Here is a 576,716-nt window from a genome sequence, read left to right as displayed (position 1 = left end):
CAGAATATGGTGTTTCCACTGTCAGAAGTCTGGACACCACACCCAGGACTCTAGTTGTCCTAAAAACAAGGGGGCATATCAACAAGGGCTTTATCTCTGCTTTTTTGGCTTTAAAAGCCAAAAAAGCAGAGATAAAACTAACGCCCTATCAACAACAGGGTGCTAACATACAAATTTGCATGTTAGCACCCTTTTACTCTACGCTTCCACTTGCATCTCTAATGAGATGCAAAGGGGGCGTTCCAGAGTAAAATAATAGGAGAAATTTCGCTAAGCGACATTTCTCCTATTATCAAGAATGTCGCTAACCCTGTTAGAGACAAAAAAAGCAGCGCTAACCGCGGTTAACGCTGCTTTTTTACGTCTGCTATTTTTCTGACTTAGCCATGATATCCTATGGAAGGAGGATATCATGGCTAAGTTTGCCTGTCCCTATCAACAAGGTAACGTGAGATTATCGCTGGGTTTCCAGCGATAATCTCACGTTAGCCTGTTAGCGTGTAGATTTTTATCGCTATTGAGATAAGTGTTGCTAATAGCACGCTATCTCAGCGATAAAAATTCATGCTAGCCGGCGATAATTATCCTAGCGCTAAGAGCGCTGAGCGATAATTATCGCCGGTTGTTGTTGATATGCCCCAAGATCCCTAGTACAGCTCCAGGGGTGACTAGTGTAGCCCCAGGGGTTGCCAGTGTAGCTTGGGAGGGAGGGTCCTCAGATGAGGAAGTCCTTCTAGATTTCAACTGGGGAATGGGCTCAAGAAGCAAGCTGGAGATCCCAGAGGGGAGTAGACACTTCCACCACCTACTGGTGAATGGAATCCCAGCCACTGCCCTGAGAGATACCTGTGCCAGTCACACTGTGGTACATGACAGGTTGGTATTCCCACACCAGTATATCCCAGGGGAAACCAGAAGGGTAAGGACTGTCCCAGGGGGAGTCACTGTTAGGCCTGTGGCTATAGTGCCCCTAGCCACAGCTGGGTCACTTAGATGGAAAAAAGTGATAGTCAGTAAAAACCTCCCCCTAGATTGTCTCTTGGGAAATGACCACTTAGATGTGGAACTGAGCCAAAGAGAGGTCCTGGCCCAATGCCAGGCCTCGCCCAAAGAACATGTGGGGGCTCAACCTGCAGTCAGTGCAGCTGAGTCCCAAAATAGTGAGAAGAAACAGGGTAGGAAAGGTGGGCAACTGTGAGCCACAGTTCCAGAGAGCCAGGGAGATTCTGACCCAGTGAGGGAAGACTCAAACAATGGCACTGGTACAGCCCCCCCTAACCAACAACAAGACCTGACTAGTCAGGCAACTGTCCAGTCTGAGTTAGTGGCTCCTCAGATGGCAGAACAAAGGGTGGAGAAAGGGTGCTCCCTACAAAGAGTAGTGACCCCCCACCCTCAAATAGACCAACAGCCAGGACCCAAAGAGACCTATAAGATAGCCCCCTCACTTGCCAGTCAGGAGCTAAAGGTGTGGTTCTGGGCACTGACAGCTGTCAGCAGCCTCTGCTGGGTGCTAGCCTTCATGGCAGCCCTATCCTTGGCATGGTGGCCTAACCCCCTGCCAAATAGCAAGTCAGGCCCCCTGACCTTATTGGTCATGGTGGGGTTGCTCAAGTTGTGGGTAACCTCTGTGGGTAAGCTGGGCCTAGCCCTGGCTAAATTAGAATTTGCAGAGGTATGCACCTCAAAACCCAAAATAGAAAGATGGGACAAGGACACTAAAAGACAAGGAGAGGAGCCTTGGGAGTTAGGTCCTGAAACTAATAAGACAGGTGAGGTATTCAAGATATTACGATATGATTAGCGCAGTATATCTAATGATAGTTTACCTCGTTATGGTGTATTAAACGGCTCGAGATCCCCGATTATGTTTAGTACGACAAAAAGGGCCGAGAAACCGAACCGCCTCCATCTTGGATTGCGGCTCTCTCTCTCACTTGGGAGTCACGTGGGCTTTTCCGCACACCCTCTGCTTTCCCCTTTCCTTGCATTTAATTAGGAGACAGGCTGAGTTGCTGAGAAGCAAGGTCACATCTGCTAAAAGGGAGTATCAGGCAAATTCCTCTAGGCCTGGGATGAGAAGGGAGTTACCCTTTCGACCTTCTCTGTAAAGATAGTAACCCTTTGTATGTATAACCGAAACTAGAAATAGGCATGAGCTCATTAGGGGCGCCAGGACTAACTGGTACTTTTCCACATATATGGTTTTGTATGCTGTACTGATAATGTATAAAAGTGTGTTACTGTCAAGGAGCCAGCAGTCTTCCTCGGCACACCTGATGGGTGAGGATCGACGAGGCTCCTCTATATAGAGTTCTGTGGTGGCTAATAAACGTTTGAACCTTCCACGTTGCCAACTGCTCCTTCTTACCTAATATTGCGGGCCAATGGTAAGTGTGGCCCTTGGAATAATTATTTTGGACACAACAGTTGGCGACCACGAAGGGACCCCGTGAAAGGGTCTCCCCCCCCCGTATTCGGGTGGTGGGGTTGGGGGCGTCCTGACCGGTTGGCGGGAGAGGAGCCTGAGGATTTCTCCCACCCTGCACGACTTTTCGGTACGTCCCCTGCTGCTAGTTACCCTTCACCGGGGTCCTACGGGCTTAACCCAGAAACTGGATCGATTTGGTCGGGAGGAGTTGGCAGCGGAGAACGAACATTCGTATCTGGGTGCACCCGGTGAGTATTGATTTGATTTTGACGCACGCGTTGTACACGGTGCATTATTGGTTTAGGCACGCGTCGAAGACGGTGTGCTATTTGATTGATTTGAGAGCATTCGTTGGGAACGATGCGTTTTTTGATTTTGAACACGGATTGCATTTGTTTGAAGCTCGCGCTGGACAGCGGTGCATTGATTTGAAGACACGCACCGGAGGGTGGTGTCTTGCTTGATCGAGGTTAGCATTACCGTGGTTTGACTCGAAGTACGTACAGGTTGTATTTGATTTGAGTAAAAACGGCGCGCCGAAGGATTATAAAACAGATTGTGCGTGGAAGGACCCGCGACCTAGACTGGGTAGCCACAGGGCATACTCCTGACGGGGCGAGTCCTCGTTTGGGGCTGGCCTTAGTGGTGAGCCAGGAGGGTGGCCGGAATCCCGCGTACAGTCTGGTGTTTGGACTGTGAACCAGAGTCGACGGGCTTGGTTCTCTGATACTGATTGTATGTTGTGTATGATTCATGTTGACTGTTGTTTATGTATACATGTCTGAAAACTAACCATAAAAAATGTCTTGTTTTAGTAAATTGAATTGTTTTGGCTGCTGTTGTTGAACAAGTGACTCCAGACTAGCTGAGAGCCAACCTGCCCCGCCGGAGGGCAGTCCTAGCCATTTTATGTATGTCAAACATGGGATCTCTCAGTTGTTGTTTTGCACTCTGTGGCATAAGTATACCAAGGGCAATGAGGAGTTACGCTGGCCCAAAACGGGCTCATTTGATGAAAAGAAAATTGCGTTCCTACAGGAACAGCTGTTTTCTAGGCGAAGTAGGCAGGCCATGTTTGACGCCCTCATTGCATGGCAGAAGGAGGCCAAACAACGGCGAATAAGGGAAGAGAAAGTAGCCAGAGCCAAGGCAGGACAGAATGTTACTCAGAAAGCTATGGCCTATGACCGAGACAGAGTAGAAAGGGGATTGGATTGCATGAATCGTGAATTTCGACTAAAGGTGGATAAGAGCTATGTGACCCGCCCGAATGCAGAAGATGAGATAGAGGATTAAACTGGACACCAGACCACCACCCCCTTATGTGCCACAGAGGATATATCCGGAGGTATCAGGGGCCTCGGCCCCGGCTCCAAATATGTCCCTGGGGGCCTCGTCTTCGGCTCCCCCGGCCACCACTACCCCTCCCTCCCTGCCGAACCTCTCCCGGTTACCGACATCTGTGTCTGAAGTTATGGCCATACTGCCTAATTTATTGACGACAGCTGCAGCCGGGACCCCTCAGCTGTCGCTGGGGTCAATGCCTTCCCCTTCTGTTCTACCCTCCTCCTCCGCCAGTACCACGCCGGTAACAGCTGCAACTACTCCGCTACGTCCGGCCAGTCTAACTGAGGGTAGGAAGTTGTTCACTCGTTCGGCCTTGGGAACGGAAGAAAGGGAAACTATTGCTACACAAGCATCCCAGTGGATGCGACATCCCATTTATACGCTGGCCGATATTTGGAGTACTATGAGAGACTATGAACCGGTGATGCAACAGCATGCTCTGGAGCATATGGCCAACCGTCTTATTTCTGTGTGGGAACAGGTACATCAGGAAGGGAAGGCTCCAGCTATACTATATGATATTCTTGATCAGGTCCATAAATCTCAGTTGACACCGGAGGAGGTGTATGGGAAGGTACAGACTTTGGTCTCTTATAGAGCTCGTTTGCAGTCTACCACTCCCGCCGGATTCTCCCAGTTCCCTATGCGGGAAGTGCACCCTATCTTCCAACCAGAAGTTGCCGCAGTAGTAGATGCCCACGGCGTCGTTACCCATCCCGGGGTAGACGCCCGGTTCCAGGAACAATGGGTCTATACCCCCTGGAAGCGGAGTGAGGTACTATCCCTAAAAAGCCAGTTGCCAGATCCTAGAAAGAACCCCACCGCATATTACAAGGAACTGACCGAGGCCGCCTCGTCAGCGGTAATGACGTTGGCAGATATTGAATTATTCTTTGCCTTATTAGTACCGGTGGCCATTTGACGCCAGGTACATGACCAGGACCATGTTACGGAATTTGGTGGGACATGGGGTCAACTGAGAAACTGGGATAGAGATCGTAAACCAGGGAACAAGCCCCGACCTGAGATACTGGCCTTGCCTGAGAGAATAATAACTTATATGCATTCACTGATCCCACCCAGGAAAGTAGATTGGGACAAGCTGACGGCCTGTAAGCAAAAGAAGGACGAGAGTGTCTCTGATTTTTTCACGAGGTTTGAGGGAGTGTTCATTGACTTCAGCGGACAGGACTTGGCAATGGAAGGGGGTGTACGTTTATTTGTCAATAGATTCGTAACCAATTTGCTACCTGAGGTATCGGCTCGGTTACAGGCAGCTGAGAGTACCTGGACGACCACCACGCCCTCCACGATACTGAGCATGGCTCAGTATTATGAGCATCGGGAGAATGAGAGCAAGGATAAGACGGAAAGAAAGTCAAAAGAGTTGAAAACACGAGTGTTACTACAGCAAGTGGAGAGGGGTAGAGGAAGAGGACGAGGGTTGCAGAATTTCGCTTCAAGAGGGGCGGGACCGACGCAAACAGCTGGGCGAACAGATTTGGGCATAAATCAATGTGCTTTCTGTAAAGAGGAGGGGCATTGGAGAGCGCAGTGTCCGTTACTATATGAACAGAATACGGCTTCAAGGGGTCGCGGACGGGGAAGGATGAGTGGGCATCGTGGTGGACACATGAGACAAGAACAGGCAGCCCGAGGTGAGAACAGTCAGAATTATTTCGACCAAAACCAGGGTAAACAGTACTACAATGATGGACGTGTAACGGACGAAGACGCCGGGTATACTCAAGCATAGGACAGCCAAGGGCAGAGTAAGGGGCATGTGTCAATCCCGATAGATCAAGCTGGACCTTATGTCCATGCACGATTGTTGGATGCATCAGGTAAGTTTTTGGTTGACACAGGGGCTATGAACAGTTCTGTTTCACGTGCCCTGGTCCCGGGGGCCGCTCTGTCTGGCCAGACTAATGTGTCCGTGGGGTTCTCTGGAACTCCGGTGGTGAGCCCCATTTCTAAGCCACTTTCCCTTACTCTGGGACCGGTTACGATAGAATCGCCTTTCCTCCTCACCTCCCAGTGTGGGGAAAATCTCCTGGGTATGGATATATTGAAAAGATTGCATGCCCGCATCTATTGCTCCCCTGATGGAGTTTATCTGACCATCCGGAATACCTCTATCCCCTCCGTTCAATGTTTTTCGAAAACGGACTCACTACCTCCTGAGCTTGCACAACTCCCAAAGGATCTTTGGGCCCTGCGGGACACTGACGTAGGATTCCTACAAATTCCCCCGGTGTCCATCACCCTGAAACAGAATGCCAAATTACCGAAGATCCCACAGTATAAAATAGCCCCCGCAGGGGAGCGCGCTTTACTGGCCATTATTTCTGACTTGATTAGAACAGGGGTGGTGGAGGAAACGGCTTCTAATGTCTGTAACAGTCCCATTCTTCCGATTCTTAAACGAGCCCCCGTACCCCAATCCCCTGATTATGCTGATACCTACCGATTTGTGATTGATTTGCGAGAGATTAACAGGATTGTGGTACCCCAATATCCGGTGGTACCAGACATTAATTCCATTTTGACCATGATTCCTCCCACTGCAACATTTTTCTCGGTGATTGATTTGAAGAATGCCTTCTTTAGTATTCCCATACATCCAGATAGCAGACATTTGTTCGGTTTCTCATTGGGGGGCCGCAGCTTTAGATTCTGCCGCGCCCCCCAGGGGTATACCGAAAGCCCTAGTATCTACAGCCAAGCCCTAAAAAGAGTATTGGATTCTTTACAATTGCCGCCAGGTAATGTCCTATTGCAGTATGTTGACGACCTCCTTGTGGCCTCTGATACAGAACAGGGTTGCCGCGATGCTACGGTTACCCTGCTACGGCATTTGGCCACTCATGGTAACAAGGTGTCGCTCTCTAAATTTCAATATTGTCGACCGGAGGTGACCTATCTCGGTCATCTCCTGTCGAAGGAGGGAAGACGGTTGACTCCTGAGCGCATCGCAACCATAACTAACATGCCTGTTCCTCGCACGCAACGTGATGTCCGCGCTTTGCTTGGTATAACCTCCTACTGTCGCCAATGGATTGCTAACTATTCTCTCTTGACTAAACCTTTCTTGTATCTAACTACGAAGGATGTGCATGAACCTTTACCTTGGACTGATGAATGCCAGACTGCCTTTTCTGCTCTGAAAACTGCTCTTTGCTCTGCTCCTGTGCTTGGCACCCCTGACTACCGGAAACCTTTTGTGCTCTATGTGCATGAGGTGGACGGTTGTTCTCTTTCAGTGTTGACACAGGACTTTGGTGGTAAGCAAAGGCCTTGTGCATATTTCTCGGCGGTTTTGGATAATGTCGCCAGAGCACTTCCCAGTTGTCTGAGGGCTGCAGCGGCAGTGGCTGTAGCGATCAGACAATCGGAAGGGCTAGTCCTGAATACGGATCTGACAGTGATGGTGCCTCATGCTTTGGACGTATTATTGAACAGGACACAGACGCAGCACTTAACTAGTGCGCGTCTTACAGGGTACGAATTGAACCTGTTTGCACCTCATATAACGATCAAACGATGTGTTAACTTGAACCCTGCCACGCTGTTGCCCCTCCCTTCAGGGGATGGTGGACAAGACATACATGATTGTATTTTTAGAACTGAAGAAGAAACCAAGGGCCGGATAGATCTAACTGACACCCCACTATCTGATGCCCAAGGAGAATTGTATGTTGATGGGTCCTGTTTTAGATTACCGGATGGTACGACAGCTGCGGCTTATGCGATCACTACCCTGCAAACGGTAGTCGAGGCAGCCAAGATACCATACCGGTCGGCCCAGGCGGACGAATTGGTTGCATTATTCAGGGCCTGCGAGTTGGGGAAAGGCTTGAAGCTAAATGTCTACACCGATAGCCAATATGCGTTCGGTGTAGCACATAGCTTCGGGAGGTTATGGGCGGAAAGAGGATTCTTGACATCTCATGGCGAAAAGATAAAGAATGGGCCATTAGTTGACCGATTGCTGGCTGCATTAACGTTGCCTAAAACCCTGGCCATAGTGAAATGTAGTGCACACAAGGTTGTAGTGGATGATGTGGGGAGGGGAAATTCCTTTGCAGATAGGATCGCCAAGGAAACAGCCCAGTTTGACACCATTTCCATGCTTGTAGTGACAAAAATGATAGAGGCAGGGGTTTTTAACAACACCATAGACAGTGTGAAAGAGCTACAAAAGGAGGTGACCCCGGAAGAACTGGCATACTGGCAAGAACAGGTGGGGAGGCTTGATGAGAATGGATGTTGGACTGACTTGTCAGAGAGGTGTAGATGGTTACTACCAAACGCATTCGTAAATGCAGTAGTAACTATGGCGCACGGACCTTCACATGTAGGGGTTCAGGGCATCTGTGCCACATTGGATCCTGTCTGGTATAATGTTAATATCCATAAGACAGCTAGGAACCTGGTTCAGCATTGCATGATTTGTCTCCAGCATAATCCTGGGGTTAGCATTCCCGTCTTGGCGGGTAGTTTTGCGCCGCCCACCCTGCCTTTTGAAGTACTTCAATTGGATTACATACAGCTAGAACGAGTTAACAATCAGAAATACGTGCTGGTGGTGATCTGTACTTTTAGTAAATGGGTGGAGGCGTATCCCACAAAGGAAAATACTGCCCTGGCAACCGCGAAAGCTCTGGTAAAGGAGTTTTTCCCTCGATATGGGTTGCCAAGGGTGATTTGGAGTGACAACGGGACACATTTCAATGCTGACTTGGTTAAGCATGTATGCAAGGGTTTGTCCATTCAGCAGAAGTTTCACGCAGCTCGACATCCTCAATCAGCGGGTCTAGTTGAGAAATATAATGGGATTCTGAAATTGAAACTGGCTAAACTTCAGGACACGACAGGATTAAAATGGCCTGATCTCCTGCCCCTGGCCCTGTTGTCCGTAAGAACTACTCCCCATTCCCGGAGCGGTATCTCCCCTTATGAGGTAATTTTTGGTAGACCTGCCAACGTGTGGGGAGTACCCCGGCCCAAATCCTTCAGGGACATCGACCATCCTATGTTAACTGATTATTTGTATGCTTTGACTAAAGATCTCCATTCCATTCATCAACAGATATCTGCCGTACTGCAGCCCCTGCCGGAGGGACCCGGACACAGCGTGGAACCTGGACAGTGGGTCTTGGTTCGGAACTATCAACGAAAATCGAGTTTGGATCCGCGCTGGTCCCGACCGTACCAGGTGCTCCTGGCAACACGAACGGCGGTGAAAGTTGAGGGTAAGCAGCGCTGGATCCATATCTCCCATCTTAAGCGAGTCCCTCTCCCATTGCCAAGGGAGCAGCTTGACCAGGAGGAAGGCCTGCCAAACCAGGGCGAACCCAGCACTAGGAAACGACTTTCCCTGGACACCCGCAGAGAAGTTGACGGGCGAGGGGAGAGTGCTGTGAGCCTGCAAGACCCTTTTTGCGACCACTCAATTGCTCCGAGTGAGGCGTCTGGTCAGGAGCCCAGCTCCTCGTCTGACCCCATTGTGCCTGCTTTGTTTGTGAATCCTGACACCCCTGGTCGGGATCGATATCACCTGCGGCCCCGGAAATAGGGAATCCCAGGTCTAGCCTTGGCAAGTGAAGTTGGAAGCCTCGGCAAAGACCTGAGGATTGGTAGAACACTGGACTGAACTCGTTGAGAGCATGGAACTTTCAGTAAAGCTCTGTTCAGAACGAAGGTAGAGACATTGGTTGGACTGGTGGGGGCCCAGGTGGAGTTTCCTATCAACAAGGGTTGCGTCAAATGCGACCCCAACGCGAGAAGTTTTTCTTTTTTTTCTTTTTCTGAACAATAGAAGTCTGCCTGTGAGGCTCTATACGGACACAGGAAAGAAGCACCCTCCGGCAGGTGGGACTGCTCGTAGCCCTTTTTCCGAGATTATATTGGACTTTTAGTGAGAAAATGTACCCTTTTGCTCGTTTTGTCCCTGAAGAAGGACGGCCCATAGTACCTCGTACCATTCCCCCGCATTTGCCTATGTTCTCCTCATGGAGTTTGCGTGTTAAAATTGTTTTCATTTTTATATTGATTGTATCCTTTGTGCTATGCTTAGGTCTGTTTATATATCTAGAGTTTCGCCATCCTGTGCACACCTTGATAGTGTCTACCCCTGCTCCTAAGGAACATAATTTCCAGACTTTTGCCCCCCATAAGGAGAGACACCGACAGACATATGTACATAATGCTTTCATTGAGATGCTACACCAGACTCATAGTTCCACAAATGTTACTGATTGTTGGGTCTGTGGTCTTCTCCCGTCAGTGATGCATAAGCAAGATTTGTTCATATCAATGCCCTTGTCTTATTTAGGTAGTTGCGAAGCCTGGTTTAAAATGTTATCCATGCTATATGAACACTACGCTATAGATGAACGTCGATTCTCAGAGAAGGATTACGCCTTGATTTTAGCCTATATAGAGACACACCAATGTTTTACTCCTAATGCTGAGGGGACGGATGGTACCCTTGATCCTACCGCCTGTATGAACGTATACACTGATCATGAGAATGATACCTGGTTGAGGGATGAAGTGTTGGATTTCATGACCTTTAATTTTACTGAGTATTTCAAGTATTTCCAGGAGCGAAATGTCTCAGATGAGAAAATCATTCCGGTCCCGGTATTGAATACGTCCTCCTCCTTCTGCGTGCAGGGTACTGGACATCTATCCGTAGGTTATAGTAGATGTAATTACACTTATAAACTACAGACTTTCAGTAGTCCCCCAACACTCACCCCTCCCAATGTTTATTTCGTGTGCGGTGAAAATGCATACACTTGGCTACCCAGGGGATGGGCAGGCCGATGTTACTTATCTTTTCTTTACCCACCGGTCTACATAGCTCCTTCCGATTATCACAAATCTCATTCCTTAAAGCGGAGGAGCCTAAAAGCTGAAGCCGCCAGTAATGATGCCACTGACCAGACTGACACTCCAGCCCAACACTTCGTTGATATCATAAAAGGGGCATTGCCCATATGGGGACCCATCCTCAACAGTAAAGAAGTTAGGAGGCTATCTAGAGTAGTGGAAGGGGTGGTCAATACTACTGCAGGAATATTAACTAATATCACAGTGGAGCTCCAGGCGACCCGGCTTGTGACCCTCCAAAATCGTCTTGTTTTAGATGTTATTCTAGCTGAGGAGCTTGTAGAGTCATCGGCAGCTCCTGTTGTGTATATATACCTGACTCCGCCCCTTCTGTCCATTTAGCCATTCAGAAACTACATCGGCTAGCTTCAGAAATTCACACCGAGACTGGTACTTGGTCCTTGTCTGGGTGGTTTTGGGATTTGGTGACCACCTGGGGATGGAAGTTATTTATGATTCTTTTAGGAATAGTGGGGTTCATTTTCACCTGCTGTCTTTGTCTACAGTGCGGGCCTGCTTGCTGTGCATACTGTGCCGCTCAAGTTCGCCGATCCATCCCTAGGCCCGAGCCCGTCCAAACCAGAATAGAAACCCAGCGGGCTCAGAAGGAGACGCAAGACTTAATGCAGATTGATGAGGGTATTTTCGAAGACTGACCCCGTTATTAGCTATGCTGCGCTAAAAGGGCCGTTCTGAGGTATTCAAGATATTACGATATGATTAGCGCAGTATATCTAATGATAGTTTACCTCGTTATGGTGTATTAAACAGCTCGAGATCCCCGATTATGTTTAGTACGACAAAAAGGGCCGAGAAACCGAACCGCCTCCATCTTGGATTGCGGCTCTCTCTCTCACTTGGGAGTCACGTGGTCTTTTCCGCACACCCTCTGCTTTCCCCTTTCCTTGCATTTAATTAGGAGACAGGCTGAGTTGCTGAGAAGCAAGGTCACACCTGCTAAAAGGGAGTATCAGGCAAATTCCTCTAGGCCTGGGACGAGAAGGGAGTTACCCTTTCAACCTTCTCTGTAAAGATAGTAACCCTTTGTATGTATAACCGAAACTAGAAATAGGCATGAGCTCATTAGGGGCGCCAGGACTAACTGGTACTTTTCCACATATATGGTTTTGTATGCTGTACTGATAATGTATAAAAGTGTGTTACTGTCAAGGAGCCAGCAGTCTTCCTCGGCGCACCTGATGGGTGAGGATCGACGAGGCTCCTCTATATAGAGTTCTGTGGTGGCTAATAAACGTTTGAACCTTCCACGTTGCCAACTGCTCCTTCTTACCTAATATTGCGGGCCAATGGTAAGTGTGGCCCTTGGAATAATTATTTTGGACACAACACAGGCCAGCTTCCCAAAGGGACTGCCCATGCCATTGCAGATGGACTTTCCAGGTTCCTCCACTTAGACAATGAAGACTCCATAGGACAAGGTTAGTCTCATCACCTTTCGTTTGGGGGGGGGGGTTGTGTGAGAAAGTGCCATCTTTCTTGCATGGTATGCCCCCACTTTTTGCTAAATTGCTGAAAGTACTTTGACTGAGTGTACCCTGGACTCCTGCCAATCAGGTGCCCAGGGCCTATGTTCCTTCCTTAAAACACACAAACTCCAAATTGGCAAACCCTGGCCACATGTCAGCCCCTAGTAAATGGTACCCTAGGTACCCAGGGCCTTGTGACCAGGGAAGGCCCCTAAGGGCTGCAGCACTCATTGTGCCACCCTTAGGGGCCCTGTACCCTTACACACACACACTTCCTTTGCAGGCTGAGTGTCTGGGTGCAGGACAAATGAAGAGTCGACATGGCACACATCTCTGTGTGCCATGCCCAACACCCACACTGCCAAGGCATATGTCAGTCACCCCTCTGGCTGGGTGCCTTATGCCCATGGTGTGGTCACAGGAGCAGGAGCCCTGTGCCCCTACAGTACCCAGGTCCATTCCCGGGCACTGTAAGTGCAGTGCTGCCATTTAAGAGTACATGGTGCTGAGAGCTCGTCAAACACGAGCTCCAAAGCACCATAATGGCAACACTAAAGACTGGGAAGTTTGGTATCAAACTTCTCAGCACATTAAACCCACACTGATGCCAGTGTGAGATTTAATGTACCAAGCACCCCAGAGGGCATCTTAGAGATGCCCCCTTACAACTAACCTACAATCCACGTCTGCTCTGAGGCTGCCCAGGCTGCCACACAGCAGACAAGTTGCTGGACCCCTGGGTGGGAGAGCCCCTGCTCTCCCGGGCCTGCAACAATGCACATCCTGGGTGAGGTGAGAAATCTCCTCCCCCAGGATGAGCAAAGGGAAGCTTCAAAGGCCTGCCGCCTCTAGGAGTTTCCCCAGGCCACTGCAACCCCCCACTCTGGCGGGAAGCTTGGCCGGAAACCCCATACAAGGACAGGGGATGTGCCAGCCTGCCCACCCCACCATTCAGGTGGGGGGAGGCGAGGTGAAGCACATCTCCGGGCTCTCGCCATCTTGAAGATGGGGGGCCCTACCCTATCAGGATTAGGCTACTGCCCCCCCTCCCACAGGAGAGGGGCAGGATAGGGGGTGTACCCACCCCAGGACAAGGACCCATTGGTCCCTGACCTTCACCTACCTGTAACACCCCTAAATCTAGTATTTAGGGGCACCCTGAACCTTCCTTCCCCAGTTTCCAGATCCTAAAACTACAAGAAGAGCAAGAAGAACAAAGACCTGCCCTGCAGCTGCTAAAAAGAGGAGGAGACACCAACTGCTTTGGCCCCAGCCCTACCGGCCTGTCGACTCTCGAACCTGCACCAGCGCGGCATCTCTCGTGGCCAGCAACCTCGCCAACCCCGGAGGACCTGACTACCTTTTGGATCTAAGCCCCTGGGACTCCCATGAGTAGAGGCTCTACTCAGAAACCTATTTCTAACCCCCGGCAGCAGCCCGGAACCGCGAACCCAGCGCACTCTGCACCAGCCAAGCCTGGCCAGTGCCGGAGTGGACAAAGACCCTGAGGACGACCCCACGGCGACTGTGACCCCGAGTCCGGCACCCAAGGACCCCCCTCGACATTCCTGAAGGAGCCTGCAGCCTCGGAACCAGGTGCCCCCCCCAGCCGCGATCAACAGAGGGTAAGATTCCCGACACCAAAAGGCACCCCTGCACGCGGCGCCCTGCCGCCCCCTGTGCCCAATCCCGGGGTACCCACCTAACCTACAACTACCCAACTTACCTCTCGAAGTGGTGGTGGCACCTGAAGCATCCTCGTCCCCGAGCTTGCAGCCCTTTTCCAAACCGGAACATTTCCACTGATTTCCATTGAGCGCCCGACGGCTCAAAAGCACCCTGCAGCCAGCCGCCCGTGTGGCCCTGGCAGTGCACTCTCTACACTAATCTACTTCCCCACTTGCCCTGAGTAAGTGACCAGGAGCCCAGCTCCCAGAGCCGCGTGGCTTGCCAGACAGCAGCCACCAACCAAGGCCCCCCTATCCCTCATAGGATAACATTGGGCCTAACTCTCTCTGCACCCGGCCGTCCTGACACCGCTGAGGGTGAACCAACTGTACCTACCTGACACTGGGGGACCCCTGAGTCTATACCCAGAATTTCAACTCTGCCAGTCGAGTACTTACCCTTAAAACCGCTAACTTCATTTTCCTCATAGGGTAACATTGACTGGCTTTTTCTTGAAAAATCTTCTAAGTGTGAACTTTTCAAAACTGCAAATATTCACCAAAAATCAACCGAGTGACAAAAACGAATTTACTCACCTGCTCCTAGGTGAACTCCCAGTGCTGGATCTTGGTGCCCAGCCCTGACTCTGAAAAGCATCCACAACTATACTTACCTCTAACTCATTTTTCTTCCATAGGAAACCATTGTCTGCTTTTCTGTGAAATTTCTTCTAAGTGTCGATTTCTGCAATCTTGAAATATTCTTTTAAAATCGTACAATTTCTGCAAACGTAATTACTTAGCTGTTTTTGATAAGGACCCCAGTCCTGGGTCTAGGTACCCAGTCCTGGATTACTAAAGTAACGATAAAGTACTCTACCTGCAATTTGAATTTCTTGCCATAGAGATCCATTGAATGTTTTCTTTGAAATATTCTCTAAGTGCTAACTTTTGAAATAGCTAAATATTATTTAAAAATCATTACAGTTATTAAGTCGACTTTCATCACTTGATTCTGAATACTGACCCCGGGCTGGATCTAGGACCCAGACCTGGAATTCCAAAAGTAATCTGAAAAGTAATTTATGACAGATAACCTGAATTTACCATTGAGCTCAATGCATTGTTATGTTTAGGAAATAGGATTGTTTACTGCAACCAACTGTGACTGTTTACAAAAATTCATTGCTTATTGCAAAAGTATTTATGTTTAACCTCTCATTCTGAGAAAGTATATTTTTATTCCCTTTGTGGTTCTAAAAATAAAACAAGTATATATTTTATATATATACCCCATTGGCCTAGAGTTCAGTTATTGAGTGTGTGAGACCATTTGCTGACTGAGTGTGTACAACAAATGCTTTACACTGTCCTCTGGTACTGCCTTACTGCTCGACCAAGCTACCACTTTAGAGAGTAAGGTCATACCTAACTTTAACCTCTATCAGCCCCTGGGGGACTGTGGACTCTGTGCACCCTGTACCAATTAGGGAACAGTATATACAGAGCCACTTTCTCACACTGGGTAAAAGCAAACAATGAATAATGCCATGCTCAGCAAAACAAAAGCTCCAAGTATTTGGTACATATATTAAAAAATCATGTAATTGAAAAATATAAAATGGGTGACGTTTAATATGATTCTACATTGCCATCTCAGGATTAAAAAGACATTTATAAACCACTCGGCCTTCGGCCTCATGGGTTATGATAACAACAGAGCCCATCGATGGTAATATAGGCCCATATTACACAGGTGCACATTTTGTGATCTCTCTCTCTCTCCTCACACATGCGGGTGTGTGGATGCGTATATATGAATAATACAAGTTATGGTATGATTAGTGGACCAGGTATCCCAGGCCTCTAAAACTAATGAAATTTTCTAAGACCTAAATGTATCTGCAACGATCAGCTGTGTCTAAGGCCACTGATAAATGTAGAAGGACAAGTAAGCGGGAGTCTCTTTTTCCAATTAGTGATGTAAATCATTCACTATCCTCAAATTTCGTGTTTTTAGGCTGAAAGTAGGATGGAAGCCATCTTGACAATCTGCTAACAAGTGTTCTTGCTAAAAGCAGCATAAGAACAGCGTCTGGATTGGCGCAATGGAGTCTGGGAGCCTGATTGAGCATCGTCGGATCTGAAGAGGTGCCGAAGCGGCAGACGTCAGGCTAGAGGTTCGTTGTTATTTTATTTTATTAATTTCCCCGTGCTGACCCACCGATTTCCCCTGTTAGAGGCCACCACAATATTTAAACTGATGATAGAAAGATAATCAATGACACGCCTGGCATTCGCAGATTTTAGTCCTTTGGTACAAGAGAACACTTACCTCCAAGACTGTTATTTCACGAGAGGCGTGGTTCCTTTCAATATTCAGGTTGATAAAGTAGCTGTTTATGGTATCACTACTGCTGTCTGAGGCATGGACCTTTGAAATCAGAGTAACCTGCCTGTTATAAGATCCTGTGCAGTGTCTGAAAGCTGACTAGTAGCGCTGCTAAATATGTCTAGTTCTACTGTGCAGAGCCTACACGCCTTTTAATCTTTTCACCTCAACCTTCCTTTTGTGTTTGAAAAGCTTTATTAGCAAATTTTGTTACAACAAAAAGGACATCAGCAATATACAAAAAAGAGAGAAATTCAAATACAGCAATATAACAAAGAAATTTAGCTGATATCGAAAAGAAAAGAGTAAAAGCAATTTCTGTTTTATGTTTTTATAAGGGAAAGCAAGACAAAAAGGGGAGGGAAGGGAAACAAAAGAGCAGAAGGGGGAGGAGAGGGGATATTGATGCTATGGAATAAGAAATAAAACAGAGAGAGAATCTATTAGATTAAATACTGTAAGTGAGTAAATGTAAATTGTCTGAAGAATAAATGAATAACTTAGAATAAAATGGTAAATAATAAAGAACAGAGATAAAAACATTCAAGGCGGTTTCTGATGTTAAATGAGAAGTATTCTGTAAAACAATTCGGTCAAGATTCTGGGTTAAAGGCAACCAGAAGAGGTCCCTATTCATGTGGGGTTTGCAAAAGGAGGCAAAGGCAACATCCAATCTATGAAAGTGACAGAGGGTATTCCACCAGTGTTGTATCGAAAGTTTTGTGAGGGCTTTCTAGTTAAAGGAGATTTGTTGAAAGGCCAAAGCAAGCATTAGGTCAAGAAGACCATGTTCATGTAGAGGAAGATCCAAAGAATCAGAAAGGCTTCCAGCAAAGAGGAGGTGTATAGAATAAGGAAAGGAAATAGTAAACAACTGAGAAATGTAAGACCAGACCTTTTCCCAAAATTGAGAGACTGAGGGACAGAAAAAGAAAAGATGAAGGAGGTCAGCATTAGGAGAACCACAAGTCCAACAGTTAGAATCAGCAGAGGAAAAAAAGCGTGCCCGAGAAACAGGGGTGAGATAAAGTCTGTGATAAAGGAAGAACATAGATTGGGTAAGAGAAGCAGAGCGAGATATTTTTAAAGATCTAGACCAAAGTCTATCCCAAAAAATGACAGACCATTCACATCCAAGATCCGATTCCCAAGAAAGTTCCAATTTGGATTTAGCGCGGTCGGGATTGGGAGCCGACATTTTTTTGTTTAAAAGGGAGCCTTTGGGGAGAGTGAAAAGAATTTTAAGAAGAGGATTTTGGGGATCAGATGAAGATGAAAGGGGAAGGGAATAGAATGTATCAAGGATAATTGCCATAAGAGTGGTAAACTTCTGTAAAAAGGAACGAGGATAATGAAACAAGGATTGAAACTGGGGAAAGGAGCAAGGTGAGATTCCATCAAAAAGCTGATTGACCCATAATATACCCCGTAATCTCCATGTATTCCAGAAAATGGGTCTATAGAAGGATAAGTGAGTTGTGCCAAATAAGAGAGTTTAGAAAAGATTCACGGGAAATGGTAGTGGGTTGAACCAATGATTTCAAAATGGAACAAGAATGTCTAAATAGGGGTAGGGAAGTATGAGAAGTGTTAGCGGAAAAACGCAAAACTTCTGTGAAGGAAAAGGGTAGTAATAAAATGTGTTCAATGTCAAGCCAAAGAGGAGTAAAGGTGGAGGAATCAGATCAAAGCCATCTTGAGGCATGACGCAAGGAGAAGTACTTATGATAAAGACAAAAATCCGGGAAATTCAGACCGCCATTTGGTTTTGGTTTCCAAAGAGAGTTAAAGGCAATTCTGGATTTTTTATTCTTCCAGAGAAATCTAGAGAGGCACGAGTCAATACGTTTAAAGTAAATAGAGGGGATGTTAACAGGGAGCATGGAGAGAATATAAACTAAAATCGGGGCAATCATCATCCTAATCGAATCCAACCGGCCCCACTAAGAGAGAAAAAGAGGGTTCCAAGATGTAAATGATTTCTCAATGCGAGATAAATCAGCAGACATGTTTAATTTAATGGAAGAGGTTATGGAGTTGGAAAACCATATGCCCAGATATTTAATTTTTGATTTGTTCCAGGAAAATCCAGTAGAAGAGAAGAAATGTGGAAGACAACATTTCGTGAGAGGGAGAATTTCAGTCTGGTCAGAATTGATCTTGTAACCGGAAACTTGCGAAAAGGAATCAAATTCAAGAAGTAAAGAAGGGATAGAGGTTTCAGGAGCAGATATAAATGAAAGGATATCATCGGCATACGCAGAAAGTTTCAATTGATGATCGCCATAAGGGAAACCAGAAATAGAATCATTATTACGGATAGAAGTCAGAAAGGGTTCAAGGGCTAGAACGAAGAGAAGAGGAGATAAGGGACAACCTTGACGAACTCCACGTTGAAGAGAAAAAGAAGATGGGACACGACCATTAATTAAGACCGAAGCTTTAGGAGCAGAGTATAACAAGGATATAAATTTAGGGCCGAAACCATGCCAGCGCAACGAGGAAAACAAAAAGGGCCAATCTACTCTATCAAAAGCTTTTTCTGCCTCAACAGAGATAGCAGCCAAAGGAATAGAGAGAGAGGAGACTTTATTTAAGACGTTGAGAAAAAGACGAGAGTTATCGGAAGTGAGTCTACCCTTAATAAAACCACATTGCTCTTTACCAATAATATGGGGTATAAAAGAATCTAAACGTAGAGCAAGCAATTTAGCAACTAATTTATAGTCAACGTTAACTAAGGAGATCGGGCGATAATTTTTACAAAATTGGGGATCACACCCATCTTTAGGAATAAGACAGATAATCGCATCTTTAAAGGTGCCCTTTGCCTTACCAGCTAAATAAAATGAGTTGAAAAGTGTTAAAAGTTTGGGGAGTAACAAATCAGAAAAGTGTAAGTAGAATTCAACAGAAAAACCATCTGGTCCGGGTGTTTTCCCTTTAGTAAGGGTATGTAGAGCCTTGGAAAGTTCATTAAGGGAAAGATCATTTTCAAGGTCAAGAAAATTAAGATGAGAGAAAGAGGGAGAGGGAAGTCTATCAAGGTATGATTGGATGAGAGAAGGAGAGTGAGGAGATTCTCATGTGTATAGAAAAAAGTTTAAATTCCTCAAGGATTTCTTGATCCTTATGTAGAAGAGAGTTGTCAGAGGAATATATCGAATCAATAAGTGCACGTTCTTTACGTATTTTAAGGTAATTTGCTAGAAGTTTCCCTGCCTTATTACGACCGCCATAATAACGACCACTGCTACGGAGGAGAATCGAAGATGCATTGTCAGAAAAGGTTTTATTAAACTCAAGTTTGGCCCAAATCAATTCTGGTGAAATAGAGTGAGGTGAGGTTGTATAGAATTCATGTTCCAAAAGTTTAATTTGGGCAATACAGTTTTCCGTTGTTGAAGAAAGCGTTTCTTTTTCTTAGAGACAAAGTGAATAATGAAACCACGTGCAGTAGCTTTAAAAGAATCCCAGATAATATGGGGAGAGATGTTAGAATCACAATCAAGAAAAAATAATTCACTAACAAAGGAATGAAAAGAGGAGGAAAATAACGGGTCTGTTCAAAGGCAATTGTTGAAGTGCCAACGGGAAGACTTCGGATGTGGAGGGAGTAAATTAAGGTCTGTTACAATTGGAGCGTGGTCGGAGATAACTATAGGTTCAATAGAAGAGGAGAGTAGGTTTTGAGATAACGATTGAGAAAGAAAGATGTAGTCTAGACGAGAAAAGGAAGCATGAGGAGGAGAGAAGAAAGAATAGTCAAGAGTATCAGGATGAGAAAGTCGCCAAGAGTCAATGAGATGTATTTGGGAAATAGTGTCAAGAAAGGACTTATGGGACTTATTTGGAATAAAGCGTACTGTTGACTTGCGATCCAAAAAGGGATCTACAATTTGATTGCAGTCACCACCCAGAATAAACAAATCATCACGAAATTGAATACATTTTTGTGTTATCAAAGGCCAGAAAGAATAATCAGGTTGAGTAGGACCATAGATATTAAAAACGGTTAAAGGAACAGAATTAATTAACAGTTTAGCTAATACCCATCTACCTTCTGTGTCATTTTCTTGCGATATGACTTTACACTTCAATTTTTTATGACAAAGTATAACAACACTGTTTTTTTTATTCGTAGATGGAGAGAATAAAACCGTACCCACCCAGCTTCTTTTTAGCTTAAGGGATTCAGCTTCTATAAGATGAGTTTCCTGTAAAAGGACTATATCAGGACTGTAAGAAGCAAGGTGAGAAAGGATTCTCTGTCTTTTAATAGGACTGATAAAATCCTTAACATTCCAAGATATTACTCTGAATATAAAAAAAACATTAAAAGTTCAGAAAAAACAGAGTTCTCAATAAGAAGAGCATCAACAAGAACGACAATAAAGAACGGATAAAAAGAATATAGGAGAAAGAGGAGAAAAGAGAGGGAGGAGAGGGGGCAGGAGTAGGAACAGTTAAAAGAAAGGAGAGAAGGGGAAGGGGAAGAAAAAGGGAAAGCAAGTAGAGACAGTACATATCCAATAAGGATACTGATAAGAACATACCTGAGGGGAACAAGGGAAAATATACAACGGGGCAAGGACGCACATGACAAGACGGACCGCCCGAACCTTAGACACCTGGATCGCATCAGGACGGGGAAGGAAAGGATACGAACCATATGGAGTAGTATGATATAGAGAAACCTGTATGGAGATATGAAAGAAAGAAATAACATTGAAATGATACAAAGAAAGTAAATTAAACACCAGACAAAAGCAGAAGGAGAAACATGAATAACAAGAATTACTTATGTAATAATGAATGCATAACTGTAGAAGAAATGAACCACAGGTAAATAAAACAGTCTTAGGACAGTAGAAATAACAACTGAGAGCAAACCATGTTTTGGCGGAGAAGACGCCTAGAAGATTAGAACGTGAAAAGAATAGGAGTATCCACCATTGGGAGAACCATTCGTGTCCATGGTAGATGCAGAGTGCGATTGAATAAACTTCTTCAATTCCTAAGACTCTTGAAATGAACGGGTCTGATTTTGATAAGTCACCTTAAAAATTAAGCGGTGAAAAAGCACATATCGAGCACCAAGAGACCGTAGAGGGGCTCTAAGGTTAAGGAATTCCTTCCTTCTAGTTGCTGTAGCATTAGAAACATCTTGAGAAATGTATACCCTCTGACCAAGCCAGGAGATCCGACGTTTGGCTCTAGCTGCAGTGAGAATTGAAAGCAGGTCAGTAAATATCAAAAAAAGAATAATGACTCCTCTTGGCTTGACCTGAGACGTACAGCTTGAAGTGTGCGGACCCAATCTGTGAGCTCTCTGGATACTGAGAGATGTAGAGGAAGGCATGTCTAGGAGCTTCGGCAAGAAGGAGGAAAAAAAGGAGACAGGATCATCACCCTCTAAAGATTCAGGAAGTCCGTAAACGCGAAGATTATTCCTTCTATTCCTGTTTTCCAAATCCTCTTTGTGATGACAAAGGTCACAAACCTCTTTCTCTAAGGAAGATAGTCTCTGAGAATTGTCCTGTACCACAGTGAATTGCTGCTCCACCAAGGAAACTCTATTCTCTATTGCTGACCATTTCTCCTCCAAAAGTTGCATTTTGCTGTTAGTCTCCTCTACAAAAGGGCGTAGAGCTCTAATTTCTTCCAGCAGAAGATCCAAGGAGATAGGAGACGATGGTTTGTCGGGAGACGGAGGATCCTGTTTGAGACGCTTGGAAGAAGTTCATGGTGCTGATGATTTGGCAGAGGTGGGTTGAGATGCAGCAGAACGATTAGAGGAAACACCTGCCATTGTCACCGCAATATGTGGTGAGGGTGGTACTAGAGAAGAAGTTGACGTTGACAAAGAGGAAGACTCTTAGGTATAAAAACAAATTGCGGTTTGCGCAGTCTGACCATATATATAAAATACAGATAGGCAAAACATAAAAACTTATAGAAGGACCGCAACTTACGAGACCGCACAACAAGAAAAATATAGAGAAGTCTCTTGAGGTGACCAAAAACTGCGCGGAGGAGATACTACTCCAACAGAAATACAATTGAGAAAGTCCCAAGAAGCATCCGAAGGAGAACCACCAATGAAAAAATTATGAAAGTCAGTCATACATCAGAAATTGGTGAGATTCAAACATGAAAAACAACGTTGAGAAGGCGTTTATGCTGAAAATAAAATTGTCTTCTGGAGAGGAGATGCCGCCATGGGATGAGATGTTGTTTAGGTGGCGCAGAAATGGCTCAGTGAAATTTATGAGCTGCAGGAGTGAGTTCATAGGAATGACAAACAAAGAAGGGCATGAAAATCCCTCACATTTCCTGGTATAGTTCTCAGTTTTGTTGGTTTAAATAGTATTACATGTTGCAGCATGTAGGAATGATAGAAAAAGCAATGTGGCATATTTGAAAATTAGTCTAATAGAAAAAAAAAAGCTCACACAGTTCATTTAGAGCAACACACATCTCACTACAGCGATGTGTTGCTCCTTAAAAATACATGCCAGATTAAAATATAAGTAAACGCTGGCGCCATCAATCTGTGTGCATTCTTCAAATTCCATGAGCGCGGCAACAAAAATGGAGCACTCGCTGAGGAGAGCACTTCGGCGGCCATAAGAGGCGAAGGAAAGCGCGCCTCACAAAGAAAAAGCGCTCACCATATGCGCTGCGTCTTCCAGCTTCTAGGGAATGCAGCGTCCGATGACAAGAAGCGGAGAAACACGCACTCACGGGATATAAGAGGTTCCGGTGAGGCGGAGTCCCCGGTTAGGCAACCATGTTGTGTGGTGCCGAAGCCACGCCCCTCACCTCAACCTTCCTAAATAGATTTTCAGCTATACCAAACTGACCATCTACCTGGAATAAACAGGATTAAAAAACATATTGAATATACAATTCAAGAAAGACGTTATATACTCTGTAGGAGTGATGGACCATGTCAAATTGCCTATATAGTTTATGCGACGTGCGTGTGATGCCTATAGCTCTTCTCTCTATCTCTCTTCAAAGTGTGTTGTTAAATTCAAACTTTTTGTTCTAGTTGGAGTGTGCTTTGAAAACGTATAAAGTCGGGAAGTTTGTTCTCCACAAATATTGTGAAGTGTTTCCCAATCCTTCTCTTGCTACAGAACCTTTGCAAATGTAGTAAGGTTTAATTAAACATTCTTGAAAATATTTTGCAACACTATTTTTTTCAGAAAAAAAGTAACGCCTTTTGTTGGGGAACTCTTGCGCAAAGATGTTCTGCAAAACGATTTGAGCGATTTTCTTTTACCTGCAGGCAAAGGTTTACAAAGCTGACAAAAATGTCACAAATCTGGTGAAATGCGAATATTTTCAACTTTACAAAGCATCACAGGATAATATTGAAGTTTTGTTTTACTACTAAAACGTACCCAGTCTTTTCTCATATCCATTGTGTTCCACAAGCACATTAATGAATATGTGATCACTTTCTCTTCTGATTATAAAACATGCACTATAATGAGCATCAGTTGGTTTTCATGGGAAAGAGAATGTTTGGCGACTGTCAAGCGTGTTTGGGTGTGAAATAGTGGTCGTTGCCGGGTACCGATCACTGGTTTATTTCACCCTCCTGAGCAGGTGTGATGCACCATGACAGATCGTGTGAGAAGTGTGGGGCAAAGTGATATTTTTTGCAACTAGGGGAAAAGGACAGAGTCTACCTATGATTTCTGGCTACTTGGGCAGATATTAGGAGAGGCATTAAACACCCCAACAAAGTGAGGGACATTTGCAGCGTGTGATTAGATGTGAATAGTGTGGGGAATTTACATTGCTCTGAATATTGTTATGTTATGTTATAAAAGGTTTTATAACGCGCTCAATTCCTCGAGAGTATCCTGGCGCGAGCAGTTATCGGAGAACCTGAGAGACGGGGAGTTTGAGTAAGTTAATTAAAAAGAAAGGTTTTAAGTTGTTTCTTAAAAGGGCCAAGCTCCTGAATGCTCCGAATAGTCAGCGGGAGCGAATTCCAAAGCGACACTGTTTTGACTGAAATGGACTGACCTCCCAGCCGAGATCTGCGAAAACGAGGTATGATCATCAAGCGTTGGGAGGCTGAACGTAAGGCTCGATTGGGAACATAAAAGCTGAACCTCTTCCTAATATACGCAGGACCCAGACCATGCAGTGCTCTATGGGCCACCATAAGAGCTTTAAATTGCACTCTTTGCGCCACAGGAAACCAATGCAGATCACGCAGATGCTTTCTCACATTGGACCTTCTAGAGATGTTGAAAAGAAGTCTAACGGTGAGGAGCTTTTCCCTGCCATGGGTGTTTTCTTTCACAAGTTGCCACTACCATGGATAGAATGAGGTTCAGGCCCTGCATTTTATGGTATAATTCAATCTCCTTTGCCCCACCTACACATTTATTTTTGTTTCTGCTCCTTTCTACTTGAAACTAATTCTTACTCTCAGAATCTTCACCCATAGAAACCATACAGACTTTGCCCGTCTCCAAATTTAGAGATTATTGTTCTGCCATGTCCTGCTGTTTCCTTTTAATACCCCCTAAGGCCCTCATTACAGTTGGACTCTTAATTCTGTTAGGGCTAGTGACAGCAGTGACAGCAGAATGTTACACTCACCAAAACATCTGGGTGAGATTCCTATCCAAAATGAGGAATTACCTGGGGATTCACACCAGCAATTGCCAATTTAACCGGTAATTCCTCATTTCTTAGTGAAACCTCAGAGTCCAACACGTAATGGACTCTGCTTTCCTCACTCTCAGAGTAACAGGTACCCCCAGTTTTGGTTATTCCAGGAGTGGGCAAACTCAGACCCATTTCCTCGACCACACACATTGAAACCCGAACACATTGAATAATGCAGCTCCCCTCCCCCATGGTATATGTGTATTTTACAAACCTAAATTAACATAACTAAACAAAACATTACATGGACAGGCCGTATGAAGGGCTTCCACTGTCATAGACAGTGGGACGAGCTTGCACTGCAGAGATAGACAGTGTGAAGAGCTTGCATAGCCATGGACAGATTGCGTGAGGAGCCTGCACTGTGATATAGTGAGGCAGCAGCTTGCACTGCAGGGATAGACTCTGTGAGAAGCTTGAAACGTCATGGACAGATTGCATGATTGTGTGAGGAGCCTGCACTACCAAAGAGAGTGGAAGGAGCTTGCACTGCCATGGATAGACAGTGTGAAGAGCTTGCATAGCCATAGGCAGATTGTATGATTGTGTGAGAAGCCTGCAGTGCCATAGAGAGTGGAAGGAGTTTGCACTGCAAGGGAAGACAATGGGAGCAGCGCGTAGAGCCAAGGACAGATTGTATGAGGAGACTGCTCTGCCGCTGAAATTGGTAGGAACTTGCATTGCATAGATAGACAGTGTGGACAGTTGGAGAAGCTAGCAAAGCCATGTACAGATTGTGTGAGGAGCCTGCACTGGGAAAGAGTGAAGAAGCATGTTGCACTGCAGGGATAGACAGTGTGAGAATCCTGCATAGCCATGAACAGATTGCATGATTGTGGGAGGAAACTGCACTGCCATGGAGAGTGGGAGGGGTCTGCACTGCAAGGATAGACAGTGTGAGGAGCTTATATAGCCATGGACAGATTGTGTGAGGAGCCTGCACTGCAATAGAGAGCGGAAGGAGCTTGCACTGCATGAATATACAGTGCGAGGAGCTTATATAGCCATGGACAGATTGTATGAGGCGCCTGCACTGCCATAGAGTGGTAGGAACTTGCACTGCATGGATATACAATGTGGAGAGTTGGAGGCTCTCGCATAGCCATGTACGGATTGTGTGAGGAGCCTGCACTGCTAAAGAGCGAGGAAGCAGCATGCACTGCGGGGATAGACAGAGTGAGAAGCTTGTATTGCCATGGACAAATTGTATGATTGTGTGAGGAACCTGCATTGCTACAGAGAGTTGTAGGAGCTTGCACTGCAGGGATAGACACTGCAGGAAGCTTGTATAGCCATGTACAGATTGTGTGAGGAGCCTGCGCTGTCATAGAGAGCGGAAGGAGCTTGCACCGCATGGATATACAGTGGGAGAAGCCTGCATAGCCGTTAACAGATTGCATGATTGTGTGAGGAAACTGCATTGCCATGGAGAGTGGAAGGAGTCTGCACCGCAAGGATAGACAGTGTGAGGAGCTTGTATAGCCATGGACAGATTCTGTGAGGATCCTGCACTGCAATAGAGAGTGGAAGGAGCTTGCACTTCAAGGATAAACAGTGTGAGCAGTGTGTATAGCTGTGGATTGATTGAGTGAGGAGCCTGCACTTACTTAGAGAGAGGAGGGAGCTTGCACTGCATAGATAGACAGTGTGAGAAGCTTGCATAGATACGGACAGATTGTGTGAGGTGCCTGCACTGCCATAGAGAGCGGAAGGAGCTTGCACTGCATGGATAGACAGTATGAAAAGCTTGCATAGGCACAGATTGTGTGAGGTACCTGCACTGCCATAGAGAGTGGTAAGAGCTTGCACTGCATGGATAGACAATGTGGAGAGGTTGAGGAGCTCTAATAGCCATGTACGGATTGTGCAAGGAGCCTGCACTACAAAAGAGGGAGGACGCAGCATGCACTGCGGGAATAGACAGAGTGAGAAGCTTGTATTGCCATGGACAAATTGTATGATTGTGTGAGTAACCTGCATTGCACAGAGAGTTGTAGGAGCTTTCACCGCAGGGGCAGACACTGCAGGAAGCTTGTATAGCCATGAACAGATTGCACAAGTGTGTGAGGAGCCTGCACTGCCATAGAGAGTGGAGGGAGCTTGAACTGCATGGATGGACAGTGTGAGAAGCTTGCATATCTACGGACAGATTGTGTGAGGAGCCTGCACTGCCATAGAGAGCAGTAGGAGATTGCACTGCATGGATAGACAGTGTGAGAAGCTTGCATAGCTACAGACAGATTGTGGGAGGAGCCTGCACTGCCATAGAGGGCGGAAGGAGATTGCACTTCAAGGCTAGATATTGTGAGCAGCATGTATAGTCATGAACAGATTGTGTGAGGAGCCTGCACTGCAATAAAGAGCAGAAGGAGCTTGCACTGCATGGATAGAAAGTGTGATAAGCTTGCATATCCACAGACAGATTGTGTGAGGCGCCTGCACTGCCATAGAGTGTGGTAGGAGCTTGCACTGCATGGATAGACAATGTGGAGAGTTGGAAGAGCTTGCATAGCCATGTGCAGATTGTGTGAGAAGGCTGCACTGCAAAAGATCGAGGAAGCATCATGCACTGCGGGGATAGACATAGTGAGAAGATTATATTGCCATGGACAAATAGTATGATTGTGTGAGGAACCTGCATTGCTACAGAGAGTGGTAGGAGCTTGCACTGCAGGCATAGACAGTGTAAGAAGCTTGTATAGCCATGAACAGATTGTATGATCGTGTGAGGAGCCTGCACTGCCAAAGAGAGTGGAAGGAGCTTGCACTGCAAGGATAAACAGTGTGAGCAGCGCGCATCGCCATGGACAGATTGTGTTAGGAGCCTGCACTGCCATAGAGAGCCGAAGCAGTATGCACTGCAGGGATAGACAGCATTAGATGCTTGTATAGCCATGGACAGATTGTGTGAGGAGCTTTCACTGCCACAGAGAGTGGAAGGAGCTTGCAATGCAAGGAGGGACAGTGTGAGCAGTGAGTATAGCCATGGACAGATTGTGTGACGAGCCTGCACTGCCATAGAGATTGGTAGGAACTTGCACTGCAGGGATAGACAGTGTGAAGAGTTTGAATAGCCATGGACAGATTATATGATTGTGTGAGGGGTCTGCACTGCCATAAAGTAGGAGGAAGCAGCTTGCACTGAATGGATAGACAGTGCGAGGAGTTTGCATAGCCATGGACCGATTGTGTGAGGAGTTTGCACTGCAATAGAGAGTGAAAGGACCTTGCACTGCAGGTAAGGACAGTGGGAGGAGCTTGCATAGCCATGTATGGATTCTGTGAGTATCCTGCAGTGACTTCCCCCGGACTTAGGCGCCCACACTCTGTCGCAACTTGTTAGCCTAGAAAAAAATAAGGGCCAGATGTATAGAACTTAGGTATCGCGAGTTCCTAATTGTGATTCTGTGTGAATCACTATTAGAAAATCGCAATTCCTAAAGTACAAAAATGTAAAAATTAGTAATAACGATTCCTAGGGGGGGCGTCATAGTAGACCTACCGCCTTAGCGCCTCAGTGCTTCTCTGGGAGTGGTAGCGCACTCTAGAAGTACAATATGACTGAGGTAGGTCACAATTTGTGCCCCATTAGGAAATTCTGCCATCACAGCTGCGATGTTTAAATGCAACCGATTATGTTAACCACAGCGTGCTCTTAAAAATATGTGTTCCACATTCACATATGCGAATGGTTACCACGACCCTTAAGGTGTCTGCAAAAATAAATGTTTTGCAACCATAATTTGGTCACAAACATTCATACATAGCACTGCAGTTTGCATATTTGGTAGGGACGTCGAAGCACACTGAATCGCTAAACACAAATTGTGATTCGGTAACACGGCACTGTACATATGGAGAACATGTTCCGGTTCTGACCCAAAACATGGTTTTTTTTGTAGATATGTCTTTAAGTCACCAATGCGTTCTGCTGGAAAAGTATGCACTGCTAGGGGCTGTATTCGCACCATTTAATGACCAACACCATAGTAGCTCATCCAGTTGGTAAAAATGGCGAGAATCCTATATATCTTTATTAAATCAATAATTCATATATTTCGATATATGTCACCACAGCGAGAAACGTGAGAAAAGTACCCATCCGACACACATATTGTTCACAGCTTACAACTCCGATTTTAAAACCAGTAAAAAAAAAATCAGATTCCATACTCTTTACTTTAAATCAAATACATCGTCTATTAAAAAGTAATCAAGCTATTATGCAGATAATATGACTGGAGTTTGTATTTTCAGGCTTGCGCCTGCTGCCGTCCACTAGGCACTAGATAAACGCTGGTGTAAAGCAGGGGCATTATGGGAGAATGAATGTAACGTGTGTCAAGAGGTTGTTTATGTTTCACAAGGCGCTGAGAGCTGAAACGTGTACTCAGACTCTCAGTTGTGCGGTGCATGCGGCAGCAGGAATAAAACGTGGCTTTAATCATGCTCAGGTTGGAGCACAGAGGCCTGCATTCAATGGCACGGTCGTGAGGAAGGCGTCAGGGTTAAAACAAGCTCTCCAGTGATGGAAGGAACAGCGGCCCCAAAGAGTCTGAGAGGGATACAGTCACCTTGGAGTCTGGGAGGGGCCGGAAGTAGGGTCCAGGGGGTTCGGGAGGAGAAGGCGTGAATGGTTGCAGGAATTTACAAAACTGTGGACGAGGCATGGAAGGCGAGTGTGAGGCTGAGATAAGAGGCGCGGAGGGAAAGGAACTACGGCCTTCATACCGAGTGGCTTGAAGCGGTATCCCTCAGAGGTGTTTCCAACTCCAGCCCTTTTCACCTGGCCCAGGTTTACCGGGTCATCTGGTAATCCTGGGTGTGGAGACACCACTTCCACAGCCATGTGCGGTGCTGTGGGAAGGTGCAATGGCCAGGCTCCTCCGCCCTAGAGCTCTGCTCTTACCAGCTCTGCCCTCCCCACACCTTAGAACAAAACTCACCTCCTCAGCCCTTCCAGCACCACACCACTGCCAGCCAAATAGACCACGCAAGCATTTACCACCTCCTTCAAGCAGGTGGCAAATAGATGCAGAATTTGGACCTGTTATATTTCCCTAAATGGGGAAGACAGGCGGAATAGGACTTAGTATTGTGGGATTCAAGAGTTATTGCCTACCATGAGGGCTATTACTTGTTTCCTCTGCATTTCGGTGTGAATGTATGCATGTATGTGGCATTTATATAATGGGTGCCGAGCCAGAAGACAGTGGGGAACAGTACAGTCTCAAAGATGCAGTCAAGAAGTGATTGAAGAGGTAGATGTGTCTGGAACTGTTAGTGCCTCGTAGACTCTGAAGTGGTCTGTCTGCATCTCGCTCCTAAAGTGGAGGAGGGTTGGAGCATTCCTGATGGAAACCAGGTCCTGGGTCCATCGGTGAAGAAGGGCTGTTTTTTATTACACGGTTCTCTTTCTTCACCTGATGGTATTTTGGTTGCAGGTGTGCTGAGAGCCTCTGGAGATGGTGAGCGTCTAAGCAAGGTAGGGGTGGCTGCTGGTTTCAAAGGCCTTGTAAATGATTCTGCTGGTTTTCAAGACCAGTGCAGGCGGCAAGGAGAGTCAGAAAGGCCCCACTAGGGTGGGGGTGTTAGAAATGTGGATTCGGCTTGGCTATCAATTTGGCCGATTTTACTAACGGTACTAAGGGCCAGATGTATCAAAGGGTTTTACCCATTCTGTGTGTATGGGAAATCTGTTCATACATATGGCCCTACGCATTTTAATGAAAATAATTTTTAATTTGCACGCCATTAGTTCATGCCTTACTTTATTGTATGAAAGGGGAGCCTCCTCAAATAATGGCAGTCTTTATAAAATTGTACCTTAAAATGGAGCGGCCATTGACTACAAAGGAATTGATGAACATTTTGTTATATACGCATCTTTAGATCTTCTACCTTAAAGCGGAGAGGGTATTGAAGGCAAAGCGATTGATGAACATTATGTAATGTCGGCATCTTCGCAAATAGTGTGTGTCAGTCAATTTGAACATTTTAGCTTGCAACTGGCTGTAGACATAGATAACTCGTCAAGTTGATATTAGTATGGAGTGACTTAACCTCAAATCCACATGTATCCTAAAGAGACACTACATGATCGCATTTTAGAAAGGGGGGAACAGGATAGGTAGCGTAATTTTTAATTCCTTACAAGACTAAAGGTGACTTGCACGAATGTGACTGCATCGTATTATGTAGAAGAATGAATTTTAATGATTCGATAAAATGATTATAAAAGACTAGGTGAATATAATCATCCTAATATGCCAGTATTAGTATTTTAGATGTCTATTAGCGATCCAAAAAAATTCGCCTTACAAAAGAAACAATACTTTCACATGCTTTCTAATGATCCAGTTGTGTAAAATATCATGGTTTTTATTAACTGGTTGGCTAGGGTATGCACCTAAGCCAGGCAGGACCCACCACTCTAGACGGGGTAAGTAAGTTACACACCTAAGATTACCCCTGCTCACCCTCTTGGTAGCTTGGCACAGAGTAGTAAGACTTATTCCAGAGGCAATGGGTAAAAACACACACACATGCACGCACACACACACACACACACAGTGAAAACACTACAAAATGACTCCACATCAGTTTAGGAAAAAAGCCAATATTTATCCGAATAAAACACGACAAAAATCCTACATACACAAATTGAGATATCACTGTTGCAAGATTAAATCAAGTATAGCTTTTAGAAATCAAAAATGGCTCCAACTGTGACTATTTTGTTTGCAGTTGATGCCTCTGCAAAATCTCTGTCACCCTAAGCATTTCCATCCAACATTGGTATAGGAGAGTAGGGTCAGAGTGTTATCTGAACTCTACAAAGTCTTTTCTCATTCATTGGCCCCTCTCAGATAGACCATGGTACACTAGACTGTCTCCCAGACCCTGTGGTAAAATTAGTTTAACTCTGTCCACATCCAAACTCTAGGGCCAGAACAGGGAAGATGCCAGGATACGTGTGATTGAGGGAACACTCAATCATGTCCCCCCTTTAGGACACCAGCACAGGAAGTGGACAAGCACCAAGCCTGGTTCTAGGACATCTAGGCCGATGACTGATCCGCTATCAGCCCTGGAGACAGTGCTCACCTAAGATAAACCCTAGGGTTCTGACACTTGTCCAACTCACAGACAAAACTGGCAGTACTAGCGGTGACACGTATGTCTTGCCAACTTACTCTTCTCCTACTGATCCTTAGAGCTGTCGCAAAACTAAGCACATAATCATTCCAAAGCAGGTATCTGACAGTGGTTCAGTGTGAGCTCAGTGTCCAACTGGTGGAATCCTCAGGTCCTGTCTGGCCAATGAGGGGGCTTTCCTAGTAGATCTTTCCTAAGGTGCATCTTATGAGATGTAGAGCACCGGCCTCACTAGAGGCAACATCTCACTCCAAAGTTGGGGTCTCTGACTTTCACAAAACATTCTGGCGCAGGCAGACGCACGTCACTCCTACTGTCACTCATTCACATAAGGAGGTTGCCGCCAGTGCCCGCCGAAGCAGCCCGTCAGACAACCGTCTGCTGTTGGATATTTGCCAGTTATCCCACCAGAGGCCATGCACATCATTGCCACATAAAGTATAAAAATAAAACCTGCACACAGATCACATTCACCATTATAAAGAATCCATAGACCCTGGTGACCTACTCACTGCATGCATTTATGCACTTAGGGCCATATTTATGACCCGGTCGCCACGCTCTTGCACCACGCAACATGGCACAAGAGCGATACAGACCTTAAATCACATTTGAGTGGCTATGAGTGGCTCTAAAAGTGTGAAGTAACGCAACGCAGTACAAATTGCTGTGCTGCATTACTCTGCTCTGGGTAGGTTTTCCGCGGGTGTTGTGTGGGTGTTTCCACCCAACTCCTATGGTTTTTTAAGCATTCCTAGATTTACAGGACCTTGTAAACCAGGGAATGCTCCAAAAGATACACCTCCCCAGCGGAGGCGTAACAAGGAGAACTATCTTTATTTCTCTTAATTTTACCTCTTCTAAGTGTGCTGCTTTCTGCAGCACTCATAGAAAGACGATAAAGCCTCTCAGGATTCTTTTTGTGCAGGAAAGTTCCGCTTCTTGCACAAAAACAATCACACCTACAACACAGGCAACCTTGCACCACGATGCAAGAGGGCCTGCAATGGTGCCAGGCTGCCAAAATGGTGTCAGCGCAAGAGAAAATAAACAGGAATTGGATAAATACTGCGCATTCTTGCCCTTTCCCTAGGACCAGTGCAGCGATAGTAGGTGACTTGCTGCACTGCCCTGCACCGCCAAACTCATAAATATGCCCCCACAGGTTGCAATGTAGAGGCGTGGGTGGGGTGGGTCGTACACCAACATTACCGCAGCTCTCCATGAGTGCGAATTTGTTGAGTTTGCACCTCAATTCAAAGCAAAAAGGTCCAGTTGTAAGGCTGTGGATTGCTAGGTGACCAGGTTAATCGTACATGCCTGTAGGGCCTGTGCTTCATTTGTAAAGAAACAACACATAAGGGCCGGTTCCCAAAGATTATATTAGGAGCCCCCCTGCTGGTGCTGTTCAATGCCGGGGCCGCCATATTCCAAGGCTGCCATCAGATTCCACCACATGCCTCTTCCTTCTACCACCTATATTTCCTGTCTCTTTATTTCACTCACTTGCAGTTATTGTCATCTCAGCTTTCTCTTTCTTACTGTTTCCCTTTCTCTGCCTTCTCTCTTTTCTGCCTTTCTATTTCTTGCTCTGGGTCAAAGTCTGATGATGAAAATCAAGCCCTGGTCCCCAAAAGTGAGTGCCTGTCCCCTCCACCAGCACAAATTAAGCACTGCTGTAGGCATATTAAAATAGGCTCTCTTTCACAAAGAATAGTACACCCACATAAAAAGTGGATTCCACCTACAACTGCCAGTGAGTGTTTAGCTCACCAATAATGGTGACCTTGGATGTTCAGATATGCAATGAAAGATGCTGTGTGGCCAATGATTTGGCATAGAGCACTTTTCTTTACTGTTGGTGCTCTGAGTGATGAGCTGCACAACAGAGGCTTTGCTGCAAGGTACGACATCACACGGCAATGCTGCTTTGCACTTCTTGAACACCCTCCCATGTCTGCTTCATCATCCCATGAGCACCTTCAGACATGACCACACCTGCTCCACGCGCGCGGTTTACTATTCGGCCAGCTGCGTATGAGCCCTGGGTGTAGAAGAGGTACCAGAAATCAGTTTTTCACCCAAGTCCAGAAAAGTGCCCTCGGCCTGCACATGACCAGCAGTTCATGCAGTTGCCATGCAAAGCAGCCTGGAACCCTCTTCATCCCCTGTAGCGGGTAACTGTAGGTTTAGGAGAAAGAGGAGGAGGGAAGATGGAAGGAAAGATGGGCAGTGTGCTGAAACATCTGCTCATGAGGCTTGAACTCTACAGGCAAATCCAGGGGTAAGGGGTGGAAACCGGCATGACAATCGCACTTTATAGATTGAACCCAAATTGAAAGCAGGGTTACATGCTGTGAGACGTGGGAGCTTCTACGGCTAGTGCTATAGATACTTGGAGGTATAGGAACTGGTATGATAATGAAGTTCTACATGTTGAAAGTGAAGAGACATTCGCAGAGTGAGGGGTCACCTGGCATAATGTGCAGGCACGGCATTGCTGCGAATCAGTGATCACCCTTGCAAAGCTAGTCTTTTAAACAGTATTATGCATCTCTAAGCAATACCTTAGGCAGTATCCCATATTAAGCATCACATCTTAAGTGCTACCTAAAGCACTTGGACATCAACCTTGTAAAGTTGCCAGACCCTAGACTACTCCCTTGATTCTAGGTTGCCTAAAAAGCCTACAGTTTTACCAAACCTTCTAAAGGTCTTAGGCCATGAGCCAGGACTCCAAATTTAGGCCATTGGTACCACTCAGGGGACAGGTTCTAAAATGATTTTTTAGCAAGGTATGCATGCCCAGAGCTGGAAAATATGTGACAGCAATTCATCACTCTTTGCCTTGTGTCTAATATTATTGGATTAGCAACCATAGCCGAAAAAATAATGGTTTTCATATTTTTTGATGAATAACATGTACATTTATCATAATATGTGAGGACATAAATCTAATTCCCCAGATTGGATGAATTCAATATTTAAAAAGAATTACAATTATTAATTGTAATAATAACAATACAGTCCTTACAATAATAAAGAAGAAACTTCATTGTATTCCTCATATATTGATATAGATTATACATAATTTTCACTTACAATTTCAAATTATAATAGTTATTACATATTACATTTATTTATTTAGTTATCCATTTATAGAGCGCCTGGTTCCACCGCCGGTGTTTCCCCGTGCTAGTTGCTGAAAAATAGCAGACAGTAGGGGTTGAGAGTCAGGCAGATTCAACACTCCGCCCCTAGGCCTGTAACAGGAGGTTTCGGGATTGGCAATATATGTCATGAGTGAACATAAACACAATTTTATCATTCACATTCGTCGTCATCATCTTCTTCTTCTGAATAGGTATCATCATTCTTTGTGTCTGTTGGATCTTCACAGGCGGGAAGTCTGCGGGATGTCAGTGCACTTGAGGTCATGTAGACAACAGACACATGTTGGCAGTTTTCAGCTCCTAATGCAGTTCAAAGCTAGTAGATCTTACACAGCCTGAGGTGCTGGCTGCCCCTCGATACAGTCCACTTCTATTTGCTATACTCCTACGTGTTTTTTCAACTTCCACCACCTCCCAATTGGACTCGGTATCATTCAGAAGACATCTCTTGCTAGTAGCGTCTTGATAATTCACACGTTCGGCATGTTTCTTCAGACAGTCTCTGTAAGGTGGAAGTTGATGACTGTCCAGCTCACCCTTCTTTGCGCAGAATAGGTGCTATCTGAAGTCATTCACGTGATGAACCGAAGATTTTGGTGCATATTACAAGCACAGGATTTTCTCCAATTTGTCCATTAGTTCTTCAGAGAGATCCCATTCGTCTCCGAGCTGAGAGAATGTTCCCTGTGTGTATCTGATGGCAGACAGGATTTTGAATTCACTTACTTTTCCTTTTCCCACAAACGTGCGTACTGTGTCACATCCAGTAAACGTATGATGACCTATTATAGCTCGACAGACATTTTCACCAAGAGTTGATGCTATTTTCCAAATGTCAAGGACTCGCATGCATATTTTAGTACCATATTTCAGACACAATTTAGCTATGATTCTGTCATGGCATCCCAAACACATAATAAACACATCGGTGTCATCTGAGCTCATCATTACTGCCTCATGACCCTCATTGGCAGCGTGTGCAGCAGGCATCAAAAAGCAACCATCTGCTTTTTTGGGTGTTCTGTTGAGATCGGGCACTTCGTGCCTCCCTTCAGATGTGATTTTCTAGCATTGAGCTTCATTGTGCACAAACAGTGTTTTTTTCTTAAGTTTTACAAAATACTCTGACTTCCTCCGTTCGATAACAAGAAAGATGATGAGAGTTGTTTTATTCCGTATGTGGCTTAGGAATTTTCTGCACTGTCGGACAATTTGGGAAGGTGAGATGCCCTGTAACTGGTGCCCAGAGTTTTTCCCCTCTGATTGCCCTTTCACTATTCAAAATAGTAATCTCATTTTACGTATCAAACACATCTGTTCTTTGACTCCTATTTCTTTCCCGCAAAGCCATGGACAAGTTTAATTCTTCTCCTTTTACTCTATTAGCAAGAATCATACCAACTGAATTTACACGTATTTCCTCAGCAGGGGTAATGTTTTTCTGCAAGCATGTTGCTAAAAGAGGTTTGTTTGCTTTTCGCAACCGACCGTCCGGAGTTGGTAAAGCCCATCCTAAGGGTTGAGAGAGTCAAAGTCAAAGACAGCTTTATTCAATTGCTATTTCATACAATCATAAAAGCACATATATAAAACGTACATATTAATTCAAACAAGTATTATAAAATGAATATCCTGTACATAAGTCACTATTCAGTGGATTGTTCATACAGTAAAAAGATCTCTAAGAACAAATACGTTATCACATGAAATAGCAGTAAGAGCTTAATTCATCCAATTTTAACAATTTATCAATAATACATATATGCCCTTTGTGTCTATATGACCTTTAAACTTCAATTACCAATTACCACACTTTTCCTGAGGTCGACGATTTTCTTTAGGAACATGGCTATCTTCCAGGTACTATGTACGTTATCCAAAAATTGCAAGGCAATGAATGCTGGACGACATTGTCTAATCTCTAAACTCTTTAGGATTGGAACAATCCACACGTTCCTCAATTCTCTATAAAATTTACAAAAGAAAAACACGTGTATGTGATGTGTGTCACATGGACACAGTTGCAATTCTCGGGCCCAGTCATTCATTATCAGAAAACTAACAATTGTGTGAAAGATCCCTAGCCTAAATCTTGTCAATAAAAACCTATCGTAGCCCCCAGGAACAACTGTTAAGTATGGCTGAATGTTAAAAGTAGTTCAAATTAACTGATTCTGCTGTACGCTAGGCTTTAAAATCTCAGATGATAATCTTATTGTGTCCAAAAGTTGGAGACCCTCTTTTTTTAGATCCTTTCTCCTAACAATATGTAAGGTGCTTGGGTCGGTGAAGTATTCAGAGTATCTGAGGTCCTCCATGAAGTTACGAACATACCTTACCGAAGGAATCTTTGAACCCCTTCCAATTTCAGACTATCCATCAAGATATCTCTGTTTAGCTGGGTCTCTGTTTTTGTCCATACTCTATGCCACAAGAGGATGGGCTCTAATTTTATAAGGTCTGAAATGTGTGGCAGGCCCAATTCTGCATGACAAACATACGAGGGTGTACTGGTCGGGACAGACAAGCTATATCTCAGAAATGTATTTTTTACAGTTTGCAACGAATACGTGTCAGCAAAGCCCCAAACACCTGCTCCATACATAGCTGTGGAGACGCTTTTGGCTTTATATATCTTAATAAGCTCCACAAGGGGACGCCTGCCCAATTTTCTTGAAAGATTTACAAGGGCAGTAATAGTCCTTAAAAATGATAGGTTTTTTTACTGATACGGCTTGAGTTCATAAATCTTTTCGATCAAAGAGTATTCCCATATATGAGAATCTCTTTGTTGGCTCTAACTTTTGTCCGTCCACAAAAATGTCCTTGCATCTATGGCTTCCACGACCACATCTCATTATGAAAGTCTATGATGTGTTAACCCTAAGGCCAAGACCCTTCATAAAATTAGAGAAGTTATCTAACACCCTCTGAAAACCTACTTGCGTGCGTGACACCAGTTATTTGTGGATCAGGAGGTAGTTTACTTTTATCCGTGGTGATCAGGTAATCATATTTTCTATTGAACCCTAGCTACCCAAGGACTAAACAAAGAGAATCTTGGTTAACAGAACTAACTAAGGGTTTCTTTAAATGTGGACATTGTGGCATGTGTAGACATGCGAAAGATAAAACCAAGCACTTTACAGATAAGAATGGTAAAGTCTACAACACAATGATGAATATTAGCTGCTATACTAAATATGTTGTTTTTATTATTACTTGAAAATGTGGTAAAATATATGTGGGTAGCACAATTAGGGCTTTGAAAGATCGTGTAAGTGAACATATGAGAGCAGTGAAATATAATGACATGAGATATCCCATTGCAGAGCATGTATATAATTGTGTTGCACAATGCCCAACAAAAACCTTTCAGTTCTTTGGTATAGAACATGTTAAACTGGACTCGCGAGGAGGAAACAGGGAACTAAAGTTGCGGAGGCATGAGGCAAGGTGGATCATGCGCTTGCGGCCCGTGGAAGATGCTCTCAATTATGACCAGGAGCTTCAATACTTTTTAGGGGACTAATTTGGAGAGATATATAGGATCCTCTAGCTGTTATGATTATGCATTTACGGTATACTATAGAATAAATTAGCATATAAATGTTTGATAATTGAAGAGTTTGCTGATTGTAGGATAGAGGTATGAAGTACGTCTGGGTAGAATTAGTGAAATACTTACTACATAACCTTTATGTCTAAATGGTACTTATAATTTAGAAAAAGGTAAGAATTGGTGCCTAAAGATGGCTTTTCTGTCTATACTTGATTTGCTTGGTTACTGAGTAAACGTGATTGTCATATGGTATTGATTTTTACTGATAGTACAAATATTCAAAAGATAATGTAGGGATCATTTTATTTTATTTGCCTTTTTTGTTTATTCATAAGTTTTACTGTTTATTTAATTTGTCATATGACGTTACTCTTTCAAGATGGCGCTGAACAAAACGGATTATCGGGAATAAAACAGTGTCATACATGGTAGTTGTCACTGTCATTATTACGTATATGACGTACGGAGATTATAATTCCCATGCTATGTCCGGGTAATCCTGGTATACATTGATTGTGTGAAGAAAGAATTCTAAATAATATAAAATAGTCAGCTTTCTATCGTTACAAGATGGCGCCCATTTAGAACGCTGGCATAGGGAGATAAAATACGCATGCCTCATGTCGTAGGCATCGTCACTGTCTATGATTTATATTGGAAGCACTGGCAATAACGTACTGCCGCTGCTACACCTGTAATCGGGTGTTTAGAACTTAGAAGGTACGTACAGACTCTATGAGTTTCAATGAATTTTATAGCAATGGGCGTATATTCGATTCGCCTGACTGAGAAACTGTTATCGTATTTATCTGCAGATCCCCGTACGTCAGGGACGTGTGAGTCATAATTCATGATATTACGCTGTGCGAATAAATATTAGCAGTATTTGGAATATTCCGTGGCGATATACAATTTGAAATTGATTAAGAACAGTCGAGGTAAGAGATCTGTACTATAGCTACACATGGTGGAGAAGTGTGGCTCAATGGTTAGAGCGGCAGACCCTGATGCAGAGGTCTGGCCCGGACCACGGTTCAATTCCTGCCTTGGCGGGTCTTGGGCTCAATTTCCCCGGACCCGATAATTCTTGCCTCGGTGCCTATTCTAATCATTGGTCCCACTCTGCAACTCTGGGCAATAGCTTGCTTAATCTCCACAACGGCCCCAAAAGCGCTAGGATGCCTGGCTTCACCTTGGGGGTGCCCAGGAGTGGGCACTTCACAGGGAAAGGCCAGGAAGGGTTCCACAGCGGTATGTGCACAGCGCCTGAAAGACCCTTTCGGGGGAGTGCGGAGCGCTATATAAATGCACTACATTTACATGGTTTTACAATACATTGCAAAAAGACAATCAGCGATATTAAGGATTGATTATATTATATATACTCTTTGCAGAGGATATCTTCATTTGAAACGTGGAGTAACATTATAGTTGGAATTCATGCACGAATACGGGAGGTATGTTGATTCGGTTTGGAAATATGAGGTGACTGGTGCGTATTGAGAAACCTTGCCCCATGTACTCCATAACTCATCCTGTTGCTATCTATCTTATTTCAGATACATGACCTAATTAAAGTCTAAGGTACTGAGGGGCATATCAACAAGGGCTTTATCTCTGCTTTTTTGGCTTTAAAAGCCAAAAAAGGAGAGATAAAACTAGCGCCCTATCAACAACAGGGTGCTAACATGCAAATTTGCATGTTAGCACCCATTTATTTTACGCTTCCCCTTGCATCTCTAATGAGATGCAAAGGGGGCGTTCCAGAGTAAAATAATAGGAGAAATGTCGCTAAGCGACATTTCTCCTATTATCAAGACTGTCGCTCACCCTGTTAGAGACAAAAAAAGCAGCGCTAACCGCAGTTAACGCTGCTTTTTTACGTCTGGTATTTTTCAGACTTAGCCATGATATCCTATGGAAGGAGGATATCATGGCTAAGTTTGCCTGTCCTTATCAACAAGGTAACGTGAGATTATCGCTGGGTTTACAGCAATAATCTCACGTTAGCCTGTTAGCGTGAGGATTTTTATCGCTATTGAGATAAGCGTTGCTAATAGCACGCTATCTCAGCGATAAAAATTCACGCTAGCCGGCGATAATTATCCTAGCGCTAAGTGCGCTTAGAGATAATTATCGCCGGTTGTTGTTGATATGCCCCCGAGTAATTAATTATCTGTGTGTCTGGCGCGCATAAGATACTAATGGTGGCATGATAACAATTCAAATTATTGGAGTGGCAATCACTATAGGCATAAGATATGATGTACACACATTAATTTTAGGGACACCTTATTATATTTTTGTTGTTAACCGAATAGGAACCATAGGTTAATAGAACTTGTGCATGTATGTACACCGAGCACTGGAAATTGTTATGTTGTAAGCACAATATGTAGTCCTCATGCATAAGGTTTTCTTTGGGCTCACCGTAAGCTGTCAATTTAATTCTTTTATATTTGCTGGTACTACAATTATGGTTATTTGCTACTTCCAGCCCTGAGGAAGTCGCACGGTTGATTACCATGGCGACAAAACGCGTTGGGGGGTGGAAGACTCTGAAATAAAAGAAGTCTAAAAGATCAGGAGCCCAATTGAATTTTGTGTTATCTCAATAATTTGTATACTATATATGGATATTGAGTGTGTGAATCAGCACAATTTGTGATTTATCAGTCTCTTTTGGGAAAGTGGGTGTTTTTCCCATTGTTTGATGCACCACAGTATTTTTAGCTTGAATAGAAATATTTGTGTAACTTTGTAGGAGCGCCTTATTCCGTCACACCCACCCTAAGCTATAAATGAGGTCAAGATATTAACCGGGGGAGCTGAATCACTTAGGCAAATCTCAAAAACCGATTTACAATTCCCAAGCACTTTTTTTGTAATCAAGAGAGGGTCCACCAGTGACCAACGCAATGTATATCCATTAGTTTTATCCAATACAATATAAGCTAAGGCCGGATCAAACTTATCATGCCTAGCAGGTTTACTTATCGATAATGATATAGAAAAACATAATGGAAAGTGGTCGCTAAGAGAATTGCCCATCAACAGTGAAAGAGCGAAGTCTAGAAGTGTGGTTATTTGACAAAAATACATAGTCTATGGTACTACATAGACCTCTCCATTAAAGGTGAAGCCCATAGGAGCCGGACGATCGCATGACTCGTTCCCAAAACCTAGGTCAAGACTATAGACCATTTCATTGTACAAGTCCCCCAGGGCAGAGTGACAAAAATCGGTATTACCAGTCCCCTCTTCATATGTAAAACCACACTGTTTTCCATCCACGTTTGGACCCAACGGACAATTAAAATCTCCTTCCATAATGACCATTGCATACAGTTTTCAATTCATTAATCAATATTGTTACTACCAATCCCAGTTTTTCGGGGGGAATATTATTGTAAAAATTTGCCATTAGGATACGTTGCCTTTTATCCAAATCAATTACAATTAACTGGTAGTTGATCTCCTCCAGGTACATCTCTATCTTTTTCATGTTCAGTGTATTTGAAATGTAGGTACAAAGCCCTCCCTTAGCCTTTCCACTAAATACCTCAACTGCTGAAGTATGGAATGTCTTGTACCCATTAATGTGAATTGCGTGTTTTGTCCATGTTTCCTGCAGGCATAGTACATCATGAGCTTCTATAAAATTACACCTTATAGAATTACTTAACTTTGAACGCAAACCTGCGATGTTCCACGATACAAAGTTATAAATGGCTTCATCCCTCGTACCAGGTGGAATAGATGACGCCTCTGCGGTTGTGCGGTTGATGATAAACCACCCACATTAGTGAGTACCTCAACAGGAGTTGTGAAATTGAGGACCTCTTGAATCTCACCTGGAGACATATTACTACAATCACCTCAGTTCCCCCCTTGCTCTCTTTGATCCTCGGTAGCTACTTGGGTACCTATGGCTAGTTGAAATATTTCAGGGATCGGTTCGTCTCTATGGGGTCTAAGATCTCGTCGTTTTTTGGGGTCAAACTTGAGTTTCAAGGAAGAGTCTCTTGGATAAGTCACACAATTGCCCAGTCAATCTACACATTCAAGTGAGTTGAAACTTTTATAGCGATTTCTACATGTAATCACATCGCTATATTGCCTAATCTCTGAGAACATTTGTCCCCCCCTCGTTAGCCACAGATCTCTAAGTGGAAGCACATCTCTATACTGCATAGTCTATGGGAATGTTTCCCTCCCCCCTCGATTGACCAAGATCTCTGGGGGAATTGATAAAAATATCCCAGCAGGAGGATATTTATCACCTGCACCATAATGTAACTATTTCCGGCCCTCTCCAGGATTAATTGCACAAAGCTTGGCGACTTAAATGTTAGAACCACAGAATCACCAGTTAGGGACTTGGATGATTTACCAACCCACCCCACTCTCCGGGCCATTTTAAACTCCGAAAAGAGCCTGTCTTTAATTCCAGTCCTCAAGCTCACTAAATGTAAGCATTTGTTCCGCAAAGTTGACCAGTGTTCAAAGACATTGGGTAATAAGAGTGGAACATTTGACAGGACAACTACATAGGGTGTTACTTATGGGGAAAGATAAAAATTCAAATCTGGGGTGGTAACAGCCCCCTCACTAATTTTCAGAGAGATCTGTGTTGTAAGATGTCTCAAGCCTTCACCCAATTTATGCCTCCCGTTAACAGCTGAAGGCCCAGTTAAAGATTTGGAAGCTGTTAATCTATACTGGTGTCCCAGTCGGGATGACGTGGGAGATGTCACACTTTGCTGTGTGGGATTAATCCTAACTGGGTCTATAACTCTGTTGTCCGGTGTAGTAGGACAATGACCATTATTAGACTCCATATTAATTATAGTGCCCCACTCTCATTCCTAATTTCACTCAAAGATACTGTACCAGTACCCCTACCTGAGGGTACATCCAGGCGGGGTATGGGGATGTTAATGATAGACTCCTCTAGCTAAGCAAGTCTGTCTTCGATTTCGGATAATTTATGGGATAAAGGATCCAACAGGGTTACAACTATTGACTCTAACCTTTTCCATTGTTCCTCCTCCTTGTTGTGACCTAAAAAGATCCCATTCACTCTAGTCACAGTCGCTGCGCTATGTCCCTCCCTAGAGACATTTTCAGTGGCGTTAACTTTTCTCCTGGTTAACTTTGGTGACTGTTGCATGTTTTTCAATGTTCCCCGACCCTTCCTTTTCTTGGGCGGCAGTTCATAGCTATCACCGTGGCATCCTTTTGACTTTGGCCACTAGTGGTAACATTTGGCCCGCTTAACCTTCTTTGCCGCTCCGTGGACGTATTTATTTCAAGATTCTCTCCTATAGCCTGCGACTAATTGCTTTGGGAGAATATAACTTCAATATCATCCTGCTGATTATGAGGCCCTACCTGTACACTGGAAATCTGGGGGTACTGTGGGTCCATCGACAACCTACGCTCTGTGAGCTCTATCATGTATTAGTGCAGACTCTGCCCTCAACAAGAAGGCATCTAATGTCCCCACTACCCGTACACCATAATATACGTTTACTCATTTTAACTGGCCCTCTTAATTTAAAATCTTAAGTGTCCACACTGTACCTTCAGCAAATTACAATCTTCTAGTCCTTTTTATAATGTTAATAATGTGGCCCAGCCTGGTCTCTTCCGGCCTCTGACGGGCGTGGACGGGCCCGCCCTTGGCTCGGGTTGCGCCCGGGCGTGGGCCGGGCAGGCCCACGCGCGTCCTGTGTTGCGGGAGCCCTGGCCTCCTTAAATGCGCCCCCTGGCACGTCTGCTGACGAGTGCGGCGTACGCACCAGTTGTGCTGCTGGAAAGTGTAGTCCTCACCACTCGTGTCACCTGTGGAAGGGCTTGAAGCAGGAGTGGCGTAGGCTGCAACAAAGTCCGACTCCAGGCAGTGACAGGCATTCTGGCAGGTAAATAAAAAAGAGCTCACGTGCTGCGGGAGCCCTGGCCTCCTTTAATGCGCCTTCTGGCGCGTCTGCTGACGAGTGCGGCGTACGTGCCGCTTGCGCTGCTGGGAAGTGTAGTCCTTACCCCTCACCCTTTGTGTCACCGGTGGAAGGGCTTGAAGCAGGAGTGGCGTAGGCTGCAACAAAGTCTGGCTCCAGGCAGTGACGGGCGTTCTGACAGGTAAATACAAAAGAGCTCCCCTAAGGGTTGAGAGAGTACATCCACCATGTGAAGGTTCCAATTCTGCGCTGTCACAGTGATTCAACCAAATAGTGGTTGGTCTACTTTCATGATGATTGTCCTGCCACCGCTGTTCACTGCCTTCTTTTTGCACATGTTAGTGAAGGTTGTTAGTTTGTTCATTTTTATTGGGTCATTAAACTTCTTAATAGGTGGATTATTCTCAAGTCGCTCAAGTTTGAAGTTTGTATAGCACTGTTCACCTATTTCATGCGCCTTCATTTTGTCAGATACTATGTCTTGCGATGCCTTTTTTGCTGTGTAGAGACTAATGGTATCATGTGGCCCAGCAAATAGGTTTATTCAGCTTTGAACCAGACTAACAGCTCTTGGAACAGTATATTCAGCTTTTTCAATATATGACTTCTGTAGATCTGTGTGTGTAAGATCTCAATTATTGCCACATGCCATTTCCCTTATCTGATCCAAAAATGTGCTTTTTTGTTCAGCCTTCATATAACATATTTTCACAACACCTGCCTTGAGGTTGTAACTTGTTGTACCACCCGGAGCCTGTGTGTCTTTGTTGACCCTTACCTCTATAGCTCAATGGACTGGAATTCCTCCAAACGGATCAATATGTGACAGTTGAACAGAAAGGCATCTGTTGATGGCGTTGTGGTGTATCGCTGGATGTTTCACTCTAAGTAATGTCATTTAGGCATAGTGTAGAGGAAGATATCTAGAGTCATACGCAAAACACCAAGGATCATAGAGAGCATGGCTGTAAGATGTAAATGTCAGTTTCCTTCTCGAGCAGCACACATCAGAGCCAGCAAGACATTTTCAACAATATCCACATACGACATCGAAAATGCAGAGATCTCCACTGTCATGTTGAAGATGTTCCAGGAATACATCCCAAAGCTGTTTTACTTCTCTGTTGGCCTAGGTCTTTTGCAAAGCCATTAATATTCTCAATGAATAAGTAGACTACCTGAATGCTCATTTGTAATTCTTCTCCACCCAGTGGATGAGTTCCAACCAAGTCAGTCTCAACATAGCTTCATAGACGCACTTATGTACTCAAACTGCACGATTGTACATGCGACCTTCTAGTACTGATGATATTGATCCTTCTGCTATCTTTTTTGCTTCAATGCAAAGGCCACAAAAGCCAGCATCTTGAAAGAGCTTTCTAAAAATGGACATGATATTGCAAATGGTGTGAAAGATGCCCATTCGAAGAATGATTCTGTTGTACGTTGCTTTATGTTTCCACAAATTCTCAGTTGTTTTTGTGTAGAGAGATTGATCCATGACCACTACAATATTCGCCAAAAGCATTGATTTCCATATCAGCTCTAACTGTTTTCCATTTTTAGAAACAGTTGTCAATTCAGTTGCAGTGGCATTAACAGTGGTTAAGTAGCCAAGGGAATCTTGTGATACAGTAACTAGGTCTCTAGTACTGATTTTAGATCCTGTACAACTTGGTATTATCTGTGTGAGGCTCACTTCTTGTCTTGTAACAAACCAGATTACGTTTTTATTTTGTAAAATCTTAAATTGGGCAACACATTCCGGCATGACTTCAGTACTTGTCATCAATGGCTGAGGCCTAACTCGTTCCCCAGAAACATACATTAACAATTCTTCAGTATATGCGGTGGTCAATGGTCTTTGCTTTTGTCCCTTAGTGCCTGTGAGAGGAACTTTAAAAGGTTGGGGTGCAAACATCTTGGGCTGAACAGCTATACCATTGACTCGATGAGCTGCCCCCTTACCAATATGAGTCTCTTCCAGCCAATCAATGTTAACTCATACAATGTTAGTGAAGACATGAGGCTTTATGCCAGCTGGAAGAACAATTTGCTCATTTAAGGTAGCAGCAAGGTTCTGAAGACATAAGGCAGTAACATTTTCTACCAGTTGTGATTATGAAGTCCCATGACAAAGTCTGTTTGGAGTGCAAATGATTTGAACATTACCTGTCAGCGTTTTTACAGCGTATGGGAAAAACAATTGCTTGGGGGGTTTCTGTTGGCCATTTGTCACTGCATATTATAATGTCCTGACTGAATGATTGCATAAGTAAGGCAACCCTTTTGCACCGCTTTGTGTGTTCTGGCTCTCCAGTCAGAGGTCATAAAAGGAACAGTTTAAGGTAATCAGGCACTTTGAATGGATCTTTATCAATGTCTGATGGATGGTATGGCCATGGTGTTGATGTCAAGTTTGTTTTAATCATTGTTCTTATGTGCAATGACGTTTGATCTTGTTCATGTCTGTTGCCTTAACCCTTAAATCTAATAATTCTCTTATCAAACTATGGTTTTCTCTTATAACGTCCTGTAGCACGACACTATCAGGTTGGTCCAATAATTTTCCTTGTTTGTCTGGGAATATGAGGAGGCTGTCACCGAACTTGGACTCCAATTTTCTTCTAATATGCTTCTTGGTTGATTTGTTTATCCCCTGTATTCCTCTGCGTGCCATAAGGGTTTCAGGCCTTTCAGTGAGAGTCGTCTCACGTATTACCTCTTTGTTAGGAATAACCACAGTTCTACTGTATTGAGATAGTTCATCATATGCTTCATCTCTCATATTTTTATAGTGATCATCGTTTTGATGCGAGATGCATGATCTTCCTCCTTTGCTTTCACGCTCTTATAGTTCCTATAACAAGGTGCATGATCGTGGGCTTCAGCAGCTACTACGTCCCTACTACAAGCTGCTAAGATCTTTTAGTCACAATTAATGGTTGAACACTCAGAAGTCTTTTATCAGCTTTAAGTTCCGTGGTATTGATTCACTTCTCACATTTTGATGTTCCTTTGCATTGTTTTATCATTCCACAAAATATACATTCTTCAGCATACACGTTTGACTTTAATGATGTTCTTCTGTTTAAGCGTTTACTCATACATTCACTCGTTCCAGCATCATCACTTGCTCCAGCCAGCTTTTTACTTAATATTCAGCAAATCTCTTTTCATCGTAAACAGGCTCCTGCCCTTCCTGTGGTAAAATACTTAGGGAACTGCTTTGCTTTCCACATTGCCCAAATGTCTAATAATGGAATGTGCTTCCTCCCTTGAGCTGCCTCTAACAAAGTTTTCCTGCAGTAGTCCTGTGGGTTTTTCAGCGTAACTCCATGTTGGACATTTGACAATACATGAATTGTTCACTGAGGATCAGAGGGGCGGGATGTGCTTGTTTCAATCTTCTTCATGATGCTGAACGCTCATTCAACACTAGCTCTGGAAAAAGATTAGTGTTCTTAATATGATAATAATTACTATTATAATGATTATCAATTTTTATAATCATATTTACTATAATTGTAATTGTTAATAATAAAGATCAAAATCATAAAAACTATGAAAACATTTCCATTTACTTCAAGGCATCTTGGGAGTGGAGTGGTAGCACACAAAAGGCAAAGAGTTAGGCTCACATATTTTTCATCTCTAGGTGTCAATACCTTGCCAATAAATCATATGAGATTAGGTCTAGGCTCAAGGCCTTTCTGGAGCACTCATCTGCAAGGAAATAAATCGAGAAAAACTTCTAGGACAATTTACAAATGCTTATTAACAATATTTAAAATAAATATGTATTTGAAACAACAATCACTCAAAAAATTAGTTGAAAGAGTAGCACATTTTATCTAACAGTTAAAGTTTAATCAAAGACCACTTTGATTTGAATATGGAATTTGAATATAGAATTTTCAGCAAAGTTGTATACGCAATACAATCCTGGTTTATAAGGATAAAATCTACGCAAGATAAATTCTATTGTATATATTGTTTGGTTGGGCTTTCTTTTTCATATGACATAATGGAAACCAGATACCACATTTCTAAATTTAGCAGGCCGCCCCACATCCACCACTGAAAGTGAACCACAGAATTCAGAGCACTGTATGACTCAGACAGGAGCGGGTTTTGTTACCCACAGTTTTATTGTATCAAAATGAGACAGAAACAGAACACGATGTACTCTGAAAAGCAACAAAGGTCTGTTTCCAAATAACATTTGTATTAAAGTATTAACGCTTGTCCCAGCAAGAAGGCAACTGAATGCGGTGTTAGGGAGCAGGAGACAATGCAGGGGCACTTCACTGTCTGTGCTACACAAAGGAAATTTTGCGCTATAGATTTGAGAAGATGCTGAAAATCAGAACAAACTGAGGGGCATATTAGCAAGGGCTGGCGATATAATTATCGTCGCTTTAGCGTCCGTTTTTGGGTGAAAAGCGGCGATGATTATATCGCAATATCATCAAGGACACGCTAGCGCGTGTTCCCTTGATGTAGAGCCCGTTTTTTCACAGCCTCGCATCGCTAATGAGGTGCAAAGAAGGCGTGGCTGTGAAAACAACACATGAACATATCGCGAAGGCAGCTTCGCGATATTAACAAGGAGGTGCAGCGATAAAAAAAATCGCGCTACCTCAGCCTTAACTCAGGAATTTAACACCTGTTAAATTCCTGACTAACCATTAAAGATAATGGGGTAACCCAGTAACCCTCAGAACCTGGGCATTTGTGATAAAGGCAAAAAATGGTTCTGTTGGGAATAGGTAAGCTTAGTTACACATGCAATAAATGCTAAATCTCATTCAGTAAACATTCATTCATGGAGCAAAAAAGGGGGGAGTATACACACATGAACAAAAGAATTCAGAAATTAAATTAGTTTTTACTTTATAATCAGTGTCCGGAAATTTTTCAAAAAGCTGTGCATTTACAGGTTTAATGAGTCTATGTAAGCACTGAATGTTCTATGTTGTATTTGTATTATGGTTGGTCAGACCTGTAAATGCACAGCTTTTTGAAAAATTTCCGGACACTGATTATAAAGTAAAAACTAATTTAATTTCTGAATTCTTTTGTTCATGTGTGTATACTCCCCCCTTTTTTGCTCCATGAATGAATGTTTACTGAATGAAATTCCTGACTAAGGCATACTTTTAATGGGATATGGATTATGCTGGGTCCTATCAGCAATGTTATCGCTGTTTTCAATGGAACATCGCTGGAAAACCAGCGATGTTCCATTGAAAACACCGCTATCACTGAAATATTATCGCCATAGCGCTATGCGTTGTAAATATAGCGTTATCATGTCGATAATATTCAGCGATAGCTGGCGATAATTTTTCTATCGCTATGAACGGCCAGCGATAATTATCGCTGGCCGTTGATAATATGCCCCTGATTTGTCAATGCAAGTGTAGAAGAGGGGGAGCAGTCTGGTGTTGAGGTGCGCGGAGGTCCATATTGTGGGAGCGAAGGCAGTACAGGCCTTTTCAGAAGCACCTATACTTGGCCAAGCACATGAGAGCACTGACCTTCATCGTTTTTGAGCAGGGCCTATCTGTTTACAGTGGTCGAGTACGGAGCTGCGTAATTTAGAATCCACAGCCTGCATATACTGTATTCATATGTTACGATATAATTCATATAATCAACTTGTGCCTTAATTCATTAACTTGTGTGTTTTACCCTTATTATCATAGATACACATTGCTATGCACATTCAGAAATCCCATGTAGTTTTATTGGAATGAATAAATCACCCGCGTATTTCCACTTATATGATATTAATGTTATAATGATGACAGCTTGCCTTTTTTGTTAATAATGTTATAATGGACATCCATTTTGACTCTCAAGCTAACTCAGCTTGACATTAGGCCGTAGCCGAGTGTTACACATTTTGAGACTGTCAGTATGCTGTTTATTTATTTATTTGCAGGTGCATTTTCAAGTTCCTTGTTAGCTAGAGAAAGACTCATTATTTTGTACTAGATTGATAGTGATACATGAAGACTAACGCTGGCAGCAGATGCAGAGAAATGACGATTAGAGGAGTCTCCTGTACCCGGCGTATCAGGAAGATGCTAGGCTCAAGGACAAACAGATGTGTGACAAATTGTGTTGGGATGGGACTTTGGGAGATTACTGACTCCCGACAAATAGCGACTCCCGACAAACGCCACCATGGGGCTGGCTCTGGACTGCGCAAGCTATACATGGGTGTTCTGGTACCTTTGATCGTGCTTTCAATTAGTCTTCCACAATAGTGAGGGCAGAGACCCTTCCCTGACTTGGAAGAGAGCAGATCTCTCTTACTTTCTGATCTCCCCGAATGTGGAGCTTCATTCCTGACACGCTTTTCATTCTTCTGAACTTCCACTGAGGTTCATGTGAAGCTGACACCTTTTATTCTTTAGAAATCCCCTTCACATTTCATTACTTTAACTAGCTAGGGTTGTTTTTTATGGACACTCAGTATGGGTACTTTTCATTCTTTGCATATGGATTACTTCTTAATACTTAAATTCATAGTCTGTGAGCGCCTTAACATTTTTCTGTAATTATATATTCAATTCATTATTTCCAATTTTGCTGACTGTGATGAACTAAAGGTTTGAAGATAAAACTGTATGGTTGCACATCATCCTCTCTGTCATTATTGTGGAATTGTATTGGTTTACTTAAAAAGTCAATGAATTCTGAATGCTAGCTCTCCCTCAGTGCTTCAAGTCGACTACCAAAGGTCCATATGACCAGTGAAGCATTTTGTTTGAGGGCAATACCAAGAGATTGAGGTTTGAAGATGACTGCTCCATCAAGTACATGATACATCATACATTGCAGTGAACCTGGACCCCAGGAAGGTGCCTCAGGACGATGCTAGGATGCATAAAATATTATTCTGCTTTTACTGGGGTGAACCACAGATTTTGGAGCCACCCTGAGAATCCTAACAATAGATATTGATCAAGGAGTCAGGTCCAGGATGGAATTGCACAACCCGTGTATGGGCATGGTCGTATTGCTGCAAGGATATCCAGCTTAGTTCAATGAAAGGCTCATTCATGCAGACTTTTCTGGATAATGACCAACTACACACCTTGAAGATATATTTGTGGTCAAGGTACATAAATGTGTGGAGTCAGGTATACAAATTCTATACTTACTTTTCTTTAGATCAGTTTCAATATTTTCCCTCGATGTTTCCATATTAAGATATTTTGTCTTCGATATTCACGAGGCACACCACATAAGCGGCTTGTTAGATCAGTTACTACAGAGATCAGTGATCATGCTGGTCCTTTTTGATCTTTCAGATGCTTTCAGCACAGTAGGTCACAGCATTCTCCTCTCCTGCCTCCAATCTGTGTCCAGTGCCTTAGACCAGAACTCATCTGTTCTAAATCCTTCCTCTCTGCCCGCAGCCAGAGAGCAAGACAAGGTGAGGTATCTTCTTCAGCCAGACCAGCCACCCTCAGAGCACCTCAACACTTTCCCAACCCCACTTTGACTACTATGCCCATGTCAAAAAACAGGAATATGCATCTTAGGAGACAAGTACCAACTCACAGTCATCCCATCACAGCAGAAGCCTTTGACACCTCTATGCGCCAAAATCACATTAAACCCAATGAGTGAAAAGTTTTGCCCTAGGTCAACCCAACTCCTGAAAAAATATAATTGTGCAGCTCCACTCTGCCCTGCTAAGCAAAACAGCGACCACAGGAACCAACGTGAGATGCCTCAGTGTCATGTGGACTTCAGCTTAAAAATAACAAATGGCAGCAGAATTAAATACAGCCATCTTTCATATGAAATGCCTAAATAGAGCTTGCCATATATACCAAAGAAAGCCACACCTTGGTAGTCAATGCCAAGTACCCACATACCAAAATAAAATATTGCAAAAATCGTTAAACACACCAGATGATTTGTGTTTAAAATAAAAACATGCGAACCTCCAGCAAGTCAACTAAAAAGACTCTAGTGGCTCACGGTCTACACAATAATCACAATCAAGTTTCCTATATCTAAGATACCAGTGTTGTGAAGGATCCATTCAAAAATGTCTTCAAGACTCAATCAAAGGCTACCAGCCCACCCATGCACTGCCAGAAGTAACTCACTCATTGGAACTTGCTCATCAAACCCCAAACTAGAATCAAAAGCAGGGGTGACAGACACTTTGCAGTAATGGCACCCAATCTCTGGAAAAATCCACCCATCGAGGTTTGGAACCCGCCCACCCTCATGCTCTTCAGTGGAAACTTTAAACTCACCTCTACAATGCCAACAGCAGACCACAAAACAACAAAACGCATTGGGAAAGCAAATAGTTTTTGGTTCTAAAAGGCCGAGTTATTGTCTTTGATAATGCTTTTTTCATAGCTTTCACATGCAAGCACATGTGTCATGATGCATGTGAGTGTTTGCGCAGCAATTTTATAATGGCCTAATTGTTGAAGAAAACCCAATGCCAGATGCCCACAGATGTGCATTCATGCAGCGTGACACACACCCACATTTTGTTCTTTTTATGTTTCACCTGCACAGTGCTTGCCCCGTGCATGCAAAATGTCTTTAACTTACTATTACTTACCATTGGTAGGCTCTGACGTCACTCTCGTTTCCTTCCTTCTAATTAGTCAGTTGCCTCCTTGCTTCAGCTTCCACTTGGGGTTTCGCCATGTGTCCCTACTATGGTGCATGGACCAAGTACAGTTTACTGTCTGCAGCCAGTGTTCTTTCATTGGCCGCAGGCTCCTGCAGGTACTCTTTTCTATAAACGTTTGGACATGCACTCTTGCTCTTGAACAGTGCATACCTGTAGTTAGTCTCCTGCCCCCTCCCTATTTTCTCCCTGCAGCTCCCTAGTGTTGCTCCCCCGTTGCTTTCCCCTGCCCTCCTCCCACTGTCCGTTCTTTTCTTAGTCCCCACCCTCCTCCAGCTGTGCATAGTTTCTTAACATCCCTCCCCCCAGTGTCTGTTGTTTCTTAACTACTATGCCTTTCTCCTGCTGCCCGTCGTTAATCCCCCCCACCCCCAAGCTGTTTTTACGTGGCTTAAAGCATAAACAGTGGTATGACAGGTCAACGCTGGCCGCAACATAGCACTTTTTTTATTCTTGTTTCATAGGCTGGTCAGCTTCATAACTAGAAGGAGTATCTCTTTAGGTCCCTTACACGTGAGAAATTTGCAACTAAATAAATGTACCCTGCCAGTCCACTGTGAGCCTGATTGTGTTTTGCGAACAAGATGTGGTGGGTAAAGTTCTGCAAGGACCATGGCAGTGACTAGGGTCTGTGGGTTCCCTGGCTCAGCACCCACACTGAGCTGTGGGGCGCGCCAGCTCTTCTGCTTCACATATCCCCAGTTGTGTTCAAACCCATTGACTCGTGGATTTGGTACACTAGTTCAGTTGTCAAAATAATTAGTGTCGGACTCTTATCAGGAGGAAGCTTATACCAGCTCATTTCTCCTGTTAGTGCCGCCTAAAACAGAACCTACTACTAGCCGTGAAAGTGGGGAGAGGATGTGGTGTAATGGCCAGAGCGCCAACTTCGGAGCTGGGGAATTTAGTGGCATATCATCAAGGACCGGCGATAATTATCGCTAAGCGCACTTAGTGCTAGGATAATTATTGCCGGGTAATGTGGAATTTTATCGCTGAGATAGCGTGCTATTAGCAACGCTTATCTCAAAAGCGATAAAATTACAAGCGCTAACTGCCAAATGTGAGATTATCGCTGGAAATCCAGCGATAATCTCACGAAGTTTGGCGATAGCTTGATGATAGGGCAAGGCATACTTAGCTATGATATCCACCTTACATAGGATATCATGGCTAAGTCAGTCTTGAAGCAGGCGTAAGGAAAGTAGTGATAACAGAGGTTATCGCTACTTTGCTTGTCGCTCTGCAGGTTAGCGTGCCCATTGATAATTGGAGAAATGTCACTTAGCGACATTTCTCCAGTTATGTCAGGGCAGGACCGCCCACTTTGCATCTCATTGGAGATGCAAAGTTGGACGTTCAGAATACAGGCGCTAATGCAAGGTTTACACGCGATAGCGTGATCTTGCTGATTAGGCGATAAAATTATCGCCACTTTTCGTCCGAAAATGGACGCAAAAGCGGCAATAATATTTTATCGCCTCGTTGATGATATGCCCCTAAATTCGAGTCACGGCTCAAAATCCTGTGATTCTGGGCAAATCACTTAACATCCTTGTAAACTAATGTGTCCTTAACTGGTACTCATGAAAAACGCCGGTGTTGATGAATAAGTGCCGGTGGTGAGCACTGGCAACCACTGGCTCAAATTAAGCACTGATTTGGAATGACACTCAATTGCAAATGGTGACACAGAATGCTCTCCCAACACGCACCTCCATTTTACTTTTCTTTTTTTTATCACAAACACTGGCCACATACACAGGAGATTTTCGTACCACCTGCTTGAAATCTAAGATCTGCTTTTAAAAGAAACCCACCCAGCAATCTCATGGATCATTACACACACTCTTTTGAGCTTCATTTTTCTGTAGCGCACACTACCTGTCAATAAGTATGAAGTGATCCTCACTTTTTTCGTCCCCATAATGCTTGCAAAAATGTAGTGTCTTCTACCTTATATGTCACTAGGCAAACCCCTTGTAGTTTCATACTTTTTGTTGCTTTGTCCTGAGTGTAAGACATGTCATGCTCATTATTGAATATGTTTACCTGCTGCTACCTAATCTCTTTGTTCTGGACAGACAAACTACCCTTTGCCCACTGAGCTTCAACCCCAGGGACCTGGACTTCCAAGCTGTAAGCCCTTTAATTAGCTAGAAAGTAGGTGCAGGGTTGTCCTTAGCAATGGAGATAGGTTTTCAACTTGGTTAAAGTAAAGGTGATAAGAGTACTTCCAGAAAGCTCTAAATGGATTTTCAAACCCATAGTCCCTGGAGCTGAGGATCCGGGTTCACGTCTCAGCCTCGGCTGAACATCCTGTGATTCTGGGCACATCCCTGTATCTCCCCCGTGCCCATGGACAGTGCCTGTATACCCTCACGAGTGATGTACTTAGCGTACTTAGCGTGAAAGGGGAAGGTAAAGGGTTTTGCCGTGGGCGTTCCACTGCAACACCCATTGATTTTGATGCTGCCCCCTATTTACAAGGGCAGCGTAAATAGGAGGCAGCACCAACATTAAGACCAGGGGAAACCTAGGGGGATAGTCACAAGGAAGTGGCGGAGAGAGGCGTTAGCCTTCTTGGCTTAACGCCTCTTTGACGCCACTTCGGAAACGCAAGCCTGCACAATATTCACAAGAATGTGGTGCAGCCTTTCATTTCCCCTGCGATGGCGCTAAGTTCAACAACTGAGCGTAAATGCAGGCACCCTTGCAGAGTGCAAGGATGTCTGTGTGCAGGGAAGTATTGTTTATGTGTAGGAAGGTATCCCTTCCTGCACAAAAACAACCCTAAATGCAATTCTCTCACTTTCAAGTGTGCTGCTTTATGCAGCACACATGAAAGTGAAAGAATGGCATTTTCAAAAAAGGTTTGTTTATGTACAGGAAGGGACACCTACCTCTACATACACAAACCATGGCAATTTTCTTTTTCCATGTGTGCTGCACAAGGCAGCCCACATAAAAAAAAGCAAAAACGAGGAGAAATAAAGCATTTCTCCTTGTTTCGCCTGTTTAAGAACAGGTGTTTCCAGGTCTTAATTTTGGCGCTGCCTCCTATTTACGATGCCCTTGAGAATAGGGGGCAGGGTCAAAATCAATGGATGCTGTGGTGGAACGCCCACCGCAACACCCACTGCACGCCCTTTTCACGATAAATGTGAAAGGGTGCCTTATTCACAAGGCAGAGTTAAGCCACGTTAAGTGTCTTAACACTGCCTTGTGAATAAGAGGAGGCCCGTATGGCCAAGACAACATCACTGAATGTGGCATTGTGGTGGCGATAGGGACTTGTGAATATGCACCCTGGTGTTAAACAGGTGAAAGGAGGGGAAATGCTTTATTTCTCCTCGTTTTTGCTGTTACCATGTGTGCTGTGTTGTGCAGCACACATAGAAACAGCAAAACGCCAATGATTGTTTATGTGCAGGAAGGTGACACTTCCTGCACATAAACAATCTTTAAAGCAAATGACATTTTGTAACTTCTATGTGTGCTGCATTAAGCAGCAAACATAAAAGTGACAAAACGCCAATTAAAGACTGTTTATGTGCAGGAAGGGGCACCGTCCTGCAGATAAACAATCTTCCACCCAACGCAGACACCCTTGCATTATGGTGCAAGGGTGCATGCGGTGGCGCTAGGCAGCGAAAGTTAGAACCAGCGTAGGGAGAACGGCTGCAGCTCTGTGTTTCAGAAGTGGCGGAGTGTGGCGTTAAGCCAAGGAGGCTAAAGCCACGCTGCGCCTCTTTGTTGTAAATATGCCTCTGAGTTTTTTAATGAAAATGGATAAACATAAAAAGGGAGAATATCACGTTTTAATAAGTCCTAACTAGGGCGGGTGTGTGCACCACGGAGATGTGTTTCATGCAATGAGGAATGAATGACCACCAATGAAAATCAATGAATCACACAACATTTTTTTACATTTCGCCAACCACGGCCCATGCAGGTAAGAGCAGTGAGGCTGGGTTGGGGGGTGGGATACGACAGATGACCACGAGGGAAAAATAAATTATTAAATAATTTACCCTTGTCATCGTCTGTCAAAACCCCCCCCACATCTCTTACCTGCACGGGTTGCTACTGAATATTTAGCTGACTGTTGATGTATTTCCCAGGGTACATGGAAGTGGTCATTACACATAGAGAGGTCTACAGAGGACATCTGACTTATGACACACACTATTATATTTTTAATATTTTATTATCCTACATTATTATATTATAATTATATTATTGTTACATATTATTATAATTATTATATATTATTATATATTAGTTTACTATTCTATTATATTATTATCATACACACACTTCTAGGGCAGAAAAACAACCACCTCTCATTCAGAAAGCAACTGATGAAATCTTTTCATTCATTGACTCACTTCAGGAAACTGCTTAAAAACTGGCTTTTCTCTAAAAAACACTAAAATAGGTTTCAACTCGGCTCAGACAATGTACTAGCATCAAGACACCAAGGGGGATATTCACAAGGGCTTATCTCCGATTTATCCCGACCTTAACGCATCAAAAGTGGGAATAGACCTATCACCCCATTCACAAGCAGGTGCAAACTGCAGACATCGCCAGTATTCCCGCGATAACTGCCCCAAAATTCATCACCACAGCGGACACCACCAACTAACCCTAATGAGATGCAGTGTAGGCGTTTCCGTGCAAAAACACACGAAAAAACCACAACACCACTTTCACAATGAACTGCCAGATCTGCGAAGCGAACCAAAAACAGGCGATAAGCCGCGGTAGCCGCAGATATTTAAAACCTGCCTCAAGCAGGTGTAAAGTCGGACGACTACCTGCAGCAGGCAACGGAGCCCAGCACACAGTCACACCCGAATAACAAACAATGCCATGGAGCTACTCATCATGCAGCTCGGAGCCCCAACAGGCCCACAACACCCACCGCCACTACCCACAGGACCGCCACCACACCCAGGACCCGGACCCATCCCCCCCGGACCACCACAGAGGCAGCGCAGAGTAAGACAGTGGACCTTCCGAAATCACACCACTCTCACATACCTAGCGCCCGAGAAAGTCATTGCCCACTACAGGCTCAAAAGGGCAACCAGCCTCCAAATCATGACCCACATCGCCCACAGGCTGACGGTCCCAACACAGCAGAGAACCAACATCCCTCCACAGACAAAGCTGCTTTTGCATGTGCTGCCGCTGTTGGCCTCTGGTACCTTCCAACCAACAACTGCCAAAGTCGGAGGGGTCTCACAGCCAGCCCTATCAAAGTTCATCACACCTGTCCTGGATGCCATCCTCAGCTTCATACCCCAGTACCTTCACTTCCCCAACACTGCACAGAAACAGCTGGAGACAAAGCAAGGCTTCTACGCCATAGCCGTGTTAGGGGCAATCGACTGCACACATGTCCCACTTGTGCCCCCTGCGGATACTGCACACCACTACCGCAACAGAAAGCCTCAGCATTCCATCAATGTGCAGGCAATAGCTGACCACCGGGGACTCTTCATCAATGTCGTCGCCAGCTACCCAAGCAGTGTGCATGATTCTTTTATCTTCTGACAGTCCATCATCAACCAGCGCTTCCAGGATGTTCACATATGGAATGAGACTGCTTGTTTGTAAGTGCCAAATCAACGAATCACACACCCCAAAGCCACCAACACACAACGCACAACTGTGGGAATGCACACATGACCAAACCACATACAACATGTCAAACTACACGACCACCTACCAGACACGACAACACCACTCCATGGTCATCCTGGGCTACCCCTGCACCCAATACAGACATTGCATGGCACCACAGACACACAGCAGCTGAACGTTTGGAGATGCGGAATGCAGCCATGTGTGAGGATGCAAGTGACCCATGAGTGCGAATGTACACAACGAGAAGTGAGGCATGGATGTGCAGGACAGACATGGGAATGCAAACAACTAATATGTCCATGCAGACCACAACTGCTGGTGACTGGAGAGTAGTGAGCAGTGGACGCAACCATGCCACCCCAGGCCGTGGGACAAATAGCGGAAGTGTCGCACGCTGCATCTCCCCCTGTGTGCGTGAGCGTAGTGGGTTGGCCCTGAGTACACCAGGGCTGCGCAGGGGTGTGGTGATAAACCCCGTTGTGCAGGGCGTGGTCCACTCACGGGTAGGCCAACGTACTGACAGTGCGGCGCCGTGCGGCCTGCCACGAGGCCGACGCCGTGAGCAGCAGGGCCTGCGACCCTGTGCGCCTGCTACACCCCAGGATGCTGATGCACAGACCAGGCATGCCCGCCCCAGTGTACCAGTGCCGCACTGCTCACCTGCCGACACCGGCTTGTGTCAAAGAGGGCCCAACACGTGCTGGTGCAAGCACCAAGCCCCAGTCCCGTCACCTCTGCAGCCTCCGCAGACCATCGCTGGTCCACACCACTCCTTACTAATTTACATGCTCCACCAGCGTCCTCTTCGGCCCAGTAGGTCCCACATGTGGAACAGTGTCTGGAGTCCTGAATGGCAGTGACCCCAAGTCCGTGGCAGTGGCCACAGCACAAGACTCCCTTCGATCAGTGAGGCATAATTCCATATTGTAGGCCTGCGACACGTGGTGCCACTAACCCTGTGCACCATAAGTGATCATCATTCTCCTGCGGAACATCGTTGGTGTCTGAGCCTGTGGCCTGGGGGTTTTCATTAGCAACGGACAGGTGTCTGGCCTGGCTCTGTGGCATTCATATCCGCCATGTTGCCAGACACAGCTAGCATGTGCCCTCTGCATCATGCCCTGGGGGTAGGCCTCCCATTCTCCCTCGTAACACTCCGCGGAAGGCACCCATGTCACATGTGAGGCCCTGCTCTGCCCTCATGACCCTACCCCAGTCTCCTGCAGGTCAGCGTCCCATGGCGGTGGGCCAGTGTTGGCCGCTGTGCATCGGGGGCCACTAACCCTGTGCGACTCGAGTCATTCCCCCTTGATGTACTGACATTGCATTTCTGAGTGCCTGATGACTGTAGGAGTTGTTGCTAGCACCTGCTACTCCCTGAGGGCTGGCTTACACTCACCCCACACACAGCACAGGCGTCACTGTATTGGTGGGCCTGCCATCACATCCTCCCGAACCAAGTATTGACTCTTTTCTCCCTGCACTGTCACAGGTGATCAAGGATATGCATTCTGCCCTTGGATGATGACACCCCTCCAAGACCCGGACACACCCGCCCAGAGGCAGTACAATGTGGCCCACATACGCATCAGGGGCTTCGTTGAAATGACATATGGCGTGTTGAAGTCACGTTTCAGGTGCCTGGACGGCACAGGTGGAAAGCTCCTGTACAACCCGGACATCGTGTGCAAGATGATCGTTGCATGTTGTGTGTTGCACATCTATGTTGGCACCAATGCCTCATGGATGCCAGTTGCAGAGGTACCGGTCGATGATGGTGACGATGGGGCAGGTGGCCCACATCCCACTACAGATGCGGCAGGAATGGCCTGTAGGAACTCCATCATTGACACTTACGTCTCGTGAGCACGTCACATTGTGGCCGTCTATGGCAATCATGGGACAATAGAGGATGTCCAATTGCACTGCAAGTGTGATTGAAACATATTTGCAGGTTACAGGTTCTACTTGTACATTGTCATGTTTCATTTTCCTGCAGTTTCCGATGTGATTTGCCATGATGTGCACATATGCGGATCCAGTTGTGTCCTGTTTTCTGTTCTGGAGAGGTTGCTGTTTGTACCGGGATGTTGTCAATGTCGAGGTGCACTTCTGCTTATGTGCGTGTGCTGCACGGTGGGCGAGTCGCTCCTGCCGCTCTGATTTGTCTGCCACTGGTCTCTTACATGCGGTGTGCCTGTCGGTTCTGTTCTTTCACGACGCTTGGATCTTGTGGTGTACATGTTGTCCTCTGCAGTCGGTCAGGGTGCATCAGTGATACTCCGCTGTTGATGTATTTTTTTCGGTGTCATTTTCTGTACACTGTTCTTGTGCTTTTTCCTGCACTATGCGTGAGTATTGCTGCCCTCGCGCTGCTTGTCACTGTTTTCTTATCGCGCTTTGGCCCAGCCCAGGTTTTTTGGCATTGGGGTTTGTGTTTTTATCTCCGTCGAGGTGGTTGTATCGTTGGCATTGGCCGCGGTTTCGGCAAACTATCGCATGAGGCCGCATAGTTGTGAATTCCACGTTGACACGGGGTTATTTTCCCACGATAGGCTGCGATGTTGAGAGTTGCGTTAAGCTAGTCTTGCGGTAGTTATCACACATTCTTGTGAATATACCCCCAAGTGCATTTGCACACTTTGTAAAATTTTTCATTTCATTTCATTTATTGGCTTTGTCACACTTTTTTAGTCATGTTGCACATCTCACATCACCTAAAGACCTGTATACAAAGGCAAGTGTCATCTATTCAAGCTAAATCTGCCTAGGCTTGCATCCTACGTGACCTCTGAAAATAGAGTGTGGTCATGCATTCATTCACTAATGAATTGATTCATTGAAACATCTTTCAAAGACGTCAAACGTGAATTATAGATTTATGAATTCAGCCACATGGGAGTTCAAAAAACACGCTGTGTGTTGGGCTTTGCTTTTGGGAAAAAACGTTCCGAGATTTCATTAAACAACTGTGAGGAAAAAAATTTCAAAACGATCGTGGAAACATAAACCTAGCACTTTTTTTTTAAACGCTTAGATTATTTGAAATAAAGGTGCATAGAGTTGGGCAACATCTCTTTCGTTTACTTTAAAAATGAAAAAACATAACAATGTTAAATACAAGCGTGGTATAAAAGTTCTGCAATAAGTTTTTTTTGAGACAAAAAAAAGTATGACTTGTTTAATGTGAAATTTGTGCTGCGAAAGAAAGTTTTTTCGGGATATTAACCAGTGACCCTTTCTATTTCCAAGAAATGTGGCCTCCTGGCAAACTGCAAAATCCACACATTTTACAACTTCAAGAAGTTATTTTTACTTATTTTGTTGCAAAAAACATGAACATTGATTTGCAGCAGTCTTTTCTCATATACACAACCATTTCCAGCAGCTTGTCAAAGGTGATATGGACTACAAAGGAATGCGAATATGTCATGGCTTGGTGAGAAGTGCCCATATTACACCCTACTACAGCCACCTCTTTAAGGAAGGTAGGTTTACACATACACCGACAAAGGGCGAGAGCCCAGTAGATTGTTCTGAGAAAGTTGCAGAATATTAAGTCGAGGTAAATCTTCAATGTCCAAAGAAGATGTTCTCTGAGGAATGCAGCTGGTCTGACTAATTACCATCAGTTTGATGGGATGCCAGCATCCATCCGAGCATCTGACGTGACACACTCATTTGCAATGCAAATGAGCGCATAACGAGGCAGGAGACGCACAGCAGAATTTATTTCTGGAAAAAGAATCAATATATGCAGGTGTTGTTCTTTTTATTCACAAAGAGCTTTTTCTACAGAACCTTTTTTAATTAGAATGGGCTTTAGCTTGGCTTAGCAATTGGCAGGAGAGTGTGTATTTCCTTCGATAAATAACATTGATTCAGGGGAGAGCTCAAGCGTCTTGAAATGATGTGTGGCTGATGTGGTTGGATGAATGAGTCTCCCGAAAGTACACTCCCAGCCTGTCAGCAGGTGCTAGGTGAGGTTGTATGACAGAAGCACGCATGGCTAAACCACGCGTTCCTCAGCAACACGGTTGCAACAAAGACTGTGTGTTAAACACACACTTCTTCACAAATTTCATGATTGCTAAAAGGATATGTGTAGTAAAATGCCACTACCTGGCCACCCCACCCTAAATCCTAAAATCCTCCCCCTACATCGGCTCCTTAGCCCCAAACTCCGCCCGCCATTAAAACTACCATGCCCCCCCCCCTCTCGCCTGAGGCTTATTGCTTTGCCCCCAACTAAAAAACACCTGGACCCCAGCATCTCCGCCATGGGCCCTTAAACTGACCTCCACCCTGGCCTTAAATCTAACCCTTCCCCTCCCTGCCCTGAGTCCTAAAACCCTACCTCTTGCCAAAAACGACCTGGACCCGCCCTCCACCCTGCAACCTAAAACTGACCCCTTCCCCTGAAAACTGCCCCTCCTCCTTCCCTGAGCCCTAAAACCCAGCCCTTAAAACTACACTGATCCCCCGCCAAGTCCTAAAACCCTGCCCCTTCCAAAAAAACTACCACAACCCCCCCTCCCTCAGCCCTAAAAATACCCCCAAAATCCGGCCTCAGCCCCACTTACCTGTCCGTGTCCAGGGCTACCTGTCTTGACACTTCCTGTTCCTCTCCCCACCCACCCATCCAGACATCTATATGCCTTAACCACGCATTTCCGTATTTCAGGCAGATGCATGGTACCGGCAAGCGTTGTTCGGCTTGCAAGGAAACAGCACATGTGGCTCAGCCCGCATTGGTCAAAGAGGAACAGTTTGCTTTGGTGATTACAAGACAGGGGAAAGCGCTCGCGAGAGCTATGCAAGCAAATAATGAACTAATATAACTGTAGTCCTCTTTTGAAGCATGTATGAGTGGTGTAGTTAGTTGACAACACATTACTTGGGTCTCCCGTAATCTATATCACAAGACAATAAACGATGGTATAACCCGCTTCCACATGTCTTTCCATGTTCAATAGTATGTGTTGGGTTTTATTAGCGTAAGGCCATAGAGTTTAAAAGTAAGTTGGACTGGCCATTACTGGTTCCAGACCACAATTTAGCATGACTGTTCTAAAGGAGAAAGAGTTAATGGCTGGAGATGTTTGGATGGAATATGTCTAGCAGAGGCAGAAAGCTGTCATTCTTTAAAGGGAGGGAGTTACAGTATAGCCAGCCAATGAGGTGGATTTCCTCTGGGTGGAAAACGATGGAGGCCTGTCTGAGCCTAGCTAGAATCTTTCCATGCTGTGGAGGCATCAACAGGTACCAGATTGCAAAGTCAATAGGCCGTTTGGTGTCCTGAGTTGATGGTATACAGTCAGCCTAGGATGGTACAGTTCAACATACAAAATGAGAACTGGGGGTCAGTAATAAGAGCACATGGAGAGATATACAGAGATTGAAGGATAGTTAGAATCCCACTCAGGCATTCAGAGCAGAGCAAGGATTACCATCAAATTGCTACTCATGGTAGAGCTAAGGTATCAAGCTCTGATGATCAATGTTATCATTTGGTCATCCGCCAAGAGTAGAAGGTCAGTCCCTTGATCATAGGGATTGCCTCTATGGCAAGCTCTTATGCTCATGAACAATGCCTTGCCAGAGCCGTTCAGACATCAAAAGCAGAGAATGTGTTTGTGTGCATATTTAAAGAAATCTAATGTGATGCAGTGCAGCGAAAAAAGAAATAATTAAAAAGATTGTGTGGAGAGACTAGTTGCTCTAGATAATATAACCCGCCTCACACCTAGTAAAAATGATGCAGAACAAATAATGCAGTAATCCCAAGTAGCTGCTATTAAAGAATCATAGCAGTGATCCCTAGTAACTGCTAACAATGGGTCTACATGTTTCAGCCTACCGGGGAATTCCCCACAGCTTTCTTCAGGACCTATAGTTTTCTAGCTACTACATGTACAAGAACTCTCTATTCATGTGAACAATTTAGATGAGAGTAAAAGGGTTAATTAAACAATACAACCTCACTTTGGTGCTAAACCTCCAATCACAGGGTGCAATCATCACCCTTCGTTATCAAGGATCAAACCTCACCTCCCTGGAACCTGTCTCAGGTTTAATGAGGGCCCACTCTGTCCGTCGTTACCTCTTCACGGTGCTGAGTCAGGGGGAGAGGCCAGTTCCAGGAGATTGTGGGGAGGAGGAGAAACATGTGATCACAACAGAGTCTGTGGAAGAACCTGCATTGCAAAGTGACTATAAGATAAGGCCAGAGGAAGTATGAAGGGAGAGGATATAGCTCAGTGGAGTGTCTGCTCACGTGGAACAATTCTATACGCTCAATGGAAATGTGAGGATGGCAATGATTCAATCTTGATAATGTGATAGAATGCCAACCTAGGCTTGCATAATGTTTCTTTACATTATAGAAGTCTAGGGCATTGCTTGTCTAAGGAGAAAGAACTCCTCAGAACCTCATATCCATAAAAAGAATGGAGTAAATACCTTCGGTAGGGAATGATCAAAATTTGAGGAAATGTCATACGGAGTCTAGAATCTTGAAATGTATATTTGGAATGGTCTTGACTTAGTTTGCTGCAGTAGTTGAGCCTCTTATCACCTTCTGCATACTTTGCAGTATTATGTTTTACAGAAAAACACTTGATCTCTGGGCTGTGAATTTGTTAGGAAAAACACGGCATTCAGAAAAAAGAGATTATCTTGGAACCCCCTCTTTGTTCCCCATTGGATGTATGGATGTATACAATATTTGAGTAATGCAAACCTAGATAAAAGTCAGTGGGACGCTGGCTTTAAATCTATGAGAGAGACTGCTGCTACCAACCACACTTCCCTGTAAATCCAAATATAAGTGTATATAAATATGACCATCCTTGAACACAGACCTACCTGCTGCAGGTCTGTGATTTAAATAATGCCATGAGGCTCCATCAAAAGGTTTATTAGTGTGGCTGTGCATTCTGACAGCTTCTAAAGAGCATTGTGTAAAAGTTCACACAGTAGGAGCATGGAAGGCCAAGTCCCTGCCTGGCATCACATCTTGTGGTTGATTTCCTATAACTCAGCTGATCACAGATGGCAGGTAACTTGCGCTCGTTTTCAGGGATGATATTCACATCAACTTTAAATTGTGCAACCAGACTGTAAGAAGTGCATTGTTACTGATCCTTCACTCCTTTCCAAAAGTGAGATGAAACGGTTCCAGGACAGTTCTTTGTTCCCAAAACAATATTTTAATCAATGTTGGAAATAGGTCATGCTTGCACATTTTTATGGAATCTTTCCAGGTAACCGTCAGGCTGCGCTCTTCCTATTCATCACTACAAATACCTTTTACTCTAAAATAGGATGATGCAGTTGAAGTGACTGCTCAGAGTTTACTCTGGGAAGGACAGTTTGAGAATTATGACTTTAAACCTAAGTCACAGTGCATGTGATTTTCATTAGGCCTGGGCAGAATTTGGGGAGTTCGGCTTCAAGGAATGCTACGAGTGGCGGAGTGTGTTGGGTCATGCCGTTCACATTGATTTTCAGCGCAGGGTGTTTGTCCAATGCTTTAAAATCAGCGCACACATCACCATTCTCAACACTAGAGGGCGCTGCTTCTTTCTGCCACTACAGTAGATGTTCTACTCGAGTGGCAGCGTGCTCAACACGAACGGAAGTTTTCTGAATGCGAGCGATAGTGGCCGTCTGGCGACTGCCCACGCTGAGTAATCTCACCAGGAGGTTGTCTGGAGTAAGATTTTCCTAGCTTACACTCGCCAACTAATGAGGAAAAAACTCGGAGTGCTATGCGGAGTGCAGAGTGGGAAAATCTCTGCAAACTCCGCAAGTGAAGCAGAATTTCACACCCAGGCCTAATTCTCATGCAGGGAGGAGTCGCATCACTAACTCCAAATCTTCAGCAATTATTTGGGGGCTACCTGGGTAGATGTTTAGGTATACTAGCTTACAATGATGTTCCACTGATTGGTGATATTTCCATTGTGTGATTTGATCTGAGTCAAATACTTCTCCAGATGTTATCCTTTTTTACCTAGGTACTTGGCAATCTATGCTACCATGTGCCTGTAACTAAAACAAAATAGGGTAACCCAATCTCCACTCAGGAGATGGGTGTATAATATGAACAACAAGAAACCCCTGAAGCAATTATTTTTAATGATATGAACATGCAAATTAGATGTGTGGGCAGTCACTAGCTTTTGAATATCACAATTGCAGATGGTGGACTTTGGCGCCACTGCTGTCTGGTATGATTGTTGCCATGATTTGTTTCTGAAGCTGGGGACTGACCGCGCGTTTAATTCGTATATTAACTGCAGTATCTATAGCAAACTCAATCGTATGAAATTAGATCTACAGATTTATAGTGCATCGCATTGGACTTGTAGGCTTTGTCTACATGGAAGTCTGTATCGAGAAGATGGTCCTTCTACACAAAAATATAGTCCGGGAGATGGTCTCATGGATGTTTACTGTTTAGAGACTGAAAGCCACAATTTACAGACATCAAATCATATAAACTAGAACTATTTGTATTACAATACTTTGCATTCTTAATCTTAAAAGTTCTGTTGTTAGGCTGAGTTGTATTCACTACATAGGACCGTTTGTGTATTCTTATATATCAGATACTTGTAAGTCTTATACATATGTGACCTTTCATTTATTTGTTTGTTCTTCCTTGTCTTATTTAGAATGTTTTCCTGCTATTATTAAAACCTTTGATTTTTTTTCATACAGAAGCACAGAATACTCACCTACCTTTTCCTATGCTCTCAAAAGATTCTTTCTACATAAATAACCTTCATCAATTGTGTTGGCTTCAGTGGATCCTAATTGAGCAATCTAAAAGTTATAACAAAAATGATTTTAAAATAATTCTTTCAGGGGTTTGTTCTTGTTCACACTATGTAACTATAAGTAGTCCTAATTCAATGTATCCAGATGACACGGCAGTAGGTGACGGATACATATATTGCTGGCTTCCTACTAGTTGATTGCACCTGCCCTTCTCCATCCCTGCCGAGAAGGGATCCCGTCTAGTGGCCATGGATCTGCGACCCAATGTCTTCACTGAAAACTAAGCAATGGTTATCTTACGGAGTCTACAAGCCCTTGAACTCTATAGTGAATAAATGACAATTGCTGACATTAATCTATTCCTCTGTTGATGCTTGGAGTGTAATATCAAAAACAACTGCATCAATGTGATTAATCATTAAATCTATTCAATATAAAATGTCATGAATGCAGCCAAAGTTTATTAGTGTATATTAACATCATGAGAAACTAGCATGCCAGGCAGAAAATATTGAAACAGCTGTCCTCCAAAGGATTCTGGCAGATTTTTCTTTCTTTCCTTTTCTTATATACATCACATACATACAGTATTATATCACACTGTTCTTTCCATTCCTTCATTCCAGAATAGTTCTGATTTGTTTATATATCTTTTCCTGTCCTGTTTGTATATGAGCTTTCCGTCCTCTTTATTAGGAGGTTCCATAAGCAAAACCAATAGGCCTTGGGAAAGGGAAAGAGAGTGAGGAACCCCATTCACCCACATCAAGTGTGCAATAACAAATACATTAAGCAAGCTAATAGGTCTCACCTTTGTGACCCAGAGGTTTTGTGTATCCTTTTTGTATCATTGCGTTTGGAACAATAAACATCTGGTATTTCAGTGCCAATAGACCCAAGACATCTGCGTTTTACAAATACTCATGTTATGTTATGTTTTGTGTACTTTTAAAGAATGCATTTAATCTGGGAGAGTTTCCTGGAGCTGATGAGAGCATGACGGAGGCCTATTTGAAAAGCCAAATTAGAAACATGAAGTGAGGGTGGAGAGGAGAGAGCTTTAGAGAGTAGAAAAAGACCTGCACTCTCATGGAGTGCCTAACCAAATTTAAAGTTCTAGAAAACTGAACAGTGGAGGTAGAGATGATAAAGAGGCTATGCTGCAAGGGGAGAAACACACATGATGAATAAGCTGAGACAAAGAAAGTGAGTGAATAAGAAGTAGACAAATAAGAGTGAAATAAATCCCACCACTTGTTAGCAATGGGCAGGCCCATAAGACATGCATGCTGTTGGTGAGCTCACAAAGGGTCATTTACAACCAGACAGCTTGAGCTGTATGCTCAACCGAAGAAAAGAGTCATTTTCAGTATGCCACAGAAGGATACAACTCATTCAGTAACCCAGTATTTGTAAAGCACAAACAATTACCCCCAAGGATGTCAAGGCGCTGGGAGCCGTCAGGAAGATTAAGGGCGCTATTGCCCAGAGTCACATGGTGGTGGGCTATCCTGCTGCCGGTGATCGAACTGTGAACCCCCATGTTCAGTGTCAGCCGCCCTGGCCGCTGCGCCACACCTCTTCTATTCAGTCAGAATACTATGTGACGAACTGTGACTGGATTGAATAAAGACAAGATTACGGATGAAGCCATCAATCAAGAGTAGACAATTGAGATAGACATCAAAGTCATCCAGTCATGATCAAAGCGCAGACCTACAGTCCACTCACTGTATATGTTATGTTTTGTAAAGAGTAGTTTCTGTCTACTAGCTAGGCCCTACATGACGATGATTTGTCATTCCTGCCTTCCTCTAGCCCTACAAACGATGGTTTGTCATGCCTGTATTCTTTTAGTTTGCTTCTCCACCTGCCTACATGTCAACGCAAATGTTTATATTTCAACCCCCTTACTAGTGGATTACCTGCCTCGGAAAGAGAAAGTCAAGGTTTGACAGTCCTGTTTTCTGCCAGTCTGCTTCTCCCTCTGAGCATTGGGATTCTCTACTCTTTAGGGCTTTTGAGTAATGCCCCTTCTGTGCAGATGCTAAGAAAAAGATTATTGGAGATCTTTGAACTTCTGTTATCTCCTGATTAAAAATTGGTTTTCCAGTACCTCTTTCTCATTCTACCTTTCTTAAGTATTTGTTTTTCTCCACCCTCCTTCCACCTCCTTGGTGAAATGGTGATATTACCTGATGAGTTATATAAAAACCGTCTTGTTTGACTCACTTTTTTATTAATTTCATAACTCTTTTTCTGGGTTTCCAAGAGAGGGTCATGGTTTCTGAGAGAGCTCTCTGAGGAATTTGAAGGTACAGTTTAGGAAACTAACTGACCAGATGACCATGACCTTGAGGCGTCTTCTCCCTTTCAGAACCTTTGAAGAGGTGTGGTGCAGCGGCCAGGCCAACTGTGTCAGGATCCTCTGTCCGATTCCTCCGGGTCGTGCTGATGCTCAAAGGGGGTCCATCTCTGAACTACCCCAAGTCTGGAATAGAGACATGCACGCAGACTGTTGCAGTAATTGAGCGGGGGAAAGAAAGGGTAGGAACTGCGGGGAGGGAGATCTGTGAAGGAGACAAGAAAACAACGTGAGACCTCTCCTGTCTATTCTTCCTCACAACTGTCACTTATCACTATACAGCCTGCTCCTCTATGCTACAACCCATACCTGAAACAAAGAAAAATGTAGCGTGGACATCAGAAGAGAGCAGAGGGCGATGGCACATTCAGAATACCTTCTATGTGAAAGAGAAAACAACAGAGAGCACAGTTTTAGGGAAGGCTTCTTGTTCCCCTCTTAGCCCTCGCTATACTTTAGTCGTAATGAGTGAAAGAACACCTACCAAGGGCATTTGTCCCATGCACTGTGATGCCAGGTCACACCCCCTCTAAACGACCTCTCTCCTGAAGGAACTACAAAGAAAGAAAGAACAACCAAAAGACACGAGTCAGAGCGTTTCTCTGGACCCTGGACCAACGAAGCTCGATTTCTTAACCTATTAGTGCAAAGCGTCCAGGAATGTTAACAGTCACAAGGCTCCCAGCATTTCACCAGCAATGTTTTAGGTTTCGTAAAGGAAGGTCAAACAGCAAGAAAACTCGGCCTGATATTGGCCCATACAAGGTCTCGGAGCTTCACACAAGACTATGCCAAAAGTAAGGTTTCAAATACTCCTGTGGTATTATTGGTCATAGTCTGGATTTATCCCGGGTGCCTCGTTTTCCCTGCATGAAACCGGATGAGTCTCTCGGTTTCGCCAACAGGGAAAGAGCGATCCCAAGTGCCGCAATAGGCACCTAAGCTCCCCTGAAAGAGACCGCGAGTTCCGCGTGTCTCGTCCAACAGATGAGTCCTTGGAAAGCACGGTGTACTCACCACCGTTCAGTTGCAGCAAAGGGCGTTTCGAAGGTATGTGCGCGAGCACTCTTACCGCCTGTCTTAACTAGTAGTTTTGCCAGAGGAATCCACTTCAGTGATCCCGGTTGAATAATCGGCGGCGCTTCCAGGCTGCCGCCGCTCTTATTCCTTTTCCGGCGTAACGTCCGAGTCACGTGTTGCATGACTCGCATTGCATGCCGGTATGTGTAGTTCTGGTGCGGGTGTCATCATACGGGTCCGCGCAGGGAGGGCAGGCAGTGTGTACCGGCTTACGATCCTGACAAACTGACTCTGGTATCCGGGGGCTCACAGTTCGATCCCCGGTGCCGCCTTGACACCTTCCGGCAATTATTCGCGCTTTACAAATACTGGACATTTACATTTACATGTAATTTCCATAGAGCCCTTCAGCAAGCTTTTTTCTTCTCAGTCCTCCCTGCAAGCATTGCGGCTGATTGTGGGTCACCATAACCCTTTCAGGACTCTGTGGTCCTCCCAAAGATGTCTTCTGAGCTCCCTGAGACTTGCTTTCAGGCGGTGCTGTGCTGCCTGTGGGGTCTAGCCACGTATTCATGCGCATGGTGCAGGACCCACAGTCAGACTTCGCCCACCCTTTTCAAACCTGCAGGGACTCAGGTCTCAGTTGTCGGAAGAAATAACTTTCTCCGTGCTGCCATGTAGGAGTAGCACAGGTCAGAACATCGCAGTTCTGACACGTGCGGGAGCCATCTTGGATCATATGTAGCTTCCCAATCCAAGATGGTGTCCAATAATTACATATATTTATACACGGGTAAACATAATGGTGGACCAATTCTTCCTCGACCTGTTCAAAATGCTCTAATGTTCATTTAGGCTGTTTGCACTGTAGAAAAACACCAATAAAATAAATATTAACAGGTGAACGCCTGTCATGAACAAGATAAAAGATTATATTTTCCTTAAACCTTGAAGCCAAGAGCTTTCGCAATAAAACACACAACACTAAATTAGGAGGAATTAATAGTTCACGTTCAAATGTAAAAAGCAAGCAAGCTCCCTTGTCAGACAGATGACTTTATAGCTTTAGAGTGCATCATCTGTTTCCAATGCTAAATGGGGGAAGCACAGTTTGTCATGTGTTGTGTTGCGCCTGTGACACAACAGGCGCATAACGTGGAGGTCATGTGACCTCAAGTTAATAAAGGTGGTCGCGCACGTACGTAAGCCAGTAGGGCTACGACGGCGAGACCAGTGAATAACGTAACCTGGCTCCAGTGTGATTATTGGGCTACCGCGTCTTATACACGAGACCTGCATCCTCCTGTTGCCAAGCGCATGTCGCCTCAGGCAACACAACAACTGCGACGAGGGTGGGCATGCCCTTGTGAGTCGTCGAACGATAGTGTGGCGGACGCGAGCACTGTCAACCGACTCGCGGCGCTCGTGCCCCAGCACGTGTGATGCTGCCGCCCGTTCGCGGCGTGGTCTCCAGGGCGCCTCCTCATCGGCGCAGAGTGAGGAACCGTTGGCGTGACCCCCCGAGGTGAGGAGCGGTGGCGCTGCCCCTCCCCGTTCAGCGCGCTGCTGCATGCAAGGCCCTGGCCTCCTGGCCACGTGGTCTAGACCCGCTACGGTGCTGCCCAGCCTCCACAGGAAGATTGTGAGGTCCTCCACGAGTGGTCAGGCATACATAACTGGGGCAGAACCACTTAAAAGAGCTGGAAGGAGCCTCACCACATGGCCAACTGAAGGGGAGCCACCAAATGCATGGGGGTGTGACTCTCCACAAAGTGCCCAAGCCCCTGACCCTCAAAGAAGAGAAGAGTAACCAGCTGCAGCCCATTTGAGTGCTGGGAGTCTGTGTATTAAACCACAGATAAAACAACAAACATTGGCAAAAGCAACAGCCATCAAGCACAAGTCCAACAAGCAGTGTCAAAAGCAAGTCACTAACACAATCACACGGCCAAAGAAAGAAAAATCAAATCCAGGAGAGGCTATAAGTTTGTGTGGGAGGCCCGGGCAACAAAGTAATCACCGTCCAAGGTGGCGAACATGGCTACGATACTCCCTATAGAGGCATTCATTGTGGAGGGATCGCCCTCATCGTTGGTGCCCAAGTGGAAAGACTGGGTGGATCGCCTACTCATATTCTTCGAGGCCACCAAGGTCCACAAGGACCAGAAAAGAGCAATGCTGTTGCATCTGGGGGACAAGGACATCCATAACATCGCCAAAACGCTGGTGGAAGCAACGCCCAAGAGCCACCACACACTGATAAATGCCCTCAACGGATATTTTGAACCCATGGCCAATCAAGATTACGAAAGATTCATATTTCAGCAAGTGCGCCAGCTCCCAGAAGAATCGTTGGACACGTACCATGCCAGACTCAAAAATCTAGGGTCCACATGCGGATTCCCGGATGAGAGAGAAGAAATTTGGGGACAGATAATCCAAGGTTGCGCATCTACCAAGCTCTGGGAAAGGATATTGGAGGAACCCTAGGGCGGACCGAAGAATTGTCGAAAGCGCGGGCAGCACACATGGAGGCAGCCTTCCAAGTGCCTGTGAAATCCGAACCGGTGAACGCTGTAACGTCCAAACCCCCGACAAGGAACCCGGGACATCCACAGCAGGAGAACCCAAAGCTTGCGGATACTGCAGAGGTTCACCCCATCCGGCAGCAGAGTGCCCCACCAAAGGCAAGAGATGCTCAGGGTGCGGAAGGTTCAACTACTTCGAGAAAGTCTGCAGGTCCAAGAGATACCGCAAACCCCGCTAAGTGGTAAATGCCCTGCCCGAGGGAGAAAGAGGACCCAGTGATATGGATGATGACGAGGAGGAAGAGCGGGGGGTGCACAAAGTCCACATGTTCGGCACCACAACAAGGAAGACGCGACGGTTGCCCCAGTGCAGCGTTCGATTGGGGTCCCAAGAGGTCATGGCGGTAGTCGACACCGGGGCTACCATCAACATCATGGCGTCGACCCTACACCGCACCATGAATCCCATGCCAGTCCTCTACCCCTCGACCATCACAGTGTTCGCATACGGTCAAGATACACCACTGAAGATACGAGGCCGATTCTGAACGTCCATATCACCTGGCACCCAATCCATCACCACTAACGTCTATGTCACTGTAGACGGGTAGGGGCTGCTCTTGGGGTGCAGAGCCGCTGAAGACCTGGGCGTGGTGACATTCGCCTTCGGAGTACACCAGGAGTCCATACAACATCTCCTGTCTGAATTCTCGGAAGTATTCCAGGGAATTGGGAGGTTCAAGGGGAAGGAGTTACACCTCCACATTGACCCCACCGTCCAACCAGTGGCCCTACGGCACCGGCGGATAGCTTTCCACCTGCGTCCCCTGGTCGAGGAAGAGCTCAAGAAGCTGGAGGCCGCTGGTATAATTGAAAAAGTGACGGGCCCCAAACCGTGGGTGTCCCCAATCGTCGTCACCCGAAAACCCAAACAGCCAGGCGCGGTGAGGATCTGTGTCGACATGAGGCTCCCCAATGTCGCCATCAAGAGGGAACGCCACATCACCCCCACAATAGACGATCTGATTGGGGAAATGGCCGGAGCCTGCTGGTTTTTCCAAGTTAGACCTGAGATCCGGATATCATCAGTTGGTGCTAGATGAGGCGTCTCGCAACATTACAACGTTTTCGACACATGTGGGGCTCCAGAGATATACCCGGTTAAGTTTCGGAGTGTCCAGCACGGCGGAAGTATTCCAGAACATTATACAAGAACTCATCGCAGACATCCCTGGCGTCATTAATGTCAGTGATGACATCATGATACATGCAAAAACAATTCCTGAACATAACACTCGCCTTACCCAAGTGCTTCGCCGATTGCGTGAGGCAGGCCTCACCCTGCACCGTGGAAAATGTGAGTTTCTACAGAGAAAGCGACAATTCTTCAGATTCACGTTCTCCGCGGAAGGAGTCAACCCCGACCCCGAAAAGATCAGAGACATAAAAGATGCCGTCGCCCCCACAAACGTCACCGAGGTCCGCAGCTTCCTCGGTATGTTAAATTATTGAGGGAGGTTCATCCGGGATCTGGCCAACTTGACCCTACCCTTGAGAGAGCTTACCAATGACTCCACCCCCTGGATGTGGGGTCCGGATCAAGCCAAGGCATTCGCAGAAATCAAAGAGGCCCTCTCCGAAGTCACCACACTCGCCTTCTTTGACCCCAGAAAACTAACACTGGTTGCGGTGGATGCTGGCCCCATGGGCTTAGGGGCCGTGCTGTTGCAGAGACGGACCCCAGAGGAGGACTGGACCCGGTGGCCTTTGCCAGCCGAGCCCTAACCGAGACGGAGCAACGATACTCCCAAATCGAGAAGAAAGCCATTGCCATTCATTGGGGGTGCCGCCACTTTCATCTGTACATATATGGAAAACCCTTCGTGGTAGCAACGGACCACAAGCCACTGGTAGCGCTATTCTCAGGGACATCCACCAAACATCCGCCTTGGATCGAGAAGTGGATGCTACAGCTCCAGAATTATAACTGCAAAGTGGATTATCAACCCGGCTCTCGGAATCCGGCGGACTACCTGTCTCGACATCCCCGGGCGGCCACGGTCCAAGAAATGGAGGACGCGGCCGACACGGAAGAATATGTTCGGTGCGTCACCGCGCGCTCCTGCCCACTACCTCTCTCCATGGAGAGCCTCCGTGAAGCCACCAGCACAGACGAATGCCTACAGCGAGCCAGAGTGGCTCTACAAAGCGACAACTGGCACAAGGCCAAGTAGGAATGGAGAGGTCTGACAGCCCATCCGCAGCGGGTCATGGTCAGCTTACATCACATCAGAGACGAGCTGACTGAAGATGACACGGGGTGCCTCCTAAGGGGACACAGGCTGGTAATCCCGACGTCGCTGACCGAACAGGTTGTCCGTCTGGCACACATCGGGCACCAGGGCATGGTCAAGACGAAGTCCAGACTCCGAACCAAGGTTTGGGTCCCGCTAATGGACGAACTTGTAGAAGCCACCGTCCGGTCATGGGCGGCCTGCCAAGTGACGGGGGAAACATCACGACCTGCGCCGATCATGGCCGAACCTCGGCCGACAACTCCGTGGTCTCGCGTCAGCTTAGACTTTGGCAGCCTTCCTGACGGATGTCACACATTGGTGGCTATTGATGACCACTCTAAGTACCCCGAAGTCGAGATAATATCCATGCCCAGCGCTACGGAGGTAATACCCAAGCTGGAGAAAATCATGGCCACCCATGGCCTCATACAGGAGCTGAGGACAGACAATGGACCCCCCTTCCAAGGGCAAGACTTTGCCTTGTATTTGAAATCGCTCAGCATCCATCACCGAAGAATCACACCCCAGTGGCCGCAAGCAAACGGCGAGGCGGAGAGGTTCATGCGGACTTTAAATAAAGTAATCAGAATTGCGCATGACAAGGGACAGTCCATCGAGATGGCCATCTTTACCTTTTTAAGGAGTTATTGTCAAACACCCCACACTACTACTGGAGTAGCCCCGGCTCCTCTTCTCATGGGGCGAGTGGTCACGGACTCGATTGCCCATCACCCCAGGTGGCAGCCGGAGACCCTGGATGACATCCAAATCGATGCACGGCGCCACAAGGCCCATTCACAGGTCAGTCAACGGCGAAGGGCCCAAGTGCCACATCTACGCAGAGGTGATGTGGTGTTACTCAAGAACCGAATCACCAGCGGCAAGTTCAGGCTGACATATGAAAAGGACCCGTGGACTGTAGTCATTGTCAAAGGAACACAAATCATTGCCACGCGAGGGAGAGAAACCATGACCCGGAACGTGTCGCACTTCAAGAGGTACCAACCCGAGTGATCAGGGCCGTCACCAGTTCGGGGTGAAGACGCCTCCCAGAGAGCATCCGTGGCAGGGTCCAGCTCTGGCAGGGTGTCAGACGCATCAGTTATAGAAGACATCTGGGAACCAACGAGTCCCGCGTCAAGCCCGGGCAGAGTTGCCGCAGAGACAGCGCTGAATGACAGTGACCACCGTCCGGAAACCCAGCATGGCGAAGAAGCCCCGAATACCAGTGGCCGTGACTCCCAGAGCAGGGGACTATCTCAGCATCAACCGCGGGGCAACCCAGCACCCTCCTGCTGCCTGAAGGACTACTTTACGTAAGACCGTTTTATGTTATCTTTGCTGAGCATTGTTGTGTAGCAATTCGCACAAGGTCGCTCAGAACACTGTTGACTGGTTGGTTTCAATGTTTGTTGGGGAGGAATGTTGTGTTGCGCCTGTGACGCAACAGGCGCATAACGTGGAGGTCATGTGACCTCAAGTTAATAAAGGTGGTCGCGCACGTACGTAAGCCAGTAGGGCTACGACGGCAAGACCAGTGAATAACGTAACCTGGCTCCAGCGTGATTATTGGGCTACCGCGTCTTATACACGAGACCTGCATCCTCCTGTTGCCGAGAGCGTGTCGCCTCAGGCAACACAACAGTCATGGCACTTCTTTCGGGGGTAAGCACACCCCAAGAATTGATGCACAAATCCTTGTGCATCTTTCTTTGAGACTCAGATTGTCTTGTAAAAAATTGGTGATCTCGGGGGAATTCTGCGCCTCAAAACGTAAAAAAAGCCTTGTAAAAGAAGGTTAGCGTAGCTATTTGTACTCGCAAGCGTCCACAGGATAATGTAATGTTATTGGGGGAGCAGGACTACGATGGGCAGTGCCGTTTTCCTATAAAATCTGAATAGCAAAAAAGCTCGTAGTTCGTAGGCCGGATTGGAGTGCAGATTCCCAGTTCTGCTTATGTAGACGAACACAGAAGGTATCACAGGAAGTAGTCCTTTAACTATGTTAATACAAGCCCTACAGTTTACTATCTCACCATTGTAGTTAATTTACAGGTTGAATACAGGCATCACTACCCATAACACGTAGATTTTTTCTGTGGTGACACAGGCATAAATGACACTGTAGACTCTGCATAGGAATAAATAAAGTGCTCATAAGCTTCAATGTTTGCTAAACAAGTGAAAAAAAAGTGACGATGCGGAAATGTCCCTGATAATGTTACCACAGCTGAAGGCAGAGACTGAGGGACGGTGAAGAGAAATGCTTTGGCTGTGGAACAGGATCCCGCTTGGCAGGGTCACAATGAGTTTTCATGCACAAGGGAGCTTTGAAGATCCAAGTTTCGCTGATGTGAATCGGCTTCATTGATTCAGGTCTGGCTCTGGCAGCCATTGAGATTTTTCACCTTCAGCCGCGCGCTCCTTGACAAAGGTCGCGCGCTGAGAGCAAAACAAGAATTTCTTGTAGTAAAGAAGGATTTGTGTTGTGCGCTTCCAAAATCCCACCGTGAGCTTCCCAGATAGCGTAGCTGACTGGTTTGCTAACAACATCTTAGGGACATTCGGAAAGCCTCGCTGGGAATGCATTCTGCCCATTGTTTACCATTGACTCTGTGGTTTGTAACTCACATTTGCTTGCTTTCTATTTGTTGGCGCTATTTGTTTTAGTCTGGCAAGCTTGAGTTCGTCTCTTTCCATGCCCGAACCTCATTTACTGTATTCTTCCACCAGTGCTGGATTTCTGTAAACAGGCTTTTAAATCTTGTTCTTATCACATTTGCTGTGCATTTAAAGACAGGGGGGGGCTTATTTACTGGCCCTATGCGCCACCCGTGCGTCACTTTTCCCATGTTCAAAATGACGCAAAAGTGTCGCAATGGGCTTGGGTTTTACTTTTCTTTCTCTGACTTCAAAATGTGAGGATTTATGTGACAATCATGCAGGCTCATGGGGGAGTGCTGGAGGAAGGTTGTACAAAGTTATCTTTTTTTGTAGCACACAACAAAAATAAACGACTATAAATGAATAGTGCAGCTATTTTCAGAATATATCAGAATATATCTTAATTAGAAAAGCACAAATTAGGCACTTTTTTGGGTAATTCTGAGGTGTGGTGTATATAAATATTTTAATACCATCAAAACAAAGCAATGCACTTGGTGATGATTCCCACACAATATCGTTTGTTAGCTGAATACTTTTATTAGTAAAACTATATGTATGAGCAAATGGTGATTCCTCTGTCAAACAAAGTGTATGGTGCTGCTTTAAGGGGTAGTATGTCCCTTGGTAGCTGGGTAACTATATGTCCCTAGTGGGTATATGTTCTGGTCAACATGTTTTGTGCTTTAGTGGTTTCAGAGGGAGATTCAGGACCAAGTAAGAAAGATCTCCGAAAAGAGATCCTTCGGGGGACCCATAGGGCATTGCAGCGCCGGCCTGAAGAGGAGCAAAAGCCCAATGATGAAGCATGAGATCCTTCGGAGTGTGTGAAGACATCAAGATGAGGACACACTGCCCCCCACAATTAGAGTAGCACAAAACAAGGGTACCTCTAACTTCCCCTCTTTCTCTCTCTACTTAGGAACGGTGAATCCCTTTTGGTATAAGTTTAACTACAGGAGCATAGGTCACAGAACCTTTTGAATAGCTTCTAGAGTCCCCCTCTTTTGATAAATAGAATTTACTTTGCTGCCTGCTGCAAAAACCTGGTGGTCTTACAAGACAGCTGGATATTATGGAAAGTTATTACTGTGGGGCAGCAGGCCCTGATTTAAATCACCCTCAATGCGGGGCGTAACAGTTTCCATCTAAAGGGGTAGAAGGAAGGGAGACATACACACAAGATGAAGTAGAATTTCTTGGTTATGGCTGCATAGCCAGCATTGCATATCTGGCCAAGACTGTTTCCATGATGGAACTAGATCCTTCGATGGAAATACCCCCAGGCGAACTAATAGTAGAGCATGTTGGATGGTAGCTGTAATAGAGTTGTGAAACATGGTTATGGCGACCATGAAGTATAAGAAAATGAAACTGCCCATGCATGCCTTTTCTGGACAAACAGCTTTATCGTTGATCCAGGAATGTTGTTTTGTGGCTTTATTAATAGTTTTTTTGAAAGCAGCAAAGTGCAATTTAGAGTTTCAGTCGTTATCCAGTTTTGAATTTTGCATGGGCAGCTGTAGCTCTGTCGGCCAGGCGGTTTTAAGTAGCTGCCTGTTCATTTCCAATAAGCGCATGGCGGCCAGTGAAGCATGAGGGGCTGCTCGGAGCTTCCAACATAATTTAAGTATATCTCACTCCTGGCCGGGCCTTGAAGAAACAGGCCGAACTCCAGTCTCACTAGAGATTGAGATGTCTATTGTGGCAGAAAGAAGAGTCTTTTGAAGAGTGATGACCGGAGCTGGTTGAGAGTAGTATCATCTTTTCCCTTCAGCAGCTCAGAGCCGTATGTTAATGATGGAAGACATTTTGCTCTGATGAGCCGTAAGAGGTAATCTTGCGATATATAACTGATTTGTTTTGCAGCAATTTGAATGTGAACAGTAACTTGTTTGCAGTGGCTCTTCTGAGTGTTCAGTGCTCTTTAAATGATAGTCGAGCATCAAATAAGACACCTAGATATTTATAGGTTTTAACCAGCTCCAAAGTTTTGTCAAGGGCTCTCCACCTGAACTTTGGATGACTGTTCCTTGAAGTAGCTGAGAAGCAGACCAGTTTTTTTCTGTTGTGGTTTAGTCCTAACCCCCACGTTTGGGTCTATTGTACCAGTTGGCTGATTAGACACTGGAGGCAGATCGGGATTTGACTCAACAGGGCAATGTCATCTGCGTATTGCAGGCTTCTTAAGGATTTGTCAGCTAGTTTGGGGGGGCACTATAATCTGCAAGACTGCACTCTCCGCCACTAACCTACTCCGCAAGACTTCATTCTCCGCCACTAAACTCAACACCACTCTACTCTATGCCACTGCTCTCTGCACCACTCTTCTCAACTCTACTCTGCACTGCTCTACTGTGCGCCACTGCAGTCAATGTCACTCTACTCTGCAAACTGCACTCTACGCCATTGCACTCAACACCACTCTAATCTGCAAGACTGCACTCTAGACTACTATATGCTATGCCACTCTACGCCATTGCACTCCGCATCTTGCAACACTCTCCTCTGCAACACTATACTCTGCAACATTCTACTATCAAGCTCCTGGATTTCCGCTCGGGTAATTAGTGCGCTATACAAATCATAATTAATATCTCTGGAAACCACATGTCTAAAAGAGACCCAAGCACTAGACGTTGTCACCCTACTCATGAGGGACATTCGTTTAGTGCAAAGCAAGGGGCATCAGCTATTGCATGAGAGCTAAAAAGGAGGAAACTGAAAAAGCCCTCAGCTCCTATGAGAAAGAAAGTTTAGAGAGAGCAGGCCATTCCTCAGAAGACACCGAAGAGGGTGAGGATGAGGCCCAAGCCCAAATTAATTATTAAGGGGAAGTAGTTGAAAACCTCAACTCTCCACCCTTCCCCAGACCCCCTATACCAGTGCGAAGTGGCAGGAGTCACTATAGTAGACCCCCCAAATGTTAATGTGATAGGAACCCTTGATGATTAGCTTGACCTACTCTCCTGGAGGAGAAATAACTTGAGGAGAGGAGACTAGCCCTTGAGGAAAGAAGGGTTAAGATGGGCTTGAGGCCTTACGATGGTGGTGGCAATACCCATAAAAAGTGAGAGAGGAATCTTTTGACTCTAAAACACTAAAGGAATTGTCCCCAAGTATTGTGATGGTGATGACATTGATAAGTAGTTTGCAGTGTTTGAGAGGGCCTGTAAAATGAGGAGGATAGCACACCAGCACTGGGGCTCTCTTCTTTAGGGAGTTATTCTCAGTAAAGGGCAGAGATAGGAGGTGACCCTTAATGAGGAGGTAGATGAGTCCTATCCGCAAATGAAGAAGACCTTGATGAAGGATTTGGACTCACTACTGAGGAATACAGATTGACATTTAGGGACACCCATAAAAGTCAAAATCAGACATGAGTGGACTTTGTAGAGTCTTCAGTCAAGGCACTGGAGGGATGGATACAAGGCAATGAGGTGAACACTTATGATGTGCTGTATAGTTTGATTCTGAAAGAGCACATTTTAACAAATTGTACCTCACACAAGTTACACCGGCATCTGGTAGATTCAGAACTTTCTAGCCCCTGAGAGTTGGGAAATAAAGCTGATGAGTGGGTAAGGACAAGAGTACCCCAAGAAAACCCAGGTGACCGACTCCAGGAAGGGGCGGTTAGGCCCACAAATAGCAAGGGAGGGTGGTACTAAGCCCACCAAAGAGACTTCCTCAGGACCCCATAACCCTAAAAAGGAAGAGAGCAACACCCACCTCTGGGAAGCAGAGACAGGAGGACCTAGGGCTAAAAAACACCTCTTGGCCAACAGGCTGTGCTTTGATTGCCAACAGGCAGGGCACAACAGAGGGGAAGCAGCCTGCCCCAAAGGTGGTCAGCACTGGGCAGTCCAGTGTAGCCATTGGGGAGGATACCTCAAATGAGGAGGTCCTCTTGGTTTTCAACTGGGGGAAAGGTCCAGATGGTAAGCTGGTGATCACCGACACATGTGCCAGTCGCAGTAGTTGACAGGTTGGCGTCCCCAGATCAGTATGTGCCAGGGGGAACAAGAAGGGTAAGGGTAGTCCCAGGAGAGGTCACAGTCAGGATCCCCTTAGCTGGCATGGACTGGTAGTCAGTCCTGTCCTCCCCCTATATTGTATCCTAGGCAATGAACTCCCAGTGGTTCGTCTGATTCCAGAAGGGTCGGCTGCACAGGGTGCCACGTAACCCAACGATTCCAGGGATCCTGTCTCTATAGTTAGGAGACTTAAGCCACAACAGAAAGGAAAAAAGCATAAGAAAAAGAAAAGGAAAGCCACTCTTAAATAGAGATCCAGTAAGCCAAGTGCATTCTACCACAGTAAGGGAGACACCCAAAGTTGGCACTGGTAAGGCCTCTTCTGACCCCAAATAAGCCCAGAGCAGTCAGGCAACTGTTCAGAATCAGGGTGCCTCCACTGAATGGACAGAAGGGAGACTGGAAGTAGTGTGACTAACACAAGAAGTGGTAGCCCCCGTCATTAAAAAAACAGCAAGGAAGGTTCCAAGAACCCACAGTTGCCCCTAAGGTAGCTCATTCACCTGTCAGTAGAGAGCTCAGGGTGTGGGTGTGGGTTTGGATATCGGCATCACCCAACAGTAGTATCTGCTGGGTGATGCCCTCCATGGCAGCATTATACTTGTCATGGGAGGCAGATCCCATAGCAAAAAGTAAGTTAGGCCCCTTGTCCTGTCTGGTTATGGTGGGGTTCCTCAAGTGTTGGTTGACCTCGGAAATCGACCCCTTAACTCGACACGGCATAAAGAAGGCATTCCACAATACCTATGACCCACGTCAGCAACGACCTCGCTTGTGTGTTTTTACATCTTGTTTTCAGCAGCACCGTGTAAAGCTGTAAAAGCAGCTCCCCCACGGCTACGGTTCAGCACTAGGGACAGCCAGGGCAACTCTGCACCCGGGCCCCATGAGCAAGATAAAATAGAACTGACAGTTGTGCCTCGGTACTGGGACTCCATAACCTTTTCCCTGCTAAGGTAGACCGCAATTCAACCTGAAAGTGACCCATTTTTAGGAGTGGTTTCTCCCATTGACCACAATGTCAAGTTTATTTTCACTCTATTATTTTGCACTGATTTTATATAGCTTCACAAATCTATAACACAGGTTCTATGTATGCTATTCTGTTTGTTTTGGTCTCCAAATTAAGATACAAATTCACTCTATGTTTCTAAATTGGTGTCAGATTTCTGCTGAGTCGTGTCAATTACTAATCATCTATGTGGGTACTCTGAAATTCTTAACACAAGTTCCTATAGTGAAGCCCGACTACTCCTTGTCTCTTTACCAGGACTGAGCTAAGGATTTATTAGTGTAAATCCAAGGACGATCTTTGCGGATCGTGAACTTTGGGGATCATGACAGTCTTACATGGTGAGGGATAACCCCTGCACCATATATATTATATATATATTATCTACTGGCGGTCGCCAGTAGATAGTTATAGTTAGGACCGTGCTTCCATAGGAAATCCGCAACATTCTATTTGGAATAACTTTGGCGCCGGTTGACGAATCCTCCCAAAATTTTCAAAATAGGTGGGGCGCTCCGCTCCTACCCTGAAAGTCTCGGGGTGATTCGTCTAGCGGGGGCCGAGAAAAAAGGGGGGTCCCAAAACGCGTTTTCCCCATGCATTTTTCCATAGGACCTTTAGTCGAAGGTACAGCCCGAACGGCTGAACAGAATTACTTGAAATTTGGCAGAGAGGAAGTCCTCAGGTCAGGGAAGTGCCTTTTTCAGGCGTCAATCTGTTCAGTAGTTCCCGAGAAAATTAAAAGTAAAATCATATACATATGTGGGCGGAGCCTAACCACACATCTCATCCTGAGGTCTGATTGGCTGTCAGCACTTCATCCAAAAAGTGTTGGCAGCCATCTTGGGACCAATATACATGATAGCACCTCATTAAAAAGCATTGCAGTTAATAGAAGGTTTTAAGACTTTAGTTACATTATAAATCATTTGTTGATGGTACCATACTCATTTTAGGAATTGTGGTATGTTCTAAGGTGATTTCACCATGTGAAAAAGCCTTCTGCTGGGATATCATGATTGAGAGAAAAATATTTTCTCATGCTTTTCCCACAGAGGTTTGGAAGGTGATCTATAAGCTAAACTGAGAGCTTATTTTCTGTAAATTCACATTATCTTTCTCAGTCATGTGAGAATGAAGTCTGACATTCTCAGTAAAACATGTACATCCAACAAGGGCAGAGACTGTCAGTTGAGTCCTTTGTGTTCTACTGCAGCTTCCCAGAGTGTTCAAAAGAACAACTAGAGCGCTAACAGTCCTACTTATGATAAACGTATGGCACACCTGAAGCCATCTTGCTTGGATTAAAGTGGTAACTCTTAAAACATTTAATTTAAAAAGGAACAAAATGAGGGGGTTAATTTTTCCATAAAAAGTATGATTAGTGCTGCAGAAAGAAAAATTAGGGCACATTTTGAGTGACTTCTCAAATCCTCTTCTATTTCATTAAAAAATTCTGACATGCAGACTGAAACATGCACTTTCAATACCAGCAGCAGTTTTCCCTGGTGAGCAGTAGCTTTACTACAGTGATCTAATGAGCAAAAAGAGTGCTAACATTCTGAATTTATGGCAAATGTGTGACACATCTGAATGCCTTCTTGATGGAATCAAAGTAAAAAACTGAAAGTATTTCCTACTGAGGAGACTGCAGTAAATGAGGAAATTAGGAAACTTCATAACAAATAAGTCTCCCAAGATGGCCACCAGAGACAAAAGAGCCCAAATGTAGCCCAAATATCACCCAGATGTAGCCCAAGTATAGCCCAAAGACAGAATGTCCCAGAGTGTTCTTAAAAACAACTAGAGCGCTTACTGTCTTCATTATGACAAAAGTATGGCACACCTGAAGCCATCTTGATTGGAATAAACTGTTAACACTTAAAACATTTAATTTAAAAAGGAACACAATGAGGGGGTTCATTTTGCCATAGAAATTATGATTAATGCTGAAGAAAGAAAATGAGGGCTCATTTTGAGTGACTTCTCAAATCCTCTTCTATTTCATTAAAAAATTCTGAAATGCAGACTAAAACATGCACTTTTAATACCAGGAGCAGACTTCCATGGTGAACAGTAGTTTTACTACAGTGATCTAATGAGCAACTAGAGTGCTAACATTCAGAATTTATGGCAAATGTGTGACATATCTGAATACCTTCATGATGGAATCAAAGTAAAAAACTGAAAGCATTTCCTACTGAGGAGTCTGCAGTACATGAGGAAATTAGGAAACTTCATAACAAATAAATCTCCCAAGATGGCCACCGGAGATAAAAGAGCCCAAATGTAGCCCAAAATCACCCAGATGTAACCCAAATATAGCCCAATGACAGAAGTGTGCAAAACACTTATTAGTTTGTGTTTTTGCAGTTTTATATAGTGCAGACTTGTCAGGTATTGGAGTGCTTTACATGAGCATTGGTTACATCACACAAGAACAAATTCATTTTGGTTGTAGACATGGGGAGACTAAGTGATTTGACCAGAATCACAGAATGTCGAGCTGAAGCAGAAACTCCAACCTGGTTCCCCAGTTGCAAAGTCTGCAGTTCTGGAAGTAACACCACATCCTCTCCCCTAAGTACAACATTTAATCAAGTGGTCAACTGGATAAAAAAACATAAAGGTAACAAATAATTTAAAAGTGCTTTGTCGCTATTTGAAAACTCAGAAAATATGTCCTTATTTTAGTCTTTTAGAGCACTAACCATAATTTTGATGCCAATAAGACCCTCTCATATATGTAATTTCTAAAGGAAATGCTCTAGGTATTACAGTTTTGATTACATCAAGATGACGTCAGGCGTTCCACACTTTTGTAATAAATATAGAATGTTAGCAATCTAGTTGTTCATTAGGATACTGTTGAGAGGCACAGGCCAGGGGCACGGACTCTGAAAATTGAAGGCAGGTAGGATGCTGCAAAGGCAACAATTTAACTACACTGAGCAGGCAGGAAGGGCCGTGGCAGCACAACAGACTATGGAGGGCAGTGGAAAGGGGGGCAGGGGCAACAAACCAACAATACAGGACTTGCAAGAGAGGCTCTGGCAATGTAATAGACCATTGTGGGCAGAAGGAATAGGCAATGGTAGTACAACCATACATGCCAACAGACCCGATTCAGCCAGGAAACGTCCAATGTTTTTAAGCTCAAATGGGCTTTATTTGATCTGTCTCCTGTCTACTATCTCCTCTTTTTCAATGTAACTCAAAGGGGAAAATCAATACCCCAGTTTTTTTTCAAACTCTCCCTCTTACCAAGTTCAAAATGTTTGCAAGTATGGTACATTGGATCATGGAAGGAAATGGGGTAGGGACATGGACTTGGATAACAGAGGACAGGAGGGACATGGAGAGGTGCACCAAACTGACCCTGCAGGGCAGGCATCAGGGTTTGCAGCAGCACAATACACCACACAGGGCATGCGGGACAGGAGTGCAGCACAACAATCCATAGAAAGCAAGAGGGAGGGGACAGGACCATGCACATGGACAACAGAGAACAGAGGGGCAAGAGGCAATGGTAGCTAGCTGACCATAATGGACAGACAGGAGAGAAAGCTGCAGCATAACAAACCATAAAGGGCAGGAGGGACGGATCAGGGGCATTACAATGGAACAGACAAGCCAGGAGGGAGGGAGTAGGGGTCTGCACATGTAAACAGAGGGCTGGGGGAAAGAGGGCAGGGCAGGAGCAGCAAGATAGCCATGGAGGTCAGGCAGGATGGGCACTAGAAGCAAGACACACCATGAAGAGCAACAGTGAGACTGTGATGGCATACACACAGACCATGTAGGGAAGGTGGGAGGGGTTCAGGGGCAGCTAACCTACCACACAGGGAAGGTGGGAGGGGCCATGGCAGCACAGAAGACCATGCATGGCAAGTGGGAGGGTTAGTGGCAGCACAATGGCTATGATGGGCAAGAAGGAGGGTGCAGGGGCATGCACAACGGACGATGGAGGATAGAAGGGAGGGTCAGGACCTGTGCACAAACAAGAAAGTTCAGGGGAAGGGGCCTCACAACAGACCGCACGGGGCAGGCAGGAGGAGCAGTTGCAGCACAACAGACCAGGGAGGGCAGAAAGGTGTGGCAGTACAATGGACCATGTAGGACAGGAGGAAGAGGATAGGGGCATGGCATGTGGACAGGCAGGGTGGAGGTGGCAGGGACAGGTTACAGTCATCTGACAATGCTAGGCAGGTGGGAGGGGAGTGGCAGCTCAACAGAACACTCAGAGTAGATAGGAGTGGCAGGTCCATGGAACATGGTGGGCAAAAAGGATGGAGCAGGGGCATGCACAAAGACATCGGAGGGCAGGGGGAAGGAGAATAGGGGCAGCAAGCTAAGCACAGAGTTTAAGTAGGCAGTCAATGATGGGGCATAGAATTGGGCAATGGAGGGCAGGAGGAGTGGACTGGTACATCATACTAAATTGAGGGCAGTGGCAGCACATCAGACCATGCATGGCAGGAGGGAGGAGGCTAGTCCATGGATTCACTCAACAGAGGATAGGGAGGAGGGGGATGGGGCAGCAAGCTAACTGTTCAGAGAAGGCGGGTATTAGGAACTTTATTGTTTTTAAAATGTGTGTCTGTGCGAACTACTTAAAATATGAACAAGTATGCAGCATAATCTCACTTTTATTCAGGAAGAAGAGGACGTTTGTGACTGTGACTCCGGGCTCACTTGGCAGAAACACCCCCTGACCCTCCACCCCCTATCGCAAAATGTAATGCCCGTGAAAAGGGTAGGTGAACACAGTCCTGAGAGCATGATTGAAAATGAAAACTAGATATAGTGTATGGTATAAACTATGCACAAAAAAGTGTGATATAAGATGAACCGGGCGTGAAATATAATATGCAATACATTGTGCGCAATGACAGATTCATTGGAGAGCGCGAGATAGCACAGGCACTAGCGCGTGCTATGCGATATGCGCCTTGGAGTGTAATATGCACAGGGCAGTGTTGTGTAACCTAACTAGTCTCTAAAGTTGTAATATAAAATATGTGCTGGGGAGTGTAATGTTGCATATGCACTGTGACAAAGATATGGATCTCAGATTGTAATATGTATGGCATAGCACTGTGCGTTATAACATAGGAATCGAGGAAGGCACGTTAGATGGGGCAATATAACCCGTGCGAAGACAAGTGTGGCATGACATATTCACGGGGTGGTGTTACAGTGCACATGGGCTAGAGAGTGTCATCAGTGATGTCATGAGTGATGTCACTGACCATGTCATGAGTGATGTAATATGTGACGTCATCAGCAGTGCATTGCGGGCGCGTGAGGTATAGTTAGCTGAACTAACTATAACGGGGGAATTTCAATGGTTTTGTACAAGTGAAAAGTCCAGCTAACTATAACACCCCTGAAACCTATGGTTTTTTCAGTGAATTTCTGAGGTTTTTTAAATGCTAATTCCTAACTATAACGTGCCTGAAACCTATGGTTTTTTCTGTGAATATATATATATATATATATTATCTACTGGCGGTCGTCAGTAGATAGTTATAGTTAGGACCGTGTTTCCATAGGAAATCCGCAACATTCTATTTGGAATAACTTTGGCGCCGGTTGACGAATCCTCGCAAAATTTTCAAAATAGGTGGGGCGCTCCGTTCCGCTCCTACCCGGAAAGTCTCGGGGTGATTCGTCAAGTGGGGGCCGAGAAAAAAGGGGGGGTCCCAAAACGTGTTTTCCCCATGCATTTTTCCATAGGGACCTTTAGTCCAAGGTACAGCCCGAACGGCTGAACAGAATTACTTGAAATTTGGCAGAGAGGTAGTCCTCAGGTCAGGGAAGTGCCTTTTGCAGGTCTGGTGTCAATCTGTTCAGTAGTTCCTGAGAAAATCAAAAGTAAAATCATATATATATGTGGGCGGAGCCTAACCACACATCTCATCCTGAGATCTGATTGGCTGTCAGCACTTCATCCAAGAAGTGTTGGCAGCCATCTTGGGACCAATATACATGATAGCACCTCATTAAAAAGCATTGCAGTTAATAGAAGGTTTTTATACTTACTTACATTCTAAATCATTTGTTGATGGTACCATACTCATTTTAGGAATTGTGGTATGTTCTAAGGTGATTTCACCATGTGAAAAAGCCTTCTGCTGGGATATCATGATTGAGAGAAAAATATTTTCTCATGCTTTTCCCACAGAGGTTTGGATGGTGATCTATAAGCTAAACTGAGAGCATACTTTCTGTAAATTCACATTATCTTTCTCAGTCATGTGAGAATGAAGTCTGACATTCTCAGTAAAACATGTACATCCAACAAGGGCAGAGACTGTCAGTTGATTCCTTTGTGTTCTACTGCAGCTTCCCAGAGTGTTCCAAAGAACAACTAGAGCGCTAACAGTCCTACTTATGATAAACGTATGGCACACCTGAAGCCATCTTGCTTGGATTAAAGTGGTAACTTTTAAAACATTTAATTTAAAAAGGAACAAAATGAGGGGGTTCATTTTTCCATAAAAAGTATGATTAGTGCCGCAGAAAGAAAAATTAGGGTACATTTTGAGTGACTTCTCAAATCCTCTTCTATTTCATTAAAAAATTCTGACATGCAGACTGAAACATGCACTTTCAATACCAGCAGCAGTTTTCCCTGGTGAGCAGTAGCTTTACTACAGTGATCTAATGAGCACATAGAGTGCTAACATTCTGAATTTATGGCAAATGTGGGACACATCTGAATGCCTTCTTGATGGAATCAAAGTAAAAAACTGAAAGTATTTCCTACTGAGGAGACTGCAGTAAATGAGGAAATTAGGAAACTTCATAACAAGTAAGTCTCCCAAGATGGCCACCAGAGACAAAAGAGCCCAAATGTAGCCCAAATATTACCCAGATTTAGCCCAAGTATAGCCCAATGACAGAATGTCCCAGAGTGTTCTTAAAAACAACTAGAGCGCTTACTGTCTTCATTATGACAAAAGTATGGCACACCTGAAGCCATCTTGATTGGAATAAACTGGTAACACTTAAAACATTTAATTTAAAAAGGAACACAGTGAGGGGGTTAATTTTGCCATAGAAATTATGATTAATGCTGAAGAAAGAAAATGAGGGCACATTTTGAGTGACTTCTCAAATCCTCTTCTATTTCATTAAAAAATTCTGTCATGCAGACTGAAACATGCACTTTTAATACCAGGAGCAGACTTCCATGGTGAACAGTAGTTTTACTACAGTGATCTAATGAGCAACTAGAGTGCTCATATTCAGAATTTATGGCAAATGTGTGACATATCTGAATACCTTCATGATGGAATCAAAGTAAAAAACTGAAAGCATTTCCTACTGAGGAGACTGCAGTACATGAGGAAATTAGGAAACTTCATAACAAATAAATCTCCCAAGATGGCCACCGGAGATAAAAGAGCCCAAATGTAGCCCAAAATCACCCAGATGTAGCCCAAATATAGCCCAATGACAGAAGTTTGCAAAACACTTATTATTTTGTGTTTTTGCAGTTTTATATAGTGCAGACTTGTCAGGTATTGGAGTGCTTTACATGAGCATTGGTTACATCACACAAGAACAAATTCATTTTGGTTATAGACATGGGGAGACTAAGTGATTTGACCAGAATCACAGAATGTCGAGCTGAAGCAGAAACTCCAACCTGGTTCCCCAGTTGCAAAGTCTGCAGTTCTGGAAGTAACACCACATCCTCTCCCCTAAGTGCAACATTTAATCAAGTGGTCAACTGGATAAAAAAACATAAAGGTAACAAATAATTTAAAAGTGCTTTGTCGCTATTTGAAAACTCAGAAAATATGTCCTTATTTTAGTCTTTTAGAGCACTAACCATCATTTTGATGCCAATAAGACCCTCTCATATATGTAATTTCTAAAGGAAATGCTCTAGGTATTACAGTTTTGATTACATCAAGATGACGTCAGGCGTTCCACACTTTTGTAATAAATATAGAATGTTAGCAATCTAGTTGTTCATTAGGATACTGTTGAGAGGCAGAGGCCAGGGGCACGGACTCTGAAAATTGAAGGCAGGTAGGATGGTGCAAAGGCAACAATTTAACCACACTGAGCAGGCAGGAAGGGCCGTGGCAGCACAACAGACTATGGAGGGCAGTGGAAAGGGGGGCAGGGGCAACAAACCAACAATACAGGACTTGCAAGAGAGGCTCTGGCAATGTAATAGACCATTGTGGGCAGAAGGAAGAGGCAATGGTAGTACAACCATACATGCCAACAGACCTGATTCAGCCAGGAAACGTCCAATGTTTTTAAGCTCAAATGGGCTTTATTTGATCTGTCTCCTGTCTACAATCTCCTCTTTTTCAATGTAACTCAAAGGGGAAAATCAATATCCCAGTTTTTTTTCAAACTCTCCCTCTTACCAAGTTCAAAATGTTTGCAAGTATGGTACATTGGATCATGGAAGGAAATGGGGTAGGGACATGGACTTGGATAACAGAGGACAGGAGGGACATGGAGAGGTGCACCAAACTATCCCTGCAGGGCAGGCATCAGGGTTTGCAGCAGCACAATACACCACACAGGGCATGCGGGACAGGAGTGCAGCACAACAATCCATAGAAAGCAAGAGGGAGGGGACAGGACCATGCACATGGACAACAGAGAACAGAGGGGCAAGAGGCAATGGTAGCTAGCTGACCATAATGGACAGACAGGAGAGAAAGCTGCAGCATAACAGACCATAAAGGGCAGGAGGGACGGATCAGGGGCATTACAATGGAACAGACAAGCCAGGAGGGAGGGAGCAGGGGTCTGCACATGTAAACAGAGGGCTGGGGGAAAGGGGGCAGGGCAGGAGCAGCAAGATAGCCATGGAGGTCAGGCAGGATGGGCACTAGAAGCAAGACACACCATGAAGAGCAACAGTGAGACTGTGATGGCATACACACAGACCATGTAGGGAAGGTGGGAGGGGTTCAGGGGCAGCTAACCGACCACACAGGGAAGGTGGGAGGGGCCATGGCAGCACAGAAGACCATGCATGGCAAGTGGGAGGGTTAGTGGCAGCACAATGGCTATGATGGGCAAGAAGGAGGGTGCAGGGGCATGCACAAAGGACGATGGAGGATAGAAGGGAGGGTCAGGACCTGTGCACAGACAAGAAAGTTCAGGGGAAGGGGCCTCACAACAGACCGCACGGGGCAGGCAGGAGGAGCAGTTGCAGCACAACAGACCAGGGAGGGCAGAAGGATGTGGCAGTACAATGGACCATGTGGACAGGAGGAAGAGGATAGGGGCATGGCATGTGGACAGGCAGGGTGGAGGTGGCAGGGACAGGTTACAGTCATCTGACAATGCTAGGCAGGTGGGAGGGGAGTGGCAGCTCAACAGAACACTCAGAGTAGATAGGAGTGGCAGGTCCATGGAACATGGTGGGCAAAAAGGATGGAGCTAGGGCATGCACAAAGACATCGGAGGGCAGGGGAAAGGAGAATAGGGGCAGCAAGCTAAGCACAGAGTTTAAGCAGGAGGTCAATGATGGGACATAGAATTGGGCAATGGAGGGCAGGAGGAGTGGACTGGTACATCATACTAAATTGAGGGCAGTGGCAGCACATCAGACCATGCATGGCAGGAGGGAGGATGCTAGTCCATGGATTCACACAACAGAGGATAGGGAGGAGGGGGATGGGGCAGCAAGCTAACTGTTCAGAGAAGGCGGGTATTAGGAACTTTATTGTTTTTAAAACGTGTGTCTGTGCGAACTACTTAAAATATGAACAAGTATGTAGCATAATCTCACTTTTATTCAGGAAGAAGAGGACGTTTGTGACTGTGACTCCGGGCTCACTTGGCAGAAACACCCCCTGACCCTCCACCCCTATTGCAAAATGTAATGCCCGTGAAAAGGGTAGGTGAACACAGTGTTATATAGAACATAGTCCTGAGAGCACGATTGAAAATGAAAACTAGATATAGTGTATGGTATAAACTATGCACAAAAAAGTGTGATATAAGATGAACCGGGCGTGAAATATAATATGCAATACATTGTGCGCAATGACAGATTCATTGGAGAGCGCGAGATAGCACAGGCACTAGCGCGTGCTATGCGATATGCGACTTGGAGTGTAATATGCACAGGGCAGTGTTGTGTAACCTAACTAGTCTCTAAAGTTGTAATATAAAATATGTGCTGGGGAGTGTAACGTTGCATATGCACTGTGACAAAGATATGGATCCCAGATTGTAATATGTATGGCATAGCACTGTGCGTTATAACATAGGCATCGAGGAAGGCACGTTAGATGGGGCAATATAACCCGTGCGAAGACAAATGTGGCATGACATATTCACGGGGTGGTGTTACAGTGCACATGGGCTAGAGAGTGTCATAGCATATGCACTAGCTAGTGGAATACAACACAGAGGTGTGTGGCACTCAGCAGGCAATGGTGGGTGTAACACAGCACTGAGCTCTGCCAGGAGCGCGTTGTGACTCTCAAGTGATGTTCGTCCCCTTTCCAGAGAGTAAAATAAAAAGTATTACACATCCGGCAGTGGATGTGTGTTTTATTAATCGTGAGGGGGGTTTCTTGCATAGTTTTGGTCGAATTTTTGTTGAATCCCCTTTGAATGGCTTGGTGTGCATGTGTATTAAATGTGCCCGTCAATACCTACCCATGTTTGTATAAATAAACGACAAGGGTGTCTACCGGGATTAGGCACGGTAGGGCATTAGACATGTCAGAGCTTCACTAGTGGTGTAAATACATTCCACGTGGATTCATTGTATGCATAGTCGCCTTTTAATGAATATCACGCAAATCGTCATGGTGATAGGTACGTACGGTTTGTCCAGCATGTCCTAGGTGTGTCTATAAATATATATATTTTAAAAATAATATAAAACAGTGTCCGGCCCTGGGGATTGGGGTCAAAAAAATATAATTAGGAGACAGATCCTGGGGGATGGGGTCATCTGGGCCAATAAATTAGAATAAGAAGGGGAACCACACAGCCCCCCTTCTTAAAAAATTAAAATAAATAAAGACTGGCATCGTGCCGGAGGCGACGCCCCCTCCTTGCAGCACCCTGCAAACGCACCCCCTGGCGAGTTGTAAGTTGGGGAATTAATTCCTCTTCAATACTGAGGGTCCCTGAGGGCCAACTATCCCAACAGGCATCTCCAGTATGCGCCAGCGAGCTGCGCTGCAGACAGGTGTTCTGAGGCCAAGCCCCTTTTTACACCTCTCTGCAACGCAGCTCTGTGGCGCTTACTGGAGGTACCTAGTGGTCTAGTTTGACTCTAGGGACCCTTAGGATTCAAGGGGACTTAATCTCTCAACTTAGAACAGCCACAGGGCGCGTTTACACAGTGGTGAAGGGAGGGGACGGGTCCTGAGGTGACGTGTGCAAACGCACTATGGCACGTTTTAAATTGGGGATATAATTTCCCTTCAATACTGAGGGCCCCTGGGGGCTAACTAGCCCACCAAGTGCTTCCAGTAAGCGCCACTCAGCTGCATTGCAGAGAGGTGGTCCAGGCCGTGCCACTTTTTACACCTCTCTGCAACGCAGCTCTGTGGCACTTACTGGAGGTACCTAGTGGGTTAGTTGGACCCTAGGGACCCTCAGGATTCAAATGAACTTAATCTCCCAACTAAAAACGGACACAGGGTGTGTTTACACAGTGGTGAAGGGAGGGGACGGGGCCTGAGTTAACGTGTGCAAAAACGCCCTGTGGCCTGTTTTAAGAGGTAGTTTTAATCCCCCTGCCCTATTATATACTAGGGGCTTACAGAGGAGGTCATGCTGATCACAGGGGGACCCCAAAGCATAATGTTCCCTAGTGTATGTAGGTGTTTTCACGGTATTCTAAGTGTCTTTTAACATAGCACTGGCTCTAGAACTGGTTAGTCAGACTCAGTTACCACCAGTATCCGTCTGAAAAAGTTGAGGGTACAGGATGATTTTGCAACAAGGCTTCTTTCTGCTCTTCTTTTTGTTCTTTCTGCACGTTATCCTTCTTCCTGCACTTTTCTTCGTCTTTGAGGACTTCTGTTGCTTCTTTCTGCACTTCTTTTTTTTCCTTTCTGTGCATTTTTTCTTCTTTCTTCATATGTCCTATCTCTGTAGGCATAGTTAGAAATTAGCATTTAAAAAACCTTTGAAATTCACAGAAAAAACCATAGGTTTCAGGCACGTTATAGTTAGGAATTAGCATTTAAAAAACCTCAGAAATTCACTGAAAAAACCATAGGTTTCAGGGGTGTTATAGTTAGCTGGACTTTTCACTTGTACAAAACCATTGAAATTCCCCCGTTATAGTTAGTTCAGCTAACTATAACTCGCGCGCCCGCAATGCACTGCTGATGACGTCACATATTACATCCCTCATGACATGGTCAGTGACATCACTCATGATATCACTGATGACATCTCAAATGACATCACTGATGACATCACTGATGACATCATCCTTGTGATAGAGTGGCAGACCTCCTCTCACCCTAATATAACCTTTGATACACACATTCAAAAATAGAGACTACAATTTTCAAAACAATGGACATACCAATACCAGTTACAACAACCTCTTCAGTAATTCTAAGATCCACATACACATCCACTCATTCACCAACAGTCCTATACAGTCACTCATACATGTACTCACTCATCATATGTACCCATACACCTATACATCCTGTTACACAACGCCACTCATCCATAGAGTTACTCACACACATAGTCACTGATGCTAATAAAGAATCAAACATACATTTACTTGCATATACAGTTATACACACACCACCACACTTACTTCTACGGAAACTTACACATACTTAGTCTTTTAAACAATCACTTATAGAAACACATACTTATTCATACAGGAACGCTTCCAATCTCTCACTCTCACATATACTCACTTATATACACCAATAGTCACATATACTAGTTTAAAACATATGTAGTTACTCATAAAGACACTATTGAGACAGTCATTCACGCACTAACACACCCATACACACACTCATCCACCCATACAGTCCTGCACACATGCTGTCTTCAACACATACAAACAGTGAGTCACTCATTCATGCAACTATGCTACGTAATACCCACCACCGAACCATGCAGACACTCAGACTGATACTCAAAAAACCAACTAATAACCTATATAGACACCCATGTAGCTACTCACCAACCCATGCAGCCACTTATACACTATGGGCCCGATTCACAGAACTAACTTAAGACAAAATCCTAAACTTACTACCATTTTGGTATTCACAGAAGGCACTTACTCATTTTGGTATTCACAGAAGACACTTACTTATTTCGGTATTCACAGAAGTTAGGAGTCCTAACTTTAGGACTCCTAAATGCCTTCTGTGAATACCGAAAGTCTTAAAATTAGGATTTTTCTCAGTTTAGTAGTAGTATAGTTAGGACTCCTAACTTTAGGACTCCTAAATGCCTTCTGTGAGTACCGAAAGTCTTAAAATAAGGATTTTTCTCAATTTAGTAGTAGTAAAGTTAGGACTCCTAACTTTAGGACTCCTAAATGCCTTCTGTGAATACCGAAAGCCTTAAAATTAGGATTTTTTGCAGTTTAGTAGTAGTAAAGTTAGGAGTCCTAACTTTAGGACTCCTAAACTGAGAAAAATCCTAATTTTAAGACTTTCGGTATTCACAGAAGGCATTTAGGAGTCCTAAAGTTAGGACTCCTAACTTCTGTGAATACCGAAGTGAGTAAGTGTCTTCTGTGAATACCAAAATAAGTAAGTGCCTTCTGTGAATACCAAAATGGTAGTAAGTTTAGGATTTTGTCTTAAGTTACTTCTGTGAATCGGGCCCAAAGTGAGAGACTGATACAGATATTTACATATTTAAACATTACTCACTAAGCCATGTATTCACCATGATACACTTAATCAGTCAGTTACATAATCAATTTTTCAAAAATAAATCATCCATTTAGACACTTATATACCCATTTATTCTTCCATCGACCTTGAGATATACATATATACAACATATTGAATTTTCAGAAAAACACACATTCACTGGATGATGTCATCAGTGATGTCATCAGTGATGTCAATTGAGATGTCATCAGTGATGTCATAAGTGACGTCACTGACCATGTCATGAGTGATGTAATATGTGACGTCATCAGCAGTGCATTGCGGGCGCGCGAGTTATAGTTAGCTGAACTAACTATAACGGGGGAATTTCAATGGTTTTGTACAAGTGAAAAGTCCAGCTAACTATAACACCCCTGAAACCTATGGTTTTTTCAGTGATATATATATATATATATATTCAGTGAAAAAACCATAGGTTTCACACACGTTATAGTTAGGAATTAGCATTTAAAAAACCTTAGAAATTCAGTGAAAAAACCATAGGTTTCACACATGTTATAGTTAGCTGGACATTTTACTCGTAAAAAACCAATGAAATTGCCCCGTTATAGTTAGTTCAGCTAACTATAACTCGCGCGCCCGCAATGCACTGCTGATGACGTCACATATTACATCACTCATGACATGGTCAGTGACATCACTCATGACATCACTGATGACATCTCAAATGACATCACTGATGACATCACTGATGACATCATCCAGTGAATGTGTGTTATTCTGAAAATTACATATGTTTTATATATGTATATCTCAAGGTCGATGGAAGAATAAATGGGTATATAAGTGTCTAAATGGATGATTTGTTTTTGAAAAATTGATTGTGTAACTGACTGATTAAGTGTATCTCTCACTTTGTGTATAAGTGGCTGCATGGGTTGGTGAGTAGCTACATGGGTGTCTATATAGGTTATTAGTTGTTTTTTTGAGTATCAGTCTGAGTGTCTGTATGGTACGGTGGGGGGTATTACGTAGTGCATAGATGCATGAATGAGTGACTCACTGTTTGTATGTGTTGAAGACAGCATGTGTGCAGGACTGTATGGGTGGATGAGTGTGTGTATGGGTGTGTTAGTGAGTGAATGACTGTCTCAATAGTGTCTTCAGGAGTAACTACATATGTTTTAAACTAGTATATGTGAGTATTGGTGTATATATGTGAGTATATATGAGAGGGAGAGATTGAAAGAGTTCCTGTATGAATAAGTATGTGTATCTATAAGTGATTGTTTAAAAGACTAAGTATGTGTTAGTTTCCGTAGAAGTAAGTATGGTGGTGTGTGTATTACTGTATATGCAAGTAAATGTATGTTTTATTCTTTATTAGCATGAGTGACTATGTGTGTGAGTAACTCTATGGATGAGTGGCATTGTGTAACAGGATGTATAGATGTATGAGTACATATGATGAGTGAGTACATGTATGAGTGACTGTATAGGACTGTTGGTGAATGAGTGGATGAGTATGTGGATCTTAGAATTACTGAAGAGGTTGTTGTAACTGGTATTGGTATGTCCATTGTTTTGAAATTTTTAGTCTCTATTTTTGAATGTGTGTATCAAAGCTTATATTAAGGTGAGAGGAGGTCTGCCACTCTATCACAAGGATGATGTCATCAGTGATGTCATCAGTGATGTCATTTGAGATGTCATCAGTGATGTCATGAGTGATGTCACTGACCATGTCATGAGTGATGTAATATGTGACGTCATCAGCAGTGCATTGCGGGCGCGCGAGTTATAGTTAGCTGAACTAACTATAACGGGGCAATTTCATTGGTTTTTTACGAGTAAAATGTCCAGCTAACTATAACATGTGTGAAACCTATGGTTTTTTCACTGAATTTCTAAGGTTTTTTAAATGCTAATTCCTAACTATAACGTGTGTGAAACCTATGGTTTTTTCACTGAATTTCTAAGGTTTTTTAAATGCTAATTCCTAACTATAACGTGTGTGAAACCTATGGTTTTTTCAGTGAATTTCTAAGGTTTTTTAAATGCTAATTCCTAACTATAACGTGTGTGAAACCCATGTTTTTTTCAGTGAATTTGCAAGGTTTTTTAAATGCTATTTTTTGTTTTTTTTCTTCATTTTTTTCAAACATATTTTTAATTTAATTTTTTACCTTTTATAAAGACTATGTTTTTTTTTTATATTTATTAAATATTTATTTTATATAAATTTTTTAAAATAAAGAAGTGACATTTATTTCCAGATTTTTTTTTTTTTTTTTTTTTTTTTATAGTACGCGTACCGTAAGCTCACGGTAAGCGTACGGTTTACGCACCGTCCGTAATCTATCTACGCTGCTTGCGTATAGTTACGTACTTTGCGTAGCGCGCGTACTGCGCGTGGGACGCGTGCGCGCTTACGCAACACGCGCACGTTACACGGAAGTGCCGGAAATGACTGTTATGCGCATGCGCGCAAGCGCGTGTCTTTTTTACGCGCACGCGTACTTTTTGCCGTAAGCGTACCGTAAGCGTACCGTAAGCGTACGGTAGGTCATGTGATCTTGAAACACAACTTTTGATTGGTTGAAACTACTTTCAGTTCTAGAACTCTCCTACACCACACCCATTCCCCTCATTTCTGCTTGTGATCCCTTGGGAGAAGGAGCTGGTTTGTCTTTGGGATACGATGGCAGAACAGCAGAGCTATTCTGAGAGTGAGGCTAGCACCAGCAGCACTGTCTTGAGGCAGAGAGCGAGGAAAGTAAAACCTTCTTATGTTTGGGATTATTTTACTTTTCCAGAAGGCCAGCAAAAGGTGAATGCACCCTTAGTTACTTGCAAGCTGTGTCAGCGTGTACTTTCTAGAGGTAATCCTGACAGGAAGTATTCCTTTGGGAATCACACCATGATGAGGCACCTCAAGGATGTACACAAAAGGACACATGCTCAACTTTTTGGAGGTAACTCTTCAGAAAGACGAGCCAGTACATCCACAGCAGCTCAGCCTGGACCATCACCTGCAGAGCTTACTCCTTCTTCTGCAGCTCAGGTGAGCCCTTCATCTGTGGGGGGAGAATCTCCTTTTGCTGGCCCTCTGGAAATGAACCCTCGATTTCGGAAGGTTGATATTCATTGCACATTTTGTAAAGCTCTAATTTGTTATAGGGAGACCAGTGTTTCCCTAGTGAATAACAAAATAGATCAGCACATTTGTAGCTTTGAATGATTTTCCCATGGTTCCTTTCCTCTGTCCCTGCATGAACACAACGGTTCTTTTAAGAGCCAACCTTATCTTTCATCTTTTTTTTACATTTTTTTTAAAAAACTTTTTTTTTTTTTTTTTACCGTACGCGTACGGTAAGCGTACCTTTTTTTTTATTTTTTAAAAAAAACACTAAAAATCATTTTTCACATTACAAGGTCCTTGAAAGACTACAATTATTACTATTGACTTACCATACTCACTGAAAAAAATATTTATTCATTTGTTTTTTTAAAAAATAGTTTTTAAAATGGTTGTAGTTTACGAAAATTTTCTATATCGATCTGAAAAAAAAGAAAAAAGTATTAATATCTTTAAACCATTTTCACCAGAGCAAGACGCAATACATTTCTGCCTATAATTCTTCTATGCACACAGAGTCATGTTTTCACATAAGTGCCAAAACGAAATTTCTTTGCCAATTTGAAAGCACACTTACTGCTCTTTTTTTTTTGGGCCAAGTGAAAATCTCTTTTTACACTTTGAAATCACTTTTACAGACTGACACATTCTGAAACCTTTTTTTTAAATTTATTTAAATGCACATGTCCAAGCTGTTTTTTTTTCAGACCACCACCGTGTGTATTCTCTGTGACTGCCTACACTCCAGCAGGGGCAACCAGCCTTAGTGATGCTGAATGTATTTGCATTACAGACTTAAACCTGAAAACCCCACTCGCTTCTAATTACTGTGCATGACTATACATGGCAAGCACATGGGTGTGTGCTAAGCCTCTGCTTCTTCCCCCAAAAATTCGCTCCTCTTTTCCATCTACTGCAACTGTGAAATCACCAGAGCAAGACGCAATAAATTTCTGCCTATAATTCTTCTATGCACACAGAGTCATGTGTTCACATTAGTGCCAAAACGAAATTTCTTTGCCAATTTGAAAGCACACTTACTGCTCTTTTTTTTTTGGGCCAAGTGAAAATCTCTTTTTACACTTTGAAATCACTTTTACAGACTGACACATTCTGAAACCTTTTTTTTAAATTTATTTAAATGCACATGTCCAAGCTGTTTTTTTTTCAGACCACCACCGTGTGTATTCTCTGTGACTGCCTACACTCCAGCAGGGGCAACCAGCCTTAGTGATGCTGAATGTATTTGCATTACAGACTTAAACCTGAAAACCCCACTCGCTTCTAATTACTGTGCATGACTATACATGGCAAGCACATGGGTGTGTGCTAAGCCTCTGCTTCTTCCCCCAAAAATTCGCTCCTCTTTTCCATCTACTGCAACTGTGAAATCACCAGAGCAAGACGCAATAAATTTCTGCCTATAATTCTTCTATGCACACAGAGTCATGTGTTCACATTAGTGCCAAAACGAAATTTCTTTGCCAATTTGAAAGCACACTTACTGCTCTTTTTTTTTTGGGCCAAGTGAAAATCTCTTTTTACACTTTGAAATCACTTTTACAGACTGACACATTCTGAAACCTTTTTTTTAAATTTATTTAAATGCACATGTCCAAGCTGTTTTTTTTTCAGACCACCACCGTGTGTATTCTCTGTGACTGCCTACACTCCAGCAGGGGCAACCAGCCTTAGTGATGCTGAATGTATTTGCATTACAGACTTAAACCTGAAAACCCCACTCGCTTCTAATTACTGTGCATGACTATACATGGCAAGCACATGGGTGTGTGCTAAGCCTCTGCTTCTTCCCCCAAAAATTCGCTCCTCTTTTCCATCTACTGCAACTGTGAAATCACCAGAGCAAGACGCAATAAATTTCTGCCTATAATTCTTCTATGCACACAGAGTCATGTTTTCACATTAGTGCCAAAACGAAATTTCTTTGCCAATTTGAAAGCACACTTACTGCTCTTTTTTTTTTGGGCCAAGTGAAAATCTCTTTTTACACTTTGAAATCACTTTTACAGACTGACACATTCTGAAACCTTTTTTTTAAATTTATTTAAATGCACATGTCCAAGCTGTTTTTTTTTCAGACCACCACCGTGTGTATTCTCTGTGACTGCCTACACTCCAGCAGGAGCAACCAGCCTTAGTGATGCTGAATGTATTTGCATTACAGACTTAAACCTGAAAACCCCACTCGCTTCTAATTACTGTGCATGACTATACATGGCAAGCACATGGGTGTGTGCTAAGCCTCTGCTTCTTCCCCCAAAAATTCGCTCCTCTTTTCCTTCTACTGCAACTGTGAAATCACCAGAGCAAGACGCAATAAATTTCTGCCTATAATTCTTCTATGCACACAGAGTCATGTTTTCACATTAGTGCCAAAACGAAATTTCCTTGCCAATTTGAAAGCACACTTACTGCTCTTTTTTTTTTGGGCCAAGTAAAAATCTCTTTTTACACTTTGAAATCACTTTTACAGACTGACACATTCTGAAACCTTTTTTTAAATTTATTTAAATGCACATGTCCAAGCTGTTTTTTTTTTCAGACCACCACCGTGTGTATTCTCTGTGACTGCCTACACTCCAGCAGGGGCAACCAGCCTTAGTGATGCTGAATGTATTTGCATTACAGACTTAAACCTGAAAACCCCACTCGCTTCTAATTACTGTGCATGACTATACATGGCAAGCACATGGGTGTGTGCTAAGCCTCTGCTTCTTCCCCCAAAAATTCGCTCCTCTTTTCCATCTACTGCAACTGTGAAATCACCAGAGCAAGACGCAATACATTTCTGCCTATAATTCTTCTATGCACACAGAGTCATGTTTTCACATAAGTGCCAAAACGAAATTTCTTTGCCAATTTGAAAGCACACTTACTGCTCTTTTTTTTTCGGGCCAAGTGAAAATCTCTTTTTACACTTTGAAATCACTTTTACAGACTGACACATTCTGAAACCTTTTTTTTAAATTTATTTAAATGCACATGTCCAAGCTGTTTTTTTTTCAGACCACCACCGTGTGTATTCTCTGTGACTGCCTACACTCCAGCAGGGGCAACCAGCCTTAGTGATGCTGAATGTATTTGCATTACAGACTTAAACCTGAAAACCCCACTCGCTTCTAATTACTGTGCATGACTATACATGGCAAGCACATGGGTGTGTGCTAAGCCTCTGCTTCTTCCCCCAAAAATTCGCTCCTCTTTTCCATCTACTGCAACTGTGAAATCACCAGAGCAAGACGCAATACATTTCTGCCTATAATTCTTCTATGCACACAGAGTCATGTTTTCACATAAGTGCCAAAACGAAATTTCTTTGCCAATTTGAAAGCACACTTACTGCTCTTTTTTTTTCGGGCCAAGTGAAAATCTCTTTTTACACTTTGAAATCACTTTTACAGACTGACACATTCTGAAACCTTTTTTTTAAATTTATTTAAATGCACATGTCCAAGCTGTTTTTTTTTCAGACCACCACCGTGTGTATTCTCTGTGACTGCCTACACTCCAGCAGGGGCAACCAGCCTTAGTGATGCTGAATGTATTTGCATTACAGACTTAAACCTGAAAACCCCACTCGCTTCTAATTACTGTGCATGACTATACATGGCAAGCACATGGGTGTGTGCTAAGCCTCTGCTTCTTCCCCCAAAAATTCGCTCCTCTTTTCCATCTACTGCAACTGTGAAATCACCAGAGCAAGACGCAATACATTTCTGCCTATAATTCTTCTATGCACACAGAGTCATGTTTTCACATAAGTGCCAAAACGAAATTTCTTTGCCAATTTGAAAGCACACTTACTGCTCTTTTTTTTTTGGGCCAAGTGAAAATCTCTTTTTACACTTTGAAATCACTTTTACAGACTGACACATTCTGAAACCTTTTTTTTAAATTTATTTAAATGCACATGTCCAAGCTGTTTTTTTTTCAGACCACCACCGTGTGTATTCTCTGTGACTGCCTACACTCCAGCAGGAGCAACCAGCCTTAGTGATGCTGAATGTATTTGCATTACAGACTTAAACCTGAAAACCCCACTCGCTTCTAATTACTGTGCATGACTATACATGGCAAGCACATGGGTGTGTGCTAAGCCTCTGCTTCTTCCCCCAAAAATTCGCTCCTCTTTTCCTTCTACTGCAACTGTGAAATCACCAGAGCAAGACGCAATAAATTTCTGCCTATAATTCTTCTATGCACACAGAGTCATGTTTTCACATTAGTGCCAAAACGAAATTTCTTTGCCAATTTGAAAGCACACTTACTGCTCTTTTTTTTTCGGGCCAAGTGAAAATCTCTTTTTACACTTTGAAATCACTTTTACAGACTGACACATTCTGAAACCTTTTTTTAAATTTATTTAAATGCACATGTCCAAGCTGTTTTTTTTTTCAGACCACCACCGTGTGTATTCTCTGTGACTGCCTACACTCCAGCAGGGGCAACCAGCCTTAGTGATGCTGAATGTATTTGCATTACAGACTTAAACCTGAAAACCCCACTCGCTTCTAATTACTGTGCATGACTATACATGGCAAGCACATGGGTGTGTGCTAAGCCTCTGCTTCTTCCCCCAAAAATTCGCTCCTCTTTTCCATCTACTGCAACTGTGAAATCACCAGAGCAAGACGCAATACATTTCTGCCTATAATTCTTCTATGCACACAGAGTCATGTGTTCACATTAGTGCCAAAACGAAATTTCTTTGCCAATTTGAAAGCACACTTACTGCTCTTTTTTTTTTGGGCCAAGTGAAAATCTCTTTTTACACTTTGAAATCACTTTTACAGACTGACACATTCTGAAACCTTTTTTTTAAATTTATTTAAATGCACATGTCCAAGCTGTTTTTTTTTCAGACCACCACCGTGTGTATTCTCTGTGACTGCCTACACTCCAGCAGGGGCAACCAGCCTTAGTGATGCTGAATGTATTTGCATTACAGACTTAAACCTGAAAACCCCACTCGCTTCTAATTACTGTGCATGACTATACATGGCAAGCACATGGGTGTGTGCTAAGCCTCTGCTTCTTCCCCCAAAAATTCGCTCCTCTTTTCCATCTACTGCAACTGTGAAATCACCAGAGCAAGACGCAATACATTTCTGCCTATAATTCTTCTATGCACACAGAGTCATGTTTTCACATAAGTGCCAAAACGAAATTTCTTTGCCAATTTGAAAGCACACTTACTGCTCTTTTTTTTTTGGGCCAAGTGAAAATCTCTTTTACAGACTGACACATTATGAATCCACCATGTGTAACTACAACAAAAACAATTCCCATTTCTATTATTCATTTCTTAAGTTACCACATACATCCCCTCTCAAACTGTAAACTCACCTTTAAATTTAGTTAGTTGTGAAAGAAATGTGTCACTCAAACAGCAGATTATCAGAGCCAGGATCTCTGTTCTGTACACCTCTCTTCTCTCAGCAGAACCAGATAATGGCAAACTTTCCCTCTATTTTTCCACACATATACATGTAAGTTTCAAATCTCAGTGCTTCCCCCTTTTTTTCAAATGTAATGACACATTTCTATTGGTTGAAAACCAACCCTTTTCCAAAAGTACCCTGCCCCCAACTTGACTTCTGCCTAGTACCCTTCCCCCAACTTGACTTCTGCCTGCTACCATAGCAACAGCTCATGGAACACTGCTGTGTGCAGTTAGGTCAGAAGTTCGACACACAATGTTTCAATTCCACAGAGCAAGAGTGCTTGACTTTTCAATCCTAACTGCAAATCCATAGTACTGTTCTTTGGTTACACATTTTTTTGTACCAATACAAAACATGCTTCTATTAATTTTCACATACAGCCTAGTTTTTATTCTAGAATGGTATGAAACAGCCAATCAGTTCTTTTTGTTTTGTAAAAAATATGTATGCCTCCATTTCCAAACTGTCTTTATTTTCATATTGCCATTCTACTGAAAGACACCTCCTGAGTGCATCCAGTTCTCCTTTGAAGATGTTCACAGTGTGGATTGTAGGGCACAGCTATGTCTTCTGGAGTGAAAAGTTTGCAGAGAAAACAGATATGGTGAGAGACCTTGCTTTGCCAAATGTAGACATTAAATGGATTGGTCAGAGAGGGTTAAAGTGGCACCAATTGATGCCATTGGTGAAATCCTTCATGCAAATCCAACACCCTGACCTCATAATAGTGCACTGTGGTGGCAATGACCTAGGCACTTTGACTGGGGTAGGTCTGGAAATGCTTATGAAGGACACCTTTGCACAACTGTTTACACTTTTCCCTAAAACTGCCTTTGTGTTTTCCAACATATGCCAAAGGCAAAAATGGAACTGGTCCAATCATTTCTGTCCACAGATTGACAAAGCAAGAAAGCACGTCAACAAATCTGTTTCTGCTTTCCTCCGTGACTATGGTATGGGTGCCATTTACCACAACAACTTGCGTTACGACATGCAAGACATTTATAGAGGAGATGGTGTGCACTTCAATGATGAAGGGAACAGAGTCTTCCTCTTGAACCTTAGACTCTGCATCGGTACTTACTTGTAAGTACCACTAAAAAAATGACTCCATAAACACAACAGCTCTTTTTAGAGCTCCCTAATTTCTAAACTCTTAAATCTGATTTTCATTTATTTATTTTTATTTTTTTTACCGTACGCTTACCGTGAGCTTACCGTACGCGTACCCCGTGATTTTTTTTAAAATCAATAAATGTTTTTTTTGTACTTTTCTGTCCTTCTTTGACCCCCTTACAATTGTTAGGGGGTCTGTAACTCTCCTCATTGCCCCCTTTCTTTGTTTTCACTCTTTTTTTTCAGAGTGAAATACACAAAATGGCGGCCGCCGCTTCCTGGTTTCGGCCGATTCGAATGTTTACTAAGATCTAAGAGCCAATCAGAATCGCGCTCGCGCACGCCACCGTACGCTTACCGTAAGCGTACGGTAAGCGTACCGTAAGCTGGCTCAGATATATATATTGATTTAAAGGCTATTTTCTCAGAATCTACTGAACAGATTTACACCAAACCTACAAAAGGCACTTCCTTGACCTAGGGACTACCTCTCTGCCAAATTTCTAGTAATTCTGTTCAGCCGTTCGGGCTGTAGGTCGTTCTAAAGGTCCTATGGAAAAATGCATGGGAAAAACGCGTTTTGGGACCCCCCTTTTATCTCAGCCCCCGCTTGACGGATCCCCCCGAGACTTTCAGGGTAGGAGCGGAGCGTAGCGCCCCACCTATTTTGAGAAATTCGCGAGGATTCGTCGACCGGCGCCAAAGTTATTCAAAATAGAATGTTGAGGTTTTCCTATGGAAACGTGGTCCTAACTATAACTACCTACTGGCGACCGCCAGTAGGTAATATATATATATATATATATATATATATATATATATATACATAGACTTATATTATATATACTCTCCTTGCTTGTGAAGACATGCATGGTAAAGGCTAGTGTTATAAAGGCAATACGTGGTAAGATATTGAATGGTAAAGGATGTGTGGTAAATGCATTTGTGGCTGCTGTACAAGCTTGATAAATGGATACAAAAAATACTAACGAAGATACGAGATATAAAAAGTGAGCCATAACTATACTTGTGCTAATCATGATTGGAAAATAAGGTGTACTTCTTTGTAACCCCTGCCAAAGGCTTCCCACACTAGTATTAAGCTAGCCCGCAAGCAATCGGTACCCAACTGTAAAGCTGAAATCTGAAATTTCAACTTTGTAGTTGGAAGTCGATTACTTGCCCAGACTATTGGCTTCTTAACCCTCAAATGACCTTTGGCGGGCAACGGACTGCAGCATCCCTCGACATGGTGGGTTAAATGGAACTCTGGCAGAGGTGATGTCGCCTTCTGAAAACATTTCGACATGTACATTGCCACCTCATTTCTCGAACTGGCTTTTATATATCTCCACAAATTTCCATTCACCCCTTCACTTCTTAATTAGTAGTATACTTAAATATTATTTCTAGAGAATTTGTTTGGTTTAGCCACGAAACATTTCATATGCTATGATTAAATAACGTGACTGTAAACTGCATTGGGGTCACTTGATATCACTTTTATCAAAACGTTTATATGTGGCTGAAAGTTTCCTTCATCCTTGTAACGTAGCCCGGTTTATTAATATCTGCTTTACATGACTTTCCAGAAGACAAAACAAACGCTGTTGGGCTGATTGAACCCACCATCTGGCCCATCGCTTCCCCTCTGAAGGTATTTAATGGTATAGTATAGAACCGGAAATAAAATCTGAGGTTTTAGGCTAGCAAACAAGATGCAGCACTAGATATAATGCAATCATAAAGCAATTTTAGAATAATAAAAAAAGACTTATCCAAACACTGAAAGCATTGCAGTTACAGCCTGAACAGTAAGCAATACAACAAGGGGCAGATTTACAATAACTGGCGCATCCCTGCATATCAGCAGGGATGCGCCAGTTATTGTGCGCCCCAGCTACGCCACCTTGGATGCGCCGCATTTATAATGCGGCACACCATGGGGCAAAAACGGCACAGATGCATGACGCATCTGTGCCGTAAAAGTGGCGCATTGCTGGAGTTGCGTCGCAAGCGCGACGCAGCTCCAGCAATGCTTTGGGGGGACCTATCTTCACAATGCTGCGTCAATCCTTACGCCTGCTTCAAGCAGGCGCAGGGTTTTGACGCAGCATGGGCTAAAAAGTGACTGAGTGAAATCTTGTAGATTTCACTCAGCCACTTTTAGGAGGCGTTCCTGCGACGGAACGCCCCCCCCCTGCACAGGTACGCCTACTGCTGGCGCAGGGCTTTACAACGTGACGCATCTCCCAGATGCGTCACGTTGTAAATACCCCGCAGCATGGCGCAGGATTTGCGCCGCCGATGCGTCACAAAAGTGACGCAACGGCGGCGTAAATGAGGCGCAAGGGCCTCATAAATCTGCCCCCAAGTATTTAAAAAAACAGAAATAGGACATAGAGAAAACAAATAGTGGCTACAATTTCCCAAAAACCGTACAGAAGCAACAACTACAAAGGAAATGCCACAATGTGGGGACTTTTCCAGTAAACTGCACTTATTTTATTGTGAATAAAAAGTTTATCCTTTCGAATAAATCTCTAACAGTATGATTGTATTTGTTATCCAAATTCAAATGTAGAATCGAATCTTGGAAATCTTGGTAACGTCGAACTCTTTTACTGTCGCGGAGTAAGAATAATTGTGGGTTTCAAGGAGCAAAAGCAATTTTGACATCTTTGAGACGAGCAGCACGTTTTCATGATGCAAGATTTCAGGAATCAATACATTATCCTTATGTCTCTGGGGGTTGTAGAACAACATGCTGCTTATCAAAGACAGCAACTGCAACTTTGAGACCAGATAAAAGTTGGGCTTGATACCTAATTCATCAAAGAGACCTTGTACATCACACTGATCGACCTATCGCTAACTTCACATGCGGTGGGATGATTATTGGAAAAGTAAATGTGTTGTGTGCTAACAATAGCGCATCTGCAAGAAGGTGCATTTCTCTGCAAGTTTCAACCCAAGTTCCACCCAAGATGCGGCAGAGAGCCTATGCTTGGTTCCAATCATTTTTTTTTATAGTATTGATGTTTGTGCTGATTCCATCTAGCTACCTTGGTGATTCTGTGCCATTGCAAACCCTAGGATTCTGTGCATTGGCAACCCAAGGATCATGTGGCATTGGCAACCCAAGGATCGTGTGCCAGTGCTAACCCAAATATTCTGTGAATTGTCAACCCAAGGACTCTATATCCATACCAACCCAAAGATTATGTGCCATTACCAACCCAATGATACTGTGGCTATACCAACCCAAGGATTCTGTGTCCATACCTACCAAAAGATTCTGTTCCTTTGGCAACCCAAGGTACCTGTGCCGCTGCCAACCCAAATATTCTGTGCATTGTCAACCCAAAGATTCTGTGCCAACCCAATGATTATGTGTCTATATCAACCCAAGGATTCTGTGTCTTTACCAACCCAAAGATTCTTTGCCATTGCCAACCCAAGGATTCTGTGTCCTTCCAACCCAAAGATTCGGTGCCATTGCAACCCCAGGATTCTGTGTCCTTACCAACCCAAAGATTCTGTGCCATTCCCAACCCAAGGATTCTGTGGCTTTTCTGGATGAAGGAGCATGCAGTGGCACCACGTGACAATAGTGGCACCACTGTGTGTTACATAGTCATGGGTAACTCTGCACCCAACAAAAGCAACATGACCAAACCTGCCTTGGAAATGGGGTGCACTGGGGTTTATGCTGTGAACGGCAGATTATTTTTTCTGGTGGATGGTTGGCAAGCCTCACATCTTCCAGGATGGACTCTAGACATAGTAGATAAGGAATGAGCAGTTCCTGGGGGTGCTGTCTAAGACAGGGGGAAGGAGGGGAGGGGGAAGTACAGGTCTTTCTTCGAAATGCCCTCACACACCCCAAGGGATGTCATGCTTCATCATATGGGCATTTGCCCCTCGTCTGGCCGGCGCTGCAATGCCTGACGGGCTCCCGAAACCGGGGATCTTCATCGGGGATCTTTTGAAGAAGCCGTATGGGTGCGTGTGGGTGTGAGGGCAGGGTGGTGCACTAGGGGTGAGATGAATAAAAAAGGTTATAAGAGCAGTCCTACCAATTTCAGTTTTAATTAATGAGGTAGCTCCAACCTTATTAAAATTGTGAAGAAGCCCTGTATAGGAAATGATGTTCCCTAAGGGCTAATCTTAAGTGAGTGTGGTCAACATGTTTCGTGCCCCATCTGCCCCAGAAGGGGTCAATGGCACTTCGTCAGGACCAATTAAGTGAGAATTAAGTGCACCGCCGTATCGCACTAGTTGCTGATTACGGCAGGAGGAAGTTGATGGAGAACTGGTACTGGGATGTACCAAGACCTGTGGGAAAGGGGACAAGGTGAAAAAAGGAAGGGGAATAAAACCAGCGGTTAAACCTGCCAAGAAAACATTATGTACAGGTGCTGTGGTGAGAGGCACATTTGTGATTTTTTTGAGGGAACTTCAAGTGACTAAAAAGTCTCCAACCCAGCTACGGAGTGATGGTAGACTAGGTCGATGAGTCATGAAGGAACCGGTGCTCGGTAGTCAGGAGTGGTAAAATGACAAGTGACCAGCATGATAAGCGATCGTATGTGGTTTGGTGAGGGAGACAAAATCGACTAATCATGACGTGCATCAATTATGAGCGTCTAATTAGTCAACATGATAGAACGTCTAAACAAACCAATACAATCGACCGGGACCTGCAGGATAATAAGGTTTAAAAATTGTATTTGGGTGGCTAAAACACATATGACAAAAACCCCGACTGTGGTACAATAACAATAGTAGTAAACTAACGATAGACCATGCAAGATAAGAAAACTACTGTCAAACAGGTAACGGGCATTTGTTAAGAAAAGAAAACTACTGTCAAACAGGTAACGGGCATTTGTTAAAGACTCACCCCCAATGGCCTAATTCCGGCTGACGGGGAGGTACAGAGCACTATAGTTGCTCCGGAGTCTAAGAGGATGGCAAGAGAAAAACATGAAAGGTCCTGTTACAGTAATCTGTTGACAAATCGGCGTACAAGGAAGGCTTACCGTTGTCGATCAAAACCCCGTTTAGTACTCACAGCGGTAGACAAGCAACTTTGCCGGTGTCCTACCCTCGCTCTGGGCCCCGTGAAGAGACTCTTTCGTAGGCGTGCTTAAATAGCGCTGTGCGGTGAGCGTACCTGAACGTGGCGGCCATCTTGGAATGGGCTCTCAGAACAATTCCAATCAGGATCACTTTCCGGAAGTTCTGGTTTTTTCGCCGTAATATCGCGGCAGCCATATTGGAGCGGATTAGGTAGTATAGGAGTTCAAAGGTGTGATCTATGTAATGGAAGGCTGCCCATCATTAGTATTCCTGTATGTTCGTGAATCATACCCAGACTTAGTATTATGAGGTGCATAATGTTAGCGAGGGAAAAAAATTGATGAACGAGCAGAGTTTCTCAGAAGTGCTCATAAAGGTTAGAGTGCCTGAAAAGTCCACCTCGGAGTATGTTACTCAAGATTGGACCATACATCGAGGGCATGTAATTATTATCAGTTCAGCTTAAAATGTGTGGTAATTCAAGCCCAGAGGGGTGGTGTCATACCAGTTAAAGGGAGTTGTACCATAGATTGATTAGAGGTGACGTGATACCAGTTCAACCCTGATGTTTCTAATTATTGTTTAGTTCTGCCCAGGGTATGTCATCATTTAAACCCCTGAGGTGAGACCCCAACTTAAACACCCAGCATTGTTCTTTCCTAAACAGGGCTTCTTTTGTAATGTTGGGGAAGGCCTCTAGAATAGTCCAGTTTAAATCATTGGGCGTATGATTGTTTTCTGCAAAATGTGAACACATTTTAGTATTTATTTTTTTGCAACGTACGTTGCTTCTGTGTTCAATTAATCTGGTTTTGGCTTGGCGTGTGGTCATCCCAATGTATTGTAGGGGGCAGGGACACGTGATCAAATAGATACAATTACGAGTGTTGCAATTAGTGTGTCTTTTCTGGGTCCCACTCCAGTTGCTAGTAAGTTGAACTGTTTTTGAAGCTCGGGTTAAAGGACATGCCACACATTGACCGCAAGGGTAATGACCACTAACCGGAGGTAGATTCCATAAGGTGGTGGGAACCGCAGGGTCTGTCTTTTTTGGTCTGGTGTTGATAAGGAGATCCTTAAGGTTTGACGTGCGTCTGAAGGCAAATCTCGGTTTTGGTATGGACAAATCACCTGAGTCCAGGATACGCCAATGTTTATTAATGACCCTTTTTAACATGTTGGATTCTGTGGTAAAAGTAGTCACACATGTGATCAGATCTAATTCAGGTTTGGTTTTTGATTCCAAGAGGGTAGATCTGTGGGTGTTGCGTGCTCGTTTCTGTGCATTGTTAATGATACGGGTAGGGTATTGTCTCTGAGCTAGATTCATACTAAGTTCAGATGCTTGTCTTTTATAGTTTTCTATTTGGCTGTAGTTCCTGCGGATGCGCAGGAACTACCCGTAAGGAAGATTATCCTTAAGTGCTTTTGGATGGAAACTATTGTATTGTAAGGGACAGTGGCTGTCAGTGGGCTTTTTGTATGTGATTGTTTCCAAATAGCCCATCCGGTTGATAATGGTTAGGTCAAGGAATGGTAGTTCCTGTGTGGAACAGTTAGCGGTGAATTTTAAAAAGGGATTGAGATCATTGATCCATGACATGAAATTTGGAATATCATCCATGTTTCCCTTCCAAAAGATTAAAATGTCATCGATGTAACGCTTCCATAGGAGAACGTTACTCGAAAAAGGGTTGGTGTCCGTGAGCACATACCTTGCCTCAAAGTCCGACATATAGAGACATGCCAGACTTGGGGCAAATGTACTGCCCATCGAAGTACCTTGGGTTTGATGGAACATCAGTTCCTCAAATTGAAAAACGTTTTCGGTGAGAGCGATACTGGCACACTCCATGACGAAACTCACGGGGGTAGGTGAGTCCCAGTTCGTATTGAGTAAGATCGTCTCAACCACCTCAAGAGTATTAAGCTGAGGGATGTTGGTATAGAGGGCCTCAACATCCAGTGTAAGAAGTACATCTGGATGTGGGCCCTCCAAATTGGTAAGTTCAATCAATTTCAGGACATCTCTGGTGTCTTGTAAGAATGTAGGGGTGGTACGTACTAATGGTCGTAAAAAATGATCGCAAAATTTAGAAAGTGGTTCCAAAAGGGACCCTATGCCAGACACAATTGGTCTTCCAGGGGGGGGGAGATACCCCTTTGTGGATTTTTGGCAGTGTATAAAAGTAGGGTATTCTTGGCTTAGTGTTCACTAGAAATTCAGCTTCATTTTTAGAAATCCATCCTTGGTTCCTTGCTGCTGTGACCATGGAGTTTATTTTGGTAGACAGGCGGGGCGTAGGGTCAATAGTAAGTGGTGTATAGTAGTTGGTATTTTGTAATTGGCGTAGACATTCCATCCGGTAGTCTGTGCTCGCCATGGACTCTAGACATGCCATACTGCTCTGGCTTCTGGGATCAGCCCTGGTGCCTTCTTGTGTAGTGTTACAGGCATCTGCAAAGCTTATCTCGAGCTCTGTCACTTCATATCCTCTGGTACTGATGCAGAGAGCTCTACACTGCCATCCTTTGGATCCAAGCATTATCTATTCTAGGCTGTAGCGTGTTGATCTCTGTACTGTCGTCCTCTGGATCAAGGCATTCTCTACTCTAGGCTCTAGTGTGGAGAGCTCTACAGTACCATCCTCTGGATCCAAGCATTCTCCACTCTAGGCTTTACATGGAGATCTCTACACTGCCATCCTCTGGAACCAAGCATTATTTGCCCTATGCTCTAGCGTGGAGATCTCTGTGTTGTCGTCCCCTGGATACAGGCATTGTCTATTCCAGGCTCTACATGGATTAATCTAGGTTGCTGTCTTCTGGATCAAGGCTTTGGCTACTCCAGGCTCTAGTGTGGAGATCTCTACAATACCGTCCTGTGGATCCAGGCATTGTCTACTCGGGGCTCTACATGGATATCTCTACACCGCCACCCTCTGGATCCAAGTATTGTCTTCTGTAGGTTCTATCATGGAGATCTTTGTACTGCCGTCCCCTGGATACAGGAAATCTCTACTCTAGGCTCTAGTGTTGTCTCTACAGTACCGTCCTGTGGAGCCAAGCATTGTCTACTCTAGGAGCTACATGGAGTTCTCTACACTACTGTGAGAAGTTGGCCTGGTATATGCTGTCCACTAGTTATAGTGGGCACCTTGCACCAGTCCAAACAGCCATTATTGATGATTAGGTTAAAGACAACCTTTATCCTCGTGGTAGCTATGGAGAGCAGCCTTCAGGCTAAGTCTTGAAGGAGTGTAAAGCAGCTTGGTTTACCAGATTATAACCTCTTGAATTAGCAAATGAAAGGAGAACCACATAAGGTATATATAAAATATATGTATTTATTTCTAAACACTCTCTACTAATCTCTTTATGAGATTAGAGCACAAGATACACAATATTAAAGCACTAGAACAACAGTAAATAGCACAATATACAATGGGCCCCAGGGGGAGACCAAACGATATATTAAGAAAGTGGTATAAGAACCACAACTTGACTAGACCCAGTACCTAGAGCACGTATAATCGCTGGGATCCCAAGGAACCACCCAAGGTAGTGACATAGGGGACCCACGGGGGACGCGTGCAGTGTGAGAACACAGCCGCAAGGTCTGTACAATCCTATGGGAAAGTCGCAGTTGTACTTTTAAAGATTAAGGGGGCATATTAACAAGGAACATGGAAAATTAACGCTAAGGGCGCTTAGCGTTAAGTTATCGCTGGTAATGCAGCGATAAAACTACTATCCTTGTTGATAGCCCATGGTGAATTTAGCCATGTAATCCACCTCCCATTGGATTACATGGCTAAATCTGAAAATTAGCAGTTGTAAAAAAGCAGCGTTAACCATGGTTAACGCTGCTTTTTTTGTCTCTAACAGGGTTAGCGTGAAGCTTGATGATAGGAGAAATGTTGCTTAGCGACAATTCTCCTATTATTTTGCTCTGGAATGCCCACTTTGCATCTCATTAGAGAAGCAAAGGGAAGCCCTTGTTAATATGCCCCAAGGACACTTAGGAGAGGACTTGGCGCAAACCCTTGGAGAATTAGAAGGTTCCAAGGCCAGCACCCATGTGAGCACCGGAGTACTCGTGTTACCTAACCCAGGGAAGCCGGGTGCATAGGTGTCCAATGAAGTGTTGCTGCAATGTGCTGCTGCCGTCAAGAGGAAAAGTGTCTGGTGTGATCCAAGCCTGTATCGAAGATTTGAAGAACCTGAAAGCAGAGGGGACAGAGTCTGGGTCACTTCAGGGTAACCAGGGGCACGGTAGACCAATGCCCACCAATGTCAGGTGTTTCAGGTGCGAAGAGGTGAAGCTTGACTCCACTGCCACGGGGACCAGGAGACATCGATGATGACCACAGTCCACAGGCAAGCTGTTTCATAAAGGATGTCGAGTGCTGGGGGGGGTCGGTGTCCGAATTGGAGACCAACAAGCCTTGGCAACGGCAACCCACGCAGTGAGAGTAAAAAGGCTTCAGTGTGGACCAGCAGGGTCTTGTAGACTCCCCAAGCAATGGAGAGTCAGGGCACATCTGGAGAAACCAGGTAAGCCCATTGAAAGTTAAAGTACCCTTCTCAGGGACCCACAAGTCAACGGGCAAGGGATCGCAATGGGATCTCAAAATGAATCACTAAATACAAGCCCACGGGACACTCGAGGAGTGCAGGCCAGTAATCTTCAGTGAAATCACTGCTCGGGGTCTGAACTACAAGTAGCCCAAAGCACAGCCTCAGGGATCGCCAAAAAGCATATGCTGCTGCAAATATGCATGGTGTCCAGGGGTTTGGGTTGCACGGTCGCCACAAGGGCTTTGGATCTCAGGTTTGCTGAGTGCACGGATCGGCCTCGGGGAAGCTTGGAAACCCACCTCCTGTGTTGCAAAATCTTCGGAGTCCTTCAGGAGCTGCGTAGTTGCAAACTGGACAGATGCGTCTTTGGTGCCTGCCTTGCAGGAGAGTAACTCCTTTATTCCAAGGGAGATTCTTCGGTCATCCAACGTCGTGTAGATAGTTGAAGTTCTGGGATTCTGTAGCAGAGTTTCGTCCAGGTAAATCTAAAGTCCTGTAGCCAGGGATCCCTACTTTATACCCGAGGAAGAGGTGGGACAAACTCTGGGGACACACCTATGGGAGGGTCAGGACAGCGTGGTGGCTGCACCCATGTCCTTCGTCCAGTTTCTTGCCAGAGCAGGGGCTGGTAGCCCCTGCAACCGGTTTCATCTGGACTATGCACAGGTACACCAAATGTGCCCCTAGTGCAGACATCAAAGTACTCTTGGAGTGCACCCACCCAGCCACAATACACTAAAGCCTATCTGGGAGGTGGTCACACCTCCCTGTGACAGGAAACTTATGGTCCAGCCTCCCCTGCCGGAGTTTTGTCCAGCAGCAGGAGGGCAGACTCAGATCAGTGGCTGGCAGCATCCATTTTGTGATGACAGGGTTCTGTGAAGCTGGTACCGGGTGTACCATAGTGGCAGGGAGGTATGATTCCAAGGTGTTTGACCCCAAACATGACATGTTTCCATGCAGCCATTCTAAAGTTAGCATTTACCGCAAGGTTATAATGCACTTAAGAGTATATGGTATGGCTGCATTGTGAGATGGACTGAGCCACGCCCTATTTACAACACTAAGTTAGCATAACCGAGATCATAGTTAACAAGCAAGCTTGTTGTTTCTGCTGCGCTGCACACGACACTGTTGTTATGTGTTATTCATTTTGTAAAATGCTGACTCGTCTTTGCCCTACAGAATAACAAACGGTTGTTATACATTCTTAACCGTGAAATGTGCCCTTGGTCTGTACATCATGCAAAGAACGCGTCTGGGTCACTAGAAGGTACAGAGTGTTAGACATATCATGCATACAGCTGCCAATGTTTGAAGTACGAGCGTCTTTAATATTGCAGAGCAGTTAGGTTTTACATTCATTCGAACAAGAAGAGCTGATGTATGCTGTGAGAGCTGATCCTTTGATGTGATTCTACTAAGCTGATCTATACGGTATGGGGTCCCCCCTGTTAGCCTAAGAGACCTTCTAATAGTCTAATAATAATAATGTATTAGATTATAGTGAAAGGAGTGTGGCCGTATACCACTGTCATTAATAGTATGATTGCTCCTTTCATTCTATATGGTATTGTAATAATGCTCATGATTCTGATCTGTATCGTTAGTCTGCTAGTGTTAGCCAAAGTACTGCATCTTAGGACGCGAGGTTTATAAAATAAACTCTTTAAACTTTACCGTGTCTGTATTATTCAGTTGTGGACTAATAAATAAGTACGAACAGGTATTTCAGATTCCCACCACTCCTGAGAAATATCTAAGTCGCTTGTTCTGGTTTGTCTATACATTGGGACCACCTAGCTAGATCTAGGTTAACGAATGAGATACTAAGCTAGTCGGATAAGGGGTTCTGGGTTCTGAGGAGGATTTTCTGGTACACCACAATTCTCTGAGGTCCTGGTCTCCTGCGCATATTTCTGTGCAAAAGCAGAATCCCTGCAACATGGCGCACCTAACGTTTGGTCTTAACGTCTGAGACGCTTTAGTAGTGCTGATTTTAGTCCACAACAACCCTCGCTCTCGTTTCCGGAAAACTTGGGTGACGGTTTAACCTACCTGGGTTTAGACTAAAGGTTCTATCAAGCTTGAAAATTAAAAAAGTTATAATTTTTGAGCCCAAGTGCTACTGAGTAGATCGTTGTTATTCTTTTAGGAGTCCTTATGGCGGTTAATATTCCCGCTCATAGTCGGGTTCCTCTGCGCACTCATCTGAGGGCGTATGGGGTACCTGATGACGGGATGTCCGTAGTCTTTGTGGTCAGTGCTGATACCACCTACCCGTATGAGTTGTTTTACTCATGGGTGACCTTTGCGGAGGTGGATGCAGACGATAATTTGTTCCACGAATATACAGCCTCGGCTGTACCTGCGACTTATGCCCCATATCGGACTCTGGAAATTCCTATTACTGCCTGGCAGCATACAATTTGGTTTAATAGCGCCCTCCCCCAGGAGGTCGTACCGGCGAGAATGGGCCCGTTATCAATTGCGGGAGCTACATGGCCGGTACTGGCCGGATATACTCCTCACCCACGCTACCTGACGGTGGGAGTGGGTGATTTATGTACACTACACACAGCCCTGATTACGGTCCATAGGGCTTTAGTGCAGTATGTGTCACGCACAGTTCAGGTGGGTACACCTGCGGTTGCTGGACACGGGGCGGATCACCATCACGCGGTGGTGATAAGCCCTGTTATGGTTAACGCGGTTGTCGGCAAGCGCCCCCTCAGTAAGGATGAATTTCCTTACTGGCTTGCAGAAAAATTTGATCAATTAGAAGCCGTGTTTCCAAACACTACACCTGTGGATAAACACAGGATACTCACCATTACTTTTCCCAAAGACCTGGTCCCTGAGCTTGTTGATTGTGACAATTGGGGCAAGATCTTTGCTGCGACATATTCGAAGTGCTACGGCACTCCGTCTATGGCTGTACTACCCTCCGTTATCAAGAAAGTTCAAGAAAGTCATGGTGCGGAGGCAGCTATTGAGTTGGGAATGAGGCTTGTCGACAGTTTCGATGTAGTTTGTTCCATGGTAATGGGCAACCTCAAAGGTGATGCCATGCAGTTCCAAGTAGGCAATATGCTGGAGCTTCTGGCTGACGAAGACAAGCCTCGGCAATTCGCAAAAATTATTGTGAAAGCCTACAGGATGGTTGGACGTAGTGCCTTAGGTGTAAAGCCCACCATCAAAATTCCAGATGTAGTACAACAAACTAAGGTGAGTTCGTCTACAAAAGACGAAAAGCCCAACTTTCCTAAACAAAGTTGGTGAGCCAAAAAACAAGAGAAGCAGAAACAGGTTTCTCGTCCTGCCTCACCAGTTCAGTCGTATAGTGAACGCACTTATGATTTGAGCGATCGTACTCGTATTAAGTCACCTGATAGGTTTCAGGTTTCTGAACAACGCTCTCCTCGTTCTTCACAGGAAACATCAACTTCGCACTCTGGTGGTGGAGAACGTGGAAGAGGAAGGGGCACTCAGGGTCGTGACCAGCCCCGCCAGACTGACGGTAAAGGCAAGCAGGAAGACGCTGCCAGACCACGTCCACCGTTTCAGAAAAAGAAAGTTGCTGCTATCTCAGCGAGATATGCCTCAGATGGTCAGGACACAGCTTCGGAACCTGACATGGGCACTAACGCTGCTAGACAGCGCGGCGGAAGTTACAGTAGTGCGGGAAGCATTGCGTCCATTTCTGGAGGCCACAGCAACTGACATTTATGTGACAGTCGAAACTGCTGATACTCGTGTAACCCCCCCAGAACGATTATTTGAAATAGTCCTTAATATTGAGGGTGACATACAACGCAAAATTAAAGCGGTTTTTTGAGATAATCTTACCACCACATATGATATTCTTTTGGCGGAGAAAGATTGGCCTCCGGCTTTCATTTTAGACGCTCCTAAGGGAGAGGAAGTTATACTTCCTTCCTTTGGGCACGCGGTGCCCACGGAGGAGTCTACTAGGTTGGCCGGGGAGTGGGCGCAGGTGCTTGCGCCTGCGTTATATCGTAATCAGGTTGGCTGGGACAAATGTTCTCCCAATCATGAGATTCCATTGCGATCCGATCCCCAGCCTCAACCCCAATATCTCATGCGTCGCAAGGCTAGACCTCACGTCGCGTCAATCCTTGAGCAATTTGAATATCAAGGAGTAATTGAGACATGTGTGTCACCCATGAATAATCCTTTATTCACTGTAACGAAGCCTGACGGATCGTACCGCCTAGTTTTGGATTACCGGCATTTAAACTCACATTGCCGGACGTGTGCGGTACAGAATATTCATAGTTCGGCTCTCGTAGATAGTCTTGTGAGAAAACGTTTCAAAACTACGCTCGACTTATCCAATGGCTTTTATTGCCATAATCTGTCCCCTCTTAGTTATGAGTGGACAGCATTTACCTCGGGTGGTAAACAAAAATTGTTCAAGAGGCTCCCGATGGGCTATAAGAACAGCCCTGGAGTTTTTGCCGCTCGCGTGGTCTCTCTCTTAGAGATGGTAGACCTGGAAGCGTACTCGTATGTCGACGATATCTATCTGACAGAAGACGAGTTGCTTCCACACCTTGCTCGTGTGGATAACATAGTGACTATGTTTGCGGACTTCGGTTACAAGTTTAACTTTAAGAAGTCGCACATTGCTGAATTTACAGTGTTGTTCTTGGGGTACGAACTCAATAAAGAAGGTCGAGGCTTGGCACCGCAGTTCCTTGAGAAATGCGCAAACCTTCGTATCCCTACGACACTGAAAAAACTTCAATCCTTGCTGGGTTTTCTGAATTTCGGTCGATCCTACATTCCTGATTATGCCCAGCGTATCAAGACCCTTTATGCCTTGATACAACCAACTTATACCAGATCTTGCTGGCTGCCAGAGCACTCGTTGGCATTATATACTTTGCAAACTGATCTTCTTACAGCTAAATATCTAAAAAATCGTGACAACCACACCAACCTGGTCATTAGAATTGTTCCAGGCGCGGAAGGTTTCACGTACTTAACGTTCAATGAGGGTGACACAGTCCCCATTGCTTACAAATCTCATCTGTACACTTCGGCTGAGCTGCGATTTTCCACTGTTGAAAAAGTCTTGACAGCAGTTCAGATGGCGATCCTGAAAGAACGAGCACTATCACAAGGAAAACGCATACTGGTGGTAACACCGTTTCCTGCTCTTGAAGCAGTCACTAAGGCTAGTGTACCAAATTCTAAGGCTTTGCATCCCAGGTGGATACAATGGGCGACCTCCTTAGCTTCGCCTGACGTCGAATACATCTTTGACGCAGCGTTGCAGACTCAAGAGAGTTTGGAGTATGAATTCGTTCATCCAGCTCCACAGTCATAGCGCCCTATCGAGGAATACCATTGTGTCATATACACTGACGGGTCGGCGCAACCCGCAACTGGATCAAGGCACGCTTATTCAGCGGCTTGCGCAATTGTTGTCGGTACTTTCGTGAATGGAGAGTTCAAATCTGATGCAGTGCATACGCAGTCATTGGGTGATTGTACCGCGCAACTGGCGGAGCTACGTGCTCTGGTGCTTGCACTTGAGTTTGCTGATCACCGAGTCACTACTCTTATAGTGAGTGACTCTTACTACTGTGTTCAATCTTACAACGACAATATACTTTTTTGGATTATGAATGGTTTTCGTGACTCCAAAGGTTGCTCAGTAAAGCATAAGACAATTTGGGCTCGAGTGTCAGAACTCAAAGGGAGTTTGCCACTTGTGGATGTAATTCACACTCTTGATCACCAACGAGTTGGTGTCCATGCTGTCGGTAACAGTTTGGCTGACGAGGCAGCTAAAACAGCAGTGGCAACATATTTAGTAGCAGCAGTTACAAGATCAAAATCAAAGATAGATGCAGACATCTTAGCAGCTATTGCGGCATCAGAGACAGGGAAAAACTTCCCTAGAGGTTTCCCTTCTCGATACCATTATCATTTAAGTCCTGATAACGTCCCGTTAGTGAGGATTAACGACGTTGGTGATAGATTGATTCCCAACGCGGACTGCAGACCAAATCTGATAACAGCTGCTCACGAAGGTGTTGCGTCTGCGCACGCTGGAGTGTCAGCGACTGTCTCTCTTTTGCAGCAACGTTACTGGTGGTACGGTTTGTATAAACAAGCGCGGGCCTATGTACTTGATTGTGACATTTGCCAGCAGATCAAACCTTCTTCTGTTGCGCGTCCACCTCTAACGCAGCTGCATATATCTAATCAACCACTAGCGTGTGTTTATTTAGATCACTGCGGTCCTTTTACCTCTGATACTGCGTACAAGTACATCTTGGTTGCAGTGGATTCGTGCACACGTTTTCTGTGGGTGTGGCCACAAAGGAGTGCTGATGCCAGGACTGTCATCAAAGCATTGCATGTCTTTATAGGGAGTTTTGCGTGTGGTACCCTTCACTCTGATCAGGGCCCGGCGTTCGCCTCTAAGGCTTACAAAGAGGCTATGAGAAGTTTGGGGGTCCAAGTCAAATTTTCGTCTCCATACCGGTCTGAGGGCAATAGTGTTGTGGAACGGATGAACCGTGACCTAAAGCAATCGTTGACAGCCAAGGTGTTAGGTATAGTCCGGAACTGGCTTGCCCACTTGTATGACGTCCAACGTGCACTTAATAATCTCCCTAGAAGGTCTCTGGGTGGGAGGACCCCTTACATGATGCTCTTTGGAGTGAGGATGTTTGTTCCGGACCTTGATGGTCTAGACATGGCGGCGGCTGCCGCCCCTTTTGACCTCGATGACCACTGTGCTGTATTGCAGAATCTACAAGAAGCAAGAGACACTCTGGCAAAAGAACACGTGCCCTCTGCATCAGAAGAAGCGCTCCTGATTCCGGTGGTCGGCTGGCTGCCTCGAGTTGGTGATCTGGTCCGTGAGAAGGTGGAGAACAAGAAGGAGTTTGGCCCCTCTTATCGTGCACCAGTCCCAGTGCTTGGAGTATTGGGTACACGTACAGTTGTTTTACCACCACTTCCTGGTCGCAAAGAAAAAAGGTACATTTCAATTGAAAATGTCAAGCTACACAGGGTGGCCGATTCTCCATAGTATGACACCTTCGGTTTCCTGCCCTTCGATGCTGAGAAACTCTGTTGTGGTGCCACCCTCTGTCATCGTGCCTGAAGTTTCCATTGAGATGATTACAGTTACTGATCTGCCGCCTAATGCTGGTGGTTTGTCTGCTGATCCTGAATATGCTTATCCTACAGAAGTCGCTTTGCCCCTTTTAAATACAACAACACTTGCCCAGTCCCAGTCTTCCTTTGAAACTGAATCATTGACTTCCACTGTCCCTTCCAAAATCTCTATATTTTTTGCCTGGTTCAAGAGACATTTTTTGGTTGCACCTTGGACTTACATCTGGTTGGTGCTGATTTGTATTTTTTTATTCATGACAATTGGCTTTGTGGTAGTGTTTTTTAGACTTATCAATGGACACTACCTGAATGAACGTTCTACAATTCAATTAATTGATGGAACTTTGGCCCCCCATTCCTCATCACACATCATGAAAAGAGACCAGACGTTTGTGAACATCACCGCCTGGCCTGTACGTGATGGGATTGCTTGGGATGCGGTGAACTTTCAAATTCATGGTCCCACCGAAGTTATTAATGTGCCAACTGTTTTTCGTGTTTCTGTGGGTGATGTAGTTAAACAAAACATCCGCTCAGATGATTGGGATGTACAAGCAATAGAAGCACTGTTTTCTGATTTAAAATATTATGCTGCATTTGATGCTGAAGATCTGTATTTAAATACTGCAAACTATGAGGAGCAGTATTGTTTTCAACATTATGGCACACATTTCCTACACAGAGCAAATACTTTCAGAAATTTTGTTAATTACACCCAATGGGAACATTGTCCTGTCCCTATGCCTGGCAGCTCGGCCACTTTATTGAAAAATTCACATATTTTTCGGATTTTAGTGTGTCAAACCCTGAGTCTTTTTACTTTAAGGTGGCGGGAGAACCCTCTTCTAAAGTCAGACTGACACACACAAAATTATTATATTCCAAATCCTTTATGGAGGAATTGGCTGTTGGAGGTTATGACGTATGGAAAGCTACTATCGATCTTAAATCGGTTTGGGGAACTAAACCGTGGCAGGTACAAGGAACAGAAGCTTTACATCGTGCCTGTCTTATCCCTAACCATATTTTATTTTTACATTCATCTATTTTTCAGACAACCTGTTTTGGATTGGCTATATCTAAAAAATTAATTTCCCCCTCGATCCCTGATCTGGGCGCTTATCCTGGTTGGGAAAATCACTCAGATCTGTCCCTTACTGGGTTGCAGTCGCTTGTTTCCAATGGCACCTTCAATATTTCAACATTGAATCCTGAGGGTTGGCTAGTATGGCAAACAAGCTCAGATTCCTGTCAACGTCGGTTTCTGGATTTGACCCCGGGGTATACACAACTTAGGGTTGACCCTCGTTTCACATCTTCACACACGGTGACTACCTACTCTGTAGGTAAGTTATGTCAGTCATGGCTGCAACATTCCACCTTAACTTCAGTTAAACTTCATTTGTCACGTTTAAATGAAAAAATAGATTTGAATGATTTCATTAAGGGTCCTGTTAATGGTAGATCTAAACGATGGGCTTATGCTATTTACAATGAAGTTTGGAAGTTGTCGCAAATTGAGGCTGCTTCTAGACTACGTGCTATTGACCAGGCCAATATGGAAAAAGTATTGGCTGTGATAGATAATAGTATTAATACGTTGTCTCCAAGAATTTATACATTAGATAATATCGTTTCTTCTGTTGTAGACATTGTGCAAGATGATGTATCTGTTTTGTATCATGGTCAAAATCAATTGCGTTCAATTATGCAGTTTGCATGGACATTGCAAACGTTAAAGGCAGGGAAAGTCCCTTGGGATTACATGAATATTTCATCGTTGTTCCTTCCATTTAATTTGACTGTCAAGCAGCAGTTCATGTCCATGAAAGATGCTACTTATGCATTGCTGCACATTGAAAAATTAGAACCTTTACCTTTTCTATAGCTGAGTTAAATTCAGCCGTGTGGTTAGTACACGGATTAATAACTTTACTGTTTAGTTTGTTCAAGTTTAGTTTGTGTATGAAACATTATGCTATCGGCAGATACGAACAACTTGGTGATGCGTTTCTGCATGAAGTTTGGTCACTTCCGTTCACTTACAGATGCGTAAGGGATGGCAAGGAGGTTTACTTAAAAGGTGAAGAATGCACTTCCGCTCCTGATCACTCTGTTGTTTGCAGACATATACAATTACATGGCGCTTGCAATATAAACGCTCCTAATTTAGCTTGTGTCTTAAAGGGGATTCCAATGCCAGTTATAACGTCTTCTTTTAAGCTGCTTGCCAACGGTAGTTATTTGCTTTTAAATAGTGAAGCTTGCTGTGGGATGCTATTGGGTATTCCTTACATAGTGACTGTTACACAAAAAGTAGTTTGCTGTAATAACGTCCTTTTCCCACCCCCGCAAGGCCGACTCGATATATCCATCTGGCCAGCGATTCCAACCTTGAACGCGGAGTTCAATAGGATGAGCAGAATAAGGGCTCTTTTGTCTAAAAAGGAGGTTGTGTTAACTTCATCCCGTGAAACATTTCTTCTTAATGTTGCAAACACACACACTGAGGTACAAGCTCTTTTAAATACTGACCTCCCCCTCCATTTTGGAACTTTGATTCAAATTATCTTTAATGCTTCGTCTACGACTGGCCTTGTTCATTTTTTTAAAATTGTGGGCTTCGGCCTCGTGAAATCTTTCCAGACTGTTTTTGGTGTGATCCCCGCATTTTTACATTCTTTTTTTTCGAGTGTCTTCGGAGGGTTCCCCTTGCTCCTCGCTTTGGTGGCTGGGATCCTTTTGTTGATTTGCGCTCTTCGCTATGGCTGCACACCGGGGGCTGCAAGACAGAATGCTGCGCTTGCTCCATCTTCGTAGCCGGATGCTTGATTTCTATGGCACCTTACCACTGGCGGTATTAAGCGTCAAGTATGGATTGTCTTTCCGGTTTCCCTTTTTTACGTGTGTGCAACCTGTTTTTCATTGCCTAGATTGTCCCTTCCAATGGGCTCTGGACTTGTGCCTGTCAAACTTGGCGTCGCCTGACCCGGATTTTGATGAACTAATGTGTCCCTTAGTGGCTCATGAATTCGACTGTTCTGGTGTCGCGTTTATGGCTTTGGGTGCGGCACACGGAGTCCGTGGAAATTGGGATATCGGAGAGGCAGCTATTGATTTCCTTGAAAGGAGTTATATTGAGGAGACTGACACTTGTCCTATCATGGTGCTGGATGCTCCGATAATTGACGAACATGTTTGTTCCTTTCACTTGCTCAACTGGATGGCTGATACTTTTGCGGGACGCTCCAATGATTTCCTCTTGGAAGCAGTCGCAACTTACGGTGCATATACCTTCATGGATTGACTGATTAACATTGTCAATGCAGCTTGCATCCAGAATTGTTAAATTTCTACAAAAAGTTTGCTTACCTTTTCTCACGAAATTTTTTCATTTTTTTTAACGAACATTTTTTTATTATCGGACTTTACATTTATCTTGTATGTCCTTGAGTCCGTTCTAAGTCACTTGAACTCTGCGTTCTTGATAAATGTATCCCTATTGGTTAGTGCTCCGATCATGGGTGGGTGTGAGATGGACTGAGCCACGCCCTATTTACAACACTAAGTTAGCATAACCGAGATCATAGTTAACAAGCAAGCTTGTTGTTTCTGCTGCGCTGCACACGACACTGTTGTTATGTGTTATTCATTTTGTAAAATGCTGACTCGTCTTTGCCCTACAGAATAACAAACGGTTGTTATACAATCTTAACCGTGAAATGTGCCCTTGGTCTGTACATCATGCAAAGAACGCGTCTGGGTCACTAGAAGGTACAGAGTGTTGTGTTTAGATTGATCGTAGACACTTGTTAGACATATCATGCATACAGCTGCCAATGTTTGAAGGACGAGCGTCTTTAATATTGCAGAGCAGTTTGGTTTTACATTCATTCGAACAAGAAGAGCTGATGTATGCTGTGAGAGCTGATCCTTTGATGTGATTCTACTAAGCTGATCTATACGGTATGGGGTCCCCCCTGTTAGCCTAAGAGACCTTCTAATAGTCTAATAATAATAATGTATTAGATTATAGTGAAAGGAGTGTGGCCGTATACCACTGTCATTAATAGTATGATTGCTCCTTTCATTCTATATGGTATTGTAATAATGCTCATGATTCTGATCTGTATCGTTAGTGTGCTAGTGTTAGCCTAAGTACTGCATCTTAGGACGCGAGGTTTATAAAATAAACTCTTTAAACTTTACCGTGTCTGTATTATTCAGTTGTGGACTAATAAATAAGTACGAACAGGTATTTCAGATTCCCACCACTCCTGAGAAATATCTAAGTCGCTTGTTCTGGTTTGTCTATACATTGGGACCACCTAGCTAGATCTAGGTTAACGAATGAGATACTAAGCTAGTCGGATAAGGGGTTCTGGGTTCTGAGGAGGATTTTCTGGTACACCACAATTCTCTGAGGTCCTGGTCTCCTGCGCATAGTTCTGTGCAAAAGCAGAATCCCTGCAACAGCATCACAAACAACCCCAGAATAGAGGTTCCGAAGGCTGCAGAGGGGCTCTGCTCATGCATGGGCACCCTCTCACATAAAACCCAGCACCCTGCCTTCAGGATTGATAAGGCCTGCTATAGGGGTGACTGATAGGTTTATTTGTGCAGTGATATGGATAGATATAGTGAGCCTATATCTAAGTAAGGGGTGCATGCACCACCTTACACAGACTGCTGTAGCAGACCTGTGGTGTCATTTTGCATGGTTTCCCAGGGGTGGCATAATACATGCTGCAGCCCCTGAGAGGCCTCTGGGGTACCTATGCCCTGGGTATAGGGGATACCATATACTAGGGACTTATAAGGGTACCCCAGAATCCAATCTGTGGTGTACCTAACATACATGTAATCAATTTAGAGAGGAAGCTGCTAGGCTGGGGTCCTGGATAGCCGGGCCCCAGCCAGACTAAAGTCGACAAACAGTGAAACATCAGCAAAAAGTGGGGGTAACTATAAGAAGCAGATCCTACTCTCCTACAACTGCTATCCTCTGGATCTAACCATTGTCTGCTCTAGGTTCTAGCATGGAGATCTCTGTACTGCCATCCACTTGATACAGGCATTCTCTACTGTAGGCTCTAGTGTGGAGGTCTCTGCAGAACCGTCATGTTGAGCCAGACATTGTCTACTCTAGACTCTACATGGAGATCTCTACACTGCCACCCTCTGGATCCAAGCATTGTCTATTCTAGGCTCTAACATGGATATCTCTACAGTACCATCCTCTGGATCCAAGCATTGCCTGCATCTTTGTCTAGATCTCTACAGTACCGTCCTGTGAATTCAAGCATTGTCTGCTCTAGGTCCTAGCATGGAGATCTCTGTACTGCCATCCACTTGATACAGGCATTCTCTACTATAGGCTCTAGTGTGGAGGTCTCTGCATAACCGTCATGTTCATCCAGACATTGTCTACTCTAGACTCTGCATGGAGATCTCTACACTGCCACCCTCTGGATCCAAGCATTGTCTATTCTAGGCTCTAACATGGAGATCTCTACAGTACCATCCTCTGTATCCAAGCACTGTCTACATCTTTGTCTAGATCTCTACAGTACCGTCCTGTGGATCCAAGCATTGTCTGCTCTAGGTTCTAGCATGGAGATCTCTGTACTGCTGTCCACTTGATACAGGCATTCTCTACTATAGGCTCTAGTGTGGAGTTCTCTGCAGTACCATCATGTTGATCCAGACATTGTCTACTCTATGCTGTAATGTACAGATCCCTATACCACTATCCTCTGGATCTAGGTATTGTTTACTCTAAAATCTAATGTGGAGCTCTATGAGTTGCCATCCTCTAAATCCAGGCATTTTCTACTCTAGGTTATAACGTGGCGCTCTATGTACTGCCGTCCTCTGGAGATAGGTATTCTCTACTATATGCTCTATTGAGGAGATCTCTAACGTACCATCCTGTGTATCCAGGCATTGTCTACTCTGTGCTCTAACGTGGAAGTCCCTACACCACCATCCTCTGGATCTGGGCATTGTCTACTCTAAGCTCTAGTGTGGAGATCTATGCGCTGCCATCCACTCCACTAGATCCAGGCATTGTCTCGTCTATGCTCTGGTGTGCAGATCTCTGTACTGCTGTCCTCTGGACACAGGAATTCTCAAATCTATACCCTAGTATGGATAGCTCTACAGTACCGTCCTGTGGATCCAGGCATTGTCTACTCTGGGCTCTACATGGATATCTCTACACTGTTACCCTCTGTATCCAATTATTGTCTTCTCTAGGTTCTAGCATGGAGATCTATGTACTGCCTGGTTTCTCTACTCTAGGCTCTAGTGTGGTCTCTACAGTACCGTCCTGTGAAGCCAGGCAATGTCTACTCCAGGCTTGACAAGGAGATCTCTACACTACCATCCTCTGATCCAAGCATTGTCTGCTCTAGGTTCTACCATGGAGATCTCTGTACTGCCATCCACTTGATACAGGCATTCTCTACTATAGGCTCTCGTGTGGAGGTCTCTGCAGTACCGTCATGTTGATCCAGACATTGTCTACTCTAGACTCTACATGGAGATCTCTACACTGCCACCCTCTGGATCCAAGCATTGTCTATTCTAGGCTCTAACATGGATATCTCTACAGTAACATCCTCTGGATCCAAGCATTGTCTACATCTTTGTCTAGATCTCTACAGTACCGTCCTATGGATCCAGGCATTGTCTACTCTTATCTCTAGTGGTGTGGAGAGCTATTTGTTGCCTTTCTCTAAATCCAGCCATTGTCTACTCTAGGCTCAACATGGAGATCTCTGTTCTGCCATCTTCTGGATCAAGGTATTCTCAACTCTAGACTCTAGTATGGATATCTCTACACTATTGTCCTATGGATTGAAGCATTGTCTACTTTGGGCTCTACATGGAGATCGCTACAGTGCCATCCTCTGGATCCAAGCATTGTCTACATCTTTGTCTAGAGCTCTACAGTACCGTCCTGTGGATCCAGGCATTATCTGCTCTGGGCTCTACATGAAGATCTCTACACTGCCATTCTCTGGATCCAAGCACTGTCTGTTCTAGGCTCTAACATGGAGATCTCTACAGTACCGTCCTTTGGATCCAGGCATTACTTAATCTATGCTTTAATTTGGAGACTTCTACACTATCATCCACTGGATCTAGGCATTGTCTACTCTAAGCTCTAGAGTGTAGGTATATTCGCTGCCGTCCTGTGGAGCCAGCATTGTCTACTCTAGCCTCTAACATGGAGATATCTACAATAACGTCCTCTGGATCCAAGTATTGTCTGCTCTTGTCTCTAGCTGGTAGTTCTCTGTGCTGCCGTCTCTGGATACAGGCATTCTCTACTATAGCCTCCAGTGTGTAGATCTCTACAGTACCGTCCTGTGGATGCAAGCATTACCTACAGGGCCGGACTGGGAACCAAAACTGGCCCTGGCAAACTGCACGACCGGCCCCTCTGGAGGGGTGGGGGGGAGCGGCAGAGCCGTTTTCGGACGATTTTGTTACAGGGGGCCGATATTGCTGACCTCGGTAACAGAAACAACCCCCCAGGGGCTGAAAACCAGCCCCCGCCCTAGTGGCCCACCGGGGAAACGCCCGGTGTCTGCTACGGCCAGTTCGGCCCTGATTGTCTACTCTAAGCTCTAGTTTGGAGATCTGAATACAGGCATTGCCTACTCTAAGCTCCAGTGTGGCGATCTATGTGCTGCCATCCTCTGTATTCAGGCATTGTCTATTGTAGGCTCTCCGCCAGTCACAGATCTGGGTTGAATCCATCATCGTTCTTTAGCTCACTTTGCCACCCTCGTTCAGACACAGTTATATGCACTCAGTTTTGACCGTGTGCCTCATGGGAACAGTCCAGCCCGAACTGCGAAGGCATGTCTTTTCTGGAACGGCTGTGTCTAAACTGGGGTGGCGAAGTGGGCTAAAGAACGATAATGGATTCAACCCAGATCTGTGACTGGGGGTGGGTGGCTGAAAAGTTTCAGCGCTCTGTCCATCATCTCCTTGTGATTGCTTTGTTTGCCCTAAGTTGGCAGGGTATGCCCAGATGTGGGTCCCTTGCTCACTTTGCCACTGGATTCAAGTTAGACTGGCTGATGAGGGCTGTTAGCCCAAAACCGGTCCCTGGATCTGGTCCAGGGAAGACATGGTTTGGCAGTTCGGGCTGGACTGTTCCCATGAGGAACAGGGTCATGACTGATTTGCATATAGCTGTGTCTGAACTGGGGTGGCAAACTGAGCTAAAGAACATTGATGGATTCAACCCAGATCTGTGACTGGGGGTGAATGTCTGAAAAGTTTCATCGCTCCGTCCATCATCTCCTTGTGTGTCCTCTAGATTCAGGCATTGTCTACTCCAGGCTCTAGTGTGGAGATCTTTGCAGTGCCTTCCTCTGAATAAAGGCATAGTCTACTTCAGGCTCTAGTGTGATGATCTCTGTGCTGCTGAATCCAGGATGCAGGCATGGTCTACTCTAGGATCTAGCATGGAGTTCTCTACACTAACGCCCTCTGGTTCCAGGCATTGTCTACTCTAGGATCTAGCATGGAGTTCTCTACACTAACGCCCTCTGGTTCCAGGCATTGTCTACTCTAGGATCTAGCATGGAGTTCTCTACACTAATGCCCTCTGGTTCCAGGCATTGTCTACTCTAAGCTCATGTACTTCTGAAATAGCCTGGTCGCCACAAGGAGATATTTTGAGGCCCAGAAGCCACGTGTGGAAAAACAGACTATACTTGAACCGACCTTTACAGGTTACCCACCACAAACCTGCAATGCTTTGTCCGTCAAGCTTTGACAGGAAACATCCTTTGTAATTTAGACGTTCGCTTAAAACACGGTTTCTTTATCAATATCTCTGGTAACACCGGAGAATGCTTTGGCTTTTAACATAATACTCTAAACAATGGTAATAGTGTTGATAAATATGGAGGATGGGGCGGTAGCCACACAGAGCTATGAACAATACAATACACTTTTGTTTGCAAGCAGGAATCTAACAGCAGAGGCCAAATGGAAATTGGCACAATCGTTGATTATAGGTGTATGCGATGTTGTGTAATATTTTATTTCTGAAGCACATGTACACAAAGCTTTGTGACACTGTTGGCATAACATTTCAATAAAATACCTTCCAATGAGTGTTTTTGCCTGAGAACCCAATTATGTATTATTGTTGCAGTGTGAGTTTTTTATGATTCGAAGTAAAACTTTCTGCTGTCCCCATCCTGCTACACAAAGAAGCTACAGTCCTACACTGGTCTACTATTACTGTGTGCATACCAAAAGCTGTGCTACACTGTGCGTAAGAACCATAACAGCATCACACTTTTCTTGTGAAGACAGATTCAAAGAGTGGCAAAGTGATGAACAGTTTTTCATTGCAGATTTAACAATGTGCCCATCAGATACTCCTTCCAATGTCCTACATGGACTTACAACGAGAGGTCTAGTTGTAACCACGTGTCCAACCACAATCTTTCTACCTTACAGTACGTACAGCTGAAGGTCTAGCCAGTGCTTGTGTAAAACTGTGCCCATTATAGATACTTCTACCTTACACTGTCCTGATGCATACATGGATGCACAGCTGAAGGTATAGCCTTACCCATATAACACCAATCTTTCTACCTTACACTGTCCTAGTATATACATGCACATATAGCTTGAGGTCTAATATGTTCCTATGTAAAACTGAGCCCATTATTGCAATTTCTACCTTACACTGTCCAGATGCATACACGGACACTCAGCTGGAGGTCTAGTCTGACCCATGTAACACTGTGCCCAACACCGATCTTTCTACCTTACATTGTCCTAGTATATACACGTACGCACAGCTGGAGGTCTAGTCTGTGCCTATGTAAAACGACCCCCATTATTGGGACGTCTACCTTACACTGTCCGGATACATACACTGACGCACAGCTGGAGGTCTTGCCTGACCCATGTAACACTGTGCCAAACACCAATCTTTTTACCTTACACTGTCCTAGTATATACATGTACGTATAGCTGGAGGTTTAGTATGTACCTATGTAAAACTGCACCCATTATTGGGAATTCTACTTTACACTATCCAGATGCATATGTGGATGTCCAGCTGAAGGTCTAGTCTGACGCATGTAACACTGTGCCCAACACCGATCTTTCTACCTTACACAGTCGTACTATATGCATGTACGTGCAGCTGGAGGTCTATCTGTGCCTGTGTAAAACTGCCCCATTATTCGGGATTCTACCTTACACTATCCAGATGCATACATGGACACACAGCTGGAGGTCTAGTCTGTGCCTGTGTACAACTGTATCCATTATAGTTACTTCTACCTTACACTGTCCATCTGCATAAATGGACGCACAGCTGACAGTCTAGTCTGACCCATGTAACCCTGTGCCCAACACCGAACTTTCTACCTTACACTGTCCTAGTATATAGAAGTACATATAGCTGGAGGTCTAGTATGTACCTATGTAAAACTACCCCCATTATTGGGAATTCTACCTTACACTATTCAGATGCATACATGGACGCACAGCTGGAGGTCTCGTCTGACCCATGTAACACTGTGCCCAACACCGATCTTTCTACCTTACATTGTCCTAGTTTATACATGTACGTACAGCTGGAGGTCTAGTCTGTGCCTGTGTACAACTGTGCCCATTATAGATACTTCTACCTTACACTATCCAGAGGCATACATGGACACACAGCTGGAGGTCTAGCCTGACTGATGTAACACTGAGCCAATCAAAGGTACTTCTACCTTATACTATCCTAGTACTTACATGGATACACAGTTGGAAGTCTAGGCTGTACCCATGCCCATGCTCATCACAGATCTTTCTACCTTACACTGCCCTGATGCATAAATGGACGTGCAGTTGTTGGTCTAGTCTGATGCATGTAACACTATCCTCATCATCTATTCTCCTACTGATCAGCCTCACTAGTTCTGGAATATTTGGGTCTTGTTGAATTGAGAGAGATGGGAAGCCCACAGGTCAATAGATTGAAGCATAGCTTGAACTACCTGTTAAAGATGTGAGCAGCCAATAAGCTTGGCTGTGTGGTGTATCCCTTCTGTTGAAAGTTCAGATCATGTGTGGCCATCCATGAATGGGGGGAGGGAGGGGCCCGACAAAGCCAGCAGACATCCCCCTGCGGGCAGGTGCAGTTACTCAATTTACCCACCTGCACAGGGGTCTCTGCCCCAGGTGCACTATGACCTGCACTATGAACTACAGAACAGCTGCTTGGAAGAGCCGCTCTGCCTTTCACTAATGCGCTGCCGACAAGAAAGCAGCGAGTCTGTTGCTGCCGTAAGAGCAGCGTGTTGTATGTAACAGCATGCACTGTTCCTGTTTCTGCCTGGCACACCTATTTAAATGAGCGCAGCGGTGCAAAACAAGCACAGGGTGCCCTTCGTGTCAGGAGGAAGGATAGTAAACAAGGAATAAGTATGACTGAGCACTTTTATAAACAAAGATCAAACACCACCCGCGTTGGGCCACTCTTGGTAAAGCCCTGATGGAAGCAGTATGGATGGTCCCTGGGTGCTGTCTTTCTTCTGAATTGAAGAGATCCATTGGAATCATTGTGAGTCGTCACATTCTGGTGTCAGTATAATCTTTTTTCAATTCCACACCTGAATCGACTCTTCCAATCCTTACCTGGTAATCGGAGTGCGACAAGTTATTGTCCATGCCGGCGCTTACGTTTATAACGTTGATTGTCTGATACTGTATACATTTGTTGAACATTACTGGAATTAGTAGGTGGTGCCCGGTTTCAAACTGTTATTTGGAGCTTCCCATGTTTTGTTTTTGGCACGGCCAATGTATTTGCTGCTGTGTGCCTACTAGAGGGCCTGCTGGTCTGCGTGCCATGCCGTCCGTTATGGATCTACCGGTTACCTTAATGAGGTCTGCTTACATGGTTAATCATAACTGATTGATTCTGATGTACACTCCTCAAGTCTTTACTTGCTTGTGGCTTTTACTTATGACTATAATTTAACTCATAATACAGACAAGCATTATTTCAATTGTATGCTCTTTTGAGATAGGTGGAACACGTTCTATGCCTATCACGACTTTCCAGATCTGCATCTGAACTGATCATGCATTCATCAATAGTATCCTCTCATGTACCTATGTATTTACCAAAGTGCATAGCCAGTTCGTCTCAACTTCAGGCAAGCGAACCTTTTCAAATGCCAGGACTAGCACTGCATCTTTTGTCTGTTGATTGTATTTTAGTAGTATGAAGAGGTGTTGAGTGCCCTCTTTGGAGGATGATCCTAACCAATGCAATTCAAAATTTGCAGTAAAAAAGGGGTGGTAGCCCTCTAACCTATGTATGAAGGAGTTTTCCAAGGAGTAAACAATCCAGCGGATATTTGTTTTTTAATGATGCTCCTAGCGGGAGCGAAACAAGTCGGCTGGGATTGTCAGAATTGCTTATGCCTAATTAGAGGAATCTCTTTATTCTGAATGCAATTGATCAAAACTCCCACGTGCAGTACTCTCAACGAACCTTGAAAACTCCTTTGTGAGAGTTTTGCTAACCTTTCCCTATCACGAATTAAAATAATAATATAAGTTAATATTAGGCATGGACGGGGTTCATGGAGTTTTGCAAGCGTCGGAGGGCATTAGGTTGCGCCGTTCGTGCTGATTTTAAGCACTGGGTGTTTGTCCGGCCCTGGGAAATCAGCATGAACCGCACCATGCTCAGCACTAGAGGGCGCTGCTTCTTTCTGCCGCTCAAGTATATTTTCTACTTGAGCGCCAGCATCCTCAACAGGAATGGATGGTTTCGCTACGCGAGCGGCACAGCCATCCGCGACCACTCACTGGAGGTGGTCTAATATGGGATTTTTCTCACTCGTGCACGGCAACTCAATGTTGCCGAGTGCGAGCAAGGAAGAAACTGCTCCACAAAACTCTGTGTGCTCCGTGGAGTGCAGAATGCGGAAAACTATACAAACTCCGCAAATGGAGTGGCGTTCCCTGCCCATGCCTAGTTAATATTTCTGCTAGATTTTCAAAACTTGAGATTATCCAGATAAAGACGAATATCCGCACGTTTGATTTTCGTGAGGGCTGGGTCATGTTGTTTGGTATTGAAATAGTATTCTGCTCTGATTATTTAATGCAAACACTTATTTGGCTATATTCTTGTTTTTAAATCCCATCTCAGTTGGCACAGTCTAATTTGTCACTGTATTCCATGCATTGCGATAATTGTTTAGATGTTCACGTCTTATTTTTCACCATAATTCTCTATATTTTTTGTGAGTCGTAGACTTTCTGGCATGTAATATTTGCTATTTTTATCTGAGCACTTTCTCACAGACATTCTTGAATTATAAGTGTTATCCTATATGGCTACCTAAGTTACAGTGTTCAAATATTGTTGAGCTTAACATTACTGTACTCTTACATGTACGTCTTGTAGTGTTTCTGTATTGCCATATCCTACATGATCAAAGATAAAAGTATGCATTGGTTTCAACCTGTGTGGTGACTGTTGCTTCCAACACAAAGAAGTCTCTATGGTTGTTGGGGCATTCTGCTGACAATAAGGGCAAAATCAGGTACTGTTGGGATGAATTTCACCTAGTGAGAGTTCTGTCATACATGTCATCGGTGACCACCTTAGCTGGGAGTCTGAAATGTAGAGCTAAAAGATATCTCATTGAGCCCACTTCCACTTTAACCCTTCAAATAGATCAGGGTTCGCCAAAGTCGGTCCTGGAGGGACAGATCCATGCCAGATTTTTAAGATAACTACATTTATCTAAATAGGGATATACAAAAAACCAGGCATGGATCTCTCTTATCTGTCTACCCCATGTGTGTTTGGCTAATGTAAAAAGCTCAATCACAGTCAATGTTGACTGGATGTGGTCACGACTCTCCTGTTTTTGATATCTTCTCCAAGAACTCGAACTCTGTTTAGTTTTGTTACTTTATTCTTTGTAATCTCCAGCTTTACAGTTGCCACCTGGCTGGCATTATTAGATGCAAAACACTAATTAACAAACCCATTCCAGTAATATATGAAGACACATTTATTGATATGTACATTAAAGTTACAACATTTAGTGAAATATTGTATTCACATATTTTTCACCGATTATTCCAGTCATATATAAGAATTTTGAGTTTTATACATGAGTTACACAAAAATTCATTTCACATAGTAAGAAAACATTAACACATTCTTCTAGAATAAAACCAAACTTCTGTAAGGATGAGAAACGCTAAAATGGGAGGTTACATAAAAAGGCCTTTTCTATTACAAGAAACAAGGAAGAACCTGAAAAGACGATTTCTTTTTTCAACTTTTTGTGATTATTTCAAGTCTTTAGTACAAATGTGCTACACATATTTCACCTCATCTTTCATATTAAATATATAGACTTAAGGAAACGGTAAGTTTGAGGTTTAGTATTGCAAAAGCACAAGGTTAATTCTTCACATTATAAAATAAATTCACAGTGTGCTAAAAGGATCATATTTCAGGAATGGAGACACTTTGCTAGATTTGTGTGTGCTTAGTTCCCACTGTATAAGAAAGTACTGTGTCCTTTCCAAGTTGATGGGATTTCAGACTACTGTGCTTTGTCAATTGCAGGATTTTTGATTTGTTTTTTTGTGCAAGAAAGTGCCAAACTAATCAATTAATTCTGGTTTGTGCTTCATTTTGAAACTCTGATACATTGGCCGTGGTGTCTTCATATTCGTTTTAGTTTGAAATATCGACCTGACTCTCAAAATAGAAGAAGTCCAGCAATCTAGATACACTGAGATATTTTCTCTGCACAGTCAATAGATGTATGAGAGAAAAGGATCAATCTTTGAATTGCCAATGATATCACCAGGAATTACTAATGAGAACACCAACCAACTCCCTCTGTGGGATTTCGTCAATCATTTACAAAGTAACACACATGCAATGTTTCCTCTGCTGTATTCATTTTAATACTTTTCTAGGTATTGCTTTTGGGTGGTAGAACTTGTGCTTCGCTTTTATGCCTTTAGTAGGGGTGTTCGTTTGCACCCTCCAAGCGCACTGGAAGCCGAGTACTGTGGGAAGAAAGTCCACCAGACACTGTGCTCTTAGAATGCAGGGGGAGTGGAACAGGCACCAAACCCTGACCTTTTACAAGGAAGTAGAACTTCTGAAACTCAACTCAAACTTGAGTTCGTACTTATTTACTCCACTGTACATGGCATCCATTCAATTGAGTGAACTGATTTTCAAGATACTTACTCATTATTTTCAGTAGAAGTAGCAGTTAATAACAGTGAATGTTACATTAGCACTTGAAGAAGTTTTGATTGCAGCATTCCATGTACTTGTAGTAGTATCAGTTATAGTTGTAACAGCAGTAGCCATAGCAGTAGAGGCAGCCATGGCTCCAGCAGTAGTGTGCCTGCCACCACCAGCACTTTGTGCATTGTTACTTCTCCATGAATAGTGGCCCCAATGGTAAACATAACAGAAGTTCTGTTAGCAGAGATAGCATCAATAGTAGTTGAGGAAGAGGTGTGGTGCAGCGGTTAATCCCTGGTACCAGCAGCATGTTAGCCCAGCACCATGTGACTCTGGGCAATTGCTCGCCTGTTTCTTCCGGACAGCCCCCAGCGCCCTGACACCCTCGGGTAATTGTTCGCGCTTTACAAATGCTGGTATCATTATTATTATATCAGTAACTAGAAAAAAAGCAATTTAATAAAATTGTTTTTTTAAGACCCACTTCCAGCGGCGGCTCCTCAGCTATGGCAGAGGAGCATCGCACCCCCTTCAAGCAGTAAAGAACCATGGTTAATTCTCATTTTATTTTGTGTGCTGTAGTCTTGGGGGCCGGGCCAGGGGAAAAACAGGCAGCCACGAAGAGTGGTATGGACTGTTATTGGTGTGCATGGCAGTATGGCCGGCCGTCTTAGGCCGGGAAACCGGCATGCGCACTTTGCTGGTTCTCACGCAGGCTGCATTACAGCCGGGGTGGAGAACATGTCAAAGCTCCCAGTCCCTGGCTGATCGCCAAACCACGACGCTCATTCCAATCACAACACTGCAGTAGTGATTGGCTTCCAGCCGGAGCAGAGCAAAGACAAGGAGGGACAACAAGATGAGCTGCGGCAACAAGGAGGTAAGTTTATTTTTACATTGTTACTACCCCCCCTGCCTTTTCACCCCAGATCCATACCAGCTGCTACTGCCTACTTCTGTAAAGATACTTTTCAGGCGAAGAGACGCAGATGGGATTTACTCGATGAGTTTGGTAGTACATATCTTTTTGACTAAACTAGCATAGATCCAGCTTAAGGTAGTAACGGTTTAAAGAGTGCTTGGGTTGTATGTGCTGTAAGAAGAGTGCTTTAAAGTATGTGCTTTCTTATGTGTGCGTTCATGTAAATGCCATTCTATCCTGCAAATGCAATTAGGAGTGTTTGTCTTTTTAACTTAGGAGAGTGCAAGAAAATGAGGTGCACAGTGGTTAGAAGATGGCTAAAATAATTACCCTTTCCCTAACATCGGTGTGCTATTTGACAGTAGCACCATTTCTTTACAACTCAAGCCTTCCCAGCTCACATGTAAAGTTTGCATTTTCGCTTGTGCCACCGTTTCCTTAAATCTTATATACTTGTTGGTCAGAAGCAGTCCGGGACTCGCAATTACATTCACAGCGAGGACCAAGACGGGAGAATCACTTCCAGAAAAGAAACTCATTGGAGCACCACAAACAGTGCTGCTGGGAGATTTGCAAACATAATTTACCATATTTACATGTTGGCTGCATATGTAGTGTCCCTGGAATAGAATTGTTTGAAGGAGATATTCAATAAAACGCGTCAACGTACAATAAATTGTACACCTATGTATCTATATTCACAAATATCACCAAAACATTGTTTTTTTTTATGACAATGGTCAAAGCTACTACTAAACTTGAATGCACAGCAAAAGACATCGAAAGAACACCATTTCACTGAAATTACACATTAATAGCTACATTATCTATATACCAAGTGCAGAGAGGCACTTTTTCTTCATGCGTACACAAAGTGTCGACATTTTATTCAGAAATCCATGCTTCTATACCTATCAATACTTCTTAGAAATTTTCACTAGGATGTTCCGCTCCATTTAAGAGATTACCAGGCACAACTGCTTAGCAGGTAGCAGTGATGGAAAATCAGCTACAAATTGCTAATCTTAGATGAACGATTACTGGCTCTGTTTATTGGTTTACCAAAGATTGACTTACACTTTCCCATAGTACACTGTCAAACACTGCACATGACTATAGGAGGAGAAGGAAAGAAGCTCACAGGAAAATAGTCTATCATTCCCACTCGAACTTTAAAAGATGCTCAGAAAGTTTTGAAAGTCTATTCTTTGTCTAGGTAGTTGTCGCACCAAATAGGTAGGAGTTACTATTAATACAGCATGAGAGAATGAGCCTCGGAATTGATCTAATCCCTTAGATAGCGTAAAGAGTAAGCATAGACTTAGCTGTTCATCACTTTATGGTCAAAAGTGTTTGACCAAATTCATTGAACAAATCATCCCTTGAAACTGTAAGAGATACAAAAGAATGCTGTATAATAACATGAGACAATTATATGTCATAATTTGAAATTATAATCAATGTAGCTTTGTGAGAGGCACCACCATTTTGAAAAAGAGCCAGATGAATTGTTCAGGGAAGGACATCAATTATTAACCAATTTGTATCCATAATCAATTCCCATTGTCTAATAATGACTGCCAAAATTAGTGCTTCTCTGAGTATATTTGTCTTCATGATTCCTCCAAAGGAGAACTGACCATATCCTAAAAGGATATTGTTCTTAGTTCTAATCCTATGTAATGACTGTAGAGATTCTGTGCCGCTGCACAATTATAATTTTTGTTCTACAGATGGTACAATAGTTGTTGAAACCAGATTTCCACTCCCCATACTGTTCCTTCACTGCTACTTGCTGCAATACCATGCTCTGCGTGTCTATGATTGTGATCAAAGTAGATTTTCTCATTTTACATTTTCATCCCGGCAGGTAATCTCCCAGATGGAACAAACTGTAAAAAAATAAAAAAAAATAAACAAAAACATTTTTTCTGTTCAAAAATATACTGCTTGCTTCCATACAAGCTGTGAAAAAGGCAGGAAGGCATATTTCAATCAAACTCCCTAGTGGTCCCATACTTGTCTTTTTTTAGCTTGGTCCAGTTTTATGAAGGCAATAGTACAAATATTGTCCTGGACAATCCAGGCTCAAAGTCGACAAAGAAAAAGAGAGTTCGCTAATCCTCTGGGGACAGAGGATTTAACAGATCAGTTAGCATAACAGAAGATGTCTGTACGGATTCATAGCAAACTCCTGCATTTAAGAACATTTGTAAAATTACACCACAATTAGTAATAACACTTGCGAGTGTACTTGTGCGCTTCCCTTAATGCGCGACTGAGGTCACGTACCTTGACTGGTCAAATGGCAATTGACCTCAACTACTCAAACATCATATAGCAAGTCTTTCTGCATGTCCATCAAGGATCGATTACAGAACTTGTTTCCTCTCGCCACCATTGTGCCATAGAAAATAGGGTTAGAGAATAAGGTTGGTCTGCAAATTACAGATACTGAGCAGTTCAGTTCAAGCTACACTGTAGTTGTTCCGGATATTGGAAAACGGGTACAAATGCATACAAACTGCATCAAAAAGCTACGATTAATTACACAAACTATATGGCATAGGTTATAGCACCTATGCATAATTTCTTATCATGCGCTCTAATAAGAACAGTTCACATTATTGTATTAACCTGATATGTATACAGTACATTATTTATTAAACAGCAAAACTGGGCAGTGATAAGCTACACACAGGATGCTTGTTACTCAATGCCACACACTGTAAGATATGGCTACTTAGGAATGTCAGACAAGTCACAAATGTTTGCTAAACTCTTAGCCCATACAATATAAAAGAAGACATTTGTAAACACATGTTCAGAATTCACATTGTAATATTAGAACAACTAATGCAAAACATACATGACAAAATCACTACTGATTGTAGGTCAGGGGAGAGTTGGAGTGGATTTAAAAAAAATATTTTTAATCAATTTAGATATATTAAAAATGAATGGCCACAGATTTGATTTAGGCGTTTTTCCATGTGAAAAGATTAATAGTTGTCTGTCTTGTCGAAGCCCAAGATAATAATGGCAGTTAAAGCTGTAACTTCATGATAATAATTTTAGAAGATATCTTGATTGTTCTGGAAAATAATTAGACTCACAGTAGCAATCATGGAAGATGAACCCACTCTTACTACAGCTTGAAATCTGGTACAGAGAAAGCACTTGTCATGTGAGAGCATATTACTTGAGGTTAAGGACAGAAAGGAAAAGAAGGATCATACCTAACTATTGTTGTTATTAGATACAAATTAAACAATAATTCCTAATTGTACTAAAAATAAGTTTTCTTGTAGTACAGACTTGAAGGAGTGGTACCAAAAACTCCCCACTCTACTACATTAACCCATAACTTCCTCTCTGAGTAAAATATAAAGCTTATTTGAGTTTACAAGGACTTCCCTTCATTTTATTTTTACTCTGCCTTGCAATCTAGGCATTTGTAAACATCACTTATAAGCCATTCCCTAACACAAAACAACACAGAGATCTCCTAAAAGAAATAGGAAGTTTAAAGAGTTTGTATGAAAATACAATAAGCAGAGATTTGACTACAAAGACATTGTTTCCAAGATATGGTCTCTCTCTCATCTATTTGGTCCTGTAAATAACAGCCCAGAAGAGAAATTGGTCTATTTGACAGAGAGTGACATATGGAATGTGAGCTAAAAAATGTTAGCCGTTGTATAACAATTGTAGACTTCATTTGTAAAAAAATGTTGGGCTGCCATCTATACATTTATTCTAATACCTCAAATATAAACTGGGGATGAAAGTGCCAAGATCTGAAGTGTGTGAAGGATTTATATTGTATAGCATTTGGTTTGGCTGTTCACCAACTCTTTCTCGTCAGAACATTGACTGGAGATGCTGCTGGAGGAGCAATACAAGAGAACACTGAAGCTTGCATAAAATCTGCCATGAAGACATTGTGGACGGCATGTTCACCTGTGTCCAAAACCTACTGTTTACTGAAGAAATCTAGATTTGTTGATTTTTCATAGTTGAACGTCAACCAGGAAAATTGTCAACAGTATCATACATGTAGCTAAATGATGTATTAACTGTAAAAGTTGCAGGTTCAAATTCCAGAATGTTTACTCAGCATTTCATTCTTTGTAGGGCAATAACATGAACCATATATTGAGAATACAGTCCTTTGCAAAGTGCAATTTGAGAAACAAGTTGTTTGTAATCCCTACAAGATATAAAAACATATGCAGCTTGTTCTGCAAAGTTTATGTCAGTAAGCAGACAAAGTACAGTTTTTATCTTAGTCTGAAACATGATATCACAAACATAGCATACATGCCCTGTGTTTAGTCAATAGTCATCAATGATTGACATTGTTTCCTTATATTTGATGTGCCAATGTCTGGGGTATTTCTGAACTCTGTTCATGAAGATTGAATAAATAAATAGGATCTCATGTTTTAATTAAAAGAGAAACACTAGATATTAGGTTGCAGGTCCCAAAAAAGATCCTGACACCTTTCTTGAGAGGTTGTCTAGACTTGCTGGGCTTGCAATCTTGATTTTTGAATATTTTCAGGAATAGTGTTAATGCCTGAAATACAAAGAGTGTAAACACACATTTGAGATTCAATGAAACTCTATATGACTACAAACTTTGTTAATATAAAGTCATTCGAGTTGACTGCAAACATTGTTGACATAAGGCCATTGTAGCTGAGGTGGTAAAACATTTTGATGACATTCAAATTTCTAGATGAGTAATTGATATTCCATATATTAGGTATGCAAGGACTTATACTGGCTCCAGTGTAAGAAAGACTGGTTCATACTGTGATTCAAGACTAGACTTTTGTAGATATTTGTCAAACTAATAAGTCTCAAGGGTGTACTCAGGGAGTTCAGTAGAAGCATGAATCCCTGCCCTAGGCCACCGTTTTATACAACAGACCCATACACTGGATTAGCCAGGCATTGTGCTCAATAACTTATTGCATATAATATTTGGCACATACAGTATTTTGAGCAGCATCAATAGCCAGTAGGCAGTGCACCAATTGATCAACTCATTGTACCTTTCTGTCCAAATCTCTCAGGCCGCCAATATTCAGCAATCAATACATTAATGTTATGCTTGTGTGTGAAGAGAGAAGGAAAGAGATGCTATTTTTCTAAGAACCACAATACATGTCTTGACCCATATGTTCTTCAGAGGGATAATCCAAGTTTACTTACATATAATGGGGAAGAAGGACTTAGTAAGTGGATAGAATTGACCAAGTCAATAACTCCAATTGATTAAATAAAGTTTAAGAAGAAAGATTGTGTTTTTAAAGAGTTATGATTCCTGGAATTCCTGACATCAGACCTAAAAGAACAAAATCTGCAGTCAAAGAAAAACTCAATATATCATATGAGTCATAGTGAACTCCTGTATCTTCCTTCGACACCGGCGTGATTAATGGTAAACTATGTGCTTGACCTGAATAAGGAAAAGCTTAGGGGGAACACTTGTAGAGAAAACAACAAAGAAAAGGCCAAAGATGGGCAAACAACTCTGCCTTCAGAGCAGAAAGTGACTATGCAGACAAAGTGAGTCTGGTAGACCTCAATTTCCACGTTTTACGGTGGGTTGGAGTTTGTTTCTGTAATCACTTGGTAGGAATTCTCAACCAACTAACAGCGTTAGTGGATAAAAGCTGAAGAAGACTGTAGTCCGAATGTATCAATACGCCCAGCGATCTCAATGGAGAGCAGCCAGACAGGAGGAAAAGGGGAGGGGCATTGTGCTGCAAGGTAGTTTCTTCAGCATTCAGTGTCTTAGAAACTGACGGAGGTTGTTTGTTCCTAAACAGGAAATATGAAGAAGCAGTGGCGTAGGACATATGTTTGACTAGATTGATTTTCCTAACATCTACAGAAGCAGTAGCCATGGCAATGTTTATTTTATCTTAGCGGTCTCATTATGTGCTAGAGGGCGCAGATCAGATGGCAATGCCCTGGCTGTTGTTCCAAACACTTGTCTTTTAACACTGAAAACTGAGTCATCAGGAGGACACATTATCTGAAAAGGAAGACAGGCTTTGTCATCTGTAACTGTATTCCAATTTCTTTCTTGGTGTACTGCCACTTTTATCCCAGACAGAGATGACGTATTAACTGTGCCAATCACTGCCATTGTGTCTGAATACTACCTTGTTATTTCTATGGAAAATACCACACAGGTGCCACTCATACCCCACAAGGACATGCTGCACATCCATGACCACCCGTTAGATTCCAATAAGACAAATTAGGCTTGGCACATCATACAATGATGAGCTTTTCTAAATCCCAAGCAGAGGTTCAAATACCTCTGCTGAGACACAATGTTGATGAGAACAAATAAAGATTCAAGTAGTTTCAAGGACAAGTAACCATGTGTCATTTGCAGGTGGGAAGAGTCTATCCGAGAATGCTAAATCACGGATGAAATCCTTTCATTCGTGACCATGAAAGTAGTAATACATTAAGGAAGCCCTGAATTTATGGGCTGTCGTTAAACAAGTGCAAGACATCATGGTCGGAAGCTACAGAGCTCAAATGTTACAAAGGTCTCCTATGGATTTTTGCCTGCTATATCTTGAGCTCATGTAGAACTAACATTTGTCAACTCTAGAACAATCTGTTGAACCATCATGCTTAAACACTTTGGTTTGGAATGCTATGCAGTATCTCTTGAAACTCCCTGAGAATCTTGAAAAAAGCTACTGAATGTGTGGTATGGGTGCTTCCCTGACTGCTCCAGAAAGCACCTGCTTTTGAGTGTGGAAGACCTCTATAACACAGAGAGAGGAAGCAGCAAGAAAAAACAAAGAAAACAAGAGCATACATATGAAATGTAAGATATCAGTCGCAATCCTGGCTTTTATCATCCTAGTGGACTGTCAGAGGTAAAACCTCTATGTGACAGATGGACTGTTTCTGCGGTCTTCACTGACAATTCCGCCCAGGTTAAATATGTGTTCTAAATAGTAATAAAAAGCCAACCCTAGTGTTGATACCTTTCTAAATCTTAATTTAGCGATTCCAAGCTCATAAGGGTATTCTGAGGAGAGCTCTGAAAAACACACGATTTGAAAAGTCATGCATGATGCTTTTCCAACACTCTGCTGTCAGCTGGCTCAACTTTGAAGGGAGAGGAGGTTAATATGACATTTTTGTTCAAAAATATATACAGTGCCTAGTTTGTGATCAAAAGGCCTTGGTGTGCTGATTGCTATCACAATATTCAGTTAGAAGAAGAAAACTGAAGATGTGAAACAATCACATCTTCAGTTTTCACCTCAAGAATTCAATTGTATGACTAATGTCAGCTGTGAGGGAATTCCAGAGGGTGCCAGCATGCATTCAAAACAGAAGATCTGTGTTTTTTAGGATAAAGATATCTGGAGCTCTCAGAGCTCTGCTGATGATAAATGTTTAGAAATTGTAAACTGTTCTTGTGAGTTTAGCTTCAACTACGGTACCGGAAGTTACTTTATTCTTTGAACCTCTAACTGCAATCATTACTGTGTTAACCAGGTTTGCAATCTAGTACAAGGTTAAGACTTTTCTAATTATGAAACAAATATACCACAAAAGAATAATAGACATATGAAGTAATGTATGAATATGTTTCAAAAGTATCTGTTATAGAAAAATTTCCTTGTTTAGGAACTGATGGCACTATTGCCACAAAACAGCATAAAAATAGGAGTTTCTTTAGTTGTCTGTATGTATATTTAAAATCCATAACAAAAGTTTAAAGTGCTCTTGAAAGGATAGCCTGAGAAAGCATGAAGGTTTTATCTGATACAGGATTTAGATTTTTTCTTGTGCTAATATCAGGATGGGACAATTTTAAAATACCTAAAGAAGCCAAATCTTACAGAAGAAACACAAAACCTCTTCTTTATAATCCCAGATAAGAATGACAATAGAAGTTAAACTTTCTTTAATTCCGTATCTCTGAAGCATAAACGAGGATTGATTTCCTGAAATGTGCTTGACTCCCATCAAGAAAAATACTTGTAATAAATTTGTTGAGAGTCAGTGTTCGATAAGGCTTAAAATTACTATATTGTTCAAGGTGAGGCTTTCCAGCATAAGCCATGGAGCGCTGGACCCCTGCCACATTTTAAGGGTAACAACTCACTAGATAAATTATGTCTATTTAGACAATTTATATGTACATTTATCTTATTTGGGTATCCTTAAAATTTGCTGTGCTTAATGGGCTGTTCAACAGGCAGTTCAGGGAAGAGATTGTGGGGTTCTCCTGAGGGTTGCCATAATTCAAAGCATATTGTAAAATTATGGGTGATATGTATTTATTAATCTGAACCTCTCATTCATTCCAAAACATGGGACCTTTAAAAAACATAACATCTGCAATAAATAGCAAAGCTACACATTATGACAACACATTAGCCGACTAAATTGAGCTATAGGCTTCTTATAGGTAATGTGGAACACTGTCATGAGCATATGATATACTGTAAGTTTTAGAACCCTGAGTGTCTGAAAAGAGCCAGACGGCCATTCTGAAGATCCTTTTGTACACAAAGCATGCGCAGCCTACATTCTCTCTGTCCTGGAGGTCTCTCGCTTTCTATTTGCACACACTGAGAACTGTTCTGCCGGGCTTCCTTTCGTTGTCTTCGCCAATGCAATGTTTAAAAGAGGGAGTGGCTTTAAAAATCCTTCCACTTAAAGTTTCTTTATGCCAACGATGATGAAACAAGTTCAGCGCAAATCATCCTGTTGAAGTATATTCTCCGCAGACAAATTTTGAGTATAAAATTTCCATTTTTTTGACCCCTCCTGCATGAACTTCACAACCATTGAACACATTCAACATTTAGTTATTTTAAATTCTACACATGGCATCTGCGAGGCATTATGGCGTGTAAGAAGCACAAAGGCCAGCATAAGAACAGGGCTGAATATTTGCCTGACCAGGTGAAATTTCTTTTTTTCTTTTTAAACATTGTTCTACTCTAAAGGTTCCAACAAATAACTAAGAAATACAGAGGAATGAACATTGCAATTCTAAATTTAGAGGTTTTGTCGCAGACAGCCATGATAATTGGCTCAAGCCCCCTCTCTCGTTGACAAAAGGAGCAATATCCTCCTAAACAGATGGGGGCGCTGTGACATTGCATCTCTTCACCACCAACCAGGACTACACTAATACAAGATTACATACCATACAGACTTCAGTGACTCACCATGGCGTAACGTCATGCTACTTGGCAAAGGTACATTAAAATAAAACTCTCCTCCAGATCTCCACAGTTGGGCTGGCCAAACAAAGATACAGTTTTGTGTATTGTGAACACAACAGGCTTGTGTTTGATCGATTAATTATCATTCGCTTTGCAGGCGTGGTTGGTTGTTGGGCGGGACATTGGACTCTATACGTCTTTCGTTTCCACGACTTCCAGAGGTTCTTCCTCGATGGCATTGTAGTCAGCGGCTTTGCCGTTGTTTGCCAGAGTGACCTGAAATTAATCCTCGTTAACCGTGGACTCTTGAAAACCTAAGGCACTTTTTCTTTATACTAAGGTCAAAGGTCATGTGGAGGAGCATCACTGCTAACCTGCCTTGTCATAGAGCTGCATTCTGTTCCACAGGCGCACTGTGAAACTAAAATTCAGGATATGACAACTTTATCACATATAATTAACAATATTATGAAATCTAAATGTTTAACTGAGATAAACATTGATCAATCTGTTTTGTTTAGGTTGTTTGTCATGCTTAATTGTTTTAATTATAATTCGACATTTGAAAGAGCCGAAAAGCAAGAAATTGGTGATGACTACTCCACACAGTATTTGAAAAGTATTTATAAATGCAGCTATTTCTAGTCATGCCCTGAAATAAGGTCAGTTTCAATCTGGCCAAGCCCTTCACAGCTCTTGTCTTTTTTCCAGCCACATTTTCAAACAATGATGTTGACGTTATTCAGGATGTTTTGGACCCGACTATTTTATTCTGTTAAAGTTAGGTTCAGGAGAACCAAAGCTGCACCTCTAAACTTGAGGCAATCTGGGAAAGTCTTACAATGGTCCCCTTAAGCAGACACCAGGGCAAGAATGGGCAGCTCCAGTGCTTATTTGTGGCTCTTGCTCCAATTGTAACCACTTTGTGTGGCACCCAAAGGGATCTGCATACTATCGCCTTATTATACTTTGGTCGCTGCTCACTAGCGTAACAAATCTTGAGGTGGCCCTCCTGTAAACTACATGGATTGTCCCCCCTCCGTACTCATTCAGGAGCTCTCAGGCCAGACTATCTGCTGAGGGAGCACCCTGGTGCTCGGGGACCCCGACGCACTGCGGAGTTGCCACTGTTGCTGCTCCATATGTGGATTTGTTTGTCACATAAGGGAGGAGATGTATGGGAATTTTTTTAAAGATAGGTACCAAACAATAACACTTACTGGTGAAAATATAGATTCATGCTGTTCAGTGGCCTGCAATGAGAAGAAACTTGTGGGATTATTTGGGAGAGAAGTTGCATCAAAGCCTCACATGGAGCACTCATTTCTTAGACCCATCAGAAACAATAGCATGTTTGTGTTTTCTTTTTTGTTGGGCAACTGGTTAGGTGGACACACAGAAGGATGGTGGGAAACATGGTGTTACTCCATGTGGACAGCAAAGAAGTGGTGACCATGGTGAAAAGAGAAATAACACAGAATAACTTCTGTGGCATCTTAGGTGGAATATGCAGCGAACCTAATATTCTGGCAGTTTGTAGGAAAAGGAGTTTGGGTTGTGAGTCATTATCAGGTGAAATAGACCACAGGATGTCTACAGGATTGGTTAATCTGAAGAAAAAATCACGGTCAAGCTAAAGGCCAGTCATGAATAAGTTATTGTTGAAACATTTTTTACTCAAGTACTAAGGAAAGCTTGTTCAGTGCTATCTGTATGTTACTGGTTTTCTGGCGTGATCGTAGAAGCAATGGTAACAGGGAGGTGTGTGTTTAGAGGCTTGTTAAAAATTACAGGTCACAAAAAATTGCGCGTCAGGCAAGTGTTGCGCTGCAGTGACTCAGCAGACCATTTCCTATAAGTGCAGATTTCTGCAGTAGAGAGATTGTGCACCGGGGCAGTACGGATGATGATTCGCCAGACACTGGGCATGTTGCAAAAGCTTTTCAGTGAAATTGGGAGGGAGCCAAAGGATTATCGAACACATTTATTTAGGAGTGGCTATAATAACTGATCATACAGTTAATGAGGTTAGTGAAGCCAGGCAAAAGCTGGTACTGTCCCTTAAAGATAATCATATCTGTGACTAAGATTCCTCCCAAAGAAATTATATTTCCTTGATAAGTCAAATTTACAATTTTTTGTTAATAAGTAGTCTGTAATTGTAAGCTGCAGCATAATTTATTAATTTCTTACCAGTGGTGCACAAAGAGCTACATTCATGCTTCCACTTTTTGTTTTTAATTTCTTTTCAATAAAGGAAACTAAGGAACAATTTGTTTATTTCATGAATGTCTCTATTTTTCTGACTTGCTGTATCTTCTGCACACAGGTCAGACAGCAGACAAGTTGTCCCATCCACAGTGTGTTATGTAGATTTTGGGCGTGATCATAATTCCTCTTTTAGGAGTTTAGCTCCAATCTACGCATAATTTGGTTGGTTTCTCCCGCTTACCCAGTATCGATGAGTGCTGTGATTGAGCCGATAAACTTTCGAACTGGAGATAGAAGCAAGATAATACTGTGAATTCTTGCCCAAAGACTGGTCGATCTCCTTGCATCAATGTCTAAACTGTGTCCTTCACCTGGATAGGCAATCCAGCTGGCCACACTACCAGTTGCAAACTCTTGAAACCTCAACATTGCAGGTCTGGAAAACGTCAAACTTCCATTGGACGTTATTTCAGTCCGACTAGCATGCGAACCACTTACATGAGGATCATTGTTTGGATAAGCGAAAAAATTGTAAGTTGAAGCATTGTCTTGTAGGAAGAAGGCATGTCATAAATGCATGATGGCAACACGGGTCAACCTATGGCTTATGTCTCCACTCCCGATGGGCACTGAAAGTAGCACGTCAAGACAAGAGCTGGTTAGTCCGGGCTGGCTCAGGAGGAACTCGACCTTTCTAGACAATGAGGAAGCAAACCTGGTATGTCTATTTCTAATGATGGATCAATTCTCTCCTATCTTACCTTACATGCTTGCATCCGTGGACTTCATATGAAAGTTAAAGACAGGACTGGTATTCCACATGATGGATTGACTGCATGTATGAAAGCATGGGACATGAAACATGACATGATGCACCAATGATTCAATACTGTTCCACTTGCCTTTCCAGAGATCTGGAAGGTCTATGCATGCAATACCGGCCACATGCAACACAGGTGAAACTTGCATTTAAATTCACAGGCAAGGTAGTGTTAAGTGTTAGGAGAAGAAAACAATACTAAAAAGAGCATGCATAAACAGCCACTAGACCCCATCATAAGAACAGAATACAGTACTTCAAAGCCAGGCGACTTTGCAAAACTAGCAGCTATGCAGAAACTGTGTGGGAAGGTAGCGGGGGGATTGTGCTCATCATAAACCGACCTAAAAGCTTACAACTCGTTTTTCTTACAATAAAGTTAATCGCACACTGATATTATAAAATATCATGGCAATAGTCAACTATTGCTATTGGAAAAACAAGGATACCCTATTCAGGTAGCCAGACACACACAAGAGACCAAATGCTTACTTTCTGACCACTTTTTCTACTGTTTATAAAATTCAGGATAATAGCCCTAATACGGATCTTGGGAGTTTCCGGCATACAAATTGCTCCAACACTTGATACATATAGCAACACTGATGTACAAATTAGTTATAAAGTGATGACCAGAATATTTAAAGTAAATAACTACTCGAATGCCATGTTCTCCAGGGCACAAACTTTTCCTTTATTAATATTCAAAACATTTTGAAATGGATAAATCCCCATAATTGAGCACAAAGTACTTTAGGCACGATTTATAAAGGTAAACTGAGAAAAAAGTCTAACTTTACGACTTTCGGTATTCACAGAGGGCATTTAAGAACTTTTGTCTCAGTTAAACTTAAGTTTTGGTCTTGAGTTTCCCTGAGACCAAAAGTCCATAGACTAGATGCCCTTTGTGAATACCGAAAGTCGTAAAGTTAGACATTCATCTCAGTTTACCTATGTGAATCGGGCCCAAAATATGGGCATTAAGCTAAAAGCAACTTACTAGTTTTTACTTGACAGATGCTCCTACTAAATATAAAGGAAATACATTTTTGTAGGGAGTGAATATATGCTGTGAAAAGTGCTTGATGGAAAGAAGTGAAAACTCAAGTGTGTTAGCTTTAAACTCTGCTAGGTGGCTGGACAGTGGAGGAGGGGAATAAAGCAACATGAGAATTCGGGCTGAGCCTCATATTTGAATAATTTTATTTACTTAGTTTGCATGTATCATTTAAAATATTTTTGTGTATATATACTAGAAAATGAAACCTTATGTGGTTTAGTTACAGGTTTTATGAAACATTAATGTATTTTTAATGTGCCTTGTTAGCTTCCTTTGCTTGGATTCAGGACTGACTTATTAATATGGCTGTAGAAGATCTGGTAGTCTTTTTTCTCTTTCCGTGATGTGAATGTATATACCAAACAGTGCTGGTGGATATCAAATGCTGGAGCAACTTAGATGCCAAAAAACCTACCCGGTAGGATGCTAGTCTTCAGCTAAATTTGCAGGAATAATTACAGATTTAAGTTTTGCTTATAAAAAATTTAACCACAAAACAGATTATATACATGTTGCGGAACAAGTGTGTCAGTGGTCGATGACGAAGTGGCAAACGAAGAGTGTCCTTTGTACTCTTACTTCACTGCATCACAGGTTCTCGTTCAATGCATTTGGCCTTTCTCATGGTGTGAAGATGAGCATCGATACCTCTTACACCTGGACATTTTGCAGAAATATCGATGCCCAGATAAGACTACACTGATTTGTTTCAGTCTTCTAAACATTTCCTTAAAATGTCACAGAACAGGTCATGGCAAATGCCAGTGCCACGTTTTACTTTAGGTGTGAGCAGCAGTGAGCAGGAGTTTAGTCCAAAATTCTACAAAGCTCAGTTTTTATGTCCGGGGTTCATAGAGACTGCCGTCATGGACATAATTTAAAAATTAAAAATAAAATATAAAATGCAGAGCATGCAGATGTAAAAAAGAAGTCCATGCAAGTGCTAGATACAAGTCTCTATATCCATAAAGGTCAACGGTACCTTGCACTCATCCACCACCACCGAGTTGTGAGCAGCGTACACACACTGGTTGGAGTTGTTCTCCCGGTGGTTTTTCATGTCATCGTACACAGACTGAGTCTTGGTCATTTCGATGTCTTGCTGTGCGTGTTGAGCATCGATCTCTTCCAACTCCGCTCTGGAGAGGTGGTAAACAATGCCGGCACCAAACGAGTCTCCAACCACGTTCACGGAAGTCCTCATTCGGTCTCTGCACAGAATAATTGGCATATAAATTAATTCCCAAAACATTAAATAATATTTAAGTTGGACTGATGGAAGATTGAAGGGCCATTAGTCAATTCCCTCAATTTCTAAAAAAAAAAATCTATGGACCATGCATTAGTGTGAAAGGGCTGCTCTCATTCCAGCCTCATCCTAGCACAGACTGTAACAATATAAAAATTGGACTACAATAACAACAAATACATAAGGCAGTATCTCCACAACTGATGCAATGCACATCTAGATCAAGACATGTCTGAGATATTCCTTACCACTTTGCGGATGATCTGTTTTTCTCCATTGTACGGCCTCTTGACCGGCAAGTGACAACCTAAACTGTTGATGGTGCAATCTTTACTGAACACACTGTCCTAACCTGGTTTAAATCAAGCCCAATCAACTGGATCTCTCGCTCAACCCCTTCTGAAATGTCCAGAACCTCTCCTTCCCCATGTCTGATCCTCTTAACCAATTACATTCCCCGCTTCTTCAAGGCATTTGAATACAGAATGCCGTCTTACAAAAAAATGGGACCCATCTTTACTTTTGAATCCCTACAAAGAACCGTTTATAGACACTTGACAAGACCACCATAAATATTCCTTATATTAAAAGGTTCTTAAAAAGAAATAGTGTCTGCTAATAGTACAGTGGGTTCTAGCACTTAGGGCCGTATTAAGACTATGGCGGCCCGTGGGATCGCTAAAGCGCCGTCCTCCAGACTAGGTTGTAAGGCCTAATCTGGCAGGCAAAGTGACTGTAGCTTTGGCGATTGCGTGGCAGCCCGCTGTGAGACCGCCAAACTTGTTATAAGTCCCTAAGGGGCATATCATCAAGGGGAAGAGATAAAATGATCGTCGCTTTAGCGTCCGTTTTCTAGCAAAAAGCGGCGATAATTTTATCGCACTATCAGCAAGAACACGCTAGTGCGTGTTTCTATGCCTCTGCGCCCGTTTTCCTAACGCCCAGCTTTGCATCTTTACTGATATGCAAAGTGGGCGTTCCTCACCAAAATAACGTGGGAAATGTCGCTAACAGACATTTCTCCTATCAGCAAGCTGCACGCTACCCTTCACAGCGATGAGAAATGTAGTGCTAACCGCGCCTAACGCAGGTTTCATTATGCCTGCTTGTAACCTGCCTAAACCATTTTAGCCTATGGGTGGTGGATTATAGGGCTGAGGCCATCCAGCCCTATCAACAAGGTATCGCCTGTCGCCGTGCGATTATCGCTGGATTTCCAGCGATAATCGCACTTTTTAGCAACTATCGCTGGATTATATATCGCATCGGAGATAAGCGTTGCTGATAGCAAGCTATCTCGGCGATATTATCCAGCGATAGCCGGTGATAATTATCCTTGCGCTAAGCGCGCTTAGCGATAATCATCGCCGGCTGTTGCTGATATGCCCCTAAGTTGGCAAACAAACAGGTGACAGAAGGAACCACCCAATATCTTCACTAAGGGCAACTTGGCCAAAAGATGATGGGGGACCTGAGGTGGAGGAGACCTGGGAGGAATGAATATGATACTGCAAGCAAGCCTCCAGAGGGATGTATACAGTGTTCTCTACCATGCTGATGGATCTGCATCTGCCGGTGTAGGTGGAGGGTCTACGTATCCGGTATGCCATCTGCATTAGGAGAAATATATAATCCAAGCAGTGCATAATGCATCTGTGCTCTACTTAGGTACCCTATAACCATTAGGAACTGTGAAATAAAAGCAATATTGTTTTCTCTAGTAGGATGGAGAGTATGGTTATCATAAACCAGAAGTTATAACTATACATATTATTGCAATGAGGCCCAGCATGTTGACTCCAACCCAGTAATCTAGGCCCGGTAGTGCTCCATTGAGGCTCATGAAGGTGGAATCACTACAGTGATGCAACCTCCTTCGCTTTTTGTAATTTGGCCAGGTTCACGCTATACAAACGCCACATACATACACATATACATACATACGTGCATACAAGAGGCTGGGGAAGACTTTGCTCTTGAGGTGCACTTGATGTGACAGAAAAAATGAAAACGTATTTACGCAGTGGTTTTTAGCCATGGTGTGGCAGCCCAAGAGACAGAACAGCAGAAGTTGAAGGCATAGAGGTACATAGATGGGGAGACTGAAAAACACAGAATGAATGGCAGATAATTCATGAAGTGTCTCTGATTCATGCAGGAATCCAAGAGCAACACGCAAAGTGTGAAGAGTAATGTGAATAGCACCGCCAAAGAATGTTCTGGGTAAATGAGCAGTTTGGTAGTGTCTGGGGTCTGTAGATTCTTTCTTGGGAGGATGAACTGTCAGTCCTCATTGGTGAGAGATGTGGATGCCTTTTTGGATGCTCACTGGCACAACAAATTGGCGTCCATTCTTACTCTCAGGAAGTTCTACAAATCAATGTTAGCTTGGTGTACAGGGGAGCATGCACGGCTGCACACATTTGAAGAAGTATCTTGAAGACTCTGAGTTTTCAGCAGATATGTCTGCCAAGGTGGCCATAGTATTAGAGCCTCTGGGGTACTGTCCTCAATGGCAGTTCTCCAAGCTTCTGGATGGAAGACACAAGGTAGTCGGTCAGGCTACCTCTTGCAAAACGTGTGAGTCCCTGATTGATGGACTTCCAGTATTTATAGCCAATCACAATTCTTTTGGGGGGTTGGAGGTGCAGGCTTCTTTGATCAATGATATGGGAATACACCTCAAAGAGTGCTTTTCTCTAAGTGAAATGTTCTGGAGATATCTGATGTTGCCAGGTGACCATAAGATATTATCAGACAATCAGTGATGGTCACCATATCCTTCTTCTTATCCGTGGTCTATCTTTGAGACAAATACCTTGCGGATGGGTCTCAGCCAGACTAGGCGGTCTGGTTAAAAATCCATTCTGGTGAGCATCTGTTTTTCATGCTTCCTGGAAGTAGCCCAGATCTGCACCGGAGGTCGTGTGATCCCAATTGTGTGTATCCCATCTCAGTCTTCGCCATACAAGGAGGAGTGAGATCTTGGCTCCCCGCAGTCTTCTTAGAGCCGCACAGGCCTCTTTAATGGAACACGTTCATATAAAATGACAGCAAGGGTGAAGACCACAGAGTCATGCATGTTGCCTCTGTGTTGCAACAATTGATTTTACTTTGATTCTAGCTTGTCTTGTCTCGCCCGTCCTTATTTGGCTGTCTTTGAAGTTTCATTAGGATTGTTTTACTGTTTTATCTCACACTTTTTTGATTCTGTTCCTCCCTTGTCACCAGAAGTGTCTTTTATGCAATCAATGCACTGGGAAGGACTTCCCTATGTTACCCCTCAGTTAATATCCAACATATTTTGTCACATAAAACCTTGTTTTACAACCATACCTACACCGAGATTCACCCTAATCCTCTACTTAACAAAATTTATTAAAAATGTTAAGTCTCCCTATTTTCTTGGTTTTGTGTGATATTTTCGTAATTAATTACTTAATGCAGTATTATTTGTCTATTAGTCTCAGTTTGCAAAAACCTGCTTTCCTAAACTTGAAATTGGGTGGGCAATACATTTGATGATTTTTCACCACCTCATGTCTTTTTTTAGGTGGTTTGTATTTCAAGGTTTAGTACCGCTGGAATAATTTGGGGGATTAATCATCAGTAACCCACTTTTGTCAATAAACTGGATGTAATAAGGGGAGGAGTACAGTAGCTAAAGGTTATAGTAAAGGAGAGTGTTATTCACCCCTTTCTCTCCTGCTTTTTTCTCTCATCTTTTTTCTTATTCTCACTAAACCACGTCAGCGGGGGTTAGCTAAGCATCGGTTTCGAAGTGACTGTTAACACTGTTGTACAAACTACGATTGGCTAACCTTGTGACAGAAATGCTAATGTCTTGTCTATAAACTTAATAAAATACTTTGAAATCAAAAAATAAATTAAATGTAAGGGTTATGTTTAAACATAAAATAAGGTGGTATAATGACCCCTTCCTGTTAATTAAGAAAATAAAAAAAAAAGAGCATCAATTGATGGTAATGAATGGAGCTAGATTAAAGTGATAAAATGGTAAGAGATGAAGGTGAATGTAATTAGGGGGCTATAGGGGCACAGAGGGTCTACCCTATTAAAAGAGAAAAAATGAAAAACAACCAACAACTTATTAACTGAAATAAACATTTCTGAAAATGGTCCCTCAAAGGTAATGAAAACGTGCAATTAAAAACTAAGGACTCCGACAGAGGCACTCCGATTTTAATCACCCGACATTAATCGCAAAGTGCTTAATAAACCCAGGTAGGCTACCACGAACTCAATATTCGTAGGATAATGACCTTGTTAGAACAACACTTTGCTTACAAGAATAACAGGAAGCTCAAGATAAATAATAATGACAAAGAGTTAGAATAACAGAAAGAAAGAATGAAGAACACATTAAATGCAGACTTTAAGTTTAAATATAAAATAAGGGGGTAGGACGGGACAGAAGACTGTCTCTGACACCCTTCTGATGGAACGTTAATTGACAAATTCATGTTTCATAAGATTTTTTTAGAAGTCCTATTTTTTAAGTCAAAGACACCTAACCTTCCTTTAACATTTGCTCTTTAACCCTTACACCATTTATTTTTGCCTTTGATTTGAAATATGTGTCTCTTTCTTATTTTTATTGTATTAATCAGCAAGAGGCCAGAGAAATTTCAGTAAAAAACACAAGTTTTCTACATGAAGCACTTCTATATAATTCACCATAGATTAATGTCCAATTTATTGATAAACCCGAAATCAATACATGAAACCGGGCAGGTTTATTTCACCTTAATTGTCCTATTCACCTTCGTTCTCTTCGAGTTTAGGGTGGTTAGTCCTCATTTTGGTCTTGGTTACCTTAGAATGAAATATGGTAGGTTATCAAAGAGAAAACTGACATGGTGTGACTTTTATCCCCATGGTTAAGGCAGAGAGATTTAACCAGACTTTCGTTGTGACCCTGAGCCAACAGAGGCTTAGCAGCACTGGAAAGCTGCGCTCTCAACTGTACCGTCTGAGAACCACTGTGGCTTTATGAATCCACTGGGCGCTGACCCTGCAGGGAAACAGCCTTTACATCGCGCCCCTGAGCATGCTGTGCCATAACAATGCGGTCTGTACCACAAACGCGTCTTTCTAACGCATTCCTTTACCTAGCAAGTAATTACAATTACTTGCCTTAAAGAAAGCATTGTTGAACTGATGTTGAACTTTAAGTCCAACACTTTCCCTCCTGCTGCGCAGACTGGAGTAGGAATAGTAAGTTATATTATTCCAAAGTCCAGCGCTTTCCCTAAGGACAGTCGTTCTAAAGACTTGCGTGGTATAGGAATGGGTTGTAAAGATGCATTCGTGGTTCAGACCACGTTAAGACAGGCGTGGTAAATGCCTGTGTGGTTACAACATACAACTGGCGCTGCATTGCAGGAACGCAGTTAATGTGTTCCTTCTGTGAGGCAGCCAGTGCAAGTGGGGCATGCACCTTATGTGCAAAGGATCAAAATTATAAATGACACTCAAGTCTACATTGAAAACAGACAGTCCACCGTGAACTACTTCTTTCTGGTATTAACATTCGATGGCTGGCTGCTCATTAACTGACACTAATAAAAACTGAGAAGGATAATTGGTGAAAATATGCAGATATTTTAAAGGGTAGATGAGAATATGCGCAAGTGTTTTATTGGAACGTGGCATCGTCTGCTCTACATATGATTGGCGTGGACAACATTTAGGGGTCTCCTGTGGTCGCAGCTGTGACCCCTGACTTGCTCCATGCGACCCCTGACACTGTATTTGGGACCCCTGGCCTCAGAGGTAGCAACAAAGGGACAGCTCGTCTTTATGGACATCGGATGGGACTGCAATCTCCTACTTTTTGACAATGTTTTTATTACACTAATAGTAGAATAATAATAATGTATTAATCATTACTAGTGTAATAAAAAATGGAGTTCAATTATGATCCTTCCTGGCTGCAAAGGTAAGTAAAAAATACTTTTAAATGCTAGTTGTGTGCATGCGTGTTTTTATGTGAGAGAGTCTCTGTATGTGTGAGTGAACGTAAAGGTCAAGCGAAGTGGGATGACACTTGCGCTACTTCTGGCTTTTTGGTGAATTGACGTTCATGGTGGTTGGTCCCTTTCTGCAGTGGTATAGTGTACCAAAAAAGGACGGCAATACAATTGTGACAACCTGCCAAAGGCTAAGGTTCCTTCAGACCAGCCACTCATCACCTTTTTATTCTGTGAACTGCCCTGTGTCTGACGGCCATGCTAAACTGTGGGTGCTGTAGCTCCCTGTACCATAGGCCTCAAGCTGCCGCTATCTGATGTGGCACAGTAAGGCAGAGCCGGCCTGGGGATGCATGTGTTCCACTTTCAACAATGAGTTACTGAGCAGTTTGAGCTGGACTTTCAGGATTGCAGAAGAAACTAGGCTATTCTGTGTATGGTTTGTTGCTGTCTAAAGTTGCACTCTGAGCCAAAGAATCCTGGAACAGGCTGGTGGTAGCTCCCTTCACAGCACAGAGATCCCCCCCAGAATAGGATTGGTGGTCTCCTGTTTGCTGAAAGACACCCTATGTTTGTAGATATGAAGCCTTGTTGATACACAGTTCATGCTTTAAATAGGGCTCTTTAGTTTAGGAATATAGGGCTGTGCCCACATTCGGGACGTCTACGTTTACAACTCAAGTTCTATGCCATCTAAAATATACCATCTATTTTATAGATCTATAAAGTTCCACTAAACATGTCTTGAAGGAGTTGGCAAAGCTGGCTGGTGCTCAAGACTGGCTCCCACCAGCATGGCACACACTGATGGTACTTCTGTATGAGAATGGTGAATGGCCTCCGCTGAACCCATGCCTCAATGATAGGGGGGTCAACACTTTCACCAGAGGACCTGAATTTCCCAGTATGGATTCGGCTCTTCAATTCTATATTTAGATGCTTGGTGACCAGGGTGGACATCCCTGCCATTGAAGTTGCTATGCTGATGTCCATTCAGGCACGTCCTGCACGGCATCTGCTGGACGTCCCTCTAAAAACAGACAGTAGTAGATTGATAAACGGAATCACCGTGGGACATTACCTCTATTAACTGTCAACATCACACAGCCCTGGCACTGAATACTGAATAAAACAGAGCTTTTTGTTCCCATTGTTCTTTCTTCTCGCTCTCCGGATCTTGCACAAACGCATGAAGTCTGGAAATGTGTCAACACAGTGATATTTCCGCCAGCTTCACATAGAGGAGGTTCCAGATACCGGTTACTTCCAGCCCTGGATGGCATCCAGCGTTTGACACAAGGTGCACAGTTTGTGCCACCTCTACTTGGCAACCTGTGGACTTTTGGATCCTCTCACTCAGAGCTACACCATCGCCTACCCATTCTCTTCTTTCCAAGTTTCATTCTTCATCTGATTTAGTCACAGGTGTTCCTGGAGTATACGGTCTCCCACCTTTTATTTATTGTATGTTGAAGCATTTATAAAGCGCACTGCCACCCAACGGGTATCCTGGTGACCTTCTCAGGTTTTCACACTGTGTAGAACCTCCAGGTCTGCAGTACTAGTCTCCAAGAGACAGCTTGTTTCTCAGCAGTGTGCAAGAGTCCAAGAATCACTTGTGTGTTCGTCTCTACTTACATCATCACAGCATCGATCAGTGGTTTAGTACTGTATATGTAATGGAGATTCAACGTGTGAAATATAGATTTTATACACTTGTACCCTCATTCTGAGTTGGCCAGATTTTTGATGGGATGGCACCGTGTTGGAATTAACAATTCCGACCCGTTAGCTTCCTGCTAAAATTCCATTATGAAATACTTAGTCTGGCATGGGAAATTACCACGCGGAGATTCAATTTCTGGGTCCTTTTCCACCAGATATCGCTGATTTGGGAATATTTTCACTGCGATTCACCACCTACTATGAGCAAGTGTTAAATCTAAGGAGGGGGACATGGCAGGTCACGGGCAAAGGTGACAGGTAGAAAGGATGCCAGGGGGCACAGCAGACTCCAGTAATGCAGGTGAAGCGTAACACACTCCCCCCCTGCTGTCCTGCAGGGTGTCGGGTAGGGGCCAGGATGTACCTCCTCTCACAGCTCATGATCCAAGAAGTTTTACCTGGTGCATATAAACACCTGTTAAAACAAACCTGGTCTGGTGTGCTCACACCTGGCTTTCCAGGATATGGATATGGGAACAAAGGGTAACTCAGAGGTTGGCATAGCAATTTCCTACCAGGGATTCTGCTCCGAGGGACTCATAATCAAGCGCTCAGTATTGTCCCTTAAGAGTAGATAGTCTACACATAAATGACTGAAGTCGGGAAAAGTAGTCAAAAGGAAAGTGGATAGCCCAACCCAACTAACCGCTGACGGCTTCCTGTGTGGGATTTCCCTGGAGCAGCCAATCATGAATGGCAAATAGTGTCCTACTGTGGTCACCGGTGGCAGAATGAGAGTGCAGTGGGTGGGGAGGTGGAGGTTGCGGGTAGCAGGTTGCCACAATATGGGGGAAGAGATGGGTGGGAATGTGAGATCTGTGTGGTGATGGGGTTGAGGCACAAGGTGAGAAAACAAGCAGAGAGCTGGGAATGACTGCCAAGTAGCACCAGTCCCCCACTGCTGATCTTAGCCCCTTGTGGCAGCAGGACATGTTTAACCACAGCAGGGAGCTGGCTCTGCCTCTTTTTTCATATTAAATTTCCCAAGTTGATTTGTGAAGATACGTGTCCACAAACATCAAAACTTGAATTCCTATTTCTGTATTAAAATCTGCACTTACCACCATTTCACTCTCTTAAGTGCTGTTAGTATACCAGCGTGTGTTGTAGCTTGTGTGTCTGCTGCTATGTATCTGGACATATTGAGCCTCAAACCCACCACTCATGCACTACCTTTGGAACCTCACCACCACATGAAGCCTCTAAGATTAATACAAATAAAGGCCTACGGTGCTTATAAAGCTCCATATAGGTGATCACAAAATGATCTTGGACAGCACTGGGCAACTACACTAGTGTAGTGGAGGCTTCTGGTTTGCCTTGCACAGTTTGCTGCATAAGTGGAAGATACACACACCTATGAAGCCCTCCATGACCGAGGACCTGCCCACATCGACCACTGACTGAACTTCCACCAACCCTCTAGTCACCTGTGCTCCTCTTCACTCGCTCTCGCAGACACCCCCACATCCGTCGGAGCCACGTCGTGGTTGCTTCTTCTCCTACATCGCAGCCAAGACCTAGAACGACCTTCCCCTCCAGCTCCGTACAGCCCCCACGCTGGCAGACTTCAGGAAAAGACTTAAGACCTGGTTCTTCAACAGAGGCACAGATCCCAGATGCCCCGAGTTGCAACAGTATTCTGCTTTAGAACTGCTGACTGATACATAATGGTATCAACTCTGAATTGGAAGTAGGAAGGCACGTTAAAACAAACTCAGGGAGATATGACTAGCGATGAAGTGTCTGCTTTAGGGACTTACAGACCAGCGTTCTTATCCTGGCTCCTAGCAGCCCCTGGGCCTGCCCCGCCATGCCTATGTGGTCTGATCCCCTGCTTTCATAAACCTACAAACAGAGCCCCCACTCACATCTACCACTGGCATAGAGCAGGTGGTAAATGTGAGCATTGTGTGCAGAATAGTCTGGAATAATGGAAAACCTGTATTTTATGATCGACAAGACTATTCCTATTCTGGGGACTGATCTCCTGCCAAATGAAGGAGAGATGAGAATGAGGGAATAGGGGTCTAGACTTGATTGGGGCCCAAACAGAGCTCTGACTCCAGACAGAATCTTCAAGTATGTACGCGCCGTGCCTTGAGATCCCGCCCACTTGCAGCCCCAGGCAACACCTAGCGACAGTCTACGCACTCGTAGCAGTATGTTATAATTGTCCAAATGTTCATTGCTGCTTCCACATGTAAACACATATCTAAGAAATTATACTTACAGGAACCAGTCAACGGCGACAAGCAAACTGATGTCTTGAGTAGGGAGGCCCACTGCGGTGAGGATGAGCAGCATGGTGACCAGGCCAGCACTGGGGATGCTGGCCGCGCCAACGCTGGCAAGGGTCGCGGTCAAGCTGCAAAAACAAGGACATCAGAGAGGCATCAGCTCCAACAATCAAGGCCAATGTCCTGTAAACAGCATAGGGTAAAGCACATGTATGGATCTGTAGAGTGTTACTCGAGTGCTACAGGGTCAGTACATTGGAATCTTGTTTCCTTGTCTTGACCTAAAATGCCACCTGTCAACAGTAGGAGGGCTGAACATGTCCTGGTTTTAGGCTGTTCTGAAAGGAGGAGCCATTGTACTGATACTCAGGGTCAAGCAAGGTCATTAGTAGAGGCAGTAAAAAAGCTCGGAAAAATATGAATCTGCAGAAATAAATACTTTAACAATTTTACAGGGAAAAAGGTAAGATCTGATATGTATTCTAAAAACCTGATGAAACAAGGCAACCATGTATACAATTGTTACTTAATTTAATGACAAACATATTAAAAACTACAAATTTAACTCACCGTACATCTTTCATAGTTTCTGCATCTTTATAGAGCAAACAAAATAAAGTAAGTGAGGTCGCCAAACTTTCTGCAAATTCAGATGCCTCACCTCACCGTTTGTGCCAATAATGGTACACATGTATTTGGAAAATTGAGTCACAGTTTTATAAGTTATCTTAGAATGGGTGATCCTGGCTGAGCAACATTCATTGTAAGACTCATTATGTAGATGCCCCCTACTCCACCGAGCCTTCATCCCTGCTGAGATGCACCCCAACAACAGAACAGCTCAGTCGGTTTCCAGCATTGCTGCTGACTTCTGCTGGTGGCTGCCACCAACTCTCTTTGTTTGGTTCTTCTATTTTCGTCAGTCATGAGATTCTGCTTCCTCTTCAATCTGTTCAAAAGGCAGCACTTAGAAACAGCAAAACTACTCTTCTAAAAGCTATGTAGAGAGTTCTGGATATAAAGATGTGGTACCATCCTGGAAACAAGTCACCCAAGGCACCAAAAGTAACAACTGATCCAGAGCTAACGGTGTAACGACCACAAATACCCAGGATGATCTGAAGTCCTAATCGAAGCCTTGAAATCAATAACCACTATAATCCAGGGTAATAGGCGCCTCTAAATGTGAAATGATGCCAGTCACTCTACTGCAGTACCTACCAATGAGATAGCACATCAGAAGCAGAACTGTTTTCTAAAACCCTACTCACACACCCTTTAAATAGTTGCCTAGAAGCAAATAACGAGAGACTATTAAATTAAAATCAACAGGCAAAAATGAAGTCCACATTGGTCTGGGAACTTAGAGTAGGGCAGCGAGCCCCTACCAAAGTACTGCACAAATGGCCACATTTATTAAGATTTGGCGCAACGCAGCAAGACAACTTGCTGCGCTGCGTCAAATGTAGAGAGCAGAAATGAGTGATAATTACTGACATATGGCACATTTCTACTCTCTCTCTTTGTGTTGGCGCACATGCAGCTGACAAGCTCCAACGCAGGTGCCCCTGTGCCATGGTGCAGCGGTGCCTGTGTTACTGGTAGGACCTTCCCGAGGATGTCCAAGTAGAGAGAGTTTCCATAGTCCGTTATTGATGCAATTCAAGTTGTAACTCTGAGATCTAGAATTCCTGCTTCATTTCTGGAAAATGTTCATTGTGGAGCCTTAGACAAGAGAAGCAGAAGCTGTTACAACATTCTCCTGGAGCAGAGTTAGATCTGAATCTCTGGTTCGAGGAGTGGGAAAGACCCCCATTTCATCTGATAAAAGAAGGTAACCAAAAATTACTGGGGCCGCTTGTCACCATGAGCCCACTTTTAAATGTTAGTGTCAGCTCAACAACAATATTATACTCTATTTAGAAATTATGCGCAGAACATCATGTTATAGAATATACCTCATTTTTAGGTCTCGCCTGACCCAGCGCATGCGCTGGTCTGGTGAGACTTATTGAGAGGGCTCCAAAAAGTGCTACCAGGCCAGCCTAGAGCTACAGGGCATGTGCGCGGGCGCCCGCTTTACCGCGATTACTTTCACTTTTGCGGCCGCACGGCCGCTTTGATGTTTGATCGCGATCACTTTCACTTTCGGGGCCAATTGGCATAGCCAATAGGTCTCGCTTTTGGGATGCATGGCTAAACACTTATAAGGTCCCAAAGGCGAGACCTATTGGCTATGCCAATGCTTGTTAGGTGTTGCTACTCAATGCCAGGCCAACCTGATCACTTCAATTTTGGACACTTAACCCCTGTTCCATTTGTTTTGCGTGGTCTCCAATGACCGAGGCAGTAGCCCTAGAAATATACGCGGCAGCCGAATCATCCTTGTTCATGGACCCAGATCTCAAGGGCTTCTTCACTTAAATCTGAAACCAGGTAAACTTGTCGTGAACCATCAGCACGTACTTTGACAGTAGCACATTCTTTTCTTAACTCCTCTGCCTTTCTGCAGCTTGTCGCTTCTATTTCAGAACCAGGTATTTCCTCATTATCGGAGGTAGCTCGATCTTGGTCCTTACCATCCAGTGCATTGCTGACAGAGCAGAGTCTGCTTGTCTTGAACATCAAGTGGGCAACTTTATCTCTGCTTTCAAGCAATGCAACAACAAAATACTTTGATTAATACATGTTCTCCCCCAATCAACAAAAAGCACACCAGAGAAAGCCTAGGGTGAACCTGATTCTGATAAGCGCCATAGAGGAAAGCCCTGACACAATGTCTTGAGCCATCCGTGAACATCAATGTTACAAATCAGCATATTTACATCTAAATCTTCTGGTGCGTGCTAACCCGCATACCAACACATTAGTCTCAGAACAGATATTATTACTTTTTTGATCTAGTAATCTATTGGTGTATCTGCAGTCTTAGGACTCATATCCTCTACCCTCCAAGCTCTATCAAGATTTAATGCCAGCCTTTCTCCCTCTTGGTCTAGGATCATTCATGAATCCCTCTTACAGGGAAAGTTTTCGGACTGCCTAAAAGTTGGGCATGTTTCTCCCATTCCTAAAAAGCCCAACGCGGACCTATCTGAACCAAACAATTTGTCGAACTATCACCAGCAGTATGACTCTTGCTAAAGTGCTTGAAAAATGTGTACATTCGCAGCTCTGCAAACACATTGAGAAATATCAACTCCTGGATCCTCATCAATCAGGATTCAGAGCAGGGCACAGCACTGAAACGGCACTAACTCACATTGTAGATGACGCCGTGAGAGCCCTTGACCAAAATGTCCCTTGACTCCTGCTCCTTCTAGACTTGTCCTCAGCCTTCGATACCATAAAACATGAAAACCTGATTGATCTCCTACAACATAGGATGGGATTTTCGGGCCCGGTCCTAAACTGGTTTGCCTCCTTCCTTCACAACCGCACGCAAAGGGTCAAAGTAAATCATGCCCTCGCTGCCAATGCCACTGTCCTGATTGGAGTGCCCCAAGATTCTACGCTACCACCCACTCTCTTTAACCTGTTTATGGAGCCTCTTGCGGTCATTCTGAACAGAGTGAACATTCAATACCACATGTATGCAGATGATACGCAATTGTACCTGAAGATCTCCTCGCAAGAGGACATAAAAACTTTAAATGCTGCACTTGCCCAAACTCAACAATGGTTAGCTCAGAACCATCTCCTACTAAATACGCTCAAAACCGAATTTCTTTTGATCACCCCACATAATCACTCTGCTCCTACCCTTGACTGGATTAAACAACTAACTGCTCTGAACTGTACACCTTATATTGTAGACTCTGCCAAATCTTTAGGTATCAGCTTGGATAAACACCTAAATATGCAAGCACACATCAGTGCTCCTACTAGGGTTGTCAATTTCCAATTCAACACACTGAAGAAAATCAAACCATTCCTACCCCCGAAGATCTCAGGCCGGCGGTTCAATCTTGGATAATCGCTAGACTAGAATATGGGCAGGTGACCCTAGCAGGACTTCTCAAAGCTAGCTTGGCCCCACTCAGAGCTACCTTGAATGCATCAGCCAGACTTTTAACGAGTTTGAGGAAATTTGATCACATTTCACCCGACTTCCTGCAGCTAAATTGGTTATCCGTTGAAGCGAGAAACCGACTCAAGATAGCTTGTCTGATGCATAAAGCCATTCACCACACCCCATACTACCTTGCAAATAAACTTGAGCTATCGGGCTGTAGCCGGAACCTCAGAAGTACATCTACCCTTCTTTAGAAACCTCCGAGATTAAAAAAAAAATCAGACAACCGTGCGTTCACTGGTCTTGCTCCGAGAATCTGGAATTCCCTACCATCCAAGATCAAATCCAATCCATCCACGACCTCCTTCAAAAAACTAGTCAAAAGGCTACTAGTGAAAGAATGTTAACACATTGATCATGCTCGTGTGTTTTGTCAAGAACAAAAACCTTGAATTATTTTCACTGATATTCCATTATATGCGTTTGCCCACTTCTTGTTCAAGTCCTAGATTGCTCCTTTATCTGCATTGGACTGTTTTGATTCTGTTAGTTCCTTCTTTCTGCTTAAATTCTTTGTGGCACATCGCACATCTTGGGTCGTTTCTATTGTATGATGTTTTACTAGGAGCGCTCTATGGCACCTCTGAAACACAATACTCTTTAATTTTGAATGTTTTCCCACAGATTGTAACTTAATTTACCTGGTTTATGGTTTATATACTTGCTGGTGCTAACTCTGTACAGCGCTCTGATACTCATTTGGGTCTTGTTCGCGCTCTATAAAACTTTTCAAATAAATAAAAAATAAATTTCAATATTATGGCCTTTCTCTGACTTTGGGTGGAAAGTTTTGCGATGGCCAGGAAATTCTCACCCATTTCTTTCTTTCAAACATGGTTTGGGAAAGGAATGTCAAGTGCAGGGCATAATTCAGGCCCCTGCAGTAGAGGGGGTCCCCAACCCTTCAAGGGATCCCCATCCTTTCTGCCAATGTATAGCTATGAGATATGGGACACTCAGGAGCCCCTCATCAGATTCTGCAGGGGTGGGCATCATTTGGTTTTATGCCGCTGGTCAAGTGATCTGATTAAATATTTGGTGCTATCCTTTGTGTACTTCTGGACTTCTTTACAGCTTACCACTAAACAGCTAGGTCTGTCTGGTGAGGGAATCTTCCTAAATGGGGCCCAGGGCTCTCTACAGTCATAATCAGTGAGTTTTACCAGGGCAGCCATGAATGGCTAGCCTCGCCAGCCTATTACAGGCGAGCCACAGCAGTGTTGTATCGCTGACTCCCCTTCTTTACACTTCACATGGAGTGAGAGTTTGCTAGGACGACAATGTTCCCTCCAAAACTGCTTCTAAAGCCGCGACCGCACTCTTCTTTGCTGATAATATCCTTAATTGTAGCGATGGTAGCTGCATGCCTTATATACCTTGGCAAATTTTTTAACTACAAACCAACACGCTAAAAGCATTGCAAAAACTCAAACTCTATAGCGTTACAGTGCAGTCGTATGTTAACCAAACAAAAGATATAGGTACTTAGGAATGTTGATGATGACAAATCATTGTAGGTGGAAAAAGTAAATGGTTGTCAATGGCCTTTTGAAATTCGATGAAATTTAATAAATTGGTGAGTGCATGGATGCACCATGGCCAATGAGAGGCATAGCCTCGAGTGAGCTGTGATGGACCGCCGCCAACATTATTAAGTAGTACATCACGCTCAGTAAATCAATATAGATAGTTTATGCCATGATATTTTTTGATGTAAATTTATTTAATTTTTTTTTAAACCAAAGCCATGATGCAAAGTTTTACAATTTGTGTAGTAATGCAAAATCACACTGAAAGGTCACTGAGAACTAATAGGAGTCGTCTCCCTGTATAAAGAAGGGATCACAGTAACTAGTATCATTCTCTCTAACGTAATTACTCATAGTTACTGAAAAATTACTCTGAATTATGTGTAATTATGTGAGAAGCGTTATCTAGTATTTAGCGCTATTTTCTTAGTGCAAAATGCACCCACGTGTCCAAAATGGACCCGAAGATACAATTTGTGCAAAAAAAAATAGCACTAAATAATTTAGGTCAGCTGGCACTCGCTTCTCTTAGGGCCACATGCATCAACGAGAAAACTGCTCGCAAAGGGGCAGATTAGCAGAATCTGCCCCTTTGCGACCGGTATTTTTGCATTTGGGATGCATCATCCCAAATACAAAAATCGCTATTTAAGGAATCTCTAAATAGCGATTCTTTAAATTGCGATTGCATTTAAGGAATCCCAAATTGAGATTCCTTAAATGCAATGCATGAAAGTTTAAAAATTCGCGATTTCGCTAATAGGGGGAGCAAATTACCATGAAGTTCAACTTCATGGTAATTTGCTAAAACTTTGAAAAATGCACTTTTGTGCATTTTTCAAAGTTCCATTTTACACACACACATGCCCTTGGGGCATGTGTGTGTGCAAGATGTATTCATATGCAGATTTCAGGGGTGCAACAGGGTGTCTTTTTGACGCCCTGGCACCCTTGAAATAGCATGAGCAATTTGCGATTCTCTAATTGGGATTAGCAAATTGAGAAAGTCCTCCCATTCATTCCTATGGGCCTCTAGGCCCATAGGAATCAATGGGGAGGTATTCCTTAATTGCGACTCGCAATTTGCGAGTAGCAATTAAAGAATGTTTAGAAATCGCTATTTTGTAAGCGATTTCTACATGCATAGCCTTTTGCTATTCCTTATTAGCGAATTCTTATTTTTCGCTATGAAGGAATCGCAAATGGCATTGTTGATGCATGTGCCAGTTAGTTCATTGTTCCTGTGCACCTGCGGTAGGATTTTTGACCCATAATTCTCTTAATTACACAAACTGACATAATCATGTAAATTCACATCAAGAGAAAAATGCATAATTACTGAAATGACTTCGATTACTCTGGCGTAATTATAATTTCGCCCAGGTCTACTGTAAAGTGACTGTCGTGTGCAATCTGTAATGCAGTGTAAAGTTTTTTTTTTATGCCAATATGATGCTGTGATAGTAAAATAGAATTTGTTGTTTTTCAATGTACAAATAAATGTGTGAATGTGCACTTATAACTACAGAGGACACACTATCTTTTTAAATATATAGCATTATTTTGTGACAGTCTGTATCAACAATCCTATTCTCTTTATGAAATTAGAATGGATTCATCTGTGTCTACTTAAAATTTAAAGAGAAAATTCTTGTCACACCTGACTGTCACAATCTGTCCACCATCCAGCACGATGCCATTCATCTGAGCGATAAAAATGGCTGCCACGGCTTCGTAGAGAGCGGTCCCGTCCATGTTGATGGTGGCGCCAACTGGAAGCACGAACCTCGTCACACGCTTGTCGATGTGAAGGTTTTCTTCAAGGCATCGGAAGGTCACTGGCAGAGTTCCAGCACTGCAATATGGGAGAAGAAATACTTTACTGTTACACACAGACCCAATCAATTCAGTGTAATTGCAGTGCACGCCACTGATATTATGGGTTTTGTAGGATCAATAAAAAGGGGATGGGTTACTCCCTCTCTGCCAGCCAATAGGTCGAAACTACACCAAAATAAAAATACATTTCCCTTTACTGCCATGGGGGAAGGCTGCAATTTCAAGCTCTGCACTCCGGAGTATCCGGGTGGACCAATGCAGATCCGGTTCCCCACCCATTTATTTTTAATTATATATGTTCCTAGGGCGTTCATTGGACTTTCAGCCCCTTGGGGTGGGTCGACGAGGGGACATGACAAAAAAACTGTGCAAAGTCCCCAATCTGCCTACTCCAGTGAGGGACAAACAGATTGACTTATGCTCCAGTGTCGAGAAGGGCCGGCAACCATCCATTCCTTTTTCAAAATATATAGTACCTGTTTTTAAATAAATTTATATATATATAAATATATATATATATATATGTGTATATATATAATATGTATATATATATATATATATCCATATGCAAGTTTGACGAGAAGGGAGCCCAGCCTAGCAGGTCGGGGCTTGTAGGCGACGTCACCGCCAATACACACCAGAAGACTTCCACGCAGCTTACAGCGAGAAAACAAGCCCTCCAGTCGGATATCGGGTAAATGTATTTATTTCTCCAACAGGCAAAGCATTACCGGTTTCGACCCTCACGTGGGTCTTCATCATATGCAAATACGAGGGGCCGTCACATCAAGGTTTAAATACACTTGAGGGTCGAAACCGGTAATGCTTTGCCTGTTGGAGAAATAAATACATTTACCCGATGTCCGACTGGAGGGCTTGTTTTCTCGCTGTAAGCTGCGTGGAAGTCTTCTGGTATATATATATATATATATATTTACTTATTTTTTTTGTAAATACTGCGTTCATTACATCAAGTATAAGTACCCACATGTATATTTACAGGAATTATGGTCAAAATATCACTGATATTTTTAACCCCTCCCCTGCTCATGACGGAGCCATTCCGTCATAAGCCACGGTTGCCGTGTGCTCATGACGGAGTGGTTCCGTCATGCCGCGGCCGTTGGCGGCCGCTCCGCCCACGCGGCGCAAATTCCCCACCTGTGCGGGCGATTAGCGCCGTGACGGAACCACTCCGTCATGAGCACAGCTCAACCGTGGCTCATGACGAGCACAGCGCCACAGCGCTGCCCCCCCCCAACCCCCCAGCGGAATTCCCGCCGCAGCGAAGGGGTTAATAACACATCTCGTGCGTATACACAGGTTCATTACTCGTAAGAACGAGTTGCTCGCACAGTATAATATAACTATATATCTATATCACAGCCCCGCTGAGTGGGCAGATTGGAAGATGGGGGCAGAAGGACTGTGAAGGGGTCACGTGGATTGAGGGCAACCAGATGGCAGACAGGCCGGTCCGCACATTTTGTTTTTATTTTACTAGTGTGTTTTTTCTGCCCTCGCTGATACTTAGAATGGAATCTACGGTAATGCAGACAGCTATTGCAGCAATCTAACTTGCAGAGGACGGGATCATGGAACTGAGCTTTCTTCGTTTGGTGTGGTCTGGGGACGCATTTTGCAACGTTGTGCATCTGGCAGCAGTGGCAGTCTATAAGAAGAAGTATTCTGAGCTCTTGGTTGGGTTGAGTCCTACACTAAGGTTTCTAGCTGAAAATGTATGTGAGTGTTTGTAAGAAATACAGAATGAAATGTTAGATGCATCATTTCTGATTTGGCAGAAAAATACTTTGTTTTTGCCTTTTGCAAAGAAAAGCATAAAATATAGAAGATTTCGAAGAACAAGATTATGCCTCTAAAATGTGCGGTGTGGGGAGGGAGAGAGAGAGAGAGAGAAAAAGACCCTGCAACTGAATTCTTGGGATATCAATTGGCAAATGGGTAGGATTTGAGAGTGAAGAGCACAATGACAAGGAGAAAAATCAATATATCTCACCTATGCAGGAGCTATTGGCTTTGTCAATGTTTTTGCTAGCCATATTGTCAATGTATAGAAACTAGGGCCTCTGCCTATCTCAGATTACATGAATGCTCATCCAGAAAACCAAATAAAACGCCCAATCAAGTGGTTTAAGATCACTTTCATCAAAATTGTTTGGTAATAAGCCAAAATTGCGGCCCTCTGGCTTTATAGAAGAAAACCCTGGGAGGCCTTAAGAAGTCCTTACGCTTTTTCAGACATTGAGAACTGTATGAGGGAAGACGAGTTTTGGAAGGCCTGGGGTGACGGAAACTGCAACCCTGTTATCGGTTTTTGCACAAGCATAGATCTATCTTACTGTGGTGCCACTGGGCTCTCAAGACCCGTGTCCGTGTGCTACGCTGTCATGCCCAGCACCCAGAACTGGTGAACGAGGCACGTTTAAAGGGGTCACTGAGTATCCGCAAGCCTGTGCGCTACCCTTATGGTATTTGTTTTAGACTTAGAGGGTCAAAGAACAATCCTGTTCTGTGCTAAGTAGTTTTTCATAGACCACTGTAAAATACCTTGCAAAAAGTTAGGACGCTAGACTGTTACCCAAAGTAAAGTTTACGGACACAAATTACTGTGAGAAAAAGTGCAGAAGAAAACTATGCCTGAATATTTCTAAATAACAGCTTTGCCTATGATCAGAAATATTCAGCTACAATGCAACATGTCAGTTTGATTTCCCAAACGTAGGATGTTGATGAGTGGCATAAAAAGAGGATTTTATGGTTGGTTTATTGATATATGCAACGTAGCGGAGGGGAGCGAGGGCCGTGTGCAAGCGAAGATGTAGGATTGGACTGGGAGGTGACTGGATGCAAGAAATGATAGGGGAATGAAGGGACACGGTCTGCAAACACATGCACTCTAATGGAGTGCTACAACAGAAAGAAAATAAGTACATCCAGAAGCGTGCAACTAGTAGAAGTTCACAGGCCATGGATAGGAAGCTGTACTTGGTCCGTGCTCTACCAGAGTGACAAACACACAAATAGAAAGTGAAACCAGTATTCACCGACCAATGAGAAACAAGATAATGAGAGTGCTGTTGTAGCCAACCAATAGCAAGAAATGAGCAGACACAGATATAATTACATGAGAACCGCTGTTGTTGATAATGCTTTTGACGGCACTGGTTCTTGTTGAGTAGGGTTGCCTTTGTATTTTGATAGTTTTCAGATGTAGGATGGCATATGAGTAGAAAACCTGATCAAAAGTGGTGCGAGAGTGAAAGATTTACACATCTGGATAAGATCTAACATCACAGTAAGCAAGTGTTTAGAAGTCAACGAGAAGAAAGAAATTAATGAAAGAGGTCCTAGTGGGTTAGACTGTTGAAATAAAGGTTGAATTCTCCTAGAGTGATGAGATGATGGAGTTTTTGGGAGACAGGTAGTCAGATCTTTTCTTTCGTGTATGATTTAGGGTTGAAAACCTGACAAAAGATTAGGGAATTGTGTAGAGAAGGTGATAAATACATGGGTTTCTTACCAGCGATCAGCCAAGATATAGAACTATATGGTTGATAGAGCGGAATGAGGCAGGCAGAGAGTGGACCATGGGATGGGATGTTTGATCCAACGCTTTAAAGTGACTCAGGAGTCCTTGGACTGCAGTCCCATCATGTTGTTTATCTCATCTGAGACTTTATAAAGAGGGATAAACTTTAAGCGAATAAATCCAAGCCAAGCCCTGCCCCAAAAGGCACAGTTGCATCTGGACCTCTAGGCCATATTTCCTCTGAAAGAGATGCCATTCAATCCTAGACCCAGAGAGACATCACAGGCAGACAGTACGACTGTTAGAAGGGCAGGGCTTGTCACAAGTTTCCAATTGATGAAAATGTGATTCTTATAATATGATTCGGATTAAAACCCTGGAGGAGACGGACGTCAGTCGCTTCCTCTCAGGATTGGTCACACCCACCATGTCACATAGAATTAAGACTTCTGATGCCTGGTCCTTTGATGTGTTCTCGCTTGGTCGCTAGATGCCAGAAGGAGGGAATGTTCATGTTTTCACATCTGGTTGCCATAGTTTCGCACATACGCTTCATGCCATGTTCGCCGCAAAGGCTTTTTTCAATTGAGTGCACATTTTGAGATGATTCTCGGATTTCCGTGGCATGAAGCCTGCGGTGTTAGTGTTCTCAAACCGAGGGAAACTATTTATATATGTATATATATCCTTTTCATCTATCACTTATCCTTCATTCTCCCAGTGCTATTCTGGTTTTTTCTTTTTTTCCACAGAAGATTCACTACTGTCTCTTTTGCCAACTGTACTTTATATAATTGTGCTAAACTAGAGCTTAAAAATCAGTTGTGTCAGCACATACACCCAGAGAAAATTCCATACAAAGTAAAAATGTTCCTGACTCTCCCCTTACATTTTGTGTAGAAAATTCCTCTTCATCCCTTTTTGGACAACTTTGGTAAATTATATTACATTTGTGCAAAATATAAGCCAAAAAATAGGTATTTTCAAATTGGTACAATTCAGTATTTTACCCAATTATTGACACATTTGTTCCTTTTGATTGTATTAAACGAGCAGTAGGTATGGCGCAGAGGGGATAATCACAGAGGTAAAATCCTTAAATTAGTAGGAAGATTAGGGGGAGAGGTCCTGGTTGGCATTGAGTGGCCTGTGTAAGAAGGATCAGCGATGCACGTGAGATAGAATAAGTACAAATCAGGCAAAAGTGAGAGCCGCGAGAGGGGTCTTCGAGGCACACTGTGCACTAAACACTGACACTGTAAACTGAAGATAACAAAGCTGGTACAAGTAGCATATTTACAAGTCAGAGACGGTTCTGGCACCTTCCCAATATATTGTTTTCTCCACTATTTACACTTTCCTTTGCGTCATATCAACTCCTAAGAAGCCTAGAGTGCATATTACGCAAAAAAAAATAATCTGGGTTCATGGCGTAGCACAGGTGCCCTGATCCCTACTGCAAACAGTGAAAATGACCCCATCCCCCCAGCTAAAAGTGATGCATAATGGCACCCTAGAATGCTGGTCCTGGTGCCACTGCACCTGGTGTACTGCTGATAGCCACACCCGTATATGGGTTATTCCAAATTCCCTGGAAAAAAACAAGCATATCAGCAACAACCGGCGATAATTATCGCTAAGCGCACTTAGCGCTAGGATAATTATCGCCGGCTAGCGTGGATTTTTATCGCTGAGATAGCGTGCTATTAGCAACGCTTATCTCAAAAGCGATAAAAATCCTCACGCTATCTGCCTAACGTGAGATTATCGCTGGAAACCCAGCGATAATCTCACATAGTGTGGCGTTAGCTTGCTGATAGGGCCCCACAAACTTAGCCATGATATCCACCTTCCATAGAATATCATGGCTAAGTCAGTCCTGAAGCAGGCGTAAGGAAAGTAGCGATAACAGGAGTTATTGCTACTTTTCCTGCCGCTATGCTTCATAGCGTGGGGCTTGATGATAGGAGAAATGTCGCTTAGCGACATTTCTCCTGTCATGTTAGGTCAGGAACGCCCACTTTGCATCTCATTAGAGATGCAAAGCTGGGCGTTAGGAATTCCTATGCTAAATCAAGTTTTCACACGTTAGCGTGAGCTTGCTAATTAGGCGATATCGCCTCGCCTTGCTGATATGCCCCATAGTAGAGTAAAATTGGGTAAATGGCGTAAATTGAAAGCTCTACTGGTGGTTTTCTTGTGTTTGTCTTTCTCTTTGTTATTTACATTCTTGGTCCTCTCCTTGGTTTCTATTAACTTGCTCAAACCCTGTCTGTTATGCAATCGCCCCCCTCTATATTGTTCCCTTGCTCTGGTCCTGTTCCTCTCGATTTTCATTCTTACTATCCTTTCCTTCGGCCTCTCTTCACTCCTGTGCCATCTTCATCTCTCTTCTTACTTCCCTTAACCACCCCTAGGAGCCTCCTTCACTGAAAACCAAACTCTTGCTTTATCTATAGGCAAGCCGCCCACCATGCCTATGTTAGATGTTCACTATCAGCATGGTCTGACTTGTCTGTTTTAAAACCATTTTTTTCTATGGATTATTTTTAAGGCGCTGCAGGTAGAAAATAGGCCCAGCCCAACCCCAGAAAAGAAACAGGTCCTGCCAGCAGTGAAACTGGACCCATGTTGGCATATACGTGGCAAAGGTTTTCCCTGATCCCAGCCCTGAGCTCTAAAACCAAACCCCAGCACTACCCCTACTGTTCTTTAAAAAAGAAAAAAACCTCAGCCATGAGCCCTAAATCTGGACCCCTGGCACAACTTCCCCTGGCCTGCTGCTCTCTAACAAAACCAGGCCCCAGTCCTGAGCCTTAAAACAGGACTCCTAAAGAAACCCCCATAGCATTGAGTGGCCTGTGTAAGAAGGATCAGCGATGCACGTGAGATAGAATGAGTACAAATCAGGCATAAGTCAGAGCTGCGAGAGGGGTCTTCGAGGCACACTGTGCACAAAGGCTTTTTTCAATTGAGTGCACATTTTGAGATGATTCTCGGATTTCCATGGCATGAAGCCTGCGGTGTTAGTGTTCTCAAACCGAGGGAAACTATTTATTTATGTATATATATCCTTTTCATCTATCACTTATCCTTCATTCTCCCAGTGCTATTCTGGTTTTTTCTTTTTTTCCATAGAAGATTCACTACTGTCTCGTTTGCCAACTGTAGTTTATATAATTGTGCTAAACTAGAGCTTAAAAATCAGTTGTGTCAGCACATACGCCCAGAGAATTTTCCATACAAAGTAAAAATGTAGTAGCATAACTCAATATTTACTAGCCAAACGATAAAGAGGAGTAGCTCGTTTTGTAACAGTCTGCGGCAAATATATTGCATTTTTGCAACAGGGGAGTTTGTGGATTGAGACTGCCACACTGCATAGTGGAATTTTACTACAGGAGGCCTTTCTGCTGCCTGACCCACCCCACCACGGCAGCCCAATATGAAAGAGCCTGGGGCATTCCAGGCATTCACATCACATTGGCTAATCCAAGACCAATTATACTGCGTAAAACACCCCACGCATTCTAGTCAGTCTCTCTGGTTCCGCTGGAGGGTGCGCAGAATGGAAGAATTCCAGACTCTCCCCTTACATTTTGTGTAGAAAATTCCTCTTCATCCCTTTTTGGACAACTTTAGTAAATTATATTACATTTGTGCAAAATATAAGCCAAAAAATAGGCATTTTCAAATTTGTAGAATTTAGTATTTTACACAATTATTAACACATTTGTTTCTTTTGATTGTATTAAACGAGCAGTAGGTATGGCGCAGAGGGGATAATCACAGAGGTAAAATCCTTACATTAGTAGGAAGATTAGGGGGAGAGGTCCTGGTTGGCATTGAGTGGCCTGTGTAAGAAGGATAGGCGATGCACTTGAGATAGAATAAGTACAAATCAGGCAAAAGTGAGAGCCGCGAGAGGGGTCTTCGAGGCACACTGTGCACTAAACACTGAGGTGCAGATTTACAAGCCCCTTGCGCCAAAGTGGAGCAAGGCGCTTGTAAATAAGCCCCTGACATTGTAAACTGCCCTCGGTCTTACTCCAAAGAACTGCCCTCGGATCAAAAACTCTAAGTAAAATAGGAATTGAAGATAACAAAGCTGGTACAAGTAGCAGATGTTACAAGTCAGAGAAGGTTCTGGCACCTTCCCAAGATATTGTTTTCTCCACTATTTACACTTTCCTTTGCGTCATATCAACTCCTAAGAAGCCTAGAGTGCGTATTACGCAAAAAAAAAAAATCTGGGTTCATGGCGTAGCACAGGTGCCCTGATCCCTACTGCAAACAGTGAAAATGACCCCATCCCCCCAGCTAAAAGTGATGCATAATGGCACCCTAGAATGCTGGTCCTGGTGCCACTGCACCTGGTGTACTGCTGATAGCCACACCCGTGTATGGGTTATTCCAACTTCCCTGGAAAAAAACAAGCATATCAGCAACAACCGGCGATAATTATCGCTAAGCGCACTTAGCGCTAGGATAATTATCGCCGGCTAGCGTGGATTTTTATCGCTGAGATAGCGTGCTATTAGCAACGTTTATGTCAAAAGCGATAAAAATCCTCACGCTAACTGCCTAACGTGAGATTATCGCTGGAAACCCAGCGATAATCTCACATAGTGTGGCGTTAACTTGCTGATAGGGACTCACAAACTTAGCCATGATATCCACCTTCCATAGGATATCATGGCTAAGTCAGTCCTGAAGCAGGCGTAAGGAAAGTAGCGATAACAGGAGTTATCGCTATGCTTCATAGCGTGGGGCTTGATGATAGGAGAAATGTCGCTCAGCGACATTTCTCCTGTCATGTCAGGTCAGGAACGCCCACTTTGCATCTCATTAGAGATGCAAAGCTGGGCGTTAGGAATTCCTACGCTAAATCAAGTTTTCACACGTTAGCGTGAGCTTGCTAATTAGGCAATATCGCCTCGCCTTGCTGATATGCCCCATAGTAGAGTAAAATTGGGTAAATGGCGTAAATTGAAAGCTCTACTGGTGGTTTTCTTGTGTTTGTCTTTCTCTTTGTTATTTACATTCTTGGTCCTCTCCTTGGTTTCTATTAACTTGCTCAAACCCTGTCTGTTACGCAATCGCCCCCCTCTATATTGTTCCCTTGCTCTGGTCCTGTTCCTCTCGATTTTCGTTATTACTATCCTTTCCTTCGGCCTCTCTTCACTCCTGTGCCATCTTCATCTCTCTTAGTACTCCCCTTAACCACCCCTAGGGGCCTCCTTCACTGAAAACCAAAATCTTGCTTTATCAATAGGCAAGCCGCCCACCATGCCTATGTTAGATGTTCACTATCAGCATGGTCTGACTTGTCCGTTTTAAAACCATTTTTTTCTATGGATTATTTTTAAAGCGCTGCAGGTAGGAATAGGCCCAGCCCAACCCCAGCAAAAAACAGGTCCTGCCAGCAGTGAAACTGGACCCATGTTGGCATATACGTGGCAAAGGTTTTCCCTGATCCCAGCGCTGAGCTCTAAAACCAAACCCCAGCACTACCCCTACTGGCCTCAGTTCTTTAAAAAAAAAAAGCCATGAGCCCTATATCTGGACCCCTGGCACAACTTCCCCTAGCCTGCTGCTCTCGAACAAAACCAGGCCCCAGTCCTGAGCCTTAAAACAGGACTCCTAAAGAAACCCCCATAGCTACCTGCCCTTATAAAGAAACCAGTCCTAGCCCAAAGCCCTAAAGCAGGACTCTGGAGCATCCCCCACCTCCAGCCCAAAGCCCTGAAGCAGGACTTGGCCCTGAAACCCCTCTGCCCCACGCCCTCCTCTGCAATTCCCCGTACCTCACGATAAAGCAGCTCTTCAAGGTTGGCATGTGGGTAAGTAGTTTTTTCGCTAAAGAGGAAGGAGAAGGGTCTCTTCGTTTCCCTAACAACGCTGATTGACGTACTTATGCCTTTACCACTGTTACCACGCATATGCCCTTACTACCAGTACCACACATATGCCCTTACCGCCAGTACCACACATATGCCCTTATCATTCATACCTTTACAAATAATAAAGGAATATGTGTTGTAAAATAACACTTGGTAGCGTATATGCGTGGTAACGGTACACAAGTTGTAACGACCGCGTGGTAAAGGCTATGCATGGTAACAGATGCGTTGTAATGGCTGTGTCCTCCAGGGCGCATCTTCTGATCTATCTTAATGTTAGAATATCGAAAACAACAATATCAAAGTGCCAGAATATTGTGTCAAGATATTGTCTACAACATTAGTGAGTTTACATACTTTGAATATAAACTACCAAAATATTGTGTTAAAAATATTGTGGAAGAGACTATCATGAAAAAAGGCAAGCATATAGGCCAGTGTGGGTCTTGGCAGCTCTGAGCACCGGAGGGCGTCCGGGTAGATTACCGATCCCCGGCCAGTAGGCTCGCTAGACTAACGCGGTCAGCAGAAGCGCTTATAGTGGAGTAGCGGAATCCGTTCATGGGATAAAACAAAATTGCACTAGTGAAAAGTGCAAAAGTAGCTCGTATTACAGACAGGGAAGAATAGTGCACATTACTGTGAAATCGCAACAAAACCTCTAGGATTATATTCAAATTGAAAATTGTTACAGGTGCATGAGTAACTAGAACTAATGAGTGGCACAAAGCTAAACACAATACTATACCTTTTTTTTAGATGAGTGCAAAAACATGTATCGAACTTTAAGAGGGGTACATCAAAACAATAAGATCGGAAATGGAAGAGAGACAAATGTGATGGAAATTAGCTGCCGAACGGACACTTAGCAATGAAACGAATAGTAACCATGAGGGAGATATACATGGGCAATATAATAAAACACTGACTCAATTGATCAAAGAATTGGAGAAAGCAAGAAGCATAGAGTCAAAACAATAGTGGGAATCACATCGTTTTCCAAATACCTGGAATTTGGAAGAATACCTAGAGGCCTCCACATTATGGTATTACTCACCTATGAGGACATGGGTAATGATCTCACAAAGGAATAATGTATGAATACTTGGGATTGCTCTATGAAACTCGTAAATATGTTCATAAAACAAGCAAAACATAAAATAGAACAACAAACTGAAAAGATAGAACTGTTAACAAATGAAATAGAAAAGGTCAAGGACAACACAGAAATAAGAGCTATTGTCGAAAATAGAAACTCACTCCTCGATAATGATAATGAAGTAATGAAGAGGAAAGCCAGGACATTTACCCAAGACAAACTAGACTATAAATATGAGAGAATATACACTTTTGCCAAGAAGTATGATGATTGAGAATGAAGGAGAAAATGGGCAAGTCCCAAGGTGATGCAGGCAGCGAAATAGAATATAGCTCGGAAGCTGGATCCAGTGCTGATGAGGGAGGATTCTCACAAGGAGCTATGTCTACTGTGCTTGATGACACATGAAGGAGTAAGAGGCAGAGCACAAAGAACCAGACAGAGGAAATGTAGGGTAAGATGGGTTAAATAAAAACAGAGAAGACCAGAAGGAGGAAATAAGAACCATGTTGGGAGTGGATATTACTCATCACAAAATCATTGGTTCACATCTCCTCTGTTCATTTAACTAAGAATCAGGACAGAGTATTGAATCTTGGTTTGACATACGGGCCCTTATCTGCCCCGGACTTTTCTAGCACTTGGATTGAGATCTACAGATTTGCTAGAAACCTCAAACGATATAAGAATTTTGAGATGAAACCAAAGAAATCCATTTAAGCATCACGTCTTCCTAGAAAATTATCGAACTTTAAAATTCATGATACCCCAGAATTGATGGAAATTCATGATTTAGCTTAATCACCAGAAACATCAGATACAACAGTGTCTCAAATTTTAGATCTAAATGGTATGAGGTTCGGTACAAGTATGCCCGCACGAAGTGGATGCAATTCAAAGAGCATTTTTTGCCCAAATTGCCAGTAGGCAATAAAATTTACCAATTTTACGAATTAGTAGTGGAGGATTTGAACAATCTGAAAACAAAATGTTCAACGAAAAGAAATAAATACAATTTGAAATAAAGAGATTGGAATGATATTGCAGTGCTCAAAAGGGATAATCCATCAACAATTAAACCTTCTAATAAGGGGGGACACTGTGTTGATGGATAAGACAACCCATCTCACGGAAGCAAAATGGCAGTATGAAAATACTAACCATTACAAGCATCTATCAAAGAATTCTATACAGCAATTATAAACTGAATACCACTTGATGTTGAAAGCAATAGATGTATTGGACAGGGATGAATACCAATACTTTCAGACCACACATCCTAAAATGGCAACAATATATTTCCTCCCAAAAATACATAAGGACATAAAAGCACCTCCTGGGAGACCTATAGTAAGTTCAATAGGGTCACTTCTTGAGTACACCTCAAGGTACCTGAACTTATTTTCACAGTCATATTAATGAGTCTGACATCATACTTTAAAAACTCTACTGAATCTTTAAAGAAAATCAATGGAATTTCTTCAGGGTCTAAATACATAATGGTCACTCTTGATGTAGTATCACTGTATACATCTATCAATCACAAGAATGGGTTGGCTGCATGGCACTACTTTTTAAGAGATAGACCTACTGCACCTTTGGAGCATACTGAAATGATGCTGGAAATGCTCAAATATTGTTTATACACAATGTGTTCACTGTTAAAAAAATGATTTATGTACAACAACAGGGCGCAGCCATGAGCACCTCCTTCGCCCCCACCTACACAAATATTTTCATGGGGTGGGGGGAGAAGGAGGTGACCTGAGCAGAGGAAAAAAGAACCTAACATGAGGAAGGTCATGCTCTGGACTCGCTTTATAGACAAGCTCTTCTTGTTATGGAGAAGGTGAGAAATTTGAATTGGAAAACTTTATTTCATGGTTGAATACTATCATTGGCCTGGGAAAAATGGTGTGGCCAGACACTACAACATATCCCAGAAAAGTTTTCTCCTTTGCATCATGGTGCATGCAATCCAAATGTGTGCTCCCCTCACTGTTGACTGTAGTATCTACAGTCAAATTGTGGAATGCCTGATTGGTTGAATGAAAAGGAGCTAACTTTTCTGGGATATGTTGCAGTGTCTGGCCACACCCTTTTCCCTACCCAAATTGATTTTCATGACCTCCTGTACCATTTATTGCACGTTCCTAATGTTCCTTTTTGTAAAAATTGCATTCCGGCCCATTAATTACACTTCATCCAGGCCACGCCAGAGATTTCGTCTCGACTGTGGATGTAAAGATACGACTCATAAATGACCTCTCTAACTAACAAAAATTTGTATTTGTAAAAAAAATTTTTTTTAATTTAAATAACTTTCCACCCTATTCCCATACAATCCGGAGTAGCAACTAAAATACAAATTAGTAATTACATTACACAAAATATAACATATATTATAAATTACAAAACACACCTAAGTAATTAAAATACAAATTCCTCAATTAAACAATTTACATACTTAACCATCAATTAAATATTTAGGTATACAAATATCGATATTTTTATAATTTATTTATTTTCCACTCTATTTCCTTATAAACCCAGCAACCCACTGCTAAATTAAAAATTACTAAACACATTTTTTTTTAAATTCACAGGATAAATTACAAACTGCACAACAAAAATAAAACAATTTCATTAATAAAGGAAATTAATAAAATGAATATAACTATAATATTAAATTAATTAAAAAACTATTAGGGGCCGATTCCGATCCTGTATTTTTTTTTCCCGTCCGACTCGTATCGGTACATTTTTCCATACAAATCGTACATGTCCCGTCCGACCCGTGAAGTACGATTCGTACGGGAAAAATACAACTTTTCCTGATCCGATTTGTACGGATCGGCCCGATCCTTACAAATCGGATCAGGAAAAGTTGTACCAGACGGACCTGGACACTTTTCCATACAAATTGTAAAAACGCAGTTCAACCGTACTAGTACGATCCGGACTGGCTTTCCGATTTACGATTTGTACGGAAAACGTCCCGTACAGGGGGAATGCCATTACCCGCTACGAAGCGAACTTTGTACGACTCATATCCCGGGAAAAGTTGTTCCTGGGGTGCAAGTCGTACAGGGGTACGAGTCGTACGGGGCATTTTTTTTTTATCAGGCCAGGACAGAGAGGCCATGTTAATTGTGGCTATCGCATTACTCTCCTGCCCCGGTGTAGCAGTTTAAAGCAGGGGTGGTTGATTTTTTGGGGTCATCCATAACAAATTGTAAACGAGTAGAAAGTGAGTGATAGATATTTTGCAGTTCGAGGTTCAGAGTCACATCATAGACAACTCATTCTTTAATCTTGTTGTATATTTTATGTCATCCAGGAGCCCTCTGTGAAAAACATCCTCATAATTCACTGTTACCCATCGCTAATTCTATTTCCTGTTATTGTTGTTGCCAGGTAGTATTGCTGTGACTCTGCCTGCTGGGTATCCGAAGGCTGGGATGCCCGCAGTTCCATGTAAGACAGCCCCGCAGCTAAGGCACGCCATAGAATCTCTTCTGCTCCATCAACCCTGGGCTTGTTCTTCTCTTTATCGGAGGTTCATTCAGAACCAGAGAAGATGGGACATTCCGCCAGCAAGGCAGCCCTTGTCGGCTCCAGCAGCGCGAGTCAAGAAATAGTTTGAAAGTGAAGCTGAAGTCATGGTTTGTAACTCTATCGTGTCAATGTTATTGTAAGAAAAAAAGAATTATACAAAACAAGAACCAGTAAGAGGGGAGAAGCTTGAACAGCCCCAAGACCATGTGTACAAGTGCACCTACATCAAGCCAGTATCTGTGGTTTACACCCCAGAAAAAGAACAAACACTCAATGCTGGTACGTAAACTTTCACTATGACCTCACACGTTTGTTTTCTCATCTTCAATTAATGCGAAGTCTCGGAACAGAGTCATATGTGTTAGTAGTTCAGTTAAAATCAGAAACAGAGATTGTTCAATGCACTCCGATGATAGCTCGAAACAGCTCATCCCTGTCAGATGCGACCCCTGTGGCAGCTCAACTTATTCATCCATGGAAGCTGTTATTTTCTAAGTTTTCCTTTAAATATGAACTGTACAATACTGGAAAATGCTAAATAAAAACAATAATGTGCTTCCTTTCGTTGCATTGTTTGTGTCACTAGTTGCAGCTCCAGAGCCGGGTATGTATATCCTCTGCTCCAGAACTGCTCTGGGTTGCTGCATAAATGAGTTCATTTCGGGCCCTTTTTTGCACTTTTCTCACACTAAAAGTTCAGTAAAAAGATTTGACCAAACGGCTTCTAAATTAAAATTCTGAAATCTCAGCATTACCTGGATGCTGTGCCCAAAGCCGTGATCCAGGCCTGGAAGATTCCAACGAAGAAAGTGAAGGGGTTCTTCCGGGTGATGGCGAAATAAATCAATGGCAGGAAAATGGCCCCATGGATGATCAGGCCCACGATCACGGTTACCATGTACATCCCCAGTTGCCTAGCAACCACCTCCAGGTCGTTGATGGCAATGATTTTGCCGCAAATGAGACAGGCAATACCCAGAGGAGAGTACCTGAAAAGCAACAAGCACCAGGCGTTATTAAAAATACATCGATCCGGGATGCCCGGGGCAGAAATGCAATCACACAAAATGGCTGGGGAAATCTTTTTTGCTGTAAATTATTTATAGAGGGTACAAAAAACACTCTTAGCCTTCATATTCAAGTAAATCACATAAGTCATACCTGACATCACAAAATCAAATTATTTTCAGAATAAGAATGTGCCAGATCAATAACAAAGTCTGAACACGTCCATTGCAATAGTCTCTATCGTGAGCATGTTAGGCAGACTCAAAAGGGAAGTATGTGACTTGTAGAACCTGGGTGGGTGAGTAACTTCCACCAAGTGCAACCTGTTCTGATTCACCCATGTCTAAACTTCGTAATGGTACACCAATTTATGGGATTTTACTGAACAGATGAACCAATGGCTGAAAAACTACAATCATTTTTTAGCATCCTGGAAGAAGTTGAACAGCCAATAATAATTGACCTAAATTCCCTTTCAAAGCAAAACTACAGCTGGCAGTAAACCCCCTCCTCGTGCTCTGAATGCGCTCACTTTTGAAACTGGATCAGAAATTGGCATACTAACTTTCTGCAAAAAAGAAAGAAAGAATAAAAAAGATAAGCTAAAAAAACGACTATTCATATCTGTTGACAGCCATCTCTGCAGACAAGCCCAGACTCTAGGGGTATTCCGAGCGTGTACTGTATAATGCTCTGATACCCCGACACTGATATCAAACGTTACTATTTTTACACTCTTTGGCCATCCTGCCCTGAGTTATGCCAGCCTGTTTTACATTTTTGGTTGTACAGTGCTCTAAATCCCGACTGAAGTGAGTGTGTGCTAAATAAAGCGCTATGGGTTCGATTATGAGCAGGTCAGTTAAAATAATAATTAACAACGCATAGCGCTATGGCGATAATTTCCCAGCGATAGCGATGTTTTTCATGGAACATCGCTGGTTTCCCAGCGATGTTCCATGGAAAACGGCGGTAACCTTGCTGATACGACCCTGTGGTCGTATCAGCATAACCCACCCCCAATGGTAAGTATAGCTAAGTCTGCCTTTTAGCAGACGCTAGTTTTTGGAGAAAACAGCTGTTATCTCCAAAAACTAACGTCTGCTAAAATGCGTGGGCAGCCTTGTAAATATCGCGATGTGTACATCAGCGATATTTACAAGGTTGTACTGCCCAGTGACACCCACTTTGCATCTCATTAGAGATGCAAAGGGAGGCGTCGGGTAAAAGGGTGCTAACATGCGCTAATGCATATTATCACCCTCTTGTAAATAGGGCGATATTTTTATCTCCGCTTTTTTACAAATGCCATATCTCGCTTTTTTGGCTTTAAAAGGCAAAAAAGCTGAGATATGGTCCTTGTAAATATGCCCTATGGTATTTAGCCTATCATGGTGCGTTAAAAACCAAAACCTGCATTTTATTCCCCAGAAACTCGTAATAAGCGCTATTTAAATAATTAGTATACCACGTGGTATCCTTGCCTATCACGTGTGATACACAGCACCTCTACTCGTAATCACGCCTTCTGTATTTATAATTAAATAAGCAGAACACATATAGCCGTGCTGATAACTGAGCAGCTGCGTCCTCCATTGTCGTTAAAAGGTCTTAAAACAACACAGTTCATACTCTTTAAGCGTCGCACTTCCTGCTAGCGCTACAAATGGGGATTTCAAACTGCTTTATACGCGCTGCAAGGCATACCGGTGTCAGGGTTGCCCAGCTTCCCAGACACTACAGGCCTCATTTATGAGAAGTGACGCCTTGCTGCGTGAAAGCAGCGATGCGTCACTTCTCAGTGCGCCCTCCTTGCGACACCAATGATGCGTCATATTTATAATATGACGCATCATGTCGCAAGGAAGGACAGATACGTCAGTATAACTGACGTATCTGTCGGAGCAAAAAGTGACGCTTTGCTGGAGTTGTGTCGGAAGCACGACGCAACTCCAGCAATGTTCCTTTCACATGGGGCAAGCCCCATGTGAAAGGGCCTGCTCACTCTTACACCTGCCATGAGGCACGCGTAAGGTTTTGACGCATTGGCGTCCTAGTAGTGGTGCAGCAAAATCTCATAGATTTCGCTGCGCCACTCCTACGACCCTTTCTTGCGGGGGTACGCCCACCCAGCATACATTATACCTGGCACAGGTATAATGTAGTGCAGGGGTTTATGTAGTGACGCATCTACCTAGATGCGTCACTTCGTAAATATGGCGCGACACGGTGCATGTTTTACGCCACTGGTGCGTCACAAAAAGTGATGCACCGGTGGCGCAAAAGTGACGCAGGGTTCATAAATGAGCCCCTACATTCATATGTAGTGGCTGTAATGATTAGTGCCAGACAACACCAGCATCACTGAAGCACTGGTCAACAGAAAGCCTTTAGAGCCAAAAGCCAAGTGCCAACCACCAAAAAACAGGCTGTGTCCAGTAATAACATTCTAAAACAGTAACCTCTGCCTCTTTAAGAGAGGACGGAAATAAATGCCTTTCTGAAAAGCCTTCTGTGGCCAGTTAAATAAAAGATATTGTAATTCATGGATGGAGCTATAAAAACAGGGTACTCACTGGCTCTTCCAAACATAAATGCAGCTTTTAGTGGCAAGATAGGCCTCTCGCCGTCTCCCCACTCTTAAACAGCAAGCACAAGCTAGAATACAACTAACATACTGTGGTGCTGGAGCTAATGTGTGACCTGGAGTTGCAGGGGTCCTAAAGCCCCTGGTGTTTCCTGAACGAGTGTGTGCGGCAGAGTAAAAGGGTTTGAGTCTGCCGTGTGTGTTTGTGGGAGGGCAGGAGGGGGTGAGATGGCAGTCCCAGTCATTGTCGTGATAATGTGTTGAATGATGCATTGTCTCACAATATTCTTACAAATTTGGATCAATTGTGTCACGTGTTATTCAGAGAACGAGTAGTTAAAGGAACCCATTAACAAACCAAAGAGATGTAGCCATGACTGCACACAAGGATGTAATGAGTGTGTATTCATTTTTTTTCTCACCCTACTTTGAAGCTTGACTGACACCCCCTTGCACAATTAAAAGGAATGAATGAACTTGATGTTTATTAATATGTGTGCACATTAAAAATGAGCTGTTTGTTTACATTAGTGGCCTCTCCTTGGATCTTTCTTTCATCCCATATAGGATTCGACCACAAGTGTCAAAAGTTTGTGTCAAACGCCACTCTTTCAGCCTCATAATGTATACTTAAACATATACTACAAAGGAATGTGCAGTGGTCTGCTAAAAGTAGCTCTCTGGGCTCTCACACACGACCATTGACTTTGAGTTAAAGCCTCCATCATGCTCCATTTTTGAACTGCCTCCAGCTGTGGGGTGCTGCCGCACCAGTCGCACCCCTCGTTCCAGTGTCCCTGCTTACAGAGCTGTGAAAGGGTTGGGTTGGGTAGCACAGCTACTGCAGCAGCAATATTAATCAGTGTCAAACATCTGTCACCTTCCTAACACACATGCCTGCTGCTACCCATTCCAAAAACAGTTTTTTCAAGTCTGTGCACCGCTGTCCTTGCCCAGGCACCAACATACCTGTGGGGGTTTTTTTTTTTTGGAAGTGGCCGCTACAGCAGCAGACAACCGTTAGGTTAACACGTGACCAATTTAAATCGGGGTGAGTTGCATTGCCCTGTTTCAGCTTCGTTTTCTTTCATTGACTTACCCTATAAATGATCTAGTCGACCTTTTTTCATTATTCATCCATTTCTCATATTACAGCATTGAAGAGCATTCTAGAAAGAATTCTCTAAGATCATTTCCATCCGCCCCAGGTACTCTCCCCGGAGTGGAGGACCCATGACAAGTGAGGGGGGCAAGGATAATGGCTCTCGAATGCTCAATAAAGCTAGTAGCGCACGCCCGCTGTGAGTAAAAATGGATTTTTAATACGTTTTTAGATTAAAGAAGGACAGATTATGTAAACCCTAAGCATTGCTGGTTTTCCCAGATGTCTCTATCCCAAAGCACATTAGCTAAATATGTTTTGGAGTTATCCAGATGTTGAACCTTACTGGGAGGTGGGATAGGAGCAGGTGAAAGGAATTACAGAGAAAAAAATAAGTTATACCCTTGAGGGCGTCATGCAAGGCGCAGACAAGAGCTTAAAATGGGTTCGAAAATAGACTCGTTGATTTGGCATGGCTTGTTGCCAAGGGGCATAGAGTCAAGTCTTTGAATTGGTCCAGCTTCCTCCTCTCAGATGTTGGATGAGAGAATTGTTGAAATGGACATTGGAAGGTGACACTTTGACTGCAGTCGAGAGACAGACCACGAGGCGGAAGACATGACCAGGTGGGATGAGATGGCCATCTCTTTGAAAGCTAAAACAGATGATGGATAGCCAGGAGAAGATGGTGATCGCAATAGAATAATAATGGAGGTACCTGGTATGGAGCGAATGTCTCTGCTCGTGGTGGTATATGGACAGGCAGTGTAAAAAAGACCCCCACCTGAGGGAACCTTCCTGACAGTGTCACTGCTTCACTGGAGTCCCTGACATGAGAGGGGCACAATTATAAGTAATTCCACTGTCAATGAGATATTTGTGTTTGTGATTAACGTGCTATCCCAATTAAGATGTGAAAATAATGTTTCTTATCTGCACCAACATTATTTGTGTAAAGAATACGGCCGTGCACTGCAGAAGCTGTCTTTGTGGCGGGATAGGAAAATGCAAACACAAAGATATTTTAAAAAAAAGAAACATTAGTGTGGGTGAGTACTTTACGAGGAGCTTAACAGCAGTAGGAATTGCTCACGCTCTGATTGGCTTGGAGCATTATGACGTCACTGGCTTCCAGTTTGTGACAGCAGACACTTATTGTTAGTCAGTACCCTCTTTCTAAGTCAAATGGGTGGTCAGCAGAGAATCAACATCCCAATAATTGTTCTACTTTCTAATGCATTTATCCACCCAATGACTTGGTGCTGTGAGATCTTGTTTCCAGAGATCAAAGGGCATAATAAGCCGTGCTTAATTTAAGCCGATGGTTTCGGGTGTTCAGCACCGGCACTTAATTGTCAGCACTGGCGCTTGTGACAGTCATCTACAAGCTGGCGCTGTCTTGCTAATTTAGAGAAGACAACAACAAAAATGAATTATTGATTCAATATACATTTAACCCTGGGCGTAGTACGACACTACGCTCGCGGAGCGTGCGTTGTTTGCGCTACTACGCACTATGCGAATTGCATGTAGCAGAGTACAAAAACGCTTAGCGGGCATTTTTTGCTTGCTCGCGGTCCTCAACGTCAAGTTGGCGACCGCGAGCGAGCAAAATCAACATCCCGGCGAGACTTTTTCCTTGTTCGTGATCAGCAACATCAAGTTACCGATCGCAAGTGTGGAAAATAAAACTCCCAGCGAGATTCTCAACGCGGGGAGGTCAGGCTTCTCGCTGCAAGTGGTCACGTATGCTTGCGACCGCTCGCGATGAGAAACTACCAGTCTGCGTTGAGAAAGCTGCTGCTCGACTACAAATCTACTCGAGCGGCAGAAAACGACCGCTTGCACAGTGCAAGGTGCCGTTTGCAATGATTGCACAGTGCGGACAAGCATCCGGCACTGTGCAATCAGTGCGAACAGCAATTCCCTACCGCACTACGCAGTTCACGTAGCGACACGTAGCGTGCGTAGGTTGAAGTGCACTTCGCGTAGCTACGCATAGAGCTACTATGCAAACTACGCCCAGGGATATATACATTGAAAATGACTATTATCTGCCGCCCAAGCCATTCTTATAGGTTGGGGGCCTGAAATAGTCTGCACTGTCACACTTGTAGGAGCGTGATGGTTAATAGTTTCATTGTTACTACCAGTGACAGCAATGTGTGGTGCAAGCTGCAATGGTCTCCTGGCGAGAGCCCTGGCACTTATTTTTTTTACAATTTAGGCACTGATCATAAGTCACTTACACAATATGGTGCTGACAGCGAGGGTGGCCCTGTTGCTTTAGGCCATGCATTGCAGCTCAGTGGGTTCCTGTTCATTTATGAACCACCCACTGAGAACAGAACTCATTCATTAGTGGCAGAGACCAACTGAGGTCACTGTCGCTTCCCTTTTGGGCATGGCTGGCTTCCATGAGCAGTTAACGAAAGATGCCACTCCAGCAGTGTTCTTTGTTCCACCTGAGAGACCTTCCACAGAGACATTGTTCTCACGAGCGGAGGCGCTGGTGAAAGACACAAGTGTTCACTTTGGAGTCATTGAAATAGTACTGGTCTGAAGCCAGATGGATAACACAAGGTTTGCCCATGGAAACTACAGACTATGGTGGGAGACTGGGGGCTCCAGATCACTCTCTGATTGGACACAGAGGAGGGTGTCTATGGGGCAGACAGGAATGGATTTAGACTCTTGCTCCTACACCTTGGAACCAGCCACATTCGGTATAAAATGTTCCCTCCAATAGAACACACAAGGTGCACTGATGGCTATGATGAATGTATTATGGCAGAGTCATATTTTTGTAGCACTTCATACTACTAACAGTGCCGCAGAGCACATTTCAGCAGATGAGTTACACGCTACTCTGTAGCGTGTACTTGCCACGGGTGTGTGTAGGTAGTGAGGTGCGTGTCAATATTTAGACTTTTTTAAAGCATTTTTACTCATATTAACTTCTAAGGGTTTGGATCTGACAAAGCCCTTCCAGATCTGACACCGAGCATCGTATTATACAATGCTGTGCGTTTTCATTGTTAGTGCAGGGTGCACCTTTCAAAAGGTGCTGCCAGCGCTAACATGGAGGGTGTGCCGTATTCGATTAAATGCACTGCACCCAGGACTGCTGCAAACTCGTGCTGCCCACAGGGCAACACATTCAAGTGAAATGCAGCCACTCCGTGTTTCACTCTGCAGGCGGCATCCGCCTGCACTTTTAAAAGGAGTGGGAGATTCCCTTGCAAGAGGGTGCAGTGAGTGACAGCACCCGCCTCCAAGGGAATTTCTAGGGTGTCCCTTCACCCCTTCTAGAGGGCTGCCATCAGGAGGTGCACTGACAGCTTGTTTCCCTTTTCACCCATGTCTAAAATACGGCACAGACACAGAGCCAAAGAGATTCCCTCGTTTGCATGGGCCACGCCTCAATGCAAATGAGGGACACCCTCTTATATTATATGATCGCTAGAGCTATCTGTCTGACAGAAGGAGCTGCACAAGTGTCTGTGGCCCCCTTCTGTAATTCCAAAGTGCCCCAGGGGCTCGCAAATTGGGCGCAAATGCCCGTTGCGTTCGTTGGGCACTTGGTAAAATACAGCCATAGATCTCTGAGCACTACTGATTCTATCTCTGGTCTCTAGAGATCTTAGGGGCATATCAACAAGGGCTTTATCTCTGCTTTTTTGGCTTTAAAAGCCAAAAAAGCAGAGATAAAACTAGCGCCCTATCAACAACAGGGTGCTAACACGCAAATTTGCATGTTAGCACCCTTTTACTCTACGCTTCCCCTTGCATCTCTAATGAGATGCAAAGGGGGCGTTCCACAGTAAAATAATAGGAGAAATGTCGCTAAGCGACATTTCTCCTATTATCAAGAATGTCGCTAACCCTGTTAGAGACAAAAAAAGCAGCGCTAACCGCGGTTAACGCTGTTTTTTACGTCTGCTAATTTTCAGACTTAGCCATGATATCCTATGAAAGGAGGATATCATGGCTAAGTTTACCTGTCCCTATCAACAAGGTAACGTGTGATTATCGCTGGGTTTCCCGCGATAATCTCACGTTAGCCTGTTAGCGTGTAGATTTTTATCGCTATTGAGATAAGCGTTGCTAATAGCACGCTATCTCAGCGATAAAAATTCACGCTAGCCGGCGATAATTATCCTCACGCTAAGAGCGCTGAGCGATAATTATCGCCGGTTGTTGTTGATATGCCCCCTAGTTTGTAGTTGACCCCAGTGGTACACACATTGCTACACAAGCTTCTGTACTTCAACCGAATCAAGTGCCTTTCATGGCGTGAGTAGTTTGTTAGTGACCAAGGGATCTACAGTCGGCATTCTACTGTTGCAGAAAGATGCCTGCCCACTGCCTAAGTGATTCCCCTGCCACCATAATTCCTCCCTCCAACCAGTTTATATCTTAGTTGTAGCTATTCTGTAGTATAAGAATTTTAAAATATGCCTGAAAAAAAGAATGTAAATTAAAACTGAGTCGAAATCTAGCTGCTATATGGCATTGCATGTGTAGGCACTACCAGTGGTGTTGCAATCATGGTATGGGACGGGTCTTGCCACAACATTTGAAAGTGCCCCCCCCCTTTCTTCTCCCATGCCACACTCCTCTGGGCGTTGAACATGATTAACTTCTTACCACATGATCATGGTCACCAGCTTCATGACGATCTCATTCAGAATGTTGAAGAAGTCGACCATCAGCCTCGCCTGCTCGCCCATCTTGCCCATGGAGATGCCAAACGCGATGAAGAAGCCAATCAGACCTGCAGATGGGTTACAGCATCATACAGATGTCAAAGTGATGCTAAATATATGGGAAGTACACAGCACCTAGAGGCAGCATCAATATGGTTGCATATTTGACAGCGAATTATGGGGATGTTTTACACTTCTGGGTTCTGAGCGACATCAAATAGATGAGAGCCAGGCTCGAGATGTCTATGATTCCACTCAGAACCCACAGGTGAAAAACATCCCGTAATTCACTTTTTTACCATCTACAATTTTATTTATGTGCAGTCCCCAAAATCATCTATCCCCTGCTTTTAACTGTTACGCAGGGGCAGAGCAGTAATGAGGGGAGTAACACATAATATCACCTCTCCTACCCAACCCAAAATGGGAAATAAATACCTTACCGGCCACCCTTAACCAGTGCTTAATTTAAGCTGGTGGTTTCTGGTCCTCAGCACCGGTAATTAATTGTCAACACCGACACTTATAACAGCTGCCACAAGGTGTCTCTGTTTGTATAAGTTAGAGATGAGCAGAACAGCAAATGTCTATTAAGTCAGCATATGTAAAACAAACTATTACCTGCGGCTCATGCTATTTTTATAGCTTTTGGGGCCTGGAATAGTGTGAATTGTCATACTTGTAGCTGTGTGCTGGTTAGTACTTGTGCGGGTCCTGTCATTGGCAGCGCTGACAGAGGCAATGGGTGGGGCAAGCTGCGGAGGCCTCCGGACTAGAGCCCTGGAACGTATTGTTTACAAATTAAACACTGTAAATTAACCCCTTCCCCGCTCATGACGGAACCACTCCGTCATGAGCCACGGTTGCGCTGTGCTCATGACGGAGTGGTTCCGTCATGCTACGGACGTTGGCGGCCGCTCCGCCCACGCGGCGCTAATTCCCCGCCTGTGCGGGCGATTAGCCCAGTGGGCGGAGACGTGACAGAACCACTCCGTCATGAGCACAGCTCAACCGTGGCTCGTGACGGAGCGGTTCCGTCACGAGCACAGCGCCACCGCGCTGCCCCCAAACCCCACCCAGCGCCGCAGCGGAATTCCTGCCACGGCGAAGGGGTTAAACACTAAACACTGCCCTTAACCAACCCCACCTCCTTCCTCCTCCCTTCTGCTGCTTTACTTTCTGTCAAAGAGAATGTAAAAACAGCAAGGTGATGGTTGAAATGTTCAAATGAATCCGAGCAATCCGGCAATTGCTTGGAGCCGCCTCCCAGTCCATCGTCATTCGTCCAGCATTCCACCCCAGCTTGGACCCAGCCATATGCAAATCAGCCTTGACCCTGTCCCTCATGAGAACAGCCCATCATGAACTGCCAGGCCAGGTCCTCCCCGAACCAGAACATAAGTAACCTAGGACCAGATTAGCCCTAGTTAGGGCTCTTTAGGTATAGCTTGGTTCGGGGGCACTGTGAGTACCGGACCCACGTCTGGGCACACCCAGCGCACCCAGGGCATCAAATGCAAAAACAACAAGGTGATGGATGGAATGATTGAATTAATCTCAGCCACTGGCCTCATTCAGGCCGCATCCAAATCCATACACCATTGAGTGCGTTTGCACTTTTTATTGGTCCAGGCCAAGGTGTGTCAATCATCCAGAACCACAGGCGTTGACTGGGCATCAAAGCGCTTTAGATGACAAAAAGCAACTGGAAACTCTTTTGTGTACTAAAGTGAGACGTATGTATTAGAGATGCATTCGCTAAAAAAAATCCATGTTTTGATTCACAGAGTTGCAATTCCTAAAATTTTCGACTGCCAATTGCACTTTAGACAATGGAAAATCTGTGCCTTGGGTGATGTCCCACTACAGTAAAATAGTGTTTGAGGCGAGAAAGAGGGATGTATATGGGAAGTTACACTTACAAATGCCAGACACATTCACAAACCAGTAGGTTTTTGTGTATTCAGAAACATTTGTCATTTAGTTTCCCAGGCTGGGAACAGATCTGTCAATGGTAGAAGAAAGTGCCTTTCTGAGGGAGTTAAGGGAAAGGAGCGTTCTCATAGGACAGGATGCTGCTGGCAAAGGTATTTGGATATAGATAACAATATGTTCCCTACAGAGAAAATATACTTTTAAAAATAATACATGGGTTAGTCCACTTAGCATCTATTATTTTTATAGGTTTTTTTTTACCCATTGGGAAAATGCAAATTAATTAATTTTGTGCGCCAGGATTCACTGGTGATCTACAACAGTGGTAGATTTCAAGGAGGACACCTGGGATTCTGTGTAAACATCCCAAAAGTTAGAAGTCCTCTGCAAACACATGAAACCCTACAGGAGTAGGCTTCTGAGATTAAAATGAACTAAATAAGGAGTTTCAATACTTGTGTACCTGACGTCATTTAAAAGTCAAGGGAGTCGGTGGCCTGCAGTTCTGTACTGCATTTAAAACTTAAGAATCATTCCAGGAGGCTGCAGGGCCTGTTCTAGAGTGGCTCCGAGCATGCTTGATGAGAGCATCCTTACATAGCCCCCAGGCGCTGCAGTGCTGGGGGAGCACCGGTACCCCACCGGCACTGACGTCTGTGCATGTAAAGCACCAGGGAATGCAGCTGCTCCACTGGACTCCAGTCCAGACGCCACTCTGACTGCCTAAGCCGAGCTCTTTACAAATGAGTGGGTTGCTAGGTGGGTGTGTCCCCTCGGGTGGCTCCCCGTTGGTCCCCTCTCTATCAAAAATACAATGTGGGGCATTTATTGCACGCTAGCATCCCCTTATGGCGCGTGTGCTGGCATCCTACGGCAGCGTCACTCTGACTGCCCAATGAACGCACGTGGCATTACCCTTTCTGCGCGAGCCTTGGTAACCCTCCCCAATGTTATCCTACAGAGAGGACCTCGCGCGCAGCTTTAGCTCTCTGCCTTTCCGTGTTTTCATTAAACACACGCCTGAAGTATTTTTAATAAAAGACCAGGATCTCAGATCGTTATTACATGTGGGCAGACGTACAAAAGAGAACACGGAGGAGGGGAGGGAGCAAAGCAGAACGGTGAGGGGAGAAAGAATGAATGAAAGAGAGAAGGCAGGAGGCAGAAAGAAAGAAGGGCGTTAAAAAAGGGGAAGGGAATATATGATAAAGGAAAGATGCAAAAAAACAAAGGGAAGAAGGAATACGTAAAGAGGAAACAAAGGGGAAAATTACAAAGACAAAAGAGGATATAGAAGTGAGTAAATGGAACGAAGTAACAAGAATAATGAAAGAAAATGAAGAAAGGGAAAATAACATTGACAAAAAACGTGGGAGCAAGGAAAGAGGTAAGAGATTGTAGGACTGTGAAAAGAGGTGGGAAGGCAGAAATAAAGGTGAAAGGGCAGATAGACCGCAGAAAAGGGAGGACATTGCTTAATGTGAGCGGGAGGTGTCCGGTGCTCGGCACTGGCACTTGATTGTCAACACTGGCGCTTGTAACAGTCTGCCACAAGGTGGCGCTGTCTGGCTCATTTACAGATGACCACAACAACAGGTAATTATTCATTCAACATACATTAAAAAAGACAGTTCCCTACAGCCCAAGCCACTCTTCTAGCTTTGGGGGCCTGAAATAGTCAAAACTGTCCCACTTGTAGGAGTGTGATGATTAGTCGTTGTGTCATTACTATGATGGGTAACAGTTGTGTTTTTACTATCGTTGGGGCACCGTGTGGTGCACGCTGCAGTGGCGTCCCGACGAGAGCCCTGGCACTTATTTTTTTTACAAATTTAGCAGATGATCATTTAAATATTTTTTACCAATATTAAGAAAAAAAAAAGCAAAGTGACATTGTAGAGTAAAAGTCACTGGTTTCTAATTTACGAATGACACTGGAAGGCACTGGTGCTTGAATCCTGAGCAGGCCTCTACGAATGACACTGGAAGGCACTGGTGCTTGGATCCTGAGCAGGCCTCTACTAATGACTCTGGAAGGCACTGGTGCCTGGATCCTGAGCAGGCCTCTATGAATGACACCGGAAGGCACTGGTGCTTGAATCCTGAGCAGGCCTCTACGAATGACACTGGAAGGCACTGGTGCTCGGATCCTGAGCCGGCCTCTACGAATGACACCGGAAGGCACTGGTGCTCGGATCCTGAGCCGGCCTCTATGAATGACACCGGAAGGCACTGGTGCTCGGATCCTGAGCCGGCCTCTACGAATGACACCGGAAGGCACTGGTGCTCGGATCCTGTGCAGGCCTCTACGAATGACACTGGAAGGCACTGGTGCTTGAATCCTGAGCAGGCCTCTACGAATGACATCGGAAGGCACTGGTGCTTGGATCCTGAGCAGGCCTCTATGAATGACACCGGAAGGCACTGGTGCTCGGATCCTGAGCCGGCCTCTACGAATGACACCGGAAGGCACTGGTGCTCGGATCCTGTGCAGGCCTCTACGAATGACACTGGAAGGCACTGGTGCTTGAATCCTGAGCAGGACTCTACGAATGACATCGGAAGGCACTGGTGCTCGGATCCTGAGCAGGCCTCTACGAATGACACTGGAAGGCACTGGTGCTTGGATCCTGAGCAGGCCTCTACGAATGACATAGGAAGGCACTGGTGCTTGGATCCTGAGCAGGCCTCTACGAATGACACCGGAAGGCACTGGTGCTTGGATCCTGAGCTGGCCTCTACGAATGACACTGGAAGGCACTGGTGCTTGAATCCTGAGCAGGCCTCTACGAATGACACTGGAAGGCACTGGTGCTTGGTTCCTGAGCAGGCCTCTACGAATGACACTGGAAGGCACTGGAGCTTGGATCCTGAGCAGGCCTCTACGAATGACACTGGAAGGCACTGGTGCTTGGTTCCTGAGCAGGCCTCTACGAATGACACTGGAAGGCACTGGTGCTTGGTTCCTGAGCAGGCCTCTACGAATGACACTGGAAGGCACTGGTGCTTGGATCCTGTGCAGGCCTCTACAAATGACACTGGAAGGCACTGGTGCTTGGATCCTGAGCCGTCCTCTACGCATGACACTGGAAGGCACTGGTGCTCGGATCCTGTGCAGGCCTCTACGAATGACACTGGAAGGCACTGATGCTTGAATCCTGACCCGGCCTCTACGAATGACACTGGAAGGCACTGGTGCTTGGATCCTAAGCCGGCCTCTACGAATGACACCGGAAGGCACTGGTGCTTGGTTCCTGAGCAGGCCTCTACGAATGACACTGGAAGGCAATGGTGCTTGGATCCTGAGCAGGCCTCTACGAATGACACTGGAAGGCACTGGTGCTTCGATCCTGAGCAGGCCTCTACGAATGACACCGGAAGGCACTGGTGCCCGGATCCTGAGCCGGTCTCTACGAATGACACCGGAAGGCACTGGTGCTTCGATCCTGAGCAAGCCTCTACTAATGACACTGGAAGGCACTGGTGCTTGGATTCTGTGCAGGCCTCTACGAATGACACCGGAGGGCACTGGCGCTCGGATCCTGAGCAGGCCTCTACGAATGACACTGGAAGGCACTGGTGCTCGGATCCTGAGCAGGCCTCTACGAATGACACTGGAAGGCACTGGTGCTTCGATCCTGAGCAGGCCTCTACGAATGACACCGGAAGGCACTGGTGCCCGGATCCTGAGCCGGTCTCTACGAATGACACCGGAAGGCACTGGTGCTTCGATCCTGAGCAAGCCTCTACTAATGACACTGGAAGGCACTGGTGCTTGGATTCTGTGCAGGCCTCTATGAATGACACCGGAAGGCACTGGTGCTCGGACCCTGTGCAGGCCTCTACGAATGACACAGGAAGGCACTGGTGCTTGGATACTGAGCCAGCCTCTACGAATGACACCGGAAGGCACTGGTGCTCGGATCCTGAGCCGGCCTCTACGAATGACACCGGAAGGCACTGGTGCTTGGATCCTGAGCAGGCCTCTACGAATGACACTGGAAGGCACTGGTGCTCGGATCCTGAGCAGGCCTCTACGAATGACACTGGAAGGCACTGGTGCTCGGATCCTGAGCAGGCCTCTACGAATGACACTGGAAGGCACTGGTGCTTCGATCCTGAACAGGCCTCTACGAATGACACCGGAAGGCACTGGTGCTTGGATCCTGAGCTGGCCTCTACGAATGACACTGGAAGGCACTGGTGCTTGGATCCTGAGCTGGCCTCTATGAATGACACTGGAAGGCACTGGTGCTTGAATCCTGAGCCGGCCTCTACGAATGACACCGGAAGGCACTGGTGCTTGGATCCTGAGCAGGCCTCTACGAATGACACTGGAAGGCACTGGTGCTCGGATCCTGAGCCGGTCTCTACGAATGACACCGGAAGGCACTGGTGCTTCGATCCTGAGCAAGCCTCTACTAATGACACTGGAAGGCACTGGTGCTTGGATTCTGTGCAGGCCTCTATGAATGACACCGGAAGGCACTGGTGCTCGGATCCTGTGCAGGCCTCTACGAATGACACCGGAAGGCACTGGTGCTTGGATCCTGAGCCAGCCTCTATGAATGACACCGGAAGGCACTGGTGCTTGGATCCTGAGCAGGCCTCTACGAATGACACTGGAAGGCACTGGTGCTTGAATCCTGAGCCGGCCTCGACGAATGACACCGGAAGGCACTGGTGCTTGGATCCTGAGCAGGCCTCTACGAATGACACTGGAAGCCACTGGTGCTCGGATCCTGAGCAGGCCTCTACGAATGACACTGGAAGGCACTGGTGCTTCGATCCTGAACAGGCCTCTACGAATGACACCGGAAGGCACTGGTGCTTGGATCCTGAGCTGGCCTCTACGAATGACACTGGAAGGCACTGCTGCTTGGATCCTGAGCTGGCCTCTATGAATGACACTGGAAGGCACTGGTGCTTGAATCCTGAGCCGGCCTCTACGAATGACACTGGAAGGCACTGGTGCTTGGATCCTGAGCAGGCCTCTACGAATGACACTGGAAGGCACTGGTGCTCGGATCCTAGGCAGGCCTCTACGAATGACACTAGAAGGCACTGGTGCTTCGATCCTGAGCAGGCCTCTACGAATGACACCAGAAGGCACTGGTGCCCGGATCCTGAGCTGATCTCTACGAATGACACCGGAAGGCACTGGTGCTTCGATCCTGAGCACGCCTCTACTAATGACTCTGGAAGGCACTGGTGCCTGGATCCTGAGCAGGCCTCTACGAATGACACCGGAAGGCACTGGTGCTTGGATCCTGAGCAGGCCTCTACGAATGACACTGGAAGGCACTGGGGCTTGGATCCTGAGCCGGCCTCTACGAATGACATCGGAAGGCACTGGTGCTTTGATCCTGAGCAGGCCTCTACGAATGACACTGGAAGGCACTGGTGCCTGGATCCTGAGCAGGCCTCTACAAATGACATCGGAAGGCACTGGTGCTTGGATCCTGAGCAGGCCTTTAAGAATGACACCGGAAGGCACTGGTGCTTGGATCCTGTGCAGGCCTCTAAGAATGACACTAGAAGGCACTGGTGCTTGGATCCTGAGCAGGCCTCTACGAATGACACTGGAAGGCACTGGTGCCTGGATCCTGAGCAGGCCTCTACAAATGACATCGGAAGGCACTGGTGCTTGGATCCTGAGCAGGCCTCTAAGAATGACACCGGAAGGCACTGGTGCTTGGATCCTGAGCCGGCCTCTACGAATGACACTGGAAGGCACTGGTGCTTGGATCCTGAGCCGGCCTCTATGAATGACACCGGAAGGCACTGGCGCTCGGATCCTGAGCAGGCCTCTACGAATGACACCGGAAGGCACTGGTGCTCGGATCCTGAGCAGGCCTCTACGAATGATACCGGAAGGCACTGTTGCCTGGATCCTGAGCAGGACTCTACAAATTACACCGGAAGGCACTGGTGCTCGGATCCTGAGCAGGCCTCTACGAATGACACCGGAAGGCACTGGTGCTCGGATCCTGAGCAGGCCTCTACGAATGACCCTGGAAGGGACTTGTGCTTGGATCCTGAGCAGGCCTCTACGAATGACAACGGAAGGCACTGGTGCTTGGATCCTGTGCAGGCCTCTACGAATGACACTGGAAGGCACTGGTGCTTGGATCCTGAGCAGGCCTCTACGAATGACCCTGGAAGGGACTTGTGCTTGGATCCTGAGCAGGCCTTTAAGAATGACACCGGAAGGCACTGGTGCTTGGATCCTGTGCAGGCCTCTAAGAATGACACTAGAAGGCACTGGTGCTTGGATCCTGAGCAGGCCTCTACGAATGACACTGGAAGGCACTGGTGCCTGGATCCTGAGCAGGCCTCTACAAATGACATCGGAAGGCACTGGTGCTTGGATCCTGAGCAGGCCTCTAAGAATGACACCGGAAGGCACTGGTGCTTGGATCCTGAGCCGGCCTCTACGAATGACACTGGAAGGCACTGGTGCTTGGATCCTGAGCCGGCCTCTATGAATGACACCGGAAGGCACTGGCGCTCGGATCCTGAGCAGGCCTCTACGAATGACACCGGAAGGCACTGGTGCTCGGATCCTGAGCAGGCCTCTACGAATGATACCGGAAGGCACTGTTGCCTGGATCCTGAGCAGGACTCTACAAATTACACCGGAAGGCACTGGTGCTCGGATCCTGAGCAGGCCTCTACGAATGACACCGGAAGGCACTGGTGCTCGGATCCTGAGCAGGCCTCTACGAATGACCCTGGAAGGGACTTGTGCTTGGATCCTGAGCAGGCCTCTACGAATGACAACGGAAGGCACTGGTGCTTGGATCCTGTGCAGGCCTCTACGAATGACACTGGAAGGCACTGGTGCTTGGATCCTGAGCAGGCCTCTACGAATGACACCGGAAGGCACTGGAGCTCGGATCCTGAGCAGGCCTCTACGAATGACACTGGAAGACACTGCTGCTTGGATCCTGAGCTGGCCTCTATGAATGACACTGGAAGGCACTGGTGCTTGGATCCTGAGCCGGCCTCTACGAATGACACCGGAAGGCACTGCTGCTTGGATCCTGAGCAGGCCTCTACGAATGACACTGGAAGGCACTGGTGCTTCGATCCTGAGCAGGCCTCTACGAATGACACCGGAAGGCACTGGTGCTTGGTTCCTGAGCAGGCCTCTACGAATGACACTGGAAGGCACTGGTGCTTGGATCCTGAGCAGGCTTCTACGAATGACACTGGAAGGCACTGGTGCTTGGATCCTGAGCTTGCCTCTACGAATGACACTGGAAGGCACTGGTGCTTGGATCCTGAGCAGGCCTCTACGAATGACACCGGAAGGCACTGGTGCTCAGAGCCTGTGCCGGCCTCTACGAATGACACCGGAAGGCACTGGTGCTTGAATCCTGAGCAGGCCTCTACGAATGACACCGGAAGGCACTGGTGCTCGGATCCTGAGCCGGCCTCTACGAATGACACCGGAAGGCACTGGTGCTCGGATCCTGTGCAGGCCTCTACGAATGACACTGGAAGGCACTGGTGCTTGGATCCTGAGCCGGCCTCTACGAATGACACTGGAAGGCACTGGTGCTCGGATCCTGAGCCGGCCTCTACGAATGACACCGGAAGGCACTGGTGCTCGGATCCTGTGCAGGCCTCTACGAATGACACTGGAAGGCACTGCTGCTTGGATCCTGAGCCGGCCTCTATGAATGACACCGGAAGGCACTGGTGCTCGGATCCTGAGCCGGCCTCTACGAATGACACCGGAAGGCACTGGTGCTCGGATCCTGTGCAGGCTTCTACGAATGACACTGGAAGGCACTGGTGCTTGAATCCTGAGCAGGCCTCTACGAATGACATCGGAAGGCACTGGTGCTTGGATCCTGAGCAGGCCTCTACGAATGACACCGGAAGGCACTGGTGCTCGTATCCTGAGCCGGCCTCTACGAATGACACCGGAAGGCACTGGTGCTCGGATCCTGTGCAGGCCTCTACGAATGACACTGGAAGGCACTGGTGCTTGAATCCTGAGCAGGCCTCTACGAATGACATCGGAAGGCACTGGTGCTTGGATGCTGAGCAGGCCTCTACGAATGACACCGGAAGGCACTGGTGCTTGGATCCTGAGCTGGCCTCTACGAATGACACTGGAAGGCACTGGTGCTTGAATCCTGAGCAGGCCTCTACGAATGACACTGGAAGGCACTGGTGCTTGGTTCCTGAGCAGGCCTCTACGAATGACACTGGAAGGCACTGGAGCTTGGATCCTGAGCAGGCCTCTACGAATGACACTGGAAGGCACTGGTGCTTGGTTCCTGAGCAGGCCTCTACGAATGACACTGGAAGGTACTGGTGCTTGGTTCCTGAGCAGGCCTCTACGAATGACACTGGAAGGCACTGGTGCTCGGATCCTGAGCCGGTCTCTACGAATGACACCGGAAGGCACTGGTGCTCGGATCCTGAGCAAGCCTCTACTAATGACACTGGAAGGCACTGGTGCTTGGATTCTGTGCAGGCCTCTATGAATGACACCGGAAGGCACTGGTGCTCGGATCCTGTGCAGGCCTCTACGAATGACACCGGAAGGCACTGGTGCTTGGATCCTGAGCCAGCCTCTATGAATGACACCGGAAGGCACTGGTGCTTGGATCCTGAGCAGGCCTCTACGAATGACACTGGAAGGCACTGGTGCTTGAATCCTGAGCCGGCCTCTACGAATGACACCGGAAGGCACTGGTGCTTGGATCCTGAGCTGGCCTCTACGAATGACACTGGAAGACACTGGTGCTCGGATCCTGAGCAGGCCTCTACGAATGACACTGGAAGGCACTGGTGCTTCGATCCTGAACAGGCCTCTACGAATGACACCGGAAGGCACTGGTGCTTGGATCCTGAGCTGGCCTCTACGAATGACACTGGAAGGCACTGCTGCTTGGATCCTGAGCTGGCCTCTATGAATGACACTGGAAGGCACTGGTGCTTGAATCCTGAGCCGGCCTCTACGAATGACACCGGAAGGCACTGGTGCTCGGATCCTGAGCAGGCCTCTGCGAATGACACTGGAAGGCACTGGTGCTCGGATCCTAGGCAGGCCTCTACGAATGACACTGGAAGGCACTGGTGCTTCGATCCTGAGCAGGCCTCTACGAATGACACCGGAAGGCACTGGTGCCCGGATCCTGAGCTGGTCTCTACGAATGACACCGGAAGGCACTGGTGCTTCGATCCTGAGCAAGCCTCTACTAATGACTCTGGAAGGCACTGGTGCCTGGATCCTGAGCAGGCCTCTACGAATGACACCGGAAGGCACTGGTGCTTGGATCCTGAGCAGGCCTCTACGAATGACACTGGAAGGCACTGGGGCTTGGATCCTGAGCCGGCCTCTACGAATGACATCAGAAGGCACTGGTGCTTGGATCCTGAGCAGGCCTCTACGAATGACACTGGAAGGCACTGGTGCCTGGATCCTGAGCAGGCCTCTAAAAATGACATCGGAAGGCACTGGTGCTTGGATCCTGAGCAGGCCTCTACGAATGACACCGGAAGGCACTGGTGCTTGGATCCTGAGCAGGCCTCTAAGAATGACACCGGAAGGCACTGGTGCTTGGATCCTGTGCAGGCCTCTACGAATGACACTGGAAGCCACTGGTGCTTGGATCCTGAGCAGGCCTCTACGAATGACACTGGAAGGCACTGGTGCCTGGATCCTGAGCAGGCCTCTACAAATGACATCGGAAGGCACTGGTGCTTGGATCCTGAGCAGGCCTCTACGAATGACACCGGAAGGCACTGGTGCTTGGATCCTGAGCAGGCCTCTAAGAATGACACCGGAAGGCACTGGTGCTTGGATCCTGTGCAGGCCTCTACGAATGACACTGGAAGGCACTGGTGCTCGGATCCTGAGCCGGCCTCTATGAATGACACCGGAAGGCACTGGTGCTCGGATCCTGAGCAGGCCTCTAGGAATGACACTGGAAGGCACTGGTGCTTCGATCCTGAGCAGGCTTCTACGAATGGCACTGGAAGGCACTGGTGCTCGGATCCTGAGCAGGCCTCTACGAATGACGCTGGAAGGCACTGGTGCTTGGATCCTGAGCCGGCCTCTATGAATGACACCGGAAGGCACTGGCGCTCGGATCCTGAGCAGGCCTCTACGAATGACACCGGAAGGCACTGGTGCTCGGATCCTGAGCACGCCTCTACGAATGACACCGGAAGGCACTGGTGCTCGGATCCTGAGCAGGCCTCTACGAATGACCCTGGAAGGGACTGGTGCTCGGATCCTGAGCAGGCCTGTATGAATGACACTGGAAGGCACTGGTGCTTGGATCCTGAGCAGGCCTCTACGAATGACAGCGGAAGGCACTGGTGCTTGGATCCTGAGCTGGCCTCTACAAATGACACCGGAAGGCACTGGTGCTTGGATCCTGAGCAGGCCTCTACGAATGACACTGGAAGGCACTGGTGCTTGGATCCTGAGCAGGCCTCTACGAATGACACTGGAAGGCACTGGTGCTCGGTTCCTGAGCAGGCCTCTACCAATGACACTGGAAGGAACTGGTGCTTGAATCCTGAGCAGGCCTCTACGAATGACACTGGAAGGCAATGAGCAGGCCTCTACGAATGACACCGGAAGGTACTTGTGCTTGGATCCTGAGCAGGCCTCTACGAATGACACCGGAAGGCACTGGTGCTTGGATCCTGTGCAGGCCTCTACGAATGACACTGGAAGGCACTGGTGCTTGGATCCTGAGCAGGCCTCTACAAATGACACCGGAAGGCACTGGAGCTCGGATCCTGAGCAGGCCTCTACGAATGACACTGGAAGGCACTGCTGCTTGGATCCTGAGCTGGCCTCTATGAATGACACTGGAAGGCACTGGTGCTTGGATCCTGAGCCGGCCTCTACGAATGACACCGGAAGGCACTGCTGCTTGGATCCCGAGCAGGCCTCTACGAATGACACTGGAAGGCACTGGTGCTTCGATCCTGAGCAGGCCTCTACGAATGACACCGGAAGGCAATGGTGCTTGGTTCCTGAGCAGGCCTCTACGAATGACACTGGACGGCACTGGTGCTTGGATCCTGTGCAGGCCTCTACGAATGACACCGGAAGGCACTGGTGCTTCGATCCTGAACAGGCCTCTATGAATGACACCGGAAGGCACTGGTGCTTGGATCCTGAGCTGGCCTCTACGAATGACACCGGAAGGCACTGGTGCTTGGATCCTGAGCAGGCCTCTACAAATGACACCGGAAGGCACTGGTGCTTGGATCCTGTGCAGGCCTCTACGAATGACACCGGAAGGCACTGGTGCTTCGATCCTGAGCAGGCCTCTACGAATGACACTGGAAGGCACTGGTGCTTGGATCCTGAGCTGGCCTCTACGAATTACACTGGAAGGCACTGGTGCTTGGATTCTGTGCAGGCCTCTATGAATGACACCGGAAGGCACTGGTGCTCGGATCCTGTGCAGGCCTCTACGAATGACACCGGAAGGCACTGGTGCTTCGATCCTGAGCAGGCCTCTACAAATGGCACCGGAAGGCACTGGTGCTTGGATCCTGAGCTGGCCTCTACGAATGACACTGGAAGACACTGGTGCTCGGATCCTGAGCAGGCCTCTACGAATGACACTGGAAGGCACTGGTGCTTCGATCCTGAACAGGCCTCTACGAATGACACCGGAAGGCACTGGTGCTTGGATCCTGAGCTGGCCTCTACGAATGACACTGGAAGGCACTGCTGCTTGGATCCTGAGCTGGCCTCTATGAATGACACTGGAAGGCACTGGTGCTTGAATCCTGAGCCGGCCTCTACGAATGACACCGGAAGGCACTGGTGCTCGGATCCTGAGCAGGCCTCTGCGAATGACACTGGAAGGCACTGGTGCTCGGATCCTAGGCAGGCCTCTACGAATGACACTGGAAGGCACTGGTGCTTCGATCCTGAGCAGGCCTCTACGAATGACACCGGAAGGCACTGGTGCCCGGATCCTGAGCTGGTCTCTACGAATGACACCGGAAGGCACTGGTGCTTCGATCCTGAGCAAGCCTCTACTAATGACTCTGGAAGGCACTGGTGCCTGGATCCTGAGCAGGCCTCTACGAATGACACCGGAAGGCACTGGTGCTTGGATCCTGAGCAGGCCTCTACGAATGACACTGGAAGGCACTGGGGCTTGGATCCTGAGCCGGCCTCTACGAATGACATCAGAAGGCACTGGTGCTTGGATCCTGAGCAGGCCTCTACGAATGACACTGGAAGGCACTGGTGCCTGGATCCTGAGCAGGCCTCTAAAAATGACATCGGAAGGCACTGGTGCTTGGATCCTGAGCAGGCCTCTACGAATGACACCGGAAGGCACTGGTGCTTGGATCCTGAGCAGGCCTCTAAGAATGACACCGGAAGGCACTGGTGCTTGGATCCTGTGCAGGCCTCTACGAATGACACTGGAAGCCACTGGTGCTTGGATCCTGAGCAGGCCTCTACGAATGACACTGGAAGGCACTGGTGCCTGGATCCTGAGCAGGCCTCTACAAATGACATCGGAAGGCACTGGTGCTTGGATCCTGAGCAGGCCTCTACGAATGACACCGGAAGGCACTGGTGCTTGGATCCTGAGCAGGCCTCTAAGAATGACACCGGAAGGCACTGGTGCTTGGATCCTGTGCAGGCCTCTACGAATGACACTGGAAGGCACTGGTGCTCGGATCCTGAGCCGGCCTCTATGAATGACACCGGAAGGCACTGGTGCTCGGATCCTGAGCAGGCCTCTAGGAATGACACTGGAAGGCACTGGTGCTTCGATCCTGAGCAGGCTTCTACGAATGGCACTGGAAGGCACTGGTGCTCGGATCCTGAGCAGGCCTCTACGAATGACGCTGGAAGGCACTGGTGCTTGGATCCTGAGCCGGCCTCTATGAATGACACCGGAAGGCACTGGCGCTCGGATCCTGAGCAGGCCTCTACGAATGACACCGGAAGGCACTGGTGCTCGGATCCTGAGCACGCCTCTACGAATGACACCGGAAGGCACTGGTGCTCGGATCCTGAGCAGGCCTCTACGAATGACCCTGGAAGGGACTGGTGCTCGGATCCTGAGCAGGCCTGTATGAATGACACTGGAAGGCACTGGTGCTTGGATCCTGAGCAGGCCTCTACGAATGACAGCGGAAGGCACTGGTGCTTGGATCCTGAGCTGGCCTCTACAAATGACACCGGAAGGCACTGGTGCTTGGATCCTGAGCAGGCCTCTACGAATGACACTGGAAGGCACTGGTGCTTGGATCCTGAGCAGGCCTCTACGAATGACACTGGAAGGCACTGGTGCTCGGTTCCTGAGCAGGCCTCTACCAATGACACTGGAAGGAACTGGTGCTTGAATCCTGAGCAGGCCTCTACGAATGACACTGGAAGGCAATGAGCAGGCCTCTACGAATGACACCGGAAGGTACTTGTGCTTGGATCCTGAGCAGGCCTCTACGAATGACACCGGAAGGCACTGGTGCTTGGATCCTGTGCAGGCCTCTACGAATGACACTGGAAGGCACTGGTGCTTGGATCCTGAGCAGGCCTCTACAAATGACACCGGAAGGCACTGGAGCTCGGATCCTGAGCAGGCCTCTACGAATGACACTGGAAGGCACTGCTGCTTGGATCCTGAGCTGGCCTCTATGAATGACACTGGAAGGCACTGGTGCTTGGATCCTGAGCCGGCCTCTACGAATGACACCGGAAGGCACTGCTGCTTGGATCCCGAGCAGGCCTCTACGAATGACACTGGAAGGCACTGGTGCTTCGATCCTGAGCAGGCCTCTACGAATGACACCGGAAGGCAATGGTGCTTGGTTCCTGAGCAGGCCTCTACGAATGACACTGGACGGCACTGGTGCTTGGATCCTGTGCAGGCCTCTACGAATGACACCGGAAGGCACTGGTGCTTCGATCCTGAACAGGCCTCTATGAATGACACCGGAAGGCACTGGTGCTTGGATCCTGAGCTGGCCTCTACGAATGACACCGGAAGGCACTGGTGCTTGGATCCTGAGCAGGCCTCTACAAATGACACCGGAAGGCACTGGTGCTTGGATCCTGTGCAGGCCTCTACGAATGACACCGGAAGGCACTGGTGCTTCGATCCTGAGCAGGCCTCTACGAATGACACTGGAAGGCACTGGTGCTTGGATCCTGAGCTGGCCTCTACGAATTACACTGGAAGGCACTGGTGCTTGGATTCTGTGCAGGCCTCTATGAATGACACCGGAAGGCACTGGTGCTCGGATCCTGTGCAGGCCTCTACGAATGACACCGGAAGGCACTGGTGCTTCGATCCTGAGCAGGCCTCTACAAATGGCACCGGAAGGCACTGGTGCTTGGATCCTGAGCTGGCCTCTACGAATGACACTGGAAGGCACTGGTGCTTGGATCCTGAGCAGGCCTCTACGAATGACACCGGAAGGCACTGGTGCTTGGATCCTGTACAGGCCTCTACGAATGACACCGGAAGGCACTGGTGCTTCGATCCTGAGCAGGCCTGTACGAATGACACCGGAAGTCACTGGTGCTTGGATCCTGAGCTGGCCTCTACGAATGACACTGGAAGGCACTGGTGCTTGGATCCTGTGCAGGCCTCTACGAATGACACCGGAAGGCACTGGTGCTCAGATCCTGTGCAGGCCTCTACGAATGACACCGGAAGGCACTGTTGCTTCGATCCTGAGCAGGCCTCTATGAATGACACTGGAAGGCACTGGTGCTCGGATCCTGAGCCGGCCTCTACGAGTGACACTGGAAGGCACTGGTGCTTGGATCCTGAGCAGGCCTCTACGAATGACATCGGAAGGCACTGGTGCTTGGATTCTGAGCAGGCCTCTACGAATGACACCGGAAGGCACTGGTGCTTGGATCCTGAGCAGGCCTCTACGAATGACACCGGAAGGCACTGGTGCTTGGATCCTGAGCTGGCCTCTACGAATGACACTGGAAGGCACTGGAGCTTGGATCCTGAGCAGGCCTCTACGAATGACACCGAAAGGCACTGGTGCTTGGATCCTGTGCAGGCCTCTACGAATGACACCGGAAGGCACTGGTGCTTCGATCCTGAGCAGGCCTCTACAAATGACACCGAAAGGCACTGGTGCTTGGATCCTGAGCAGGCCTCTATGAATGACACCGAAAGGCACTGGTGCTTGGATCCTGAGCAGGCCTCTACGAATGACACCGGAAGGCACTGGTGCTTGGATCCTGAGCAGTCCCCATCAGTCAGGACTGGACTGGTGAGTCCAACAAACCGTAAAATCCAGTCATTTTTTTGCTTTATCCGGAATTAATATGTACGAGGTGATTTTAAATATTATAAACTTCAGTGCAGCCTTTTTGTTCTATTTATTTGTTGGTTTGATATGAAAATATGATTAGAATTTATTATACTGAGCTATTGGCGTCACACAAAAGGATGCCCCCTTCCCCACATCATGTGTTGCGGGGTCCCGGAGACCCCCATATGCTGATGCTGCATGGACTCCTCTTAAAGGGTCTTGCCTTAGGCCTCTTACTGATTACAGACACGCCCAGACCTACTCCATGCTCATTGGCTTGTCTAACATTAGTTTGTAGGGCCACCGTCTCTTCAGACATGGCGACCTGACCCAACCGGAGATATTAAACAGAATGAAAGCACTGACTGTGGTAGTTTTGCTTTGGTTTATTCCACCATACATTACCACATTCTACAACGCGAGCCCATAACACAAAGACCACTTAGCCTCCCATTATGAGTTAGACGGAATTTTGTGCAGGGAAACAGGGTGGGGCAAGACTTTTGGGGCTGTTCTAAGGGTTTGGGGGAAAGCAAGAGTAGTATTTGACCATTTCGTATCTTAGAACCTGGCAAACCAGATACACAAACTAGTCTGTCCTGGCCTAGCTTTGTTTTTCTTGAGTTAGTTTATTCTTTGTTCAAGTTCTCAAGAGGCAGGTTCATCTGTTAGTGTCAAGGTGTCTCAGAGCTCTGGTCTCTTTCACTAAACAATACACAATTCAGGAACGTACATGCACAATTCAGGGAAACCTGCATTATGCAAAGTATGACAACACTAAAGCATGTATGGCCACAATATGCCAGAGTCATCATTACACTTCCTTTGACCACCATTATGTATGGAGAGCCCACCACAGCCTTTTGCATAGCCACCATTGTGCCAAACATTACATACATAATGCCAAAGAATCTCATACAATGCCTCACAAGGCACATGCCCACCTTATGCCAGGTCCACAATTCTACCAGGAAGTAGCAGCACTGTGGCTTAGTCACCATTAGATTAGTGAGTCCCACCAGATGCCAAGCATGGCTACTCTATTGGCATTGATTGTCCAGTCAAGCATCATGGCCACAGAAACAGGCACAAACAGGTAGATAGGCAGGCAAGCATGATTTTTCATTTGTACATAGATACATAAACCCAGTTACAAAGACACAAGCAGACACAATAACACACAGACACATGCACCCAAAAATCCAGTGGGTAATACGAACAACAGAAACGTCAATGTCAGGGCTACTATGAAACTGTTGGCCTTGTAGACCATATTTCTTGCTTGTGTAGCATTGTGAAGAGTGAGATTGGGATATATGTCAATGTTCGTACCGGAATTACTGGTTGGCACGCAGGAACCACCACTCTAGACAGGGTAAGCTAGGTACACACTAAAAGATAGCCTGTGCTCACCCTCTGATAGCTTGGTACAGAGCAATCAGGCTTTTCTAAAGAGTCAATGTGTAATGTAATTGTGCAACACATACCCCCAGTAATACAATAAATACCCAACACAAAAATACTCCACAAAGGGTTAAAAATATGGATTATATTTTTATGAGTAAAACAAGAACAAAACGACAAAAATCCAATAAGTAGAACTGGAGTTACGAATTTTTAAACAATGAACCAAAAAGAGTGCTTAGAAATCAATAGCGCTAAGAGGTTACTTTAGGTCATGCTAGACCGGGGTAAATCCAAAGTTCAGGCCGACAGTGATGGAGCGCGTGTTGGACACAGTTCCAAACTGTTTCCGTTGCAGTTTTACCTTATCAAGTTGAGCCAAGAGCCCTATGTGCAGGGGAGACAGTCACTGGGAGCAAGTAGAGCGTTGCGAGTGATGATCCTGCGGGCGCGAAGAGTCAGACAGGCATCGCGGACAAAAGACGGGGCAACGTGGTCACGGGCAGTGATGCTTGCTGTGTGATGAGACAATGCTACAGCAGCTTACACTGATCCTTAGTGCAAGCGGTGCAGTCCAAGAGCGAATGAGAACATTCGTGAAGTGGCCAAAAGCTTGATTTCAAGGGTCCAAAAACCACTTTCAACGGCCCAGGACTGCAGAGGCACCTCTTGATGGTCAGCAGCGAATGAAGAGGAGACCAGGAGCTGTAGGTGATAATTTGGAAGTCTTTTGTATTCCATGCAAGTTCAGCAAAACAGGAGGAAAGCCAGAAAGCCCTTGGAGGACATTTGGGAGAAGGCAGAGTCCAGCTCTCCTTCCAGCAAACTCACAGGGTGGCAGGCAGCAGGGCAACCAAGTGAAAAGCAGGCCTTCCGGATTTGCAGTTCAGTTGAGTCCTTTAAGCAGCACAGCAGCTCTTCTGGTAGAGCTTCTGTTCCAGATCTAAAAAGTGTCTGTTTTGATACGGTCAGAGACCCAGTACCTATAACCAAAATGGCTTTTGATGTGGGGGTGTCTTCAAAGAAGCTCTCTGAAGTGTACAGGTTTCCCTTTCAGCCGAGACCTGTCTGCCAGGTTATTTATGGGTGGTAAATCAAACCTTTGTGTGGGGACAGGACACTATCTATTCAAGTGATGTGTTACCCCCTCCCTTCCATTTAGCCCAGGCAGGGCATCTGAAGGCAGATGTACGTAGATGGGTACCGAGACACACCTAGCATTCCTGTGTTTGTGCCTGTCTGAAGGGAATGCACAAAGTGTAGTTGTCATCCAGCACAGACGTGTATTGGAGACAGGCTGGAAGGCACACAGAGCAGTAGGACTAGAGAAATGTCCTATTTCTAAAAGTGCCATTCCTAAAACAGTAGAGTTACATCCAACTTCACCAGTAAGTAGGATTTATCAATACCATTGCAAACATATGACACTTCAAAAATCTACTCCCCTCTGACCAGGAATTACAGCTTAAAAGAGTTTTAAGGAATTCCCAATGTTTATCTATGAGAGGAGCAGGATTCATAGTAGTGTACAATGAAATAGGCTGTCTGTCACTGCCAGGACATGCAAAACGAAAAAGTACACATAGCACCGTGCATTTAGGGCTACCTAGGGCCTACCTTAGGGGTCTCCTATACATAGAAAAAAGGTAGTTTAGGGTTTAGAAAGTGGCTTTAAATGGCAAGTCGAAGTGGCAGTAAACTGCACCCACAGGCACTGCAGTAGCAGGCTTGAATCAGGTTTGAATGGCTACTACTGTGGGTGGCACTAACAGGCCCTGGGTATATGGTATACCACATACGAGTAAATTAATATGCCAATCAGGTATACACCAATTAAACAGATGTTTAGGGAAGAAGCACATGCACTTTAGCACTGATCAGCAGTGGTAATGCTCAGCATCCTAAAGCTAACATTAAGATACAGCAACAGTGGAGGTCAAAAACAAAAAGGTTGGGGGAAGACGACCCTAAGACTAACAAGTTGAACAGTCAACATACAAGCATTTGCACTTCTAGACTGAACATAGCTTTTGGAATCACCATCTGCACATCACTGATGTCCACCCAAGGAAGGTTATGACATATTACGTCATGGGCCTCTGTATAGTAAACTTTCTGCCACGGATAAGCTTTCCCTCAATCTACTTCCTTTGTTGTCCATATCGCAATCAAAGTGATTGTTGTGAATTTGGTAACAATGACATACACATGCGAATGGCATTCAATTAGTAAATCAGCAATGTGCAGTCAATAAATTGCAGATATTTTATAATTAAGTGCACATTCAGGGCCGGACTGGCCGGAGCGGGCATCGGGCGTTTTCCAGGGAGGCTTGAAGGGTGGGGTCCGGTTTTGCAGCAGTGGGGCCTTTTTTTGTTTTTGGGGCCCAATTTTACGATATTAGGCCCCAGTAACAAATGCAACAGTGCTTCACATGTACAACGCCCCCCCACCCCCTCCATCCGGGGCTGGTTTTACAAAACTGCCGCCAGAGCTGCTTTGGGTTCCCGTCCAGCCCTGTGCACATGACATGTTTAATATAAATGTTCCCCAAACTGAATGGGGCAAACTGAGAGTGATATAGGTGACCAAGATAGACAACACAAATTCTAAAGAGTTACTGCTTGGCAATGTCTGACACAGCATTTCAACAACACGTCATGTGGCCCTTCAGTTCTCTTGCATCTTCAGCCTATGTTAATTGTAGTAGAAAAGTGCTACACGAATATCAAAATAATACAACACAGTGCAAAAACAACTCTACTGAGAATGTTAAATTAAATATTAAGAGGATATTTCGGGTTGGCACATACATTCAGTGTCTGAGAGAACTTCTGTTTGTAATTGGTAAATACTCTCCATCGCTGGAATGGACTTACACACAGAGAGCGCTCTTTTGTTTTTTTTCATATGTAAATTCAGAGCAAATACCACAGTGTAACGGGAAAAAACATTTGAGTAACATAGGTTTGTTGAGAATGAGGCAGGAAAAATCTTGAATGAATGGTAATTTTAATTCAACCTCTATGTGAGTAGCCACTGCACCTTCCCTTAGGTCATAAGTACAGGATGATGGGATGTTGCCTCTTGGCATTTGGTCAAAATCTTGATAAGGCACAATCTACCTTTGAATGCACTGGGTTGAGCTCCCTGCCTTCTCACATCCTCCAGGAAAAGGACATGGACCTGCCTTCCATGGATAGTCCATCTTGGGAAAAATGGCTACACGGAATGAATGTTTTATTCTAACAACCAGACAGAGGTAATTGTTTGGTAAACTTATCCTCAGCAGCAAGAATGAGTGTGTGCAGTGCAGGCCTTCATTATTTCCAGAGGGATCAATGTCACAGTAAGCTATGCAGAGGAGCATGGGTTCCTTCAGACCACCTGAAGGCAGCACCATTGAAGCCCTCCACCTTGTGCCCTCAATCCCGCTCCTCTGACTACCTTAATGACACTGGGATTTTATGAAGCACTCTCCAAATATTCAACAACACTGAACATAAAGTAGTCAACAAACAGAAATGAAGAGATTTCTTACCCAAAACATTCATTCCATCCTTGAACTCAAGACGCTTCTTCAGGATCACTTGGACTTCTGCTGTTTCATTCACAGTTGTGTTTACCAAAGCCAAGATAGACTGCGTGATGTTGGAGGGCTCCTCCGGCGGCGGCGGCGGTGGTTGCACCACCACTTTCTTGGTCACTGTCTGGATCTGAGAAGAAAAATGAAAGGAGCACCATTTAATAGGTTTACATGAGCTCACTGTCCTTTCACCTTATGTAATGCCAGGGTGATCCCATTCCCACCTCTCTGGTAAAGGAGCTAAGCCTGGCACTGCCCAATAAAATCAGAGAGCTACAACTGCTCAGAAATAGAAAGGAAGATTCAGAAGATCTTAGAAAACACCTGGGTTACTCCTTTCTATAAAACACTATAACTGAGGTCCAGCTGATCTCACAGATCATTAGCTGAGATCCACATCTCCAAGGACATTCTTGAGAATTTGCTCATACGGCAACTGACTAATATCGTGGAAGAGAAAGCTCTCTTTGGGGAGTGGTACTCTACCTTAAGGTCCCATCAAAATACAAATCCGGTACTACTGGACATGTAAGAATGGCAACTGGAAATAGTGGATGGGGAAAATGCTACTTGACATCTTGGCTGCTAATATTATTAACTAAGACATTTTGATCAATCACCTGCCGCAACTCCATATTCCAACTTCTATCCATATCCCTTAAACAAAGTCCTTCTTCACCAATCAATCATCTCTAGTGGGGTTGAACAAGGTGTCAGTGGAGCCTCCATCTGTGGAGCGTCCGAAGACAAGATTTTCAATAACAATTTGAAACCTTTACACAACCTGAAGGCTGCAGCGAGGTAATGTTTTGCAACTACAGGGACAACACTTAGTTGTCAGTCCTAGGGAGTGGGGATTTTAATACTGACTCTGCTACTCTGGCCAACTTGAAGGCAATCAAGGTATGGATGCAGAGAAACTGATTAACACACAATGCAAAAAAGATGGTCCTTGTGGGTCTGAATATTTCAATCAACAAGCTGGTGATCTTCACAGCTATCTGGGCATAGGCAATTTTAAGACCAAATATATTGCAAGTTTAAAACTCTTGTGATGGTGTTCAGTAGAATCTTGATCATCAAATCAAATATTTGATTAAGCCAGCTGCTGTAATGCTAACCATAGCTCCTAGAAGAGAACAGTGCCACATTAGCGAAAGCCATAATAGCATCTAGACTTGTGACACCCTCTTCGTGGATATTTCTTAAAAGGTGCTAGATCACTTCCAAAAAAATACACAATTATGTGGCGTGGATCATAGCTCATCCAGTGTGGCGACAGCATATGGACCTGCTTCCATATTCTCCATTGGCACTCAGTAGTGGAGCAGGTCAAATTTCAGACTCTTGCTTTGGCTTTTAAGATACTTTATCACAATGAACGGATACACTGGAAGGCCAGGTTGAAAGACCAAAATTCATGCATAAGATGAATGGGAAACCAATGGTTGGTGATCTCAGCTTTCAAAATGAGTACTTATGGTGGAAAAGTACTGTATGGAGCAGGAACTTGCTGATGGAATAATATTCCAATGGACATCAAGAAATCTGTCACCCTTTCCCAATTTAAGAAAAGTTGGAAGACCTATGATTTTTAAGCTTTTTTGTTGTTTAGATGTCCCTGTGATTAAACACTTTCGTATTTTCGTGCCATATTGTTTTTTTGGGGGTTGACTGAGCAATATCGTATTAATACTATGGGATCCATCTGAACTCTAAGTAACACATCTGGTAGGTCAGTAAACACTATGGCCCTCATTATGATGTTGGGCGGACCGCCACCAACAGACCGTTGCCAACGGGTGGCAGTCTGCCCGACATACAGGACATCGGTGCGTCTGGGCATTGCAGGCAGTTGGAGCGATAATGCTGGGGGAAAGACCGCAACCTCTGACAGGATCCAAGATCCCGTAGGGGTGGCAGTCGAACTCCTAAAATGGAGGCGGTGACTGCACAGGCACCGTCGTAGGAATCAAGATGTCCCTAAACGACCGCCTTTTCATGGTGCCCCCATGAAAAGGAGTCCCCCTTGGCCCCTGCTAAGTGGCCTGGGGATCCCATGTAGTTCCCCCTACATGGTGCCTGGCACAGAGTGCATGGATATTTACAAAGTGCTATTGTCTACTGTGGTTTGTGCTGTGGCGATTTTCCTGGGCCGCAGCATAAGCAGAAGTAGAAAAACACACTTTCCACGCTACAGCACAGCTATCCCATCCTAAATTTGTGGATTAGACTACTTAATCAAATTGCCCGAAGCGATGGAGGACAGTGGAACGGCCGACTGCCGTCATAATAAGGGACTACATTTTGAGGGTTTTCTGACATCGATGTCACAAATAGCAAAGTAAAAAATATCGATGAAAAACTATAGACTACAAAAATATCGACTCCCTATACTTAAACAGGTGAGGTCAAAAATATTGACTAAAAAATATTGATGTAAAAAATATAGTTGTAGGTAAATAATAAATACTAAATATGTTAAATAATACAAATCATTTTAACAAAATAAATTATATTTAATATACATTTTAACAAAATTTAACAATAAAACTTAATAAAAAAAGTTAAACACACAAACATAATGATGTATACATTATATATATATATTTACTTTAAAAAATGAAATAAACTATTAATTTAAATTTATTTTATAAGTTCAAAATTATATAAATATTTACAAAAATACATATATATATATCAATAATTTAAAATATATTTTTTTAAACATCTATTATAAATTAAAACATTAAGATATTTCAAATAAATGTAACTTACATTTCCCAATACAGTCAGTGCAACAGCAGCGAAAGTGTTGGATAGCAGAGGGGGAAAAAAAATATTATTACTACTTCAAGGAGTGCAACAGTAGGGAAAGTGTTGACTAGCGAAAGGGTAAAATATACTATTCCAACTCCAATAAGTGAAACATTAGGGTAAGTGTTAGATAGCGGCAGGATTAAAGATACAATTCCAACTTCAGTCAGTGCAACATTATGGAAAGTGTTTGATAGCGGAGGGGTAAAAATTACTATTCCCACTCCAATAAGTGAGAAAGTAGATAAAGTGTTGGATGACGGAGGGATAAAAAGTACTATTCCCACACCACTGCGTGCAACATTAGGGAAAGCGTTGGATAGCGGAGGGATATAACTCACTATTCCTACTCCAGTCAGTGCTACAGTAGGGAAGGTGTTGGATTGCGGAGGAGTAAAATTACTATTCCCAGTGCAACAGTAGGGAAAGTGTTGGATAGCGGAGGGATTAAATTTACTATTCAAACTCGTGTCAGTTCAAAGATAGAAAAAATAAAACATTTAAGAAATAAAAATAAATAAATATCAAATAAATAATTATATAAATATGTTGAAAATTAAAATCCAAATATATTTAATATTAATATTAATATTTTATAAGGTTAATTTCATATTATAAAAACTTACAAATAATATGTAAAATAAAATAAGAAATAAACATCAAACAGAGAAATATTTTTATCAAGAAAATATTTACAAACAAAAACATTAGTTTTTGCATGCATTTTAATTTTATTTCCTACCCTATAACACCTCACACATCATAACACAATTCTAAATTAAAAAAATATACATACTTCCAGAATTAATATAATTAATTACCTAGTTAAAGAAATATTATTAATTAAAACAAAATAAAATTAATAAAAATTAATTAACTTCCCACATTGTAACCCAATAATAACCACAACACACACCTACATTGAACTTTAACCCCTTCAGTGCCCGCCCCTTTCCCCGCCCTGTGCCGGCCGTTTCATTAGCGGGCGGGGTTTATGACGAGCTGGTCTCGTCATGGGCACAGCGCAACCGCGGTCCATGACGAGACCAGCTCGTCACGGGCATTGAAGAGGTTAAAATAATTAAAAATTATTTTCCAATAAAAAACTAATGCTATTAAAATAATTAAAACTTATTTTCAAATAAAAAACTAATACTATTAAACAACTAATCATAAGGTAAGTAAAATGTTTTTAATACCCAACGTTTATCCTTTTAAAATGTAAAAACCACACAGAAGAAATAAAAAATTACGCAAAATAAATACCAATTAATTAGTTAATATTAATTAACAACTATTTATTAATTAATTACACTCAAATTACTTCCCAACCTTTACCACTATAAACCCCACAACAAACACCTAAAAGCAATTACACAATTTCCATATTTAATTTACAAATAATTGACTGATGTTAACTAACATCTAATTATTAATTAAAGATAAATTACTTTCTGCCCTTAACCACTATAAACCCCACAACACGCACTTAAAATTAATGACACAACGGCCATAATTAATTTCAAATGCATTAATTATTATCAATTATCAACTAATTATCAATTAAACAAAAATAAATTACTTCCCACCCTTTACCCCTATAACGAACAATACTAGCACCTAAAATTAATTAATAATAATGCACTTTACACTATTAACACCATACATCTCAGTTAAATAAATATTAATAAATAAAAAATAATCATTAAATTAATATAATTAAATTACTTCCCACCCTATTCCCCTATAAACCCACAACCCACTACGGTGCTACAAAAAGCAAATTTCAATTAAAATAAAGTTAATAACTACGAAAGATTTAACACATATTAAAAATATAAACAATTATTATACAAAAAAATACATCACATACATTTAAAATATATACTAAAATACACAACACTAATTAAACAATCGATATTTTAAACAACGATATTTTTGCAAACGATATTAAACACTTTGATATTTTTTACATTGATATTTCATACCTTATATCAATATTCTTGACCACGATATTCTTGCTGTCGATATTTCTCACTCATGATATTTAGGAGTTGGCATTAAAAACTCAATATTTTGTCTGCACACCGATTTTGAGACCATAGATATAAGAAGCATGAGACTGTCCTTGAGATACTCCATTATGTCTGATCTATGTGAACATGAAATGCTCCGCCAGAGCAGTACAAAATTATAGAAGACGCATACCGCAGGAGGTTGGCACTAGCTCTTTCGGCACTGAGTAATCAACCTCCGATAGACATTAATCAAATGCCTTTTTCATTATTAGGTTCTTGCCCAAAGCCTACACAAGACTAATTGGCAGAGCCCTGTCATTGGTATTGATAATGGATGACTTCAGTACATCAAAAGTATTTGAGCTTCGTCTCTGCAAATTATGCAATTTATGTTGGAAACATCGGTCATATGCCACCGAGTTGTCAACAGTGGGCCTGCTTTCAGTTCACTGTCAACCTATTTTTCAAAAAGTTCAAATCAGAGCTTGCAGAAATTTAGTTAGCACTGGCAATGAAGGAGGAATGTATGTTTTTTTTTATTTCAGCTGAATGTCTGATCAATACTACAGAGTTGATGGCATTAAAGATGCCAAGATGCTTATGTCCTGTAATAAATCAGCTGTGCATTCAAGCAAAGAGCTGTGGCCATCTATTTTCTGAAATCAATAATAACCAAATGTGTATTTGCTATTAATGTAATAATTTTTAGGATTAAATAATTTTCATCATCATCACATTGCAGAGTAGATCACTACGAAGTACAATGCAAAGACAGAATTGAGTTCACTGCAACTCCATAATACCTCAAATCAGAGAAATAAGAAAAATAGTTCAGTATTAAACCATGCATTGCAAATCAACCCCTTAATACAGCACAATAGAACCCAACAGCCAAGGGAGAGAGGGATGGCAGGGAACCAACAAGCAACAAATGAGAAAGAAAGCACACTTTGATTAATTGCAGCATCACCTCCTATCGGTTCCTGCCCAGAGGAGGACCACTGACCCAAAGCAAAGATTCTCACCGACATTCCAATCTAACTAGCGCAGAAAAGCAACCTGTGCATTCTAAGTAGGAGCTTCCACTACAAGGTTGTGCACAAAATTCTTGGTAGAATTCTCTTGTGAAAACACAAAGGCCTTTCCATGATAGTCAACCCCTAGTAAAATTGGAAAATCATCTAACGTTAACCTCATACACTTGAGGGCAAGTTTCATGGACAACGTCTCTGTGTTCATTTCTGGAAAAATAGAAGTCACCACCATTCATCATCAATCTCTCCTTTATAGTGTCAGTCCCTAATGTCTCTCTTTATTCTGCAGGATCCTTAGTACAGCACTAAATCTATCCACCTTATTTCCTTTAGGTCTCAGGCCGCACTAATCTCACCCTGCAGGACCACCTCCTTGTTGAGACTCCAGCAGACCTCTGGGGATGGTACGAATCTCGCCCTGCAGAGACTCTTCGGAAATCTGTACAGGAACCTCATCAAAGGCCCTCAGTGCAAGTTGTCTAAACATTCAAGTACTGCATCTAATGTCAAGACCATGCCCACCATCTTAGATTTAAATGCCTTTAAATGCCTCCAGGTCCACCACAACAGAAGATAATTTTCCACACCTGGTCCCCAGGACTGCTATTGAATCTCTCAGATCTGCCTGCTCTTTCCACACCCCTGCTAATCTGTTTGTGAGTTTGCCTTCCATCAGCTTCACAGCTCTCACTTTCTTTTCCAATGTGTGGATCATTGCAACCCTTGTTGCATTGATAAAGCTTAGGAGTAGGTGTTCCAGCTGGGTAAGATCCTGTCCAGTAGGCTCTGGGTACCTTCTACTCTGCCTCCAGCCTTTAATACCCTTCAAGACCTTAAAAATCCTCTTTTTTTCTAATTTCATCCAGCGTGGTGAACAGCGAAGGGAGTTGGTAAAAAAGAAAGAAACCACTTAGGGCACCAGCCTACCCATCCCAGACTGCACTGACCATGGTCAAGAAGGTACACCTATTCCAGCTGTCTTCATAGGGTTATGGACGCTGTGTGACAACTGGTTAGTCCCACCAGCTGTTGCCTCCATCGGCATCCAGATGTTCGCGGCTGTCTCGTTCCGTGCGGAAGTATCAACCTCAGTAACTCTGGGTAGAGGACTCCAGGCCACCTGGGTTCGTCTCTCCTGGCAGCTCTCAGTCCGATCATCTCATCCATGCCTTTACCGCACGATAGCGGAGCTATGCCGCTTGTCCGCCTGCGCCCAGAGCACGGCAACCGTCGTGGTCACCAATGTGTCCTCTCAGATGGCTCCCTCCAAGGCACCAGCCGCTCAGCCACAATCATCTTTGCCTCAACTACTTCGATAACCCTCCGAGGACACTCAACAGCTGGTGAAAAGAGACCACAATCAGCAAATCCCAAGAGGTGTCACCATCTTAGGCTCCGGCCAAATCCTTTTTGTCAGAAACCCACTCATATTGCGTCATATGGGCAGGACGCATGTCTAATGTGACCAGGACTGAAACGGCCTTTGAACTGCAATAATTATTTAAACTGTGGTAGATTTTTCTCTATTCTCACAAATAGACCGATAAATTGTAATTTAGAAGAAGCAAGAAAAGAAAAGTTTGATTGAGGAAATGTGGTACATTTTCTTTTACAGAAGATGGTAGTGTTGGACATCTGCTTCCCACATGTACATGGACTTATAGCGAGGAACTACAGGTGACGGTGCTCCTCTGCCACAGCCTAGGGATTTCATTAAAAAATAAAAACACAGGAGGAGTGAGTTTCTAAGACGAGGAGGTTTGCATTCGTGGAGGTAGAATGCAATGGAAAAGAAGAATGTTGTTCTGTAATAGAAATATTATGTTTGAATGACCTTATCATGATCTGCACGTTGTATACACTTAACCCCCTTGTTCCTATAGGATTTCTTGTCAGTGATCCTGGCTTCGAGAGGACTAGGTCACTGTGTCTTAACTACCACTCTCTTAGGGGCAGGTTTCAACAGGGCAAGTTTAAGTTTCCTAAGGCAATGTCTCAGAGCTGTCATCTTGGCACCTCATAATGAAACTGAATATGGCCACCCAGAAAAGCCCAAACGCAGATAAATGAACAGTAATCCAAATTACCAGTATTTGCAGTTTTCTGAGACTCTGATGCCTCATAAAATTATAATTGGACCAAAATGACCCCTTACAATCTCCTAAAGTAGAGGGAAAAATTAGAGATACACTGTTGGTGTCTGCCAGAAAATCTAAGCCTGCTTAAAATTGAAGAGGGCACAACAGAAGATCAGTATGCATGTCTGTATGTAACTATGCATGTGTTCATGTATTTAAGTGTGTATATTTGTAGAGCATGAACATAGCGAGGGAGCAGCAGCAGAACACTGAACGTTGGCAAGTGCCATGAAATACTACTCAGGATGGTTTAAAAAGGTCTAATATTTGTGGGGGATGAAAACTATCCCGTAGATATGTGGTAATCCATCAGAGCCCTTCCTCTGATCTTGCTGATGGTGCTGTCATGGATCTTAATGGAGAAAGCTGTATTCTGTTCTTTTTTAGCCTCCTGCTTCTTGTCTGGCCAGGTCCTTAGTTCACTATGTGGAGCAGTCATCCTAAATTGATCATCTGTTCTCCCAGTGTGCAAGAGTGCCATTTAATCCGGGCTTTTATCATGTGCCGAAACTGACGCAGGCTTGGAGAGGTAGCTAAAAAAGTTCCTTGAAGGTAGGATTCATGTGGTTGAACTTCTTCAGACCTTTGATGAGACATTTTGCAGCACCAAGGATGCCTTTTAGGGTGGCACAGTAGAGTCCAGCGCTGCAACCCTTCAGATGTGAGTTATCTGATGCTAAGTGCCTTATTGCGAGTCTGGCGATCTATGGACTGCCAGACTTGTAGGGGCGCGGCAGTGGCGGTCCAGCCACCGCTGCACTGGTGGTCCTATCAGCTCTGTTATAAGTTTGGCGGTCAGAGCACCTTTTGACCACCACAACCACCAGGGAACCACGTTCCTTAGTGGTAGCGCGAAGTCAGGGGCTCAGAATATGCTGTCGGTGCTGCTGCTGCATCGCCATGCATATTTTGAGTCTCTCCACCGCCAGCCTTACATAGCCATGGAAAAGCTGGCAGTGGGGAAACAAAGGGAGCCCCACAGGAACCCTCTTGCACCATATAGGTAGGTGCATGCAGGAGGACACATGGTGTGCCCCCCTGTGTGCAAGCACCAACCCAGTTCCAGCTCATTAAGGAATTTACAGTCCATGCCCTGCTGGAACGTGCTGTGGCAGTATTAAAGGCTCATTGAGCGTTTTTACTGCACTGTTGCGAGACCGCCACACTGCCCATCCCTCAGTCAATGATTTGTATTGTAATCTGACAGCCAGCATTCAAAGCAAAAATGTGAACGGTAGAGCAACCGATAATCAGCCAAAGGACTCAAGTATTGTTTTTTTTATATCTTTCACAACCACCAGACGGGCAGGCAAAGCCTCACCAATGCGCTTGTATAAGTAGACAGAAAGCAGCTTACCTGCTGGAAGCAGGCTTGAACCAGGTTTTCAGGAAAGAGGTTCCTAATGAGATCCAGAAAGGCATCCAAACTGGAGACATCGTCGTTCTTCTGCCCCTGCCCCATCTGCTCTCTGAGCTTTGGGTTACCCGGGTGGATCGCCAGCACCAATATTACTCCCAGTATAGCAGCTATGATGGTGGTTACCATGTAGTACACCATGGCTCTCGTGCCCAGCCGACCACTGGCTTTGGCATCTAAACCAGATAGACCTGAGGAGAAAAGTAAAAAAGAAAAGAGGTAATGAAGAGTTGTGTGGATTACTCAACAGTACAAAAATAAGAAGGACTTTATTAACTGCCCAAAACTAATAAAAGTGTTCTCCATGTAAGAAGTCTTGTTCAAATAGTGCCTCACACTCAGAAACAATGGGCAGCTGTAATGGTGCAAGCATTTGTATATCATTTAGCTACATCTCTAAATATGGGAGATCATTTGAGAAGGGTGGAGTAAAGTCTAGACCTAGAACAAACTATTGAGGGTGCTGTGGCATCAGCCAGGCTGTGGGTTGATGGTTTTACTGCTAAGTGGTTTCAAACTGCAAGTGGTGTTACTTGCTGCTGGCCTGTGCTCCCGCATTACAAATCGATATGTTTCATATTAAATTTACCACATGGTGTAAAACACTCCTCAGTTATGACCAGCCAACTTAAAAGCATCTGTGCATGCCAAGGTGCACCATTCATGGGCTTATTGTTTAGCGCTCTCCAGTGGCATAGGAATGAGGGTGCGGTGGGTGCGGGCCGCCCAGGGTGTCATCATTGAGAGGGGTGACAAAATGGCAAAAATATGTGTTTTAAACACATATATTTGCTATTCTATTTTGTCAAGCCGGGGGTGACATGAAATTTTCCGCAACGGTTACCACCTGACCTTGCTACGCCACAGGCTCTCTGCTGTCTCTGTCTATAGCACCTCACCCACTACGGGGTTGTATGTCAGAATATTATTGACAAAAATATAATCTAGCTTAAATATTGTGTCCTACATATCATTCACAAAAATACTGCCTTATAGGGTTTAGATTTGATATCATTTTCTCTAATGGGGCGATAATTTTGGTAAATGATATTTAAGACACAGGTTTATTTGTGAGACAACATTTAGTCCACAATACGCTGGTACCATATATACTTTGTTTCAGAGGAAGAAATTCCTAAGCAATGTTCTTGACAAAAATCTATCCCTGAAGTTAGAGGTGGGTGAGACAGCGAATTATTAGTGAGAGCCGATACAAGGGTCTGGCTTGGCCACAAGAGTCCGTCCATAGCTAAGCCATGAAAATATTTGGTATGCAAATCATGCAAAAACATCATATAAACATACGATAAAGTTTCACCTTAGTAAATCATATTATAGCATAGTATTGAGAGGAATTTAATAAAAGTGACATTAACACATTGGTACCCCCAATGTCTTAACGACAATACCGGTAGTGAACTAAGAAGCAAGTGAGTTGTCATGGTTATCCTAAACATAACTTAGAATCTTATCATAGGAGGATCAACATAATAATTATATTATATTTAACATAAGGGTTTGTAGCTCGCGCATCCTAAACTCGTTTATTTGATGGTGCTCTAATATGTGATAATGAAGTAAAAGAAGGCACAGTGAAAGAAAGTATGTACCTAGGATCTTACAATTTGCGAGTTGGGTAGTCAGGATTAATCACAGGTATTCTTGATTCACATCAATAATCTGGGAAAGGTTGCTCACTGTTGGACTTGGCCCTTTTTGCAGTTTCATTCTAGAACCTTTTGCCTTCCTTTTGTATTTTTAATGACCTGTTTTTTTAAAATCAGTTTTTGTGCCATTTAGCACTACTAATCAATACTAAAGTGCATGTGCTCTCTCTTGTAAACTAGTAAGATTGACCTAAACTTCTTTGGCATACTTAATTTACCTGTAAGTCACTTGTTCAGTGGTATCCCATATACACAGGGCCTGTAAATTAAATGGTATTGGTGGGCTTGCCGCGCTGCGCCACCCACCGAACTAGCCTTTCAAACCTGTCTCAAGCCTTTCTCTCTGCAGGGCCTGCTCACGCAGATTACTGCCACAGTGACATAGCATGTAAAGTGGTTGCCACGTCTCCAACTCCCATTTCACTACATATAAGTCACCCTAAGGTAGGCTCCAGGTTGCTCTATGGGCAGGGTGCTGTGTGGGTGAAAGGTAGGACATGTGCCCTAACTGTGTGGCATGTCTTGGTAGTGACAAACAGCCTATTTGGTTTCTCACTGCTGTGAGGCTGTCCTCTCATAGCTTTGCATTGGGGATTTCCTGATATATGCTTCAGTTGTAATTTCTAACATAACATGGGTAGCGTGATCATGTTAGGTATGTTTGGAATAGTAGTGATAAATCCTGCTTATCGGTGAGAGCGGATTTGTCATTACTATTTTAGAAATACCAATTTTACAAGTAGGCATTTTTGTGTGCTTATGGTTATTTGTGCCCTGCTTGGTTGTGTATTCACTATCTTGTTTTGACTGACAGGAGAGAGGAGATGTGCATTCACTCTAGACAGTCACAAGGGAGGTTGAGGTGTGTCCTGCCTTTCCTGGGTGATTTAGCGCAAGACTGAATAGGCCTGGTCTGCATTAGGAGTGGTGGGACGAGTTGAACCTGCTCCTGAATAGGGCTGTGCAAGCCTTCTATATTGCTATCTCTGCCCCTCTGTGGTGTGTCTGGAGCCAGGGCTTGAAATGTAAGTGGGGGTGTTGTGCACTTCTTAACAGAGTTTGGAGTGCCCCCCAGAACAAAGACATTCTGGCTATAAGTACATGGGCTGTGACCCCATGAAGGGAGCACATTTTTCGACCTGAGACCAAACCGCTGTCAGAATGACTGCCTGCGCTGCTTAAAGGATTCAACTGTACTGTTCTTCTGCTGTTTCCCTTCTACCTACGACTGGCTGGGTGGCCTATAGGACTCAATGGATTGCTTTTCTGCTTGTTGGCCTGTTGCTAGCTGGTCCCTGCCGCTGGTTGCACGTTTGGAGTGCTCTGCTGCCTCCTTAGGAGCAGAGCTTGGTAAGCGCTGTGCAACCGAACGCCACTTGGGCAGATTACTGTATCTTCACAGCAACATGTGGAGTGCTTTCCTGTGGTAGTGCTTGTAAAGTCCCCATTCACAGGTTAGGGTGGGTGAAGGGTTCCAGTGATACCACCACTGCTTGGGAGAATGCCAGCCCAAAGGATCAGCTGCTGTGATGGCACCCTGGTGACCTCACCTACACTGCCATTGCAGGAGAGTGATACGCCGCGGTCCCAGAGGAGGAGACCATGATCCAAGCAGCCAAATACTCTGGAAGTGTCCTTCCGACCCCACCCTTCTGGATTCAGGCACTGTATGGGCTGGTGAGACGACACCGCCTGCCTTCCCCTGAGAAGAACAAAGGCTGTTCTGGTTCCAGCTGCTGCACCACACGCTCGCGAGCAGCGGCCACCATGGGATTTTTCAGGTGGGGGCTAGTGGAGGGCTTTGGTGCCGGCCTCCCGTGTGTGCTTGGTGCCACCCTCTCTCCTTACTTTGGGCCATGTCCGGGGCCAATTGAAAAGTAGTCGCCTCATGGGGAAGATTCCTCGATGTAGGCCCCCAGGTGGCCGACTCTATTTTACCGTACTTCTTGTAAGTGGCCTGGAGGTGCAGCTATGCCCTAGGTTGGGTGCCTAATTACAGTAGTAAGTGTAATAGGAGAACAGGTACGCCATGCCCTAGGATTTCATGATGGTATGTGCACTGGGGTACTGAATGTTCGCTACTGATATGCTACCAGTAATTTATTGAATACTGGTGCTCTAGAATGGCATTTGGTAATTCATGTACCCTTTCACATCCTGAATTGCGTTCTCGCACTTATGTGGTCATTCATGTACTACTGGGGATGTGTGTTGATTCCTGTGATGTTATAATCTGCTGCATCTCATGCCCTGATGTTGTATTATATCTCATTTTCATTCTTGCATTGTCAGGATAATGAGTGTTGACACAGGACTTGCATAGTATGCTCAGCATCTATGATTCATGTGTCATGCCTCAATCTAATTGCTTCATATTTGTGCCCTAATATTATCATGAATGTGGTGTTACATTGCCAGGATTTGCACCCTAGGTGCAGTGATTTGATGGTGGTATATATAATGTTAGTAATTATATTTCTATGATGTGTTCACTCTACAAGTATTGACTGTAGTGCACTGCTAGGGTTGCCATGACAATTACCCGACTGGCAAAGTAATTTGTGTAATCTATCTGACGTCATGATGAGTGGCACAGTGATTTATATCATTGTGAGCTGAAGTATTTTATGAACAATACAAAGAATATTTTTAAATAGCCTTGTGTGACGTTTCTTTTTTATGGTGTGCCTAGTGTGTCAATGGTGTGTGTGTGTGTGTGTTGCGCAAACACTTTACACATTGCCTCTGGGATAAGCCTGACTGATCTGCCAAACTACCAAGGGTTTGAGCATGGGTCATCTTGGGTGTGTAACTCCCTTTCCCTGACTAGAGTGGTGGGTTCTGCCTGGCTTAGGTGCATACCCTAGCCAACCAACCCTATTTCTAACACTCACTATCAGCTCAAATGAATAAAGGGCTTATGTTTGCACTTCATTAGTGTTCGTGTGCTGTATAAATATTTTACTCATTGCCTCTAAGTTAAGCCGGACTTCTTTGTGCAAACCTATTAGAGGGTTATGCACAAGTTAATTTAGTGACTTTAGTGGTTCACACTGACAAAGATTGTGATTGTTACCTGAGTGGGGCTTCCAACCCACTCACCGAATAACCCCATTTATTCTTACAAGCAATTTTGGGGCAGTGGTCATAGGGTATTTCTAAAGTTTCAGTAGCCCAGCCAGCTGTGGCTGTTCATCCAGCATCCCACCCAGGCAATGGCACCCATCGCTTCAATCACATCACCTCAGTTCTACTCTTCTAGATTCTGCAAACGTTTTTCCCAGTTCTATCACAGCACCACTGGATGCAAGAAATATTATGGGACTGCTCAACCCTATTATGAGGCCTTGCATCCTTGCTGTGGTTTTCTCCTTTCTTTTTGCCTCAGCCTGCTGTATTTTTGCTGTATGCTGGAGTTCGTTTTGCTGGTGTAAATACTTTGGGCACTTTGCCACTGCTGATCAGTGCCAAAGTGCAAGTGCTCCATATGTAAATTGTGTTCATGGATTGGTGCTTCCATGATTACCTTATTTGACTTCCTACTAAGCCCTAGTACAGTGCACAGTGTGTGCCAAGGGCCTATAAGTCAAAAGCATCTAGTGGGCATGTAGCACTGATTGTGCCACCCATGCAAGCAGCCCTTTAAAAGGGTCTCAGACCTGCCACTGCAGAGTCTGCACGCAGTTTGCTACTGCCATGTCAACCTGGAAAGTGCGCCCACTTGCCAGGCCCTAACCTTCCCTTTTATTACATGTGAGTCATCCCTAAGGTAGACCCAAGTTACCCCTCTGGGCAGGGTGCTGTGTATGTGAAAGGTAAGACATGTACTGATGTGTGTGACATGTCCTAATAGTGAAATACAGTGTATTTCGTTTTTCACTGTGGAAAGGCTATCTGTCCATAGGAAAGAATGTGAGTTTATTTATAACATCTAATAAGTATAACTTCCCATTGTGATAAGGTAGAAATATGGTGTTTAGTATGCCTGGACTCAGAATATAAAAGTGCATCTTTTAGTAAAGATGATTTTTATATTGTGTGTTTGGCAATGCCAGTTAAAGAAAGTGGGCATTTTCTTGCTTAGACATCCTGTGTGTCTCTGCTGGTTTGTGGATTGACTGTCTAGCTTTGGAGTGACAGTGGCTGGGCATGTGCATTCTCTTTAGACAGCAACTGGGGGGGTTGAGGTGTGTCCTGACTCTCCTGGATGAGTCAGGGCTGCTTTGAATAGACTTGGGCAGCATTTAGAGTAGTGGGAGGAGATTTCAATGCACCTGAATGAGATTGGTCTGCTTTGGATAATGCTGTCTCCACCTCCTGCCAGGAAGCAGAGCCATATAGTACAGAACTGGTTTGGACTGAGCACAGCCACTCTCAGCCACAAGAGAACAAAGGGAAAGGTGGTATAAATATTTGGGCCCAGACTCCAGGATTTTAGAACTCGCTTGGATCAAGGAACCTGCCAAGAAGAAGAGCTGATGAAGCTGTGAGGAGAGACTACCATTTTGCTGTGTGCTATGCTGTGTTGGCCTGCAGTAGCTGCTTCTGTCTTGGGCAGAGAAAGGACTGGGCTGAACTTTCTGTAGCTTTTTCTGCTGAGTATCTCCAAGGGCTCGAAGTAGAGTTTTCCCCCTGTTCAAGAAGTCTCAGGAACAGCAAAGACTTCACCTTTCTCTGGGTACCACCTCTGGGATTTATGTTCCAGTTTCCACAGAGGGAAACCGCAGCCTGGCTCCATTACCAACACTGCTGCCGGCTCTGTGATCTGAAGACACAGCAGAGGGCACCGCTGCACTTCGCACTACAACCCTGGTCTCAACGACGACGATGACCGCTGCCGCCAACAAGCCACTTCTTGCATCGCAACCTGTGGGTACCGCACTCAGCACCGCCTGGGTTCACTCCACCACCCTGGTCTCACTGACATTGCTGGATGACGGTCACCAAGCCGCTGCTTGCACCGCAACCTGAGTGCACTGCACGCAGCACCGCTCCAGTTCACACTGCGATAGTGATGGTTGCCACAACTGGGCCGCACCGACGCGGTTGGCCGGAACCAAAAGGCACTGTTTACAAGTCTTCTGACACTGAAGCCAGTCCGCAACAACTGGAGTTTTTCTTTAATCAAAAATTGTGTCAGGAAGTCACATAAAAAAGGTATGGAATTTATTGTAAAAGACAAAGCACCTAGAACGCTAACCCAGTCACTACTACTGTGACTGTCATCAGCTTCTAAGCATCACTGAGCATTTAATTATTAATCAAGGACTGTTTTTAGAGTTGTGTTGGCAGGCAGTTCATCAGAGCGCTGAGGTTGAATCTGTAAAAGTACAATTGGGGGAGGAGGAAGTGAGAGACCAGTCAGCAAAGGGGAGGCCTCAATTTAATATCCTTTGTCACATACCCCAGCCAGAAAAACAAAGTCTTCCTGTAGCACAGACTCTAAGGTTCAGACCTCATGCTTGGATTCAGGACACTCCACTCCACTCCTGCACTACGTAGTCTCTGATTCTTGTGCAATTATTGAGTGCAAGGACGCGTGTAGGTCCTAGCAAGGTGCACTGGTCCCATAGCCTGCCACACTTTTTTATTCAGTTCAGATAACCTTGAATTGGTTTCTTGCCTCTACTGGGAGCCAGTGAAGTACTTTCAGGTTAGGTCCCATGTAAGCCTTCCTTTGTAAGATCAGGACATTGTAGAAGGTTGATTTTGGAGCCTCTTGAGGTATATTATTGAGTTTCTATGGTAGTACAGAGCTGATGTTGGTTCCCTCCGCAATAGTGGCCACAAATGTACCTGTGAGAAGGTAGTTTAATGACTGTGAAACAAGGAGCAGCCAGCTCTGATCATCTCTTTGCCATTTGACCACTTTACATGATTCTAGGCTACTCACGTTTTTGCTCAGTTACTCACTTTATTGCCCTTTAACTCACTTTCTTTAATTGATTAAATTAGGCTAGAAAATACTTGCTATAGAAACAGGCCGTGTATATTAATCTCACCTGTGATCAAACTGGAGATGACCAGGGGAAGGATCAGCATTTTTAGCATCCTCATGAGTATGTCTCCTGGGAAAGCGATCACCATGACGATATCAGGATGAATCGGTGATGCCATGCGCAGCAGGCCCCCACTCACTGCTCCCATGATAACACCTAAAGGAATAAAGAGGCAATACAGTTGTAAACTCATTGCTAATAGCTGATGTCAGAGAATATGTTATAATAGAGGCAATTGTTAAGCATGCAGTGAAAAGCATAACATTACTCTGTAAGAAATTGGGTTATTTGTTGTAAAGGATGGGAGCCCTGCACAAGTAATAAGCCTGTAAATGTCTTTACTGGGAAGCAAGGACCCTATTGTTACAATTGGTTGGCATGCAACAACAGTACTCAATAAATTATAGTCCAGTCAGTGCCTTTTCTTTCTTTTGTAACAATACTTTATGAATTTTACATATCATTAACACTTAGCACATTTATTACACACACTACTAAATGCGACAAATTAATTTACGTATATAAATAAATAAATATATATATATATATATATATATATATATATATATATATATATACATATACATACATATATATATATATATATATACATATATATATATTATCTACTGGCGGTCGCCAGTAGATAGTTATAGTTAGGACCGAGTTCCCATAGGAAATCTGAAAATTCTATTTTGAATAACTTTGGCGCCGGTTGACGTATCCGCGCGAAATTTTCAAAACTAATGGGGCGCTCCACTCAGCTCCTACCCTGAAAGTCTCGGGGTGATTCGTCAAGCGGGGGCTGAGAAACAAGGGGGGTCCCAAAACGCGTTTTCCCCATGCATTTTCCCATAGGACCTTTAGTCGAAGGTACAGCCCGAACGGCTGAACAGAATTACTTGAAAAAGAGGTAGTCCTCAGGTCAGGGATGTGCCTTTTGCATATATGGTGTCAATCTGTTCAGTAGTTTCTGAGAAAATTGCAGTTAAAAGTACATAAATATCTATATGCGCGCACCATGTGCGCACGGTGCCGTGCGCGAGCGTAATTCTGATTGGTGGTTAAATGTCAGACAACATTCGAATCGGTCGAAATCAGGAGGTGTCGGACGCCATTTTGTGTGTGGCAATGAAAAACAAAGGTGGAGAGCGTGAAAAGGGGGCAGGGTAGAGAGTTCCTGACCCCCTAGCCTTTGTCAAGGGGTCCCTGAAGGACCCCGAAGGGTGAAAAAAACATTTTTTTTTCAAAAAATCGCGGGGTGCGCGCACGGTGAAAAACCCTTTAAAAAAAAAAAAACATTTTAAACGAGCCATTCCATATTACAGGATACAGTCAATCTATAACTATATACATAGGTAGTTTATTGTAAAATAAATATATAAAAAATATAATAATACATACATAAATTAGCATTTAAAAAACCTTACAAATTCACTAAAAAAACCACACACACGTTATAGTTAGAAATTAGCATTTAAAAAACCTTGCAAATTCACCATAGGTTTCACACACGTTATAGTTAGGGATTAGCATTTTAAAAACCGTGCAAATTTACTGAAAAAACCATAGGTTTCACACATGTTATAGTTAGCTGGACATTTCACTCGTAAAAAACCATTTAAATTCCCCCGTTATAGTTAGTTCAGCTAAAAATAACTCGCGCGACCGCAATCCACTGCTGATGATGTCACATATTACATCACTGTATTCACTTAGATACTGTTAATAAGTCAGTTATACAATTAATTTTACCAAAAAAACATCCATTTAGACACTTATTTACCCATTTATTCTTCCATTAACCTCTAGATATACATATATAAAAAAAAAAAAATTTTCAGAAAGACACATATTCACTGGATGATGTCATCAGTGATGTTATTTGAGATGTCATCAGTGATGTCATGAGTGATGTCACTGACCATGTCATGAGTGATGTAATATGTGACGTCGTCAGCAGTGGATTGCGGTCGCGCGAGTTATAGCTAGCTGAACTAACTATAACGGGGGAATTTCAATGGTATTTTTACGAGTGAAATGTCCAGCTAACTATAACATGTGTGAAACCTATGGTTTTTTCAGTGAATATATATATATATATGTATATATATATTAAGCCTGGGCATAGTTTGCGTAGTAGCGCTACACGAAGCTATGCAAAGTGCACTTCGCACTACGCAAGCTATGCGTAGCTACGTGAGCTGCATAGTGCGGTAGGGAAAATGCTGTTCGCACTGATTGCACAGTGCCCTATGCTTGTTCGCACTGTGCAATCATTGCATACGGCATCTTGCACAGTGCAAGAGGTCGTTTTCTGCCGCTCGATTTGCGGCAGCTTTCTCAACGCGGATTGGTAGTTTCTCATCGTGAGCGGTCGCGAGCATACGTGACCCCTCTCAGTGAGAAACCTGACCTCCCCGCGGTGAGAATAACCCTGGGCGTAGGACTACGGTACGCTCACGTAGTTTGCGTAGTTTGCACAACTACGCCCTACACGAATTGCACGTAGCACAGTGCAAAAACGCATAGCGGGCATTTTTTGCTTGCTCGCGGTCCTCAATATCAAGTTGGCAACCGCGAGCGAGCAAAATGATATCCCAGCGAGACTTTTTCCTCGTTCACAATCAGCAACATCAAGTGGAAAATTAACCTCCCGGCGAGATTCTCAACGCGGGGAGGTCAGGTTTCTCATTGCGAGTGGTCACGTACGCTCGCAACCGTTTGCGATGGGAAACTACCAGTCCGCGTTGAGAAAACTGCCGTTTGAGTACAAATCTACTCGAGCAGCAGAAAACAACCACTTGCATTATGCAAGATGCCGTTTGCAATGATAGCACAGTGCAGACAAGCATCCGGCACTGTGCAATCAGTGCGAATAGCATTTTCCCTACCACACTACGCTGCTCGCAAAGCTACGCGTAGCTTGCGTAGTGCGAAGTGCACTTTGTGTAGCTTCGCGTAGCGCTACTATGCAAACTACACCCAGGGTTAGTTGAGAATCTCGCCGGGAGGTTTATTTTTCACGCTCGCGATCGGAAACTTGATGTTGCTGATCGCGAACAAGGAAAAAGTCTCACCGGGATGTCATTTTGCTCGCTCGCGGTCGCCAACTTGACTTTGAAGACAGCGAGAAAGCAAAAAATGCCCGCTCCGCTCTGCTTTTTTGCACTGTGCTATGTGCAAATCGTGTAGCGTGTAGTTGCGCAAACTACACGAGCATAGCGTAGTCCTACGCCCAGGGTTAATATATATATCAATATCAATGGCCTTGATCTTGTAGAGGCCCAACACCTCAGCAAGGAAAGATTTTTGGAACGTGACTATGATGAGAAAACTATAAACATAGCCATTAGGAAAGCCAATGATACTGACAGGAACTAGTTACTAGAGAAAAATCAACAAAAACTTAATGTAGCCAGCACAATAGATCCAGAAACAAGACTTGTCCTAACCTATAGCCGCCAACAAAATTCTTTAGGTAAAATTGTCAATAAAAACTGGTCGGTGGTGAAAAGTGATCCTGTAATTGGTAGATTGCTGCCGAAACACCTCAGTATTGCATTTAGAAAATCGAAATCCATGCGGGATTCATTAGTCAAGAGTAGTCCGGAAGTTGTGAAAACAACCATTTGGCTTACTGCCTGCAAAGGATTTGTAAAATGCAACAACTGTCGAGCATGCAGGTATGGAACAAATAAAACCACATACAAAACCCCTTTTTCAGAGGAATCTGTGAGAATCACCAAATTCCTCACATGCTATACTGAATATGTTGTTTATGTGTTGACTTGCTCCTCTGGGTTGCAGAATGTGGGCAGTACCAAGTTACAGGCCCACAAGCGTATACAGCAACACATGAGAGCAATCACCAACAACGACCCAACATATCCCATAGCGCGGCACTTGCATGAAAGTGATCTTAACCACATTACATATTTTTTGATTGACTCTATTCCAGTTTATAGACGTGGGGGCAATAGAGAAGCAAAACTGAGACATCTAGAAACTCAACATATCATTGAATTAGATACAAAGACCCCCAATGGACACAACTCAAGCGAAGATTTTTACACATGGTTGTAAAGAATAGAGCTGTGATTCCACCATCAGAATAGTGCAATATTGGCTATCTTTTCCAGATGAATTTATAAATGATTGATTGCTCAAGTAATGATGTTTGTATTCAGTCTGCTGCTGTAAGCATTTATGCTACAAATTTGCATGTTAAATGGATTTTAACTTTTATTAATAATATAAAAACATTTTTTTTCATACTTATTGTATTCAATATTTAGGAACAGTGGTTTGGGTCCTAGGTAGCACTTGGCTTTTTCTACACTTTTATTAAGCACATTAAATTAACATAGAAGACGAGAAAAAAAGAAAAAAAATGTAAGATGACCCATACGGTTAAATATACCCCATGGATTCAATACGATCATGCCAGCCATATTGGGTTGGGTAAAAGCAATGTGATGAGTAATGTATTATACAGATATTAAGTAACATGCTTTTTCCCTACTGAAACATATGATTTTACAACAATATGTTTTAGGGCAAGTGTTTAAAGTGATGCAATTTAAAACACCTCCCAGAATAAATTTTTATGTATTTTACATGAAATTAGTTGTTAATGTATTTATTATGCTTTTTAATGGATTTAACCTAATAATACATAGTTATATATTTTTATATATATTTATGACTGACTTTGCACAATATTTAAAAGCAATGATTATCCAAGGTATATCCAAGATGGCCGACGGAGCAGAAGCTCTCTCTAGGAGCTCCTGAGGTAAGGGATAGCCATCGGCTTTTTAAAGCCCTGTTAACCTAGACCATTGTGTCCAACTACCGAAACAAGTAACGTAACAAGCAATTAGTTAAAGAGACTTAAAGAGACTTATGGGAAAAAAGTCCTTTTAACGACCCTCTACCTTGCACAAAGGCTCTGGATAAGACGTCCTCCGACCCCGGCCTCGCTCAAATGATCCTGGATTGTATGCAGAGTGAGTTTCAGCTGAGGAGTCTTCAGCTATGGAGTCCCGAGGAGAACGCAAATAGGAGGTCGACGTCGTGGACAAGGAGTGGAGCAGACACCGACGATGCTTCCCCAGTCCGATGCCATTTGCCCTCGTTTTAGAGACCAATCTGATCCCACAAGCCACACTCGCATCAGAGCCATCAAGGGGACCCCCGGCACCCAGGGATACGACAATTCCTGCAACTGAGTGCTGCCTCCCATGGCAGTGAGCCCCAGATAATGGTTTGATCCCCGGAGGAACCTGCTCCCCGATAACTGCCCGGAGACCCCAGTCGTGACTGACTTGCTCGAGATCCATTGAATCCGATCCCGGGAGGAAGCGGAATGAGGCCAAAAACCCTGCGCCGACCTCTGTTTTTTTCATTTTGATCTCAGCGCCTCACTAGCTGGCTCCTAAAACCTTGCAGCTACCAAGTCACAGACTCTGCCTACAGCATCGGTGGGCCCCAGGAAGCGGCGACTGTGCCCTTTGGATCCGGCCCTTGAAAGCGGAGTCTTTCCCGAGGACGCCAACAACCCCGCTCGGACCTCTATTCTGGTGTGGCTCCAAGCCTCACCAGCTCAATACAGAAATCTTGCAGCCACCAAAGGGGAGAGTCTGCCTGCTGCGACATTGTACCACGGGAAGTGGAAACTGTGCCGTGACATCCGATTTGGTCCTGGGAAGCGGAGTCTTGGCCCGAGGACGCCAGCGGCCCCGCTCGGCCCCCTTGTATGCTCTACTCCGCAACTCACCAGCTGCCTCCAGCCCCGGCCCGTGCAGTCCGGGTTACGATCGTAAGCTGGGACCAATTTACTGCTACCGGCATGCCAGCTGACTAATTGGTGCTCAGAGAGTCCCGTCACCGGTAGAGCCTATTTACGCACATCTGCCCGCCTCCCCAGTGTTTCCCTCGCCTCCTGACTCGGCGCCTGACCCTTGAAGTGAGGAGTTCCCCCGAGACAATATGTCAATAAAACAAGCACTTGATGTGGGGATCTGGGAGTCATAGGCCTGAATGCAGCTCCATTGCATGGGTGACTCCTGCCCCACTTGCAAGGTTCACTATACATTTCTTGCAGAGAGAAGCCATTTTCTCCTAGCATTACTTCCCTATCAAGCATTTAAAATGGCTGAATTGTTATAACCCATCTAGTTAATATCGGACTGCCTGTTGAAGACTCCCCAAATGTGGCTGACATTTTGGAATGGCTACCACCACAACAGCAGCCATCTTGTAACGACTCCCAACCAATGTACAAACTGTTCTACCTATGGAAGACTCCCCAAAATTGGCAGACATCTGGTAACGACTACCAATATAACAGCAGCCATCTTGTAATGGTTTCCAACCAAAAGTAGCAGCCATCTTGTAACAGCGAAATCTCATTTAATTAACACCAAAACAGCATCTAGCTTGTAACTAAAACAGCAGCTATCTTGTAACGGCTAAAACTCATCTTATATTATCTACACCAAGCAGCAGCAATCTGTAATTAGCCCCCAACCAATCGGCAACCATCTTGTATTGACTACTTCTTTATTCCTATCTTCTCAATCAGCAATAAAGACCATCAAAATCACCCAACATAATCAACACCAAAACAGCATCAAGCATGTAACTAAAACGGCAGCCATCTTGTAACAGCTAAAATCCTATATTAGCAACACCAAAACAACAGCCCATCTTGTAATTGGCTCCCTACTAAATGGTAGCCATCTTGTAACAGCTATTTCTTCACTCCAATTTTATCAATCAGCACTAAAAACCACCCAAGAAGAATGACAATTTGACAACACCCACTAAGATATCAATCAGTTCACCATGGCTTCCACCAATACATCAGCCGTCTTTTAACAGCTAGAACACAGTAGGAGAATTAACACTCAGCAACAACCAACTGGGAATCAACTCTCAACATATTTGTTCTATGGTCGCTCCCTCCCTGTCCAAAGGAATTTCACAGCATGGGTGGACCAAACAGGATACCGAAAGGGAACAGTGCTTAGTCCATTCAATACCCCCATAATCTATCGCAAAGTGCCTCTAAAACCTTCAAACACAATCTTCTCAGAAAAAACCCTGATACCTTATTCCTAGACCCCTCCTTCAATGCCAAAAAAGGCATTATAATCAATAACCTCATATTTTTCACAAGAAAGATAGCCAGATGGTGATCGGCCTTCTCCAAGTTACTAACCATCTAGGGCCATAAAAACATTCCCTACGGAACCAGGCTTACAACGACACCCACACAAAACCTCAGAGCTACATTGAATGTAACATCCTACGAAAATGGCACCGTTTTCATTCAAGCAGCTAACAAAGACCTAGAACTATTCGACAAATACTTCTTCACCCTAAAGACCCACACCATCACCTCACCCAGGGTCGTTCAGGACCCAACTACTCCCACCATCCCTTCATCTCCTGAAGATCAATGACCCCCTACATCACCCAGAACCGATGATAGAAGTATCAACAACTCTCATCATCTCTGCGCACTAAAAAGCCACACCATCACCCCACCCAGTGTACCTCAGGTCCTAACTACTCCCACCACCCTATCCTCATCATCATCCCCTGATGATCAACGCCCCACCTCCACCCAGAACCGGGGAAAGAAGCATCATCAACTCACCTCCCTTAACATGCACAGGATTGACATACCCACCTATATCTGTCAGGAGAACCAACAATAATGCCCCTCCCTCATCACCGAACATCTTCTCTCCCCCTCCCTATCAGCAGGTGCAACAAGACTCACCCGAAGCCCAGCCGTATATCACTTCCCGGAATTTACAAAACGTTATCCTAGAAATCAGAAACATCCTACAACTCGCTGAAAAATCTCTTTCTACACTTAGACATCTTCAAAACTCTCTAGCAACAGTCGACAAGGTGATAGAAACTATCCCCATGCCCCTAACCAACCAACTCCTGTGCACAAGCAAACTCCCTAACAACATAACGGACCAGGAAATACAAACACTACTACTGCTATATGAAACTCCTTCCTGCCCCACCGCAAATAAAGAAGAATACGCTATTCTCCCGGACCCCATCAACCCAAGCAGAACATTCCATCTAATACACAGAGGAATAAACCTGAATAACCCTCAATCTTTAACCTCTAACACCGAGATTCTTGAGCCTACTTTAAAGAACCGCTCAAACTTGATCTCCTGCCTTCTACTGAACTGCCGCTCAGCACTAAAACACGCCTCTGACATCGCCGACCTCGCCCTTAACACGCAAACGGATATAATCATCCTCACAGAAACCTGGCTCAATGACTCATCCTCACCATGCCTAGACCTTCTCGTCCCTCCAGACTACAACATCATTAGACTAGACAGAACTCACAGACGGAGGCTTAGCCTGCATACATCGTTCCGACATCACCATCTCGAAGTTTCACTCGGAACCCCTCGACACTTGTGAATACCTGGGTATTTCTGTTAAATCATCAAGCATCCACTTCCACAAACTACATATACTCTACCATCCTCCAGGTTCGAATGCAGAGTTCACAGAACATCTTATGGAAATCATCACCTCTAACTCTTCTCCTCACTACAATGACATATTCCTTGGCGATTTCAATCACCATTGGGAAAATCCCTTGGACAAGCAGGTTGATGCCCTCAAAACCTTCCTAACAGACCTCTCCCTGATCCAACCCATTTCAAAGTCGTCTCACACAGAGGGTGCTACGCTCGACTGGATCATCTCTAAACAAAATACGATTGAATCGCTCTCAGTTACCCCTTGTGACTGGTCAGACCATGACATTATCACCTTCCAAATTCCCTCAGCTCTCAAGAAAACTTTTGTGAAACAAATTAAGCCAAGACAATATATAAGAGACACAAAAAACATCGATTGGAACAACATAGCCTCCCAATGTGAGAAGGCTCTCACCCCCCCAATAACATGTCAGACGTCAATGACCTCACTGCTCTCTATAACTCCTCAATGACCAAAGTCTTTGACCAAGCCGCTCCACTAAACTAAAAAGAATTCCGGACAAAGATAAAAACCCATGGTTCAGCGGAGCCCTGAATGAAGAGAGATGCAAACTTAGATCAACGGAACGGCAATGGAGGCAATATCCTTCCCCCCACCATCTTAAACTTCTCAGGAAATCTAGAAACTCCTACAATAAAAGCATTCTACAATCAAAAAAAGACTATTTCAGATCAGAACTAGACAAGGCTAAAAGTAGACTAAAGAGACTCTTTGAAATTCTGAAACAACAATCTAACAAATTTGCCAATTCCTCACTCCTAACATCGAAAGCACAGCTGAGCAGTGAAGAATTTTCCTCATTTTTCACAACAAAAGTGAACTCTCTCCAACTCGAGCTTATTGCGGCGGCAATTAACTCAGTCTCCCAAATGATCATTCAAGCCGATAATTCTGTACTACATGAGCTACCGCTGCCAAAAAATAACTCCCACTGGTCTGCTTTCAAAATGTACGATCTTAATGGCATCACCAATATTCTAGCGACTACAAAACTCAACATCCGCTTCAATAACCCTGTTCCCTCAAATTGCCTACCTCACCTCTACCATATCATCGCACCTCACTGGAGCAAAATCATCAATGCCTCGCTAGCACAAGGTCACATCCCGGATTGCCTAAAAACAGGACAATTCACCCCTATACTAAAAATAACCCCAGCTAACACCTCTGACCCCAACAACTTCCGACCAATAACCAACATTCCCATGCTAGCTAAAGTCTTAGAAAAATGTGCTCAGCAACACCTAAACCAACACATCACAATCTTCAATCTACTGAACATTCACCAATCGGGTTTCAGACCTGATCATAGCACAGAAACAGCCATCCTGCACGTAGTATATGGCGCCCTTCAAGCTCTTGCCGCAACGAAACCTGCCTACCAGTCCTACTCGACCTCTCATCAGCTTTTGATACGGTCAATCACGACAAACTACTAAGAAGACTAGAATACAGGATGGGTTTATCTGCGAAAGTCCTTCAATGGTTCAAATCCTTCCTGGAAAACAGAACACAATCGTACATGATCAACAAAATCTTTCTGCTTCCTCACCTAACCTACTAGGAGTTCCACAAGGCTCTACCCTATCCTCCACGCTATTCAACCTATATGTCGAACCACTTACCGATCTACTAATCTACTACAGCAGGCGAACATCTCCTTCCATATGTACGTGGACGACACCCAACTGTACATCAAGATCTCCTCCATCGAAGAGATAAAGACAATGAATCTAGCTCTTGAAAGGACTGTCCAATGGCTAACGACAAACTTCCTCAAGCTAAACTCACAAAACACAGAATTTCTTTTAATCTCCCCACCTAATAACACCACGGTGACAAAGGAGCGGATCAAAATGATCACTGCTCTGGACTGCACGCCGACTCTGGTGGACTCCACCTTATCACTTGAAATCACACTGGATAAGAACCTTGACATGGAAAGTCATATCAACCTATTGGCTGAAAACGCCTGCTTCCACCTCAGCTATCTCAGAAAAATGAAGCCATTCGTCAAGAAATCGGACCTCAAAACTGCAGTTCAGTCCTTAGTTATATCGAGGCGGGAATACGGATGCACAACCCTCTCAGGGCTTCCCAAAAGCTCAACCACCCATCTAAAAGCCTGTTTCAATGCTGCCACAAGACTCATAACAGGATCTAGGAAATATGAGCACCTATCACCACTACTGAAGGAACTCAACTGGCTACCCTATGAAGCTAGAATCTACCTAAAGATGGCTGGCATCACTCACAAGGCGCCACACCATGAACCCCCAGTACCTAGCCCAAAAACGTACCTTATCGGGAGGAAACAGACACTCTAGGAGCGCAGACAATCTACTTCTGAAAACCTCACGTTTCAACAAGACTAAAACCTCCAACAGAGCATCTTCCGGAGCAGCGCCAAGAATATGGAACTCGCTTCCACCATACATCAGAAAAATCTCCTCTACGCCTCTCTTCAAAAAGAAGCAAAATTATTCTTGATGACCAAATTCCTACCTTAAATCTGCACAATTACGACCCCAGCTATACAACCTCCTAAATTCCTCTACTCTCGAGTCACTGAGACCACGAAGCGAAGACCAACACGAACTTGATCTTGTTTTAATTGATTCAGAACAATTCCCATTGCTGCTATTCACCCGGACCCTTTTCCTATATGCTGCTACTTTTATGCTATGTTTTTGTATACAATGTTTTTCACTAATATGTTTTACACCTTGCTCTTTATGTAAAGTGCTCTGATACCCTACTTTGGGTCTGGTTCACGCTATAGAAAACTCTAAAAAGAAAAGAAAAGAAAATGATTGTAGTACTAAACAGAAAAGTAAGAAAACATAAAAATTTATGTATTTCTTCGATGTCTCTGTAATAGTTATCACGTGTAAGGCACTGTGCAGTTTAAATAGAACACCTTGGCTCCTAACGCGCGTCATGTGATCAAGGCCGTGTTTGGCCGAAACGCGTCAGGGCGATTGTGGTGGTTAAGAAATAAATTGCCTGGAAACACCCAAAAACAAAAAATGGGATTGTGTCTGTCTTTTCCCGAGCGAAGGGAAGCAGTGAAGAATAGCGTTTGATATATATATATATATATATATATATTCCACATGTCTCCTGACACAATAGAAGCGCCTCCACCTCACGGATCGGGGCCCGGTTAGAGGTGTGTCAGACACCTGTAAATATTCAAAGCAACACGCGCTCCTGCAGCAGCGTAATCCGGGCCACACCAACAAATGCTTGTTAAAAAAAAAAACATTTCCTTTATTTAAAAAATGATAGGCATGACGCGTTTCGAGTCAGCAGACTCTTAATCATATGCCGTGATGTTGTATCGGTGGGTTCGTTGGAGTTTTAAATAACGTAACTTTTAGACATTGAAAAAGGACACCAGTCCATGCTACCACACTGAATTTAAAGAGACAGTTAATTCATGATTTTCAGTTCGTAATATGTACCAAATTTAACAGTGCAATGAGGGTAAGTACAATTTTTCTGTTTAAGGTTATCTAATGAACCCCCAAAATGGTTTCACAGTCACCGTTTCCTTCGTTGCACAATTTCATCCGTTTTTGATGTCTTTCTCACAGTACCAAAGACTGCAGTTCCCATAATACTCCATAACTGCCCTTTAATTTCGTTTTCATTGGTTTCAATGTCGATGTTGGCAAGACTTTCCTTGCTTCTCTGTTAACCGAGTGCAAACATTGCTTCAAAGGATAATTCCATAACTCGGTCCCAGTATTTCACAGGTTTCAGTCCCGCTACCACCGCCTACCTTCACAGATCATTCTTCACACGATGATCGTTTCAAGCATGGCGTGCGTTCCAGGAAGAATCCTTTCGCATATCCTGGCTGGTAACAAGTTCATTTCCCAAGTTCAGGTGGGCCTTTTCAAATGGCCCTTCCAGCGAAGCTTCGTTCATGTTCTCTATGCCAGCCGGTGGGCACTCCTTCAAAAGAGCTTAAAGCTTCCACATGTCTCCTGACACAATAGAAGCGCCTCCACCTCACGGATCGGGGCCCGGTTAGAGGTGTGTCAGACACCTGTAAATATTCAAAGCAACACGCGCTCCTGCAGCAGCGTAATCCGGGCCACACCAACAAATACTTGTTAAAAAAAAAAACATTTCCTTTATTTAAAAAATGATAGGCATGACGCGTTTCGAGTCAGCAGACTCTTAATCATATGCCGTGATGTTGTATCGGTGGGTTCGTTGGAGTTTTAAATAACGTAACTTTTAGACATTGAAAAAGGACACCAGTCCATGCTACCACACTGAATTTAAAGAGACAGTTAATTCATGATTTTCAGTTCGTAATATGTACCAAATTTAACAGTGCAATGAGGGTAAGTACAATTTTTCTGTTTAAGGTTATCTAATGAACCCCCAAAATGGTTTCACAGTCACCGTTTCCTTCGTTGCACAATTTCATCCGTTTTTGATGTCTTTCTCACAGTACCAAAGACTGCAGTTCCCATAATACTCCATAACTGCCCTTTAATTTCGTTTTCATTGGTTTCAATGTCGATGTTGGCAAGACTTTCCTTGCTTCTCTGTTAACCGAGTGCAAACATTGCTTCAAAGGATAATTCCATAACTCGGTCCCAGTATTTCACAGGTTTCAGTCCCGCTACCACCGCCTACCTTCACAGATCATTCTTCACACGATGATCGTTTCAAGCATGGCGTGCGTTCCAGGAAGAATCCTTTCGCATATCCTGGCTGGTAACAAGTTCATTTCCCAAGTTCAGGTGGGCCTTTTCAAATGGCCCTTCCAGCGAAGCTTCGTTCATGTTCTCTATGCCAGCCGGTGGGCACTCCTTCAAAAGAGCTTAAAGCTTCCACATGTCTCCTGACACAATAGAAGCGCCTCCACCTCACGGATCGGGGCCCGGTTAGAAAAAAAACGGATGAAATTGTGCAACGAAGGAAACGGTGACTGTGAAACCATTTTGGGGGTTCCTTAGATAACCTTAAACAGAAAAATTGTACTTACCCTCATTGCACTGTTAAATTTGGTACATATTACGAACTGAAAATCATGAATTAACTGTCTCTTTAAATTCAGTGTGGTAGCATGGACTGGTGTCCTTTTTCAATGTCTAAAAGTTACGTTATTTAAAACTCCAACGAACGCACCGATACAACATCACGGCATATGATTAAGAGTCTGCTGACTCGAAACGCGTCATGCCTATCATTTTTTAAATAAAGGAAATGTTTTTTTTTTTAACAAGCATTTGTTGGTGTGGCCCGGATTACGCTGCTGCAGGAGCGCGTGTTGCTTTGAATATATATATATTCACTGAAAAAACCATAGGTTTCACACATGTTATAGTTAGCTGGACATTTTACTCGTAAAAAACCATTGAAATTGCCCCGTTATAGTTAGTTCAGCTAACTATAACTCGCGCGCCCGCAATGCACTGCTGATGACGTCACATATTACATCACTCATGACATGGTCAGTGACATCACTCATGACATCACTGATGACATCTCAAATGACATCACTGATGACCTCACTGATGACATCATCCAGTGAATGTGTGTTTTTCTGAAAATTAAATATGTTTTATATATGTATATCTCAAGGTCGATGGAAGAATAAATGGGTATATTACTGTCTAAATGGATGATTTCTTTTTGAAAAATTGATTGTGTAACTGACTGATTAAGTGTATCATAGTGAATACATGGCTTAGTGAGTAATGTTTAAATATGTAAATATCTGTATCAGTCTCTCACTTTGTGTGTGAGTGGCTGCATGGGTTGGTGAGTAGCTACATAGGTGTCTATATAGGATATTAGTTGTTTTTTTGAGTATCAGTATGAGTGTCTGCATGGTTTGGTGGAGGGTATTACGTAGTGCATAGGTGCATGAATGACTGACTCACTGTTTGTATGTGTTTAACACAGCATGTGTGCAGGACTGTATGGGTGGATGAGTGTGTGTATGGGTGTGTTAGTGAGTGAATGACTGTCTCAATAGTGTCTTTATGAGTAACTACATATGTTTTAAACTAGTATATGTGACTATTGGTGTATATAAGTGAGTATATGTGAGAGTGAGAGATTGAAAGAGTTCCTGTATGAATAAGTATGTGTTTCTATAAGTGATTGTTTAAAAGACTAAGTATGTGTAAGTTTCTGTAGAAGTAAGTGTGGTGGTGTGTGTATAACTGTATATGCAAGTAAATGGATGTTTGATTCTTTATTAGCATGAGTGACTATGTGTGTAAGTAACTCTATGGATGAGTGGCATTGTGTGACAGGATGTATAGGTATATGAGTACATATGATGAGTGAGTACATGTATGAGTGACTGTATTGAACAGTTGGTGAATGAATGGATGTGTATGTGGATCTTAGAATTACTGAAGAGGTTGTTGTTACTGGTATTGGTATGTCAATTCGTTTGTAAATTTTAGTCTCTATTTTTGTATGTGTGTATCAAAAGTTATATTAGGGTGAGAGGAGGTCTGCCACTCTATCACAAGGATGATGTCATCAGTGAGGTCATCAGTGATGTCATTTGAGATGTCATCAGTGATGTCATGAGTGATGTCACTGACCATGTCATGAGTGATGTAATATGTGACGTCATCAGCAGTGCATTGCGGGCGCGCGAGTTATAGTTAGCTGAACTAACTATAACGGGGCAATTTCAATGGTTTTTTACGAGTAAAATGTCCAGCTAACTATAACATGTGTGAAACCTATGGTTTTTTCAGTGAATTTCTAAGGTTTTTTAAATGCTAATTCCTAACTATAACGTGTGTGAAACCCATGGTTTTTTCAGTGAATTTGCAAGGTTTTTTAAATGCTAATTCCTAACTATAACGTGTGTGAAACCCATGGTTTTTTCAGTGAATTTGCAAGGTTTTTTAAATGCTAATTTTTTTTTTTTCTTCTATTTTTTCTAACATATTTTTATTTTAATTTTCTTACCTTTTATAAAGACTATGATTACATTTTTAAAATTCTTTAATATGTTTTTTTAATATATTTTTTAAAATAAACATGTAAAATTTATTTGCAGTACTTTTTTTCTATTTTTTTTTTTATTTTTTTAGTACGCATACCGTAAGCTCACGGTAAGCGTACGGTTTACGCAACGTCCGTAATTTTCCTACGCTGCTTGCGTATAGTTACGCAATTTGCGTAGCCGCGCGTACTCCGCGTGGGACGCGTACGCGTGTACGCTACACGCGCACGTTACGCGGAAGTGCCGGGAGTGACTGTTATGCGCATGCGCGCAAGCGCGTGTCTTTTTTACGCGCATGCGCACTTTTGCCGTAAGCGTACCGTAAGCGTACCGTAAGCGTACGGTAGGTCATGTGATCATGAAACACAACTTTTGATTGGTTGAAACTACTTTCAGTTCTAGAGCTCTCCTACACCACACCCATTCCCCTCATTTCTGCTTGTGATCCCTTGGGAGAAGGAGCTGGTTTGTCTTTGGGATACGATGGCAGAACAGCAGAGCTCTTCTGAGAGTGAGGCTAGCACTAGCAGCACTGTCTTGAGGCACAGATCGAGGAAACAAAAGCCCTCTTATGTATGGGATTATTTTACTTTTCCTGAAGGCCAGCAAAAGGTAAATGCACCCTTAGTGACTTGTAAGCTGTGTAAGCGTGTACTTTCTAGAGGTAATCCTAACAGGAAGTATTCCTTTGGGAATCACACCATGAAGAGACACCTCCAGGATGTACACAGAAGGACACATGGTCATCTTTTTGGAGGTAACTCTTCAGAAAGACAAGCCAGTACATCCACAGCAGCTCAGCCTGGACCATCATCTGCAGGGCTGACTCCTTCTTCTGCAGGTCAGGTGAGCCCTTCATCTGTGGGGGGAGAATCTCCTTTTGCTGGCCCTCTGGAAATCAACCCTCGATTTCGGAAGGTTGATATTCGATGCACATTTTGTCAAGATCTAATTTGCTATAGGGAGACCAGTGTTTCCCTAGTGAACAACAAAATAGATCAGCACATTTGTCGCTTTGAATAATTTTCCCATGCTTCCTTTCCTCTGTCCCTGCATGAACACAACGGTTCTTTTAAGAGCCAACCTTATCTTTCATCTTTTTTTTACATATGTTTTTAAAAACTTTTTTTTTTTTTTTTTACCGTACGCGTACGGTGCGCGTACTTTTTTTTTATTTTTAAAAAAAAACACTAAAAATCAATTATCACATTACAAGGTCCTTGAGAGACTACAATTATTATTATTGACTTACCATACTCACTCAAAAAAATATTTATTCATTTAAGGCTGGTTGCCCTTGCTGGAGTGTAGGCAGTCACCGAGAATACACATGGTGGTGGTCTGAAAAAGCAGTTTGGACATGTGCATTTAAATTAGGGGTGGGCGGAATTTGCGGAATTAACCTTCGCAAATTATCGCGAGAATGTTTAAAATTATCGCAAACAAGCAGAAATATCGCAAAGATGCGGAAGTTTTTTTCCGGCATGTTCGCGAGATTTTCTGCATGGTTGCGGGTCGCCAACTTACCCATGTGGTTGCTTGCGGGCGCGGCCATCTTGTTTTGAGTTGTTCTCGCGGTGCATGATCGCGAGAAGAAAGACGTGATCGCGCGACGCATGACGTCACTGCGGGCGCGAACTGTCGCGAGACAGCGCAAATGGCTAAAAACAATACAACATCTCATGGAGAACGCGACCGGATCAAGAAAACTTGTCGGCGAACGCAGGGATTCAGGTAAGGCGATCGCGCGCGCGCGAGAATGTATCATTTTACAGCGCGAGCAAGAAACAAATTATCGCCAAGCTGCGGAAACCGGAATTTTTGACATTTTCGCGCTCTCCGCGGAACGCAAAAATGTCAAATTATCGCAATTTCCGCGAACGGAACGAAATTTTTGCCCAGGCCTAATTTAAATAAATCAAAAAAAGTGGTTTCATAATGTGTCAGTCTGTAAAAGTGATTTTCTCTTGCCCCGAAAAAAAAAGAGCAGTAAGTGTGCTTTCAAATTGGCAAATAAATTTCGTTTTGGGACTAAAGTGAAAACATGACTCTGTGTGCAGAGAGGAATTATAGGCAGAGATTTATTGCGTATTGCTCTGGTGATTTCACAGTTGCATTAGATGGAAAGGGGGAGCGAATTTTTGGGGGAAGAAGCAGACTCTTAGCACACACCCATGTGCTTGCCATGTATAATCATGCACAGTATTTACAAGCGAGTGGGGTTTTCAGGTTTCAGTCTGTAATGCAAATACATTCAGCATCACTAAGGCTGGTTGCCCTTGCTGGAGTGTAGGCAGTCACCGAGAATACACATGGTGGTGGTCTGAAAAAGCAGTTTGGACATGTGCATTTAAATAAATAAAAAAAAGTGGTTTCATAATGTGTCAGTCTGTAAAAGTGATTTTCACTTGCCCCGAAAAAAAAGAGCAGTAAGTGTGCTTTCAAATTGGCAAAGAAATTTCGTTTTGGGACTAATGTGAAAACATGACTCTGTGTGCAGAGAGGAATTATAGGCAGAGATTTATTGCGTATTGCTCTGGTGATTTCACAGTTGCATTAGATGGAAAGGGGGAGCGAATTTTTTGGGGAAGAAGCAGACTCTTAGCACACACCCATGTGCTTGCCATGTATAATCATGCACAGTATTTACAAGCGAGTGGGGTTTTCAGGTTTCAGTCTGTAATGCAAATACATTCAGCATCACTAAGGCTGGTTGCCCTTGCTGGAGTGTAGGCAGTCACCGAGAATACACATGGTGGTGGTCTGAAAAAGCAGTTTGGACATGTGCATTTAAATAAATAAAAAAAAGTGGTTTCATAATGTGTCAGTCTGTAAAAGTGATTTTCTCTTGCCCCGAAAAAAAAAGAGCAGTAAGTGTGCTTTCAAATTGGCAAATAAATTTCGTTTTGGGACTAATGTGAAAACATGACTCTGTGTGCAGAGAGGAATTATAGGCAGAGATTTATTGCGTATTGCTCTGGTGATTTCACAGTTGCATTAGATGGAAAGGGGGAGCGAATTTTTGGGGGAAGAAGCAGACTCTTAGCACACACCCATGTGCTTGCCATGTATAATCATGCACAGTATTTACAAGCGAGTGGGGTTTTCAGGTTTCAGTCTGTAATGCAAATACATTCAGCATCACTAAGGCTGGTTGCCCTTGCTGGAGTGTAGGCAGTCACCGAGAATACACATGGTGGTGGTCTGAAAAAGCAGTTTGGACATGTGCATTTAAATTAATAAAAAAAAGTGGTTTCATAATGTGTCAGTCTGTAAAAGTGATTTTCTCTTGCCCCGAAAAAAAAAGAGCAGTAAGTGTGCTTTCAAATTGGCAAATAAATTTCGTTTTGGGACTAATGTGAAAACATGACTCTGTGTGCAGAGAGGAATTATAGGCAGAGATTTATTGCGTATTGCTCTGGTGATTTCACAGTTGCATTAGATGGAAAGGGGGAGCGAATTTTTGGGGGAAGAAGCAGACTCTTAGCACACACCCATGTGCTTGCCATGTATAATCATGCACAGTATTAACAAGCGAGTGGGGTTTTCAGGTTTCAGTCTGTAATGCAAATACATTCAGCATCACTAAGGCTGGTTTCCCTTGCTGGAGTGTAGGCAGTCACCGAGAATACACATGGTGGTGGTCTGAAAAAGCAGTTTGGACATGTGCATTTAAATAAATCAAAAAAAAGTGGTTTCATAATGTGTCAGTCTGTAAAAGTGATTTTCACTTGCCCCGAAAAAAAAAGAGCAGTAAGTGTGCTTTTAATTAATTTTCTATTAATTAATAGAGGAGATGGTGTGCACTTCACTGATGAAGGGAACAGAGTCTTCCTCTTGAACCTTAGACTCTGCATCGGTACTTACTTGTAGGTACCACTTAAAAATCACTTCATAAACACAACGGCTCTTTTTAGAGCCCCCTAATATCTAAACACTTAAATCTGCATTTCATTTCATTTTTGTATTTTTTTTTTACCGTACGCTTACCGTAAGCTTACCGTACGCGTACCCCGTGATTTTTTTTTAAATCAATAAATGTTTTCTTTGTACTTTACAGTCCTTCTTTGACCCCCTCACAAATGTAAGGGGGTCTGTAACTCTCCTCTTTGCCCCCTTTTCTTGTTTTCACTCTTTTTTTCAGAGTGAAATACACAAAATGGCGGCCGCCGCTTCCTGGTTTCGGCCGATTCGAATGTTTACTAAGATCTAAGAGCCAATCAGAATCGCGCTCGCGCACGCCACCGTACGCTTACGGTAAGCGTACGGTAAGCGTACCGTAAGCGGGCTCAGATATATATATTGATTTAAAGGCTATTTTCTCAGAATCTACAGAACAGATTTACACCAAACCTACAAAAGGCACTTTCTTGACCTAGGGACTACCTCTCTGCCAAATTTCGAGTAATTCTGTTCAGCCGTTCGGGCTGTAGCTCGTTCTAAAGGTCCTATGGAAAAATGCATGGGAAAAACGCGTTTTGGGACCCCCTTTTATCTCAGCCCCCGCTTGACGGATCCCCCCGAGACTTTCAGGGTAGGAGCGGAGCGTAGCGCCCCACCTATTTTGAGAAATTCGAGAGGATTCGTCGACCGGCGCCAAAGTTATTCAAAATAGAATGTTGCGGTTTTCCTATGGAAAAGGGGTCCTAACTATAACTACCTACTGGCGACCGCCAGTAGGTAATATATATATATATATCTATATATATATATATATATATATATATATTATCTACTGGCGGTCGCCAGTAGATAGTTATAGTTAGGATTGTGTTTCCATAGGAAATCCGCAACATTCTATTTGGAATAACTTTGGCGCCGATTGACGAATCCTCGCGGAATTTTCCTTGCCTCAGCGCCTGTGTAAGAATGAATTCACCTGCTTCCTCTCAAGCGAACTACATGGGGTTCACAGGACTGACTACCCGGCCCATGATACACCAAACAGACGGAGAATTATCTGCCGGCCCACAAGGGCGTGTCCTAATCCACCTAATAAATGGAGGGATTTACCTGGCAGTTGTGTCCGTTCAACTCTGTGTTAGCTGCTAAGAAGAAGGGCGTAAGGCCCGAAACACGTCCAGCATGAATTGTCTTGTGTTTGGTTGCAGCGGTGTCCCTGGTGCGATATTAATCTGAATCGAGTGCTTCCCGCAAAAGGCAAACCTTTCATTGATATATATATATATATATATTCACTGAAAAAACCATAGGTTTCACACATGTTATAGTTAGCTGTACATTTCACTCGTAAAAAACCAATGAAATTCCCCCATTATAGTTAGTGCAGGCAACTATAACTCACGCGACCGCAATCCTCTGCTGATGCTAATACTGTATTTAGACACTTATTTGCCCATGTCTTCTTCCATTAAATTTTAGCTATACATATATTACAAATATTTTTTTTTCATAAAGACACATATGTCATCAGCAGAAGATTGCGGTCGCGTGAGTTATAGTTGCCTGCACTAACTATAACGGGGGAATTTCATTGGTTTTTTACGAGTGAAATGTACAGCTAACTATAACATATGTGAAACCTATGGTTTTTTCAGTGATTTTGCAAGGTTTTTTAAATGCTAATTCCTAACTATAACGTGTGTGAAACCTATGGTTTTTTCAGTGAATTTGTACGGTTTTTTAAATGCTAAGTTACTTTACGCCATTCGTGGCGTGCGCGTCCAGTTAACGCAGTTCGTTCCGTGCGCGCACGGTGCACTTCGCGCACCGTGTGCGCACAGTGAGCACGCGGTGCGCTTCGCGCACCGCGCGCCCACTTTACGCAGTTAGTGCCGTGCACGCACGGTGGTCACGCGGTGCGCTGCGCGCACCGCGTGCCCACGTTATGCGGGATGGGCCATGTACGCACGATGCGCTTCGCGCACCGTGCGCACATGGGGGACATATTATGCGCATCGTTGTGAAATGTATTCTTTATTATTTTCATATGTGAAGTGTTTGCAATGCACAAATGGTGCCCTTCGGGCACCATTTGCACACGGGGCGGGGAGAGTGTGGATAATTAAAAAAAAAAAAAAAAATTTTCCCGTATGCGTAATCGCCGATTTTTCGAAAAAAAATAATAATTTTTTTTTTGCCTTGGGGGTTGTTTGGGGACCCGTATATCACTGCTGGGTGCTTATGATCTCAATATACTGCCCCTTTAGACATTTTTTGGCTTCATTTTTGCTGCCCCACTCAGAGTGCGAGAGAGAAAATGGCGGCCGCCGCTTCCTGGTTTTGGCCGATTCGAATGTTTACTAAGATCTAAGAGCCAATCAGAATCGCGCTCGCGCACGTCACCGTACGCGTACGGTAAGCGCACCGTAAGCGCACCTTAAGCTGTCTCAGATATATATATTGATTTAAAGGCTATTTTCTCAGAATCTACTGAACAGATTTACACCAGACCTGCAAAAGGCACATCCCTGACCTGAGGACTACCTCTCTGCCAAATTTCAAGTAATTCTGTTCAGCCGTTCGGGCTGTAGCTTGGACTAAAGGTCCATTGGAAAAATGCATGGGGAAAACGCGTTTTGGGACTCCTCCTTTTTCTCAGCCCCCGCTTGAGGAATCCCCCCGAGACTTTCAGGGAAGGAGCGGAGCGGAGCGCCCCACCTATTTTGAAAATTTCGCGAGGATTCGTCGACCGGCGCCAAAGTTATTCAAAATAGAATGTTGCGGATTTCCTATGGTAAGAGGGTCCTAACTATAACTACCTACTGGCGACCGCCAGTAGGTAATATATATATATATATATATATATATATATATATATATATATACTATCTACTGGCGGTCGCCAGTAGATAGTTATAGTTAGGATTGTGTTTCCATAGGAAATCCGCAACATTCTATTTGGAATAACTTTGGCGCCGATTGACGAATCCTCGCGAAATTTTCAAAATAGGTGGGGCGCTCCGCTCCGCTCCTTCCCTGAAAGTCTCGGGGGGATTCGTCAAGCGGGGGCTGAGAAAAAGGAGGAGTCCCAAAACGCGTTTTCCCCATGCATTTTTCCAATGGACCTTTAGTCCAAGCTACAGCCCGAACGGCTGAACAGAATTACTTGAAATTTGGCAGAGAGGTAGTCCTCAGGTCAGGGATGTGCCTTTTGCAGGTCTGGTGTAAATCTGTTCAGTATTTCCTGAGAAAATAGCATTTAAAAGCATATATATATCTGTAAGCGCGCACCGTGCGCGTACGGTAAAACTTACCGTACGCGCACGCTGCCGTGCGCGAGCGCGATACTGATTGGTTGTTAGATCTTAGTAAACATTCGAATCGGTCGAAACCAGGAAGTGTCGGCCGCCATTTTGTCTCTCGCAGTCTGAGGGGGTGAAAAACAAAGGTGGAGAACGTGAAAAAGGGGCAGGGTGGACAGTTCCTGACCCCCTAGCCTTTGTCAGGGGGTCCCAGAAGGACCCCCAATGGCCAAAATTTCCTTTAATTTTTTTGCGAAAAATCACGGAGTATGCGTAGCGTGCGTGTACGGTAGAAACGGAAAAATTCCGCGAACTGCGTAACGTGGGCGCGCGGTGCGTGAAGTGCACCGTGCGTGTACGGTACGCGCACGGTGAAAAACCTTAAAAAAATACATAACTTAGCATTTAAAAAACCGTACAAATTCACTGAAAAAACCATAGGTTTCACACACGTTATAGTTAGGAATTAGCATTTAAAAAACCTTGCAAATTCGCTTAAAAAACCATAGGTTTCACACATGTTATAGTTAGCTGGACATTTCACTCATGAAAAACCATTGAAATTCCCCCGTTATAGTTAGTGCAGGCAACTATAACTCACGCGACCGCAATCCTCTGCTGATGACGTCAGATATTACATCACTGATGACATATGTGTCTTTCTGAAAAAAAATATTTGTAATATATGTATAGCTAAAAATTAATGGAAGAAGACATGGGTAAATAAGTGTCTAGATACAGTGATGTAATATCTGACGTCATCAGCAGAGGATTGCGGTCGCGTGAGTTATAGTTGCCTGCACTAACTATAACGGGGGAATTTCAATGGTTTTTCACGAGTGAAATGTCCAGCTAACTATAACATGTGTGAAACCTATGGTTTTTTAAGTGAATTTGCAAGGTTTTTTAAATGCTAATTCCTAACTATAACGTGTGTGAAACCTATGGTTTTTTCAGTGAATTATATATATATATAAATACACAGTCCTGCTCCCAAGAAAGAAGGTACGTACACAAGGCTGTTAAGATACGGCTTTTTTATTTTTTGGGTCTTCCTCGACCCAAAGATTAGAGACACGCGTTTCGGCTTTGCAGAAGCCTTTATCATATATATATATATATATATATATATATATATATATATATATATATATATATATATATATACTGGGAGCAGCTTTTTCTTTTGGATGTTTTGCGGTTAGCTCTGACCACGAGGTGCCCCGCGGCGGAAGAGCCGATCCACCGCGTGAAATAATAAGAGATGCTGTTGGAACTTCGTGTCTAGTTGGCGATTTGAAATTTCAAGGCGGCAAGTGTGATGCCTAAACAACTGTCCATTGTGGATTTTATTTTGATAAGGGAAATGACGGCGTAATCACCATGAATTTACTAATGTAGAACTCTGTCTACCAGAATGCATCTGTTGCCCACGCCCATTAGGGTGGAACATAAAACCTGTGCAGCTGTGCGGAGAACATTGTTGCTGCTTCCCAAATATGCCTGTACCAGTGAGAAAGGGAGGTGAACTCTTGAAACACGTATGGTTTTGAAGGATCAAGAGTTTGTTGCTTTATGGACGCAGCTGCAACCTTGTGAAAATCTTCAATAAATGGTATTGAAGCACGAAGTGTGAGGCACCTCAATGCTGGGAGCAGCTTTTTCTTTTGGATATATATATATATATATATATATATATATATATATATATATATATATATATATTACCTACTGGCGGTCGCCAGTAGGTAGTTATAGTTAGGACCTATTATCCATAGGAAATCCGCAACATTCTATTTGGAATAACTTTGGCGCTGGGTGACGAATCTTCGTGAAATTTTAAAAACTGGTGGGGCGCTCCGGTCCGCTCCTATCCTGAAAGTCTCGAGGTGATTCGTTAAGTGGGGGCCGAGAAAAAAGGGGGCTCCCAAAACATGTTTTACCCATGCAATTTTCCATAGGAACCTTTAATCGCAGCTACAGCCCGAACTGCTGAACGGAATTACACCAAATTTGGCAAAGAGGTAGCCCTTGGTTCACACTCATGCCTTTTGGTTAAATGGTGTAAACCCATTTAGTAGTTCCTGAGAAAATCAAAAGTAAAATCACATATATATCTGGGTGGAGCCTAACCACATATCTCATCGTGAGATCTGATTGGCTGTCAGCACTTCATCCAAGAAGTGTCGGCAGCCATCTTGGGACCAATATACATGATAGCACCTCATTAAAAAGCATTGCAGTTAACAGAAGTTTTTAAGACTTTAGTTACGTTATAAATCATTTGTTGATGGTACCATACTCATTTTAGGAATTGTGGTGTGTTCTAAGGTGATTTTACCATGTGAAAAAGCCTTCTGCTGGGATATCATGAATCATATTTGAGAGAAAACTATTTTCTCATGCTTTTTCCACAGAGGTTTGGAAGGTGATCTATAAGCTAAACTGAGAGCATATTTTCTGTAAATTCACATTATCTTTCTCAGTCATGTGAGAATGAAGTTCTGACATTCTCAGTAAAACATGTACATCCAACAAGGGCAGAGACTGTCAGTTGATTCCTTTGTGTTCTACTGCAGCTTCCCAGAGTGTTCTAAAGAACAACTAGAGTGCTAACAGTCTTACTTATGACAAAAGTATGGCACACCTGAAGCCATCTTGATTGGAATAAAGTGGAAACCCTTAAAACATTTAAGTTGCAAAGGAACAAAACGAGGGGGTTCATTTTGCCATAGAAATTATGATTAGTGCTGCAGAAAGAAAAATTAGGGCACATTTTGACTTCTCAAATCCTCTTCTATTTCATTAAAATATTCTGACATGCAGACTGAAACATGCACTTTGAATGCCAGCAGCAGACTTCCCTGGTGAGCAGTAGCTTAACTACAGTAATCTAATGAGCAACTAGAGTGCTAACATTCAGAATTTATGGCAAATGTGTGACATATCTGAATGCCTTCTTGATGGAACCAAAGTAAAAATCTGAAAGCATTTCCTACTGAGGAGACTACAGTAAATGAGGAAATTAGGAAACTTCATAACAAATAAGTCTCCCAAGATGGCCACCAGAGACAAAAGAGCCCAAATGTAGCACAAATATCACACAGATGTAGCCCAAGTATAGCCCAATGACAGAATGTCCCAGAGTGTTCTTAAGAACAACTAGAGCGCTTACTGTCTTACTTATGACAAAAGTAGGGCACACCTGAAGCCATCTTGATTGGAATAAACTGGTAACACTTAAAACATTTAATTTAAAAAGGAACACAATGAGGGGGTTCATTTTGCCATAGAAATTTTGATTAGTGGTGAAGAAAGAAAACTTAAGGCACATTTTGAGTGACTTCTCAAATCCTCTTCTATTTCATTAACAAATTGTGACATGCAGACTGAAACATGCACTTTTAATACCAGCAACAGACTTCCATGGTGAGCAGTAACTTTACTACAGTGATCTAATGAGCAACTAGAGTACTAACATTCAGAATGTATGGCAAATGTGTGACATATCTGAATACCTTCTTGATGGAATCAAAGTAAAAAACTGAAAGCATTTCTTACTGAGGAGAATGCAGTAAATGAGGAAATTAGGAAACTTCATAACAAATATATCTCCCAAGATGGCTACCAGAGACAAAAGTGCCCAAATGCAGCACAAATATCACCCAGATGTAGCCCACATGTAGCCAAATGACAGAAGTGTGCAAAACACTTTTGGTTTTTTGTGTTTTTGCAGTTTTATATAGTGCAGACTTGTCAGGTATTGGAGTGCTTTACATGAGCATTGGTTACATCACACAAGAACAAATTCATTTTGGTTGTAGACATGGGGAGATTAAGTAATTTGACCAGAATCACAGAATGTAGAGCTGAAGCAGAAACTTCAACCTGGTTCCCCAGTTGCAAAGTCTGCAGCTCTGGAAGTAACACCACATCCTCTCCCCTAAGTGCAACATTTAATCAAGTGGTCAACTGGATAAAAAACATAAAGATAACAAATAATTTAAAAGTTCTTTGTCGCTATTTGAAAACTCAGAAAATATGTCCTCATTTTAGTTTTTTAGAGCACTAACCATAATTGTGATGCAAATAAGACCCTCTCATATATGTAAATTCTAAAGGAAATGCTCTAGGTATTTCAGTTTTGATTACATCAAGTTGATGTCAGGCGTTCCACACTTTTGTAATAAATATAGAATGTTAGCAATCTAGTTGTTCATTAGGATACTGTTGAGAGGCAGAGGCCAGGGGCGCGGACTCTGAAAATTGAAGGCAGGTAGGAGAGTGCAGAGGCAACAAATTGACCACACTGGGCAGGCAGGAAGGGCAGTGGCAGCACAACAGACTATGGTGGGCAGTGGAAAGAGGGGCAGGGGCAACAAACCAACAATACAGGACTGTCAAGAGAGGCTGTGGCAATATAATAGACCATTGTGGGCAGAAGGAAGAGGCAGTGGTAGTACAACCATACATGCCAACTGACCCGATTCAGCCAGGAAACGTCCAATGTTTTTAAGCTCAAATGGGCTTTATTTGATCTGTCTCCTGTCTACAATCTCCTCTTTTTCAATGTAACTCAAAGGGGAAAATCAATACCCCAGTTCTTTTTCAAAATCTCCCTCTTACCAAGTTAAAAATGTTCGCAAGTATGGTACATTGGATCATGGAAGGAAATGGGGTAGGGACATGGACTTGGATAACAGAGGACAGGAGGGACATGGAGAGGTGCACCAAACTGACTCTGCAGGGCAGGCATCAGAGTTTGCAGCAGCACAATACACCACACAGGGCATGCAGGATGGGAGTGCAGCACAACAATCCATAGAAAGCAATAGGGAGAGGACAGGACCATGCACATGGACAACAGAGAACAGAGGAGAAAGAGGCAATGGTAGCTAGCTGACCATAATGGACAGACAGGAGAGAAAGCTGCAGCATAACAGACCATAAAGGGCAGGAGGGACGGATCAGGGGCATTATAATGGAACAGACAAGCCAGGAGGGAGGGAATAGGGGTCTGCACATGGAAAGAGAGGGCTGGGGGCAAGGGGGCAGGGCAGGAGCAGCAAGATGACCATGGAGGTCAGGCAGGATGGGCACTAGAAGCAAGACACACCATGGAGAGCAACAGTGAGACTATGATGGCATACACACAGACCATGGAGGGAAGGTGGGAGGGGGTCAGGGGCAGCTAGCTGACCACACAGGGAAGGTGGGAGGGGCCATGGCAGCACAGAAGACCATGCATGGCAATCGGGAGGGTTAGTGGCAGCACAATGGCTATGATGGGCAAGAAGGAGGGTGCAGGGGCATGCACAAAGGACCATGGAGGATAGAAGGGAGGGTCAGGACCTGGGTACAGACAAGAGAGTTCAGGGGAAGGGGCCTCACAACAGACCACGCGGGGCAGGCAGGAGGAGCAGTTGCAGCACAACAGACCAGGGAGGGCAGAAGGGTGTGGCAGTAAAATGGACCATGGAGGACAGGAGGAAGAGGATAGGGGCATGGAATGTGGACAGGCAGGGTGGAGGTGGCAGGGACAGGTTACAGTTATCTGACAATGCTAGACAGGTGGAGGGGAGTGGCAGCTCAACAGAACACTCAGAGTAGATAGGAGTGGCAGGTCCATGGAACATGGTGGGCAAAAAGGATGGATAAGGGGCATGCACAAAGACATCGGAGGGCAGGGGGAAGGAGAATAGGGGCAGCAAGCTAAGCACAGCGGCTAAGCAGGAGGTTAATGATGGGGCATAGAATTGGGCAATTGGAGGCAGGAGGAGTGGACTGGTACATCATGCTAAATGGAGGGCAGTGGCAGTACATCAGACCATGCATGGAAGGAGGGAGGAGGCTAGTCCATGGATTCAGACAACATAGGGATAGGAAGGAGGTGGATGGGGCAGCAAGCTAACAGTTCAGAGAAGGCAGGAAGGCCAGTGGCAGAACAACGGCCACACAGGGCTGTAATAAGGGAGCAGGGACATGGACTTGGACAATGGATGGCCAGGAGGAGGGAAGGCAGGAGCAGCAAGCTTGGGTTGGGGCAGCACAATGCCAGGCCCTGCTTCCAACCCCCCACCATCCATTGTGATATGCATCTTACTTAACGTAAAAAAAAAAGCTAGAAATTTGCTGAAAGAAACAAAGATTACAGGGACGGTATAGTTAGACTCAGATTTCACTCATACACAACCAGTGAAATTTAGCAGTTATAGTTACCTGAGCTAACTATTACTTACGCCCCCGCAATGTACTGCTAATGACCTCAGACATTACATCATTCATGACATTGTCAGTTACATCACTCATGACATCACTCATGACATCTCAAATGAGCTGTGAATGGAATGGAACTATAATCGGTAGAACTTCATTTAGGGATAGTGTGTGTATATGAACACCCCTTTCTTTCCTTTTATTTCATGTAAGAACCATTATAATACTCAACGTGCCCAGATTAATATGTCCGATAGCCTTTCACTTTAAAGTATTGTGTAGTCCATTGTTTATGTTGATGTTTGCAATTCTAAGTATGTTTATTATGAATAAGTCACATTGACGAACATACAGGTATGGCGGTCACGGGGCAAGATATGCTGAAATGACATTGTGTGCATATGAACTCTTGTTTTCTTTTCTTTATTGTATCAATTCCTAAATTTTCACTTTATGACCAGGCCAATATGGCCGCCAGCTTTTTGGATTAAAGTAATGCACTGCTGATGACGTCACATATTACATCACTCATGACATGGTCAGTGACATCACTGATGACATCTCAAATGACATCACTGATGACATCATCTACGTGATCATCTGATGCACCTCCTCACACCCTAAAATACAGACTACCATTCTCGAAACCATAGACACACCAATACTAGTACAGCTACAATATTCTGTGCACTATGCATACAGACCTCTAATCAGCTACATAGCTTTGATACAGTCTTTTAAATACTCAGTAAGTACCTATGCAGTCTAGGAATCCTTCTGCCTATCCCATGCACTTCTCCATTCAACCATCCAGCACTATCTACGTATCCTATTACTCTGCCAATACCTAATAACTAATAAATTTAGCATGCACTCTCTTTGCAGCACTGAAATTACTCCAGTTATTAGTCATATACTTAAGGAATGGCCTAGCCACTAACACAAGTGAAGGTACAATATTTTGTACACTATGCATGCAGACCTCTAACCAGCTACATACTATTGATACGCTCTTCTAAATACCCAGTTAATACCTATGCAGTCTAGGAATCCATCTGTTTGTCCCATGCACTTCTCCATTCACCCATCCAGCACTATCTATGTATCCTATCACTCCACCAATACCTAAGCACTTATAAATTCAGCACGCACTTTCTTTGCAACACTGAAATTACTCCAGTTATTAGTCGTATACTTAAGGAATGGCGTAGTCAAAAACATAAGTGCAGGTACAATATTTTGTACACTATGCATGCACACCTCTTACCAGCTACAAACTATTGATACGCTCTAAATACCCAGTTAGTACCTATGCAGTGTAGGAATCCTCCTGTCTGTCCCATGCATGTCTCCAATCACCTATCCAGCACTATCTACTTATCCTATTACTCCACCAATACCTAAGCACTTATAAATTCACTATACACTCTGTTTGTAATACTGTAATTATTCTAGTTACTTGTCATGAACTTATGGAATGGCCTAGCTACAAATACAAGTACATCTATATTATTTTTTGCACTATCCAAGCAGACCTCTAACTAGCTACATACTATTGATAAACTCTTCTAACTACCCATTTAGTACTCATGCAGTGTAGGAATCGTCCAGTCTGTCCCATGCACTTCTTTAATCACTTATTTACCACTATCTACTTATCCTATCACTCCACCAATACGTAAGCACTTATAAATTAAGTGTTCACTCTGTTTGCAGCACTGTCATTGTTCCAGTTACTAGTGGTATTCTTATAAAATGACCTCGGCACCAACACAAGTACACATAAAATATTCTGTGCATAATCCCTACAAATCTCTAAGCATATACATACTATTGGTCCACTCCATTAAATACTGAAGTAGTACCCATGCAGCGTAAGATACCTCCTGTCAGTCTCATGCAATTCTTCAATCACCGATCCAGCACTATTTTCTTATTGTATCAGTCTGCCAATACCTAAACACTTATGGGGCAGATTGACAAGCACCCTGTGCCGCCAGGAAGTCACTTTTTGTAACGTAGTGATGGCGCCAGGCACTCCTTCATATTTACAAGGAGAGGAAAAGCCACCATGCGTGTTTTTTCCTCTCCTTGTATTTACGACCCCTTCATACACAGAACTTTGCGTTGAAGGGGCGTCCCATAGGTGTTGCTGTGGGTGTTCCCAAGCAACATCCATAGAATAAGACACATCTCCAGATTTATGAGAAATCGTAAATCTGGAGATGTGTGTGAATGCTGCGCCATCCTAGAGTTGGTGTAGCAAGGCGCAATGAGGAGAATTGTTTTAATTTCTCCTAATTTTTTCCTCTTTCAATGCATGCTGCATTGCACAGCATACATTGAAAGAGGAAAATGCCTTTACTGATTGTTTTTGTGCAGGAAGGTGTCCCTTCCTGCACAAAAATAATCTCCACACGACACAGACATCCTTGCACCATGGTGCAAGGGTGCCTGTGTCACTGCATGGCTGCAGTTTGTACAGCAGTGCAGGGGAAGCACAGAGTTGCAACATATTTATGTACATATGTCACATCCCTGTGCTTCGGAAGTGCCACAGTGCAGTGCAGCTAAAGAGCTTGCAGTGTCACGCTACAGTACTTCCTCATAAATCTTCACCTATAAATTCACCATACACTACAAATGCATTCTTTCAGTTAATCATGCTGTATACATATATTCAACCAAACTTTCACACATTACCTTGCAATTATAGTTCTTTCTTTAACCAGATAAGGTAGTTCTGATAAGACCTTTTATTTCTTCTTTTTTCTTTTGCATTTTTTTTTATTTTTTTGAACAATTTTGTATGTTTTTTGGTTTTTTCAAAAAATGAACAAAAAAAAGATCGAATAAAACAGGAAACATTTGGAATTACTTATCATTCCAAAAACAAACAAAAAAAAAATTAACAACGATGGTTGCGTTGCGCAGCACAAACCACCGACTGCTCACCGAAGCATATAAGTTTCTTACACTTCACGCAGTGTTGCTCGAGAGAGGCAAATTCTGGCCTTCCTGAGGACGCTCCAGATGCACTTGCCACAGCAGGTGAGGGGTTCAAAGCAGCTCGCCTCATTTCCTCCAGAGCAAGATTGAGAGGATGTGTGGTCCGGAGATGCTTGTACATAGAAGCAGTGCCACAAGAGTATTTTTTTCACTGCCTCTTGACAGGACTCGGTCACAAATTTTGCACGTCACCTTTCTTGCATTTACTTTCTTCTCTCCAGGAGGAAAAGTGAAAAATTTCCACACAACAGATTCTGGCCTCTGTGGACGTGGTGCCTCCTGCAAGAATTCTTCTTCAGAAGATTCTTCCTCCTGCTGCTGTCCAGATGCCATTTTGTTTGATATTTTTTGAAAAACACCCAAAAAAACAAGCAAAAAGGGTTCTTGTAGGAAAAGAGATGTCTCTCTAAAGATGCTCCTACAAGAATGATTAAAATGGGTGGGGTCCTTCAGTAGTTACAGTGGGAAATGTTATGAACCTATGAAACCTTTTTTTTTGCGGTCACATGGGATCCGCACACTCTGCGGTCACGAAGCACGCACCCGATGCGACTTCGCGAAAATATATTTAAAAAAAATATAAGTTTAATATAAGTACAAATATATTATTTTTATGAATATCTTAGAGAGTCTCTTGCCCTAATATGTATATTAAATACACATACATATCATTTTAGAACATTAAAAAAATGTGTGGGAGTCACGCACCCAGCGCGCCCCAGCACGTATATGATGTCACGCGGGACCCGCCACTGCGTAAGCGTCGCATATCGTAATGCGCATGTGTTGCGAATGTGCGGGAGCAGGAGTCGCGGACTGGTCGCATACCGATCGCGCACATCACGTTATTTTAAATGTATATGATGTAACGGTAAAACACGCAGCCGATGTTTCTAAAATGGTGGCTAGAATCCGCGCACCCACCGTGATGTGTACGCTTTGGGTGCACGACTCCGAAAAATGTTGGGAAAAAAAGAAAATAATATAGATATATTAAAATAAAAAAATAAAACAAAAATATGAAACAATATTTCAGTTGTAATTTTTTTAATTGTTTTTGCAATTTTCAGAAAAATATATAATTTTATTTAATGAATAAAATATTTATAAATAAACAGTTAAAAAACTGTAGAAAATCAGTACAAAAAATAAGTATAACTTCTTTTACACTTAAAAATTAGAATTTAAAAAACCTTTGAAATTCACTGAAAAAACCATAGGTTTCACAGACGTTATAGTTAGAAATTAGCATTTAAAAAAGCTTTGAAATTCACTGAAAAAACCATAGGTTTCAGGAGTGTTATAGTTAGCTGGACATTTCACTCGTACAAAACCATAAAAATTCCTCAGTTATAGTTAGTTCTGCTAACTATAACTCGCGCGCACGCAATACACTGCTGATGATGTCACATATTACATCATTCATGACATGGTCAGTGACATCACTGATGACATCACTGATGACATCTCAAATGACACCACTGATGACATCACTGATGACATCATCCACATGACAATCTGATACACCTCATCATACACTAGTATAACCTTTCATCACTCACTGTAAAATACAGAGTACCATATTCGAAGCCATTGACACACCAAAACTAGTTACTACGTACCCACCCACTGATTCCTAAGTCTACACACACAACTAACCATTCAACAACAGAATCACTTATACATGCAGTCACTGATTAATAGAACACTATCAAATGCACTTATACACATATATAGACATTGAGACATCAGCAGTCATCTTAGTCGGTTATGCAGTCTTCCTACTCACTCATGAAAAAAATTAGTCACACTTACATTTACTCACACAATTATACACACAACACCTCATTTATTCAAACACATAGTAACTCATAGCTAATATGTTAAAAAAGCACCATTACAATTATACATTAATTCATATAGTTACTCTCACAATCACTGACTCTTATATATACTTATTTATATACACCAACTCTCACATACAATGCCTTTTATTTTTTTACTTTGTTGAAGATGTACAACTAAAACATATATTCGCTCACCAACACACAAATAAATACACTCAGTCACCCAAACAACTGTTTCCACATGCACTCTTAAACCTAAACACCTAGTCAATCAACCATTCACACATCTATGAATAGTTACACACACCCCATCCAACCACACACAAACTCAGTGTCCCATACAAATACTCACCCAACTAATTAATAACTAATATACACACTCATGTAGTTAGTGACCAACTGATGCAGCATGTTATACAACAACAGAGACAGTGATGCACATATTCACATAGTTTAGTTACTAATCCATGTATTAAGTGAGACACTTTTAATTACTCACTTAAACAGACAGTCAGACAGCTACTAAATCCTCCATCCAGACAGTTATATATCCACTCAATCTTCAATACAGATTGGTATATATAAATATAATACATATTTAAATTTCAAATTAAACCACATTCACTGGATGATGTCATCAGTGATGTCATCAGTGATGTCATCAGGGATGTCACTGACCATGTCATGAATGATGTAATATGTGACATCATCAGCAGTGCATTGCGGGCGCACGAGTTATAGTTAGCAGAACTATAACGGAGGAATTTCTATGGTTTTGTACGAGTGATATGTCCAGCTAACTATAACACCCCTGAAGCCTATGGTTTTTTCTGTGAATATATAGATATATATATAAGACTTCCATGGGCACCTGTTTCGCCTTAAGCTACACCAATCTCATGGTGGGCTGGTGGAATAAGCAGGTGCTCTCGAATGACAAATCAGAACATTGGATCTTTAATGTTACCAAATGGCTGAGGTATATCGATGACATTTTCTTTGTCTGGGAGTGGACGGAAGTGGAACTTAACAAGTAAACCTGAGATTTACTAGATACTACAGCAAAGAATCGATTGATTTTCTAGATCTCAAGCTCACAGTTGACAATGGCACCATCTGTACCAATCTCTCCAGGGGAAAAAAACTGCTGGTAATTCAATATTACACGCCTCCAGTTGCCACCCACCTAACTTCAGATGGGGCATACCATACAGCAAGTTTTTAAGGTCCAAACGAAACTGCAGCACCGCTAATACCTAGGAGCAAACCAAACATGACTGGTTTAGAGAGAGAGGCTATTCTCACACAGCACTGAAACAGATAGAAGCACTAGTGTAAAAACAATCTAAGAGCGAGATTCTATTCAAACAAATTCCAGAAAGAATCCACAAAGAAGTCACACTAGAACCCATCCGGTTCATCATCAAATTCAGCAGTCATGCAGATCAGCTATGAAATATATTGAAAACTAGATGGGGCATTCTTAAGCAGGATCCTATTCTGGGACACTAAGTGGATTCTAATCCATCACTGACCTACAAGAGGAGTGCCTCACTCAAAGACCTTCTTCTACACAGCCACCTCCAGACCAGAGAGACTAATTAGCTTAAACAAATGAAGGGTTTCCGCAGGTGTGGCAACTGCAAAACCTGCAGATATAGCAGTAATGTGTCGGACGTCACCCTTGACAGGATAAAACCCCATAGAAGATCTCTAAACCAATTACCTGCAGTTCTGATTATGTGGTGTACACTATTGTGTGCCCTTGCGGCCTATGGTATATTGGCTCCACTACATTTCCGGTCAAAAAGTGGATCTTAGAGCATTGGAAGGCTATCACCAACATAAACCATAGCTATAGCACAGCTAGAAACTTTACCGACAAACACGAGGGAGACTGGACACAAGCCAGATACTTTGGTCTGGAGTCTGTGAGCTTCAACCCAAGAGTGGGCAACAGACAGGCGGCCCTGCGTCAGTTAGAATCCCGCTTCATCCTTCAGGCTGGCACAAAGTTCTTGGATGGGCTTAATTTGGATGAGGAGATGTACTCCCATCTGTAGAACAGTGTAGCTAATTAACATGCACCACATGACAGATCCCTCATGCCCCATCCTTTTTTCTTCTTTGTTCCTTTTTGTTTTTAGGTCTCGGCTGGCGAAAGCAGCGCGCATGCGCAGCTCTCGTCATAGGAGATTTTCTTGGAATCAATACAGATTCCAAAGCTCTCAGAGGCGGAGTTGAAGCCCCGCTCATTCTTTTTGATTGGTTCGCGTCATCTTGCATGCAAAACGCTGGATTCTAATTGTAAAGGAGGCTTTTTAGTCCCTCCTTGTTGCCGCCTTGTCTCCTTTTGTCCACGCCCACCGGGATTTGATCTTTTACCTGCGGCATGACACTCTCTTCTTTATTACTCCCTACGCACTTTTTTTTTCTCTCTCAGCTTTGGCAAAGTCATCCTCGTGTTTACTTTTGCATCGCTCTTTCACTTAAAGTGAAAGCGCAATGCAAAAGTAAACATGCGGTCTCGCGCTACCCAGCATAAGGGTCCGGGCCGTCAAAGGGACCGTAACTTGCTTTTCTCTCTTTTTAGCCATTTCCAGGGGACGTGATCAGCGATCGGCCGTCGAGTCAACCAGCGTTTCCCTGACGAGCGGCATTTGGAATCAGCGCCCAGTTTCGGGAGCGGAGGAGGCTATGAGCTATGCCGGGTAGCGAGAGGAGGAAGCTACGGAGGGAGGAGAAGAGTTGCGGCGTGAGTGTCCGGTGGAGAGGTCCTCCTGTATACGTTCTACACTCGAGGAACGAGATCTGGCAAGGTAGAGTGTAGCATCTGGGGCAAAGCCGGCTTTCGGAGAGGGGCCGTGTACGGGGGACATAGCTGTGTTTTGTGTTTGTGGCGCTAAGATAGGGTAGAAGCGCAACAAGGCCTCGTTAGCAAGAAAATGGTCTTTCAGAGCAGTCTGCACATAACTTCTTGTGGAGGTTGATTAATAAGTGAAAGATTTCTAGTTCTCCCACGCTTGATAATGCTCGTCGAGTAATTCTGTTGGTACCGGTATTGTGGTGTATCCATGTTAGCGGTTTGGTGGCACGCGGCAGTATGCGTCCTGTGAGCTCACTATAGTGTTGCCCGGGTTGGAGTTGGATGTCACACTGCGCAACCATCGATGGTAGTTTGGTTCTGGTCTCGTGCGCACTGGAGGCGGCCCTGCAGGTAGAACGTGGTCTAGGCTAGAGTGTATTGTGGGCACAGCTTCGAGAAAGAAGGGCTTCTATCTCCTCAGCTTGTTCAAGCAGGTCAGGTAGCACTGGAGAGCTGGCGCTGCTCTGAGGCCTGTGTTCACGTAAGTGTACATCTAATGCTGCGCCACCAGTACCTGTTGGAAAGGAAGCTGTCTGCCAACAGCCAGCCTTCCTGGCGGTAAACAGCGGCAGCCTCCAATGTGGGACCGGGTGCTGTTGTATGTTTATTAATCTCGTTCATAAGTTGTTACAAGGCATGTTTGAGTCCCGCCCATAGGTATAGCACGCTGTCAGATTGAAGTTACCAAATACCTGTAAATGAAAGACGGCGTGGGATGGCCAATCCATGGCGAAAAGACTTACAAGTACTCTTAGCCTCACTCCTCCCCTCCTGAAGCCTAGGGCAATGAAACAGAGGGGTGACTGGCCATTTCCACCCATGGTGGCCCCATGTTCTCAGCTACCATCCAAGCAGGTGAGCAACACTATGATGCTGTCCCCTCTATGTGCCTTTCGGCCGTAGTGGCCAGCTGCATAGTCGCTGCATTATGCAGTAGCCGACCCATGCCAGCAGTTGTTAGCCTGGTGCAGTGAAGTCAGTGGGATAGTATCCCTGTGGGGGCAATGGGTGAAGGAGGTGTGCCTGAGCATCTGTTAATGAGAATCACGTTAACAAGCATCGAAGCAGCCGACATTTGAAGATGCTCTGAGCTAGAGGTGGGCAGGCTAGGAAGTCGAGCCAAGGGTCTGTCTTGGTTCTAAGAGCCAGAGTACGAGCAAAGTGATAACATGTATTTTGTGCAATAGGTTCAGCAAACCGTAGCATTTCTTGAATACAAGAAAGCGTGTCACTTACGCATATTCAATTATATCACTTTAATGAGTGGCATTCATTAGAAAGGGATACTTTCTAGCATGAACTTTAAAACATCCATGCACTGCCCCCTCCCCCCTCCCCCCGGTAAAGATGCAGAGTGAACTGAGACAAGTTGGTTCTCATGTGCCAGCTACAATGGCTTGTTTCACGTCTTGCTGTGTTCGAATATCAACTTCTTTGTTGCCCTTCATACAACACTTGTGCCAGTGTCCGTGTACTGTAAGTAATAGATGGACTAGCGCCTGGCCCTGAACCATCGTGACCCTCTAGCGCCTAAATATCCCCTCCGGTGGGTAACAAGGTGCGCTATAAATTCGCTTGATTGGTCAGTTGAGCACCCCCTGCGGCTGTAAAGGGGATGAAATATTACCATCACAGATAGTTTTTGTTTTGTTTTCTATTTTGTATCTTTGTGTTATTCCTCAAAAAGCACCAAGAACAGAAATCTGATAATATTTTTAAGTATATCCATCTTTGTAAGGCGATGGTGCTTTAGGTGCATAGGTACCTAGGCGGGTAGTTTTGTTTGCATACTGTCCTCTTGGTGGTCCGTCTGTACAGTTGCTTGGATGAAGCCACGATACTCCGACTCTATCTGTCCACTTTATTAAGATAGCCTCTATTTGTTTTTAAATGTAGCATGCTTGCATATTTATTTATTGTAATGCATCACTGTGTTAATGAAGTACAAATGGCGGAGTTATAATACATTTGTAAATATTTGTATTCCCGCTACGAGTCAGTGGTATGTACTTGCGGATCGATTGGTGAGTGCTGGAGTTCATATAGCCTATTTTCAGCCCCGGAGGCAGGGCTTTAAGTGTGCCGGGTCCTGCTGGTGCTGAGCACAGCCAGTTCTAAAAAGCAGGTGCTGAAACGGTTCCCTATCGGTCTCTCTCCCTTTTTGCCCTCACCATCAGGGTGAAAAAAACCTTAACTCTGCAGCAGTACCCCCCTTCACTGCCTTTGATGAAACTTCACAGTCTCATCATGTCAGAGCGAAGCAATAGTTGTTGCTTATTTACCTTATGTAACTAACAACCATTGACAAAACCAATAGCCCTGGCTTGTTGTAGGTGTAATCTTACTTGTATTCTATAGGTGGATGCAAAGAAAGAACCTGCACAATACAAATTGAGCGACACACTATGCTCAACACAGATGTTTTAGCTTATGTGTGTTTTTAAGCCACGCCCTTAATTACATTGGCCACGCCCCTTTGAGAAACTACCCCCCCAGTTTTTTCATCCAACTTAAAGCACTGCCTGAATGCTCCCAGTAACTCAATGTAGTTTACATGTTGAAAGGTTGACATGAGCAATAGTGCGGTGTGTATCGGATTACCTCCTAGATTATTTAGGGGATGCTCCAAATCGGGATCTTCACTACAATACCATTGTGAGTATACGCCCAGTGTGCCCAGATCCTGACTAAGGCAATGACTCTAATCTATGCACTTCCTACAGCTCTTGAATATGTTGACTCCATTCTCCGGCGAATAATGTGTAATTTTGCTTAATTGCTACATCCGCTGATGGTATTCCCCAATAAACGTCTTCAATATGTCTGAACACAAAGCAAACATCCCTTCAACTCTTCTTTCTTTTCTTGTACCCTGCTCAAAATTCATTATTTTGGGCAGCTTATACTAACTTGTAAAGCAGTACGTTTGATCTACTCTGCAGGATTCTGTTTTTTGCTATGTATGTGTGTGTGTGGGGTGAAATAAGGAACGCATCACTTCTGCTGTACGTGGCTCAGTTTATTCCGTTTTAAGGTCCCATAACTGTGTTACTGAACTTTGTGCTAGAGCAAAACACTATTTGCACCATTTTTACGTCAAAACAGTATATTTTAAAACAAAACCAGATACGATATTACAAGACACCAGAACGCACTGTAATGTAATAGAATACAATCTCACATCTTTTGCTCTGTCTTCGGTGACGGGGGTAACTTGCGTACTTTGCTATTAAATTTAAAACAAACATTGAAAATGCAATGGGTCTCGCCTTTTATTAAGTTAAAGCCATTTGCTTTGCTATACAATAGCATTAGCAAACCAAATGGCATTAACTTAATCAAAGGCGAGACCTATTGCATTTTCAATGCTTGTTTAATATGTATATAGACTGCCTTTGTTACAGGGTGCGTTCAATGACATATTATTGCTTTGTCTATGTTAGTACACTAAAAAATGTTCATTAAGTGATTACTGTCGATTGGAAAATTGGTGACCTTGCTGCTACTAATTGTTGTGTTCAAACTTGTTTTTCCAAGCTCATGTGGCTGAGATATAAAACGGACGGATTCTCCTTCGTTAGAGTTATGTGCACCGGAGTGAATGGACATCCCGGTAAATCCTCATTACTGCTAGTCACCATGGTTACCGCTACACTGTCTACTACAGACTTTTTTCACTTGACAGCACGGAGTTAATTACACGAGGATGGGTAGTGACGTCAGCTAATCCCACGTGGTAACTGTATTCCATATAGTTTACACACTCGTTCGGTACTATACCAGAATTTCAGCCGTTCCAGTGTATCTCCAGGACAGTCATTGCCTACCACGGGGCATATCATCAAGGCCAGGCGATAATTATCGCTCAGCGCTCTTAGCGCGAGGATAATTATCGCCGGCCAATGCAGAATTTTTTTGCGGAGATAGCGTGCTATCAGCAACGCTTATCTCCAAAGCGATAAAATTCAACGCGCAAGCTGCCAACTGTGCGATTATCGCTGGAAATCTAGCGATAATCGCACAACGTTTGGCGAAAGCTTGCTGATAGGGCAAGGCAGACTTAGCCATGATATCCACCTTCCATAGAATATCATGACTAAGTCAGTTGAAAAGCAGGTGTAAGTAAAGTAGCGATAACCATGGTTAGCTCTACTTTTCTTATCGCTATGCTTGTTAGCGATTCCCTTGATAATTGGAGTAATGTCGGTTAGCGACATTTCTCCAGTTATTTCAGGAAGGAACGCCCACTTTGCCTCTCATTAGAGATGCAAAGCTGGGCGTTCAGAAAACAGGCGCTAAGGCAAGGATTCACGCAATAGTGTGACCTTGCTGATATAGCGATAAAATTATTGCCACTTTTTGGCCAAAAACGGCAGCAAAAGCGGCGATAATTTTTTATCGCCGCCTTGTAGATATGCCCCCACATCTCTCTGTAGCATCACTACAGCGGTAGTCAGTGCGACACAGTCTCCGTAGGGTCCTATACCCAGCACTCTCAGACCACTGACCGCCCATCACTCATGGCTGTGAAATCCTCACCCTTTTCCTTGGGGCGGGATGGCACACGGGGCACCTGATCACACATTATCATAACAACTCGGCAAATACCGCACCAACCCGTGTGAAAGAAATATTACTACCATAGGGCAATATTGGAATGGATAATTCAGTTTGGAATGGTTGATTGTTGCTGCACTTTACAAGCATCCTGTAAATGAATATGCAATATTGTGAATATTTTATTTTAAGGATTTTTTCCATATATTTCAATTGACATGTGGTGTCCACGTGTGTGTTGGGTGCCTTCAATAAGGGCTGACCCGGGAAGATGTCATGTGACGAAGACCACGAACGTGGTCGAAATGCGTCTTCTCTGCTACTTAATTTAAAATACCTTAAAATTTGCGGAGATTCTTTGTAATATATATATATATATATATATATTACAGCAATTCCTTCTGAGTCCTTAGAAGGAAAAACGAAGCCGTGTGTGGTCCTTCAAAATTCTTTATTCAGCCACTCTGCCAAACGCGTTTCGAGTGCGAAGCACTCTTGTTCACTGACAAATAAAATCAAAGCGAGCGGCCATTTTTACATTGTTTACCACGTGATTGAGTTAAACTACAAAAAAAGTGTATTAGAAAACAGACTTGTAGTTTTTTGGTTTCTTGAATTGAAAGGTAGCACGCGATGGTTGACAAAACCGCATTTGTTAAAATTTCACTTGATATAGAGTAAAACATGCGTACCACCTCGTTGTATCAAATATACATACTAGTTTTTTATATATACACAAATATGTACAATAAAAATTGATTTATAAATATCTATAAAAATTAATAAATATTATAAAACTCAATTGTTGGCAATACAGCCCCAGTGGGCTCACGTAGCCAGGTTTTTGTCACTTTCGCTGCTATTCATTTCTGCCCCAGTGGGCATATAACCACCATAGATACAATCTTTCTACTACATGTGATGAATTCATCTTAAAACCCATTAAACCCAACGTTTAAAACTGATAATGATAAAATAATACATTATTCAGACTAGATGAGTATACAAATCTTCTTCTATGTTCAGTCCATCAGGTTGTTTGGAATTTAGTTCAACAATATACCTTGACTCTAATTTTCTCAAAGCTCTTTCCCGGTTCCCTCCTCTTATGTTTTTTGGAACCGCATCAATTACACCTTTGACATCTTTTTTATGAAATTTCTCAAAATGTCTGGCGACTGGGTATGCCCGATCGCCATTCTTAATAGCCCTAAGGTGCTGTAGAATCCTCTTGTGTACCTCTAGGATTGTCAAGTCATATTGTTGAACTAAATTCCAAACAACCTGATGGACTGAACATAGAAGAAGATTTGTATACTCAACTAGTCTGAATAATGTATTATTTTATCATTATCAGTTTTAAACGTTGGGTTTAATGGGTTTTAAGATGAATTCATCACATGTAGTAGAAAGATTGTATCTATGGTGGTTATAGGCCCACTGGGGCAGAAATGAATAGCAGCGAAAGTGACAAAAACCTGGCTACGTGAGCCCACTGGGGCTGTATTGCCAACAATTGAGTTTTATAATATTTATAAATTTTTATAAATATTTATAAATCAATTTTTATTGTACATATTTGTGTATATATAAAAAACTAGTATGTATATTTGATACAACTAGGTTGTACGCATGTTTTACTCTATATCAAGTGAAATTTTAACAAATGCGGTTTTGTCAACCATAGCGTGCTACCTTTCAATTCAAGAAACCAAAAAACAACAAGTCTGTTTTCTAATACACTTTTTTTGTAGTTTAACTCAATCACGTGGTAAACAATGTAAAATGGCCGCTCGCTTTGATTTTATTTGTCAGTGAACAAGAGTGCTTCGCACTCGAAACGCGTTTGGCAGAGTGGCTGAATAAAGAATTTTGAAGGACCACACACGGCTTCGTTTTTCCTTCTAAGGACTCAGAAGGAATTGCTGTAATTTAACGGGACCCGCTTCTGTGGGGTCCTCCCGTAACGAAGCGACTTCCGTTGTGGTGGAGGCAGTTTATACACAGAGGACGCCTTCCTATATATATATATATATATATATATATATATATTCACTGAAAAAACCAAAGGTTTCAGGGGCGTTATAGTTAGGAATTGGCATTTAAAAAACCTTAGAAATTCACTGAAAAAACCATAGGTTTCAGGGGTGTTATAGTTAGCTGGACATTTCTCTCGTACAAAACCCTAGAAATTCCCCTGTTATAGTTAGTTCAGCTAACTATAACTCGCGCCCCCGCAATGCACTGCTGATGACGTCACATATTACATCACTCATGACATGGTCAGTGACATCACTGATGACATCACTGATGACATCTCAAATGACATCACTGATGACATCACTGATGACGTCATCCATTGAGTATGTGTTTCTGAACAGTTTTATTATGTTTAATATATATAGGGAAAGGCCTGTTGAAAAATAAGTGGGTGTACAAGTGTGTGAATGGATGAGTTTCTAGGTGCGTAACTGAGTCTATAAGTGAGTCATTAAATGTATCTTACTTCAGACTAGTGACTAAACTGTGTGAATGTGTCTGTGTGTCGGTGTATAAGTGGATGCATGGTTTTGTGAATAGCTATGCTATATGAGTGTCTATATGGGTTATTGATTGGTTGTCTGAGTATCTGTATGGGTGCCTGAGTGTTTGTGTAGGTAGGGTGTGTGTGACTCTGTGACTAGATGTGTGAGTGGGTGATTCAGTGGGTGCATGTTTTTAAGAGTGCATCTGTGATGGACTGTATGGTTGGGTGAGTGTATGTATGGGTGTGTTAGTGATTGAATGTATATCTCAGTTGTACATGTGTCAGTAACTACATATGTGAAACGCAGTGTATATGTGTGTAAGAGTATATAACTATCTATATGTGAGAGTGTGTGATTTTGGGAGTGGCTGTATGCGCCATAGTGCAAGGATATCTCTGTCATTTGCTGTTTGTTTTTCTGCAGGCAAGATACAGAATTTGTTAGTATTTTTATGAGTAAGTGAACTTGAGTGTTTTTAACTGTATAGGTGAGTAAATTTTACTGTGATTAATTATTTGCATGACTGACTAGATGTATCAGTACCTCAATGGATGATTGGCGGATTGTGAGTGTCTATATAGGTGTATAAATGCACAGAGTGACTGTAAGTATGAGTGACTGTACAGGTGAGTGAGTGGAGATGTATGTAGACCTAAAAGTCAATGAGTGGGTGAGTAGTTATTGGTATTGGAGTATCTATGGTTGTCAAAATGGGCGTCTGAAATTTTGAGTCGGTGTATCAAAGGTTATATTAGGGTGTGAGAAGATGCACTCATTTATCACATGGATGACGTCATCAGTGATGTCATCAGTGATGTAATTTGAGATGTCATCAGTGATGTCATCAGTGATGTCACTGACCATGTCATGAGTGATGTAATATGTGACGACATCAGCAGTGCATTGCGGGGGCGCGAGTTATAGCTAGCTGAACTAACTATAACAGGGGAATTTCTAGGGTTTTGTATGAGGGAAATGTCCAGCTAACTATAACACCCCTGAAACCTATGGTTTTTTCAGTGAATTTCTAAGGTTTTTAAATGCCAATTCCTAACTATAACGCCCCTGAAACCTTTGTTTTTTTCAGTGAATTTATATATATATATATATATATATATATATATATATATTCACTGAAAAAACCATGGGTTTCACACACGTTATAGTTAGGAATTAGCATTTAAAAAACCTTAGAAATTCAGTGAAAAAACCATAGGTTTCACACACGTTATAGTTAGGAATTAGCATTTAAAAAACCTTAGAAATTCAGTGAAAAAACCATAGGTTTCACACATGTTATAGTTAGCTGGACATTTTACTCATGAAAAACCAATGAAATTCCCCCGTTATAGTTAGTTCAGCTAACTATAACTCGCGCGCCCGCAATGAACTGCTGATGACGTCACATATTACATCACTCATGACATGGTCAGTGACATCACTCATGACATCACTGATGACATCTCAAATGACATCACTGATGACATCATCCTTGTGATAGAGTGGCAGACCTCCTCTTCCCCTAATAAAACCTTTGATACACACATTCAAAAATAGAGACTAAAATTTACAAAACAATGGACACACCAATAACAGTTACAACAACCTCTTCAGTAATTCTAAGATCCACATACACATCCACTCATTCACCAACAGTCCAATACAGTCACTCATACATGTACTCACTTATCATATGTACTCATACACCTATACATCCTGTTACACAATGCCACTCATCCATAGAGCTACTCACACACATAGTCACTCATGCTAATAAAGAATCAAACATACATTTACTTGCATATACAGTTATACACACACCACCACACTTACTTCTACGGAAACTTACACATACTTAGTCTTTTAAACAATCACTTATAGAAATACATACTTATTCATACAGGAACTCTTTCAATCTCTCACTCTCACATATACTCACATATATAAACCAATAGTCACATATACTAGTTTTAAACATATGTAGTTACTCATAAAGACACTATTGAGACAGTCATTCACTCACTAACACACCCATACACACACTCATCCACCCATGCAGTCCTGCACACATGCTCTGTTCAACACATACAAACAGTGAGTCACTCATTCATGCACCTATGCACTACGTCATACCCCCCACCGAACCATGCAGACACTCAGACTGATACTCAAAAAACCAACTAATAACCTACATAGACACCCATGTAGCTACTCACCAACCCATGCAGCCACTTATACACAAAGTGAAAAAATGATACAGATATTTATATATTTAAACATTACTCACTAAGCCATGTATTCACTATGATACACTTAATCAGTCAGTTACATAATCAATTTTTCAAAAAGAAATCATCCATTTAGACAGTAATATACCCATTTATTCTTCCATCAACCTTGAGATATACATATATAAAACATATTTAATTTTCAGAAAAACACACATTCACTGGATGATGTCATCAGTGAGGTCATCAGTGATGTCATTTGAGATGTCATCAGTGATGTCATGAGTGATGTCACTGACCATGTCATGAGTGATGTAATATGTGACGTCATCAGCAGTTCATTGCGGGCGCGCGAGTTATAGTTAGCTGAACTAACTATAACGGGGGAATTTCATTGGTTTTTTACGAGTAAAATGTCCAGCTAACTATAACATGTGTGAAACCTATGGTTTTTTCACTGAATTTCTAAGGTTTTTTAAATGCTAATTCCTAACTATAACGTGTGTGAAACCTATGGTTTTTTCACTGAATTTCTAAGGTTTTTTAAATGCTAATTCCTAACTATAACGTGTGTGAAACCCATGGTTTTTTCAGTGAATTTGCAAGGTTTTTTAAATGCTAATTCCTAACTATAACGTGTGTGAAACCCATGGTTTTTTCAGTGAATTTGCAAGGTTTTTTAAATGCTAATTTTTTTTTTTCTTCTATTTTTTCTAACATATTTTTATTTTAATTTTCTTACCTTTTATAAAGACTATGATTAAATTTTTAAAATTCTTTAATATGTTTTTTTTATATATATTTTAAAATAAACATGTAAAATTTATTTGCAGTACTTTTTTTCTATTTTTTTTTTATTTTTTTAGTACGCGTACCGTAAGCTCACGGTAAGCGTACGGTTTACGCAACGTCCGTAATTTTCCTACGCTGCTTGCGTATAGTTACGCAATTTGCGTAGCCGCGCGTACTCCGCGTGGGACGCGTACGCGTGTACGCTACACGCGCACGTTACGCGGAAGTGCCGGGAGTGACTGTTATGCGCATGCGCGCAAGCGCGTGTCTTTTTTACGCGCATGCGCACTTTTGCCGTAAGCGTACCGTAAGCGTACCGTAAGCGTACGGTAGGTCATGTGATCATGAAACACAACTTTTGATTGGTTGAAACTACTTTCAGTTCTAGAACTCTCCTACACCACACCCATTCCCCTCATTTCTGCTTGTGATCCCTTGGGAGAAGGAGCTGGTTTGTCTTTGGGATACGATGGCAGAACAGCAGAGCTCTTCTGAGAGTGAGGCTAGCACTAGCAGCACTGTCTTGAGGCAGAGATCGAGGAAACAAAAGCCCTCTTATGTATGGGATTATTTTACTTTTCCTGAAGGCCAGCAAAAGGTAAATGCACCCTTAGTGACTTGTAAGCTGTGTAAGCGTGTACTTTCTAGAGGTAATCCTAACAGGAAGTATTCCTTTGGGAATCACACCATGAAGAGACACCTCCAGGATGTACACAGAAGGACACATGGTCATCTTTTTGGAGGTAACTCTTCAGAAAGACAAGCCAGTACATTCACAGCAGCTCAGCCTGAACCATCATCTGCAGGGCTGACTCCTTCTTCTGCAGGTCAGGTGAGCCCTTCATCTGTGGGGGGAGAATCTCCTTTTGCTGGCCCTCTGGAAATCAACCCTCGATTTCGGAAGGTTGATATTCGATGCACATTTTGTCAAGATCGAATTTGCTATAGGGAGACCAGTGTTTCCCTAGTGAACAACAAAATAGATCAGCACATTTGTCGCTTTGAATAATTTTCCCATGCTTCCTTTCCTCTGTCCCTGCATGAACACAACGGTTCTTTTAAGAGCCAACCTTATCTTTCATCTTTTTTTTACATATGTTTTTAAAAACTTTTTTTTATTTTTTTTTACCGTACGCGTACGGTGCGCGTACTTTTTTTTTTTTTTTTTTTTTAAAAACACTAAAAATCAATAAACACATTACAAGGTCCTTGAGAGACTACAATTATTATTATTGACTTACCATACTCACTGAAAAAATATTTATTCATTTGTTTTTTTAAAAAATAGTTTTAAAAATGTTTGTAGTTTTCGAAAATTTTCTATATCTATCTGGAAAAAAAGAAAAAAGTATTAATATTTTTAAAACATTTTATAATACAGTACACATATTTACATTTTTTTCCATAAAATATTTTTGCCTTATTTTTGCTGTTTTCAGAATATATTGCATTTCACTATAAATTGTGAAAGCAATTGCATTCATCATTTTACAGCGGGCAAAAAAAAATAACAATCACAAAGATTGTATTAAAAAAGCCCTGATTCTTTTTTTACTTAAACTTAACATTATAGAAATGCATAATATTCTAAAAAAATATCATCTAATACCAATACTTATTTCTTTAAAATACCGTCTGATATGTTTGTTTCAGAAGTATAATCACAATATTATATCTCAAATAACTCCAAAATACATCTGATTTCATTTCCTTTAGACCAAATAGTAATTTTAAAATTCTTTTTTGATTAAATTTCCAATGGTAATCCAATAAAATTCTAAAGTTTTATTTGTACAGATCTCACCGATTCTCTGTAACAATTCCTTTATTGTATTTAAATATATTACTACATTTCTTTTCACAATAGTCACAAAACGAAATTTCTATGCCAATTTGAATGCACACTAACTGCTCTTTTTTTTGGGCAAGTGAAAATCACTTTTACAAACTGTCACATTATGAAACCACTTTTCAGATTTTTTAAAAAGCCCATGTCCAGACTGCTACACTACAGCAAGGGCAACCAGCCTTAGTGATGCTGAATGTATTTGCATTACAGACTGAAACCTGAAAACCCCACTCGCTTGTAAATACTGTGCATGACTATACATGGCAAGCACATGGGTGTGTGCTAAGACTCTGCTTCTTCCCCCAAAAATTCGCTCCCCCTTTCCATCTAATGCAACTGTGAAATCACCAGAGCAAGACGCAATAAATCTCTGCCTATAATTCCTCTCTGCACACAGAGTCATGTTTTCACATTAGTCCCAAAACGAAATTTCTTTGCCAATTTGAAAGCACACTTACTGCTCTTTTTTTTTCGGCGCAAGTGAAAATCACTTTTACAGACTGACACATTATGAAACCACTTTTTTTGATTTATTTAAATGCACATGTCCAAACTGTTTTTTCAGACCACCACCATGTGTATTCTCGGTGACTGCCTACACTCCAGCAAGGGCAACCAGCCTTAGTGATGCTGAATGTATTTGCATTACAGACTGAAACCTGAAAACCCCACTCGCTTGTAAATACTGTGCATGACTATACATGGCAAGCACATGGGTGTGTGCTAAGACTCTACTTCTTCCCCCAAAAATTCGCTCCCCCTTTCCATCTAATGCAACTGTGAAATCACCAGAGCAATACGCAATAAATCTCTGCCTATAATTCCTCTCTGCACACAGAGTCATGTTTTCACATTAGTCCCAAAACTAAATTTCTTTGCCAATTTGAAAGCACACTTACTGCTCTTTTTTTTTCGGGGCAAGTGAAAATCACTTTTTACAAGTGAAAATCACTTTTACAGACTGACACATTATGAAACCACTTTTTTTGATTTATTTAAATGCACATGTCCAAACTGTTTTTTCAGACCACCACCATGTGTATTCTCGGTGACTGCCTACACTCCAGCAAGGGCAACCAGCCTTAGTGATGCTGAATGTATTTGCATTACAGACTGAAACCTGAAAACCCCACTCGCTTGTAAATACTGTGCATGACTATACATGGCAAGCACATGGGTGTGTGCTAAGACTCTGCTTCTTCCCCCAAAAATTCGCTCCCCCTTTCCATCTAATGCAACTGTGAAATCACCAGAGCAAGACGCAATAAATCTCTGCCTATAATTCCTCTCTGCACACAGAGTCATGTTTTCACATTAGTCCCAAAACGAAATTTCTTTGCCAATTTGAAAGCACACTTACTGCTCTTTTTTTTTCGGCGCAAGTGAAAATCACTTTTACAGACTGACACATTATGAAACCACTTTTTTTGATTTATTTAAATGCACATGTCCAAACTGTTTTTTCAGACCACCACCATGTGTATTCTCGGTGACTGCCTACACTCCAGCAAGGGCAACCAGCCTTAGTGATGCTGAATGTATTTGCATTACAGACTGAAACCTGAAAACCCCACTCGCTTGTAAATACTGTGCATGACTATACATGGCAAGCACATGGGTGTGTGCTAAGACTCTACTTCTTCCCCCAAAAATTCGCTCCCCCTTTCCATCTAATGCAACTGTGAAATCACCAGAGCAATACGCAATAAATCTCTGCCTATAATTCCTCTCTGCACACAGAGTCATGTTTTCACATTAGTCCCAAAACTAAATTTCTTTGCCAATTTGAAAGCACACTTACTGCTCTTTTTTTTTCGGGGCAAGTGAAAATCACTTTTTACAAGTGAAAATCACTTTTACAGACTGACACATTATGAAACCACTTTTTTTGATTTATTTAAATGCACATGTCCAAACTGTTTTTTCAGACCACCACCATGTGTATTCTCGGTGACTGCCTACACTCCAGCAAGGGCAACCAGCCTTAGTGATGCTGAATGTATTTGCATTACAGACTGAAACCTGAAAACCCCACTCGCTTGTAAATACTGTGCATGACTATACATGGCAAGCACATGGGTGTGTGCTAAGACTCTGCTTCTTCCCCCAAAAATTCGCTCCCCCTTTCCATCTAATGCAACTGTGAAATCACCAGAGCAATACGCAATAAATCTCTGCCTATAATTCCTCTCTGCACACAGAGTCATGTTTTCACATTAGTCCCAAAACGAAATTTCTTTGCCAATTTGAAAGCACACTTACTGCTCTTTTTTTTTTCGGGGCAAGTGAAAATCACTTTTACAGACTGACACATTATGAAACCACCATGTGTAACTACAACAAAAACAATTTCCATTTCTATTATTCATTTCTTAAGTTACCACATACATCCCCTCTCAAACTGTAAACTCACCTTTAAAATTAGTTAGTTGTGAAAGAAATGTGACACTCAAACAGCAGATTATCAGAGCCAGGATCTCTGTTGTGTTCACCTCTCTCCTCTCAGCAGAACCAGATAATGGCAAACTTTCCCTCTATTTTTCCACACATATACTTGTAAGTTTCAAATCTCAGTGCTTCCCCCTTTTTTTCAAATGTAATCACACATTTCTATTGGTTGAAAACCAACCCTTTTCCAAAAGTACCCTTCCCCCAACTTGACTTCTGCCTAGTACCCTTCCCCCAACTTGACTTCTGCCTGCTACCATAGCAACAGCTCATGGAACACTGCTGTGTTGAGTTAGGTCAGAAGTTCGCCAAACAATGTTTCAATTCCACAGAGCAAGAGTGCTTGACTTTTCAAACCTAACAGCAAATCCATAGTACTGTTCTTTGGTTACACATTTTTTTTTACCAATACAAAACATGCTTCTATTAATTTACACATACAGCCTAGTTTTTATTCTAGAATGGTATGAAACAGCCAATCAGTTCTTTTTGTTTTGAAAAAAATATGTATGCCTCCATTTCCAAACTGTCTTTCTTTTCATATTGTTCATCACAAAAGAGCTGCTCCCAGTGTGATAACCCAAAGCGAGCTACAAGAACGTCGTGAGTGTGGGCATCTCACAAAAAGATACGGACTGGTCTCACACACCACCTGGTGTCATGCTTCATCATTGACCAGTCCTCGCCCTCCAAAACCTTCGTTTGATGGAGGACGGGCATACACTTGACGACAAGGATGCACTTCTAAGTGATGGAGTGGGGGCCCGTGACTATGTGAGTGAAATTAGAATTAAAAATCATTATAGTAATCAGTAGCAATCCTTTAATGTGAAGTGAAAACTATATGATATTAAAATAAGAGTGACGGAAATTGGGATATTTATTGTTCCCAACCGTCTAGTGAATGATCTCGTGGATGGTCGACATGTTTCTGCCTGGATGGCCCCGAAGGGTCCGCGGCATTCATCAGGACCTAGAATAGAGTAATAATGGGCTCCGTTCTTACCACAATTGGTAATGTGTCACCACTGCGGGAGTGTGGTATGGGTCACACTTCACCGTCTAAGAGATGCTTCCAATAGTGAAGCCTGAAACAAAGTTTTAATAAAAGACAATGTAACTCGCTGGGTCAGTTGTACCTGTAAAAAGAAAAAGACAAAACAATGCATGCATTGGATGTCGTGCGTGACACAGGTGTGTGCGTGACTCAGTGGCACTCTATTTGTGGACACTAGTGCGAAAAATTGTGGTGGTAGACAATGCTGCCACCAGGCTTACCCTAATAATATGGACAAGTAGCCTCATGGGAGAAGAGGCGGAGAAGAGAACCACAACTGTGTTTCCTCTGTAACAGAAAACATTTCAGACAAAAGCGTTATGTGAAAAGGCGATTAATTCTCATGTTTAGCCAGCCTCGAAAGACGAGTGAAGTTACTTCCACATATCACATACTCAAGCTGTTTTACTCGCGCTACCACCACACACTTCAGTCATACTCTTACTGTTACTCGCGATAAACGCGTCCTGCCACCTATGCGTCCGCTCGTCGTTCTCCCGGATGTGAAAATGCCAAGGTGCGGGCGGGGTTTATATCGGCTGTCAACCCCGTGTCTAATTGAAGTAATTAGCCAGATCGATTTCACGTGGGTGATTCTCGGTGTCCCCGGCTGCCGCTGCCTGGAACGTGAATGTCAGAATGGGGCGTGTAAAGTCCTCAATAGACGCTCGAGATACGAGGAGAGGGTTGGGTCCTGCCGGCCAATGGTTGGGATCCTAATGATCGTGCAGGCGATGACGCGCCGTTGGTGAGGTGCTCTGATACATATATATACATATATACATATATATACATATATATATATATATATATATATATATATATATATATTACCTACTGGCGGTCGCCAGTAGGTAGTTATAGTTAGGACCACGTTTCCATAGGAAAACCTCAACATTCTATTTTGAATAACTTTGGCACCGGTCGACGAATCCTCGCGAATTTCTCAAAATAGGTGGGGCGCTACGCTCCGCTCCTACCCTGAAAGTCTTGGGGGGATCCGTCAAGCGGGGGCTGAGATAAAAGGGGGGTCCCAAAACGCGTTTTTCCCATGCATTTTTCCATAGGACCTTTAGAACGAGCTGCAGCCCGAACGGCTGAACAGAATTACTCAAAATTTGGCAGAGAGGTAGTCCCTAGGTCAAGGAAGTGCCTTTTGTAGGTTTGGTGTAAATCTGTTCAGTAGATTCTGAGAAAATAGCCTTTAAATCAATATATATATCTGAGCCCGCTTACGGTACGCTTACCGTACGCTTACGGTAAGCGTACGGTGGCGTGCGCGAGCGCGATTCTGATTGGCTCTTAGATCTTAGTAAACATTCGAATCGGTCGAAACCAGGAAGCGGCGGCCGCCATTTTGTGTATTTCACTCTGAAAAAAAAGAGTGAAAACAAGGAAAGGGGGCAATGAGGAGAGTTACAGACCCCCTAACATTTGTAAGGGGGTCAAAGAAGGACAGAAAAGTACAAAGAAAACATTTATTGATTTTAAAAAAAATCACGGGGTACGCGTACGGTAAGCTTACGGTAAGCGTACGGTAGAAAAAAAAAAAAAAAAAAAAATGAAAATCAGATTTAAGTGTTTAGATATTAGGGGGCTCTAAAAAGAGCCGTTGTGTTTATGAAATGATTTTTTAGTGGTACCTACAAGTAAGTACCGATGCAGAGTCTAAGGTTCAAGAGGAAGACTCTGTTCCCTTCATCATTGAAGTGCACACCATCTCCTCTATAAATGTCTTGCATGTCATAACGCAAGTTGTTGTGGTAAATGGCACCCATACCATAGTCACGGAGGAAAGCAGAAACAGATTTGTTGACGTGCTTTCTTGCTTTGTCATCGCACCGCGTGCCCACCGTGCGTGCACGGCACTAACTGCGTAAAGTGGGCGCGCGGTGCGCGAAGCGCACCGCGTGCTCACTGTGCGCGCACGGTGCGCGAAGCGCACCGTGCGCGCACGGAACGAACTGCGTTAAGTGGACGCGCACGCCACGAATGGCGTAAAGTAACTTAGCATTTAAAAAACCGTACAAATTCACTGAAAAAACCATAGGTTTCACACACGTTATAGTTAGGAATTAGCATTTAAAAAACCTTGCAAATTCACTGAAAAAACCATAGGTTTCACACATGTTATAGTTAGCGGAAATTTTACTGATAAAAAACCAATGAAATTCCCCCGTTATAGTTAGTGCAGGCAACTATAACTCACGCGACCGCAATCTTCTGCTGATGACATATGTGTCTTTATGAAAAAAAAATATTTGTAATATATGTATAGCTAAAAATGTATGGAAGAAGACATGGGCAAATAAGTGTCTAAATACAGTATTAGCATCAGCAGAGGATTGCGGTCGCGTGAGTTATAGTTGCCTGCACTAACTATAACGGGGGAATTTCATTGGTTTTTTATCAGTAAAATTTCCGCTAACTATAACATGTGTGAAACCTATGGTTTTTTCAGTGAATATATATATATTCACTGAATAAACCATAGGTTTCTGGGACGTTAGTTAGTTTGACATTTCACTCATAGAAAACCATAGAAATTCCCCTGTTATAGTTAGTTGAGCTAACTATCACTCACGCCCCCGCAATGCACTTCTGATGACGTCACATATTACATCATTCATGACATGGTCAGTGACATCACCGATGACCTCGCTGATGACATCTCAAATGACATCACTGATGACATCACTAATGATATCCTCCAGTGACTATGTGTTGCTATAAAATTTAAATATGTTTTATATATATATATATATATATATGCCAAGGTGTATTGAAGAATTAATGGGTGTATAAGAGTCAGGGTGGATGATTAAGTATGTGTGTAACTGACTGTATAAGTGAGTGATTAATTGTGTCCTACCTAATGTATGTGTTAGCGACTGATACAGACATTCACACAGTTTAGGTTGTCAGTTGGTGTGTAAGCGATTGCATGCGTTGGTTAGCAGTTAAATAAGGATCTATATGGGTATTGATTGGTTGTCTTAGTATCTGTATGGGTGCCTGAGTGTCTGTGTGGATGGGTGGGGGGTGTGACTCTGCATAGATGTGTGAGTGGATAATTCACTGGGTATATGTGTTCAAGTCTAAATCTGTGAAGGGCTGTATGGCTCGGTGAGTGTGTGTATGAGTGTATTGATGAGTGAATGGATACCTCAGTGGTACATGTGCGAGTAACTGCATATGTGAAAGGCAGTAAATATTAGTGTTGGAGTGTATAAATGACTATATGTGAGACTGAGTGATTGTGAGAGTGCCTGTATGGATCAGTGTGTGCTTGTATTAGTTATTGTATTAGAGTGGAGGTATGTGTTAGTATATGTTTAAATAAGTGAGGTGGTATATGCGTAACTGTACAGGTGAGTAAATAAAACTGTGATTGATTATTTCCATTACTGACTACATGTGTGAATAACTCTATCATTGAGAGGCGGTGTGTGAGCATCTGCATAGATATGTGACGGGATATGATAATGCTGTATTGATGGCTGACTATATGTATGAGTGACTGTATGGGTTAATGAATGGATGTGTGTGTAGAGCTAGGAATTAGTGAGTGGATATGTACTAACTGGTATTGGTGTGTTCATGGTTTTGAAAATGATAGTCTATTTTAGAGTGGGTGTATCAACTATTATATTAGGGTCTGATGAGGTGCATCAGATTTTCACGTGGATGATGTCATCAGTATTGTCATCATTGATGTAATTTGAGATGTCATCAGTGATGTCATCAGTGATGTCACTGACCATGTCATGAATGATGTAATATGTGACGTCATCAGCAGTGCATTGCGGATGCGCGAGTTATAGTTAGCTCAACTAACTATAACAAGGGAATTTCTATGGTTTTCTATGAGTGAAATGTCCAACTAACTATAACGTCTCTGAAACCTATGTTTTTTTCAGTGAATATATATATATATATATATATATATATATATATATATATATATATATATATATATATATATATAATACCTCAAGAAAATACCCTCATATTACATTACTACTCTCTTAGGGGTTCTAAACAAAACCCAGCTATACCACATGCACCTTCATAATATAAGTGGGTGCGTTTATATACAAGGCAGACCTACTAGCATTGTCAGTGTCACCACATTATTAAAACAGACTCATGTCATGATACCACCATTAACACCAATAGGGACAATAAACAGATTCATATGTATTCATTAGAGGCAAAGCCATTGCAGTAATTATCAAACGACTATTGGCATGGAAAAGTGCAGGGCTTATAAACCTAGATGAATATAAGTTCTTAAAAAAAAAATACCCGGTCACGCCTGTGATTTATTTTATCCCGAAGATACATAAGGACATCAACAAACCTCCGGGAAGACCTATTATCTCCGCCAAACAAAGCCTGTTGGAAAATATATCCATCTATATTGACTCATTTTTACAGGAGCATGTGAGAGCCTTACCCTTTTTTATACAAGACACTACAGATTTTTTAAGGAAAATCCATGAATGTCAATGGTGCAATGATTACCTATTAATAACTATAGATGTTTCAAATTTATATACCAGTATACGCCACAAAGATGGCATGCGAGCTCGAAAACATTTCTTGGACAGGCGACCCATTCAGTTCTTCAATCATAACAAAATGTTAATCAGTTTAACTGAATTTTTCCTGAATAACAACTATTTCCTCTTCCAGAATCAAACATACCATAAAGTACGAGGCGTAGCTATGGGGGAAAGCTTTTCGCCTAGTTATGCTTGCCTCCACATGGGTTGGTGGGAGGAGGAAATAGTGAATGCTCTGTATGGTGACATTCTAAAAAAGCATGTAATCAAATGGGTCAGATATATAGATGATTTATTTCTGATTTGGCAAGGCAATAGAGAAAGTGCAGAAGCTTGTATTACCAATCTCAACGACAATGATATAAATCTACATCTCACATATACCATCAGTAAGCAATCAGTTTACTTCTTAGACGTTGAGGTATTTGTAACCAATAACAAGCTGGAAACAAGATTATATTGAAAACCCACAGCGGGCAACACCATCCTACACGCATCCAGCTTTCACCCAAAGCACACGATACACAGAATCCCGTATGGGGAAATGCTGCGGATACGCAGAATATGTAGCAGAGATGAAGATCTTGTCCTCGCTCAAAAGGAGTGTAGAAATCGTTTCTTAGCGAGGGGCTATTCCAATCATTCAATATCGGCAGCGATAAACAAAACCAACCAACTATGTAGGGATGACTTGTTGTTGGTAAGACCTAATAATGAACCTATTCTCAATCCTAGAAAACAAAAACTAGAATCATCCAATCCGAGACTAATCATGACATATAACAAACAAAGAGATGAAATCAGTCGGGTAATAAGAAAAAACTGGCATATTGTGCGTAATGACCCGATAATTGGAGAACATCTTTCCACAAGTCCAGTCATTACGTACAGAAGAGCCCCATCTTCCAGTGATTATCTAGTAAAAAGCAGCCCAGAAATCTCTTTGAACAAAAACTGGTTAGCTGGTTCTAGAGGTTTTAAGAAATGTTCTAGTTGTAAAGCGTGCAAATTGGGTATAAACAAAAGCTCCTTCACCACTCCTTTTAAAGCAGCACCCACTACAATATCTAAATCGCTAACCTGTAAATCGGAATATGCAATTTACGTGTTGGAATGTTTTGTGGACTAAAATATATTGGCAGCACGAAGCTGCAAGTCCACAAGCGAATTCTTCAACACACACGAGCTATCTCCAATTTTGATCCAAGCTATCCGGTGGCCCACCACATTAGAGAAGTCCACAACAGCCAATTGCGAGATCTTAAATATTATGTTGTGGACTATATACCACCCTTGAGGAGAGGGGGAAACAGAGAGGCTCACCTGAGAAAATTGGAGACGAAATACATTTTAGATTTTGACAGTAAAAATCCGAATGGTTTAAACACTACGGAAGACTTGTACACCTGGCTCTAAAAATATTTAGTCAATAAATGGGGGATCACCTACTATAAGTGGGCACTTGTGACAAATAATAGTAGGCCTTAAAACTTCAATTTAATCTCCCATAAGGTGATTACTACATCCCAGCTGACTCCTTGTACTCTACCTTTCCTTTTCTCTTTTTTACAAAAAGGAATACAAGTTTTAATCACCACATTGTTTTTAACTGTTTTTTCTAATTTTAAAACAGTTTTATGCACTGATGCGCTTTACTCACACTGGTGATGCACTTTGAACACTCTACAAAAAGAACGACCAAATAGCAATGCCTTTGTTTCATTTGTATGGGGATATTAGAAGTCATAAGGGAAGAGAGGGAAAACAAAAACTAAGATATACATAACTGTTCTTAACCAGTGTGTTTTATTTATAGTATTTATTGATTGTTTCTCTTTTTTATTCTTCTCTTTTACAATTAGTATTTATAATCTATCTAATACACAATGCGTCTATATTTTATCAAATGTATAATGAGGTTTTTAAACTCTCGCTATATTTGATTTTAAAATGGAAATTGCATTTTAAAATAGACTTTGTATTTCTGTGACAATGCCAATGACTAATATACTGTATTTACACAGTCATTAATTATGTTTACAATTTTACAATTGGTGCACAAATACCCTCATATTGTATATGTATTTGATAACGCTGTTAAATGGTATACAAGAAGACAGCTGGATAGTCTGTCTTCATAGTCGTTCATTTGCACTGGCACTTTAAAAAGGGAGAAATGGAGGATGTCATGACATGTGATCAAGGGCGTTTGAGCCCGAAACGCGTCATGGCGGCATTTTTGCACTGAATAAACAGAAATAGCACTAATGAATGGGTGTCCGTTTCCTGCTTGAAAGCTTCGTGCAACCAGAGACTTTCAACAAGTTGGAGATTTGCTTTTATATATATATTCACTGAAAAAACCATAGGTTTCACACATGTTATAGTTAGCTGGACATTTCACTCGTAAAAAACCAATGAAATTCCCCCGTTATAGTTAGTGCAGGCAACTATAACTCACGCGACCGCAATCCTCTGCTGATGATGTCAGATATTACATCACTGATGACATATGTGTCTTTATGAAAAATAAATATTTGTCATATATGTATAGCTAAAGATACAGTATTAGCATCAACAGAGGATTGCGGTCGCGTGAGTTATAGTTGCCTGCACTAACTATAACGGGGGAATTTCATTGGTTTTTTACGAGTGAAATGTCCAGCTAAATATAACATGTGTGAAACCTATGGTTTTTTCAGTGAATTTGCAAGGTTTTTTAAATGCTAATTCCTAACTATAACGTGTGTGAAACCTATGGTTTTTTCAGTGAATTTGTACGGTTTTTTAAATGCAATTTTTGTTTTTGAGATTTTTGGTAAACCTATGTATAAAATAATATATGTACTATATCCTGCATTATGGAATGGTTAATTTTTTTTTGTATGCATTTTTTTCCGTGCGCGTACGGTAAGCTGACGCTTTGCGCTCCGTACGTCATAAGTACGGTGCGCTTACGTGATACGATGTGCGTACGGTAAGCTGACGCTACGCGCTCCGTACGTCATAAGTACAGTGCTCTTACGTGATACGTACGTGACGTACGCGTACACGCATTCGCGTTGCGCGGAAGCAACGTCGCGGTTACGCAGGGGCGTGTAATGCGCATGCGCGAGTGCGTCTTACGTACGCGCTCCGTAAGCGCTCCGTAAGCGTCACGTTTGCGCATGCGTACTTGTTTACGAGCACGTACCGTAAGCTTACGGAGCGCGCACGGTAGGTCATGTGATCCACAAAGAACACTTTTCATTGGTTGAAACTACTTTCAGTTCCAGAAACTTCTCACACCACACCCATTCCCCTCATTACTGCTTGAGATCCCCTAGGAGAAGGAGCTGAATTGACATTGAGATACAATGGCAGAGCAGCAGACCTCTTCTGAGAGTGAGCCTAGCAGCACCATCATCAGACAGAGAAGGAGGAAACAAAAGGATTCTTTTGTGTGGGAGTATTTTACTTTTCCAGAGGGGCAGAAAAAGGTCAATGCAACATTGGTCACTTGCACACTTTGTGACCGTGTTTTATCTAGAGGAGATCCAAGGAAGAAGTATTCCTTTGGAAATCACTCTATGAAGAGACACCTTAGGGATAGACATCCCAGGACCTTTGCTCGACATACTGGAGAAAACTCTTCAGTAAGTCACCTGAGCCCAACCTCAGAAGCTCAGCCGAGTACATCATCGGCAGCTCAGCTGAGCCCTTCCTCTGAGGTGGGAGCATCACCTTCTTCTGCTCCTCTGGACATTAACCCTCGATTTGGGAGGGTTGCAATGAGGTGTACAACGTGTTGTGGTCTTATTGTTTTTGAGGAGACCGGTGTTTCCCTTATTAACAATAAAATAGACCAGCACGTTTGTAGACGCTCATAATATTCCCATTCTTTCTTTCCTCCATCCCTGTATTAACCCAACGGCTCTTTTAAGAGCCAACCTTACCTCACAATTTTTTTTATTTTTTTTTAAGCTTTCCTTTTTGAAATTTTTTTTTTGCCGTGCGCGCACGGTACGCGTAATAGTTACGCGAAGTTCGCGGAATTTCTCCTCGCGGAATTTCTCCGTTTACGCCGTGCGCGTAATGCTACGCGCATTCGGCGATTTTTTGAAAAAAAATTAAAATTAATTTTTGCCCTTGGGGGTCCTTCTGGGACCCCCTGACAAAGGCTAGGGGGTCAGGAACTGTCCAGCCTGCCCCCTTTTCACGTTATCCACCTTTGTTTTTCACCCCCTCAGACTGCGAGAGACAAAATGGCGGCCAACACTTCCTGGTTTCGACCGATTCGAATGTTTACTGAGATCTAACAACCAATCAGAATCGCGCTCGTGCACGGCGGCGTGTGCGTACGGTAAGCTTACGGTACGCGCTCGGAGCGCGCCCATAGATATATATATTGATTTAAATGCTATTTTCTCAGGAAATACTGAACAGATTTACACAAGACCTTCAAAAGGCACATCCCTGACCTGAGGGCTACCTCTCTGCCAAATTTCAAGTAATTCTGTTCAGCCGTTTGGGCTGTAGCTCGGACTAAAGGTCCTATGGAAAAATGCATGGGGAAAACGCTTTTGGGACCCCACCTTTTTCTCAGCCCCCGCTTGACGAATCCCCCCAAGACTTTCAGGGTAGGAGCGGAGCGGAGCGCCCCACCTATTTTGAGAATTTCGCGAGGATTCATCAATCGGCCTCAAAGTTATTCCAAATAGAATGTTGCGGATTTTCTATGGAAACACGGTCCTAACTATAACTATCTACTTGCGACCGCCAGTAGATAATATATATATATATATATATATATATATATATATATATATATATATATATATATATATATAGATATATAATATCTCAAGAAAATACCCTCATATTACATTACTACACTCTTAGGGGTCCTAAACAGCACCCAGCTATACCACATGCACCTTCATAATATAAGTGGGTTAGATTATATACAAGGCAGACCTACTAGCATTGTCAGTGTCACCACATTATTAAAACAGACTCATGTCATGATACCACCATTAACACCAATAGGGACAATAAACAGATTCATATGTATTCATTAGAGGCAAAGCCATTGCAGTAATTATCAGTACAATACAATTTTTTTTAAATAAAGCATTTCCATTCAAAGTATATAAACAAGTGAGTCATAGTCTTCTTTCACTGTCTACAGACATCGTAATGTGGCCATAGGACCAACAAGAGGGGTCCCCGACTGTCGTAGACAAAAAGCAAAAGCTACAGCTGTGAAAATGCTTTAAAAAAAGGTATGCCTCTCCTGGGGTCATGCTTACTAGGCCCCAGGAGCCTGAGGGTTAATTTTCAAAAAGCATGCTTGAGGGACCGCTATCCTGGAGTCACCACAAGAAGACACAACTAGGAAAATTAGGCCATGTGTACCATTATGGGCTAGTCTTCGGCCCACTTTATGAAAACCATGTGAGCGGGTTTCACCCGCCCTTCTTACTAGCTCTGGGCTTGTACCTGGGAACTCTTCTTTTTTGGTGCCCTGTCTCAGGTCACACATCTTGCTCTTTTTAGGTCTCGCCTGGCGAAAGCAGCGCATGCGCTGCACTAGCCAGAAGAGCACCTTTTGGAATCAATTCTGCGAGGGTTCTCATGCACGTGTATGCAATGGACAAAGATTGCTGCTCTCGGCATTTGGCCATTGCAAACAGCATGCGCGTGTCCGTGAGACTGTGGACAGTCCCATGCCATTTTGTTGCCATAGCAACAAAATGCCGCTTTGCGTGTTTTTTAAAAAAATGTCAGTCCCCCCAGGGCACACACAGGCATCCACTTCTGTCTTTTTGCTGAGATCAGTTGTCCTCACAGAAGTGGATGCCTGCTTGTGCCCCGGGGGAACTGTAGGACAGCCGTTAGCATTTGCAATGCAATAGGTCTCACATTTATGCGAGTTTGAGCTATTGACATTGGAAATGACAATGCCTTTTATTTATGTTTCAAAAACGAAAACAAGAATAAAAGGCATTGCCATTTGCAATGTCAATAGCTCAAACTCGCGGAAATGCGAGACCTATTGCATTGCAAATGCTTGTTTTCTTTTGTTTCTCAAGTGCAGCTCGGATAATTCTCTCAAGCGCTGCTGAGGCAGCTGTCCCTCTCACCAGCATAATCCCTTGCGGGCATGGATGTTGGTATATTCCTTCTACCACCTGTGTCTACGTTGCTGTGTTGCTGCCTGGCTGTGTTTCCTTTGCTAACGCAGTCACAGCCATGTAAATAATATTTTTTATTTTATTGTCCCTTTTTATGAACCTTTTTTTGGGCGTAATGGTGAAGTGTATTTTGTAATATTCGGAAAGTGTTGGATTAGATTTCCAATTTTTGGGGGATTCACATAAATGATCCTAGAAATCTATACCACTGTACTCACACATATGCATTTTACTGAAGCAGAATTTTCTCCTGGTAGAACATTCTGCATGCATAAATATGACATATTTGTGTGTTTAGATACTTACATTATATTTTGTTTCTCCTTATGGAGAAGCCTATTTCCCGATATTCCCATTAGGTATACTCTCAATGGATGAAACTTGTTTTTCCAGTAAAAATGTGCTCCCGTCTAAGGCAGGAGTAAGTGTGCTTCCACGGCCCTGTGGCCGTGGAAGCACACTTACTCCTGCCTTTGATGGGAGCATATTTTTACTGGAAAAACAAGTTTCATCCAATGAGAGTCCAGTTCATGATCGGTGAGCCATTTCACAAACCTTGAGTCTGAATGACTTGCCATCCTGGATTTTTTCTCTTGGGTGGTCACAATTGCCCCTGGGGTGGGATCACGCTCACATTTCTCTGGGATGACTTCTACAAAACGTTTCTTAAAAACCACATATTTTAACCAAAGAGCCAGTTCTCAAACTGCAACATGACTAATGAAAGAAAAGCAACTTCACCAGCCACATTTGAGCAAACGATCTGCAGTGAGTTTGAAAGACAAATTAGACTTTTGTGTTCATCCTTACACTTTCCACCACTGATGGACTTGCAGAAAATGTTCTAACCTCAAACTTTAGGACATCCTATACTCTTGTTGGAAGCTTTAGTGGAGCTAGTAACTGGCTCCACAGTTATTAGCAGTCAACACTTTTCTTCTGGCCTGGCTAACTTCAATGTCATCTCTCATTCTTTGTTGCAAGAAATTACCATGCAGTACATTTTTCATGGAGACAAACCATCACTAAAGTAGGCATGTTCCAAGTCTGAATGTTGCTGCCTATTCCCAATTCCACATACCCCAATGCATTTTCAGTTTTACCACATATTGCAAAACCCCATGCTTTCCCTTGTTCATTGATGCCCACCACAGACTCAGGGCCTCCACCTCTTCGGCCCCCTCCCACAAAGATTTCCCAGTGGAAATCCTTGAGGAACTTGCATAAAGATTATTCAAATGATTGCACAAAATTTATCACGCGACTTAGGATGTCCGATTGGACTCAAACACTGTTTGTACTTGTTACTGTGACTTTGTAATAAATCTAACATTTTCTCCACATTTCACAAGGTGTATTAGGAGTAACATGTACAAATTGAGGGAAATGACAAAGACAAATTGAATAATGCTACATTGTGGAACTGGAAACAAAAGTCCATATGTCCTCAACCTTGATGAGGAGCTGTTGACCTATTTGGGATGATATAATGTTATGGATGATAGTCATAGTTTCCGGTTCCATTGCCCAAGGACTGTATAATAGCTATCTGTTTCCACATACTTTTATAAATAGGAGCATTCAGAATCCTCGTGTGCACAACACAACTCTTTATGACTCCCCATCACGATGGACAAATAGAGTATTTCATCACGTAATCTTCTTTCACAATCATGAAAGTGGTTTGCTTTTAAAAACAAAAGTTAACTACAATACGCTATGAATCACAGGAACACTATCACTAGCTAATAGTGAATACAATAGACAGTGCCTGTCTGACTGCTTCTTTGACAATGGCTTTTTTAATATAGCCTTATGACCCTCAGTAGCAGGCTATACTGGCCATTAATTGCCCCTTCAGCATTATTGGCCCGAGCCAAAGGTGAGGCCCTTTAACAAAGGGAGCAGGACTTTAATGCGGGGATTGTAATCCCCTTGGGCTCTGTCAGGCCTTTGATCACAGCAGGGGCGGCTCTAGGCTCATGGTGGCCCTGTGCAGGGAGCGTAGGTAGGGGGCCCCGGAAGAGGGGGTCCGGGCGGGGCGGAGCTCAGGAAGGTGTTTTAATAAAACATCCAGAAAAGGCATTAGATGACCAGTACCTGCGGCTGCTCCTACCCTTCCGAATTCGTCTCAGAACGATAACATTTAGGAGGAGGAGGGCATTGTGACACACGAGGTGAGGGACTGGCACAGACGGCTGCAGGGCCATGACAGGACCTGTGTCCTCTGGATACGCGGGCAGCGATGTAGTAAATAAGGGTTCGTTTTCACCCAGGCACACCAGGAAAACTGCAAAAGAAACGAATTTCCGCAACCTCAGCACGTGACGCACTACTCATGTTTACCTACTGTTTACCAAAAACCTATCATGCTTCCCTTTCTTCCCTTTTTCACCTAAAATGTTTTTTTTTCTTTGTATTAAAAAAATTGTCAGACTCACTGAGACACACCTTCCTACCACAGTTTGGCAATGTGTGACAGCTAGATGGCACCGCTCGCATCGTAACGTTCCGAGTCTGACCACCAGAAAGAATGCAGACTGATGACACACGCCACGCCGCACGCGGGAAGCTTGTGACAGGGCTCGGCCGGACGCGGCGGCTCTCAGATCTCGCGACGCCACTAGCTCAGCAGTAAAAGGCTTCGTCCCGAGCCGCGGACGGACAATAGAAGACCAGACAGACAGACAGAGCAAGATGGCGGCATCCGTGAGCGCGCTGCGTGACCGTTGCGGGGGAGGCGCGAATCAGGAACGAGGAACACAGGTGCGGGAAGGGGGGGGTGATGGTCAGGGTGTTTGCAAGTTAGTGGAAGTCGGAGGCCGCCAAATCCCTGCCAGGGGCCGCCACGAATATGTATTGTATCCAGTGGTCGTAGTGGGGAAAAAAAAGTAGGGGAACTGTGGGCGGAGAATCAGAGGGCGGGAATAACCTGAGGATTGGATCAGTGGGCGGAATTAGAGGTGTGGCTAGGATTGGCAAAACATCCCACTCTTTAGTATTTGTTTGGCAATTCACTGACCATTTACAACTTATTATGTTATGTAATTCAACCAATGGATACACATGATTATGTAATGATTAATACGAGTTATTGACATTAAAATAAATTCACAAAGTGGGATATGTTTCTAATCACAGAATGTCCCAAATATGCTTAAAAGTGGAAGAACAAGCCATTTGTTTCTGAGTCATGGATTTTCTGTTGTCAGCAATAGACGCTCAATTTTACGTGTGTAAATCACTGTATGGGAAATGTTACATCAGACAAAGGACTACAAGGTGTAGGAGTCACATAACAACCATATTAGTAGGCAGTATAGTTTAATAGTGATTGATCTGGAGAAACACAAACTCAGAATTTAAAACTTAATACCATGATTGGAGGTTCCCTTTAATAATCATTATTGATTTCTATCCAAATGAACACTTTTTGCAACATTAGGATAATCAAAGGCTTAGGGAAAAAAAACATAAAGCTCTAGTTTATACCTTGTAGTTTGTATGCAGCTCTAAGATGAAAGCTAATAGCTCACTGTTCTTTGTTAGGATTTTAACTTATAAACTGCAAGTAGCAAAAGGATCTTACTGTCAAAAGCAGTAACCCACTAACCTATTTACAATATATGCACTTTGTGATGGGCATGGTACATGTTCTTAGCAGCAGGCACATTAACCCTCTGCGCTATCTTTCCATGAGTCAAAACTTCCACTAGACAAAACTCCAATCTCGCTCTAGTAAGACGTTTATTCACCGGAGTTATCATGACATTTTTATTATTGCCGAAAATTGCTGTAGGCCAGGAAGGAGGCAGCAAGTGCTTTTAAAACCATAATATACAATGCCCCCACTCAAAGTCAGCACCCGTTGCGGTCACACCGGTCGCATCACCCTAGTGCCAGCTCTTCTCAGGGGTCCTGTGACCTCACTGTTGCTCTAGGGACTGCTACTTCTTCGGCCGGCCAGCAAGACTGGAGGTGAACATCAGTATGGATTGTGGTGGGCAAGCCTTCAAGGTGAACCCACACTCGCCACTGCTAGGGTCCACCTGCTGGTGCTAAGACACCAGGGCTTTTCCGGTTTTGCGGGGCCTTCTAAGGTCTAGCGTGGGAATGTGCTCCCTCAGGAGAGTGGTCTGGGGGACTGCTCATGAAGGCTGAACCTGGTTCCTCAGTTCTAAAGTCAGCAGCTCTGCCCCCAGTGCTACATCCGCTCCCTCACTGAACACCATACTGCTCCACTGAGAGAAATTCACACTGCCTTCAACTACAATCCAATTTGACCTGCTATAAACAACTGGATGCGACTCAATTCAAAATAAGCTCTGGCAAGAGCAATATGCTCCCTAAAGGAAAAAGTAACAACATCCTGGAAAAAGCAAACACTCATTGGGAATGAAAGATTAAATAAAGCTTGTGAAATGTAAGCAGGAACAACATGGTGAACTTAACGCTTTTACACTCACTATTCAGAAATCAGTGAGTGCTTCTGCCAGAAAACTACAGGGCCCAGAAAGGACCCATTTCAATGTCCACTGCTTATATGCTTAGAAAACGTAAGCATAATGGTTTAAAAAGACCACATTCGTGAACACAAAGCCGCCGTACACATTTTGTTTTCCAATCCATCCATCAACCAGGTATCGCAGTACCTCCAGGTTTGGCGCACTTCCCCACCGGGGGAAAACAGCGCTTCACTGGCAAACTGAGTAAAGTGACGCTAATGTTTTTGGTGTTTGAATAAAACCGATCTGGGCACTTTAAGAACATTCCGTCTTGCTTTATTTATTGATTTTTCATATTTTGAACCTTTTATTTCCGTGGCTGCACTTTGGAATAGAAAAATGTCAAAACGGCATTTCCAGCAAAAGTGTTTTTCTTTTTTGCATCCATTTCACAGGGGACCAAATGAACGACAGGAAGAAAGAGAGGGTGAGAACCATTTCTTGAGTCACAGTTTTCGGTAAGTGAGGAGGAGTTAGACAGACAGAGAGGGAATAAGAGTAAGAAAGAGAGGGGGGGGCAGCTGCCAATGGCAGAGCAGAAGCGGACACCTTCCTTTTCTTGTCTGGGCAGGAAACAAGAGACGGAGACCTTTTCCTTCTCTGCTCCCTGCCCGTCCCCAAACAGCCACTAATGCCAGCCTTCTCTGCAGTGCTTGGATATTTCTTACGTCCAGGGACGCATGTTCCAAATAAAAAAGCTGGGGCACGGAATCTATAGAATTAAAGAAGTAGGGGCACGCCGTGCCCTGCCGTTCCCGCCCACTTCGATCACTGATTGTATCCGATTCCTCGTGGTGGCCCCTGGGGTTTGGCGGCCCTGTGCAGGAGCACAGCTTGCACATGCCTAAGGTCGCCCCTGATCACAGCAACAGCTTTGAAGGACAACTATGGAATGTTGGAGCTTCGGGTTTCTACCAGCTATCAGAAGCCCGGTGCACTCCATTGTCCTCAACTGAGCTCCCAACATTCCAATGTTCTAATAGTTGACAATTTTAATTTAAACTATACTGGCTTCAATATGTTATGGCCAGATGTTGTATGCTACTTTCGCGCACATGGTAAACATCTTCCCTCACAAGTACTCCTCCCTCAATTGACTGGATTAAGACCTTCCCACCCTCTTCCTTTCACCACTGCCCTGTGCAAGATAAAGCACCCAATCCAGGGTTGTCATGTGGTTTCATTTCCTTCTTCCTTATGGCTGCTCAGGACCTGGGATGAGGGGGTAAATGATGCCATCTCCATTCTAGTCCAGGGGTCTGGCAGTTCACTGCCTAAGTCCTCCTCTCCCCTTGTCATCTCCTTGGCTAAGCCCAATGGCCATGCAGCAAAGTTTATATGACATCTCACATGCTTTTAGCCTGTTTCTTTGTTGTTAACTCCTCTTTCCAGGAACGGTGGCAGCTGTCAGCTACCCTGCCCCACTTCCACTTATCTTGTGGGAATGAAGAAGGGCTGGGTCAAGACAGCTGCTAGGGTTTACTTTGTATGTCTTCACGCTGCAAAACTAAAATGCCTGGAGTTGAGAGAGCCCTGACTATCCTTGTGTAGGAAAGTAGGGTCTGCTTTTCATGGTTATCCCCACTTTTTGCAGTGTCATTAAGTTTTACTGACTAGTCTGACTGGCATTCTGCTAATCAAGACCCCAGTCTCTCTGTTCCCTCTCTAAATTGGACATGGTGAGTACTTTGTTGTGTACCCTTGTAAGTACTTAGTATATGGTACTAAGGTACCCAGGGCATAGGTACACCAGGGGTCTCACGTGGGCTGAAGCATGTATAATGCCACCCTTGAGAGACCACTCAAATTGCGACTACAGGCCTGCAATTGCAGCCTGTGTAAGCTGGTGCTAGCGCCACTAACGACAGATATGTTTCTTTATATCTGAGGCCACTGCACTTAAAACCTATAAGTCACACCTATGATAGGCAAGGGCGGGTCCTGCTTGAGGGCGTCGGGGCTCCACCCCCTTAAATTTCACCCCCAGCCAGGCCACAATTTTTTCACACTAGATTTGACTAATTATGTTTTTTACATACTTACATGCGTTTTGATGGCTATGGAGCTGCTGCATTCTGCGCTCATGTGCTTCGCTGCCATAAACATGCTGCCTGCCTAGACTGATCCAGACTCAAGTATTTGCCCTGCTGCCGATCTCACTGCCCTGAGGCCTGTGAGGTCATCAGCTCGGCAAAGAAAGAACCTTGCAGACCAGTCTCCACCCCCTGAAGACGTGAGAGTAAAATTCGCCCCGGGCGGCTTAGACAGAAGCCCTGTAGTGCAATCAGGGAATAGAGATAATGGTCACCCCACCCTTCCTCAACTCATCACAGAGGGGTGGGTGGTCCCTCTGACGATTTAGGAAAGGGTGGGGTAGAGGGTGCAGGCAGGCGGCATTCAGAGAAATTGAGTCTGCGCAAGTATGTCCTCGGCACTTTTGAAGACACACTGCGCAATCTGGAGGTGTCTGCTTCCCAGGCTGAAGTTATGCAGGGTGCCATTTCCAATACAGTCAGACTCGTGACTTGGGAGGAAACTGTGCACTGCAGATGGCGTGTGCAGTCCATACATTAAAGGAGTCGTCACCTAACTTGAAGGCTTGAAGCTTTCCCCCAGTTCCGACCACGCCCCGCAGCCTCAACAAGCAGGTATGTAAAAACAAAAACGTATCAGTCTCCATGGGGAAGCAAGTAAGGAACTCGACTGGGCCCCGAAACCCAGAGGGGGACTGAAAAGGGAACATTTCATTAGTATTTTGGAGGAAAAGGTGACTCAAGGTTTATATTTTCATCACTTTCAATTTGATGTCATTATTATTATTGATATCGGTTTTTTTCTTCAAATACTGTGTTTATTATTATCCATCGCTGCTATGTCCGTTTTAAAATGTAATACTCAAGTCATAGTGCCGTAGATTGTATCTTGCATTTCCCACGTGTGAAGATAGCCATTGTTTCCAGTTGTTGAAGAATCCTTGTCTTCAGGAAGCTTTTGCTTCAGGGTTGAGCGTCTGCCTTCCTTGCTGACATTGAGCAAAGGCCTCTCCATCCAGTGAGGCCCCTCACTTGCACGAACAGGGCCTTGACTGGCAGATTTCTGTATGTTTTGCTGCCTGAAGCGTTCTTATTCCGGGGAGGCACTTTGATAACCATACATTGCACTTGAATGTTCGAGAAAAACAAGGCGCCTGAGAGCCGATCATGAAGGTGTTCGTTCATTAATCACACTTCAGATAGGGCAGCGATGCATACACACCCCACGCAGATCGGGAGTGAGGCAGCCAGCCAAGCTGCGCCAGAACAGCAAAGCACACGTTGTGTGTGCAGTGCACTGTGATTTCACAGCCAAAACTGTAAATGAGAAAAACGGCCACACAGCAAGTGCTGAAGGCAACATAGCGTGTCAGTTCTACAACAGGGATATCAGCCAGTGTTCCTGCCCTCTGTTCATGCCACCCATCCTGAGTCCCCCTGTGGCCCCCCTATGACCCTCCTCTCGTCAAGTGCATGGTCGTAGGCAAAGTGCAGGCTAGGACATCCACGCCTCACCCTGTGTAAACCACGGTTTGTCTATGACTGTACAGGGTGGCAATGTGAAGGGGTTGATGTCTGTCTCTCCAACCAGTGCACTCTAATGTTCCACCCATGACGCTAAAGCCTCATTTGTGGTTCTTACAGTCACAGCTCTCTTCTTCGATTTTAAAAATACCAAGCCCCCCACCCTTTCATTGGAAATTCGAGAGCTGCAAGCCCATTTTAACACATTCCTTGAACCAAACTGTCCTGGGACAGGAGTGCTAAATTGGGCTTGGCAACTGTTGAGTGCACTAATGAAACAAGCATTTGCAATGCAATAGGTCTCGAGTTTGTGAAATTTTAAGCTATTGGCATTGTAAATGACAGTGCCTTTTATTTATCTGTTTTTAAAATCAACACATAGATAAAAGCTTTGTCATTTACAAATGCGAATGTGAGACCTATTGCATTGCAAATGCTTGTTTTCATTCCACCTAAAAGCCCCTTAGTAAAAGTTCACATTTCAACACCAGGTGATGAAATTATGTGTTTTTATATAGCACAAACTTTATGAAAAAGTGTCAGAGCTCTTTACAATAGAACCAGTTACATTGCAAAAGGACTTCATCAGAGTACATAAATAACATAAAAGATACTAACAGAGAAACTCTAAAATCACATAAGAATGGTAGTAAGTACATAAGTCTACTACAGACACTAGTGGTGAGAGTTACATATAAACACGCACAAGTTGCAAATTCACTCAAGATTACATTTTAAGATGACTTGAAGTGAATGAATGAGAACATACCAAATAGTACAAATACAGTTCACTTGATGAAGTTAGATGTTATACATCAAAAAAAGTAAAACACATCAATGTCCAGGCAGGTTTTTTCATGTAAAAAACCGAAAACCGACATCGTTCGTAGGGCGAATCCTTCGCCAATGAATCTGCATATCGAGTTTGACACGAAATCCTAAATAGGATCAGACCCCCAAGCTCAGATTAAAGGGGCTAGGGGCGGGCGTGGTGGTGTCGCCGTAAGATCTGATACCAGTGGCTGTTAGAACTAGAATCTACGTAAAGCAAGGTGTCTGGTAGTGGTACGGCACACATCCTTCCTTTAATATCCTTCTAACAGTTCTTCTAATAGTAACTGAGGCTCTCGTAACTTACCTTACAAAGCCATGAACCGGCTTCTAACCATGCAAACTCCTGCATTCACTGGCTTCAAGAGCTCAGCACTGCTTCTCCTGTTTTAAAACCGGCTCGCCTGTCTCAATTAGCTGTGGGGCGGGACCACTACTCCTAAAGACCAAAGTAGCGTATCACGTTCCACTACGCATAATGTTTTGAATTCAGTTACCGTTCTAGACCTAAGGCCGTCCCCATCTTGGGAAGGGATTCCCAAGCCGTCTGACAAGCTAAAGCTAGAGGTCTATTCTTGACCGCGGTATTTCTGTGGCACCACCTCCTCTTCCTGAGAAAAAAATATAGTTATCGGGCAAGTCACAAATAGTCCACAGGTGAGAAGGATAAATAGTTTGGAAGCAGTAGTCTTACTTTTACACAGCGACTTCGCTCCAACATGGTGACGTGGGTACACCTTCAAAGACAGATGTCACAATCCGGACTCGATCTTTTCGGCGAGTCAAATTTCAGAGCGTCTGGTTACCATAGAAACGACCAAAGTAAACAGTACGACCAGAACTAGTAAAGGGTGGACAGGTACCAGTGCAGAACAGAGAGAGTACGTCGGAAAGTGGAACGGAGAGAGAGGCATGGAATGGTAGAGAAACAGAGAAGGGAAATCAGATAGGGTGACAGAGAGAGAGAGAGAGCACGCGAAAGGAGAGTAGCAATGAGTAGCAGAGAAACATAGCGACATAGTGCCAGAGATGGGAAAAGGCTATGCACAAGTGAGGCAGATGTAGCGCTAAGGCGTGCAGTATCTAGATGCTACTGGATAGAGCTAAATACTAGTGGACAGAGGGAGGGTATAGGCAAAAGTGAGAGACTTGGTAAGGGACAGAGAAAGGGACAAGGGAGGGCTGATCAACTGTAGGACACTGAGAGGCAGGCTCCTGTCACAGCTGCAGAGCAGGCCACAAGCATGCCGAAGAACAAGACATCACTAATTAAAAAAGAAAAAAGTGAAAGCGCAAGCGTGGCATGCGCGCATTTTGCTGAACGTGCGAGCCGTACGTGTGCATATCGCCTGTCCGGGCGCGTGCGTGCATATCGCTCGTCCGAGCGCATGCACATCTCCTGTACTCCTTCGCTAGCAAAACCGACGACAATAGTTCTCGCCAAAGTCGGCAGCGCATGCGCTGTGTCGCTAGGCAAGACCAAAAAAGGGCTTCTTACATGGGTACTGAATGCTAAGCCTCGCTCCATCATATGATCATATTTACTCTATATGATATGCCATGCTTTATGTCTTAGATCTTGGGGCATGGTCGGGCAAGAGGTTGTGTCAATAATCATTGAGGTGAACTATGGTTCTACTGAATAAACAGCTACCTACATTATTATCATATAAAAACTCTTTATTGATGTCATAACTACACTTTCACAATTGCCTCATTAAGCTTCTTGCTTTTTCAAATTTGCTTGAAAACGCACCATTTTCCATCTCTTTTTCAAAATTTTCTTCGGGGGGCTACCCCACCATAACGGACAGGCTCGCTCGTCATTGTGCCCTCATCAGGAAATTGTACGCCTCACCACTTTTAAATGTCACCAGCCGCCACTGATGGCAGGCTTTTGATTCCTGAAGGCAGGGTGCTTGGTTACAAATGTGAGGGTGCCCCTGCATGAGCAGGACACCCCTACATCCTTCTGAGTCCATTCTCCCGGGTTGTAAGTACATCAGCCATTGCGATACAAAGGATGGCCATGCATCCTTACGCAATGACCATTATAAACTGTATGTAACAAACCCTGTCATATTTGGTATCAAAATGTTGGAAGCATACCTCCCACACCATAAACAGTGTGGGAGGTAGATTCCATGCACTGTAAAGCTCCTTCGGGAGGCCCTTAGTGCTCCCGATTTCAGTCTTGTAGACCCAGACAGTAAACTATGGCTGCTGCTGACCAGAGAAACGATTCTGTCCTCCTGCTGCTGCCCTCCAAGATCGAGCAGAGAAAGGCAGGACAATAGGTACCCTGTTACAGGAAGGTGTGACAACCTCCCAAAAGTGTATTGGGACAGGGTGGGGGCAGTTGCCAGCGTCACTGAGACTGCTTGAAGGACACATTTGGTGCTCTTCTTCCATACTCCAGTCAAAACCAGTTCAGGGAGCCGTTGGCTTCCACTCTGGCGCGAAACTGGACAAAGGACATGTGAGTATCTACCCCACTGTCCAGCCCCTCCTCTGGGAGGCACCCCTGAATCATTCCAACCCTCTCCTTAGGGTACTTGAGGGCTTATCTTTGGGTGTTTCGCTAGACTCGTCATGGGACAAGATTCAGATCCAACACCACTTCAACTTCAACTGTCTGTGTACATCGCTGGGCATCGCTTTGGGGAACAGAGTCTACAACTGGGAAGACTCCTGCTCCTGGTCTCGTCATACTGCAAGTCTACAGCAACCTCTGTGCCTATGTTCCATACAGGTTCTTTGCAAGGCCTGTGTACATCTAAAACTCCCGAAGGATATTCCCTTGGAGCGAAGAAGTCACTACCCTGCATTTACAGCCACCATAACAATGCTGACCGGTATGCCGTTCCTGAGCTCCTACGGACCCCGAAAGGTTCAGCAACACAGGTTGTGGTTCTACAACTCCCTTGAGGCCTGTCCTGTCTTCACAGCAAGTTTGAAGTCAGTATCCCTCGTCGGAACTACTGGAGCAGTACCCCTGTGTCCCGCGTTGACTTGCCGTTGCCAATGTTTGTTGACTCTCTCCTCCAGAGATCTTTGGGATCCAAGAAGCTACAGCCTCAAGCATCCCCTGCAGCCAAGTTTTTTTATCTCTACCACATCCTATGCACAGTGGGCCTTCATCCTTTGGCAAGCTGCTTGAGGTCCTCTTGCAACTCCTGTGCCTTCGGCCTGTGGGTCCTCTTGAGGGACTTCTTCGACTTCAGTGGGCTTCCCTTCTTGCTCAGGGCCTGCTCTGACTCAGCTGCTCATGGTGAGCCACTTGGGGCTGGTCCCGACACTGCACCTTTTTTAACAACTATGTCGCTTGCTGCTGCCAATGCCTGTTGGTGCCCCTTCCAGACACTGGCCCCTTGGCTCTCGACATCCGTCGTGGGACAGCTCTTGAACAGCTCAATGTCTTCATCAGTGTCGCTTGGTCAGTGCAGCTGTAACTTCAAGGGCACCGTCAATCTCCTACATTCTTGAAGACCATGGGAATTAGTTATCCGTGCCTCCTCATCACTTCTGAGTGGCATAGACTCTGTTCTTTCTGCTTTCAGGGACTTCTCATCTCGAATCCACCTTCGGGTTCCACCGAACACTTTCACCTTATCCGCCAGTGGCATCTTCCTGAAATCCTCCATTGTGGTCTACGGCTGTTTCTGACGTCTCTTTGCACCTATGCATTCGGATTCCCTGGTGTAGGTATCCTAGTTCCTGGGGTATCAACAGGTGGGGTGACTCTCCAACCTTTCAATTTAAACGGGGTTTCTTCAGGGTGCACTAGACTTCCATTGAGTATGCGTTGTGTTCTCACTCTACACGCGGCCTTTGTGAAGTTTCTAGATACTCACCTTGGGTGGTTCCTTGAGTCCCCGACTCTTCTACATCTTCTGGGTTCATCTTCGACTTAAGTCGTGGTTCGCATTCCACTAGTTTAGTATATGGTTTGGTCTCCCCCTGGGGACCACTGTGTAATCTGTGCTATTTACGTATTCTAGTGACAAAGTATTCTGCGTATTGTATTTATATCTCCGGGTAGGAGATATTGCAATGTGCTAGTGGTGTTTATAATAAATACATACTTTTTATAACTACACTGTGTGGTTCTTTTTCACTTAACCTATGCCATAAGATTGAGTACTGGTAAAACAAGCTGCTTTACACTCTTTGGGCCATATTCTCAATAAGCTATCTCCGAGTTAACGCACCTTAGCGCATCCAAACTCGCGATAAATTCATCACCCCATTCACAAGCTGGTGCCAACAGCCCATAGCACCAGCTTACCTGCAATAGCAGCCGCAAAAAACATCACCACAGATGACCCCCGCAACTATCGCTAATGAGATGCAGAGTAGGCGTACCCGTGCAAATGGCCTGCAACAACACCACTGCACAACATTCTCAACGACCAGCCATATTGGCGATACGACCACAAAACATGCGATAAGGTGCGTTAGAAGCAGGAAATTAACACCTGCTCTGACCTGGTGTAATGTCGGATGGTAGACGGAACAACAAAAGGGAGCCCAGCCCACAGCCACAACTGAAGAACAACAGATGCCATCGAGCTACTCATCATGCAACTCGGAGCCCCAACAGGCCCACAACACCCACCACCACCACCCCCCAGATCCCCCCGCACACCCCCCAGGACCACCACAGAGGCAGAGCAGACACAGACCTACGGACCTTCCGAAAACGCACCAGCCTCACAGACATAACACCAGAGTATGTCATTGCCCAATACAGGCTCAAAAGGACAACCAACCTCCGCATCCTGAACATCATTGCCCACAGGCTGACGGTACCAACACAGCGGATAACCAACATCCCACCTCAGACAAAGCTGATGGCTGTGCTGCACCTGTTGGCCTCTGGGACTTTCCAGCCAACAATAACCAGAGTCGGAGGAGTCTCACAGCCAGCCCTATCCAAGTTCCTCAAACCTGTCCTGGATGCCATCATCAGCTTGGTACCCCAGTTCCTATACTTCCCTCACACTGAGCAGGAACAGCTGGAGACCAAGTAAGGCTTCTACGCAATAGCTGCATTTCTGCATTTGTTGGGGCAATTGACTGCACACATGACTTACTTGTGCCCCCTGCAGACACTGCACACAACTACCGCAACAGAAAGCACACGCATTCCAACAATGTGCAGGCAATAGTGGACCACTGGAGACTCTTCACCAATGTCGTCGCCAACTACCCAGGCAGTGTGCATGATTCATACATCTTCCGACAGTCCATCATCAACCGGCGCTTCCAGGATGGCACCTACGGAAATGCCCTGCTCATTGGTAACCAATTGAACACACCACACACCTCAACACTACAATCGTGCAACTCAACTCTGGGAATGTACACGTTACAAACTCACATGCAACATGAGGCTACGTAGTACACAGTGATGCAGCTCATTTTTAACACGCAGTACATGTCATACAGGAATCACAAAGTCACACATATCACACACCAATGAACCAGTGAGCCTGCTAATACATCATGCAGTATGTAGTCATGACTCATGTCTCTCTGCACTGTCAGAGGTGACCAAAGATATGCACTCTGCGCTGGGATGATGACACCCCTCCGATCCCCGAACACACAGCCCCAGAGGCAGTACAATTTAGCCCACAAATGCACCAGGGGCATTGTGGAACTCACATTTGGCGTGTTGAAGTCACGTTTCAGGTGCCTGGACATCACAGGTGGCAAGCTCCTGTACAGCTCAGAGCTCGTTTGCAAGATGATCGTTGCATGTTGTGTGTTGCACAACATATGTGTACGTAGCAAAGCACCATGGATATGAGTGCCAGATGCACCGGACGATGATGATGAAGATGAGGCAGGTGGACCACACCACACTGCAGCCGCAGAAGGAATAGCCCGTAGGGACTACATCATTGACAGTTTCTTCCTTGGTTGATGTCACATTGTTTGTGTCCTTCGCAGTAATGGCAGAGTATGTTGACTGCCACAGTCACAGCATGTGCTAATAAAAGCATTCCTAAACACATTCCCTGTGTGCATGTCACTCATCTGTACAGGCACTTCACTCAAACACGTGTGGGTGCGACTTGTTGTGCTGTCAGTTGAGGGATTTGTTGATGGATGGTGGGTGTGTCACCTCTGTGCAGTGGGGCTGTTAATGGTGTCACGTATTCTAACTGCCAGTTCTATGTGTCACAGTTGTTTGGGTATCTCACTCTTCGGAGTTTCACATATGTCCCATGTCATTCCATTTTGGCTGTCATCTGTGGCCTACAGGTGACAACAGGGATTCGTTTGTGCTCTGATATGTGCCGCCATGATGCAGGGATGCACCCTGTGACTCAAGGCCCACGACATAGGCAACATGTGCGTAAGGGGGAGTCACGGCCCCTGCATTGGTCCATGCTTTCATTCCTGTCTGGTCATGTACATGGCACATCGGTGTGCAGGGGGTGTTGTATGTCCCTCTGCAATGTGGGGGGAGATGCGGTTTTACAGCGTGTACCATGTTTGTTTCTGAATTGGCGTAGGTTACATACTGAATGCATGTCTATGTGCATTGTGGCTGTTTGTGGGAAAATACCTATCTGATTTGGACAATGGTCATTTGTTCTGCATCACAGCTGTTAGGTAGTGCTTGCAGGTTGTCATCTCACGGTTTGTTTACTCTGCTTTTCTGTTGCATTTTCCCGCCAGAAGCGTGGGATTTGCAGGCCGGTCGCTGGTTTTCGGTGCTTTTTGTACCGCGATTGGCCTCATCGCAGGATTTACTGCGTTTGCTTTTCGCATTTTTCGGTGTGGTGTTGATTTTAAAGCGGTCAGTTGACGAGTTATCTTATGACTATCGCATGGTACCGCCGTGTTGTGAATACCTGGTTAACACGGTGTAAAATTCCCGCAATCGACTGCGATGTTGTAGGTTGCGTTAAGTAACTTTTGCGATGGTTATGACAAGTTCTTGAGAATATACCCCCTTCTGTACTGAAGGGGGCTCTCCGCATCTAACACTAAGAGAGCTTTCTAGGGTTGTCTAAAGCCACTAAATGCACCATAATGGTTGTCTGGATTAGTGCAGGCTGCTACACCTACATAAGTGTATATCATATACTGACCCAGCCTCCGCGTATTAATAGAAGGATGGCCGGGGCCAACAAAATGGTGAGACAGAACCTTGTGGTGACATCAAAAGATAGAATGACAGCTGCCCTCCCTCCTTAGGTTGTCAGAGGACTTAAGCCAGCTTTACCCACACAGACAGCAGGAAGTAGAGAGTGATAGCAGCTGGTAACTATCCTGTCCCCCGCCCCTCAAATCCAAATGATGGGAGGTAACTATATGCTCTCCTAGGTCTGTCCTCCCTGCGAATGAAAGAAAAACTAAAACACACAAAGGCGCACCTACATTCCCATACTAGAAGACAGACACATTCTGCCACAGCCTACTTTTCTGAAAAGAAAACAACACTTAAAAATGGTAAACGATCACTTTTTGAACACCTGTTTGCTGGCAGTGGAATTAGCGGCATTTTTAAATGTATTCATCAGTATATAGTGGCTGAATGTGGTACTGCACCCTTGTAAGTGCTCTTTAAAACAAGACACGCCTCCTTACCGAACACAGTGAGCGTCAAGAGCAGGTTGCCCGTCAGTGCCCTCCAGATTTTTAGGCATGTCCGCACCGGATTTATCCGGCGAACCTCTTCCGTGTTCAGATGGCTCTCGTTCATCCGCACTTCCACCTGTTTAGGCATGTTGTTGGCACTGCGGGTAGCAAAAGAAGAGGGTGCATGTAAGTAAACATGGATAATAGCATAGGCACAGCTCTGATTTGTCATCAGTGAGCCACAGGTTAACACGCAGGACTGCGCAAACATCCATGCTACTCATGTCATCAAACTCTGAAAAACTAAAAAGTTGTGTCAGACTCCTAGATGCATATTTACAAGCTGGAACTAAGCGACTTAGCATGGCTTAACACCACCTTGTAAGTATGCCCCTTTCCACTGCAGTCCTCTGTGACAAAGGGGCGTGCAATGGGTGTTGCTGTGGGCATTCTACTGCAACACCCATTGCTTTTTGATGCTGCCCCAGATTTACAAGGATGTGCAAATCTGAGGCAGCACGAATTAATAATGCCGTGCAAGAGCAGGCGTTAGCATGGTGCACGAGCAGAAATACTTTTATTTCTCCTCGTTTTTTCTTTTCTGCACACATAGAAAGAGCTAAAAGCCATTAATGATTGTTTAGGATATGTGCAGGAAGGTTTGCCTTCCTGCACATAAACAATCATTAAATAATGACGATTTTCTACTTCTATGTGTGCTGCAGAATGCCGCACAAATAGAAATAACAAATAGCCATTATGGATTGTTTATATGCGGGAAGGGACACTTTCCTGCACATAAACAATCCTACCCTACAACACAGGCAGGCACCCTTGCACTATGGTGCAAGGGTGCCTGTGTTTGCTCTGGGCAGCTAAATGTAGTGCCAGCGCTAGGGAAAAGACAGGGGTGCGCCGTATTGTAGTAAATACGGTGCATCCCTGTGTTTTGAAAATGTTGGAGCGCGGCAATGCCAAATTTGGCGCAGCTCTGCGCTCCAACATTTTCTAGTAAATATGCCCCCTAGATTCTTTCACTGCTACATTACACTCAAATGGGTGCAACAAATGTAACGACTCACTACTAAGTGTTACTACTTTTGAATTTAATAACATTTAAAGTCCAGTATGGCCCAGCTAGATGCACACATCCTGTTATTTTAAAGTGTGTAACTCTAACAAAAAAAGACTCTATTTTGCCTAGTGAAGTCGGACGATTTTTGTCACTTTTACTTCGATCTCTACAACATCTATCTCCAATTGTGCCTCCAGATCACTCGTAACCAGGATCTCCTGTATCACTTATACTCCAATGACAATCTGCTCACCACCAACACCCTCAATCAACAAAGGCCAACAATTGAGCTACACCTCTTCAGAAACACGAATAACCCTAGGCTTGCTCAAACTCAGTCACGACAAAACAGAACCTGTTTCCTAACCGTATGTGGGTCACTAAATGCAGCACTGCTCTCACCACATCATTCACAGTGAAACAAGCCATTGTAAAAACAAATGTCTTGTGTGCAACACTGAAGAGAGTTATGGCACTGCCTGTCCTCATCAGATCAGCAGCCAGCACCTGCCTCGACCTCCTTAGTTGCACCAGCACCCTAAATACCAACCCTCCAACCTTCAAGAGTCATTCCAGAACACCAGGTTCCAGATAAAGCAAATTCCTGGTAACAGATGAATCCTTCCCTGAGGACACCAGATATTATTATTATTATGTGTTCTTATATAGCGCTCAACTTACCCTTGGGCATCTTGGCGCTTGCATTGGGAACCCGTCCTGGTTTTTCCCTGTGAGATAACCCGTACTGGGCATCCTCAAGGTGAAAGCCAGGCATCCCGCCGCGGGGGGGCCGTTGTGGAGATTAAGCAAGCTTGTTGGCCAGAGCTGCATAGTGTGAACTCGTGCTTAGAGTGGGCACCGAAGCGAGAATTATCGAGTCCGTGGACAATTGGGCTCCGGACCCTGCCGCGTCGGGAATTGAACCCTGGTCCCGGGTCTGACCTCTGCTTCAGGGTATGCCTCCTCTAACCAGTGAGCTACACTTCTCCATTTAAAAAACTCATAAACAACAGCCACAATCCCCTTCTTCAGCCACAGATGCATCAATCCATCAACCACCATATCTACTGCTAATGAACTAGGACCCCACAACCCTAGATGCTCTCACCACTCTGTCATTTAAAGTGCAGAGTCCTTAGAACACAGTCAAGCTCAAAAGGCAAATGCTCTCCCCTCATGGCCACTTGCACCCTGTACAGAGCCCCTCTGAGACAAATGAGCATGACTTCAAAAACAGCTGTCAATGCACCTCTTATGAACCTGGTGTTGCTGCCTTTTCAGGTAGGAGGTGCTGCTGCTCTATTTTGGTTTCTTCACTTGTGTGATGTATGGGGAATCTCAAACTCCATACCTGGCCACTGTAGTGTGTGGTCTTTTTGGGACTGATATCAAAGAGGTGAGGCTTTCTTAAACATCATAAGAAACCAGAAATATATAAAAATGTACAGCGCAACTGCAATTACAACTACAGATTGTTGTATATACCATACAGGAATCCATAGCATTGACATATCATTTTGCACTCATAGAATCATGGAGTGAAACTGCTTTATCTTCTACCTGGCAGTCATTAAGTCATAATAACACAATTAATGAACAACTACAATCTCCTATTAGTCCTGATATATTGATCACATACAAGTCATTTTGTAAAGATTGTTCACAATCTTAGAAATGATCTGACAGTCAGATTGGCCAACCGCTCATCCACCCCATTTGCCCCTTTCAGCCTCAAGCGACCAACCCGTTAGCTCACTCATCCAATGTCCTGACGATGCTCTTCACCCTCTTCTACCACATCCTACTCTCAGGTTCCTCTGGGATTACTTTAAATCTGTGGTTGTCCTGCCCCTGATAAGCAAAGAAAGAGCGGATCTGCCTTTCTCTTTTAAGTAGCATCCAGTATCACAACTTACCTTCCTTTAGGCAAAAAAATGCTGAATATGTTGATTTTCACCCATTGCACCTCCCATCTCTCCTCATCCAACTTACATGACCCACGCAATCTCAACTCTGCCAACTTCACTCTGCTGATACAGCTCACATTTATTTTTCAAACTTCATCAATTCTGCTCAAGATAATTGTCAACTCCTCAACTTTAGACAAATCCAACCACATCCTCCTTTCTCCGCCCCAGTCCCTAATCAATGGTCTAGTGATGAGTAACCTTGATTATTCCAATAATTTACATTCCAGGCTAAAAGCCTCCCTCCCATTTGGAATAATCATCAATTTCACCACCAGAGAGATGTATGAGTTGCCCCACCTCTCTTCAACCTCATCCTACAAGCATAAATTAGGATGGGTCTGTGCTAAATTCAGAGTTCACTAAAAATGTCTTAGCCTTTTCCTGAAGCGACCGCGATACCAACAGCAATATCCGCGGTATGAGGTCAGCCTCATTTGCGAGCTTTACACACTGGAATGCTCGCCCCATGCAGCACATAGATTCCCTCTTCCCTTTACATTGCAAAACAGACTAGACAACCTACTTGATTGAATTTGCATCTCCATCACCCTGACCACCCTTCCCCTCCCACATGAGACATCACTCTTCAGAGTAGATCCAATCACCTCTGCTTTCCTACCTGCCCCTTCCTGAAAAGTGTAACTAAGAAATGTTGCAATTCTCTCATAGGTTCATGTTTGGTTTGTTTCGTGTCCATATTTGATGTATGTTATCTCTGTTGCTGTTCTAATTATTCAGCCCCTCGAGTATTCCAATATTCTAAGTGTAATCACTCAATCAGGTTTGGCCTTCATCATATAAGGACTTGTTAATATTTACAGCAGTTGTATTCTAAGCCCTTTAAAATCTCGAATAAATGGAAATACAGAAAAGGATACTAGTAGGGTTTTCTGCTGGCCCCCCAACTTCCTGGGTCAACCGAATCTCTTTCAGCAGACATGTAAGGCCTCATAGCAGTTGAGAACCCATTGTTCCCAGGTGTAAAAGTGGCCTGAGAAAAGATATGTCGGTGAGTGGGCCTTCCCAGGAACTCTCATATGCGGAAGTCCACCCCTAGCAGCCAATCCAATGAAGTGCGGACAGATGTTTCTATAGCGTACGAGGCACTTTTAAAGAAATATTTGATAACTTTTTGAAAAAGAAAGATACATAAACAGTAAGTATCAAGTAACGCATATTGACTACCATCAGATGACACCTTCTTTTATTAAGTAGATTACGTATTGATACCCTGTGCAGAACATCTGCATCTTCCAGTACACCCAGAGCCAACATTGTGGCAGAAACAAGGAAGTTGGGGAGAGACCAACATTTCCCCTCAGTTCTCAGGGCACGCGTCTTTAAGTCTGGCGCTAGCCAAGACATTCTGATCTTCCTAAAATGATTTGTATAGCATAATTACTCACAGCGACTTTCAGCCAGCAGTCTTTATTCATTGGTCTGTTATTGTGTCATTCACATATTTTACACCAATTACAGCATGCAGCATGGGGGAAGTGGGTCAGCCCATTCCAGCCATTGGCTAATTTCACTGTGAGTGACAGTATTTGTCCCTTTCACAAGGAGTACATCCACAGGCAAAGCGGCTCCTTTAAGCTCCAGGCCACACCTTGGCAATGTGTGTATTGAGACCAACAAAATATTATTTTCTTTTAGATAATTTTCAATTCTTTTTTTTTTAGATTAATGAGCATGCAGTAGCTTTGCCAGCAATACAGTTTTGCAAAAACCATGACAAAATAAAATAACTTCTGACAAAGCCAATAGGTTGGCAGCCAAAACGAAACATATTCAATCAATCAATCAGTACTTGTAGAACGCGGCTTATCAACAGTGAGGGTATCCAGTCGCTGGGATTAGTCGAAAAGCCAGGTCTTAAGTTTCTTCCTAAAGTTTGTCAGCGAGGGTGATGTTCAGAGGTGGAGCGGAAGGGCATTCCGTGACTTGGCGGCCAGGTGGGAAAAGGAGCAGCCCCCGCTGTGACTACGGCGGATGCGTGGTACCTGTGTGCGGGCTTTGCCAGTGAAATGTCAGGCTTCAAGGAGATAAAGACTATGAAGCAATCCTGAGTATGTTCAACCAGTGCGTAGAGCTCCTTTCCTCCTATCAGAAGAACGACCCCGCCCAGAGCTTCGGTTCCAGAGTCACTTCCGCTATCAGGGGCCCTTATGTGGGGCTTAATCTAAGCCCCACATGTTTGACTTGCGTTTTTCTTCATTTAGAGTCACATGGCCTTATCATGCCTTAAAGGTAGCCTTAACCATAACAGCACTACTCTGCCCTACCTCTGTGTGTATATCTTGTAACTTAGATAAATAACCTTTTGACTCCTTCACGTATAATATGCTCCTACCTTTATAGTTTGTCTTAACATAAGTAACAGTATTATACATTTTAATTGCTTTTCTAAACCCGCTCATGTTGAAATGCTGCGCCGCCCACTGACTCTTCTATGCGCTATACAACACTATATAAACTGCTAATAAATAGAGATGTGAAACAAACACACTGCACAGCAAGAGCAGACAACTCACAAGTCCCTGTTACTTTAAAGGGACATACTTTTAATTTTCAAGATGTCCTTTGGACACTCCAGTGTACTACAGGCATCACTCTTACTACCAGTAAGAAGTGTAAGAATGAGACATATATGCAAATCATATGTAGGCCGCAGGGGTACACGCCTAAAGCCCAGAGGTGTGGGCTCAGAAAAGCAAAAGGCTTAAATATCCCCCACGAGGCAGATGCAACCCCTACACTTGCAGAGGCTGGCATTTACATGTTCATGTCATGGCAGTCTTTCAGGATCCATACTTGTACCATTTATATGGCATGCAATCTGCTAGGAACATGCAACCGGTGTATGACAGATCCATTCTTCTTATTTTGGACTATAAAAAATATTGTAAATAGCAATTTTCATATTTGGTTGGTGAATGGACACAGTATGTCCTAAACAGGCAGTCTTGAAATACTAAGTTGAGATGCTAACTTTGGGACCTGGTCTCTAACCATCTGTACTTTTATGAAAAGGCATCTTTGGTTGTGGGATAAACGGGTTTCCCTCCCAGACAATCCTTTTATGGACACTCTTGATAGAGTTTAGCTGAGCTAACTTTGAACCGTGAACTCTACATTAGCCATATGTTTTAGGTCTCCTAATGTGTCTACCCAGAAGCCCTTGCTTTATTGCAAGAGGTTACTTGTTTACAAAGAACAGGGAAGCACGAACATCATACAAGTGAAGGAGAGTAACTCCCAGGCTCACTGCTTCTGATGATGTCATCCTGACACTTGCTGATTAGACTCACAACACTTTCCTCCTGTGCCTCGATTCTAGAAACTTCCAGTAGTCACTTTAAATGTGTGTGTTTCCTCACCATGGGAAGCTCCGCTCCTTCACAAGCACCCACTTTTTGTGTGATCACAGATTTTTTATAAATACAATTTGCAGGCTGAACCGAAAAGCATCGTACTGAAGCTTTCTTTGACAGAACTCACACCTAAACGTAGATGAGAGCGAAGCCTTCATTGGGTGTATTCTGGGTCAACAAGGGGCATATTAACAAGGGCTTTAAAAGCCAAAGAAGCGGAGATAAAAATATCGCCCTATCAACAACAGGGTGCTAACATGCAAAATCGCATGTTAGCACCCTTTTTCACTGCCCTTCCCTTTGCATCTCGAATAAGATGCAAAGTGGGCGTTCCAGAGCAAAATAGGAGAAATGTCGCTTGTATTATCAAGCTTCACGCTAACCCTGTTAGAGACATAAAAAGCAGCACTAACCGCGGTTAACGCTGCTTTTTTACGTCTGCTAATTTTCAGACTTAGCCATGTAATCCACTGGGAGGGGGATTACATGGCTAAATCCACCATGGGCTATAAACAAAGATATCCCTATCCTTGTAGTTTTATCGCTGCATTACCAGCGATAACCTCCCAAAATGCCGCTATAACCAGGCGATATTATTCAGCGATAGCGGGCATTAAAAAAATTAACGCTAAGCGCCCTTAGCATTAATTTTCCCTGTTCCTTGGTAATATGCCCCCTAGTACTTTATAAGTCATGTTACCCATGTTATGAAGATCATTGCATGTATCTTGAGAAGAAGTTATCAACACCGTACTGACCCTGCCTACATCTGTCTCCTTCACATCTTGATATGTAGGCACACATTGACAAAACATAATACATCATATTTTATTATTTTGTCTTAAATAACAAAGCATTTGAAAAATACATATATTTAATCCTTATTTCAGCATCATGGCGTCAAATCTGTGCTACTATTGTGCGTAAAGCAGTACCAAAGATTGAGAAAAGTCGAACTTAGGCCTCCCCATGACCTATTTGATGGGATTACTTGAAGTCAGGGGTGGCTCCTCCACTGTGCCACAGACAGAAGAAAAATAACATGACAATAAAACTAGCCGTGTCTCAGCGTCAAAAGCAGGGGGAGGCCTGGTGGTAGGCCCTAATAGTGTTCACATCAGTTTGGCCAGCCATTTTAGGACGGCCACACTGACATGCGCACTTGGATATCTCCAGGCTGTTCCTCTGAGATATCAGCAGTGCTCAGGGCCACAGGCTCCCAGTCCATGCTAGAGTGTGAAACTGGCCCGCGCTTCTCTCATGCTGGGAGCCATTGCATGAGAGAAGCACTGGGATTGGTGGGGAGTCTGAGAGCCTGTGCTCCTGGGGATTGTAGTTCCGGGAGCAGCGAGGGGCTGTGAGGAAGCAGATGATCTCGGCAGCAAAAGCTAAGTGTGTATTTTTTAAATTCTTTTTCCCTGCACAGGCCCCATGTAGTCAGATTTCCAGCAGCTGCCACTGCTTGCAGTATCACCTCTCTTTACGAACACCGCCAAAGAATGTCACAGTTGACCATTTTTACCAAGGGTGTGCAAAATATGTGCAATTTGCTTTTGCATAGTTACACAAAAGTTTGGAAAAAGGAAGCAAGATTATGTGAAATGTCAATCCGTCTCTTTATGCCCTTGTGTCATTTTTTGACGCGAGGACGCATATTGCAGGTAAAACAAATCACGCGAAAATCACACAAGTTGCACAAGCAGGTGCCACTCACATTCAGTCTTCAGGCTGTTCACATTATTCCTTAACAATTGCTGCAAGATTTTGCCATGAGTGGTGCATAATTAAGCATAATGGTATAACTGTGGAATTTTAGGAATTTTGTATAATGAGAGGAACACAAAAATCCAAAAATGATGTGAATTACACTAGCATAATTTAACAATTCCTGTGGCGAAAGGCAGTGCGCTGCAGAGGGTTGGCTGAAACACGGGAGAGGGGGTTAGGCACAGGGCTTGAACAACCCTGATCCTCCTCTGTGCATGGCCAAAAGCTATGCCGAATGGGGAAGATGAGTGGATATGATTTTTTTTTTTTAACTCTAATTTACCTTAAAAAAGAAAAAAGTTTAAAGTGGTATTATAGTTAGATATGGTAATACAACTTAAACTTATGTTAAAAAAAGAACTAGAGATTAACTGGAAAAAAAAAGGATAAAGTGACATAGTTAGGTGTTGACATGGCGTTTAAATACAACAACAAAAAACACTGAAATTCACCATTTATAGTTTACTGAGCTAACTAGAACTTGTGCCCCTGCTATGCCCTACTTATGACCTCACAAATTACATCACTTATGACATATTAAATTACATCACTGATGATATCATTGTTGACATCTCAAATTACATAATTGATGACATCACTGATTATGTCATACAATTATTGTGACTTGGTCCTATAGGGTTTATGAACTTGAATTATTTTAACACACTAAAGGTGTGGACAATTTTTATTTCATCTTAATGGGATTACCCACTTAAAGCCTTCACATGACCCGCAATTTCTAAGTTAGGAGGTAGCCTGATATACATTTGCCACGGTAACAACACTTTTTTCCAGGTCCTCTGGGCAATGCACTGTTGTTTAGTAAAATACTCTACACACATTCCTGAGACGGGCACAGTGGCATACAACCTTATATCCATGTTCACAACATCAGTGAGAGATAAACCAACTCTAAGTCGGACACCCGGACATGCTACTTTTTTTCAACATCTCCAAAGCTTCAACATTTTTCTGCGAAGTTCTGGAAAAAATATCTAAATGTTATAACTGGCCTCGCTATATAGAACTCGTCTATAACACTGCATTACACATATGTAATATTGGGCACATGCCCAGGTATCCACTCGTGGATAATTTATTGTTGACAAAAGGTTTGTCCTTTCTCACAGATTATTTGAAATATTCTTTGGTGTATGATCACTCTCTGTTTACGTATATATATGTATGTACAGGAACAGACAGACAGGCAGGCAGGCAGGCAGGCAGGCAGACAGACAGACAGACAGACAGACAGACAGACAGACAGACAGACAGACAGACAGACAGACAGACAGACAGACAGACAGACAGACAGACAGACAGACAGACAGATAGATAGATAGATAGATAGATAGATAGATAGATAGATAGATAGATAGATAGATAGATAGATAGATATATATTATGCTGCACAAAATCTGGCTGTATCATTTTCAACAATTTCAGCTAGAAACAAAATTTGGGGAAACCTGCACGTTATGTATCAAACCATGTGTCAAATATAATATAATTATGTGGTCAATACTGCAGACACAGAATTAGTTAAATCAGCCGACCATAACAACTATCAATTGCTTTGGAAACGATTTATTCATGATGAGTAAACAAACATAAGCATTATCATTCTGATCGATACCCATCATTAGCAGCTCTTTTTTCAAGCTAACTACTTGAGACAACCATTTGAAATAAAACAATACATTATGAGCACCATGTGTAATTTGGTTTTATGTTTCCATCTCCCAGGATCTGCCCACATTCAGAAAATATTTAGCATTCAGCTTTATAGTTCATGAGGGCGCCACTTCTCTTCAATGGCAGTATTGGTCTGTATAACAGTTACGCATTACGTACAGTGCTTGATTAGTAAAATATGAAGTGCCAGGGCCCCGACCAGGAGGCCACTGTAGTTTGCTCCACCCATTGCTACTGTCATCACAGCCAAAATGACTACTCACTATCTCTCTCGCCTACAAGTGCGACCGTTCAGATTATTTCAGGTCTCCAAAGCTAAAGGAGTGGCTGGGGAGGCAGGTATTTGTAATTTTTTATAAATATTGTATTCATAAACAACCGCTGTTCTGCAGATCTCAAAATTAGATTAGATGAGCAGCGCCACCATGTGGCAGACTGTCCTAAGTGCATGTTGACAATTAAGTGCCGGTGCTGAGCACTGGAAACCGATTAAGTGCTGGTGCTTAGCGCCAGAAACCACTGGCTCAAATTAAGCACTGATTACACATGGTCTAAATATATCTGTATTTTAGCTATATGTTTATTAATCAGTCTGTGAGAAAAAACTCTTTATTGTATGGAAAGTCATCCCAGGACCACTGCATTTGCTTCGATGCTATACTAATGACCGACTGTGCACCTTATCGTTTGTAAATAACTACAATATAGCTTCTATATATCTATTCAATGTATGTACATTCATAAACAGTGTTTGGAGTTTGTCTCCAAGTGCTGTATTATACTATTTCTTGTTCTTTTGATAGGATATTGGGCCAACTCACCTGAGGGACAGAATGGCTAAAACCCAAAAACAAAAAACACTACACTAGTGAGCTACTCAGCCTTTTTTTAAAACTTGTTGTTGTAGATAGCACAGTATTACACATCTGTCCAGTTCACCGTGAATGAATATATAGACCTGTATCCCATAAGTCGAGTTCCCCTCCCTTCTTCCGCGGTGTCCAATTGACTCAACTTGAAAGGTCGTTTAACGTCCTTCCAAGTATATCAGAGTATGTTTCTGGTTTCCACTGTTTTCCCCCTTCATTGCCCATATTTTATTCCATTTCCTACGGCAACCCCATACCTTATAAATTGTTTATTCGGTTAGCATACACCAGTCCATGTCCCTGTTCCACTCGTCCAGCGTTGAGATTCCCTCCTCCCCCCATTTACGGACAATGTTGCGCTTCGCCACCAACAGGCCCAGTGCGATCCAAAGTGTTTGGTGCGTTGTGGTTGATTCTTCACAATGTTGAGTAGAGTCCTCTTTGGCGAGTCATCTCTCTGAATCCCCATCTTAGGTGACATCCGTCCCAGTTTTGACTGCCAGTATGTTGATGCACATTCCCAAAAGATATGACAGAAGGATCTGTTCATGTTTCACAGTCCCTCAATGTCTCTTCCCATTCAACATCCTCAAATGGCTCCTAAGTCCTAATCATCCTCAGGGTTTAAGTGAGACAGGTCCCTGCGGGTCTCAGACCTGGTAGTAATCAGAATGGACAATGAAATGTCATGTGCCTAACCGTAAAGGTAGAAAATACTGATCGATTTTTTAACTGTAAATGTCATTGATGTTTAGTTAATCCATGTCAGCGATTTGCTCTCTGTTTATATTTTATGTTTTCATGTTTTAGCTAATATTGTATGTGAGAAAAAACACTTAGGAAACTTTTCTACTAGTGGACCTTCAAAACTTCTGAAGAAATATATATAAACCCAGATTCATATTAATATCCAAAATATTTATTAATACAAAAATATCTTTAGTTAACAAATAGTAATTACATTTCTGTGCAACTTTGTCTGTACCTAGTCAATTTAAAAAGATGTAGAAGGATTATAAGCCTATTTCTACAATATTTAGGGCCTCGTTTATGAATAGGGACGCATCACTGCGTAAAAACAGCGATGCGTTGCTTTTCATTGCGCCCTCCTTGCACTACGCTGAATGCGTCATATTTACTGTATGACGCATCATGTCACAAGGAGTTACAGATAGGGCAGTATTTCTGACATATTTGTAGACGCAAAAATGACACATTGCTGGAGTGTGTCACAAAAGTGACGCAACGTCAGCAATGGGTCATTAAACATAGGCAAGTCCCATATCAATGTGCCTTACACCTGCTGTGAGGCAGGCGTAAGATATTGACGCATTTGCGTCCTAGAAGTTGTGCAGTGAAATCTCATAGACGTCACTGCGTCACTTCTATGAGGCTTTTTCCGGGGGAATGCGCCCCCTGCAAACATTATACCTGGCACAGGTATAATGTGACGCTGGGCATTACAACATGACGCATCTCCCTAGCTGGGTCATGTTGTAAATGGACCGCATTTTTACGTGACCGCTGCATCACAGAAAGTGGCGCAAAGGCGGCACAAAAATGACGCAAGGGGCTCGTATATCTGCCCCACAGTGTTTTCAGGTGAGTGGATGTGTTGTGTGAGTGAGAGGTGAACGGGGTAAGATTGGGATCAAAAATAGGCCTGAGCGCCCTAAAAAACATAGTGGCTCAAACTTTCAGATTGCACCTTTTCGAAAAACAATGTTTTCGTTTTTTAAGTATTATGAAAAGAAGGAGGGGGTTTCTCTAAACAAGCCATGTTTTCTTAACTTCACTGAGATTTAAAAAAGCAAATATTGCCAGGGCTCTTTGTGTACGGATTAGTTCACAATGATGAAGTACACCTGGATATAAGTGAGGCCGGTTTTACACAGGCCCCTAACATTGGTTCAATCTGCGTACATTAACAGGCTGGCCCAGTGAGAGACTGGGAATTACATATCTGCCCCGCTGGTAAAAAGGAGGTAATGGAGGTATATCTGCCCCCAGAAATGCCTCTCAGGCCCCACTGGGCAGCTGGCGTCATCTGAGCAGAGACACAGCCCAAACTGGCAGCCACGCTGGCCAAGATTGCAGCTCACAGATGCCGGCCCATCACCCCTTGCCGGAGTGCCGCTCTACCATTCTGCCCATGGTGGTAAAGTGAAGAAGATGCTAGGAAGTGAATTCAGGAGAGAGTAAAAAAGGATGCTGAAGAGATGAGATTTATGAAATGCAGAGGCAGGAGATGTGGAGAGAAAAAGGGCGTCCATGTCTGACGTGGAGTGAACCTAGCAGGAGCCGTTGAGACCCTGTGATGATCACAGGCCTCAGGGATGTTTAATTCAGTCTTACAGTTTCAGATTTTAAACATTTTCAATATTAATTATTTAAAATAAATCATTGTTGTTACTCATTTATTTTAAACAGCTAACAACGATTGACAAGCCCAATAGTCCTGGCTTGTTTTCGGTATACGTTAGTTGTTGCGTTTTGTATATCTTGATCCCATAACAAAAAGCAAGGAGAGGCGCCACAAAACCGGTTGGGTGGCGCACTATGGACATCACAGAAATATAGGTTTTGTGTTTAAGCTACACCGGGGCATATTATCAAGGGCTGGCGATAACATTATCGCCGCTTTAGCGTCCGTTTTTCGGGCGAAAAGCGGAGATAATTTTATCGCTTTATTAACAAGGACATGCTAGCGTGTGTTTCATTGCCTTAGCGCCCGGTTTCCTATCGCCTCGCCTTGTATCGCTAACGAGATGCAAGGTAGGCGTTTCCTTTACAACTACATTATAAAATATCGCTAACGGTGCTTCGCTGTATTTACAACGAAGCCCCGTCAGGTTTAGCACTGCTTTTTTTGCGGTAACTGGACCTTAACGCTGGAATTTAACGTCTGTTAAATTCCAGAGTAAGGCATACCTAACATGGGAGGTGGATTGTGTGGCTAAAACCACAGTCCCTATCATCAAGGATATCGCCATTTTCCCTGGAAAACCAGCGTTGTTCCATGGAAAACGGCGATATCCCTGCTATCGCTGGAATATTTAGCGCCATAGCGCTAAGGGGCATATCAACAAGGGCTTTATCTCTGCTTTTTTGGCTTTAAAAGCCAAAAAAGCAGAGATAAAACTAGCACCCTATCAACAACAGGGTGCTAACACGCAAATTTGCATGTTAGCACCCTTTTACTCTACACTTCCCCTTGCATCTCTAATGAGATGCAAAGGGGGCGTTCCAGAGTAAAATAATAGGAGAAATGTCGCTAAGCGACATTTCTCCTATTATCAAGAATGTCGCTAACCCTGTTAGAGACAAAAAAAGCAGCGCTAACCGCGGTTAACGATGCTTTTTTACGTCTGCTAATTTTCAGACTTAGCCATGATATCCTATGGAAGGAGGATATCATGGCTAAGTTTGCCTGTCCCTATCAACAAGGTAACGTGTGATTATCGCTGGGTTTCCAGCGATAATCTCACGTTAGCCTGTTAGCGTGTAGATTTTTATCGCTATTGAGATAAGCGTTGCTAATAGCACGCTATCTCAGCGATGAAAATTCACGCTAGCCGGCGATAATTATCCTCACGCTAAGAGCGCTGAGCGATAATTATCGCCGGTTGTTGTTGATATGCCCCTAAGTGTTGTTAATACAGCGCTAATATGGCGATAAGTTCCAGCTAAATCCGGTGATAGGAAAATGCGCTCTAAACGCGGTCAGCGATAATTATCGCTGACGCTTGATTATAATATGCTCCACCGTTTATTACATAAGCCACGCCCCTTTTAGAGACCCTGACTGTTTCATCGCACTTAAAGCCCCGGTTATCCTCTTTCAAGCTTTGTCTCATTTAGGGAATTGTGTTTGAAATAAAAAGCTGACTCGAATAGTACAACTTTCTTGCTGCAGTTACTTGATAATATATTCCGGACCGCGTGCAATCTTGATTCAGCCTGTTTCTAGGTGCTTTAGAGAAAAGAGACCGAATGCTGGAGAGCTATATAGTGCTGTGTCGAGGGTCACACAATGTAGTCAAGTGGGGGAGCAGACACCGATGACGATCTTCCTTGTGCCCACCCTGCAAGTTCCTTGATCTCTAAACTACGCCCCTGCGGCCCTCGGGGTGCACGCTGCAGAACACATGCACCATACGTGACTAACATTAGTGACCTCTAACATAGAGGTCAAGAGGTCACGCTAAACCTGTGGCCAGGTGCAGCAGGGTACCGTGCATAATCTGCCAGTGTTTCCCCAGGGAGGGCTATGCGGGGATATTTAGCCTCGCTCGCATCGACTGATGAACCGACACCATCTGTAAATAATGCGTTACAGCTTTTTACAATGGAAGACCCGGCGGAGGCGGCGGCATTCCAAGCAGGGAAGATTCCACGGACATTCCCCGAAGGGTTTGGGGCACACTGTGCGATGGATGGCTCTGTGCACCCTTCTCGCCCTGTCCTTATTCAACGTGGACAAAGTGCAGTTAAACACTTTCAATCTGTGATCGTGGCTTGATGCTTTAGAGACGCTTTGGCTTCGGCAAAGGGAGCAGTTGCCCAGGGCCCCTACCTTCCATCATGGGGCCCTCCCTTCCATCATTGGGCCCCTGGGAGAGTAAATATTCCGTCCTCTCGCTCATCTGTCTATTTCTATATCTCAACCTCTTAAGGTCTCTGCCTACATTTACCTCCGAGTCTGTCTTTCCCCAGTGGCACTGCAAGGATTCCCCTCTGTGCAGAGAGAAAGTTTCAGTGTGTGTTGCATAATGTGCACGGGCCTCTGTCCCATCTGTACATTGAGACAGTTTCATTGTGTGTTGCATAAGGTGCGCGGCCTCTCTGACCCATTTGTATAGTGACTCAGGTTCTTTGTGTGATGTCATAATGTGTTCCGGACTCTGTCCCATCGGTGCAGTGAGAATCCTTTATTGCGTGATGTCGTCATGTGCGCGGAACCTATGTCCCATCTGTGCAGTGACAATACTTTATTGTGTGATGTCATGATGCGCCGATACTATCATGTGGCATGAACAGTGAGACCGTTTCGGCGCCCTGTCCCATCTGTGCTGTAAGACTGTTTCATTGTGTGATGTCGTGACCGGACCTATGCGCCATCTCTATGGAGACTGTTTCATTGTTTGATGTCATGATGTGACTGGACCTATGCCACATCTCTATATGGAGTCTGTTTCATTGTGTGATGTCATGACGTGATCGGACCTATGCGCCATCTCTACATGGAGTCTGTTTCATTGTTTGATGTCATGATATGACCGGACCTATGCGCCATCTCTATATGGAGATTGTTTCATTGTTTGATGTCATGACCGGACCTATGCACCATCTCTATATGGAGTCTGTTTCATTGTTTGATGTCATGACCGGACCTATGCGCCATCTCTATATGGAGTCTGTTTCATTGTTTGATGTCATGACGTGATCGGACCTATGCGCCATCTCTATATGGAGTCAGTTTCATTGTTTGATGTCTTGACGTGATCGGACCTATGCGCCATCTCTATATGGAGTCTGTTTCATTGTTTGATGTCATGATGTGACCGGACCTATGCGCCATCTCTATATGGAGTCTGTTTCATTGTTTGATGTCATGATGTGACCGGACCTATGCGCCATCTCTATATGGAGATTGTTTCATTGTTTGATGTCATGACCGGACCTATGCACCATCTCTATTTGGAGTCTGTTTCATTGTTTGATGTCATGACCGGACCTATGCGCCATTTCTATATGGAGTCTGTTTCATTGTTTGATGTCATGACGTGATCGGACCTATGCGCCATCTCTATATGGAGTCTGTTTCATTGTTTGATGTCATGACGTGATCGGACCTATGCGCCATCTCTATATGGAGTCAGTTTCATTGTTTGATGTCTTGACGTGATCGGACCTATGCGCCATCTCTATATGGAGTCTGTTTTATTTTTTGATGTCATGATGTGATCGGACCTCTGCGCCATCTCTATATGGAGTCTGTTTCATTGTGTGATGTCATGACCGGACCTATGCGCCATCTCTATATGGAGTCTGTTTTATTGTTTGATGTCATGATGTGATCGGACCTCTGCGACATCTCTACATGGAGTCTGTTTCATTGTGTGATGTCATGAGCGGACCTATGCGCCATCTCTATATGGAGTCTGTTTCATTGTTTGATGTCATGACCGGACCTATGTGCCATCTCTATATGGAGTCTGTTTCATTGTTTGGTTTGATGTCATGACCGGACCTATGTGCCATCTCTATATGGAGTCTGTTTCATTGTTTGATGTCATGACCGGACCTATGCGCCATCTCGATATGGAGTCTGTTTCATTGTGTGATGTCATGACCGGACCTATGCCCAATCTCTATATGGAGTCTGTTTCATTGTGTGATGTCATGACGTGATCGGACCTATGTCCCATCTCTATATGGAGTCTGTTTCATTGTGTGATGTCATGACCGGACCTATGCGCCATCTCTATAGGGTGTCTGTTTCATTGTGTGATGTCATGACCGGACCTATGCGCCATCTCTATAGGGAGTCTGTTTCATTGTGTGATGTCATGACCGGACCTATGCGCCATCTCTATATGGAGTCTATTTCATTGTTTGATTTCATGACCGGACCTATGCGCCATCTCTATAGGGAGTCTGTTTCATTGTGTGATGTCATGACCGGACCTATGCGCCATCTCTATATGAAGTCTGTTTCATTGTATGATTTCATGAACGGACCTATGCCCCATCTCTATATGGAGTCTGTTTCATTGTTTGATGTCACGACCGGACCTATGCGCCATCTCTATATGGAGTCTGTTACATTGTGTGATGGCACGACCGGACCTATGCCCCATCTCTATATGGAGTCTGTTTCATTGTGTGATGTCATGATGTTTTCGGAGGCCAGTCCCCTCTGTATTGTGAGATTGCTTCATTGTGCGATGTCATGATGTGATCGGACCGCTATGCCATCTCTATATGGAGACTATTTCATTGTGTGATGTCATGATATGATCGGACCTCTGCGCCATCTCCATATGGAGACTGTATTATTGGGTGATGCCGTGATGCGCCGGGACCTACAGTTAGACAGTTTCATCGTGTGGCGTCATAATGTGCATGGGGCATTTGTCTCATCTGTGCAGTGAGAAGACTTCATTGTGTGATGTCATAATGTGTGCAGGACCTCAGGCCCGACTGTGTGGGACCTTCTTCCTCTGCTCTGTACAGTATGAATGTGTCATTCTCTATGTATGTGGTGTTACGGCCAAAGCTTCCGCCTTTGGAACTGGAGAACCAGGTTCGAGTCTCGGCGTTGCCTCAACATCCTGTGATTCTCGGCAAATCATCTCATCTGCCCGCTTAAAAAAAAAAGAATGTGACCTTTCGCATCGTAACTGAAGCTCATGAAAAGTGCTCCAATACCTTGGGCTTGAGTCCGCAGTCTATAAAATTGCAAAACAAGAAACACCCCAGTGAGTGCGCCCTCATTTGTTCCCCTACCTCTGTTTGATCACATGATTAGGTGGAGTCGCAAAGTATGCAGCAACCTTTTTTTGTATTTGTATATAGGGCGAACTCAGCCCGGTGGCATAGGGGTGCTTTACATGAGCACAAGTTACATTACACAAGGGTACATTCATTTTTGGGGTGGGTTCGCGTAGATGAAGTGATTTGCCAAATATGACAGAATGCCGACTACGAGACTCGAACCTGGCTCCCCAGTGCCAAGGTTGGCAGTTCTGGACATACAACCACATCCTCGTCCCGTGCAGTTGTAGAGTTTGATACAGTGGTACCAATCTGCTTGCCATCTAGCACTCAAGTCCCCTTTGCCCCCTTCTCAGCACAGCTTTAGAGTTTAGTTATGCCATATAATCGCGCACACAGAGCTCCAATGCCCTCTTTGTCTGTACAGCACAGAGGGTGAAGTGCATTAAAAAATAAATACAGTATTGAAACTGTGATGCAGGGAGAGACTTGTGCTGCCCACTGAGCTGCTGTGACCTGCCCTAACGGTGGTTTTCGGGTGTTTAAGTAAGGACTTGCAAGGGATGGCTCCCGTGGTGTTTGGGTGGCTGTTGTTTTGCAACCTAATACACACAGTAGCGCCATTGGAGCACACTATGTGGCTTTTCATAAGCATTTGGATTCTTAGGTTTTTTAGTTAAACCTTCATCTCTCCTCACCTTGCTAGTCTCGCTGTGCTTTTTTTTTGCAAGCAAGTCCTTGCGCCTGCCGGTTCGTGTGTACGCCAGATCGTGTTCTTCACAACACTGGACCCCAATATCTCAATGACAGAATCTCCTTCCATGCCCCCAAGAAAAACCTACGCTCATCTGACCTCTCCCTAGCCACCGTCCCACGCTTCTACAAAACCAGAGCAGGTGGAAGACCCTTCACCTACCTCGCAGCCACGACCTTGAACGAACTCCCCTTCACCTCCGATGAAGCCCAACACTGCACCAATTCAGGAAGTACCTCAAGAACTGGCTCTTCGAATGACCCTAACGGAGCTGCCACACTGACCCCCAGTGCCTTGAGACCCTCACAGGTGAGTAGTGCGCTTTACAAATCCCTAATTGATTGATTGAATTCGATATATAATTAATCCATCTTAGTATTTTTTAGGCATCTTGGCTGTGGGGTGTCATTACCCCTTCCTATTTTGTTATTGTCCATATCAGTTGTCTCTGTAACTTATTCAACACTTATCCTGATGATGGCCCTGGTCAATTCTACCTCTGGGCCGAAACGTCGACCGTTATTTAATTGAGATGTACTGCCTTGAATTTGCTCTATAATTGTTTATCTCCTCACCGCGTCTTGTCTCTCTTCCGTCATCTCTCCGCATCCTCCCTTGGCTGAGCCGAAACAGCAAGCACCCAGGCTCCCCTGACCAATCAAAATGCTGCAGTACAGATTTGTGACTGGTCTGATTGCTGTGATTCGGCGGTCAGCCAGGGAATGGGAATCTGGGCATGGGCTGTAATGCACCCTGGGTAGAGAACATGCAAAGTGCACATGACTGTTTGGCTGGCCCAAGATGGCCAGCCAAACAGTCATTGCACACTTACAGAGTGCCCACTGCTCCTCCCCCTGCTTAGAGAGCAGAGCAGCCCAGTCCCACTCCGCCCGCCCCGCAGCTGGAACAAATAAAATAACAATAACAACGACTTATTATCTTTTTATTTTGCCTTTATTTATCCTGCTCAGTTGAGGAGCCGCCAGTGACTGCCCTCAGGACAGCCATGAACTTGCGCTGCCCCTGAGGCTGCGCATTCAAGTGAAACAGGAAGCAGCTGCTCAAAAGCTGCTCCGTGTTCCTCTGTGCAGGCGGCAACCTGCCTGCACTTTTATGAGAGGAGAGAGATCTCTTTGCAAGTGGGTGCAGTGAGTGACTGCACCTGCCTGCAAGGGGATCTCTGAGAGCCCATGAGACCCCCTCTTTAGAGATCTGGCCTAGGGGTCCACCTTTTTGTGGCACACTTTCAGTGCCCTTCCTAAGGACATATTTGCCTTGCACCTGTGTGCATAATACAGTGCAGGTGCAGAGGCAGAGTGATTCCCTCATTTGCATGGATCTACATCCCTATGAAAATGAGGTAGCGCCCTGTCTCAATAGCGTTAGCCTCCACTTTGTGCGCCCCCGGGCACTTTGGTATTACAATAGGGCTGCAGATGTTTGTGCATCCCCTTCTGTAATACAGATAGTGCTATCTCAAGAGGGCGTTCCCTCATTTGCATGGGGGCATCGTCCCATGCAAATGACTGGATCTCTTTACCTCTGCACCCTTGCGATATTATGGATGAGGATGTAAAGGTCAGGAAGCTGTCAGGAGGCGCACTGTCAGTGTGCCCCTGATAGCAGCGCTCTGGAAGGGGCTAAGGGGGTCCTATAGACCTCCCTAGACACCCCCTTGGAAGCGGGTGCAGTCACTCACTGCACCGGCCTGCGGTGGGATCTCTCTATCGGTGAGTGCCATCTGCACAGTGAAACAAGGAGCGGTGTTGAAGTGGCTGCTCTGTATTTCAGTACGCAGCAGCACTGAGGGCAGCGCTGCGAGCCTAATAGGGCGCACTTTCCCTGTTTGCGCCTGGCCCCCTTTTTGAAGATGCACCATGTTACAACCAGGGAAAGTGCACTCTATAGGTAATAGGGCCTCTGTTTTTTTTTTGTTTTAGTGTATTTTTTCTCTCAACGGTCTCATCCTGATTTTTCAGATATGAAGTTTCTATCTTTGATTTAATCACATGACAGGTCCGGCGCATTAACATTTTAGTAGTAAACATCAAAGTAACACGTCAAGATTAGTATCAAACACACTGTTCACTTGTATACAAAAACACGTCATGCAACAATGTGCACCTTTAAAATGATAAACAGACGCCTCGGATACACCCAGTGCCTCCATCAAGAGCCTGCCACCATGAATGTTAGGAGTGCAGCTGGGCAGGGCCGGACTGGGAACCACAACCGACCCTGGCAAAGTGCTCTGCCGGCCCCCTCCCCCAGGGACGGGGTGCCGCCGAGCTCTTTGCCAGGGCGGTTTTCGGCCGATTTTGTTACAGGGCCGATTTTGCAGCTATGCTGCAAATACTGCCCTGTAACAAAAACGGCCCTCAGGGGCCCGAAACTGACCCCCCCCCCGTGCGGCGTACCGGGGGATTGCCCGGTGACTGCCACGGCCAGTCCGGCCCTGCAGCTGGGACATCAACTGGACCGGCTTCATCAATGAGTCGGAATTGAGCATGGATGGATATGGGCGTTTGCAACCGGTTGAAGTCTGTCTAGATATATATGTAACATGTAGTCCTCATATTTAAATTTAAAAAAAATTTAGTCTACACTTTGCAAGTCAATATTTTGGGGGATATACGGCTGGTGAGTGTGTGTGGGCAGAACATTCTCACTGCATGTCCAGCTTTTCTGAAGAGCCATTCGGAGGAGATCGCGACTGGAGCAGGGCTTTAAGTGGGCCGGGTCTCACCGGCTCTGAGCACCGGCAGTTTTATATAAGGGAGCCTCGAAACGGGTCACTATCGGGCTCTGTTTTATGCCCTGGCACAGGCGGTCTGTTTTTTATTTTACAGGACGATGTGCGCGTGGTGAGCATTGTAGAAGAAGGGAAATCCTTTAAAGAGAGTCATTTTCTCTCTAGATTTCCCTTCTCGTTTTGAAACTCAGGAGCAGCAACATTGTCGTGGTGAGACCAGGGATTTAGGAGGAAGCTTTATTAATATTATGTACAAGCCATAGTTGCTGCTTATTTATCTTATGCAACTAGCACCATTGACAAAGCCAATAGTCCTGACTTGTAGGTATGATGTGACTTGTTGTGCATGGCTTAACCGTTTAAAAAAACGTAAGAGAAACCCAAGTCTAGTTATAACACTCTTACGTAAAGTTATTTTAGTGTGGCCCTGTTAATGAACTTACAATGGTGTTGAATTATTTTGTCTCACACATTTTATGGATGTATTTCTGTTGTTTTATTGTGGGTTTTGTACTTGAGCCTTTTTATATGATACAAACTTTAGTACCAATTAATGTTTTTAGCGATATTTCTTATGATTGCTATTTACGGCTCTGTGTTCTTATCTTAAGCATTTTAATCCAATACTTTTTACTGTCTTTTCTGATTATTTTAATCGAAATAAAGACTTAATGATGATGATGACTTGTTGTATCATATTTCTGGATGCAATGACAGGAACAGCAAAATACAAGTCGGGCGGCACACTATGCTAAACACAGATTTTTAGCTTAGGTGTTTTAAGCCGCGCCCTTAATTACATTGACCACGCCCCTTTGAGAGACTCCCCCGTTTTTTCATCCCGCTTAAAGCCCTGGACTAGAGTAAATAATGTCCAGTAGTAAATATGGATGTCTTAGCAAGATCTGAATCAAAATGTTTATCTGAAAAATTTTGTTCGATCAGAAACATACATACTTAAAAGACAGTGAGTTTGTCTCATTCATCGATGAAATGCAACAATCTTCAATTTTAACCAAAATCACGTCTCTTCACTCGGGAGGAGGTCAAGCATTAAACAGAAGCCAAGGAGACTATAGAGGGAACTAATCATTACAAAAATCTGATTTTCACCCTAGCGCAAATGCAAGGATGTTATTTGAATTTATCTATATTGACAAGTGCGGAGAAGTGATAGCTATTGTGCCCCATATGGCCAGTGAAGAAATCATTTGTAACTGATCTACTTGAATATTGAAATTGTTGGATCAATAAAGAATTGGCCGAGACCAGAAGGCTACTCCAGGTGTACCTCAGGGGCCAGTACTATGATAGTTTTATTTTAATATTGTTTTGTAACAGTCCCAAGACCAATGGTCTTAGCTTTGTTGGAAAACTGATTGGTTACATAATTATGTTGCAATATCTCCATATGATTCCTGTTTAATTTGTTTCCCCGCAAGAATAATGTCCTAAATGGTTTTGCCATACAGCACTTCTTACCCATTCCTTCCTCATTCACGCTGTACTTGTACTGCATGTGGTTTGACATTTAAAAACATCAAATTTTATGTTAGCGTCTTTTTTAAATGATTACAAACCATTTCCCCATACTTACATACACACATCTTGTAAACTCTAGCTTTGTAAATCGCATCTAAGTTACGTGTACAAAACGTACGATTTTTTTAAACTTACCCAACCCATAAGCGTTGTAATTTTTCACTTTATAACATGAAAATAAACAGATTGTGTTTTCCTACAAAATCGATTTTTTAAACTAGTCCTACAAAATGCAGCCAGAATATCGACTTCCACATACATAGGTAAGTATAGGTTTATTATTTTTCAATTCACACTTAAGTACTTCGACAATATATATATATATCTTCAAGATATGTAGATGTGGAGTTAAGGTTAGTAAATCTATACTAATCCTAATATATTTCCCTTCATGATATTGTGGTTATTCTGTCAGGTTGATATTTTGCCGAGGGATCTCCCGACATCCATCGGACTCAAGCAGAACCTACACGCGGTGCGTAATACGCAGATAGAGATAGAACTAAAGAGCTCGCGAAACACACCAAGACACCACAGGGGAGCGAGAGTAATTGGGCGTCTTGATTAGGTGCGTGCCCACCAGCTGCTTCTCTTAATTTTGCCAATAAGGCTTGAATTAAACTTTAATGAGTTTAATATTACCAGCAGTGTAAACAGTGAAGAAATTAATGCCACTTGCATTAGTGGCCCGCGACTGTTCAGTACTCAATTCTCAAGTACACTCACAATTATGTAAGAGATTGTGCCTATACGCGCGAGCCGTGAGCTATGCTGATGTCTAGAAGGAAGTTATACGTGAAGTTCTTGCGCAATCTTCTGCCCCTCCATTGACATGGGAAGAGCGCTTGGAAGCCCTTACGTCTACAGTATGTATTATCCAAACTCTCGGCCAATCAGACATTATTAAGGGTTGAGCGGTTTATTGATGAAAGTCACTTCCACTGTTATAGTCATATGACAGTATCAGCATTTAGGGCTCAAGAGGAGGGTTGGGAATTAAAACTTTTACCCAAAGCTGAAATGTGTAGATCCACTGGGAATTAGCTCCTCCCGTCAGACCTATTTCAGCAGAGGTATTTACTTTCAAAGGGGCAGATTTACAAGCCCCTTGCGTCACTTTTTCACCGTTGTTGCGTCACTTTTGTGACGCAGCGGCAGCGTAGAAGTTGCGGCCCATTTACAACGTGACGCATCTAGGGAGATGCGTCACGTTGTGAAGCCCTGCGCCACATTAAACCTGCATCAGGTTTAATGTATGCAGGGTGGGCGCTCCGTCGCAGGAAGCCCCGTAAAAGTGACACAGTGAAACCTACAAGATTTCACTGAGTCACTTTTACATCCATGCTGCGTCAAAACCCTGCGCCTGCTTGAAGAAGGCGTAAGGAGTGATGCAGCATGTGAGGCAAAGGGTGCCCCTGAGCATTGCTGGAGTTGCGTCGTGCTTACGACACGACTCCAGCAATGCGTGACTTTGCCGTCAACAGATGCGTCAGAATTTGTGACGCATCTGTCAAATCTTGCGCCATATTGTAAATACGGCGCATCCATGGTGACGCAAGGATTGGGCATGTTGGCGCAGGGAAAGTGACGCATCTCTACAGATGCGTCACTTTCTTGTAAATCTGCCCCAAAATATGTAAACTACCACTACTTGAGAACAATATACTACCAACATTTTAGGCAAGGAATAATTAAGATTTCTAAGTTATAAAAAGTAACATGGTTTTAAATTTGCAGAGATGTTATTTTATCACTTCCTCTCCTAACAGTGTAAGAAAAAACACACATTAAGGGAAAAGTGTGGAGCCCAGTAATCGCCAGAAACCTTCTCCGGGGCTCACCCGTAAGACAATACCCCAGCAATGACCAGGAGTGGAAACGGTACCAACATGAGGCAGGCAGCATCTCCACGTCACTTCCCGTTCACCTGAGCCTTTAACTGCTAGCAAAAGGGAGTGCTAATGAGAAGCAGAATGAATGTTTGCACTGGTTATTCTACAAATGTTCACCCTACTTAACATGTAATGTGGTGCCTGTAGTGGCAATGTTATAAACGCCCAAGACCTTTTTTTACAGTATTTACAGGCCTGTTTACTCATCAGGTTCAAAAAGGATTCAGCAGCCAGTGTAGTGATGAGGCCAGATAGGCTGCAAGTGGGTTATCTGTACTGGAATCCAGGTTAATCTATTTTTTAACAGTTTTATTGAAAATTAACTTACACAGAAGAGCTGATAAAGAAAACAAGAGCTATGTATTCCTTGAGACTCCTCTCTTAAGAAAATGGAGGTAACTTACCTCCATAAATCTTATAGAGAGAGCAAAGGGAAATAAAGATTTGAACCCTGGAACTATGGCTGTTCCCATTAAATTAAGTTGACGCTAACATTTGTGTTTGCAAAACCAATCACTCGAGAGCTAAGAGTGTCCCATAAAGCACACAACGCAGGAGTCAGGGAACCCGGGGTAATTCTCTGTCTTGAGAAGGAGTGCTGTATCTCTTCTTAGAGAGCAACTGCCCCCAGAAGGCTCTCTGCCCACCTCAACCCTGTGTGTGCTGGCATCTTTTTAAAGCATCGGGTGTGCCTCTCTCCATCCATGCCAAGCTAGAGAAGAAACACCTCCTTTCGGGGAGTCACTCCGACGCAGAAGTTTAAGGCAGACCAAGACAAGACGACAAGACAACCAACCAAAAAAGGAACTATGCCTGTAAATGCTGTACATTTAATTACAATCTAAGTAGCAAAGGGACCCCGTGTCAAGAGACGCAGCAGCAGTAGATTCAGTCTATTAATAATATACAGGCATTTCTGACAAACAAGTATTATACGTTTTATGACATAAAATACGCAACTAACATCCTACAGCCCAAAACAGGTCCCACTGCCAGAAGAGTGGGACCCGTAACCTGATAGTACTCTGATTTTCTGAAGACCCACGTCATCTCTATTGGTGGCATGCTTCCAGCATCGCCGGCACCCAACGCTGTGGAAGGTTGGGGGCCAATACCAAGGCTGTGCAGTATTGATTCAACCTCATGCCTCTTTAATCCCCCACCGACACTTCCTGCCTCTTTGTCTCACTTTTGCAGGTACATTTTCATCATCGTTGTCTCCATTTTTCACTGTTTTCTAGCTTTCCCTTCCTCCTTCTATATTCCTTTTGTGTTTTCCTTTCTCTTGCTCTTGAATAAAGGCTTTCAAAAGCATAAGTGCTGGTCCGTAAAAACGAGTACCAGTGGCCCTGACCTAAAACCAAAGGCTCAAATCATGCGCTGCATGCTCATCAACGGATCCATAGTCCTCTGCTTACAGATGCAACGATAACAAGCATTTGCAATGCAATAGGTCTCGCCTTTGTGAGAGTTTGAGCTATTGTCATTGTAAATGACAAAGACTTTCACTTATGTGTTTTGAAAACCTGTAAGCGGTCCGTAAACACGCACTTTGTACTAATAGCTGGCATAAAAAAGGCACAGTTGCTGCCAGCCTTGATTCTCGTAAGCAATGACTATAAGTACAAAGTGCTTGTTTACGCACAGCTTGCAGGTTTTCAAACCACATAAATAAAAGGCATTGTCATTTACAATGCCAATAGCTCAAACTCTCGCAAAGGCGAGACCTATTGCATTGCAAATGCTTGTTAAAGAATAGGCACAGGGTGCAAACAAAACAAAACAAAAAAACACCAAAAAAGGCTCCGAACAGCAAGAATTAGGGTGTTTCCAACTCCGATTCAAGGTATAAACACAGGAGATTTTACTGGGACGTTGCACTAAGGAATCAGATTCTAAAAACTTGCGTTTGAAGATGGCCACCACACACACTGAGTTGTAACTTCGTACTTGTAGTTATGACCATTCATTATTAATTATCTTCCTCCAGTGAGGCAACGCCAAAGTAGATCTACACTGTTAATACATTAATTCAGTCTACAATCTGCCTCCAGTAAGACACGGCTTTAGCATACATACCGTTCTCAATCTATCACGCTGCATTTTGAAACGTAGCTTTAGCTAGTCTATGATTTTAGTGGAATAGAAAAGGTGAAGGTCTCTAAAAAGAACATGGCAAAGAAAGGTAACTAAAAATCCTTTACAAGAAGTGTGGCCAATGTAATTATGTTACAAGAGGCGTGGCCAATGTTTTAGGGCAGGGCCTAAACATTTGAGCTAGAACCCAATGCTTAACAAAGTGTGACGCCTGACCAGTATTTGGAAATCCCTGTGTGAATTTTAGGTTAATGAATCTAAACCCATTACATAATAACATACACAAAAGTCGCCCCAAAGCTACTGGCATTGCCGAAGATGGTCAGCAGTGGTGTTTAAAGACAGCTAATTGAATTCTGAGTACAGCAGACATTAGGATAGGAGTGAATCACCAACTCCTTTTGCTCTTTCTACTTTCTGACCAGCTGTGGCATTTTACACGTAATTCTAGATTTGCGGCATTTCCCCGCATAATCCCAACACTGCTGCATAATCTGCAGATTTTAACAACTAAAAAATGCTAGCCCGAATGGTTCAAAAGATATTTAAAACATAGTTAAACGTGTTTGGTGTACAGTAGAAGGCCTTCTGCAAGGATGACTGGTCATCTTTCTGTTGCTTATTGCTATATTTTTGGGGCTAAACTGGTACTAATGCCGTGCAAGAGGCAAAGCATTCAGTGGTAAACTCAGTTCCTGCAGTAGGCCCTGGCATGATATGGCTCCCTCACCCGGAAGGTCCTCAAGTTCAGGATAACCTATTGTTGTGCAGGAGGCTGAAGCGGATCACCCCCCCCCTGCAGGAGGTTATAGGCATCCAGCTGATAAGCCCGTCTGCACGAGGCCTAAGGCTCATGACCCAGCTCTTTTGCTAAGAGACCCGCGTTTGAAGAGGGGCACTTCTTTATAAGAGGACTTGATTTAACGTAGACAAGTCTACCTCCCTAGGCAGGCCCAGGCTGAGGAGGCATTACAATCACTTCTCCCTGCAGGGCAGACCAAGGTTCCTGCTGACAGGTCTTTCTGACATGCATGACCAGGCCCCACCTCCATGCAGTATTCCCTAGGGTTCCTGCCTGTTTTTAAGGCAGAGAATTAAAGTCCTGTGACCTGTCAGTAGTGTCCCCCTTTTGCTGGTGAATCAGAAGGCACAGCTTGCCCGCAAGAGGCTGCCGAGGGCCTAACCACCCCCCACACACAAACCCAGGACAACCCCTGTTCTGTTCACAGGACAAAGCTAACATTCGGCCATGATGCCGGGGACCTCTGGGGCTGACGCTGCAGGGAAGGGCGGGAGTGAGGAGGAACCATGATGCCACTAAGGAAGGACAGACAGCACGTTCTGGAGCGCAAGGGAGGGGGCGGGGTGGCTGGGGCCGCTGCAGCTGGCACTGCATGGGAGGCGGTGTGCTGGCCAGACTGCTCTTCGCACAGGACTGGATCTGCAAGCTACGGGGCGTAGGTCTGTGTCTCTGTTGTACAGAGCTGGCACTGCAGGAAAGGGTGCTGCCACTGACCAGAGAACCTTCTGGAGTGAGCAACACAGGAAGGGTAGGCCCCTTTCCGCACAGCACCTCGCAGAGGAGTACTGAACTGCAGGGTGGGGTATGCCTTCTTCAGCACCTCCTGAACCGGTACTAATTGGAGGCAGCAGGCTGCGTGGGCACAGCACCTCCTGTGGCCGGTAAAATATAGAGGGGGGTGGTGCTTCAAGCACAGCACATCCTGTGGCGTGTTTATTAGGGAGGGGCGGGCTGCATTGAGGCAGAGCAGCTACTGTAGCCGGTTACCGAGGGGGTGTGAGCGCTTTCTGTACAGCACTCTCTGTGGCCGGATAAATAAGGGAGTACAGCACCTACTGGGACCAGTTCTAAAAGGAGAGGGTGCTTTCAGCACAGCGCCTCCTGTGGCCACTCAACAGCGAGGGGGTAGGCTGAACATGAGTACAGCACCTCCTGTGGCCGGATAAATAAAGGAGCACAGCGCTTACAGCCGGTACAAGGAGGGCATAGACTGCTGAGTACAACATCCCATGCAGCTGGTATTACAGGGAGGTGGCTGGGCGCTTTCAAAACGGCACCCCCCTGTGGGAAAATGCACAGTAAAGAGAGCAATGTCGCCGTCAGCACACCACCGCCTTCCGTCATGGGAAGGGACGGCGCTTTCAGCACAGCGCTGTTTTGAATGTGGCTTCTCACCAATAATTTTTTATGTGGGGCGTTTTTTCACCCCACGTCCAGTCGCACTGCCAACATGCTTGCGCCCATTCTGCGCCTGCTCATAGTTAACAATTTAATCTGTTTTTTCACTTTTTCCTTTTTTTTGTTCCATTTTAAACCAACTTGTTTTAAACATCTTTTTAGATCAATTCCAGTTCAATCCACACGTAGGAATGTTATGCCATTTTCAAAGTTTCTCATGTTAATGTTGTGCCCATCCGGACCTCTTACAAAAACACGTACAGATACAAGGTTCGTTCGCAGCAGTGTTTGCATTTCGGGCATATCAAAGCGCTTCTTCAGGGGTAACTGCCACATCTTTTCAAACCCATCCAGTCTCGTCTCATGGTCCAAAGAGTTGTTTTTGTAAGAGGTCTCTAAACAAAGGCTGTCTCAGATACCAAATGCATAAGATTCAAATATATGTAGCAAACTTATAATCTAAAGGCATGAATCAATAACTGAGCAAACTATAATACTGATTAATAAACAAGCAATAACTGATATAAGATAAGATACACTGGACGTCCTGCAGGAGATCAGAAAGAGATATATATATATATACACAGTAGAGGATCACTCTGGATGTGCACCTCCCACACCACAACGAAAACACCTCAAACATTCGATCCAAATGTGGATATTGTCCCCTAGAACATTTCGAAAATGTAGTCAAATGCTTTCTTGTTCGCCAGTCCGGCACCATCTCATAAATTACGTTTTCTACCGCCAAACACCTGGTGTTTGGCAGTAGAAAACGCCATTTATGATATGGTGACGGGGGACAATTACCACATTTGGATTGAATGTTTGTGGCTATCATACCACGTACACCGTATGCCCGACTCTATAGCAATACCAACTAATGACTCTAATATAACGGAAGGACAACTAATTATTTTTGGATTTGACTAATTGGATTACACACCAGCACAGATGGATAAGCGGAACAAATTTGTTAGTGGAATATAATGGTCCGAATTCCATCCCAGTCGCAATACAAACAAAGGTCTAAACATATCTTTGGGACAAGGTTATCACGCCAAACCCGTCGTCTGTTTGCCTACATTGCCCTGAAGAAGTCCTGTTTTTTAGGACGAAACGCGTTGGCTGTTTGCGTTTTAAAGAATCAAATAAAGAAAATGAAAGACTTTGTACAACGACTGCGTGGATCCTTAGTGAATTATTATTCAAAGGACTTTTCTAAATATTGCTGCAAAGCGGTGCATCTCTAAGTTTGTTTTCACTAATACACCATTGTCTCCCTTTCTTCAGTTTGTATCCCACAGCTATAAACTGCCCCCTGTCAGACCATGAGTCTGCATTTCACTTGTCCTAGTGCACATTTAAATGCGTGTCTGTGCAGTACAAATTCACACTGGCCTGAACAGTCACAGAACTGCCTTTGATTTAAACGCACATTTCTTTTTCCTAACATTTCTCTTATGTTGAATCACTTCCTAGGTTAAAATAATATACATTCTAGTATTTCTAATCAAACCATATTTTTACATTTGTTACATTTTACAAATTAAGAACAACCAGGACAACAAGCAACTCATTCCAGGCATTTTCCGAAAAGGACCAAATTAATTAGTTTGCTTGGGAAAGCAATTGCAAATGCTCCTTTGATTTGATCATGTTCTCATAGAAACCAGACAATTTCAAGCGCTTTTTCCAAAGACGGCAAACAAAGAACATCCCACATTTCAGGGTTCCAGTCAAGTTCAACCTTTAAATGCACTGTTCTCCTATTAACCCTTCCTCTGCTTTTCCTATACTTATTTTGCATGAATCAAATCATATCCTTTTTCTGCCACAGTCTGGTAGGTTTCCCACTTATCTTTGCAATAATTTATTCTGACAGTTTAACATTGCAGAGGTATTTTTGGATCCACAAATTGTGTCTCTAATGTCTCAAATTCACACTGCAGCTGAACATATTTTGTAAGCATTTCTTAATAAACACTTGAAAGAGATCCAGCCCTTTCTGTCTAACGTACCAAATTATTTATAAGCACATTTTTACAAAACACACTTAAACACACACTCCAATTCTCACTCAACCCAGCACCATTAGCTGACTTACGGGCTAGCACACCATATGGGCTACCTCCCATCCAAATATATACATTTATCAATTGGTATCTGAGAGTCCGCTTTTAATTTCTAGAAAACATATTTCTTCCCCTTTAAAATCAACGTTCACATCCTGCCGACTACGCCAAAATGTTTTGAATGTGGCTTCTCACCAATACGCCACACCCAATCCCTGCACTCCCACCTGGGAGGCAAATATAACACTGCACCTTTGAATAATATACACTTTTGAGCATGTCTTACCATCCCTGGCACAGCAAGACTTCAACACAAAACAAACAGCACCTTTTGAAAAGGGGTTTTATTTAACAAAATGCAAAGACTCAATCACTTTTAGAATAAGGATTGGGGTGTATTACATAATACTCTCTAAACAAAGGCTGTCTCAGATACCAAATGCATAAGATTCAAATATATGTAGCAAACTTATAATCTAAAGGCATGAATCAATAACTGAGCAAACTATAATACTGATTAATAAACAAGCAATAACTGATATAAGATAAGATACACTGGACGTCCTGCAGGAGATCAGAAAGAGAGATATATATATATACACAGTAGAGGATCACTCTGGATGTGCACCTCCCACACCACAAAGAAAACACCTCAAACTATCACATCCACTGGCTCACATCACAATGGTAATAACCACAAAACTCAATACATCACTTGATGCATACACTGCCCACTTCTGGCCGGGGGAAGTCTTCACACAGCTGGGGATCAGAGCTCAGCAATCAGGGTTCAATCCGAGATAGACACGTCTGCCCTCGCTCGGAATCCAAACTCCCAAACTCCCGCCAGACCAGTGGAGGCTCCCCTTCTTATTACAAATCCAAACATAACGAAGCTTCTAGCAAGCCTCGCCCCCATGTTCTCATGAGAGCCCGTACCAGTCTACTCCAAGGCCATGGCATCGGTTGCTCAGGCCTTTACTATTGCTTTGAGACGGACCATGTACATTCCTCTTATAAGAACCGGTTTTCTCTAGAAAATAGCTTAAAATGGAGTTAGTTAGGCCATGCACAATGAGAAAGGCCCAAAGCAAGATGGAATTGAAAAGCATGATGACATGAAAGCATGTCAAAGCTAATAAATAGTAAGCACTACCATAAAGCAAGGTAAAGAAAACAGAATGACATTAAACCATGTCAAAACCAATAGTAAGAACTCATAAATCTCACCAATGCACAATACAATACACATTTCTGCACAACTGCACGCCTTCAAATGCACATTCCACACGCTCTGCTCTTGGCAAGACTGTTCCACTCCGTAACAGCTCCTACTGAAAGACAGCAAGATTACAGGACAGAAGAGAAGCAGGCATATGCAGGACCATCCTACATTAAGGCTAGGGTAAAATAACACACTAAAATCAATTAAAATGGTGGTAGTTGGAGGTCATCATAGGGTGCCAGACTACAAAAGTGACTTTCACTACAAGCGCCTCCTTGGGCCAGTTCTAGGGGGAGCGGAGAGGGCGCTCTTAGCACAGCGCCTCATAGGGCCATATACGTAGACTGAATGAGTGCAGCACCTCCGGTGGCCGCATAAATAAAGGAGCACAGCGCCTCCTGTGGCTGGATACAACAAGGAGGGTTTAGACTGCTCGAATACAACACCCCATGCAGCCGGTATTAGAGGAAGGTGCCTGGACGCTTTCAAAACAATACCCCACTGTGGGAAAATACACTGTAAAGAGAGCAATGTCGCCGTCAGCACACCGCCGCCTGCAGTCATGGGAAGGACAGACGATGTGCACGCAGGGGCTACCTGTACTAGCAGCGAGAAAAAAAGTCCCCAGTGTCTCATGCCGCCAGTAAAGCATCCAATCCCCCTGTGCACATCTTTTATCTCGTTTGTCTCCTCGCGTGCACGCTGGAATCGTATCGATTCCAAAAGTCCTCTGCATGGTAGAGCAACGCATGCGTTGCTTTTCGCCAGGTCGAGAACTAAAAAGGGTGTCCTCACGGGGGTCCGCACACTGATTGTAAATGTAGGCTTTACCTGAGTGAAGGAGCTTTCGTTCAAAGAAGTCTTAGGGTTGAAAAATGGGGAAAATGTAGTGGTAGCTCACCACGTGAATATAGATTGACATAGACCCAGTGTTGGGTTGTGTTCATCATTGGTAGGACACCGGTTAAGGTGACTATGTGATTCTGCTAACTGCTGTAAATCACATCCTAGGGCACTGCAACATATGATTTGAGATTGTCAGCAAGTAGGCAGTTGTCGTCGTTTTTGAACATATGGATTTAGTTTTGAAAGTTTAAGTTGACCTCTCTTTTCCATACCTGAAAGTAGATGAAAAGTTTTTTCTCATTCATTGCAAACTAACCCGCAAGGAATACCTCACTAAAATTACAATGACTGCCTGCTATCAGCTCACTGTTCTAAAGAAAGTAAAACTGTTTCTTGCAGAAAGCAACTTCAGAACTGCTGTTCAAGCCTCCTACACGCTGTAGCATGCCTCATCCAGGGCCTATAGAAATATGAACACATCACTCTGAGCATAATGGAACACAATTGGCTTCTCTTGCTGTCCCGCACCATCTTAAAAAAACCTGCGTTATCCTCTACAAAGCCATCACAACCAGCACCCCCGCTTATCCTGCAGACAAGCTCAGTCTTCGGTGGTTCGTGGCACCCTTACAGCCAGGCGCCCACTAGATTGCAGTGTAAATAAGAAAAAAACAAGACAACAGTCCTTTTGCATCGATGCACCCAGGATCTGGAAACACATCCCTATACCCAACAGGATTGCACCAGGCCTGCTCCAATATAGGAAATAGTTGCAGACTCGCCTCATTAGAGAGAACTACATTGTTACATAAGGATTCGAGAGTTCATCACATTAAGGGTGAATCTCTATGTTTAAACAAATAATCTGTCTCTTTGTTCTATAGTCGCTTCCATTATGAACACGCAAGGTTCCTGGTGTATGGCCGTAGGGGTTTGCATCTTTCAAGAACAGCCAAATCGACAAAGACATTCATCGCACATCTGCACACTCCTTTCACGTATCATCAGAAGTGCTAAGTGGACTGGCTCGGCATTAAGCCTCCAGAGTGTCCATTGCGTGCAGTTATCAGACTGGTGGTGGAAGCACCGAGCGCTGGCAGCCTGTGTGAAAACGGGACACTGCCGCCCCAAGATGGAAGAGGTCAGCCACATTGCTACACAGCGTCAGGCCCTTGGAAAGGAGGTCAGGCCTGCTGAGGCAGCTAAGCGGGGACCTACAGCGTATCACTGTCACAGAGTGGAAACGCAATGGTGGCACTAAGGACGCGTGCTGCTGTCGAGGCCGCTGTGTTGCCAGCCCTTCCCTGCCGACGAGAAAGAACTATTCAGAAATCACTGTCAGAAGGAACCTTGAGGCATTTGTAGCGTGCAGAGTCTATTTCTAGCTGGTGAGAACGTGTTTAATCAAAAGAAGTCTGAAATAGCAGACTACCTCATTCATCTCGACAGCACGCGGCGTGCTCTGAATGAACTCGAATGCCCACGGTCTGAGGCAAAGGCTGACTTCAACCGCCAGCCTTTCATTAAATGGCAGCAGGGAAGAGCTGTCGCAGCTCGCCTCGTCAAAAAGACTGGCAGAACTGGGGCACGCCATTCAGCGGACAGCGTGGTACGAATGGCTTCCTCTTAAAGAGGAACTGCAGCCACGGTTTTCTTCCTGGCTGTCTTCACCAGCCTTATTCAGAATATACGGGATTTTTCTGTGTTTTTCCACTCTTGAGAAGGTGAGCTAAAGTCTGATATAAAGAGCCCCGGTTACACAGCTACATGGCGCCATGTTGGTGGAGGCGGGACTTCCTGTATGATGGCAGGACAGAAACGCTCTGAAAGAGAGTGCATTGTTAATTGGAAAGGCTAGGTGGCAATAATCCCGATTCATGTGTATAGGGTGGCAGGCAGATTGAGGTTAAATGTTTTTCTGTGTTAGGTTTTCCAGTGTACCTCGTTTGCATTATATCAGACGTATACATTAGGGCAGTGGCACCTTTTCAGTAAAGTATGTGCTCAAAGCACCGATTTTCTAGAGAAATGTTTATTTAATCAATACAGTAGCAGAATATATATATATTTTTTTTTAAAACACCCTCTGGTATGAAAAACATCGAATTAATTTCAGTAAATAAAACATGGATTTAATGTTTTGAAAATGTGCAAGGGAGAACCGAAGCCTTCCCAGCAGTCCAAGCTTCTTCCACTGCCAAGGGGTGTGCATTGAAATGCGGCAAAGGGAAGTTTAGATGTTATGCTCATTCAATTCTTGGCCTCTATGCGACTCCCAGCTTGGCTGGCAATTTGTGCCTACCGTGGTGGTTATTTTGAGGCTTAAAATATCTGTGATGATGAGGGCTAGATAGAGTGACTGGGTGGGACCTTCCCCCAATGATCTGCGAAGCTAACTTGGAAGTGAAAGTGAAAGAATGAAATGTGTTTAACAGGTTGTATTCGCTATTTTAAGGGATACTTTGGAGCTAAACATCATTGCGCAGTTTCAGAAGAGTCGTTTCACTTTTCAAGGCGCTTCAGCTTCATCTATATGATTGGTTCTTAACCTGTGGTCCGGGGGCGCCTGGGAGTCCGTGAAGCCTACACAGTGGTCCACGAAAATTAAACAAATATTAGCAGATTAATAAAGTGTCCATAAATAAAGAAGCAAAATGTACACACATTCTGCAAATGTGAAGGAATTTAAAATTGGAAGCTAAAGTTATCGTCGTCAGATTGATTCGGAGAAGCAGTGCAAGTTCATCAAACAGAAATCAGTATGGAGGATGGGTGGCCTCAATTGAACTTGTAAAAGCCCTAACTTTCCCATTAAAATGAGATTTGTTTTATATTTGTTTGTGAATTTAATAAAATATTTCAGCAGTTGTGTTTTAGTTTTATTGAAAATCTTTAGGTTGGTGGCCCGGCTTCCAGTAATTACTAAGTTGGGGTCCCCAGAGTATGATAATGATTCAGTGGGGGTCCCCAGGTCCCAGTAATGAAATTGGAGGTCCACAGAAGTCAAAAGGTTACGAATCACTGATCTATATGAGAGAGCGAGTGCCTGGCCTTTCACTGCTCTGACACATAAAATGTGTATTGTTTGTTGTTGTTTTTAATGGAGTTTTTTATAGCGCGAACTTGACCCGAATCGGGTATCAGAGCGCTTTACATAGCACCAGTTGTGTTACATGAGGACACTTGAGCCGGTGGAGTCGACGGACTCATGATTACGCACCTGCGCGCTACGAGGGGTACTAGACCTGATACGATTTTAGCAGCTTACACAGCAACCCCACACATTTTCCTACTCCCTGCTGACGAGAGGCAACTACCTCGAAACACGTGTCCAGGGATGGTACACGCCACGCATACTTGCATTCACACTCGAGCATAGGTGTATCCGCCGACGCTGACCTTCAGGGACCATTTTCATTGGGGGAACACGCCTGGTAGGTGTAGCAGTGTGCGACCAATCTGGTTTAACTTTACATGAGGACACATTCATTTTTTTTAGGCATGGGGAGAATAAGTGATTTGCCCGGAATCACAGGATGTTCAGCATCATTGCCAAGACTCAAAACCAGTTCTCCAGATTCGAGGTCGACCGCCCTAGCCGTCAGGCCAACTGCTCTCCTCATTTATAAAAATCATGTTCACCCGGAGGCATTACGGCGCTGAATAACAGATGTTTATTGCTGCGCAACTCAATGGTACTCCTTTTATTGACCTCAGATGGATGATAGACTGAGTGGACCCGCCGGGATTTGAACCTGTGACCATGAAGTCGAACACAGGACTCTGCAGTGGCGCATAGTCCACTGAGCCACCAGACCGGGCACACCAAGTTAAGATATAACCCAAGCCTCACCTTCAGTGTACTTTGTTAACCTCTTGTATCAGTTTTCAGCATCTCGGCCTGTTCTTTCAGCTTCGCCTGACCATCAAATGCTTTGTTTTGTCTCAAGTTGTGGCTGCGCCATCGTACAAGGTATTAACCCTTACCTCTCCGATTTCTCGCCCTAAAATACTCGACGGATTTCACAATACGCCTTTTCGTCTAAAAATATGTGGGTTTTCCCCACAATGTTATGTTTAATAATAGTGTATAGCTTAACAAATGTTTGCTTGTGATATAAATGCATAGTGTTACTTGTAGGGGCCTCTAGGGGGCGCAAGCGGCCCAGCATTTATCTTCTCACTCCCAAGTCCCCTGTTTCTGTGGAACCTTGCGCCACACACCCTGCCAATGCTCTCCAATCCTGTGTTTCCGTCCGTCTCGTTGCCATGACAACCGCGTGAAGAAGCACTATTCACCTCATATTTATCTTATAGTGTCAAACCTAGTGTCAGCTCACTGACAACCCCTCGCCAATCAGTGAACGTACCTCATTGTAAGATGCAACCCCGGCTGCTGCTGGCCTGTACCACCGTAACACAAAGGGCTCTGACAATGTACCTCCTCGCTGACTCACATCACCCCAGCTGTGAGAGCCCCACGTTTTTATCAGTGTGCCACAAATATGCCCTGTACTAGTTCAAAGACCCATACACAGCTCTTTCAATGTACATTCCAGCACAGTTGGAGGAAGAAACAGCCGCCTTCTCAATGACACCCGTCATTGACATGACGTCATGCCATAACGTCTCCACCAGTGAGAAGTGAGCAGTGTGAGCAGTGTGAGCACAATCACATGATGTGCCTGTTGTCACTGCAGTTCGGAAAAAATGGACGCCTGTGCCAGGGCGCAAAACAGATCCCTATGGAGACCCGTTTCGAGGCCCCATTCAAAAGACTGCCGGTGCTCAGCACAGCGGAGATCCGGCCCACTTAAAGCCCTGCCTTAGTTTATGTTGGATAAAGCACAAAACATTCCATTCAGTTGTTAACCACTGTACTCAAGACCAGGAAACGCCAACTACACTCTGAGAGAATACATCGGACACAACTTCCAACAAAGATTTACTGCGGGGTTTATAGCTGAACATTATCCAAACGTTGTGGGGGGAAAAAAGAGTGGATTTATTTATAATTCAATGTATTTAAAAGACTCTCAGAATTCTATGTGTCATGATAATGGACTACAGAGACCGAATAAACATCTTTGTGTTGATGAATATAAATCCGTCTACAATTCTCACAGTGGCACCTTTCTCGTGTCAATCCATTAGTTCCTTTGCACATCACTCTTAGAACCCAACACTTGATGCACTGTCAAGTGTAAAAAAAATAACAATTTAAGCAGCACAGAAAAAGCTATGTATATGCATCGATCCTCAAACACCACACTACACACAGGCAACACAGTTCAAAGACACATCACCCACCACAAAAAAACTAAACATGCATAGATCTTCAAACTTTACAAACCCCAGACTCGCACATACAATCTGAACGCACATTGGCAACACCCCATACACCCATGCTGTTAGAATATACCCCTGAATGGCAGTGGCTGGCTTGACGACTTAGGATAGCCCAGTGAGTTGAACACTCACTGACTTGATACGTAACGATCTGCAGGTCGTAAGCCTGAATCCTGGCACGGCCATCTCACCCCTCCGCCCTTCCGAATTGGGCATGTGAACACCGTTACCAGCAGACATGTGGTATGAAGCGCGGTGTAAATATCACCACTCAATAAAAAATACCCGGACATGTATCAATATCTAATTGAAAATACGCCACACAAATACACAGCCTTCGACTACACGTCTGTTGAGTCTGCAGGTGTCATCACACACATGGTCTAGAAACACAGCTACAAAAGCGGGCCAACACCAGAGTGAAATCTATCGCATTTGCACATTCATCAGACATTTGCGCGCCATGGCAAGAGCACAAGGGGGCTATTCACAGCAGAATGGAGAAGCGTTCTGGTAAGCAAACATTGGTATCGCCACGCTTCTCCATTCAGAAAGCACAGGGATGTGCCGTATTCACAAGAATGTGGCTCTCCCCTGCGTTGACGCTGAGTTCCGCTGCTTAGCGCCAACGCAGGCTCCCTTGCACCATAGTGCAAGGATGTTGGCGTTGCGGGGAAGATTGTTTATGTGCCGGCAGGTTCCCTTTCTGTACATAAACTATCTTTAAATGCTGTTTTGTAACTTCTAGGTGTGCTGCTTAATGCAGCACACTGAGAAGATGCAAAACAGCATTTTTTTTAAATGATTGTTTATGTGCAGGAAGGGGGACCTTCCTTCACATGAACAATCATAGGCAATTTGCTGTTTCTATGCGTGCTGTACAAGGCAGCGCACATGGAAACAGTAAAAACGAGGGGAAATGAAGCATTTCTCCTCGTTTCGCCTGTTTAAGATCAGGTTTTCCCTGGTCTTAATTTTGGGCTTGCCTCCTATTTACGCTGCTCTTGTAAATAGGAAGCAGCATCAAAATCAATGAGTGTTGCAGTGGAACGCCCTCCACAACACCCATTGCCCTCCCCATCCACGCTAAATACAGAGTGAAAGGGTGCCTTATTTACATAGCAGAGTTAAGCCACGTTAAGTGGCTTAACTCTGCCCTCTAAGTAAGGCGAGGCCCCTATCGCCACCGCAGTGACGTTGTGGTGGCAATAGGGGGTTGTAAATATGCCCCAAAATGCACTAAAAGGTTAAACAATTTAGAAATGTACCTAAGTAGCATCCCAACACTAAACCCACAAGCTTTTGTAATGTAATAGGTCCTGCATTACTGATAGTTTAAGATATTGGCATTGCAAATAATAAAGCAACGCCAATAGCTCATACTTTAAGTAATGCAAGACCTAGTGCATTGCAAAAGCTGGCGTAGTGAGCCAGGAACCAGCATTTCATGTCTCAGTGCAGTACCGCAAGCTGCTCCTAGAGGTCTGTCGTGAGCAAGTCACCAGCACTACGTGTCTATAAGTAGTACCGCAAGGGCTCCTAGAGCCCCTAGTGAGAAAGGCACCAGCACCGCAAAACATGTCATGTCTTGGTGCATTATCGCAAGCTGCTCCTAGAGGTCCCTAGTGAGCAAGGCACCAGCACTGCATGTCTAGGTGCAGTGCCGCTAGCTGCTCCTAGAAGTCCCTAGTGAGCAAGACACCAACACTGCATGTCTACAAAGTTAGAGTTATTGGCATTTAAATGACAATGGGTTTTTTCCTAGCCATGTTGCAGGGTGCAGTACCATATGTGGCCAAAAGGAGACCTATTTTGGTCACATATGGTACTGCCCCTGCAGAAAATATGGTAAATCCACCCTACGCATAATGCATTGCATGAAAGACAGGACTACAAGTACATTCAAATAGCTATGTCCATATATACAATTAGTAGCTTTGAAATGTGACAAAAGAATTATTACATTAATTTCGGATAAGGTTGTACTCTCTGTGGAGCAGATGAAGGAACATTTATAGACAGTCTCATATAAATGTGAGATGTTTTAGTGAGTGAAGTTAGCACTGCCAGCCTAGCTGAGGACCTGTGTCCTGCCTGAAGCCTTTTTTAGAAAATAGTGCATATAGGCTGTAATTAAAACCTAGGAAGTAAGAACACATGTAGCAGGGGGTATCCTCAAGGGAGATTACAAGAAGATAAAAGGCGGTACTAAGGAGGGACTACTAAGCCTATTGATCAATGAATAGCCACCATTTACAAAGGACAGGGACAGGAGCAAATTAAAAAGATGGGCGGGTGTTTACCAAAGTTGTGGGTGCCCTCGTAGGTGGGAGAAAATATGTGGGGCCTGGACATTGTACAGAGGTCTGTAATGAGACCGTTGGGGCAGGAGGCAAGGGCTACCATGGGAAAGTGTCGCACTGCATATAACTCGGCTTGGTGCTGAATTGTGTAAAATGTACCTAAGTGCTATATGCTACTGCGTCTGTTAACTGGCATGTCTTTTACATCTCTTGTGTTTGTATCTTGAGAATTGGTTGTATCTGAAGCTTGTTTTCTGTTTTAATAAAAAGATTTAAAAAAAAAAAAGATAGGCTGGAAGAGGGTGGAGCTTTATGCTCATAGCCTGAATACAGCATGACTCGAAGAGACCGCGCAAGAGCTGGCTAGGCGAGACCTAAAAATTGACGCAGACAAATAAATTACGACTTAGCTCTGCACAGCTTTCATTTTCCTTTTTTCATACAGAAAGAACACTCAACCACTTCTCACCAACCACCCCAAGTAATTCGCCATAATAAGGAGAGCACAAAACACTTTCCACAGGTTTGGAAAACTACAAAGTTGCAAGAATTCAAAATATAAAATGATTTCATATGTTTACTCACACATAACAGATAACTGTCTTAAATAGGCACAACTTGTCTTAATAAAAAATAAAGCTGACAGTTAACATCACAGTTAAATGCAAAAACACTTTCTCTTATTAAAACTCGATTTATCAACAGAAGAATAAGATTTCTTAAAAACACCATGAAAACAAATAAGGCATAATGTGCGCTCCGACGACAGCCAGGGGCGGGGCGATAACGCTAGGAGCACGCATTAATCAGTTATGATATAATTTGTGTGAAAAGCTTGCTTGGTTTACAAAGTTACAGTTACACAGTTTAATTAACAGCTAATATGTCACAGTTAGTCGATAAATAGACGCTCTACCCATCAATACATATTCAAAATGGATTCTTATTTGTGATCCATCAGCTAATTATCTGTTGACATCAATATCTGAACATGGAATTTATATAGCAGGATGCGTGAGCTATATATAAAGACAGGTACAACAAGAAAACAGGTTACCCGTATGATACAACAGTCATTGTAAACATGAACACTACTCTGCCTCTCAATGGGAAAGACAATGAGGCCAGGGCTTTAAGTGGGCCGGGTCCTGCCGGTGCTCAGCACGGGCAGGTCTAAAAAGCAGGTGCTGAGAAGGGTCCCTATCTGGCGCTCCATCTTTGCTTTCACCCTCTGGCGGAAACACATCTTACCTCTACCATAGTACCACCCTTCACTGCCTTTGATTTAACAACAAAGAGACTCGTTATAGTTCTTTCACAGTCTCATCATTTCAGAACGGAAGCATTTTCAGACCCCAAATGATTCACAATAAAAACTATCTCAAAACTAAATATATCATAGGACCAGAAAACAAACACAACATAAGACCACCACAAACAATGCACAGATTCAAAGAATATATCACTGCAGTACAGAACCCTCATTCTACACAAGTCTAAAAAACTGTCATTTAACACAAGCACTGAGGCATTGACTTCACCAAGCTAACAACTCAATCAGAGCCAACTCGGCAAACAACGCTCACTTGAACAGTGCGTAAATTACCTTCACACTACAGCCAGATAATGGCAAATTCAACAAAAGAGAACTCAGAAGAGAAACCAAGACAATCTACCAAAAACAATAACATCTAAACACACCAACAAAGACAAATGTTATGTGTAACAACATCTCTGCACCCATCAGGACCACCACAAGGCATGAATAATTTTAAAAAAAAAATGGATTCACCGCTTTACGGAGCACTACATGACAATGTATTAACTGTGCACAACCCAGCTTTCTCTCCCATTACTTGTTGACTTTATGCTTGCCTTTCACCATGTACAGCTCCCCGCTGGCATTTTGTCTAGGTTGGCGCTATAGTAGTACCATATACATACATACAAATGTAACAACAGTAATACATACATACACTCTCTCACTCACGTTCTTAAATCTGCACACAATTAAAGAATACACAATGACTCAACATACCGACTCACGACCGATTACAATGACAGCTACACCAGTCACCAGTGATGAAGAAAAATACAGCCGCTTACGTCAGATGTCTGACACCACATTTAGAAATCCCACATGTCCATATTCGTTTTGCCTGATTGCCCCGCTTTTCATAAGACTGCCATTGCAAAGCTAGCATGTGAAAATAAAATTAGAAAAATCCTTCTAACCGTGTGGCAATATCCACAGAATCATTTTCCTTGACTATCTCTCCCTTTCTTTGCAAGGCCTCCTCTGCCAATGACCCAATTTAAATTCCTGAATTCTACATTTTGAATTACTTGTAACGTCATCACATTGATTTCTCTACCAGCTAGGGTCACAATCTCTCCTTTATTACGTGGCAATATGTTTTAATGATCAGTGATTCGATCCTGCCTGGATATAATGAAACCTTGCAGTGGCATTTGCAAGAGATCAATACAAGGAATAATTGAAAAATAATCATAATTGGTCCCCAAGACAGAAGTTATCACTGCTTCATTGGAACCACTGGTTTCACTGTAACCCGACACCCGGGGTACTTCGATTTTGGCGGTATTTCATCTGGACTGAGAGGGACATGAGCCCCTGTGGCCAAAGTCACCGAACTATAAGGGTGCAGGAAAGAGGGGTGTCCAGCCACGCCTTTCTAGCCCCTGTGACCGGCTTCCTGCTGGAGCTGGTCAACCAAAGAGGGCTGGAGTAGAACTTTACAACTATATCAAATGTTTTCATGGCTTACAAATAAGTCATCAAGCATGGTTCATTACAATGATTTATTGAATAAACTAAACAAATTGTGAATTATTGTTCCTTTAAAAATGTATATCTCTGGGGCCCTGAAGTGGATTTTTGTTAATGAGATGTCATTTTGAAAATAAAAATATGAATTGGCTTTGTATTTTGATTGTGTGTTCTTTCTCTCTTATTTGACAGTTTTAGTACTTCTTAATGTTCTTAATGTTTATACTTCTGTTTATACTTGTTCCTTTGACAAAGCCTGACTGCTCTGCGCCACACCTATCCAGGGGGGGAGCTAGCGTTTTTCAAACGTTACTGACTGAACCCTTCTTGCTCCTGAGACCTTGCGGACCTACCTGGGATCCAAACGTTCCACGCTGCCAAATTGCCTTCTTCTGCAGTGTTTCCGTCCCCCGCCGCCGCTAACACCATCTGCGGCCGCGGAGCGGGGACGGGACTACACTCCCCATCATTCAAAGCGCCAGGGGAGCCGCGTTGCTGGTTTCGCGCCAGGAGGCGCACAAAAGATCGCCGTGACTGCGGCTGAGCGGGTTTCTTCTTGCTCCTGAGACCTTGCGGACCTACCTGGGATCCAAACGTTCCACGCTGCCAAATTGCCTTCTTCTGCAGTGTTTCCGTCCCCCGCCGCCGCTAACACCATCTGCGGCCGCGGAGCGGGGACGGGACTACACTCCCCATCATTCAAAGCGCCAGGGGAGCCGCGTTGCTGGTTTCGCGCCAGGAGGCGCACAAAAGTTCGCCGTGTCTCCCGCGTCGCGGGACCGCGCGCGGGCTAAGCCCGGGCAAAGGGCGGGCCGTCTGTGGCCGACCAGGCCGGGCTGGGCTCTCCCCTTGATATTACGTTCCAAAAGTAAGTTGTTGCTGTTACAGTTCCCAGTCTATTGTCATTCGTGCAATCTTTGACTGTCATTGCATAGAGGTCTGTGTATTTGTTCTGGACTTTGCCCACAACTCACTACAGGAGTAGCCTACCAACAAATCTGTTTACCTGCCCAAGGAGGAAGGAGTTCAACCAGCGCGGCCGCAGAGGAGGTGCAAGGCGCGGCCCCGGGACTGCGAGCCACAGCGTAAATACCATCAGCTGTTTTCTCTTCCCGCGCGGGCCGCGCCCCCTCCCAGTGCCCTGCCCCCTTTCACCACTTACAGTCTTAAGCAAGGCTGCCAACGCGCATCGCGGGTCGACGCCCGGTCCAAGGGCGGGCCTGTTCAAGCCTGGGCAAGTCTGGTCCGGGCTAATCCATTGTCATCCCCACTAAATCCATCTTTATTCGTCCTGCAGCGTGGCCCCGGTAAGATTATAATAACCATAATTATAGCTGCCACTATGACAACTAGGGCAATGAGGAATAAAACAGCACAAGGAGCGGGTCCCATAATCGGGCCGATCGATCAATTCATCAGTAAAGCTAATGACGCGATCAATCAGGGGATAGTCCTCTTAGAGAGACGCGTCTCCCAGGACCTCGCAGCAGCACGTAGATCCTCAATGGGCCTTTTGGCCCTAGCTAAAACACCCACCCAGCAGGAAATAAATGTCCCATTACTGCGCGAAACCCGTGCTGAACTTCATACCATACCAACAAGCGTTGATCTATCTGTCACCCACTTATCACTTGAAGAAGATACCTTGGATGATCTCGAAAAAACACCAACTTTGATGATTAGCCCCACCCAAATCACCCAAAGTCAACTACCAACTGCGATCGGGCCACAATTCTCAACCCAGCCCTCACTTCTAATAGTAGCTCCTCCAACAACAACTGATAAGGAGATAAGGGAGGGTCCTTTTCCTAATGAAGATAGTACAAGACTAGTAGTCAAGAACAAGATCAAGCAAAAAAATACACCAAGGCGCCTGAGGTCCAAAAAGACGACCCGCAATAATAACCGGAATAACACAAGCTATTCACCATCGGGAAACGCGGACGACCCCTCTGTCGCAACCGTACCGCCTGACGATCACAGGGGGTATGGCGCTACCAACTCGAACTATCTTGAGCTTAACTCACAAGTACTAGATGTAATTAAGGACCTTATAAAAACTCAACTAACACCAATAGAGCGAACCTTAAATAATATCGAAAAACAGATGGCAAGATTAATTAGCAACACTAGTCACCTTATGCCACCCATTACCACCTTAGCCCCTCTGGCTCCCACGACTTCCACCCATTCTAAGACAGTCACAGTTAAGAAACCCATATCGACGTTAATAACCCTCCCGAAACAAAATTCTCACAGTAACAGTATAATTGCCGAAAGCAAACCTCCCACGCCCAATATAACATCACTTATCACTAATTTAAACACTCAAACAGCCAACTCACAAACGGTAAGCACCTCTATACCATCCCAGAAAGGTTCACAGAAACCAGCGCAGAAACCTACACAACTAAATCAGCTTAATGCAAAATCCCAGCAACCAAAGATACCATACGAACAACCTTATAAATCTAGACAGATACCGGCACGCATTACCCTTCCACCTGAATGCGGAGCCTACGTCCTTGTATTGGTAAACGCTCCAACACTTAAGCAAGAACAGAGTGAAACAACAACATCCCTGAAAAATAAGATACTTCATTGGTTAAGCCTGAATTGTAACTTCCCAATAGAATGTGCAGGGGAAATTTCCCACACGCAAAGAGTAGGTTGGATAGGCCCCTTACGGAAAAAATTCGAGGGGGATTGTGTAGTTATTACTTTCAGAAACCCCCAGTGGGCCGAAAAGACACTAGCCAAAGCACCACCACCCTCTACTTGGGAATTCAACACAACCCTTCTCCCGTTAGGTTATTTCTACAGGCATTTATTAAATACAACCACCAACATCCCGTCTGCCCCTACTAATCCTTTTTTAGAAAGACCTTATCCTATTACCTCTTACCCTTCCATCCCTCACCAGAACTCTAAGTTTCTATACCCAACAGGCTCGGTCCAGTGGCATCAGAGCCAAACGTCCATACCCCCATCTATCCATCCTTATCTCTCTGATACTCCCCATCAAGAGAATGGAGATAATCGATGGAGACAACCAGTTCCCCCGTTAGCTACTTCCTTTAACATTCCAATATATAACAGATTTAATGCCTTTTCTGGTTTAGATTTTAACGATTGACTTTTCAACCCTTACAATATTGGGGAATTCTCACAATCATTCAAAACGAACCCAACTTCATCATCTAACTCATATCCCACCTTTGCAATAACTCCTACGCATTTGCCTCTTCCTCTCATTAAACCTGAGTGCTCAAAAATCAATTATGAAGTTATTACTATGGCAACACCGACCCAAACTAATCAGGAAATCATCGAACGGAGGGCTAAAGCAGGCAATTCAGTTGACTCTATCTTAGATACTTTGCAGTTTCATTTTACCTACTGGAATATCGCAGGTCTCTCTGCAAAGAAAATTGACCCCGCCTTCCTAAGCCAGATCAATTTGAGCGGTTGTATCTGTCTTCAGGAGACGTGGGCCATAAGGCCTATACATATACTAGGCTTTAAAACTTTTTGGTCACCTGCGACGAAATCAACTTCTGGCAGAAATAGCGGAGGCTTAGTTATTTATATCAAAAACACCCTTTCCGTGGAAGAGATAATTCCCATAAGTTTAGATACAAATTTTCAGATCATAGCAGTTAAGGTCACCAAACAAAGACTTTACCTTATTATAAACTTTTATAATAACCTCTCCAACTCTGCTATGAACACGCTACTCCCAGAGATCTCCGCAATAATACAAAAGCAACGAACTATTCACATCAAAAAGGCATGCATAACAATTTGGGGCGGAGATTTCAACTTACATCTATGCAGTAATAGTGACAATAATAAATGTGGTATTAGTGATGAGTCCGATACAAACCTCACGCATTTTACACACTCTAATGGGGGGGAAAAAATGAATGAACTCATGGCTGAACTAGAACTAAACTTTGCTAACGAAACAAAGAATCCACCTGTTCAATTTCAGCCCACATTCAACGGAAGAGGTTTAACAAGTATAATTGATTTTATACTGATCTCATCACCCATAGGATCCATCGTAGAAGATTTTAAGGCTTTTAACAACCCCCTAAGTGACCATTTCCCCATTATCATGGTCCTCGCTGAAAGAACAAAGAATAAGCCATATGACATTCTGACCGCTCTAAATCAAAGCGATCTAGAGCTAGGCTCTTTGAATGGCTTTACATTGAAGTGGGGTAATATTGATAAAGAAGCCACAACAAAAAAAATTGTCACAAATAACCAAACGGATATTATTAACTGCTTGGACTCCACCACCCACCCTAGTGAAACTATAGTAAGCTTTCTATCAATTACAACAACCATACAAAAAGAATTGACTAAAAAGCACAAACAAAGGCCCCAACTGAAGAAAGGGTGGTTTGATACAGCATGTACTAAAGCATCTACACGCCTAAAGGAAGCTCTGAACAGTAAACATAAGGACAGAGTCGAAATCATCAGACTTAGAAAAGAGTATACAGCCGTCCTAAAAAACAGGAAAAAGGAAGTAAAAGCTGAACTATGGTCAAAACTGATCCAAAGCTCGGAACTTAACGATAGTGCTTTGTTCTGGCAGATAGTTCGTTCCCCACTCCTAACAGAGAAATCCAACCTTCCATCAATTGATGTATCTATAAGCCAACACGAATGGGTGAACCATTTTACTAAAGTCTTTGCCATAGACCCGACCGAAGACACAGATCAGCCTGAACCTCTACCACAAATTGTCTATCCGTTAAATCTTCACTTCTCCCATGAAGAGGTCCAAAAAGCTTTAAAATCTTCAAAAACAGCCAAAGCACCAGGCCCGGACGGCGTTCCGGTTGACGTTTTTAAACACCTTCCAGATCTTTGGACCCCGCTACTAACTAACGTCTTGAACGCCACCACTGAAGTAGGTATCCTGGAATCCTGGAAAACATCAATCTTGGTACCTATCTTCAAGAAAGGAGATCGAAATAGTCCAACATGCTATAGGCCGATCTCCCTCCTGGACTCCCTAGGCAAAATGGCAGGACGAATATTACTTGACCGCCTCCAGGAGTGGGCCTTAGAACACAAAATTATTTCCGATCTACAATATGGCTTCCGGGAGGGACTAGGAACAACTGACCAGGCTCTAAACCTGTCCCTACTGGCGAGCAAATACCTGGACGCCAAAGGGTCCTCATTCCACATGGCCTATGTCGATCTTTCCGCAGCATTTGACTGCGTGTCACACTCAATGCTGTGGAATACAATCTTGAAAATGGGCGTTCCTACGCCAATTGTGGATTTTTTACGCGAACTATATACTGGCACCATTGGCAGGGTAAGATTTGGGACAAAGGGCGAGCTCACTAACTTCTTCAGAGTGGAAAAGGGGGTCAGGCAGGGGTGCGTATTGGCCCCCTTCTTATTCACCCTATACACGAATGGCCTAGAGGTTGCCATGCTACAAGGCAGTAAGGACCTCCCGGCAACAGCTCGTCGGCAGATACCAGCACTTCTATATGCCGACGATGCTGTTATCCTAGCAAGAACATCAAACGAATTACAAATGGCCCTGAACAGATATTGTGATTTTATGGCAAGTTTAAACCTGAAACTAAACGCAAAAAAAACGTACACAATGCACTCAGGGGAGCAAAGAAACGTAAAACACAGGAAGTTAATGGCGCAGGGCGAACACCTGGATAGGACTAAAACCTATCCCTATTTAGGGATTGTCATTGACGAAAAATTCAAATGGACTCCAGCCATTAATACAAGAAAATTGATTTTCCTCCGAGAGACATCATCACTAAAAACCTTCTCGCAGAGATTGGGGCAGAGACAAATTAAAGAACTAGCGCAAATATATAACGCAAAATGTGTAAGCACTGCAACATATGGGGCGGGGATCTGGGGTTTTAAAAACGTGGACTCAATACAAACAATAGAGAACTCTTTCCTTAGATATTTGCTGGCGGTGCCCAAAACCTGCTCCACCTATGCCTGCCACTCTGAGCTGGGCATTGACTACATCACTGACATCATAAAACTACAACCAATAATGCTGTGGCGCAGAATATGGGTCACCGAGCAATGCCACTTGACCAGGACGATTATACAAGATATTTTAACGCTAGACCACGCTAAGAAAATCAAATGGCTGTCGTACGTCAAAGCGTTATTGACAGATCTTGGATATAGGAAATACTTTGACCATCCATCGCTGATAGAGGAAATCCCTAAAAAGACCTTAAAAAGGGAGTGTTTAACTCATTTACGTCAGCTACGTCTATTATCCGAGGTCCACAAGCCATCAGTCCAACATTCCCTGCTAGTCCAGACTGCGTTCTCTGCTGAACCTTACCTAAATTTTAAAATAACACAGTTTGAAAGAATGCTGCTTACCCGCTTCAGACTTGATTTGTTCCATCTACTAGTTCTATTTCCTGAGCAAAATGTCAGGACTTCTACCACCTCTATGTGCCCTTGTGATTTGGTATCGCCACAATCAACGATACACACAATGTTATTCTGCAAATTCTATAGCGAGCCCCGGAAGCGCTGGATACTCCCTATCTTGAAGTTCTGGGGTTTCCGTCAATGTCGCCCAGCGTATTTGGCACTACAATTTCTGGAAAATGAAAACTATGCGAAAGCGATTGTATCTTACCTTAAATTTTGTATACGCCACCGCACAAATCTATAACCTCGAACAATATCGCTTATACATATTAACGAAGGGACTGAGATAACAAAAAAACTGTACGTCTTTGCACATGTTGGAAAAATTTGCCCTAATGAAATTGTGATGCACTTTTTACTTCCATGTATTGCTGGCGGTGCCCAAAAATGTACATTTTAATAATCTTTTTAACCTTTTTTTTTTATATAATTGTAACTGTGTTTTTATTCTATTTGAACTTTTATGGTGTTTTTTCAAAACTACCGAATAAAGTTGATATTGATTGATTGATTGACTGAACCCAGTAGAGGAAGTGAGTTTATTACACAGTGAGGTCTCATAATCCCACCATATAATAAACCGCTTTCATCACAGACTAAATGACACCATAAAAAGGTTGTACTCTTTTTCTTAAATTAGATTCCATGAAGACACTTCCACTAAGCTTGACTTCCATCTGGAAGGGATATATATGTTCCCCGCACTTTGTAGAGTTGTTAATGCTCTCCAGCCAAGGGGGCACAGGGCCACACACACAGCCTCCCACCCCCTCTCTTCTGCATATTCAGGGACCCCAGGACATGGCTCACAGCACGAAAAGCAGCCTCATCAAAGAGGCACTCACTCAGGCTTAATGATGAAACATCTGAGCTCCAATACACACCGGGAAGAAACTGAATACCAGAGTAACTGTTCCACCCTGCGGTGCGAGAGTGCATGACAGACGTCAGAGTGAAGTTAAGACCCCTGGCAAAGCCGAACAAAGTCCTATAGTAAACTGTGAGGGAAAGCTGAGAAAAAGTGCACTCAATGCAGAAATTTACACCTACACCAGACGAGTTCGACACATTGAAACCATGTGTAGCGAAGATGTACACATTCAGGATAAGGCCATGGACTAGAGGGGCAGCTTTGAAGCTGGGACCCAGGTTTGAGCCTGGCAGGAGGCTCCCACATCCTGTGAGTTTGGGCACATCACTTAATCTCCACGTGCTTAAAAATAAATATGTTCGTTTGTATTGTAAGTGGTGCTCATGTAAAGCGCTCTGATCCCTTCAGGTCGAGTTCTCTTTATGCAAATCTGCACACACAAAAAATGAAGTGCACTGTGCAATGCAGACACGAGTCCAGAGTTTCTAAGAAGTTGAGTGGACTCAAAGCAACATAAGGCAGAAGCGTTGCAGGAGATTTACTATCAAGCACAAAGGGTGCTTTTTAAACGCAAAAAGAGTTTTCCGCTGCTCTCCCTGCGCTTTGTCAGGACCGGTGGAAACACCTAGAGGTTTTAACCTGCCTTATATTGCCAGACTGACATGCCTAATAACATAACCAGACTGTTCTTTGCATCCGGCCTCAACGCCGACTTGAACCAGGCAGAAAGCAGCACGCTACATGTGGGCTGCAGTGCACATGACACATCCAATGGTTGGAATTCTCCTGAGTTTGCACAGTAGAAATCTTGTTCTAAACAACACACACTCAACTCGGCACCATGGTGTGAGACTGGGGGGCATATTTACAAAGAGATGTCAGAGCGCGGAGCTGCCCCAAATGTGGCAGCGCCACACTCCGACATTTCCAAAATGCAGCGATGTGCCATATTTACGATACTGTACACCCCTGTGTTTACCCTAGAACTGGGGCTACAATTAGTTGCCTAGTGCCAATGCAGGCACTCGTGCACCATAGTTCAAAGGGTGCCCACATTGGTGGGAATGATTGTTTATGTGCATGAAGGTGTCCCTTCCTGCACATAAACAATCAATAATGGCGATTTGCTGTTGATTTTACAGCACACATTGAAAAAGCAAAAAGGAGGAGAAATCAAATAATTTCTCCCCGTTTCGTCATTTTAATGCCTGCTCCTCAGATTTACACAATTTATACATCCTTGTAAATCTGGGGCAGCTACAAAGAGCAATGGGTGTTGCGGTGGAACCGCCCCAGCAACACTTATTGCCCTGGTGGAGGAGTGTCGCCCCACTCGTCAGAGTCAGTCACAGTAACATAAATGGATAATGAAACAGTATCATTTTATGTTTCTGTGACTGGCTGCCATGCCTGCGTAGAGTGGGGCGGGGCCGGCCATGAAAGGGAGGAGTGGTGGGTGGGCACTTACAAGTGCGCATGTAAGTTTGGACGGTGGTCTCGGACTCTTCTATTTCTCCAACCCAGCTGTTGGAGCGGCAGACCAGCCTGCTAAGACCAATCTTTGTGTTGCTCTCATAGCATGAGAGCAGCGTCTGGATTGGATGGGGAGCCTGTGCCTTCTCACAGACTGCTGGAATTGAAGGATCGAGGCGTGGCAGCGAAGGGTAACTTTTATTAAATCATCATTTTTACCTAAATTCCCTGTCCCTCCCACTGCCCACCCGTCTCCCTGCCCACACTTTCATTTTGCTGTGGCCGCCACTGAATACCACAGTGCAATACAGCAACAGAGCATAGAAGTTACATTGTGATTCATTCATAACACAATAAGGTCATGGTGTAGTAGAGAAATGCTGTTAAATGCAGGCAAAGTTACCGTACTATGCAATGCAGTATAGACACCGTGCACCATATGTGTATAGTTAACGATTTATTCATTCAAAATTCAACAAATGCAGTTGCAGTGTGAAGTAGTAAGATTCAGCGACTGTGTGATGCAGTTAAAATGCAACGCATGTGTAATTACCACAGGGACAGCGTTAGCGCAGTGAAGCAGCATTACAAAGGAGGTGCAACCCGGTGCAGCCTAGTACAGATACAACACCAGCAAACCACAGTGCAAGGAAGTCACAGCATAGAAATGCTTTTAGGCCATAAAGTCTCACAGACAGACTGACCCAATGGGAGAGGGGGAGGCAGAAGTTATTTTTAAATGTACATTGTGGGCGAGACAATTAGTTTGAGATATTGTCTCTCCTTGTGATTATCTGGGACATTTTCTCTTCAGTTTAATATGGTGTTAGCTTGTATCACGGCCTACTATATCTCACTCCACTCTGATATCTGCTGATAATTTACTACTGCATGGGGATTTTAAATGGTGTTACAGTGAAGAGAAAAAAAAGCGTTCTCTTTACTCAGTTCTGCATCACCAACAATCACGTGCTTTGTTTGAGGTCAGGCTGGGTATGGAGAAATGTATTCATTCAGCCCTAAACTCTTCTATGGCAATTTAGTTACTTGATAGTGAATTCCACAGTTTAAAATGTGCACAGTGCCAAGAACGGATAGTGTCTAGGGCCGAGAGTAGCCAGAATTTAAAATGCAATCATTCCAGGTGTACTTAGAGTGCGATGCAGCCATATATCACAACAAAATGCAGACAAAGCGACAGTGGTGGCCGGCATGACTTGCGGGTGGCAGGAGGTGAGGGGAGGCACATGGGGGCACTGTGGCGCACAGGGGAGACAGGGGGCACAGAGGGTCAAGGGGTTGCACACTGAAAAAAAAATATATATATATATACACCTACCTTGTCGCCAGGTCTCGTGCCTCTGCGCCTTGCTCCTGCTCTCCTCGAGGGACTCGAGGAACAGGAAGCCAGGACGAACAACCAGGGTCCCCTGACCAAGCACAACGCTGCAATACAGCGTTGTGATTGGTAAGCACCCAAACTGCCCTGACCTGGGCATGTTCTCCACGCAGGTTGTAATGCAGCCTCAATGGAGAACAGGGAAAGTGTGCATGACTGTTTTTGGCAGCCTGAGAGGACCGACCAAAGAGTCATTGTGCACTTCGGAATGGGCAAACCAATCTTTCCCTCCCCTGCTCTGCTCTGAGAGCTGAGCAGCCTGGAGCAAACCAGCCCACCCGCAAAGGAAACATAAAATGACAATAACTCAAAGTTATTGCCATATTATATTTCCTTAACTTTGCGCTGCTCAAAAGCAGTGGGAGACGCACCTCATCCATAGCAGAGGAGCCGTCAATGCAAAGCTCCACCCATTCACGTCATAGTGCAGGCGCGCTAGAAAATAACCACATTTTATATGGGATTACGTACCCCCAGCAATACCTTATAAGGATAATGCAAGTCACATACGAGTTCCATGGCCATTAGAAAAACAAGGCCGAAGGCTGAGTTCTTTTATAAGGTTATGGAACACTTAGGTGACGTGCAATAACCTTATCATGTACAGCAAGGGGTATAATATTCCTTCTAATACATGGTCACACCACCACCTTTCTCACAAGCCACTTAAATCCTTGGTGGATAGCTCTTTTATATAAAACTGAGAATGTTTGCAAACATGTGGAGTAAAAATGGAATCTCTAGTGCATAAGTAAACATTGCAAAAAAAATTCAAAATTTGTTATTAAAATATATTATAATAATTTTAATTCAAGTCAGTCATTTTGTTTTCAAGTACAGTAACTCAGAATGTGGATAAACACGTGGAAATAAATTAACTCTTATATGATTATCTAAGGAGGGCAAAAAATATACATGTTGCCATAAATATCCCCTTTCTGCTTGTCACTATACAGCTAGAAAAACAGAGTAGAAGGAAGAAAAACAATGTTGACTTGTCTTTCTCCTCAGCTGCTGGCTATAGCAGCAGCCATTGTGACGTTAGAACTCAACTGTAATAAGTTGTTACAGTTGAGTGGCTATCTCTTCTCTTTACAATAGGCAACTGTGTGCGTCACAAGTTACTGAATATATATAGAATTATATATGGGTCGCAGTGAATTACGTGGATGTTTTTCACTGAGACAATCTCGGGGGCATCAGACAAGGGGAGGAAAGCTCAAGTTGTCTATGATGTCACTCAGACCCTGAGGTGAAATATATATCTATAATGTGATGTCTGGCCCCGAAAATCATCTGTCCGTGTTTTCAAAATAGGGTTGCCATACATAACCTCGCCACTCCTCCGTGACTCAAATGTGAAAACCAATGTGTTACCTGTCATCCTACGCCCTCCTGTAGCTCTGCTTTCTGCTTTCTGTCAAAGCAGACATGCAGCAGGTAGCAGCAGTGGCTGAGGAGTTTTGTTTTCAACTGTTGCTATGTCATAGCAGTGAGTTATCAGATTCAGAATCCGGTGTAAACAATCGAGGCTATATAGGGAAGCCACCCAAAACAAAGACAGTAGAGACGGTTCATACAAGGATTGCAGAATCTCATTTTATAACACAATCTTGGTTCAACGCAGCCACAGAAAGAAAGTGGCTACCTTGTCAACACAGGCAGCCCGGGGCACATCTGGAGTACAATGCAGGATCACATCTGCAGAGCGCTGCTTTGTGCCTGGAGCTCAGATTAGATCCGTTCAAGTAAACTCACAGAGCAGTGATTCAAAGAGACACGTTTTCACCATCCCAGAACCTGTTCATTGAAACCTCTTCCTGCAGAGAGAGGCGAATGTGATAGGTGCATCGGGGCTCCCACAGCAGCTGGGGCAGATGTGTGCCCACAAAAAGAGTCTTGCTCTGTAGCTATTTTGGTGCAGAGGCATTTCTGGGCTATGGAGTCTGTTTGGGGTGGACTTTTATGGACAATAAGTGTGAGCCTCAATGTGAGATGTGTGGAAGTTTAAAGGTGCATCCATTTGGGATCAGCAGTTTTAGACCATGAAGCTTGAATGCGACAGGAATTTAAGGATGATGCTTGAAAATTTGATGCTGACTCTGTTTTGGTTCGGCATTTACGGACGATGAAGCCGAAGAGGCGCAGGAGTGCCACGATGCATAGGCATTAGTGGATGATGCATAGACATTAGTGGAGGATGAATAGGTATGAGTGGATGATTTATAGGTATTTGGGGAGGATGCATAGGCATACGTTGGTGATGCATAGGCATTTGTGGAAGAAGCATAGGCATTTATGGATAATGCATAGGCATTAGTGGATGATGCATAGGTATTTGTGGGTAATGCATTAGCATTAGTGGATGATGCATAGGTATGTGTGGATGATACATAGACATTTGTGGATGATGCATAGGTATTAGTGGATGATGCATAGACATTTATGGATTTTACATAGGCATTTTTGGATGATACATAGAAATTTGTGGATGATGCATATGTATTTTTGGATGACGCATAGGCATTTGTGGACATTACATAGGCATTTGTGGTTGATGCAAAGGCATTTACGGAGGATGCATGGATATCAGTGTATGGTGCAAAGGCATTAGTGGAGGATTGATAGACATTTGTGGATGATGCATAGGCATTTGTGTAAGATATATAGGCATTTGTGAATGATGCATAGACATTTGTGGATGATACATAGGTAATTGTGGATGATGTATAGGTATTTGTAGAGGATGCATAGGTATGTGTGGATGATGCATAGGCATTTGTGGAGGATGCAGAGGCATAAGTGGATGATGCATTGGCATGTATGGTTGATGCATAGCCATATGTAAATGGTGCATAGGCATTAGTGGAGGATTGATGGACATTTGTGGATGATGCATAGGCTTTTGTGTAAGATATATAGGCATTTGTGGATGATGCATAGACATTTGTGGATGATGCATAAACATTAGTGTATGATACACAGGCATCTTAGGTTGACCGTGATATGTGTAAGTTAGCCATTATCAACAATGGTCAGGTTGACTCTCCCATGTTTGGAATGGACATTTTTGGATGATGTGTGAACATTTCAGATTGACTGGGCTGGTAGGTATGCATGAATGATTCAGATGGATGTTGACGTGCCTTCGATAGGCACTTACGGATGATATGTAGATATATGAAGTTGGCCTTTGCTTCAAGTTTAAGCCAGGGAATATTTGTACAATGCACCTGTGATATGATCTCTTTATCACAACCTAGCAGTGAGTCTGACTCCTGCATCTTGACAAGGACGTTGAAACCACAGACCAACCCAAAGTTTGTTCATATTGCAAATTCAGCATAATGCTATAGACAATTTCAACCACAGTGCAACACAGCCACAGCATAAAGCAGACAATGGTCAACACAGCCACAATAAAATATTAGTGCAGTGTAATGGAGCAACAGTGCAAGGCAGTCACAGGACAATGAAGAAGCATTGTAATTTAGAAGCAGTTCAATGGTGTGACAGAGCAATGCAAGCTGAGTACAATGCAACCACAATGAAATGCTGCATCCGCACAATGTCTATACAGAGCAATTCCGCCACAGTCACAGTACGATAAAGACTTGCTGGAATTCAGCCCAGCGAATAGAACCCAGATCACACTGGACTCACTCACTTGGCAATGTGGATTCAGCATAATGTAGTCACAGAGCCACACAAAATGGTGCAATGAAATGAAACACCAGCATTTCCCATCGGGAAGATTAAGCAAACTATTGCCCAGGATCACATGGTGCTGGGCTAACCTGCCGCTGGGGATCGAACCGTGAACCCCATCGTCCAGAGTCAGGCACCCTGGCCGCTTGCACAACACCTCTTCCACAGCAAACATAACACAACACAGCTAAACAGCAGTAAGACACAGCACAGAGAAAACTGTGCAGCACAGTGAGACTAGATCACGTGCCTAATGGATTTCAGTGCAAGGAAGACAAAGCAGAATAAATTCACAGCATAATTCATGCAATACATCCACAACTTTACATTGTGTAGTGTAAGACTTCTTGCACTGACTAGCCCATAGCGTAGTGACGCAGCACTAGTGAAATGTTTCTGGGGCCTGTGTACCAGCAGATGATTGTGAATAGGCCTATAGTGTCAGAAGGAGAAGATTCTCCAAGCAGCCATTGTAGTGGACAGTAGGCCTAAACCATTGTGGGAGACACATCGCGATAGTCGCATTAAGGGTCCTTCCTTAAATGGGTAGAATTACAATGGGGAAAAAAGTATAATTCCTGTCTAGCACACCCCCTTCAGCGTGAGTAGGATTTAACTATTAAATCAAGGGATCCTATTCACAAAGCCGTTTTCGAATCCGGAACAAAACAGAATTCCTGTTATTTGCCAAGAACAATAAGCAGGATGCAGAAACCAGCCGCATTAAGAACATAGATGGCCTCGAACCTCAACTCTCGCCGAATGCCAAGTAACTTGGATTCACCCTGAACATCAAATTCACCACTAAGAACCACATTGCCATAAAAACAAAGAAGGTCTGGAGCCAGCACTTTCTTCTAAGGTAAGTCAAACTGCTTCTTCCAGAAAGCAACTTCAGAATTACTGTTCAATCCCTCATACTGTTGTATCTGGACGGTGATAATGCACTACTCCATGGCGTTCCAGACTCCGCACTGGCATTGCATTAAGGATATGCCACATACCGCAGCATGTCTTATCCAGGACCTAAAGAAATAGGACGCATCACCCTCGTCTTATGGGGAACGTCCCTGGCTCCCCTTACTGGCTGTTACCAGGTGTATAATTTACAAAGTTATCATGGCCAGCCGCCCCACTCATCTTACCGACAAGCTCCCCACCTCTGGTCACACACCTCTACAGACCACAGACTAAGAAATATTAAAAAGAAATAACAAGACAGCAGGTCTCTTCCATCTACGCACCCAGGACCTTAAACAACATCAGGACCACCCCAATCCTGCTACAATTTAGGAAAGAGTTGACTCCTTAACTGTAACTAAGAACACTACATCACAGTGCATTAACAGTCCACATCACAGCTTCCTGTCATATTACAAAGTTGACTTTATTCTGAAGTGTACAGTGCTCCACTGTCTTTTGTTTAGGTTTGCACTCTAGAAATTCAACATGCATGCATGTATACATACATGCGATCATACACACATAGATATACGTAAAGTATTCTTTTTTACAGACTCTTACATGCCTTTATGAATTTGCCCCAAAACATGTAAAAGTGTAAGAAAATGGGAATATTCAAGGAATATTCATGTACAATTAGTAGAAATAGCTAGGATTATGCCTTCGTCACTCTTTTACGATTAGAGAGGTAGATGTTTCGGACCAATTCCCAAATGCTTGCAAGAGTTTGTGAAAGAGTACTGCTGTAGTAGACCTACTCATACTTGTGAATGCTGCTGTGACGTGCCCCCACTATGATGAGTAAGAGGTGGCAGAAATAAAACAAAGTCCTGGCACAGTCCGTAATACATTAAGTGTGTGATTACAAAGAGGAAGAGACAAGAACATGCAGCGTTTAGGAATGCACCAGCAGGAAGGGTCACAGGGATATAAGGCACAGAAGTTGAGTGCAGGACAGGATTAGCAAAAAAAATAGAAAAACACCCCTTTAACAATAGAGATAAGAATGAAAGAAAATATAGGAAGATTTATGGAAATAAGCAGACAAGGATGTAGGAGGGTTTGTATGAGTAACAGTGGAACAAATCCTGCTTTGGATTGCGGGAGGAACTAGCAGACACTCTCCATTGACCCTCCCATTGCCGCCTTTTCTGTAAAATACATAGCACGAGAAGATGACTCCCTGCCACAGTCTGTCACCACACACTATGCTCCCTCAACTCCTCTGCAATCCAAGAGCTATCATGCACACAATGAACCATCCACACACAATTTACCACCTCCACACACAATGTACCATCTCCACACACAATGTACCATCTCCACACACAATGTGCCATCTTCCAGCTTAAGACGTATAGAAAAATATGTATAGGGGCTCGCAGGGCCCCTCTGGCACAAAAGGCTCACTCACTCCATGATAGTTTCTGCCCTATGCCACCATATATCCTTTCACTCAGTCCCTCACAGATCTGTCCAGTGCTTTCAATGGAAATATAGAAGTGTAGGTACTTGCTATCCAGAGTGCCGGTTTACTCCTGAAAAGTGCCAGTACTCTCCCATTAAATGTATTACAGCAGTGCTGAGAAGTGCAGGTACTCTCCATTTCAAATTAAAGAAAGTTCAGTCATTGAAAGTTGAAAGGCAGATATAAACGGAGACCCAAGCCACAAGTGTCCTTGATGGACACTAGTCCACAGGATATACACAATGAACGTACTTGAGGCCATAGCAATAATCAAGTTCAGGTTCCTCTGCACAATTCATAAATCCTATTGGGGCAATAACCAGAATAGCCTCTTGTAGACCTCAGGGTGGGCAGAACTCACAGAGTTTCACTCTGCGAAATTCCACGGAGTTACAATAAAACTCTGTGAGTTTCTGCAAGTGGGCAGAGTCTGGAACATAATGCTGCTTATGCTGATTTTGAGAACTGGCAGCTTGTACCGTGCTGTAAAATCAGTGCGAATGGCACCCGCGGCGTGCCAGAGGGCATTGCTTCTTCCTGCTGGTCGAGTAGAAAATCTCCACCATGCGGGCTGCAGTTGACAGGGTTTTACTGGAACTCAATGGTCCAAGCAGTGAGCTGACTGGTTAAAACTCTGCTCACTCTGCCGGCGGAGTGAAATTGATCCCCCACCCCTATGTAGAACCCAACGTTCAGCCTATTCCAACCTCAGGGACCAATCATCATTAGGTCAGAAACACAGGGACAAATCCTTGTGTGTACAAGCTCCCTAACAGTAGATTGCCTTACAACCTGATTTCAGATCTGAACCAAATCAGAAGCGGTCCAGGAAATGCATCTTATTCGAGCTTTGTAAAATGCCTTTCACCTGAGCTCGGCCAAGGAGAATAGACCTAACAAAGAATATTGGCTATGAGTTCCCACCTTCTGCACCTGGACACTGATGTTGTCTTTTCTTCCTAAACTGTATTTCTTGCTTTGATCTTTAACCCTTTGAATGACCCAAATGTCTAGTAAGCTTATTATAATCGAATACATACAGATACATATCTGTTGTTATATGCTTGTTTGGAAGGCATTCTGAAAGCTGGACTGGATTTTACTGCTTTGGGATTCGATGAGCCTGCATAAGGAGAAGCGTGTTATATGACCGGCCCCCTCTATCCGGTCCGGGAACTGCAAAGTAGCCAGAGTAAAGTCAATTCCATGGGGCATAAATGCAATTTGAAATTTAGTTCTAAGTTCAGTCCCATAGGACTTCCCTGGGCTTCCATTGGAGACCGTGCTCCCTATTTTTCTATTCAACTGTTGGACTTGTTGTATCCGGGACCATGGCCAAGTCACCGCTTGTCCAGGGAGATCTTTTCACTTATTGCACCACCGCGAGGAAGCGCTGCAAGCCAGCGATGAGGAGAGCTCGGACTAGAAACTGGAACAGAAATAATACCTCATTCAAGCTGGGAGAAGTCATGAAAAGAAAGAGATGGAGGCCAGCCAGGTGGACGGCTCCCACGGCTCTGAAGTCATGAGCTTCCTCAGCCCCTTGGATCCGTTCCCGATCCCAGATTCCTACTGAAAGCGAAACTTTGCCGTGGTTGTTCGGGGACCACCGGGGGATTAGAGCGGTTTGAATCCAGTAGATCCGGAGAAATGTGCAAGAAGTCCATCAAAATTTACAGGCGGGGACCATCGGCCATGATTGGCAAATGGAAATCAGGGATAATGGGGAATTCTGAAACATAATAAACCAAACATCCTAGAAAGATTATAACGCAGCAAACAAGCACTGCTGAACGCAGCTGAGCCGCGAAGTGAGCCAAGAACGCTTCTCTGTAACTTTGGCTGGAATTGTCAGTTTGGAGAGGTCAAAGGCAATGGGGTATAAATACTTAGTCAGCGAATAAAACCGCAATCTATATGTATGTTTCACTTGGCACTAGTGAGATATTTAAAACCTAACCCCTTTGAGTATTATACTTAAAACCCCCTAACCCCTTTGAGTAACACAGTTCATTGAGTGTATTTCTTACCTTATTTTAAGTTTCACTTAATATGCCAGACAGAACCGTGGAAGGGCATCTGAGCACTTTAGAATAAAAAGAAACGTATACAAATATTAACATAATTCTGAGGAGTACAGCTAAGGCATTGGTAAATCCAGCCTGTGAGTTGATTGAGTGAAAACCAAGGCAGAAGAGGGAATTGCATCGTACCTTATGGCGGGATGCATTCAGTGTAAGGGAGCCTTAAGGCGTGACGCATCGAGCCTAAGAGGGGGCATGAAGACCAAAAGGAGATACTACTAGCCGACGCTGGCTGCATTCAGAGAAAAGGAGTTTCCATCTCGACTAACCGGTCACATCCACCCTAAAGGAGAGGCAACCTGCTTAGGGGGCACATCCACTGTGCACGGAGCTTGTATCCTCATGGGGCGCTGTGTCCAGTATTATAAGGATTCCAGAGCCCCTCGGGCTTACATCCATTTTAAAATGAGGTTACATTGAGTTGGAGGCGGTGCACCAAGCCTAAAAAGCCCAGATCCTACTTAAGGGCATACATCAACATAATGGGGATTGCAATCACCTAAGGGGGGTACATGCAGTGCGTAAAGAAATCATCCTCTTATGGATGCGTTCATTCAGCTGCTTAAGGGGTTGCATCCAGCCCAAGGGGGTGCTTATGAGGCTACAGCCACCATAGGGAGACCAAATCAGCTGATTAAAGGCACGTCCAGTCTCGTTGGAGTTGCATCCAGATTAAGGGGTGTTGCAGTCAGAAGAAGGAGATGTACCCCTCTTTAATGGAAAGCATCCAGGCTGGGGAAGGGGAAGGGGAAGGGGACTTCTGGGTAGTACCTCATCCAGAGTGCAGTGGCCTCCTGTTTACTGGTATGCTTACAGCCTGGAAGGGTTTGTTAGGCATTTAGGAAAATGCAACATTAAATTATAAATGCCCACAATAAATCAGGGATTTATGCAGGCATAGCCTACAATTATTCATCATAACCACAGTATATATTGGCCACCATTATGCCAGGGACGACCAATATTATGCCAAGAACGCCGACAATATTTCGATGATGGACAACCATTATGCCACAAAGGGAAACAATTATGCCCAAAATGCCCACAATATGCCAGGTATGTGCTCCAGTTGGTCACACTCGTACATCTATTCACTCAAATGCAGACATGCAAAGATTGCACCTGCATGCATTCATATAAGTCCCACACGCATGCACACCCTGCACATCAAATGTCCCTATGCGTATCTTCTGATGCTGGAAACACTTCATGTGGTCTTTCTCCGCTACCAGTTTGGGCGTTGGATAATCTGGAACAGCGAAGCCAGGGGGTTAATGCAGGCCATTGCACTGCAGTGATGCCCTAAAGTTTAAGAGGGACCCTCCACCCTCCAGAGGGTCCCCATTCAGTCCAAGATCAATGAATATTTGTGACATATGGAAGACTAAGGAGCCCCTCTTCAGATTCTGCAGGGAGCGGGCACCTCATTTCGCGTTATGCGACTGACTGAAACAGCAAGAACCGCTGCCATGATTGACAGGTTCTGCTCGACCCGCCGTAATCCGTCACCTCTGTTTATGGCTGAGAAACCGAGGCGGGGTCTGAGGGAGGGTGGGTGTGGTCAGACGCCCTCATGCCACAGGTGGAGAGCGTGTCAGAAGCGATCACTAGATAAAGTAGTGCTGTGGCTTCAGGCCCTCAGTGACTTCCTGCCTGCACCAGAGCTGGTGGGATGGTAGCGGTACTCTACTCCCCACACTCTGCTGGGCCAGCACCACTGTCTGCACTTCAAAAACAAGTTTGACTGCTTCAGGGCCTAATTAGTCAAATAGTCGCAATTCACCATTTATATATTTGTTTATTTTTTGTTATTTCAGTTTATTTAAAACCATAACAATGTCGCAATTAAAACCATTATAGCAGTGCAAATATATCAAAGTAATAAAGTTGAGGATAGTTAAACGTTGAGTGCGAAGCATTCAATCTGACAATAAAAGTATATCTTCGCTAATAAAGTTACCTTTAAAACCAGGCGCAGCCCTATTGGCAGAGCAGCGTCGTACCACAGCCCGTGCCAGCAGACGATAAATAAAACGATCATTACCAATGACATCTTCATTTTATTTGTACTGTCTGAGCCCCACAATACAAAAGTATAGGGCCGGGCTTGTCAGGGTGGAGTAAAGCACACTCGTAAGTGTGTTTGGCCGGCCAAACACGCATGTGCACTTTCTCCAACTTGGCTGTGTCAGACTGCCCGGCTGGAGAAACAGTACAGACTTCAATGCATCGTCTGATCGGCCAATAAGACGGCTCAGACCAATCCTGGCACTGCTCTCTTGTGAGAGCAGCGCCTGGATTGGGCGTGGAGCCCGAGGGCCCATCCCCTTCCAACTGTCGGCCGACGAGAAGAAGAGAAAGGCGGGTCCGGTATCGGCCCTGCCGCAAGTATGGCGGGGCGCCGAACCCGTCCTCACCCCTCGCCAGCTCTCCCAGGCCCGGCGCGCTCCACTGCGTCATTATAACGCGGTGGATGTGCCGCGGCGGGGATTGGCTGGCGGGGGCTCCCCCTTGACCCGAAAGCGATTAAGGAGCTTCCAAGTCAAGGGGGGACAGGGGGAGGGCCGGTTAGAACCGGCTCGCCCCAGTAGTGGTGATAAAAGGCCGGGGAGCGCGGGAGTCGGACTCTTTGTCCCGCGCTCCAAGGCCTGCCGCACTCAGCCTCTAGGAGGCTGCCAACCTTTGTTTAGGAAAACTATGTATTAGAAATATGTTAAGGTTAGCCATCTGATATCTGTGCATATGAATTGTAATCAAATGTCATGCTATTTTTCTGCGTAAATTGTGTAAATATTGTTTAATTCAATTTTATTTTGTTTTCATATTTTAATAAATACGGCCGGGGGTTGTACGACCCCCGCCTCCAAAGAAACTCCCCTTTGATGTCCATCATTAGTAAATGTGGTTTATGCACAGGGCGGGGGAGGGGGAAGTTCGGTAGTCCCAGGCCATACAGCGAGGGAGGCGTCAGCAGGAGCGGAGCGGAGCACAAGGCACGACTTCTGTTTGTAGTTATATTTTATCCCCTCTCCCCAACTCACCGCCCTCCCACCTGCGCCCGCCCTACCACTTTAGGTAGTCGGTGGCCGCCACTGCTTAAAACCAAAGTTAATAATTATAAAACTGGTGCAAATCAGCATTTGCGCAAGTGATCAGGCCAAATTAAACACGTAAATCTGACTTTTCACGCTCTTTTTACGATGATACGATCACGTTTGGGCATTAAAGTTACTTTCTGTGTTCAGAAATGCGACTGTTTCACAAATTAAACATTGAAACAGTAACTGACAATTCCAAAAGCATTTTTAAGGGCCACACGTGTTTGAAAGCCTAGGCAAATTGCGTGCAGTGCAAACGAAGGGGAGGGAGGGCCGCACACATTTAAATACAATGATGTGGTAAAAAAAAAAAAAACACGAGCGCACAGCATGTGCCCTGGCCACGAGACTGAAGGAGCTGATTGCTGCGCGCATGGGGTGACTTGAGGCCTCCCCCCACCCCGAGTCATTGACTGATTCTCAGAGGGCCCCGTCACAGATGTTGTAAAGTGCTGCGAAGCCCATCTGATATAATGCGCTCTAGCAGCCAAGAGCCGCCTCACCTCTGGGTGAACATTGCTCAGTCAGCGAGGGATCAGGGGGCGGAAGTGAAGCAGCCAAGTCCTTGGAGCTCAGTAATCCAGGGATGATCTCAGCCGACGGGCATGCAGCGCTCGCTCATGAATGAAAGCCTCGTCCCTCCTTTCACAGTCAGGTTTTAGACGCGCTTCCGCAGACACAACAGCCCTCCACAATAGGAATACAAACCTTATTTTTATGTAGTGCTTGGTACCACGGTTGTTCCACTTCGTAGAGCTGTAAATAACAGATCTTTGTGTTACACATTTGAGTTTTGCTCAAAATATCGACCTTCTAAGGTAGAAATGCTGACTCGGCCACACCCAAACATGGTGTTAGCTAGCAGTAGGTAGTCCTTAGGAGAGGTATTTGACATGCTCGCGTGACCCGTCAACTCTCTCAACTTGCCCCTTGAGCCAAGTCCCTGATAGGCTGAGCCACATCCAATGTCCATGCATGGCAATAATGTCGAACATTACGTAACTCGACTCTTAAGACAGGGTGTGTGACACTTCAAGAGACATTAGTTTATTCTCTCACGGTTGATAACATTACGCTTGGCAGCTGTCTGTGTGAAAATTGTTTGGTAAAGTATGACCTCGAGTAAAAAAGTAACGTAAAATGCTTGTTTAATTTATTTTCGATACAGTTTTTAAGTTTCGCAGTGAATGTTGCTGATGCTACTCGAGCAAGACTTTAAGGGGCAAAAACCATAAGAAAGGCGTATGCGACCAACACAAATCACTAGAAAAGCACAAAACACAATAGGGAATTCGGCAAAATTAGCTTCTGTAAGAATTTTTTTTTAAAATGACTCGGATGTAGTTTACATCTACATTTGAATATATCACATTTGCAAAATTACTTCTTTAAAGCGGTGAGTCTCTATTCTAAGGAGTTCTCCTGGAAAGCCTTTGAGTTCTCATATACCTCAATGCGAAGACATTTGTGCATGCGGAACTGCACTTTGGAGACATTTATCTGTGAAAATCAGTCTTGCGTGTGTAAAATTGCCCAATTATTCTTGAGAAGAAGACACCTGGGTCCAGATGTATGACCATTTATAGCAGTCGGAAATCGTCCCATTTAAACCGTTAAAACAGAATGCGGTATATAAAAACCCTATTTTGCAAGTTGGTGACACACAAAATAGGGTTTGCAAGTCGCTATTAGAAAGGAGCATACCGAGGGCGCCCCTTCCTAATAGCGTGTATTTACAATTGTTTATCGGCTGCAATGGCAGTGTCACAACACTCGCAGTTTACCAAGTACTCCAAGTAGGTGGCAAGCCACTCGCAAACGGGAAAGGGTCTCTAGCGGACCCCTGTCCCTTTGCGAATGGTTTGTGAATGGTTGCAAAAATATTTTTTAAGAGCAGGCAGTGCTCCCCGGACCACTGCCTGCCCTTAAAAAATGAAAAGAAAACGTTTCATTTTTTTTAAAAAAACGCATCCCGTTTTCTTTTAAGGAAAACAGGCCGTATTTGAAAAAAAAGCGCCTTTATTGAAAAAGCAAACACAGACATGGAGGTCTGCTGTCCCAGCCGGCCACCATCCCTGTGTTTGTAGGCCATTCCCAATGGGTTGCAAATTGCGACCTGTCTCATGAATATTAATGAGGCAGATACCTTGCGACCCATTTGCGAATCGCAAATAGTGTCTCAGATTTGCAGCTTGCAAAATGGAATGGTCGTACATCTGGCCCCAGTATTCTTAATTCTCCACCAATGTTCCTTTACCATTGCCACCCTGGATAAACATTTTCTACTGTCCTTAATAGGAGTTAATCTCCAAATATTTCCACACTGGCATGTGGCTGACAATTCGGGATTGGTGACTTTTAAAAGTAAATTTGCACTCTTACATCAATACATTTTTACTGAAGTTAGATACGCATAAATGCATTCTGGACCTGTTTCATAGTGCACAGCCTGACTATACGTTACGGCACACACTTAATGCCTGGAGGGCGCACGCCCTTGTGTAGCAGCACATCAGGACAAGATGCACATGTCTTCAAGACGGATGCCGTTCAGGGTCCATGCCCCCCGGTACTCAGGTAGGTTACGGGAAATACCATATCATAGGGTGCGGTAGTTCCCTCTTTTGGGATTACCTCCCCTTTACGAGTTATGGTGATCAGTATGGGAGACAACGTGGTAATGATGCTAATTTTCTTCCCATACGAGCTGCAAAATTCAGAATCTTGCATTGTTTCCTCGAACACATTTTCCAATTATTATCCGCTCAAATATTTGGATAGAGAAGGGTGAAATTTGAGCACAAGTTCATTTATCCATCTGACTGTGTATAACTTATTCAGGTAAATGAGACAATTAGTTGGCAATTCGTTTTGAGACACCTAATGGGAGAGACCCTTCGGCTTAAAAGCTTGTTCTAAGTTTCACGTGCAGCCCTGCCCATCGCCCGCTACAACCAAGGTACTTAGCCAAACCTCTTATGAGAGTGAATCTATCCCAGACCAGGAATTAGACCAAAATATGCCTCATTCAGGGAAATCTGCTCCATAGGAGGAGCTTCTATCGGGGTCAGACAGAGCAGCCGCCCGAACACATGGCCCGAGCCATGTGTTCGGGCTCAGTTGAACTCATTTTTCAATATTTCCCACATACTTAATAAATAGGGGAAGCAGATATAAAAGAAAGCTGTTCTCGTTTTAGTGTTTATTTTTTTGTCAACGCATTAAGTACTTTTCCTACTTGTAAAAAATTAAAGTTAACCAGTGTTTATACATGTTGCCACCTACAATGTTGAGGTGACGGGGAGAGGGAGGACGAGGGGGGCTTCCTGAGACTGGACAGGCAGTCTTACCACTCCATCTTCTGAAATAGACACTGTACCTACAGATTGTTTGCTCTCCTATAGAATCCGGCAAAGCTTGTTGTTCAACATCGTTATTTTCACCCCCGGAATTCTAGGCGAAATCAATGGATTTATTTTCTGATGCTCCAATCCTTTCGTTGTTTGAGTCTAGCTTTCGACAACCTGGTTATAGAATATGCAAAAGCCGGGGTCCAGATCTTAAACCCTCTTTATTGACAAATTGTCCATCATTGATCGGGCAGACACAGATACACTGTCGCAGAACGGAGCCTTGACATCTGAATGGCACCAAGTCCAGCTAGCTATGGGGTGAGCTGCATCTGGAGATTTGAGAAGTGGGGGTGGCTATATTGAAGAAATGTCTATAGAGAAGGGTTTGAAACAGAGCTTTGATCTGGTACTATTTCAATGTAATATATACCCCCTAGACCTATCCCTCAAACTGGGAGTTGCCCCTGATATGGCATTGATTTAACTCAATAAAGTAACGTTGATTCCTCAGGAAAAAGTTTTCCTGGTAACTCAGTGTGAAGGAATCCCCTCTTCATGGTGTGCTGCTTTAGCCAGAAGAGTGAGTTCAGTTTTACAGGAAGACATCACATTACCTATGTCTTTATCTATACAGGATCAATGGTTATAGAAACGAAATGGGTTTAACCTGCGGCACAGCTCTTTCATTTAAAGGTTATTAAACTCCGTTTTCAAGAACGCCATTTTATGCTTCTGAATGTTATCAATGACAAAATGTAATCAATAGTATTTGTCTGAATTAGGAATGCATTTACGATGGTGCTAGTTTGTAGGACAATGGGGATGTGAAATTAATGGAATCAGTCACAAAATAAAAGGTGAACTACTTACATTTGAAAATAAGATACACATCAACGCTAAACTGAATCCTGAAGGTTCACAATGAACATCATCGACTATGGCCAACAAGCACTTGCAAAATACGTAGATCTCATCTTTGGGACTATTGGCTTTGTCAAAGCCTTTTAGCCATGATGTAAGGCATCGCCAATTATGTACAGCCCAGTCCCAAAACCTATCGTATCATTTTGGAGCGGCATGCATGCGCCTACAAAATGACACCGCCACTTTTTTACCTCCTCATTAGCAGATAGAACTTGGATTAGCAAATAAAAATAAAAAAAGCACAAAATTCATGTTTCAGAAAGTGGGTGAGAAAAGCAACGGGTGTTGGAAGCTTGGAAGGATCACGGGTTCAAAATGGGCGGAGGGAATCAACATGGGAGACTCCTCACCCAATCCAAACGCTGCTTTCATGTTATTTCCAAGCATCAGAGAAGCGTTGGTATTGGCCTTAGCGGACTTGTTTGCTGCTCGCTCAGGGATTGTGCTTTTTCTCCACCCGTCTGTGCAACACAGCTGGGTTGGAAAAATAGAAATGTTCATGTAAGTTTGCCCAGCTTAAGACAGACGGCCAAACTGACATGCACACTTACAAGTGCCCACCACTCCTCCTCCCTGCTGCTTTCCATAGGCATAGAGGCCAGGACAGCCTAGAATCGCACCAGCTTAATCAGTGAAAAATAAAATAATAATAACATTCTTTTATTATCATTTTATTTTTTAACTGCAGGCTCTAAGGAGTGGGGCGTTGCTCCTCCGCCATTACGGAGGAGCCGCCGCTGTAAAGAAAAGCAAATAGGTGAGGGAGAGAGCAATGTGGACCGGGGGTTGTTGAAGAGCGCAAGTGGCAAGCAGTGTCAGTGGGGAAGAGTGTATCACAAAGGGGATTGGAAAAACCACAACAGTGAAAGAGAGCATCACAGAGAAGGGTAGAGAAGCGCACTAGAGACAGATGGAAACACATGCACTGTTGTGAAGTGCTTGAATAAAAAGAAAAAGTAGTGCATGAAAATGTGTGTAGTGTAAGAACACAGTAAAGCATCTATGTGGCAAGGGAGGGACAAACACAAGCAGAGGAAAGAAGCGCACACAAGGTAATGAATAGGAAGCAAATAAACAAGAGTGACAATGAAGTCAATAAATGGTAAGCAGCTGGAGGGCTCTAAGCTCACTGTGAAATGAAATGAAATGAGATTTATAAAGCGCGTTGGCTACCCGTAGGCCTCCCAGCGCTGCGGACAGACAAACTGAGAGCAAGGGCAAGAGAGAGAATTAAAACAACCAGGTTTTCAATAACCTGCGAAAGGATAGAAGATTGGGTTCCTTACGTAGTTGGAGTGGGAAGGCATTCCAGCCCATGGCACCATTATATGAAAAGGAGCGGCCACCACATCTGGAGCTTCTTATTCTAGGTTCTGTGAGCTAACAATACATCTACAGCAGACAATGCGCACACGAGTAAATGAATAAGAAGCAAGTACATGAGTGTGACAATAAAGTCAACCAATGGTAAGCAATGGGAGGGTTGTAAGCCCACTGTAATCTAACAAAATGCAAGGAACTCCAGGTTAAATCTACAGGAGCAGCTCAACAGCCCTAGAAACTTGAGGTTATCAGCACATAAAATTATACTGTGGTTCTTTTAAGGTCATTTCGGCATTTACTTAAATATTTAGGGACACATAAATTGAATCCAGGGTTAAACTTAAGGGCCTAGTGATATCAGGAGATTGGAGGGTGACAACCAAAACAGACACTGGGTCCCTTTAAAAAACCATACACTTAAAACGATGATCGACAAATGCAGCTAATCAACACGGTGTAGGAAGACTGAGGTTTGAGAAAGGATAAACTCAACCTTTGACCCCTATTTCTGTATAGCCAGAAGCTGTGCCACATCATAGGCTCGAATGCCGACAGCCAACTCAGTACACAAACAAACCACAAACCAACACCTGGAGCTATACAGAGAAGAAAAAAGTGGAGGAAAGAGTTGGCCAAGGTGCCCAGCTAATGTGGAGTATTCCTTTTAAAGGCCAAACTCCCTCACCCACCATAGGTGGCATGTTTCATCATCGGGAACCTCCTCGCACTGAGATACCTAGACACGGTGCGGGCTACAAGCCAGCTCAGTTCGACATCCTTCTTAGGTTCAGTATCACATGTTGGGTGATAAGACATAACTTGTGTACAGAGCTTTGGAATATGCACGAGTCAATGGCTTCTTAGAAAGATCCTTATCTTGCGTCCTTTGCATCGGGGCACGAGGGCGCCTTCCTGTTGCCTAGTTCCAGTAACAGTTGTACATCAGAATATCAGGTAGAAAAATACTATAGACAAAACAGTGACAAGCACAATATCGTGAATATAAATCTATATGTATCCTAGTATCAATTTAGTAATCTTGCCTCCACATCTATGTACCTTGAAGATATGTGCGACAGCCCTTTTCTCACTCTGTTTGCGTCCATGTTCACGAAGACATGACTCGCCAGAGCTTGTCTTCGATATGTGGTGCTACGCTGAGGCCCCCCTCCCGACTCTTGCACTAGTAGGAGCACATAGCGGACCCCTCTTTGCGCTTTTTTTATCCCCCCTTTTTAGCTTTGTCTGTTTGTGCTATAAGTATGTTGGCGCCTTGAACTGTTTAACATGAATTGCATCCTCATTTGTCTACAAATTTGGACACTTGTGGAACTATGGAGCTGTAAAACCAGGTTAATGCTTATATTTTAATTATTTTAATTAAGTGTAAAAAGTTTTAATTTTTTGGTGACATCATGGATTTGCTGTGTTTTTTAAGTACTTTTATGGTCTATCGTTAATTAGACCGAATAAAGATTTCAATTGAATTGATATATATCATCGGGGCACAAATAGGTGGAATTAAGAATCTATGGACCTTGAATTTGCATGTAGCCTGAATTTACCCATACATGGACTTAAGAATGATAAATCTATACGTCTCTATATATACTTACTTTCACAATATTTCAGTAGTTGCCATCTGTGTATAATATTCTTGATGCACAATATTTAAAATACGATATTCTGGAAGAATACCAATGTGACATCCATTAGCTTGGTAGATTGTTCTAAATTACTCGGAGAGAAGCTAAACGACAAGCACCGGAATGAGGTAGAGGGTTTAATTACTGGTTCAGCGCGAGTACAAGGGTTATAATGCTATCAGGACAGTGAACTTTTCTAAATTTTACAGGAAGAGACATTTTGCAGGAGAACTTCTCTAGCAGCCAATATTCGTCCCTGGTCACTTCGTTATTTTCATCAGAGATGCTTTTTTTTTCGGTGCTTTAATTCAGAATTCTTACCTGACCAGTTCCTCCCAGCCCCAGTTTTGTCTCGTAGCCAGGAGATTTCATGTTCATATGGAAGCACCGACAAGCCAGCAGCTGACAGGGCTGATATATCAAGCAGGAAGGACTGACCATTGGCTGTGCAGCCTCTGTTTGTCACTTAGATATTCAGTCCCAAAGGCCATGAACTATTTCCTGCAGTATGACGTCACAAACATTGTGGGTCAGAATGTACTGTCCCCGTTTATCTTGGCTTCCGTGTGTGCTTACGGGCTCACGTGCACCCAAACAAGTCTATTTTACTGTGTTTTGTTTACACTCTTGCTCCAAAGTCCGACATTTGTCTGAATTCCTGTAGATTACCAGGAAAAATGCTAACTTGGCAAACAGTCGCCATTTACACAAATTATCTAGGGGCATATCAACAACAACCGGCGATAATTATCTCTAAGCGCACTTAGCGCTAGGATAATTATCGCCGGCTAGCGTGAATTTTTATCGCTGAGATAGCGTGCTATTAGCAACACTTATCTCAATAGCGATAAAAATCCTCACGCTAACAGGCTAACGTGTGATTATCGCTGGAAACCCAGCGATAATCTCACATTACCTTGTTGATAGGGACAGGCAAACTTAGCCATGATATCCTCCTTCCATAGGATATCATGGCTAAGTCTGAAAAATACCAGACGTAAAAAAGCAGCGTTAACCGCGGTTAGCGCTGATTTTTTTGTCTCTAACAGGGTTAGCGACATTCTTGATAATAGGAGAAATGTCGCTTAGCGACATTTCTCCTATTATTTTACTCTGGAACGCCCCCTTTGCATCTCATTAGAGATGCAAGGGGAAGCATAGAGTAAAAGGGTGCTAACATGCAAATTTGCATGTTAGCACCCTGTTGTTGATAGGGTGCTAGTTTTATCTCTGCAGAGATAAAGCCCTTGTTGATATGCCCCATAGATCTCTTGCCTCGATCCTAAATAACGAGCATGTATGTCCAACGCTGAACGTCCCTGCTGCAGGTTCCACAGTCGGGATGTCCGCTGTTGGTCCATGAGGGCAGTGTCTACACTAGATCTTCAGGGTTATAACATGCAATAATTTACATACAATTAATATGAATGGAGGTCATTTAAATAGTGAGTGGTTAGCCTGAAGAGTTGGCACACTCTCAGCCCTCATGGACCAATAGTGTGTTCCCTTGTCAGTACCAAAAAACAAAGAGAGCCAGTCAGTTTTCCATGACCTAACTCGCCACAACATGGAGAATACAAAATGTTTTCTTATATATCCCTCCCCCACCAGGTTTGCCCATGAGTGGCGTGATTCATCATAACATAACGTGTATTTGTAAAGCGCACGTTCACCCAGAGGTCTCTTCGCGCTGAATAGCAGATGTTCATTGTTACCCCAACTCAGATGGATGAAAGGCAGAGTGGACCTGCCAGGATTTGAACCTGTGCCCATGAGGTTGAACACAGGCCTCTACAATGGATGCATTAGTCCACTGAGCCACCAAACCCGGCTACGGGCCCATCCTGTACCGCTGTGGAACGGGGTATGCTGCAACCAACGAATTACATAGGAGCACTTATAGATGTATATTATATGATGTAAAAATATGAAAAAATAGGAGTGGGGGTATTTCTATGTGGAAAGAAGATATTAGAAATACCTGCCTAGTAGGTAAATTGGTTATCCTAAATTATGTGCACACTCGCAGCCCTCATGGACCAATGGTGTTCCCCCTTGACATACATGTTTCCATGAGCCAGCATAGTGCATAAGGGCTGGTCTTTAAAACACTAGTACTGATGGCTAGAGATGGAGTGGCCTGGAGGGATCTATGTCTTGGGGCAATAGGAGGACACCTATAAATAGCAGGGCTGGGGAAGAGTCCGGATGGCAGTACCCTACGGAGATACCCCCAAGATACTGGGCACTGCTGGGAAACCTCACCCAGTGTATTTAATATTTTAGCAATCTACCTGCTCCTAGTAAATGCGCCTCACATGCGCTGCTGCATTCCAGGCACATAGTATGATAGTGGCAGGTGTGGTTTGAAGAAATACACTGAAGAGCTTAATAGTGCCCTAAAAAAGCTGTAATGTGATGTACAGGTTATATTCCCCAAATAAGTGCTGTCTGGTCTCTGCCAGAGATGTCAAGCTGTCCTTAGTGCCTGGAGCTCACCCGGTACTGCTCGTTTCCTTACATTTCGGTACTTAAGTGTCTGTTTTGTAAATTTAGGGCCAAAAGGAAATTAACTCTGAGAAACACAAGGCATGAACACCTCACACCTGGGATGGGGATCGAGGTCTCTGCGCTCTTCTATTCATTAATCCCAATGAATCTGATCTCTAAATTCTCGGGGTCACTGAGAGAGGTTCAGAGTTTGAGGAACAGACCCCAGTATAGAGTTGTGACTTCAGAATCAGAAATAACTTTATTCGATCTAAATAAATATATAATTTAAGTACATAAAAATCTAGCAACTGCATTAAAAAACAATCAATATACAAAAACCACAAGAATAAAAAAAGTGGCCGCTATGCACTGCTTTCAACATTATTAACAGTACACAGTGTCTGACATGCACTAAGCGTGCGCCAGTGTGCCGGATATATAGAGATGTAAGTCAAGTAGAATTAAGAGCAAGGAATGACCACAATGGAGGAATTCATCAAAGAGCTGTTACGAGAGAGCCACAAACTTACACCTCAAACCGTAAAGGAGTGAGAAGGGAAGGTGAGGGCCCCCGGGCTAGCTAACTGCAGTGATGACCCATCACTGCCCCTGGCTCGAGCTCCTGACTCTCATCCATTTTTGTCCCCAGTGGCACTTGTGAAAAGAGCTACAATGCTATACTTCGTGCACTATAATAATACTTAATTACAGTGAAAAAACAAGACAAGCAGCCTCGTCAAGTAATCACTGAACAGCAGCTAGTGCAACCGGACGCACCACAGGTGACCTCTGCCCTTCAGGGTCAAGGTCACATGCATTGAAGTGGCCTTACGTAGCCTGAGGGGAGCCCCCTGCAAAGTGCATAGAGGGGCCCCCTTCAGGACTTACTCTGGGGCTCTCGGGCCTGGGTACTGGGCTGAGGGGGGCTCCTGGAGCTCGCCCCCACACATCTGCACTGCAGAGGCCTTTGTTACGTCACTGATGCATTGTGTACATCTGGATCACAGCCTGTCCCAACTGCATGATGCCTCCTGGAGCTGGACTCTGGCTGTCACAGTCTGATGGAATCCATCACATCTGATGTAGTTGTGGATATGAATAAATCTGGTAATGTCTTTATCGTGACTGTCAATGTATGCAGAATTGCAATAATGGGGCCTATTTTCAGGAGTGCCTTCAAAATCCGGCATGCTTTAATGCTGTGACACCAGATATTCGACGTAGCACGTTCACCCTCTGGCCTTTGATGTCACATCCCCAGTCGTCTGCACCGTGTGATGTCTATGGTGCTTTGTTGACAGGTGGTAGATGTTGGCTGCTCGCTGTGATTGGTGTGTAGTACATTAGCAGTTTGTTTTCCGTGTATTTCCGTGTACTCTTTGTATTGCATTCACGTTTTTATTAGCAGTAGCATCTGCTTCACTGAGTAGGCAGCCTGCTTGCAAAGCACATCGGTTAAGCATCTTTGCCTGCCAAGTAAATCACTTTCACTGCACGTGTATTATCGCCCAGTTGTGAACATACGTTTTCACTTAAAAGTTACCAAACATAAAATAGTTGCTTCTGCTTGCCCAAAGGCGTTCTTACATTTATGTATGATAATGTATCTACTTATTTAATTCCATTATTTCGTATATTTTCGCAAAGGTATTGTTTCTACTGCAGGCCAGAAGCTCACTCGTGCTTCTTACATTTCCTGGAATGTTTTTTATCTTTGTACGCAAAGGCCCAGTCGAACTTGTAATTAACGCCCACAATTTCGGTTCAAGAGTGAGAGGGAGGGGAACAGACCTTGTTTGTACCCACTGCTATTGCAGATATGCAGACCGGAAACCTGAGCAGAAGTCACTGGTTCCTGTGACGATTCTCCTGAGAAGCACATACATGAAGGGGTGTGAGGGTGAGCACCGTCCTCTCATTGGCCAGATTGTGAGTGCTGCCTCGTACAATCACACCTCATGCATTAGGACGTTGCCATCTGGTCACATTAGTGGTCACTGGTTCCTGTGACGATTCTCCTGAGAAGCACATACATGAAGGGGGGTCAGGGTGAGCACCGTCCTCTCATTGGCCAGATTGTGAGTGCTGCCTTGTACAATCACACTTCATGCATTAGGAAGTTGCCATCTGGTTACATTAGTGGTCACTGGTTCCTGTGACGATTCTCCTGAGAAGCACATTCATGAAGGGGGGTGAGGGTGAGCACCGTCCTCTCATTGGCCAGATTGTGAGCGCTGCCTCGTACAATCACACCTCATGCATTAGGACGTTGCCATCTGGTCACATTAGTGACATTCTTTCTATTTCCCTTTCTAATGTGTGCCTGTGCTTATTTTATAGTGATAAATGGCATCATACTTCGATATTTATTCAATAGGAATGTAATTAATAATCAACTCTTATAAAAGCTGAAATTGTACTACGTAATCTGTGAGTATCGGAGCGATATATAAAATTATCCAGTACATTGTTGTCAGCTCTGTCATTCCCTGTCCCTTCCCTGCAAAGGTGACCGTCAACAGAAGATTCAGGGAGACCTGGGCTAGAAATGACCTACAGGAGAATCAAACCTATATTTTCATGAAATCTACATTCAGGTAAATGCACATGCAATGACTCTAATTGTCTCTCTTTGACATAATTTGCCAGTAGAGTACACCCCATCAAAATCATTCCCTAATGACCTTATGTTAAATACCTCACATCCTGATTAGGGGTGGGCGGAATTTGCGAAATTCACTTTTGCAAATTATCACGAAAATGTTAAAAATCTCCGCAAACACGCGGAAATATCGCGAAGATGCAGAATTTTTTTTCCCGCCCGTTCGCGGTAATTTCTGCGTGGTCGCGGCTCGCCAACTTACCCATGCGGTTGCTCGCGGGCGCGGCCATCTTGTTTTCACTTGTCTCGCGGTGTATGATCGCGAGAAGAAAGACGTGATCGCGCGACGAATGACGTTACTGCGGGCGCGAACTGTCGCGAGACAGCGCAAATGGCTACCAACAATCCAACATGTCGTGCAGAACGCGACCGGATCGGGAAAACTTGTCGGCGAACGCGGGTATTCAGGTAAGGCGATCGTGCACACGCGAGAATGTATTATTTTACAGCGCGAGAAAGCAAAAAATTTCCGGTAAAATGCGGATTGCGGAAATTTTGACATTTTTGCGCTCTCCGCGGAACGCGAAAATGTCAAATTATCGTAATTTCCGCGAGCGGAACGGAATTTTAGCCCAGGCCTAATCCTGATGTGTAATCCATCTGAAAGTATATGTAGAACTGTATGCACCTGCTCCCATCACAATGTTTATTAAAAATGTAAATGTAAGGAGAACTCTAGGAATCTAGAGGCATCATAACTTCTACTTTTACTGCAAATATATATGATATTACAGACACTGGATGTCACCATATTATTTAATAAAACTGTAAATGTATTTCGAATTCTTATTGTCAGATTATCTCATATTGGCAAATTCCCCCCTAACCCTCTCTCCAAAACACTGTTCCTTGGCCCCTCCTTCGTCTAACTTTCTATGAACTGTTGGCCGAGTGTAACTGTTGAAACGCTCCATGGGCTGACGTGCCTATTAAAGGAAAAATAAACATAAAACGCCCCTTGCATCACCCATCTGTCTCAGAACAGTCCCATTCCTAGTGACACATGTTTTGGGTTTGTTGACCAATCTTCTGAAAAGCGAGTCTGACGTCAAAAGCTGGGACAGCACTGAGTCCAGTAGGCTAGAGCATAATATGGTATATTGATGAACAAACTGTGTGCAGGAGTCATCTCTGGCCTACTTTTTGGTTTATGTGGACAACTGATAGCTTCGGGACACAGAACCGACGGTGAAGTTGAAAGTTCAATTGTTGCAGTCAGACACTGGCTGGACGGCCTTTGGGAAACAACATGCGGGAGCTGAAAGGTCATACACCTGTTTGTTTAGAAACAAAGGGCTTGATTTAGAGCTCGGCAGATAGGTTACTCCATCACAAGGTGACGGACATCAGCTGAAATTTACCTCCTATTTTATCCTATGAGATTTATATTTCGGCGGGCGGGACATCCGTCACTGATGTAACGGAGTAACTCGTCCATCAGGTGCAAAGAAGAGAGAGATCCAAACACTCTGGAGCCCAGATACCGATGATCAGCGGATCACATACCATTGAGAATGTGGTTCTAGAATAATCCTGAGATACAACAAATCATAGGTTTTTCTTTGCAACAAGGGTGTTATATATCTATCCATCTATTTCCCTATATTGACCAGTTTTACAGTGCAACTGAAAATGGAATCTCAGAGCCTTGTATCAATTTTAGACATGAGAGTTTGTCTTTTTCCCGTAGCACCGAATACCGGCATTGTAACTACTATCCTAATACGCTGGTGATGGTAGAGCAGGCTGAGATTAGAGCCACTTGCCTGACATATCCTGCGCACATGGCCTTCCACATAACTGGTAGGATGAGCAGGGCTCCTATGTGGTTCTACAGAAGGTCCAATGACCACAAGAAAGCAGAGGCTATGGTATTGTGACACACACGAATTGGACTGGCCTAGCTCCTTCTTATGCCTAGGTTCGTATGTCTCAGGGGAGCTGGTTTTATATTTAATGTTGTTGCTATGGTGTGCTTGTATATATATTTTTTTATCAATATTTGCTGTGATGCTAACTGTAAATTTTAATATGTTTATGGTTTTACTTGACTAATAAACAAAAATGACTACACTTATATATCACGCACTTGCTGAGGCACAACTTAATGATATTCCAAGCCAATGAGGCTGGCTTTCACCGTTTGTTTACGTAAATCAATCGAAGTCCACAAGTTGCTTCAAGATTTTCTTTCTATGGTTCTTTATTTTTCTTTTAGAAACAAAATATATGTACAGGCAGCCGACACGTGTTTCGTCCCAACGGACTTTCTCAAGGCTAATATAAGTCGATGAGTCCAATAGTTATTCCATAGTTGGTCAAGTTAATAAACGACCAGCTGAGAAGTGTGTGTCCCACGATAAGTCACTAGTCCTGAACAGCACTGATTGTGCAGCTTCTGTTTCAGTCATCAACTTAACCAGGTCATGATAAACCTTTCCATTATTCTCCGTCTCGAGTCTGGCGAAGAACTCAAGTGGATGTGCATTTTAAATATGGCAGCTTCTGCTTGGGTTTCTTTGTGTAAAAAAAATAAAATAAATTACTACACTCACTGCAAATGCCATCTTGGCAGCCAAGGTCAAGGCTCTCACAACCTGTTGGGTGCATTTTCAGTGAAGCACAGCATTAGCGGCCGCTACATGTTTGCAAGACGCTGTGTTACAAAGGACTGATAGGCAGATTATTCCAGAAGTGATATTTGATAGCAGGTCCTTTTCAAGAAACATGGAACCAGGTATAAGCAAGCAAGCTGCACATTGCAAAGAAACGTTATATGACCTGCCTGCCACCTTCTGGCACAACTCTTGTACTAATAGGTCATCAAATATCCATTTACAAAGAGCTATAGGTGACCCTGCCTCATTAATAAGGGCATGTGAGGAAATAAGTTGTATTATGTGGTGTGGTTGTGTGACTTTACCATAGAATACACTCATATTACCGACTTGGGTCCAGTCAGGCTTATTTGTTAAACCCTAGGTCAACCCTGAGTAGCTGTGGCTTTGAGCAATACGTTTTATAAAAAAGCAATTAGATATACCAAAACAACAGACTAAAGGGCATATCGGTAACCCCGGCGATAATTATCGCAAAACACGCTTATCGCGTTCAATTTTATCGCTGCTTATCGCTGCATATTTTAGCGGGGAAAACATGCTATTAGCAATGTTTTTCTCCATTGTGCTAAAATATCCACTGATAGCGGCGAAATGCGTGAATATCGCTGGAAATCCAGCGATATTCACGCATTAATGCCAATGGGGACTTAATCTGAAGATCCACCTCCCATTGGATAAACAGGTAAGTCGTGTTTTTAGCAGGCGTTAGGTTATAGCGATAATCGCGCTTAGCGCGATTTGTTTCATCGCTTCGCCTGCCTTGCTAATATGCGATAGCTGTGTTAGCGACTGCTTTCAGTCGCTAACAGTTTGGGTACGCCCACTTTGCATGTCATTAGAGATAAATATCGCTGACATGGAAAGCGGACCCCAAACCGGTCGCTATCGCCTAACAGCTGTCGCTAACTGCTGTTAGCGACAGCTTGCTGATAGGGCGATAGAAATATTGCCGCTTTAGCGGCAAAAAGTGCCGCTAAAGCGGTGATATGGCCCTTGCTAATATGCCTCTAAGAAAGTCACGCAAAGCGAAAGAAATTCAACACCAATTTATAAAATCAGATTGTATTTTTATGAATTTTTAGACACCAAAAGAACAAAATCCATCAGAGGATCCTGGAGAAACAGATTTTTAAGCAAAATATAAATTTCAGCTTTTCACTAAAAAATGATAACAAGCATTGGTAATCGCAGAGTTTGGAAACTTTGTAACATTTTTTAAAGAGTTGTGTTTGGCTACTCCATTCTGCATTGGGTGAACAAATCTGACAGGGGGGGAATCAGAGGGGCCAATGAGGTGTAGTAGAACAGTTACTTTGGTGCCAAAGCAGTCTCTAGACCAGTTTCAGGCGCTATGGGTGAACAGCCATAGACTTCAATGAAGCGATGCTGACTAAAAATAAAAAAATCGTCGTTTTATAAGGCGCAAACTTGACCTGAGAGTATCAGGTATCAGAGTATTTTACACAAGCACCAGTTGCATTACAGAAAGCCACATTCATTTTTTGTAGGCACACGAAGATGAAGTGATTTGCCTAGAATCACAAGATGTTGAGCATCATGGACAAGACTCGAACCCAGTTCCCCAGATTAGAGATCGACCGCCCTAGCCATTTGGCTACATCCTCTCCCCTCTCTTTGGCTAGAGGTGCCAATGTCCCTCAAAGTTCTCTTTGGACCAGAACAATTCCAGTTACCACTGGACTACTGGCCTCTACTCACAGCAAAACCAGTGGCTCCCTTTGGTGCAGGCTAGTGTCAGTCCAGACCAACCAAACTGCACTCCATTGACTCACACGAGTCAATCAAAGTTTAACTTTTGATTATTGGGGCTTAGTCATCCAGGCTGCACGTCGGAGGTCAGTGGCAATAAGATGATTGTGGCTACTAACTGGCCAGAATGGGCTACTTTAGTTTTTGTGGACCTGGTTCTCTAACAGGAAGTCAGCCAACAAACTCTTGAAGAGCACCTCTTCTATCTGGTGCTCGGGAGCTGCTTTTCCATGAGCCTCGAACCACTGGCACAGTCCTCTCAAGGATCAGCTGTGCAATTAAGCGGTTGGTGAAGCCTTTTGTTGCCAGGTCCAGGGAACAGCCTTCTGCAGTCTTCTCTCCAGACCAGATGAGATCTGAGGTCTGGGTGTCAGTAGTTTCATACTTATGCCCAGAAAGTGCTCTCATGGGAGGTAGCGGTTACTAGCCAATGGGCTACTAGGACCCTCCCTGCCTGGTAACAAGTTCCTTTGATATGTGCCATCTAATTATCCTATTTACCTCATTGAAAGGCTAGCCTCTCTTGTGTGTGTCCACCATTTGCCCTTCAATGCAGCTTTCTCTTTGAAGCTTGTCCTTTGGACCCGCCTCCGGTGTGGCTTTCTACAAGGCAGAAGTGACACCTCTTCCAGCAGCAGGGCTCTATTTGACGTACTCCTGGGAGTCATTCACAGTTCTCCCCAGGAGGGCAGATGGCTGTCTTGTGGCTAAGATGTGCAGGTGGGCACAGGAAGCATTGGGCAACAGAAGGCCAACTTTCAAAAAGTTGCATTTCCTAAAAAGCTACTTTGAATTTGACTTAGGCATCAAGTCATGTTTAATGTAGTAATTCTTTTGATACCTTCAAGTATCAACTTCAGTAATCCCATTCAAAGGTTAGCACAACTGAGTTGTCAGCGTGTATCCCTGTACTCGATAATGAGACTACTAGCCTTTCCACCGTAAAAATGACACTTTTAGGTTTTAGGACATAAGTCCTATTTCTTAATATAGTACACCCTGCCTTAGGCATGCTGAAGTGGTTACTTATATATATTAAAAAGGTAACTTTTGGCTTTGCCATTATCTTAAATAGCAAAGTTGGGGTAGTAGTTTAAAAGCTGTCCTATCAGTCTGCAGTGGCAGGTTGGAAGATAAGTTTCATTTTTTTACATCCTGGGTGGCACAATAAGTGCTGTAGTCCTGTAGGGGCACTTTAACTTGCAGGCCCTGGCCACAACTAGTACCATACACTAGGGACTTATAAGTACATTTACTTAAGCCAATTGGTAGTTAGCCAATCAAATATTCACTTTGTAGGGTCAGAACACTGACACTGAGGTCTGGTAAGAAGGCCTCAGTGCACTCTCAGAGTCAATAAAGCAGCATCATCAGTCCAAAACCATGAGGGGTCCATGCAAAAAGAGGCATTCTCTAATAAGGCAGAGCTATTTGCAACCCCTGCTATTGGTTACTAAATCAAGGAAGACTGCCTGTAAGAGACTGCAGAACTCAATCCCTGCAATCAGTGGTGGCCTGTAATTAGAGTGGGTGGGGCCAGGGGATGGACCGCACACACACACACACATTCATACCCATGCATTCACATGCGTGCACACATTCACCCACCATTCAAAAGCACGTACACTCACATACACCCTTTCACAGCAAAAACTCCAAACAAATACATTCATACACACCCGTATGCATGCATCACACATTAAAAAAAGAGGTAGACTTACTAGGCCTCTGCGGTGAATTCGGGTGGTGGGAGGGAAGCCTCCGAAGTTCCTGGAGGGTTGGGACTGCCACCTCCTCCCATTGACTGACCTTCTTATGGGTTAGCCAATAAGAGGAGGAGGCGCTCCCTTACTCGTCATGGAGGTCAGAAAGACTCACAGACTTGAGTCAGTCAGTGAGTCTTTCTGACCTCACCCAACCCTGTGACAACCGTTACTGATAGACACTTGGCCCTGGTCACATTAAGGCTTAAAACTGAAATTACGAGGCTATCAGTGATCTTCCCCCTCATCATGTGGGGAAGGACCACCAAGCGCTTTGCCGGGCTGAAGAGATCACTCCCACAGGGCTTTCACATCTTCTGCCTGTCAAAGTTCAGCTCAGGTAGCCATGCGCCTGTCCATTTAGTGCAAGTACAGGGCTTGGCTGCATGACCTGAATATGAAGAGTGTCTGTCAGGGTGATCTTCGCACAGCCTGCCGGACACTCTTCATTCTTTCAAAAAGGTATGAGGGGGGTCAGGGGCCCTCCGCCCTTAAGGATGGACCACCGCTACCTGAAACTACGTTCACCAAAAGGGACTTTTTTTTTAAAATCATCCCTTGTTTATCAAAGTAACAGGTGCTGCTGTAAAGAAGTAGTTCCCATTCAGGAGGACTTTGGGGAGCAGGTAATAGTCCCATGGTCCATAGTTACATCTTGGTTAGGGGTGTAAAAACAAACATTTTTGTTTAAGTTTCTAAATGTTGCCATTTGCAAAGGGATGAAGGGATAACTATTTACCTTCATCTTTACTCGTGCAAAGGTTTTTAGATTGTGAAATAATAGCCACTGGATAGCGAGATAGAGTTAGCTCCCATCAAGTTCAGCCAACCTGGAAACTGAGTACCGAATATTCCCTGAAAGGTTCCCATTGCAGACTCTTGGATGCACGATGGTATTACAAAAGAGAGTGTGGCAGATTTACAAGCCCCTTGCGCCACTTTTGCGTTACTTTTAACATGGGAAAAGTGATGCAAAAATGGCGCAAGGGGCTTGTAAATCTGCCCCAGTGATTATTTCTTTCATAGCATATTCTATGCAGAACTGTTCTGTTATTGTTGAAATGGCATGTATGTGACAAAAATTGATGCTTAAGTCTCAATTTTCATACGTTCTTGACAAAATTCAATAGAACTCAATGAAGGTTGCAAAAAGAAAAACTTTTGATACCCCTAATCTTGGTTTGGAATCCCCAATCCAGTAATAATACATACATTATGCAAAGAGAACTCGAAACTATTGTCTGAGTGTTCTTTCAATGTCCAGCCAGAAAGCTTTTCAAGCACACTACAGTGATCGTGGGTACACAACTTTATATTGTGAAAGAGTGTGGGGCTGGATTATGAAAAGTAAATAATGTAATTTATGCCATTCTGCGGGGAATGTTAATCTTTGTGTTATAACTGGTGAGATAAGTGTCCAAAGATTGGAAAGCAACAAACTAAGAATACACAAAGTGCCTTAGAGAATCTTTCGTCGTTGATGAGAATAAACGTCACTGCTCTGCACTCACTCAATATGGAGAACCAGATGAGAGCTGGTTCAGGGTTATACTAAATGCTGATTTAACAATATGTGACTGTGCTTTATCTAGCCATTAGCAAAGTTATCAGGTTTTCATCTCATAAAAAAATACAAAAAATATTCAAATGTTGCGCCGTTTCATGTGAATTGAGCATTATGTAAAAAAACATGACTTTTGCAAGATTTTTGTTCATGGGTGTTGCGTCACAGATGTGCGCTTTGGTATAAAACAAGATTAACAAGCATTGGCATAGCCAATAGGTCTCGCCTTTGGGACCTGATAAGTGTTTAGCCATGCAACAGTTGCATAACTAAATACTTATAAGGTCCCAAAAGCGAGACCTATTGGCTATGCAAAGTGGCCGTGAAAGTGATCGCGATCACGATCAAACATCAAAGCGGCCGCGAAAGTAATTGCGGTAAAGCGCGGCGCGCGCGCCCGCGCACATGCACTGTAGCTCTAGGCTGGCCTGGTAGCACTTTTTGGAGCCCTCTCAATAAGTCTCGCCATCCAGCGCATGCGCTGGGTCAGGCCAGACCTAAAAAACAAAGCAAGGAGGGCACTTACATACAATATGGCCATGAGTTATCTGTGTCGTCTAAAACTAACTAGAGAAAACGACAGGAGAGTGTAGGTGCCGGAGAGGCAGAAAACATGGTTAACTATAGAATGACCAATCATCCGCAACTCTCCGAGACTATGATGGTGCATTAAAAACTTCCACACCCTTAATTTCTCCATGAAAGCAGTTTTGACGTTTTTAAACAAAAATACATTATTTAAAAACATCCTGTCCAGACAGAACAGGCATCAAGATGACTTGTCAAAGTGTGTCCTACTGAGGCAGGCTTGGTGACCGCACAACTGGACGGCCCAGCAGTGAAGGCGGGCGGGGGCCACACTAACCTGGCGTAGCTCGTTAATTGATGGTTCGATGGTGAACCTCGAGCACGTACGCCATCTGTAAAGAGCTTTGGAGTTATCAAGGCACTGGAATTCCGCGCAAGAATCTGTTATCGCGGAGTTATTTTTACAACACATTTGAGCGGATCTGATGAAGACGTCATGCCGGATGCACACACCAGTCCCCCCAGAGGCACGTTTTCTCACAACCTGGTTTTAGCATCGTGGAAACACATTACAGCCTCACAGGCTGTCGAGTGAAAGTTAGCGCCGTTAAAAATAAGAATATTTGAGATAATGAAACACCGGATGTATTTCGGTCACTTGGAAACCACAAAATGTATTCATGGATTTTAGTGGCTGTTAATTTTCACAGCGTGAAGGTGCAAACTCTTCCTAGAACAGACAGAAGACGGAACTTTGGAGAAATCATGGGATTTTATAACAGTTCGAGACCTGTAAGTCCAGTAGACCAGGGGCAGTGTCAGTAACATACCACGCTTCTTTACATACCTCGGAAAGTTACCCCCGGCTACCTGTCACCCAGGGGTTTTGCAACTCTGAGATGGCTGAAAGGAGTAAACAGCAGTGAAAAGTTGGCACCACAGGGGGCATGAATCTCAAGGTTCCTTTACAACATTTGTTGTGGAGTTCAGACGTCACGTTTTCACCTCACAGTGTTATCTAGTATACACAGGATTTATCCTAAATTTAGGGCTTTAAGTGAGATGAAAATAGTGAGTCACCTCTACAGGGGGCGTGGCCTAAGATGCATAACTAGGAATCCTTCCCTTCTACCCCTCTAACCTCTCTAAAACCGCTGCAAAATCATTCAAGCACGCCACCCTAAAAAGTCACCCTGAGATGCTGATATCTAACCTGCGCTTCCACCGCGGACAGTGGCATTTGCATAAACAACCTTATTTTCTCTTCCAAAAGAACCGCCGGCTGGCGCAAAACCTTGGCGCACCTTCTTAACGTTCGCTCAACCATAAACATTCCATATGGCACCAAACTCACAATTGCCCCCTCCTCTATCCTGCGAGCGGACCTGACCATCACCCTCTACAAAAATGGCATAGTTCTGATCCAAGCCTCAACCAATAACCTTAATAAATTTGCAGACCTTTTCACCCTCCTCAGAAACCATGTGCATGACACGGATAGGGTAACTAACTCCTGCACCAATGACCCACTGGCCTGCCAACCTATTGTGCCTAGCCACCCGCATACCCCCCCTATGGCTTCCATCACAGTTCATCCCAAACCCCCCAGCATGTCTACTGACCCTGGCTATGGACTCCCTCCTACTCTTTTAATCCCATCCCACCTAGCGCCCCCCACCAACTGGGAGTTCGGTACGTCCCCAAAGACCCTGGACTCAGCTCGAACTAGCCGTCCACCGGCCCCAACACTGAATACCCTAACCATTATTGCTTGTCCCCCGGCACCTCCAACAGAGTCGCCCCCAGACCTCCGATCACCTCCCCGCCAGCCATCTTCCATAACCACGAGCTTGTTACGCCTCCAAAGACACTAGAGTCGGCTCAAGCCAACCTCTCTCCCCTTCCACCTTTATATGCCACCTGCACCGCTCCTGAACCTTTGCCCCCTGCCCTCTAGCACCCCCAGCCTAGATTAGCCAGAGCGGCTAATCTAACCCAGAGCATCCATAGCTCCATTCTGGACCTTATGAACCTCCTTCACCTTGCCGAACTCTCCCTTGCTAACCTCAAGTCATCTCAACCCTCCCCTCCACAGATCGCCGAGCCTCCCAAGCACCCACTTCCGCTACCTCTGAGACTTCTTTGTCTGCGCAAGGAACCTTGCCACCTTACAGAGGAGGAATCCCGAGCTCTTGCACTCTCTTACAATTCTTCCACTGATAGCTCTACTCCACTAGACCTCACGGGAAATGAAATCCTAGCCATCCTCCAAGACCACAACTCTGTCCAAGCCATCCCTCGCCCACTACATACGAGTCCTGAACACCCTATCAGCACGGTCACCATCAACTCCAACAGGCCAGCTACCCTCTATAACAGAAGTGTGGTTGAAAGCAACCTCGCGCCTGTATTTCTGTCCGTCCAGACCCCCGACACTCCCCCAGACCCCCCCTATCTCGTCTGTTAATCAATTGCAGATCGGCTATTAAGCATGCCGCTGATATTCCTGACCTCATTCTGAACAAAAATTTAGACCTAGCTATACTAACCGAATCCTGGTTCAATGAATACTCTTCCGCTTGCCTGGACCTATTAGTCCCTCCTAATTACAAGATTGCTAGACTGGACAGACATCCCAGCAGGAAAGGTGGAGGCATCGCCTGCATCTACCGATCCTGCCTCCTTGTCACGGAACTCTTAGCGCACACCACTGACTCCTGCGAATACCTCGCCCTCTCCATTTGCAGCAACTCATTACATCTTTGCAACTTGCACATCTTTTACCACCCCCCAGGTTCGAATGACTCTTTCACCGATCACCTCTTGGAAATCATCACAACTAAGATTTCCTCGAATGCCAAAGAGATTTTCCTTGGTGATTTCAACCTGCACTGGAATGACCCTAACGATCCCTATGTCAACGCCATCAAAGACCTCCTAACCGATCAAGCCCTGACTCAAGCCTGCTCTCTGCCAACTCACTCAAAAGGGGCCACCCTTGACTGGATCATTTCTAAGGAATCCTCAGTCAAGCTTATCTCCATAGACCCATGTGACTGGTCCGACCACCACGCCATCTCCTTCATTCTACCTGGGACCCACAAGACAAAGACACTGCAACCAGTGATTCCCAAACGCTGGATCAGAGACACTAAAAACCTTGACCTTGTGAAACTGGAGGCTCGTTGCAAATCTGACCCCCCGCCCCCTCGCATATAACCACGGTCAGTGAACTCAATGATCATTACTCAGCGTCTATATCGAACATCCTGGAAGACCTTGCCCCTCTAAAACTAAAAAGAGCTCAAATCAAAGACAGAAACCTCTGGTTCTCTGATTCCCTCAACTTGAAGGAGAGATCCCTACGGCAATCTGAAAGTAACTGGAGACAGCACCCCTCTGCTGCGCATCTAAAACTTCTCCGTCAGGCGAGAAACTCCTACAACAAGCACATCCTCAATTCAAAAAAGGAATACTTCAGATCGGAATTGGGGAATGCCAAGAATAGACCTCGCAACCTCCTCAAACTGGTCAAACACCAATCAAATAAACTCCCAAGTCTCTGATATCTTCGGAAGAATTCTCCTCTTTCTTCGCTGATAAAATCACGGCATTAGGAATTAAACTCAGTACCGCCACTTACTCTCAACCCCTTACGGACCTGCCCCCCCTTTCCGCACTACCCTCACTGGCCTCATCTAAAAACTAAGCTCGCTGGACCGACTTCGAAAACTATGACAAAGACTCCATCTCTAAAATCCTCTCTACCTTAAACCCAAATAACCACTTTACTGACCCGCTACCATCCAACTGCCTCGCTGCTGCCTCCCAATCCATTGTTCCTTGCTGGACTGCAATAATCAACGCCTCTCTGCAGCAGGGATCGATACCGGACCCCTTGAAAGCCGGCCAAGTCCTCCCTATTTTAAAAAAACCATTGCTAGATCCAGCCTCCCCAGACAACTTTAGACCTATCTCCAATATCCCTCTGTTAGCCAAAGTTTTAGAGAAGTGTGTAAAACAGCAACTAAGTCAGCACATCAACAACTTCCACCTACTTGATGACTTCCAATCTGGATTCCGACCGGGGCACAGCACTGAAACTACTATGCTCCACATCGTGGACGACGCCCTCCAAGCCCTTAACCAAGGCAAAACCTGCCTTCTAATCCTCTTAGATCTATCCTCCGCCTTCGATACGGTCAACCATGAAAAACTACTGGAACGCCTCAAACTCAGGATGGGTTTGGATGGCGTTGTCCTAAAATGGTTCATGTCCTTCCTCCACAACCGATCTCAGAGATTCCTCATTAACGGCAACCTATCAGCTTCCACCCCGGTCACCGTTGGAGTCCCCCAAGGTTCAACCCTGTCACCCACCCTCTTTAATCTTTGCTTAGAGCCACTCACTGAAGTTCTTCGTACTGCCAACATCTCCTACCGTATGTACGTGGACGACACCCAAATATACATCAATATTGCATCACTCGAGGAGATCCTCTCCCTGAACGAGACCCTGAAACTAACTGTCCAATGGCTAGCCGCTAACCAACTAAAACTCAACGCAAAGAAAACTGAATTTCTCCTAATCTCCCCCTCAAAAGCCAACCCGGAGATTCAGTTGAGGATCAAGGCCATCACAGCCTTAAACTGCCCGCCGATCATTGTGGACTCTGCCAAATCTCTGGGCATAATCCTCGATTGTAATCTGAACATGCGAGACCACATTAACTCGATGGCTAAATCAGCCAGATTCGACCTGAGCTACCTGTGGAAGCTGAAACCTTTCATCGATGATCCTGACTTAAAAATGGCAGTCCAAGCACTAGTCATCTCTAGACTGGAATATGGATGTTCCACCCTCACGGGATTACCCAAGATCTCCTTGGCACCTCCAAAAGCCTGCCTCAACGCGGCCGCCAGACTACTCACCGGCACTAGGAAATTCAACCACATCTCTCCACATATGAAATCACTAAAGTGGCTCCCTCTTGATGCCAGAATACAGCTGAAACTGGCATGCATTACACCCAAGGCTCTATACGCAAACTCCCCTGCTTATCTGGCACAGAAACTAGTGGTATCTGGAGGAAGCAGGAACTCCCGGTCCACGAGAAACCTCTTGCTCCAACCTGTCTGTTTTCAGAAAAAGAGAACCTACAATGGGGCGTTCTCCAGGGCAGCACCAAGAATTTGGAACTCTTTCCCACCCGCCAACAGAAAAATCCCCTCTCTAGCACATTTCAAGAAGGAGGCCAAAATATTCCTCACGGGTAAATTCCTCGGCTAAGGCTTGCTCTCAACCACCACAACGTGCCTGACGAATCTAAGACTATTGCTTCTTCCTCAGATCACCAACTCACCCTGCCGAGAAATGCTTCTGTTTCTACCGATGCTAAATATAACTGTAACTATGCACTTGTGTCCCCTTTTGTCCCCTGCTCCCATCACCCCAGTCCCGCGCATCCTTTGTATATTCCTGTACTTGAGACTTTTTGTTTGTTATCCTCTGTAAACTGTGTAAAGCTCTCTGATACCCTCACGAGTCAAGTTCGCGCTCTATAAAACATTAAAATAAAATAAAATAAATAAGGGAATGGTCAATACAATTAAGGGTATGGCTTAAAACATGTGAAGTAAAATCCTGTGTTTCCCATAGTACAGCCCGACCAGCATTTTGGTGCCTCTCTGTGAGCGTACATCAAAGACACACCATTCAGTAAGGGACATGCACCTAAAAGAAGCCAAACCTATTGGCTTTGCCAATGCTTGTTACCAGTATCAGACAAATGATTAACAACTATTATTTTGTTGTGGATAATTAGAATTAAAAAATGTTTCAATTTTGAAAACAGTGAATTAAACATTAGAAGGTCTATGGAAAGGGCGGTGTTCTCTGGAATGCCGCAAGCGATCTTGCCCTTCCAGTCAACCCACTTTTGTCTGACGACTCTGTAACACATCTAAGCCCTTTCTCTTACTCTTCCCAATTCTCCTTCTGCACATCTCATTCCTTTGGGCCACAACACCCTTTTTTCACTCTCTCCTGCATGTTCTTCCTTTCATCGCCTTCTCTTCACCACCCCCTACACCACCATGACCTCACTCATCTTTAAGCACACCATTTTCTTTCACTTTTATATCATCAATATTTCAACATCTGTGCACCTACTTGTTATATCTTGGGGACTATACTTTTTGTTCTAATGTTTGGAGTATTTTGCTTTGAATTTTGCCCAGTGCTTGCTTTCATGATGAACTCTGGAACTTAGAGCTCTGATTCAGCAAGGTTCCGTAGAATTCTGTATTAAACCGGGTTGGACTGTTGGTGATGGTAACTGTGCTGCAGAAACAAACTTTGTTCCTGAAATTTGGAGTATTCGCTTCATTACAAGTGGAGGCGATTGGAGAGGCTCTTGCAAACCATCAGCAGCACAGGCGCAGTACTCTCCATTAGAACCCTATGGATGAATTTACGGGAATTTATTCTATTGTCTGCCAGATGGATTAGCATAACATACTACTATCAAACAGAAGTACTACCGGATAGCATCGTTGGACCTGCGTTGGATGTTGGTGAGACATGTATGTTTAACTGGTTTGCGGCATTTTTTCTTCCAGGCACTTTAACTGTTTGCGCTACCTGCCACATTAGAAATTGCAGCACGTCCTTCTGCCGCTCACTGCACTCCTCTGCAGCAGCCGCACATTCCTTGTTCTCTCTACATCGCATCGGATCTGTTAACTCACCGTTCTGTCGTTGGTGCGCATGTCCACGCTCTTCATAAGCAATGTCAGGAGCAGTGGTGGTGCGTCCATTGGGGGCGTTGGGGCGTTGCCCCCCCGCCCGCGCCCGCACCGTAAACTCTTAGTTTATTTAAGTTCTTCAGCCGCAGCGGCTCCGAGGGAGAATTCCAATCATGACTGTGAGTCAGCATGACGTCGGACCACCCACCCCCTTCAGAGTCTGAAGGGGGTGGGCGGTCTGGCGTCATGTTGACTGACAGTCATGATTGTCAGGGGCAGGCAGCAGCACAAGCACAAGTGCGCAAGAGTGGGGATGGTAGGCAAATTTTTCACCATGCCCAGTCATGCGCAGTGGTGCCTGCTCATGCTGGCGCATGCCCATTAGGAGAGCGAACCTCGGTCTCCTAATGGGCAGGCGGGCAAAGCGTAACACTGCCCTGGCCTGCTCTAAGTCAATCCTGGTGCTGCTACAGCGCCAGCATTGGCTGAGAGGGGTTTGCTACTTCCAAGCAGTGATGTGGCTGTTCCACTGTTGGCGCCAGAACAGACCGAGGCCGGCGGCGCGGACCTGGTCAGGTAGGATTGATTTTATTTTAAAACTCCCTCCCCCGGCCCCCTCTCCCACGCGACACCCCCTCTTCTCTCTCCCCTCGCGAGCCGCGACTGCTTCAGAGGAGATTGTTAAGGGAAATAATTTGTGTTTTACTCAATATTGCAAACAAGTTGCACCTCAGGCAGAGTGTCATAAACACACCTGATAAACACTATTCCAAACTATCATCCACAATACACCCACACTCTCTCTCTCACACACACGCAACAATAAACTTTATTGACTAAAGCAAAGCTCAGGTTAAAGTTCCCTGCAGCGGACCGACGACACTCCACTCTGCCGGCAGCCACAGACTCAGAGGTCCTCTCATGCCTTCCTGGGGCGAGCAACACACACTACATAAACCAACAGAAATTCAGCTTATTCTCATCCTTGCAAAAAGTAACAGCATCAGGCAACACTTCATGTAACATCTAAAGAGAGGGATCTGGAACTGACACTTTCAAATGACCACAGTGCTAAGTCCAGAGGAAAACAGAAACTTGCACAGGCAGGCAGTACTAAAGAAAGGCTTACATTAAAGAACATATCTGTGTACACGCACGTGTCCCCTTAAAATCATCAAAAAAGAACCTTGCAAGCAATATGAAAGTACATTTGGATATTTAAAATGCATGGGCTTTTAGTTTGATCTCTAGCTTTATGTGCAAATTCACGTGAACTAGCCGAGCACATATGTGGCCAGATGAACCGCCTTGCCAGGGAAGTCGTCAAGTCGAAGACATCTACAAGCGCCATTGTGGCTGCCCAGTGATGCCCGTAGTTCTCGTTGTATAGCCGCACCCAGCAGTTAAGTGGCTGACTCCACAGACTCCAGGTCACGTGGCCAGACTGGCATCACATGTAACATGGAGTTGAATGGTCATTTAACCATTGGCCTAAGGGTTAGGGGCGGGCGCTGGACCTCGGACCTGGGGGAACAGGGTTCGAGTCTCGGTAATGACGCCTAACATCCTGTGATTCTGGGCAAATCACTTAATCTCCCCGTGCCTAATAAAAAAAAAAAATGAATGTGTGTCCTCATGTAACGTAACTGGTGCTATGTAAAGTGCTCTGATACCTGATTGGATTTGGGTCAAGTTCGCGCTATATAAAACTCTACAAAAAAAAAAAAAACACAAGGTAGTAGAAGCCACCCTGGCGGCCCGCTGCTGCCAGAATCGGCTTCGATGTTTTCTATTGTGTTTACCTCTATCCTCCAGGGTGTTACAGCCCACAGATGCCCAGGTTCACTTGGCACGCCACTTGGTGGACCCCGAGATGTGCCTACCCAAGGGCTTGGCAGCAGTGCAGGCCTTCCCTTCTGCCAACAATATTTAAATAGCGTGGGGACAGCTGTGAAACCAACCAAGCGAGCCCAGCCTTGAAGAAAAGATGGAGCACACGGCACCGCTTTCAGAACAGGTAGGGGGGCTAAGTACTCCACTGTGTGACATACAATGTAATGTGTGGTAAAGGTGCTGTTCTGGGTGAAATTCCTGGTTGAGGAGCTGTGGTAAGGGCGTATGAGAGGGGTTAATTGGCACAGAGCACACCTTCACAAAGCTGGCACGCGCTGACCAGGGCAGCAGAAGTCACCCCAAGAAAATAGGAAGCGTCCAGCATCTGATGAAAGAGGCCGACCTCCTTTCATCTCAGAATAATTGAAATACAGAGTAAACGGCTCGAGGCTCCAAGAGGCCTCTCTGAACAGCAAGGCCCACCCCTCGCTGCCCTCTCCTGAACACTTTCACCTATCTGGAGTCTGGAGGTTGTACAGATGCGCTGGGCACATAGAAAATGTAAGTTAAATTTATCTCTAAAACCACGATCATTTATTTATCGACGGAGAGTAGAAATAAAAAGAATCGAAAATATACACACTCTCTACTACAGTTCACTATTAGCATCACGCTTGGTCTTGTCATCATAGTGAAAGTTTATATTTGACATTTTTTTTGCATGGCGCACTCTTGACAAGTGACTGGGCTTCTAGGCGCTGTTCAGAGGCTGGCTAGTTCGAGCCGTTTGTGTGTTGTGGATCATTCCAGAAGAAAGTGCAGAAGGTGTTGGGGAGTAGGAAGGAAAGAGTAGGGAAGGAAATAATAAAAGCGATGACGAGAGCACGAAAAAAAAAATGGAGAGAGTTTGCGAGTCCTGAAACTAGAGCATCATGAAGATACATTCTAGTTTTTGTTAAGTTTGTGATTGGACGTTCCACTTGACACACCAAAGGAAGCATGTATTTCATGAAAACACACTGTTCATGTCAAACACAGACTTAATGTGTGTTTCCATTTCCCAGTAATTTGCATTTAAGTTTACAGATCTCTTTCAGTTTGGGAAACAATGCATCATCAAAGATGGGAAAAGGGAAGAGGTCAAAATCAATTTGTTTTCTACAGTAGTTGATTCCGTGCTTTATTCGTTTTGACATTTCTTAGCTATGAAGCAAATGTTAGCTTTGAAAAGCCATTATCTCCAGCTCTTTCCTCTGCTTTTCGGCCATCCCCCTGACCTGTCGCTTTGGTTGTCTGCCTCAGCTCAGCATGCAGTAGCATTTGGCAAGTGAGTGGGCACTGTTTGCAGCTCAGTTTGACTGTATAATTCAATAGTGCTCATGTTGCAGGCTTCACTATGGCATATTTCATTACCTGTTCCTCTGTCAAAGTACAGTACGCGCCATGCTTGTTTATGTACAGGAAGAAGGGCAAACACAATCTTGGTGATAAACTGCTGCAGCGGCATTATCCAGAACATAACCTCTGTCTGCGATTGTGTCACTATACCTATGCGTACCTGTTTGTGCAGTATGATATATGAGTGTATGCCAACGTGCCACTCACCCTGCAAGTGCTTATTTGTCCTTGGTGCAGTGTGTCATGTGTGATTGTGCTGGACTCTTCCGTCGCTTTTACGTGCCCTTGGTGCAATGTGCTGTGCGTGAGCGAGCTGTGCTGTGCTTGTGTGTGTGTGCCTGAAGCTGGGCTGTCGCACCCTGGGCCTGGCTCTCCCAGGAAGGCCTCTCCGCAACGAGCGGCATAGGACGCCATTGAACCCCGTCCCCATTGAACCCTGAGTACACCGTCTGGCCACGCCACCCATGGGCGCACAAGCCCGGCTGCAGCTCTGCACACGTCCAATAAATAAGGAGAATTAATATGTGCGGAGGTGCTGCTGTCAAAGCGGGCAGCCTTTCAGATGGCGCTTCCCAATGTCCAATGTCAGGAAACAGGGAACATTTACTGCGCGTAATCTCGTCAAGATTAAAGCAGATTGAAAGGCGCAGCGTTGCGTTCTCCGAGCCATGCACTGCCACGGAATACAGGCGTCCTGGGGTCGTCTCAACCGAGATCACCGTCTGCATTGCATTGCATTTAATAGGTATTATTAACAGCGCATCGTGGTGAATGAGGTGACGTCATATTGTAGACAGTTACTTTAGTGTTCATTGTGGAAAAGACTTTGCCGCATCTTCCCGCTAGAGTCATCGCATGAGTCCCAGAGAAGCTCCTCCAGACAGCCAGCACCTCAAATATTTGTTTATTTACGTACTTAATGCAGGGATCGCCAGGGCTCTCAAAGCCGAGTTAAGTGATATTCTTTGTAGCCTCGCTACCAGTTATACAACAAACATATAGAGGTATGGAGCCCACTTTATACAGCCTAAAAAGTTAGCATAACAAATAGCAGAAGGCAAATAAACAGCACTGTCACTCTTAACATTGCTGCATTCAAATAGATGCCTTAATGAAACCAGGGAGATGGGGAAAGAGGCTGCGTTCCAAGCACACATTTCTGCTTGGCATAGTTTATAATCGTAGGGGTTTCACCAAGTTAGCTGAGTGGGTTGAGCAAGTGGCTACAGACAGTTCCAACACCAGAAGTGTTCCGTTCACAGACTCTTGGTGCTTGTTTACAGTCAGAGATGCAGCTCTGCTGTTCGGGTTTGCTCACAGATAAAGAGTGGCTTTGACCCCAGTCTCCCGAGCACTCCCACCAAGCGGCACCACTGCCAAGCCCAGGGCTGTGACAAGTTGTACGGCAAGTCTTTGCACCTTTAGGGGTATGCGGACAAACAAACCATTATTCTTCTGTTATGTTCCTTGTTTTATCTGCATTGGATATGAAAAATGTCCTGTGCGCCATGTGGCTTTTTAACTGTAATTATGGCGGCCGCACCTTTCGCAACGCTTGATGTTTAACGTTCATTCTTGTTTTGTGGGCACTAGATATGGAAAATGTCCTGTGCGTGATGTTTTACTTTAGTTCTAGTGTCACACGTGCTTTATTTGTTATTATGGCGGTTGTGCAAGGGGGAGTGAGTTGCTGGCTACTCTACTTTCTATTACCTTCTGTGTGGGGCCAAAGCTTGACTTCCTGATCACAATGGCTTTGCTTTACCTTTGTCACTTTATTTTGCACTTTTTACAAAGAGAGGAACAGAGAGAGATGGAGCTAAGCAGAGCCAGAATGAGAGAGTGTGGCAGAAAGAGAGAGGGGCATAACGGGTATGTTGAGCTAGAGAGAGAAAAAGAGGGACATAGGAAGGAAGACAGATATAGGTATGAGCATACGTACACAGTTATCTCTACTATAATCAGACACTGAAACAGACCATTGAATGTTGGAATGTAAAATCTTGTCCCGCTTTGGGGTAACTTAACATTTTGTCTGCTACAGGAATTTTTAAATATGAGAGAATGTTAATTTGCTTTGGCAAGTCATGCATTGTAGACTGCACTTAACACACATGCAATGACACGTGGGAGGCCTGCTTTGGCAGTGAATTGGATCTGGAATTTCTGAGTTTGAGTTGCATGGTCAATATTTGTGTGTCACTTTCATAGTTATTTAGACTGTGTTTCTGTTTTATACTGTTTCTGCCTACATATCGAGCCACAGTTTTGGTTGATTTTGATTGCGGTGGCTCAGTTTATTTGGTGATTCACAATTCCAATCATGGGTAAAACATGGCTTGTTGAACATAGGTGAGATGTACTTGCAAATAATTGTCGGATTGCGTATTGCAGTTCAGGTTTTCAATTTGACAAATCTTTTTACTTCTTACCACCGAAATATGAGTGTCTTCCTGGTCGAGGACCACACTGCTTTTTCTCTTATCTGTCTTGTATCAAGACCCTGCTGGACTATGGGGTGAAAGAAAGCTTGAATAAGCAGCTACCTATGTTATTTGACATCTCTTTATTAATGTAATAACTGCACTTTCACAATTGCTTTATTAACCTTCCTGCTTTCTCAAATTTGCTTGAAAATGCACCATTTGTCCACTCGTTTTTCAAAATTTTCTTGGGGTAAATCCCCCAGAACCCCCCTTAGGTTGTTCGGGCTCACTCGCTCTGCTCGCTCGCTGCAGTGCAGCATGCCAATCATTTTACGCCTCACCACTTTCAAATGTCACCAGCCGCCACTGGTCAGGAGACGCCATTTTGGATTGGTTCACTGGTCGAGTGCCATGTCATTATGCTCTGTGCGGCGGTGCAATTTCGAAAGTATTCAACACAATTTCTGTTCATCACTATTGTTGTTGTTGCAAGTATTCAGTGCTACTAGTGAAGAACTAGACTTTGCTGCTAAATTATCTGGATTATTATCCCTGGATGAAGTAGACATTTTCTTTTGAATCGCTTACCTTGGCTACTAGATGTTAATGCTTTTATTACAGTGACATGCAATTCGAACCCTGAGCTAACTTCCTGCAACATAAAGGGGAACCACCCATTCCTTGGTCGCGATGGAAAGCAGAATTTATTACTTAAGCGTAGACCATTGAGGGGGAGCTCATGCCTCTGGAAAGAAAGAAATTATTCTTTTACACTCTTAGGGTTCTGAGGGACAACTTGTTTTCAGGATGTTACCACGAGTCTTACAGAACAAGGAGACATGGATGTTTTTCAAGAAGTACTATTAAGAATGCAACATAGGTTTGAACCATCTCGTAGCATTGCACTAAACTGATTTAAGTTTTACACCAGAAAAGTGATGAAACATTTGAGGAATCTCTGACTACTTTACAGGGTTTTACAGGGGCTTTCCATGAACTGTAATTTTAGAGACATGTCAGACACAATGGTCTTGGATCAGGTTATTGTAAATGTCATAAACAAAACACTGCAAACATTATAACAAAAGGTATATTCCCCAAAATATAACACTACTTTACCTGCTTTCATATAGAATTGTATTACCAATTGGTCCACATGTTCATCCTATCCTTAGCCTCTCTGCAAATCACAAAAAGCAATCTATGTATGATTTGCAGAGAGGCCAAGGATTGGATGAACATGTCGACTGAATCCCATTATGGCCGACTGACAGGCAGTGTGAGATACTTGTACTACCTTCAGCCTTAACCTCGGGAACTGCACTGCTGACATGGACTGCGTTAATGGTTGTTACGGTATTTTTCACCCAATCAGTGTTTTTTGCCTGTAAAGTTACGGACATAATTATAGGGCTTACATGGCCCCATTTCAAAGTCTTATTTTAATTACTACTAGGTCAGAGACCCAGATGGACCCGGCCCACTTAAAGCCCTGGCTTATTGCAAATTGTGCCTGGTACCTTAGAAAACTCAAAAAACGATCAATGACATAACGTAAAGGGGCAATCAGGTGAATGACGTCACTATACATCCCAAACCCAAGCTGATGTCATCAAACAATGGAATATTCTAGAATGCTTGTTTACAGGGATTGTTAGCGATGCAGGATTGGATAAAGACATCTGATTTTTTTACTCTACACTGGGGAGCACCTTTTGAAGGGACCATTTAGTGATGGATGCAACAATAATTCTCAAAACCCCACAGGATCATCAAAAACCAACATTCTTGAAAAACTATTGATGGTGTAAAATAACTTTGGGGCATATTTACAAGCTGGCGGTAAAAAATTATCGCCGCTTTTGCGGCCGTTCTTCGGTCGAAAAGCGGCGATAATTTTATCGCCTAATTAGCAAGGCCACGCTAACGCGTGAAACCTTGCTTTAGCGTGGCGATGTCTAACGCCCAGTTTGCATCTCTAATGAGATGCAAAGTGGGCGTTCCTGACCTAACATTACAGGAGAAATGTCGCTAAGCGACATTTCTCCTATCATCAAGCCCCACGCTATGAAGCGTAGTGTCAGGAAAAGTTGCGATAACCCCTGTTATTTCTACTTTCCTTACGCCTGCTTCAGGACTGACTTAGCCATGATATCCTATGGAAGGTGGATATCATGGCTAAGTTTGTGAGTCCCTATCAGCAAGCTAACGCCACACTACGTGAGATTATCGCTGGGTTTCCAGCGATAATCTCACGTTAGGCAGTTAGCGCTAGGATTTTTATCGCTGAGGAGATAAGCGTTGCTAATAGCACGCTATCTCAGCGATAAAAATGCACGTTACCCGGCGATAATTATCCTCATGCTAAGAGCGCTGAGCGATAATTATCGCTGGTTGTTGCTGATATGCCCCTTTATTTGAATGATTGATGAAAACAATTACAAGCTGCTCTAATTCTGCACATTAAAAACATCAGAAAATGGCTAGCATAAAAAGGATGTTAAAGTATACATATTTAAAATAATATCAATGCATGCAAATCAGGGCGTACACATCCTGGCATACACCTCGCTAAAAAATATGCGTGGGCCCCCAAAGTGCATGAAATGATTGAGGGGTTGTCAGGCATTACTATAGCTCAAGGCGTTCCTGCCACTCTTGCTGTCCAATGTTGCTGTGGCTTAAGCCAGAGTGGCAATTCTGGTTCCTGAATTTTTCAGCCACTCTTGTCGTTAATGTGTAAATCTTGTCTCAATTCAATTAAAAAACGGGCATGGAAGTAGTTCAAAGGGGGCCTCAGGGACTCGCTGGGCACTATTCGATACCCCGAAGACGCATAGTGTAAAGTGCTGTTTTGACTGAATCCTCACAAATCACACCTTATTTCAATTCAATAAAAAAAAAAAAACAGGCAGGTAAGTGGTCTGGGGGTGGGCATCAGGGACTCGCTGAAGTGTTATTTGAGTCCCTGGAGAAGCAAAGTGTGTAGAGTGCTGTTCTAACTGATTTCTCACCAATCACAGGCCTCGCTGAATAGCCCAGCCCATATGGGCGTATTCAACCAGGCACAGACCTCATGGCAGCCGGAAGATGCCCTGATAGATACATTAGTCAGGGTGGACTCAGTTTATTCAATGTTCTTTCAAATGTTGCATGAATTTCATGAATTTTCTGCCAGAATGGGATGATCAGCAGAGAGACAGGCACTTACGGCAGGTCTGCAGGAGCAGGTGCCCAAAGCCAGAAACTGTAGTCTTAAAAGAGTCTGTCTTTCTTTCAGCAGGGCGGGGCAAATTAAGGTGATGTACACAAGTGTTTTGTTGCAGGATAGGCAAAGCCCGCGTAGGTTATTTAGATTAACTTTTTTTATGTGGGTAGACAGTCCATAGTCGGTGGCCCCTCAAGTCTGTATCGTATGAGTTGTTGTTCGACATACGTTAATATACACATGTTTGTGGCCGGCTGTGGCCCTTGTTTGATGCGGCATCCCAGAACCGGCCAGCATGAAGCCGTTTTTGCTAGTTAGCTAGCCATGATATGTGGCCGCCATTTTGGTGATTATCCTTTTTAAATTCCCAAGGGATATGGAGGTTGCCCATAGGCCGGTCACCTGTAGGTTCTAAACTAATCGATCCAGGTAGTCCCAGGCAGCGGAATGGCTAGCCATTTTGGTTATTTCTATCCAAAGTTGGTTCTCTAACATGTCAGTGCCTGCTGTGCTGCTGATGGTGATTTTTAGAGGTGCATGGCTCATTAAGAAGAGCAGTTGTTTACTCCATTATGGATGGCCCCTTCAAAATGTAATGTATGATGTACTGTTATGTTTTTATGATCAAAGTCTCATTACCGGTGTTCAATTATTCTACCAGAACTCAACAGAAACCTTAAATGCTAGCTTTCTATGGACAGAAATAACTGTGTCTAATTGTGCCATCACTTACAAACATTTTAGAATGCTAGATGCAGAGGGCGCTGGATAGGTGGACACAAAGGAAAATGGGACATTTCTCATCATGTATCCGCCTTTTACCGAAGCAGCCCACGCCCCTAATCTGTTCTATTATAATGCATAAACTGTTAAAAATGCGGCTATATGTTTTCTGACACAAAGGTAAAATGTCCGTGATTCAGACACCTCAGATGTGGCTTGATAGTCCTAAATTACAGGCCAAGGGCCATATGTATGAACACATTTTCCCATAGACACAGAATGGGTAAAACCCTTTGATACATGTGGCCCCCAAGTCATTAGCTTAGTGCTGAAAAATATCAACAAATATAACATGCTACCCACTTGTGCTTGAGGTCTGCCTATGCAGGGGGACACAGCCCATAGGAAATAGACATTTTCCAGATGAACATCCACAAAATACATAAAACATCTAATGCACTTGACCCTGTTCCCAGAGGAAAAATCCCAGAAAAATCAAGATAGGTTTGGAATGATCCAGGTACGTCTGTGCTAGAGCGATGTAAGACTAAATTATTGTACTGAAAGCTATAAAACCAGTGGAGACTTGACTAGTCCTGGAACAAGAGTCTAGCAAGGAAGCTTTTCACAATAACCAACAATGCTAATGACGCAAGGCTGGTTCAAAGGGGAGTCCCAGAAGAAGAGGAACACCTAACCTCCAACGAGGCATCAAAGCCCCGACGGATACAATGGAAACAAGTACCTCTGGATGGATCCACTTCATCCGTACTCAAGCATCTCAGACAGCGCGTGACCTCCCGTCTTCAACAAAGGCGACACACACATTCAAGGCACTTTACACCTCGGGTCCCACCTATCTGAACAGTCACATCTCCTTCCACTAACCACCCAGACACCTCCACTCCGCAGGACTCCTGGTTCAGTGCATGCATGGAATATTGGCGAGTAGATCATAGGAACGAGCTTTCTCTTACATTGCTCCAATAGCATGAAATGACCTCCATCTAAACATGAGAGTCCCACTACACATTTATTGAATTCCTCAATAAGCTGTAGACCTGGTCTATTAATTAACCACCCTACCATTGGTAGGGCTAGACACACACACCTACGCATTGGCAGGATACTCTCGCGGGTGATTATGTGCTTACAAATACACATAACCTTTTTCCCTAGGTTTCTTGCCATCCGGGTCCTGTAGGATCTAGCCCTATTTAATTAGCTGGGCCCTCTTGGATTCAGGACTCCTTCAACTTTTTGTGTCCCTGAAACAGGTAAACAGGAGGCCATCTACTTGACTCTTGAAAAACAGTTCCAGTACCTGGGTTCCAGCAGGATTCAGGAATCCTTGGGTAAGTCCTCTTCTTCCAGAAGAGATCAGAAGTTAGGAATCGTCTCCCACAAGGGCCTTTCCAAGTCCAGGAGTGTTCTGAGGAGATGGTGATGGAGGTGAGTGATTTATTTTATGCACTAGGCAGTGATTGGTGGAATTCTACCAACCACTTTTCAGGAATTTCCCGCAACCTTTTGCAGCATTTCCTCTGTGACTTACTGTAAAATTACCTAGAAGGCCCTGTTTCAATATGGCAGGACCCTGCTCCCTCCTGACAAGCCTGTCTTTAGCTTCAAGGCCACTCCCCTACCTGACATGTAAAAACTGGATTTTCCTCCTACTGTGGCTGGACCCTAACCATCTTGGCATATCCAAGTCAAAATAGCTAGTGTTAAATTTCCCCTTTGTTCTGTCAACTGTTCCAGTCCACTCACATGTAGCTACTCCCTGCTAGCAGTTAACAAACATTGGCTGTTCATGGGCCACAAGAAAGCCATGATCATCTGAGCCAGAATCCTTACCTCTCCCAGCCAAGGATGTGTATTACAGCTCTGGAGGTGCGATAGCTAGCAGAGCTGTTTAAGTCAGTTCTATCATCATGCAGCCTAAAGTACATTTTTACAAAGTTAATTTTCTGCTTAAGTTATCAAAATATTTGATTTCAATCTTAAGTAAAAAATTAAACACCTATGATCCACGTGTACTAACATTAGAGTTTTCCATTACCAAATAGCGAATTATAGCGATTAGTTCTTTGGTAATCGCAAACAGTATTGTACTAAAGTGTGTATTATACATTTTGCATTTCCCAATGAGTCACAAATAGACCTACCTCAAAAATATTAATGAGGTAGGTCTCAGTTTGCAACCCATTGGGAATCGAAAAAAATCACAGGAATGGTCGCCTTCTGGGGTCAGCACACCACCAGGTAAATTAAGGAAGTTAGAAAAAAAAATGAGGGCTGTTTGCCATAAAGGAAAATGAGAGACGTTTAAAAAAAATATATATACATTTTCTTTCCATTTTTAAGAATAGGCAGTGGTCAGCGGGATCACTGCCTGCTCTTTAAAACTATTTTTTGCAAACATTCTTAAAAAGCAAAGGGTCTCCTGAGTGCCTCTTCTCGTTTGCGCATAGGTTACCACCAACTTTTAGATGGTGGAAAAGTGCACACGTTTCACAAACTGATTTCAGTCGCAAAATATTTGCACATACCAGTCAGGTCGGTATTAGGTAGAGACACCCTAAATGCGCCCCTTCCAAATACCGAATTATAAACACAAATTCTGATTTGGTAACGTGTTACTGAATCGCAATTTGTGTTTTGTTTATTTGTAAACGCATTTTTGCAGTTGGAAATGACCTCATCGGCCGTTTCAAACTACACAAATTCTTCGTACATTTGACTCTATGTTCTCCCTTCTAGGCTTTTTATGGAAAGGCCAGACCTACAAAGTGAAATTGCTTTTTATTTTTTTCTCAATACGAGGGCACTCTAACCTCAAAATGCAGAGTACCGTATTTTCTATACTAGTACCCTGTCCTGAGGGCATATAAGGCACTCTTATAGGGGTGACTTATGAATATATGAGAAATAAGTTTTTCCAACAAAGGTGTTCTCCCTGCCAGGCGTCACCGCTGGACATTAAGACTGCATCCCAGTCAGAGCAGACTGGTGCTCCTGGCAGACACAGATTTGTGCTATATATGTTGGTGGTGTAAACACACACTGCACTCCACATATGACATTTAACTTTTCATGCCATTGGTGAACTGAAGGCACTGTTTACAATTCGTACCTCTCTGTCAGTCTGGTATCCAGGGCCATTATTGTTACCTGTATTACATTACGAGACCGCTCCTATTATTTTTGTTAGAAAGTGTTAGGAACCTCATACCGCACTGGCTCATGTATGTTGATGCACCTCTGATCAATGGACTTGATAAGCTTACTAGAAAAACCCAGTAAGTCTATACATTGTTTGATATGCAATACAATTATTAAAAAGCGGTTTAAAAGGGTACTATTTACAATGGCCTTAAAGGAAAGCTAGATAGGCTAACTAGGGTATTCTAATGTACAGCACATGTTTTTATGGGTAAACACAAGCACTTTAGTACTGTCTAGCATGGTAGAGTGCACAGAGATCTAAATCTAGCAAATATAGGGTCCAGAAGTCACACACCTCCGTTCCCAGTGTAGTCACCTCACTCGCCACAATACATTAACTATAACTCACACCCTCTCCATGCACTGGTTATACCCTTCCATATCACATCAGTTATACTATGTGAAATCATAGCATTCATCATTTGTGAGAACACAGTGCATGGTATAGTGGCAAGTTTGGAAATTTGACCTGAGCAAATGTAGCCGGAGTTTGTGCACATTCTCTTCGAACTTTTATTGTGTTCTTACATAGTTCCAGAGTACCTATTGCAGGTTATGGCAAATAGTATCTCCGATTTCTGTCTGCTACAGAAATAAGAAATGACAGATTGGAGCCTCCCTGACATTTTTACTTTTTAAATCTTTCCCATATTTAGGCCACATTTGCCTAACACATCTTAAAAATGCCAATCTTAATTAGCCTCACCTGCCACCCCCCCCCATCCCAGTGATGCAAACACTGTCTTCGTTTATGAGACCCTAAAAGAAGGCAAGTGCCATGAGTTTCCACTGATAAGTAGCTGTGACATGAAGGCCATTGTGCCCAGAGGCTCTTAAAAAATGTCAGACTTAACAGGCTGATTAGTAAAATTGAATGGTGATCAATTTATAAAAGTAATCTCAGTAGCACGGACGTTAAAAAATCTATTGTAAGTGATGATTGTTAGTTTCCTTTCCATTCTTATTGTGCAAGAATGATGTATGTAATTATTTGATAAATGAAGTTAAGAAAAAAAATGACATAGGGTTCTGGAAAAAAGCAAAAAATCCTGGGATACTAAACAGAAAAGGCAGATTTGCTACAATGTGGAAGACAGGAGATAAAAGGAAACCATCCCTGTAAAGTCTGCTCTTTAATCCAAGATGGAATAATATACATCTCGCTATTCATTTTCAGATGGCATGGGAGAGAAGGGGGAACAACACAGAGGTGGAGAAGGAAGGATGGGAGAGAAGGCAAAAAACACATGCAGCCTCCTAGAGTGCTCAATGAAAAAGTAAATAGTTGTTCTTACTATACGTTGAGGTTACATACAGTGCCGCTGGACGGTCATTGAAGAGTAAAGTCTCAGTCGGCACAATTCAGAAACTGGAGTTGCTGAGCAGTGTTTTTCAAGCATATAAGGGCAGATTTATGACGTCTGGTGCATCTCTGCTAATCAACAGAGATGCGCCAGAAGAGTTGCGACGCATCTGCCCACTCGTGCGCCACCATTGATGTGCCGCATTTACAATGCGGCGCACCGTGGTACTCGGATGGGCAGATGCGTGACGCATCTCCTGTCGGAAAGGCGGCGCATTGCTGGAGTTGCGTCGCAAGCGCGACGCAGCTCCAGCAAGGCTCGGGGGTGCCCTATCATTACAATGCTGCGTCAATCCTTACGCCTGCTTCAAGCAGGCGCAGGGTTTTGACGCAGCATGGGCTCAAAAGTGACTGAGTGAAATCTTGTAGATTTAACTCAGCCACTTTTAGGAGGCGTTCCTGTGACGGAACGCCCCCCCCTGCATAGGTACGCCTACTGCTGGCACAGGGCTTTACAACGTGACGCATCTCCCAGATGCGTTACGTTGTAAATACCCCGCAGCATGGCGCAGGATTTGCACCGCCGCTGCGTCACAAAAGTGACGCAACGGTGGCATAAATGGGGCGCAAGGGGCTCATAAATCTGCCCCATAGTGTGCCGTGTACTCTCTCCACAATTGCAGGAAGGTGGGAGCAAGTGTAATACAGAAGTAAACGAGATTCTATGTTCTGGGGTTCAGATAGAAATTGGCCGCCATCTGAGTCCCCGGTTTCGCGAGGCATTGGTTAAGTAGTTAAGGGAATGAATGTCGATAAATAAACCTTTTGACAATGTGTGATTGGTGACTAACTAATGGACCAGATGTCACTCTGTGCACTCTATCCTGCTTTCCATTAATGGATGGCCATTTAGAGATGTTCTGTATTCCTGGAGTGGTAGCCTTGGATAACATAATTGAGACCCTAGGACTAAAGTCTCACGCTACACAGCCTTGTAAAGGAAAGTACAGGAATGCAAACAGATTGAGTGTGGTGTCAAATGACGTGAGATCCCTACCACATCTGTGTCCTAATCTGCGGAGGATAAAAGGATTTGTCTACTTCAGCGATGAATACCCCAGACAGCTTCCAGTCCTGGGATTTTATGTAACTGTGAAATGCATTCAGAGTCTTGGGTTCTTGGCTGTCTTCCATTGAACAACTGACTATAACACATCAGACAGCAAAAATTTGCAGGTGCAATGTTCAGAATTGGAAACACTGTCGTGATCACATGAAATATTGAGTTACCGTGCAGGTCATTGCCTTTGGCATGTTGAAATAAAAAATGATTGTTAAACCCTCCCAACATTTTTATATTAAACCCCTGTTGGATCCCATACTAGAGAGGTTTCCAGACCCTGCTAACTTGGACTTACATAAGAACCTAGGGGCATATTAACAAGGAACAGGGAACATTATCGCTGGATAATATCGCCTGGTTATCGCGTTAACAACGCTAACCGCCTAGGCGATAAAAAATCCAGGGATATCGGTATTTTGGGAGGTTATCGCTGGTAATGCAGCGATAAAACTACAAGGATAGGGATATTCTTGTTGATAGCCCATGGTGGATTTAGCCATGTAATCCACCTCTCATTGGATTACATGGCTAAATCTGAAAATTAGCAGACATAAAAAAGCAGCGTTAACCGAGGTTAGCGCTGCTTCTTTTGTCTCTAACAGGGTTAGTGTGAAGCTTGATAATAGGAGAAATGTCGCTTAGCGACATTTCTCCTATTATTTTGCTCTGGAACGCCCACTTTACATCTCATTAGAGATGCAAAGGGAAGCGTAGTGAAAAAGAGTGCTAACATGCAAAATCGCATGTTAGCACCCTGTTGTTGATAGGGAGATATTTTTATCCCCGCTTCTTTGGCTTTTAAAGCCATAAAAGCAGAGCTAAAGCCCTTGTTAATATTCCCCAAGAGATTGTGTTATATATCTAACAATTTATACATTTACATGATGTCTATAGTTAGCGTATCATAGTCCATTGATCACTGGTGCATCAACATTCATGGATCGATGAGGTAGAGGCTCATAACGATTTATAACAGAACTGTGAGAGTGGTAAGGTAGTGTAATATGGGTAACAGTTATGTCCCCGGATAATAAACTGACGGGGGGGGGGGGGGGGGGGTAGGAGAACTGGAGAATGCTTTACTAGCATCAACCAGGGTCACCAAATTTAATGACAGCTACCTGACCCCTGTTTGAAGTCAGGCAAAATGAGTAAGGTTCTCTTCATCTCCTACATCCCATCTACCAACCCCATAGCTACAACAAGACGTAGCTGCAGTTTCAAGGGAACGAGAAAGGAAAACAAATCTCCACGTATGACCCCTGACTAATGACCTCATTGAAACCACATAGCAAGAAAAGCGACATCACAAGACTTCTTATCCCCCATTTCATTACAGAAAGAGACATCGAAGAACTTCTGACCCCACACGACATCACAGAAAGACTCCTGAACAAGGTGTACTCAGGCCAAACAGGGGGATTTTGACACTTGAATAATGCAGTGCGCAGATTAGTTTATGCCCCTGTGTTTACAGAAACCCAAAATGGTAAACAATAAAACAGCATAGACTTAGTAACCATAGCCCATAGCCACAAGTATAGATCACATCTCCAGGTGATCATCTTACTCTGTCATTACAGAGTTTCTAGTGCTGGACTTTTTGTGTCAACTAAATGCCTTCTGGGTATTGTAGTTTTGGATTGCTTCCTTTGAAGGAAATACCCAAACACACCATTGTGTTGTGGGTGTGCAACAGGCTTTTGCGCCCTCTTTTTGCACCACTGGGGTAAATGGCATAACAGAAGGCGCAGCAGACGCTTTTGCGGCCCCTTTTGTATTACTGATAGTTTTGGTCCACATGTTGCACTCGCACGATCATAAGAGGGGTTCCCTCATTTGCATATTTGTATGGGGGTGTGGCCCCATGCAAATGAGGGAATCACTTTGCCTCTGAGCCTGCACTGAATTTTAGCTCTGGGCGCAGAGGCACACAAATCTTTAAGAGGCGCACTGAAAGTGCACCACAAAAAAGTGGCACCCTGCAAGTGTGCTTCCTGAAGGCAGCCCTCTAGGGGGAGAAACGGGGTCCCATGGACCCCTCAGATGTCCCACTACAGGCGGGTGAAGTCACCAGCTTGCAAGTGTATCTCTAATCCCCCTTAAAAGTGCAGGTGGGTTTCCACCTGCACAGTGAAACACGGAGCAGCTTTTCAACAGCTGCCCCATATTTCACTTGATTGTGCTGCTGTGGGGGAGTGCAGGATCGCGGCTGCTCTGGGACACCGCATTGATTCCAATACGGTGCACTTTGCTTGTTTGCTCAGGACGCATCTTTTGAAAGCAGTGGCGGCTCCTCTGCTAAGGCACAGGAGCGTCTCCCCACTATTTTACGAGCAGAGCAGCTGAAAAATAAAATGATAATAACATGGCTATTATCATTTTATGTTATCGCTACGGGTTGGTATGGGGCGGGGCTAGGGTTACGGGGGACCCACTCCAAGTGCACATGACTGCTTGGTCGGCCCTCTTGTGCCATCCGAACAGTCCTGCGCACTTTTCATCTTCCTCACCAGGCTTGCTTCACATAGCCTGGTGAGGAGCATGCAAAGCCTCACAGTCCCCGTCTGAGTAGGAACCGTGGAGCTCAGACCAATTACAATGGTGCATTGCAGCATTGTGATTGCCTTAGGGGAGGGATCCTGTGTTCTTCCTGCTTCCTTCCACTATGGAAGCAGAGGAGATGACGGCTGAAGGGACCAAAGGCGATTGCAGGCTGTCTGTCAGCAAAAAGGATATTTTAAATTCATTTTTGTCCCCCCTTCCCCTGCCCTGTCACCCCGACCCCTGCCAGCCGTCACTGTAAAGGTGCACCATGGCGCAAACAGGGAAAATACGCCACCTTTGTAATACGGCCCCTGATAGCAATGATTTGTAGGTGAAAAGTTCAGGGCTGGACAGACTGCCCGTGATTTACATGGCATAGGTGGTAATCGTAGATATCGCAGGAGTAGGGCGACCAGAAATCTGCATGCCACTAGGACACATTTACTAGTCTTGGAACATTCTGAGAGTTGTAGTCCTAACCAAGTCTGCTTCATTGGAATTATGCATCCAATCGAAAGGACCTTCCAAAGAAAAGACAAGGACAGGTAAAGACACAAATCATCTGCATCCCCATCACTTGGTGCTCATTTTATCGACCTCGCGTGTGGGAAGGGCTTGGTTGCTCCCACCGAGGTGTATGCTGTGCCTTGAAGGCTACTCACAGACATTAGCAGCATGTACACAACCCACCTTACTGTCTTAGGTTTTTGGTTCTAGACTCCAGAGGAGCGTAAAATGTCTATTTTCCTCCCCTATTTAAAATGTGAGGGGCTGAGATATTTGCCCCCTAATCAGATTGTGTTGTTAGCAGAAGTGTCTCAAAGAATAATCCATTGAAAACAGCAGCATCCACCAGTGCTTTAGTCGGTGGTGAATGGCTACTGGGCAAGGAACACATTTTAAAGGATTACAACTCTACAGACCCGAAAATTCTGTTTTGCTTTGTGTTTTTTCGGACTGCCACACTGTTCCTTCACCACACGTGCTGGTTGGCGGGAGATGCTGGCTCCTGGGGGAGGGGGGTCCTGCCTGCTGCCAGTGCCTACCGTGGTGGGCACTGCATTTCCCGCCAACCAGCACGAGAGGCGATTGGCTATAGGGAGGGCAGAATGATGGGCAGTGAAATGGCGAGCATAGCCATTAAGAGACAATGCTCACTCCACACCACGGCTGCCAGTCAAGAGCATGTGTGCACGGCAGATAAGGACATCAGCCCGGCTGCCAAGTGACACCATGTCACGAGCTGCCTGACACCTGACAGTCCTCACGTTTAGCCACCAGATGTCCGCATGCTGTGGCTTCCACTTTAATACATTAAGCGTGAGTCCAAAGCAACCTGAACTGGCAGAGGCAGGATGTCACTTGACTGCCACACAGAGCCACTTGCCAGTGGGCTCCATTCCCACCCAGCCTGCCCATTTCTCTGCCCATTCCTGATACCCCATCCATAATTTATAGTTGCACACACTCTACCCTCTTGAGCCTGTCCAGACATTATTTACATCAACCACACTAGACTTATTTGGTGTCTAGCTTTACTCTTGCATAAGGACTATGCTCCCAGGCCTGGCCAGGCAGGAGTTATAATTTCCCATGTTTGTTCTGCATTAAATGTCGTATAAGGCTGCTCCACTTAAACTTTCCTCAAACAATTTTTTTTCTTCTCGTCCTTCTTGTTTCAAATAGTGGACTCTATTTTGAGGAATACTCATCCATCTGGGCACCTCTACATGTGGGCGCATTCAATGTGTCAACCATGTGCTGCTAACTCTCTTTACTCTCAGCATACATAGGCTAAGACTTTTATGCCTCTTGTCAGACTTTTGGGGATAAAATTCTGGAATTATTTTGTCTGCCTCTTCCATGTTGGCTTTAGCCTTTATAGATCAATCCTACCACATGCCCTGTCTCTCAACATACTGTATCGCAGGAATCTCTAACCTTTCCTGTAATAAGAGCTACTCATTGAGAGCTACTAATTATTGTAACAGTGACCGCATTAGACAAGAATACATTAGTGGCCACCATATGCAAGATTACTAGCAACGATCCCCTCAGTCCATCAGGCATGGTGGCAAGTCGCAACGTATTAAAAGCTGTCTTAATATATTATGCCTTTGCATGTTTGGACACAACATCTGTAGCTGTAATGCCTCTGGCACAGAGGTAATAACATTTGTAAAATGTTTTTCCAATGTCACATGATATATCACTAAAATATCAGCCTTAAATATATTTTGGAAACTCAGCCATTTTTCTCCAAATATCTGTTTATAAGTTCTGAAAAGAAAAAACACATTTTTGTCTCAACTATAGACTCTAAATTTTGGTATACATATAATAATTCAACCACGTAAAAGCTTCTAATTTATTGTACATGTCTACACGTGGGAGAACTACTTACAGGTACCTGGAGAGCTACTAGTAGCTCACGATCTACTAGTTGGAGAAGCCTGCTGTATCTACTTCTGTGGGCTATCACCACTCCCATCATATGCCCATCACTTTCCTTCGGTATTTGCCCTGCCTTTCAAAATCCCTCTGCTTTCTTTGGTAAATGCTTTACATTTGTACCGCATTTGGAATATTTTGTTCCCGCCCTATAGACTGACCCTGTTACATAGATCAGTTAACTTCAGGCCATTTAGTTACTTTCGGTGCACTACTTTTTCTTTTGACTCGGCTCGCGGTGCATTACCCCCACCATCACCTGCCCATCACTGCGTTTCCTGTTTCGTGTCGGTGTTTATTGCAATTCAGTTACGTTTACAATATTTTGTATTTACTTTAATTGTTTTGTAACAAGACATGTTATTTACTTCAAGCACCAGTCCCTCAGTCGCTCTCACGTTGCAACGGAGCACTGCCCTTGCTCTGGAGCACTGCTGCTCCCCACCGTGTGCAGCCGCAGGCTGCCCTGTGTGCGTGCACGGCTCCGGACAATCTCTGCTGCTTCTTCCTTCAGACGGTCAGGTCATTTCCACTCGGGTATGATTACCGCATCCTCGTCAGACAGGCTAACAGATAACTCATCTTTACCCACACCTCATGGAATGAGCGTAGTTATTAGGGATGCAGAAACAACTGGACCATTTTTATCATGCATGTTCTTCTCTGACAACAGCACAGATAGGAGGAGAGCAGTCATAAGGAATATATTTCTGTGTACCATTCCCAGCACACTCCACATCAATCATTAACTTTTGACTTTTTTTTTAGTGCCGTTCTGTGTTTGACAGCAATATGGGAATTCCCAGGGCTACACTGATCTATGTGGATTTTAGGTCTGGCTTTGCAGCACAGCTGTAACATGTCTTTTTATGATCAACAAAAAGAGCTTTCTGAGAAATACTGAGAGAATGGCTTAGGTTCACCTACAAGTTCGTTCCCCTGAGAGCAATATTTGATTGGGCTGAATTTGTGTGCTTCCACTAAAAAGAGTGCTTATATTGCATTTTGGGGCTTGTGGAAAAGCTTATACTCAATACAACATGACTGAGTTGGTTCAGGTACAATGATCATGACAATAGGCCACATCTGTTTACTATGAAATGTTACAATAAGGGCAGCAAGCCTGGTGTATTTCTGCTGAAAACCATATACTAAAGTCAATAGGTATTTAAGGGTAAACAGACATAATATCGAAAAAAAAATATCGACTGGACAGAATATCGAGTTGTAAATATAGAATGGACAGAATATCGAATTGCCAAAATATAGTGGTGAAGAATATCGAAAATCAGGTAAGGAATATCGATTTACATAATATAGAAGTAAGTAATATCGACAGTCATAATATAGTTGTTAAAAATATCTTTTTTTTTTTTAGAGTTTTAAGTGTTAGGATATGTGTTAAAACTATGTATTAATTTTGGAATGTATGTTTGAATATTTTTAAAGTAATGAATTTTATGTTATTTAATTTTTGTGTAATTTAATTCCGTAGCGGGTTGTGGGTTTATAGGGGATTAGGGTGGGAAGTAATTTAATTATAGTACATTAAATAATAAGTTATATGAAATATTAATTATTTTTAATTTAATTTTGCGTTTTACTTCTGTAGCGGGTTGTGAGTTTATAGGGGAATAGGGTGGGAAGTAATTTAATTGTTATTAAGCAATTATTGATTGGTATTGTAAATTAATTGGTTGTTGATTAATTATTAATTGCTAAATAATGTGTATTAATTGGTAATTAATTTGTATTAATTGTTTAACTGATAATTATGTTAATTTTATTTATTTATTATTTGTAGCGGGATGTGGGTTTATAGGGGAATATGGTGGGAAGTAATTTAATTGTAAATATTTAATTATTGAAATAATTATTTTGTATATTGATAATTAATTTATTATTAATTAATTATCAATAGGTATTTGTATTTATTAATTTTTGGTATTGCTAATTAATTATTAATAGGTAATTAATTTTAAAAAAAACATATTGGTATTTATAATTAATTAATTATTAAATATTGTATGATTGGTAATTAATTTTAATACTTTTTTGGTATTAATAATTAATTTATTTTTAATAAAATATTAAATTATTATTTTTCCTACTATTGCACTTACTGGAGTGGGAAAAGTAATTTTTACCCCTATGCTATCCAACGCTTTCCCTACTGTTGCACTCACTGGAGTGGGAATAGTAAATGTTACCCTCCCGCTATCCAACGCTTTCCCTACTGTTGCACTCTTTGGAGTGGGAATAGTAATTTTTACCCCTACGCTATCCAACGCTTTCCCCACTGTTGCACTCTTTGGAGTGGGAATAGTAATTTTTACCCCTACGCCATCTGACGTTTTCCCTACTGTTGCACTCACTGGAGTGGGAATAGTAAATTTTGCCCTCCCGCTATCCAACGCTTTCCCTACTGTTGCACTCTCTGGAGTTGGAATAGTAATTTTTACCCCTACGCTATCCAACACTTTCCCTACTGTTGCACTCTCTGGAGTGGAAATAGTAATTTTTACCCCTACGCTATCCAACACTTTCCCTACTGTTGCACTCTCTGGATTGGGAATAGTAATTTTTACCCCTATTCTATCCAATGCTTTCCCTACTGTTGCACTCTTTGGAGTGGGAATAGTAATTTTTACCCCTACGCTATCCAATGCTTTCCCTACTGTTGCACTCTCTGGAGTGGGAATAGTAATTTTTACTCTCCCGCTATCCAACGCTTTCCCTACTATTGCACTTACTGGAGTGGTAATAGTAAATTTTACCCGCCCGCTATCCTACACAAAAAATATTGAATATTTTTTATTAATATTAAGTTAATATATATGTATTACGTTTTTTTTTTACTTACATTAATTATTTATTAATTTTCAAGTTATTTAAGTATTTTTAAGTATGTTTTAGTTAATTATATGTATTATTTCATTAATTTTACATTACTTTTAAGACATTTAAAAAATTCGAAATTTTGACCAACTATATTTTTTACAATGATATTTCGGATTCTATATTTTTGAACTTACCTGTTTGTAGATAGGGATTCGATATTTTGGCATTCTATATTTTTTCCTCGATATTTTGGCAAGTCGATATTCTTCTTCTCGATATTTCGTCAGTGATCCGTATTTAAGGGTGGGTTCTATCAATATTAAAGTCTATAGATAGGTATTTTGTAACATGGAATATTACCGATTATCTTTGTAGGCATAGGTTTTGGTGTTGGTTACCCCCATGACAAACCATGGATATAGATTTTTTCTCTGTGAGAATCCTTTCTAGGTCCTCTTAGGGGAGATAGTATTTTGCTTAGCTAGCAGTCAGTTTGTTTATTTTACCGACTATATGATTGTGTGCTTGATGGTTGCCTTGTGGAAAAGTTCACTCTAAAAGCAGTGGACCTCAGTTGGTTATGGTGAGAAGGAATAGGTTTGGTTGTTGCACCTGGAACCTTTATGTTCGATATCACAGGTCTGGTCTGCTTATTATGTTAAGTCAAAGGCATCAATAAACCACTCTCCAACCACCTCGAAAACTCCACCTACTGGACATCTCAAAGCCTGGATTCCGCAACAACCATTGGAGAACTACTTATTGCTCAACACAGATGAACCTGAAGTCCTGATCTTTGGCAACTCTTGTTGGTCTCCATGGGACTCCTGGTGGCCAACAAACCTGGGACCCAAGCCCACCCCACCCACCACCTTGTTTACTTTTTTCTGTTTGTATTAATTTAATTTAATTTGCAGATGGTGTTGAGTTTGTATGTGTTTTATTGCAGCAGTATCCAGGGTGAATGCAAGAATGAGTCTGGGGATGGATGAATGGATGCATGAGTGCAAAGATGACTGACAGAGAGCATGCCGGGTGACTTAGTGAGTGCCTAAATCCATCAACGACACAAAAGGTACTTTCATTCATAAGCCAGAGCTGTTGTCATTGCCAGTGCTTGTTAATCTATGGGAAGCATCAGATCCATCATCTGCTGTTTTATATAAAGTGGCAGGTAACACAACTTCAGAACCTCACCTTCCTAATTGTTATATCTCTCCTTAGTTATTTTATTTATAGATTTTTATATCGCCCGTACCAGGCCCAAGAGCATCAGAGCACTTTACATAAAACAGCAAACCAAGTACAGGAACAAACATTATCCGTAGGACATATAGGTAGCAATTAGGGACCAACATTATTTTTACACATCACAAAGTTTAAATCAGCACTAAAATGCAAGCGGAGACAAGCAACAACATGCCACTGCCCACAGCCAGAAAGATGGAAGACACCAATTGGCCGCAGTGAGTATTGCGTCCAACCTCCAAAACAACTCTTCACATCCTTTATTTTGCCTGCTCCAGGAAGGGTATATACTCTCTACACATCAGCTTTATTTCCTCCAAAACTAGGCCTCACCCACCAGCTCTTGTCCCATTTTATGCTCACATGCGTCTTATGTGCTCCAGCGTATACATCTCCTGAGCATCTGCATATATGTTCAGAATGCTGATGTCCCCATGGGGCTGATTCACTCTACATAAACCCACATACATACATTCATAAAAGAGTTGGAAACAGTGCAGCTAATCGACCCAAAGCAGATCGAGTAACCCACTCCCTGACCCTAAATGCAGTAGGACACTCTGGTCCTGCAGTACGTATATGAGACTCATTAACAATCAATATTTTTTCAGAGGGTTAGCCGATTCATTAATATATCAGTGGTACGATGGCACACTGGAACTGCAAAACCCTGCTAAAATGAATAGCCAACATAAATAGACTGAACCTCTGCTGAATAGGACATAAACACAGGAAACAACGTCTATGCAAAATGATATTAGAAACTGTGGACAACCAGAGCAGCAAAAATGTTAACAAAAAGGCAGCCCAGGAGGTAGCCCAAGTCAACGTCTTGGGGCAGCCATCTTGATTGTAACACAAGCCAATGAAAAATGGCAAAAACACAGACAATGGTTTACTATTAAATGTTTTTTAAATACAAAGGAGGAATGATGGTATCTATGGAACTCTTGAGTAGAGGAGTAGGAGGGAGATACACTATTAGCTTAAAAAGGCAGTGATGTGTGCTAGGTGTAGTTTGGCGCACTCTTGGAGAATCACTTCCGGTGGAGTCCCGTTCAGGGACAGATTTGAGTGAAATCATAAGTGGACTAGGAATTTGACGGTTGGTGATGTGAGAAACCAGAGGCATGAGAGTGAGTGAGATCAGACTTCCAGGAGCTAGATTAGACCAGATGATTTGAGGATGGATGAACCCCTCCCCAATCAAAATGATGTAGGCCAAGATGTTACCTGAGTACCCATCGTCTGTAAGGAGGGTCGCAGCAGGGCCTTGATGTAGTTAAAATAGATTTCTCTGTGACACAGAGCTGGATCTGGGAGTGTGGGACTAGAGAGGTAGCATCTAAAATCAGAGCACCCTGGGGTGAACCGGAAGCACAGGGGTGAACCGGAACCACAAGAGTAAGACCCGGATCCATCAGCCTAGAAGCAAGAGAAACCAAGGGGGTTGTTGCAGACAGGGGCCTGAAAACTATGAGTTGAGTGCCGCGGCTGGTACGAGCACCGCTCTGAGACGGATGCACATTGAAGAGAGAAGTGCAGACAGAAGTAATGGGGAATTAGGAAGAAGTTGCATTGGAGATATAGAGAGTGCCTCAGTGGACCACTTCAGGTGCTAAATTAAGGACCCCTGCAGAAGGATCTGTTTTCATTATCCTGGACATCCCATTGTCGAGAGGACCTACATGTGCAGCATCCAAGACAGTGTTGATATTTGGGGTGGCGGGTGCAGGATATCAGTCTTCCATACTACCCCGGCAACCCAGGAGAGACGTTAAAAGGGCCAAAACATTTAAATAGAAACTAATGGCTTTGACCTCTGCTTCTACCCTTTGGGTTCCAGCACAGCTCAACGTGTCTTGTGAGGGTAAGTTCCACAACTTCACTCAGTCGGAGGCCACCATGGGCTTCCTAGTACACAGGGGGGGTAAGTACTACCACTTCACTCAGTCGGAGGCTGCCATGGGCTCCCTAGTGCACAAGAGGGTAAGTCCCACAACTTCACTCAGTCGCAGGCCGCTATGGGCTTCCTAGTGCACAGAGGGTAAGTCCAACAACTTCACTCAGCCGGAGGCTCCCATGGGCTTCCTAGTGCACAAGAGGGTAAGTCCCACAACTTGACTCACTAGAGGGCCGCCACGGGCTTCCTACAACACAGAAGGGTAAGTCCCACAACTTCCCCAGTATGAGGCCGCCAAGGGATTCTGGTGCACAAGGGGGTAAGTCCCACAACTTCACTCAGTAAGAGGCCACCATGGACATCTCATTGCACTAGGGGGTAAGTGCCACAAATTCACTTAGCAGCAGGCCGCCATGGGCTCCCTAGTACACAGGAGGGTAAGTCTAACAACTTGACTCAGTAGCAGGTCACCGTGGGCTTCCTGGTGCAGAGAAAGCTCTCCAAGTAATAAAGTTGTGAAGTCATAGACTCCTCCGCTTTAAGTTGTCTCTCAGCAGTAGGCTGACACAGAGGGATACCCCTCAGAAGGATGAAGCAGATGCAGAGATTTTATCTTATCTGAGTAATATTATTCAACTGATAGTAATGTTTCCTCTTTTCCTTATCTCCAGCGCCCCATTGAATTCATCCCCTATGGGTTGTGAGAGGTACAAAGAGTTTTGACATACAAGTCGCTATTTCTTCCATAGTGTATGATACAATGTGAGTAGCTGCTGTTGTAATATGCCAAAAAATGATTTTTACAGATTGAGAACATGCACTATAGCCTACTCTTCAGTGCTGAATATGAATGTGTCCCCCCAGAGACTCCCTTCACCACCCTGCCAGCGCTTATTGTGATGGCTGACCAATGCAAGTTAGAGATGCTAAGTACTGTAGAAGTTGCATGGAGTTGTTCAGTTGTGTACAAGGTTTCCTCAACCTATACTCTCCGTCCAAAGAATAACAACTGCCAATCACAGGAGGCCTGACGAAAGGCAACTCCCTCTTGTTTGGGTGGCTTTACTCAATCCCTAGAGAGAGGCTAAACAAGATAATGCAGACCACTGCGAAGGAATTAGAGTAAGATCACCGAGGAGCACCTCAATTTCACCCTCAACCACGATCACCCTCCCTCCACGATCAATGTCAACTCTACAGACAAGCTTGTCCCCCTCCATAACTCCGACAGACAGCGCCTCATGAAAGCCACCTGGTTCACCACCGACCTCCGAGAATCCAGATGCACCTGCAGGCGTCTCGAGAAAGTATGGAGAAACACCAAAACCCCAGAAGCTCAGACCACCTACAAAAACGCCATGACAGAATACCACCAACGCTTCAGATCCGCCAAACAGACCTTCATCCAGAACAAAATCCTCGCCAACTCCAGCAACTCGAATGAACTCTTCAGCATCCCCCAGCAAAGTCTTAGACGTAACACCTTCCTAGGACCTTTACAACAAGCTCAGTTCCTAGTTCCATCTCAAGATAAAGTCCCTCTATGACAACTTTAACATACAGACACCAGACACTGAAACCACACCCACCTCCAGAAACGCCAGTCGGCCTACCATTTCTGCATGGACCCCAGTCACCACCGAAGACACCACCACGACCATGAAGAGCATTCACTCAGGAGCCCCCGCGGATCTGTGCCCAACGCACATCTTCCACAGAGCTGCCGCCACCATAGCACTAGAGCTACAAAGCACCATCAACGCCACCTTCGAATCCGGCACGTTCCCCAACAACTGGAAAAATGCAGAAGTCATGCCCCTCCTCAATAAGCCATCCGCAGATCCTACGGACCTCAAAAACTACAGACCCATCTCTCTCCTCCCCTTGGCGGCCAAAGTCACAGAGAAGATCGTCAACATGCAGCTCACGAACTTCATTGAAGCCAACTCCATCCTCGACTCTTCCCAAACCAGATTCGGCAGCAACCACAGCACCAAGACCACCATCCTCACCAAGACAGGCGACATACGCACTCTCCTCGACCTGGGCCACACGGCGGCCCTCATCCTACAAGCCCTCTCTGCAACCTTCCACACCGTGTTCCACCACACTCTCACCTCCAGACTCCACAACGCTGGCATACAGGGTATTGCTCTGGCCTGGATATGCTCATTCCCCCCCGGCAGAACCCAAAGAATCAGACTCCCGCCTTTCCACTCCAAACTCACAGAGATCATCTGCGGAGTACCCCAAGGATCATCGCTCAGCCACACGCTCTTCAGCTTCTACATGGCCCCCCTCGTCGCCATCATCAGATAGCATGGACTCAGCATAGTATCCTACGCCGACAACCCGCAGTTCATCCTCTCCTTCAGGAAGTAACCTGACACCACCAGAGCAAGCTTCCAGGATGGAATGAAAGACTTTGCATTCTGGATGAGCAGCAGCTGTCTGAAGCTCAACTTGGAGAAGACAGGAGTCCTTGTACACTGACCCAAACCCTCAGCATGGGACAACACCTGGTGGCCCACCGCCATCGGCATCCCCCCACTCCCACGGACTATGCCCGGGACCTCGGCATCATACTCAACTCCTTCCTCACTATGACCCGACAGATCAACGCCGTCTCCTCCATGTGTTTCAACAGACTCCACATCCTTCACAAGACCTTCAAGTGGATCCCCCACCAAGTCCAGGAAGACTGTCACCTATGAACTCATAACAAGCAGACTAGACTACGGAAACGCCCTGTATGCCAGAATCAACAAATCCCTGCTCCGAAAACTCCAGACCATCCAGAACACCACTGCCAGATTCGTTCTTGGTATCCCACGACATGAGCACATCACCTACCACCTACGAGACCTCAACTGGCTTCCCGTCGAGAAGAGAGTAACCTTCAAGCTACTCACTCCCGCCTACAAATCCCTCCACAACACCGAACTCCAATACCTTAACAAAAGAGTCTCCTTACACGTACCCAAGAGAAGAGAAACCTCCGCTCCGCCGACCTCACCCTCTCTGAAACTTCACGCATCCGCAGAGCCAGAGCAGCAGGAGAGCCTACTCCTACATCGCGGCAAAGACCTGGAACGATTTCCCACTCAAAATCAGATGTTCCCCAAAGCTTCACATTTTTAGGAAGAGCCTCAAGACCTGGCTCTATGGGTGAATCCCTCCCCAGCACCTTCAGACCCTCACAGTTGAGAAGCGCACTTCACAAATCCCTGAATGATTGGCCTAGTCAGTGGTGCGGACAGGCGCCAGTTGGACGATTGGCAAACTGCAGCTCCTAGCCACTGCACCCATAGGGAATGGAAGGCCTCTTTCTCAGAGATGAATTAGTGTGCTTTCACAAGGAGGTCACGCATTGATGCCCAAGACAGCAGTCGAATCAGACACAGGTACTTAGGCAGCAAATTATATCTCCAGAATGGACACATGAGAAAATGTTAGGCTAAAACCTCCAATGTGTGCTTTGTCAACATACCATAAGGGAGGTGATTGTAAATAAAAACAGATAATTCAAGCATAGTCAAAAACATCCTGCACATCCTAAAACAGACATGAACTTAGAGCAACTAGAGATGCCAGTAATGGCACTGTTTCCTTCATCAAGCGCAGCAGAACTGAAACTAGAACACAAATTAAGACTAACAAAGCCCCTGCATTCAAGCACATTATGTGCCCAACTCTTGGTGAGGAATCATTATCCTAAATGACCTAACTTATAAATATAAAAAGCGACATATAGTAAATCAAAAGAATATCAGCACAATCACATTTCAATTTTTAAAGAAGTACACACAATTTGATTGTAGTATTTGTATTAATCAAACCTTGTAGCCAAAGGCTTTACAATAAGTGATATACTGTTTGGGAAATATCACAGATATATTTTTATTTACTATTATTTATTTTGTAAAGTGTGATTTATACTTGCGCGTGTGAGCCCTCTGCACGTTATCAAATGTCACAAAGTGCACATCTTTAACCTTTGTTTGCTAATTTGATAATAGGATGCTGAGAAAAGGCAATTATCTGAGGGAGTTTTGGGATCACAAAACTTTACCTGCCAGACAGAGTGCCTTCTGCAAATTACACACACAATAGAGCTCTGGTACAGGTCAAAGCAATGATTGTACCATAAGGCCAGCAACTCAGAGATGTGACTTTACAAGTGGAAAAAAAGCACTGTTAATGACCCCGAATTACAGAAACGGCCATCACTTAATCCTGACCAGTCCCCAGGTGGCTTTATAACTTGTACTGAGCCAGCTACACCATCCTGCAAGAGCAGAAGTATTTATATGGTATAATAGTGATGTTTCCAAGTGATTTGAAGTGTTCCTTTTGAGTTTTTTAATATTTGTGATATATGCCTTTTGTACAAATAATCCCAAAGAAAGAGTGGTTATGGCTACGAACGGCCGCACAAATGCTAGTCTTGTAAGGTAATAGTTTTAGGAACTCACCCTCTAATGGTCAAACTACTCAACAAGCATAAATACAATTGAACAGACAAAAACACACAAAAGAAAGTGCCTCAAGAGTCCAAAAATTGTATTATAGAGCTTGTTCACTTTGTTTCTCCTCCTTTCACAAAAACACATAGGGGCATATCAACAAGGCGGCGCTATAAAATTATCGCCGGTTTTGCGGCCGAAAAGCGGCGATAATTTTATCACTTTATCAGCAAGGTCTCGTTATAGCGTAAATCCATTCCTTTAGCGCCCTTTCCCGTAATGCCCACCTTTCCATCTCGAATGAGATGCAAAGTGGGCGTTCCGTCCCAAAATAACTGGAGAAATGTCGCTAACCGACATTTCTGCAATTATCAATGGGCACACTAACAAGCATAGCGATAAGAAAAGTAGCGCTAACCTCGGTTATCACTACATTCCTTACGCCTGCTTTCAGGTTGACTTAGCCATCATATCCAATAGAAGGTAGATATAATGGCTAAGTCCACCCTGCCCTATCAACAAGCTATCGCCAAATGTTGTGCGATTATCGCTGGATTTCCAGCGATAATCGCACATTAGGCAGTTTGCGCCTGGAATTTTATCACTACTGAGATAAGCGTTGCTGATAGCACACTATCTAAGCGATAAAATTCGGCGTTTGCCGGCGAGAATTATCCTAGCGCTAAGTGCGCTTAGCGATAATTATCGCCAGTTGTTGATGCCCCATAATTCTATTGTGCTGATCTCAATATACTCTTCTCAAAGACAAAACTAACATGGGAGCCATAGTATGAAGTCTTTATTATTCCTCAAAACATCAATGAAACAGCCCAGCCAACATGTTTCATCCTCTAAAAGGACTTCATCAGAGCTTTACAAAATATACATATATACATTTAAGAAAGTGCAACACAAATTGGGCACCATTATATCACATTATGTGAACAATGAAACAAAATAAAAACACTAGCTCCCACCCAGCCCGCTGTACATACGAAACAGGTGAGAATACATGAGCACTGTAGAGCGGTTAGGGCTTGGGATGTAAGATCTCCTATGGTTCAACATACGAAGGATTGTCACTCTGAGAGACTAGATTTTAAAATGTATGCCATAGAGAAAGCGCCCAAGGATCTGAGAGGTGGAGATATGGTTTTGAGGCTTCGCCAAACCGAAGCTAAATGGATTAAGGTGACCCCTTTACAGCCTCAGGCATATGAATGTCTGAGAGACATGACCGTCTCACGGGCCCATCGCCACATTCCGCAGGTAGGCCTGTGGTTCTGTAAATTCTGAACCCGTGTGTTTATATCATGGTTCCGTTACAATTTTGGTATCTGCATATCGTAAATAGCGAGTTTGGTATGTACGAGTGTTTTCATCACGCTTCCCCGATGAATTTGCTGCATATTAGTAAATCTCGTCAATGAACACACGGGTTCCATCTTGTGCACGGCATCCATTTTGTTTGCATCGCCCTCACTGTAGGCAGCCTGACTCTGTAGGACACGTCCACCCCCCCCCCCCAGTTTGGCCTTGCGCTGACTCATGACCTGGCGAAAGCTGACGCTATTGCCTGAGGCGAAAACTTGCCAAACCAGTACCTGCCCTCGAGTTAAGCGAGGTTTTGATCAAAGGCCAGTGTTGTATAAACTTATATGACCCGCACCCACCTGCCCAACCCTACTTTCTATCTCTTTCCTCCGTTTCTGTTCCTTCCTTTATGACCTGTTTATGGTGGGGAGGTGACCATTTGTTTGTTATGAGTGGACGGTCTCTTCAAAGGAGGATGTTAGGCTGGTCCCGTTTCAACCCCAGAAGAACGTACGTTTTAGCCAGAGGCCGGACACATGGGATTGTCATCAATAATAAAGTATTGTTTTGGGTACATGGGGTGCGACCAACTGCACTTTAAAGAATGTTTGCCTGAAGCATGATTTTGGGTATAAAAAGGAGCGACCTGCTTTGTATTTTTGAGCAGTCTCCTCGCAACCTACTTGTGTGGTACTTGTTGGACCTCTGCTACTGGCTGCAGCCAATAAACCGATCTTTGATGCCATCTAGAATAATCCCGTGTTTCTGTTATATTGGTAATCCAGGCAGGAGAACCCGAGAGCTTAGAGCGTTGTTCCCTGGCGCTGCCGGACTATAAAAAGTTTGGTCTCTCAGTTGGCGCCCGAACGTGCGGCGATATCAGCGGTACCGGTCCAAGCTTGAAGATCGTGTGGGGCTTCGTAAGAAAATTCCGGAGGAAGAGATCTCCCACTTCATCGATCCCTGTATGTCGCAAAAGTGGTCCGAAGGTCTTTTTCTGCGAGGTTCCCTCTTCCAGACGGCTACGAAGGACTGCTGCCCTGACTGTCGCCCTGCCTTGGACCCATTCATAATTCTTTGGACGGCGAAACACTAGACGGGTGATCTTCAGATGACGTCATCGATCATAAATAAATTGAGTTAAGTATAAAGTGGGTCGCACCCAGTCCTTAGTTCTTTGGTCCCTTGGTTTAAATACCTTGGTTTGTATTTGGTCTGGTTCTTTGGTACCTTGGTTTAAACACCTTGGTTTGCCTGGTTTGCATTGGTCCTTTGCATATTGGTTTGGTCTTTGGTAACTTGGTCTTTGGTAACTTAGTTTGGGTCCTTAGTTTTATTTGGCAATTGCAATTTCCAAAAACCGAGGGTCTCGTACATTTACGAGTATATCGGTAAAGATAAGCCTTCGAAGTTTGAAACTGGGTTAGTGAGCACGATGCCTAGCCGCATTATTTTTGGTAATTTGGTCTTTTGTTGCAACAGGGATTCCCGGTTGGAGGACTCGTGTCCGATACCTCCAGTTGGAACTCCAACGTATGAGCTCTACTCGAAGCATGGCGTGGGTCCAATCACGTATAATGAAATATGGGTCCGCTACACCAAGAAAGATGGTGTTTTGCGATGGCCCCAAAATGGAAGCTTTGAAACAGAAGTCTTAGATAATTTAGAAGTAAAGTTATTTAAGAAAAAGGCTAGACCCGCAATGTTTGACTCTTTCCGCCTATGGCGTAAAGAAGCCCGACAACGCGAGATTAAACAAGCGAAGAAAGATAGAAAAGTAAATGGCATGTCTATTATGCAAGCTGCTAGGCAATTTAAAAATTATGTAGAGGATAAGGCTCTTGAGGTGTCTGAACGACAGCATAATATGGCAACCGATAGATGCTATCCAGTATTAACACCTCTGTTGGAAAAAGTAGCGGAAGATTCTGAAAAGGATCCATTAATGTCTTATTTGTTAAAGTCTCCTCCCCCTTACGCACAAGGTGCTACTGCACCAATGTTGCCACAGGTTGCTCCTCCGCAATTGCATGTTCCCGTTCCTGCTCCCCAGTTTGTCCAAGTTCCTCCGGCACCTCCTCAGCCCGGATTACCTATTGCACCTGTACCTACTTTACCTGTGCCTGTCCTGCCTCCCACTACTTTGCCGAACTTTTTCTCTCCTGTCCTTATGACTGACTCTCCTTCTGTTCGTCGGCGAGTAGCTGACACTGTCGCTAATTTTCTGACTCCTTTGTTTAGTTCGTTAACTACGAACGCCGTTTCTGACAGTCGACAGAGACGTAGTCAGCTCCCTAATTTTCAGGAGCGAGAAGTGTTGGATTTGTTAGCTCGTAGGTGGATTTCTAAACCGGCCAAATATAGTCCGCAGGTGGTATTGGATACGTTTCTGCAGTGGGACGAGCCTACGCAAAGATATGTGTTTGAAATTATGTGTGCTTTCCTTAAAGAAGATTGGGATAGTGATGAGTTAGATACAGTCCCCGAGGAGTTGTCTGAGCTACGGAGCAAGTTTGCTAAAGGTGTGATTGTGGGTTCTGAAGTTAAAAATGCGGTAGTAATACTTCTTTCGTATAGGTCTGCTCTGCCGCCGAGAACTTTGTTTAAACCTGATCATTCAGTTGGGATGAAAGCTAGGCAGTATCCTATGAGAGAGGTTCCTCCAGTTTGGCGAGAGGGAGATGCAAATGCTAATCCTCCTGTTTTACCACACTTCCAGCGCGTATGGATACATGTCCCATGGAAACGATCGGAAGTGTTGACTCTTAAGCAGACTTTACCTGATCCCCGCAAGAATCCTGCAGGGTATTATAAAGAGCTATCGCAGACAGTAGAAGCCTGCGTACTGAACTTGGCTGATGTTGATATGCTGTTTGGCAATGTAGTACCACAGCCTATTTGGGCAAAAATTCGGCATGAAAATCATGTAGCAGAACTGGGTGATACGTGGGACAACATTGCTTTAGCGGATGGTAGACAAGTGGGCGGTGCGAAGCCAGAACAGTTAGTGACGGATTTGCCAGGTAGGATAATTACTCTCATGAAAACTCTAATGCCCGCGCTGAAGGTTAATTGGGATAAGTTAGCTGCCTGCAAACAGAAGAAGGATGAAAGTGTCTCTGATTTCTTCACGAGGTTTGAAGAAACTTTCATAGACCATAGTGGTCAAGATATGAGCTCTGAGGGTGGTCAACGGTTATTTGTAGACAAATTCGTTTTCAACTTACTTCCTGAATTGAGCCATAAGTTAAAAGATTCCGAGAGTTCTTGGGCAGTTTCATCTACAGCTCAAATATTGGCTACAGCTCAATATTATGAGAATAGAGACAAGGAGGAGAAAGATAAGGTAGAGAAAAAGACGAAAGATCTGAAAACTAAAGTCCTGTTACAACAAGCGTATCCACCCCGTTCAAACCAGCCTGAAGTACAGCAACGCCCTGCGTATCAACAGCAGCCCCATTATCAGCGAATGCCACCCAGGTTTGATTATTACCATCAAACACAGCCCTTAGGTTTGAATCAGTGTGCGTATTGCAGAGAAGAGGGCCATTATAAAGGTGAGTGCCCTGCTTTACGGCAACGTATGAATGGTGCTTTTGTTCCAAGGGGACGTGGTAATTCTCAGCAGATAGCTAGGGGTAGAGGACGTGGTGCCCCTGTTCAGAATGAGCGCTCTTCTCAACCACAACAGTCACAGAACTATTTTGATCGACAGAATGTGCAAGATGGTAGATCTCAGCAGTACTATGCTGACGATTATCATGTCGATAATGAGAAAGTAGAATATGCAGATTGTTAGGACAGCCATAGACAAAGAGAGGGAGTAGTGTCGGTTCCAGTAGACCAAAAAGGGCCCTATGTCTCTGTAGTTACATTAGGTGTGACAGAGCCCTTTCTTCTGGATACTGGTGCGGCTAAGAGTTCTATCATGCACTCTAAACTTCCTGGCGCACCTTTGTCTGGCTTAACTAATGTCTCGGTGGGATTTTCTGGCGCCCCGGTTCATAATCCAGTGTCTAGTCCTTTGTCTCTTTCCATTGGGCCTTATGAATTGGAAGCTCCTCTGATCTTAACGTCAGGTTGCGGCGAAAATTTGTTGGGTCTAGACTTGTTGAAAAGATTATATGCGACCCTGCATTGTTCTCCCTCAGGAGTACATCTTACCTTGGGACGGAGAGTGGTTTCTCCAATGTATGTGTCAAAAGATAAGCTTCCACTGGAATTGCGCTGTCTCCCTGATTCTCTTTGGGCTGATGGCCCTAATGATGTGGGTCTCCTTGAGATCCCACCATATGTTGTGACTTTGAAAACAAATGTTAAACTACCACGCATTCCTCAGTATAAGATTTCGAGTGATGGTGAGCGAGCACTTTTGGCGATCATTTATGATCTGATCGAGAAGGGTGTGATTGAGGAAACTAGGGGTAATGTATGCAACAGTCCAGTTTTACCGATTATGAAACGTACAGATTCTTCTCAGCCACCCGTGTACCGCTTTGTGATAGATCTTCGCGAAGTCAACAAAATTGTCATCCCACAGTTTCCTGTGGTACCGGACATAACTGCCTTACTGACGTTGATTCCTGCCTCAGCATCCTGGTTTTCGGTTATTGACTTAAAGAATGCCTTCTTTAGCATCCCGATCGCTGAAGAAAGCAGAGATATCTTTGGCTTCTCATTAGGTGGGCGTAGTTTCAGATTTCGGCGCGCTCCCCAAGGTTATTGTGAGAGTCCCTCAATCTATAGTCAGGCTCTAAAAATGCAGCTTGATACTCTTGTGTTGCCGGCTGGTGCTGCTCTCATTCAGTACGTAGATGATCTTCTTGTGGCAGCTGATAATGAGGAAATATGTAAAACAGCTACGATTTCTTTGCTCCGCCATTTATCTGACTACAACCATAAAGTATCACCTTCGAAACTACAGTATTGTTGTCAAGAGGTGACCTACTTAGGTCATCTCTTATCAAAGGAGGGAAGGAAGTTGACCCCAGAAAGAATTAGAGCGATTGCACAAATGACTGTACCAAGTACACAGAGAGAAGTGCGTGCGTTTTTAGGTATTACGTCATACTGTCGCCAGTGGATCCCCAATTTTTCTTTGTTAGCAAAACCTTTGTTGGCTCTGACATGCAAAAATACACCCAATACTCTTCCTTGGTCTGACGAGTGTCAGAAAAGTTTTTCGGAGTTACGTACTGCACTCTGTTCGGCTCCTGTGTTGGGTACACCCGACTACAGTAAGCCCTTCACATTGTTCGTTCACGAGAGAGAAGGTTGTGCATTGTCGGTTTTGACACAGTTATTTGGTGACAAACAACGTCCATGTGCGTATTTCTCGTCAACTTTAGATCCGGTAGCTAGAGCATTGCCGAGTTGTTTGAGAGCTACAGCAGCAGCTGCAGTCTCTATTCGACAATCTGCTGGTTTGGTGATGGACAATGACCTGCTGGTATTGGTTCCACATGCAGTGGATACCTTGATGAACAGAACTAAAACACAACACCTCACGAGTGCGAGATTGTCAGGGTATGAGTTGACACTATTAGCTAGTCACATACACATAAAAAGGTGCAATGTGCTGAATCCCGCAACACTGTTGCCGGTTTCCATGAATGCGAATGAGGTAGAGCATGATTGTTTTCTGAGGACGGAAGAAGAAACAAAAGGAAGAGTGGATTTACAGAATACCGCTTTTTCAGATCCGGATGGTACATTATGGGTGGATGGATCTTGCTATAAGTTGCCGAATGGTGATACGACTGCTGCGTATGCGGTGACGACGTTGAGCACGATTGTTGAAACAGCACGAGTGAATCACAACTCCGCACAAGCTGCAGAACTGATTGCATTGACAAGAGCGTGTGTTTTGTCTGAGGGAAAGAGAGTGAATGTGTATACTGATAGTCAGTATGCATTTGGTGTGGCGCACAGTTTTGGACGTCTGTGGAGAGAAAGGGGATTCCTGACGTCCCATGGCACAAAGATTCAGCATGGACAGTTGGTGAATGAGCTTCTGGAAGCACTTACATTGCCGAAGCAAGTTGCGATTGGGAAATGCAGCGCGCACCAAAAGATTACAGATGACGTTGGTCGTGGGAATGCGTTTGCGGATGAAGTTGCGAAAGAAACAGCGAGAAACATGTTGAGTCGAATGTATGTTGCGAGTAATGCGAGATGGATGAGTGAAGCCGGAATGTGTGAAGATACGATTGAAAGTGTGAAACAGATTCAAGCTGAAGCTACTGAGAGTGAGAAGAACGTATGGAAAGAAAGCACGGGTAAATTGGATTCGACTGGATGTTGGATTGATTTGTCCGAGCATCAGAGATGGATGTTGCCAAACGCGTATGTACATGCAGTAGTAACGATGGCACACGGTTTGTCGCACATCAGTGTAAAAGGGATTTGCAAGGTGCTAGCTCCAGTGTGGAAGAATTCTGGAATTACTAAGTGTGCAGAGAATGTGGTGAAGAATTGTATGGTGTGCTTGATGCACAATCCTGGTAAGGGAACTCCGACTCCTGCAGGTCACTTTGCTCCCCCTACATGCCCCTTTGAGGTCCTACAGCTAGACTTCATTCACATGGAAAGACGCAACAACTTGAAATACGTCCTTGTCGTAGTTTGCGCCTTTTCAAAATGGGTAGAAGCTTATCCGTTAAAGGATAACACTGCTTTGTCCACTGCCAAAATCCTGCTCAAAGAATTTTTTCCCAGGTATGGGTTGCCAAAGATTGTGTGGAGTGATAATGGAAGTGAGTTCGTGGGTGAGGTAATGAAGAAAGTGTGTGCTGGTCTGGGGATCAGGCAGAAATTCCATAGTGCAAATCACCCCCAATCAGCGGGGCTTGTTGAGTGCTATAATGGCACTCTGAAGCTAAAACTGGCTAAAATTCAAGCGAGTACTGGATTATCATGGCCAGACGCGCTGCCCTTGGCGCTTTTGTCCATAAGGACGACCGCACATTCAAGAGTTGGGCTTAGCCCATACGAGGTAGTTTTTGGTCGTCCTGCCAATATTTGGGGTGTCCCGAGACCTAAACAATTCAGTAGCATAGAACATCCAATGTTGATTGACTATTTATTTGATTTGACTACTAAATTGCGAATCATTCATCAGCAGGTTGTTGAGAGCTTACCTAAGGCATCCGAAGATCCCGGCCACAAGTTGCAGCCAGGCGACCTAGTCTTGGTCAAGAATTTTCAGAGGACCGAAAATCTACAACCTCGCTGGCTTGGCCCGTATATGGTCCTCTTGTCCACCCGCACTGCAGTCCGGCTCAAGGAGAAAAAAAACTGGGTACACGCTGCCCATACAAAGCGAGTACCACTCCCTTTACCTTTTGATTCCTGGGTTCGAGAGGGTGTGGGGAATTCCGAATCCGAAACCATCCCTCAGTTTATTCCTTTTTCTGATGCCCAATTTGAAGGACATGAATCTGTGACCATTTCAGACACTACTGAACAATCTGGAACATTGCCGTCACCTACGGACTCTGGAACATTGCCAATACTCACAGACCCGAACACTCCTGCTACTGAACTTTTTCCGGACCATACTCGACCTGGAAGAAGCAGATATAACCTACGTCCCCGAACTCTCATGAACTGATTTTTTTTAATGATTTTTGTGTACATTTCTCCCAACCAAGAAACTTGCTTGTTTTTTTGTTTTTCCTTTTTCCGAACCGCCACCCGGGTTCAGCCGGAGGGTCGCGGTGCAAAGACTCAGGAGTACAGGCTCCTTGACACAAGGTCAGGGGTTCTATTGGTCTTAAGGGCGTTCCTTGAGCTAGTAGGCGTAGTCCTGAGCACAGAAGACCCAACCGCCGCGGACGGCTCGTTAGAGGGTGGAGTTTCTTGGTTTGATGGGATTAGCTGATAAAATGTTTTTTAGTAAGAGTTTTCTAGTTAAAAGTACCCTATTGACACTCAGTATTTCGATAATTTTGGTGGGTGGGATTGTCCTCCTTTTTCAGCTCCTATCCACACCTACCCCACAACCTACGTCTACTCCTTTGTTTTCCACTGTTTCTATACACTCTTTTCACCCCTTGCCTGAACATGAACAAACTAGAAGACAGGAATTCACAAACAACTCGTTCATCCAATTGCTTCACCAACACCAATTAATAGTCAACACCACTAATTGTTGGGTGTGTGGGTTGATGCCACATACAATGGGAAAGGGTATCCCCTACTTAGTCCTACCTTTTAGTCAGAACGGGTCATCATGGGCTTTTCAGACGATGTTCCTTTTTGCTTTGGAAGTCTATCCCCCGCGTCCCCCGCGTTCGGTGAAACATAACTCGAATCTAGCCTTGGTGAAGGGAATTGCGAACATGAGCAGAGATGTGAATGCCTATATGTCTATTCCCAGGGACGAGTTATCAGCTTACACTGGGTGGAATGCAACTGGATACCGCATTAGTCTGGGTGGGAAACAGCGTAAGAGATCGTCTCCGATTTGGGTCGTACCCCACCGAGGTCATTTTTGTCTGCAAGGAAATGGTACGAATCCGCGGGCTCAGCTAGGGAAGAGTGTTTGCACTCAGACGTACATTTTTTCCGTCGCAGTCTTCCCCATCATTTTTGGCCGCTAAGGGTACGTACTTTGTATGCCATAATCAGGCTTATACATGGCTGCCCCCAGATTTTTCGGGCATTTGCTTTGTTGCCTATCTGTTGCCCCCTACGTATACCGCTTCCGCTGACTATCACAAGACGAGAGTTGTGAGAGGTGTCTTCAATAAGGAGGACACCGCGGGTCAAGAAGCAGGGGATTTCTTTAAGGGATTCCTGCCGTACTGGGGACCCATGGTAAATAGTAGGCATTTGAGACAACTAACCCGAGTGGTTGAGTCCACCGTGAACGAAACTGCTGGTGCCCTTAGTAATTTGACAGCTGAGCTTCAAGCGGATCGCCTCATGACATTACAAAACCGTATGGTTTTAGATGTTCTACTTGCTGACCGAGGGGGAGTATGTAAAGTGATCCAATCGAGCTGCTGTGTCTTCATACCCGACAATGCTCCAACAGTGTACAAGGCCATTTCCAGGTTACATAAGATCTCCAAGTCTATACATATGGCCGAAGGGGATTGGTCGTTAACTGATTGGTTCTGGGGACTGTTGTCCACGTGGGGATGGAGAATTCTGACGATCAGTGGTGTGGCTCTAGCAATCCTTTTCACTTGTTGCCTCTGTGTGCAGTGTGGTCCTGCCTTGTGTAGCCTTTGCGCTACGGTATGCGTGCGCAGTCCGCCTGTTTCACGGGAGGAACAGAGAGGTAGGATGATGCTTCAGCACTATACTGATGATCTGATGAAGATTGATATTGACTCAGATTCAGAATGGGTTATTGCCTAAGTGAGGGCAAAAGGAGGGTCTGTGGTTCCGTAAATTCTGAACCCGTGTGTTTATATCATGGTTCCGTTACAATTTTGGTATCTGCATATCGTAAATAGCGAGTTTGGTATGTACGAGTGTTTTCATCACGCTTCCCCGATGAATTTGCTGCATATTAGTAAATCTCGTCAATGAACACACGGGTTCCATCTTGTGCACGGCATCCATTTTGTTTGCATCGCCCTCACTGTAGGCAGCCTGACTCTGTAGGACACGTCCACCCCCCCCCCAGTTTGGCCTTGCGCTGACTCATGACCTGGCGAAAGCTGACGCTATTGCCTGAGGCGAAAACTTGCCAAACCAGTACCTGCCCTCGAGTTAAGCGAGGTTTTGATCGAAGGCCAGTGTTGTTTAAACTTATATGACCCGCACCCACCTGCCCAACCCTACTTTCTATCTCTTTCCTCCGTTTCTGTTCCTTCCTTTATGACCTGTTTATGGTGGGGAGGTGACCATTTGTTTGTTATGAGTGGACGGTCTCTTCAAAGAAGGATGTTAGGCTGGTCCGGTTTCAACCCCAGAAGAACGTACGTTTTAGCCAGAGGCCGGACACATGGGATTGTCATCAATAATAAAGTATTGTTTTGGGTACATGGGGTGCGACCAACTGCACTTTAAAGAATGTTTGCCTGAAGCATGATTTTGGGTATAAAAAGGAGCGACCTGCTTTGTATTTTTGAGCAGTCTCCTCGCAACCTACTTGTGTGGTACTTGTTGGACCTCTGCTACTGGCTGCAGCCAATAAACCGATCTTTGATGCCATCTAGAAGAATCCCGTGTTTCTGTTATATTGGTAATCCAGGCAGGAGAACCCGAGAGCTTAGAGCGTTGTTCCCTGGCGCTGCCGGACTATAAAAAGTTTGGTCTCTCAGGCCCGTCAATTTGCATTCACCATTGGTACAGCAATGCAATATAGGCACCATACTACATGTTGTATGGGTGAGCAAAGTTGCTCCATTTCTTCTTCCAAGAATCAGAGCTGTTTTGCTACCGCAAAAATAAATGTTTGCTTTTGTCTATAAAGACAAAATACAGCTTTCATTTTTGGTGCCGCAAATCAATATTGGCCATCAGAGAAACAAATAAAGCAAAAAGCAGGACTTCCTAGAAATATGTAATACGGCGCTAACTAGAATCGGGGCGTAAATTAGTAATTCGGCTACAAACTTCGTAACACGTTGTCTTTATAGTAATAATACAAAGGCCCCTGGAATGTCATAGCTTCAAACGCGTGTCATTTATTTGCTGGTCACGCATGTCTGTTCTTGATAAATCGCTCACTGTCGAACTAAAACAGTTTTTATTTTTATTTTTGAAGGTAGAACGAACATATCATAGACAGACAGACAGACAGGTAGGTCCGGTGGGGACATTTCCGGGGTAGGACAATGCTACCAATCTACCTTTTCACTTCAGTGATTCCAAGCCACTCTCACTTTTCTGTTTCCATCAATCTCAGAAGAAAAGTAGTGCTTTAATCCGAAAAGCAGGGACTCTATCTCAAAGATGCTCAACGAGCAGAGACCCGTTTGGCCCTGCTTGGTGCTTGTCTATGATGTGGTCACTGAGCTTTGTGAGTGAGCAAGATTGAGGCCTGCGGAAGAGGATGCCAGTGTTATTACGGTGATGAAGCAAAAGAGGAAAGATGCCAATAAAACGAGCGTTAAAAAGATATATTTTACACGCACCTCACTCGACTCCATAGCAACTCCTTCATGATAGCCCCAAAACCCTCAGACCAGACGGACGAGTTCAGAGACGGCCCACGTTCTGCAGCAAACACCAACCTCTGTAAGACTGCTCAACAGCTGACTACCAACAGGCCAGCTACATGAATCCACCTATAGTGTCATTCAACAACTCTGCACCCAACAAACCCAGAAGGTCCCCCTTCCACTTACAAAACAACTCACCCTGCTACCTTCCAGCATGTCAGCCCCACAAAGGGTTAGGTAATTGTAGTATTTGTCTATAAGCCATCCACACATTTTCTTCATGTGCAAGCACTCCATGGCAAGTAGGAAACCAGAACCACACTAATAAACACCACTGGTAAAAATGAACTACCAGCAAATGGATACAACAAAAATTGACAAGAAAACAAAAAAGCTGATAAGAAATAAGGTTTAGAGTCCTTGCCTTTGCTAACAAGTAAAGCAACACCATCTTTGGGATTTTTCGCTTCCAGCAACACCGTGTTGACAACCAGCCACCAAGGCACAACATCAACAAAGCGCATATCCACTGGTTGATCACACAACACACACCGTAAGGCACTCCATTCGCAGGCTGTGACTGACCTGTGCCTGTAGTCCTTGTGTCGCTTCTTGGATAACAGCATGCCTGGTTATTTTTAGTAAACTTTTTAAAGTATTTTATTCCTAATCCTGGCTAATCTTTGCTGCCGCTCAATGGTCGAGGCTGAGCTCCTGGTAAACCCTGGCTCAGATTTGCAGCAAGCCGTCAGATGACACCCAGAGCTTTTTTTTCTCATCTATTAATCCTCAGTTTTTTTTCTTATTCTCCACCCTCTGACTGGAAAAAAAGATGTAAAAAAAGGACCTGGCAAAAATGCTGTCTGAATGGAATTATGAGTGCTCGCGTCTTATTCCCCTCGCCTGTGTAGCCCAAGTTACGCAACGCTGTGCGCGTGCCTGCAGTTTGCTGGCTGTTATTTTTATTTCTTTGAGCGGTATTTTTAGACTCATCAGGGAAAAGTGATCGCCTTGGATTGTTCATGCTTGGCCTGTAATCATCACTCGCTGGATTTCACAAGGCCTTTCTCAACTGCCCCCCCCCCCCACCCATTAGTGAAACCCCTCCCTCCTGCCAATTCTTCGACCCTCCAAGGATCCTACTGTTATGTGTGAGATTAGTAGCCAATGTTTTATTTGATGCATGCATTTTCATACTACAAAAAAACCACTTATAAGTCTATTCAGAGTAATTAGAAAAACCATTGGGAAAAAGAAAAGCAAGAACAATTACATAGTAGACACAGTAATAACCAGAAAAGAATATGGCACAACAAGGTCATAGCGTAGGCATTAAACACAAGGAGGTGTAAAAAGCAGTGCTTAATTCGATCCGGTGGCTTCCGGTGCTCAGCACCGGCACTTAATTGTCGATACTGGCACTTGTGACAGTCTGCCACAAGGTGGTGCTGTCTGGCTAATTTAGAGATGACCGCAACAGCAGTTAATTATTAATTTACTATACATTAGAAATTACTATTACCTGCCACCCAAGTCATTCATACAGTTTTGGGTCCTGAAATAATCCGAATTGTCACACTTGTCGGAGTGTGATGGTTAGTGTTGTTACTGCATTGGTAAAAAGGTATGCTCAGATGCATTGCCAAATACCGTAAATTCATAGAAACAGATACCCGAGCCCACTTCTGCTCGTCATTATATTTTTAGAGAGACACCTACATTATTATTCTGTGACTCGATTTTCTGCGCAATCCTCAATTTAGCCAATTTTACAGCACAGGATAGCCTTGTATCCTGTGCTTCTCCAGAATTCTGATGTGTGATTGCTCATGGAACTCAACAAGTATACAATTTGATATGCATTAAATCACATTCCGGGCAATATAAAGGGATTTGATTGTACTTGCATGTTCTGAAATTCGATTTTTGGTAAAATAAAGAAAACCTCACAACATTTTTTGAATTCTACTTAGCTTCTAAATTCGAGATCTTCTCCTTGTCAGGGGTTCCATTTTCATTGCAATCTTAATCTAACCAACATTCTGCACTTAGGTTACTTAAATCAATGTGCATCTCCTATATAGTGAAGTCATGTTTTTTAGATTGCGCGTGAGACAGCACATGAGCGTCGCTTGTTAGATATTTTGTTAGCTTAGAGTGGGTTTAGAGCCCAACCATTATTTACCATTGGTTGGCTTAATTGTCACTCTAATTTGCTTGATTCTGACTTCTTAACCCATGCATGCATCACATCCTCTTGTTTTTGACCCTCCCCTGGAGCATGGCCAAAGTACTTGTGTCCTTCCACTGCTTGCATTTTGGGAGCTTGTTTTTTCTTTTGTTTAAACACAAGGTCAGTGTGCACATGTCTGGTCTCGCCTGTTTGCTCCCAGCCCCTCCTTCACACCCTCTGTCTCTCTGTGTTGCCTTCTGCCCTGCAGTACAAAAATAAGTGATATGATGCGACCAGTGCTGGCTGTGTCATTTGACTTATTTTTTTAACTTTTTGTCCATGCAGAACCCACACATGCCTTCCCTCTTTCCTTCTCTGTTGGCTCCTGCCCCCGTCTTCTCTCCCTGACAAATATTAAAAAAGCGTCACATTGTTTTTTTTTGTACTTTCTGTCAGTACTGACTTCCCTCCACCCCATAGTCCCTCCCTCCATCTTGTATCATGCCTCCCTCTCAATCCCCACCAGTAATTAAAAAAATGTGCTATGACGCGGCCAGATGGCTGCATTATAGCCCTTTTTTGTTTACATTTTCTCCATGTTGTTATCCCACACAATCTCCCTCTATTGTGCCTTATGCCCCATCTTTCCTCCCCATCGGCAAAAGAAAATTAGCGCTATGATTAGTGCTTGCAACATCATAGTAATTTTATTTTATTTTAAGTTTTTTTCACTTTCACTCATACGCCACAGCAGCCACGCTGCTGTACAGCACAGCTAAAATAATTTGACAAGTGTAATAGCTTGTCTTTGGAAGTGTTGCTTTCAGCAATATTCTATCGTTTGCTTTTGGAACCATTAACCTACCCTGTATTCCAACGTTCGATCGTCACTCATTCCAGTGTGACCCCACAAGCCTCCCCGATTCTGAAGATCGATGTTCAATGAAATTGTACTTTTTCTCAACATTCTATGATTGAATGTATTTTGGACCCAATAGCCTGGACTGTCATTTTCCATGTACTGCTCCACTACGATTTGGAGTCTGCAACAGAAAAACTGCCTTTAGCGATGCACTAAACACCTTTTATGAATCAGTAACTTTTTACCAACTCCTACAATGGGTTTAGCAGAGGATAAGCAATGTGGAAGGGGCGTGTTGTAGGCGTCCCTTTCAAATAACCATATCTGTGAATAATTTAGGACCGAGATAGCATTCATCCACCATGAGAAGCTACCACCCCTAAGTGGAGGTGGTAACCCATTCACTAAGGGATTCCTTCTCCATTGTGAATGTCGAAAAAGTGATTTGGGATAAAGAAACAGTATCTACTGCACCACTGCGAACTTTCAAACATTCCACAAAAATGTAAAGTTATTATCTGTTAAACACCGCTCAGTTTCCTTTCATGAAAAAAGAGATGCCTTATAAGGAAACGTTAACTTTTCTGATTGGCACTCACGTATGTGGTCCTCTGCTGACCCCAGCAGGCCACCAGCCCAGTAATTGCCTCCTATCATAGGGAGTCACAGTTTGCAACCGACCTCATTAATATTCATGAGATAGGTTGGATTGCTCCTCATTACGATTTACAATTAGAAGAATCGACCTATAGTGCATTAGCTGGACCTTAAAATTCTTTAAACCTTGCGAAGATACCAGTCTCAAGTTTCGAGCAGTATTTTGCAAACAGTTAAAATGGACATCTGGCCCTGATCTACTTCCTAGAATACTAAATCCCTGTCTGCCACTATTATTGAGATGAGAACATACCATTCCTGCGAAGAACTTGCGTCGTCCTTTGGCATTGAGTACCCTCTGAGCCCTGGGATTAGAACATCCTGGTACCCGGCTAAAAATGTTTGTCTTCAGGAAGAGTGTTCAGGGGGACTCAGGTGGCTTTCCTCACTTTGGAGCATTTCCACACCCGTACCTGGCGACATGTGGCACTTCTTGAAGGCCATACATCGATACCGTCCAGATGGGTACCCCTGTCTAAACAAATGTGTGCATTTTCTGTCTCCAATATTAAACACTTGAATCTCCTGAGGCGGAAGCCGGGAGAAACGCTTGCTAATTTTAACATTTGAGTGTAATATTACTGTGTTCTTAACTCACCATTCATTCTCCCTGGGCATCACCGAGCAGCGGACTCCAGCGCTGCTGCGGGCTACTGTTTTTGCTTGCCGCCATTTCCACGAGCACACAGGCCACGCCCACCGCCGTCAGGACACGCCCCCCCGCACTAAGGTCACTTAAAGCGCGCTGAGTTACGAGCGCGATCAGAGGACTTGAATCTCCTGATGCGGAAGCCGGGAGAAACGCTCGCTAATTTTTAACATTTGAGTGTAATATTACTGTGTTCTTAACTCACCATTCATTCTCCCTGGGCATCCCCGAGCAGCAGACTCCAGCGCTGCCGCGGGCTACTGTTTGTGCTTGCCGCCATTTCCACGAGCACACAGGCCACGCCCACCATCATCAGGACACGCCCCCCCGCTTAATATAAAATATGTGCATCTCTCGGACGCGCAGCGGACGAGCGCAGCGGGCGCGCCGTCAGTGTGCCGTAGGCGCGCCTAAGGCAAGCACGTCTGCGCCCGTCCGTGCCTGGACAGGGCCGAGGGCCATGCCCCCTACATCCCAGCCACAATATTCCAGGCATTATAGCGCGGAAGCTCTGCATGGTATGAGGTCTGTGGAAACTGTTTGTCGCTCACACCTCTATCATGCCACAGAACTTCCAGTAATCTGTCCAAAGTGCAAACAAACCCTCAAACCTGCTCAGGCTCGGGATGAGAAGTAGGATTACTGCATGGTTTTGCTAAATTGCAGGTCCTTGCCTAAACACAGGGTGGAAATTGCCCTTTTGTTAGAGGAACGCATGCCAGATGCAGTTTTCCTCACTGAAACGTGGCTTGCGGCAGACTCTGATCCTGTCTTAGTCACAGCCCTCCCTCCAGGCTTCCAAATTACTCGGCTGGATCGTCCTGAAGGGAGAGGAGGAGGCCTAGCCATTATATATAAAGAGCACTTCCACTGTTGAGTAATTTCTGAAGTAATTCCAGAATGCGAGAGCTTAGCATTCAGTCTGGAATTTTCCCCTAACAACTGCTTCTCAGGCACGGTCATATATCGCCCCCCGTTACCCCCTAAACAGTTTCACAACCTTCTTCCGTCGATTGTGGCTGAACGGGTTGGCACTGCCCCTAATCTGTAATACTGTATACTCTGCTAGGGGACCTTAATTTTCATTTTGATAATACTCTGGACCGCACTGCTATGACACTTGTAGACGATCTAGCTGCACTCCAATTAGTCCAACGAGTGGAAACACCTACTCACATCAAGGGCCACTTACTGGACCCTGTGTTCAGTAACTGTACAGACCTTGTGGCCGGGTTGCCTATTTCCCTCCCTTGGAGTGACCACCTACTTGTGACTTTTACCTGGACCACATTCAAGCCACTCCCCTCTACACCCACTCTAAGGTATGCCAGATCTTGGGTGCGGCTACCCGTCGATGCCTGGGCAAGTAGATTAGCGATTGACCAGCCCTCTTACAATGAGGACCCATGCTTGGCCAATCAGGAATATGAAGACTGGATCACACAATGCCTTGAAGCCACTCTCCCCTTGGGTAAAATCACGTTGAAACGTTCTCATAAGACGGCACCCTGGTTTTCAGAGGCGCTTAGGGAAAAGAAACGCCAATGCAGGAAAATAGAAAGACGGTGGCGTTTAGAATACTCCTTGGAGGAAAAAGCCCGAAATAGAGAGGCAATTAAAATCTACAAAACCGAGGTTAAAGCTGCCCAATCTGTATACTTCTTTGATAAAATCATACAAGCCAAGTCTAAGCCTAAGGAAATTTTTCAAATATTGAAAAATCTTACTAAACTTCCCTCCTCCAGCATGCATCAGGACATAACAACAGCCCACTGCAATGACTTGGCAGAATTTTTCCACCAGAAAGTTAATAAAATCTATTCATCTTTCCCCTCTACAGCAATGGCTTCCACAGCTCAGGGCCAGACAAATTTGGGGAATACTCCATCCCAATCCTTGATAACATTGAATCATTTTCCACCGCTAGACCCTGAATCTTTGGATTCCATAGCCCGCAAGGTAAAATCTGGGTCTCCGTGTGATCCAGCACCTCCGGAAGTCATGATGTTGGCATCCCAGGTTACTCTACCGATCATCATGGACCTCCTGAATGCCTCCATCATCTCTGGTACTGTTCCTCCTGCCTGGAAGCGGGCCATGGTTCGAGCCCTGCTAAAAAAAACTAATCTGGACCCTACTGATTTCAGTAACTACCGGCCGATTTCTCTACTCCCATGGGTGAGCAAAATTCTCGAGAGATACATCAGCCTTCATCTGGTGAATTTTCTCGAGAATAACCAGCTGTTAGACGCCACCCAGACGGGCTTCAGACCCAGACATGGAACAGAGACGGCCCTACTGGCAGTTACTGAGGAAACCAGAAAAATCTTGGATCAAGGGGGAGCAGTGGCAGTGATCCTCCTTGATCTAAGTGCGGCATTCGATACGGTCAGCCATGACACCTTGCTGAGCCGCCTCTCGAGTGTCGGAATAGTTGATGGAGCATGGCTATGGCTCAAATCCTTTTTGAGTGACAGATCCTTCCAAGTCTTTGATGGAGATACAGTATCCACGAGCAGACCTTTGAGGTGCGGAGTCCCACATGGCTCCTCCTTAAGCCCCGCGCTTTTTAACATCTACATGCGACCACTGGCCGAGATTGTCCGTCCGTTTGGGGTTAAAATAATTTCCTACGCGGACGACACCCAGCTAGTGGTCTCCTTGGCGCAGGAGGCAGCCCTGTCATCTCCAGGCGGGCTAACAAAATGCTTAGAGGAGGTAAAGGGATGGATGACTTCCTCTTCCCTTAAACTCAATGGGGACAAAACTGAGCTGATGCTCCTGGGCCCCACAAATCCCACCTTTTTCAGCTCCCTGTGGCCCTCTTGTTTAGGTACTCCCCCTATACCCAAGGACAATATTAAGAGCCTTGGGGTCTGGCTTGACAATACCCTCTCATTTAACACCCAGGCTACTAAACTCTCAGCTACCTGCTTCGGACTTCTTAGGATGTTGAAGAAAGTCCTCCCTCTTCTATCTGTGGAGGCAAAGCAGGTGGCCATTCAAGGCTTGATTCAGTCCCGTTTGGATTTTAATAATGTCCTTTATCTCGGGGCCCCAGAATACACTTTGCGCAAATTACAGATAGTCCAGAATTGTGCGGCTCGCACACTGCTCCAGCTGCCGCGCAGACAGTCAGCCAAACCTGGACTGAGCAGGCTGCATTGGCTTCCAGTGCGACAAAGAATCACCTTCAAGGCCATGTGTATTTCTCACCAGGCCTTTTGGGACACAGGACCGATGATCGTCCGGGACCTAGTTAATCAGTACCACCCTAGCAGGGACCTCCGCTCTAGCCAGGCATGGATGGCTACAGTCCCCAGAATAAAAAAGGTAAGAGCTGGCGGCAGGATGTTCACTTACAATGATGCCAAGATATGGAATTCACTCCCTTTTTATCTTAGGTCCAATTCCAACCTCCTCTCTTTTCGAAAACAGCTGAAGACTTTTTTGTTTAATGCCCCTCATTAACTTCCTGTTATTCTTTTTTCCCTCCTCTGGCAAGCAACTCACTCTGGCCTCTAGCGCTTGGACGCCTCTGGGCAGCAACCGCGCTATATAAATTGACTTTTCATTTCATTTCACACCTGCATACTTTCAGCCCCATCCTTGGTCATCTGTTTGCCTGCTCTCTAAGGACGATTACTCCACGAGTCTGTCCAGGCCGTTGAAGTTCAGTGAATGATCACATCTGTAATACTCCTGCACGATAGCAGTTCAATACCTTTAATTTTCTTTCTTTGAAATATAACTTTCATGCAATAATTCCAAGCCTCAGTCCTCCACCTAGGCAAGTATTATTTCAAGACTCCTATGAAACATACCCTCTTCCTGTCTGTATTGGTCAGCGGAGGCTGGTACCAATCGGGGGCAGAGAGGTGGCGGTAGCGGCCGGGGGTGAAATCAAATTAAAAAATGAATTCAACTTACCTGCTTGCTGCATCCTCCTTGCCGCTCCTTCGGGTCGTGTCTCTCCTACTCCTGCCGGCAGGAACAGGCAGCAGCCTGGGAGCACCGAGGCTCCTCTGAGCCAATCACAATGGTGCAATGCAGCGTTGTGATTGGTCTGAGCGCCATGGCTTGGCACTCAGACGGGGCATGGGGGCCTGGGCATGTTCTCCACAGAGACAGTAATGCAACCTGGGTGGAGAAGAGGGAAAGTGCGCATGAGTGTTATGGTCGGCCCGAGAGGACCTGCCAAACAGCCATGCGCATTTAGGAGTGGTGGCACACAACTCCTCGGCTGCTCCGTCAGCCCGCTCTGCCTTGCAAAGCTTAGCTGCCATGCTCTAAAAAGGAAAAAATAAAATGATAATAACTGAGGGGCATATCAGCAAGGGCCGGCGATAATTATCGCTAAGCGCACTTAGCGCTAGGATAATTATCGCCGGCTATCGTGGAATTTTATCGCTGAGATAGCGTGCTCTCAGCAACGCTTATCTCAAAAGCGATAAAATTCCTCGCGCTAACAGCCAAAAGTGAGATTATTGCTGGAAATCCAGCGATAATCTCACACATTTTGGCGTTAGCTTGCTGATAAGGCAGGGCAGACTTAGCCATACATTGGATATCATGGCTAAGTCAGGGTGAAAGCAGGTGTAAGGAAAGTAGTGTTAACTGTGGTTAGCGCTACTTTTCTTATCGCTATGCCTGTTAGCGATTCCCTTGATAATTGGAGAAATGTCGGTTAGCGATATTTCTCCAGTTATTTTGGGACGGAACGCCCACTTTGCATCTCATTCGAGATGCAAAGGTGAGCGTTATGGGAAAGGGAGCTGAAGCAAGGAATCACGCGTTAGCTTGACCTTGCTGATTAAGCGATAAAATTATCGCCGCTTTTCGTCCGAAAATGAACGCTAAAGCGGCGATAATTTTTCATCGCCAGCTTCCCTGATATGCCCCTGATATGCCCCTGAGTTATTATCCATTTACTTTTTCTTATACTGCTGAGGAAAAACAGTGAGGCAGAGCCCCTCCGCGGCCGCCACTGCTGTTGGTACACAGAATTTTTTTTAATCCGGTAAACAGACATTAGCATTCTTTGGGTATTTACTGGAATTTTATTTGAAATATTAAACAACTGGTTCTTCCCAGAGGCATTTTGGAGTGTTAAAGTATTTCTCTTATACGTGTTCTTACATGCTTTTGTGAGTTAGCATCAATCCATCTGTAATGGAAATATAATAGGAATATACAGGGTATACTTATATATAGGTAGTGCAAGTAGAAAGGATCACGCTCGCTTTGCACTTTTACTAATAGGGAGTTGTTGGGACAGATTCAGAAAGGCATGTAAGAGTACGTAAAATAGTTCTCTGTTAGTACAACATCCCATCCTCATAACTGCTTATGTGAATCAGCCCCAAATATTCAGCTGTAGTCTGCAGCTCGGAACACTCCAAGCTGTAACTAGCTCTGGACCTCTGGAGGGGTGGACAGGAGCTCAGGATCCGCCATTTGAGCTCAGCAGCACATCCACCTCTAAAGGGTGGACAACCGGTCTGAATCCTCAAGGCAGGCGTTGCGATGGAGCAGCAGTACCCACACTGGCTCTCCTTCCAGAGATGCAAGGCCTGCCTTGACGATGCACATGTGCAAGGGATACTGTGTTGGGCACTGGGGAGGGCAGGACCAAGAGGACGGAGAGGAGCGGTATCAATTTGTGGCGCCTCCCTCTGAATGGGTGGGACTTAACGGGGATGAGACGCCAAAGGTGCTTGATATCGGTTTGTTTTTAGTAAAAGAAAGAAAGGGTCCATGGTCAGGTGGGAGCGCACCCCCAACTGAGGACTGGAACTCCCAGGGGACTCAGGCAGGATGTTTCGAGGTCTGAGTTATTCATTTGGGGAGCGAGCGATCGCTTTTCTGCTGGGGTTAACACTGCATTACAATGAAGTAATCAAGTATGAATGGCCAACAAGAGGATAATAAATGCTGTTGAAATGGAATAGAAAAATAACAAAATTGGCTATACTGGGCTAGAGTTTAGCCACTGAGTGGAAGTATTAAGGATGAACGGACGTCTGCCATGCTGACGCTCGAATTGAGAGTAATGAAAAATATTATTAATTTAGCCCATTAGTACTAAGAAATATCGACCAAGGACGATTTATAAGAATGTCGCTTGGTAGGGATTGTGCGGATTCAAAGAGACAAATAAGGAGGATCATGAGGCTCCGTTTACAGAAAACGGATTGAGCATCGTGAGGCACATTTGAGGGAACATAACCTGTAAATACCGGTTTAGAAAAAAACAAGCAGTTGATGAGATATTTGCACAAGGTGACCCCAGGACGTTTTGGTTAAAGGTGACAAAGTGATTTAGCAAGAACGAAATTTAATAAAATTAGGCGGTCCATGCGGAATCAAGGATTGAGTTACTTGTCAAACTTTACAAATTGCACAAGGTGACCCCAGGGCATATTGGATAATGGTGACAAAGTGATTTAGCGAGGAAGAAGTTTGATAAAATGTGGAGGTCCCTATGGAATCATGGATTGATTTACTTGACAAACTTTACAGCTTCACACCCGGTACAAGCCAGGATGGGAGAGTGTTGAGCTGAGACAAGGGTTTAATTGATAAACTGTTGTAAGGTAACATGGCGTATATTAGTATACACTTGAAAATTAGCAACGCAGTACTGACAGATGGGATATCAAATGTTGTAATTAAAAATGATTTGGCTTTTTAGTCACAAATGGCTTTAACTCTTTTTTTAATAAGTGGCATCAAAATGAAGTATTTGTGTGTCATGGAGGGTGTCTAGAATGAGGACAGTCTTTAAGAAAATGATTAAAAAGGAGGACCCTTTGTACTACCTAATGTACTTATTAGATGCAACCTTCTAAACATCTGGTAAAATAATACAGATGTTGTGGAATGAAGAGAAGTTATTAAATATAATCATGTTGGAGTGTCTCTACCCTGTTCTCAGATTGATTCAAATGTTTACCTTTTGTTATATCACCCGACAGACCACTGTTGATAGAAATGTGTAAACATTCTTTGTGGACTTTTGGGTGACTTTGGATGCTCCTGCGTGTGGAACACACTTGTGTTGATAGGCTTAAAGCTGTTTGTTGGTCCTACTTGAGGACTTCCACAGTGGTCATCTTGAGTGGGAATGGCATGATGCTGGAGGTGGGTTGAATTACTTCAAGGATGCTGGTTCACTGGGGCACTTCTTTTTGCCCTTTTCTAGGAAGATTTGTGTCTGTTTTTTTCAAAAGCCAAAGCATTCCCTCCTAAGGTTTTAGGTAAATTCTAAAACATCTTAGTATATGCTAATAATTAAAGTCTTCTAGATTGTTTGTTAAAGGGTCTACAATGTTAATAATACATATTATGTAAGCATTAAAAAGTTAATTGTCTAATAGTTAGCCACTCTAACACTAAACCTTTGTCTTTTGACAGTAGAAAACTAAACATAAAAAAGGAGGTGGCACACCAGAAATCCATTACAGACTCATCTTTATGAAGAGCTGGTGTAGGAAGGCGCACACGGATCAGCATGTCGAGGATGCTGTAGTTGCCGTAGCTGGTTTATGTTGGCTGAAATGGATGTTCAGAGGGCACACTGTAAGTCATTGTCTGAGGACTAAAAAAAATAAAGTTCTAATTGTTATTTATGGTGGGGCGGCTCTACTTTTGGAGGGGCATCTGAGTTTTAAGGATCCACAGGGCTGGTATTTAAAAACAGATTTTTCCTTACTGAAGCGCCTCACAAGACAAGGAATTTGCACTGAATTGGGACAGAGTAATTTAAATGCTATGGGTGAGGTCTTAGGGATGGGGTTTATATGCTGTTTGATTAATAAGACCGCTTCTACATTAGTAGATATGGCGTGATGGGAAATATTAAAAAGCGAACATTTGTGAGCGGGCTTGAAAGTGAAAATTAGAATATCTCCGCAGAAGAAATAATTTGTTACTTAAGATTGCATTAAAACTTGAATGGGCAGTTGATAAATCTCTAATGGGAATTACATTGCGACAAATGATGTACTGGATGCTCATGTAAAATCATAATTAGAAGTCTTGGGCAGAATGTACTAATTTCTCAAACAAATGTCTTGCACATCGGGCACCGTGAGGCCTTTGTTAAATGTTAGAATGTTGATGTTCCATGCTTATACCAGCCATTAGTGCACGGAACATGGCATTGTTTTCAATGGAGCGCGCTACATTTCAATGTTCTAATCATAGACAGCCCTTTTTACATGTAGTTATAGTTTAATATGCCTACCAGGGAAATTGTAGCTCTCTTTGGTTTGTTTTATTGAAAGTTTTTAAGTGGCTTTTGAAGTAGTGTATTCTGTTCTTCTCTTTATGGATATTAAGTTACATAACAAAGCACTTTAAATAAGTGGTAAAAGGAGCGCAAGAGCAGCCGCAGCAAACCCTAGCTTCAGAAGCTAGTTTCTAGCTCTAGATCGTCTAACAAAGGGACATGTAAACATTTATAGTGAAGCAGCACTCCACCAGCAGGGAGTGGCTCGGAAGTGGCCCTTGGCTAACAAAGGGACATGTAAGCATTTATAGTGAAGCAGCTCTCCACCAGCAGGGAGTGGCTCGGAAGTGGCCCTCGGCTAACAAAGGGACATGTAAGCATTTATAGTGAAGCAGCTCTCCACCAGCAGGGAGTGGCTCGGAAGTGGCCCTCGGCTAACAAAGGGACATGTAAGCATTTCTAGTGAAGCAGCTCTCCACCAGCAGGGAGCGGCTCGGAAGTGGCCCTCGGCTAACAAAGGGACATGTAAGCATTTTTAATGAAGCAGCTCTCCACCAGCAGGGAGTGGCTCAGAAGTGGCCCTCGGCTAACAAAGGGACATGTAAGCATTTATAGTGAAGCAGCTCTCCACCAGCAGGGAGTGGCTCGGATGTGGCACTAAAGAAGCAGGGAACCGACTCAAAGCCTTCAATCCAGCCAGTCCATACAGCATTAATGTATTTAATGTATTTAATGATCAGTCCACTCCCGCCCTCATCTCATGTGCAAGCACTGAGACGAGGAACCTAATACTTGGGGCAATGAGGATTACTAGTAAGTAGTATGGCCAATTTCCCTCTAAGCCCAGTCCGACACTCACCGCAGTTCACTGTGACAAGCGATTGCACATTCCAATGCTTCTGAATGTTGCTGCAGGTTATGTAAGAATCTAGCAATATTAAAAAGAAGTGACGCCCGTCGAAGCAAGTTTCCGAGAGAGTCGGCGCAAGCCACCAATGCTCAGCTCCTCCAAGCGGTGGAGCCGGAACAATTTTCAGAGAGGGGGTGCTGCCATGAATGTACTTCACTGAGGTCGGAGGGAATGTGAAAATCCAGAGGCCACATTCACCACTGGCCACATGCCACAGTCTTACCATGTTCCTGCTGAATGGGCGGGGTGTATTTACTAATGCACCCCGCCCGTTCAGCAGGAACATGGTAAGACTGTGGCATGTAGCCAGTGGTGCATGTAGGAGCACGCTGTTGAAAATATGTTACTAAGTCTTTGTGTGGTCACTTCAAGTGGAGTGGTGTGGCTCACTGGTTAGAGGCAGCAGACCTGGAAGCAGAGGACGGCCCGGGACCAGGGTTCAATTCCTGACACGGCAGGGTCGTCGACCAGGGCCAGCAGACTTGATAATTCTTGCCTTGGTGCCTACTCTAACCAGGGATCACACTCGGCAACTCTGGGCATTAGCTTGCCTCATCTCCACAACGGACGCCCACATTTGCCAGGGATGCCTGGTTTCACCTTGGAGATACCCAGGAGGGACCATCTCACAGGGATGGCCAGGACGGATTCCCCAGCGGTCTACAGCGCCAGGACACCTCAGGGCAGCAGTACGCTTTACAAGACACATACATTTACATACAGCACAGTTCCATTTAAATGGCTGCTGCATTTGCACAGACATGCAGTTTTACTGATAAAACTATGTAGCGCACAAAGGATGATGGCGGAAATCAGGTTTCAGTGACTATCATTTGCACAGTATTAAGTGAAGTGAATAGATTTGTTTTATGTGCATCATTTGTGTCTTACAAATTGCTGACATATTTGTACAGTCCATTTACAGGTATTTTTTTTTTTAGTTTTGTATAGCACGAACTGGACCCGAAGGTATCAGGTATTAGACAGCTTTACATGAGCACCAGTCGCGTTACAGACGGACACATTTATTTTTGTAAGGCTTAGGAAGATTAAGTGATTTTCTCAGAATCACTGGATGTTTAGCGTGTTGCTGAGAATTGAACCCGGTTCCCAAGATTCGAGGCCGACCGCCCTAGCTGTTGGACAATTAAAAAAATTTATATTGAAAAAAAATTAACATTCTACAACTTTTTCTTTCAAACTAACTAACACAAGCAAGGTTTTGTACAGTTCAGTTTTTTAAAAATTCTCCTACTTTGCATTAAAGAAAGAAACGTAAACACCAATGCCATGTTAAAAGAATAAGCGGCAATTTGCCACAAGAAATAGCCCGGCATTTGACCTCTGTCTTTGTACTCCCAGCCAACGCAACACGATAAGAAAACGAAAATAAAAGGCGTCTTTACTGGTCATTCACCTTCTCAACTCCAGCAAGGACATTTTGGAGGTGTTGCTCCCCCTTTACCCCTCTACTTCTAGCGCCAATGCCTCCCTGCCTGCGCTTCTGCGCGCCCACACAAAGAACGGGGAGGGCTGAGGAGCGCGGCTGACATCTTTGTTATTTCGCCGGAGACCGCGATTCTCTCAGGATGAGGAGTGTACAATGGACCACATTGCTGAATCGCTTCAGTCTCTTCCGCGCGTCGCCATGGAAACTACAATTTTTCCTGTTTGACGATTATTTCCACACCGCTGATTTCTTTCTTACGGTTGCTATCAAAACAGCACACGCGCACCTCACAGAATTGGAAGCAGCGGGGCTCGGCACCGCTGCTCTTTATTAAAAAAAGAACAGTATTTACCAAATGTCAGTCACTTGCCTTGTAGCCCTAATTTATTTTCCTTCGTAATAAACGCGAAAGCTGCAATATTTTCTTTTTTAGTCCAGAAAATATCTTATTAATAATTTCACAAAACGAAATGGAAATTCCCGACGGGACGAAACACATACAAATACTCCCGGTATAGGGGTTCCGTTCTTTTAGAGTGCACAGTCTCTTGTGGAATACAAAAAATGGAGGAAGGAAGGGAGGGAGGGGGGTGAGGGAAAGAGTAGAGAAGAGGGAGAGGGGCATTCTACATTAGATGCTGCCGTGCTCCTTCGTTACTAGCACCCCAATACTTAGGAAAAGTCGTCACCCTCATGCGTCATAAATGGATATAAGGTCTGACGTCATTGGTGAATGTTCCTCACCTAAGTACACGCTCCCTTAGTCGCATGTCTGACAGGGACCACTCTTTTCCATGGTCCAATGTCACAAATTCCACACCTCAGAAAAGCACTGTCTGGCATTGGACCACCCCCTTTGCTGAAACGCCCCAAACGGAGTGGCCCCACCCATCCCATGGCCTCGGTTGTTCAGAAACAGCTTCCGCTCATTGCCCGGATCCTGTTACCAGGTTCTCCTAGAAGGAGACCTTCCACCAATCAGTTAGAGGCAGGTTCCTGGTAACAGGTTCCTGGCTACCCTGGGCTCCTTAGAGCAGCGCCCTCTATGGCGCACAGGCAGCAGCCGCAAGGGAGCCCCACAACTCATTAGAAGTGGCACCCTCACCCTCCTTGGCACATGCCCTCACAAACCAGCATCATACTCAAGTCTGAGATGGAAACAGTCATACCACGGACTACCGTAAGGCGCTACGATGCCATACTAACAGCAGCTTGTTCACTACTTAAAGGTTAATTAACAATAACAACACAAAAAGGCTGGACTAGCGATGGATAGCTCAAAACACATTGCATTAATACATTTTGTGCACTAAATGGATCCCTCCCAACATGAAACACCACTTAAGTGGCCAGGCCCCCTGGTGGTGCCATGTGCCGAAAGGTACCCATGCATCTCTGCATTAGGAAGATGTGCCTCTTTGAAGGGCAGCAACACTGCGGCCCCTTGAGAAGGTCACCGAAGGGTTATTTGTAGCAACCTCCTTGAGCAAGACCTCCTCTTAGTCAGCCAGGAACAAACCCACTAGCTTCGAATCTTCACTCCAGGAGTAAACAAGGGAACAGTGAATTATGAGGGGACGCCACATCACGCCATAAAGTTATAACACCCCCCTCCTTTCTAAGCAGAGCACAAGGTAAACAGTTTAAAGAAAAGAAACAGTGCAAAACTTGAATATATCCATTTGGGAAAAGTTACAGCTTCCGGGTTGATGATAAGAAGTAAACAGAAAAGCAGCATTAAGGAAAGTTATCAATGCACACAATCCGCCAAGTACAAGAGTGGTGAACGGCGTCTCTGTGCATGGTTCATACCTACATCTTCACTCTCCATGGCAACCCCCGTCTGTCGCCCAGACTACCCCGCTTCCTCCAACAAGAACCCATCTCCTCTCTTCCCATTTATAGTTGGCTTAATTTCACCTCCCATCATCATGAAACTGCTGCACTCATCGATCGGTGATGTTCTCACCAGTGTCAGTGGTGTTTCTTCCAGTAGCGGCTCGTGAAGGGAGTGCTGTGGGGTGGTGAGACGGGGCGGGGGAGGGGCAGGATGGGGTAAACTACGGAATATGGCCGAGCAGAGGTAAGTAAACAAAAAAAAAACGAATTTCGTTGTGCACACTGCATCACATTTGGCAATGCAGCGCGCGCAATGAAATTTGTTTTATTTATTTATATGTTTACTTACCTCTGTTCGGCCCTATTCCGTAGTTCACTATGCCCACCCTGCTCCATCCCCGCCCCACCTCACTGCCCCGCAGCACTACCTCCACGAGCCGCTACTGGTTTCTTCACTACATTTTGGCGACGAGGATGGGATACGAACTTGCACGTGCAAAGCATATTGGATTCTGATGGATACAACATAATGGCTTAAAGTTATAACAATAACACAATCTAGAAAGCCTTTCAAATTGGGATTCTTCTCGTGTCACGATGCCGCAGAGAGAGGGTTGTAGCCCGTTGCGGGACTAGGCATCCCGTCATGAGGAAAATCCCAAAGATGAAGCATGCCACCAATGGTGGGTGAGGGAGACCCCAAGGGACGCTAAAGACTTTCTCTGGATATCCCCTCTCACTCTTGATCATAGTTCAGACCCAAGGGTTCTGTATTGTGTTATCAATAGTAGAATGGAGAGCTGACCCTCACAGGTCTTAAATATTCTCACGTACCCCCCTTTCCCTCCTGTGTGTATAATGTAATAGAGGCATTACACTCTGCATGGAAATGCTGGTCTTTGTGTTACATTGCCTGGCAGGGAGGTCTGTTTGTTTTGGTAAACATCGAGAAATGGCTTTATAGGAAAAGACTGGGTCTTAAGAGTAAAATAGCAAAGTAAATATATCAGGATTCAAGCCTTCTGTTTCTGTCTCTTCTCTCAAAAAGAGTTAGCCCTGTGATGTCATTAATGGTATTATGTGTGCCCGGTCTCGTATAAGGCTGTTCAACATAGAACCCGAGAGTTGATTGCATCCATGTTAGAATTTGAGGATATGCGCACAAGATAAATTTACATACAATTGAGCTACGTGTAACACAATTGCATAGTCAGTGGCTATCATGATAATATGGCAAGCATCTGTGCCAACTGGACTAGTGCTGGACACCCCAGTTGAAAATGGAACTACTGCCCTCTTAAAAGATGAACCCTTTCACTGCCCTTAAGGTGTAACTGCCCTTAAGGTGTATGCACATGCCATAAAATGCATAGGAATGCATAGACACACTGATAGCGAAAAGAGCACACAGGAGTCCTGAAATGTATTGAAGTTGTTTTACATTACAGTATGTCGTGAATTATTTCCTTCTGTTCTTCGCAGGCGTCATGATGGTCAGAGATGCATTCCATGCATTAAATAGGCATTAAAGACATCTGAGCAGCTGAGCCAGGAGGATCTCGAAAGCGTTTCCTGACCTGGTGGGTTCATGCACTAGGTGCATATCCAGAGTGCTATATGCACATTGAGCCTTCTCAAGGCGCACTTTGGAAAGCATCCCTTTGAAGAGGACGCCTCATGCGCACGCACACAAGCACACTCCACCCTTGTTTCCGTCACAGGTGATCTGCGCAATACTTTGCTCAGTGGTAAAAATGAGGGGCAATTGGCAGAAGTATTCAGGAGTATGGAAGGTGGTCCTATGGTGTACTTGTTTACGTGCGCTTGTATACCTCTGTAAATCACCCCTAAAACTCCAAGTCCAACTACCTATTGGGGTGCATAGTTTGTACAGTCTTTCATGATTACGACGTTTTGTAACCAAAATGCCTTAGTGAATCGGCCGCAAAAAGTGCAGAGCTCCAAACCTAACCATGTTATACGCATTTATAATGGTCTTTTTCTGGATCGCATGAATCAAAGCTCAAACAGTACAATCTAAAGTCTCCAGAGTGACAGAGACGCCGCACTAAGGGAAGCCTTATTTACATTAGTTTTGAAGGGTGCTGGATGAGGCACGCCTTGTCAGATTTGGGCAATCACTCATCTTTTCTGTGCTACTCGCCATTGATATGCAGCACATTTTCCTTTATAGGGTCCATCCAGTACAGACACAAACTATTCTCTCTACCTGTTCCCGAACAGCTAACAATAACCAGCGGTAGGCGTTCTAGAATGTTCCTTCCATGATGCCTGCTCTGGATTTGAGATGCATTTTGCAATCACTGAACAGCTAGCAATCAACAGCAGTAGGCGTTCTAGAATGTTCCTTCCATGATGCCTGCTTTGGATTTGACATGAATTTTGCAATCACTGAACAGCGAACAATCACCAGCAGTTGCCGTTCTAGAATGTTCCTCTGAAGATTCCTGCTCCGGATTTGAGATGCATACTGACATCTCTGAACAGCTAACAATCACCAGCAGTAGGCGTTCTAGAACGTTCCGTCCATGATGCCTACTTCGGATCTGAGATGTATTGTGACATCACTGAACAGCTAACAATCCTCGGCGGTAAGCCTTCTAGACTGTACCTTTGACGATGCCTGCTCCACATTTGAGATGCATTGTGCAATCACTGAACAGCTAACAATCACCAGCAGTAGGCATTCTAGAATGTTCCTTCGAAGATGCCTGCTTCAGATGTATTGTGACATCACTGAACAGCTAACAATCATCATCAGTAGGCGTTATAGAATGTTCCTTCGATGATGCCTGCTTCGGATTTGAGATGTATTGTGACATCACTGAACAGCTAGCAATCATCAGCAGTAGGCGTTCTAGAATGTTCCTTGCTTTGGATTTGAGATGCATTTTGCCATCACTGAACAGCTAGCAATCATCAACAGTAGGCTTTCTAGAATGTTCCTTCCCTGATACCTGCTTTGGATTTGAGATGCATTTTGCTATCAAAGAGCAGCTAGCAATCATCAACAGTAGGCATTCTAGAATGTTCCTTCGATGATGCCTGCTTCAGATGTATTCAGATGTATTGTGACAACACTCACCGGTCTGCGTCAATAAGAAGCATTTCGGGGCACCAAGGAAGTCATGGTGCATTAATGGCACTGATTTTGTGTCTTGGAGAAGTGTGAAGTTTGTGGGCCCTTTAAATAGGTTAGTCGCAAGAGATAGCCTACCTGTTCACTTGAAATTAATAGAGTCCTATGCACGCATGCTAAAAGAGTTCTTTTTATAGGATCTCGTAGGAAATTAATAGTCGCTAATGGGTGGCCCACTGTATTGTCAATGGCTGTAGACGCTGTGAAGTTATGAGGTATCTAACTGCGAGCTTCTCAGGTGGATGGTAAGCACCATAGGGGTCATGGCAACAACTCGAGGCAGCCCATTCACTGGATGGCATTAGAGGTGTAATAACGTGTACACTCACCTCAACCTAAGCTTGGAGCGTCATCACACCAGGCCCGGCTCCAGGAATTTTTATTTGGGTGGGCCACGGGTACATTCCGGTGGGCCATTGCTGGCCCGATTTATCGCTTATATATCCAATCTAGCAAGGCCTGCTTCTGGGCCCTCCTTTATCTCTCCTTAGTCTTACAATAAAACGCACTCTTTTCCAAGTCTCTTTCAAAATTGTATCACTCTCAAAAAGTGTTTTTTTTTCTATGTAATGTCCCTTTGATGGGAAGAGGAGGTTTCTAAGGTGGGAGTATCAAGCAAGTGACACTACTCGGGCTCCCTCTGTGCGAGCCTTCTGGGAGACACCCTCTTCATTACTACCTCTACCTGACCCCTGACTCTGCAGCGTGCTCCCTCACAGGCTTGATTATCCACTTTTCTACCAGCCCTCTCCATTACACCTTATCTCACAGCTGACCTTGGGCCCCAGCCCCATATCAGCCACCATTCAGTTCCACTTTCATTATTCCCAGTAAAAAACAATAGTAAAATCACCTTCAAACTTGAAACATTGAATATAGCAGTAAATGTAATTAGCATGCATGTTAAAGCATGCTCCACAGTTGTCCTTTTCACCTGACTGTTAATTAAATGAACAAAAACAGAAAGGCCATGAAGGCTTTAGTGCTGGTGCAAAAGTCTTTTTGACCTCTTTTTTGACCTCTTTTTTGACCTCTAGATAACTTAACTACCACCCTACAACAGTGCCCTTCATCGCTCCATAGCCACTCCCCCTCATGGCCTCCTCCTCAGACTCCCCAACTACCACCCTCCACCAGTGCCCCTCATCTCTCCGTAGATCTCCCACACCCCATGACCCCCTCATCGGATTCCCTCACTGCCACCCTCCATCAGTGCCCCTCATCCCTCTGTAGTCCCCCCCACTCCATGACCTCCTCCTCAGATTCCCTCACTGCCATCCTACACGAGTGCCCCTCATTACTCTGTAGCCCCCCCACCCCATGACCTCCTCCTCAGATTTACCCACTGCTCCCTCCACCAGCGCCCCTCATCTCTCTGTAGTTCCCCTCCAACCCATGACCTCCTCCTCGGATTTCCTCACTGCCACCCTCCATCAGTGCCCCTCATCCCTCTGTAGTCCCCCCCACCCCATGACATCCTCCTCGGCTTCCCTCACTGCCACCATTCACTAGTGCCCCTCATTACTCTGTAGCCCCCCCACCCCATGACCTCCTCCTCAGATTTTCCCACTGCTCCCTCCACCAGCGCCCCTCATCTCTCTGTAGTTCCCCTCCAACCCATGACCTCCTCCTCGGATTTCCTCACTGCCATCCTCCACCAGTGCCCCTCATCTCTCTGTAGTCCCCCTCACCCTATGACCTCCTCCTCAGATTTCCTCACTGCCACCCTCCACCAGCGCCCCTCATCTCTCTGTAGTTCCCCTCCAACCCATGACCTCCTCCTCGGATTTCCTCACTGCCATCCTCCACCAGTGCCCCTCATCTCTCTGTAGTCCCCCTCACCCTATGACCTCCTCCTCAGATTTCCTCACTGCCACCCTCCACCAGCGCCCCTCATCTCTCCATAGTTCCCCCCACCTGTGACCTCCTCCTCGGATTCCCTAACTGCCACCCTCCACTAGTGCCTCTCACCCATCTGTAGTTCCCCCACCCCATGTCCTCCTCCTCGGCTTTCCTCACTGCCACCCTCTACTAGTGCCCCTCATTTCTCCATAGCCCCCCCATGACCTCCTCCTCGGATGTCCTCACTGCCACCCTCCACCAGTGCCCCTCATCTCTCTGCAGTTCTCTCCCACCCCATGACCTCCTCCTCAGATTCCCTTACTGCAACCCTCAATCAGCACCCCTCATCTCTCCGTAGTTCCCCCACCCTGTGACCTCTTTCTCGGACTCCCTCACTGCCCCCCTCCACTAGTGCCCCTCATCCCTCTGTAGTTCCCCCCATCCCATAACCTAATCCTCAGCTTCCCTCACTGCCACCCTCCACTAGTGCCCCTCATTTCTCGATAGCTCCCCCACCTGTGACCACCTCCTCGGATTTCTTCACTGCCACCCTCCACCAGTGCCCCTCATCTCTCTGTAGTTTCCCCCCACCCTGTGACCTCCTCCTCGGATTCCCTCATTGCCATTCTCCACTAGTGCCCCTTATCTCTCTGTAGTCCCCTCCATTCCTTGACCTCCTCCTCGGATTCCCTCAATGCCACCCTCCACCAGTGCCCCTCATCTTTCTGTAGTCCCCTCCACCTCGTGACCTCCTCCTCGGATTCTCTCACTGCCACCCTCTACTAGTGCCCCTCATCTCTCCATTGCCCCTCTCTCATATGCATTTAATTTGTTGTATAGCGCTACTCATATCAGTGTAGGGTGTCACAGTACTTTACATCACGCACACATTACACAGAGACAATAAATCAGTCTACGGGGAATGTCACAAAAGCCAATGAGGATTACAAGGTGTAGAAATCACCTCATCCATACTGGTGGGCAATATATTTTACAGGGGTTTGGTCTGGAGAAGCACAAACTCAGGATTTAAAGAGTACTCCAGTGGTTGGGGGTGGGCTTTACTGATAAAGATGTATAACTGCCCAAACAAACTCTTTTTAGTAACATTAGAATAATTAAAGAATGGAGAAGTTCTAACTATATCACAACACAAAATAGCGAAGTTTGTATGCAGCTCTTTGATGACAGTTCATAGGTCACTGTCCTATGTTAGGAAAGTAGGTTCTGAACTGCAAGTAACACAAGGATATCTGTGACAGTGGTAGTAACCCACTGAGCTATTCCCATAAAATTCTGTTTATCTGCCTTTAAAAACTACCAGCAGACAAATGGTTGCTCTGTAGCAGGATCGTTAATCATCAGTTATCTGAACAGTTTTTATTGTTGTTGTACATCGGTGGCAGATTCACTGCGTGGGCCAAGGCTAATGTATGGGTGGGCCGGGCCCGCCTGGCCCACCCTCTAGAACCGGGACTGCTTCACACACAACCAGTGCTTAATTTCAGCCCGTGGTTTCCAGTACTCAGCACCCTCGCTTAATTATAAAAACTGGCGATTGTGACAGTCTACCACAAGGTGGCGCTGTCTGGCTCATTTAGAGATGACCGCCAACAACAGTTATTTATTAATACAATATACATTTAAAGAATGCATATTACCTGCTGCCCAAGCCTTCTTATAGCTTTGTGGGCCTGAAATAGTACGAATGTTCACTCTTTTAGGTGTGTGATGTTTAGTAGTTGTGTTGTTACTATCATAATCATTATTATCTAAACTGCTCTTTTTTGGGGTGTCATTTGTGTAGGTTTAAGTTGTTTTACAGTTGGGAAAGTAATCGCTTTCCTCGTATTTATGGACACTGTTTCTAGTCATTAAAAAACGTGTGATCACCTAATGCATTCTGGGTGTTGTAGTCTTGCTTTGCTTCCAGTGAACTAATTCGACAAGCACACGTAGAAACGATGGGGCCAATTCACACAATCATTTAGGAATACCAGAGGTCATACTACGGAAGGACTCTTTTCCATTCTTTTACATGCCATTGTAAGTTGACCTCAACGATTGGGTGAAAAGTTCAGGACACTAGTTCCTATATGTGATAGTGCTTGCACTTCGTACTGTTATACTACTTACATTTCCAACGTTTGACACTGCTTACATTTCGTACGCATGTATCTGTTTGCATGCTACATATAGTTGTCAGCTACGTGCACTCTTGTATCATTTTAAACGTAATATTAGAAAGGCTACAGAGGGGTGCTGCCCGTCCAACACCCCCAATCGTTGAAGGGACAGCTACATCCCCGCAGAACACACCATATTGTATCACATGCATGTCCCATGTTAAAGGTACATGGAGATACATGGAGAGGAACAGCCCCTCTCACTTTTCTTCCCAGCCAATCACTTTACAGGTGAGACAGCCCTGGTTAATCTGTCCAGGTGACGCTGCCGGACGTCCCACACAGAGGGAGGGGGTCATTGGGCCAGGGATTTCATAGGTATGCAAAATAAAGGGTTACATTGAACTGATTCGGCCGAAAATCGGCGATAATTTTATCGCCTAATTAGCAACGTCACGCTAACGCTTGAAACCTTGCATTAGCACACAAATTCCTAACGCCCAGCTTTGCATCTCTAATGAGATGCAAAGTGGGCGTTCCTGACCTGACATGACAGGAGAAATGTCGCTAAGTGACATTTCTCCTATCATCAAGCCCCACGCTATGAAGCATAGCGGCAAGAAAAGTAGCGATAACCCCTGTTATCGCTACTTTCCTTACGCCTGCTTCAGGACTGACTTAGCCATGATATCCTATGGAAGGTGGATATCATGGCAAAGTTTGTGAGGCCCTATCAACAAGCTAACGCCACATTTTGTGAGATTATCACTGGGTTTCCAGCGATAATCTCACGTTAGGCCGTTAGCGCTAGGATTTTTATCGCTTTTGAGATAAGCGTTGCTAATAGCACGCTATCTCAGCGATAAAAATCCACGTTAGCCGTCGATAATTATCCTAGCACTATGTGCGCTTAGCGATAATTATCGCCGGTTGTTGCTGATATGCCCCATAGTAAGTAAAAGTGTTTATATAGTGAAACCTGGAAAGGAAGCAAGGGGCGCTGAACAACGTGGCAAGACCCCAACCCGGGACAAGATTCAAGGTCATTATAGAGACCGTCCTATCTGGGCAGGCAGGTACGGTTGGGGAAAATGTATGGATCTGTATGGACCTGGAAATACCAAAGTCTGTGTGGTGGGACACTGGGGTGTCCGCCCTCCCCCAAAAGCACCAGAGAGCAGAGAGTACAGCGCTCGCAGTCACTCAGAGGTGCCTGCACCACAAGCATCCTGATACCTCTACAGTCCATGCCATGACCTCTGACCCCCCGACTGCACAGACCATCACACGCTTAAAAGGGCTACTTGATGTGGGTAGAGACATTAAGACTGGGGTTGTGGTGTTGGGTATCTGAACAGGTCATTTGAAGCTAAATGTGTCTATGGGGAACTACACTGACCATTCAAGGCAATTCTGCATCTCTGGGGAGGGAATGCCCTGGCATGTGAGACTATACTCACTCAATCAATCAGTACTTGTAGAGAGCGCCACTGTCACCCCTGGGTGTATCTGGCGTTTGGTTGAGATGTCTCCATCTAAAAGCGAGGTCTTGTGGAAACGGCAGGAAGAGGGAAGAAACAAGCAGAAAAAGCAAAAGAGAGGGCTTAAAAACGAGCAGAGAGCTAAAACAGAGGGCAGAAAAGTGAGCAGAAAAGGTCAAAACAGAGGGCAGATTAACAAGCAGAAGAGGCGGAACAGAGCAAGAAACGAGCATAAGAGCTACAAACCGAGGGCAGCAGGTAGAAAGCAGCAGAGGGTACTGGACTGTGGGCAAGGTGGAGAGGAGAACTGTAGCAGGGGGATTGGCACGAAGACCTAGCAAGGCAAGACTGCACAGGGCATGTGAGGACATACCTAGATGCTCTAAGGTTGCACTTGGTATTTTATAGCAGGTCTGCACATGGGGAGGGGGTACGCGACTACAGGGCTTTCCCCACGAGGCAGTGCTGAGCATCACACCAGAGCGCGTGCATCTATTCTGCTGCAGCTGTCAGTGTGCCGCAGCAAACTACTGACGTGAGTGACCGTGTGATGTTTGCATGCATCTATTCTGCTGCAGGTGTCAGTGTGCCGCAGCAAACTACTGACGTGAGTGACCGTGTGATGTTTGTGCCCTGTGGCTTGATGCTCGTTCCTGGCCATTTGATGGTTGGGTATTAGGGGGCATATCAACAACAACCGGCGATAATTATCGCTCAGCGCTCTTAGCGTGAGGATAATTATCGCCGGCTAGCGTGAATTTTTATCGCTGAGATAGCGTGCTATTAGCAACGCTTATCTCAATAGCGATAAAAATCTACACGCTAACAGGCTAACGTGAGATTATCGCTGGAAACCCAGCGATAATCACACGTTACCTTGTTGATAGGGACAGGCAAACTTAGCCATGATATCCTCCTTCCATAGGATATCATGGCTAAGTCAGAAAAATACCAGACGTAAAAAAGCAGCGTTAACCGCGGTTAGCGCTGCTTTTTTTGTCTCTAACAGGGTTAGCGACATTCTTGATAATAGGAGAAATGTCGCTTAGCGACATTTCTCCTATTATTTTACTCTGGAACGCCCCCTTTGCATCTCATTAGAGATGCAAGGGGAAGCGTAGAGTAAAAGGGTGCTAAAATGCAAATTTGCGTGTTAGCACCCTGTTGTTGATAGGGCGCTAGTTTTATCTCTGCTTTTTTGGCTTTTAAAGCCAAAAAAGCAGAGATAAAGCCCTTGTTGATATGCCCCTTGATTTTTGATGCTTGAGGGTAGGCGTTTAATGGTTGTGACTCGGCATTTGAAGGTGTGTATGGGCATTTCATGTTTGTGACCCAGCATTTGAGGGAATGCATGGGCACTTAAGGGTTGGGACTCAACATTTGAGGGAGTGCATGGGCACTTAAGGGTTGGGACTCAACATTTGAGGGTGTGCATGGGCATGTGTCTGTATTTGGACCATAAAGGGGCATTCCGGGATATGCCAGGTTACTCAGCTACATACCAATGAATTAAAGATGGTATTTAACTAGGGAAAGAAAAAGGGAATGTAGGAGGGGAGGCGGCAGAAGGAGGTAACAGGAAAGAGCTGAAGACAGCGAGGAAAGAAGACGAAAAGAGTGAGATGAAGAGGGAAGTGTTAAAGACAGGGAGCAAACAAGAGAGGAACTGGGGGGAGAAAGAACAAATGTGAGACAGCTAGGAGCAGCAAATGAGAGAGAAGTGAGAAATGATGGATAGAGTAGGGAGTGAGGGTCATTGAAAGCGTGGGGAAAAAAGAAAACAAGGGAGAGAGGGAAGATGGCTGCATAGAACGGGAGAGCTAAAAAAAACAAGAGGAAGATGTACGAGCGGAGGGCAGAGGAAGAGAGAGGTGGAGGTGGGGGGTGATGATTGGCAGCGGAGCATCAACAGGCACTGCTCTGGTATTTCAGCAGTGGTTAGAGGTGCTGGTACTCTCCCTTCCAAATGAAAGAAGTGTGGGTGCCCAGTACCGGACCGTACCTGGCCATTTAAAGTGCTGAGTGTCGCCGCCCTCTTGCTTTCAAACCCCTTCATATTTGTATGCAGTGTTGTTGCTTATTCTCATGCACGGCAGTCCTCCCTGTCTGTCTCGCGCACAGACTGCCGCATCCCCGCCTCTTCTCTTTCATCCTAGGGGGAGGGATGCTCTGCCTGACGCCTCAGTGCACCGTGGATGCCATGGACTAGCCTCTCATCACACCACCTTGATGGACAGGCGGGAGCAGGCGTTCACGCCTGACGCATGGTGCTGCCGCGCGACAGCTCATCAATGCCAAGCGGCCACCCCGGACGCCGGCTCTACACGAAGTCTGAGATGGCTACCGGAAAATAGGCGTAAAGTGTGCGGTCCTCAGGGGAAATCAGAGGTGCCAGGTTGACGGAGACTTGACAGAGTGTCAGGGGCTGTCAGCAAACACAGCTTCGCCCCACAGAAGAATGGCAGGGCAGCCATATATCAAGGCAAGGGCAAGGGAAGCCCTGAAATGGTCGCCTCCCTGCACGCTTTGGTAGGTCGACTCAGTCGCGTAATTCATCGAACTCGTGTGCTGCTGAGATTCTGGCGTAACTTTCACATCTCTAATCTACAGGGCTCAACTAGGGCTTTCTGTTGCGTTGTGTAATTAATACATCTGCTACTGTGACTTGGATCCCAATGAGAGGCATTTAATGAATATTTTTTTAGACAGCTTTGTGACTAAGCTAATTAGGACCGTGCAGGGCTTAATTTGTAAAATTAATAGTGGCCTGCACAGTAATAAATGCCGGTTCCCAAAGATGTCACAGAAACCCGTGGCCAGTGCAGCCTAATGCCGGGCTTGCCAATACCAAGGCTTGATTCCACCTCATGTCTCTTTAATCCACATGCAGGTATTTTCTCCACTGCGCCTTATATCTGTCACAGTATTTCAGTCTTTCTCTTCCTCCTTCTTTCCCTCTTTAGGTCTTGTCTACTAGACAGTGCGAGACCGCTTGTGTGCTAACCAAGACCATACCGGGGCTTGGAGCCCACCCATTGCGTACCATTGGCTGGTTTTCCTGCCATTGATTTGCCTGCTTCCTATTCATGTCCCAAACTATTAATCATGTGTTTCTCCCCCTCATGAATATTACTTCTTTAATATCAGTTTTGATTGGCTGGCTTCTATGATTCCACTGCTTCTCTCTTGCCTGTTTGCTTCTCCTCCGCCCACTCCACGGTGCACTATCGGCCATTGCTTCTCCCCCCCAACCCAACCAGGCCTTCCATGTTGCTTCCTCCCACGCGTGCTTCCATTATCCCCCCTGCTGCTTCTCCTCCCCCTCTCCCCGTTGCCAGCTCAGCCTTGTGCTTCTCCCCTGGTGCTCCAGGTTGCTCTGTCCCCATTGCTTTTCTTCCCACCTCCCGCACCCGTGTGTTGCTCCCGCCCAGTTATACTTCCTCCTCTGTGTTGCTTATGCTCCACCCACTCTTTAAAAAAAAAAACTCATTTTTTCCCCCACTTATCGATTCAGCTAGGATCTGTTACCAAACAGAAAAAAGCACTAGCATTATTTTGTAGGTGCGTGCATGCACGGTGCGCCCCTACAAAACAGACAAAGACCACTGCGTTGAAGGCTTTTAAAAATATTCTTTAGCCATGCTGCACAGCACTAGGAATGCTGCGCATCATGGATATAAACCAGAGGCTAACGCTGATAGGTCCCAAAGGAGAGACCTATTGGCCTTGCCGTGTCTCTCATGCTCTAGAGGAATGTGCTGTGTGGAAAAATAAGTGCTGGCCCCCAAAAATGAGTGCAGTAGGTCTCACCTACACTCACCGCTCAAATTTAGGACTGGCCATGTCATATTGAACATGAATAAAAAAGAAGTATTGGCAAAGCCGACAGACCTTACCTTTGGAAGCGATTGGCTTTGACAATGGTTCTAGCCATGCTGTGCAGCATGCTTTAAAAAATAAAAAAAAGCTTATGACAGAACGACCATGTCATTTTTTAGCGCACTAACCAAGTATGAGTGCCTGAACAAGCATTTTTTTTCCTTTATGTATGACAAGCTATGGGGCATATTAACAAGGAACGGGGAAAATTAAGGCTAAGGGCGCTTAGCGTTAATTTTTTTAATGCCCGCTATCGCTGGATAATATCGCCTGGTTATCGCGTTATTAACAACGCTAACAGCATAGGCAATAAAAAATCCAGTGATAGCGGCATTTTGGGAGGTTATCGCTGGTAATGCAGCGATAAAACTACAAGGATAGGGATATCCTTGTTGATAGCCCATGGTGGATTTAGCCATGTAATCCACCTCCCATTGGATTACATGGCTAAAGTCTGAAAATTAGCAGACGTAAAAAAGCAGCGTTAACCGTGGTTAGCGCTGCTTTTTTTGTCTCTTACAGGGTTAGCGTGAAGCTTGATAATAGGAAAAATGTCGCTTAGCGACATTTCTCCTATTATTTTGCTCTCAAACGCCCACTTTGCATCTCATTAGAGATGCAAAGGGAAGCGTAGTGAAAAAGGGTGCTAACATGCAATTTTGCATGTTAGCACCCTGTTGTTGATAGGGCGATATTTTTATCTCCGCTTCTTTGGCTTTTAAAGCCATAAAAGAAGAGATAAAGCCCTTGTTAATATGCCCCCAAGTTGGAAAAAAGAAAAAAAGTAGCACGGGCGAGGAGAAGCCACGCAGAGAGGAGGAGGGTGGATGGAAGCAGCTCATTGGTTGCTGAGACATATCACTCAGCTCGCTGCATCATTCTCCAGAACCCCTGCTGGTGAGTCTAGGAATCCAGATCTAGGTGGCGGCCAATGCTTGTGAAGCTGTGCAGGGCATTGACATCCACCCTTGTAGGCCACCTTAACTTCTTGCTGAAATGACCAACAACTTACCATTGCCAATGCTGTTATCAATGGTGTTTCACTTGACAATGTTCGGGCTTCAAACATAGACTTCTGCTCTACCTAAGGCCAGGTGTGTCTCGAACAATTGTGGTAGCTGCTACCAACATTTATTCAGTTTGACTTGCTTGGTAATTGTAAAATGACCTCATTTTGACCTTAAGCAAAATATTGTGATGCTTCCTTGTGTAGCCTTGCTGCCTCAACCTTCAGGGGTTTTGTTTTCCTTTACTGCAGCACTGGCATGTGATGGGCTACTCCTGTCCTCCTACTGGTCTTTTAGATGCAATAGACTTTTGTTCATCTTCCTTCACCCGCTACACTGTTTCTTCCTACAATGAGTGCCACCCTGAAGCGATTCCCACGCTCTGAAAGATGTTCACTTCTTCAACCATCTTTTACGTGAGGGGAAACTCCTTTCTGGGCCAGCTCACAGCGCGTTCTGTGGAGACGCGCCCACGGTAGCTCTTGGATGAAGGCCCACGGTAGCTCACGGAGAAGAATTGCTGGGTCTAGTGCTAAGCGCTGTAGCAAGATGCCATTGGCCAGGCACCCAAGGGTATGTATGCACTGTGCCCTTGTACGGCATGACTCACTCTATGCAGGAAGCCACATACGCTGAACACAGTTATTACCGGAGTTTATTACCGTACACAATGAACTCGTGATTCACACAAAGCACAGCCTCAAAGTCGCGCAGTAGCTCATTTGGAGGCGGCAATTTCGTTATTAGCTTAAATTTCCTCCAGGAGCAATTACGACAAATGTTGGCGCATGAAGGCCCACGCAGTTTGCTAACAAGAATCCTTATTAGATAGATTGCAATGGTTATATTTCAGTGTTTAAGAGCGAATTCAGTCCTAGATGTGTGCCGCGCAACCACCCAATCAAGTCCATCATTCAGGAGGGCTTATGCCAAATTCTGGACGCAACAGAGGATCAGCTTTCATTTGTTTGGCTTGTGGGCTGTGCACATAAAAGCAAAACTTACTAGCCCATCACCAAAACATATTGAAAGAGACGGCGCCTCATTTAAAGTTTGGAGGGAACTACATGATGACGCAGTGGCGTCGCAAAGGGGAGAGCGGCATGAGTTTTGGGGGCATCGATTCCCCTCCCCCCACTCTTACCTGCGGCCCGCGGGGAGGCAAAACAGGTATGGCCAATACACCGCGGGCCGGTAAAAGCAGGGGCCGCCACAGGTCTTGTAACGCCACTGTGATGACGCTAAAGTTGTACTGTTTGTACTTTATTTTTTCTCTCTTCATTTGCTTCTACGTTCATGAGCTGTTGTGAGACTACCGCTTCAAAAGGATTCTGGGGCATATCAGCAACAACCGGCGATAATTATTGCTAAGCGCACTTAGCACTAGGATAATTATCGCCGGCTAACGTGGATTTTTATTGCTGAGATAGCGTGCTATTAGCAACGCTTATCTCAAGAGCGATAAAATTCCTAGCGCTAACTGCTAAACGTGAGATTATCGCTGGAAACCCAGCGATAATCTCAAGTTTGGCGTTAGCTTGATGATAGGGACTCACATACTTAGCCATGATATCCAACTTACATAGGATATCATCGCTAAGTCAGTCCTGAAGCAGGCATAAGGAATTTAGCAATAACAGGGGTTATCGCTACTTTTCTTGCCACTATGCTTCATAGCGTGGCGCTTGATGATAGGAGAAATGTCGCTTAGCGACATTTCTCCAGTCATGCCAGGTCAGGAACGCCCACTTTGCATCTCATTAGAGATGCAAAGCTGGGCGTTAAGAATCTGGGCACTAATGCAAGGTTTCACGCGATAGCGTGGCCTTGCTAATTAGGCGATAAAATTATCGCCACTTTTCACCTGAAAATGGACGCAAAAGCGGCGATAATTTTATATCATCTTGTTTCTGATATGCCCCTCTGTTTCTATGTGTCAAATTCATGCCTTTGTCACATCGTAAATGACCTCTATTATCTTGCAAATTTAGGAAACAATAAACAGAGAGCAGAACCCATCAGCTGAATTCAGTCCAATCCAGGGATTGTGTTATGGCGGACTCCTTCAGAATCCAGAGTTTCAGTTCAGAGTCCAGGGCTGAGCAGGAACTCGACAAAATAAGTGAGGACTCTTCAGCTGGCAGGGGAGACAAAAAGAAGGGACAAAGAAAGAAAACTTGAGAGGCACCGTTCAAGTCGAGGAATACTTCAGAAGCTTGCATATATTTGTATTTGGAACACACCGAATGTGCATTAACGCTGCAGTCAGTCGGTGCATTCACTCCATGGGCAGAAATATGTATAGAAATCTGGAGCAGAGAATACTACTCGGTGCTACGAATAGGAGCGTTCGGTTGTTGTTTGTTTATTTATATATTTATTTATTTTCTGGGGCATCATTCTAAAACACAAACCAAATACCTAATGGCCAGTAGAGCCCCAACACCCCAGATATATATATATTGGATGTTGTGCATAATAGACCCCCCAAATAGATCTGGACTTCAAGGAAGTCTGCTCCCACTAATAATCTATAGTAACCCTGCACTTGCTCTAGAATCACTACGTTCTTGTATATTTTACTTTAGTATTTACAATCCATGAAAAGTTGTTCTATATTATGGATGGGTGTATACCTATCGATAGCCTCAGCTAAAGAGTTAAACTGGTTATCCTTTGTGTATGCACCAAGCAGATCCTAGCAGCACATTCCCCGGCTGATGAATGCAGAGCACAGATAGTGAATCGTCAATGGAGAAAATATTAATAATTCACGCCTGAGGGTGAAGTAACGAGCCGGCGACACTGCATTTCCATGGCTACGGCAGAGCGGGTCCCTCCAACTCGTGTAATGGGCCACCTTTGCATCAATATTGCATCTTAATTAAAGAAAGGTGGCGGGGAGTCCACCGGCCCCCACCAGTGTGTAAGGTGCTTGGGAGTGCAATATATTTCACTGTTTTAATGCGCATTACCAGAGGCTCCAACTGTGAAAAAAGGATTGTAATTTATACATGAGTGTCAACGGTAGCCTCATTCCAAGACTTTTGTTATGAATCTAGCTATAGAATGTAGTTTCGGCATTAGACAGGAGTACATGCAGAGGGACTTCTACTGGTTAAGTACAGAGATCAACTAAAACCGATCAGCACCAGAGGTGGTGCCAATAACCAGTTCCAAAGAGCAGTTACATTTGGCTGAACTCTAGGAGGTTATGGCTTGCACAGCATGACCCTAACAAGTTGGCAGCAGGCATTCTACATTTTGCCTACAATGGTTCACCCTAGCTCACTGTAGATCAGCACCTGGATCTACTACAGACCTATTAGAACAGGGTAATAAGAAATTGTGGTATTAGTTGAGGGGGTGAGAACCCAACTCACATAATAATCACAGTCCTTGTCATGGTGACCCACAAAAGTCACTAAATTAACCAGTGTCTTAACATCTGGTAGCTTGGCACAAAGCATCCAGCCTTAACTTGGAGGCACAGTGAGAAGTATTTATTCAATACTAGAATGCTAAGCTCCGTCCTGCACCGAGGTTCAGCTCCGCCTGCACCAAGGCTCAGGTAAGTCCTGCACCGAGTCCCAGCTCCGTCTTGCACCGAGGCTCAGCTCCGTCCTGCACCGAGGCTCAACTCTGTCCTGCACCGAGGCTCAACTCTGTCCTGTACCGAGGCTCAGCTCTGTCCTGCACCAAGGTTCAGCTCCATCCTGTACTGATGCTCAGCTCCATCCTGCACCGAGGCTGTGCTCCGTCTTGCACCGAGGCTCAGGTCCGTTCGGCACCAAGGCCCAGCTCTGCCCTTCACCAAGGCTCAGCTCTGTCCTGAACTGAGGCTCTGCTCCAACCTACACCGAGGCTCAGCTCCACCCTGCACTAAGTCTCAGCCCCATCCTGAACTGAGGTTCACCTCCGCCTGCACCGAGGCTCAGCTCCATCCTGCACCGATGCTCAGCTACGTCCTGCACAGAGGTACAGCTCTGCCTACAGCGATGCCCATCTCCGTCCTGCACTAAGGCCTAGCTCCGTTCTGCACTGAGGCTCAGTTCTGTCCTGCAACGAGGCTCAGCTCCGTCCTGCACTGACGCTCAGCTCTATCCTGCACTGAGGCTCACCTCTATCCTGAACCAAGGCTCAGCTATGTCCTGTATCGAGGCTCAGCTCCACCTGCACCGAGTCTCAGCTTTGCCTGCACAAAGGCAAAGCTCTACCTGCATAGCAATCCTCCAAACTAGTTACAATGCAGAAGAAAGCCTAAGTTATATTTACTCATAGAATTATATCTGAATAACCAGCAGCTTTGATCCTCCTCAACCTCTCGCAGCCTTCGTCACCGTATCCCACCGCACACTAATAAAAAGACTCCACCACAAGGGGACTCGCTCAGATGGATCACCTCCTTCTTCACCGGAAGAACCCAATGGATCCACCTCCTGCCTTTCAACTCTGAACCCAAGTAAATCACCGGCGGCGTCCCCCAGGGCTCGTCCCTCAGCCCCACACTCTTCAATGCATTTATTTCCCCGCTGGCCAACATCGTCAGACCCCACGGTCTCAACATAATTTCCTATTCAGATGACACCCAACTCATCCTCTTACTCACTGACAACCCCACCAACACCTGAATCAACTTCCACAGATGCATGACAAGCATCGCTGACTGGATGAAGAACAACTGCCAGCGCTGAACACAGACCAGATGGAAGTACTGATCTTTGGCAACAGCAGCAACACTTGGAACAACTCCATGAAATCACAGATCAATGCTGTTTCCTCCACCTGCTTCCTCACTCTGCACATGCTACGTGAGATCATCAAGTGGCTACCCCTACACACAAGATGCACTGTGACACAAGCCCTAATCACCAGCTGACTGGACTACAGCAATGCCCTTTATGTAGGAATCACCTCACACCTTCTACACACACTTCAGACCATACAGAACGCCACAGCTAGACTCATCCATAGCCTTCCCCGATGCACCCACATCACTACCCACCACAGGAAAGTCCACTGGCTCCCCGAAGGAAATGCCACTGGCTCCCCGGACAGAAAATACACCAATTCAAGCTGTGGACACACGTACACAAGGCTCTACACAGCCAAGGACCTGCCTACATTAATCACCGCCTGAACTTCCACCAACCATCAAGAAGACTACGCTCTGCCTCCCTTTCACTTTCCCATAGTCTCAGGCGGTTGCAGATGATCCAAAACCAGGCGGCTCGGCTGGTCTTTAACCTTCCTAAACCCTCACATGTCACCCCCCTTCTGAAACTTTTACATTGGCTTCCGGTTCGGGAACGTATCCAATTCAAGCTTGCATCTATCACTTACCAGGCTCGATTGGGTACGGCCCCTGCATTCATTTCTTCAGAGATTATCCCCTATTTGCCAACTAGGGAGCTCCGATCTTCTTCCCAATCCCTCCTGATAGTTCCCCGGTTTCGCCGGAAAAAGTGGGGGGGCTCAAAATTTGCGACCCTTGCCCCAACCCTTTGGAACTCATTACCCCTTGATCTCAGATCCCTAACCCCATATTCCCAGTTTCGAAAGAAACTTAAAGCCTACTTCTTCAGCAAAATTTTCATCTAATCCTCTGTTACCCGACCTCCCTTCCTTGCCTATTGAGGAGATCTGCCAGTTACAGCGCCATGAAACCGCTGGTGTAAGAGCGCTATATAAGAATTTTTAAACTCAAACTCAAACTCAAACCCATACTCGCTGCATCTACCCAATCAGTAGTGGAGGACGCTTCTTCTCCCACATTGCAGCAAAGACCTGGAACAGCCTTTCCATGCACCTCCGGACTATCACCTCACTCCCAGTTTTCCAAATGGGCCTCAAGAACTGGCTGTTCGATTCAGCCTCTGGGGCCTGGAAGCGCCTGGATACCCTATCGGATGAGTAGCCGCGATTTATAAATCCCGATTGATTGATTGATTAATAATCAACTTGCCCTGTAAAAATAATGTGATACTTTCAGCTTCATGGGCTCTTCGGACGGAGGCTGAATGAAAGGACTGGGCATAAAAATCAGACATATGGGGCCCCTTAGAATTGGGGTGTAGGCAGCAGCGGTTTACTTATTTGGGCATGAGGGCGTCACCTCCCTCTTTGTTTGCCACATAATAAAACATGTTTGCTGACTTTACTGTGTTCAATTTTTTGTTAGCTGCAGTGCGCGGCAGTATCACCGAGGCGTAGTTTTCTTTTTACAGGAATGTGAGGTGAGGGGGATTGGGAGTTTGAGTGATTACAGGCCAGGTGCACAGCCTCCTTGAGGTGAAGTGCGCATGTCGGGTTGGATAGGTGCCTTGCTCTGCCCAGTCCGACTTGTACCCTTGATCCCTCGTATATATTCACAATGTAGGGAGCTCCGGGGATTGCTGCCACAGCCCCCAAGTCTCCTTTGGAGCGTTTGAAGCCAATCCATGCGCTTGTCTTATGTTGTCTCCTAACAGAAACAGCAAGGGAGCAGCGCCTAGATTGGCTCAGGAGTCGCGGGGTGGGACTGAGGGCTGAACTGGTGGTCACAGTCACAAGTTTGACGCACTCCTGGAGAAGTACACGAGTGATGTCTCTAACTGACGGTCCAGGCCGAGACCACCAGACAGTGAGTGTTTTGGTATGTTATATGAGATTTATACAGCGCGCAGCTACTCAATTGAGTGTCCCGGCACTAAACAGACATAACGGCACCTACAGCGACCTAGGCAGATTATCAGATTGTATGCATTAAACAACTTTGGTACAGCGGAACTGCCCGTATCGATCAGAGATGCCTGTCAAACGGCTCTAAAGGGCGGATTCCTTTCCCACGCTGCCCCGCATACACCGCCCTCATGAACATGACGATACTGTGAGAACTTGGTGATACTGTACAGGGCCTTGTGATACAGTGAGTACCGAGTTTCTCATGATACTGTGAGCAGACAATGCCTGGTGACACTGTGAGAGACACAGTGCCTGGTAATACTGTACAGTGCCTCATGACACTTGAACACAAAGAGCCTGGTGACACTGATGCTGCAAGCACACAGTGTCTGGTGATACTGCGAGTCCACAGTGCCTGCCTGGGGATACTGTGAGCTACGGTGCCTGAAAAACAGTTCCCCGTGATACTGTCTGCACAACGTGCCAGGTGGCACTGTGAGCACACGGTGCTTGCTGCTACTCTACAGTGGGCACTCAGTACTAGTGATACTATACACTGGCTCGTTATACTGCATGCACTGTGCCTCGTGATACAGTGCCTGGTGAAACTGTGAACACACAGGGGCAGATTTATATCGGACTTGTGCCACTTTTACAACGCCGTTGCGTCACTTTTGTGACGCAGTGGCGGTGTAAACTCTGCGCCATGTTGCGCCCCATTTACAACGTGACGCATCTAGGGAGATGCGTCACGTTGTAAAGCTTGCGCCACATGTGGGCGTACCTGCACAGGGGGGGGCGTTCCGGCGCAAGAACGCCTCCGAAAAGCGGCTGAGTGAAATCTACAAGATTTCACTCAGTCACTTTTCCGGCCATGCTGCGTCAAAACCCTGCACCTGCTTGAAGCAGGCGTAAGTATTGACGCAGCATTGTAACGATAGGGCACCCCCGAGCCTTGCTGGAGCTGCGTCGCGCTTGCGATGCAACTCCAGCAATGCGCCAACCTTCCGCCATCAGATGCGTCACGCATCTGTTTATCCTTGCGCCACGATGCGCTGCATTGTAAATGCGGCGCATCTATTGTGGCGCAAGGGTAAACTTTCGTGACGCATCTTTCCTGGCGCATCCATGCTGATTTGCAGGGATGCGCCAGGAAACATAAATCTGCCCCATATAGTGATGATACATAGTTCATCGGAGGAGTGAATCTGGGGTATCTGTTGTCTTGCTGCTAAGAATGACATTTAAAAAACAACAGGACTGTGATTGTTAACAGTGCTACTTAGCAGAATGTACCAAATCTCAAATCTGCTGTGGGGGCCACCACATCTTGTGCTGTAAGCAGTGCCGGATTAAACCCTATTAATTTTACCAACTAACAATTTTAATAAACCAATTTTAAAACACAAAATTAAACATTAACATGTATTGAAGCTATTAAACAAAAATTAATTGGAAACAATTTAAGAAAGTTTAATGGTAATTTTCTTTCAAGATCAAATGAATAATACTTTGATCCATTGTCACGGGCTCCTGAAAGGAGGGGGCCCATAGGTCAGGGCCTACTTTGCCTATTTGATAATCTGGAACTGGCTGTAAGGCAGTGTGAACCGTGCCAACAGCATGAAACTCAGCTCTCGGTTTGTTTGGACCCGACTCTGGGGCATATCAGCAACAACCGGCGATAATTATCGATCAGCGCTCTTAGCGTGAGGATAATTATCGCCGGGTAACGTGGATTTTTATCGCTGAGATAGCGTGCTATTAGCAACGCTAATCTCCTCAGCGATAAAAATCCTTGCGCTAACTGCCTAACGTGAGATTATCGCTGGAAACCCAGCGATAATCTCACGTTAGGTTGATGATAGGGACTCACAAACCTAGCCATGATATCCACCCTCCATAGGATATCATGGCTAAATCAGTCCTGAAGCAGGCGTAAGGAAAAGGAGCGATAACAGGAGTTATCGTTACTTTTCTTGCCGCTATGCTTCATAGAGTGGGGCTTGATGATAGGAGAAATGTCGCTTAGCGACATTTCTCCTGTCATGTTAGGTCAGGAACGCCCCCTTTGCATCTCATTAGAGATGCAAAGCTCGGCGTTAGGAATCCTGACGCTAAAGCAAGGTTTCACGCGTTAGCGTGGCATTGCTAATTAGGCGATAAAATTATCGCCGCTTTCCGGCTGAAAACGGCCGCAAAAGCGGCGATAATTTTTTATTGCCAGCTTGTAAATATGCCCCATCGTGCCCGGCCTCTGTGTGCAGGAGGCAGGCTGGAGACCGACACAGTCAGTACCTACCATGATGTGCACAGAGAGTCACTGCAGGAAGCCGTTTTTTGCTCCCAAATATGCCGATGGAACGCCCACCCTGCATATATTAAACCTGACGCAGGTTTAATGTGGGGCAGGGCTTTACACCGTGACGCATCTCCATAGATGCGTCACGATGTAAATGGGGCGCAACGTGGCGCAGGGATTACGCCGCCGCTGCGTCACAAAAGTGACACAACGGCGGCGTAAAAGTGGCGCAAGTCTAACATAAATCTGCCCCCATGAGGTGCACTCACAGAGAGTCACTGCAGGAAGCCGTTTTTTACTCCCAAATATGCCGATGGAGGCATCAGTTGTAGTTTATTCAATAAAGGGGCTCGGTAAACATTTCACGCTGGCCCACTCATTATCTATTTGATGTGTTCAAGCTGCAGCATCGGTCATGTTAACTTTCTCCACACTGTACAAAAACACATGTACATCAGCAGCACGGCAAACAAACACTTAAGCAGACGGTGCCAGCTTTATTACTTGATTTGCGTTGTTGGTGCATCCTTTAGACTACATCAGCAGCGGTGCCCCCGCAATGGCGGTGGAGCGTCGCCCCACCCGTCAGCAACCAAAAATAGACAAAATAAAATGATCATAAACCCTTGTTTATTATTGTTTTATTTTTGCTCTCGGAGCTGAGGCTTGAGAGCGGGGCCAGGGGGATGACGGGCTGGGGGAGGAGCGGTGGCACTACGATTCAGTGCGCATTATCGTCTGACTGGCCATTTCAGGACGGGCAAACCGCCATGAGCTCTGAAGCGCCTTCCAACCAGAGCTGCATTGCCAGGTTGGAGAGAGCAAGCAAGGGCTACACTGACCGCTACTGGACTACAGAATTGATATTCCAGACAACGCGTACAGCCACCTTGTAAATCAGTTCGCTCAAGATCCCGGTCCATAAAACATTGCAGCCGTTTTTCATTACTAATCGCCCATCTTTTGAACCGGTCCTTTGAACCGGTTGCAGCAGTATGGGTTTGTACTGCAACTGAGAACTCTGGTGCTTAGTCTGAAGGCACTGCAAGTTTCTCACAGTGTGCGCCAGTCAATCAAAAACATGTTCGGAATACAGAGACCCCGGGTCAGTGGTCATGTACTCCTGTTGTAATTGTGATTCTGTACAAATGGGTGTGATGGGACCCTCATTATGGGGGTACACAGTCTTCAAAATAAAAACAATGCAAAAGTAAATGAAAATGCACTGCTCAATCGCTATCAAAAGTCCTCTCTAACTTTTATGCACACCACTTTCAAATGTCACCAGCCGCCACTGGGTGTAAGGAAATGGTGTAAGAATAGATTTTCAGTTCGTGTTTTTTTTCTGCGCAATGAATTTGTGCATACAATCATACGTAATCTTACAGAGAAAAGTTCTGCATAGATGGATAAGACTGGAGTGAAAATTACCTCGTAACATGAGAAATTCAATAGATTTGCAAACTTCTTGAGGATCAATAAAGGCGAACTGCGCATGTCACACATCCACAGTCTCCCCTTCCTCACGAATGATAGAAAAATGCCTCTGAAGACTGACAGCTACAGAAATACTCGTTAAACAACAATCTCCCTTAAGTGGATACACACACTGGGACTGGGACATATTCAGAACCAAAACCGAGTACAGTAATCAGAAAATTAGAGCATTCAAACAGCCTTCTTGCACCTAATTTTGCAAATTGTAGCTGATGGGTGAATAAACTAGCCCTGTTCTTATTTCACAAATGTACAAATGCCAAAAAATGGCAATTCTCACTCCTGGCGTCTCTAACAATTAGAGTCCATTTCACTCTGCTCCACAAACTGCAGATAATGCAGAATACAGTCTGCCAGGTATAGACCAGACTGCGTCCTGGTCTGTCCTCTTTGGGTGTGAGCTTTCTTTAAGTACAGGCAGAGCAGTGCAGAATTTTTCCAGTTTATGAATGAGCAAATGAGCATTTGGTTTGTGTAAAATTCACATATTTTGTTTTTGCATAAATACATGAGATTTTAAAAAGTGACGCAAAATAATGCCACTCGATCATTTAGTGCTAGATTTTCGCTTGAAATGCATCCTCGAGTGAATCTCTGATGCGAGGATGCACTTCAGGTACAAAAATATATCAAGGAAAAAACCAGTTGATTAAGCAAAAGCTGCTTGCATTTTGGCTGTTCTCATTATTTTGCTGTGCCTGTGTTCAAATTTTACCTCGAATGGGTACATAACTATGTGACGTGGTGTGATGGTGAAATTTCTACAATTTCACGTAAGTGTAATGTATAATTCAAGAAATAACGCAAATTACACTAGCGTTTCCTTAATTTCGCCCAGGTCTAATGAGCATACATAGTATGCCAAGAATAACATAATTAAACTTTCAATACAATGGTTGCAAGTGTTTCTGAAATGTGTGTGCCATTGTATGGAACAACTTATGTGGCATCGGTGAAACTGCAATAAACTATAGCTAGAAAAAATAGTGATCCTCATATTGGCTGATAGAAACCAGATAACGGGAACAGCCGATTCGAGTTTTAATATTGCGAATGTAATGTGGGGAGTATAAATGGATTGTCCATAGAAAATATTTATGTTCATGCCAGCTACCGCATATTTACTGGATAGGAATCATGGAGGTCTGATAAATATAAGTGTGTTTTATGATAATATATCGGACGAATAGGTTCTGGATTGAAGAACACTGTATAAACATTGTAATCACATTGCTACTCCTAGTCTGAAATGATTTTATAATCGCCCGTGCCTAGATACTCCAAGGGTTGACAGTGTTGCGCTTTACAAATGCCGTTTGATTGATTGATTGAATCTCCAAAAAGTTAATATTAATTTAGGTAACATTGCATAAGTATGTTTTTAATGTGATTTTTTGTGTGTTTTTTGTATTATTTGTTTGTTCACAGCCCTGAAGAAGTTCAGCTTTGCAAGACGAAACGTGTTGTCTGTATATTTGATTTAATTTGAATATTTAATAAAGGAATACCTAAATATAAACACGTAAATGATGTGGAAGGACTCTTTTTATTAACTAATGGAGATGAACATAGTCTGACATAGGAATGTGGATTGCAAGAAAAGTGGGACTTACCTGTATTTCTCTCTCTGGAGTGCCTCTCCAACTTTGTTAACATTTTATGACTTTGTGAGTGTTGATACGGGGGACCCAGGGAAGTGGGCATCACTGTGAGGAACCAGATTGCATGCAGCAGTAACTACTACAAGTGTCTTTCCCTTTGTAGTAAAAGAACAAATGATGTTGACCACCTGGGTCTGCATTACAATAAGGGCACACTGTCCCTGTCTGCACCACAGTGCACATTGAAATTGGGGCACAGAGCACAAACTTAGACAATGCGCCCTATTACTTATAATGGGCTGCCACTGGACAGACATGACTTGCGGCTCCGCGCATTAGTGAAAAATGGAGTTGATGCTTGAATCTGTCACTGCATCTTTTACTGTGCAGGTGGCACCCATCTCCACTTCAGCAGAGGTATAGAGCTCCCCCTGTACGAGGATGCAGTGAGTGACTGTGCCTGCCTGCAGGGGGTGTCTGGTGGGGTTCACAGGATCCTGTTTCCTTCCTCCAAAGAGCTGTCCTCAGGGAGAAGGCTGACTGCGTGGTACCCTGTCAGTGAACCTCATGGAAGTCTCTTTTACCTCTGCGCCATCCATGATCAGATGTGGGCACAGAGGCATAGTGTTTCACACACTGGCATGGGAACACACCCCCATGCAATGAGGGAACATTCTCTTAATATAGCGCCAGTCCTCGATGTGTGCCAGTACTATCGGTTTTACAGTAGGAGCTACATACATGTTTGCAACCCCTTCTGTAATACTACAGTGCCTCGGAAGCAAAAAAATGATCACTCATGCACTGTGCCTAATATGGCCGCTGGACATATTTTGTTGAAAGTTGTAATGCTTTTGTTTTAAGCCCGATTAAGAAGAGCCAAGTGAAGGGTTTGCACTTTTAATGCCTTAAACATAAGGAGATTTTGTGGGTCTAGCATGCCTTTCTGGGTGCCGTAGCTTAGCTCCTCTGTACGGTTTCTCAGAACCTGTGAACAACCACAAATCCACAAACCAGGAGAAAAGTCCCAAATTGGTGTAACTCATTTTTAGGTAATTATATAAAATTAAGGCAACATTTTGCGTAATTATGTGAAATACAAATTAGTCATTCAGCTCTGTATTTTAGCTTAAAAATATATCCTCACCCCAATTTCTGGAGCGATAGCACCGTAAAACAAAAGTACCTCAAACAACAGCTGTTCCTATTATGCGGTTCTCATGCATTCAAGGTAAATTTCACTGCAAATGGTGCGTAATTATGAGAAGTGGTGTAATGATGTAATTTCAGGAATTTTGCCTAACAGGCGTAAAGCAAAATTAGGCAAATTACCTCAGTATAAAATACATTTTGCCCAGGTATGGGCAAGTGATCTTCCAGTCAACTAAACTCTATATCCAACCATTGTCGACCAAGCTTTGGACTCCCAGGCAACTAAATCTTGTATTTAAAACCCCAAACGTATATCTAATCACCAAAATCAGCAGCTAATCAACCAACATCCACTAACAGTAAATCAGCCTCCACTTACTGCAAACAGACCACCTCCCTCCTTGAGATGACTACTGACCTCAACTTTGACACCAGACGCCCTACGATGAAAGTAACAGAGCCTAGGACATATTGTCTGCTGGAAATGCCTTTGCTTTGACCTGGCACTAGAATGTTGGATTAAACACTTGGCAGCTTTTGTGACATGAATTTTTTAAATAAGGATAGAATCCTGTTGGATCCAGGGTGTAGGACAATAAATGCCAGAAGGTATGTTAGATCTCACCTGAAGGACACATAGACTTCTAATGAATGTCTAGATTATCCTTGCAACTCAGACATATTTCTGTGAGGTAAAGAGTTTATTATCCTCCCTCTCTGATTTTTCTGCTAGAAAGCCTGATCAGGAACATGTACATGTGAGGTTCTAGATGCAGATGTAGCTATCTGCTATTGATGTCTGAAGAGCAGACTTCAGTTTCTCTTCGTTGTGAAATTTATTACTCTCAGAGATCTAAGAAGAACCACTGTATTACCCAAGAATGGGACACATCCAGAAACTAATTTGGGATTATATGTGAAACAAAGAGTGGAAATTTAAAACTGCAAAACCTCCTACCACCCATGAGTATCCCAACAGGACTCGAAATCGCTTTCCACAATAAATCCATCTAGCCTTTTTGGGGTCAAATGCTTGATTGTGGGACAAGGTCCACATTTAAACATTTAAATGGGGGTGTTTGTACATGGTAGATATTTTGGTAGTCTTTTTTTTTTTTACTGAGGTTTATATAGCGCGAACTTGACCCAAAGGTATTGGGTATCAGAGCGCTTTACATAGCACCAGTTGTGTTTCATGAGGAAACATACATTTTTTTTTTTTTTGGTTAGGCACGGGGAGATTAAGGGGCATATTATCAAGCACAGTGTTAAAATTATCGCCACTTTAGCGGCAGTTTATGGCGATAATGGGCTTGATAATATGCCGCAGAGAATTCCAATAGAAGCCCATGTTGACACCAGAACATGGGCTTCTATAGGAATTCTCAAGGGCATATTATCAAGCCCATTATTGCCACTTTAGCTGCAGTTTTCTGCCGCTAAAGCGGCGATAATTTTAACGCCGTTTCTTGATAATATGGCCCTAAGTGATTTGCCCAGAATCTCAGGATGTTCAGCGTCGTTGCCGAGACTCAAACTTAGTTTCCCAGATTCGAGGTCGGCCGCCCTAGCCGTTAGGCCACTAAAATAGCACTGGAAAACATGTCTCAGGCCTGCCACTGCAGCCTGTAGGACAGCTTTCAACTGACATTTTGACCTGGCAAAATAAACCTTTTTGGCAGACCTAAACATTGCTTTTTAATACTTATAAACCACCCCTAAGAAAGGCCCTAAATGTTCTTGGGAAGGGTGCATGGTATTTAAAAAGCAGGACGAGTTATTTGTAATGTTTTACATGTCCTGACACTGATAAACCACCAAAGCCTTTTTTCACTGTGGCAAGGTTGGCCTCCCATACACTAACACTGGTGTAACTTATTACAGCTAATCAGTAATAAATTCAGTTTGGGACCAGCTAGAGAAATACTTCCTCAACTCAGTTTAATTGTAATTTAAAATCATCGTTGATGGTAAAGTCGGATATTAAATTATTATTATTGAAATGCCACTTTGAGAAAGTTGGCAATTCACTGCCTAAAGTTTCTGGGGTCTTTCTACGCATGGCCAGCTGCTTTCAGGCTGTTGATGGCTCCCCCGCTTGGGAATAGGTAGTGGATCCGCACAGTGGACAAAGGGCCTAGGTGTAGAGGGGAGTGGGTCTTACTGACAGGATGGTTGGGGGGAGGAGGTTGTGCACTGCCCTGATTACGCTTCAAAGGGATCTGCCCCAACGCACCCAAAGGGGCGTGACACCTAGCTTGCCCTTGCCTTTTGGTTCACTAGCCAGGCTGAAGCCAAACACGGGGAAAAGGGAAGAACCGGCCAGACCTGAACCTGAGAAGTTTCAGAAGGCTGTCCTGCTGTCTGGAGAACTGGGACTGTGCCTGTTTGTTTTGATCCCAGGACCCCAGAAGTGACTCCAGGGGTCAGTTGGCTGACCTCCTTGTAAAGCTGCAGGGACACAATAAGCGTCTAGAGGCCTTTTCCTGCAACTGCCCAGTTGATCAGGCTGGACCCTGCTGTGGCATCTACCTTTCACCTTGTTCATCTCTAAGAGTCCTGGCGGCTGTAGAAGTGTTCTCCTGTGGTGGGGTACGAGTTAATGGACTAAAGCCAGTAGGTCAAACCTGTCGCTAGGACCAACCTGTATGGTGTATCTGACCTGCGTACGCTTGTGACCGCATCACATTGCATCTAGGCCCTGTTCTACTACAACAATTGACGATTATTGGCACGGTGTGCTTCTGGGTGCTATTTTTACTTAAACCTTTACAACTTCATAACGCTGGCCCCTCTTATTGGATACTTATCATTTTGGTGTAATCTTGTTTATTAAATTATACTCTATTTTTCTAAATGTCTCTATTGCCTTGGCATTTCTACTGTTTTGTATTTTGACTTATTTACTGCTTTCGTGCCGCATAAATACTTTGCATGTTGCCTCTAAGTTAAGCCTGACTGCTTCGTGCCAAGCTACCAGAGGGGTAAGCACAGGTTAATTTAGGGACTTTTGTGGTTCACCTTGATTGGGATTGTTATGAGAAGGGGGTTCTCACTTCCTTCAACAAATCAACCAGTTTCTTACATTGCTTATGATTCCGGTCGGTGCGGTCATGTGACCTAAAGCCTGCTAACGTCATTGCGGTCAGCCACAGGTCATACAAGGTCAATGATTGATGTACTCAACTGATATTTCCTACCCTCATACTTCCAAAGAGTTTCACTATTACCTGTAGGTGTCTTTGAATTATTATTTATGCTTCTTTTAGTATTATCGGATATCATTTTTATGGGTCTCATCGCATCATACGGTTTTGTTTTATTACTTTGTGTTTTAATTAGTGGCTTTTTTTGTTTTTCTGTGATCTAGTTTGTTGTACAGATTGTTTGTAGAGGCATTGGCTCGTTTGTAGGCCTGTAGAAGCTATTTTGTTTCTCAGATTTGCCACACTTTATGCATGAAATTAAAAAAAATATACAAGTTATAAATCATTTATCTTCCCCACACGCCTTCGTTTCCAAATGGAATCAATATTTTTTGCAATATTTATGAAGAGAGGATGCAAACCTCCATCTTTCAGTTTTTGGCATCTTAGGTGAATGTTGTTACTTGCTCCAGTGACCAGATAGGACCCTCCGGATAAAAAGCGCGGTACAGTACGACGCAGGCGACATAGCCCACAGGATGGAGTGCGGCCTGTTTTTGCAGATTAAAATCCTAAACTCCCCGCCTTACATTTTATGTCTATAGCTAAAGCCCTTCCTGGCATTCCATATCAGGGTACTGTTGGCATCACAGCACCTTGGCACAGGAAGAAGAAAGCTGGTGACCCGGAGTTTGATGTTAGTCTGCTTCATCAGGCCTCTTGCCTGCTGGTGATGTTTCAGCTCCGAGGCGGTGACGCCATGGGATTGGGTGGGGATGAGGGGGCTCGCGAGTCATTTGCATATTCAGTAGCTTTGCGGAAGGGCTTCAACAAATGGATCTACCTTCACAGACGCCAGCATCCCACAGAACACAATTACAGCCACAAGGAGCAGCGAGTCGTGACTTCTGCCCTCGCGCTGATTTTAATCTTTTCTCCGTATAATCAGAATGTCAGACAAGCACAAATATTCATTAACCGCCTTGGCTGCTGGGAAACGACAGACGAAGCCCTGTCCAAAAGGAGAATCCAGCTCCCCAGCCTGCTGTGCTGTGGCAGCGCAGCGAGTTGATTCCTGCCTTTTGACTCACGTGCGCGCCGCACTGGGCCGCGTGCAGAGGATCACAGCTGCGCACCTCCTTACTGGAATCTCCCTGGCAGTGGGAAGAGAGAAAAAAAGCGACGCCGAGCCCGTTTTGTTTGCAGGATATCAGGAGGCCCGGAAGGAGACAGCAGGGTGAGGGCAGCGCGCCAGAACATTTCCGTAATGAAATATACAAACACGCATGTTCAATCATCGCTCCCCCGAGGGCCTGTGTGGCATCGGCGGGCATCAGAAATGAAGTGAGTAATTAGAGGAGTTATCTGCAAGGCCTGTACATATATATATATATCTCGAGCACCCTCTAACGTACAAGACCTGTACTGAGGATCAGAACCGTGGATAGCATTATGCCAGCTTCCTCCGTGACTTTCTTCTTCAAATAATGCACCTGGTTTTATTACAAAATAAGTGTTCAGGTCGCAGATAAGAGGACTGCCAGTGCTTTAAATGGGCCGGTACTGTCCGGTATGGAGTACCGGCACATTTATATTTTGGGAGGGAGAGTACTGGCACTTCTCAAGAGAAATTCTATACTTTTATTTGGAGAGTACTGGCACTTCTCAGAAACAAGCAGGTACTCTGCTACAGAGTACCTGCCTGCACTTCTGTTTTTCCATTTCAAGCACTGAGGACTGCAAATGGATTTAGCAAGGGAAAATGTGTCTGTGATTGTTGCTCATTTCTGAGAGATGTAACCAACAATGGACCAGATTGCCGTTTTAAAAATGCAATCAAAATATACAAGATTGCGAAGCAAGGCAGGCCTTACTAACGTGTAAAAGTATCCACAGTGTGACTAGGAGAAATGGGGGCGAGGGGTTTCAAGAATTTTCGGAGTCCCTTCCCTTTGGCCACCTTCTCCCAGCCAGGCTGTAAATGGCAAACGTTGTTAGTGATGGCCCATTACAGAGGTACTTACTGCCGCTCATCCAGCCGCGGCCCGTGGAGAGAGTTCCGTGGGGCGGTAAGGAGGGGCGGGGGAGGGGCAGGGTGGGGGGTTCTAAAAACCGGAATATGGATAATTACAGGTAAGTAAACAATTAAATAAATAAAATGAATTTCGTAGCACACGCTGCATCGCAAAATGGAGTGGAGCGCGCGCTACGAAATTCGTTTTATTGATTTAAGTGTTTACTTACCTGTAATTATCCATATTCCGGTTTTTAGAACCCCCCACCCTGCCCCTCCCCAGCCCCGCCTTACCGCCCCACGGAACTCCCTCCACGGGCCGCGGCTGCGCTCATCCCCCCCCTCACCCCCCCCTGCTGAAAACAAAGCACCGTTATAGACATAATGCTTCTTTTGGCCAGAGCCTGGTGCCCCTTTGGGATCACTTGAGGCCACACTAGTGGGGCCTGCCACCAGTTTGAAGTCCCCTGTTCTAAGGTATGAAATGGCTGTGACTGAGCCCAGCTTGATTATAACTGACCACAACATCGCTTTCTACGCTCCATCACTTTTTAAAATAAGGAGTTATGACTATATCTCTTGGGGCAGAGCTATTTCCCAACCATCTGCACCAGGAGGGTCCGACACAACGAACCTAAACCCAACTCCTTTATTTAGCAAAGGGTTATCCTGAAACCTGGCATGGATCGAGCTCTCTCGACCGTACACTAGATGCCCCGGTCTACCCAGAAGGCAGATGGCTACAGATGCTGGGTGTACAACATTCAACCCTTTTCAATTTTAAGAATAAGTGAACACCTCTAAGCTCATTGGAGAGCGAGAAGTCCGGAAATGTGTTAGAGAGACGAATATGGCAGAGAAGAGATGGAAATGGGGAGGCAGCTGTAAAAGCATGAAGAAGTCAGCAAGCGAACAAGAAATGTCACGTGAATGTCTATGTTTTTTAGGTCGAGCCTGAGCAGCGCATGTGCTGCTCTGCGAGTCATGCTGTATTGGAGTATGGACTTGAAGCCCCGCCCGTGCTCTGCCCACATTTGCCATTGGCTTGTTTCATTGCCCTTCATAAATGCTGGCTTCTGATTTGTTCATAGGCTTGTTAGTCCCTCCTTAGTACCGCCTTCTCTTCATTTGTAACCTCCCATGAGGACTGGCCCTTTTACCTCGGTTGTTACAGGGTATGTCTTATTTAGTATGTAAGCACAATTTTCTTTAATGGTTTCTCCTACTGCATGCACTACATGCTTTCCTGCAACATTCAGTGCACCATGCACACTTCATTGAACGCTTTTACAAAAAAAATGTGTTTGTCAACTTGACAACCAAATGCTTTTTGTGGTAAAAGTGCCTGATACCATGCTTTCACTTTAGTAGGGTCTGCGGGCCTTTCTTTAGACACGGCTTGGCTAAAGAAAGGGGTGTGGCCTCTATTAACGTGAAAGCGCAGCATGGGGCACACATAAACGACAAGCATTTGCACTGCAATAGGTCTTGCATTTAGGAAACATTGACCTATTGGTATTGTAAATGACGATGCCTTTTATGATTGCAGGTTTTTTAAACACAAATAAAAGGCATTTTCATTTACAATGCCAATAGCTCAAAATCTCGCAATTTCGAGACCTATTGCTTTGAAAATGCTTGTTTATATAATGTGTAATACTGGGATTAGCCTGTTTGTAAGTACTCCCAGTTGCCCAGGATCACACAGTTTGGAAATTAAGTAATGCGTGATCAGGATCCAGGCCCACAACTTAGCACATCTCCTCTCTTAGGGATAGGAAAGGAGTCCGAGCAATGCAGTCACTTGGAGAAGGGCAGTTTTAGGGTCTGATGTTTTGAAGCGCTCCGGCCAGCTGGAGTTGCAAAGATCAGCTGCCCCAAAGAACCAGCCAAACTGTTAGTCCTACCCCGGGAAGTGTTTGAGACTATGTCAATGACAGAATACTTGTAATGCCAATGGCTTGAATAATAAACGCAAGTATCGAGCATTGTCGAGATTTGGTCTACAGCGTACCTATATTATTGTCCTCAAGAGGAGGATTGTAACTTCACAAGAGATTATTATTGTATTAGAGCATTGTACTGGACCCTTTATAATTGAAGGAGACCTAATTTATTTACAGATAACTGGATTGTACTCATTTGGAAATCATAAAAATCAAATGAAACAAAAAACAACTAAATCAATCTCATTTTATGAAATCTGAATATGGGTTCATGTATCCTTGGAGGGTAGATAATCCTTTTATAGGATGATACACTTGTTTTTTGAAAGGATTCAATTCTGTTTCCCATATGGATTTCTTTTCGATGTCTCAGCATATCCCTAAGAAAGAGGTGGTGATAATTGCAAACAGCTTCTCTGATCACACATCATTCAATCAGACGTGGAGATGGAGTTAGAAATCCCTCTCTACCTGTATGTTTTTTAATCAATCGTTGCATGAGGAATGGGTGTGCTGCACCTGTATCGTTATTAATAAATTATTTGAACCACAAACAGGCACAGCAACACTATCTATTGCATGGAGTACTTTCTAGGGTGTATTAAGTGATTGTCTTTACTACCCAAACAAGCATTGGCATAGCCAATAGGTCTTGCCTTTGGGAGCTTATAAGTGTTTAGCCATGCAACAGTTGCATAACTAAATACTTATAAGGTCCCAAAAGCGAGACCTATTGGCTATGCCAAGCGGCCGTGCGGCCGAGAAAGTGAAAGTGATCGCGGTCGCGATCAAACATCAAAGTGGCCGTGAAAGTGAAAGTAATCGTGGTAAAGCGAGGCGCGCGCGCCCGCGCACATGCACTATAGCTCTAGGCTGGCCTTGGTAGCACTTTTTGGAGCTCTCTCAATAAGTCTCGCCAGACCAGCGCATGCGCTGGGTCAGGCGAGACCTAAAAAGCAAGGAAAGATCATTAAAAGTGTTAGAGTGTATAAAAAATGCAATGTCCCAAATGTTAATTACTGGCTGAAGAGAAAGCATTCAAATCTGTGAATAGGCAGGGCACACTTGAAAAGCTTTTGTCATCTTTCAATGCAGATCGATGCAGGAACTGTAGGGTCACATTCTTAAAGGACAGCAAACCTACCAGAAGAAGGTTGGGCTGGGCAGCAAAGGCTAAATCTACTCCGAATAGGATCACCAAGATTTTAGATCCTTCCTTGAAGCAACTTACTAGTTAAGCAACAGGCACAGATAAAACAAATATTTTATGAGCATTATAGATCTATCGATAAAGCTGCAGATATTGGTACTGGCAATACAATGATGGTCCTATATAGCTTAGCATATGGAAAAGTGTAGGGAAAAAACAAGATACCCTAAGAGTTTTATAACAAAAAATATCCACAAATCCACAGAACTCCTGGTGGGTGGGGGGGATTGGGAGATGTGGGGGGGGGGGGGGGGTAAGATTCCCTAGGCTGCAATAGCGAGTTAAAAAAAAAAATAAGCGACAGGATGATCCAAATTCATCTGGATAAATTAATTCTTTGAATTCGGATTATAAATTATTAGCGAAACATTTTAGTAAACTGTATGGTGCAGGTAACCCAAGATTTAGGTCGAAATGGCTTCCTTCCAAGTAGAGTTCTACATATTTTTTTATGGAAGACATTCACTATCGCTCCCAAAAAAACACATATAGCGATCGTAATCATCGTTGACAGGGTAGAAGTATTTGATTTTTTTGAATTGCACAGTGCTATTATTAATATTAATTCATTTTTGGTTATCTAGTAGAGCTTATTCAGGTTCTCAAAGATCACAGCAAAAAAATTAGTAAATTCTAAGTATGTGGGTAAGGTTTAAATTAGCTCTGGCGCCAGACAGAAGTGCCCTGCAACCGGTGCTTTTTACACTGTTTACTGAGCCATTAGGCATCTCTGTTCGTACCGACAATAGGATTCAATATCCCATTTCATGGATGGCCAAACTATACGCTGATGATATGATATTTTAATGAAATACTGACAAATACAACATAACTTTTGCATTGAATTAAATCCATTATTTTCTAGGATTAGTGGAATTATTGAAACGAGCCAAGCAAAGATCGAATATTGCTGCTTAATACCACTAAAGCTATCCTCCAGATATCATAATCAATATGTTTCAGCTAATTACACAGATTGCTTTGATCTAGATTATCTTTCAGCTTTATCCAAAGTCTAACGACTGCTTGGTAGCCGGGTCTGGGGGCTCAGTGGACTAATGCTTCCACTGCAGGGGCCTGTGTTCGACCTCATGGTCACAGGTTCTAATTCCGAGGGTACACTTATCCTTTCATCCTTCTGAGGACGATAAAATGAGTACCATTGAGTTGGGTAACAATAACATCTGTTATTCAGTGCCAAGATACCTACTGGTGAACGTGCGCTTTACAAATACTTATGTTATGATAGATGCCACCTATTACAGTTATCTTTCACAGGAAGGTATCATTAATTGAGATGTTGATTCTTTCACTCTTTTTGTTTTTTTTCAAACATCTTCTGTAAAGTACCTAGTAAATTATTTTAATCAAGTTGATGTGGTGGTCTGCTGACCCTAGCAGGCCACCATCCCTGAGATGACAATGATTCATAATGGATCACGATTTGCTACCTACCCAAATTCATGGGTTATTCTTGCATTCTGCTAGTTCTTGCTTTTAATATCATACTTCATAAGGTCTTGTGTTTTAAAAAGAATTATCAAAGAGCATTTAAGCCTGGTATGGTGTGTTATCATATGGTATAGTATGGTATGGTTCCCATGTATAAAGTATGGTATGGTCTTTTTAAAATGCATATCAAGGTGTATGTAAGCCAGGTATGGTATGCTACCCATGTATTAGGCAGAAAGGCATCTTCAGCTTCCTGGGAGCTTTATGCGAGCTGGGGTCCAACGTCACTAATGAAGGCCACCAGCTCCTTGGAGCCAGAAGGTCCACATCTACTCGGGAATGACATACCTGAGACAGAAAGCCAACATCGCCGAGCACAGAGGCTAACGAACCAACACTTCTGGTGTGTAGCTGTGGTACTCTGGCTAAAGGCCATCTCAGTAACTTAGAAAGGCACTTTTGCTGCTAAGAATCATTATGCAGAGGCCAGAAGGAAGGAGGTGGAAACTGATAAAGAGGAATCTAATTATTGATATTGTGTGTCTTTTATTTTGAACATTTTTGCACTAAAATGTAAATGTTGCAATTTGTAAAATTGTATTTTCCTGCAGTTGACTAAAGAAGCCTGGACTCCAGTTTGATTCCTGCCACAGCTATGACGTGTGCTTTCATGTTTCCTCTCATCACACGTAATAAAATGTGCACTATTACAATGCTGTGTGTTGACATGCTGCGCGTGGTGTTCTCGACGACTCCAGAGGAGGCATTCTGCTACTTTCAAGTCTCCTCCTCCCAGTGTCACTGGAGGCCGATCCACCAGTGAGACCGCCTTAGTTTCGAGTAGAACTAGATCTGTATTAACACATCCGATGCCATCAGCTCTGAAGGAGTTGTTCTAATTGTCGTTTAGGGGTTGGTTTAGTGATGGTGCTAGATGATGCCTTATTACACTTTGTATTCTGATTTGTCACTGTGTGGAATGATGTATGCTCACCTCATGCTGACGTTGCAGTTTTCGTTGTGTATATTCTATATAAACAGCTGTTTTTGGTGGTGAGCCATGTCTGGTTTGCCCTGATATTAGAGAGCGGGCCTACATTAATATGTCTCTTGAGTTAAACTTAGAAATATTTTACTCTGAGATTTGACTTCTTGTAATTCTCTTTGCAGCATTCGATTGAGCCTTATGCTAATTTCCTATATTGATTCATCATGTATTCTGATGATTTTTGCCTCCTGTAATGCTCTGTAACAATCCCATAGGTTTAAAGATTAAAAACGCTTCTTGCCTCTTCTTGTTTCAAGATTTATTGAATTGACCATGCTGATTTATTTCCTGGTAATCTGCTGTCTGTAGGGACCAACCCCATGTGCTCCGTGGTGCTGGCTCCCTCATGTAGCTGTCTTTCTCTTGTGAGATCCCCCCAAACTTCCTCCCTCACCCACAGTCCTTATTGCTTCTTTACTCGTGTGCTTCTCCCCCGCCCCGTGTTGCTTGACCTACCCCCGTGCTGCAACCCCTCATATGCTGCTCTTGGCCTCCGCACCTCTAATTGCTTCCCCAGCCCACTCCTGTTGCCCTCATACCCACTGTTTTTATTTAAATATTTTTTTAAAAAAATGTAAGTGGTAGAATCATTGCAAGATTCTCCACCATCTCGAATCGGTAAAGTTGAAAAAGGCATCTGCGTAATTTTGTAGGCAAGCGTGCATAATGACATGCATAATGACATGCATAATGACATGCATCCGTTTACTGAGGCATTGTGGTTTATTTGTTTTCTGCTTTTTCCTTTTCAGTGCCAAAAGGTCTCAAAGGCTAAACGGTTTGACTTTACCTATGCTTGTTAAATATGCCACAGCACGCATACATATCTTTTAGATAAACCACATAATTCAAAAGGTGGGCACATCATTGTTGAACTATCCATGTCACCAAACAGCATAAGAACTAGATGACGACCTGGTACGTTCTCAATAAAACAATGTCAATTTGTGAGTTCATTAATGTTAAAATAAATTAATCAATCTGACCTCTTACAGTGTTGGAGGACGAACTAGTCTAAAGCTGCCTGATTAGTGATGGTCACGCCCCTCTGCTAAGTAAACGAAGAGAGTGGTTTGATGGTACCCAAGGGCTGTCCTGTGCATGTAGAGGACACTTTAAGACTTGGACACTGCAAGCTGTAGGGGAAAGGTGATTTTAGGGGATGAGTGATAAAAGCAGAGGCCCCTCCTTAATACAGTGCTCCCTCCAGAAAGAGCCACCACTCGCAGAGACAACCAATGTTGCTAGTGGTTACTGCCTAGTGCCTGAAGGGCAAATAACTATACATAGATTTACCCATCATGAGGACTGATGTTCTGCCAATTGACAGACGCCACTGAGAAAATAAGCAAAGAGCAACAAAAAAAAACACTCCACAATCAATAATTTACTAAATATAGAGTTTGGTGCATTTTTGTATTTAATCTCCTCGTACACAGGTAAAATCCCTGAGAGACGTCTGTGCCCACCACCGCCCCTGGGACAGAAGATGGCAGATAAATTCTGGCCCAAAGTGTTCTTTATTCATTAAGATAGAAAAACAAAGAAGTGAAGGGTGAAACACTGGAGATGAGGTCACAACTGCTAATTATCAAAGGCTGCATTGCAGTCTTCTTTTGCCTGTTATGACACTGTGAAATGACACCGCCCATATGCAAATCAGACTTGGTCCTGCTCCAAATATAAATAGCCCAGGCTAACCTGCCAGGGAAGGTGCCCTCCAGACAGGATCACAACGTACCCCCAGGTTCGGCATTGTGAATTAGCAGGTATAAAGTTGGCGGTACTTTGACATGGATGAAGCTCTCCATTCTCAGCACCCATAAGTGATTGGTGGGAGGAGGCGCTCACACTCTATAAAGCATTCACTGGATATCTTTACTGAATATTTACAATCCAAAGTTGCTTCTCCTCTTTGAAACATGTGGGGGAGAAGGAGGAAGAAGCAATATCAGCGGAATGAACACAGCTGCAATGCTTCCAAAAATGACTAAATTGTATAACACCAAATATAAGCAATTACCAGTAAACAGTGTACATTATTTAACATTCTTGGGCGACATCTGAAGCATGAGCAAAAGGAGAAACACTGATTTTTAAGATGTAAGTTTAATTGGTTTTATTTCCAACACAGCAGAACGCAGCCGCCGTAATGCTAGTGAAAAATACAGCTTCGTCGTCACTATTGACTCCAAAAGGCCTCTGGGTATCCAGTGTTCAGATGTTGGGAAATGAAGAAAGTGCCGTAACTCCCTCTGCATTGTCTCAAGGGGAAAGTCAGCTTTATTACTAAACTATGCAAACATGACCCAGCGTGCAGTGTATATTACGATTCTTGTTGTGTTCCAAGGGAGAGGTCTCAGCCTTCTGGGAATCTGTTTTTCATACATGGAATTTGTGATTTTCCAGGCCAGCTCAGTGGAGTTTGCTAATTTTTAGTCTAAAGAAACTTAACATTCATTTGCACGTCAGATACACAATTGTTTTTTTCATCTCAACCTGTCTGTCATCTCAAATCCCAATTGCATCCACTGAAATATGGTTCTGTAATGGAAAAGAATTACAGAGGGAATAAAAGAACAAAAGTCTATCATAAGACATTGACTTTTATGGATCTTTTATGGGTCCATTTAAGTACACCCATTCAAAAATGTAGAACAGAACCAGGAAAGGTACAGCATTTTTAGATGGGCCCTTTTAAAAACTCTTACAATCAGCTGACATTCACTTATTAGTTAGGAATATAATGGCATAGGAACGCGTCGACCTAATTGTGATTCTGTACAGATCTGATGTGGCAAAGCTGAAAACATCAAAGTTTGCATCATATCATTTTTTTTAATCAACCCATCATTTCCGAAATCTCTGCCCATATGTAGCCTTATTTATATTTTCCAAGGAATGGACATCCCTGCCTGCTCCAAACTCAACTTCAAAAAAGTATTTTGGAAATCAACTTATCAAGCTTGAAGAAATGGGTACTGAATGTTGGAAACAGTGATGTGTATGCTAGAAGGGCAACCTGGGTCTGCTGGGCTCAGCAGCCCTGTCCTCTCACTGCCCACTCCAGGCCCAAATGGTCTTCTGGCTCATCCTGGATGATGTTAAAACTAGCCCCCTCCCTTCCTCCTCTCTCATCTCATCTCTTCTGATCCCCCTTTTGTCTTCTCTCTCTCTCTCTCTCTCTCTCTCTCTCTCTCTCTCTCCCCCTCCCCTAAAGCACCCACAGTGCCAGTTGCAATGAACCTGGTGGAGCTGGAGAAAGTGGAAGAGGTACCAGCAGTGGCCCTCTCTCTTCAAAGACCAGTCTCCGAAGGTTTCAGCCCAACGGTGGAACACATGGAGGGTCCAGCACTAGCTGACTCCATGCAATAGACCCACTGTGTCTATTCCAGCTCATGCGTTGTGGACCTGGCATGCTGTGACCTCACTATCTCAACATACATCAAGATTACGGTCAAACATTATTCAGAGTGGAAACAAACAGGGTAACGCCAATTACGCATGTCAAACTATTTACAGAAATCAAAAAGTAGTTTGTACACACAATTTAGTTAGATGGCCCACTGAAAAAAAATACTACAGAAAAACACCTTAATATAAATCCAATAATGTGTGAGGATTCCCGAAATGCTGCCAATAATGTGAGGATTCCCTGAATGCTGTAATAATGTGTGAGGATGCCTGGAATGCTGCCAATAATGTGTGAGGATTCCCAGAATGCTGCCAATAATGCGTGAGGATTCCCGGAATGATGCCAATAATGTGTGAGGATTTCCGGAATGCTATAATAATTTGAGGATTCCCAGAATGATGCCAATAATGTGTGAGGATTCCCGGAATGCTGTAATAATGTGTGAGGATTCCCAGAATGCTGCTAATAATGTGAGGATTCCCTGCATGCTGTAATAATGCGAGGATTCCCTGAATGCTGTAATAATGTGTGAGGATGCCCCGAATGCTGCCAATAATGCGTGAGGATGCCTGGAATGCTGCCAATAATGCTTGAGGACTCCCAGAATGCTGCCAATAATGCGTGAGGATTCCCAGAATGCTGCAAATAATGCTTGAGGATTCCCGGAATGCTGCAAGTAATGCGCGAGTATTCCCGGAATGCTGCAAATAATGCTTGAGGATTCCCTGAATGCTGTAATATTGTGTGAGGATGCCCGGAATGCTGCCAATAATGCGTGAGGATGCCCGGAATTCTGCCAGTAATGCGTGAGGATTCCTGGAATGCTGTCAAACCCTATTTGGGATCTTCCACCCAGCCATTGACATTTTAAGGGCTGACCAAGATCTTCCACCAAGCCAAAGAGACCAAAGGTCAAACATCAGTGGTGAATGTGAGGTGTAGCCTGAAATCAAGCCCCTTACATTCTGGGCCACACCTGAACAAACAAGAATTGGCAAAGCAAATAGGTTTGGCTTGCATGTAGAAGAGCATCCAAAAACGGGCATGCACAAGTGTTGTTCTAGTGGTAGTGGTGGGGATGATTAAGTTTGGTGGTGATGGTGGTTCTAGGAGAGATGATGACGGTATTGGCTCCCGCGCGGACCATCTCAGAAACAAAAAATCCCTATCCAAATGGATTGCTTTCTGTACAAAATGAATATGAGAGATGAAAAAAATTAAATATGTGATGATTGAGTCATTTTTTTAACAAACAAATGCTACTAAAGGGGAAAAAATCAACAATAAACACACTCGAGTCGGGATTCACCCTTGCTCTAGGGAATGGATGAGTCAAAAACCAACTGAACCAAAACCACAGCGGCAGAGACTCTCAGCTAGACAAAAAACTGCATTTCTCCCCATCATGAATTACGACCCGCAAATTATCTGGTTCCTCCAGTTGGGGTGGAAGGTTACCAATGTCACCAGGACATTCCCTTGGGAATTTGGGGGCATATTATCAAGACAGGCGATAAAATTATCGCCGTTTTAGCGGCAGAAAACTGCCGCTAAAACAGCAATAATGGGCTTGATAATATGCTCTATGGAATTCCAATTGAAGCTCAGGTTAGATGTGAAGGACATCTAACATGGGCTTCAATTGGAATTCCATAGAGCATATTATCAAGCCCATTATCGCCGGTTTAGCGGCAGTTTTCTGCCGCTAAAACGGCGATAAGTTTATCGCCTGTCTTGATAATATGCCCCGTAGTGCTCCGAACCTACTCACAACCTTATTTACGGTTGGTCATTCAGATCGCTGGTTTATCGCGTACAGCCAGTTTCATACTAACTTAACGAATCCACATGAACGGACAGTGGTTGATGCCAAAATGAGAGAAACCCTCGTCTTTAGTTATAGATGCGTTTTTCAGGCTATGCTTGATTTGTAAAGATATAAGTGCCAGGGCCTCAGTTAGCTGACCCCACCAGCTTGTATCACCCATTGCGCTACTAATGAAAATTCAGACCTTTATGCACAGTTAAAATGACTCAGACTCGCCACTCAAACTATTTTTATAGCTTTGGTGGCAGGTCTTAGTCATTTTTAATGTATACAGAATTTTTAAACAACTGTTGTTGTGTTGATCAGAAAATTGGACAAACAGCACCACCATGTGGCCGGCTGTCATAAGTCCCAGTGTTGACAATTAAAAGCAGGTGCCGACTACAGGAAACAACTGGCTCAAATTAAGCAATGTTTTCAGGTGGATTTCTGCTACGCATCTGCATACGCTGAGCTGGAGGATATCTTTCTCAGCCATTGCTCTTACCAGAAAGCATGCAACTGTGCATGCTCCTGCTTTTTAAAGAAGTACAGGAACAGCAGAAGTTATTATACACTGATGTTCACTTGTAGAGCTCTTTGTACATATGATGACACCAGGGCTCGAAGTGTGCGGATAGGCAGGGCACGGCGTGCCCCGACTTTTTCATTTAATACAATAAATTCCCCTACAACTTTATTTTACAAATGCGTCCCATTCCCATCCGGTAATTCGTGGCTGTTCGGGGACGGATCGGAGTGGGCAGAGAAGTAAAATGACTCTTTATTTTTTTCCCTTTTGGCCCAGAGAAGACAAGGACAGTGTGCACTTCATTTGCTCTGCCACTGGCAGCTGTTCCCCTCTCTGTTTCTTCCTCTTCCTCTCATTCACTCTCTTTCTCTCTCTGTCTCGCTCCTCACTTGCTGAAAACCGTGACTTCAACAAATGGCTCTTACCCTCTCATTCCTCTCCTTTCCTTCATTCGTTGCCCTGTAAAATTTAAAATTTAATTAAAAAACAGAAAAAAACACTTTTGCTGGAAATGTCTTTTACTGACAATATGACACCTACACCAGTGATTGTTCAGCTGAGCTTGGGGGCGTTTTTTCAAAGCTCTGCTTATCTGTACTGCTTTGGCAAGAGTTTCTGCTGCTCAACATTGAGGTGCATCAGTAGAGCCGCATGTCAGGGTCACTGCAAGAAGAGCATTGATGCTGCTCGGTGCCGCGGTGCATCGGCGGAGTAGCATGTGGGTATCAGTGCAAGAATAGCATTGATGCTGCTTGGTGCTGTGGTGCAACAGCAGAGCCGCAAGTCAGTATCAGTGCAAGAGTATCCTTGATGCTCGGTGCTGTGGTGCATTGGCGGAGCCGCATGTGGGTATCAGTGCAAGAATAGCGTTGATGCTGCTCGGTGCTGTGGTGCAACGGCAGAGCCGCAAGTCAGTATCAGTGCAAGAGTATCCTTGATGCTCGGTGCTGTGGTGCATCGGCGGAGTCGCATGTGGGTATCAGTGCAAGAATAGCGTTGATGCTGCTCGGTGCTGTGGTGCATCGGCGGAGCCGCATGTGGGTATCAGTGCAAGAATAGCGTTGATGCTGCTCGGTGTTACATCTATAGGAGGGGTCATTGCTGCTGCCTGGTGCTCAGGTGCGTCAGCAGTAGAGTATGCCGGTGTCAGTGCAGGAACAGCACAGCTGCTGTCCGTGTCTGAGGTGCGTTAGCAGACAGGCCTGTCGGTGTCAGTGCAGGAAGAGCACTGTTGCTGCCCGAGTCTGAGGTGCGTCAGCAGAGGATCATGCCGGTGTCAGAGCAGGAACAATGCTGCTGCTACCGGGGACTAAGTTGCATCAGCTGAGAGGCATGTTGGTGTCAGTGAAGGAACAACACTTACCCAGGGCTGTGGGGCATGTCGGTGTCAGTGCAGGAAAAACGCTGATGCTATCCGGTTCTGAATTGCGTCAGCTGAGGGTCATGCCGGGGTCAGTGCAGGAACAACGCTGCTGCTACCCGGGGCTGAGTTGCGTCAACAAAGAGGCATGTCAAATCAAATAAAAATCAAAACCTGTACGTCCAACCTACACCCCATCAACAGAGGTGTCCCCCAAGGCTCAGTGCTCTCCCCTCAACTGTTTAACATATACACGGAACCCACCACCCTTCTCAAAAAAGCCAACATCCCCCATATAAAGACGACACCCAGATCTACTTGGAAACCTCCTCCATTAACGACATTCTAAGACTCAACAACACTCTTAGAGAAGTTCAACAGTGGCTAGCAACAAACCAACTTAAACTCAATCAAGACAAAACCTAAATCCTCCTCATCTCCAACAAAGAAGAAAACCCTCAAATTGTGGAGTGGCTGAAAGCAATCGTTGCTCTCAATGGTAATCCCACCCTGACTAACTCGTTAAAATCTCTAGGAATCACCCTCGACTCAAAACTGAACATGACCAAACACATTAAGATCTCCGCGAAGAGTGCCTTCCTCAATTTGAAGCTTCTCAACAAAATTAAGCCCTTCATCCCGCACAAGGACCTAAAACAAGCCACCCAATCCCTGGTGGTATCTAGACTTGACTACGGGAATGCAGTCCTCACCGATACTGCTCAATCCCAACTAGCGCCACTCAAAACAACTCTTAATGCAGCTGCCAGAATTGTCATCGGAGTTAAGAAATATGACCACTTATCTCCCGCACTCAGAAAACTAAAATGGCTCCCAGTCGAAATGCGTGCCAGCTTTAGAACTGCCTGCCTCACGCACAATGCCCTGCACACACGGAAACCGGAACACCTGGTTTCCAAACTCAAGGAAGCCAGCCAGAAAAGAAACCTCAGGAGCTCCAACACCCTCTTACTAATCCCTATGAAAACACACAAACAAAAAAACGCTGCACGATCCTTCACTGGAAACGCACCCAAAATCTGGAACACCATCCCAGCCAATATCGGGACTATCCCTTCCTTTATAAAATTCAAAAGACTCCTAAAAAACCACTACCTCATCCGTGCTTACCGAACCGAGAATCGCCGCCGAAATGCACAAGCCTGCACTCTGTAGTCACCTGACAATGTTCCACCACAACCTACCTCTTCCTGCACTTTACAACCCTTTGACAATGTTCCGCCACTACCTACCTCCTCTCCGCTCCCCTACTCCTCCTCGCTCCCTCTTCCTGGAAGGAGGTTTAGCCCAAGACATTGTGCACTCATCGATGCTATCCCAGGACCTCCTTACCTCAAAAATGCACAGCACACTGGATCTGGATCTTTCGAACTTTTACGTTTACCTTTGCCTTTTTATGTGATTTCTGCTTTAAATCTGTTGTAAAGCGCTCCGATACCCTCGGGTCTGGCCATCGCTATATAAAACTTTAATATATCAATAAATGTCAGTATCAACGCAGGAACAACGCGGCTGCTACCCGAGGCTGAGTTGCGTCAGCTGAGAGGCATGTAGGTGTCAGTGCAGGAACAACGCTGCTGCTACCCGGGACTGAGCTGCGTCAGCTGAGAGGCATGTCGGTGTCAGTGCAGGAACAACGCTGCTGCTACCCAGGGATGAGTTGCATCAGCTGAGAGGCATGTAGGTGTCAGTGCAGGAACAACGCTGCTGCTACCCGGGACTGAGCTGCATCAGCTGAGAGGCATGTAGGTGTCAGTGCAGGAACAACGCTGCTGCTACTCGGGACTGAGCTGCGTCAGCTGAGAGGCATGTAGGTGTCAGTGCAGGAACAATGCTGCTGCTACCCGGGACTGAGCTGCGTCAGCTGAGAGGCATGTCGGTGTCAGTGCAGGAACAACGCTGCTGCTACCTGGGGCTGAGTTGTGTCAGCTGAGAGGCATGTAGGTGTCAGTGCAGGAACAACGCGGCTGCTACCCGAGGCTGAGTTGCGTCAGCTGAGAGGCATGTAGGTGTCAGTGCAGGAACAATGCTGCTGCTACCCGAGGCTGAGTTGCAACAGCTGAGAGGCATGTCGGTGTCAGTGCAGGAACAACGCTGCTGCTACCCGGGACTGAGCTGCGTCAGCTGAGAGGCATGTCGGTGTCAGTGCAGGAACAACGCTGCTGCTACCCAGGGCTGAGTTGCGTCAGCTGAGGGGCATGTCGGTGTCAATGCAGGAACAATGCTGCTGCTACCCGCGACTGAGTTGCGTCAGCTGAGAGGCATGTCAGTATCAATGCAGGAACAATGCTGCTGCGACCCGGAGCTGAGTCACGTCAGCTAAGGAGCATGTCGGTGTCAGTGCAGGAACAACGCTGCTGCTACCCAGGGCTGAGTGCGTCAGCTGAGGGGCATGTCGGTGTCAATGCAGGAACAATGCTGCTGCTACCCGCGACTGAGTTGCGTCAGCTGAGGGGAAAGTCGGTGTCAGTGCAGGAATAACGCGGCTGCTACCCAATTGCTGAGTTGCGTCAGCTGAGAGGCATGTCTGTGTCAGTGCAGGAACAATGCTGCTGCTGCCCAATGGCTGAGTTGCATCAGCTGAGAGGCTTGTCGGTGTTAGTGCAGGAACAACGCTGTTGCTACCCAATGGCTGAGTTGCGTCAGCTGAGAGGCATGTCGGTGTCAGTGCAGGAACAATGCTGCTGCTACCCGCGACTGAGTTGCGTCAGCTGAGGGGAAAGTCGGTGTCAGTGCAGGAATAACGCGGCTGCTACCCAATTGCTGAGTTGCGTCAGCTGAGAGGCATGTCTGTGTCAGTGCAGGAACAATGCTGCTGCTGCCCAATGGCTGAGTTGCATCAGCTGAGAGGCTTGTCGGTGTTAGTGCAGGAACAACGCTGTTGCTACCCAATGGCTGAGTTGCGTCAGCTGAGAGGCATGTCGGTGTCAGTGCAGGAACAACGCTGCTGCTACCCAGGGCTGAGTTTCGTCAGCAGAGTGGCATGTTGGTGTCAGTGAAGGATCAATGCTGCTGCTACCCGGGGCTGAGTTGCATCAGCTGAGAGACATGTCAGTCTCAGTGCAGGAACAGCGCAGCTGCTACCCGGAGCTGAGTTGCGTCAGCTGAGAGGCAGGTCGGTGTCAGTGCAGGAACAACGCTGGTGCTACCCCGGGCTAAGTTGCTTCAGCTGAGGGGTATCTCACTGACAGTCCAGAAACAGCGCTGCTGCTACCCAGTGCTGAGGTGGGTCAGCAAATAGGCCTGTCGGTGTCAGAGCAGGAACTGCGCTGCTGCTGCCGAGCACCGAGGTGTGTCAGCAGAGCTGCATGTCGGTGTCAGCGCAAGTACAGTGCTGATGCTTGTCAGCCTTGAGATGCATCAGTAGAGCCTCATGTCGGTGTCAGCACAGGAATAGCTTTAATGCTGCACAGCTCTGAGGTGAATTGGTGGAGCTGTGTGTGGACCCTGGTGTAAGAACAGTAGAGGGTGATGCTGCTCAGTACTGAGGTGCATCAGTAGAGACGCTTGTCGGTATCAGTGCAGGAATAACATTGATGCTGCCCAGCACTGAGGTGCATTAGTGGAGCTGTGTGTGGACATCAGTACAAGCACAGAGTGGCGGCTGCCTCGTAATGGTGGCTGGTGGGCAGGGGTGTGGATTAAATAATAAAATAAACGTTCCTTCTCCGCCGCTCCCTCCGCCGCTGCAGGCCTCTCTGGCTGCCGTAAGCCTCTCCTCCGTCTGCTGTGCTGGAAGCACCGGACGCACCCAGCTTCCGAACTCTCCCTGCCAATCATGATGCTGAAGGAGCATCGTGTTTGGACGCTCAGACAGTGGCTGGGGAGGCTGAGCATTTTCTCCACTGGGCTGTGCAACGTGGCCCAATGGAGTACATGCCAAGTGCGCATAACGGTTTGGCCGGCTCTAGAGGGACGGCCAAACTGTCGTGTGAACTTAGAGAGTGCAAACCACTCCTCGGCTGCTCTAGCGTCACAGAGCCCAGCCGCACCCCGACTCCCACATAGAAAAATAAAATGTTAATTATGTCCTGTTATTATCATTTTATTTTTATCTTTTGCACTGCTGAAATAGCAGTGGGGCGACGCTCCTCCGCCTTAGTGGAGGAGCCGCCACTGCAAGCACAGCAGAGGGCATTGCTGTTCGGTTTTAAGCTGCATTTCTAACGCTGTGATTGGACCGCCGGCACGGAATAGCAGAGGTCCTTCACTTCAGTGATGAGGTGCCTTACCAGGCATGATCCCTCTGCTGAAATAAAAAGGATGCTGCGGGTCTGGAATTCCAATCCTGCTCACTGGGTATGTATAGAGAGTCAGGCTGATTGCCTCTTAAATGAAGCCCTCTTCTACACATCTAAAAGGTGGAGCAGCCTGTAGGGCCAGAAGTTGTGAGCTGCCTTTTCCAGAGAGGAAACTGCATTTATTAAGAGGCAGGCAGTCCAGCAAGTGTGAGTACAGCAAGAACTCACAGTGCGTGCGTGAGTCACGTGGTGGCAAACCATCATACAAGGGGCATTCTGGCTCAGGGACAAAGGATGACCCACAAATTAACATTTCTCAAAGGTGGCCTGTGTCTTTTATTGCTAATAAAGTGAATGTATCACAAGCACCTCAATGTGATTAGATGAAAAAACACACATGAATGCCGGATGTTAATTTATCCCAGCATTTTCAACCACTTTCTTGTGCTACAATCAGCCCTTTTTGCTATATTCAAGATTTTTATTTAATAACAATCTCCAGAACCACCAACGTGACCCAGTCAGAATTTTAATGGCCACCCTCGCCATCCTGTCTGTGCCTTAGGCACGCATACATTAGAGGTAGGAGGAAAAAGCGAGACAATAAAGCATCATTTTAATCATCTTTTTTCCTCACATTCCACTCCGGAAATCCACAGTTAGGTGCGGATTTAACCCTCCCTTTCTCAGCTGGTGGGGGCATTGTTTATATATACGGGAAAAGTGTGAAGCCTGAACACACCTTTTTCTCATATTTTCCCCAGGTTTTCCGCATGTCAGCAGAGTGTAAATGTATGAAGTCGACCCTTCAGTACAAGAACTATTGTTTAATTCTCTCCCCCCCTTGCATGAGTGATGTACAATAGATCTCCCTTGTAAAGTTGGCTAAAATTGAGACCGTTTTTAAACTTGCCCCACAGTTTTGCCTCCTTCGAGGCAGCGTACATTTTTGGCACAAATCTTTGTCTACCAATGTTAGTGGATAGAGGTTTGCAGCAAACCTATAAGTGGTTGCATGGGAACGCCCGTGTAGCACCCATGGAATACCCCTTGGCGCAAACTAGTGTAAAATAACAGGGGCTCATTTATGAGCCCCTGCGTCACTTTTGCGCCGCCGGTGCGCCACTTTTTGTGACGCACCAGTGGCGTAAAACATGTGCCATGTTGCGCCATATTTACAAAGTGACGCATCTAGGTAGATGCGTCACTTTGTAAACCCCTGCGCCACATTATACCTGCGCCAGGTATAATGTATGCAAGGGGGGCGTTTTGACGCAACAAAGGGTCGTAGAAGTGACGCAGTGAAATCTACGAGATTTCACTGCGCCACTTCTAGGGTGCAAATGCGTCAATTTCTTGCGCCTGCCTCAAGGCAGGCGTAAGACTGACGCAGACCCTTTCACATGGGGCTTGCCCCATGTGAAAGGACACATTGCTGGAGTTGCGTCACTTTTGTGACACATTCCAGCGATGCGTCACTTTTGCGCCTACAGATACGTCAGAAATACTGACGTATCTGTGACTCCTTGCGACATGATGCGTCATACTGTAAATATGACGCATCACTGGAGTCGCAGGGAGGGCGCAGTGAAAAGTGGCGCATCACTGTTTTCACGCAGTGATGCGTCACTTTTCATAAATGAGGCCCACAGCATTTAACTACTTTGGTTACATTTCCAGTGCAAATCCTGATTCGCATTAGTAAGTACATACCACTGTGTAATAAGTATACCGTTTGTGTTAAAAAAGTAAGGCGAACACCGCCCCAAGTGTTAGTAAACCTGTGTCAATGTGTGATCTTGTGTAATTTCCTTGTTTTCCCTGACCAGCAGAGATGGACTGGCATGAGAGGGGGAGTAGAAGTCTTCCCTAAAAGTGCATGGGACTGAAATACCATCATGGCCTGCTTGCTGTGCCTTTTGTGTGACTGACTCTGCCCCAGCCTAGCACCTCACCTCCCTTTCAGAGTGCACCTGCCTATCAGAACAGGATGCCGCTTTTGTGTAGGCCCCTCCGACCCTCCCAATTTTGTGCTAGCTTAGAAACAGACCGCCTCAGTAGAAAATCCTCTAGGGTGGAAGGCGAGGCTCCCTCTCTAAAGCCCCCACCCGCTTACACCGACATCACGTACCTCGAAGGCCTTGTGTCTGCCGCTCCCCTCAGTGGTGAGACGGTCCTTGCACTGTAGGGCACTGCCTCAGGCCGTGTTTTTAGGCCGGGCCTGATCCAAAATGAATCCGGGATCGTGTCTTCAGCTGACTAAAGAGGCACCGACATGGACACTGCACTTTTCACCAGGGAAGAGCCCCACCGCACGCGCCTTCCCGGTTACAGTTTGCATGCTAATTGCACCTGTCTGAGCGCGCACTGGCCCTTCAGGGGCCAACACGCCTTCTGTACATAAAACTGGTGAAACGGTATAGCTGGCCGAGTCCCTCTAGCGGTGATCTCTATGCAACCATCAAGCCTTTATACCAGCAAGGCAAAATTCTGCATTTCATTCTCCCCGGGCGGGTAAACTCAGCGTCACTTCATTGCGTTTCGGGTCCTGGTGGTACTACATACAGGGTCATTGGAATAGTAAGATTCTGTGGATGCAGTCTTTGCCACGTAGGGGCATATTATCAGCAAACGGCGTTAAAATTATCGCCACTTTAGCGGCAGATAACTGCCGCTAAAGCGGCGATAATGGGCTTGATAATATGCCCTGGAGAATTCCCATAGAAGTCCATGTTCTGGTGTGAACCTGGGCTTCTATGAGAATTCTCCAGGGCAAATTATCAAGCCCATTATCGCCGCTTTAGCGGCAGTTTCCTGCCGCTAAAGCGGCGATAATTTTAACGCTGTGCTTGATAATATACCCCATAATTCGCTTATTTGCTGTATAATTTAGACAACTGCGCCACATAAGTAGGCACTTCATTTTGTGTGTGGGTGTGTGTGTGTGTGTGTGTATATATATGTATTCATATATATCTGACAACATCTACATTAAAAAAGTTATTGAGGCATCAGCTCAATTACCCCGCCTCCCCCGTAATTGGCCACGTATGGCTACCACCTCCACCTACCTAACACAAATCCATGCTTGTCTTCCAAAATAATTTAATCAGGAGTGTTTTACAGTTTGAGCAAAACTAAAAAAAAACGGTTTAAGTGACTTTTAGTCGAGGTGAGCGTAAGTGGCCTAATTCTCTCAGTGTAATTACTTGTTATCACCGCAAAATACTCGTAATTATGCATATTGTTTGAGAAGTGTAATCAAGCGTTTAGCATCATTTCACAGTGCAAAATTTAACTTCGCGTCCAAAATGGATCAAAGGAAGCTTTTTGTGCTAAGAAAGTAGCACTAAATTCTACAGGATACAACAGCAGTAGCAGCAGCCGCTGTGGCTGGTCGCCAATCGGGCTACCCCAGGATCAAAGGTGGGCGGGGCCAGGACCCCAGGGTGCCGGGTCCTAATGGCGCGCTTTTTGAATTCTGCGCTTTCAATAGTTCATTGTTCCTGTGCTCCTGCGGTAGGATGTTTGTCCCAAATTAAACTTAATTACTTCAGCTGGAGTAATCGCGTAATTTCAGTAATTACGCATCACAAGAGTAATATGACATCTCTGAAATTTCTCCGATTACTGTGACGTAATTAAATTTCCCGAGGCCTAATTTGAAGTGTTTAAACATAACTTAAACATCACTTTTTGCTGTAAGTTTCACAAAAGAATTTCTGGGGCTTTGCAATGGTATACTTTTCTGACCCATGTAAATCTCTCTTTTCAGTGCTAAATTAAATTAAATGTGCCTTCTTTCACCATTCTTGAATTGTGATTGTTTGGACTGTAGTCGTGAACTGATGGGTAGAAATGTTCACATCTGGATTCAGGGCCAATACATTCTTGAATCTACAGTATCCTACAGATTCTTGGGGTGAAGGAGCCTGTTATCCATCCCTCCGGTGTGTGCTCTCATCCTCGGTGGTGGAGCTGTGAACCTCTCTGTGACTTTAAAAATCTCATTTATGCTCCACTAATGCAGCTCCGTGACGGCTCTCGGGTCCGCTTGAACCACAAAGGGATCAAGTAGATTATTTTAGGGTTTCAATTTTTTGTTCTTGGACTGGTTAACAAATCTAAGGGTCCAAACAGCTCCATCTTTTAACCCATTTTAACACCGTGTCCATCATATTCATCTGTTTATTCCTCAAATACTATTAATAGCAATAATAATCATATTTTTAGATTTGGAACTAGATTTCCTTTTTGTCAGATTTGATGCACCTCTGAACACCACTCTCAGAGCAAATCTGCACCCCAAAGTACAGACACCGTGAAATTTAGACACCCTAGAATGTTTGCATCATCCAGTTTGTGCACTAAGACACTCCTTAAACGTCATTTAGCGTAGTAAAAAAGTTCATTTTCGTAATGGGTCCCACTCCCTAACTGAGTTCTAGATCAATTAAAGGTTAAAGGGTTTTAGTACAAAAATTCAAATACGCGATAGAGGGTAAACCCAGTAAAGGCTTTCAAGTGCAACTATGCCCTAACAGAGGATGCAAAAGTCAAAGTCACAATTGAGAAACAAAATCAAAGAGAAGTTGGAGAGGATTCCTAATAGAACAGGAATGTCTTTCAGCTGAACTCCAGAATCACAGGGTTCTTATACTCATAGCAAATCAGTAAAACGACAAATCATCAGGATCTGAGCAAAAATAATCTCTTTGCAAATCAGAACACAGAGGGAAATGTAAATCATTGCTTTAACACATAAGCGCCCTGCATCCTATTTCAATAAGTGCATGCAGCACCCTCTATAATAAAAATAATAAACAGAATTTTATTAAGCGCACAGCTACCCCCAACGGGGTATCCCGGCGCGGAAGCACACGGATCAGGATCAAGACAGTGCCAGATTAGTTTGAGGGGCGAAAAAGCCCCATGTTTTCAGGGACTTGCGGAACTCAAGATCCGACTGAATCAGGCGAAGGTGAAGGGGAAGATTGTTCCAACACTGAGTGGCGCCCACTTCAAAAGATTTGCCTCCCATTCTAATGCCATCCGAATGTTCTATACATATATCTATATATATAACATTTAAACAATGGAACTGTACCGCAAATGAATGAACTAGTATGTAGGACAGAAGGCAGAGGAAGAGACCTCGATAATGCTTCAAACCATAGGGGACAGAAAACGTTTATCGAAAGCAATGTAATCATAAAGGTGAAAACAAACCACTTCTGAGCAGCCTGACTGTGCTCTGTGGAGTCTCTAGGGAGAAGATGCACGCAGAGTGACAGAGATGCCATCCACCTTGTCTAAGATGGGCTCTAAAAGGAAAATGTGGCATAACTAACACACATTAATAAACATGCTTCTATACATCATATACCATTTGGTTCAACTGTAATTATGTTAATTCGGCCTAGATGTGCAAAATCGAATATGAAAAGTCATATTAGTCGCCATTTTAACTTAATTATTAATCTAATACCAGGACTTCCTGGTCCTTTGTCTAAGCCCTGCCCACAGTGCATACTGGACAAAGCACCGAAGACCAGGCCAAGCGCCCATAGAGCACCCGGTAATGGGCACAGGAGGTGGTCAGAAAGGAATAAGAGAGCAGTGTATGGGGGAAAAGGCAGATGCACAAGAGGGCAACATAAAGCAGGAGGGAGGAGAGAGCCAACCAGCTGAAAAATGCACTCTTGTGGAATGCTAGTGCGAAAAGAAAAAAAGTAGGGGCATATCAGCAACAACCGGCGATAATTATCGCTAAGCACACTTAGTGCTCGGATAATTACCGCCGGCTAACGTGGATTTTTAACGCTGAGATAGCGTGCTATTAGCAATGCTTATCTCAAAAGCAATAAAAATCCTAGCGCTAACTGCCTAACGTGAGATTATCGCTGGAAACCCAGCGATAATCTCACGAAGTTTGGCGTTAGCTTGTTGATAGGGATCACAAACTTAGCCATGATATCCACCTTCCATAGGATATCATTGCTATGTCAGTCCTGAAGCAGGCGTAAGGAAAGTAGCGATAACAGGGGTTATCGCTACTTTTCCTGCCGCTATGCTTCATAGCGTGGGGCTTGATGATAGGAGAAATGTCGCTTAGCGACATTTCTCCTGTCATGTCAGGTCAGGAACGCCCACTTTGCATCTCATTAGAGATGCAACGCTGAGCGTTAAGAATTCGTGTGCTAATGCAAGGTTTCACGCGTTAGCGTGACCTTGCTAATTAGGCGATAAAATTATCGCCGCTTTTCGGCCAAAAACGACCGCAAAAGCGGCGATCATTTTCTATCGCCGCCCTGTAGATATGCCCCATAGTTTCTTAAAAGTGAGCAATGGAAGGATACAAGTCAGCAAATCAAGAGGCTATGCTCTGTGGGAGGCACAAACTCAAGATACACAAGGAAGCCAATGAATAGGAAGCAAGAAAATGAGAGTAACAGCAAAGCCAACTAATGCTAAGCAATGGGCGGGATTAAAGGCAAGTGTAAGATCTTGGTAAACTGTCAATAAATCTTTTTCAACCAGACAGCTTGTGCTGTCTGGTCTGGTGGGTTCCACCGAAAAAGGATATAAAAAAGATACCCATCAAGAAGCTGGATTGCAAAACACGAAACAGTAAAATCTGGGATCAATGCCCGCTTCCCTACTTGTCAAAAATTGTGTAATCCTAAAGCATATTTTTATTTCACCAGCCTCCTTTTTCTACATTATCGCATATTCCCTTCGAATACTTGAATCCAGGATCTGCTCTGTACAAAAAAACAAATTATGTTTGATATAATATTCTTTAATGTTGCCCCATCTATAGTAAAAGCTCTAGTTAGTTAAGTTATGGCATTGTCACAGTGGGGACAGGAATAAACAATGTTTAAAAACTGTAATAAATATCTCTCAATACAGTGATATAACCTGAGGTACTAATGTGAAACCAGAGATATCATCTGAGTGAGCAAGGTGCAATGCTACTATATGATAAAATAGACGTTTTTAAATTTTTAAGAGACTTTATCATATATTCACACAACGTTTGTTCTATGATTTACATGCCAAATCTCCTAATGGCTTGTGCACAGGCTCTTAAATCTAACCCAGACCCTTGGCTCGGCTCTCCGTGGCATTTTGTTGACTCACCCACCCATTCCTAGTGTCATCCCCTGCTGTCAATACACACAGAGCATGCAGCATAGGCAGCCAGTAGGCACTATGCCATTACAAATATGTGCCCAGGATGGCATACCTGGGTCTGGAGATTACTAGCTGTGGGGAATGCCCTTGAGTCTGCCTTGTGATGTTTACTTTGAGGTTTGGCTCTTGGAAGATTGTGGGGAATGAGGTTTTATTGTGACAATGATGCGGTCCATGTGTTGATGGTTGCAGTGCTGGACTCTCTGCTCCTCAAATAAATCCCCGTCACTCGTAAGCATCACTCTTGATAGTACATGTAGAATTTGTAGAGGAGGTGTATACGTAGATTCAACCTTTCATACAAATACAGGTTTCTTAATCCTGACCCAGTGACCCGCCACTAAATTCCGTAAGTCAGTTTTCTCATATGAATCCTCATACCACTCTGCACACCCTTTCTCATATCAACTACACCCGACAAGGGTGACGATTCAGCAGTACATTGTTCCAGCCTCTCCCTGTTGAGTTTGGAACCCAGAACACGTCCTCGCAAAAGTAGGCCGACAACATAGTTTGCACCACTGGACTTCAATTCAAATTGCTTGTCAGTGCTAACACTAATTGGTCCATGAGGTTGCAAGTAACACACTCAACCATGCCATTGCTTCTGGTATAGGGATGCTGTAATCTGTTTGATACCAAGGGAGTCTAAGAATATTCTCATGCGTGCAGAAATCAATTGGGCGCCATTATCAATTACAATCTCAATTGGGGACCTTTCTATCAAACACTTTCTGCAAAAGTTGGATCCCAGACCCAGTGTTGCAGTTATTAATGAATCTAACTTCTGGCTACTTGGACAAGTAATCTAGGAGGACTATGGCATATCTGGAATCCTCCTCCAAAACTTTTATAGGTCTTGGTATGTCCAAGGTCAGTTTCGACTATGGAGTGGTGGGAGCACCAAAAGGCATACTCAGCGAAGACTTGATCACTTGGAGTTTGCCACTTATAATGCAGGGACCACAGTCGCTCACAAATCAAATGCATGAATGAAATGAATGAAAGAGCATTTATAGAGCGTGCAGCTACTCAGAAAGAGTGTCCCGATGCCGAATAGACTCTATCAGACAATCTTCTGCCTCTAGAAACGGGAGACCGGGAATTAGTTACGGAAAAGCCAGGTTTTAAGCATGATTGATATATCAAAACTCAGCCACCAAAAATCCTCATGCACCCTTTGTTTCAACTCCTGATTGTCTATGTGTCTTTCATGGTCTATTCTAAGGGCCTGATTATTCTAAGGGCCTGATTTAGATCTCAGCGGACGGTATAAATCCCATTATATCCTAGCCTCTCTTCCAAAATAATTTAATCATGTGTGTTTTACAGTTTGATGGTGAGCTAAAGTAGAAAAAATGGTTTGCGTGACTTTTAGTTGGGATAAGCGTAAGTGGCCTAATTCTCTCTAACGTAATTACTCGTTATTACCACCAAATTGCTTGTAATTATGCATATTGTTTGGGAAGTGTAATCAAGAATTTAGCATTCCCATTTGTGTCCATAATGGGTCAAAGGAAGCATTTTACGCTAAGTAAGTATCGCTAATTGCTACAGGACACAAACAGCAGTAGCAGCAGCCGCTCAATCTCTTTTAGTTCATTGTGCCTGTGCCCCTGCGGAAGACAGGATATCCGCCACCATTGTGACGAAGTAACAGATCTGCCGGGATCTAAATCAAGCCGTAAGATCTATTATCCTCACGAAAGTTGGTAACAAATTGCACAAGTTTCTGCAGCAAACTATTATCACAAGACAGTTCTGAAGGAATTTGCTCCGAGGGATAGCATTTTGGTCTTTTGTCTTGGAACAAGGCTATCCTTGTACTATCCATGACATGACTTTTCAGAGAGCTTCATCCTTATCCAAGTTATCCCCCCATTCATCTTCAACAGTTGTAGCTCTGTAGAACATACATTTACTGACATTAAAGGTCTTTCCACAAACTACTGGAAGTTGGGAGATGCCTTATCAGACTGCAGAGACTCGTAGACAGTGATGTGTGTCTAATGTGCCAGTCAAATGTAGATGAAGACCATTAAGGGAAAATCTTGATCAATGTTCTCAAGGCTTGGAAGTGCCTCATGGTTAGTCGGCACCGTGTGCAGAGGACCAGAACTCCACTAGTCTACATTATAATGGGGAGTAATGCCGAGTTCAGGGGCCCAGCTGCTGTTGTCTTAGAGGAGTTTAAAGTTCAAATAACTCATAGGTTTTCTGAGTTAGTGCACAAACTTTAAACTGAAAATGCCAGAAACAGTGAGCAGGTATTGCCTCTCCGTTTCTGACTTGTTCTCTCTAAATTTCAGTTGAGAAATTCTGATTTATGTGTTTGAACTTTAGACACCTCACTTGCAAAAAACAGGTGCTTATATCACCATGATACAGCCTCCCCACTGAAGGCAGGGTCACTAGTCTTTATCCTTGTCATGCCTATGTTGTATCCCTTGTCTGGAAACACACCACACAGGTCACATCTGGAGCAGTCTTGGAACACAGCTGGAGCCAGTGGGTCCCTGTTGGTGCATGGCTCTGTGGTTTTTTAGCACAGTGCTAGCACTGTCTCTTGGCAATAACTTAGTAGCCCTCTGGTTTTAGAACTAAGGGCCTCATTTAGATCTCGAGGGACGGGTTACTCCATCACAATGGTGACGAATATACCATCCACCAAAAAATAAATCCCATAGGATACATGGGATTTATATTTCGTTTGACGGGATAGCCGTCACTGTTGTGACAGAGTAACTTGTCTGCCGAGATCTAAATCAAGCCCTAAGAAACTAACCATTTTAAATAAACAGCAAAAATGTTTTTAATGATGTTCATAGCTATCTGGGTGCCACCTTCGGAACATATTTGGCATTTACATTAGTCCTGGGTGAAATGTCCATTTTATGGCTTAATCTTGCATTTTGTCTGGCATTTGGCATTAGGCTTGTTATATAAAATTCCAGACCCTGCACCATTATGCCACATCGTGTAATTTAAAGTCTGTGCCGGTAAAATCTTATTGCAGGCGCACACGTACAATGCAAATCAATAGAATGTAAGAGGCTATTCTTCATAGCACTTGTGGTTTTTCATTTTTTTGTTGTTGCATGAAATGCATCCAGGCACCCAAAATATATTTGAAAATAAAGATTAAATGCAAGATTTGCAGTTTACGTAGTTATTCCCGAAATTACACATAATTATGTCAAAGAAAATTACATAAATTTCACTGGCCCTTTGCACTTTACTTGCACATGTTTACATCCTGAAGCCGTCTGAACTGGTTTCTCCTCTCCACCACCCAGTTACAGATGGATAGCAGGAGGAGATGGCCAGGTTTGCTAACAGGCGACTCGTGATCCTTTGGCTGAGTGAGAATTTCCATTCTGAGCCCCATTCTCACTACTAGTATTTACTGCCACCTGTTGGGAAGTAGTTCAAATGTTGCTATTGTGTAAGCTGCAGTAACTTATCCAGTGGAAGTTATATGAAGGGGTCACTGGTGAACTACAAAGGATGTATGATGTTACAACGCATGCTTTTACAACGCATGCTGTTACAACGAAATTTTTACAACGCAAATGCAGTGACAACGCAAGTCTTTACAACGCAAGTCTTTACATCGACTTGCACTAGATGGCGTGCTAACATTAAAAAAGTGTAATTTACTATTCTAACTCCAGTCCACGTAACAGTAGGGAAGGTGTTTGGATAGTAAACTACACTATTTTTAATGTTAGCACGCCATCTAGTGCAAGTCGATGTAAAGACTTGCGTTGTAATGGCATGCGTTGTCAATGCATTTGCGTTGTAACAGTTTCGTTGTAATGGTAGTGCGTTGTAAAAGTTGCGTTGTAAAGGTTGTTCCCCAACTACAAATCACAAGTCTTGTTTCATTGTGAACAGCAAGAAATGGCTGCTACTGTGGGAGCCAATATTATCTGCTGAAAACAGAGATGGCAGGCAATTGAAGTAAGGAACTTTTTACGGTCATAAACAATCTGACAACTGTTACAAAGGAGGATGCTGCCAACTGCACTCAAGATTTCTGTAATACATTGGCTCAGGCGTTTAAATCAAAGGTTGATCAAATCTATGATCAATTAACCTTATATACGCCTAACACTAATGCTACAGAACAGGAAACTAAGACCATAACGCCCCTCTTAAACTTTACCCTTACAGCTCCAGTGCAAATTGCCACCCTTCTTGCAAAAACTAAATCTGGCTCTCCGGAGAACCCCTGTCCTCCGAGGATTCTTTTTTTTTTTTTTTTATTCTTTTTATTGAGAGTTCATAAAAACAGAATAAACGATACAAAGTACAATTGTAATAGAATTAATACAGTACAAGGCACGTAGGTACAAAGACATTTTCATATTTCATCAATTTAGAGCTTGATTATAAAGTGCAGAGTGTAAAAAAAAAAAAACCCACATAAGCGAGTTTCAACTATTCAGATCTTAATTATAAAGTGCACTGTGCAATTGTAAAGCGTAAAATGCATAATGGGAGACAGTCTAGCACACTATTAGTTAAGATAATATAGTTAAAATTGAATGCTGTCAGAAAATACACCCAAAAAAAAAAAAAAAAAGACTACATTTCAAACACACTCCAAGACAGCTCATATTTCTTAAGTGCCCCTGATCTCAATGCGTATTTTCTTTCCCTGCCCTGGATTCGTAGTAATTTTGCCTTCCAAGCCTGAAAAGTTGGTACTTGATCGGTTTTCCAGGACTCCGAGGATTCTTCATAACATGTGCCATCTCTTTAGTCCTCAGTTATCGGGCATATTTAATCAGATTCTTTCACAAGGAATATTTCCAACAATGTGGAAACTGGCCTGCATTCTACTGTTATTAAAAAAACCTATTTAGATATAACGGATTCGGCCAATTATCAACCTATTGTGAGGCTCCCGCTTCCCGCAAAAATTCAGCAGAAAATCGAAAACATAGAACTCTCCAAGCATATTTTAGAAAATACCATTTTAGATCACAGTCAGTTTGGTTTCAGGTCAGTTCACTGCCCTGAGACAGCTCTGATAGAGACCCCAGAGGAAATGCAAAGCGCATTAGATGGCGGAGGGTCGGCAGCTCTTATCCTCCTTGACCTGTCCGCGGCATTTGATTCCGTGGACCAAACCTTGCTGACAGAACGTCTAAAGACCATAGGTCTGGGAGGAAAGGACCTCTCACTTTTAACATCTTTTTTAGCAGCTAGAACCCAGACAGTTCAATTAGGCGATTTTAAATCTGCACCTTTTATCCTGCCTTGTGGGGTACCGCTGGGCTCTTCTTTGAGCCCTATGCTTTTTAATATTTATGTGTCCGAATTAGCACCTTTGATCAGAAGTTTTGATTTAATCCCAACCTCGTATGCCGACAACACTCAATTGGTTGTTTCAACCAATGACAAGGATGTTAACTACTCCACGAAACTTCATGATTGTATGGTCTCCTTGAGTAAGTGGATGAGTAGGCATTGCTTGAAGTTACATTCAAGTAAAACTGAGGTGGTGCTATTTGGAAAGCTTTCTCCTCTATGGTCACCAGCTTGGTGGCTAAGTACTTTGGGCCCTCTCCCTACAGCGGTAGTTAAAGCTAAATAATTTGGGGTCATCATAGATGAGAAGCTTAATTTTAAATCCCAGATTTCAAAGGTGGTGTCTTCTGCATTTTTCACTATAACAACTGTGCGTAAAATCCTTCCGTACATTCACAGAAAGGCCAGAAATATAGTTTTAACCTCCCTAGTTTTAACTAAGTTGGACTACTATAATGCCTTATATTAACTTACAGTCCAATCAACTCAGAAAATTACAATCGGTAGAGAATGCCGCCGCTAGATTAGTTCTGGATGTCCCTAAACACCAGTCTATTAGGGCTGGGATTCAAGATCTGCATTGGCTCCCAGTCAGCCAGCGCGTGAAATTCAAGGTACTTTGTATCGCACTTTACGGAGAAGGCCCACAATTTCTTCGACACGCTTTTAGCTGGTACACCCCTAGCAGATCACTATGTTCGGCCAATGCTTTTCCAATGCTCACCCCCAGTGTTAAAACAATGAACGGGGGGGGGGAGTTTCAGACATAGTACCATTAGGATGTGGAATGCTCTTCCGCTTTCTCTTAGGAAGATCACATCCCTGCTCGAATTCAGGAAACACCTTAAGACGTGCCTTTTTAAAAACTAGTTTTCCTCTCACAGTATGCGGACCATAAGCACCTAGTCACCTATGGATATAAGTACACTATACAAATTGTTATAACATAACATAACAGGGGCAAGACACTGTGCAGAAGGACAGTGGCATAGAAAGGTCAGGTGGTACAGGTGCAGAACATTTCTTGTCTCCCTCGGCTTCTCAAAATGGCAAAAATATGTGTTTAAAACACATATTTTTGCCATTTTGTCACCCCCCTCAGTGATGACAGCCGGGGTGGCGCACACCCACCACATCCCCCTTCCTACGCCACTGCAGAAGGAACATATACCAGGAAGAGGAGTACTGTGAGTGTAGTATCTACTAGAGATATTTGTGGTAACCAGCAGGTCACAGTCACAAGCACATGACGAATGAGGAGGCATCTGTGACCAGTTTGCAGCTGGATGAGTTTTCTGGACAAAAACCCAGCTACTGAATTGTGGCTAAATGGCAGTTCTGACAACAGTCTCATCAGAGGGCAAGGGCTGAATGATCAAGAATCCTGTTTGCTGCACACTCCCACAAGAGAGTACTCTGCGAAGGTACCTCTGCTCGAGCATCCACAAGTTGAACTAAATCAGGGGCAGAGCTATCAGGGGTGCAGCATATGCAGTGGCACCAGGTCCAGGAGTGAAAGAATCCCACTGAACTTCAAATATCGCAGTTTTTTTACTACCAGACCAGGAGGTGTGGCTATATTCCTAGCCTGCATTAGGGTCCATGGCACTCTTGCTATACCATTGAATTAAATGACTGACAGCATGTGTGTGTGCATGTCATGAAGTGAATACAGATTTGCAGGAAATCACAAAGTGGTCACTTACACAAGTCAGCGGTGAGATGTCAGTGGGTGCAGTTATTTGCAGTTCCAGATTTCACAAATGATGCACACCTCTACTTTTGCAAATTACATCTAGTAACTCTATGTTAGTTCAAATAACTTAAGAATTTGGCAGTCCTGGACGGGCCACCATCCCACCACCCCGCACCAAGACCGCCTATCAGGGCCACCCCCTGCCCACCAGATTACAGGTTTTTCGCGGTCTGGTGGGTGGGTGTAGTGGCAGTTCTGCAGCGGTGTCTTGCAAAGGCACCTATGTATGCTTTAGAAAGGCACCTCCGCAGGACCACCACAGAGCGTTCCAGAATGGCATGGACTGTGGACTCCATGCTGTGCTAGAACTGGGGGTGCACGCACACAGGGGGACACAACATGTGCCCCCCTGTATGTACCCATGTGCATGGGCACGATTGTGCCCTGTAGGGCCACCTTTGTTTCATGACGGTTAGCTGTTTCATGGAGAAAATACCTCCATGTCAGCACTGGCGGTCTTGAAACTCATAATATGCATAGCGGGACCGCAGCGGCACCGCAAGTATTTTGCAAGCATCTGACTACCGCAGGAGTGCCAGGTTATGTGGTTCACTGGTGGTTTCTCCAGTGCAATGGCTGTCAGACCGCCAAACTTTTAATATGGAGGTTGGACTGCCAGTGCGGTTGTGGATGGACTGCTACCGCCACGCCTTCATGAGTCTAGCGGTCTTAGGACCGTCAGACTCATAATCAGGCCCTTAATCACTAGCACATGTGCCTGTCTATTTCTAATCCCTGTCCGCTTGCCCTTCCAATATGCATGTCCAGTGTAGCTCACTCCAAGTAGCCCTCCAAATAAACGTGCGTGTAGTCACGAAGGGCCGTCTGCTCAAGGTGCCAATTTATTCATATTCATTAAAGGTGGTTGCAGTGCATGCATTGCTCAAGGTTGCTGTCTGCACCCAAATTGTTGAGTCTTGAGATTTTCACCTACAAATGATTATGTTCAGGTGGGTTAGCCTAATTAGTTCTATGGAAGATTAGCAAGTCTACAACACCCAGAATGAATTGGGTTATCACATAAATGTCAACTATGGAAAAAGTGACTGCAATGATCTGGAAGGAGATAGTCTCCCGTTCTGTTTTTGTAGGGAGGTGTCAGGCACAAGCTGCTGGTTCTACATATTAAGTGTGAATCCATCGGAGCACGTTGCTTTTGAGGTATTACTAGTGGGTGGTGTGCGCATGTGTCCTGCTGTGAATTTGTATTAGGGGCCTGTTTGCAGGTGTGTCTACCTTCTCTATATTCAGTAGAGGGCGGCTAGCATTTGTGTCCAGCTGTTGCATTTTCATCAGGTAAACAACTGTGTGCATGCCTGGATTATGCATGGTCATTAGAGGACTTTCTGCCCAAGAACCCCAGCATATGTTGTGTAATTAGGAAGCCAGCTTTAGATGCTGGTCTCTGGAACCTCCTTGAAGTGGGTGCTCACATGCGCCCAGCTTGTGTATTCATCAGGTACTGTCAGTTCATGTGCACCCAGCTGCTTCACAGTCATTAGGGGATCACTAAACCATGGTGTGCACTGATGCCTAGGGGACTATTCACAGAAGTAAATTGTGTCATAAATATACATTTAAGGCTGAAGTTAGCTTTAATTTTTTAACTCCTTCCAGGATTTTACACAGAGATTCTGTGTGAATGGTTCTTTGAGGACTGATATTTCCACCACGAGTGAAAATACGTGGACACTGGGAGTGGGTGGAATTCGCGGAGTGTCACTCTGCGAAAATCCGCAGAGTTACATGATAACTCCATGAGATTCAGCGGAGTTCTGCGAATAAGCAGAAATCAGCAAGTTGCGCAACTCGTGATGATTTTAACCATTGGGAGCTTTTTCCATGCTAGAAAATCAGCACAAATGGCACCACTCCGCGTGCCAGGGGGCGCTGCTTCTCAAGTTGCTTTTGCTGCCACTTCAGTAGATTTTCTACGTAAGCGGCAGTTGTCTCGCTGCGAACGGTCAAGACCACGTGAGTTGGGTAAATCTCACCATGTGCCCTACTCGCGCCCACACATCAGGCTAGAAGGAGCCAATTCTTCCTTGCCAACTTACCGTTGAAGGGCCACTCGCATAGAAAAACTTTGACATAAAGGGGTTGGCAGGATTTAGCAGGAACTCTGCATTACATCCATAATGCGGAGTGGCCAAAACTCTGCCAACTCCACCGGCGGAGCGGAATTTATCGCCCACCCCTGGTGCACACTCATACATCCCACTCTAGGGTTAGGAAGAGGGCATTCCAAAACATATTTTTATTCCAGCTCGGAGCTGGCATAACTTCTTTTTAATGGTGGGCTGGGGAACAGAACACCCCAACATTTGGAGGGAATGCAGACGAAAGGCTTTTTTTCCATGAACAACATTACACCTGTGTGTAATTTCTTTTGATAACGTATCAATCAATCAATCAAAAATCCTTTATTCGATATTTGAAAAATATCATAAAAGTACAATAAACAATTAAAACATCATCTCAATACATTTCATTTTACATTGACCTTAGGGAGAACATTTAACATCAGTTCATTCAAGGTAACCCTCTAGTGTATCTCAATCTAATTACAACTCTAATAAAATTTATAATACAAGCCAGTGTCAGTAGATTCTCAGCCCTTTGTAAATATAAAAGAGCAACTTTGGCATGTCTAAACTTCATTTGTTTTAAGAACCTTACTAAAAAGCGGCATCTGGGTACTGAATAAAAAGGGCAAAATAATACAAAATGAAGGGTATCCTGCGGAGACCTATTGTCGCAGCCGCAGGTACCCTTCTGCTCAACCGTAACAGTGAAACCAGGCGGATCAGCCAAAAGATGATGTAAAAGATTGAGCCTAAAACGGGTGATTAAAAATCTATCTTGTGCGTTATATAATAAGGCGAGGTATGGTTCCATGCCTTCTGCTGACTTTAGTGTGCTATAGGTACAGACTGTGGGCTTACTTTCTTCTAAGGCCGCTCTACGCGTAATCTCTTTTGACAGAAAAATTCTTTTGATACTGGCTTTATCCTCAGGGGTAATTGTTGTAGATTCAGTAAAGAGGTTCTTACGATCTGGCCTCTTCAGGGCACTCTTTACATAACTCAACCATGGAATACACATCCCCTTGTCTCTGCCCATACAATCTCTAATTATTTGCCTACTCAGACCAGCCTCACTATTAGTCCAAATTCTTAACCAAGCCATAAGCGGTCTAACTTTAATCAGGTCCTCCATATATACCCTTCCCAATTCAGCATGGGTAATATAAGCTGACGTGCTTTGTAAAACCTTCCTCAAAAATTTGTTTTCCTCAATTTGAATTTGTTGGGTATTTACAAAGCCCCAAACTTCAGCCCCATACATTACTTTGGGACAGCAAATTGAGCCATATAGGTGCATGACCTGTTCGGGCGACCACCTACCCAACCTACGTCCATAATTCATTATGGCCCCTGTTGATGCCACTACTTTTGCGCTTCGCCCTTCAGTTAAAAGTTTAAAATTTAAAAGCCCATCAAATAAAACACCCAGGTAGGAAAAGGTTTTAACCTGTTCCATTATGTGTGAGCCTATTCTATAACAAAACTTTTTGCATGGTTTAGAACCTGCCAACAGTACATATGACTTAGCTAAGTTAGCCGATAGATCTAAACTGGCCATAAAACTGACAAACCCATCCAACAGAGTCTGGAGGCCTTTGGGCGTATGAGCTAAGAGTACCGCATCATCGGCATATAACAACACCGGTACCGATCGTGAACCTACTCTGGGGGTATCTACATTCAATTTGCATACTGCCTGTTCTAACCCATTTATGTATAGGGAGCACAGGAACGGGGCCAAGATACATCTCTGGCGCACCCCGCTGGTGCAGGGGAAGGGAACTGTAGTATCACCCTCCAAATTATAACGCACTTTAGCAGAGGTGTTCCAGTGGAGTGCTCTCAAGATAACTACTAGTCCCTCTTCTACCCCTAGTTTAATCATCAAATTCCAAAGCTTTTCTCTGTTAACATGGTCAAAAGCTGATGAGAGGTCCATAAACCCCAAATATACCGACTGATTACTTGCAATAGTATATTTAGCTGTTAATAAATAAAGGTTCAGACACTGGTCTGTAGTTGACCTTCCTGTTCTGAATCCGTATTGCAAGTCTGTAATTATATGGTGTTCATCAGCCCAGTCTAATAGGCGATTTAGGACAACTCTCCCCAAAACTTTCGCTGTTACATCAATTAGAGAAATGGGTCGGTAACACCGCGGGTCATCCTTTTTTCCCTTTTTAAAGATTGGAACTATTGTGGCTTCAGACCAGGATCTTGGCATACCTGTGGTAACCGCCGTGTTTATTACTCTTGTAAGGATGGGTGCCCAAAGATCAACCCTACTTAAGTAGAGATCCGGAGGAATGCCGTCCGGGCCTGGGGCTTTGTTTTGCGTCAGCCCCTTAATCCCCGCTACCAGTTCATCCACCGTAAATTCAATATTTGTCGTCCATGGGTAATTTGCCTCCTCCACCCTCGGTTGCTCGTTTGCATGGTTATACAGTCATTTGAAATGATCAAACCATTGCTCCGGGAGAATGGTTGTACCGATTTCCGGAGCAACCGCATCCTGAAAACAAGGGTTATTTATTATTTTCCAGAATGCCCTAGGATCTCTTCTGTCTGCAGCCTCCCGTATATTTTCCCATGTCTGTGATTGAAGTGCCAATTTCCTTAATTTAGTTGCTTTTTTGTATGCTGACCTACATTGTGCAATGCGCACCTTGTCTCTAGGGACTTTTTTTTAAGCTTTCTTTCAATTCATTGTGGGCCCTAGAGCAATCTCTGTTAAACCATCTAGGAGAGCATTTCACTGACCCTTTCACGGGGGATTTTAGTAGGCCATCTATGAGGTGTGCCATCGACTCAAAAGCTTTAACCACCATAGGTCCCTCCAGTGAGGGATCTAAACACACCCCAATCAATTCTTTGCCGTCCTCCATTAGGGATCTATAGAAGGCGTCCCCATCCACCTTGGCCCATCTGAGCCTTCTCCCTTGATCAATTGCCCTCAGTGTACTGTTTGCCTGAGCACTTTTCCTATTGTTACAGGGGGCCCAGTTCTTAATCCTCAAGACTAACGGATTGTGGTCACTGAATATGCTCCATTCAATGCCAGCCTTATTAATCCAGTCCCAAAAAGGGATAGAAACTGCTATATAGTCTATAATGGAGCAATACCCTCTTCCCTTGAATGTTGGGGTGACTTCATGACCGTCTTTAGGCCCCATCAGATCTAATGTGTGCCTAAGTGCATGATTGTTCAAAACCCTCTCTAGCTCCGACCCATCAGGGGTGTGTTCGAAGTGCGGGCCTTTTTTCACTGTGCAACCGGTCCAGGCACCCTCCGTCCATCTTAGATTGGAGCACAGATGACAGTTTAGGTCACCCGCTAGGATCACATACGGGGCCACTACTGTCTTCCTCTGCACTAGCTCTTCGGTCAGTAGGTTATCTAAATCTTGTATTATTAAGCTCTTCCCAGTCCCTGGCATTGTATACATTAATCAAAACAATGTTCATCCTCCTTACTTCAAACCCAATGGCTTGTATATTAGCTGAGTTCCACTTCAGGTCAGTCCACACTCCTTCTAACTGTAGGTCCACGTATGTAATTAGCCCTCCCATTGGTCTTCCCGGAGCCATTTTCAGTGCGGGCACAAAAAAACACTTATACCCAGCAAGATGAAAGGGATTATGGTCCACCACCCAGGTTTCCTGTAGACAAATTACACGGAATCTACTCACGTATTGTCTCCACTCCTGGTTATCAAATTTGGAAGCTAACCCCGCAATATTCCATGAGACCATTTCAATCCCCTATTGCAATTCCATCCCTAGTGGGCTTGTATGGGTGTTGGGAGAGGGAGCCGTTACTTCAATATTAGCTTTATTTGATACAGACTCAATTTGGGCAACTTGTACATGTTGTAATTGAGAGGACACATGTGCTTCCAACTCGGTAACCTTTTTCTCCTGCGAGCCTACTTCGCTCCCCACCAAGTTACCCAATATACATTTAGTTGCAATAATATTATCCAAAAACCTCTCCCCACTCAAGTGACTAGTACCCGGTTTACTCCGTTTAGAATGATCTTGGTCTTTGACTGTAGGGGAGGATTGATCAAAAGTCAGCTCCTGGACAGTTTGCTCAACTTGGCCTTCCACCCCTTGCAGTCAATCCCACTCCTCCAAAAACATGAGGGGATCAAACCTATTTGACAGGGCTGGTCCACCTTGATTCCTTGATGGAACATATGGCTTTATGCCGTAGGCATCCTTGCTGCTCTGATAATAATCCTCTCTGCCTTGGGTTGCCCAATTCCCAGACAGGGGACTTGATTCATTGACCTAAAAAAACCATAGGGGTGAAGAACTAATACTGCTTCCAGCGACTACCGAGCCCCAACTTAATATGTAATCTACTGTTCTGCGGTCCCTAAAATTTATCACCACGCAATCACCTGCTTTATTTTTTGCCCTGTTCCCAATCCACCCAGCCCTTCTTACATGCAAAATTTCCCCCTGTTCGTCCCTTGGCAATGGCCTATTTTTATTCAGCCAATGCGTGACTTTATTTTTAAGCTTGTCATGCAGTTCTATTTGGCCGAGTTTTAGCTCCGGAACCCCTGTAAGAATGATGACATAGGGGGCCGCTTCTGGGGGTAAATTTAACCATAACCCCTTATTAACTGATTTAGTATAGGGTACTTCTCTGGTGTTAACAGATGTTGTGTTCTGAGGAGGGTCTTTGTTTGTTCTACCAGTGGGTGGAGGATTAGGAATGGGCAATAATGGTGGTCTTATGTTAACACTAGAGGGCCCTGCTACAGGGTTATCTAGTGAGGTGGAGGGCGAGTTCTTTTTTGGTAACTCAGCTTCGCTAGGTTTGTCCCTTTGTGCAGAGAATAACTTTGTACTCAATGTGTCACTGGCCGGAATACTGGTCAGTGACGATGAGAGCGTATTACTTCCCCCCCACCCCCCCACCCCCCTTTAGCTTTACCAGTGAAACAACTTTATCCAGCCTACTCAAGATTTGTTTTTTCTGGGCATCAATCAATTACTCAAAATGTAGCTTCAGGTCACTAATAATGTTTGACACCCAACCCGGAGGAACCTGTATGTCCATTGCTTAGTCCCTTATTTCTTCAGCCACTGTAGGTTCTATATAATTAGTAGCCAGTCAACCTCTTCCCTTTTTATGCCCAGATTTCCTTTTGCTATTCCCCTTCTTCTTAACAGCTTTACCCCTTACATCTAAACGCCTATCAAGAGTTGTCTGTACAGGGGAACTAACAATCAATGGGGATTCCAAGGCAGAGTGGAAGGAGGCAAAGTAAGTTGACTCAATTGAGGTGTTAGTGAGAGCCGCCTCTCCGTGCGTGCAATTTCGCTGGAGACTTCACCAATGGCTTTGAGCAACATTCTAATGTATCACTGGGGAAATAGGAGACTTTTCTACAAAGTCACCTGACATTTGCACTAATACACCTGAAAACGTGTACCTAGTGCATCTTTCTTGGAAGAATATTAGGAATGTTTGTGAATAAAAATAAGTGGTACAAATATTCTCAGACATCAGAAATCTGTACTTTACAATCGTTTTGTGAACAGGCCATGTGCCTGTAGAATGTGAAAACATTGTCATAGCAACCAACAGCGTGCCAGCACAGGGCAATAAAGAGACCTTTGCTCAGTTACCCTCATCAATGTGACTCCTAGTGACTCCATGTTGAGACTGAATTGTTGCAAATCAGATTTCAAGTTTTACACCAAATCTGAATATCCCGAAGTAATACATTGACCATGTGGATTCTGCACACATAGACTTCAGCACGTGCCCAGCATCCATATGAGCAGAGCTGCTGGTGGAATGTCTCTGACATATTCAAAGGCTGGCACGAAAGATGCCTTAATGGAGGATTCAATGCTCTCCGCACTTAAAGAGCACTGGGGGAAATGTCACTCAGTAATTCATCCGGGAATTTTGGTAAACATTCATTAGTGAGAGAGAGAGTGTGAATCCAGATTCCATAATGAACGTGCGATTTCTAACCTCATTCTAAAGACCAGGAGGGCGATTTATGAAAGCATTTATAGTACATGAAGTGCGCGGCGTGGGGTTCATTGCCTGTGAGAGATTGGCTGTAGAACCTGGTAGCCGGGCAGAACCTGTGGCTAACGCCCCATCACGCACAGCCAAAGGCCATGTATGATGGGACGTTGGCTTCATATATGGTAATAAAATATTACATCACGTTAAAAAAAAACTAGAGATTCACTAAAAAAATCAAAAGTTAATGTAATGTTATAGTTAGGTGTAACTTTAAGTGACAACGTAATGTTTTGAAGTAAAAAAAGAAAACAAACTCTAACTTGTGCCCTCGCTATGCACTTCTAATTACTTCACATATTACATCACTCATGACATCTGTTACATCATTGATAATATCAGCGCAATAAGTGCAATGAAATTAATGATGAGAAAACTGTACATTGCAGGTGCGCAAGTTATAGTTACCCTGGGGCATGAGTAATAGTTACTCAAGATACCTTTGTTTTCTCCAGTGAAAATATATGTATATATATATATATATATATATATATATATATATTCTGCTCCAAGGTGTCCACCTGTAAGTAGCACTCGACCAGCAGCTTGATTTATGTGTAGGTAGGGACGGGGATCCGCTCGCAGGAGCCGCTCCGTAGTGGATTTGCCTGACGCGTTTCGAAGCTCCATATGCTTCTCTTCAGAGGCTTTAACGGAAACGGTGTGCACAACCGCTAACCCACTTCGCCATTTAACATATGACACACCCACCAATGGGAGGCTCAAATGAGACTGTGCATTATGGGAAGTGTAGTGCGGAAAGCACATAATCAAGTCCTATATGGACCCTGCAAGTGGGCCCGTCCTTGATCCTATGTACGGCTGCTGTTCCACTTTCGTGGCCCCCAAGACTTCCGGGGTGGTGCATACTCCGCGGCTGGACGGCCGCGTGTTATATTCTGCTCCAAGGTGTCCACCTGTAAGTAGCACTCGACCAGCAGCTTGATTTATGTGTAGGTAGGGACGGGGATCCGCTCGCAGGAGCCGCTCCGTAGTGGATTTGCCTGACGCGTTTCGAAGCTCCATATGCTTCTCTTCAGAGGCTTTAACGGAAACGGTGTGCACAACCGCTAACCCACTTCGCCATTTAACATATGACACACCCACCAATGGGAGGCTCAAATGAGACTGTGCATTATGGGAAGTGTAGTGCGGAAAGCACATAATCAAGTCCTATATGGATCCTGCAAGTGGGCCCGTCCTTGATCCTATGTACGGCTGCTGTTCCACTTTCGTGGCCCCCAAGACTTCCGGGGTGGTGCATACTCCGCGGCTGGACGGCCGCGTGTTATATTCTGCTCCAAGGTGTCCACCTGTAAGTAGCACTCGACCAGCAGCTTGATTTATGTGTAGGTAGGGACGGGGATCCGCTCGCAGGAGCCGCTCCGTAGTGGATTTGCCTGACGCGTTTCGAAGCTCCATATGCTTCTCTTCAGAGGCTTTAACGGAAACGGTGTGCACAACCGCTAACCCACTTCGCCATTTAACATATGACACACCCACCAATGGGAGGCTCAAATGAGACTGTGCATTATGGGAAGTGTAGTGCGGAAAGCACATAATCAAGTCCTATATGGACCCTGCAAGTGGGCCCGTCCTTGATCCTATGTACGGCTGCTGTTCCACTTTCGTGGCCCCCAAGACTTCCGGGGTGGTGCATACTCCGCGGCTGGACGGCCGCGTGTTATATTCTGCTCCAAGGTGTCCACCTGTAAGTAGCACTCGACCAGCAGCTTGATTTATGTGTAGGTAGGGACGGGGATCCGCTCGCAGGAGCCGCTCCGTAGTGGATTTGCCTGACGCGTTTCGAAGCTCCATATGCTTCTCTTCAGAGGCTTTAACGGAAACGGTGTGCACAACCGCTAACCCACTTCGCCATTTAACATATGACACACCCACCAATGGGAGGCTCAAATGAGACTGTGCATTATGGGAAGTGTAGTGCGGAAAGCACATAATCAAGTCCTATATGGACCCTGCAAGTGGGCCCGTCCTTGATCCTATGTACGGCTGCTGTTCCACTTTCGTGGCCCCCAAGACTTCCGGGGTGGTGCATACTCCGCGGCTGGACGGCCGCGTGTTATATTCTGCTCCAAGGTGTCCACCTGTAAGTAGCACTCGACCAGCAGCTTGATTTATGTGTAGGTAGGGACGGGGATCCGCTCGCAGGAGCCGCTCCGTAGTGGATTTGCCTGACGCGTTTCGAAGCTCCATATGCTTCTCTTCAGAGGCTTTAACGGAAACGGTGTGCACAACCGCTAACCCACTTCGCCATTTAACATATGACACACCCACCAATGGGAGGCTCAAATGAGACTGTGCATTATGGGAAGTGTAGTGCGGAAAGCACATAATCAAGTCCTATATGGACCCTGCAAGTGGGCCCGTCCTTGATCCTATGTACGGCTGCTGTTCCACTTTCGTGGCCCCCAAGACTTCCGGGGTGGTGCATACTCCGCGGCTGGACGGCCGCGTGTTATATTCTGCTCCAAGGTGTCCACCTGTAAGTAGCACTCGACCAGCAGCTTGATTTATGTGTAGGTAGGGACGGGGATCCGCTCGCAGGAGCCGCTCCGTAGTGGATTTGCCTGACGCGTTTCGAAGCTCCATATGCTTCTCTTCAGAGGCTTTAACGGAAACGGTGTGCACAACCGCTAACCCACTTCGCCATTTAACATATGACACACCCACCAATGGGAGGCTCAAATGAGACTGTGCATTATGGGAAGTGTAGTGCGGAAAGCACATAATCAAGTCCTATATGGACCCTGCAAGTGGGCCCGTCCTTGATCCTATGTACGGCTGCTGTTCCACTTTCGTGGCCCCCAAGACTTCCGGGGTGGTGCATACTCCGCGGCTGGACGGCCGCGTGTTATATTCTGCTCCAAGGTGTCCACCTGTAAGTAGCACTCGACCAGCAGCTTGATTTAAGTGTAGGTAGGGACGGGGATCCGCTCGCAGGAGCCGCTCCGTAGTGGATTTGCCTGACGCGTTTCGAAGCTCCATATGCTTCTCTTCAGAGGCTTTCCGCACTACACTTCCCATAATGCACAGTCTCATTTGAGCCTCCCATTGGTGGGTGTGTCATATGTTAAATGGCGAAGTGGGTTAGCGGTTGTGCACACCGTTTCCGTTAAAGCCTCTGAAGAGAAGCATATGGAGCTTCGAAACGCGTCAGGCAAATCCACTACGGAGCGGCTCCTGCGAGCGGATCCCCGTCCCTACCTACACATAAATCAAGCTGCTGGTCGAGTGCTACTTACAGGTGGACACCTTGGAGCAGAATATAACACGCGGCCGTCCAGCCGCGGAGTATGCACCACCCCGGAAGTCTTGGGGGCCACGAAAGTGGAACAGCAGCCGTACATAGGATCAAGGACGGGCCCACTTGCAGGGTCCATATAGGACTTGATTATGTGCTTTCCGCACTACACTTCCCATAATGCACAGTCTCATTTGAGCCTCCCATTGGTGGGTGTGTCATATGTTAAATGGCGAAGTGGGTTAGCGGTTGTGCACACCGTTTCCGTTAAAGCCTCTGAAGAGAAGCATATGGAGCTTCGAAACGCGTCAGGCAAATCCACTACGGAGCGGCTCCTGCGAGCGGATCCCCGTCCCTACCTACACATAAATCAAGCTGCTGGTCGAGTGCTACTTACAGGTGGACACCTTGGAGCAGAATATAACACGCGGCCGTCCAGCCGCGGAGTATGCACCACCCCGGAAGTCTTGGGGGCCACGAAAGTGGAACAGCAGCCGTACATAGGATCAAGGACGGGCCCACTTGCAGGGTCCATATAGGACTTGATTATGTGCTTTCCGCACTACACTTCCCATAATGCACAGTCTCATTTGAGCCTCCCATTGGTGGGTGTGTCATATGTTAAATGGCGAAGTGGGTTAGCGGTTGTGCACACCGTTTCCGTTAAAGCCTCTGAAGAGAAGCATATGGAGCTTCGAAACGCGTCAGGCAAATCCACTACGGAGCGGCTCCTGCGAGCGGATCCCCGTCCCTACCTACACATAAATCAAGCTGCTGGTCGAGTGCTACTTACAGGTGGACACCTTGGAGCAGAATATAACACGCGGCCGTCCAGCCGCAGAGTATGCACCACCCCGGAAGTCTTGGGGGCCACGAAAGTGGAACAGCAGCCGTACATAGGATCAAGGACGGGCCCACTTGCAGGGTCCATATAGGACTTGATTATGTGCTTTCCGCACTACACTTCCCATAATGCACAGTCTCATTTGAGCCTCCCATTGGTGGGTGTGTCATATGTTAAATGGCGAAGTGGGTTAGCGGTTGTGCACACCGTTTCCGTTAAAGCCTCTGAAGAGAAACATATGGAGCTTCGAAACGCGTCAGGCAAATCCACTACGGAGCGGCTCCTGCGAGCGGATCCCCGTCCCTACCTACACATAAATCAAGCTGCTGGTCGAGTGCTACTTACAGGTGGACACCTTGGAGCAGAATATAACACGCGGCCGTCCAGCCACGGAGTATGCACCACCCCGGAAGTCTTGGGGGCCACGAAAGTGGAACAGCAGCCGTACATAGGATCAAGGACGGGCCCACTTGCAGGGTCCATATAGGACTTGATTATGTGCTTTCCGCACTACACTTCCCATAATGCACAGTCTCATTTGAGCCTCCCATTGGTGGGTGTGTCATATGTTAAATGGCGAAGTGGGTTAGCGGTTGTGCACACCGTTTCCGTTAAAGCCTCTGAAGAGAAGCATATGGAGCTTCGAAACGCGTCAGGCAAATCCACTACGGAGCGGCTCCTGCGAGCGGATCCCCGTCCCTACCTACACATAAATCAAGCTGCTGGTCGAGTGCTACTTACAGGTGGACACCTTGGAGCAGAATATAACACGCGGCCGTCCAGCCGCGGAGTATGCACCACCCCGGAAGTCTTGGGGGCCACGAAAGTGGAACAGCAGCCGTACATAGGATCAAGGACGGGCCCACTTGCAGGGTCCATATAGGACTTGATTATGTGCTTTCCGCACTACACTTCCCATAATGCACAGTCTCATTTGAGCCTCCCATTGGTGGGTGTGTCATATGTTAAATGGCGAAGTGGGTTAGCGGTTGTGCACACCGTTTCCGTTAAAGCCTCTGAAGAGAAGCATATGGAGCTTCGAAACGCGTCAGGCAAATCCACTACGGAGCGGCTCCTGCGAGCGGATCCCCGTCCCTACCTACACATAAATCAAGCTGCTGGTCGAGTGCTACTTACAGGTGGACACCTTGGAGCAGAATATAACACGCGGCCGTCCAGCCGCGGAGTATGCACCACCCCGGAAGTCTTGGGGGCCACGAAAGTGGAACAGCAGCCGTACATAGGATCAAGGACGGGCCCACTTGCAGGGTCCATATAGGACTTGATTATGTGCTTTCCGCACTACACTTCCCATAATGCACAGTCTCATTTGAGCCTCCCATTGGTGGGTGTGTCATATGTTAAATGGCGAAGTGGGTTAGCGGTTGTGCACACCGTTTCCGTTAAAGCCTCTGAAGAGAAGCATATGGAGCTTCGAAACGCGTCAGGCAAATCCACTACGGAGCGGCTCCTGCGAGCGGATCCCCGTCCCTACCTACACATAAATCAAGCTGCTGGTCGAGTGCTACTTACAGGTGGACACCTTGGAGCAGAATATAACACGCGGCCGTCCAGCCGCGGAGTATGCACCACCCCGGAAGTCTTGGGGGCCACGAAAGTGGAACAGCAGCCGTACATAGGATCAAGGACGGGCCCACTTGCAGGGTCCATATAGGACTTGATTATGTGCTTTCCGCACTACACTTCCCATAATGCACAGTCTCATTTGAGCCTCCCATTGGTGGGTGTGTCATATGTTAAATGGCGAAGTGGGTTAGCGGTTGTGCACACCGTTTCCGTTAAAGCCTCTGAAGAGAAGCATATGGAGCTTCGAAACGCGTCAGGCAAATCCACTACGGAGCGGCTCCTGCGAGCGGATCCCCGTCCCTACCTACACATAAATCAAGCTGCTGGTCGAGTGCTACTTACAGGTGGACACCTTGGAGCAGAATATAACACGCGGCCGTCCAGCCGCGGAGTATGCACCACCCCGGAAGTCTTGGGGGCCACGAAAGTGGAACAGCAGCCGTACATAGGATCAAGGACGGGCCCACTTGCAGGGTCCATATAGGACTTGATTATGTGCTTTCCGCACTACACTTCCCATAATGCACAGTCTCATTTGAGCCTCCCATTGGTGGGTGTGTCATATGTTAAATGGCGAAGTGGGTTAGCGGTTGTGCACACCGTTTCCGTTAAAGCCTCTGAAGAGAAGCATATGGAGCTTCGAAACGCGTCAGGCAAATCCACTACGGAGCGGCTCCTGCGAGCGGATCCCCGTCCCTACCTACACATAAATCAAGCTGCTGGTCGAGTGCTACTTACAGGTGGACACCTTGGAGCAGAATATAACACGCGGCCGTCCAGCCGCGGAGTATGCACCACCCCGGAAGTCTTGGGGGCCACGAAAGTGGAACAGCAGCCGTACATAGGATCAAGGACGGGCCCACTTGCAGGGTCCATATAGGACTTGATTATGTGCTTTCCGCACTACACTTCCCATAATGCACAGTCTCATTTGAGCCTCCCATTGGTGGGTGTGTCATATGTTAAATGGCGAAGTGGGTTAGCGGTTGTGCACACCGTTTCCGTTAAAGCCTCTGAAGAGAAGCATATGGAGCTTCGAAACGCGTCAGGCAAATCCACTACGGAGCGGCTCCTGCGAGCGGATCCCCGTCCCTACCTACACATAAATCAAGCTGCTGGTCGAGTGCTACTTACAGGTGGACACCTTGGAGCAGAATATAACACGCGGCCGTCCAGCCGCGGAGTATGCACCACCCCGGAAGTCTTGGGGGCCACGAAAGTGGAACAGCAGCCGTACATAGGATCAAGGACGGGCCCACTTGCAGGGTCCATATAGGACTTGATTATGTGCTTTCCGCACTACACTTCCCATAATGCACAGTCTCATTTGAGCCTCCCATTGGTGGGTGTGTCATATGTTAAATGGCGAAGTGGGTTAGCGGTTGTGCACACCGTTTCCGTTAAAGCCTCTGAAGAGAAGCATATGGAGCTTCGAAACGCGTCAGGCAAATCCACTACGGAGCGGCTCCTGCGAGCGGATCCCCGTCCCTACCTACACATAAATCAAGCTGCTGGTCGAGTGCTACTTACAGGTGGACACCTTGGAGCAGAATATATATATATATATATATATATATATATATATATATATATATATATATATATATATATATATACATACAACCTACTATGGACATCCTTGATCTGAGAGAGAGGTCTGGAAGGAGAGGCCACTCTTTCTTCACACCCTACTGTGCACATCCCTCATCTGAGAGCGAGGTCAGATAGGAGAGGCATGTCCATCTCCAGTCCCTACTACGCACATTCATCATTCGAACGAGAGGACTAAAAAGGAGAGCAGTTGCTCCCTTACACCCTTTTTATGCCCTAGTATGAACACCATTAACCAAGAGAAGGTTCTCAGTAGAGAGGCTTGTCCCTTTCATATTCTACTATTTCTCTAGAATTGTGTTGCGATCCCACGAGAGTCGAGCGAGAATAGTGTGTAAGCTTCCAGGAGGGAAGCTTGCTGCATGACTCCGGTTCAATCCTGTGAGTGTCTCACGAAAACCACATGGAGGATTACAGGGCCTGCCATGAGGTGAACCAATAGCTACCCTTCTTATTACATGGTTGTAGTAATTCTGTGATGTGATTGGCTGCAGACCTAGAGAGAGCCAGATTGGCCCTGGTGCTTTGGAAGAGAAGGAAGTCTCTTTGAGTTGTGCTCACCAATGTGGCTTAATTTGGAACTGACAGAGGGTGGTATCTTCAGGTGCATTTCAGAGAGAGCTCCTAGTTCACATATTTGATAGTATACTTCATGAGGTTTGTTGAGAAGTGTTAGTAAGTTTACTAATGTTGTTAAGCGTATTTTACACAAGGTTTACTGAGTCAAAAGCTGTTTGTAGAACTGTAGGTTTCTAAATATAGCTTTTGAGAAGTAGAGATTAGACTGTTGAGAGATATTAGCAAGGATTGCACATAGTGTTAAAAGCTTAACTGTTCAATCTGTATGTAGTTGTAAGTAAAAGTGGCAGGGCGTCTCAAATTATAAATCGAAGAATCTGTATTCTGTTAATACAAGCCTTATTGTTTTATAAACCTCACTGGGTACATACCTTAGCACTGCAAAATGTTTGAGTGGAGATATTTACAGATTAAAAGACTGCGCTCACTGTTATGAAAAGGTGTGTCAACAGGAATGTGTTACTTTATAAACTTTAATGGAACCAGGGTTGATGGAATGTTATAATTTAATTGTGAAAAGAAATACACTAGTTGACAGTGTGGAAATTTTCAGGAGAAGGGAACAACAAGTTAGTCGGACAGTGTATATAAATATGTGATAGTGGGTGTAAAATGTAGAAAAGTTTGCAGAATATAGTAATGGATCACTGTAATTAATTATTGATCAGTATGTAACATAATTTTTTTGATTAGTTAGCCTTTTTTAGAAACATAATGAAAAACGGATGTTGTGCAAAAGAAAAGTACTATGCCACAAAATATATGGCAGAGGAAAACAAAACCTTTTCACTTTGGAAGAAGCAGGAAACAACAACTGTGGAAAGTGAGAGAAAAACGTAATCGCAAAAACGATTATATTCTTACTGCCTAGGGGGGCCTTTGTGGTCTTCAGAAGCTTGTTCTGTGCAGCTCTACTTGTTTCTGATGAGAAAATAACCTGGTTACATAAGCAGCAAAAAGGGCTTTATTGTGGTAAGCATTAGGTAAGTTGCCGTCTGCTTGAGCAGTGGGTGCCTGGGGAGGCAGAGTATCTCCCAGTTGAAAGGAGGGAAGGCACCCGAAGAGATCTCTAGTTCGGCTGCACAAGCTGACTGTGCCCAAGCATGGCTTTGTGACAGCATGGATGCTGAATGCTCCCACATTCCGGTACTGTGTACAGTGCGCTGCTTCTTTCGACTCTCCCAGCTGAGCTTCTTTTTACGAAATGTATACATCTCAAGCTTCACTGGGACTAGTTTACCATCTAGTCTGATATGGAACAATCGCCAAAATGAACATTCTTTGGCAGGCTGTGGTGGCTGAAAGAGCAGCCCAAGAGGGTCTAATCACACTCAAATGGAATAGACAATGAAGGGAAACGGATGGAGTGTTTGGTGCCTACTCATCAGACTCAGAAGGACATACTATAAATTAGTTACGTTTGTTGTATTGTTTCTTTTAAAAATACACAACTTCATCAACCTCACCTCATTCCTTCGAAGGTTTTGGGGGATCTGTCAAGCAAGGGCTGAGAAAGAAGGAGGGTGAAAATATCAGAATTCCCATGCATTTTCCATAGACTTCTGTTAGACGGGCTACTGAGAGACTGACACACAGCTGGATCTATACAGTGAGTCAGTGGTTTGTTGGTACCTTCTTCATGAAACTGAGAGTCAGACACTCAGCTGGATAGATAAAATGGGTTGTGGGTCCCACTTCTACTGAGAGACAGACACTCAGCTGGATAGATACAGTCACTCAGTGTTCTGTTGGTTCCCCTCCTCGTGGTACTGAGAGACAGACACACAGCTTGATAGATACAGTGAGTCGGTGGTTTGTTGGTACCTTCTTCCTGGTGCTGAAAGGCAGACACACAACTGGATAGATACAGTGGTTTGTGGGTCCCACTCCTCATGGCACTGAGAGGCAGACACACAACTGGATAGATACAGTCACTCTGTGATCTGTTGATACATACTGGTGTATTAATATTCTTGTCCATGGTACTGAAATGCAGACACAGTTTGTTTATCAGGACAGTATGTGCCCACTTTACCTGGTACTGAAAGGCAGACACATCTGGTTACAGACACAGGGACCTTGGTGTGTTAGTAATCTGTCCCGTGATACTGAGAGACAGACACACATCCAGTTAAATACTGTGAGCCTGTGGTGTGTTGGTCCTCCTCCTGGTGGTACCTAGAGGCAGACACACATCTAAACAGATACTGTCAGTCATTGGTTTGTTGGTATCGTCTTCCTGGCACTGAGAGACAGACACCCAGCTGGTTTGATACAGTGTCTCAGTGGTATGTTGGTACCTACTTCCTGATACTGAGAGACAGACACACATCTGGTTAGACAGTGTCTCGGTGGTCTGTTGTTTCCCCTCCTCATGGTACTGAAAGACAGACACACAGCTCAATAAATAAAGTGAGCTTCTGATTTGCTAATTCCTTCGGCCTGGTACTGAGAGGAAGACACACAGCTGGATAGATACAGCGAGTCAGTAATTTGTTGGTAAATTATTCCTGGTACTGCGAGGAAGACACACAGCTGGATAGATACAATGGTTTGTGGGACTCACTTCTCATGGTACTGAGAGCCAGACACACAGCTAGATAGATACAGTGAGTCTGTGGTTGTTGGTACCTTCTACCTAGTACTGAGAGGCAGACACACAGCTGTATAGATACAGTGAGTCAGTAATTTCCGTATTTCCTCTGCCTGGTACTGAGAGGAAGACACACAGCTGGATTGAAACAGTGAGTCAGTGGATTAGTGGTAACTTCTTCCTCGTACTGCGAGGAAGACACACAGATGGATAGATACCATGGTTTGTGGGTCCCACCTCTCATGGCACTGAGAGTCAGACACACAGGTGGATAGATACAGTAGGTATGTGGTTGTTGGTACCGTCTTCCTAGTACTGAGAGGCAGACACACAGTTGTATAGATACAGTAAGCCTGTGGTTTGTTGGTATCTTCTTACTGGCTCTGAGAGACAGACACACAGCTGGACTAATGCAGTGAGTAAGTGGTTTGTTAAAGCAGGCACAGCTGGTTACAGACACTGAGTCCTTGGTGTGTTAGTAATCCACCAATTGGTACTGAAATTCAGACAGAGTTAGTTTATCGGAAGTATATGTGTGCCCTATCTGTGGTGCTAAAAGGCAGACACAGCTAGTTACAGACACTGTGTCCTTGGAGTATCAGTACCTGTCCGTGGTACTGAAAAGCAGGCACAGCTGATTAGAGACACTGAGCCCATGGTGTGTTAGTACTCTTGTCCGTGGTACTGATTGGCAGACACAGCCGGTTGCAGATACTGAGTCCTTGGTGTATTAATATTCTTGTCCGTGGTACTGAAATGCAGAGACAGTTTATTTATCAGGACAGTATGTGCCCACTTTCCCTGGTAGTGAAAGGCAGACACATCTGGTTACAGACACAGGGACCTTGGTGTGTTAGTAATCTGTCCCGTGGTACTGAAAGACAGACAGAGTTAGTTCATCGGACCAGTATCTGTGTCGCTGCGTGGTACTGAAAAGCAGGCATACAGCTGTTGAATTGGAACTGTATGTCTGCTCTCTCTCTGGTACTGAAAGACAGTTGTCCAGCTGTTGCATAGGGTCGGTGTGTGTGCTCTCTCCGTGGTAGTGAAAGGCACACATAGGTGTTTTAGGGCCGGTATGTGTGCGCTCTCCGTGGTACTGAAAAGCAGACATACAGCTATTTTATAGGACCAGTATGTGGGCTCTCTCCGTGGTACCGAAAGGCAGACATACAGCTGTTGCACAGGGCTGGTATGTGGGCTCTCTCCGTGGTACCGAAATGCAGACATACAGCTGTTGCACAGGGCTGGTATGTGGGCTCTCTCCGTGGTAAAGAAAGACAGATATACAGCTGTTGAATAGGGCTGGTATGTGGGCTCTCTCTCTGGTACTGAAAGACAGGTATACAGCTGTTGAATAGGATCGGTATGTGTGCGCTTTCCGTGGTACTGAAAGACAGATATACAGCTGTTGCAGAGGACCGGTATGTGTGCTTTCTCTCTGGTACTGAAAGACAGGTATACAGCTGTGAATATTGCCGGTATGTGTGTTCTTTCTCTCTCTGGTACTGAAAGACAGACATACAGCTGTTGAATAGGGCTGGTATGTGTGCTCTCTCTGGCACTGAAAGACAGGTATACAGCTGTTGAATAGGGCTGGTATGTGTGCTCTCTCTCTCTGGTACTGAAAGACAGGTATACAGCTGTTGAATAGGGCTGGTATGTGTGCTCTCTCTCTCTGGTACTGAAAGACAGGTATACAGCTGTTGAATAGGGCTGGTATGTGTGCTCTCTCTCAGTGGTACTGAAAGACAGGTATACAGCTGTTGAATAGGGCTGGTATGTGTGCTCTCTCTCAGTGGTACTGAAAGACAGACATAAAGCTGTTGCATAGGGCTGGTATGTGTGCGCTCTCCGTGGTAGTGAAAGGCAGACATACAGCTGTTGCACAGGGCCGGTATGTGTGCGCTCTCCTTGGTTCTGAAAGGCAGACACGCCCGCCTTGCAGGAATTACCCTCCGGACCTGTAGTGCCCTGTGCTGGCCCTGAACTGCGCTCATAGTGCCGGCTCCGGTCTAGTCTTGGGTTTGTGTCCCTCTCTGTGTGTGTAATTAAAGTCAGACCCACGACCTAGGTATGTGGCGTGACTAGTAGCTGAGACCGTAAGACTGCCACAGCTGGTTCAATGCACTGAGCATGGCCATGGGCCAGTAGTCGCGCCCTCTCGTGGTGTGGACTGATAGACTGCGGCCCGCCCTCTTGGTGCAGCTGGCAGACACACCAGCCCAGCAGATCTGAAACTGACGAAGAGTTGAACAGTCTCATATAACATATAATATAATACATACACGAAGAGAACGTGAATTACAGTTCAGAGTGACTTTTACAAACTAGCGGCTTTTGATCTAAGTCCTAATTAACAGAAGCCCCCGATTGGACCACAGTATACATTAAGTTGAGTGCTTTACAACTGGACAACACAGATGAGCCGGAGCACAAACACACTGTGTTCAACAAAAGCAAACGTGATCAAACCGAAAAGGAAAACAAAACAGGGAAGGACCCTTCGGGACAACCACAGAGACCTAACCTGCCCCACAGAAAACTGGGCAGGCATGTTTTATCAGCATCTGTTTGTGCCAGGAAGGGAGCCTCACTGGAGATTCTCTGTGCAGAGGTGGCGGGCAGACACTCGGACTCACATGATCCAAGGTGCTCTGTACTCCCCGCCCCCCCCCCAGCTGAGCACTGACACACTTGCTGTATTACACCATTACTGAGGCATGACTGGTTGTGATGCGGAGTTCATCCATTGCCTCACCCCTGCGCGCAGTGCCCCGTGGTACACTCGTTTGCTGGTGACCCTTCGGGGTGCATTGCTTCCAGACTGACTCATGCAGTTTCGTGGCGGACCGTTCCACACAGCACAACAACGTAGGTGGGGATCGACCGTTTTCCAAAAGTGTAAATTGTGCGCGTGTGGCTTCACCCGCGCGAGAGCCCGGTCTGTGCATAAACGCAGTTCCAGTTCAGTCCACCAGAGGCCATGGCCAGTGCCCCGTCGTTACACCGCGGACAGGCCTGCGTGGACAGTGTTGATACACACTGGCTACAGAAGTGGGCGCCCTGCCCGTAATAAACACTGCCAGGGCTGGATTAATAGCGATTACCGGCCCTATGTCAACAAGGCTAGTGGGAGCATTGCGCAATGTGAGTCTGAAGGGGGTGTGGCACACGTGATGCCTGCGTGACCTTAGCTAGCTGCAAGCCACCGCCCCCTGTGTGCTTTCTGCTCTACACCTACTGACCCTTCTCTCATCCTGGGCCTCGCACCTCACAGGGACATTGCACCCAGGCCTTGTGTGGTGAGGAGGGAATTTAACCTCCATTGAATATCGCTTTCTGATCCCAGCCGCGGTTCGTGCAGGTGACATCGCGAGGCGGCATCCTGTCAAGCGCCCGACCCTCTGCTATGGAGAAGAGGCGCTGTAAAGAGGGCCAGAATAAAGAATAGTGGGAAATAAGGGCCTCGGAGGGGCGGGGGAGGGGCAGCTCCTCTCCTGAATTATTAAAGATGCTGACAACAGATCGGGGTACTTTGAGGTTTCCCTTCCCATTCCTTTGTTACATGTGCACCGGGAGATAACCTGTTGGCGTGCGATATTTATATGTGCATTTAGAGGTAAGATGAGGTGAGCTCCTTCTTTTATATGAGCACCAGGAGGTAAGATGAGGCTGTGCTTTGTGCATTATGTGTGCACCAGGAGTTAGCATGAGGGTGTGCTCCTTCTTGTATATGAGCACCAGGAGGTAAGATGAGGCTGTGCTTTGTGCATTATGTGTGCACCAGGAGTTAGCATGAGGGTGTGCTCCTTCTTTTATATGAGCACCAGGAGGCAAGACGAGGCTGTGCTTTGTGCATTATGCATTATGGGTGCACCAGGAGTTAGGATGAGGGTGAGCTCCTTCTTTTATATGAGCACCAGGAGGTAAAATGAGGGTGTGCATTGTGCATTATGTGTGCACCAGGAGTTAGGATGAGGGTGTGCTCCTTTATTATATGTGCACCAGGAGGAAGAAGGAGGGTGTGCTCTGTGCATTATATGTGCACCAGGAGGTAGAAGGAGTGTGTGCTGTGTGCATTATATGTGCACCAGGAGGTAGAAGGAGGGTGTGCTGTGTGCATTATATGTGCACCAGGAGGTAGAATGAGGGTATGCTCCTTTATTGTATGTGCACAAGGAGCTAGGATGAGGTTGTGCTCCTTTATTGTATGTGCACCAGGAGGTAGGATGAGGTTGTGCTCCTTTATTGTATGTGCACCAGGAGGTAGGATGAGGTTGTGCTCCTTTATTGTATGTGCACCAGGAGGTAGGATGAGGGTGTGCTCCTTTATTGTATGTGCACCAGGAGGTAGAAGGAGGGTGTGCCCTGTTCATTATATGTACACCAGGAGGTAGGATGATGGTGTGCTCCTTTATTGTATGTGCACCCGGAGCTAGGATGAGGGTGTGCACCTTTATTGTATGAGCACATGGAGGTAGGATGAGGTTGTGCTCCTTTATTGTATGTGCACAAGGAGGTAGGATGAGGTTGTGCTCATTTATTGTATGTGCACCAGGAGGTCGGATGAGGTTGTGCTCCTTTATTATATATGCACCAGGAGGTAGGAGGAGGGTGTGCTCTGTGCATTATATGTGCACCAGGAGGTAGAAGGAGGATGTGCACCCCATATAATATATTTGCCAGGAGGTAGGATGAGGGTGTGCCCTGTTCATTATATGTGCACCAGGAGGTAGAAAAAGGGTGTGCACCCCACATAATATATTTGCCAGGAGGTAGGATGGATGAGCTTGTGCACCTTTATTATAAGTGCACTAGGAGGTAGGATGAGGGTGTGCTCCACATATTTGCCAGGAGGTAGGGAGATGGTGTGGTTCCTTTACTATAAGTGCATTGAGGAGCCCCAGGAAGCATGGTGTGCATGTGCACTGGATGGAAGGGAGCATCTGTGCTCCCTTCACTGATGCGCACCAGGAAGTATGATTTACGTTCGTGCTGCTCATTAATTATCCAATGGGAGGATGGTTGACAGCTTGGTGACTCTATGATAGTTCCAAGATTAGGGAGGATATGGGGGTGCTGGGCTTTTTATGTGCACAAGGGGAGTTGGGAAGTGGTTTCTCTAAAATGTAGATGCCTTTTGGTAGCCTCTGAAGGTACTTAGCTGTAGTCGGACTGAACTCATTGGAAGGTACCTGCATTCTGGCAGGCTCTTTGGGGACTTCTCAGTATTCTGCTGCAGTCTGTTGGGACTGAGATTCCTTATGGAGGAGACCTTTGGGATTTTGCTACATTCTGGCAGTGTCTGTGTATACGTAGATACATTCTGGCAGTGTCTGTATATACATAGATACATTCTGGCAGTGTCTGTGTGGACTTGGCTACATTCTGGCACTGTCTGTTGAGACGTACCTACATTCTGGCAGAGTCTGTGTGGACTTGACTACATTCTGGCAGTGTCTGTGTGGACTTGGCTACATTCTGGTAATGTCTTTAGGGACTTAGATACGTTCTGGCAGTGTCTGTTAGTTCTTGGCTACATTCTGGTAGAGTGTGTGAGGACTTGGCTACATTCTGGCAGTGCCTGTTGGGGCATACCTACATTCTGGCAGTATCTGTTGGGACTTGACTACATTCTGGCAGTGTCTGTGTGGACTTGGCTGCATTCTGGCAGTGTTTTTGTGGGGACTTGACTACATTCTGGCAGTGGCTGTTGGGGCATACCTACATTCTGGCAGTGCCTGTTGAGACGTACCTTCATTCTGGAAGTGTCTGTGTGGACTTGGCTACAATCTGGCAGTGTCTGTGGGGAATTGGCTACATTCTGGCAGTGCCTGTGGAGAGCAACCTACATTCTGGTAGTGTCTGTTGGGACTTTACTACATTCTGGCAGTGTATTGGGACTTAACTACATTCTGGCGGTGTCTGTGGGGACTTAACTAAATTCTGGCAGTGTCTGTTGGGATTTGGCTACATTCTGGCAGTGCCTGTTGGAGCGTACCTACATTCTAGTGGTGTCTGTTGGGACTTTACTACATTCTGGCAGTGTCTGTTGGGGAGTACCTACATTTGGGAAGTGTCTGTGAGGAGGCGGCTACATTCTGGCAGTGTCTGTTGGGACTTAACTACATTCTGGCATTGTCTGTTAGGACTTAACTACATTCTAGTGGTGTCTGTTGGGACTTAACTACATTCTGGCGGTGTCTGTTGGGGCCTAACTAAATTCTGGCAGTGTCTATTGGGACTTAACTACATTCTGTCAGTGTCTGTTGGGACTTAACTACAAACTGGCGGTGTCTGTTGGGACTTAACTACATTCTGGTGGTGTCTGTTGGGACTTAACTACATTCTGGTTGTGTCTGTTGTGTGGTAGCTAGATACTGGCAGTGTCTGTAAGGGCGTGACTACATTCTGGCAGTGTCTGTTGTGTGGTAGCTAGATACTGGCAGTGTCTGTAAGGGCGTGACTACATTCTGGCAGTGTCTGTTGGGAGGTAGCGAAATTCTGGTAGTGTCTGATTGGACGTAGCTAAATAATGGCAGTGTCTGTAAGGGCTTGGCTACATTCTGGCAGTGTCTGTGAGGACTAAGCCATATTGTGGCAGTGTCTGTGGGGACGTGGCTATATTATGTATGTATCTGATGGGACTTAGCTAAGTCTGTTTGTGTCTCCTGGGACTTCGCTACATTGTGGCTTTGTTGGATGGTAATTTGTGGAATTGTGATAGGATCCGTTGAGGCTTAGACTCATTCTAGGACAGTTTTGTGAGAATTGCTGTGTTCTGGCTGGGTGTGCTAAACCCCATCTTAGAAGATTCCCGTGGGACTCAGTTGGATTGTAACAGGGTCTAGTACCGAGCTGCATTGTGGCAGGGTTTGCTGAACCTCAGACACATTTTGACAGAGCCAGTTGGGACTTACTTGTAGTGTGGTAGGGTCTTTTGAAACTAATTTGCATTCTTGACTCAGTTCCATTTATGAGGGTTGTGGGTGGGTGGGGGGGGGGCTGTCTCTGGAGGGATATTGTGAGGCTTTGCATGTTTACCCGATGGGATGGGGGATTTAGCTGCATTCTGGGTACCATTTATAAAATGAGGCAAGCGCTTTCCATCCCAACACCCCGTCTTCAGAGCATCAACAAGACAAGCTACCCACCTCTTCCCAGAAAAACTCAAAAGCCACCGTTTCTGAATTATCTGCACACTCACTCCCAATAAACCACAACGCACCTCGGGAGGGCTCAGTGCATAAGACCGTATGGTAAAAAGGTCCATTCATCCATCCATCTATTCATTCAATCACGACAGAAAATGGATCCATTCACATGAAGCAAAGTCAGAAGGTGAAAATCCAATACCAAACCCTTCTACCGAAGCATACAAAGAACAAGTCTCTTTACCCAAAGACACTACAACATTTTAGGTTTCTGTTCCATTTCAGTACTAAAGGAACAGATCATTTAAAAAAAAAATCCTTTACTAAACAAGTTAGAATAAAATGTATTTTCTCTCCCACTTTCTATTCGAGGGCTCTGTTTTGTGGGTTTCTTAATTTCCATTGTCTTCGAGCCATCGTTAATTTCCGTGCATCAAAATAAAGTACCCGCGATATTTTTTGTATTTTAATATTTTGCATCCATAGTCGCATTTTGTATTTCCCTTGTTTCTCATAAATTCTAACGTATACTTCGGCAATTTAATTTAAGATAAAACAACAGCTTTGTTGCATGAGCAACACCTGCGCTCCTTCACAGCCGGGGCGAATGCAAGACCTGGTCAGTTTCTTAATCTGAATATATAACTGAGGTCGGACTTTGACACAAAGCCTGCACATTCCTCCGCACCATTAGCAGGGAGTTGTGTTACCAGTTATTCTAAACAAAGGAACACGTACCTCACACTCTCATACACTCGCACTGCCTCCTCACCTTTCGTTGGAAGTCATGTTGCCTCCGATGTACCCCTCTTTGAGTTCCAGACGGGGATGGAGGGACGGGGGTCCAACGTGTTCCCAGAGACCCCCTTTTCAGACGAATAATGCAGCCTTACCAGGGGGCATAAGATCAGCCTTGATCTGCATAGAAATCCTCCGAGCTCCCAAAAAGACAAGATTCCAGCGGGGTCCTGTGCTCCCTGGGTCCCCAGTCTCCTCTGCTGGGCTGCGCTCGCCTTGTCTTGCAGGGCTGGCTGCTGCAGGAGGGGGCGCGGCGGAGGATGCTGGCTAGGGGGAGGGGGCGCTGGGACACCTTGCTCCTGCCTCACTCACGGGGCCCGGCGCTGACCTGCTGCTGGCAGAGGCGGGATTGGAGAGGGTTTAAACGCGGCTAGCAGTGGATTTGCGCTGCTTCCCGCTCTATTTTAGGCAGAGCTGACATCACAAGCGGTTGTTGCACCGCTAAAGCCCTGTGCAAGAAACGCGCACAGCGCTGGCGGCCACCTCACTGCTCGCTTCACAGAATCCAACAAGACGCACAACCACCCCAAAAACCCTCAACGTCTCGCTCGTTCACGCACTTTCTATCAAATATTGCACATTTTAATTTCACTTTGATTTTTTTTTACTGTAGGTTGCATCGTTCTTCGTCTTTTTTTGCTATTCGCTTTTTTTGTTCTTGTATTTGAGTCCTTTCTACCATCTGCTACAATTGTTTCCCTTCCAGATATTAATTAGGATGTCATTTCAGAAGAGAGCAGGTTTCCTGGGGTTATGAAGCTTGCCTGTGCATGGGAGCTGTGTGCCATGCTCTGGTGGGAGCAGAAAAGGGGGATTAGGGGGTTTCCCTCTTCATTTGGACTATTTGCTTTGGGGCAGATTTACAAGCCTCTTGCGCCACTTTTGCGTCATATTTCCCATGTTAAAAATGACGCAAAAGTGGCACAAAGGGCTTGTACATCTGCCCTTTCGTTTTTGTAAATGACGGAACAGCTGCGTGCATGGGGGGCACAGGTCCTAAAGCCAGCAAGGAAATGGCCCCCGCGTTCCAGGCTGGGTAATTAATGACTATTATAGTTGAGGGGAAATGTGCCCCTTCCACTCCGTGCGACGGTGTTACTGCACCTGCTGCACAGCCGATAGCTAGGCCCTTTCGAAGGTAGCCATGATTACCTTTTATGGGTCGGACGGGAGGGGGAGGGGGTGAGAGAAAATTACGCCTTAACAATATCGAGGCATATCAACAAGCAGCAGAGATAATTATCGCTGGCCGCCCTTAGCGTGAGGAATTTTATCACCGGCTATCGCAGATAATTATCGCCACGCTAGCGCTGTATTACCAGCGCACAGCGCAATGGCGATAATTATTCCTGTGATAGCGATGCTTTCCATGGAACATCGCTGGTTTTCCAGCGATGTTCCATGGAAAACGGCGATATCCTTTGTTGATAGGGCTGGGTGGTCTCAGCCCTATAATCCACCACCCATTGGCTAACATTGTTTTAGTCAATGGAAAAGCAGGCGTAAGGAAAGTAACAATAACCAAGGTTAGCGCTACTCTTCTTATCGCTATGCTTGTTAGCGTGCCCATTGATAATTGGAGAAATGTCTGTTAGCGACATTTCTCCAGGTATTTTAGGACGGAACGCCCACTTTGCATCTCATTAGAGATGCAAAGGTGGGCGTTACGGGAAAGGGCGCTAAGGCAAGGATTCACGCGATAGTGTGACCTTGCTGATAAAGCGATAAAATTATCGCCGCTTTTTGTCCGAAACGTACGCAAAAGCGGCGATAATTTTATAGCGCCGCCTTTTTGATATGCCCCATCACAGTTTCAGTTACCAGACAAATTAGAGTGAACCAAGCCTGTAATCTCCACAGGGGCATATTACCAAGGCAATTATCACCGTTTTTGCATCCGTTTTCGGGCGAAAAGCGGCGATAATTTTATCGCCTTATCAGCAAAGACACGCTATCGCGTTTTTTGCTGACTTAGCGCCCATTTCCAGCACGCCTAACTTTGCATCGCTAATGAGATGCAAAGTAGGCGTGGCTGTGAAACCAACCAGGGAAAATATCGCGAAGGCAGCTTAGCGATATTAACAAGGAAGGGTAGCGATTTTTTAAATCGCGTTAAGTATGCCTTAACGCAGGAATTTAACGTCTGTTAAATTCCTGACTAAGGCTTACTTAACATGGGGGGTGGATTCTGTGGCTAAGATCACAGGCCCTATCATCTAGGATATCGCCGTTTTCCACCATGGAAAACGGCAACATCCACACTATGGGGCATATTATCAAGCCCATTATCGCAGCTTTAGCGGCAGTTTTCTGCCGCTAAACCGGCGATAATTTTTAACGCCGTCCTTGATAATATGCCCCTTTCTCTGGAATTTTTATCGCCTTGGCGATGCGCATTGTTGATAACGTGCTAACCGGGCGATATATTCCAGATATAGCCGGCGGTAAATATGCAAGCGCCAAGCGCGCTTTGCGAAATTTATCGCCGGCCCTTGTTAATAGCCCCCACAGTGCATTGGGGTGAAAGACAAAGAACAAAAACTGGAAAGACGCATCCTTGGAGCCTTGTGGGATCCTTAAATCGTGGAACCGTCCGAGAGCCCCCCGCTCCATTTTATATTAGTATATATATAACAATAGACCCCTGAATGTGAGTATGCAAAGCCAACGACCAGTAGGCCCAAGGGGGTACGCAGAAGCGCTCTGATGCAGCAGGATTGAGCTAGGCGCTATACGCAGAAAAATACATATTTCCAAGACAAGCCTGTCTGAATTATTTTCAGGGCTGTATATAAAAGCAGTGTAGAAGTAAGGAAACCCCCTCCCCCAATACCCCCGTCCTTTCTTGTTGGAATCTAAATTTAGCACGGCCATGCCCTCAGGGCTCCCGGAATAACGCAGCTGATGTTTGTGTGAGACCCCTCCCACCTCCGAGAATGGCGTCTGCCTCTGACATCCCGCTTTCTCCCCTTTTCCAAGTCTATAACGAGAAGTCTATCAGCTCCAACCCCACTTGAGTAATTTTAGAACCACCTGCCCCCTTCTACAAGCTTCCTATCGCCCCCAAAATGGAAGGAAAAGTCTTCTCCAAAACCCTGGTAATTCTGCAGCGGATTCAAATTATGTTTTTTATTTATTTTATTTAAACAAATGCATTCCACTCGGTGCATACGTAAATATTCCACCCGTATAGGATGGCAGAATACAGTCCAAAAACATTACCTTTTAGAAAAAAGAATTTAAGTACAATATACACAAAGGCACCCTGTATGATATCCGCCTGTCTGCTGCGTGTCTATCTTCAAAGACGCTTTACACCCAATTTCTTTACTACCTGGATTTTCACTATTTCGAGTGAAGCGACGTGTGCGGTTTCTTTAAATCCGTATATTACAATGAGATCGTGCTGCAAGTAATTATATCGTCTCTCAAACTCTACTGTGGATTTGCTGATGTTTTGCTGCCATCTAGCGCTCAAACGAGATGTCGACGTATACTTCGATTGTGTCCCTGAAAAAAGATACTGATAAAAAAAATCTATTGACAGACTTTAATTTCTTCTTACATTTGACACAGAGAATTTGAAATTCTTTATGGGAAAATAGACAGATCTGTTGTGTTTCGAATCTTATAACTCCGAATGGACGGTAACAGCTGGAATTAAAAGGGCACTTTTAAGGCTGTCTACAGACAGCTACTTTCCCCTTTAACAGTCGCCTTGTAGACCATAGCCCTCTGTACTAATCCGGGTACACACACGTCATCTTGAGGGCAGCATAGGAGTCTTTGTTCCTGACCCTGATCAATATTTACATTGGTCCTTTCTTAGGGCTCGTCAAATGCCTCGCCCTCACTTGCGACAAACACTCTAATGATGCTCAACTCGAGAAGGCCGGGGATGTAAACCTCACTCTCTACTTTCCTTCCAGATGTGAATTCAACATTAAACGAGCGTATGTGAGCTACAGTGAGTCCAAAATCGCATCTGGGGTCTTTTCTGAAACCTGGACCGCCTCAGGGAGCCCCCACCAGGCCACAACCTCCGAAGGAGGGGAGTTGTGCAAGCCACAAGGGTCGCAAGAGGGAGTCGTGATGGCTTGCGGCACTGTGCAGCCTTCTCACCACACAATCACCAGTCACGCGTGTGCCTGAATGAAGAAGTCCCACACCTGGGGTCTGATTCAGACAAGCGCACTCCATACACCTATGAGGGTGCATTCAGTCACTTCGTGGAGACAGACTTTCATGACGTTCTATGCTCTAGTGTGAGCTTTGAGGTGGGAGTGTGTAGCATCCAGTTCATATAGCGCCTCTAGCAGGGTCAGGTAAGGCAGGACAAGGGCACTGAATTATGCTTGAATAGCTCACAGCAGTTTGCCCAGCATAGACTCCCTCTGATGCTGTGGTGTTTGGCTCACAAATCTACAACAAGTGTAGTTTTTGCATGCACATTCGGCTACATCAGTGCCAAAGGACAGTTGGGTGTACGGAGGCTACAAGTAATCCAGCTAGGGAGCCACACTTCGCATGGCAGGACCTGAACAGGCGAAAACATACTATCCTAGCACAGTAAGTGAGAAACGACTACCAAGAACGTCAGGGGCCGCTCCTCTGCTATTTCAGCAGTGTGAAAAACAAAATGATAAAAACAGGACATTATCATTTTCTTTCTCTATGCAGGAGTAGGGGTGTGGCTGGCTTTGTGACACCAGAGCATAGGAGAAGTTGTTTGCACTCCTCTAAGTGAACATGACGGCCCTCTAGGGCCAGCTAAACCGACATGCGCACTTGCCATGTTCTCCATTGGGCTGTGTTGCACAGCCCCACAGTGCGTGCAACGCTTGTGGGCACTGGTTAAAGCAGTATTCGTGCACATTAGATGGGTAGGTCTCTGCGGTGATACACACTATTTATGTGAAGACAGTAAGTTTCGTGCGGTGAGACGCACACCATTTACAGGAAGCAGTTGTGACATGCACTTATATTGAGTTCTGGTAGGACGCGTGCATTGGTCAAAGTGTATCATATGGTCAAATGATTATTAATCTTACTCCGGTGACACGCATACCATACTGGATTTGGGTGAAACATGCTGTTAATTGTTAAAGCGTGTCCCACAAGCACATTGTTGAGGATTTACTCCGGTGACACACACACCACTTGTATGAGGGTACGTTGATGGCATAGAGCAAGACCCCTGACCCTTGATCAGAGATCTGCTCTTCCCCAGCAGCTCTGCTGTGCTCAGTGGCGTAACAAAACTTGAGGGGGCCCCCCTGCAGGGTTCATGGAGGGGCCCCCTCCGGCCTCCATCTGGAGCTATCCAGCCGAAGTGCGGTGCTGAGGGGGCCCCCTGGAGGTTGGGCCCCCGCATCGCGGGGGCTGTGGGGTCTTGTGTTACGCCCCTGTTGCTAGGGTCTCTATCGCTGCTTAAGAATCATATTATGAGGGTCTGTATCCCTTAGAATGCCTGGGATTACCAGGGTCTGCATCACCCCTGAAGCCTGTCATTGCTAGGGCCTGTATCCCTGCTCAAGGATGATATTCACGGGGTCCGCATCACCCCTGAAGCCTGTCATCGCTAGGGCCTGTATCCCTGCTCAAGGATGATATTCACGGGTTATGCATCACCCCTGAAGCCTGTCATCGCGAGGGCCTGTATACCTGCTCAAGGATGATATTCACGGGTTCTGCATCACCCCTGAAGCCTGTCATCGCTGGGGCCTGTATCCCTGCTCAAGGATGATATTCACGGGGTCTGCATCACTCCTGAAGCCTGTCATTGCTAGGGCCTGTATCCCTGTTCAAGGATGAGATTCACAGGGTCTGCATCACCCCTGAATCCTGTCATTGCTAGGGCCTGTATCCCTGCTCAAGGATGATATTCACGGGTTCTGCATCACCCCTGAAGCCTGTCATCGCTGGGGCTTGTATCCCTGCTCAAGGATGATATTCATGGGTTATGCATCACCCCTGAATCCTGTCATTACTAGGGCCTGTATCCCTGTTCAAGGATGATATTCATGGGTTATGCATCATCCATGAAGCCTGTCATCGCGAGGGCCTGTATACCTGCTCAAGGATGATATTCACTGGTTCCGCATCACTCCTGAAGCCTGTCATCGCTAGGGCCTGTATCCCTGCTCAAGGATGATATTCACGGGGTCTGCATCACCCCTGAAGCCTGTCATCACTAGGGCCTGTATCCCTGCTCAAGGATGATATTCACGGGGTCTGCATCACCCCTGAAGCCTGTCATCGCTGGGGCCTGTATCCCTGCTCAAGGATGATATTCATGGGTTATGCATCCCCCCTGAAGCCTGTTATCACTAGGGCCTGTATCCCTGCTCAAGGATGATATTCACGGGGTCTGCATCACTCCTGAAGCCTGTCATCGCTAGGGCCTGTATCCCTGCTCAAGGATGATATTCACGGGTTCTGCATCACCCCTGAAGCCTGTCATTGCTAGGGCCTGTATCCCTGCTCAAGGATGATATTCACAGGGTGTGCGTCACCCCTGGAGCCTGTCATCGCTGGGGCCTGTATCCCTGCTCAAGGATGATATTCACAGGGTCTGCATCACTCCTGAAGCCTGTCATTGCTAGGGCCTGTATCCCTGTTCAAGGATGAGATTCACGGGTTCTGCATCACCCCTGAAGCCTGTCATCACTAGGGCCTGTATCCCTGTTCAAGGATGATATTCATGGGTTATGCATCACTCCTGAAGCCTGTCATTGCTAGGGCCTGTATCCCTGCTCAAGGATGATATTCACAGGGTCTGCATCACCCCTGAATCCTGTCATCGCTAGGGCCTGTATACCTGCTCAAGGATGATATTCACGGGGTCCGCATCACCCCTGAAGCCTGTCATCGCTAGGGCCTGTATCCCTGCTCAAGGATGATATTCACGGGTTATGCGTCACCCCTGGAGCCTGTCATTGCTAGGGCCTGTATCCCTGATCAAGGATGATATTCACAGGGTCTGCATCACCCCTGAAGCCTGTCATTGCTAGGGCCTGTATCCCTGCTCAAGGATGATATTCACGGGTTATGCGTCACCCCTGGAGCCTGTCATTGCTAGGGCCTGTATCCCTGATCAAGGATGATATTCACAGGGTGTGCATCACCCCTGAAGCCTGTCATCGCTAGGGCCTGTATCCCTGCTCAAGGATGATATTCACGGGGTCTGCATCACTCCTGAAGCCTGTCATTGCTAGGGCCTGTATCCCTGATCAAGGATGATATTCACAGGGTGTGCGTCACCCCTGGAGCCTGTCATCGCTAGGGCCTGTCTCCCTACTCGAGGATGATATTCACGGGGTCTGCATCACTCCTGAAGCCTGTCATTGCTAGGGCCTGTATCCCTGATCAAGGATGATATTCACAGGGTGTGCGTCACCCCTGGAGCCTGTCATTGCTAGGGCCTGTATCCCTGCTCAAGGATGATATTCACGGGTTATGCATCACCCCTGAAGCCTGTCATCGCGAGGGCCTGTATACCTGCTCAAGGATGATATTCACGGGTTCTGCATCACCCCTGAAGCCTGTCATTGCTAGGGCCTGTATCCCAGCTCAAGGATGATATTCACGGGTTATGCGTCACCCCTGGAGCCTGTCATTGCTAGGGCCTGTATCCCTGCTCAAGGATGATATTCACGGGTTCTGCATCACCCCTGAAGCCTGTCATTGCTAGGGCCTGTATCCCTGCTCAAGGATGATATTCACGGGTTATGCGTCACCCCTGGAGCCTGTCATTGCTAGGGCCTGTATCACTGTTCAAGGATGAGATTGCCAGGGTCTGCATCACCCCTGAAGCCTGTCATTGCTAGGGCCTGTATCCCTGCTCAAGGATGATATTCACAGGGTGTGCGTCACCCCTGGAGCCTGTCATCGCTGGGGCCTGTATCCCTGCTCAAGGATGATATTCACAGGGTCTGCATCACTCCTGAAGCCTGTCATTGCTAGGGCCTGTATCCCTGTTCAAGGATGAGATTCACGGGTTCTGCATCACCCCTGAAGCCTGTCATCACTAGGGCCTGTATCCCTGTTCAAGGATGATATTCATGGGTTATGCATCACTCCTGAAGCCTGTCATTGCTAGGGCCTGTATCCCTGCTCAAGGATGATATTCACAGGGTCTGCATCACCCCTGAATCCTGTCATCGCTAGGGCCTGTATACCTGCTCAAGGATGATATTCACGGGGTCCGCATCACCCCTGAAGCCTGTCATCGCTAGGGCCTGTATCCCTGCTCAAGGATGATATTCACGGGTTATGCGTCACCCCTGGAGCCTGTCATTGCTAGGGCCTGTATCCCTGATCAAGGATGATATTCACAGGGTCTGCATCACCCCTGAAGCCTGTCATTGCTAGGGCCTGTATCCCTGCTCAAGGATGATATTCACGGGTTATGCGTCACCCCTGGAGCCTGTCATTGCTAGGGCCTGTATCCCTGATCAAGGATGATATTCACAGGGTGTGCATCACCCCTGAAGCCTGTCATCGCTAGGGCCTGTATCCCTGCTCAAGGATGATATTCACGGGGTCTGCATCACTCCTGAAGCCTGTCATTGCTAGGGCCTGTATCCCTGATCAAGGATGATATTCACAGGGTGTGCGTCACCCCTGGAGCCTGTCATCGCTAGGGCCTGTCTCCCTACTCGAGGATGATATTCACGGGGTCTGCATCACTCCTGAAGCCTGTCATTGCTAGGGCCTGTATCCCTGATCAAGGATGATATTCACAGGGTGTGCGTCACCCCTGGAGCCTGTCATTGCTAGGGCCTGTATCCCTGCTCAAGGATGATATTCACGGGTTATGCATCACCCCTGAAGCCTGTCATCGCGAGGGCCTGTATACCTGCTCAAGGATGATATTCACGGGTTCTGCATCACCCCTGAAGCCTGTCATTGCTAGGGCCTGTATCCCAGCTCAAGGATGATATTCACGGGTTATGCGTCACCCCTGGAGCCTGTCATTGCTAGGGCCTGTATCCCTGCTCAAGGATGATATTCACGGGTTCTGCATCACCCCTGAAGCCTGTCATTGCTAGGGCCTGTATCCCTGCTCAAGGATGATATTCACGGGTTATGCGTCACCCCTGGAGCCTGTCATTGCTAGGGCCTGTATCACTGTTCAAGGATGAGATTGCCAGGGTCTGCATCACCCCTGAAGCCTGTCATCGCTAGGGCCTGTATCCCTGCTCAAGGATGATATTCACGGGTTCTGCATCACCCCTGAAGCCTGTCATCACTAGGGCCTGTATCCCTGCTCAAGGATGATATTCACGGGGTCTGCATCACCCCTGAAGCCTGTCATCGCTGGGGCCTGTATCCCTGCTCAAGGATGATATTCATGGGTTATGCATCCCCCCTGAAGCCTGTTATCACTAGGGCCTGTATCCCTGCTCAAGGATGATATTCACGGGGTCTGCATCACTCCTGAAGCCTGTCATCGCTAGGGCCTGTATCCCTGCTCAAGGATGATATTCACGGGTTCTGCATCACCCCTGAAGCCTGTCATTGCTAGGGCCTGTATCCCTGCTCAAGGATGATATTCACGGGGTCTGCATCACTCCTGAAGCCTGTCATCGCTAGGGCCTGTATCCCTGTTCAAGGATGAGATTACCAGGGTCTGCATCACTCCTGAAACCTGTCATTGCTAGGGCCTGTATCCCTGCTCAAGGATGATATTCACGGGGTCTGCAACACCCCTGAATCCTGTCATTGCTAGGGCCTGTATCCCTGCTCAAGGATGATATTCACGGGGTCTGCATCACCCCTGAATCCTGTCATTGCTAGGGCCTGTGTCCCTGTTCAAGGATGAGATTCACAGGGTCTGCATCACCCCTGAATCCTGTCATTGCTAGGGCCTGTATCCCTGCTCAAGGATGATATTCACGGGGTCTGCATCACTCCTGAAGCCTGTCATTGCTAGGGCCTGTATCCCTGCTCAAGGATGATATTCACGGGGTCTGCATCACTCCTGAAGCCTGTCATTGCTAGGGCCTGTATCCCTGCTCAAGGATGATATTCACGGGGTCTGCATCACTCCTGAAGCCTGTCATTGCTAGGGCCTGTATCCTTGCTCAAGGATGATATTCATGGGTTCTGCATCACCCCTGAAGCCTGTTATCACTAGGGCCTGTATCCCTGCTCAAGGATGAGATTCACAGGGTCCGCATCACTCCTGAAGCCTGTCATCGCTAGGGCCTGTATCCCTGCTCAAGGATGATATTCACGGGGTCTGCATCACCCCTGAAGCCTGTCATCACTAGGGCCTGTATCCCTGCTCAAGGATGATATTCACGGGGTCTGCATCACCCCTGAAGCCTGTCATCGCTGGGGCCTGTATCCCTGCTCAAGGATGATATTCATGGGTTATGCATCCCCCCTGAAGCCTGTTATCACTAGGGCCTGTATCCCTGCTCAAGGATGATATTCACGGGGTCTGCATCACTCCTGAAGCCTGTCATCGCTAGGGCCTGTATCCCTGCTCAAGGATGATATTCACGGGTTCTGCATCACCCCTGAAGCCTGTCATTGCTAGGGCCTGTATCCCTGCTCAAGGATGATATTCACAGGGTGTGCGTCACCCCTGGAGCCTGTCATCGCTGGGGCCTGTATCCCTGCTCAAGGATGATATTCACAGGGTCTGCATCACTCCTGAAGCCTGTCATTGCTAGGGCCTGTATCCCTGTTCAAGGATGAGATTCACGGGTTCTGCATCACCCCTGAAGCCTGTCATCACTAGGGCCTGTATCCCTGTTCAAGGATGATATTCATGGGTTATGCATCACTCCTGAAGCCTGTCATTGCTAGGGCCTGTATCCCTGCTCAAGGATGATATTCACAGGGTCTGCATCACCCCTGAATCCTGTCATCGCTAGGGCCTGTATACCTGCTCAAGGATGATATTCACGGGGTCCGCATCACCCCTGAAGCCTGTCATCGCTAGGGCCTGTATCCCTGCTCAAGGATGATATTCACGGGTTATGCGTCACCCCTGGAGCCTGTCATTGCTAGGGCCTGTATCCCTGATCAAGGATGATATTCACAGGGTCTGCATCACCCCTGAAGCCTGTCATTGCTAGGGCCTGTATCCCTGCTCAAGGATGATATTCACGGGTTATGCGTCACCCCTGGAGCCTGTCATTGCTAGGGCCTGTATCCCTGATCAAGGATGATATTCACAGGGTGTGCATCACCCCTGAAGCCTGTCATCGCTAGGGCCTGTATCCCTGCTCAAGGATGATATTCACGGGGTCTGCATCACTCCTGAAGCCTGTCATTGCTAGGGCCTGTATCCCTGATCAAGGATGATATTCACAGGGTGTGCGTCACCCCTGGAGCCTGTCATCGCTAGGGCCTGTCTCCCTACTCGAGGATGATATTCACGGGGTCTGCATCACTCCTGAAGCCTGTCATTGCTAGGGCCTGTATCCCTGATCAAGGATGATATTCACAGGGTGTGCGTCACCCCTGGAGCCTGTCATTGCTAGGGCCTGTATCCCTGCTCAAGGATGATATTCACGGGTTATGCATTACCCCTGAAGCCTGTCATCGCGAGGGCCTGTATACCTGCTCAAGGATGATATTCACGGGTTCTGCATCACCCCTGAAGCCTGTCATTGCTAGGGCCTGTATCCCAGCTCAAGGATGATATTCACGGGTTATGCGTCACCCCTGGAGCCTGTCATTGCTAGGGCCTGTATCCCTGCTCAAGGATGATATTCACGGGTTCTGCATCACCCCTGAAGCCTGTCATTGCTAGGGCCTGTATCCCTGCTCAAGGATGATATTCACGGGTTATGCGTCACCCCTGGAGCCTGTCATTGCTAGGGCCTGTATCACTGTTCAAGGATGAGATTGCCAGGGTCTGCATCACCCCTGAAGCCTGTCATTGCTAGGGCCTGTATCCCTGCTCAAGGATGATATTCACAGGGTGTGCGTCACCCCTGGAGCCTGTCATCGCTGGGGCCTGTATCCCTGCTCAAGGATGATATTCACAGGGTCTGCATCACTCCTGAAGCCTGTCATTGCTAGGGCCTGTATCCCTGTTCAAGGATGAGATTCACGGGTTCTGCATCACCCCTGAAGCCTGTCATCACTAGGGCCTGTATCCCTGTTCAAGGATGATATTCATGGGTTATGCATCACTCCTGAAGCCTGTCATTGCTAGGGCCTGTATCCCTGCTCAAGGATGATATTCACAGGGTCTGCATCACCCCTGAATCCTGTCATCGCTAGGGCCTGTATACCTGCTCAAGGATGATATTCACGGGGTCCGCATCACCCCTGAAGCCTGTCATCGCTAGGGCCTGTATCCCTGCTCAAGGATGATATTCACGGGTTATGCGTCACCCCTGGAGCCTGTCATTGCTAGGGCCTGTATCCCTGATCAAGGATGATATTCACAGGGTCTGCATCACCCCTGAAGCCTGTCATTGCTAGGGCCTGTATCCCTGCTCAAGGATGATATTCACGGGTTATGCGTCACCCCTGGAGCCTGTCATTGCTAGGGCCTGTATCCCTGATCAAGGATGATATTCACAGGGTGTGCATCACCCCTGAAGCCTGTCATCGCTAGGGCCTGTATCCCTGCTCAAGGATGATATTCACGGGGTCTGCATCACTCCTGAAGCCTGTCATTGCTAGGGCCTGTATCCCTGATCAAGGATGATATTCACAGGGTGTGCGTCACCCCTGGAGCCTGTCATCGCTAGGGCCTGTCTCCCTACTCGAGGATGATATTCACGGGGTCTGCATCACTCCTGAAGCCTGTCATTGCTAGGGCCTGTATCCCTGATCAAGGATGATATTCACAGGGTGTGCGTCACCCCTGGAGCCTGTCATTGCTAGGGCCTGTATCCCTGCTCAAGGATGATATTCACGGGTTATGCATCACCCCTGAAGCCTGTCATCGCGAGGGCCTGTATACCTGCTTAAGGATGATATTCACGGGTTCTGCATCACCCCTGAAGCCTGTCATTGCTAGGGCCTGTATCCCAGCTCAAGGATGATATTCACGGGTTATGCGTCACCCCTGGAGCCTGTCATTGCTAGGGCCTGTATCCCTGCTCAAGGATGATATTCACGGGTTCTGCATCACCCCTGAAGCCTGTCATTGCTAGGGCCTGTATCCCTGCTCAAGGATGATATTCACGGGTTATGCGTCACCCCTGGAGCCTGTCATTGCTAGGGCCTGTATCACTGTTCAAGGATGAGATTGCCAGGGTCTGCATCACCCCTGAAGCCTGTCATCGCTAGGGCCTGTATCCCTGCTCAAGGATGATATTCACGGGTTCTGCATCACCCCTGAAGCCTGTCATCACTAGGGCCTGTATCCCTGCTCAAGGATGATATTCACGGGGTCTGCATCACCCCTGAAGCCTGTCATCGCTGGGGCCTGTATCCCTGCTCAAGGATGATATTCATGGGTTATGCATCCCCCCTGAAGCCTGTTATCACTAGGGCCTGTATCCCTGCTCAAGGATGATATTCACGGGGTCTGCATCACTCCTGAAGCCTGTCATCGCTAGGGCCTGTATCCCTGCTCAAGGATGATATTCACGGGTTCTGCATCACCCCTGAAGCCTGTCATTGCTAGGGCCTGTATCCCTGCTCAAGGATGATATTCACGGGGTCTGCATCACTCCTGAAGCCTGTCATCGCTAGGGCCTGTATCCCTGTTCAAGGATGAGATTACCAGGGTCTGCATCACTCCTGAAACCTGTCATTGCTAGGGCCTGTATCCCTGCTCAAGGATGATATTCACGGGGTCTGCAACACCCCTGAATCCTGTCATTGCTAGGGCCTGTATCCCTGCTCAAGGATGATATTCACGGGGTCTGCATCACCCCTGAATCCTGTCATTGCTAGGGCCTGTGTCCCTGTTCAAGGATGAGATTCACAGGGTCTGCATCACCCCTGAATCCTGTCATTGCTAGGGCCTGTATCCCTGCTCAAGGATGATATTCACGGGGTCTGCATCACTCCTGAAGCCTGTCATTGCTAGGGCCTGTATCCCTGCTCAAGGATGATATTCACGGGGTCTGCATCACTCCTGAAGCCTGTCATTGCTAGGGCCTGTATCCCTGCTCAAGGATGATATTCACGGGGCCTGCATCACTCCTGAAGCCTGTCATCGCTAGGGCCTGTATCCCTGCTCAAGGATGATATTCACGGGTTCTGCATCACCCCTGAAGCCTGTCATCGCTAGGGCCTGTATCCCTGCTCAAGGATGATATTCACGGGGTCTGCATCACCCCTGAAGCCTGTCATCGCTGGGGCCTGTATCCCTGCTCAAGGATGATATTCATGGGTTCTGCATCACCCCTGAAGCCTGTCATCACTAGGGCCTGTATCCCTGCTCAAGGATGATATTCATGGGTTCTGCATCACCCCTGAAGCCTGTCATCGCTAGGGCCTGTATCCCTGCTCAAGGATGATATTCATGGGTTCTGCATCACCCCTGAAGCCTGTCATCGCTAGGGCCTGTATCGCTGCTCAAGGATGATATTCACGGGTTATGCATCCCCTCCTGAAGCCTGTCATCGCTGCGGCCTGTATCCCTGCTCAAGGATGATATTCACGGGTTATGCATCACCCCTGAAGCCTGTCATTGCTAGGGCCTGTATCCCTGTTCAAGGATGAGATTCACAGGGTCTGCATCACCCCTGAAGCCTGTCATCGCTAGGGCCTGTATCCCTGCTCAAGGATGATATTCACGGGGTCTGCATCACCCCTGAAGCCTGTCATCGCTGGGGCCTGTATCCCTGCTCAAGGATGATATTCATGGGTTCTGCATCACCCCTGAAGCCTGTCATCGCTAGGGCCTGTATCCCTGCTCAAGGATGATATTCATGGGTTCTGCATCACCCCTGAAGCCTGTCATCGCTGGGGCCTGTATCCCTGCTCAAGGATGATATTCATGGGTTATGCATCACCCCTGAAGCCTGTCATCGCTAGGGCCTGTATCCTTGCTCAAGGATGATATTCATGGGTTCTGCATCACTCCTGAAGCCTGTCATGGCTGGGGCCTGTATCCCTGCTCAAGGATGATATTCATGGGTTATGCATCACTCCTGAAGCCTGTTATCACTAGGGCCTGTATCCCTGCTCAAGGATGATATTCATGGGTTCTGCATCATCCCTGAAGCCTGTTATCACTAGGGCCTGTATCCCTGCTCAAGGATGATATTCACGGGTTATGCATCACTCCTGAAGCCTGTCATCGCTGGGGCCTGTATCCCTGCTCAAGGATGATATTCACGGGTTATGCATCACCCCTGAAGCCTGTCATTGCTAGGGCCTGTATCCCTGCTCAAGGATGATATTCACGGGGTCTGCATCACTCCTGAAGCCTGTCATTGCTAGGGCCTGTATCCCTGCTCAAGGATGATATTCACGGGTTATGCATCACCCCTGAAGCCTGTTTTCACTAGGGCCTGTATCCCTGCTCAAGGATGATATTCACGGGTTCTGCATCACCCCTGAAGCCTGTCATCGCTGAGGCCTGTATCCCTGTTCAAGGATGAGATTCACAGGGTCTGCATCACCCCTGAAGCCTGTCATTGCTAGGGCCTGTATCCCTGTTCAAGGATGAGATTCACAGGGTCTGCATCACCCCTGAAGCCTGTCATTGCTAGGGCCTGTATCCCTGCTCAAGGATGATATTCACGGGTTATGCATCACCCCTGAAGCCTGTCATCGCTAGGGCCTGTATCCCTGCTCAAGGATGATATTCACGGGTTCTGCATCACCCCTGAAGCCTGTCATCACTAGGGCCTGTATCCCTGCTCAAGGATGATATTCACGGGTTCTGCATCACCCCTGAAGCCTGTCATTGCTAGGGCCTGTATCCCTGATCAAGGATGATATTAACAGGGTGTGCGTCACCCCTGAAGCCTGTCATCACTAGGGCCTGTATCCCTGCTCAAGGATGATATTCACGGGGTCTGCATCACCCCTGAAGCCTGTCATCGCTGGGGCCTGTATCCCTGCTCAAGGATGATATTCATGGGTTATGCATCCCCCCTGAAGCCTGTTATCACTAGGGCCTGTATCCCTGCTCAAGGATGATATTCACGGGTTCTGCATCACCCCTGAAGCCTGTCATCGCTGGGGCCTGTATCCCTGCTCAAGGATGATATTCACGGGTTCTGCATCACCCCTGAAACCTGTCATCGCTAGGGCCTGTATCCCTGCTCAAGGATGATATTCACGGGTTCTGCATCACCCCTGAAGCCTGTCATTGCTAGGGCCTGTATCCCTGCTCAAGGATGATATTCACGGGGCCTGCATCACTCCTGAAGCCTGTCATCGCTAGGGCCTGTATCCCTGCTCAAGGATGATATTCACGGGTTCTGCATCACCCCTGAAGCCTGTCATCACTAGGGCCTGTATCCCTGCTCAAGGATGATATTCACGGGTTCTGCATCACCCCTGAAGCCTGTCATTGCTAGGGCCTGTATCCCTGATCAAGGATGATATTAACAGGGTGTGCGTCACCCCTGGAGCCTGTCATCACTAGGGCCTGTATCCCTGCTCAAGGATGATATTCACGGGTTCTGCATCACCCCTGAAGCCTGTCATCGCTGGGGCCTGTATCCCTGCTCAAGGATGATATTCATGGGTTATGCATCCCCCCTGAAGCCTGTTATCACTAGGGCCTGTATCCCTGCTCAAGGATGATATTCAATGGTTCTGCATCACCCCTGAAGCCTGTCATCGCTGGGGCCTGTATCCCTGCTCAAGGATGATATTCATGGGTTATGCATCACCCCTGAAGCCTGTCATCGCTAGGGCCTGTATCCTTGCTCAAGGATGATATTCATGGGTTCTGCATCACCCCTGAAACCTGTCATCGCTAGGGCCTGTATCCCTGCTCAAGGATGATATTCACAGGTTATGCATCACCCCTAAAGCCTGTCATTGCTAGGGCCTGTATCCCTGATCAAGGATGATATTAACAGGGTGTGCGTCACCCCTGAAGCCTGTCATCACTAGGGCCTGTATCCCTGCTCAAGGATGATATTCACGGGGTCTGCATCACTCCTGAAGCCTGTCATTGCTAGGGCCTGTATCCCTGCTCAAGGATGATATTCACGGGGTCTGCATCACTCCTGAAGCCTGTCATTGCTAGGGCCTGTATCCCTGCTCAAGGATGATATTAACAGGGTGTGCGTCACCCCTGGAGCCTGTCATCGCTAGGGCCTGTATCCCTGCTCAAGGATGATATTAACAGGATCTGCATCACCCCTGAAGCCTGTCATTGCCTGCCCACTCCTGATATTTGTTTAATTTCAGCTGATGTTTTATAAAAATAAAACTACAAGCTCCACAAACAAAATGATGAGTGAAACAAAGCGATCCGCATCTACCAAGACCTGCGCTGATATTCGTGTGCCCAGCTCTGTTACCAGTGGCAGAGGCATGGTGGCTATACAGAGAAAGCACGCGTTTCATGAGATGTCGGTGGCAGGCCCCTTTCAGAAGAGCGCCAACCTGTGAAGTAACATGTGCGGGTCTAGCATGAGCGTGCGACCGGACATTTGTGGAAATATGTGCAGTGGAAGGGTGTCCCCGTAGCTCTCAGTCCTAAATATTGTGCTGAGGGGGCCCCTGCAGATCGGGCCCCCCCTGCACCGTGGGGCCAGCGGGGGCCTGTGTTACACCCATGTCTGTGCTGTGCTTTGCCTACAGTCCACCCAGGCAGGGTTGGAAACCGCACCTCACCGCTGCCTGTGCTGGTATTTTCTCTTTTGTCCCCCGCATTGTGCCCCTTTTAGTTACTCCACGCTGTACCCCCTTTTCATTTTTATTTTGTTTTATCCCTCTGTTTGCTCTTACATTGTTTGTTGTTATTCTGCTCTATTGTTGCCACTTAGCACCGTTACCCCTTATCCCTCTGCTGCTGGTACTCTGTTGATTCCCCGCCGTAACCCGCCCCCCTCCTGCCTCCTAGCTGCACGTCCCTCCCCTACTTAATGGTGACCGCTGCACGGTCACGCTGCCGGCGCGCTGCTGGTGCACTGAAGGCATGCCTAAGGCAAGCCCGTCTTCGCCCGTCCACAACCCGACCGCGACCAGCGCCAGGAACCCTGGATCCGCAAGGCCCCGCTGATATGACTCCGCCGCCCTCCATGCTCTCAACCCCAGAAGACACACTGACTGCCACGCAACACCACCCATGGACAGTTCTCCTGCATGGCACTGCCAATGATACTTCACCATCAACAGGCCCCCCACGGTCACCGAAGGTTCACTGGACGCCCGCACCACCGAAACCCAGACCTGCATCCTCCTCAACGTACTCTCCCTTCACAGACATGCCGTAGAATTCTGGGACTTGATCGACACCCTCTCGCCGACGTTGCCTTCTTCACAGAAACCTGGACCAACGCCACCGCCAGCCCCGACTTTGCCACCGCCATCCCCGACGGATACAAGTGTTGCAGGGATTCTGCTCATGCACAGAACTATGCGCAGGAAACCAGGACCACAGTGAATTGTGGTGTACCAAAAAACTCACCTCAGTACCCAGAACCCCTATCCGACTAGCATCAGTGTCTCATTCGTTCTCCGTATCATCTCGAAGCTACCAATGATTAGACAACCCAGAACAAGCGACTTACAGTACTCTCAGGAATGGTGGGAATCAGAAACACCTTTTCATTATTATTCTCATATCAGCCCACAACAAGAGTAATCAGAGACACGATAAAGTTTAAAATGTATATTTTTAACTACGTGTCCTAAGATGAAGTACTTTGGCTAACATAAGCAGACAAATGATAAAAAATAAAACCATCAGCATTGTTACAATATGTTATGTTATTTACTTTTATTACGCGCACAGATACTCGAAAGAGTGTCCCGGTGCGGCCCAAGGAAAGACAAGACTAAGACCAAGCCCTACGAGAAGAGGTGCGTTTTTAGCAGTTTTTTAAAAACCCCAGTGTCTTCAACAATTCGGAGTGAGAGGGGGAGCGCATTCCAAGCGCGGGCAGCAAACACGACCAGGGAAGCGCCACCTAATCGATGGCGCTGGAAGCAAGGCAGCTTCATCAGCCTGAAAGAGGAAGACCTCAAGTATCTCCCCGGCACGTAAAACGAGAAGCGTTTCTGCAGGTAGCCAGGCCCCTACCCATGCAGGGCGCGGTGGGCTATGGTGAGAGATTTGAAAGCTACCCGAGCCCTGACCGGGAGCCAATGAAGGGAGCGACGGTAGCCATGAACACTCTGCCTGGGACCCAGCCCTCCCAGCATGCGGACAGCCACATTCTGGGTAACTTGAAGCTTATTGAGAGCATAAGCTGGGAGCCCAGCATAGAGAGCATTGGCATAGTCCAAACGGGACAAAATGAGTGCCCGGACCACCGATTCCCTAGCCGCTTGAGGCAGCA

At 44.6% G+C, this 576,716-nt stretch overlaps 1 protein-coding gene and 1 long non-coding RNA gene across 7 annotated transcripts; one reads left to right on the top strand and one right to left on the bottom strand.

Annotated features, from left to right (window-relative positions):
• Positions 1-138,288: 138,288 nt before the first annotated feature.
• Positions 138,289-557,674, bottom strand: SLC1A2 (solute carrier family 1 member 2). Of its 4 annotated transcripts, XR_014978712.1 has the most exons (12): positions 557,282-557,674; positions 314,654-314,802; positions 235,248-235,400; positions 227,519-227,769; positions 218,110-218,284; positions 195,871-195,997; positions 187,279-187,512; positions 172,235-172,429; positions 164,964-165,098; positions 154,746-154,974; positions 147,749-149,948; positions 138,289-147,712 (listed from the first exon to the last, which is right to left on the bottom strand). XR_014978712.1 is itself a non-coding variant. In XM_085643492.1 (11 exons), the coding sequence occupies exons 1-11, from the start codon at positions 557,296-557,298 to the stop codon at positions 149,862-149,864; spliced, it is 1,752 nt and encodes a 583-aa protein (XP_085499618.1). In that variant the 5' UTR covers positions 557,299-557,674; the 3' UTR covers positions 138,289-149,861. The 4 variants fall into 4 exon arrangements, 3 of the variants coding, with proteins under 3 accessions (XP_085499618.1, XP_085499620.1, XP_085499619.1); XM_085643492.1 differs by having other exon boundaries at positions 138,289-149,948; XM_085643494.1 differs by lacking the exon at positions 557,282-557,674 and adding an exon at positions 518,588-518,723 and having other exon boundaries at positions 138,289-149,948.
• LOC146859781 (uncharacterized) lies at positions 305,071-505,326 on the top strand. Of its 3 annotated transcripts, none has more exons than XR_014978715.1 (3): positions 305,071-305,305; positions 462,542-462,703; positions 504,644-505,326. It is a non-coding gene; the product is annotated as an uncharacterized LOC146859781 (long non-coding RNA). The 3 variants fall into 3 exon arrangements; XR_014978713.1 differs by having other exon boundaries at positions 305,096-305,305; positions 462,539-462,703; positions 504,644-505,135; XR_014978714.1 differs by lacking the exon at positions 504,644-505,326 and adding an exon at positions 492,940-493,023 and having other exon boundaries at positions 305,096-305,305; positions 462,539-462,703.
• Positions 557,675-576,716: the final 19,042 nt, after the last annotated feature.

This window comes from Triturus cristatus, chromosome 3_1 (genome assembly GCF_964204655.1).
Source record: "Triturus cristatus chromosome 3_1, aTriCri1.1, whole genome shotgun sequence".
Lineage (NCBI taxonomy): Eukaryota > Metazoa > Chordata > Amphibia > Caudata > Salamandridae > Triturus > Triturus cristatus.
This window is presented reverse-complemented; position numbering and strand designations above follow the sequence as displayed.

Coding starts and splice junctions, on each gene's coding strand:
- SLC1A2 (XM_085643492.1), bottom strand. Junction 227,770..235,247: donor CATCTCCAGTTTGATCACAG/GTGAGATTAATA, acceptor TTTTCTCCTCAG/GTCTATCTGGTTTAGATGCC. Junction 187,513..195,870: donor CTGGTGACCATGATCATGTG/GTAAGAAGTTAA, acceptor GTTGCTTTTCAG/GTACTCTCCTCTGGGTATTG.